The sequence below is a fragment of the Catharus ustulatus genome, chromosome 5, assembly GCF_009819885.2.
Source record: "Catharus ustulatus isolate bCatUst1 chromosome 5, bCatUst1.pri.v2, whole genome shotgun sequence".
Classification (NCBI taxonomy): domain Eukaryota; kingdom Metazoa; phylum Chordata; class Aves; order Passeriformes; family Turdidae; genus Catharus; species Catharus ustulatus.
Genome location: NC_046225.1, coordinates 42,550,099 through 43,126,814, shown reverse-complemented (window position 1 = coordinate 43,126,814; position 576,716 = coordinate 42,550,099). Strand labels below are relative to the sequence as shown.

Sequence of the window (576,716 nt, the reverse complement as noted above, 5' to 3'; positions counted from 1 at the left end):
TTCTTATCATTGTGCATGGTCTGGCCATTGGCCAGAACAATCTCCAACCTCCAGAACAGAGTTCAAAGGATGAACAGAGCTAGCTGAACAATGTTTAACTTGCAAAATTGAGCAGATTAAGAGCACAAAAATAGGTCTCATTAAAATGAAATAATTTCTCTGGATGCTCTGCTGATGCTATTTTCAGAATAATAAGCAGAACGAGATTGAACAGAGCAAAAATGCAGCACAGCTATCAATACAATTCGCATTTCAGTGTCTTCAGAGGATTTTAGGTTTTTTCCAGGGATGTAATATTCAAGTTTGTCTTTCTCACCAATGGACAAATGAAAGACATTTTATTACTGATATTTTCCTACCTGTAAGTGTGAACAAACATTACAAGGAGGTATAAATTCAATATTCTTGAGTAAATTCTTGCACTTTTGAGTGCTCTGAGATTTAATCTACTTAGGTACAGGGTTGTCCAGGGGAATTAATCCAACCTGTATTTACCAAAGGCTTGAATTGTGAAATGTTTTGGAGGCATATGTGAAAAAATGACAACGGTTGTCATTGGTACATCGTTTTTGGCACTCTTGATAGCTGTCAGCCATAGCAATATCAAAAATATTCCCTTCCATATCCAGTCCTACATGGACATCTGGGCTGCAAGCTGTGAAGGAAAAGAGACCAAGTTCTGAAAATGTACTTCTATTCTTTTCCCCATCCCATGCCCCAAATTGCCCAAAAGACAGCAGTTTGTATGACACAGCCCTCATAATCCAGATGCCACATCCCACGTTCACTTACATCATACTTTATACATAGATCTAGCACCAACTCAGAAATGTAGGTTTAGTGTAGTACCTCATGGCAAGGGGGAAAAATAGCAGATCTTGACAGTGCCTCTGCATGAGAGAAGGACTTTAACCACTGTGGCTGACAGACCAGGATGACACTCGCCAAAGCAAGAAATCAGAATCCATATTAAAATATATTTTCCCGGTTTCAAATTCATAGAGCAGTTTAAATGGCAAATCCTATCCTCACAAGTAACAGACATTTCCCACTTGAGTCAGAATATTACATTTACACTCCACAGAGGGAGGATTGCAACTGTGGGGTTTGAAATGAAGGTCATAGCACACAAGAGTCAACCAGTGACTGGAGGAATTTTTAAACATGTATGGATAGATTTTCATTTTGGTCCAATTCTAGAGTAATTCCAGTGATATTATTTAGTCTAAATAGCATAAAGAATAACATCCCACTGAAATCTCTTTTTCTATTCCATGATACTCAGAAATACAAACATGAAGGGTAATTGGAAGCAAAGAGTTTTTAAGGGGCATGCCTACTCTGAAGAGTAAGTGGCAAGCAAAAGCAAGCACACCTTATTGTTAATGGCTACAGCGGAGAGAACTTGCTTAGAAGCCCACTTAGTCCTGCCACACTGAGCTGCTATACCAATGCAACTTAAGAGCTAGCCTGACTATCCATAAGACATTATTTGTCCTCAAAGGCAGGAAGTGAATAACTATATTCTTCCTTACTCTATTTTTCTAAAGTACCATACTATGCTTAAAGTTGATCTCCTTTAAATGACATCATTGTGACAGTGCAAATTTAAAACATACATAAAATAACACATTTAATAGGCTTTTAATATGCCTAGTGATAACTTGCAGGTAGGGTATGCTGTCATTAAGTCTTCATGTAAAGCACATACACCCTAAAAGATGCAGCTGCTAAAAAATTATTACACAGAATCAAAAAAGTTCTAGCATCACTTTGTGACAATGCACTTTCACTTTGCTGAGCATCCACACCTTGGAGTTATAAAGCAGGGTCACACATGCCATATGAGCCACTTTCTGGAGTGGAGCTGTAGTAGTAAATTAATATTTAGAACTGGAGTCAGCAGTTAAAGCATGGGCTGCCATTTGCCTCTAGCAAATGAAACAGTGACTGCAGGAGCATGATTTCCTTGTTACCTCATCTGGGGAGCCTGGGTAGTGGATAAGTGGGCCTGGAGAGAAAAACCAGTGGAGTTTTTGTCACTTGGGTTTGAAAGTGGTCTGGCAAAGAATACACAAATCACTGCTTTGCTGCATCCCTGATTCTATTCCTCGCTCCAAAATGCTAATTTTTTAACAGCTGCTATGCAATGCAGAGCATAAAATACATGCATGTGAACTACCATATCTTACCACTAATTTGGTTACACTGCTTTAAGGAATGTCCAGAGATAGCTCCTTCCATATCCACTTTCGGCAGCATTTCTGTATCACTGTCTTTTAAATAGCAGGAGAACCTGTGTTTTAAAATGTAGCAATTCACAGCTTTTGCAGTACAACACAGACTTTCATAACTGTTTCTCAGGGGAAATGTAGCCTATCCAATATCCCTCATCATGAAAATTTTGACAAGTGCAACTGGAAGAAAAATAACATCAAGCCTTACACACTTTGTTGGCAGTGGTGGCAGATGAGAATATTTTGTGTTTGTGGGAGCTCTGAGAGGTCTCAATAAAATAAGAAGCAGAGCCCAGGGTTCAGAGGACAGAAATGCACTGGGCATAGAGAGAAGACAACCTCATTCTCTCAGGCTACTGAAATTCTTAATTGTGAGAAAAATATGCTAAATAAAAAGGATGGGGAACAGGGGATCATTGGAGATCTGAAATAATTCACATTGTCCCTCAACAATAAATACATGGCCTAGAGGAGGGAGTGCAGAGTCAGTTCTCCTTCCTTGAAAGGCCTCGTGTATAAGTGTGAAAAATTGGACATTGCCAAATTTAACCTTTTGAATTCAAGCAATTACTCTTTGATCATCAATTTTAGAAATACATGACACTGCTTTGCATGGCAATTTCCACTGGACTTTCCCTGCATGCCTTGTGTTCTGTCAAAATGTTACCAGGTTTCCAAATTATCACAGGAGACCAGCCAAAGACACAAGTGCATGAACATTCTACCTTTTTTCAGGATTTGTAGTCCATGTTGCCGGCAAGTAGGTGAAGAGCAGACAGGTAGGATGGTAAGTACACACTATTTGGCAGTAATTGGCAGTCGGTGTAAAAACTGTAGCGAGGTCTCCTCCTTGGAAGAATGTATTTTCATAGATCTGAGTCACGCATTCTGACATGGAAAACAAAATGTGTCAACTATTTGAGATGGGAACACCCAGTTCACCAGGAGAGGATTAAGCCACTGCTCCTCTTTGTCATTGACCTTGCTTTTAAAACAGGCTTTTGTCAGGAAATGTGAGTAAGGGGGGGTGAGTAGCACAGTTCCTCTTGGAGTCTCATCTTTTCACTCCAGCAGAAATAATACTGCCTAGGGTGCCTCCCACTGTTCCCTGCCTCATACCCAATGCTGGAGCAGGGCAACTTGAGCCCATGTAGAAACCCAGGAACCTGGATGGGCCACAGGGGAGATCTGCATAACAGAGGGAGAAGGTCCCTTCTCATGGCAAATCTCAGGAGCAGCAGAAGCCTTCCTGAGAGAGGCCAATGCAGAACATTATGAGGACAACCAGGAAGTGCAGAGACCAAAAGGAGTTAGAAAGTTTTATCTAAAGACAATCCTATTTTTTAATGATCCTCTGAGGTCAGAGTCACCAGTGGTGTCATTGTGCACAGCCTCAATGGCTCCCAGCATTTCACAGACCTTCAGCTCTCTTACACTCCACCCTGGACCTCCCAAAACTTCTTTACAATGAAGAAAATACTGTTACAGGAATAATGCCTCAGGAACAGTCTCGAATAAAAATGAGCTGTACTACTACTTTGCATCTGCAGTACCGTTTAACTCTGACTGACATACTGAACACTGCAATGGTAACCACTCACACTGCAGAGCTCTGCAGCAAAAGTACCTAAGCAGCAACCTGCTCCCATCTTTCAAAATGAAGGCACTTGTACGATCACAGAATCACAGAGTATGCTGAGTTGGAAGGGATCCACAACGATCATTGAGACCCTCTCCTGGCCCTGCACACACCATCCCCAGGAGTTACACCACGTGCCCAAGAATGTTTTTCAAACACTTGCTGAACTCTGTCAGGCTTGGCGCTGTGATCACTTCCCTGGGGAGCCTGTTCCAGTGCCCAACCACCCTCTGGGTGAGGAACCTTTTTTAATATCCAACTTAAACCTCCCCTGACACAACTTCAGGCCATTCCCTTGAGCCCTGTCCATCTCAAGACTCTCAGGGGTCTTGAATGTTCACTGTTGTGGAGAAGCAGGGTAGTTTGTCCAAGGCCTCTAAAATCTCTGTATTAAAACACACAAGAGTCTTTGCACAGGAGACCACTGTCTTTTTGAATTTGCCCTCCAAAAGGAGTAGCAAACCAATAAAATGGTGATTTTTATTCCTGCATCTACCAAAGTGCTTTTTCTTGGATAAAAGAGAAAATAATGGTTTTTTACAGACTGTGGGGAAATCCAACAGAAAACATTTTTTCTCGTAGCTTAATCTGTTACTACAGAGTGAGCATACTGTATCAAGTGATATTTAAAATGAAAACAAAAGGTAATATCATACTGGATTTGACAGTTTTAAAAGACTATGAGTAGATTTTATTTGTTAATATGATTATAAACTATACTTTGGCAACTCAGTGTTTCCTGCACACAGGTATAATATATTATTTTTTTAAAAAAATTAATAAATAAGGTTTATTAGACATAATAGATGCTAGACGTGCTAATATCTTTCAAAGGTAAAATCCTTGTTAGTAAAATATGAGGCTTTATAAACATCCAAGTTCTCTGGTATAGATATACTTTCAAGCTCTTTCTCTAAAAAATGGTATTTATTATTCTCAGTAGCATTTCTTTATCCAACTTTGTCATTAACAGGAAAACATTGTCAATTCTTAGAATATACCAAGTGAATTCTAAAGCTAAAACAAAACAGTATTGAAATTATTTACTGTATCAGATACTTTGGATCCTATTTATCTTCTTCTAGCATAAATTAACACACACAAAAAAATATTTATGCAGTAAATCTCTGCACCATGTAAAACTGTGCCAGTTTTGAATATTTTAATTTAATTATAATGATTCCTAGGCCTCCGAAATTTTCCAAGATTTTAGTTTTACTGAGACTTCAAGCCAAGTAAAATATTTTCTTAAATAATACTTCATTTATCTATGAGATTTTGCTAAAAAGTTGTTACCTAATTGTTCTCTGAGAAAACAGTTAATACATTACTGAACTTATACCCATGTTGAGCCTTAGTTATAATTTATCAGGAAAGGGAATTTCAGAGAAGTGCAGTTTAACTTTTGCTAATGGAACAAAGTAAATCATTAACGCAGAATGAAAGACATACATTACTCTGCCTCCTGCAGTCCCAAAGGGCCTCCTTCCCCAACTGCTGCTTAGGCTGCTAACCTTGCCATTGGGCACAGAACAGGGAACATCACAATTTCACAGTTACAATGTGGATGCAGTCTCAGTCCTACAGAGAAAACTACCTGTGGCAGGGTCCCATGTGTGGCGGAATTGGGGGTGGCAGGACAGTGTCACTAAAGCCCCATTAGAAAGTTCTGTGTCCGACAATAGGGTTATGCCAGTTACCCAAACTTTCCTAAGCTCAATCCAGCAGAATAAACAGCTCTCCCAAGGGAAGACTGCAGTTACTAATTTTCTCCCCTTCTACAAGAGTTGCTGTATGCTGTGTGCAAATTGCAGTATTTATATGTTAACTTACCACTGTAAACGGAAGCAAGTAAGAAAATGAAATAAAAAGTCCAATAAATCCAATTCATCCTAAAAACCACAAAATCGTTCTTTAGAATATATTCAGTAAAGGATGTACAATTAGTTTTGTAAAGCATTGTTAAGCCTAACACTGATTCACACTTGTATTGTTTCACTATTAATTCAAAATTGCATTGAAAATTACAACTGCAGCTGTTACATACTGTTTTGGCATACCTTTTAACACCAGAATATTCATTCTTGCTTAGACTGGGAACAATATTCCACTGAAATGACATTCCTAATACTGACTCTCCAGATAGTTTATTAAATACTATTATCAAGGTAGGAAAAAAATTACTCATTGCTTCTCATGCTATAAGAATTCTAAACTTTTTTCACATGCAGCTGCTTAAGCTGTGAAATAAATTAACCAATTAACACAAACCATAAAACACTCCAACTTGCACTGTCTTGTTGCTATGAGAACCTTTCACTGAATACCGGTTGCAATAATAATTACGTACCTGAATACATAGTAAGTCTGGATGCATGGATCAGGTTTGCACTCTACTGAAAAAAAAAAAAAACAAAAAAGGAAAAAGTCAACACTTTGTGTTAAATATTATTACCTGCAATGCTAGCTCATCTTTAATATTTACTTTGAATGGGTAGTCTTTTTGTCAATATTGTTACTGACCTTGGGACATGTTTTCAGAACAACTATCATCCACACTGTGCTGGAGTTGATCCTGTATAATCCATGTCTGCAACATAGTCTCTTTTTTCTCCCCTATAAAATGATGATGATATTTTAAACCCCTGGAAAATTTTCACCTCTATATAAAATAACAGAATTGTCCCTGGAAGCAATCCCAAAATCTACCTGTATTTGAATATTTACAAACAAAATAAGCTGAACTTACCACTTGTGTCTTGCTCAACATATATTAGAATTCAATTAAAATAATTATTTTGCTTTTACGTGTCTGTGTGCATATCAATGGGCGGCACAAATGGATTAGAACTTTTGTCAAAGAACTTAGTTTTTTCACTTTTCATTTCTTGTCTGGGCTTTCCATTTCAGATATTGGGCAGTTATTCCAGTTTGTTACTGTTTTAATGAAAATACAAGCAAAAAACAAAAAAACAACAACAAAAAAATCTCCAATCATACATTTATGGGAAAATAAGGTATACTATTAAAAAAAGCAGAAAAACAGAGCAGATTCACCATAAATTTTAACAAGATCATGTGTGTCATTCATGCAGCATGTAGTTATACTTCATCAGAAGTTTTTGTAAGATTTCATTTCTAAAATCCATTGTCTATATTTTTCAATTTTTTCTGAGGAAGGGGCATTTTCTGGTGACAGCTGTTTGTTTCAGAAGCAAACTACTGAGAAAAAAAAAGGAAGAAAAATATTTCCTTAAAGTGGAAGTTCTCAAATTTGGATGTCACTCTTTCTAAAATCAAACACCATTTTAATTATATCTGTAATAACCATACTCACTTTGGAAAACAAATGCATTTTCTTTCACTGAGCCTGCTACTCACATGACGTGCTCCCATTTACACTGTTGTGTTGTTGCACAAACCAACAAAGTTATATTTCTGTACAGATAAAAAATTATAATGGACTCTATGTTGATGAGGGAGTTATTGTTTATTATAGGACATACAGTAATTTCACGACTCTAAGGCACACCCCTTTGACTAAAATTTTTGCCCGAACCCGGAAGTGCGCCTTATAGTCCGGTGCGCCTTATATATGGGCAAAAGTTCGGAAATTTACCAACCCAGAAGTGTGAGCCGCGAGCCACGGGGGAAGCCAGTAGGGCCGCGGGAGCCGGGGGGAGGCGGGGCCGCAGCTACCAGGTGGAAGCGAGTCCAGGGGCCCGCGGCACCATGGCTTCCGGGTGCAGGGGGCCCGGGGGTCGGCAGAGCCACAGGTCCTGGGTACAGGCAAGCCCAGGTGGAGGCGGAGCCATGGCTGCTGGGTGCAGGGAGCCGGCGGAGCCACAGCTCCTGGGTACAGGCGAGCCTGGGGACCGGGGAGCCGCGGCTGTTGGGTGCAGGGGGCCGGCGGAGCCATGGTTCCTCGGTACAGGCGGGCCCGGGGTACCGTGGCTGCCGGTTATAGGAGGGCCCACAACACCGTTCCTGCCGGGTGCAGGCGAGGCCAGGGGCCTGGGGCCCCATGGCTACTGGGTGCAGGCAAGCCTGAGGGCCTGCGGCACCGCTCCTGCCGGGTACAGATGGGCCCGGGGGCCCATGGCTGCCAGGTTGAGGAGGGGCCTTGGCCAGCAACCACGTGGGGGGAGATGGGGGCGGATCCTCGCTGCAAAAAAAAAGCGCGCCTTATAGTCTGGTGCACCTTATGTAATGTACAAAGTTGCGAAATTTGCCGACTCCCGGAGGTACGCCTTATAGTCCAGTGTGCCTTATGGTCGTGAAATTACTGTATTTATTATAGGAAAAATTACAATATGTGCTGAAACAAATATAAGTTAACTTTCCTGACACTCTCTGAAATCCAGAGATTATATGACTTAAACTAGGAGAAGAGTTAGAAATTTAAAGTGCATAGAATGTCAAAACCATCTTATACTCCTTAGGCTCATAAGGACTCGAGATATCAGTTTACCGTTGGTCTTAATTCCTTCATTGCATCAATTTAGCTATCAATATTCTAAAAATTAGTTAAATCAGGATTTAGGGTTCAGTAATTCAGGTAGCAGAAATCAAAGAAGAGCTCATCAAAATATTTTTAGAAGTGGAAACATTTTTGATGATCCAAGTTCAACATTTATTTGAATAACCTAAAATAGTGTGGAGTTTGCTTCTGTTTGACTCTGCTTCATTTGACTTGGTAGTTAAAAAACCCAAAATCTACTTCAGCCTAAGCAAATTCTTCAAGATGACATCTCCCTGGCAGTGCAATTGCTTGATACTGCTTTCTGCTGATTTCCACAGTGATCCATGCACAAATCTCATTCATCTGTAAAGGTGGCAGGAATTACTGAACTGTTTCACCTCAGGAAACAAATGCCTGATTTCTAGCCTAATTTAGGTTCTGCCTGGCAGAACTAAATCCCACATTTCTTATGGCAGTCCTATTCAAAAAACAGCTTCAACATGGAGAGGATCTACTCTCTGTGATGACACAACACCCATTAGTTGTGATGTGGAGCAAGAGGACAAGTTTCTCAGAGGAAATGAGGGAAGGAAGGCATCAGTATGGTGGGAACAATCCACATTCTCATTTTGATCTGGTTTTATGCCCACCCTTCCATCTGAATAAAGATACTGTAATAATGTCATGAAGCTAAATGCTCCAATAGGAAAAAACACAACCAACCAACAAATGTTCTGAAAAACTTCATGGCTATCATTATGTATATGACAAAGGAGAGAGAGAAATAAAATATTAAATGCTGCTAAAACAGGCTCTAAACCTAAATCTTTTCTTCTTGTAGTCAACAATCTAGAACTTTTTCATCCGAGTCAGGATGCCATTATTTGAGTGAAGAATCCACTGTCTCACTAGGGCAGAATCTTCTGTTTGACTTCATATGGCCTAAAATGGCTGAAAAAATATGGCTAGAATAATTTATTGATTTGTGACTAGTGCAGCATTGTGTATCATATCAAAATAAAAGCAGTTTAGTAGTTCCACATCCTGAAATTACATGTCAACAATAGTCTTCCTGAAAATAGAGCCCAGAAAAAACTGCAAATCAGATGTCAAATAAGAAATCAATGCAAACAAAATTTAGGATCTTATTAAAGAAATGAAAGACAGTTGCAAATATTAAACAACAAATATCTGCTGGGTTTGTTATTACAGAGATCTTCGATCTTTTTCTTATAATCAGATTTACCATTTTTTTTTTACAAATGGAGAATCACATTACTGCCTGAGGCCTTACTTTTTGCAACTAAAGCACTGATGCTGGTTATTGTTAGATATTAGAGAACACAGAATGTTTCACCACACACTGAGTGGTCCCAGTGTCTTCATCATGGCCTGTAAACTGTCAAGCAGTAACTCTTGAGCAAGTTGTAGGTGTCCCTCAGTTACTAGCCTGGAATGAGGCATACACCAAATGCTGAGTCTTTTGCTAACTGATAACTTTTGCCATTCTTCGATCAAACTATTTTGAAATTTCAATGAACACTTAATATCTCCATAAATTATACTCTATGCATCAAATAGAAAAGTCCATTTACTGAATGAAAGACAGAGTTATAGTTAGCAGAGTATAACTAAGAGACTCCCATTTTCAGAAGAATCTCAGATTATGTATTTTTTTGGTTTGGAAAGTGAGTTAATTTTGGTTTTAATCTTTTAATCCATGCAAACCATGAAGGTCATCTTCTAAATATGACCTGACTATAAACAGAGGTACTTCTATACTGGAAGTTTTGTCAGGGTGTGGCAGAAATACACTTTTAGGAAGAAAATTGGGGTAAGATTCTCCAAAGGCTGTGACTCTTTTAGCTGCTGGAAGAGATGACGTGGGAGATCAAACACAAAATTGTTTGTAGCAGTGTTCTAACATTCATATATGAGGTGGTTTTTCTTACAGCATGAGGATTAAATTCAGGAAGGCAGGTGGATATCTAGGATGCACCACTATTCAACCTCCCGCATGTGCCCAAAACATGCAGCTTTCAGAGGCCGAAAAAGCAGTTTGTGTCAAAGTGGCCGGAAACTTCTGCAGCCTCTGAGGCACTTGCAGGTGCTCTCAAGCAGAATCTCCCAACAGAGGGAGGTCACACACTGCTGTCAGTGTTCCTTATAACAGCTGTAAACCATGATCCAGAAACACTCACACACTCCATTTCTGTCATCCCAGTAGAAAGCTGTGTCCTTTCTGACACCAGACAAAAGGGATCTTTAAGTAGGTGTAATATTTTGGTTCAGAGATCAGCTGCTACCTTAATACCACAGCAGACACATACAACTCCAGAAAAAGATCACAAACAGCTACTATGCACATGCAGCATTTATTACACAATATGTTATAGTCCCATTATTTTATCAAGAAATTGGAAATTCTGTGCTGCATTCTGCAGTCCTACTGCAGAATGCCCAGGAAAAAAAAAAAAAACCACCTCCTCCCACACAATAAAACCCCAAAACAAACAAAGAAAACCCCCCCACAAAACTAATAAAAAATCCCCACATCCAGAGGGTCATTACTGACGACTACCAACAACTACACATGATTTACCCTAATAAAAGCACACTACACAATGCAAGGTATTTAACATCTACCCAGCAGATATGAAGTTCCCTGTATGTTCATGTACAGTAATTTCACGAATACAAGCCGCACCAATTTGACCAAAAGTTTGGTGGAAACCCGGAAGTGCGGCTAATATTCGAGGGCGGCTAATACATGAACAATATTCTAAAAGCTGCCAACACGGAAGTGAGAGCCCGTGGCAGCCCCAAGCCAAGCTGGAGCCCGGCTGGCCCCGGCTGAGGTGGGTAAGCCTGGCAGAGGCGGGGCCAGCAGTGTGGGGGGCGGGCGGCAGAGCCTGGGACAGCAGGGCGGGGCAGGGGGGGCGGCAGAGCCCGGGCGAGCAGGGCGGGGGAGCCTGGGAGAACTGGGGCTGGCAGTGCAGGGGAGCATGGCAGAAGCATGAAGCCCGGCGGGTGGGGCTGCCTGGCAGCGGGGGAAGCCCAGCAGAATCGGGGCCAGCAGCGTGGGGGAGCCCGGCGGTGCGGGGGCCTGCAGTGCCGGCCAGGGCGAGCAAACGCGGCGGTGGTGCAGACGGGAGGGGGCGGACGGCGAGCCTGGCGGTGGCCGCCCCGCTGGCAGAGCCTGGCAGCGGCGGCAGCCCTGCCGGCCGGGCGAGCTAACATGGCACGGGGTGGCCGGCGTGCCTGCCAGCGGCGGCGGCAGCTGGCCCGCTGGCAGGGCGAGCAAACGCGGCAGCGGGGCAGTGCAGACGGGAGAGGGGGGCCAGCGAGCCTGGCGGCAGTGGCAGCCCTGCCGGCCGGGCGAGTAAACATGGCACGGGGCGGCTGGCGTGCCTGGCAGCGGCGGCGGCGGCTGGCCCGCCGGCAGGGCGAGTAAACGCAGCAGCGGGGCGGCCGGTGTGCCTGGCAGCGGCGGCGGCAGCTGGCCCGCCGGCAGGGCGAGTAAACGCAGCAGTGGGGCGACCGGCGTGCCTGCCAGCAGCGGCGGCGGCTGGCCCACCGGCAGGGCGTGTAAACGCAGCAGCGGGGCAGCCGGCATGCCTGCCAGCGGCGGCGGCGGCTGGCCCGCCGGCAGGGTGAGTAAACGCAGCAGTGAGACGTTGCTGACAGGAGAGGGGGGCCAGTGAGCCCGGCGGCGGCTGCAGCACCACCCGGCCGGCCCCGTCGGCAACCATAAGCGGGCCGAGCCTTCCTGGCCCCGCCCTGTGCCAGTAAACCCCGCTATGCCGCGATCCTGTTACTAATTGGCCAATTTGTGAAAGCTGTGCACGGATTCTCGCTACGAACGAAAGTGCGGCTAATATTCGGGGTGCGGCTTATCTATTGACAAAGACAGCAACATTGTCGAGGCACCGGAAGTGCGGCTTATACTCCATGCGGCTTGTATTCGTGAAACTACTGTACTCTTTTCCTCAATATTTATTTCCATAGCAGTGTCAGATTGCTTCAGAACCAATTTTCACAACAGAAGATAAGAGATCACTGCCATTTCAGAACAGCTCAGAACACAAAGATTATAAGATTACATCAGCGCTCATCTTGGCAAAGACACTGTGCGTCTCTAAATAGAGATTTTTCACATTGGCATCCTCATGCCAGCATTTAAGCCCATACACTTTTCATAATGATTTATTATAGTTTTATCCAGTTTTTGTCTCAATTATTTTCTTTTCCACTTTGGAGAGTATAAGGAAATTATAGGAGATATACATACATTATATGAGAAGAGCAGGGTACAAAAGCAAAGCACAAGAAAAAATGTTGGTCAGTGTATATAGAAGTCATAAAAATTATCTTATGAAAAAAATTGCTATAATTTGGTCTATCTTACAAACTGTTTCCACAAAACAGACCTCACAGAAGAAAAGGAACTAATATTAGTTTTCATTTGTCTTGAAAGTCCTTAACTTAAGCACATAGTTTAAGACATGAGGTATCTCTCAGGTTTCAACTACATGTCAAATCTCTTGAGAAAAAATATTCTGGAGGCTAATCTTATTTACCTTGAAAGTTCACACTGCCAAGTACCTAAAAGCATGAAATAAATTACAGTAATTTCACAACTATAAGGCACATTGGATTATAAGGAGCACTTCTGGGTTTCAATCAAAATTTTAGTCAAAAGGGTGTGCCTTATAGTCATGAAATTACTGTAACTAAAATAAAAAATAATTTGGAGTCTCTTTGGAAAACAAGTGCTGTGTATTATATGCATTAACATATTAAGGTGGTCTCAAAGGTTATCTCATTATAAAGAAGACAATGTTAAGACTCAGCCCTGGAAGCTGAAATTCTTGTTATTTTACAGCAGTGAAACCTATCTTTGAAAAAGAAGGCTAAAGAATGCAAGTATTACTATTGTTAAAGACTTTTTTGTCTAAATGGTAAAAAAAAGGTAGTGATTATAAACTATTTGTCAAGATCTGTGATTTCATTTATGTAAACTAATCAGTTAAACACTTTGTTTTTAGAAGACCCTCAGAAAATGTTAAAAACTAGACTTATGAGAACATAAAGAATTTGGCAGGTTCAAGGAAATCTCTAATTTATTTGGAACAAATATAATTTATTTTGTCTTTATTATGATATTATGCAAAATACAGAAGTATCCCAGGTATTAAGTGACTAAGTGCCACTTAAAAGGATGCATGGAAAGAGAAAAGAGAAAAAAATCTGTAAATGTCAACAAAATTAGGAAGAACAGATTACTCCTTTCTTATTTTGTAACACATCAATCATTAGAGTGGACCAGTCCATATTAGTTGCATCAGCTCTGACCTCCAGTTTCTCACCAAGTCCCCCTCTGCAGGTTGCCCATAGCCCAAGAACAACCTAAAGGCAAGGACACACCAATAGCCCTCATCACCAAGTGGCAAGAACAACCAAGACACGAGTGTGGTTATTGTGGGCACCCTGCTTTGTACAGTGCCAGGCATCGTGCTGGAGCAACACACACCAGCCAAAAGGGGCCCCAAAGCATAGGACACAAGTAAAGCTAGAGGATCTCAGCTTGGTTTAGCACCAGCTTTTACTTCAGAGCCTGCAAAAATCGTGGAGAGTCTCTTCTCCAGCTGTATGGTCTGTTGCAAATTTGGACCCATCCTGAAGTAAAATCAGAAACTTTCACAGGCATTTCATTCCATCACTGTAATTCCTCTTCAACATTACTTAGCAAAAAAACTGTGTTGCCTTCAGGCACTGGAAGGCAAAAGCACACTGGCTCATTGTTTCAGCTTTGACTAGCACAGTAAAATCTAGTTGATTGATGACCCTAGAGGAACTGATGCTAAGAAATAATTATTCATCAGCAGTTTACCTGAACATAAGCATGCAATTTCAACAAATACAATTTCAGTCTACATTGAGGCATAGTAGAAGTTTATTGTAAAAGTTTGTAATAATACATTGCTTCTGTCATTATGAAATCCTGTGTTTAATTTGCATACTGTCTCATTCCTGCTATGGTTATGCAGATTAATGTTTTTGGTATAGTTCGCTTAAAAAATAAAAAAAAATCAGAGCACTTCCTTCTTAGAAACTATTGTAAATGTTTACCAAGGAGGAGTGAAATTGAGATCTTTGCTTGATCTTTACAGAGGCAGTCATCACCAAAAAAAAATGTTGTGCCAAGAAGGATTATCATATTATTTGGTTTTTCAGAACCAAAGAAACCTGAAAACCTTAAAAATACTTGAGACTTCCAGCTACTTGGAAAATGCTATGGCATGTAAGCTGATCACTCCATCACAGGCATAGATGTTGTCATTACCGTAGCTAAAGTTTTTGTGGCACTGTGCCAATAGAATAGCTTCATCTGAGCAGATAAGGCACTAAAACTTAAGTTTTAAAGACTTGCATTTCAAAGATTAACATGGAGTTCACAAGCACTATATAAGTAGGGCAACTAGAGCTATTACTACATCTTTTTTAACAAAACAGTAACAAATAGTTTCAACAAATTGCTGGGTTGACGCCAAAATATTTGATTTCAAAATACGTCTCAGCCTAAATAGATTGAAAACTTCTGGAAGTAAACACTTGAAATTCCTTTCATTCTGATCCAGCCTTTGGTCTCCTCCTCAGTTTAACCCAGACGCCGTTATTTGGACGAAGAATCAATTCTCCACATAAACCAAGCTCTTCTGGCTTTTGACATGATTCCACCCAAAAGCGCCGCAGGATGAGGGCTAGAAGAGCTTTCTCCTCGATTTGTGCAAAGCGCTGACCTGTGAGTTACAGGGCAGAAAAAAAAAATTATTGTCAGGTTGCATCAACAGCTGCTGAATGTGTATGCTCACAGGACTTAAGGACAGAACTAGCTTTAGGCCAAAATCAAGTTCATGTGGATACAACTAACACTAGCATTTTTCTCTACATGAAAATTCTGGCCTTCTTGGGATAATCCACAGTATATCCTCCTTCCCACAGTACACAAAACTCAAACAGCAACATGGAAATAGTCAACCCTCTATATGGAACTCCTACAAAACACAGCCTTGTCATGTATCTTGGATGGACTAGGCGGGGAGCAGGGATAGTAGACCAGAGCAGAAGATGCAGCACAGGGACTGCGAGGAGAGAAAAACCTCATGGCTCTATATATGTGGAGAACAGCAAAGGAGATGCAACTTCAACGCAATGACAGACAGACTTTCCTTCAGTGATCATTAAGCCTCATACACACTGACAATTTTGGTAGCACAGAGAACAAAGTTCAATTTACAATTCAGAGACAGGTGAAGGAGGAAACATTAGAAAAGAGAAATGTGACAGAAACCAAATTAAGTGCCACAATCTAGGCAGTTCACAAAAACTAAAAAATGGAGATGGGACACAAACTGCAGTGCTGAGAACTCTTTTTTCTTGCCTCTGTATTATATACATAGATGGAAGTCCATACATACGTACACACGATGCACTTCTGCAGTGATACTAATGAACCACCTCTCCTGCACACTCAGGAACTCAGGATGAGTGTTCCCCATCTGCATTTAAAATCAGTGCAGGGAACAATCTTTCCACATGTTCTATGATATAAACAACACTGCCTCTACTTGAAGTACAGATAAATACCAATCATCTCAGTGGCATCTGAAAGTGCTAACGAGTTCTGGGATGACAGAGAAAACATCAAACTAACTAGAGTGTCAGAAATAGGGAAAGAATACATCAGTTGTAGATTGCACGCTTTGGACATCCAACTCAGAGCCTGAGAGAGACAGATGAGGTGTTTTCAGAGCAAAGCAGGCGCAAGACATATGTCTTCTCTCATTCTGTGTTGCTGATACAGAGGATCAGAAATTTAGAAGCAATCATGTCCTAACACAGGAGCTCAGCAACAAGTTGTTAGGCTGTACAGCAGTGAGGAAGAAACATCAGCATGACAAACAATGGCCCCTAGGAAGAAAGGAAATCCTTCAGAAGAAACAAATGGGGCAGCTCAAATACTAGGCTTGCAGGGCACACAGTGCCCACAATTCAGGGGTGGGGAGTTAGGAAAAACGCTATACAAACAGTACTCATTGCTAACTCAGTTACCACATTCAAAAGCAGAACTGTTGCATTACAAGGGCTTCCTCTGCAGATACATACCAATGCAGTTCCTGGGACCAGCGGAGAAGGGCACATAAGCGTATGGGTGCCTTCCCTTACTATTTTCAGGGAGGAATCGCTCAGGCCTGAACTCCTCTGGGTCAGGGAAGATCTCAGGATCTCTATGCAGGGCATAAGTTAAAACAAGGACATTTGCACCTCTTGGTATCTGATGTCCCTCTACAGAGAAGAAAGAAAGGGAGAAGAAGAGTCAATACAACAGCAAACAAGTGACTTCCTATACCCAACAGAACAGTAAAAAATAAAACAATGCTGCCCTTTACTTGGGAAACATCTCCACTGCAGAAATGCTAACACAAGGGAAAATGGCAAACACAGAACACCACTTACTAATACAGCAATCCTCTCTCAAGGTACGGGCAAACATGGGAACTGAAGGGAAGAGGCGAAGAGCTTCTTTCACAACACATTCAAGGTATCGAAGATTCTTCAAATCGTCCATTGTAACAGAACGTTCAGTATTGTCTGTCCAAAAACAAATAGAGGGATGACCAAGACCAAAACTCCCCATCTTTGGCTAAATAAACTTATCCTGGATCCCTCCAGAAACTCTCATCATGTACCAAGACTACAGTAAATTCACGAATACAAGCCGCACTGAATATAAGCCGCATCACTGGGTGTTGGCAAACATTTTGGTTTTTGTCCATAGATAAGCCGCACCCGAATATAAGCCGCTCTGTCGTTCGCAGCGAGGACCCGCGTGCAATTAGTAACAGAACCGCGGGAGGGCGGGGTTTACTGGCTGAGCTAAGGCTGTGCAGGCTCAGCCCGCTAGGGGCCACTGACGGGGCTAGGTGGCCCAGCACGGTGCTGCAGCTCGGGGCCGGCCGCCGGTGCCCCTGGGCTCGGTCACCCCGGGTCGGCGCTGCCCCGCGGTGGCAGGCAGGGACGGAGCTTCCCCCGCTCCTACGGCAGCGGCGGCGGGCGGGGACGGAGCTTTCCCGCGCCGCCGGCGGCGGGCAGGGACGGATTTTCCCCGCTCCTGCCGTGGCAGCGGCGGGCGGGGACAAAGCACCCCGTCGGCTCCCCGAGCCGCGGCAATGGCTGCGCGGGGCTCCCGTCGGCTCCCTGGGTCACAGCAATGGCTTGCGCGGGGCTCCCGTCGGCTCCCCGAGCCGCAGCAATGGCGGCGCGCGCTTCCCCCCCCTCCCTGGGCCGCAGCAATGGCGGCGCGTGCTTCCCCCCCCTCCCCGGGCCGCAGCAATGGCGGCGCGGGCTTCCCCCCCCCTCCCCGGGCCGCAGCAATGGCGGCGCGCGCTTCCCCCCCCCTCCCCGGGCCGCAGCAATGGCGGCGCGGGCTTCCCCTCCCCTCCCCGGGCCGCAGCAATGGCGGCGCGGGCTTTCCCCCCCCTCCCCGGGCCGCGGTAGGGGCGGCCCGGGTCCCCCCTCTCCTCCCCGGGCCGCAGCAATGGCGGCGCCGGGCCCCCCCCGTCTCTCCCCGGGGCTGTGGCAGAGGAGGAAAGAGAGCTCTCCCGCCTCTCTCCCCGCCCCCCGTGCTGCCTACAGGGAGCCAGGCTCCACCCGCGGTGCAACAGAGTAGCGATTTGTAACAATCGCAAAATGCCGACTTTGCAGCTGCTCGGCTCAGCACTCTGGCAGGCACTTCTGAGGTTGTATTAGCTGCTCCTGATTATTAGCCGCATTTCCAGTTTAGGAGCAAAATCTTAGTCAAATTGGTGCGGCTTGTATTCGTGAAATTACTGTACATACAAGAAAGTGTTATAAATATACTGAACATGCATATCTTGCCCCAAAGACATAAGGTTGGTTGTACACCCCTACCGACCTTCCCACACCCATCCCAACCACCTCTAGATGCTGAAAGCTCCAGAAGGGCCACAAGACATGCTCTTAAATGCCCTTCTACTTCTAGGTTTTTAACACATTTCCACTCACAAATGCAGGAAAACTCCAATGAAGGGGGAATGGAAACTTACCAAACACCTCGTCCAATTCCCTTTGAACCTTCTTCTGAACTTCCGGGTTATGTCCAAGCAAGTACAAGACCCAGTTCATAGCAGCTGCTGTTGTGTCATGGCCCTACAGATCCAGATTTACAAAGACATTCATTTCAATGCTATTCCCATGCACCAGTGGGCTTTGTTAATACTTAGGTGTGCAGTTAGCAAGAAAAGTGAGACTTACTAGTCCCAGGACCATGACAAAAACAAGATTCAAGAGTGAATAACTCTATTCAACACACCAAATATCAAGATAAAAGGTGACCCACAATTGTGCTGACAAAAGGGTAAAGTACTGAAATAACCCAAGCAAAATCCCTCTCTTCTGATTGTCAGGAGCTGCATGAGCTATCAGTATCTACACAAAGAGTCAGATATATATTCATCTTTTTGGTTACTGTCCAGTCAGCATCTGGGGAGGGGAGGCAGTGACTATCACAGGAGAGATACCATGGACACAACTTGTAACCTTTACAAAACAACCTAAAAACAGTCTAATGAGACACAGTACAGTAGCCATAGGGGAAAAACTAAAACCAAAAAACCCAACAACAACAACAAAAAAAAAGGGGGGGAACAAAAGAGGGAAAAGTTCAAAAACTATTTTGATACTAAAAAAGCACACTTCTGGTGAAGTTCAGGATGCTGCTGTACTTCAGGAATGGTAAGATGAGAGAAGAGTTTCTCTAGGTTACAACAGTATTAATATGATTCTATGAATTAAGCTCTTCTGAGAGAATTCAGGTCCATTTAATGGAAGTGGGTGGAAAACTCATTAAAATCTTCAGATCCTCCCTTATGGAATCAGACAAAAAGAAGGACCTCAAAGATGATCACAGGGATGGGACACCTCTCCTATGAAGACAGGCTGCGAGAGTTGGGTTTGTTCAGCCTCGAGAAGACAAGGCTCTGCGAAGACCTGATTGTGGCCTTTCAGTATTTAGAGATGACTTATAAAAAAAAACAGGGAGTGTGACTTCTTACATGAGCGGTCAAGTAAGTACTAGGACAAGAAGGAATGATTTTCAACTAAAAGAGCTGAGATTTAGATTAGATATTAGGAAGAAATCTTTTTAGTCAGAGATTAGTGAGGAATATATCGCCTACAGAAGTTTTGAATGGTACGGATGGGGCCCTGGCAACTTAGTCTAGTTGATGACATCCCTGCCCATGGCAGGAGGGTTGCAATAGATTATCTTTAAAGTTCCTTCCAATCCAAGCCATTCTATGACAAGTGCACTGATGCACAGTGGACAGCAGAACCAGAAGACTGTAGCCAATGTAGCAAGGGAAAAAATGCGAGAAGATATGACAAAATGCAAGTCAAAACAGTGAAACTAGAGTTCTCTTCAATGTTAATGAAATTTGCAGTGAAAGGGCAAGAGCCCATTGTCCATGTCAGCCGTTAAGCTTTCATTTCTCACTTGCACTCATGAGTAGAACCTGCCCACATAGGCAAGCTAAAAGCAACCTCCTGAACTAAGACAAGAGTCAACACCTGCAAGGTCTGAATCTTTGGTTTGGAGGAAAAAAATCCCAAAAAAATCCCAGCAAACAAAGCCATCAAAAACAACAAAAAATGAAGAAGAAATCAATTAGTTCCTTGGTTACCTCAAACATAAAAGTATCCACTTCCTCACGAATGTCCCTGTAGCTCAATTTATTCCCTTCATCATCTGTTGCATTCAGCAGCATGTCCAGGAATGCTTTTCTCTTTTTGGAACCACTTTCTTCACAGTTGGCATCATTATCATGTTTCGTTTGTTTGGTGTTTTTAAGTTCTTCAGCTTTTTCTGCAATGACCTGAGATTAGAACCATTAGATCAGATATGATGAATTCAGCACAAGCCGTCTGCCTCATACAGTTTTGTCCTAACTTATCTAAACAACATTCATCTGTAGCAGTCTACATGAGCTAGTTAGCACAGCTGTCAGCATTAAGTCATTAAATTTAACTGACCTTTTGTATTAGTTGTGAATTATGACCAACCTCTCTTGCCCAAGGCAACAGAATAAACCTTGAACAGCCCTTGTGCAATCAAGAAAATAGATAGCTAAACTACATAAAGAACTTGGGGGTCATCAAGAAGTATAAACATATTCAGAGTATCTGGAACATGCCAATCACGAATGCCAACCATGGCAACAGCATACCAAAAAAATCACCACAGTGTGAACACGTTAATCACCAATAACCACTTCTCTATCCCATCTGCAAACTAAAGAAAGATCTCACTCCCAACATCCAAAAAACTCAAGAAACTGAAGAGAAGCCAGGGCATCCCAGAACCCTGTGTCAAGGTTATACACAGTGTCGCTGAACCTGTTAAACTAAAGCTTCCCAAATTTTCTCCAGTATGAGAGCAATGCCTGGATTTCCCATTTTTAGGTCAAAGTACAGACCCAGCAATAGACTTAAATAAATTTCTTACTATTGCTACTGTTGATGCAAAGCCAAAACAGAACTCATCAATAAACTGGCATTACTCTTAAAAACAACCAAGTAATTTAAAAGGGTGTCGAGTATGCAATTCTGTTTGGAGGAATCACTGAATGGAATTTAAAAAATACAGTTCCATACACACACTGTTTTCCTCACTGAACATGCATCTGTGTCACGTAATCACCCATCCTTCATCTCAGTGCTTGCTGTCAACACCTACATCAGGTGCAATTATTATTTATGGTCCCTCATCATCTTCTAAGATTTAGCTTCTTATATTCAATGCCCCAGCCCAGCATGGGAAGAGTGCAAGTATTATCTCAGGACCTCTTAAGAACCTCTTTCATGACTCACTGCTTCAACTTCCAACAAAAGGAAGCAAAGAAACCAGCACAGAGTCAGTTTGGTTTATTATATGTAGCCAAAGTTCAAAGATTATTTCCTTTTTGTAGACATTGATACAACGACATCATGGGGTACATGCATAGGGAAATCAGCCTCTCTGATAACACGCTAATAGTAGATTTGGGAGGGCAAACTTTGGCAATAATAACATAGGAATTATTTTATGAGAGACAGGGCTGTTACTTCCATGGTCTGACAAGGGGAGAGAACACTTTATTTTATGCCAAATGCATGCCTAATGATTTCTGTATCAAAGTGCCTTACTGCTGATGTGGGGACCTGCATGTGTTTGCTTCTCTCAGCAGTTCTGTTCTGAATAGGGGAAAATTAATTCAGGCTTCCGTTTCTGAGGACTGAACCCAGTGGCACTACCATGCAGAGCCCTATGTTTACTGCTCCAAACTTGGAAATGAGCCATTGGAAGTGATCCAGATGTGGAGCTTTTCAGGTAGAAGAGGAGTTCAATTAATTTCTGTTGTTTGTTTCAGTTGTCAAGGACCTGAAAGTTCTGGCATTCCCTTGGAGTAGTCTACTTCCTCATTTAAATTCAACAGAGATCCTGAAAGGGAAGTCAGCTCTTGTCTCTTTTCAGGGAATTCCTCAGCATCCCAATAGAGAAACAGGAGGCTGAACCTCATCCCCATTTGGAAGATCTGAGTGCAAAACTGATCCAACAATGAAAATTATCATTATAAATAATATCTTTTTAAAAGACTAAACTGTATCTGTAAAATTGTGAAGGATGTTGAGGTTCCTCTCGTGCTCTCTTCCTTCTTTAAACAATTTGTATAAAAAATCAGGCCAAAGCCAAGGGCTCATCTGTCGCCGTTGGATTAGATCACCCATCCTAGGAGCAAAACAATTATATTATGTAAAATTACTTGACAAAACCACTAAATTATAGTACATTTCAAGAACAAAAAAAACTTCTGTGTACCCTAATGAAGTAGAACTTAACATATTGTGTAGGTTTCAAGTCATTATTAGAAAGGAAGGGCATTCACATTTGCATCTTGATTTTACACTGTCTCAAAATTTCTGTTACTTATCCCAGCATAACCATGTTTTATATCTAAGTATAGATCTCTGAGAAGGACAGCATATTCTCATTTAGTTGGAATCCTCTTGAAACACTCCTATTAAGTCATCCAGTCCAGTCACACCCCACTTCAGCAAAAAATTCAATGTTATAAAGACTACAGTAATTTCACGGTTATAAGCCGCACCTGATTATAAGTCCCACGTTACCATACAGAGTGTGATAAAAGGTGTCTATTCCAACACCATCTGTTGAGGGTAGGGGCAGTGATCCTTATCTCCGTGGGAGATGTTCTCCTAATGGGCCATCCACTGAAACCAGGCAGAGCATTGTTCTTTATCTTTTCACAACCCATCCTTCCTCCAGCGAGTCATTTTCTGCTAATGGCCCATTGAGTCCCACTGTGGGACTGATAAAATTACTTCATCCCATTGGAAGTTGCTCTAGACAAGGGGAAGAGCCCAACATTTCTTACCAAGATAAAAACAGAGGTTTTGGGACACTAAGGCAGCCCCTTTCTTCACTGGACTCCAGAGGAAAACTGGATTTCTCCACATCACCACTGGACCTCCGGAGGGAAACTGCACCTTCTACAGGAGCACTGCTCCAACTGAATCACATCTGTCACTGCAGGAGGATGCAGCCACCATTTAATGGGACTGCTACCAACACCCTGCCTGATGGGGTGTCAGGTTGTACTCTGACTTTGTCAGGGTTTGGAGTTTGTTTCTTTGTAGTACTGTATTTCTATTTTAATTTCCCTAGTAAAGAACTTTTATCCCTAATTCCCATATCTTTGCCTGAAAGCCCCTTGATTTCAAAATTATAATAATTTGGAGGGAGGGTGTTTACATTCTCCATTTCAAAGAGAAGCTCCTTCCTTTCTCAGCAGACACCTGTCCTCCAAACTAAAACAGCAACTTTTCGTTCTTTGTCCATATATAAGCCCCACCTGATTACAAGTTGCACTTCCGGGTTCAGACCAAAATTTTAGTCAAAATAGTGTGGCTTATAATCATGAAATTACTGTACTCATGACAGGCTCCCAAAATATCTGCCCCAAGAATTCAAACAGTTTCTGAGAGCACTGCATTCCCACTTGAATGCCCAGACACCAGACTGAACGCAAAAGTACTTAAAATGTATTTAAAATGAACTATATGAGACTTCAAGTATGCTCAAACGCAACTGGAGCACATTTGGAAGGGCTGATTGTCATTGCTATTCAGCTCTTGCACATGCTTTAGCTGCAGAAGAGAAATCGTTACCAACTTCAAGCACACTTGTGGTACAATTTGGCAAAGGCCAAGGAATCAATAATAATCAAACCCTTCATATCTACCCCTGTTTTGTATTATACCTGTCTCAACAAGCTCCATCAAAAGCTAGGAGTGAGATCATTTCAGTTGGAAAAGACCTTGTAGATCATTGAGTTCAACTGTTAATCCAGTCTCTAAGTAGGAACATGTCTTTCAAACACCTCCAGGGTATTTAGTGACTCAGGGTTAGGGTGTTCCAATGCTTTACATCCTTCCTTCTCTGACTCCCCGTCCTTCCTTCCTGACACCTTCAGCATTAATTCCAGCTCAACAAAGTATCTAAGGAAAATACATGTTTACCTGTAGATAGCAGTAACATAGTCAGAATCCTTATTCTTCTGGGCACCCACATTTCTGCCCATCGCTGTTTCTAGGAGGAAGACATCAACATTTCACAAGTGGAAAGTGAAATGCAGTGTACACAGTAAGTTACTACTGCTCCCAGCTTCTGACTATCTCAACACCATCCCTTTGACTACTGAATACACGTCCCTTTGCAGGGAATGAACTTTCTTTGCATATCCATGCCCAGGAATCCTGTTTCTCAAGGCAACCTCATTTCAGACTGCTACCTCTGTCCTGCCAGTTCCACAAATTCAGCTGCTCAGATGAACATAGTAAACCCTGGGAAAAAAGTTGGGAATAATGAAAATGTATTTAGAAAATATGCAGGGTCATTCCTCTTCAATCATCTTACACAAATATGTAGGGTCATTCCTCTTCAATCATCTTACACAAACTGGCACAGGTAAACTCGTGATCTTCTGCTTCATTCACAGTTCTACCACAACAACTGAACAGGACTTACCACAAATTATATCAAGGGCACACAGAGTGATGTCCATAAACACATTAAATGGCTCCTTGTCAACATGCTTCTCAAGTTTATTCACCAAAATATTTCCTTGTTCATTCATAACCTCTAGAAAGTCATTCAAGATTGCGAAGTGGAATGTGGGAGTTATCATCTTCCTCCGTGACCGCCACTTATCTCCAGTGCTGTAAAATTAATGGGGAGAATGAGGGCTAAAAAACTCCAAGTCAAAATATCCTCACCATTACAGGAAGTACACAGTAAATACTGCAGCCTGGAAGAGGTAGACACATTGTAGATGTCTCTTCAAGCTGTTCATAGCACTCCACAGAAGAAGCAAAAGGAAATATTTCTCACCTTTGCAGATTGCTACTGATTACTTACTTTTACTGCCTATCCCAAATTCAGGATAAAATGCACACCTCATCCTCTCACATGAACTTGCACTTTCCACACCACATGATCACAGCTGGCTTTTACAATATCATGGTTCCATCATAAAGCAGGAGGAGTCCACCTCTGATGGCTCCAAACAAGCAACAAAGTTAACCACTAACACAGGGACCTCGACCTTTTTTCAAAAACTCAGAAGAGGCTCAAAGGTACCAAAGCTACCCTATACTTACCTTGTTCTGACTCCTGAATATCTGCTTCATCCAGACCAATCTTTCCTTTTCCCTTCCAAGACTGGAGGACACCAAACCCTTATACCACTGCTCCTCCCTCTCTCCTCCTGATTTATGTTCCTACCCAGGCTCACTTCTCATGGTCCCCTACTTCATGACTGAAATGAAGGAAAGGGTGCAGATACTCTCCAATCCTACCCCAAAGCATCACCAACCTCAGGCCTATCCTACTGGTCTGCAGTATGACCAGCTGAGACAAGCAATGCACACAACCTCTGTTCAGAAATACACACAACACTCCTGCCACCAAGACTTCTTCTTATCATATACCTTGCAAATTTCAAAAGGACAGCAGCACACCTGCATTTTGTTATACATTATACCTTGTCAGAAGTCCAGTGCCCAGCCATGGATGCAGGAATTTGTACAGGTATGATTTTTCTATATGTTTTGAACTGTTCAGGATAACCTGACAGAAAAATGAAGAGAGAGGAAAAAATATTATTTGTTACATGGAGAGAGATTTCTTCACCATTTCTTCAATAAACACTCCAACAGAGAAACAACACTGTCTTACTAGTTCAAGGACAACCACTGTCAGCAGCAAAACTAATGGTTACATTCCATGTCATCAAAACAGATCCACCAAATTTTAATGTAGAAGTCTGTCAAAGAGACACAAGCATTGCAACCTAAATTTCATAATGTTCTATCCTTATTTCAATGCTTCCATCTTCCCCTCTGTCTGCTTGTTTGTTCTGATCTTAGGAGCAGAAGCTCTCATGCATGTGAAAACAAAGCTAAAGGAGATGTTTCTTTGGTGCTTTCATTTGCTGGTCTTCAGTATTCCCCCCAGTCCTCTCTGACTAGGCCTTTTTACATTTTTTGCTTTATGCCTTTGTTTAGCACTAACTCAGAGGACCATTCCAAAGCAAATCAGCTCAAGCCCTTCTTAACAAAATTTATGTTGAGATAATAGAAACTAACAGGTTGGACACTGCTCTGCATGACAGTAGACTAGACAGGAGACCAGTACGCTCACCTCCACACTGTCAGGGTGATATAAAACCATGACAGGCAATGGTCCTATCCAAAGTTTGAACAATGGCCAGCTTCTGAACTCTTCAGCATAATGCTGTAGCTGTTTAAAAAAATCTGGAATAGAAAATCAGAGTAGAGCTTCAACAAGTGGGATTTACAAAATCAGCCAGGCTTCTGTAATGAACTCTTTTGCACCACACACCCTGGAATTCTGATTTTGTTGTTAGTTTTAACCTGCTGCTGTAACTAAGCAGCATATTTTGTACCTGTGGATTTTACAATTCAGATGTCCTAGTCTCTTCAGGCACAGACTCACAGCACCATTTATGCCATCAATCAACCTGAGGGATACCACTGCTGTCCAGCTGCCAGTTGGACTTCATACCAGTGAGTTCAGCAACCCAGTGAATTCTCCTCCCACATTATTATACAATTACCCAGTCCATGCCTTGTCAATTCAGCTATACAGGAAGCACAGGAGATAGTAGAATCTGTTGGCAAGGGAAGAAGAGTAGGTGGTGTTTGATTTGATTCAAAAAGGTCTTTGATACTATCTCATCACAGAGGATAAGCAGATTCCTTCTCCAATATTAGACATTCAAGAATTGTTCAAGGATTAAACACTTCTTTGTCCTTTCAGAAACAAGCTTAAACAACAAATGACACCTTTACAAGCCTCTGTAGAAAAATTCAAGGGTTCCCAAATAAAGGGAAAAAAAAAGAAAATAATAGATGCCCACATACATCTTTCTCATATGAGAAGTTCTGACACCACATTTAACACAATTCAGAGTGTCAGATTATTTTGCTATTTTTAAAATATTTTTCCTAACATTGCCATGACTAAAATAGCACATTTCCCAGCAATTGTCTAGCAATACCAATAAAAAAAATCCCATCATATGAAAAGTTATTTTCCTTCCTGCTGTAGAACCCTACCCTTTTTATAAGTGATATTTTTATTTATTATCATTTTTACATAAATAAACAAGAGTAAAGATGGCTGAACATGGGAGTTATGTGATTCCTGCTAACAAATGAGATTAGAGACTGCACAAAACACCAGAGTTCACATGAAATTGCCTTCTGGTGATAGAAGAAATGTTCTGGTTTGGTTTGGTTTTTTAAACTAGATTTTTTTAAAAAGAGGTTAAGAACGAAAATACCATAAAAGATTCATCTCTCAGTCTAGCTCATATAAACCAGTGATCCTCCTACTGCCTCTTCAGTCAGCTGTGGAAATCTGCTGCCCTCACATCCACCAGAGATTTGTCTCATATTTGTACTTAGATATGGGACTGGATCCAGAGGCACAGTGTGCCTTGTGAACAGAGGCACTGTGTCTCAGCATGGGTCAGCACTGGGCAATTTGTGTTCCAATGCTGTACTCACATTTCACTTTACCATGCTCCCATGACCCATTAGTCTCTCTTCTGGCAGCATACACAGCAGCACGGCCAGCAACACACGTGCGCAGAGCAAAACTGGCATACACAGTCATCACAAACACAGCCACTGGCAGCAGACTCAACAATGCTTTCATACCACAAACTCTGTAAGAAATATGTTCCTATTAAAAAATGAATAACAAATGGAAAGGGAACATTCAGCACATTAGTGCTCTCTCATGCACCTGGCTAAAAGAAGGTCTCATTAATCAGTTCAAGAACAAAAATATTAGCTTTTGAGGGATGCACTATAAATGCATCTAACACTTAAATCTAAATCACAGATGATTCTGGAAGTGAGCTTAGGTAAAAGCAACTTGGCATGCTAAAGTCACTCGCATGTGCTTGCTTGGGGGAAGATAATTGTTTCAAGATTTGTTTGGATCAGAGCAAAATGTCATGAGGACATAGAGTTTGACTTTGTGAAACAGCATTTCCGGAAGAGCCCACAGCACACACCAAAACACATTCCACAGCATTCACGCTCCACTCTACCAACAATTTAATAATCTGAGGCCAGCAGCAGCTGCTGTCAGATTTAACCTCTAGTTAGTCTTTGATATCAGTAATAATGCTGCATTCATGTAGTTTTATCCTTTCTTCTTCACTGCCCACATCTCACACTGTTCCCCTCTGCAGATTGCCTAGAGAGACCTAAAGGCAACAGCACATCCTCTGATACCCCACTCCCCTTCCCCAGCCAGCCACAGCTCAGCCACCACCATTGGCTCCTCCAGCAAGCCCCAGGCAGTGCAGGGACCTCACAGCTCGGCTAGAGTGTGAGCTGGCATTACCTTCTCCGTTGCGCTCCAAGAGTGGGGCATTTCCCAGCACAGGATAGCAGGGGCTGATACCCGGGATGGACTTCATCATCCGCCATCGCCTCCAGTACTCCATCAGCGAGGGCAGGGACCACACAGTCACAATTGTCAAAAGCAGAGCAACGACCCCAGCTCCCCAGGGCAGCAGCTGTGATCGCCCTGAGAATGCTTCCACGAGCTCCATCATGACCTCTCAGCCTCCAGCTCTGAGCATAGATCCCTGCTGTGAAACTGGTGCTGCCTGTACCCGGCACTGCAGCTGCAGTAAGCTAAGTGGGCAGAAAAGTTGGCTAGAAGAGCAGGAGGCGGAGCTACCGCAAAGGCCACTGGCGTAGCTTCTTGCCAGGAAAATAATCAGAGTTTAAAAAAAACTAATATGGAGAGGACTGGCTGCTAGCATTTCCTAGCGGCAGGAAGTCAGAGGGAACAGTGAGGAACTACTTTCCTGTCCTCCAAGTGAGGGCCTTCTTTGCAGGCCCATGCAATACCTCAGCAGGAAAAAAACAAAGCACCATCAAGAAAAAACCTTTTTGCTGATTTGGGACAGATGAGTTTTCTCAATATCATTGTTAGAACCCTAAAACTGAGAATTTTAGCCTTTCTGTGCTGACAGGCACTGACTCCAAAAAAACACAACTTTTGACCAAAGACCATAGAGAAGGCTTCGAAAATTAAATGATAAAACTAAGATTATGAGATTATAGTTTGAATTGAAGTGTGTAATATCACATGGAAAATTTAAAGTATTAGAATATAATAATAAGTGTAAAACAAAACAGAAGTTTTCAGCCAGAAGTTTGTCTTCTTCACTTTCTTCTTCATGGGTCTAAGTATTTTTGTTTGATTAGATAGAAAAGTCCACATTGCAGGCCACAAGTGGTTGGTTATTAGGTTAAAAATAAAAATAATTTAGGTATCATTTCTTAATTAAATAGTTAACCCTTAAAAGACCTTGCAGAAAAAGAAATACATCTCCATTTTTACCTTGTTAGCTTAAGATACTGTAGAATTCATAGTTTATAAAAATGTAATATAAATAAAAATTAATAAATATCTAAGTCCAAACAAGAAATTGTCTCACAGATTTCATCCCGTCTTGCACATTTAATCCTGACCCTAGCAAAAAGAAATAAAATGCAATACATCATCTTTGTCAATCTGTTCTCAGGTGCTCAACACCATTTGTCCATAGAGAGCTGCTGCAGTGCTGTCCAACACGATGACCAAAGGGCCAGATGAAGAATAATTTTTCCAGCTGGGTTGATGGTGCAAGGGGTTATGAAAACCAAAGCCCATAAAGACCCCTGATCAACAGCAGCACTGCAAAGCACACTGATGCTTCTCAGCTCAAATGGCCTTTAATGATCTCTCGCTGTTGAAATGCTCAGGCACAGGGTGCCAGTAAAACAACAGGCAGCACCCGCACCTGTGCCCCAACTTGCAAAGCAGTAACACAGTAGGGTAGACACAGCACCAAGCCCACCAAATGCACTGCTGCCCCTCCTGCCTCAGGAGGATCCAGGGCCTCTTCTCACTGCTGCAGGACTACTGAGCATCTGTTTCTAAAAGTGGGTGCTCAGAAACCTTTTGGTCAAACAGAATTTTGGTAGAGGCAGCATGGCTCACAGCAAATTCACAAAACTTCACCACTCAAATAAAGCACAAATGTTATTTATGTTATCCTCTTTGCTTTGTACCAAAAATGATTGCACAAGCATTTTTGGCAAATCAACAAACAGCATAAACAAAACAACTAAGATAAAAAACAAACAGAAAGCTCAGAACATCAGAAGTTAAGTAAGTTTTCTGTGACCCTTGGCATAAGTGGGGGGGTAAATTTTGGCATTTTGTTCTTGCAATCACCCAGCAGAGACTTTATCACAAATGCTGACTATTATATTTTCTGCACAGTAAACAGCTGGAAATGAACTTTGCTACTCTTGCCACTGTATGTTTGCAATGGTTTGTGACAGCAGGAGATATATACCCAGTCTTGCAAACACATAGGCAAGTTACATAATCATCAAGTCCCCTCCTTTGTTCAGGTGACTTTTGAGGAAGGAAGCAAGTACACAGGATGAAGAGACTCACCTTTTGTCTTTTTAACATGGAGAAGAGTTGTATACTTATACTCTCATGCTTGCAAAAAGTTTTGAAGTTTGTTGCCCTCATTGGACCAATAATTAGATGAAGTGACTATTTGTGCTTCTGAGTAAAAAACCTTTACTTCTAACTGCTGATTATTCCTTCTACAGGAAAAAAAAAAACAAACACTGAAAACTAAAAAAAACTTGTTAAACAGCAAGGAGAAGGTGGAAAGGCATTGGGAAAGCGGGAGGGAATACTGCATAGCAAACACTGCAACATCCTACCAGCAGCTGGCAATGGTGATGATGTTGATAAAAGGCAGCAGAAACACTGGAATGAGACATACATAAGATATATACTCAAGAAACAAGAAATGAGAGGTCTAGCACCTTTGAGGCCTAATTACATTACCAAGAATTGGAATCATAACAAAATTTAAAGGATGTTCTGTAGGAAATGAGTTTTCTGCCAGATTGTGATCAGCATTTCCTTTTTACTCAGAGAGCTATTTGTTCAGTACTGGATTTTCAGTGGACCGCTCCACTGGCTAATGAATCTTTGCTTTTATAAATGCTTGTTACAGCACAAACCTGCTCTTATTCAGCCTCTTGCCTAAGTGGAAACATATTTACCTGTTCTGACAGAAGATCTCCCCAGTCCTCAGAGAGGAATTTTAGGGCTTGATACTAAATTTCATGCCCAAACTAGGCTACTATAGATTCATGCAAAAAAATCTAGGCTTTCAAGAACAAATCCTGAGGAAGACTCCAGCTTCAAATTCTTCTGTGGACTCTTTCACACACAGGTAAAGGAGATCAACAGCATTTGTGAGACAGAGATCACAACTGTTTTTCAGAGACAGATCCATTGGTTTGATGCCACCTCCATCAAGCATACCTTGCTTGGTTTCTGCAACCTAGTGTTCACTGTACAGCAGCAACTGCTTTGTTCCGTAACCATCACCAGGGATCCTTCACTACAGGGTATCTTGCATGAATGAATTATCTCCAACAGAATACAAAAGCCTGCCTCCTAAGAAACCATAATCTTCCCTACCAGGATAACAACATGACTTACAATAACGGAGACCACTACTCATGCCCCAGAACACAGACTATTGCTGCAAAGCAATTCTGATAAGGTGTCAGTGATGTTGGCATAACTAACAGACAACACTAAGTAGCTACCAAAGCACCACACCTATATCTAGTCATCAAAGTGTCAAGGAAAGAGGACACTCCCAAGCTGGATGATCACAACTTGTCCAAGGTCACAAGTGAAGATTCCACCCACTTCTCTGTGATTTAGCTAGATTGAACAGGGCCTCCTCCTTGCTAAACTCCAGAAAGTTTAAAGAAAGCATTTAGCAGCATGCAACACACTACATGAAGTGAGCCAGAGGTCATGAAGAATGAATAAACAGACAGTTTAAGACCAGGGAAAAACTTGAGGGCCACAGAAGCACAGCACTACAAATCTGCTTCCTGCATTTTTGCAGCATGGAAGATTTGGTATCAGTATTTGCACTAGGAAGTTTTTGTCCACATTTGATATGCCTGCACATAACACAGTCATAGCTATACAGACTCTTAGAGGCTATGGTGGGTTAGCCTCAGCCAGCAGTCAGACACTCACCCATTCATTCCCTTCCCTCAACAGGACCCAAAATAGACTGGAAGATTGGTTATTGGTTACCATCATGGACAAAACAGACCCAACTTCAGAAATTCAATTTAATTTATAGACAAATAAAACACATAATGACAAAGTTAGAAACAAAGACAAGAGTTCCTCTCTGCTGCTCCCTCCTCATTCTTTTCTCCTGCTTCAGCATGTTTTCTCCACATGCTGCTGAGGAATCTCTGCTCTGGAGCCTGGAGCACTGCCTCCTCCTCCTTCAACAACCTTGGTGTTTGCACTGCTGTTTTCCTCTCTTTTCCCTTCCCACACTCCTCTGTTTACCATTTTTTTGAACACTTGTAAATATTTTTTCTCTAAAGTGCCACTGAGCTCAGCTATGTCCTGCAGTGGAGCCAGAGTGGAGCCAGCAGGAACTGTGTTCTACTCTCTAGCATTTTTTCAGAGGCCACGCCAGCAGCAGCCCTGCTACTGACACCATGACACCTACACTCAGCTGAAAAGCCTACCATGAAACAATTACAAGACTGAAAGGGAAAATAGGAGTGAAATGTCCTTCACATCACCCCCTAACGAGACCAGAAATGTCTGTTACGAAGTGATGTATACATACAAAGTATCAACAACATTAAATATTTGGAAACCATACAGGTGCTTTTCCTTAAAATATTCAGAGAAGAACCGCTCAGAACTAAATTCCTCCAGGTCAGGGAAAATCCCAGTAGGCTACAAGTTATAGCAGGAATATTCGTGCCATTCAATACGTGATATCCTCCTAAGAAAAAAAGAGAAAGGAAGAAGGATCAAAACAACAGCAAATAGGTGGCTGCCTATAATTGCTTTACCAGAAGGATAAAAAAAAAGAGAGAGAGAGAGAAACCTTACCCTTTCCCTTTTAGAAGGGGAACCTTCTCAGTACTCTCTCCTGCAGATACTCCAGCACCCATCCCAGCTACCTCTAGCTACTTAAAACCCTATAATGGCCACACAGTGCATTCCTATCTCAATTTCTTCAATTTTGATAAAGAAGGAATGGAAAACTTACCAAATATCTTGTCCAGTTCTCTGTGAACCTTCTTCTGGGCTCAGGATAACATCCAAGTGAGCACAAGGGCATTGCAAGAGTGTGTGCAGAGATGCAGTTAGAACAGCAAAACCTCAGGTCAAATGGAAATTTGTCAGAAATGTCAAAAACTACAAGAAAGTGTTCTTCAGGTACTATGATGGCTTAGACCATAGCGAAGTATCTTGCATACACCCACCCCAATGGAACAGAGAGCAGTATCAGAACAAAGATAAAGCCCATGGGCTGAGATTGGAAAAGTTTAATGATTGAAATCAAATAAAGTAAAATGAAAATGGGAAAAGAAGAGAGAACAAAAGCCAAGAAATACAAGGAATTACACAAAACAACTGGTTACCACCCACTGACCTCAGTCCACCCCCAAGCAGCAAGAGGTCCCTCCCAGCTGCCCCTCTCCTCCTCCCCAGTTCATGTACTGAGCAGGGCCTTCTGTGGTATGGAATATCCCTTTGACCAGCTGGGGTCAGCTGTCCTGGCCATGCTCTCTCACTTCTTGTGGACCTTCTCACTGGCAGAGTATGGGACACTGAAAAGTTTTTGATGTAGGGCAAACACAACTTAGAAAGAACTAAAACATTAGGGTGTAATCAACATTATTCTCATACCAATTTAAAACATGACACTCTGCCAGCTACTAGGAAGAAAATAAATTCTATGCCAGCTGAAACCAGGACAGGTATGTAAACAAGCAGAGACAAAAGGAAAGTATTTGCCTGCTGTTTAACAGGAAGGATTAATGAATCACCAGCAAGGGTGAAAAGGCAGAGGTACTCAACAATTCCTTCACCCATGTCATTTCACCAGCACCAGGCCTTGGGGAAAAAATCCTAGCTGATGCAGACACAGACCCACTACCTGTGAAGGAAGGGTTTGTGTGTGAACTATTACAGGAGCTTGGCCTCTACACATTGATGCGCTCTGACAGTATCCAACCAAACAAAGCTGGCTGATATAGCTGCTAGGTCACTCTCCATAATCTTCGAGTTGTGGAATTTGGGGGACATCCAAGAAGACTAAAAGAAGGCTAATGTCACTCCTATCTAAACAAAGGACTTCAGAGAGGATCCAGAAAATTATAGGCCCATCCATCTCACTCCAGTCCCTGGGAAACCTATGGAACAAATTTTCCTGGCTGTTACAAGGAGAAGCCCATGATTAGGAAACGCCAGCACAGACTGACCAAGTACAAATCATGCTTGACAAACCTGATTGTCTCTTACAACAGATGAACCTGCTTGGTTGATGTGGGGCCAGCGGTGAATATTGTCTACCTGGATATCTCCAAGGCTTTTGATATGATTTCCCACGGCCTCCACCTACAGAAATGTGTGTGTGATGGTGTGGATGTGTGATCCATGTGGTGGGTGGAGAATGGGCTGACTGCCCATACCTGGAGGGTTCTGGTAAATTGCTCCCTTTCACCCTGGCACCTGTCACAAGTGGAGTCCCTCAGGGAACAACACTGGGCTCAACGCTGCCTAGTATCTTCATCAGTGGTTTGGATTATGGCATCAAGTGTACCTGGATGAAGTTTGTCAGTGACACCAAATTGAGTGAGCCAGTGGACACTTTGGAAGGGAGAGCCACCTTGCAGGAAGACCTGGAGAGGCTGAAAAACTAGGCTAACAAGAATCTTATGAAGGCCAATAAGGGCAAATATAAAGTCCTGCACATGGAAAAACATAATCCAGGAGAGCAGCACAGGCTGGGGATTTACCTGGCTAGGGAGCAGCTCTATGGAAAGGAACCTGGGGGTCCTGGTGCACAAGCAGCTCAGCTCAGTCTGAATGAACAGTTTGCTACTGCAGCAAAGAAAGTCAATACAAGACTTGGCTGCATCAACACCAGGAGAGATAAACTATCCCACTCTACTCAGTTCTGGTCAGGCCACACCTGGAATATTGTGTTCAGTTGTGGTTCCTGCTATACAGGAAAGATGTGGACAGAGTGGAGAAGGTGTAGTAAAGGGCAACAAAGATGGCCAAATTACTGGGTAGCCTGTCATGTGAGGAAAGGCTGAGAAAACTGGATTTATCCAGCTTGGAGAAAAGCAGCTTAGGTCCACCTTATCACCATGTTCCTATATTTAAAGGTTGGTTACTAAGAAACTGGAGATTCCCTGTGCATAAGGAGTCTTATGGAAAAGTGAGGAGTGATGTGTACAAGTTACACCTGGGAAGATTCCAACTGAACACAAGAGGAAAATGAGAATAATCAGCCATTGGAATAATCTCTCCATTATGTGGGAAGTGGTGGATTCCCCAACATTGGACACTTAAGATTCAGCTGGACAGAGTGATGGGCCATCTCATCCAGACTGTGCTTTTGCCAGCAAAGATTGAACTAGATGATCCTTGAGGTTCCTTCCAACCTGGAATGAGTCTATAATGATTACCAGGATGCAAGATGACCAGTGATTGTCAGGTGCCCAAAAACTGACTAAAAGGGAGAAGTGTTAAAACGCTTCTCATAGAGAACAAACATCCCCCTTCCTCTCTTTTGCTACCTGACAGCAATCCATTGTTGCTCCAGTAATTAGCAAATCTTTCTTTTTCAGCTGCAGAAGTAGATGCTTGTTGTTCTGCTCTTCTGTTCATTTGTACAAGAAATCTCAAAAAGTAGGAATTGTCTTACAATTTTTCAGCATGTTGGTTCAATTCCTCATCATCTACAAATATGTTTGGTATGTTTGGCTTGGCAGGGAAAATATTACTTGCCGTAAACAAAGTTTATCTCAGCAGTTCCCATAGTTACTGATGATTAGAAGATGATTAGATGATTGAAATGAGATTCCAAAAGAATTAAAAGGAGAAGAAAAGGTTGATACAGATAGCATTTGTAAGAGATCAAATATTATATTAATAGAATAATAATCAGAATGAGAAATGAAGAAATGTTAAAACAGCAGTTAAAGAGGAAGTACAGTAATTTCACAATTACAAGCTGCACTGACTATAAGCTGTATCTCTGGGTGTCGGCAACATTTCGTTCTTTGTCCATATATAAGCCGCACCTGATTATAAGCCACTCTGTCCTTCGCAGCAAGGACCCGCATGCAACAAAGTTGCCAAATAGTAACAGAATCACGAGATCGTGGGGTTTACTGGCTCGGCTCAAGCTGTGCGGGCTCGGCCCACTTGGGGTTGCCAACGGGGCCAGGTGGCCCAGCTCAGTGCTGCTGCTCGGCGGGGCCACTCGGGGCCGGCCGCCACTGCCACTGGACTCACTCACCCCAGCCCAGTGCTGCCCCGTGGAGCCACCCCACCCGCTTCCACTCCCACGGTGCCGGTGGGAGGCAGGCATAGAGTCCCCTGCTCCCGCGGCACTGGTGGGAGGCGGGCACGGAGCCCCCCTGCCTCCCCCCGGGCCGCGGGGATGGCAGCACGGAGTCCCCCACCTCCCCCTCTCCCGCACTGCTGGCACGGAGCCCGCCTGCACCCGCCATGCAACAGAGTAACCAATGTGTAACAATCGCGCAATCCTGGGTTTTACTGGCAGGTGCTCGGTTCGGCTCCTCAGCTGCACTTCTGGGGTTGGAAATTTCAGAAAATTTTTCACATATTAGCCGCTCCTGAGTGTAAGCCGCATTTCCGGGGTGGGAGCAAAATTTTAGTCAAAATGGTGCGGCTTATAATCGTGAAATTACTGCACTGTGAACTACTGTTTAAAATTATAGATTTTATATATTACTAACATTTAGATACACTGGACCGTCTTTAAGGAAACAAAAAAGTGGGAAAAGCACTTCATGTTCTAAATGTATCTTATTTGATAGGTAGAAAAACAATTCCTTAGGAAAGGCATAAAAAGGAGGAATGCCTGAGAAGAAAGTGCAGCCGCAGTCTATTGATACTGCAAACAGAGCAGACACCTCAACTATTTATTTCATTTTGCTCTAATTTTTAATCTAACCTCCGGTCAAATAATTTTAAAAGAAAGTAATACAGGCATCCTGAGGATTTCAAGACTCAGCAGACACCAGCATATACACACCTTCTTTGTTACACAAGATATTAAATGGCAAATTTAGTGCTTCAGTCTTTCATTCAGTGCAGAGAGTTTTTTCCTAAAACTGGTTAAGAAGCAACCTGAAATCTCTTCCTTGAGGTTGGAGGATTTCTCTGAAAGGATCTGGAGTAATTCTGTGAACCTGGAAAATATAAAACATTGTTAATTGTTGTAGTTTCTGAAAGGCACACCAAGATGATATGTAAGTTGCTTCCACCAATGGGCTCAGATCGATGTCAGCTAACCAGCCCTTTTTCTTGAATTGCCTGTTATATAATTATGTCAATGATATAATTTTTTAAACTCAAGGAACTTCCAACCAGGTAAAGGTTACTTATAAGGACTCAAATACACCAGGAACTAGCTAGTCAGCTTTGTTGTTAAAATGGAACAAAATGAGCCACATAGGGTTGCTCCCATTTTTGGGATTGTAAACTGAAGACAGTGCTGCATATCTGTAATGATTTTTCTTTTAATGAGAGCTTTATATTTTTGTTTAAAATGCACATTTTCAAATCTACTTTTTCTTCACACAAAAAGTTTATTAATTTCAGATCTAAAATAAAATTTGTCATGAGCAGTTCACAAGTATGCAACTGTGTTACTGTTCTAGCAGCTGCAAAAGTATCTAGCCTGTACACCACATACTCTTGCTAGAGTTGTAAAAAAAAAAAAAAAAAAAAAAAAAGAGATGATACTGAGACTGAATCCTTAATAAGAAAAAAGAAGCTTCACATGATTCCTACCCATAAGAGTTAGGACTACCTCAAAACAAGCGAGAAGAAACTTCAAAACCAAATTTAGAAGATCCTAGCAAGAAAACATGTTCTTTTATGCTGAAATGACTCTCCCTAAGCACTACACTTTTTGACAGTTGGTAGGTTAATAGGTTTCCTTGGCCTTTTACCTTTGAAGTCATTCTTCTTTGCCTACCTGTTATCAAAAATCCTTGACTGGTTCTTCTATGGTTAGCAAAATCCACAGGAGTCAGTGACTTCTTCTGAGGTGTGTCCCTCTGTAAAAAGGAAATACAGACTATTAGCTAATGTATCTAACTATTAGTAATAATACACTTTTCTACAGAAAGGGTTTGATTAGGGTTTTTATGATCTAGTCCAGCAACTGGATCCTACCAAAGTGCAAAGTTCTAAACAGCACTAAAAGTGCACACTTCTAGCGCACGCACACACCCTCAAAACCTGAAAAAAATTTCTTCCTCATACAATAGCCCCACACCCTCCCCAAGACTTTCATCATCCTCCTCTCTAGCAGGAATCCTCATACATCAGAAGTCAGGAGAGACACAGAAATGAGACTTTCTGTAAACCAACACAGGGCATGAAAGAAAACCTCTTCCCTTTCCCATGTCTCTACTTACACTGTAACATACCCTGAACGTATGAGTTGTGTTTGGTCTTGAAAATTGAGCGACAGTAGCAGTTCTTTCTCTGAATGGCTGGTGCTCTGTCCTGCCAGCTACTGCACTTGACACTCTGTTATGAGTATCTCGTTCTTGATGCTGAGAGAATTAAAAAGAGCATTAAGAGAATGCAGTAATTGAGTAAGAAGATAAGAAAAATATGTTTTCAATAACCAAAAGCACCAATTTAAGAGTTTGCCTGTTTTTTAAACAGATGCGAGACTGTTTCTATGTTGGTGTGTTGATATATCAACATAGAAAAGTTGATATATTAACATGCTAACTTACTTTGATTCTGGTGATTTATTACTTCCCCAACCTTCAAAAATAGGCCAATATAAGATCAGATTTTTTTCAGTTTTATCCTTTTCTACCTCGTAATAATGTCAGAGTAATTTTCTAATTCTTATAACCTAACATTAGTGAATAAAACACAGAAAAGAGCTATTTAAATTCAGATGCATAGAAGAGCAAAGTTACTACCTTTTTATCTTGTTGCTTGGTATTTTTAGCTTTTTTTTTTTTTTAACCAGGTTTTTCTGTTGTCAGAGAAGTCCTCCCACTCCCACCACTCCCATGATGTCTCTGTGACCCAAGGTTTTAAACTGCCTTCTCTTGCATTGTAATTGCACCCCAGTGTAACACACATCAGCATGTTAAGACTATGCATTAAATACAAACCAACATAAGCTGTAATTACTCATTTCAATCAGTGACAGAGTGTAATTTGTTTCTAATTATCCTGAAGTTCTTTACCAGTAAAAAAGTGAACACAACTTACAGAGCTCTGTTGCTTTCGAGGTACTGAACCATATTGTTCAACACCCTCAGAATTTATTGGTGGTAACTTGTTCCGGGTTGCCAGCGCACGAGCAGGAGACAAACGATCCCAGCTGCCAACCCTACAGAATTTTAAGGGTTCCTCTTTTAGGAGCATTCACATTACAGATTTCTTAATTGAAGTAATATGAAATTGTTAAGTAGTACATTTCTTTATAAAGCTCATCTACAGAAACTAACAGCACCGAATACAGCAATAAAGAAGAATCTTGGGTTAGTTCTCAAGTATTTTGCAAAATCCTTCGGTGGTGAAATTTCAGTAAAGTTTTGAGAAAAGAATAAAATTAAAAGCTCACAATTTTGTCCCTTTACAGATTTCATCATTGGACATATTAGGAACTTCTGAGCCGGGTTGGTCAGAGGTGAGAGAAGGTATCCTTGGTAGTTTTCTAGAAGATGCCAGCAGAGCTGGAGATGATGAGAGAACATTGCTATCAGAAATTTTCCCTGCCCTAGCATGTGCTGAATTTGGAGTGCTGGAGGCAATGCTATATTGTTTGTCTTCTTGCTGATTCCTAAGGAAAGAGAAAGAAATAAGGAATTACAATCAAGAAAAACAAGGGTTTAACAGTGCATCATTTCAACCTCTGCAAATTACTATCGTATCAATGATACACACAAGATCAATGCCTTTTTATATTTTTTTCCAATTTCAAGGTATTTTTTACATAATGTGAATTATATTGTATTTTTAAAATGTCTGTATCACCTACTGTATTTTTTCTGCAGTGGCAGCATGCCTCTGTTGGAGTGGTATTGCTTGAATTGTCATCACACCGTTCAGATCACTACAGAGGTTGCTGGAGAAACGGTGAACCTATTAAAAGCAACAACGTGTTAAAATTTACTTTTTTAGAAGGAAGATCTCAAAAAGGACATAGTTAGAGGTATTTTACTTGTTTCTTACAAAGTTCCTTTTAAGATGGTTCAGTACAATTCTCAGGAATAGATGGGGAAATTATGTTTTTTTCTTCTGCTGATCTTAAACAGATTTTTATAAATACAACTTGTGTAATTTAGTTACTAAATTGCAACTCGATTTAAATATAAATTTCAGTTGAAGCCAAAGAGTTTTCATTCTTCAAACTTTGTATTTTTCCCTCAGTACAGAGGCATGATTTATCAAAGCAAATTGCTTGTCCTAGCTGCTGGGACTGGTACAGAACAAAGTACATGTATGAAGAGAACCAAGATTGCTGTGCTATCTTTCCTGTGTTCCTTATCTCACTGCTTAGCAAGCATGGAAAAAGAGCTGGTGGAAGAAAAATGAAGTCACTTGAAGTCAACAGAGAGAGACAGGAGAAAAAAAACAAACAGCGCAGTGGCTGTAAAAGAAACAAATGTGCAAAACATGAATGAGGAGAGAGAGGGAGGGAGACAGCAAAGCAGGACAAATTAGGACATTTTATCAATATATGCATGAGCTTCCACAAAGACAGGTAAGGCCAGCATGCTGGTGGATGTACTGCAGAGTCCCTTTTCACAAGAAGCAAGGAAAAAGAGAAGGAATGGGAGAGTCTGAAACTCGCAGTGTTGTGAGAAAAGCGCTTCAAGTTGTGACGGCACATCCCAGTTTGTCTGCTTAATTCTACCATGAAGAAATTACTGGATCACAATAAAAGCAGAATTGTTTTTTAAGGACAGAATAGAATTTAACAAGATTTTGCAAATCAATGCATCAATACCTTAGTGATAAACTGTACCTTTAAGGATCACCAAAGAAAAACAAGTGACAATCAACAAAAATGAACATTGAATTAAACTTCATTTTAAATTACAGTAATTTCCCAACTATAAGGTGCACCAGATTATAAGGCGCTCTTCCAGGCGTCAGCAAATTTCCAAACTTTGTCCATATATAAGGCACACTGGAGTATAACGTGAATTTTTTTCTTTTCAGCGAGGATCCACACACAACAAAGTAATGAATTAGTAATGGAATTGCGCGATCACGGGGTTTACTGCAGGTGCTCAACTTGAAACATTTTTCACGGATCGACATAGCCTTTAAACGCAGTCCCAGGCGCCCTCTCCGTGCTGCAGGCCCCAGCACTCCCGCCCGCCCCCAGTACTGGCTGGTGCAGTTTGCGCAGCTCGCGCAGCTCGGCTCATGCTCAGGGCTCTTGTGGCGCGTGGCTCAGCTCGCAGGTTCAGTGCACGGTTCTTGCGGTTCGCACTTCCAGGTTGGCAATTTCCAAACTTTGTCCATATATAAGGTGCACCAGATTATAAAGCGCACTTCCGGGTTTCAATCAAAATTTTAGTCAAAAGGGTGCGCCTTATAGTCATGAAATTACTGTACATTACTTGAAGTACACCTAATTGGTATAAAGCAAAAATAAAAAACAACCAAAAAAAGAGGAAATAAAGTAAAAGAGCCTTTTCCCTTTTCAAGTTTCAATCAAGACTGTCTAAGGTTTGAAGAAAAAAGGAACATCTGACAGAAAGGTTTGTTATTTTTACCTGTGATGAAACAGAATGAGCCCCAAAAGATACACTTCGTGCTTCAGAGCCTCTGGAAAGAGGAATGGTCCCAGCATCTGCTGTAATATGAATGACTGCAAATGCTGCAGTTTTGCTGTAACAGTTTTCAGTTTTTCTATTTGTTGGTCACACTCTGCACAACAGCAAAAAAGTAGAGTGGATAAGCAGTATTTTCTATGTTTACCAGCCAAAATTTCTTGGGTTCAAACAATATTACACTACACAGTAAATAAAGACTTTCACATAGCTTTACATTTCCATGCTATTTAAAAATCTAACATAAATCATGGGCTTTTGAAAGCATTTCCATTGTCTGTGCTTTCTCTGACATTGACATACAAGCTGGCCTATGCAGGTAAATTTGGAGATGTTGTTTAAGAAAAATACAGCTAAGACCTTTGAAATGCTGTCTAAAAATCCCCAGAGCTTTTCCTATTTAAGTAGTAAAATAATTTAAAAATATAAATTAAATAAAAAGTCTATTGACACTAGCCTTGTCTGACGGCAGCTATAAACTGTTTCATTCTGGGTATATGCTACCATCTTATTTCTATTATAAACCCAAATTCTTTCCTTCCTGGTTGAAATACTGGCTCTTTGTAATAAGCTTATGACCTTTAAAATATAAAAGGGCAAACCTATCATAATACTGCTAAATGATCTCCCTTAAACTATAATACTGAGAGGTAAAAAATCCCCCTGTGGTGTCAAAAGAACTTTAAATTACAGTAAAAAACCTGAAATGTTAATTTCTGATGCTCGAAGCCTTCAGAGAAATTTTGCAAACTTCTTACTTTGTTTGCATTTTTATATTTGAGGTAAGTGTACCTTACATTAGAGGTAATTCCAAGACCTACCCCTCAGGCATTCTTCTGTTACTTCTGTCCTTCTAAAAGACATTGAAAGAACTGACATTTCCCTCAGCTTCCAAAGACAACACATGCACACTAAATAGATTTTCACTTCTACTTAATTTTCCTAGCTTTTCCTTTTCCTCACTACAGTGTTAGAACATGAAAACATAAAATAAAATTGTATGTGTCACCTTTTCTTCATCCTATAGTGAAGTCATGAACTGCACACCAGCAAGACTGTCTATCTCACTTTGACATTCTGACTACCCCAGGGTTCATTTTATTAATAAAGCTTAAACAATGAGGACTAGGAGACTCTAATTTCTAGGTTCCACATCACATTGTCAGTGATTCCCTGACAAATGATGACTAACGGCATCAATTTTCATCTTCAAACCAGCGATTAATATTTTTCTTTTTTTATACATGCTCTCTTGCAATGAAGTTGTTTCAGTCAATATTTTTCTTTTTTCCACCTCTCATACAAAACTCTCTGAAAATTAGGAGGAAAGTTTTATTTTAGGTGTATGTGTGTGCACACATTCTTGTGGCAAGGTGTTACAGTTCTACAGCACTAGGTATCTTAAATAAAGCTTGGAAATTTGCTTAATTTAAGGGGCTAGGGAAGGATGACTTTTCTGAATTAGTTTCAACAAATACCATATTTTCAAATTAAAATATCAAATACCTGGGATACTAGTTTCCCAATTTTTTTTAATCAGTTCCTCCAATATTCCAATGACATTGCTCCAGATATGATCAAATACTTCAGAAGCCACAGCATCTTTGATACAGGCATTGGGAGAAACAGGGGGAATGCCACGCTTACACCTCTTCTCAGAAAGACGCATTTTCTTTTGTTCCCAAATCTCATCCTCACTAATAAAGGAAACAAATTCAAAGAATTCCCATAGGAATTGACTTCCCCCTCCCTCCTCCTTCAATATAGAAAATACATTATGGAAGAAAAGGCAGTCAGCTGGAGATAACAAAAAAAAAACTCAAACTCACCTAAGAGAAAATAACCTATCAAATACACATACTGATTTCTCTTTCATTTCCTTGCCATTGAAAAATTTAAAAATCCCATTAGGGCATTAAACAGAAAGATCTACAGGTCTAGGAAAAAGGTTTTATATGTGGCCACACAGTCATTGGAGACTAAATCCTATGCTTTTTACAAAAACATAGGCAAACAACATTTGTTGTATTTGTCAAGAGGATTCTCACACAGGAAATTTCTGTCTCGGCATGCCCTGTTTACCTGAAACACATCTGCAATTTTCCATCACTGATCAAAGATGAAACAACTTGAAAGGGCTTCTCCAGTATGAGAGCCCATAGCCTTACAAATATCCTCTTCCTCTACATTACAGTAAGGACAGTTATGCTTTTTAATTGTTTTTTCTATTTCCTCTGTATCTAGGGAAGCATGTTTTAGCAACATTTCCTAACTCTAATACACCCTCTCAGGAAGAAAGTTTTAACTTTTTTCTTTTTTTTACTGCCATTGTATTCTTTTCTAAGGATTTTTTTTTTTTTTTTCACATCAGAAAGATTATTCCAAATTCCTACTGGTTTCTACTACTTCCCTTTCTCTTCTCTGTCACTTAGTCACATCTTCTTCAAGCCCTACTGCATAATTTTTAACTGTACATGAGATGTATCTGAGTGGTCCCATTCACAAAATGACCAAGATGTTCTCCTGTCAGGCTATTTAACATCTAATGTTTTAGTTATGGAGAACAAGGGATTTCAGAATTGAAGGAAACAAGAAACATATGAAGGAGACAAAAGAAACATACCTTCAGACAAGTCTCCCTCCCAAATTAAGTCTGCTTACTTAGTAAAACAAAGAGAGAAGACTACTGAGAGTACTCTTAAACCTAAACACTTTCTAAAAAGGCAGAAATCCCACCCTTCTCTTTCAAAAACAGCACTGAAAGGGTCTCTGTCTGGTTCCTCAGGTTTTCAGAACAACCATGTCTTTGTTCTGAGTGTGCATAAGGCCTTAGCACAAAAAACTGTGCTTGTGCCCAATGAGTCCTACTAAGTTTTCCCCTTTTAGAGGACTTTAAGAAAACAGCACCATGATGATCTCTCATCTATCCACTCAGTAGCCGAGATGCTGGAACACTCAACTGGCTCGCAGGAAACTTAGGCTGCACTGTCAAGATGACTGAATGACTCTGACTCACAAGAGTGCTCTAAATGCAGGCTGTAACCTGCAGCTGTCCTCACAAAGCTGTTATACTCTGCACAGAAAGAATTTAAGACTCATTAGGGCACACAATGACAGCATAAACAGTGTAATAAACAACTAAACAATCTGATGCTCCAGGCACTCATTTGGGGAGAAGGGATGCCTTCATTCTATCCCATCTCAAAATTAAATATTCATTTTATTGAATCTCCATGCATCAAATAGCTCAAAACAACTAGTGGTTAAGACACATTCCTCTGAAATGGGAGATGTGAGCTTTAAACCACCAGACAGACAACACACCTAATCTTCCATACGCCCAGTGAGTGTTCTGACCAGCGTGCTACCGAACACAGGGACAGAAGGAACAATACCTTACACAAGAGAAGTGCAGTTTATGAACCCTGACTCAGTTAATTGATAATTTTTCATTATATTCTTCAAAAATACATATATCTGTTATTTACAGTTCCTTGTCGTCAAAGGCAAGATACTCCTCTATTTTTCCATCCTCATCATAAATTTCTTCCTCCAGGAAAGAATATATGGCTGAGTCTAAAGCAGAAATACTAGTGGAACTTGAATCCAGTGATGTATGTATTGGAGATGCTGTTGGAATCAGTTTAGAGCCTGAAATGCAGAGCCTGAAAAAAAAATCAAGAAAATTAGAATTAAACATTCATAGAAAGAAGAAGCACATATTTAATTGTATTGATGTTTCAGTAGAACAAAAATAATATTTATATGTGTTTTCTGAAGGGAGAAGATCAAAACAAAAAATTTTAAAATTACATACTCTTTTATATGACCAGTACATTCAAGGAGGCCAGGCACACACTTAGTATCTACATGGGCATCATTTCTGCTCTGAAAATGCTGAAAGCCTTCATCCTTTGGCACTAGAAGCTGCTTTCCTAAACCCTGAAAAAGGAGAGAATAAACAGTATCATAGATGGAAACCTTACCCATATGCAAATATGCAGAATGCAAACACCTGCAAACAGTAGGCAATGCAAAAGCACAGCATTTGCTTTGTGATAGTTGCCAGAGCCTTGTGTATTACCTTCATTTGCCTAGTATTTAAGCCATTAAAGTTAAGCTGATTTACACAAAACCAAATTCTAGTTTATAAATTTTAAGAGCAAATAATAAAACTTGTTAGATTGTTCTAAAGGCAGATTTTAGAAGATCACTTCCTTTCTTATCAAAAAACTCTGTAAGATACATTTAAAAATGGATGCAGAAGACAAATAACATCTGCTGTGACCTCACTTATCCAATTCCACTACCCATCAATGTGAGTAATCAAGTGCTAATCAAAAATGTTTAATGGAAAGCTAAGGCTACAGCTAAAGTTCAGAAAATGTGCAAACTCCAACATTCATAATGTAGAGAGGAAGAGAGAAAAGGTGAAAGCAACTCTAAAAAATACAACATTATACAATAAATAATTTCTGAACAACTTTGCCTACAATCAATTTATTAATCAAAATGAAGGGCATCAGTTGCTAAAGCACCACTGTCCAGATTTACTGAACCACTATGGCACAGCTCAGTCCCAGAGATACAGATTTGAATGCACAAGTGTGGCTGATGCCCAAACCATAAGAGGATACCCTAAAAATTCAAATTAGAATGGTAACTGGTTAAAACTACTGCTAGCATGAATTTCCTTACCTTATATGAGGAAATTGTTCCACCCAATCTGCACATTCTGCCTGCAGGTGCTCTGTTTGAGAGGTCACTTTTCCTTCAAACAGCATTTCATCAATCTCCCAAAACAACTGATGCACTCTCTGAGTGTTGGCTTTATCGAATTCCTATATATTATAAAGTTAATAATTGTTAGCAAATATGCATGCATACTAAAATTTCCATTATATTTAAAGAACAGAACAACATGTATCAACTTGGCTGACTTTGCCATTAACATATAACATACAGCTGCTAAGAATTAGCCCACATTAAAAAAAAAAAAAAACCAAAAACAAAAAAGAAAAAAAAATCCCCAAACAATTCTAAGTTTTTTGGACACCCAGCTTGTTCCCTGTGCCAATGTGAAGCACACATACTGCATCTCTGGCACATAGGGCACCAAAGCACCAAGGCTCCCTGCTCTTTCAAGAAGTGCTCTTCTTCCTTCCTAAATACAACGGCTAAGAGGGCACAGAGGGGACACCTTACACCTGTGTGACCTAGTCTAGTGCTTACGGAACAGCTGTCAGTGTGAGAAATGCCCTTCCATACTTCTTCACTGAACCTACAATCCAGTGCAACTAGAGACTAGGTTAACACAAAGGCAAATGAAAATAGTGATGTGGAGACAAGCACTTGGCTGAGAATTCCTCAGCTGGGGCACTATTTGTAATGACATTTGCCACTTACATTAGATACTCTGATACACTAAAAAAACTGGTAAAACTCAAGGCCCAAATCATGCTTGTTCACTTCCAGCCGAATGCCACAAAGCACTTCAGGCTACAGAAGGGAATGAGAAAATAACTCACACTGATTACTGTAATATCCAGAGTCAGGCTTTCTCCTGAAGGGCTGGCAGCAACAGATGGATCAATACCTAAAGCTTAGGACATTATGCAAAAAGAATATGGCAGAATTGAAAGCTTTCTGAAATGAAAGTGGCAGAAACTGCAACACTTTTGGATTTATTTAACACTGCCAGTCTGCACCAGGTATGCCTCAGAGGTCAGCCGTTCGTAACAGATACAACTCCTCTCTGTATCATCTGAAAAAAAAATCTGAATTTTTAAAGCTAAATATTTACCAAGACTGAGAAATTTATATGCATGTTCATGAATGTACTTTATAACTGAAAACATTGAGAACAGTTCAATTTAGACATTGTCTGCACTAATATTTTATCATTTGCTTGGACTCAGAAACCTAAGCCTACCTTCTTTGGTAAAACAACTTTGTATTGCCGAAACTTCATAATTTATCATTTTATTCCATTTTCCTTTGTTACACATTTGCTGCACCAATACCAACTTGCAACCAAAACTATTTTTTAAGTATGCAATTAATAATACACTTATTCATTAGGTTATTATGGATGAGGTGCTGCATGTCCAACATCAGTAAAAACTAATATTTTCTACAATATTTAGCGAAAGGGTACTGCAAAAAGTTTCTGTGACATACATCGTCCCTCCAGGAGTAAACTGAACTTCTTTCAGTAGACAAACTAGTAGTATAGCTGTTTATTCCAGACCAAGAATTATTCAACTCCGTGGGTGTTGTACAACCATCAGATGAAAGTGATGAAAGTGTCTCACTGAAAAGAAGACAAGTTAAATTGAAGAACACAATTATTTTCTGTAAAAATATCTTTTAAATAAAGCAACCAATCAAGTAAATGGTGCAAGCAGATATTTTAAAGTATAGTGAATACATGCTCCTATTAGTACCATTTACTGCCTTAAAGGCAATTCCTTCTACGCTACTATGGTTTTGCACATATATACAGCATTGTAACTGTATGGCACTCTAAAATATGCATATGTATGTGTGTATGTACACTAATTTCCCGACTATAAGGCGCACCGGATTATAAGGCGCACCTCTGGGAGTCGGCAAATTTCGCAACTTTGTACATTATATAAGGCGCACCGGACTATAACGTGCACTTTTTTTTTGCAGCGAAGATCCGTGCCGTGCGCAACAAAGTAAGGAATTAGTAACGGAATCCCATGATCGTGGAGTTTACTGGCAGGTGCTCAATTTGCACACATTTTTCACAGATTGGTGTAGCCTTTAAACACAGCCCCAAGCATCCTCACTGGGCATGGGCCCCGGCACTCCCACCCGCCCCCGGGCTGGCGAGGTGGGGCTCGGGTCAGCCATGGTTCACACCTCGGGGTTGTTGCAGTTCAGGGCGGCTCAGGGCCACCACGGCTCACGGCGGTTCGGAGCAGTTCGGGGTAGCTCAGGGCTGCCCACGGCTCGGGGCGGCTCAGGACTGCCTGCGGCTCGGGGCGGCGTGGGGCCACCCGCGGCTCAGGACGGTGCGGGGCTGCCCGCTCCCTCCCTCTCTGCGTGGCTCCTGTTGGTCAGGGACTGCCCGCACCTGCCCGGTCCCGTCCACCCCGCGTGGCTCCTGCCGGCCGCAGCCGCCTGCTCCCGCCCCCCCCTCGCAGCTCGGCTCACGGCTCGCACTTCCGGGTTGGCAGATTTTGCAACTTTGTACATTATATAAGGCGCACCAGAGTATAAGATGCACTTCTGGGTTCGGACCCGAATTTTAGTCAAAAGGCTGCACCTTATAGTCGTGAAATTACTGTGCCTAAATATAATTATATGCAAGTATCTATATTTCCAGCTCAAACTCCACTTGGGTTTCTCCGCATCAGCTACTGATCACATGAAAAACACATGAAAGATAACATAAGCTTTCTTTAACTCTTTCACATTAGAAGCTACCACAAGAAAACTTTTGCAAAACTAAGTACATGATCTCCAAAAATGTTTCAAATAGCAGTGAGTTACATGTCTCTATGCAGTGATTTTTATGTTGCTGAATCTGGTGCACTTTAAAATTTGAGCTGTGGCAGCTCAAGCCCCCAGAGTTCTAGCTGGTCCTTGCCAGCTACCACCACCTCAGGATGCAGGGAAAACAGTGGCAATTGGATGTGCAGGCTAGGCAAATCCTAACCAGCATCATCTGGAATGAAACTTACTGAAAGTTAACTAACTTGCAACAGTGGTCAGCATGATTTCAATTTAATCATGAAGTCTGATTTCCCTTCCAGACCTAATCAGTGCCCTCTACTGCAATCTTAAAGTACTCAAATCCACATCACAAACCAGGAATAAAGTTCAAACCCTTTGAATAAAGTTCAAACCCTTTGAATAAAGTTCAAACAGCAGGCTAGGTCAATTTGTATCTTGCATTATATTGTGCAATAGATATTATCCATGAGAATGACTGGAAGATGGATTAGTAAAAATTGATTCCAATATGGAAATATCTAAGTCAAAAGTGAGTAATTAAGTATTATTTCAGAAATGCATGCATACCAGGTATAATTGTCAATGGCTTCTTGCACATTTCTTTGCAAAAACTGATGGAAGAGACACTCCACTTTTCCAGAGAGACACTGATTTGGGGAACCCCCTGGACAGTCCCTTCCTATAAACACAGAAACATAACATTCCATAATTTTAAATGCAGTTAATTCACATCTCCACTGGAAGGGGGGGCGGAGAGGGTAGGGAAAAGGAGGAGAAAATTAAGACAGCTACTCTTTTGAATTTTTCAATTTTTCAGTCCTATCCATCCAGACAAACATTTGCTTGAAACAAACTACCCTGATTTAAAATAGCTTTTATTTGCCTTACTTACAAAGGTATGCTTCAAAAAAAAAAGTACTTTTACTTTGAGACTTGTTTTGCTCTACTGGCATCCTCCTTGGTTTTTGCAGTTGAAAATTTGCAGAAAGCACACACAAATGAAGCAGCACCTCACTATTGCAACAACAGAGCAAAGGCACAAACCAGTAATTGCTCATAAAGCAGTTAAATGAAGGAATGTTTTTGGCTTTGTTTGGAGGGGTGTGGCTTTTTGTTGCGGGGGGGGGGGGGTTGTTTGTTTTTCTAGGTGGAAACTGTTTACAATTATAACTGTTCATAATTACATATTACATTCGTTGCATGAAGTGGGGTCATTAATGTGCTACACTCAGATCTTCAGAACACACACAGATGTGTGAAAGTGTTTCTTGTAACACAATAACAGATTGTTTCACCTATTTTCATGCCATAAAACACTGCCATCGGCACGACTGCATCAAAGTACATTCGTGAATGAGTAACTATAAGAAAACAGCCTACAGTTCAAGAATTTTCTTCATTTCTTTACACAAGGACTGTAGATTCGCCCTGCGACAGGATTGCTCTGTCTTCTTTCTATCCTTTCTGATACTTATCTTGCCATTACACTTAAAACAAAGATACATACAACAAAATCTAACTCCCCGAACAAATGGACCACATCACACATCCTACTGCTATGTCTTGGTTAAGAAGACAACAAAAACCTACCGTAAGTTTGAACTTCTAATCAGGGAAGACCTTAAATTTTAAATTCTTGGAGGCTGGTACAACAGCAGTAGAAAGCATTTCCATGTTTTTGCACTTCAAGAGGCTCTATAAACATTAATAAAGTCCAACCCCATGACTTGAATCTCATTTTGTTCTAACACCAAGATCTATCTTCGAGGAAAGTAACAGTGAGCTCACTGTCCATCTTCTACATGGAATGTTTCCTTCTGTAACTGTACATCCCTCTCTAACATTTTCCATGTTATTGCTCAGCGTTATAAGGTCTTTTCAATTTTTTTCATAGCAGACCCTTGTTCTTAGTATTTTCCACAACTTAATAAGCACCACCAAAGTTTTCGCACGTGACTGCTCTTTACCTGCTCAACCTGCCCAGGTCAGACTCCCATTAGACACCACTAGAGGAGGAAACCATTTACTGTTACCTTCTGCTTACTAATATCCAAGCTAAACCACCCCTAGCACTTCAGGCTGCGTCCTCTTGTCTGGATATGAAGTGGAGCAAAGTAGTGGGTTCTGCCACATTTTTCCACTGCATGTTGTTGCACTACATCTCCTAACTCCTTGGATCACAAGCCATTAGATGTGCCGGGAAATTATTGCAATATAACAAAACGAAAGGAAAAACCCCTCCCAGCACATCTACAGCATCACTTCCCCTGCGCTGGCAAGCGAACGCCAGAAGCTGGAGCAGCTCCCGGCTGCTCACCGAAAGCTCCTCAGCGACCTGGCATTCAATGGGGACATCCAATGAGCCTGCTTCCACCGCGCCAGGACGGCAAGGCGGCCCGCAACCCCCGGCCCTGCACTCACCCCAGCACCAGCAGCCCCCGGCCCTGCAGCCCGCACTCACCCCAGCACCAGCAGCCCCCGGCCCTGCACTCACCCCAGCACCAGCAGCCTCCGGCCCTGCAGCCGCACTCACCCCAGCACCAGCAGCCCCCGGCGCAGCCGCCCGGCGGGCCGGTGCCCCGGGCCCTGCGCATGGGGGCGCGGCGGGCGCCCCTCGCACTGCCCCGGCAGCGCGGCCAGCGCCGGCCCGCCCGCACCGCCCGCTCCCAGCGCCGCGCGCACGCCCCGCGGCAAGGCTTCACACCCCTCCGGGCCTCGCACCCCTCCAGCCTCCCGCAAAAAGCTGAAGCGTCAGCCTGGGCGGTAGCGGTGCAATCTCCTCATCTCTGGCCTCGCAACACGCAGCCAAAGAACCGAGCTTGGTCTTTCTGACCAGAGGTGGTTTCTCTCGCCTTCGCAGCTGAGCAAAGATTATGTGATGCTGGCCAACTGTATAAAGATTTTTCCTTGTTAATTGAGCTGTCCTCCGAACTATCCCTGTGCATGTCACCGATCTTCCTCAGCACGGGTGCCAGGGCAGAGCACAGACTGTCAGCTGCAGTTTTGCACTAGCTCCAGTAAGCCACTAGCACCATGCATTTCTAGCTCCAGAACAGAGAAACTCCGGCATCTATACATTTTGCAGAAAGCCTCTCTTATAGGAGGAAGCAGATCTGCTCATAAGCAAGAATAAAATACAAGAAATACAAAATAAAAGAAAAAGAGTGGCAACATTAAATATGCTGAAAATTAAGATTGGAAAAGCAAGGCATATGAAGCTTCACCTTACAGGAAAACAAATAGCAGCATTTAAATGACATTTAAAGTTTCATAACCAAACAAAATATTATTCACTAAGAAAGGCATATAGAAAATGCCTAGCATTTGTTCTCTGATAATAGTTTTTTAAAAAACCTGTTTAGTAAGAAAAGTTCCGCATTCCTCAAATCCGCATTCTTCTGTGTCAGTAAATCATTAAGAAACTGCATGTGTAATAACAACTTTCCTTGTCCTTAGCAATCATTCTTCTATAGGAGCAGGTTTGTCCAATATCTCAGACACATGCACACACATGAAAATAGAGTCTTTTGTCAAGAAAAGCTTATCCAATCAGATGAAATCTAGAATAGCAAGTTATGTCCTGGTTAAGGAAATGCAATTTTTACCTTCCACCTTCTCCTACATTTCCACAGTGTAGAGGCTAAGAGCAAGAGTTAAATTTTGTGCAACCCTTTTGGAAGGCTTTTTTGTAATTGCACCAACAAGATTCAGCCATTGGTCACCCCCACACCTTACCACCACAAAACCCCACAATATAATTTGCATTTCTGTAAACCAAGCCACCTGGCCCCGTCGGCAGCCCCAAGCGGGCCGAGCCCACACGGCCCGAGCCGAGCCAGTAAACCCCACAATCCTGCAATTCTGTTACTACTTGGCAACTTTGTTGCACGCGGGTCCTTGCTGCGAATGACAGAGTGGCTTATAATCAGGTGAGGCTTATGTATGGACAAAGAACGCAATGTTGCTGACACCCGGAAATGTGGCTTATAGTCAGTGCAGCTTGTAATCGTGAAATTACTGTATATGGATAAATATTTGTGAAGGAGTATATTATTAGTACTAATGTTACTTCAATCACTCTAACTTGGGACTGAAGAGAACTATCAAAGGACATGCCAAAAGGCATTCAACCAGAGGAGTTTAGAAAATCAATTAACAGAGAAAAACGCTAACTTTATTTTCTGTCATACATGCTATGAGACTTCTTTAACAGATGATTCAGTCTACTTTGTAGCCATAGCCCCTGATAGAAAATAATTATTATGCACTGCTCCCTTGCCAACAATGTATAATATCCTGATCTCTAATAAAGCTGCTGCTTTGTTGTCTGAAATAATTTTCTCAGAACTCAAATCTTCACATGTTCTTCACTATTTTGGAAGCATGATTTCTAACAAATAAAACATACTAACCACATCATGTTCTCATAACAAGACATGCTTTGTCTTTTAACCTACTATTTACAGTTGGGACAGTTAAATCTGGGGAAAAAGAAGGCTTGTGGGGACCTTATCACTCTCTACAACCAAGAAGTTTGTAGCCAGGTAGGGGTTGTTCTCCCAAGTAGCAGGTGGCAGGATGAGCAGAAATAGCCTCAAGTTGTGCCAGAGGAGGTTTAGATTGGATATTAGGAGAAATTTCTTCACTGAAAGGGTGGTCAAGTACTGCAATAGGTTGCCCAGGAAAGTGGTGGAATCACCAACCCTGGAAGTGTAGGTGTGGCACAGTTTAATGGTGAACAAGTCAATGCTGGATTTATGGTTGAATTTAATAACTTGGAGTTCTTTTCCAACCTTAATGACTCCCTTTATTAATTTCACTCATATTCTCACTTTTTGCTCGTTTGTCTCTCTCACACTTGGTTTGCAAAACCAAGAAATTATAATTATTTTTATGCCAGATTTCTATAAAACTTTGATGTGAGAGTATTAAAAAAAATAACTATAAGCTCTCTCTAGCAAAAATGTGGAAATACATCTGTGGGAAATAAAAACCTGATTTTGAAATCACACCAACTTTTCTGGGACAATTACCATGGAAGTCTATTTCTTACTCTTCTTTGAAGTGATATAGTGAACAGAAGCCATAACTCCACAAATCCAGCCTGCTCAAATATTCCTCTGTAAAGAGTCACTCTCAACACAGTACCCATCACTCAGGGCATTTTCCTAGAAGTGTACAGACACTCCTGGTCAGTATCTTGTTCACTGAGCAGAATGTACAGACTTTGCTGCAACAACACTGAAAAACCGTCACTGCACAAAATGGTTCTTCCACATGTTCACCAGCTAATGCTGCTGTATCTTTGGAGCAAGCAAGAAACAGACATGATAAGACTACTTTCCACATCAATAATGTACAACATTCCAGGCACGTATATGACAGTATTATTGTTGAATATTTATACCACAGAAAATACAAAATTCGTAAGAAATGCACACATCCTTTTCCCTCTGGGTCAGGTAGTCATGTGTCCAACATGATTGCAGTCAGCCATGGTAAGCTCTCCCTCTATCGCTTGACAAAACACATCTTTTTCAAGATTGAGAGGATCTTTAGGAAGAGCACTTTCACTTTCTTGTAACTTCAGTGACCACAAACTGCCAGGTACAACAGACAGTATCAAATGTCATTGGCAGATCCCAAAGGAGGTCGTAATACTGGGGCTGAGCATTCTTACACTTAGTTAATACAAGCAGCACAATTCTTCTCTCAGCAGTCTGGACCTTTTATGGGATATATCCAGTGACTTTTACAGCTCATGAAAGCAGTCAGTTTGCCTCAGCATTTAATCACTTCTTGCAGCAATACAAAGAAAATCCAGGTAGATGACAACAATGCCTGTTCCTGCTTACAATCCCTATGCCTCAGCTTTCTCAAAGTCAGGCTCATTATGGCGTATCTTGAAAGAGCATCCCTGGAATAGTTTAGCTAAGGTAACTCTGGTAGTGTCTTGGGTTGCAATACAGGATATGACCAAAAGTATCTATTCTATCACCATCTGTTGCGATCAGGTGAGGTAGTGATCCTTATCTCCATGGGAGATACTCTGCTAATGGGCCATCCATTGAAACCATGTGGGTCATTGTTGTTTATCTTTTCACAACCCATCCTTCCTCAGGGAGTTATCGTCTGCTAATGGCCCATTGAGTCCTACTGTATGACTGATAAGATGACTTCATCCCATTGGGAGATGCTCCAGCCAGGGGGAAGAGCCCAACATTTCTTACCAAGATAAAAACTGAAATTTTGGGACTCTAAGAGACCTCTTTTTTCCACCGGACTTCAGAAAAAAACCGGACTTCTCCACATCATCACTGGACTTTCGGAGGGAAACTGCACCCCTCTACAAGACTACTGCTTCACCTGAACCACATCTGTCACTGCAAAGGGACTGCAGCCACCATTTAATGGGACTGCTACCAACACCCTGACTGACGGGGTGTCAGGCTGTATTCTGACTTTGTCAGTGTTTGGGGTTTGTTCTTTGTAATACTCTATTTCTGTTTTAATTTCCCTAGTAAAGAACTGCTATTCCTAATTCCCATACCTTTGCCTGAGAGCCCCTTAATTTCAAAATTATAATAATTTGGAAGGAGGGGGTTTACACTCTCCATTTCAAAGAGAGGCTCCTGCCTTTCTTAGCAGACACCTGTCCTCCAAACCAGGACAGGTAGGTGCATATAAATGAAACAGAATAATGAGAAATTCAATAGAACATTCATCTAGCCTTCTGCAGAAAAGTATTTTAAGGCAGCTAAAATATAGTTGGCTTGTTTGTTTAGAAATAACATGGTTTATTAAGGAGAAGGGAGAAGAAAACCTGCCTTGAAAGTTAATACAGTAAATGTTGACTTTCTTAGATTCTAGTAACACATCTATATCATTACTGTTACTGAACATGCCAGAGACTTGACAGTTAGTATAAATACACTCCAAAAATTATAGCGCATCTCCATTGGTATGTGTCACTCCAGGCTTGAAGATAATTCTCATTTTGCTCTCATCTCTATTAATGAGCACTGCCGGAAATGTTTCAGTGCTTTCAGTCATCTGGCTGTTGGTCAATGAATGAAGTAGTGACTATATTTGCAGCATGAAAATACAAATCTTCGAGATTTTTTCCACTGATAGTGTTTAATCATACCATTGATTGGCCCTTTCCTTACTGTCTTTGAAGCTATGTATGGGTTACTGATGCTTTGATGATCAAACTACCTTGGGAGCATTCATACAGTTGAAGTCTTGGTGAGTTTTTCAGGAGACTATCTTTACTATCTTTTTGATAATAATTTGCCACAATGCTGATTTTCTTCATATATTGTTAAAATTCTATTAGTAAATTAACATAAAAGCCTCACTTGGTTCAAAAAGTAGGTATCATTTGAATGCAAAAATGAAGGTTTCTTTGTGCTTGCCTGCATCACCATCTACAGCTTGTGAGTCCTCTGTGGCAGCCTCCTGCACAGAGTGCTCACTAGGTGCACACAAAATCACCTACTCAAGACCTGCTTCCGCCTAGGGTCAAGGTCTTCACTTGTTATTGCATCTGGAGTGAAAAATAATAAAGAAGTGAATGTAATTATTTTTTTAAATCAGTGACAACACTAAAAGCAGGCCATCTTTTCATCATTTTTAACACAATCTCAAACTGTGTGCATACAACACAGCATCTCAGGCAGCTATTTGTAGTACATACACTGAAGTGCAATACCTCCTATTATACATGTTCATATTGAATCCTGAAACAGATATAAGGCTTTTCTAATTATGATCTGCGTTGATTCTGTTCCTATCCTTATAAAACAAAGCAAGAATAAACTGTTCCAATTCTAAAGACATGCTTATATGTATATAGTAATTTTATTCTTCTGCAAATTTTAAAGGTTGTATAATTTTGAAATTAATTCAAGATGTCATGAGCTTGCAAAGTATTATATATATAATTTTAAATCTATTTGTAATTTTGATTCACTGTAAAAATGTAACTGCATGTGGAATTCTTGGTTATAGGAAATATAAACAATTTCTGAGTGCATGATACTATAGAAGTAAATCTGACATTTTAATATAAATTATGAATGAACATTGAGAAAAATACTATCATCTTAATTAACCGAAATAATAAAGAATGCTAATTAGTGTCTTAGAAAAGGTGTTTTATTTCTTTGGCTCTGATAGGAGGCACTTACTGCTGCAGGATCAAGTGTCTGAATAGACAGGGACAGAGTGCCACCCTAACAAAACACTTGGAAGTGATCCACAAAGACTTTCCCTGTGCATTCTTTTTATGTAAATTTGGAAATCCAGTAAATATCTTTTTAAAATCAGTCCTCTTTCAGCAGCATAACATCATAGAGATTGGAATGCATTTTCCCTTTTGTTCATTGACCTCTGAAGAAAATTGCACATATAATCATTGAGAACAGGTGCAGAATTTTATCCTCTCAGAATTAAAAAAAACCAAAAATAATCTGAAATGTTGTATGGTGACAGTTCTATAGCACAGAGTGAAGCAATGCAATTGTGAGGAGACCTTAGTCTGTATATGCTCAGGCATACTAAATACTTTTCTCCTTCCTCTGTAACCACAAACACCCCTGTCTAGAGATGTCAAGATCTGTCATCATATGGCTAAAATATGCTGTAGACAAACAGATTTGAAGACCTGAAAGTTTTCCTCTATTCTTGCTATAGTGTGACTTCCATGGTGCTGTACTGGAAGAAAGGCACCACTGAAAAATGAAGTAATGACCCTTTGTTTATCCCACCACCACAAATCCCTTCCTAAAAACCAGAGAGAGAGAAAAATAAAATGTAAATAAAAAACAAGCAATTGCACAATATCACTGCTCACCACCTGTGTGGAATATTCCTTTGGTCAGCTCAAGTTTGCTGTCCTGGCCATGCTCCCTCACAGCTTCTTGTGTACTTCTCACTGGCAGAGCTTGGGACACTGGGTAAGCACTGCTTGGCAACAACCAAACATCAGTGTGTTATCAAAATCATTCTCACACTGAATCCAAAACACAGCATCTACTGAGGAGACAGAAGTCATCAGAGTAAGGATGTAAAAACTATCACATGCCAACTTCTGAACATTATGTTTTCCATATAGTGTACATACATGCACAAATGCATGTTCACACTACATGGAAACTTTTCCAACAAGACTGTAGCAACAGTGAGAAAAGACTGACTGATTAGGTCTCAAATATTTTGTGAGACAAGAAATCTCTAATTTCTTTAGCATTTGTCAAAACTAACAAGAATGGTCTCACCACTGAAAAGACCACAAATTTTCACCGAACTACTGCAGTATCCAAGAAGCTTCTTCCTTACCAAAAATAACGATGGAGAAAAAAAATCCCATTATGGACCCAAACCTGAACTAAAAGTGTGACTCCCATGAACAATGCACACTGAAGTCTATATTAATGAACAATTCAAAAGAAATAGTCCCCTAACTCAGAAAATTTTAGAGGACTTCATGACAGGTAAGAGTAATAATATAGACTGTGGGCTCTTCCTTTTCTTTTCATGGTTGACTTAATAATCCTGTTTATTGAGCACTGGATCAGAAATAAAATGCCTGATTGTAAATATATAATCTTATTTTCGAACAAACAACACAAGTCCTCTGCATCTAAGAAGGAATTGATTGTGGGGTTGTTTTTTTTGTTCTTTGGTTGGTTTTGGGGGGTTTTTTGTTTTGGTTTGGTTTTTTTTACATTTATTCTCTAGTTGATTAGCTTGTACTGTGCCTAGCTCTTGGATACCTAGCACAAGAATGATGTCAACCTCTTGGAGCAATTCCAGAGGAAGGCCATGAAGATGATCAGAGAGTTGGATGGAACACCTACCTCTCCTATGAGGACAGGTTGAGAGTGCAGGGATTGTTCAGCCTGGAGAAGGAAAGGGGATACTTTAGAGAAGGTTTCTATTACCTAAAGGGGGCCAGCAGGACAGCTGGAAAGGGACTTTTTACAAAGACAAGCAGGACAAGGGAGAAAGTCTTTAAACTGAAAGACGGCAGGTTTAGATTAGATACCAGGAAGAAATTCTTTACTGTGAGAGTGGCTGAGAATAGGTTGCCCAGAGAAGTTGTAGATGACCAATCCCTGGAACTGTTCAAGATCAGGTTGGACAGGGCTTTGAGAAATCTCATCTAGCAGATGTCCTTTGCCCATGGCAGGGGGATTGGGACTAGATGACCTTTAAGGTTCCTTGCAACCCAAAACATTGTTGGAAGTCCATTATGTTTTCCAAAAACGGAGGTTTATATACAATATTACTAAATGTTAGTAGAGTAATTTCACGATTATAAGCCACACCTGATTATAAGCCACACTTCCGGGTGTTGGCAACATTTTGTTCTTTGTCCATATATAAGCCACACCAGATTATAAACCACACTTTTGTTCGCAGTGAGGATCCACGTGCAACTTTCACAAAGTTGCCAATTAGTAACAGAATCGCGAGATAGCGGGATTTACTGGCTCAGCTTGGGGTCGGGTGGGCTCGGCTCGGCGCTGCCCCTTGCAGCTCGGTGCTGCCGCGGGGCCACCTCCCCCTCATGGCTCGGTTTGGGGCTGCTGCGGCTGTGACTCACACTTCTGGGTTGGCTCGGGGTGGCCACGGCTTGTGGCTCAGGGCTCCTGTGGCCGCCCACTCCCGCCCCCCTCATGGCTCAGCTCATGGCTTGCACTTCCGGCTCGCACTTCTGGGTTGGGAAATTTCTGACTTTCATCCATATATTGGTCGCTCCGGATTATAAGCCGCACTTCCAGGTTGGGACCAAAATTTTAGTCAAAAGGGTGCGGCTTATAATCGTGAAATTATTTTTAGTTGCATCCATCTAGAGAGTGTAGATGAATGTGTAGTAGCATGTGAAATTAAAATTTACTTCTGAGTTGTTGTACACATAAATGCAATGAAAAAATAGACCTTGGCAAACCACCACATCACTATATTTACTATTTTGGATCAATACAATAAGGGAAATTACTGGCTTAGTAACACTAAGTGACACTTAGTAACATGCCCTATCTAGGTTAGTACGCATCACATTATGAAAGAGACCTATTGCTTTTAGTGGGTAAAACAGGAGACAGGGAATCCACAGTTACCACTCTCTTCTGTAGCTCATCACATTACTTATATCCACAGTTTTAAAGGTAATATTGAAACCCAAAGCTTGAGACTCGTGAAATAAAAGTTGACAAAATATAATGACATTTGTACATCACAGATAAAGCTACACTTCTCATACCAAGTTCACAAACATTTTTTCCATGTGTCAGAACCATTCTGAAACAGGGAGCAGTAAAACTAGTTTCTACAAAATATTACCCACCCCTAAACAATATAACTTAAACTTTACCCAATTAATCTTTAGAATACTTAGGGGTTACCTATTGCAACATGTTACAGTAGCAATAATAATGTTTCTTTAAAAAGGAATCTCTGTATCTTCGTACATTAACATATTGTCGTAAGTGTAGCATAAGGCGTCTTGTTATCCTCTCAATAAATGTCATGGTCTTTTATAGCAGAATATATTTTCTTTCAAATCAGAGTTAAAAACTGAGAGTTTTTTTCTCCATTATGAAGAAAAAGACTTATTCATTATGAATCCTCCTTCAATTTGGTTAAAATAAAGTGAAATTGCTATTAAAATAAATAGTAAATGTAAAATCTCACAAAGTACTGTCATAGTTTAGCCCAATACACAAGTTGTTGGTAATTGCTGAAATCAGAAAATTTAGCATATCTGGGAAAGATAGATAGAAATCAGTGCCATATTTTCACTATTTTGCACTGTCCATGTATTGTCATAGTTATCAACTTGTCCATACTTATGAAAAAAATACTAAGACATAAAATGGATCCTTTCCTTTATTAACCTATTAGTCATAGATTGCTATAAATGAAAATATACTTGCCATTGATGTCTTTTAAATCATTTTAAACAGCAATAAAACTTGTCATGAAGGAACTTGATTTAGGTAAGCAAAACCTTCCTGTGTGTGACAATTAATATATTGTCATATTCTGTACCTCACAAATTCTAATTTCAACTCTAAGCAAGGAATACTAAGGCTTTAAATATTTAATTACGATGCTTCTTCTAAAAGCTTAAGTGAAACCATCTAATTAAAAAAATGCTAATGTGGAGGTATAGACTTTCCTTGTCAAAGTGATATATCTTATTCCTTCTTTTATCTCTTTCTGGTTTGGTTTTGGATTTGAAGACAGACAATACCTTACCTATAACCTATACTGCTATGAATAAAATATTTTAAATGCCACCATGCATACAAAAGTATAAGTTAGGGTATAATAAGGTGTTATCATTTAGAAGTGGTTCAATAGTAAGTCAAAATTAGTGTTTTGCTGGACATAATCGGTTTTTAAATAATAGGGTTTATTCTTCATCCCAATGCAAATAGTTTGTTTCAAGAATGGATTCAATTCTTTATTTTTTTTTTTAATTATAAACTCATAGACATTTTACTTGGTTTTATTTGTAGTACAGAAAAAAAGAAGCAGCTTGGGGGAAATTACAGGGACATAACATTGATTTGTTCTGGCATTGTTTATATAAAGTACCAAACATCTTATAAACAGAACTCTGTTACTACACAAAAAACCAGATTAACCTACCTATTCACAAAAAGCTACTATTTTGCACAAATACAGTAAAAGAGCCTGAAAGAGTTTACAGTATATTCTGAAACAAAACAAAAAGCTTTAGATTGTAGTAGGGGAAAATAAAAGAAGAACATCAGGGAGGATTTGTGCTCCTACTTTAAATATTACGCTACATGGAAACCGAACTTAAAGCAGAGATTCCAAAATCTGAAAATTTAAATGCACTAAAAGAGACTTCAGCCCTAAAGAGTTACAAACTTAACTATACCTTCATTCCTATCAATACCTAACAAAACATTACTGTCCTTCTGATTGTCAGTAAGAAAGACTAGCACAGTTTAGCACTACAGAAGCAGCAATTATGGGTGTTCATAAAGTATATACAGTAGCTTCCCTTTTTCTTGTAATAGTATGAAAAATTCCACCAATACAATGATGCAACTGTTGCTCACTTTTATAAGTTCTTCAGTTTTAAATATGCTAAGAAGCCACTTCAGTATACATTTGCTGCAGCAAAATATCACCAAATGGAAGCTCATATATTTAGCAGGCTTCAACACAGAAGCACCCAAACCAAGTATCACACCGTTACTGACACTTCAGAATCTCACCAGGCAATGACTGAAATGTCTGTTTTGACGCGCACTAGCAGCTTCGGGATAGAACTCGATACAACTCTCACACCTCCGTGAGGGACCTTTGCGATACCTGCCCGAGCTCACCCATCCCCTGCGTGCCCTCTGCACCTCGGCTTCTCTCCCAGCGCATCCCGAGGCGAGGACGGGACAATTTTCCTCCGGCCGTGCGGGACCGGGCTCTGACTCCCGTCCCCTCCCACGCGGAGCCCCGAGCGTGTTCCAGCTTCTCGCTCCTGACGGCGCCGCGCACAGCCCGTGCCATCGCCGCTGCCCGTGAAGCTGCTCTTCCCTGCCTCTGGCATACTGCCGGGGGAAGGAAAACCCTGCCCCCGGAGATGTTCGCTACTTCTCAGGATGCCCAGAGGCAGAAAAAGCCAGGTGGAAGGAAGCCACAGGAGTGAGTGGCGCACACCTCCCCGTACCCCCAGGTCTGCGGGGCGCTCACTCACGCGGGGCGCCGTGGGTTGCCGGCCGCCTCGTCTGCCTCGGCCGCCGCCTCCTCCCCGATGTCGGGCAGCGTGATTAGCAGCGCCTTGGACGCCGTCCGCCCCCCGGGCTCCTTGTCGGTGGGCGCCGGGCGCGAGGTGCGGCCGGCCCTGCCCGCGGCGCGGCCCCCTCCGGACGGGGGGCACGGGCTGGGGGCCGGCGGGGCGCGGCCCAGCCTGGACCGCAGGGCACCCGCCCCCGGGGCCGCCGCCTTCATGGCCGGGCGCGGCGGGAGAGCCCCTGCCCGGCGCCTCAAGCCCTGTCGAGGGGCCGGCGGCCTCCGGCGGGAGCTGCCTGCGGCCCGGCGGGCGTTGCTAAGCGAAACAAACCCCGCGGGGCACGCACCGCCCTGGGCGGGGAGCACCGCGCCGGCGGCAGGCCCGAGGACGGGCCCAAGAGCAGCCCCGGTCAGTCCGCACACCTGCTGCGGCTGGCGAGCCGGGAGAGCAAAGCTTTCCCATCTAATATTTCCTATCTAATTTTTCCCATCTAATATTAAGGGACAAAAACGAAGCCCACCTGCCAGAGCAGCAGGGCACTCTTCACACACCTGCATAGGAAAGGCTTAACAGAAGAGGGGAGTGAGGGCCAACCAGCCCATCTTCATCGCCATGCCAGGCAGACGCAGAAAGGAATTGTGTGGAAGCAACAACTGACGTCCTTTGAAGATGTTCCCAACCATCCTAGGCAATTTGGAGAGTGGTAGAGGGTGTCAGTGGTACAAGCCGGACAGCTGGGGGCACACGAGTGGGGAATTACTAACTTTGCCCGAGCTTTTCAGCATTGGGTTTTCTGTGTGGGAAACCAGCATTGGTTTAGGAACACTGTAATGCTTGGTATTATGGACAAGGCAAACGTTGTGCCAGCTCAGAACATGACAGGTCACATGGCCCTTCGAGTGCCCAAAAGAACAGCACAGGCTGAAATTTAGCCCCACTGCTTTATACGTATGAACCCCCACAACAGCCAAGGGTACAAAGCGAGGGATTTTATCCCTGCCTTATCTTCCTAGCATATCAAGGAGCACAATGAGCTGACAGGGAGAGCACACAGACCACCAAGTAGAAGACTGAGATTTGAAACTGGGTTTTTTCTTACAAACTGGAATAAACATGTTCTGACAAAACCTTATGGAATAGGTGCACTTAACTCTAAAAGCAGCACAATCTGAATTTTTTCCTACCATAGTAAAAAAGCCCTGACTGACCCACAGTGAGAGTTGCATAATTGAGCTCACTGGTGGGTAGTATGCTTATCTCAGCTATATGCACATTTATGAACATCACTGTCTGTTGCTCCCTGTGTCCTGGTTCTGGCTAGGACAGGGTTAATGTTTGCAGTAGCAAGGAGGGGCATGGCTAGGACCATGAGGTTCTTGTATATCACCTCATATCAAGCACAAGGGTTGTATTCCATGTGGTAAGAACTCCCATGTGAATCGATCACCTCTGTTGTACACTGTATTAATATTTGTTCATGCTACTGTTTGGTTTATGTTTCATTGTGTTTTCAAGTAAATTGTTTTATCTCAACCCATCTTTACCTTTTGTGCCTCCAGTTCTCTCTCTAGCCTTCCAGGGGGAGGGAGGAGGGAGTGAGCAATACATGGTTTAGAACAGTAAATTGGGGAATGCTATTCCTAAACCACGACACCCTGTCATTCAAGATCTGCAGAAACAGTCAGGTTCCACTCCATATCTCTGGACTTGAGCATTCTGCCTCATTTAAGTCCTTTACATATTCTGCTTTCAATACAAACAGCTCCTCTTTAGTCCGACGCAGTATCTTTGATATTACAAGTTTGGAACTGCTTTTCATTTATTTGGCATTCAACTCACCAGCAAATCAGCATAATATAATCTCATGCTGCCTGCTGCAAAGAGACTGGCCAGCTCAGACACAGACTGTGAATCCTGAAAGCACTTCAATAGTAATCCCATTTATTTACTCTCAATCAAATTGTCAAACAGATCTTCAGAAGCACAGCAGAAGTAGGTAACTTTCAGAAAAACAGGGAAAATTTATAGGAAAATTTTAGGTCTGGTATAACTGATGATTACCACCAGCCCTGTGATTATTACTTTTGTAGCTTTTTTAATACATTAGTCTTACTCTCATTGTGAACCTATATAATGTCTTTTACTGTAGTAAATTATTTTAAACTGAATCTAGGTACTAAAATAACTTTAGAATGTATTTATCATATTTTTATAATTTAAAGGGATTTTTCGTTCATCACCAGGTACTTCTTGTTTGTATTCCTAGCTGTATTACAAAACTAAGCATTCAAAATATTTTTTTCCCTGTTATGAAACCAATTTGGAGGCTTTTGTAATAACTAGAAAAATCTTTAGGAATTAGACATGCTGTTATTTGTCAGGCTCTAAGGGTCAGAAAAGACCATTTGATCATCTTGTCTGATGTCTTGTATAACATTTCACCACAATATTTCTCCATGCATTCTTTTCGTCTTTATGTCATTTTTAATATCCATGTGAACTACTTGCATTTTCTAAACTGTTTATATTGATGTGGAAAGAGAAATTCTGCTGCTATGTGTCATTTCAGATTTAGGATAGGAACCCTCTCACATGTTAGTCTTTAAATAAGAGAAAGAACAATTGACATGGTGCATACCTGTCATGCCATAATTACCAACTTGCCTCCTCAACTTTCATGGCTTAAGCATGAAGAAAGAATTTGTCACTTCACCTGAAAAGGTCAGAAAGATGAGATGAAAGCATCACAATGGGGATAATCCTATTACTGTAATTAGGGAATCATCATTTATCACTTCAGCTGTAAACAAAGCCTTTCTTTTGGTTTCTTTTCACTCAGGACTTCCCAAGCCAGTGAAGACACCTGCATCCCCTGCACTATTCCAGTGCATGAAAAATCTTATTTCACTAATTATTTATCTTGTTTAGGTTTTTATCATCGTGGGACATAGGAAAACTATGTTAAAACCCAACGTTTTTTTCTCTATAGATATAGCAAATAATGAGAAAAGTTTTAAGTATTGAGTATAAAACTGTTTTCTAAAGCAGTAAAACAGCTTTCTTGTAGCAATAGTGGTATTGAAGTTGATGAGGGAAATGCTGGGGGGGGAAAGCAATTTAAAAATATTCCTGAGATATTGAAGGATCACAGACCTCCTAAAAGCTGACAAAGTTTTAAAAGGTCCTTAAAGCAGCAAGTAAATATTAAAAAAATATGCAAATGACTGCCTTGTGTCTAGTTTACAATAATCTGTCCTCAGACTCACCATAATATTTTAGTCAGTGTTAAACGTTATAAACACCTTTTGCTCAGTTTCTGCTCTCTCTCCAGTTCAAGCTGCTTGTCCATACGTTTGAACTTTAATGCCCTGGCAATTGCCATCCAGCCCACATTTCTGTAAAATATGTTCAGGGAAAAATCAAACTAGTAAATATGCAAGAAATTAAACTACATAATTCTATCTGATTTCTTTATAGTTTTCCTTTTAGCTGTCAAAGAAAAAACTGTGTCTAAAAGTAAACAAAAAAATTGAAGTTAATATAGTTTTTAAAATTTTTTCCCACTCTACATCTAGCTGTAGTTACAATAATGTTTCTGATATTATTTAAAACTATTTCTTTTTGTTGCTGTTGTTGTTTCACCAGTCAGAAAAATTTTGGTAATGAAATTGCAGTAGCACCACTTTCTCCATAAAGTTGTCTTCTAGTTATATTCTTGTAATAGGTGGTATTTCTTGCACCACTTAATTAGCGGCTTGTCTGGAGTTTCTTCTGTCTTCACTCAGAGGCAGGATTAAAAAACATGAAGGAGACGAAATTTTTGTGTTCAGGCTTGGTTGTTTATTAAATCTTATCTAAAGTACAGAGAGACAACACTTCCAGCTACCAGCTAGAAGCAAGCAAAATGGAGAAAGATCTAGTTAGCTACAAGGTCTCTTAAAGCTAAACAGTCCAATAGAGAATTAACACCTATATTATTTGTTTTATATTATTTATATTTTTGATAACTAATCTCCTGTGAATGGCAGTGCATTTCTAACTGCCTAACTAGAAACTACTTCCTGAAATCATGAAGAAGAAGGAAGATGAACACCGAAAAGAGACACCATCCAAAATCCTCCATCTTGTCCCATACCTATTACTGTATTATAAAAACCTCAAATTTAAAACCCTTCACCATGTGAAATCACACACTTCTATTTAACTACACACCTGTGACTTTAACTCCATCACTCAAATTTGGAAGCCTTCTCTAAGGCTCCAGGTCAAAAGCAGTATTCTCCAGGGGGTCAGTGCCAGAAAGCACAGAAAGCTCAAAAAACCCAGGTATCTGGGATCCAACATACTATAAAAATATCTGTGCCTTTATTAATTTTATACAGGTGCAGCAGCTGTGCCTTGGCCATGCTTCACATTGATTTCAAGTTCTGTGTACAGGCATACAGTTTTGTGTTGCATTCTAAGAATCAAGGTGACATCTCTCAGTATTAATGTCCTGCCAGCTCTCTGAATTTCACCAGAGAAGAGCAAAAAATTTTTTTCTTTATAGCAAATTTATTAAATCAGTTGACTCATCAGCCTGAAAGTCACTTTTTGATAGCAACCAGTATTAGCCCCCCTCAGAAGGCATAATCACAAAGGTTTTAAAACTCACTTAAAAAAGGCTATATTTCTTGATTTTAATTACAGAATTAATTTTCTGTAATTTACTTACTGTGTTTCACAGCTTTCCAGTTTGAGGCACTGAATCCCCCATGTTTCAAAAGCAAAAAGTAGTGTCCACTCTATCTTCTACAAACAATTTCTTGTTTCATCATTAATGCATTTACTTTTAATATCCCCTCAGAGAGTCTGTCTTTTCTACCGTACATTATTTCCTAGAATATCAGTGATTCTCACTGGTCTTCAGAATTTCTACCACATTTTTAATACACTGATCGCAATGACTATCCACCATGATCCCTTTTAACGTCACTTCAGTGCAGCTGAATTAAAACATCAGCAAAAACATGAATATAAACAAATAAATTTAAATTATAGTGACTCATACATATATTTACAGGATGACAAAAATCACCCCATAATTCAAATCTGTAGTTCAAAAATCAGTGCACTTTACTTTTAGATTTAAGTGCCATCACTAATTGCTGATGAAATGCACTGACTCGTTCTTTCTGGGCTGGCCAGTTCAAGATGCAGCGAGATCTGAACATTCCTCTTCTCAGTTGAAGTGCATGATACAACTTATAATCTTGGATATCATCAAGAAAGATCAGTATGATGGAGTCTCGACTTTGTTCAACAGCTTGCTGAAGAGCTTGATACACCTTGAAACTGATGCAAAAAAAAAAAAGACAAAAATCAATGTTTTCTTTTATGTGAAAGAAAAAGACAAACAGTTCTTGACAGGGGTTTTAATGTCTATTTTGTGATATACAATGGTTATTATTTTTCTTAAATTAGTTGTCTCTAGAAAAAATGATTGCTCTAAAAATATAACCCAAGTCTACTGTCTTGATATAGCCTTGTTTAGCAAAATCCCTTTCTTTATGAGACATTATATAAGAATGGTGAAAAGACTAATTTAAAGGCAAACAAAATAAATCTTTTGATGCTAGGGATCTTACTCATTGTTGCTCTTCTTCAAATGTGTAATTTTTAAAAAAGCAATCTGCAAAGGTGGCAACCTGACTTCTAGAAACAAAACACACAAAAAAACACCCCCTCCAAAAAAAGGAACCAAAACAAAACCCAACAAACCAACCAAAAAAAACCCCAAAAAAAAACAAAAACAAAAAACCCCAACAAAACAAAACAAAAAACCCCACAATACAAATAAACAAAAAACCCAAACAAACAACTCAATCAAGCCACAAAAAACACTCAAGAAAATGCCTAAAACACTGACTTAGATATTCAAATGTACACTACCGTATGTGTGAAACAATTAGTTTCATTAGGTTAGAATTATTCTGAAGTAACAATATATTAGGTAATTATATTGAAGTAGATTTTGTGTGGATATTTTTCATTAAATTCAATTTTTTTTATTAAATTAAAATTTAAAAATTATTTTGCTGAAATATCAAATTTTCCCCTTACAGATAAAATTCTATTTCCTACTCACTTTTTACACCAGGGATCCTGTAACAGGTGTTCAGTCACAACAAAAATAGTCTTCCTGCTCCTTTTTATGCTGTCAATTGTGGCTTCAAATTCAGATACACCTGCTTCAAAATCCCGTTCTTCTAAACAAAACTTAATTTCAAAGTGGTTATTTTTTTCCAGGGACATGAAATTTTTGGACACCCAATGCTGGTCCTCTTTTGCATGAATAATGTAGGCATCATAATCATAGTGTTCCTGTTGTCTCTCAAATTCTTTAAAACCAAGCATTCGATTGACTACAATATTCCAGTAGAAAGCTATTCTCCATCCTTCAAAATGGATGGTAAGGACAATAAAAATGAGTAGTGTCACAAAAGTGCAAGAGATCACAAAAAGAAGTTTAAATGGAGCACTGTCTTTACAGGCTGAGCTATCAAAATACAAAACTAGACTACCATGATATTTAGGTGGGGTGTTGCAAATGTACTGGGACCTCAATTCAGGTATATCTACTTGGGTCTTATTAAGCCAATCAGCAAACCAAGCAATGCTTTCACAGGTACAATCAAAGGGATTGGAATCCATCTCTAGTTTTGTCAAGCTCCTGAAAGGTGGCCCAAATACTTTTTCTTCAACTGAGGTTATCAGATTTTTCTGAAGGTTTAATGAACTCAGAGAGGCCTGGTCATCAAACAGAGTTGCTGGAAGCAAATTCAGATTATTCGATCCTAAATCCAAGTGTTTTAATTGAAACAGGCCCTTGAAAACCTGAACTGGAATTTCATCAAGTCCATTTGATTTTAAATTAAGAATTTGCAAATTGGGAAGACCTTTTAAAAAAAGAACAGGGCCACCCGGATTTGCATGTTTCCAAAGTCGGGCTAAATTATTATGCTGCAAATCCAGGATGTCAAGTTTTTCAAGTCCATCGAACAAGTCTTCTTTTATATTTGCTATGTTGTTATTGCTTATGTCCAGGACAGTCAGGTTTCGCAGAGGATGAAAAGGTGAAGGAGAAAGTGCCAGATTACTGCAGCCTACCTTCCTCAGCATGAGTTTTCTAAGGCTTGGGACAAAAATGAATGATTCACTTTGCAAAGTCAAGTTTTTATTATAGGAAAGATAAATATCTTGTATATTATCGAGACCTTTAAACTCATGACCCGTAAGTGGTTGGCTAATTTCATTGAGACCAAGACTAAGAATTCTCAGGTGTCCCAGGGAAGAAAAAGCCCCACTTTCTATTGTAGAGATTCTGGTTTTTGTGAGGTTGAGAACCTGTAAGCTAGAATTAGCAAGTGATAAAAATGTTTTATTAGTTATTCTTTGTAAGTTTATGTTGCTATTGCAGAGACTCAAATATTTCAGGTTGTTCAGACCTGTGAATGTATTAGCAGTAATTCCTGGAAAATTGTTATTATCCATTATAAGGTACTCTAGGTGGTATAGCCAATGAAAAGAAAAATCTTCAATTTTCCCAGTAATTGAGTTTATGAGATTCAAATGTTTAAGGCTGGATAATCCATAAAATAAATGTGAAGATACATGAATATAATTAAGATTCAGGTTTAAATATTCTAAACTTGAAAGCCATTGAAATGAGTAATTTTCTATGGTAGAGAGAGAATTTTGGGAAAGGTTTAAAATTGTAAGATTTGTTCCTTGCAGTCCTTGGAAAGTTGTGTTGCCGATGTAGGAAAGTTTCACGTGACTCAATGAGAGGTTTCGAATCGCTGTGTTTGATAATTCCGTACAAAGTTTCTTCGTGCGATTTTCATGAAGTTCAACATTGTTCAGTATGAGGCCAAACAGATTTCCAATTGTATGGAAACATCCCGTATGAAACTGAAAGGACAAGGAAAAAATAAAGTCTTGACCCGAACAAGGGGGTAATGTAAGAAAGTTGACCAATAAAATGAAAGCTTGTAAAGGTTTTCAAATGGGATTTTCAAGCAGAATAGAACTTCTACACCCAGACTGCTTCACAGCCACATTCAGACAAACACTTTTTGGATTTTACACTTCTTGTGACAATAGTTTTATCATTTATAACATTATTATAATGAATCTGAGTAGTATTGTTTTAGAAGATAGAAAGCACATTAGTGAGATGCAAATTTATATCCAATGACCAAAACTCCTTCTCTAGAAGTATCTTAAAATTTTTGATATCTTTCTTCAGCTTTCTGTTATTGGTATCTGCTAGGTATACTAATTTACTAGTTATTATGTCTGCAGACAGACAAGAAGCAACCCGTTTCTCTGTGTAAGCAGAAGCTACACACTTGCTTTCACAATATGAATCACAAGCTTTTATTATAGAGCTGGCCCCTCATCTTGATTAAGATGTCAGTTGAGGGATTAAATACTTCATTTGTCAGAATGATTCAAATGCATAAGGCTACTTTTTAGATAGCAGTACTGTAAAACCAGAGCAGCTGAAAGTGGCAAAAAGCAGCAGAGCCTGAGAACGGAGTAATGCCATTTACTCATCCACACCGTGTACCCTTGTGCCAGAATAGCCCTTCGTGCAGTCACACAGTGCACCAGGCAGGGACTACAAGCTAATAAAGCCAAAACACTGTAGAGTTTCCCCAGTGATCCAGCACATGGTCTCATAAAAACTGGTACCAGAAAGAGAGAGGGATGAAGCATCCAAGCAAAAGAGGATGATGGGATTCATTCTTAGCACTGATACAAACTTATACCACATTAAAATATTCTTTTAAGTCCAATGTACATATTTTTTAGAGAGCAATCTACTGGGAAACAAAGCAAAAGAAGCAAACAAAAACCAAACGAACCAAGGAAATTCAATGCATATTCAGTATTTGTATGCTGGGGGTCAACCAGCAACCAGTTTAGAATTGCCACACTTACCATCACTCTTCAAAGAATCCTAACTCTGAGAAGCAGATCAGAGAGCACAGTGAGGTAGATGTGTCTTAGGATGACTTTATAATACTTGTATGGAAGACAAAGCATCTATGTGGGTTTTTTTTTTTAAAGTGAGTATATGTTTCTAGAATGATTATTTCTCTGGGGTTCCCATAGCCACAAGTAAAAGTTCTCTTTGATAACTGGGAAGTGAAACCTAGATTGTATAACCAGACTTGCATAGTACCACACTTTTTACCCACTTAGAAAGTGTGCCAGGCCTTCACCTTCAGCACGTGCAAATAAAGCTCTGCGCAGAAAATACATGGTAAGTATTCTTAGAGCATCTTGATTTAGGTATTGCGTGAGACCTCTGATTTACATGGAATCAACCTATATGAAACCAGTCTGTGCTGATTTCAGTGGCAAAATAAGAATTCTGTAAATCACTGATGGAGGTCAGGAGTGATGGTGTATAAAATAGAATGGGTTTTGGACTTCAGAGGGTCAAAATTATATTGTAAATGCCATACAACCAAAAAGAGTAAATCAGGATAGTTCCATTTTATACTTACACCTGTTGAATTTCTGTTGAAGTGCTTCCTACCTCTTTTAGTGGATTTGATGACAAATCAAGACTATTCAATGAGGTATTGATAAGAAAACTGAAGTCTTCTTTTTTCAACTCCATGATTTGGTTACTACCCAACATGAGCTCATGGAGTTTCTCCAACTGTTGCTCCAATCCTAAATTGGCTGACCTCAAAGAATTATGAGATAGGTCCAAAATATTCAAGTTCTGGAGAGAAGATACAAGAAAAAGAAAAGTATATATATTTTTTAAATTTTTATTTTATGTAATACACAAAAAAATTTAGCAATATTTCATTAGAGTATAATTGGTTAGAAATAAGTTGTAATACTACACTTAAAATAAATTTGTAATAGAGAAATGGCAGCTTTCAAGCACCTACTGGCTGAAGTATTCTGTATCTTTTACACCAGTAACTTTCATGGTATTAATGATATTAACCTGCTAAAGTATCTACTGCAAACCAAAGTAGATTTATTTAAAGTTCCTTAATTTACTGAAGGCCCTCCTGCCTCAGATAAAGTGATAAATGCAAAAGCCTACAGCTGACTGCAGTTACAACTATAGTATTAAACATCTTTTCAGTATGGTCCAGCCCTGTAAATGGAATAAGGAAGGTAAAGTTCCCAGCATGGAAGCTGGGTGAACTCACTTGTATTTAGTTGTGTCAGCAGTCTTACAATGCAAACTTACTTACAATACTTTATGTAACTGAACTGGAATAGTGAGTTTAACAGAAAAGTTCAGCCCTACTCAGAACCATATGCACACTCATTAGAACACTGAGTGACAATTAGTACCTACATATTGTCTTTACTGTTTTTTTGTCCTTAGGCCTTTCCTTTTACATGATTCCTGCCTGGTGCAAGGACAGTGAAATATTCCCTTCTTGCTTTCTGGGGGTGGTCGCCCAATCTGTGCTACAGACAAGAATATTTAACCACATGTAAACTACCAGAGAAGCAAAGATACAATAAAAACATTTTTACTCTTTCTCAGTTTTTAAAGTCCTGAGAGACACTACATGCAGCCTAAGCACTGGCCTTCCTGGTTTGAATAGATAAATCTCAACTTTGACAATTTAGGCTGCCAGCTAAAATTCTAAAATTTAGGCTACCAGGCAGCTCAGATTCCACACCATCCACTTTGCTGCTATTATCATCTGCTGGTGCTATTGGCTTAGCACATATCCTGCATGGAGAGGTGCTTCAAAGGGATGCAGCACAGAAAAAGGAATGGAGACCATTGACTCACAGTCATTGACGGAGACTCCAATGTACCATAACAGAAGGAGCCACAAGGCCTCTTCTTCAGCAAAAATCAGTGAAAGATTATGTTGGGTATTTTAAGATACCAGGACAGCGGTTTTGTATACACATTGGAAAATACAGTAAATTCCCCATTTATTCTTTATTTACATGAAAAAGTGCATTTCTAACTCTTACCTTCAGGGGTTTGAAAGGATCGTTTTTTATATTTAGTCTGTTGAATCCTAAACTGAGCTCAGTCAGGTTGGTGCAGGAAGCAAAGACTCTGTCAGGGAGCTTAGACAATTCATTATGTTCTAACTTCAGAATCTGCAACAGGGGCACATTTTGGCACAGTTCTGGTTGCAGTTTAGAGATGCTGTTGTAGCCTGCATTCAAGTAAACCAGCTGGCTATACTTGGTCAGATTTGCAGGACCTAGCTGTCTTAGCTGATTATGAGAAATGTCCAAACTTGTTATATTGTTCGGAAGATCAGAGGGAATTTGAGTCAGCTTTAGGTGACTGCAGTCAGCCATTTCATTTTGGATATGACATTGTTTTCCAGCTGATGCACATGGCCAGAAGACAAACATCAGTCTGACATATAAGCTGCTCCACCAAAGAATAGCGTTTCGCATCATTCTATCTGCAAAGGCAAAATGAACACTGCAAATTACAATCATTTTGACATGACTTGTATCTTCAACTGAAGGCAAGCAAGGCTTAAAAAAATGTGATTTCACAGTGAGCAAACATTTAGTGTTTTTAATCCATGAATTTTTTTCTGCATTCATTTTTTCAGATGAGTTATGTCTAATAATCTCTCTAAACAAAGACTTTTATTTAAAAGTAATAATACTGTCTTACATAAAAATAGATACGTTCAAAAAGCTACCAACTTTATCTATTATCGATGAAAATTTCCCATCACTTTTTCTTTTCTGATTAATTTTGCATTGCTTTAACATTCATAAAATGCAATAAATATGACAAATTGTACATAAGCTTCTCAATGTTAGTAATTGATCTCTGAACTTAATTACATGCAAAATATTTATAGTAATATGCATTAAAAATACATAATATACCACTTCTTTCTTTTACTGTTCTTGCCACTTTTTATTTTAAAAGCCAATCACACAAAATTGTCGCTCCATCTTATAGAGAAAGAAGGAATACCAGGCTATAGAAACATATATGAGAAAGTAAGAACACACAAAATAAATCAGTACCAACCTAATCAGGGAAAAAAATGGACAGAGCCAAGGTGTAGAAGAGACACTGCCCATAGATTCAATATATTTATCCAAATACTTTTCAGAAAAATATACACATTTAAGAATTTATATACTCCATCCCATATTTTTTGGTCATTTATATTAGGATATCAACATTCAAACTCTAATTTTCAATGGCTCTACCAGTTTTGTCATTACATTTCTAATGAATCTTAGACTTTTTCATGTTTTGTTCATTTTCCATTTAGTATCCATTAGATTTAAATTCACCTAGTGATCTTGTAATGAAACTTTACTGGACAAGGAAGAAAATTAATTCCATGTAAATTCTGACCAGAACAGAGCTGTAAGAGCTCAGAAGGGTTTGACTGATTCATAGAGCTTGTCTAATTAAATGGCATTTCTTCTAATCAAAAGAAGAGTCCTTTGTATCTCCCATATTATTCTCTACAGAATTAATCTTTAGTAGAGAAAGAACACACTTTCTGAGTGCTTGCCAGAACACTTTTTCATGCTTTAGCAGAGGACAGTAAGCTTAGGTTCCTGCCTTCATTTTTTTCTTTTTTAAAAAATAAAAAGCTTATACTTTCAACCCTTTTGCTTGAAATGTCTCCACACTCTTGATACACACATCTCTGAATGGTCTGCTGCCAACAAACTTGGAACCGACCTAAGAGCCTCAATTTCCCAATGAGTTCAGTCTCAGCAGGATGGGCTCCCAGGCAGAGAAGGCTATAATTGCCCCAGTACAGAACAGGTTATAGATGGGAATAAACCTGCCTAGACTTAACAGGAAGCTAGAAGAGCTTCTCAAAAGACTAACTCATGGGTAGTATGAGCTTTCTTACTTCTACAGCCCCCATTTTCCTTTGCTAGGAACCTGTGTTTATTTAATATTATTGAGCTTTGAGCACATTGGAGTATTGCGTTTTAGCAAACAATGAAACAAGAAATGAGAAGAGAAATAAAACCAGCACATTTGTATAGGAAAAAAGAAAAATTCTTCATAACTGATATTTTCTAAAGAGACAAATTTCCACTAGCATAACAAGTACTCTAAGGAATTGATGCTGCAATCTGCAGCCAAACAAGAGCTTAGCAGGTCAGACCCCAGCAGAGTTTGTCTCCATAGATGACCTGCCTTTTCAGAGGGCATGCATATTAGGACTGCTCCAGTGACAAAAAGTCACATTATAGTGGCCAGAGGGGTACCTCATGGCTGTCTTTTTGGAAGCAACCTGGCCATCTGAGGAGAGACATTTGTATAATCCAGTGGGAATGGGAATACAAGCAAGGGATAGAGGGACATAAAACATTGTTAAGGCACACACAAAGGACTACAAAAGATGGTTTAAAATAAACCTTAATGAAAAAACAATTCCCTGTTGGGTACTGCATGTCAGGCTGACCCACATCCTGCAGCTCTCATACCTCTCCACTCATCTGCCATGGGTTAATGGGGAAGAAGAGAGCTCTCGGTCCTGCAGAAAGCCTGCCCTGCTACAGTTGCTGCCAAACACAGCACTCATGTCCCTGTAGCTGAGGAAAATAAAGGACCACTCGTCCTACCTCTTTCCTGCACCCCAGCTGCTGGAAACATTAAGGAAAACAAAAGGGAAGCATATCTGTGACAGAAGCTTGCATCTTGGTCTGCATCATTCTCAGGGTTTGTATTAGGGTGATCAGACAGCTGCTGGGCTCTGCAGTAATTGTTGCCAGCCCACTTTCAAGTTTGAAAACCAGAAGAAATGTACCGCACAATCACAAAACAGGCTCTTTAGCTGGCTTCCAGCAAGGCCCAATGGCCTGCCTTTTCTGATTGCAACAGATCTGGAATCAGCTTTAGGTGTTTTAGCTTTGTCTGGGGGTCCAGTGAAGAAAGCACACACCCATTATCTAACTTCGCGGACAGCGTTTCGGATGGGCAAAAGAATGAAATACAGTTTTAACACCGTGAGCAAGAACTTTAGAAACTGGCACTGACTTGGCTAACGTGCAAGTTATGAGAAATCCAGGATCAAGGAAATCACCCAAACTCCTGAGCAGCACTTTGCGCCTCCATATTCACATTTATTACTATGAAGTGAAGAATTTTACCGACTCACCTCTGCGGGCTTTATCCCCCGGTATCTGGAAGCATCCCACCTCAGCACTAGTTCCTCAGCACACGAGCACGGTGAGGAAACACTGCCCCGAGCCGGAAGAAGTGAAAGCGAAAGCGTGGCCGGGCGCGGGAGGGAGCGAGCGGGGCAGCGGCGGGGCCAGCCCGCGGGACGAGCATCCCCGAGCGGCGCAGCCACGGCTCCCCATGCGCACCCACGGCTCCCCATGCGCACCCAGCCCTCCTGAGATGGAGCGGTTCAGAGGTGCTGAGCGTGGCCATGGCTCCTAACCTCACAGCTGGGCTGCTGCTTGTGGCTGCTGACCGCAAGTAAACCGATTGAAACACACAGATGTGCCACGAATGAGCAGCAGCATCGCACGATCCTATTTAAAACTCAGTTGCAATTTATTCTTCCTTTTTCCAATGTCCCTGAAAATCCCCAAGGGCATATCCCAAAAGCCGATATCCTGACTGACGCATTACTGGCACAGGAATATTAGTTTTTAAAGTAGAAACAGCAACAATGTTTCTTACAGAGTACATGTACAACATTCCTTTCCAAAGGGAATTTGATTATGTGAGATAGTAATATATTTAATTTCTAAGGGAGAAAGTTAAATATTTTGTATTTTAAAAATACAACACATAAACAAATTGTTTTTAAAAGTCCAAGTTAAAGTTTCAGATAAAGCTTTCAGATGTGTGTCCTCTTCATACTGTTTGTGAATCTGTGTGTCCCTGCTTTTCAAAGGATCTGACCATCAGTTTCCTAGAGGGGACTTTCTCAGGACCAGCTTCTGGATATGACAAGAAGTGCTATTGCTTCAACTACATTGGCATTCGTGAATATTCTGCGGAACTGATCCAGCTGTACATAGATCAGCTGAGATCACCTGACATTTTTCAGCAGTTGTGCAGTCCCCTCTTAAGTGGAGAGTGGATAGCTGCAGACTAACCCAGAAAATAATAAAGTTGGGCTTTAATTCTTCAATAGAAGTGTTTGAAATTATAACCTGCAGCCACGTGTTAACTGCCTACCCATCAGGAGCTCTGGGGAGAGAGGGAACTTGTGTTGGTTTCTACCCTAAATCTGAGACTACCCACAGATTTGCTCTGGGAGAGGCTGGTTGGGAGATAGGCTGGGTAACAAAGAGGTTGAGGACCTTGTTTCCTACTTCTGTTCTCTGAATTCTTTCAGCAATTGCCAAATAAAAATTCATTTTTGTTCTTGGAGCTGGGACACAAACTGAGACCAGAACCAAAATATTTTGGAGCTGAAAGGCTCTAAAGACTTTCATTCCCATTTCAAGTTAAACCTTGATACTCTCTTTCCTCTTGGTGTGGGAAGAGTGAATTTCTGTTCTGTGCTGTCCAGTGTGTGTCAGGATAAGGTCATTTGATCAGAAGCACAGCCAGCTGAAGTCACATTAAGTGAATCGAAGAGGATTTTCACTTTGTGTGTCGTAATTCTGATACTTTAGAACATAGAAGATCACATTGATGATAAGAAACATAATAATTAACAACCTTTGCAGATCACTATTCCAGCATAGCAATACTGTCAGGTATTTTATCTCTCCCTCCACCATACTCATAACTACAGATCTAATGTGGTCTTTGATCTCACCTCACAATTTATTGCTTTTCAAACCTCTCTTTGCTATACACATAGGAGATTATTAGGAAGTTACAGCTGTCCCAGGCACAATGGAGGAAAACCATCTAATGCTGGTGAGGCTGCTAATTTTTTCACTAAGGCCTTTTCAATACTCTAGTCTTACAAAAATATCAGTGGCTTAGGGAGACAGCAGCACATGGGCAGACAAAAACTCTTTTGGAGCTCTTGCATTGGGGTAAGAACATTTATTTTAGGACAGAAAATTTCAAAGTAACGAAGCTCTTGTAAAAATTTTGCAGAGTGATTTGCAAGAACCAGCAAGATAGTGCTGTGCAAGATACATTCTAGGGCAGACAGAACCAGGCAGATTCAGCAAGTATGGTTGGTAGCTCTGAGGCAGGAACAAAGCTGATACATTTGTGTTTACTTCAGTGGTGTACAATCTCATTGGGTTCCCAAATTGCCATAACTCCACATGACAGCACATAATGGAGGGCGTAGTCAAGCAATCCACATGTCCAGAGAATAATTTAGAAAAAAAAGTAGCACAAAAAATAGGCAAGGCTCTCGCACCATGGTCAGGGTAAGCTTGAATGAGGTGGTTCTGAATGATGGCAAAATACTGGAGATGTAGCCATTTCACTTAGATGTTTAAGAGCAGAGTAACCAGCTGCTGCACAGACCAAGCTTAAGATTATCTGGCCTATAAACACAGAAGGGTGGGGATGTATATGCTCATGGAACACTCCCAGAGCTAAGATGCCACCAAAACTGAGCCTATGAAAAAAAGGAAATCTACTGATCTTACCTGATCTTCAGATACAAAAAAGTGTATTAACTTAGTACATGGCTAATGGGACTTCAGTGTTTTTGGAAACTCCAAATCATGCTGCAAGCATCAGGTGGAAGACCTAAAATGAGAGAACACATGCAGACACTTCCAATGACTATCAGCCACTCAAAAGGTGAAAGCACCTTTTGTTGTGCTTGGATTCAGATATCCTATGCAGCAATGGACAGGTTCATGGAAACAGAATTTAAAGATGTCTGGAAGTGAGCATACTTACCTGGGGAAAGAAAGCAGGAAGGAGCAGACATGAGCACTAAAGATCTGAATTGAGTCTTGACAGGGGACTTCCTGCAGCATCAAGGCAGCTAGAAGGGAAGACAGTGTGGCAGAGAGAGTTAACTTGGATCTGCCTCCCAAGACAAGAATAGATGCTTCTTCTCTTGTGGTTACATGAATTTGGCTAAGTTTAACTGTACTGTTGAACTATCTTGCAGGTCATGTGAGTTTTGGGTGCAATAGCTCCTCTAAGGCTGCTTGGTCAGTACTGCTAATTTACAAGTTGTAAAAATTAAATTACATTAGCTTTTTGCTGACACAAAGTGGAAAAGAGTATGTGAGGATTCGCAGGCATAATATGTTCATTAGCATGCTCCCAAATACAGAATTTACTTCCATGCATTTCTTTGTTTGATTCCTCTTGTGAAATAAAAAAAATGTGAATGAAATCTGGGAACATGACCTGGGCAAGTAGCTGAGAACTCCAGCCATTGTTTGGGATTTTAGCTATCTAGTAGCCAGCCAAGAGCAGTGGCTCTGATTAAAGTGTTTGTCACCTGGAAGTAACATTCAAAATGCCAGTGAACATGCAGAGTTAAATTACAGCACTGACTCATCAGTTTTGACACCGTGGTGTACACTTTTCTGATGTGCTGCACTGAGTGTAAAGATAAACTGCAACTGCAGAATAGGTCGCATTACCTGAGCTGAACAGGTGTCTGAAATATTCTGGCCTGCATTCACCAGAGCTCATGTCACTTCAGTTATGTTACTTAACTTAGCCTAGCCAGGAGGCAAATTAGGGAACTGAGAATTCAGCTCTAGGATGGATTCCTGTTCAAACACTACATCTTCTCTCTTTATTGGGGCAGTTACAAAGGAAGCCTTTGCAACCCTTTACACTGCATCTTCCACTGCTCCTGCAAGGATGCATCAGTACTAGCGCACAGATTATGTCAATGCTTTTGCTTTTCACCCAAAGAGTTCTAATCCCAAAGAGAGAACCCTGGAGCCAGACAAAGGAGAAGTCAGTAACTTCTAAGTTAGCCTTTTAGACAGGGTTAGAGAAAGTCAAAGTGTTTCACTTCATTATGCCACCATTTTATGAAAGAGGTCCCTCAATGTTTCATATTTGTGGCACTGGATTAATGTATGTATAACTATTGCTCTTAAATGTTTTAGCCTTTTTTTTTTTTCTAAGAAAGTAGTAAAGAACCTAAAAATTAGGATTTAGATATTCTTGTGTTGTGGAAATATTTTCGTACTTCCAAGAATTCCCTCCAAAAGGTGACAATCTCCCTAAAATCTTGTTCTTATCCAGCTTTCTCAATTATGCATGCATATTAAACATTTTTTATTTGCAACAGTTTCTATTTAACAGCATCTCCCCACAGTATTTTATTGTCTGGTTTCAGAATCCCTTCCTTTTTTGTTGTTCCCCCTTTTTCTGGCACATTGCCACACATGTTTTCACAGTATATTTCCAAGAAGAAATCCATAACCCAATTTAGGTCATACACTTGGCTCTCATGCCACGTTGTTTCACTGTGACCACAGCAAACTTTAATAATAAAGTAGAAATTCCATCATTTGATTTACAGTCATTCTTGCAACACAAAGAGCAAACATTAGGACAAGCCTACCACTTTTAGAAATATTTTCCCACTATGCTTTGAAGGCAATATAACCTCTGGCTTCTGAAGGTAACCTGTATTTAAAAGAGCCACAGCTGCATTTTGCCTTTCCATTTACTGAAATCTCTATGCAGTATCTTTTTGCATTGATTTCTTTTCCTGAGGAATCACTGTGGCCTCAAAGCCCTAAATGTTCAGATTCCCTTTGAGCTCACAGAAGGTAAGATGCACAGAAGTGAACAACTGTGTAAAAACAGCCAGGTAGTCCACACTTTTTAATTCCTCATGCCCAAGAAGTATTTGGCTGTGCTGACATCTGGCTTCAAATCCAAAATTGCTTCTTTAGAGTGGCCCAAGCACATGTCTTGTCCATACTTATTTTCTAATGTGTCTCATGAAAATATGGAAACAGTAGCAATAAGTTATTCCTTAGGTTGTTTTTTTCCTCATTAAAACAAATATATTTTAAACCCTATCAAATTTCAGTGCAATGAAAGGAGACACCCTCAGCTGCCAGGTATTAAAAAGTTTCTAAGATGTATCACAACAGCAATATACACTAGTTGCTACATCTAACTTCCCTTACAAGACAGAAAGCAAATCATGCTTTTAAATGCAGTGAATATTGATGGTGAGCCTTCTGGAAATATCACTGTTTACATGGGGCTCCACACAAATGATCTTTCTTCTCTGTATTCTGCCTAACTGTGTGGGATCTTTGGCAATGTTCTGTTTTATTGTGAAGAATTCAAGGATGTTCACACATTGCTCCCAATACAACTTTGTTTAATTTGCCTTTGATTAACTACTAAAACCAACTTAATACAATTTTAGTTACAGGTTTGAGGTTGCTGAGCAGGACAACCAAAGAAATTGTAACAGTCCTTATAAAACCAGATTTTGGTATCTGAGGAACAGCTACTAGGACAAAGTTTTTGAAGAAAAAATACCAAATAATTTAAACTTCCTCATTAAATTTTGACATGTTAGAATTTATTTTAGTAGTGGTGAATGTGACCTATGTAATCCTAAATGCAACAAATATAACACAAAAATTATGAACGCATTAAAAGTGTAGGATGAAGTAACATGATACAATGTTCTTAAAACTTTGGTTCTACAAGTGTTTAAAATTTCTGTTTTTCATTCTGATTCCAAGTGAAGGTAACAGCTATTTGAATCCAATCAACAGCTTATTTAAGTCAATTGTCTACAGTGCCAATGTAGCTCTCTCTTTGCAAGAGGAATAGAGAGAGTTAGAGAATCATTCACATAGAACCAAAAATAGAATGGTCAATCATAACTGCTAGCAAAATATCAGACTTTAACTATAATCTTGTTAGATTGAAATATGAGGACCTGTGTGTTAGATTATTACCAAATTTGCCTGCAGACCTTTAACATCTGTTGTTTTTCTAAGATTAAGAAATGTGAAAACTTTTATCTATAAATAAAGCATGGAACAATATCTTTCGATTCCTTCTCCTGGTCAGAACAAGAGCAAAAAAAATAGAGAAGTGTGTCTTATTGTAACTGGCTAAATAAAATACTATGTTTAACAGTTGATACACATTTAAAATTTAATTTAGTTAGTGTGTCAAGTTTTATGTAGGTAGTGGAAATATTACTATTATAGACAAATTTATCTATTAAAATTTGTGAAATTCAAGAAAATATTTTAAAAACAAATTGTAAAGCATTGGGCCTGATTCAGTGTTTTGAAGCTAGAGACCATTATAATTTTTTACTGTATTGCACAAAATGCATTCTTTGAGGTCAGTCTCTTCTGGCCTACAGCTTATTGCTTTGAGCATAAAAAATAAATTTGGATACATTTTTTTGTAAATACAAATAGGCATTTACATATAAATATGTTCCCCTGCATGGTAATAACTGCTGTTCTCCATTAACCACCCTGATAAGTGGATTTAATTACCTAATGCACCAATAACTTGGCTGTAATTTTGACCCAGTGGGGAATTTAATGGAATAACAGCATAGCATTCAGACTAATTTGCATTAGGGAAAGTAAAGCTGAAGAACAATGTTAAGGAAGTGTGAGTCACCACTCTGTTTAGCACAACTAAAACAGCATGTCTGTAACATTGGAAAGGGGTTATCTGTAGGGTTTCTATTTTCTAAAGTATCAGGGGATGTTGGAGGATAATATAAATGGGCAGTAGAGACAAGAGGAAATCCTGCAGTGTGTTGTGCATCTATGCAAACAACAGAAAATGAGATACAGAGTTTATGCTCTTGAAACTTGGGTCCTTGCTGCAGTAATGAGACCACCCTAGGCACACAGAAACATAAGAAACATAAGGAACAGGGATCAGAACAGAGCATACAGAAAAATTCCATCTGAGACTGGCATCTTGCTCCACAACAGATTACACTGGGTGAATTCTGACTAATTTACCAGAAGCAAGGGTTTACCATTCACTGCTAGTAATACTGCTAGGAAATATGAAAGATGACCTGATGATTGAAGGTCACCACAGAGACTACTTAAATCTGTCTAATGAGTTTTTAAAATCCATTCGAAACCTCCTGTTATGCAACCAATTGCTGATCATTGTTAATTTAAAAAAAAAAAAAAAAAGATACTGAGAGTTAGAAAGATTCTGCAAATAATATAAATCCTGTAAGTGACAGTCCATGTCATTGGGATGTGATTCCTGCTTTTACAGACAGTCTAGATCAGGAGGATCTGCCAAACATCTGCACAGGCCACTGTCACAGACCATGAAACACTACCTATAATGTAAGGAACCCCAAACCTGCAGTACAAATTGAAAAGCAAAGAGAATATTGTACAGGAAAAATGCGGGAGTGAGAACATCCATTTTTTAACAACATGTATTTAGTCAAAACACCATGTCTGTGTTCTAGCTTCCTTGGAGCCTTTCCCTTTGGAATACTGCCTTTTTTGATTGCTTCAACCATACTGCAATTTCTTTACAATATTGTGCTCCCATGTTTATATTGTTTCTGATCATGTACACACGTGAAAATAGGACTTGCAAAGATCATTGACAATTTAAATTTACAAGATAGGCTGACCTTCTGAAGGTCATATATTTGGCAGTAGGAGCTTCCTTACATCCTTGCCCTAACACTACCCAATTGAATAAACACAACCCAGCAGGCATTTCTTATTAATTGTCCAAAGATTAATTATACAATTATAATTCCACCATTGTATGCATTTGTCTAGTTAATAGCTCCAATGTTTTGGACATCCTGGAATTTAGGTGAGAAATGAAGTCTCAGTATATTTGAGTAACCTACTTCAGTTCAGCATGCATGGCTGTGTCAAGCATAAAGTATAATCCATACTGGGGAAATAAAGCACAGTAGTTTCACGAATACAAGCCGCACGGATTATAAGCCGCACCCCCGGTGCCTCGACAATGTTGCTGTCTTTGTCAATAGATAAGCCACACCCCGAATATTAGCCACACTTTTGTTCGTCGCGAGAATCCGTGCGCAGCTTTCACAAATTGGCCAATTAGTAACAGGATGGCGGCATAGCGGGCTTTACTGGCTCGGGGCGGGGCCAGGCAGGCTCGGCCCGCTCATGGTTGCCGACGGGGCCGGGTGGCCCAGCTCAGCGCCACGGCTCGGCGGGGCTGGCCGGGTGGTGCTGCCACCGCCGCCAGGCTCGCTGGCCCCCCTCTCCCGTCAGCACCGCCCCGCTGCCGCGTTCGCTCGCCCGGCCGGCGGGCTGCCGCCGCCGCCACCGGGCTCGCCGTTCGCCCCGCGCCGCATTCGCTCGCCCCGCGCCACGTTCGCTCGCGCCGCGCCGCGTTCGCTCGCGCCGCGCCTCGCTCGCCCCGCGCCGCGCCTCGCTCGCCCCGCGCCGCATTCGCTCGCGCCGCGCCTCGCTCGCCCCGCGCCGCGCCTCGCTCGCCCCGCGCCGCGTTCGCTCGCGCCGTGCCTCGCTCGTCCCGCGCCGCGCCTCGCTCGCCCCGCGCCGCGTTCGCTCGCCCCGCCGGCAGGGCTGCCGCCGCCGCCAGGCTCGCCGGCCGCCCCCTCCCGTCTGCACCGCTGCCGCGTTTCCTCGCCCTGACCGGCACTGCAGGCCCCCGCACCGCCGGGTTCCCCCACGCTGCTGGCCCCGATTCTGCTGGGCTTCCTCCGCTGCCAGGCAGCCCCACCCACCGGCCTTCCTGCTTCTGCCATGCTCTCCTGCACTGCTAGCCCCAGTTCTCCCGGGTTCCCCTGCCCTGCTGGCCCGGGCTCTGCCGCCCCCCTGCCCCGCCCTGCTGGCTCAGGCTCTGCCGCCCGCCCCCCACACTGCTGGCCCCGCCTCTGCCAGGCTTTCCTACCTCTGCCGGGGCCGGCCGGGCTCCAGCTTGGCTTGGGGCTGCCGCGGGCTCTCACTTCCGTGTTGGCAGCTTTTAGAATTTTGTTAATGTATTAGCCGCCCCGGAATATTGGCCGCACTTCCGGGTTTCCACCAAACTTTTGGTCAAATTGGTGCGGCTTGTATTCGTGAAATTACTGTACATAGGCTGTGTTGTCTGAAAAGGAACTGCATATCAATTTTTCATTTTAATTACACCACACAAGTTAGGTGTTGTATTATGTTCTTCACGCCAGATCACTCCTGATCACACTGGGAAACACTTCTTAAAATCAGGGTCATCTATCTGCATAAACATGACCATAAATCAAATTAATTTCTCTTCAATTGAAGTTCAGCATCATAAAACTTTATACCTAATATCTGTTCCTCTAACAAAAAGAAATGCATGTGTATAAAGCCTCAGCTAGAGTGTCTCAAAAGCATTATTTGCATCCTCCAAACAACATAACTGCTAAGAATCTGCTCTGGAAGTGATCTCCCTTTACTGTACTTTATAAACAGACAGTGGATACTGTACATCTCTTCTGATTTGAATTCCTTGTGTTAACAGTATCAGGGGAAAAAACCCAAACAAGCAAAACCTTAAATTAAAAGCACTGAAACAAAAAATGAGCTTTTCATTTGGAGAAACCATAGGAGGTAGTAAACACAGCAGATTTGATTCCATATAGCACTACCTGGCCAAATACATAAGCAAATACTGAACAGATTTCTTGAAATTCCTTGAGATTTTTAGATCTGGAACTATTAGTCACTGCTATGGCTAAAAGTTGAAATACAAATAGATTGGTACCAAAATAATGGATCCAGAATACTTTTTAAATGGTTTTGCAGTGCAATATTTATCAACTGGCCAAATAAGGTAACTATGAGAAATATTTTATTTTAGTTGCAGTAATTTCATGACTATAAGGCGCACCTCCAGGAGTCAGCAAATTTTGCAAATTTGTACATTATATAAGACCCACCGGACTATAAGGTGCACTTTGTTTTGCAGCAAGGAGCTGCGCCGCGTGCAACAAAGTAACGAATTACTGGCAAGTGCTCAATTTGCAAATATTTTTCACAGATCAGTGTAGCCTTTAAACGCAACCTCAGGCGCCCTCCCCATGCCGTGGGCCCCGGCACTTCCACTCACCCCCAGCGCCAGCTGGCATGGCTCGTGGCTCCCAGGCGGCCGTGCGGTTTCTCCCCAGCTGGCAATAGGGACTGCACACAGCCACTGCCCGCCTCCCTCCCAGAATGCCGGCTGGGGCCGCCCACGGCCGCCAGACCCCTCCGTCCCGGCGCTGCGGCCGGGGCCGCCCACCTCCCTCCCTGTGTGGCTCCTGGCTGCTGGGGCAGCCCATGGCGGCCGGCTCCCTCCCTCCCCACGTGACTCCTGCTGGCTGCGGCCACCTGCTCCTGCTCCCCCTCGCGACTCAGCACTCCTGCAGCACTGCCCCCCCATGGTGACTTGCACTTCCAGGTTGGCAAATTTCACAACTTTGTCCATATATATGGCACACCGGACTATAAGGAGCACTTCCAGGTTCGGGCCAAAATTTTAGTCAAAAGGGTGTGCCTTATAGTCGTGAAATTACTGTATTTTGATTATAGGAAATTAGGAGAAATGCATTGAATCATATTTTCTGTGTGAGAGAATAAAATAATTCCAAAAGCATTGAGCTGCAATTGCTGCTATTGGCACTATTCCACCCCACCTCACTAAAAGAAAGCTATCTATAACAGGAAAAGTCACATTTTATTATTTTGAAATTGCAGCATCAACGTATCAGGTTATCAGTTGCATTTACTGGTGAAGGTGTCAAATTTGTCAGGGTTTAGTACTCTCAAAGAGCACCACTAGATGTCAGCAGCAACTTTTTGCAAAATGCTAACCAGCCAGTTGGTTACTATTTAGAAATCGGTACAACCCCTAAAAGTTTTTTATGAAAGTCTAAAGTTTTTTATGAAAACAGCTGCTTCAGAATCAGGGCTGCATGGCTGGCACCATTCAATTTGTTAAATTAGAATTAAATTTAGAATTGCAAGAAATTCCACAGTCTTATCCCAAGTAACTGAGCATTTAATACACATAGAATGAATAATTTTATTCAGATTGGAAAAAAAAAAAAAGAAGCCAGAGCCTATAGAATCTGGTATATGTATTCTACTCATAAGCTGCCTGCTGCTGCTACTGAATGTACCAGAATTTTATCCAAATAACATAAGGAGTGACATATGGACAGAACTGCACTTTAACAGTTTTATAACAGACTACATCCTGTAAAATTCAGAGGTGTGTCATTATGACAGTGCTGAGGTACCTAAAATACATGGCTTATTATTCCTCAGGTACAAACCTTAATCTTCCCCAAGACTGCCCACAAATTGTTCATATGATTTTCTGGTGGTGGATTAATTACAGTTATGAAACAAACAAACAAACAACAATGACAAAACAACAAACCAGAAAATTGCAAGCACTTGGAAGTGGGTTTTTCTGCAACATAAAAAGCACTTGAGGATTTATCTTTTGATTCACCTAAGTGTCTCTTCTATCAGCTTACTCTGCTTCCGGCCATGAGGATATATGCCTTACTAAAATGCCTTTGACTTAGCTTTTCTTTCTGAATTCTTGTGCTAATTTGTAGAAGCAAGCAGATCTGAACATGAAGTGTGATAATTCACAATGTAGGAATACTTGATATTGGAATCTAGACTTCAGCATTGCTCATCAAAGCCAGCTGTGAAATCTATTCATACATAGTAATGATAAGCATAGGTAGAAGAACATTTTTGTAGCTAAATTTCAATACAGGTTATTGTATCTAAAAAGGCATGAATTGAAAGCAGAAGTGATGAATAATTTTGATTTAATACTTTTGTTCCAAGCAATGTCAGTAGTCATGTTATTAGTTTTGTTTCAGATAAGGGAAAGGGCAAAGTGTTTTGCAAATAGCATGCAGATCATAAGAAATTCTGTCCTTTGATGTTCCCTTACAGTGTAAGCCTAGGCTGGCTATTTTATTATCCTTTATCATTTTCTCTATCCTATAGGTGGAGATGAAATTAGGTTTCAATTTTTAGTGCAAACATGGGCACCTGCAGATAGAATATACTGCATGTTATCAGCTATATTTGTGTTCAGTCAGGAACAAACAGCCTAGAATTGAACTGGTTTTCCAAATCAGTTTCTTCCATGAGATTTTTCCCACCTGTATTGAAAGTGAACTGACTGTGAAATCCAAAGCCTTAACAGCTTTTTGTTCTGTTCCAACAGAAGTCCAGGAACACTTCAGGGCAAGTAACAGCATTGAGCTGTCTTACCTAGGTCACAGTGGCTGGACATATCTAAGCACAGAGCAAAACTGTTGGAGTTAAATGGTGCTTCCTTGAGCTAGACTGTTTAACTTCCAAATAATTTCTGCTGCCAAGGTCATTACATTAGATACTCAGGAAATAATAAGTAAGAGACAGCAAATCCTTCAAATTGCAAATAAAATCACAAATCACTTCTGTCAAGAAACAAGACAGTTCACAGCAGAGTTCTGTAATTTGTCTACTTTGTAGACAAGTGCAGAGGTGAACTGCAAAAAAAAAATTAAAAATTGTGGAGGGAGGCAAAATATTTACAAACTTAAAAATAGAGGAGTTCAAATCTCATTTTAATTGTCTATTGAGTTACCTGGATAAAATTTTGGTTCCAAACAGTTATTAGAAGAAAAAAAACCAAAAGGAAAAATTTCACAGAAACCAGGATCCTAAGCTAAAACTAGCATTATACCTTGAAGAAATATATTTTCAATAGATAATATTTATTTTAAGTTAAACAAGTACAGAAAGGAATCTAGTGCAGACCAGCAGATCTCACTAGTATTGCCAACTGGAACCATGACATGCAGATAATTTAGATTCTCAGAAAAACTCAGCTTGGAATTGACCTTTCATCAGGAGTAAAACTTTGGGGTAAGAAAGCCTTATTTTACATGTTAGTCCAATTAAGTTGACAGCTGGAAGCTCTTACATAAATATGACAGCTAATAAATAACCTCCCCTCCAAACAAGCTGAGATTGTTTTGGGTTTTGTATTTTATTTTTTTTTAAAGAATTATTAAATTAGAGTTTTAAACACAAAACAGTGAGACAAGCAAGAAAGCTGGGGATCAGGAACACCAGACAGAAAATTTTTCTGTGTTCCTTCTATGCTTTGAAAATTCTCATGCATTTTTAAGTTATCTCATGCCTCCTTGTTACAGAGATACTTGTTTGTACATTCTCAGAGCAACTATTCAAAAGCAATTTCTCTCCATCTGAAGCCATGGTCCTCACAATATTGACAAGGTCAGCGAGGTCCACAGGAAGTCATTTGCTGAGTAAGTGCCAGTCATGCAATTTACAGCTGCTTGGATGAGCTGTTTTAATTTACAGCACAGTTTTTCAAGTTGTCAACCTGCTTTAAAGGAAAATGCCTGAATTATTCCTATCAATATTGTATTCTCCCAAAAGTGAGAATATTATCCAGATTTTTAATGTCAGATATTAGTAGAATTGTGGTTTTGTGTATACCAGGAGCTAGAATAGGAAGTAGTGCCCACTCTTTTTTACATCCACTTTTCATTCCTGTCACATGTAATATGAGATGAAGAAATAAGATATCAGAGCTCTGGAAGCAGGTCAGGGACATAATTGAAGGAGTGATTAATCCTGTTGCATAGATAGGATCTCCTTAATCATTTGGATGCAGAATAGATCATGACTCTTCAAAAATACTTACAGCAGGCATTAGAACACTGTTCTCTGCCAGTTACCCTGCTTTGTTTCACAGAATTTTTACATCAACAACTCGAAAAGTTGAAAAGGGGGAGTGGAAGGGAAGGTCAAAGGGTATCAAAAAAATGATTAGTTCTCTTAAGCAAATAAAACATTGTGTGCATAAATACATTCCTGAACAGTGCCTGGAAACACATCACAGAAGGGTCCTCTAATAAAGTAATCATATTATTCATTAACATTTAAAAACTATTCCGGCACACTGGTCTGTGGTATGTTCTCAGCCTGCTTTGCTGCAGTTAAGAAAAAGGTCCAGGGTTCATAGGGGAGGGCTTGTAAGCAGCTCACAAACAACGTGCTTGAAATTCCTTCCTTTTGTAGCAGGAGTGCAAAACTACAGTTGAATAATCAAGCTATTGAACTAGGATTTATGCCAAAAAGACTAATTTGTAAGCTGTGTCCAAAGTGTCTGGGTTTGAAGTGATTTGCATATTTCTTCCTCTGTTATTCTAGGAATGCTATGGGAAACTTGCTGCCCCAGGTCTCAGCAGTAGATTTCTCATGCATACCTTTCCAAACTTGTCTTTGGAAACATGAAAGCAATGAGTGTTCCAAGCATCAATTTTATATTCGTGTAGCATATGAATACAGGTATTCATGAAACTGGATTCTAATTTGAAATTTCTTACAATGCACAATGAGATTCTGTTTATCTAGGTCACATTGTAAACCAATTGCAATGATTGATGCAAAAGCATAAGGGCTGTGATAAACATAAATAATGAAAGTCTGCCAAATGTTTATGTGCCAAGATAAAAGGCAGTCTTATAGCTGTGAATTAGGAAATAGAGATGACACTGCATCAAATGCTGGGCAGCCGTGGGCATTCCCCAGCACAAACGTATTATTCCCTACTCTTCTACAAAGCCTGCTCTTGTAACTGGAACTGAGCAAAAGTAGAATTTGACTGTGACACTTCAATATTCACATTATGGTCCTTATTTCACTGAATAATAAATTCACAGATTTAGTCATGGGAAGTCATTAAGCTACCAACTTAAGTTACTCATCCCTATGAAATTACTTTCAAATGATACTTTAAAGAATGGACAAAAATTATGGCAGGAGTGTTCACTTAGCTCCAGACAAATTATATTGAATGGGAAAGCTAATGCACTGCAGTGGACATTCAGTTTCAGTAAAAGAAACAAGCAAGCAAGCAAGGCACTAAGGGCACAGTCAGATAGAAGTCTTTTTTGTTTATTTCAACCTACACATACAGATGTATCTTCTTCCAGGGTTTGACATTTTACTGGGATGTTTTGCTTTTGATGTACTTCTTATGTGAGCTATTATGCTTGTATCTCCTACACAGACTGAAGCAAAATCCTTTGGAAAGACAGTGGAAGATGTGCTGAGATTCCTGTGCTGAAGGACAAGTGAGATGGAAATGGAAAGAAGGGTCAGGACACTGCAGAGTGTGTCAAAGTGCTGCCTCACTGCACTGACCTGCCAAGCACCAGGAGCAGGGAACCTTTCTAGTGCTGAGTGTGGTGGAGAATGTATTCAGTCAACCCTGCAAAGTCCCTGAGATGCTAAAAGATAACGTGTCACCACCTCTGTTCACTCTCAACCTTGTGCTGTGAAGAGCCCTCCTACAACCACAATCCATTTTGGGGGTGGAGCTACAGACCCTTAACTTCAAAGCACAGCAACTCTAAGTTAATTCTCTGAAAAATTATCCCAACAAGACTTATGCTGTAAGGACAGCCTCATGCTGTTATTTATAACTTAAGTAAATATACCCATTAAGTGGTTAAAAATGCAAAAGCTTCTTCCTCTGCACCTAAACTGATGCTTAAGCATTTCAATTATCTTGGTGCCATTGTTATTTTTTACTTTAGAATGTCTCGAGAAGATGATTTCAGAGGTTTGATATCAGGTTTATCTGCAGAAGACAGCTATATAACAATCAAATTCTTTACAGCTTTTAGAGTATTTTATGAATTTTCACTGCATTTTTTTTATTGATCAGCAAGTTTTTCCACAGCTTTGCTGCTTAATCAAACTTATCATGCTTTTGTCAATGTGTAATGCATTGGAAAGAGTTTAGAGCCCTCAGATAAGAACAATCATCTCATTTCTTGATAGCAATGAAGCCATATTAAGTCTTCCCCAGCTATTCAAGATCTTTGTTGCAAATCTGTTGTCACAATAAATACATATATTGTGGCAAATACAACATAGCTGGCTTTTAAGCTCTTTAACTTTCATTTTGATGCTTGAAATGCTCTTGCAATGACATACTGCAAAGAAATTTTTTTACTTATATTACTACCCTGGATCCAGCAGTAGTAAAAAGAAAAAAATCTTTACAGATGCAGGTACACATGTGGCCAGCAAGGACAGGAGAACAGTGACATTACAACTAATCAGCCAGACTGGAAGCATAGCCTTAAGCTCACGACCAATGGCTGCATGAAAAAACAAATACAAGAAGCTGATTTTAGATATCCTAAACAGGACATCTGAGGTTTTTTAGACTGAATTTTAAGGGTGGTTTTGGATAAACATAACCTTTACAGAAGCCAAAAGCTCGTCATGAGATTTGGAAAGAAGTATTCAAAGATCATTGCTTGAATGGATTTTGGCAGGGTCAAGGCAAAATTCCAACAGTGCATACCACCAGTGCCACCCACTTGCAACACCTCACAAATAGTTTTAGAAAATAAAATCTGGAAGAGGCATTTTGTACAAAAACTACCAGCCCTCATTTGCAAATTTGCATTTTCTAGGAAGTATTACGGAAATACATGGTGAGATTAGGATAAAGTGACTGTCTATATTAATTCATTTTACATGTGTACTTATCCACAAGTTTTGATTGCAGTATTTAGAGCTGGCAAGGTCCTGATTTGTTTTTCTGATTCCCACAGTCCTGCCCAAATCCAAACTATTTTGCTATTGAAGCTTTATGTAATCTCTAAGAAAAACAGAGTCTTTCAGTAGAAATACCTTTTAAGACTATTCCTGACAATCCAAGGGATATTAAAAAGTACTCCACCTCAGGAGGAATAACCTCAGGTACCTAGGCACTGAGGGGTGCATTTGAATGGAAAAGTAGCATGGTAGCAGAAGACCTGGAGATCTTAATGGAAAACAAGTTGAACCCAACCTGCGCAGCAAAACATGCCAACATGTTGAGTTGCATTAACCATCAGGCTGATGGGGACAGTTCTCTCCCTGTGCTCAGCACTGCTGAGACCTCTGTGTGCAATCTGGGCTCCCTGGGTACATGACAGACATAGACACACCAGAGCAAGGGTAGTAAAAGCAATTAAAGGATCGCAGTGTTTCTCATATGACAATTTGAAAGTACCATGAATGTTCAGCCTGGAGAAGTATCTGATAAGAGCATGTAGATTCTGTACCAGACCTGTACAGGTCTCTGTAGTAGCCAGAGAAAGGATGGAAATACTGGAAATTGTTTAAAAAAAAGTTTTTACTTAGGGTGATCAAAAAAACACTGGAAGAGGTTTCAGAGGTTATAAAGTCTCCAGACTTGGAGATATTCAAGATCAGACTGGACACAGCTAATATCAGGCTGTTCTACCCGACCTTCCTTTGAACAGAGCTTTGACTGCATAGTCTTCAGAGGTCCTTCCTCCATCTTCAACTATGGCTTCACAGGATCCATTCCAGAGAGACCAGGCCAATTTAGTTTCCTTGTAATATGTTTTCACTTGGTCTAATCTCAGTTTGATTAAAGGAAAGCACCAAATGTACCACTTACAATGAAAGCAAATTTCAGTCTCCCCTTTATTTCACATGTGATGCAGGAAAACATTTGCTGATGATATTGTTAGCTTAGCAGAAATCTTTACACAGTGCTGATGAGGAACTGACACAGCCAATGCCAAGGCATTTATTTATACATTTAAGCACTATTAAGCATGCATTTAAATAGAGATAGTGTAGACTATGCAATACTGCAGCAAACTCGAATTGGTGCACAGGGGTAGCCTATCTCTGTATTCAAATTCAGATTTTAAATATAGTTAGTCTTATTCCACCAGGAACAGGGTATAGTGATTCATTTGAAATCAGGGATTAACATCTGCCCCAACAGAGTCTGGAATTTTTGCTGTAACCCATTTGTATTGCACGGGTAGCCTAGGGTGGAGAAATAAATACCCCTTTCAATGTCTGACAGTAGGTAAGAATTAGAAATGTGACCTAAAGCATGGTATTTTCAGCTCTGCAGGACTCTGTGTAATCTTGAAGAAGGAATATATAGTGCTTCAATTTAACTAGCCAAAGCTGTTAATACCTTTGATGTCCTGAAATGAGGGTTCTGTTGAATGTTCTCTCTGTCAGAAGTGCAGGGTCCAAGATTATTTTGCCTAGAACAGCTTCTGATCAGCTCTGAGTACAAATGCTAAGACTCATTAACATTCTTTGTCTTATAATGTTCCTCATGTAGAGGTTTTCAGAGTCATCATTAAAGAAATTAAGTTAAATATTTAAGAACATACAAGCCAACATCAGCAAGAGAAAATATCGACTGCCATTTTCTTGCTGTAAATACCTGTGCACTAGAAAAAGGTGAGGGAGCAAGAAGTTTTTTTCCACTGTAATTTTGCTCATCATTTCAGCTTTCAACTAAAATACAGGGGAAATGATACTATAAAGTATATAGTAAACCCATTAAATTAATATATGTAAATCAATATCATAGCATTAGAAAACTCTTGGATTTTTATTACTTATATGTAGGTGAAAATAAAAAAAAATTCAAATTTAGGTAGCAAATATATTCAAATACACAATGAGTGATGTTTAATTTTGACATTCTTCTGAATATACTTATAATATATCCCAAATGATGTACATATGGGAAAAATATGAACATGTAATAGAATAAAAGTCTGTATATTGGCAAAGCCAAAAATTATTGATGCAGCTGATTTTTCAATAGAAGTAAATACATTTACTATGAAGTTTTCTTTACATCCTTTTCTTCCTTCTTAAGAAACTGATAATTTAACTCCTTCACAGGCAACTGTAATATGGTGTCTTCTTTATCAACAGCAAATTTTTAACTCTGACCATTCTATCACACAGCAGTAAGCAGCCAACACATGCATAAGCAATCTAATACTTGTTTTGTCTTCAGTTCTAGAGCTGTTCCAACACTTCTGAGCTGATATTAGCTATGTAGTCTTCATGCTGGACCTGGGAGTAAAAGTACAGGAAGTAAATCTTTTTCCCAGGGTGCTGGTGCTCTAGAACTTCATGGATGCCATAGTAAATGAAGAACCTCATTTCAAGTGACCGGTAGTACTGACCAGGCTAACAATACTTACTGAGCAGAGGAAAATTAAAACTATTTCATTCACTCCGCAGAATTTATTGAAGCCTTTTGCAAGCAGTTCTATATGGCCTCAAGACAAAACTGCACAGGACTTCTTTTCAAACAAAACCTTATTGTGGGATGGTCGTAGCTCTCTACCCAGTACCTTATTGTATTGTAAAGGGTCAACACAGCCCTGTTGGAATCAATGGAAGTTATGCCCATTTGCATCAGCAAAGGATCTGGCTGCAGCTATTTAGTGATCAACAGCAGCTCAAGTATATTCTAAAGAACTTGTTTGTTTTGCGTTCTCTCGACTTTGAAAACCATTCAGTTCATGTATAAAAACTTGCCCTGTTCAGGAACATGGATCTATTTGCAAGAGGTGACTCATGCTTTTTCTGGGAACAGAATTAAAAGTAAAACAAACTGAACTTAAGTTAGAAAGGAAATAAATACACTGGCAGACAGAACTAAAAGGCTCACTGATGTCACGCTATTAAGTCCTAGAAAATTACTCTATCATTCTGCTGCCTGAGCCTAGGATTCTTTCCTTTCTTCTTAATCTCACTTTCTGGACATTATCCAGCTTACTTGATTCACTTCTCAACTTGTAGCCTCTGTCAATCTTTAGAAAAATAAGCCCTTTGGATTTTTTTCCCCTTTCTTCTTGTTGCCAAGGATTCTGTTTAAAAAGCATGCTTGCTTGACTTTCAGGAATTTGCACCGATATAGAACAGCGATGAGTTACAGCATGTTCAAGAAATGCACACACTTCCAAGCACAGAAAGAACTGATGACCAACAAGGCAGCTACAGTATTATGGTGCCTATATTGCACCATTTCCTTTTTATCAGCAAGAAGGTTTATAAATGCTGAGTTGTATTTGTTTGAAACTGACCAACCAAGATCCTAATAGGCCTGACAAACATTTCAGTATGTGTTATCAAGTAAAATATTACAAACCAGGTGGATATGAAAAGTATGTCTGGAAAGTTAACAAAGTCCTGCTTAAAAACAATAATGCAAAGGGTTTAAGTAGAAGTAATTTTTCATTATAATCCTCAAAGTAATTGGGCATGCTGTCAAAAATTAACTTTCAAGGTCATGTCTATGTATTTTATATTCCAAAATTTCTCAATAAGCTCAAGCATAAATCAGACTTTCTGTCTTTCAGGGAAAGGAGGTCTAAACCATAAGAGATGGACAGAGAAGCAGTCTTCCTTCAATTTTTTTGCATCACCTAGGACAGCAACCTGTGCCTTCCACAAACTGGGATTATCCTATCCTCATTTAATTATGTCCCCATGTCTTGTCCTGGAACTATCTTTTCCCTGTGTAAAGTTACTAAACGTTTCCAGCAGAAATTCTTAATCCTGAACATCCCAGATCCCTGGACACATCTTGAAATTAGATTAATAGCCTCATCAGCTATTATTTTATTTCTGACTGAAGTGCTCTCAGACTATCTTGACACTCAAAGACTCCCTGTAGAACAATGTTTTTTAAAAAAACCCTTTCAGTTTGTTGTTTTTGTGGTTTTTTTTTTTTTTTAAGTTTGTGTTTTCTGCTGGAAATTCTCAATAAAACACCACCTCCTTCATAATTTAAATATTCACTTGCATGCCATGAGGAAAAATGCTGCTATAAAATATCAGATGAAGAGTGGTTTTCAATGCACCGTTTCTCCTGTCACTCCAATATATGAACAGCATCATCCAGTGTAAATTTCACTAACACCCCTTTGGCTAAGGCTCACTGCTGTCTGGCCTTCAGCCTCTAAATATGTTTAATAGCACATGCTCAGTGCATGGATTTAAGTGAAAGACATTGGCCTTAAAGCTTCTTCTCATCTTTGCTTTCCCTGGCATCTATCTTTTAATAATCCTGATTAAGAATAATGCTTCGAGCTTATGGTGCAATTCAGACAGTTATAGTCAAATGAATTTCTGTTGGGTTAGAAGTAGATTAAAAATCTTGTTCCAAATAACACTCTAGTCCAAATAGAAAGTTTTTAATTTTAGTTATCAAATTCTCAGATGTGTATAACTTCCCCACACCCTCCCCACCTCAAGAGTTTTGTGTAGGTAGCTTCCCTTATTGTGAACACAGCTTTAATGTAATAAGAAGGAATCCACCTTCCTGCTAAAATTGCCAGTTATGAGATTAGAATGATATACCTCTGTTTTTCTCCTATTATATCACAAACTGCTATGTGTGTACAGTACAGAACATTTACAGAACACTTTCAGAAGAGATATGCTTGCTGCACAGATTGCAAAACTCTTTGCTACTTCATTTTGGTCTTTGGCAGGGCGAGAAAGTCAAGACTGTCAAATAAGCAGCTACCATTAGAATAAGGATTTGGCCTGTGACTCATTCCTTTGCCAGGACAAGAAATTCTTGGATGGTCAAAAGCAGGGTGCAAGCCAGGTGAATTACCTTAGCAGCCTGGGATATGGTCCATAGACTATTACATCACTATATTTATCTAAGTGTAAAGTTATGCAGGGAGTAAAAGCAAACACCTGGGCATAGATAAAGCCTGCTAAATGCTAGCTAGATCTTTCCCTTTTTGCTGGACTCAGAGCTTTCATATTTTTCCATTGTCCAAATCATATAAAATATTCCAGATTTTAGTTCTACAGGTTATGAAAATTGTTTTTGTTTTCCATTACTCTTAAAGAACTTCAAATTTTCCTTCTAAATAGCATCTCCTAAATTAAGTGTTGTGCAGAAAAAAACTACTCAAATAAAAACACTTTCCTACCCAAAACACATGAACATGCATTTGTTTCATTGTCATATTTCACCTGCTACTTCTGTCCTTGAACATGACCGCATTTCATTCAGAATTTCATTCAAGCTGCTTGATGTCAGATGAAATCTCGCCCAAGAAGGGTTTTATGGAAACAAATTGCTTATGCATAAAAATATACATTACAGGCTATCTCAACCTACCAGAATTTTACTTGCTCTGAGTTTCAGGGTATTAAACTACATCCAGAAGTCCTACAAACTGTTTTGTTTTGTTTTGTTTTATGGGTGACAGAGTGGTTAAGCTCCACCTTTCAATGGGCAGGTGCCTGCACTGGCTTGCTAACTTGGGTTAAACCACAATGCTTTAAAAAAAAAGGCACAACAGGCTGAAAAAAATCAAAACAACTTTGAAACAACCCATTGTGAACAACACTTAATCTTGTTTTGCTCTGTGCCAACAACCACTGTGGAAAATATTTTGAGCATAATAAGCCCAGCTGTGAATTAAACAATATTTTAGGACACTGTTCTCAAATTATATTCTGAGTTATGAGGACATGTTTCACAGAATTGAAGGAGTCAGATGAGGATGTGAAAGATAGAAAACCCTCTAGGTTTTCTATAGAAAGAAAATGAAGTTCATAAATTGAATCAAAATAGACAAATGGAAAAATTGCTATGTAACTATTCACAAAAAAAATGTCCTATTATTCTTTAGTGGGACATTTTCAAGATACCATTTAAGATTAATCCATCATCAGTACAAAAGTTTTATGCAGAGAAACACCTTATAGCAGCAAAGTCACCTTTATCTTTCGTAGTGAGAAGGCCAATTGTCTTCAGAATGTGGCCAGCAGTCACTATTGTTATTCTAAAAATCTCTGAACCTTGTTACCAAGCACCATTTTTAGATACACCTCAGCAAACATAGCACTCCAACTGTTAAGAAAATATTATGATGTCTGTTTTAGAGTCTTTCAAAAGCAATGTACAACAAAAGAAATCCTGGTAAAGAAGCCAGACAACAACATATAGGTAAAATTGGTGTGTGCTTTATCCACATTTTCCTCCTTTTGTACTCTTATTATCTCCACTATTACCGTCCACATTACATTGCAGCTACTAGCAAAGACAAGAGAAGTAATCTGGACAGAGTAGGCAGAGTCTGTTGCTTTCTAAACATGTAACTAAATACATTCTAGAGATTTGATCTGTAATTATAACTCATCACTGAATTTTTCCTTTCTGTTATGAAATTTATACCAAAATATTACTTAATTGCAATGTAAATACCTTTAATCAAGCATGAACAATTGTAGCTATGAACATCAAATTTTGTCCCTCACTTGGTGATTCTATTGGATCCTGCAATCTTTTACATGCTGAAAGGTCAGGCTTTATTACACTGCTATATGAAGTTATTGCTCTTTAGAAGAATCACTAACTATGGTAAGAAAAAGTCGAGCTGAAAGTAACACATTTGAGGGCAATCATCCTTTTCATCCAACTGTTACTAAAAGATTAAGCAGGACAGAACACAAGAGACTCTTCAGTTAAAACAGGAGATGTCCAAATGCAGCTTTCTATGGAAGTTGTAGAAATGCACGGTAAAGAATCTCTAAATCTACATTACCCAACCCAGAAAGGACTATTTTAAACTTCTTTGGTAACAACTTAAAATTCTTAATCTTATCTAGTATCACCAAAACCAGAACTGCATTGAGGAAGACAACAGAGAGCCTACTTTCTTACCAAAAATAAAGTACAGTAATTTCACGAATACAAGCCGCACCAATTTGACCAAAATTTTGGTGGAAACCCGGAAGTGCGGCCAATATTCCGGGGCGGCTAATACATTAACAAAATTCTAAAAGCTGCCAACACGGAAGTGAGAGCCCGCGGCAGCCCCAAGCCAAGCTGGAGCCCGGCCGGCCCCGGCAGAGGTGGGAAAGCCTGGCAGAGGCGGGGCCAGCAGTGTGGGGGGCGGGCGGCAGAGCCTGAGCCAGCAGGGCAGGGCAGGGGGGTGGCAGAGCCCGGGCCAGCAGGGCGGGGGAGCCCGGGAGAACTGGGGCTAGCAGTGCAGGGGAGCATGGCAGAAGCAGGAAGGCCGGCGGGTGGGGCTGCCTGGCAGCGGGGGAAGCCCAGCAGAATCGGGGCCAGCAGCGTGGGGGAGCCCGGCGGTGCGGGGGCCTGCAGTGCCGGCCAGGGCGAGGAAACGCGGCGGCGGTGCAGACGGGAGGGGGCGACCGGCGAGCCCGGCGGCGGCGGCGGCAGCCCGCCGGCGGGGCTAGCGAACGCGGCGCGGCGGGGCCGGCGAGCCCGGCGGCGGGGCTAGGGAACGCGGCGCGGCCGGCGAGCCCGGCGGCGGGGCTAGCGAACCCGGCAGCGGGGCGGTGCTGACGGGAGAGGGGGGCCAGCGAGCCCGGCGGCGGCGGCAGTACCACCCGGCCAGCCCCGCCGAGCCGTGGCGCTGAGCTGGGCCACCCAGCCCCGTCGGCAACCATGAGCGGGCCGAGCCTTCCTGGCCCCGCCCCGAGCCAGTAAAGCCCGCTATGCCGCGATCCTGTTACTAATTGGCCAATTTGTGAAAGCTGTGCACGGATTCTCGCTACGAACGAAAGTGCGGCTAATATTCGGGGTGCGGCTTATCTATTGACAAAGACAGCAACATTGTCGAGGCACTGGGGGTGCGGCTTATAATCCGTGCGGCTTGTATTCGTGAAACTACTGTAAAAATGGTAGCAAAACTTAAGTATGAAAACATTCTGCTTTGAGAAGGGAATACACCCTTAAAAGAAAGGACAAATTTCTAAATTGCCTTGAACATATTTAAAAGGTGCCCTCTGTAACTTATGCTTCATCCTAGCCCCTGGAAAGATGCAAAAGTTTCCATATTTTTATGCTGGACCATAAAGAAGGGGTATTTATTGCAAATCAGTGATTGCTATAGGAAGGCATCTGGGTGTCTCAAGCACTACACAGTTGTCTCACTTCTGAACTGTTCACCAAGACAGGATGGCTGATGGCAGCAATATCTCCTTTTCATGACCTCCACTTTGCCATGGTTCCAACTGAGTTGTTCATAGACTGCTGTCTTCCTAACAGGCAACAGTAGACCTCCAAGACTGGTTTACAGCTTTCTACCTCCCCCAGTAAAAACCTTAAAAGTATAATGTAGGCAACAGATTGTTCACTCAGCTCCTTTTCAGATAAAAAACTCTGGACAATGAAAGTAATCTGTTCCAATTAACAAAAAAATCCATGTTAAACAAAGCCATTGCAACTCTTCCTACTGACTGCTGTGTCACCAACTTTATCTGCAGCCACTGAAGTTGCCTAAGTGTAGGTGTACTCACAAGTCTACTGTATGAGCAGGATTACCATAGCAATCACAGCTCCCAGAAGCACTACCTTGAGGCATTTAAAGAAAAACCACATTTTGGTGGAATAAAAATTTAGAATTACATACCAAGATCACAGCAGTCCAGAGTGCACCACACCAGGTAGAATCAAGCTTAATACCTCACAGGGCACTTCTCTATTTTGATAAATTGGGTCAGTGTCTGCATTTCAGGACGTAGATCTACAAACACAGCATAGCTGAGTAACAGCCCAGCAAAGAGAAGTCTTCAAAATAGTGCTAGTAAGACAAGAACACTGGAACTTAAAAATCAGTCATTGCAACAGGTGACAGATCCCATCTTTAATTGTTGCTGCAGCCAAGCACCAACATCTTAATTATGCCTAAGAGCATCCTAAATAGCCATAAAAAAATAAAACCATGTAAAAAAATATTATCTTTTAACTACTATGATAGCACACAGAGTATTTCTCAAAACCAATAAATCTATACAGTTATGAATTGCAACATTCAGCATGAAGACACTTCATAGTAATTCCTCCAGTGCTATTACTCTTGGTAGGTTTTCATACGGATGAACCTATAACCTACATCGCAAGTAAATACTATTTAGGTGTTAGAGTACCAAAATCACTTGTCAGATTTTCCTCCTTCTTTTCATTTCAACTTTTGCCCACCACCTCTTTCCTCTACAGCAAACAAAAAAAATTTAGAATTATCAGTCACCTTTGCCCTGTCTCTGAACACCTCAAGTATGACAGTGTGCTTGCCAGTATTTGGAATGAAAGTAGTTTCATACCAATCAAGTTAAATTATAACCCGTACTAGCCTCAGTCCAAATTCTAAAACGAACACCAGCATTAGACAGAAAAACGTCGGGGATTCCTACCCTGGGAAATATAGCCAGCTGTAGCACACCAGTAGAGCCCTCCAGGCACCAGAAGTACTTGCAGCTTCAGAGAATCACCTCTCAAAATATATCTGCACTGCTTTATCCTTCTAGTTCCATCTGGATTGTGCATAAAGACAACAGCAAACAAAATCCTCTGCTGAATTGAAGTGACTTGAAACAGGTAGGTGCTGAGAAGGGATGTGAGCTGGCTAGGCATTTGGGAGCTTGTCTCTCTGCTAGACAATAATAAAGAGAAGGATGGGAAAGAGAAATTACAAATTAAAATGTAAAAGTCAAAAAAAACCTGTGTTCTAAAGCAGGGACTCAGAAGAGAATAGTCAGAGTAGAAGCTGAAATCTGAGTTGGGCTACAACAGTTTTCTGTGAACTTGTTTTATAGTCTTTCCAGAGAAAGGTGATCAGTTTAAGCATTAAGGAGGAAGCTAAGAATCCATTCATGTAAGTAAGATGCAAGTAAGATGCAAGTAAGATGTAAGATGTAAGTCCATAGATAACACGATTTAAACTTTTTTGTAAGGTTGTTTTTTGCTTTGCTTCTCCCTGCAAATAAATCTAAAATGTGGAGGTGAGAGGTGGGTAGTTAACTAAGAAAGTCATGCACAGAAGTTCAAGTCATCCCTCATGTAGCTTGTCATTGTTTCAAGCCTCTGCCACTCACAGGCACCCATCCCCACTTGCTGGAATGGCCCTTTTTCAAGATGAGACTCCTTCAAATAGAAATCACTGTGCTCATCGCACTGTTGCTGCCTACAAGCCCACACAACAAATGGGAGTTACGCAAAAGCAGTGGTTACTCCAGGACAAGGCTTTCTCCTTACCCCACAGAATGTGCCTTTTTGCATAGCTACAAGCCTGCCCTAACAGGATTCACTTTGCTCACAATCATCACAGCAAGCTTTTGCCCACCATGTCTTGCCTCACAATGCTCTGTCATCATAGCACAAGGCTGCTCCCTACCTATCCCCATTCCTTTCTCGAGGCCTTCTGTCTCACTTAGTGGTGGCTACTGCTTTCCAAACGGCCACTTTTAACAAGACTGGAAACCTGCTCCAAACACGAGGCACTCCACTCACGGGTAAGGGCCCACCCACATAACAGGTCCTCTCTTGGAAGGCAAGCCCACCAAAACATGAGGCACTGAGCCCATGAATAGCATCAGCGCGCTCTCCTGCCACCCCCACCACCTTCACACCATATGGAAGCTGCACACATGCATGTGCAAGTCTTTCAGAAAGCTGTCCTTCCCCCAACAACTTGCTCTCAAGCCCACAAGCTTTCTTCAATCCCTTAGCCTAGGGACCCAGGCTGCCACAGCACACTTGACCCTCCCACCTTCGAAGGCATCTTCTCCTTCTGGGTAAATCCTATCATCTGTTCCCAGCCACCCTCCCCGCCCTGATCCCTTTTCCGTAGACTGCAAACCCACCTGAGTGCTTATACAAGGCATTTTGCTGGTAAACACCATCTGGTGTGCACCCTTCCTGTGGAAGGCATATACTGCTCTGCACCTTTCCTATGGAAATCTTTCCTAGCACCATCCAGTGAGTACTTTCTCCACAAGCCCAAAAATCTGGTTCAGAGGAGAACCTCAGCCTCTGAACACTACTGCAGCCCCACTCCTACTGGTCCCACAGCAAGCAGAAACTGCTCACAAGCCTGTGTCACTCTGGAATGGGGTTGCACTGCTCCCCAGCAAAATGCAAGCCTCAAGAGTGCAAGCCTGCCCAAAAGCTATCCCCTCACTTTAGGAATATCACAATGGGATCTGCCCACCTGTGACACCCACAAGCATCTACCAGTCCTTAAGAAGGTTTCTGCCCACCCCTGCAGCACATACCCATCTCCCCTGCACAAGGCTCTCTTTCTCCATTCCATATTCTTAATACTCTAACTCCACAATCTATTTCAACTGTGAACGCAACTGTGAGCAGCATAGAATTGCTGTTTCTATGTGTGCAGTTGCAAAATAGTTGTTTTGACAAAAAGGATGAGACGTTACACAAATGTTTATTCTTGCCTTTTCTTAGCATGCTAATGATTAATTCTTAATGCTTCACACTTCTCCCTTAAAAATTTTAATATGGGCCTGATAAGTAGAGTGGAATGGGTAGCTCTTTGATGATTATTACTAGGTATGATAATAGCTGTAAAAAACAATCAAGTAAAGGCTTGCTTTGAAGTATATTTTAACTTAATTCCTAGAAAGGTTCCAATTGTGCTTTGTTTTATATTGCTTTTTCTCTTGTCAACCTTTCCTTTAGCAGTAATGTGCCAAAACTTAAGAATTGGTTTCTGTTAGACAGCAATAATTTTCTAACCTTTTATAATTTTTTAGAAGTTTTAATCTAGTAGTTATATGAAGGGCTAAGATCAAGAGAGACTTAAATATGGAGAAAGATAGCATACAGATATTATTTGATATAAAAAGCCATACCAATTTCTATAATCTAACTGTATCCTTTACTTTCTACAAGATGATGGAAGTGAGTTTCAGTATTTTTAAGGAACAGTCGAACACCTTAAACTTCAGAGAAATTGAATTTCTCGGTGAGAACTTAGTGGATGTTGCTATACTGTTAAAATAAAAAAACTGTTAAAGTCTACCATAAAGCAGAGCATTTAACTTTGTGGTATTGCTCCTTGTGGAAATGAGTCCATCTGTTTGCTGTAACATCTACCCAATAGCACACAAGCTTTGGAGCACCAATAGCGATGAAATCTTGTTTTCAAACCACAAAAGCTTTGGACCATGGGGCTGAATTGTAGCGTCATTTAAAACATCATTCTTCCTAAAAGTTAATTCTGTCGTGTGAATAAGGAAGGCTTGTTTCTGCCCAGTTCCCTCCCATTTCAATATTTTTCAAATTATGTGGAGGTGTGATTTTTACCTTGTTTCTCTTTACCACACTTCCTAAATTACATTGCTTATGAGATTGAATAGAGTCTTATTTTTTCTTAAAAGCAGAAAAATTTTATGCATGAAATTTAAATGTTTACTATACTAAGCTTTTAGTTTGCTGGTCCTGGTAGATCATCACCTACTCAACTTTCATATATTCTATTTAAGCCAATCATTGAGAAACTATTTCTTTGGGTTTTTATTTCAGAACTGAATGGAATTAGCGATAGAAACCTTGAGTTAACTTGAGAACATGGTCAAGATGCCTTTGCTTTAAAATACCAACGAAACAAACAAGTGTTTTATGCTTACTACTGAGGAGAAGAACAGCTTCAGTATCTCTCCTAGTCCTTTTCCAAGCCTTTATTTCTTTCATAATATTGGATTAAGGAAAACAGAGTCAACTAAAATAACACTAATTGTATGCCTACCAAAATACAGTAATTCAAATACAAAAACCATATTCCACAGAACATGACCAGGCTTCCCACTAATAAAAACTTAGCATAGACAAAAATCACTGTAACATGTCAAGAACTAAGTTGTCTTCACCCTGGATAAAGCATCTGTAGATGAAATTTCATTTTGCTACTATGAGCTAGTTGTATTTTCTACAGCAAGTGTGCTTTAAGAACTGGCTGATTAATGCTGGCAGGCTAATTTTTGGTGCCTGTGACTCCTCAGCATCTGAGAGAAGTGAGAGAAAATTAGCAAAACACTAACTTGTTTTGTTGTGGCAAGTTACTGAATATTCAAACTCTGCTTGGCTCATGAATTAAGGTAGAAATTAGCCACACTATTGATCTCAATGTAGCCCCTCTACCTAGTGCTGCTGGGCAAGGCACAAGAATTAGAGTGTAACTCATTTATTATGAAGCAGCTGAACCCTCGTGGAGTGGAATATGAGCTGGAGTTATTTGCACAGTTTTATTTTATTGGTGCAAGGTTAGATGGGAGTTTGCTTTTAATGGAAACTGTATCAACTTTGGCACAGTAACAGAGCATGAATTTCTTCAGAGAGTCTTACATATTTAGTATTTTTATTTTTGAGGAAACAGTGAACTGTTTCAGTGAAGATTTTGAAGTGTAATGAGTGTGTACAAATATCGATCCCACCAAATACCAGCTAGATGCCAAAATAAATTATAGTTACAACTGCATTTACTACAAGAAATGTAAAAGTGATCTTTCAAAAACCAACTGATAAGTGAGAAGACTCTGTAATAGCACTCAGAGTAGGTATTTTCAGATTTTTCTGTATGTGTGTGGCTTAATTGAAGATTCTCTAACTCTTCTCTGAGCCTGCTGTTACAGTCATAGTGCTGTAACAAAGTTAGTTAGCGGTCTGCTTTGCACTTGTTGGGGATACGGTCTTGGAGTTACCTTGTCTGGGTACAATCAACAGTGAGGATTGGAGGCAACAAAGTTTAAAACTACAGTGCTAAAATATTTTTTCACTAGTGATAGAATAAAAAGCTACTTTTAAGTCTTGGGATCTGCCATAGTATCTGCTGACAGGTAAAAATGAAGCACAAGTTTGCAATCCTGGTTGCCTCAAGTAGTTCACTTCTGTTTAACAATATAACTACATAGTAGAAGTAATTACAGTAGTTTCACGAATACAAGCGGCACGGATTATAAGCCGCACCCCCGGTGCCTCGACAATGTTGCTGTCTTTGTCAATAGATAAGCCGCACCCCGAATATTAGCCGCACTTTCGTTCGTGCGCAGCTTTCACAAATTGGCCAATTAGTAACAGGATCGCGGCATAGCGGGCTTTACTGGCTCGGGGCGGGGCCAGGAAGGCTCGGCCCGCTCATGGTTGCCGACGGGGCCGGGTGGCCCAGCTCAGCGCCACGGCTCGGCGGGGCTGGCCGGGTGGTACTGCCGCCGCCGCCGGGCTCGCTGGCCCCCCTCTCCCGTCAGCACCGCCCCGCTGCCGCGTTCGCTCGCCCAGCTGGCAGGGCTGCCGCCGCCGGGCTTGCCGCCCGCCCCGCTGCCGCTTTCGCTCGCCCTGCGCCGCGCCTCGCGAGCGCCGCGCCTCGCGAGCGCCGCGCCCGCCCCGCGGCGCTTTCGCTCGCGGCGGCACTTTCGCTCGCGGCGGCGGCGCTTCGCTCGCGGCGGCGGCGCTTCGGCGAGCGGCGGCGGCGCTTCGCTCGCAGCGGCGGCGCTTTCGCTCGCGGCGGCGGCGCTTCCGCGAGCGGCGGCGGCGCTTCGCGAGCGCCGCTTTCGCTCGCCCCGCCGGCAGGGCTGCCGCCGCCGCCGGCAGGCTCGCCGGCCGCCCCCTCCCGTCTGCACCGCCGCCGCGTTTCCTCGCCCTGGCCGGCACTGCAGGCCCCCGCACCGCCGGGCTCCCCCACACTGCTGGCCCCGATTATACTGGGCTTCCCCCGCTGCCAGGCAGCCCCACCCGCCGGCCTTCCTGCTTCTGCCATGCTCCCCTGCACTGCTAGCCCCAGTTCTCCCGGGCTCCCCCGCCATGCTGGCTCAGGCTCTGCCACCCTCCCTGCCCCGCCCTGCTGGCTCAGGCTCTGCCGCCCGCCCCCACACTGCTGGCCCCGCCTCTGCCAGGCTTTCCCACCTCTGCCGGGGCCGGCCGGGCTCCAGCTTGGCTTGGGGCTGCCGCGGGCTCTCACTTCCGTGTTGGTAGCTTTTAGAATTTTGTTAATAGATTAGCCGCCCCGGAATATTAGCCGCACTTCCGGGTTTCCACCAAAATTTTGGTCAAATTGGTGCGGCTTGTATTCGTGAAATTACTGTACATCTTATGCACTGCTTTCATTTATCCCTTTTGAACATCACCTGTCTCCTAGGTACTTCCAACTTAAGACATTGCTGAGAAGAGATAGCAAAATGCATCTGATCTTTAGTTAAGAAATACAGTTGTGGGTGAAAGAAATGTCAAGTGTCTACTGTAGTATAAATGGTAATTCAACACAACTGGCCACAAACCTCAACTAATTTACTGTTGATGTATTCTAAACCAGGGCAAAGTGCTATAAGTATTCTTACCTGCTGTTCCTGTAGCTGCTCATTCCGCTGCGAGATTCCTTGTTAACTCCAGGGCACTTTTATCTAGATTGACCCAAAGCTTCTCAGTGATAAGGGAAAACTGATATAGCAGAAGTAAGGCTGGGAGGAGAGGAAGTGTCAGGTCTGGCACTTCTGCCACATGAGCTCTGAATTGAGAGGTAAAGATGCTTCTGTTTTTCTGTTTGCACTGTTTTACTATCATGTTATGTTCTGTTCCAGACTCTTTTCTCCTTTTTCTCTGAGACACAAGTTTGCAAGGGCTTCCAAAACTCTGTCAAATTTGAAGTAGGCAGTGAAGACTGATGCTATTTCTGCCTTAGACAGCTGCTTGCCTTCTGCCTTACAGTACTCAGCTGTGACTAATAGTAAGTGGGGAGATATAAAGAACAGCTGGAAGGTTGTACAATAATGTTATTCAAAGTACTGTGTCTCACTGTCAATATAAACTCTAACATATTGAATGCTGTCATAATAACCTAGCAGCCCTCTGAATTGCCTGGTGGAGTCTGAAAGCCCTCCTTATTGAGACTTTGTAAAACCCTGGAAGATTATATTAAATAAATGGATGTTGTGTTCTTAAGCTTTTCTAATGGAGATTAAAATCTTTGTCAGTTTTGCTTTCTACAGTGTGGCATTACATAGGCCCATATGTTGTACTTGAATGTGCTAAAGAGTCTCACTGAGATTGGAGAAAATGCCAGTCCCATGAGGATGTGAGCACCTCCTAGGTTTTTTCTTTAATTTCACAGTTGTACTTTATATTAATTCTTTGAAGCAACTGTTGGTTTTTTCTGAATTTTTAAATTTCAAAATATAGGATACTAACATTGACTTCTGGTCAAGGCTTTGCATTCCAGCAGTGTTGAAATCTGACTGCTAGTAAGTACATCACGTACTTTGAGGTTGGGTCCCATGGATGATGTACAGAAACACTGTATTTAGTAGCAGGCTGCTAGTTCCACTAGCTATTTACCTTTTTCAATAGTTGATGCTGTGAAACTAAGTGAGAATTGTTTAGAAGAACTTGCCATTTAAGAGTTTGGTATTTGGTAACCTAAGGGTACAGGAGATCAAACTCATTTGTGGAATGAGGTTGCAAGTGGTGGCTACCACAGAGAAAGACTGCCTCTGTCCCTCCTAGCTCTGGGAGTGCCCCAGTTATGCAAACAGGGCTTGTTCTATGCAAAATTGAGTTTGCTCTAGGACTAATGCCTCAGATAGCAGCATGTCAGTGTCAATAGCTTTTGGCCTGTTAGCACACTAACCGGCATTTTTCAAGTGTCCTTCAAGTAGCACAGGACAGTTTTCAAGGAAAAATAGTGGATTATTGACTCTGTTGAATATTTTAACGTTTACTTGATCAGCAATTGTTTCAACTCAGTAACCTGCTAACTTTTGAAAAATCTTGCTTTCACTGGAAGCAATTGGCTTTAGCAGTCAGAGCTTCTATAATCATATGACACTTGACAGTCTTGCTTTTGATATTAAAAAAGAATTTCTGGTATGAAAACATAAACCAAAGTGCACTGTAAAGGTACTGCAAAGACTGGGGTTGTTGCACACTCATATTAACTTGACCTATTTGGCAAAGGTAAGTAGCTTTGTTGAGATTTTTATTTAATAATGTAAGAAAATTAAATTGTGGCACATGGGGGTTTTTGTTTCTGTAATGCTTTTCTTGTGATTTGAGACATGTTTCCTATGTTCTTCCAAGATTACAGCATTGCCTTCACTTCTTCATGTTGTCCTCCAAAATATTGCTTAAAAGAAACTAAGCTGCATTATGAAACCTTTTAGATTCGTTTTGTCACGGCACATTTAAGAAAAGACAGTTTTCTTGTTTTAAGGGAACTTCATGAGGAAGTCTGGTATAACTTGCCAGAAGTCACTAAGAGGCCAGTTTAAGGTATTTAAAAATGGATATATATCTGTCATGCCTAAAGAATACCTGTCCAAAACTTCTACCATATATGAAACTGCTTGAAAAACACCTTTAAGTAGAATAGTGAAAATTAGCAGTGTACTGAGATTAATATAGTAGCTCTTCCTGAATTAAGGTTTACCGGAGGGCTTTTACAGATTACAGTAATTTCACGATTATAAGCCGCACCATTTTGACTAAAATTTTGGTCCGAACCCAAAGTGCAGCTTATAATCAGGTGCGGCTTATATATGGACAAAGAACAAAAAGTTACTGTTTTAGTTTGGAGGACAGGTGTCTGCTGAGAAAGGCAGGACCTTCTCTTTGAAATGGAGAATGTAAACCCCCTCCCTCCAAATGAGCATACAGTAATTTCATGAATACAAGCCGCACTGAGTATAAGCCGCATCGCCGGGTGTTGGCAAACATTTTGCTTTTTGTCCATAAATAAGCCGCACCTGAGTATAAGCCACTCTGTCGTTCGCAGCGAGGACCCGCGTGCAACAAAGCTGCTAATTAGTAACAGAACCGCAGCAGGGCGGGGTTTACTGACTCAGCTAAGGCTGTGCAGGCTCGGCCCGCTCGGGGCTGCCGACGGGGCTAGGTGGCCCAGCCCGGCGCTGCCGCTCGTGGCCGGCCGCTACCTCTGGGCTCGCTCGCCCTGGCCTGGCGCTACCCGGTGGTGGCAGGCAGGGACGGAGCCCCCCAGCTCCCGCGGAGGCGGGCAGGGATGGAGCCCCTCGCCTCCTCCCCGAGCCACGACCATGGCGGCACGGGGCCCCCGCCGCCTCCCCGAGCCCTGACAATGGCAGCGTGGGGCCCCCACCACCTCCCCGAGCCGCAGCAATGGTGGCACGGGACCCCCCCGTCTCTCCCCCGGGCTGCGGCAGAGGAGGGAAGGAGAGAGCTCTCCCGCCTCTCTCCCCACCCCCCATGCTGCCTGCAGGGAACCAGGCTCCACCCACGGCACAACAGAGTAACAATTTGTAACAATCACGAAATGCCAGCTTTTACTAGCAGGTGCTGGCTCGGCACCCTGGCTGGCACTTCTGAGGTTGTAAATATCAGAAAATTATTAATATATTAGCTGCTCCTGAGTATTAGCCGCATTTCCATTGTGGGAGCAAAATTTTAGTCAAAATGGTGCGGCTTGTATTCGTGAAACTACAGTAATTTTGAAATCAAGGCGCTTTCAGGCAAAGATATGGGAATTAGGAAGAACAGTTCTTTACTAGGGAAATTAAAATAGAAATACAGTACTACAAAGAAACAAACCCCAAACCCTGACAAAGTCAGAGTACAACCTGACACCCCGTCAGGCAGGGTGTTGGTAGCAGTCCCATTAAATGGTGGCTGAATCCTCCTGCAGTGACAGATGTGGTTCAGTTGAAGCAGTGCTCCTGCAGAAGGTGCAGTTTCCCTCCGGAGGTCCAGTGGTGATGTGGAGTAATCCGGTTTCCCTCTGGAGAAAGGACTACCTTAGTGTCCCAAAACCTCTGTTTTTATCTTGGTAAGAAATGTTGGGCTCTTCCCCCTGGCTGGAGCAGCTCCCAATGGGATGAAGCAATTTTGTCAGTCACACAGTGGGACTCAATGGGCCATTAGCAGAAAATGGCTCTCTGGAGGAAGGATGGGTTGTGAAAAGATAAAGAACAATGCCCTGCCTGGTTTCAATGGATGGCCCATTAGCAGAATATCTGCCGTTGAGATAAGGATCACTGCCCCCACCCTCAACAGATGGTGATAGAATGGATATCTTTTATCACACTCTGTATTGTAACGTGCGGCTTATAATCAGGTGTGGCTTATGTATGGACAAAGAACGAAAAGTTGCTGACACTCGGAAGTGCGGCTTATAATCGTGAAATTACTGTAAGCGCTTCTGTAGTCTTGATGTTTGATCTCTTCAATGAAACTAATTAGTCTAAATTTTCTTCTCATTCTCTAGATGCTGATATTATCTGAGCTATACATTTTAATTTCACAAAATATACTTACCTTGGAACTATGTGTTTTGTCACTAAAGAAGATTCTCCACTACAACACTTCATATTCTCCACTGCAACTTTCTCTACTGAATAGAAATGAAAGTGTATATGTGATCTACCAAACACTGATTTAGAAAGCTAATTCTAATCCCCTTTCCTTCTGAGTGCTGATTGAATTTAGTCTTAGTGAATTACACTGCTGTTAGATTTCAGTTCAGTTACTTTAAATCCTGGTGGATGGTTAGAATGTTCCCAGATACTTGTTAGTTCTTGCAGCTGGGAAAATTTCAATAGCTGAACATTTCACTAGGTGATGGTTGACCTGGTGCAGCTCTGTTATACGTAAATGTGCAAGGAAAACTTCAATTAATCTCTTTAAATAGATGGATATAATTGGTAGCTGAAAAAGGTGCTCTGTTTAATCTTAGAAAGGGCATGAAGTAGACAAGTTGATTCCTGATCACTTTGCATTTTCTGATGCAGCAAAAGTAGTAAAGATGTCAAAATTATTAGCAAATTGTATATTAAAAATAAGTGTTGGGTCATTTACTTTCAAAAATGGAGACATTGAAAGATTTCGAAAAGCCTCAGTGACACTTTCAATATTTAAAGTTTACAGTGACAGAACTTAAGATGTTAGGTGCTCCAGCTGAGTAAAATTGTCCATGTACCTTTGACCCTGATGTTGAAAATCCTTGAAAATTGTTTCCAAGCTGGTTGCAAAATGGGATTTACTTCAATATAGGCATCTAAATTCAGAAAAGTGGTTCTGGGAGCCAGTGCTGTTACCCAATCTTCAGTTAACCTTGAGAACTGGGATTTGTTAGTCTGGGGATTGTAAAGATCGGTGCAAGGAAGGTTAAAAACCAATGTTACATGGCTTTTGTACATACCAAGATAGCATTGTAGCTTTGACAAGCCTCAGCATATTAACACCTATTCATACCAAAACCCAAACAAGACTCATAAATCTTTTCTCTGCCTGGAAGCTGGTTCTGGCACCCCTCCTCAGAAAGCGTGTTTAGCACTCTCTCCTGGTGGGGTTTCTGCACAGCCTGTTGTGTTCCGTGTGGAAGGGTCATAAAGGTGCCTGGTGCTAAGAATTTATCTCGTGCGTCTGAGTTGAGGTTTTTCTCCCTCTGATGTGAGCAGGCTCTTAACCATGTTTTCCACTTCATTTGTGTATAACTAGAAGGCTTTAAGCTAGTTTGGCTGCTTGTTGAAAGCTTTTCTGAGCTGAAAAATGTTTCACAGGAAGAAAACATGGGTGTAGGGGGCAAGACTCCCACTCCGCTTGTGTACAACAAACAGTGATGTATCACAGACATTTTTATCACAGCTATGGTAGCAAGAACAAGTCCTTAAAAGGCATCTTAATAGCTATTGCATGTGTGAAGACAAGAGTGTTAACTTAAATTTGTATTACACCCTTTGCAAAGGTGACAATAACAATGTGTTGTAAGCTCTGAAGGGCTTGTGAGGTTTTGGGTTTTGTTTAAAAGAACATCTGAGAAGTCTGTACTACAATATTTGAAGGGTTTAGTGGTAGAATTCTCATTCTCCCTAAATAGATACGGTATGCTGTTTTTTAACATGATGATATATTGTGCTCATTGGTGAGCATTCACTATGTACTGGAAATTCAGGAGAATTATCATCTACATTGTTAGATCTGTACAAAAGCCTTTCAATATCAGAAAACATCCTGAGTTTTTTGCTCAAAAATTGAGACAAGTAGGCATATATTATGTTCATTCATTGGTTACATTGTGTTGGTAGTTTCATTTAGTCTTGTAAAATCAAAAATAGATACAAGAATGCTATTCTTGCTTAGTGATGCAATTCATAATACCCTTCTAAGATGGATTAGGTAACCTTATTTAACTCTATCCTTTAGAGGTCTTTAATAACCTTAAAATATCTGTCATTCCCATCTGTTTTAATTTAAGGCTGATTATGCTAACATGCTTTAAAACTGCAAACCACCTGACCATTCAATATTGTTTTAAGCAGATAGAGCTTACAGTATTTTCAGAATATAAACACAAAGCTTGCTATTGTGAAGCAATTAATTTTATTAGGCTTGTCCTTGTTTAGTCTATGTGTAAGCTTGGAAAGCCATAAACCTTTTTTGAGAAGCTTTTCTTGGTTTGGAATTTCCCCTCCCCCAAGCAAGCTCTGCTAACCTGTCACTGTTCCTGTAACTGTCAGTTTTCTGAATGTGTCTCCTGGGAAATAAATGAGCCCAGCTGAAGGTTAAGGTGTGAGCAGTGAGCTCAGCAGCCATCCTGTCAGATGGGCAAGGAGGTAAAGGTTTCATGCTTCCTAACCAGTAACAGATTCGATTGTGCTTCTTCAATGTGCGTGAATGCAACACATCTGTCGTAAATGCCGTATGGGGTAGGAAAGGCTGCCATGCAGCACAGAGAAGAAAGGGCAACACTGGAAGGGTACAGGCACATGCTGTATTATTATCCTGCACACTATCTGGCAAGCAAGCTGTAACCTTTTCTTGCTGGAGTATTCTCATTTCAAGGTATGCATATTTTCATTGTAATTGAATATTGCCTTCAAAATAGAAGATTTATTGGGATTGCTAGGCTATTGACGCACTAGGTTAAAGAATGTATTTCAAGAAAGTACTTTTGTATTGTAAACTATCATTTTTTAAGTGATTAAATTGCATGTATTGGTAATTGATCTCCATTTTATATTTTATATCTTGAAATTTAAAATAAACTGGAAAAAATGGCTTACAGAAACCTTTTTTATAACACGGTTTTGTGTATTGCTATGAAACAATTTGCACTTAAATAAGTAGTGAGAATTGAAAAGAAACTGCTGCTTGGATGACAAGGCATATTTTATTGATGATCTACATCAGCATATTTAAGCAATGGTGAAAGGAGACTGTAACCTGCAGACTAATAACTGAGTCAGACCATGGTTATGCAGTGGATTACAGCAGTGGAAATGGAAGTTTGGTGGAAGTGGGCTACTTGAAATCTGCTCAGTGGTAACACTGAGGTTACACGAGGGCTATCATAGTAATGTTGTTAAGAGTTACAATAAAAAAAGCAAGTATGATGCTTTTTATTATTACAGTAATTTCACGAATACAAGCTGCACCAATTTGACCAAAATTTTGGTGGAAACCCGCAAGTGCGGCCAATATTCCGGGGCGGCTAATACATTAACAAAATTCTAAAAGCTACCAACACGGAAGTGAGAGCCCGCGGCAGCCCCAAGCCAAGCTGGAGCCCGGCCGGCCCCGGCAGAGGTGGGAAAGCCTGGCAGAGGCGGGGCCAGCAGTGTAGGGGGCGGGCGGCAGAGCCTGAGCCAGCAGGGCGGGGCAGGGGGGCGGCAGAGCCGGGTCAGTAGGGCGGGGGAGCCTGGGAGAACTGGGGCTAGCAGTGCAGGGGAGCATGGCAGAAGCAGGAAGGCCGGCGGGTGGGGCTGCCTGGCAGCGGGGGAAGCCCAGCAGAATCAGGACCAGCAGCATGGGGGAGCCCGGCGGTGCGGGGGCCTGCAGTGCCGGCCAGGGCGAGGAAACGCGGCGGCGGTGCAGACGGGAGGGGGCGGCCGGCGAGCCCGGCGGCGGCAACCCGCCGGCAGGGCTAGGGAACGCGGCGCGGCGCGGCCGGCGAGCCGGGCGGCGGCGGGCAGGGCTAGGGAACGCGGCGCGGCGCGGCCGGCGAGCCGGGCGGCGGCGGGCAGGGCTAGGGAACGCGGCAGCAGGGCGGTGCTGACGGGAGAGGGGGGCGAGCGAGCCCGGCGGCGGCGGCAGCACCACCCGGCCAGCCCCGCCGAGCCGTGGCGCTGAGGTGGGCCACCCGGCCCCATCGGCAACCATGAGCGGGCCGAGCCTTCCTGGCCCCGCCCCGAGCCAGTAAAGCCTGCTATGCCGCGATCCTGTTACTAATTGGCCAATTTGTGAAAGCTGCGCACGGATTCTCGCGATGAACGAAAGTGCGGCTAATATTCGGGGTGCGGCTTATCTATTGACAAAGACAGCAACATTGTCGAGGCACCGGAAGTGCGGCTTATAATCCGTGCGGCTTGTATTCGTGAAACTACTGTATGTTGAATAATTTTGTTGGTCTCAGGACAATTTAAAAGACAAATCAATAAACTGAAGCTAAAGATCTAGCGAAATTTAATTGACCAGAAACTCTACAGAGTGGTTTTTTTCTCTTAGTCAATGTCATCTTTTGTCATTTGTCTATAGCATAAATCTATCAGAACAGATAGGTGTAGTGTATTTGAATAAATACAATATTTCCAAACTGAGGCTGGCATTTCCTGTTCTAGTTCTAGTTCTGTTATTGCAATACTGGAAAGTAGCAACAATTGTATTTAAGTAAGTGTTTACAAATAAAATGTGACACATGGTTAATTATGTGGAGTCAGTGCATGTGTGCCACATGGGTAGTGTTCATGAGTTATGGCATGTTCTGAAATTATAGGGACAAATCAGAGTTCTGATAATTGTTCACTTGCTAGGATTGCATCTTCAAAGCTCATTTAAGTTTATATCCTGATATGATACACAAGAACAAATTGGTTAACTGCTTGTGTCTGTAATTTTCTCAACTATCCTTACCAAAGCACTGGCATGTCTGAAGTTCAGTGGATGCAGTTTATAGCTTGTGTTATTTGTAAAACACCTTATATGTGAAAAGCTCACCCATCATTATGATAGATTTTCAGTTCCAGATGATACACTTTCTTTTAAATCCTTCCAAATCAACTAAAGCATACTGTCTAATACAGCTGTAGACTCTATAGATAATGTGTTCTCAGATGAACCGTTAAACACAGGCAATTTTAGTTATTTCCCTGTCAATATTCTGATCACACATTTTTGTTACCCCGCTTTGCTTTAGCTGCCTATCCAATTCCCCATGTTTAAATACTTTGTGCTTTGCACATATCTTGATTTGTAGATTCTCTACAGGAAAAAACCCAACAATTTCTCACTATAGTAATTAAAAGGCATGAAGAGTTAGATATAGACAGGACTTCAAATAGTTCATATCTTAAATTATTAATTTAAATATTAATTCAATTATTATATTAAATTATCTAGATAGTGAAACCTGGATGTTCAATTACTTTTCTTCAGACATCTTTAAGCGGAAAGGAAAAAAAAAACAAACAACAAGTTGTCAGTGTTTTTCCAGCTGTTCTAGGGCAGTTTGGAGTATTTCTGTTTCATGTATATGAATATAGCTAATACATATGAGTGTATATATATATATTCAGATAACAGGTGAACTGTGCAAGTACTCAGGACTTTTTTTGGTGCTAAATTAAAAAATTCATCAATGATTTACACTTCATAAAAGCAGAGCTTGGAGAAAAATTTCTTGGCATTAAGTTACTTTGAACTGTATATTTATGTGAAAGAAAAGCATTTACCTTAAACAAATTTTAATCTTTTTTTAATGTTCAACTTTTTCTAAGGATTACATGCCTTTGGCACTGCAAAAGGGAAAACCTGATCATAAATAAACATTAAAAAAAGGTGTGCATGAGCCTGAAAACTGATTTCCTGGAGTGAATGGGTAAGGGTGAAGATGAGTTCTTTAAAAGAACAAATTGCAGAAAATAAAAGTACCACTAGCAGTTACAAAAGTTAATGCACTTAATTTTTGTTATTTTATTTATCATCAAATGTTATTTTCTTTGCAAGGGGACAAGTTCATGGAAAGTAGTTCCAGAAAAGTTGCATAGACTAATGGATTAGAAGTGACCTTAGGCACTAAGTTTTACTAGTTTTATGGAGTAGACTCCATAGTAAGTGATTATTTCACAGCCATCTTAAAAGTGTGTCTTCCTAGACACAGCTTCTTTAGCTCACAGGCTGTTTCAGTGTGATGACTGGGCACCAAAAGGGATTCCTTTTCCCATAGATCTGTAAGAAGATAGAGAACCATAATACTGCAGACACAAATTGTGAGGCAGGAAGCATGGGATTTTTTTTATTAAAGCCTTAATAAGAGACTGTGTTAGAAAAGAAAGTCAAGGCGGCTGTTCCTATTCCATCTGTAAATACTATAAGACCAAAAATGTTTCTTTATTGTTCTAGTTAATATCAATGCAAATTTAAGGTCCCTCTATTAATGGAACATAAAAAAATCAGTTATGGAGGGCCTGCAGGTGTTTCCATTAACAAATAATGTTGTTAGAAAAGATAGATCTGTAAAACATGTGATGCCATGGATCTGTTACCCCACTGCACTTAGGGTGGAAATACTTCACTGGATTGTGCTAACACCAGCCCAGACTGAGTGACCCAAGATGGTATACCTGCTACAAAAAACAATTTGTGTTCTTGAGAAACATTTGTCAATATAGCCAATAAAAGATACAATTCAGACTTCATAGCACATCACACACTGGATAATCAGAGTTTGGTACAGTTTGACTTCTTAGATTTCTGTAAGTTTTCTTACTTGTGTAGGCCTTCAAAGTTATTATTACAGTAATTTCGTTATTATAAGCCACACCATTTTGACTAAAATTTTGGTCCGAACCCAAAGTGCAGCTTATAATCAGGTGCGGCTTATATATGGACAAAGAACAAAAAGTTGCTGTTTTAGTTTGGAGAACAGGTGTCTGCTGAGAAAGGAAGGAGCTTCTCTTTGAAATGGAGAATGTAAACACCCTCCCTCCAAATGAGTATAATTTTGAAATCAGGGGGCTTTCAGGCAAAGATATGGGAATTAGGAAGAACAGTTCTTTACTAGGGAAATTAAAATAGAAATACAGTACTACAAAGAAACAAACTCCAAACCCTGACAAAGTCAGAGTACAACCTGACACCCCGTTAGGCAGGGTGTTGGCAGCAGTCCCATTCAATGGTGGCTGCATCCTCCTGCAGTGACAGATGTGATTCAATTGGAGCAGTGCTCCTGTAGAAGGTGCAGTTTCCCTCCAGAGGTCCAGTGGTGATGTGGAGAAATCCGGTTTCCCTCTGGAGAAAGGACTACCTTAGTGTCCCAAAACCTCTGTTTTTATCTTGGTAAGAAATGTTGGGCTCTTCCCCCTGGCTGGAACAACTTCCAATGGGATGAAGTAATTTTATCAGTCACACAGTGGGACCCAATGGGCCATTAGCAGAAAATGACTCTCTGGAGGAAGGATGGGTTGTGAAAAGATAAAGAACAATGCCCCGCCTGGTTTCAATGGATGGCCCATTAGCAGAATATCTGCCGTTGAGATAAGGATCACTGCCCCCACCCTCAACAGATGGTGATTGAATAGATACCTTTTATCACACTCTGTATTGTAACCCAAGACAGTTGCTGACACCCGGACATGCGGCTTATAATCAGGTGCGGCTTATATATGGACAAAGAATGAAAAGTTGCCAACACCCGGAAGTGCGGTTTATGATCAGATGTGGCTTATAATCATGAAATTACTGTACTCATATCTTGATATGTACACATCTAAGCTGATGTGTCAGAGGTTAGAATCAGTTTATAATGTAAATTATTTAAACTAGAATACCACCTAAACGAAATACTAGAAACTCTCTTTATAATAAAATTAAAAATTACTAATTAAGAACTACCAGATAGATTTTTTTTGTTCTCTCAATATTTGCTGGATTTTAACTGTTTGAGTAGGCAGGTATTGGACAGACCATTTCTATTGAATGCCTTCCTTGAAAATATATGGTCTTTAAGTAATTTAACTATTACTGGTTAGAATGGAAAGGTCAGTCTTTATATAGAGCAGTGAAGTATAAATTGACATAATCATCGATGCCTCAGGGCTACCACGGGAATATGTTTCCTCAGATAAAGCCAGACTTCTATAAAATTTACATTTTAATTTATTTTGCTTGCTAGACTTAAAAACAGGCAGTGTTTTTTATGGACATATAGGCATTTTGTGTAAACTTATTTGGATATTGAACACATGCTCTCTTTCTGTAGAAATGTGGTTTTTTGCAAGCCTGATGGGTATGGCATACATGATATGCCAAGCTGGTTTTATATAAAGGTAGTGCTTGCAACTGTGCTATAAAAACTTGAAAACTGGGCCCTGTGTTTCTCAGCAACAGACATAGGGAAGCAGAGGTTTGAAGCCCTTGCCAGAAAGTCTGTGAAATACACCAAATACTTCATAAAACTATTTGAATAATATTTATACAGATTTAGAATTCTAGTGCTTCAGGGAGTCCTTTCATAAAATCCTGTTTGCATTTGGTGGTAGTGACTCTGTGGTGCTGTGAGTATCAAAAGAGTGTTTAAATAGCAAAGACATTTATCTTCAGTATTAGTTTATAGAATAACTATTAGGAATAATGCAGAAATGTTAGTATCACTGTCCTCTGTACAGATGAAAACTTAGATGCATCCTGACAATTTAGATGTAATTACCTGAAATATACAAAATCAAACTGCTTCAGTAATCCCTGCAATTGCTGTGCTCTACTTGAGGTAAAACTATGAGGAATCTTGCCAGTATGGGTCAAGAAATTATCTGTGTCTAGGGATTTTACAAATATTTCTCAATTGTTGGACCACTTTGCTCAGTTGGAGTATTTTGGTAAAAGGTTATTTGGGAGGACCAGTGAATGAATGCTGCTCTTGATGGATGATGTAGCAGTGCTTTCAGTTTTCCCACGTGAAAATTGATGAGTTTATTCTGAGCTATAAGAGACTTGGGGAATGACTCAAGTGTGAAATGAGGTGCTGCCATAACTTGGTGAAAAAGAAAACTGCTGCTTATACTGGATTTCAATGAGGGGGAAGGGGTGGTGAGGAAGAGGGTGTGTAGTCCCTCTATATACACCTCACTGCTCTGCAACAAGAAAACGCTTGCCAATCTCCACTAAAATGACGAAATGTCTTTTGAGTTAGCTTGCTTTATTAACTCACACTCTTGAAACAACTGAGAAGTTGTTTCACTGAAGTAGCCACAACCCTTGCAGTATTGCTGACAAAAGGTAAAACAGACTGAACCTATACCATATAATTACAATACCTTTTATAGTTCATTTGCCATACAATGAATATAATCTCATCTTGTCAAATCAATGGAAAATGCTTTTCTGAAGTATTCTAATGACTAGATTTTTCTTGTTTGTTTTTCATTTCCCCAGAAGACATTTATTTTTCGTTTCTCCAGAGGACATTTTTTTCCTTATGGCATGTTCAAAAATATAAAAAATCATCTGTGTCTGAGGGCTGCTACCTACCAGTTGCTGGAAGTACAGGCTGACAAAATTTAAGTAGCAATGTGCTGTCTTCTCAGCCATATCAGAGTGATGCAGTATGGTATTCATGAATGTGGAGATCATATATATCTGTTTTATGCAGAGTGCCATAACTACATGCAGGCTATGCACAGGCAGTAGAATTTGAAATTCTTGCCCTTTCATAATGCCAGCATGGCTTTTGGTTTAGAGTGTTTTTGCACTTCTGGATCTTGTTTGATGTATTCAGGATAAAGATTGCATGTCTTCAGTGAAGAATTCGGCTGAGATGCTAGATCAGAAAATAAAGGAAGTAAAATATACTTTGTACATGTACAATGATTTACAGTAATTTCACGACTATAAGGCGCACCCTTTTGACTAAAATTTTCCCCCGAACCTGGAAGTGCACCTTATAGTCTGGTGCACCTTATATAATGGACAAAGTTGTGAAATTTGCCAAACCAGAAGTGTGAGCCACAATGGGGGGGCGGTGCCGCAGGAGCACCGAGTTGCAAGGTGGGGTGGGAGCGGGCGGCCGCAGCCGGTGGGAGCTATGCGGGAAGGGAGGGAGCCAGCACCAGCCCCGGCCTCTGCCGCCACGCGGGGAGGGAGGGAGCTGCTGCCGGCCCCAGCCCCAGTGCGGGGGGAAGAAGAAGCCGGGTGGCACCAGGCGCAGGGGGAACAAGAAGCTGAGTTGCGCCAGTCAGCGCCGGGCAGGAGTGCCTGGGCCCATGGCAGCTGCAGTCGCCAGGCAGGGGAAGCCGGGTCCCACGGCCCCGTGGTGATAGCCAGGAGCTGCAAACCACGCCAGCCGGTGCCGGGGGTGGGAGGGAGTGCCGGGGCCCACGGCATGGGGAGGGCACCTGGGGCTGCATTTAAAGGCTATGCCAGTTTGTGAAAAATGTTTGCAAACTCAGTACCTGCTATTAATTTGTTACTTTGTTGCACGCTGCAAAAAAAAGTACAAGCCATGAGCCGAGCCACGAGGGGGGGCGGTGCTATGGAAGCGCTGAGGGGGGACAGGAGCAGCCAGCCCCCGGCCAGCAACATCTGCACAGGGAGAGAAAGAGCAGGCAGCCCTCAGCCAGCGGTGGCCGTGCGGGCTGAGTGGGACCGCCCAGCCCCTGGCCAGCGGCAGCTGCACAGGGAGAGAGGGAACGGGCAGCGCCGCACCGCCCCAAGCTGCGGACACTCCCGGAGCCGTGGGCAGCCCTGAGCCGCCCTGAACTGCAGCAATCCTGAGGTGTGAGCTGTGGCCGCCCCGAACCGCGGCAGCCATGAACCACGGCCGGCCTGAGCCCTGCCTCGCCAGGCGGGAGCGGGCAGGAGTGCCGGACCCCGCACACGGGGAGGGTGCTTGGGGCTGCATATAAAGGCTACACCAATCTGTGAAAAATGTTTGCAAATTGAGCACCTGCCAGTAAACTCCACGATCGTGGGATTCCGTTACTAATTAGTTACTTTGTTGCGCGCGGCACGGATCTTCGCGGCAAAAAAAAAGTGTGCCTTATATAATGTACAAAGTTGCGAAATTTGCCGACTCCCAGAGGTGTGCCTTATGGTCATGAAATTACTGTAACTAGAATTTGCTGGTTTTGCTTAGAAAATATAGTTAAAAACAAATTAATATGGATTTAATGCTCAGTTTTTCTGATGGAAGAAGAAATGCATATTAGCCAGCTACCCTACCTACTCAAGGATTCTGTGAGATCACATTTGGTGACAGATTTGATTTGAATAATGCTGTGGAAGAACAGAGAGCTCAGTTCTACCTCCACCACAGAATTTTGGACCTGAAACCATTTAGGATTAAAATTTTACAGTGGCCTTTGTTACTTAGAGTTGAACACCCTAGTCTTTGCTCTAATGCCATTACATTCAGTACACTATGCTTGGTCTTAATTCATAAAGGAGAATTTGGACCCTCAGAACAAAAATTAGAAAACACCTTGACCTATTTGAACTACTACTTAAGTGTTTCCTAGGATGATAGGAAGGTATCTTGATCCATGAACTAAGATATGCCCCAAAAAACTGGTTTATAGTTGTGAGACTTAAACAGAGAGGAACCTCTTCTGAAGGCCCAATAGAAATGATTTTACCTATAATATATAACTTTTGCATCCTTCAAATGAGTTGATGTAAACACACTCTAAATGTCCTATAAAACTGATTAAGTTTACAATTAGCTGTTGCTCTGAGATTTTTTTGAACACCGGAAAATTTTACACTTGCCTCTGAAAATTAGAGCAAGTGTAATTACTTTAGTTTTCTATGGTATTTTACCTTAAAAGACTCAACAGAAATAATATTTTGCAGTTTCCTTTTAAATGAGAAAGATCATATTGGAAAGCTGAGGCTGAAATGAATTTGCTTCTTTCAATTCAATGTGAATTGGTGGATTCAGATTACTTTCAGTAGCTATGTAATATGTTGCAAAGGTGGAGAGCTAATGAATACATGGATCCCAGAATAGAAGATACTGTGTGCTCAAGTAAACTGATATTCTTGAGCTTCTATTAAACTATTCCCCTAAACAGACCTGAGCTAACATCAGAAATTGTGGGAACTGGCTTGCCTTCAGGATTCTGTTTTGGTCTATTCACATTTTGTGAAAAGGGGTGGAATGAGAGAAATGCTTTTATATGTAGTGTAATGGTTTACTCAGAAGGTATGAAAACATGAATAAAGATTTTTTTTTTTAATTGAGATGATTGAATGAAAATACACATGCTTTTGAGACTGATGGTCAGAAGCTTCTTCTAGCCTCAGGATTCAGATGCACTCAGAGAACTGACTTAGCTTCACACAAGCTGTACAGAACTACAAAGACTTAAACAGAATTTGTGCTGCATTTTTGCTAGACCAATGTGTCTTATTGACATTGTTACACTGTGTCTAGTCCCCAAACATCTGACCTCTGAGAATCACTTTATTATGCTTTGGGTATTTCTAATTACATTTTTCTGCATGGCCCTTTTTTAATGCAGCATTCTTAAGATATGAAATTATTTCAATCCAGAGAATAATTCACTTACAGTAAGGCCAATGACATCCTGGACTGTATCAGAAATAATGTGGCCAGCAGAATTACAAAAGGGATCTTTAATGATACTGTGTTCCAATTGTACTGACTTTTTTCATGTGTAACTACATGTAGAAATACAGTTGTTATTGGAACCTGCAGAATTTTTCAGAACGGTGTCCCATAGATGAAGAGTTGCAGTGCAGTAATATTTCTTTAAGCATGGTCTCTCTTCAGAGGTCTTGATAGAAACAACCTATCAGTTATATATCAAAGTCATAGAAACTAATTCAAACACTGCAGAGCTTGGCCTAACTACTAGGCTATTCATGGAGCTGAATGAGCAAGATACTTGTCATGGAAATAACTATTTATCAGGATTCAGGTTATAATATTAGATGGTATATAATAGCTCTGCAGTTTGTAAAGATCTTTAAATATCTAGTGTCTAATCCTGGCCTGCTGAAGTTGTACACAGAAAGTGCAGTTATGGACAATAACTTCAGCATTTATTACAGGCATCCAGACAGGTGAGCCGGGAGTGCCGTATGAAAAAGCATGTGTATTTTAAGTCAATCACTCCATGATTAAAGTAAGTCAGAAGCACTCCAAAAGCAGTCACATCAATATTACTTCAGTTTGAGTATCATATTCCTGAACTGTAAAAAAAGATGTGTGGACATATTTTTAAGTCAGTCTATGTAATCTGAAATAGTGTCATGACAACAAATATGGAATTGCTTGAAAAGCAGGATAGGTTTAAAGATTTGATTCAGACTGAACAGTACTTTGAAATGTAGTTTATGCAGAGCACTGTATGTGCCATCTGAGTAGCCAAACTTGCTCTGTGATGCACCGATTGACATAAACTAGTGATGCCACCATTATACAAGAGTAGCGTGAATTGGGCTGGATGAGAAGGTTTTTCATGTGTGACACTGAACCCATGAAGGACTTTTTGCACCTGCTGCTCTGGCCACTATCCCAGACTGCAGAACCTAGCTCTCTTCCTGGAATATAAATGTGTACATGCCTGAGAACATCCTGTCTGCCTGATGTGCTTCTTAAAAGGAGAGAACTTGCAGAGGCCTGTAGGTACCCTGCTCAAATGTGGTACTTGTCTTTGCTGATATTTGAAAAGACTTGGTAGTCTTCAAAATTAATCAGTCGGCTTAAGTCTGACATTTATTCTTCAAGAGAACACAGGGAAACTGCAGAAGGCGCTTAGTATGTCCATCTGTTCCAGAAGCATGGCAGGCTTCAAGACAGTTTTATCTTAATAGGATGCTTAGGATGTATATTGGGGGGTTAAAGATACTGAGTATCCCTTTCTCAAATAGGAGTATCTCTTAGAAGTCAGGTGAATAACATTGGAGATACTAATTTTGAGTTATCTGCTGCTTTTCTTTAAGATCCAATATTAATCAGATCAAACCCAACTATTTTCTTCCTACAAAGAGTGGGAAATAATTTGGGGTTTTACTTGCTGATGACTACTAGAAGTAGTCACTGTAGCTGACTAATAGTCTTTAAATTTGGAGCATAACCAACTTCCAAATACTTTAGGAAGTGAGCCATTTTTTAAATTAAAAGAAAGCTATATAAATGATGTTTCAAAGCCTACTTGTTTGTTTGAATTTATTAAAATTATTTAAAATGACAGGTAAAATTATATATGTGTAAAAACAAAGAGTATAATCTGTTATAGCTGTCTCCAGAAAACTTTTGTTTACATGTGATGATTTGTTTTGATAAGTCAGATTTCTCTGCAAGGGAGAAATCTTCAGAATTGTCTTTGGATAGAGAAGCTGAGGCATTGCATTTTGCTCCCACTCAATCAATATCACTATTTAGACATTTTGCTCGAACTGTAAAGGTACTCATGTCAGGAACTTTTTGTTGGAGCTAGGATATTAGGAAAACTGTATTTACCATGAGCTTTATTGGTGCAAGCCATGTGCTAGGAATGTTGACTATTTTGTAATTTTGTGTGTAATACACCTGGCAAATCAGTAGTTCGTATTAGCTTAATTCCAGCAATACTAATTAGCTGCGTATTGCAGCAGCCACTTGTTTCCAGTTTTTTGAATATCACTGTACTGATTTCAGTGCAGTATCATGCCTCAGTACCAAAACACAGCACACCCTAATTTATTCTATAATTAAGTCTTACCTAAGCTTTAACATTTAAAGCCGAAATAGAATCTCCACAATTATCTCCAGACCACAAAGGAATCGAACATATGTTGATATAAGTTGCAATACTGTAAATTATTACAGAATTTCAACACCATGTGTGTCAACAAGAAAACTGTGATTTATAAGTTAGTCTACACAAAAATACTTTATTTTTCTAATTTTTCTACTTTTCTATTTCAAGGACGCGTACCTTCATAATTACAGTAATTTCACGAGTATAAGGCACACCGGAGAATAAGGCGCACCTCCGGGTGTTGGCAAATTTCCGAACTTTGTCCATATATAAGGTGCATCGGAGTATAAGGCGCACTTTTTTTTTTGCAGCGAGGATCCGTCTGCAACAAAGTAACCAATTAGTAACAATCGCACCACCCTTGCTGTCTTGGGTTACAGTACAGGTTGTGATCAAAGTATCTATTCTATCACCATCTGTTATGACCAGGTGGGGCAGTGATCCTTATCTCCGTGGGAGATACTCTGCTAATGGGCCATCAATTGAAATCAGTAGGGCATTGTTCCTTATCTTTGCCCCCGCCATCCTTCCTCCAGGGAGTTATCTTCTGCTAATGGCCTATTGAGTCCTACTGTGTGACTGATAAAATGACTTCACCTTGTCAAAACAGATAGTGATAGAATAGATACTTTGATCACATCCTGTACTGTAACCCAAGACACTTTGTCAGGGTTTCGGGTTTGTTTCTTTGTAGTACTGTATTTCTATTTTATTTTCCCTAGTGAAGAACTGTTATTCCTAATTCTCATATTTTTGCCTGAGAGCCGCTTGATTTCAAAATTATACTAATTTGGAGGGAGGGGGTTTACATTCACCATTTCAAAGAGAGAGTCCTGCCTTTCTTAGCAGACACCTGTCCTCCAAACCAGGACACGTGCTGAGCCCCGCTGAGCCCCGCGGCCCCGCACGAGCCGTGCACCCCCATGCCCACCGAGCCCCACAGCCCAGCGTAGTTCGGCTCGCAGCTCACACTTCCAGGTTGGCAAATTTCTGAACTTTGTCCATATATAAGGTGTTCCGGAGTATAAGGCGCACTTCCGGGTTCGGACCAAAATTTTAGTCAAAAGGGTGCACCTTATATACATGAAATTACTGTACATGCAAGAGATGAATCTAGTGGAAACTAATTCAGAATTCTTCAGCACTAATTAGGGGGAATAGGCTTTAAGGAAAGCTGGGATCAATGGCATCATGAGATTTATTTCCCCTGGGTGCACTCTCCCACATGGTTACTTGATTGCGACTATGATTTTGGAAATGCCTTACTTGAAAAATGTATCTATTAAAGATAGAGTGAACTTTAATGTTATTAGTAACTTACTTCAGGATCAGGATTGTGTCAGCTGCTGACATTGGTGGTAATGAAAATACAGCAGAATCTGTGAAAATAAATAGACAGTGGCAGCCACCTGCATCCCCTCTCAGTAAATTTTCACACAGTGATTTCAGTTTAAGGCAAACTCCTAGTGAAAATTAGGCAACTTGTCATTTTAACACAGGTTGTCAGGCAAAAGGTTGAAAGTCTGTTCCTCAGTTCAAATGCTTCCTAATTAGTTGATATGTTCCCTGTTTTTCAGGTGTTAACAAATCCCAGAACACAACGTCTGGGGAAGCTGAGAACATGGATCTGTTGAGGAAGAGGGAAGGGGCTTTATTTTCTTGTATAACTTGCACTTGTTCAACCAGTTTATTCTTTCTTTCTGTCTTACACAGCAGCAAGCAAACTGGGATCTATAAATAATTGTAAAATAAGATGTCTCATCAATAGTAAAAATTATTTCAAATTATTTCAGGTGTTAACTAATTGATGATTATAACTAAACAGGTGTCCTTCTCTTGAATCTTCAATTTTACCACCAACCTCAATCTCATGTTTTCTGTTGGTTTTTGATATTTTCATTACTGCATTCCATTTTTGCTAATTGTCTTCTGTGACCTTGTTTATCCTTGGATGATCTGAATGTTATGACCCCATCTTGCTTAACAGGGAGCAGGTCCTTTATGCCTGTCAGTTTTCTTTGACCTTGTTTTAGTAATGCCTGAAAGATTTTTCTGCTGTATTTTTGCACAACTCGAATAAAGCAGCTTCAATTGGTTCTGCTGTTGCTAACTCATGTGTAGCTTTTTGTGTCTGCATCAGTGTGCCTTTAGTAGAAAAGTCTGTCCTGACTCTAATGCGACTTACCTTTCCTGAAATGTATCTTTTTCTAATTATCTGATTGTCCTAAGCTTGATTGAGACCAGTTTCCATTTGAATAAAGCATTTAAAGTATTCCCAGCTCAAAACAAAGGGCTAAATTCACATTGTCCTCAAAAAGGACAATTTTTTTTTTAATACTTTATATGAGAGAGAACAAAGTTTTTCTTTCCCAGAGAGCAATGAACTATATTGGGACTCGCCAAACAGAATAACAAGATGTAAAGAATGATAACTAGAAGCCCTAAAAGCTAAGCTCTCAAGTTACCAGGTTCTCAGCTATATGCGGTTAGGAGCTTAAAGGTTCATCTGGAGCCTTTTTCTTCCAGATAAACAGAATGCAGTCTCTCATACTGGCTGGAGTGACCGGAAATCTGCATTCCACAGCTGCTGGTAAGCACAGAGACAGATTTCTTTGATCTGAGAATGTTCATCAAAATCAAATTATTGCCAAATATTGAGGCGGGTATTTTTTTAGTAGGAAACTATGTTGGAAACCTTTGAGCCACTCTAGTTTCATAAAACCTGTTTATAAACAGTTATTTGAAGGGATCCTTGAGTGCCAGTGTGTTGTATTTATGTACTGACATTTGTATTTCTGGGAGTTTACATGTTGCTTTATGTAGTACTCTGGAAAGCTTAGTCCTGAGTTGGATAACAGTTGGACAACTGCTAGTTACTCATCTTTGTAAATTAGTTCACCTCTAGCATAACAGTGGACTTAAAATAAGTATTTTTCTCATAATCTTTTAATTGTATGTCTCCTACAATGACTATTAACTTTTTACAATTTGTCGAGAACCTAATTTCGTGTTGATAATAATGTCAAATTTTTAATGCAACTCCTTTCGCATCTTTGCAAAAAAATCAGCTTATGAATTTCTGCTGTGACTTTGACTACTTATTCAAATGAGTTTCATTTCAGCACAGCTGGATGCATCTGAAATTAGAACTCAGTTGTTAAAAAAGACAATATCCCCTGTGCTACTCCAGGAATTGAGATCTGTTAATCTGTAAGGTGTTGATGGCTTTATAGGTGAAATTAGGTCTCACTATAAGAAGGTATTTCTGCCTGCATTATCATGTCTTCATTTATTATCCTTGAATAGGAATGCAATATATTGTTACATTATGGTTACATTCTGGATTATGAAAGCTACCTAACAGTACAGAGTTCATAGAATGTAAAAGGCAGGTTTGACAGTCAAAACAGTCTAAGCCAATGCAATTATTAGAGCAGCTAGTCCACTTGATTTTTGGGTTTTGTTTGGCTTTTGGTTTTGTGTTTTTGTTTCTTAGTCTTCTCCACCACCACCACCACCACCAAGTGATCATTATATTTATTGGTGTAGGTAAGCTTCTGAGTCACTTAACTAAAGTTCTTGCATTGATGGAAAAGTGCAGAGCTTTTTTGTAGAATATTTGAAAATGCTTTTATGAAACTATGAATTTCTTTTCTTTTTTCATTATTGAAAAACTAAATATTCACAATTAGAAAAGTTTTGACACAGATTTCTAGATCTCTGTTACTGCAGAATTGTAATCCAGAGTAGAAATAGTAGAAGCTTTCAATAGCTATGAGTTTAGGGCACAATTACTTTAACCTAAAGTATGAATCTGAAAGGACAATTTTCCAGCTTCAGTTAAACTGTTTGTTTCCTTCATATGCACTAAACTTGGCAGCTGTTCTTATAATCAGTGGGTCAAAGTCTGTTCTTGGCTATGTTGACCCAGCTGTGTACTGTTACAGCTTGTGTGGAAATTGGAAGGAAGAAAATAATCCTATCAAATAGCTTATGGAAACATTTCATTTCAAGCAAGACGACTAAATTGCAAATGCATAATTCATTGCAAGGTAGATCACAGTTCTCAGTATGCATAGAAGGAACAGCCCTTAAAAAAGGTAAACTGCTGCTGGGGGACAGAGATGTCCTCTCAGAGATGTCCTCTACTACCACTGCCAATTGCCTGAATTTTTCTTCTGAGCAATTAGCTGTTTGTGAAGTGTATGGTAAGTGCAGTATTTTCACGAATACAAGCAGCACGGAGTATAAGCTGCACTTCCGGTGTGTCGACAATGTTGATGTCTTTGTCAATAAAAAAGCCGCACCCCAAATATTAGCCGCACTTTCGTTCGTAGCGAGAATCCGTGTGCAACTTTCACAAATTTGCCAATTAGTAACAGAATCGTGGCATAGCGGGGTTTACTGGCTCGGGGCGGGGCCAGGCAGGCTCGGCCCGCTCATGGTTGCCCACGGGGCCCAGCTCGGCGCTACGGCTCGGTGGGGCCGCTTGGGGCCGGTCGGGCGGTGCTGCCGCTGCCGCCACCGCCACCACTGCCGCCACCGCCGCCGCCACCAGGCTCGCTGGCCCTCCCCTCCTGTCTGCACCGCCGCCGCCACGTTAGCTCGCCCTGGCCGGCACTGCAGGCCCCTGCACCGCCAGGCTCCCCCACGCCACTGACCCCGGTTCTGCTGGGCTCCAGTGGACTGCTAGCCCCAGTTCTGCTGGGCTTCCCCCTGCCACTGGGCAGCCCCACCCGCCGGGCTTCCTGCTTCTGCCATTCTCCCCTGCGCAACCGGGCTCCCCTGCACTGCTAGCCCCGGTTCTGCTGGGCTCCCCCGCCCTGCTGACCCGGGCTCTGCCACCCGACCCCTGCACTGCTGGCCCCACCTCTGCCAGGCTTTCCCACCTCTGCCAGGGCCAGCCAGGCTCCAGCTTGGCTTGGGGCTGCCGCGGGCTCTCACTTCCATGTTGGCAGCTTTTAGAATATTGTTCATATATTAGCCGCCCCCGAGTATTAGCTGCACTTTTAGGTTTCCACCAAAATTTTGGTCAAATTGCTGTGGCTTGTATTCATGAAATTACTGGTTTTATTTTCAGTACACTTGAGGAATTCTTTTGCTTAATGAATTAGCAAAAATCTTTGCTTACTCAGGAGTAGTGATTTGGTTAATGAAAGTACAGTAATTTCACGAATACAAGCCGCACCAATTTGACTAAGATTTTGCTCCTAAACTGGAAATGCGGCAAATACTCAGGAGCGGCTAATATGTGAATAATTTTCTGACATTTACAACCTCAGAAGTGCCAGCCAGAGTGCCGAGCCGAGCTGCTGCAAAGTCGGCATTTTGCGATTGTTACAAATTGCTACTCTGTTGCACCGTGGGTGGAGTCTGGCTACCTGCAGGCAGCACGGGGGGCGGGGAGAGAGGCAGGAGAGCTCTTTCATTCCCTCCTCTGCCGCAGCCCAGGGAGAGACGGGGGGGCCCTGTGCTGCCATTGCCGCGGCCCGGGGAGGAGAGGGGGGACCTGGGCCACCACTGCCGTGGCTCGGGGAGGTGGCGGGGGACCCGGGCCACCCCTGCCGCGGCTCTGGGAGGTGGCAGGGGACCCGGGCCGCCCCTGCCGCGGCTCTGGGAGGCGGCGGGGGGCTCCGTCCCCGCCCGCCGCCACCGCCATGGGAGCAGGGGGTCTCCGTCCCTGCCTGCCACCACAGGGCAGCGCCGGGCCGTGGTGACCGAGCCCAGAGGCAGCAGCGGCTGGCCCCCAGTGGCCCCGCCGAGCGGCCACGCCGGGCTGGGCTACCTGGCCCTGTCGGCAGCCCCTAGCGGGCCAAGCCTGCACAGCCTTAGCTGAGCCAGTAAACCCCGCCCTGCCGCCGTTCTGTTACTATTTGGCAACTTTGTTGCACGCGGGTCCTCGCTGTGAACGACAGAGCGGCTTATATTCAGGTGCGGCTTATTTATGGACAAAAAATGAAATATTTGCCAACACCCAGGGATGCGGCTTATACTCAGTGCGGCTTGTATTCGTGAATTTACTGTAACTCCTAAATAAAACCTGTCAAGGAAGCAGTTACACCAGTCTAGGCCTGTTCACCAAGTGTTGCTGTGTGGATTTGATACAAAGAGTTTTTGGGAGTCTGGGAACAAGAAAGGATCACTAAGGCTGGTAAAAAAATTGCCATGTAGGCAAGAAGTTTCCACTAAAACACAGACTGATTGACCAGACTCAGAGTTTGATGCATTTGCCCTTCCTGTGCTTGAACTACACCAAATGAGGATAGGTCCATAAAACTGCTCTGTGACACAATAGTAGGGTCACTCCATATTCTTATTGAATAGTGAAGAAACCTTTTTGTAGTATGTCTAAGTAACTTTACAGTGTTTTCTTGTGTTATTCTCATGAAGTAAAGTCTGGAAGTTGTAGATCTGACTTTAAAAACCCAAGGAAGTGTGTCCCGAGAGGAATCTTAATCACAAAAACTTTATTGTAAGTGTGAAAGTAATCTATCAAGACTTCATTGCTTTGTATAATCTACAGCTTTAAGAAAAACAATGGATCACAGAACTATTTAACAGCAAAACAGAACCACAAAATGTATATTGTGTCTACCCAGCAGCACCATGGACACTGCCATCTTTCCTTTGCCTTTACCTTTCCCATTTCTGGATGGGATAAACACCCACATCACTAGTGCGTAGGTTGGTCTGGTGCAGAGTGAGGTGTAGGAAAAGCACTCTGCAATTTATAGTTGCTGGAGGGTTTTTTACAAAGTATTGTTTGGGTGGGGTGGGTTTTTTAGTTTTATTTTGTTCTGTTTTGGTGGGGGCCATTTTTAGTCCAGAAGGTAAATGGAGAAGATAATTACAGAATGGCTGGCATTAAAAAGATATCTGGAGATCTTCTGGTCCAACTTTTCTGCTGCCTGAGTGCATAAAGGTAATACAAGTTTCAGCTTAATGCAGTCCTCTGTGTTAAGATGGGTTTCAAATATCTCCATTACTAAAGTCTCCAAGATCTTTCTAGGTAACCTGTGGCAGTACCTGATCATTTTTAGAATGAAGCGTGGAGTTCTTGCCTTATGTTTAAATTTCATCTCCTGTATTTCAGTTTATGCCCTTTGTCTCTTGTCCTATTCCTTGACACTACTGAGAAGAGCCAGGCTCAGTGTTTACTTTTACCCCATTGCGGACATATATATACAGTAATTTCACGATTATAAGCTGCACCATTTTGACTAAAATTTTGGTCCAAATCCAAAGTGCAACTTATAATCAGGTGCGGTTTATATACGGACAAAGAAAGAAAAGTTGCTGGTTTAGTTTGGAGGACAGGTGTCTGCTAAGAAAGGCAGGAGCTTCTCTTTGAAATGGAGAATGTAAACCCCCTCCCTCCAAATTATTATAATTTTGAAATCAAGGGGCTTTCGGGCAAAGATATGGGAATTAGGAATAACAGTTCTTTTCTAGGGAAATTGAAATAGAAATACAGTACTACAAAGAAACAAACTCCAAACCTTGACAAAGTCAGAGTACAACCTGACACCCTGTCAGGCAGGGTGTTGGTAGCAGTCCCATTCAATGGTGGCTGCAGTCCCCTTGCAGTGACAGATGTGATTCAGTTGGAGCAGTGCTCCTGTACAAGGTGCAGTTTCCCTCCAGAGGTCTAGTGGTGATGTGGAGAAATCCAGTTTTTCCTCTGGAGTCCAGTGGAGAAAGGGGCTCCCTTAGTGTCCCAAAACCTCTGTTTTTATCTTGGTAAGAAATGTTGGGCTCTTTCCCCCAGCTGGAGCAACTCCCAATGGGATGAAGTAATTTTATCAGTCACACAGTGGGACTCAATGGGCCATTAGCAGAAAATGACTCACTGGAGGAAGGATGGGTTGTGAAAAGATAAAGAACAATGCCCCGCCTGGTTTCAATGGATGGCCCATTAGCAGAGTATCTGCCGTTGAGATAAGGATCACTGCCCCCACCCTCAACAGATGGTGATAGAATAGATACCTTTTATCACACTCTGTATTGTAACATGCGGCTTATAATCAGGTGTGGCTTATATACGGACAAAGAATGAAAAGTTACTGGCACTCGGAGATGCAGCTTATACTCAGTGCGGCTTATAATCGTGAAATTACTGTACATAAGATCCCAAACATTAAACTTATCTGGAGGCTGAGCAGTCCCAGCTCACTCTCATATGACAGATGCTTCAGTTCCTTAATCATTTTCCTGGCCCTTTACAGGACTTCTTCTAGTAAACAAGGAGCATCTATGTAAATAGAGGAGCCCAGAACTGGACCCAGGACTTCAGATATGGCCTGACCAGTGCAGAGGGGAAGGTTCACCAGCCTTAGCTTATTGACAGTGCACTTTCTGCTGCTGTCAAGGATACTGTTGACCTGATTTGCAAAGATGACTTGCTGTTTTGTGTTCAGCATGTTCTCCACAAGGATCACAATGCAGTTCTCTGCAGAGTTGCTGTCCAGCTGGTCAGTTCCCAATGTGTACTAGCACAAGGTAGTCCTCCTCAAGTACAGCACTGATACTGCACCCTAGCCTGGCCCTGCTCCTCAAATATTCTGCAGAGCTGGCCAGGGGTGCATATCATGTAGAACAGATGAGATATCAGAGGCTCTTAATCCCAGAGATGATTATTCTGTTTTATTCTTAGGCTTCCATGAGGGCAGAGCAGGAGGGAAAGAGAGCAAGGAGGAAGGGGGCTTAAGGTTTTAAGGCTCAGGAAAGTGGAGGGGTCATTTCTTGGCTTCTTTCCAATAAGAATTCAGGAGGTCAGTTCCATAGGTCTTGCAGGGGTTACAGGGTTAAAGGGACATACCATTCTTAAAGCAGTAGGGTATTGGGTTACAACACAGAACCTTACACTTCTCTTTGAAATCTATTAGCTGCTTCTTGGCCCATTTCCCTAGTCTGCTGAGGTCCCTCTGAGGGGCAGTTCAACCAGCTATCAATATTGACCACTTCTCCAGATTTGCACTGCAGGCAAAGAATCCAAAGTTGCTCTTTTGCATTGTCTGACTGTCAGTGAGGACTGACCATAGGGTGCACCCCTGATGACCTGCTGTGATCATGCTGCTGATCATAATTCTTTGAGCCTGGCAGTTCAGCAAGTTTTCTAGACTACATTGACCACTTGCCTAGTCTGCATTTCATTAGTATGAGGATTGTGTAGGAGACTGAAAGAATTTGTCATGTCGAGAGAGTAACTGCTCTTCTCCCTCATCCAGTGAACCAGAATTTCATTGTAGATCACTATCAGTTTGCTAAGCATGATTTTCCCTTCATAAGTCAATGATGAATATTTGTAATCACATTGTCCTTAATATGTTTGGAATAAAAATAAACTAAGATGCTTTGATAAAAGTTTGAAGATAGGAACCCTTCAAGGAATCTGATCCCTAAGATCTTTTTTAAAAGATTTTGTCAACCTTATTGATGTCTAAACTATTTCAACCTGGGTTGTGTGCATAGTGTGAAGTGATCCTGGTATATTTAGGCTGCAGAAAATCTAGGGCAGGAAAAATGTTGATGCTACTCTTGATATTGAACTGATGCTTGCTGGATTTGATAGGTATATGAGGAGGAATCTACCTTTACTCTAGAATGATGCAAAATATTTCAATTCCTGTCAAAGACAGTTGGAGTTCTGTTTCTGGTGGAGACACTGAGCTCATGAAGGAACCTTATTTTGATGCCTAGCAGTCATAATTCAAGTCTTCTATGTTTTCGCTTTCTGTAAACTGGAGAGGTTTTTAGGTTGTATTGAATTCAGTAATGAAACCAGCCAGTTATGTTTGCTACACACTTCGAAATATAGTTTTGCTCTGGCTGACTCAGGTTTGTCACAGACATACTAATCCTGTAAAAGGAATATTTGCAATTATTTATGCTTTTTCTGTAAAAAGTAAAAGAAGGCAGAAATTAGTTATCTTTTTTTTCCCTTTCCTGTGATATTTTCCAGTGTGATTTGTAATGATATAGGTGTTTTTGTGTTAGCTGTGTTATTCTTCGAAGGAAGGTAGGAAGCAATGTTAAGTAAGCTTTTGTTTACACAGATACATTTTTGCTTAACAGTAGTGGAAGGAAAGAAAACAAGAAATGGCTGGCAAAGGACATTAAGGGCTGAAAATCAACATTTCAAACCAGTAATTTACAAAAGAATTACCTTAAAACACATAAAAATCAACAGCATCAGGCTATCAGCTCTGCAAACAGTGGGGATTTCTTTATATAATCTTGATTTTACCATCTACTTACCTGCTAGCCTGCCTTGAAGACAGTTGAAGTTGTGTTGTGAAGGAGTTTGTCAAATATTCTTACTATGGGTATTTTACGGACCTTCAGTCACCCATATACACCTTCCCTTTCCAGAACCCAAAACTCCTATCTGTATCTGTGAGTGGGACCAGATGACCTCCAGCAGCACCTTCCAGACAGAATTTTACTTGGGGTTTTTTTGGCAGTTCTTTCATTGCTGCATTGAGGGATGCAAAAAATGCTGGTCAAAAAATCCACTAACATTCCTTTTCCATGGAAAACCAGGCATGCAATTGACTATACAACCTGAACAATATTTTCAGCTGTTGTTATTGAGTAATAACCCTTCTTCTGCTGCACTTCAGTTAGTTCTTGTTCCTGAGTGTTTTATGTGTGAGGTGGAAGACAGTGCAGGCTCATAAAATATCACCATTTTATAAAGACTTCAGGTGTTCTGCTCACTCTCCATGTTAAGTTTTGGTTTTTTGCATATATGTTGAAAGCTGGAAAGCATATAACCCTTGTACCAAAGATAAATCCTTTGTAGAATGGGAGATCTACCTATCTTTAATCAAGTTCAAAAACTGGGAAAATTTCCAGCAGTAATTTTTTTGAAGTTTTTTATTTTATTCCTTTCCATTTTTGCCTGTTGTACTTTGACTTTTTCAATGCAAACAAATGAACTTTTCAGCTGCTACATATAAGGAAAAATCTAACTATGAATATCCAGGCACCACTGCTCATATTACTATCTGTCCGTCAGCATATTTTTAGCAAGAAAAAAGATCAAAACACACAACATTCTACTTGACATACAGGAAATTGTTTTTAAAAAGTGGCTATTAAAGCAAATGAAAAAAATTGAAGAAACACAAATTGTTCTTGTTTCAAAATAAGACTCTTACAAATATTTTATTTAAGCAGGTATTCAAACTTTTTATATGCAAATATTGTATCAAATCTGTCACTATATAGATATGGGCTGAACTATTACATTTTATTCCTACTGTGTGGTTCTAGTTTTCCTTATTTTGTTTAAGGTTGTTGTGGTGTTTTTAATTGGAAAAGACAATTTTACTGAGCCTGAGTACTTCTGAGAAATATGGATGCACAAGATACCAAGGGAGGGCTCTTGCCTTATCATCAAACATTCAGGGGACAAGATGATTTCACCAAAAAATTGCCATCACTGTGCACATAACTCAGTGTTGGAGGTCTCAGTTTAAGTATAGGCGTAAGTAGGTCCACTCTACCACCCTGAAATGGGGATACATGTATGTAGTAATTTTGAGAACAGTGTCATAATAAATTATGTGTATTTGGGGTGTATTCCAAAAACCATTCTGTAGAAACAGTACTTGAATTTTAAAGGTCATGAGATGCAATGAGAAAGAAATTATAATTACCCAAAAAAAACTTGTAGTGGCTGAGTTTCCCTAAAATGTGCTCTCAAGGCTTATCATTCTAATGATGGGTGACCTTAGATAATTCACTTTTTTGCTTTATGCAAAGTACATTCATGTTTCTAACAGCCTTTGTGTTAATGGTATGTTAAAGAGCTAGTAATATTAGCAAAGTCTGACAGTCGGTGCTTAATAGTATAAATGTGTTTTCTTTCACACCACAATGCTGTGGTCACTTAAACGGGAGTATAAAATTCTAGAGTTCAGCACTTTGAACATGCAGTAAGTAACTTAAAGTTCATTATGAGCAGCATTATAAAGAAATGGATCTTTCTTTCAACTAGAATTATATGTCATAACATCATCTGAAATTGCTATTCCACAGCTAAAAAATCTGCTAGTTTTCTGCAATATTACCTTCTGCAGGAAAATATTTCTGCTACTCTGCACTTGGAACCTTTCAGTTAACTCTGTAATGTCATAATTATTCAGGTCAGAATAATGTGTTCCCTTTTCCCAGCAAGGAATTAGTACTGGAGATTTAGATAACCATCTTTGGCTGAAAATAAGCATAAATGTAGGAAATGTGAATTTGTAGATCCTAACCTGGAAGCCAAAGATTTACCTGAAAGTCAACTGGATTGAGGAAAGTGGCTTGATGATTAAATAGTGAAATACTATTATATTTTACTGCATTCTTCAAACTGAGTCTATCTGACTGATTGATAAACACTGAGTTCATTCTAATCTGGGAGAAAGTCTTTTTAAAAAGGACATTTTATGAAGAGAAATTTTGGATGTTATTGCTGTCTTGATCCAAAGTATCTCCCCTTTCACTGTGATTTGTGATTAAAGCTTTGAAGAATGGGACGGTACTGGTTGGGTTAATATGATGAAATATAACTGGTTAATAGAGCAAAGAAAGAAGGAGATTATATGCATCAATTACTGGAAAATGTACTGAAATGTAGAATGTAAATTAAAGTATTCTTATATTAATTCTTCATAAATTGTTATATTAAGCATGACTCTTGTCCTTTTTATCATGCCACATGCTTGACTATCCTGAATTTCAATTAGCTAGTTGCATTACAAGCTTTAACTTCATAGTTTGTCCTAATTTTCTTTCTAAAAAACTAATTCTGTGTTTACTAAACTTTTCAAAGTTACACTTTGTTCTTTATCGTAAGTCAAACATCTCTGCTTCTGGCACTGTGTAGCTCTTTTATTCCAGCCTGAATGGTCTATGTACTCTCTCCTCCCATTTATTTAAATAAATGGGAGAGCTTTCTTTTCATCTGTGGTTTCTAGACTACTATAATGTTCCCTTTGGCTTTTTAAATTAACTTCAGAAGGCTAAACTTTTATCCACCAGCTCTTTGGCTATCTTTTTTTTTTCTCTTATTTGTCCTAAAATCTCTGGGAAAGCAGTATGAAAGCTGCACTGCTGGTATTTGACCAAAATATTTGCTCTCTGTCCTTTTGCCTAGCGCAAATTTGAGTTTTATAAATTGTACAGTTCATGTCAATATGTTTTTTAAAGCTAGTATGGTGGTCAGCATGGAAATTTCAGTTGCTGATGACTTCTATAGTGGTGAAGGCTTTCAAAACTTCCTTTCATACAAAATTTTATCTATAGCTTCTGAAAATCTGAGTTGCTTTCCAAGAAAAGCCAGTAACATTTACGGGGCATATGCAGCTGTAATAGTCTCTAACTATGGCATGCCTATGCCTTGCATCATATGTATGCATAGTTGAACAAAATTATGAGAGTTCACATAGCAGAGTAGTAGAATAATTCATAACAATAAAAATACAGTCTAGTTTATGAAAAACTAAGCAGATGGACTTTGACCTGCAGCTATTTTAAGTGTGTGTGAACACATGGGCTGAGATATTCTTGTCTAATCATACTGGAGGTGATTTTCCAAGGGCGGTCACAAACTGTTTCAGATAGCTCTTAGCTAGAATGGACAAATCCTAGAAAAAGAATGTAAAGGGTATTAGTAAAACTCTTTTTGTCTCACACGTGGAGATGATAGTACCCAAGACCAGAGGTCACATTCCAAATAGAGAATTACTTTTTCTTGATAGGGTAATTCTTGTTACTGGCTCAGCTCTTAAAATAATCCTGGAAAACAATGGGAACCAGAGCACTGTTGCAAAATTGATTTGGATGTAGTCTGCCAAGTATAGCAAATTTACTACAAAGATAACCAAACATCAGAGCAGAAGGCTTACATTTATTAATCCAGTTCTTTCTGTTAAAAATACCTTTTAAAAAATTATCTAAACCCCCAAAGATACAAATATGGAAAACACAGATATCTTTATCTTACTTACAATTATAAAATACCAGCTTTTGTAGCTTCTCTGGGCATATCAAGAATACTTACTTAACATAGCACTGAGCTTCTTTTTGAGAGTTTCAATAAAGCCAATAGGGTAGACTGATTCTTAATAGTCTACTTTAATGTAGACTGAATTTTGTGATGGAGAGACAAACAAAGACCCTGGCCTTGACAGAGAAATCTACATATATGCAATATTTAACCAGCTCAGATCCCTGTACTGATGATGCTGACAGGAAAGTAGGAAGTACTGACATCACTCTGTTCAGAAAACCCTTTTTATGGATTTAATTGGACACTGGAGAGAATCTGCTTTTATTTAGGGTAGTATGAATTTTAGTGCTAGAACAGAAACATTTATACAATTTGTGAAATAGAGATTTTTGTGGTAGGAGAGTTTAGAAACTTTTTATTGAGACCAACTTCAAGCTTTAAAACAAATTTTTACTTTACTAAATTCAAGCATTAACAAAAAAGTTTTTGCCTGTAGTGATAATGCAATTCCTGTGTGCACCAAACTGGTCTTTAAGCATGTCTTGCACTAGCTGCAAGTATAGAATATCTGAGAATCGATGAGCTATGGACTTAGAACTGGTGGTAGTTATCCTTGATGCTCTTAATCGAGGAGGCCAAGACAATCAGGCTTTAATTCTGAAAGAATTCAGAAATAGAGTGCATTTCTTTTTCTCCCCTTCATTCTTAGTTTTATACTTCTTGCCACCCTATCAAAAAGGAGGATCTTGCCTGCTCTTTGTCTTTATGGGGGATTATGTCTTTATGTCTGTTTATAGGAGATTTTCAGTCATTTTTAGTAGGTATTTGGTAAGATATCCCACTTCTTTACAGTCCTGTGTACTTACATTGTTCTGTAGTTTGGATTTTAGCTCTAATGCCTCCAAAATGCAACTACATTGATGATATGGACAAGGGGATCAAGTGCACCCTCAGTCAGTTTGCAGACAACACCAAGTTGTTGGGAATGTTGATCTGCTGGAAGGTGTGAAGGCTCTACCAAGAGATCTGGGCAGGTTGGATCAAAGGGCTGAGGCCAGAGGTATGAGGCTGAGTAAGGCCAAGTGCCAGGTCCTGCATTTGGATCACAACAACCCCCTGCAGCACTACAGGCTGAGGGCAGAGTGGATGGAAAGTGGTGCATCAGAGCCTGGACCTGAAGGTGCTGGCTGACAGCCAGCTGAACAGGAGCCAGCTGTGCCCAGGTAGCCAAGAAGGCCAGTGACATCCTGGATTGTATCAAAAATAGCTTGGCCAGCAGGACCATGGCAGTGACTGTCCCTCTGCACTCAGCACTGATGAGGCCACACCTCAAGTGCTGTGTCCAGTTCTGGGCACCTCACTACAAGAAAGACATTGAGGTGATGGAGCGAGTCCAGGCAAGGGGAATGAAGCTGGTGAAGCGTGTAAAGAGTGAGTCATATGAGAAGGGGCTGAGGAAGATGGAGGCTTTTAGCCTGGAGAAAAGGAGACCTTATCGCTTACCACAACTACCTGACAGGAGGTTGTAGCCAGGTGACAGTCAGCTTCTTCTCCCAGACAGCAAGTGACAGAGGACATGGCTTCCAGCTGCATTTTGGGAGGATGAGATTAGACATCAGGGAAGAATTTCTTCACAGAAAGGGCTGCAAAGCATTGGAATTGACCACCCAGGAAAGTGCTGGATTCACCTTCCCTGGAAGCGTTCAAGAAGCTGCTGGGCGTTATGGCCTAGTAGACAAGGTGGTGATTGTTCCATGGTTGGACTTGATGGTCTTGGAGATCTATTCCAACCTAAATGATTCTATACATAGTTTTATTTACACTTTTGATGGCCATATTGCCTGTAATTACATAAAATGGTTTTGTTTGGCTGCCATTATAAGTTGCAAGGTATTTGTGTGCTGTTTGCTGTGGTTTCTGCAAAATTAACAATTACTTTCCTGAAACACAAATACATCCAGATTATATGTATTTACAGATATCACAGCCCTGTGCTTTTAGTTATACAGGGAGAAAAAGAAAACATTCTGTATATTGAATGTAAGAATTCAATTAATTTGAATCTCATCCTGAAGGTACTCAAGAGGAGAGCACTTCTCTCATAAAATGAGAGTGAATTCAAAGATGTTTTAATGCAGTGAAATCACAAACTCAGATGAAGAAGAAAAATTGTTAAAACCATCAAGAAAAATATTCACTTGACAGGTTGACTAGAAAGTGGATCAGGGCTTTTGATGAATAATTGATGAATAATGACCAGAACATGAACTCCCTGGATAATGTTGTTGTTAAAAGCTTCATCTCCTTTTAAGTTCTGATAATAACAGATGGGTTTACTTCTATGTTTGCAAAGACCTAGATTTTCTGAAAGAACTGAAGTGTGAAGAGGTAACTAAAATGCTTTAAACACAAAGATTTCCCCTCCACGAGGGATTTTAAGTCTACTGCTAAACTGAAAAATAAAGATAAAGCTCTGTCTTACCCAGAGCCTGTCTAAAATATCTAGGCTCAGGGAATTTGTATACATATATGGGCTCTGAATCCATATACATACCAAAATAACATGAAAATATCTGATAGTAGTGTTGTCAAAAATGCAGATGTCAAATCATCTATCATGAAGAAAATGTTAAGTCATGTCTTGTCTAAATGTCTTTGTTAGTAGCTGTGGATCCGTTACTAATGCTGCTGGCAAGAGGAAACTTAAGATCAAGACTGGATTATGATTTATTTAAATACATACAAGGTCTTGTCATAGCAACAATTCCTGTTTTATATCTCATGCATAATGAGATAACGCAAAAATTCAGTGTATTGAAGGTTAAATTCCCCTTTTTAAATATTTTGGCAGCAAGTACCTCTGCATCCTTTCTTTTGACATAGAATTTTAAGTGAAACAGTCAGCAAAACTGTGGGATGTCTTAATCCTTCCTTTGCAGTTATTAGAAATGTAACCTTAGTGTCAAACATAATGAAACTTGAAGGTGGCTATAATATTCAAAATTATACTTCCATTTACTTTTGTTTGCAATTGATAACTGAAAGAAAAAAACCTTATAGCTGCTTATGCAAGTATTAGCTAATGAATTTTATTAGATAGAAATAGGCACAAACATGCATATATTTGACTGCTTTTCTATACTTTTCTACATGTACCACCTGCTGGATATAATGTGCTATATAATTGCGAAAGTTTACATAAAGATAAAACAATCCTTAAGATATCTTCCACATGGGCAGATCAGAAGAAAAAATTATTTTTATTGTGTTTTAAATTTGAAATATTAAAAAAAAAAATGAAAAATTTAAGTAGTCATAGTTGTTTCATGAGACTTGTAAACACCTTGACATCTCCATACTGCTTCTCCTAGCACGCAGCAGTTTAGAATTGTGGGCCCATGATACTAAAATCCATGACCTTAGAACTCTCTTGTAATTGACAAGGTCAGCTAAATTTTGCCTATTTGATCAGTCAATTAGACATATATGATTTAACCAAACAAACTTGATCATGAGGTTTTATTTGTTCTTCACACTATTATGGAATACAGTAAATGATGTGCACAGAAATTTTCTTTGTCTTATCAATACTGTAACTTCAGAAATCCCACCAATGTTGCAAACATTTTTGAAATTTCATTGCAACTTTTCTAGTCCAGTGCCTGTTCAAGAATACTGAATATGTAAGATTATATCCTGAAGAAGGATGTAAATCAGGATTTTTCTTGAAGCCATGATTTCTCTGATGAAGCACTGTATTTTTTACACTGCTACAAAGAATCACTTGCCAACCCCCTTGGTCATAGACATAGAAATTCTAAATTTCTAGGATAAACTAGATTTTATTAAGACGAGTTCTGTCCTCTGTATACAGATCAATATGATTATCTACACAAGGAGAGTCTAGGTCAGTTTTTCACTCAACAGAGCCAATAATAGAAGCATTTGCTGTGTCCTTGTTCTATCTAGGCCTGAGGAGAGGTAGCCTTTCCTTAGCTTGTAAAACAAATGAGGTGCATCAGGAGGGTGAGCAAAACAAGACAGACCTTGAAAGCCAAGCAGACAGTATGTCTTAATTCTTTCTAAGCACATACTGAAGTCAATTCTACAGTGTGTGCTAGAATAGATACTTATAAGACAAAGAATTGCGTGGTTTTCTTCAATGAGGAAGAGCTACCCAAGGCACAATACTGAAGGCAGGACTGTACTTGATTGACTGCACTTCTGAGCAGGCAAAAATTCCATGTTTGTAGCATAGGTTTTACTGGTACTGGTCATTTAACTAATTTCAGTTGAATAGCAGAACTTTTCCTTCTTGTATAGCAGCATCATATAGTATCAGGAAATTAAAGAACTTGACTTAGTCTCCCCTCACCTTCAGCTTTCGTTCCCTATTTTGTCTTATAGAATACTCTAAATGTTGTTGTTTGACTTCTGCAAGACAAGTTCTTCTTTCTGTGTTTAGGAAGATGTCCTTTCATGTTTGCACAGGCCCGTGAAGGAACAAGAGCAAGAATACCTACCTGAAAGGGCCAGTCCCAGGTTTCAATCTGAAAGAAGGGCTCTGTGTATATTGTAGCCTTGAACACTTGAGAGGATGCACACACCAAGCAGGAGTTTCCCAGAGCCTATTCTATGTGGACTGACATCTCAGAAGGCAGTGCTACCATGCTGCACTTTAAGACTGGAATATCTGTGTATATCAGAGTAAGCCAACTGTCTCTAGCCCCAACGGGATATGCATGTAATTCTGTCTGAACACAAGAAATCATATGTAATAAGAGTGATAAAACACTGGAAAAGACTGCCCATAGAGCCTGAAAATCTCCATCCTTGTAACTGTTAGACCCAACTGGCACAGACCAGAAAAACCTGCTCTAGCTGATCCCACTTAGGCAGGCTGCTGCTCTAGATGTGCTCTTAAAGTCTCTTCTAACCCCACTGATGTGATTACGTCAATATGTTATAGAGATCTTTGGGGTTGAAGGAGTGCAAAATAACTTTAAAAAAAAAAAGTAATGCATTAAAGAAGTGCAATTATTTCATCTAGTTGCTCCTGTAGTTGTTTGTCTCAAAATCTTAGTAGTGGTAGAAAGAAAATTAGTACAACTGAAATGAGACTAAAGCGAATACTTTAGTATCTTCATCTGGGGATGAATTATCTCGTAATACTTGACACTTGTAACCACAAAACATCACTGTTTCTACAATACTCCTAGGCATTGCAGGAAAATTTCTACACCATTTTCTCATATTTTGCTGGAATTTTGCAACTCTAAGGTATCAAAGTCAATCCTTAAAGCATTAGGGAATGTAATGTACTTTTTGAGTTGTAATAATGTACTTTTTGAGTTGTAATAGGAGAGTATGCTCCTGGCTAAATTTTTTTTCAGCTCAAAAAAGCTGTGAGCTTACTGAGGGAATATTCAATAGCAAAACTGTTGCTATTGAACAGAAAACTATATTAAACCACTCTTCAGTATTATAGTCCTTCGAACTCATGTTTTCAAATCTAGCTTTTTCTAGCTATTTCAGTGCATATGAGAGTCAAGCAAATGCTGTCTGCATTTTTTCCAGTTTCCAAAGGCAATGGTGGAATTTGTGCAACAAATTTTAAAATGTAATACTAATATGTATTTTTGACAATGTGTTTGATATATTATTTTAGTACTTCTAAATAGCACTGTGTGCCTCTTGGGGAAGACACAAATCATTCGTTTGGTATGATAACAAGAATGTTCCTAGTACCTGGTGATCTGAATAAACCAAAAGTTAAATAATCTAAGGATTCATTAATAGAACAGCTGGCAAGAGTGTTATGTTCACGCTTAAATTATTTTGGAGCACTTGTGAGGATAGAAATAAATAATTTGAATTTACCTTCTGTACAGCAAACATGCTTAGCACAACTACTGCACTCTTTAAGTAGTTCCTAAATTTACGAAGTACAATTTTAAAGGTATTTATATGTTAATAAATGTAGTTGGGTATATATGTCTCTGAGGTGGCCCTGCTGCCATACTTAGGAAATGCTTTCTCCTGGAAATATAGTCTAGATGTCTCATTTCTGCCACTGAGTAATTATGCATAATTGCTTTAACTCCCAATTGCTTTTCTTGCCTAGTCTATCCTTTAAAGAATAGCATTTTTCAGTTCCCAAAAGATGAAGTGTAACAGCTTACATACAAGCAGTAATTCCTGTGTGGAGTCTTAGGTTTCTGTAAGAGCTAGGAAGGAAATACTGATGTGTGAAAACCTGAGGGACATAAGTGTTATCATGCCTTCCAGGTTTTTCCTGTCAGCACTTTCTCTTGAGCTGGCATCTCCTAATGTATAAGGCCTGATTATATTGCTTGGCTGTGACAACTTCATAAAAACCAGTAGTATAAAAACCAAACTAAATTTAATTTAACTGTGATAATTTTCCAAAAATTTTAAATAAAATAGAAACATACCACATGCAATCTATATTCCTGCTCTTAATGAGATAAAAACAGTTCCTCAGGATTTACCAGAAGTGGGATTTTCTGTACTTGTCATCTGAACAAATATAGCTAAAGACTGAATAATTCAATAGTACTATGTGTATTCCTTCTAGGAAAGTTCTGCTTCTAGTTCATGAATCCTAAATGCTTTAGCAGGGATGTAACAGCTTTTGAAAATGCAATTATTGGATGTTATTTCTGTTTGAGAGTGGCTGAAATGATTCCCCTGTGAGGCAGCTACTTTTATTGTGTTTCCTCATATTCCTGCACAGATTGCATACAGGGTCTTGCACACACTTGCACACTCAAGTGAGAATACTGACTACACATATCCTACTCTCCACAGACTGGGAGTAGGCAGGTGCTTGCTCAAACCCAGTACTTCCCCTGAGCTGCTTCTTTGCACCCATTTATCTGAAGTAGCAGCTTTATTTCCACAGTTCAGAGAATTCAGATAACCTTTCATTGCTACTGTTCATGCTGATTAGTGTAGCTAATTGAAATTTGTGTTAGTGACTTGAACTTATTTAAAAAAAAATCCTGTTCACAATTTATTAATCAGCTACATCAATTTAATGTTTGAATTTTGAACTCAAAAGCCCCAAAGCTTTGGTAGTAAATACTTGTAGTCTAATAGCACTTTTGTAGAAAGGAAGGTTTTTTTTGTACTTTGTGGTGAATCTTAAAATGAGACCTAGAAAATCTACAAAATCCTAAGAAACAAGTCACGTGGAAAACTGAGTTCTGAGCTCCTCAGCTAGAGCTATTGGTAGTACAATTAATTATTCCAAGGTTATATTTCCTTTTTGCTGTATTTTGTTTTAATTAAAAGGAACTGTATAGTAAAAGATACCAGATATGTACTGAAGCATTTCAAGTGCTTTAAGGTTTGCCTGTTCTCTGTGGAGAACTGACAGTTACTTGGTCTTATGTGAATCTGCTCGCTCCCTCTGATACATAGATCACAGGCTGGAATGAACTTTGTTCTGCTTCAAGTAGGGATTCCTTAGAGAACACCTATTTCCAGGCTGGCTGTCACTCTGCAGTGTGCTTACCACAGGAACTGAGTTTATGTGCAGTTTTATGTTATTAAGCTGTTGAGTGAAACCATCTAGTTATCCAGTGTCTTGTATTTCAGCTCAATATAGAATTTTTCACAAACTTGTGATGAATCCCAAATTGTGCTCTTGAGGAATGCTCAATGTGTAGTACGAGCTAAAGGATGTCTTGTAGGATCAGTCAGATAAGCAGATTAATCTCTAGCCTGACCAAATAAAACTTACTGAGATTGAACTTGGTGAACTTAATTTCAGAGCATGCTAGTACCAAGGTGTTTTTTTCATAAGCTTGAATCATTCCGGTTTGCAGTATGCAATCTCAACATATTTTCTCTACTGACTGAGGACCAGGGGCAACTGCTAGCCACAATGAACATCAGGATTTTTCTCAAGGGTATGGTTGTGATTATATTGGTATGGGTTGACAACTTAACTAGATAACTTTAAAGGTTTCTTCCCAACTTGATTCAGTGATTTTGTATGATATCTCTGGTGCCAGACTACCCTGTTTTAAGGCACCTTATTTGGCCTGTATATTTTATAAGATGGATCAACAGCAAACTGATTCTAGAACATTAGAACCCTTTTGAAATTTCCTACTGTTTGCTTTAATCTAGGAGATCAGAAGGGGGAAAAAAGCAAAAAAAGAAATCTGAATTTCAAAATTGTAAAGTTCTAAAGTTCTGTGGAAATTCAACACCGTGAAAACAAACTGTTCAAGCTCTCTTAGAAAAAAAAAACGAAAAACCTCCTGTGTCTGGTTTCTAGAATTCAGATATGCTCTTGTTTTACTCTCTGCTTTCTCTTCCTAAATTGGGTTAAGGTATCCATATCAAATCTTCTGTTTAGATGAGTAGTTTATTTCTATCATGACCGTACAGGAAGGTAGTAAATGCTCCAAGTGCCCTAATCCTGCACTCAGGAGTCGTTTATCATGGGGACACTACTATTAATGTGGATTCCTGACAAGTAGTAATGGACATTTTATCAGTTTTAAGAAGCATTTGAGCATACCAAATCAGTATGAGTAAATTAATATTTTGACATTTTAAACACTTATTAAGATTGTGTTTGGAAATTACAAGGCCTAATTAACTGTTTATCTCTGAAGTGGAATATACTTCTATAATGAAGAATCCGCTACTGAGTAAATTCCTAGGTTTTTATAATTATATTGGGCATCCATTAGGCTGAAAGGTGATCTCGACTGAGGTTACTACTCAATTGCACTGAACATCTCTTCCTGTATCTGTGTCTCAAACTCAGTCAGTACAACTGTCTGTGTCTTCACTGTGACATTTACCTACAGGTCTCTGTTTTTGTTGTCGAGTTTATGTTCTGTGCATTGTCACAATTCATAAACTACTTTGTATTAATCCAAGTGAAGATTGCAAAAAAGGTCTAGCTAGAAATTTCTCTCCAAGCATATAATACAAAAACTACTTTGCTATTCTAAACTACTTGGAATGCCTTCCTCTTGAACAAGTAAGTGGGCTGGGGCACTATTGCTTGTATTGCATCTCAAAGTATACTGCTATCTCATGTGATATTAGTTAATTTAGATTTTTTAAGCTGCAAAGGTCAAAAATGCTTATTTGAATATCAAGCTTCACCCAAGACACGTGATCAAAAATTTTTAAGTTATTGTTTTGGCAACATCAGGTTCAGAATTTCAAAAGAAGGTAAAGGCAGTGCTTCAACATCAGGTGACCCCTTAAGGGTTTTTTGGGTAATTTTTGGTGTGGATTGTTGGGTTTTTTTCTTTGTCCTTAGGCATGTCCTATTTGCTACGCTAGGAACTTACTACCTGCTGTGAAACTTGGCATGCATTTGGCTTCGTCCTTGGAACTGCTTTTATAAAAGTTTTGCTTCTAAGGAAGTTGGAATGAGCTGCTCAGCCAGGAATGATGATTTACCCAGCATAGTGATATATTCGCAAGAAAAGCTTCTTTTGTGTTTAAGGGATGCAGATTAACACAGATAAGAATTTGTAGTAAGCCATGTAATACCAGTTGTCAGTTACTTACTTAAACATTTATGACATGAAAATGTAATACTCTTAGAATAGTCAAAATAAGTGTAAAGTAGCTGCTCTGTCAAAAGGCTAGATATAATAATGGACCTTTGGATTCTACACATTTAAATTTCAGTCCTACAAAGTTACTGTGTCTTTCTCTATATGAACTCTCTTCCCTCCATTCATTGTAACTTCACAGTATGAAAGATATTTATCTTACCTTGAATATTCAAACAGCCTGGCTCTTCTCGAGACAAAATAGGTGCTTATATATGTGATTGCTTGAGCATAAGCAAACCGATTTTAGTGTACTTAATATTTGTACCTCAGTGTTCTGAAATGTCCATATTCTTTTAAAAATATGTTTTGAATGGCATAATCTCATTGTGCAATAGTAATTACTGAAACCCTTCAGGATTAATTTCCATGTGCATCATTCACCACTGAAGTTTGCTGAGGCTGAAGCTTGTTAGTGAGTGTAAATGTTTGTTAATGAGATTAACTTGCAAATAGCAGCTATGATTTACTAGAAAATGCTTCTTAAAGCATTGCCTCTTAAATAAAGCTCTTAAAATATCAGCCTGAGTGGAGGAGGACCACAAGGATCCACCTTGAATAAGGAAACTGCCAAACATCTGCTTTGTCATTATTCTGGTTTATGATGCTAAGCCCTAAACACAGGGCTCTTGGCCATGATTTGTGATAATCACTGGCTAGAGCTACCTACCAGAAATTATGCCTTCAGTAATCCAGTTACATGAGTGAAGATCAGAATCCATGGTCAGGGCGGTTTCCAGCATAGTAAAAGTTTTTTCAATTTTTATGGCTGTTGCCAATAAAAATTATTAATTAAAAATCATAAGTAAACAGCTTTGTGTTGGATTGTACCAGTATGGCTGTATCTATAATCAGAATACTGGGAATCCTGTAGTAAGACCTGACATCAGTAGAAGATGGAGCTTTCCTCTCATGGGAGAGAACATGTTGCCTCATCACTTTGCACTGGAAAGACAAAACTCTGGAGGGGAGTTCCATTTTAGCAGGACTACACACAGTTTCACACTTGATGGTTAATCCAGTGATGTTTTATATGTATTTTTTGAGCTTAGATTCAAGACTAACTAGGTTCAAATAATCAGTGAGCTTAGTTTTTCAAAGAGGAGAGAGGTTTTTGCTAGTCTTTCCCAGACATATCCTGTTCCCTGAAGCAGAGAGAAGTACAGTGCATACAAAAGAAATGCTCTATTTTAATGTTGTTTGGTAACTTTTTTGTTGTGCTAGAAATCATCATAATAAAATCATTGTGGCATTTTAGTTTTCTGACCCTTAACAACTGATGTGCTGCTTGGGGGAAAAAAAAAATTAAAAAATTATAGTTCAAATTCTCAGTAATTTCATTCAGCTAGAAGTACAGTAATTTCATGACTATAAGGCACACTCTTTTTACTAAAATTTTGATCAAAACCCAGAAGTGCACCTTATAGTCCGGTACGCCTTATATATGGACCAATTTGGGAAATTTGCCAACCCGGAAATGCAAGCCGTGAGCCGAGCCGTGAGCCAAGCCATGAGCCGAGCCGTGAACCGAGCCACGAGGTGGGGCAGCCCCACAGCAGCACCAAGCTGCGAAAGGGGACGGTGCCACAGCAGTGCCAAGCTACAAGGGGCAGCGTTCCCGTGGGAGTCACCAGCCGTGACAGGGTGGTGGCCCTGCGGCAGCGTGAAGCCACGAGCCATGGCAGTGCCGTGGGAGCCAAGCTGTGCCAGTCGGTGCTGGGGCGGGGCAAGAGTGTGCCAGGGAGGGCGCCTGGGGCTACGTTTAAAGGCTACACCAGTCTGTGAAAAATGTTTGCAAATTGAGCACCTGCCAGTAAACCCCGCGATTGCGCAATTCCATTTCTAATTTGTTACTTTGTTGCGCGCAGCGTGGCTCCTCACTGCAAAAAAAAAGTGCCCCTTATAGTCCGGTGCACCTTATATATGGACAAAGTTCGGAAATTTGCCAACACCCGGAAGTGCATCTTATAATCTGGTGCGCCTTATAGTCGTGCAATTACTGTATTTGTCTTCTCTTGAGGTTTGGGACATCTCCTCTTGAGAGGAGCAGGGAAGCAAGGAAGTTAGTTAATTTCTTTGAAGAGAATAATTACATGCAGAGCTGAAGTTTAATATTTATTTTCATCTTATTCTGAGTGTGGAAGGTTCTCCCAAATATGAAGCATTGATGCTTTATGCAGCAGGTCAGGGATGAAAAACACAAATCTAAATTCACTCGCTGATTTAAAGTGATTAATTTATCTAGTTTTGTGATGTTTAGTAAATGTTATCGTTGCTTTACTAATACATTTAATTGTTATATGAATTAAATACTCTCCCCATTTTACAATTGTTATTGAGCTGCAAGCATTGTGAGGGAGTGAATTTTTTCTGCATCTTAGATCAGTTGATTCATTTGAATTCAGTAATACCTAGACCAACCTCACTACTTAAAACTGTACCTCTTATTACACACAATTGGAAAAAAAACCAAAAAGTGTAAGTACATTGGCTAAGGGCAGTGATTTTCCACAGACAGAGCCTTGGATGATATTGGGCCTGTAGGCTGTTTTCTATTATCATGTGAATCCCTGTGACCATAACTGCAGTTTCAAACCTCATTGTAAAATAATACCTAGCATTTCAGAAAAAAAAACTTTACAATGTTACTTTTATAAGCATTTTAACTCCTACCCATATGAAGGCTGGATATCTAATGAATGTTTTTCATTGTATTAACAATCCAGATATTTTTAAATAAAAATATAACTGTTTCAAGTGTATATGTAATTATAGTTAAGAGAATTAAATTATCTATTTAGAAAAAGACAAACTTCTTTCTAAGTTTATTTTAGGATTGCATCAGCTTTCAGTTATGCCACAACTTTTTATAGCTTGATAGTGCTAATGATCTCATTCTCTTAACCTGATAATAAAAATAATGGAATACCTTGATTAACTTGAATGGCAGCTCATATTTGATATGGTGGTTATAATTAACCACACTGCAACAAGTGGCCACCCTGGGCTTTGTCTTACCTTATACAACCAAATAACTAGAATAAGATGATGGTCTGATTAAAAACATACAACAAAATTAATCAGAGAGTGTCGTAATACGGTTATGTATAATTTCTTTAGAAAGAAATCTGCCTTCTTTGTTTTTGAGAACACTTAAAAATAAGTGAAACCAATCCAATGCAGACAACATGGCCAAAAATACCATCAGTACTTTCACATCTCTCTACAGACCATATATAGTCCAGGTAGGAGAAGTGTTGCTGCTTTCAAGGATATCAGAACTCCCCTGAGAGGGATAAGACTGAACAAATTTTTCTGTAAAGGCAAATTTTAAAGCGAGTGTCCACACTGAGATGTGGATAACTCCTTCAAAATAGATAAATAGCTTTAGGGTTCTTAGAGGTCCTTTCTTTTTGGCTGTCTTTAGCTTAGTTTGACATAGGTGGGGAAATATAAGTGTGCTCTTACCAGTTCTTCAGGTCGATTGCTTGCTCTGACATCTGTTCCCTCCTGCTTCATGCCCCAACCCAACCAAAACAAACAGGCAAGACTTGTCAGATTGGTAAGATACCTGCTTATGTTTCTGTTTTTGCTGAAAGCTCTGAAATGCTGTAAATGTGTGTGAATAAAAATTTATACAGTTTATTGTGGTGGGACCAAATTCTCATTAAAATAGACAAGACGCTATGAGAAGATATTGTTATGGCTAAGCTTCTTTTGAAAATGCCTTTGTGCACCTAAGTTTCCTTTTTACTACAAGTTCACTTCTGAGTGATGCCATTAAGAAGTGCAGACTCTTCAATATCTTCTAGTAAATAGCAGAACAAATTTAACTGCATCATCAGCTGTTTAACTACAGTGTAAGTGGTATGTAAATCAACATGAAATTATGAAAGACAAATATGATTGTACCCTTTTAGAGTATCTGGAAAACTTGCAGGGATGCATAAAAGGAGACACTGATTACTCTTGATAAAATAGGAAATTTGTGAGATCTTAATGATAAACATGAGTTATTATAATTCTGAAGTGTGTGAAACTTGAGGCTACTAAAACTAGTGCAAGACTTGCAGAAATTCAGAATAAGTTCTTTTGAGTTTAGCATATCAAACACTGACTTCTCATCCTACAGTTTTCTATACACTGAGTTAGCTGCTTACACAGTTAGGGGTCCTACCTACCACTTAACCAAATGTTAGTGCTAATTCTGGCATCTCCTGTAGGTGGGAGCCCAGGCAGTAAAAGAGGCTGAGTTGTTTTTCAGTTCTGTTCTAATGTATGCTCTTAGCAAGCCAGTCTTTCAACAGACTATATATAAATTAGGCTGATGAGTCTCAGAAATGTATATATCACTCTGTTTATAGACCTTCAATGAATGCTAATTCATTGACAAAGTGTGAAAGTGTCACTTTTCAGCTAAAAAGACTAGGTGTCAGCTCATTCTTTTGGAATGTACAGTATGTGATTATATAACTTCCTGAACTGGTGACATCACTGATGACCAATCAAAAAAACTATACTTCTGACTATGATGTCTATCTGTAATACTCTAAATATCAAAGATGAGCCTAATATTTGGTTTTGCATTTTTTTAATAGAATTATAAACATAGGCTGCTTTAATGTTTTTGAATATGTGTGATTCTGGTAACTAAAAATGCTATAAAGTTTTGAAACTAAGTTCTGACTGCACTGGGCTTTCAGGAGGAAAAGGTAGGAAACTGTTTAAAGAAGTAGCTATTCCCTAGAGTCTGAGTGCTTGAAAGCAGGGACGTGTTTTAGCTCAGCTGATGTAATGGACAGATATTCCTCAGGATGTGGCTAGTAATGAATGGATGTTTTTCATAAGTAGCTAGTGTTCTAAAATAACACCAAGCTACAGCAAGTGATAAGAAAATAAAAATAAATTACTCACTTAAGTTAGCCCTTCAGAAGACTGGAATTTTGCTTTAGACTTCAGCTGCCCTGTAAATTCCTTATGTTTATCACTAGATTTACTGCTACTGTCATTTAAATATTAGAACTTTGCATTTTTTCAGACCACAGTAATAGATTTAAAGTTCCTTACAAAGAAGGCATACAGTATCACTCCGATTTAATTTCCTAATTTTAGAATGCCCATTGTAGTACTAAAGACAAGAAACTAGCTCTGAATATTTTCCAGTTTTTGGTGGAAGGGTTGCACAGCTACGTGCTGAGCTCCCACAAGTTTTTTGGCTCTTAGCAGTGTTCTCAAAGTGTATATATTACTGCAGTGTAAATCCTCAGTTTCATGAAGCAGATGCTTGTAGGCAGGCTTGGTCACTGGGACCCTGCTCGTGGTACCAGGGGCACAATTGTGTTATTGGTAGAACATGAAAGAGAGAGATGGGATGGCTGTATCCACACGACATACATTTTTTGCAGGGTGTGAGGCAGGCTGTTCCTCTTCAGGAAACACAGAGCAAAGAGCTCATGTTAGGAAATACAGTGACTTCTCTGGCCTTCCTAAGAGTGCATCTGAGTGAAAAGATTTATCTTTCCAGCATAATTTATCTTATATTTTGGTGTGAGAGCTTTCTCTTGTCATTTATCTGTCCTTAGGGATAGGATATGGCTAATTCATAGACAACAAATCATTTTGATGTGACTTTATCCAAAACAATTTACATGCTTCAGGGTAGTCATGAAAGCTCCCTGATAATTCAGTGTGGTGCAATTGTTTAGAGCATCCCCTGGCAAAGGCAATTAACTCTCTTGTAAACTTGTTTTCAAATGCTGCACAGGAGAGAAGTGCAAGTTCTCTGTTTTTTGAATATTGTCTTCCATCAACATGGAACAGTAGGCTGAGTTTTATTTGGAGCCTGGGAATACACATACACCCACTCAGTACTCCCTTGAAAGGTGTTAACTATGCAGAATTAGAACAACTGCTCAGTTCAGGGCTGTTATCAGTAATTCCATTGTAGCTCCTAATTAACAACTAACAGTTGTCATCAAGAGCTATGAAAGTTTACACAGCTACTCTTGTTGAACAGATTTCACATTTATATTACTCTAGCAACACAAATCCTGATAACTTATGAAAATATCTAGATCTTGATACTTATTTTTAATACTTTCATCAGATATGAGAGTCAGTGTATATTCTATTACTTCACCTATTTCTGCTGCTAGCTCTGATTAATAAAGGTATGTAAAATGCAAAGGCAAATATAAAAAATGAGAATCCTGAAAATCATGACCTGTTCCACATAATTTTTTTCACACGCTACCTTATAGTGACATATGTATGTTCACTTGTTTATTTACCAGCTGTAGGTACACTGGACAATAAATGTCTGTGAAGCAGTAAGAGTTTACTGGTTAAAATTTACTGGTGTGATTTCTTCATGCTCTACTGGGCTTTCTTGGAACTCTTTACAAAATAGTTTTATTACTGTTCAGGAAATCAAATAACAGAACTTAAGAAATTTAATTTAAAATTTAGGAAAGCAAAAAGAAACCAAAACAAAAAGAGTCCAAGTCAAACCTGTCTGATTATTTACCAAGGTGTACCCTTTAAGTATTTTGCAGCTTGAAGTCTTTATTTTAGCAGGAAAACCTAGTGAAATTAAGGACCTTGTAACAATGCACTTTGGAATCTTTTTTTTAAAATCACTTTCCCCTGAAATCTTTGCCTAAACTCTAAATCTGAAAGAAGGAAGGTTTCAGCTTTATACAGTGAACCTCTACCTCCCTCATGCTTTTGGAAACTGCTTTTTATGAAATAAAAGTCAGTATACTATAACTTTGAATATTCTCTATGCTAAGAATCATGGTTTTCAGATCCTGTTATTAATTAAGAATTCTTTTTCTCTCAATAAAAATAATGGTTCCACCTACATTTTCTTTGGGGACTCCATGATTACTGTCAAAACAGAAACATCAAGTGTATCTTAATACTTCTTTAAAAAAACCTCTATTAGTAATTAGGTGTAAGTAAAGTTCCAGTGCAGAAGCACTGAAAACAATTGGCTGTGAAATATGTTTTCCATTGCAATCTACAAAACTATTCTGAATGGATGAAACTGAATTTCTTTTTTTTTTGTGTGTGTGTGTTGTGTTGTGTTGACTGACTCACTGCCACATCTTTTCTTGATACTACAGGTCTTACAAGGAGTTATCTGACAAGAAAGTGTGTAAACTGACAACTGAGATTTGCCCTTATTCAAATCCCATTACTCATTCCATTGGCAATAAAATTTTCATTGTTCTTGAATTTAACTTTCTTGTATATTTGCATCCTATATCATTCAAAGTATTAATTATGAAATCTTATTTTTCCAGCCATGTATTAAGCATAATAATAAGTTCTGTGTAAGTTATTCTTAGTGAGGATACTAGATGTTGAGGAACAGTTCAACTGTCATCACGATCTCTTTATTCTAAGAGAGCCATGGCTACTCTGTACCAAAAAGATTACCTGATGTTTTCTAAAAGCAGGGGGGGTTTTTTTGCTTTTTCTGAATTCTTGTAGCTTGTTTCCCATGGTTATAACTAGATCTTTTAATTTGTAAATAAATTCTGGATGAACTCAGACAAATGACACAAGCTTGTGTGTCAGCATAGCTGTTCTGTAAAAGTACATTAACCAGATCTAGTCTGGTCTGGACTAATTTAGTAGATTAGGATTTAATAAGTGGGAGCAGAATAATAAATCTGGGTAGGAAATGTACATCCTGAGTTCTAGACTGCATTCTTCGAGAGTGTTTCTGGCTGTGGTCCTCAATGGCCTAATGACCTGGAACTGTAAAGCTGTGGTTCAGGTCCTAATGTTGTGAAGCAGTAAAGATACTGTTAACTTGGAAATTACCTCTGCCTTTGCAGGTAAAAAGTGGCAGTGTGATGGAGTGCTGCCATGTGATTTGTTGCTGCCATTGACAGAAGACTCAGCTTTTGGGATTGGACCTCTCTGCTAAACTTGGGGGAGCAGTTACTGTATGATGCCTCTCTCCTTTTCCCAGCTGGAATACTGACAAAAAATAAATGTTTTGTGTTTTCTGTGTATGGACAAAAGATTTGTACTGGCTAGAGATGGACAGAGAGTATGCCCTATCTTTTTCTTCTGTATCCTTGAATTTACAGCCATAACCTAGTAGTGTGAGGATTTGCACAGTGGAATTGGAGCTAGGATTGCACCCTACAGTCAGCTGAGCCAATGGAAGCTGGTTATGCAGTCCTAACTGGGAAATGGAATTCTGTTTCATTTTGGACTGGTACACTAGAAATACCAGTTCTGTCTCCTCACACATTTTTAAGACTCTAGGGTCTTGTTTCACTTAGAAGCTTGAACATTTCCTCAATTTTAACCCTGGACAATGAAAAAAACCCAACTTGGTACTTACAAATGTAATAGTGTATTCAGAGTTTCTCTATTTAAAATACAGAATTTCACGACTATAAGGTGCACCCTTTTGACTAAAATTTTGGCCCAAACCCGGAAGTGAGCCTTATAGACCAATGCGCCTTATATAATGTACAAAGTTCGGAAATTTGTCAACCCGGAAGCGTGAGTCGCGAGCCATGGGGGGAGCCGGCAGGGCCACGGTAGCCAGGTGAAGGCGGGGTCATGGGGCTGCAGCTGCCAGGTGGAGGCGGGGCTGTGGGGGCGTGGCAGCTGGGTGGAGGCGGAGCCGCGGTTCTGCAGCAGCTGGGTGGAGGCGGGCCTGGGGCCCCGTGGCTACCGGGTGCAGGCGGGCGCAGGGGCCTGCGGCACCCCTCCTGCTGGGTACAGGCAGGCCCAAGGCCCTGTGGCTGCCGGGTACAGGTGAGCCCGGGGGCCCATGGCTGCCGGGTACAGGCGGGGCCTTGGCCAGCAACCGCATGGGGGGAGCTGGGAGCGGATCCTCGCTGCAAAAAAAAAATGCGCCTTGTATAATGTACAAAGTTGCGAAATTTGCCGACACCCGGGGGTGCGCCTTATAGTCCAGTGCACCTTATGGTAGTGAAATTACTATATATGCCACTGGAGAAGGAGAAAGTGGTAAGTCATTAAGTTTTCTGATAATTTATTATAAAGTAGGAATGTATTTGCAATTCTTCACATCAAAATGCAACAAGATTTCTATTCCTGGCTATTTGCTTTAGTCATGTTGAATATAAAATCAAGTTTATTTACTGTATATCAAAGGTTTCAAGCAGAAAGTTAAAATTCAAAAAGCTACCACTGGAGACAGTGATGGGTTCAGAGGAAAGCAGCTGGGCCAACGCCAACGGATTAAGGCCTTGACCAAGACTAAATACAGTGACAGTACAAATCATGTCTCTCACCATGTGAATGGATGAACCTGAGGCTGGTACTGGTGTGATGTCAGGTCACAGGGTATGTCTGGGAAGCTGGAGAGAAAAATGGTTAAATAAGCAGGATGATGTTGATATTGCAGCCATTGGCCCATTAGATGATTTGGGGTAAGTTGCTTGTCTGTTCTTGCTGACCTACCTCAAAAGTGGCAATATTTTTGTCTTTGAAGAGCTTCTTCCTTGTTTTGACATTGTTCAGATTTTCTTCAGCTTCAGGCATTTTGAAGTCACTGAAAATCTTAAGCTCTAGAAAAGTTGACATGGTTTAATATTAGCTAGCTAAACACAAAAAAAGTTTGAATGAATGTTAAAATTGAGTTCCAAACACTGATAGCTATAAATATAGACAGATTGTAGATACATACATTTTTGCATCTAGTGAAACCCTTACATAGATTAAGATAAGATTAGCCTGACTCTGGTGAATTGCATAAAAAACAGCTGGCTTTACAATTCCAGAGATGTTACAGAAACCTTGCACCCTCATCCTGATTGTCATCTCTCAATTTTAAGTCAGGTTTTTCTATTAATTTTTGGCACTGAGGCATCTTTCTATTCCTAAATAAAAGATTAGCTATTCAGAAAGGATATCTAGATAGATAGATTTTCATATTTCTTGGCTTGTTTTGTCGCTTCTTGTGGAAAGAAGACATAGTAACAGCCTCCTTGTTCAGATACATTCAGTAGAAACCAGATGAAAACATGACATTTGCAAGGAGTGCTGAACCACTACCTTGTAGTCAGCCAGAAAGATTTGTTAACTCTTCTGCTTTTATTATTTAGTTTTGTTGCACATGGAATTAAAAGTACAGTAGTTTCATTAATACAAGCTGCACCGTTTTGACTAAGATTTTGCTCCCACACCGGAAATGCAGCTTATACTCAGGAGCGGCTAATATGTGAATAATTTTCCGACATTTACAACCTCAGAAGCGCCAGCCAGGGTGCTGAGCCGAGCACCTGCTAGTAAAAGCCGGCATTTCACGATTGTTACAAATTGTTACTCTATTGCGCTGTGGGTGGAGACTGGCTCCCTGCAGGCAGCACGGGGGGCGGGGAGAGAGGCGGGAGAGCTCTCTCCTCCCCTCCTCTGCCGCAGCCTGGGGGAGAGACGGGGGGGCCCCGTGCCGCCATCGCCGCAGCTCGGGGAGGAGGCAGGGGGCTCCGTCCCCGCCCGCCTCCACTGCCGCGGGAGCTGGGGGGGCTCCGTCCCTTCCTGCCACCACGGGGCAGCGCCGGGCTGAGCCACCTGGCCCCGTCGGTAGCCCCGAGTGGACCAAGCCTTCACAGCCCGAGCCGAGCCAGTAAACCCCGCCCTGCCGCGGTTCTGTTACTAATTGGCAACTTTGTTGCACGCGGGTCCTCGCTGCGAACGACAGAGCGTCTTATACTCAGGTGTGGCTTATTTATGGACAAAAAGCAAAATGTTTGCCAACACCCAGCGATGCGGCTTATACTCAGTGCGCCTTGTATTCGTGAATTTACTGTAGTTACTCAACCTGATAAGCATGAGAGTCCTGTGGCTTACACTAAGCAAAGTGCTGTCAGCTAAAGGTGGTCACATAAATTAGAAACAGGATAGGGTTTTTTCAGTTTCCTTGTTGCAGTTATTGACACCTGTGCTTCAAAATGGTTTTGGATTGATTCACAAATATCCTTGTGACTCTGCTGAAGAGAACTAAAAATTTTTGTTATTTCCCTTGGGGAATATCATGTTGCAAATTATTGCTTACTAACTTCTGCAAAACCAGGAGCCAGGGTTCAGTGTGCTTTGTGAACAGCGCAATTCTGCAGTGTACTTGAGCAAGAAAGGAAGGGAAGCTGACAACTGCTATGCACCAGCACTAGTAGTCTGCATAACTATTTTTCTCCCTGTTTTGCTAGTTTAAATTGTTACTAATCAAAACTGCCATTATCTGGAGAGCCCAAGTGATCAATTTCTTTTCCTATCAAAACTAATTTTTAGAAAAATTACCCTGGAACATCTGAGAAAATCAGAAATTTTCCCCAGAAACTACTGCTTTGGCATGAAATTTTGTAGTATTGCTTAAAGAATTTCAGAGAATCGAAATGCCCAGATGGGTGTTATATTCCTCTGGACATAGCATTCCTCAGCATCAAGAAGAGTGGTGGTGTCAGGATTCTCCACTACAGTCTCTCTTGTTTGGCTACTGAATATATGTACATGTAGGCAAAAGCTGCAGTTGATGGCATTTAAACTGGCTACTCCAGAACTGCACAACACGACTGTAAATGAACTCTGTATACTAAAAAAAAACCCGAAGCTTATACATAACCCTAATTACAGACTGGTAATCACTGCAAAGCAAGGGCTTTTTGCAGTTGTAATGTGTATATTCGAAATTACATACAGTGATGTCTCACTGAATTTGTTACACTATTTTGTTTAGAGATTTTGTTTGAAAAAGCTAACTTGTTAAGTAGGAGTACATGGGCATATGGATTTCTTCCATTCTCATGGTTCTGAAATTAAAATTTGAGGCAATGCTGCTTGGAAATGAACTGCCTCATCCCTGTAAACTCCACCTTCTGAAAAGCCAGTAAGAGAATCTCAGTGGTGGAATTTTCATTTCACTTAATGCACACTAAACTTCTCCAGGGACAGACTAAATAACAAATCACTTTTTTTCTTGAAGCACTGAATACCCTGATAACAAATGTTATCAAACAATATGTATCAGATCTCTGGTTAGATTTTTCAGCAACAATAATAATTATAATATGGTATGATAGTTTTCAACTTTTAGAGGGGTATTTCCTGAGACTCTGAGACAAAATTCTCTAATTTTTGAGGTTCTATATATTTTTAAGCTACCCAATCTAGTCTTTATTATCCAGATATTTTGACATAGCTGTCTTACACCTTTTATGTGCACTTATGTTCCAAATGGTGTTGATATATCAAATAAATTAAATTACATATCCTGTAGAAACTGAAGACTTTCTGAGGGAGTTCAAAACCGAGTTGGAATTTTGTGATATAGTTGTTCTTTTTAGCTCTTCAAATGCTGAGAATCTCATACTGCCAAATCACCTATTAAGTGCTTAAACAGTAGCTTTTATCGACCTTTTTTCAGCATTACAGATATCTAGTATTACACTATCTGGTGTCTTACAATTTACCTATTTTAAAAAGACATCTGCTGTGCTGTGTTGTTGAACGCTGCCAAGTTTGATTGCTAGCCAAGGCCTGTTTGTCCTTTAGTCACTGACAAATTCGTGACTGTGTTCCAGAGATGTGACAGATAATCAGCTGCCTCACAGCGTTGGTAAAAGGTAACCCTGACCTTTCCTACAAATAATTAGTGTCAATTATAGTCCCCACCTACATCCTTTTCACCACTGCAGTGGAAAAACAATCAGAGTTTTTTCTTATTTTGTTCTAATAACAAAAGTCAATTTTAGCAATCCAGTGCCAGAATTTTCGGCTAAATTTGAATATTGAAATATATCAATCTGGGAAACTAGTGTAGATTTTGTTTGGTTATGTATTCTACCTCTTGTATGGATGTTAGCATACTGATTTCTAAAAAGATAAGGTACTTGAAAGAAATTCCAGATAAGGAACAAATCAGCTGAAATGGTCTCGGGTAGATGTTGATTTTACCTGTTGATTATTGCCAGAACACTTGAAAATTATTATTACACCAAACCAAGTATTTGAAAATAGCACACTGAACTGATTTCATTTCACAGACATTAACTGTGTAGCTCTGAAGATTCCAAGAGTGCTGTTAGCACCCTTCTGAAACCTTGCTTCTGACTGATTTTCCATTATGTTCCCTCTTTACAATATGCAAGAATGTCTTTGTGATCCTACTCCTGAAAAGTCAGTGACAAAGGGTACGAGTCTGGCACTTGTGATTCGGAATTCCTTTGGTTCAGGTGTCCCTGGACATGTGTGACCATGAAACTACACACAGCTATGCTATGTGGCTAATTAACTTGAAATTGGATTTTTGCCTCCGAAGTAACTTTCACGTGGTTGACAATTCTGAAGTTGTGCTACATAATCAGATGTAGCCTGATGTAGTATAGAAACATACTGTTGTTCATAAGGCTTTTCTGCTACTGGTGCAAAAGCCATTTATTGAGCACAGACAGCACTTAAATCACAAGTTTATGCTATTTCATCTCTCAGAAATGGCGATAAATGGAAGATTTGTATATAGGGGTTTACTCTCTCAGGGGTGTTATGCCTTTTGTTTGTATTTGCTGTGAAAGAGACCAGTTAAGGCTTTGATCCAGGAGAATTATAGTTCCACCTTTATTACCAAGAATTTTTCCACTACTACATATTATTTCTAGAACTGATGTTGTCTTCCTTTGTCTTTTCCAAGACAAAGAATTGTCTTCTTTGTCTTCTTCTTCTTTACACTACAAAAAGTGTAAATTCTCTTCTTTACTTGTATTTTTTTTATGAAAGGGGTAATTATATCAATGCCATCAACTGCATGGGCAAGAAGCTATAAAAACATAAGGACTGCAAACCAATTCAGTCATCTGATTCAGCTTAGTGCAATCTATGTTTCTTCTTACCTACTATATCCTGTCTTTCCTAAATGACATAGATCATTTTTTCTGGTTAATGAGGGAAATAACATTGGACACCACCTTTGACAGTAAGTGATGAGTACCCAGGGCACAACTGCATCAACTGGTAGTGTATTGTTCATCTTTTTAGCCTGCCAAAGGGTTGGAAGATAGGCTGTCAAGTACCAGGGGTGTTTCACTGTGTTGTTTTTATTCTTTCACTCTAATTTTTTTAGTAGGGTAGTTTCACTGGAACTTGACTCCCTTAACAAGTGAAACTTCTTGTTATAAACTGCGTAATTTCATCAGTCCAAACCTCAGATTATCAGCGGGTGGGCAGTATCTGCTTTTAATCTGTATGTGATGCTGTCCTTTCAAATCCTCACTCTGTTTTTTCCCTGCTTTCAAGTGTATTAGTTGCTATGGAAACAACATCAGTGTTGTGAGCTTCTAAATCTTGAATACATTTGAGTCTCTTGTTTTCTTTCCTCTTGTTTATATACAGTGGTTCTTTTCCTCCCACACTAAATCTGCATCTTGTTTCAGAAAGTGACACTGAGCAAACTCTCCACTGCTGCTTCCTTAAAGTTAAATACTAGAAGTCTGCAGTATCCAAACATTCTTATATCAGAGGTTCTAATACTACTTTTTATGTTTCTGCTGATCTGGGTCTGATTCTTTTATTCGGAGAAATCAAAGATATAAATATTTGTGCCAGAGAGTAATAAACATCTATAGTAATTGAAAAACAAAAACTTAGACAATTGGTTTTTGTTTTATCACAGAATGGTTGAGGTTGGAAGGCACCTCTGGAGATTATGTGGCTCAACCCCTCTGCTTTAGCAAGACTATCTAGAGTCAATTGTGCGGGATGATATCCACAAGGCTTTTGAACATCTATAATAGAGAGGCAACACCCACTGCCAACCTGTAGCAGCACTCAGTCACCCTCACATTAAAAAAGTGTTTTCTGATGTTCACATGGACTTTTCAGTGTTTCAGTTTGTGCCCATTGTCTCTGACCCTGGATACCACTGCCTGCAACCTGCAGTCAGTGTACATAGCCTCCCTTCGGGTGTGTGCAGGGAGATGAGATGCTGGCCCCTGCTCCCCACCAACCCTCTCCCAGCTTTCACTGGGCTAAACAGTGCCAGGTCTCTCAGCTGTTCCTGCTACGACGGATGGCTCTGTTAGTCCCCTGTGTGTCCCTTTGCTGGAGTCTCTAGTGTGTCAAGGGCTCCTTGTACAGGGATGCCCAGAAGCAGACACAGTACTGCAGCTCTGCAGGGGTGGCCTCACCAGCACTGCATAGAGGAGAAGGATCACACTCCTTTTTGGATATTTCACATTTCCCTTCTCTAGTGTGAAGTCTAGATGAAGTTTCTATGATAAACTATTAACATAAGTGAGGTACCTGATGGAAAACTGGTAGCAGACTTTTTAATATAGTCAGAATTTTATATCTATTGCTTGAATGCTGTTCAAGACCAGAACTTCATACAGAGTTGAAAGTAATTTCAGGCTAAAAGGAAGTGAATGTTAAATTAAGTTTAAGAAGCGAAACCAGAAGCCAAATGAGAAGGCAATTGTAAACTAGATGTACCATAACAAAAAAGCTGATTCACTTCCTAGAATGAAGGATATATCTGGCAGGTGGTCTGCTAAAGTTCCTAATGTGCTATGTTATACTCTAGAGAAAATAAATAAGCTACCAAAAAGTACAAACTGTTAACCTCTAAGTGGAGGTAAATGCTGCTATTTGTTTAAGCAATTCTGGAATGCTTTGGCATTGTTTCACTTCCTAGCACAAAAGAAGAAATGACCTCTTCATGAAAAGAATGCTGTGGATAAGCTGGTTGTTACCTTATCAACTCTGCTATTGTAGTTATGCCAGCCAGACATGTTAGCGTGACTTAGACATACCCTGCTATGGTATTTATACTTTGTCAGAAGTGTTTTGAGATTTATTTGTGACCTCATCTGGCATAGAGAGATGCTGCCAAGTTCTCAGAATTGATAAAATTTAAGTCCCCTTTCCAAGTTTATTTAAAACTTCCTGTCTTCAAAGAACTGGGAAAAATATGGTGTTTACTACCTTTATTGTACTTATTTGCTGCTGATGTTCCCATTTATCTGCTCTTTCCAAATCTTATTGCTTCTAACAAATAATGATCTGAAATACCATAGCTATTGACATTTGTTTCTGATACTTTTGAGCTTAGGTTTTAAATAGTAATTTTTCCAGGGGGTCAGTGAAGGTAAGAAAATGCTGCATTCAGGGTGTGTGGAGTCTACCTATAATGAAGGGCAGATCTATAAATGTTCTCCTGTTAGCTCTGAGGAGAGTCAGAGACAGATTAGACTAGCCCAACGTGCTCTCTATCACTTAATAAGCCAATCTAATCAGGCAAGAACAGCTCTTTTGAGATGAGAGCCACAAGTATGGTCATGTCTAGGGAAGTACTCTCTATTTTTAGTAAGCTGATTCTCAGCATTGTGCAATGCTGAAAGTAATGGGTGGGGGAGCTGGAAAGAGATCATTTGGGGCTGATTTTGTTAATTAATTTCTTCTTTGTTTTTCCTATGGCAGGTTGAACAGAATTAGATTGGTTAGGGATACATTAAGAAGCATACTTACTGTTTGCTGGGTAATAGTGTAAGCGGTAGAAAAATACAACAAAATGCAGGTGGCTGAAAGATTGAGGTCTAGGGGAAGAAGAATATAGATATGGACAAATATTTTTTTTTTTTAAAGAGTAACAACCCCCATCCTAATTATTAGCAATGACTCAGCTATCTCTAGATAGTTCAAGTTGTACAGAAGTAGAACAGTTTGAATTGATTCTTGTTGGTTTAGTTAGGTCTTTGTGCCAAGCAGGCCTGAGGTAGGATTCATGAGGAGGTCTAGGTCAGTTGTAAAAGTCCCTTGCAAAGCATTTGCAAGAATTGTGGGCAGCATGTGAAAAACAATGTTCCTGCCCCAGTTTTCCACTAACAAACTCTTCTTCCTGTCAATTTTTATTGATTTCTCACAATTGCTATAGTATAAATGTAGTGATTAGATGTTAAGGACTGTTTCTCAAAATGGAGAAGAGGAATGCATATCCTAGAGCATGAAAGAACAGCCCAATCAAGTGATATGAAGCAAGCTTTTGAAATGAAGGGACAGCAAATTGGGAATACAAGGGCCTGAGGCTTTCTGGCAGCTGCTTTCAAGGAGTTAGGAAGCTGAAGCAGTGATTTAAGGAAGAGGCAGTGATGCCAGTGGAGAAGGTGCAGTTCAGCGGGACAGTGGCAATAACACAGGGATGTGGCTTGAGGTTTTAGGTTAGGACAAAGTGATGAAGGATAACAACAGAGGAGGAGGTAAAAGTTTCATATTTATGTATCATAAATGGAGGAAATAGGAGGCATGGAGACTGACAGCTTATCTTCTTAAATATCTAAAAGTGATATTTCAGAAATACAAATTTTCAGCGTAGAGGAGTTGACTGTTGGTGTCCAAGCAGGGGGAATGACCTTTGTCCTGTATATCTGTTCATTATGCTTCCTCTATAAATTGCAATATGTGAGGAACCTCTAATTGAGAAGTTAATAAAATTTTCACTTAAGAATTGTGTTTGCCCTGCTCTTGGAGAAAAAATGGGAAAACAGTTTCTTTTTCATTATGTAGCTATCAATCTCAAATTTATACTTTTCTACACAAGTGTAGAATATGCAGTAAGACTTCCCAATGTATGCTGCCCAGTTTGGATTTCCAATACAGTGGGAAGCAGAAACTTTCTAGCACTGTCAGCAATTCAGGCCTCTGTGCTGAGACTGGCATTTGATGTTCACAGGAACTCAGGCTTGTAGGCATCTCCAGTCCATAACAGAGGCAAAACTTGCTTTTTTTGGGTTCTGGAAAACCCAGGTGGCCTGGGATGTTCTTCAGAACTTAATCTGGACTCTTGCTTAGGGCTATGAATTAATGTAGTTATTTAATGGAACTGTCAGAACATGACACAATCAGGACTGGAAAACTTTAAAGTACAAATTGACCAGATAAACTATTAATTGTCTTGACAAGATCCTTGGCATCCTCTGAAAGCACAGTGCATTTCAGCAGCAGTTTCTCATTTTTTTGTTTTGCTTTAGGTCACAGTTAAACCTCTTGGTGCTGTTTAAAAATTCTGAGGATAACTTTAAGACACTTCTCTGTGTTAGTTTTGTTTTGAAGGTTTGCTATTTTCTCTTAAAACTGCATGTTTAAGCATTCATTTCCTGGGAGAACCTCAAACATTATGTCTTTTTGAGCTCAAGTTCACATTTTTTGTCTCCAATACCATTTTAAAGATCTGAAAATTGAATATTTATCCATGTTATAGTTCTCCTGATATAAAATCTGATAAATACATCATAAAATTCCAGATGTTTTCTTGGGATAAGTGAAAAAAAAGTTACGTATGTTATAGAGTGTGGTGTGTGTGTGTGTGTATGTATATATATGTATGTATAGCTTTTTAACTTACATAATGCATTAAATAATCCAACTTCATAGCCAAGCAAACAGAAAAGAAAAATAATTACTCTATTTTAGATTCTTTTTTATCTTACTTAAAATTCAGCAGAAATTAATACAAAGCAGCCAAAAAGCAGCTTAATTTAATTTTTGTAATGTTTTGTATTTGAGGCCGTTATACCTTCACTGCTGCCTTTTTACTAATTTATATTGAAAGTAAAATACTAAATGTAGGATAGGAAATAGTGTGGAAATTGCTCCAGGAATTTAGTAGCATTTTTAACCCTGGTATAAAACATGAGGGATCTAGTCTTATTAGGTTAAGACTCTTTCATCTCTAATTAATTACAAAAGGGCTTCAGGGTTTCCTTTTAAAATTTTTAAATATTTGTTTTTAAGAAAATCAAAGTTTCTTCTCTCCTGCTTTATGGCTGTACTCATGTGATGAGGAATATGTATCAAAGGGCAATTGTGAAAATAGAATATATTTCCTGTGATAAAAATTTTGCAAATATACTCTAGGAAATGCTTCTGCAATGCTCTTGAGATTGTTTTATTTAAATGCATGACACACCTGAAATATCTAAATCAGCTCGTTGCTCCATTCAATCTAGATAGAGTTCTGTCAGCATTTTTTGCCAAATATCTGATTGAATCCACAGTACAGGAAATTCATCATAGTTGTTATTGGTGAGAACCTGAAAATACAAAGCCAATAACTAAAGTTGCAATGGGCATTCAGTAACTGGAGAAACCACAAACAAGTTTGACCCTGGATAAAATTAACTCTTTATGTCTGAATTCCAGTTTACTCTTCTACAGGTTGTGTCTCAGGAAGTTAATTGTAATAATGTCTTGGGATTTGGATATCTGTGCTTTTCTACACAGGCTTCCACAGAACCTTGGAAAAACAATGAGACTACTCTGTACTTCAGCATACCGCCCTACAGGTAGTCATTGTGTTTATCTACTGCTTAGCATTCAAGCAAGTTGACCAAAAATATTTTTTTAAAAAAACCTATATTTTAAAATTTGAGACCTTTGATAGATGATGATTTCCTTATGGTTGTAACAGTCCAATTTGCCTTCATAATATATCATCGAGTGATTACAGAAATTGAGTGAGGCTCAGAAAGATCAGTAATTGTTAGTGATATTCAGGATGGCTGAACACTAGGTGTTTTCCTACTTGGATAGGTAATATATGTAGGAATCATTTGAATGCCATGCAATAAATAAAATGCTGATTTTATAAAGTAATTGTTTCTTAACTAGGATCTCTTTTGGCATTTGCTTTCCAAGAGTGACAATGCCTTTTAATATTTGTTATTGTTCATGCTTTGAAAACAGTGGTAGAATGCAGATTAATTATTCATAAACCAATAAATTTTAATGAACTGTATGCAACTCACAGTTCGTGATTTAAGAATTAAAGGTTGCCTTAATGGAGGTATGTGTTTGGTATTGTATGGAGCTGGTTTGAGACAGCTAGAAACCAGTTCGAGAAAGAAAAAAGCAGGACAAGCTAAGTCCACAGTGGTGAATGATATGCTGGTGCAAGTATCTATAGATAAGGCTGAGAATAATGTTATTTCTGTCCCAAAGCTGAAGACTGTTAGCAATTGGTGAATGCCAGTTTTCTTTCAGTTCTCATTGCTCTGATGTGAGCAAGTGTTCTCCAGGTACTACAAGTGAGATCAGCAAGCTCATTTGAATTAACGTGGGAGTAGGATTTGAGCACAGATACCAAATGATGTGTTCTATTTTCAGCTCCATTCTAATACAACAGGCAAGTGGTTATCTTTAAGCACTTAAATAGTCGTTGTAGGATCAGTATGACTCTATGCCTTGCACTTAAATTTTTATATACAGGGAACATATTAGCAGCCACTATTTCAGCTGCCTGGTTCTGGAGCTTTCCTAGAAACACAAACTTACCAGTGTAACTGAGCTTTGGGGGACTACCAGAGGGTATTCAGTCTCACAACTTCACTGTGGGTCCAGTTCATATCCTTTGACGTTATGATTTTAGTGGGTTTTACCACAATAAATTTTATGACTCTGCAGAGCATGCATCAGAAACTGTTTCTAGGACTTCTGTAGCTTTTAGGTAAACTTGGGTTAGCTTCTCACAATTTGTGCTTTAATTGTTGGTGAATTGGAGCCATGATCTGTACTTAGGTTAAGCCTCTTCTAATTTCTACCCAATCACTTATGAAACTGCAGAGAAGGAAAGGTTGCGTGTACATGCATATTGTTAAGACCTATGAGACACTGCAGGAAAAAGCTCCATCAGCCTTTTCTGGATAAAAGTGTGCCTGCACTACAGACAGAGTTCTAGAAATCTAAATATTGAATTATGACCTTGAAATCCTAAAACAGAGGGGTTTTTTATAAATAATAAAAAATTAATGGATACATTTCCACCATACTGTCAGGTAGCTGCATATTTGCATATGTATAGATACTGAGATACGGACAAACACTCTGAAACCTTTCCAAGCTGTAAAATATTGCTTAAAAACTCATGACCTCTATGTTTCCAAAAGCTGTTTTAGCCTGGCCTCTCTGTGGAGAGTGATAGTAACCACACTTAGTGCCATAAAGTGGTGGAAAACCTGTCTCTATCTTTCCTTACTGAAGATATTTTTAATTATTTTTTTTAGGGTCAGTGACTGTATCAATGCATTAAAGAGACTGGATGTGCAGTCTGTCTCATGTTGCTTATTAACAAAAAAAGTTAGTGAACCAATCATGGTGAAATGGTGTTCTTCTAATGCAGGCTGGTTTTGTTTTAATACTTAGCATGTAAATAATTACTTCAGTAGTTTAATGTTTTCCAGGCAAAAGTTTCAGAATTGGGTTGCCAAATCAGCAGACATCCCTTTTTGATCAAAAAGTACTGTAGAACAGTAGTCATGGCACCAAAAGAGTGCGTTTGTGTCATGGGAGCAGGGAGTACTTTCACTGGATGCTAGAACAGACTCAGCCCCAGCTGCAGTTTGAGATAGCTGGGCATCCACTCATCTTTTTTAAGAAGGCTAAGGGACAAAGAAACAAGACTAAATTAGCATTAGTGTTGAAGCACCTATTTAAATATACTGGAATGTTTCAGCTTCAACACCTCAGAAATCTAAACAGAATTTACTTGTTTCCTTGTGAGCCCTTCCCAGGCCACTTTCACAGAGCTCTGTACTCACTCTCAGAGAAACTCAGACAAGGAAACGAGGGTAAAGATGCTGAGGGAAGAAATGTGTAAAATCCACCCAAGTGGACCTTAGTTCTCTGCTCAGGACTCCACTGTGACACCACTGCCTTTGGATCCTGAGAGCAGCAAACTCACTTGGAGTGGTGGACCAGCAGAGCTTTGTCTACAAGTTGTATTCAGAGGCAAAAAATCTGGTGTAGCCCTAGGAAAGGATAACCAAACAAGGAAACGCAATTATTTCATATATGCATTAAGTCAATCCCTGCTAACAACGGGGAAGTTCTGACCAATGCTCAGAATTCTTGTGTATGAAATGTGTTATGCTTGTTTAAATATATTTAATGTTTCTAAATGACTTTTTGAGAACTTTAGGCTGATTGGTGTTGCTTGTGCTCTCTGGCTTATATTCCTGACTCCTTAGGCAGCTGAGATATGAGTTCGTGACAGGTCTTGAAGAGCAGCAATTTTTATGAGCAATTTTAAATTGCTCACAAATGTCTCCTTTTCTTCCTACTTCTAACTGAAATGAAAAAATGTTATTCTAAATAGAATAAAATTGGTTTACAGGGTGATTGCAAGGTCCAATCTTTGAAAGTCGTCTGACAAGCAGCAACCTTTAACCCTTCAAGATCAACCAATGTGTTTGTGAAAACTAGGAATTGTGATATTAGGGGTTATTGTGAATGAGTAGGACTTGGGCTTTAATGTTGAAAAACCAGCTGACTATTGTATAATGGTTATCTCTAATGGCTATTTCCTAAGTAAGGACGATTATTTACCCTGAGTGCTTATGCAGTGCCTTGTCAATTTTGGCGTTTCGGTTTGGCGCACCAGAGGCGCTTCCCCGGCCGCGTTCACACGGTATGGGCGGCCCTCAGAGCTGCCCCAGCCCCGCTCGGGGGGCTTGAGGGGATCGGGGGGCTCGGGGGGTTCGGGAGCGCGGGGGTTCGGGAGCGCGGGGGTTCGGGAGCTCAGGGGTTCGGGAGCTCAGGGGTTCGGGAACTCAGGGGTTCGGGAGCTCAGGGGTTCGGGAGCTCGGGCGCTCCGCGGGCGCGGTGCCGGGGCGAGCCGGGCCCGGCCGCTGTTGGCTGTTGCCATGGCTCCGGCAAGCCGGGGGAGCCCAATGAGCGCTCTGCGGCGGTGCCGAGGGGACCAGCCATTTTGCTTATGGAAAACAATGTGACATATTATGCTGTGCCGTACCGGAGAATAAACAAAAAATCCCGTCGGGGGCCGCAGGACGAACAGGCATTTTAGTGAGTAATGCTGGCGGCAGAGCGGGCTCGCGAGCTGCCATTTTGACAGGCTGGTGGCTGCCGCTCCCGGCGCTGCTCGGGGGAGGTGGAATGCGGGGCGATAATGCTGCATATCTGCTGTCAGGCAGTGGAGCGGGGGTTTGTCGTGTGAAGGCAGGGCTCCTCCGCAGTGCTGTCTCGGCAGCTCGCTAGCCGCCGCTGGGAGCGGAGCCGGGGGTGAGGGCAAGGGAGTCGCGGCCGCCGCTCGGAGCGCGGCTGGCGCCGAGCGCGGGCGCTGCCAGGAGCAGGTGTGCGGCTGGGCTCGGCTCTGCTGGGCTCGGCTCTGCTGGGCTGGGCTCGGCTCGGCTCGGCCCGGCGCCGCTGCGGCTCCCGGGCTGCTCCTGCCGGGCGAGCCGCTGCCGCTGGACTCGGCACAAAAGGGAGCCGCCGTGCGCCTTGGCTGCTGCGGGAGAGGTACCTGGGCACGGGCTGGTGCGGGTCTGGGGCACAGCTGGGCACAACTTCGTGCAAGAAACAAGCTTCTCTTGGTATCTGTGCCTTGCAAGGTTGGCTTTGGTCGGTGGCTGGTGGAGAGTGGCTGCTGAATTCATTGATCTGGCTGCGTTGTCCTTATACGTTTCGATGTGAGTGGTGTTCCATATGGTTGCTGGTTCAGAAGGATGCTTCCAATAGATGATAAATTTTTTAGTAGATAATTCTGCTAAAAGGCAAGGATTTTTTTGTTGTTGTTGTTGTTCAGATTGTCACTGTGTTTTTTATTATCAGGATAGCGTGGGTGAAATGAAATATTATGGAACCCGTGCGCATGTTTGCCTTACATCACGGAGTTCATCACTAGTGGATTCCATGCATTGTATTCAGCCTCAGCGTTAGATTTAAATTGTCCAACTGCTGCTGTGCAGTATGTAGGTCATAATAAAACGCAGCTTTTTCACCAGCTTTCAATGGACTGCATGCCCCAGTGCTGTGGTTGATTAGTTCGTGGTACTTGTGCTGTTAAGAGTAGTGGTATTAAGGCCAGCTCACACCTCCTTTTTAAAGATATCGCACGCTCCGTGCTAGACAGAGCACAACACACCCATTGTGTCCCTGCGTTTGGCGTTTGGTGAAAGGAAGGAAACAGCACTCCACATGGAGCAGCAGCACATTAATAGCGCAAGACGGTTAAACTTTTATTGAACAATCCCAGTGATTCTGAGATAATCTACTGGAGGTAGAGACAATGAAAACACTTAGACGTATATAAGGAACTAATTGGAATGGGAGAGGTCTTCTAATAGGGACTATGTGTTAATGCTGTAGATTTTCAGTGCAAAATGAATTGTTCTGAGTAGTTATTGATCACAACACATTTGCTGTAGTTAAACCTAGGTCAATAAAACCTCAGTCCCTCAGGACAGATAATGTTTCTATTAAAAGTAGAATTTTCCAAACTACCAACCGTATTCTTAAGCATTAAAACAATTTCTGAATTAGCTTATAATGAAATGCATTAAATTATTCTGACAACTGATCCAAATATTCAGATCCACTTTGCATCTATAGAAAATAAGATGATATTTTGGTCTCAAGCCTTCTTTAATAATTATATGGATTTAAATCCCACTGAGATGAGCCATTTGTTTGGACAGTTGAATGGGCATGAAATCAAGAATTTGAGGTCTGGTATCTTTATAGTTAAATTAGTAACCAGCACTCTGTAACTAGGAGCCAAATTCCAATGTTGTTTCTGTATATATCCTGCAAAAGCATTTGAACAAGCATGTTCAGCAACTATCCCCCAAGTGAGACACTGCATTTGGAAAGAGCAGTATATAATTGAATTGCTAGTATGTGTTCTCCCTATTAGAAAAGCACCATCTTAATTGAACCATTTCAGGATTTTGTTTTCTGGTGAAAGCACACACACCAACTTCTTTCTCTATGCCTCCATGTAGGGGTCACACAGTAAGTGGTTTAGAGAACTCTCTTCATCTGTGATCTAGAAAGTGGAATGAGCCTTTGCAGTGTGGTCCTGCATGAATATTTATGACTGAGTCTGTAATTATGACGAAAATTATAAACAAGCAGAGCTAGTATTTAAGATGGTGGTAAGCCTTTGTTAAAGAGGTAGCTTTTGTTACAACAATAAGAAACATGGATATGAGCAGTATACAAAGTAAAGGATCTTGCAGTTCAAGGTGAATTGATTCTCACTGTGGATTCTTCTCACTATGAAGAATTTGTGGTTTGAGGAAAACAAATGAAGACTAGCAATGACTAATCACTAAACAGTGTGCACCCATTAGGTGCTGATAGATGCATCTTATTTGTCAGTATTATTTAAACCAATATTCTGTGCTCCTTCCATTCTGCTTTTCTCCTTTTGTTATTTTTCTCATATCAATTCCCAGCTTTCCTCTGCTTCCTTACTATGTCTTTGGCAACATCTGATCCCATCAGAGCAATTTGTAAATCAAATCGGTGACCACATGGAGGTGCTGCAATAGAACCTGATGTGGAGGAAAAATTTAAATGAGTTAGAGGTAAGAAACAGCAGCCAAGTAATGAACGTATCCAATGTGAACTAATTCCACATGATGGAAGTTTTAAAGGCCTAATTGGGTCACTGATGAAAAAATCAAATGGGCATGCATAGAGATAGACATTTTTCCTCTCATGATGAATTTAAGTGTACTTAAAAACAAAAGGTTTACAAGAAGACCTTGACAATAACATGATATAGAACAAATTGGAAAGTTTTGTATTAGAATGGTAGAGTTCTAGTTGAAGTCTAGAAGTTTTTCAGGTTTCAGGAGAGCTGTGCATTTTATCAAGAGGTGATTATGCATTATTGGAAAGCCTCTAGGTTATCCAAAGTCACGCTCTCTCTCGGTCAGCAGAGTTGTAAATAACATCAGCTGTCATGCTTTAACATTACAGTCGCTTCAAACATTTTTTAGACAGATGACCTTAGAAGGCAACTCTGGGTCCATGTCTAGTCTTAAACAGAATACCAGCAAAGCAAAAGCAGGCAGATTAATCCTAAAATGCAGTGTCATAGTAGCAGGTACAAATAGTAATAGAAATAAGGGACCGGGATGACCGAAGGAGGCAAAATGAAGTGGTGTAACAGCTTATTTGGTATGCTGTTTGTTTAAAATAATCAAGTTTGAGCAAACAGTGATAAGCATCAACCAATCATGGGGTGTGTGGAGCACAGTAACCTTATAAGAGCCAGTGTGCAAATGTGTTGTCTACTCTCAGCCTGTGAACTCTTCTGGGTGTACTTACATATATGCCCAACCTGTGAGCAGCAATACAGATGGGATGTGCCCAGGGAAGACGCTCAGGTATCGAGTTAGGGTACACTGTATGATGTTACACTGTGGAATGGGCTGAATGTCACTTCTGCACCGGAAGGATCAGGTATTGAATGTAATACATCCATTATGGGGTTGTGTCTGGAGTGCACAACCTCCATCAGATGTGACCTTGGAACAGTATTTCTGCTCCAGTGAGGCTGTCTGCACAAAAATAGAAATAAAAATTGCCAATTTCTACTTGTTTGTAAACTAAAATTGTACAAATGTATATTTTGTTGTTGTGTCCTACTGCTCTGGTACCAGTCCTTTCTCATGTCATTATTTCCTATTGGATTAAGCGTATTACTGTTGCCAGTCTGAATTTCCTTTCTTTAAGGTTGTATGTAGCATGTAGCTTCCTATTTGAGAAAAGACTGTGCCATAGATGTTCTGTGTTCATTTTTATTCAAATAGTCTGGTGCCTTTTATGAAAGTGTTTTGACAAAAGCTGACCTTTCTGAAATTATGAAGCTTCTTAGCATTTAACAGCTAAAACAAAGCTAAAAAGACTTTCAAAGGCACTGATGTAATGGAAAAGTTCAAGTATGGGAGGGAAAAGAGAGACTAGTAGGTACTTAAAAGGGCAGCATGTATCTTTGAGTAAAGGCATGCTAGATTACGACATTTTAGGTCTTCTCCTGCTTTCAGTGTTTTTGAAGCATGTAATGTATTTTTCTGTTCAGATGTATCGTTCCATAACAGTGATACATCATAGCTAATGCTGCTGTAAAGTAGGAAAATCCGAAGGCAGACCCTTTTCTTCTGTTATTTCTAACTTCTTTCCCTAAATAGATTGATTTTTTTGGTCTTTCTGTACTGAATACAGATAGTGTTCTGACTCATCCACCCTTAAAAACCACCATCAGGGGGTTGAATAGCACAGATGTGGTTCTGTGTTCTTAAGTAAACTGAGTAACATAGTGCACTTTTGAAGAGGTGATGGTGAAGGTCCTGAATCTCAAAGAATAGTGGAGAAAACACACTAAAAGGAAAAGCAAACATTCTTCCTCCTAATGATTGCTATGATCAAACTATACACCAAACTTTTTCATTAGCCTTTTCATAAAACAGCTGTTGAATAGTGCTGGAACATAGAATTACAAAAGTTTTACTCCTTTTAAGGGTGCTTGTCTTGCATTTTATGTACAAGTATTAAAGCTGAGTAAAACTGAACTGTTTGACAGGTACCTAAAGCTATCCTTAGTTTAGCAACAGTGTCTTATCTACTGAATTTGTCCACAAGTATAGTGGCTTGATTTTTTTGCTTCTTCTGGGTGCAAAAGAATGTGCAGGAATGCATGATGAAACCAAATGGAAATGGAATCAGTAACTGCAGTTCTCACAGCTGAAAATCAGATTAATTGAAGTTTATAAAAACTGTAAGATGCATTGATGGTTGTAGGATCATGAGTTATGCTAATCAGAAATCAGTAGATGTGACTGAAGGTCAAAATAGGTGAAAGGGTCTTTGTGTTTTTTCAAACAGTTTAAAAGCAAAATGTCTGATTCCTTATTTTATGTATTGTTGGTTTTGTGGTGGTCTTTTTTTGTTTGGGTTTTTGTTTGTTTGTTTTATGGGGTTTTCTTTGTCTTTTCCTGAGCAGCACCAATAGGCAAAATCCCACTTCAACTGCAGCAAGGCTGAAAGGTGACTTAACCCTTCCTAAGAGGCTTAGGGTTGGATGGTGCAGCCTGTGATTAAAAGGGGTAGGGACTATGTCAAGAGCAGGATGGCCACAAAGTGTTCTTGTCAGCATGATGCCATGTTGTCTGAGGACTCCTAATTAACTGTAGCCTGAATGTAAAGCTTCTTCACCATAGTATACCTTGAGTGCTATCATGTTGAATAAAGCCACATATCTTTCAGTGGCATTGCTGAAAACTAATACTTTGTGAAAATTTAGTTTTAGCAAATGGTGGGGTGGGAGAGGCTGCCCAAGATTCAGTTGTCTGGATCAATTCTGATGTCTGAAAAATGCAAGAACTAGATATTCCATGTTATTACAGAGGGTCTCTGTGCATATGAACAGTATTTTTACTATTCAAAATGACTACAAGTGAAAAGTAGCGATTCAGGCATGAACAAAACATGGGGTAGATAAATTAGGTGCTTTGACTGTTGTTTTTCTTTTAATGGTCTTTTTTTTTTAATAATAAAAAGTTAGACACATTATAACATTTTTTAAAAATCATTTTTTAAACATAAATAAATGTGTATAAACGTTTATGTAAACATAAATGTAATCTGGCATGTTGGCATCAAGCAGGTGCAAAATGACATTTGTAAGGTACTAAATGCCTGTTTCTTACTGAATTTTGTGTTCCTTTGAGAATTTGAGATTCTCTTATCTGTTGATATGAGTTTTTCTAGTACATTGGACTATGATAAATAAGGAAGAGTAAATAATTGGGTTGAGGCAATTATTGATTGGTGAGAACTACAAAAATTGTATTTCAGGAAGGTTATTTAGTAAGTCTCTAGCATATTTTGCTCTCTCCACGAAAGCAGCCATCATGGACCTTCATAAGGAGTGAGTTAATGGATTAGATGGCCCAAGTTTGTCGGTATTTCCACTACTATTTGTAACCATCATATGAGTTTTGAATTTCAGACTGTTTCAGCTTTTGAGACAATCGTAAGTTTTAGGGATTGGCCTAGGTGAAGTATACAAGAAATAATTCCCTTTTGAACATACAGGTCACACTACTGACTTTTTTTGTGTTTTGTGCTTTGCACTTGTTAAAATCTTATGCAGCTATTGTCTGATTTCGGAATCAATCTTGTATTATTTTTTTTTCCTACTAATAGTAAAGATTTTAAAGAAAACAATCAGTAACAACCCAAAGGGGTACCAGTGCAAAGCACTGGTTATGTTTCATTTAATTAATGTATTGAGCAGGTACATCATACTGCTCCTTCTAGCCAGTTACACATTTTAATAAACAAATTCTGACAGAAGACAGCAGTTGCCAGCACAATTTAATTTAATTTAGTTACTAGTGAATTTCTAATTCACTAGGAACAAGGAACTCTAAGCAGTGACATTCTCCAGATAATCAAATTCATGGTAATTGCAGTTTTTCTTTTAGAGAAATCTGTATTTGTTAGGAATCTGAAGGAAATAATTATTTCAGTGTGACTGATGCAATCAAATGGTTTACTTTGAATAAGTAAAATATAAAAGAGGCTAATCAAATGAAGTGCTACTGTATGAGAGCAAAATGAAAGGCTGACAGGTTTGACAGTAGAATAAAGACCAAACCAAAGGCTTTGTTTTGACATACATGCAGATAATCAGGCAAATTCAAGTCTTTTAAGAGACCTCTTCTATAAGGGTCACTTTACAGATACGGATCGTGTAATCTGAGCCTTGCAGATTATCATTCTACTTTTAAACAAGTACAAGAGATAGGTTTTTAATTCCTTATTTGCATAGCTGTAGATTTACACATTCACATGTTTTTGCCATTGGCATTTGATTCACAGATTATTGATTTATGGTCTTGAGCAAAGGCCAAATTCAGGACACACTTTTAACTGTCAGGACTGCAAACTCTACAAAAATTGTTTGAAAGCCAGCACCTGTTGTAATTAATACATACAAAGCAGTAGGAGGATCCCTTCCAGCTTGAGGAAATACTCCTCTTATCAGCAAGGCAATAATAACTGCAGAGATGACATGCTAAATTAATTCAGGTGTGAATTTGTTTTTTGTTATATTTAGTAGTGTAATGATCTTAAACATAATACTCTAGAATCAGTGCTTAGAAAAAAAGCACAAATGAAAATACGTATGTCAGTAAGAACCACAAAAAGTACAGCAGCGTCAAGTTCTCTTTGCAGTAGGTGCTGAACGTAAAAGATGGAACAGACTTGATGCAAATGTGGACTGAAAAGCAGGTTTATTAACAGGTGTCTTTGAGCACTGCTTGACTACAATATCAGTGGTTTCTTGATTTTTCTGTAGCAGAAATGAAAGTATTACAGGTGACTGAGGAAGAAGCAAATAGTAGCTTTGTAGATGAACTTGGGAAGTGTTCTTATGATATTACTGCTTCTTATGAAAGGATGAAATGTATGTGGGAAAATTTGAGCAGATACTGTGAAGAGACTTTTAAGAGTTGCAAAAGGAGACAGGAAGAGAATTACAAAAGTGCTTGAAAGGAAAAAGAAGAAAATAGACATAATTGCTGCAATGACAAGACAACGAGCCATCTATATGTGCCCCCTATTCTGGGGCAGGGACAGCTGCAGTGGCTTCAAAGAAAAAAAATTTGACTGGTCTCATGGGGTGCATTTTGCATAGATCAGAAGCTGTTACTGATGTTACTGAAAACCATGGGTTCAGATACTGTGCGAGATTGGGTGTTGACAAGAGGCCTTAACAATAGCATTCCTCATGGGGGACCAAAACAAAATTAGAAATCAGGTTTCAAAATTGAAGTGGAGAAATCAGTCCTCTCAGGAAAAGCTACAACACGGGCTGAGTGAAGGGGAAACAGGTGTGGAGAAACATGAGTCACTTCCTAGAGGAGTTCACATACTTGAGCATTCAAAAGGTTTTTTTTGGAGGGGGGGGGGCGGTATTTTAAAAAGCCCCAAAAAGTCATGTTTGCATTCTAGTTAAATTTCCAACCTATACACAATGTGCCAGGGCAAGCTACAGATTTAATTTTTCAATTGTTTTTTAATCTTCATATGTGCATATAGCAATTCCAGCTGAAATTTTCAGATTTGAAAAAAAAAAAATTATCTCCCTCTGTGGTTTTATTGTTTGAATTGTATTTTATTCTTGGGAGACCTAGATAGATGAGTCCTGTCTCTTCACAAGCACTTTAGATGAAGCCTTAGAAGTCTACATTTTCGATATGATTATCCATTATGGAAATGGGATTCTCTCTAGCTGTCCTGCACCAGCAATGGAATAATGCAGTTCTGAGGGTGAGATCAGGTGATGAGGAGCTCTAATTTCTGTCCCTTGGTTTTGCACCAAATTGTTTTTCTCTCCCTTGGTTTTGCACCAAATTGTTTTCACTGGGAAAAATTCTATTGGAATGACGGTGGGATATTTCATGTGTTTTGCCCTATATACAAGTGTATTAGGACTGCAAATTTCTGTGTGGAAAATGAACATTTCTCAGTGTATTACTTGGTTTTAAAATTATGAGCTGAGCTGGAGCTTGGCAGTGGCTTGAGATCAAACATGGCTTGAAAGAATAATTATATTGCAAGCTTTCTTGTGTATAGTCTTGTCAAATTCTATGTAATTCTACTGTCGTCTTCAGTATTTTATATATTGTAGTTAGACTTCTATGGACTTTGTCTTCAAGTGTGTTTAGGAACAGCTTATCTTTATATTCATTAAAAGTGTGGGCTTTTTTCTGAACTAATTGCAGATAATGCCGTGAAAATTTCACATTTAATACCTAAAATTGTCAAAACAAGCTAATAATATATGTAATTTAAATCTTCATAAAAGAAACCACTTCTTTTGCATTCTGGACTAATTTTCTCTGGCGGTGATATGTGGATACTTTTTACTAAGCACTTTCTTAAAGAGCTAAAAGTATTTTTAGCTTTGCTTTGCCCAGAAGCAAATAATTTTTTTAATTATCTTTTTTAGAGATAGGTTTGGAACTATACTCTGAGACCTCTACCCTTTTTGGTGGGTACAATAAACAATCATAGAATTTTTACCCTTACATTTGCAAAACTGTGAAACCTAACTTCTTGTTTCTCATAATCCTAAATTAGTATCTTACATTGTTAAGTGCTGAAGTGATGATTTAAGTTTGGCCTTGTAAGAATCCAGTCTGAATAATACTTTTAAAAGCAAGGGCATGACTTCAAGGCAGTTGTTTGTCTGTGACTTACCTCAAACCTGTGTGTTTTCTTTACATTCTAAACAAGGAACTTAGAATCTATTTAAAGGTTTGTTGGAAAAGGGCAGAGAGGAATTTAGAAAAATGACACTTATAAATGAAATTATTATAGACCTTGTTATTTTTGAAAGCTCTTACTGATGTTTTGTCTCTTTGAATGCAATGCTAGGAACCCTTCCTGAATTCATTAAAAGTAGTTACAGTAATTTCACGAATACAAGCCGCACCAATTTGACTAAGATTTTGCTCCTAAACCGGAAATGCGGCTAATAATCAGGAGCGGCTAATACAACCTCAGAAGTGCCTGCCAGAGTGCTGAGCCGAGCAGCTGCAAAGTCGGCATTTTGCGATTGTTACAAATCGCTACTTTGTTGCACCGCGGGTGGAGCCTGGCTCCCTGTAGGCAGCACGGGGGGCGGGGAGAGAGGCGGGAGAGCTCTCTTTCCTCCTCTGCCACAGCCCAGGGGAGAGACGGGGGGGGGGGGGCCCGGCGCCGCCATTGCTGCGGCCCGGGGAGGAGAGGGGGGGCCCGGCGCCGCCATTGCTGCGGCCCGGGGAGGAGAGGGGGGACCCGGGCCGCCCCTACCGCGGCCCGGGGAGGAGAGGGGGGACCCGGGCCGCCCCTACCGCGGCCTGGGGAGGAGAGGGGGGACCCGGGCCGCCCCTACCGCGGCCCGGGGAGGGGGGGGGAAGCCCGCGCCGCCATTGCTGCGGCCCGGGGAGGAGGGGGGAGACCCGGGCCGCCATTGCCGCGGCCCGGGGAGGGGGGAGGAAGCCGGCGCCGCCATTGCTGTGGCTCGGGGAGCCGACGGGAGCCCCGCGGAAGCCATTGCTGTGGCCCGGGGAGCCGACGGGAGCCCCGCGGAAGCCATTGCTGTGGCCCGGGGAGCCGACGGGAGCCCCGCGCAGCCATTGCCGTGGCCCGGGGAGGGGGGGGAAGCGCGCGCCGCCATTGCCGCGGCTCGGGGAGCCGACGGGGTGCTTTGTCCCCGCCCGCCGCCGCCGCGGCAGGAGCGGGGAAACGCCGTCCCTGCCCGCCGCCGGCGCCACGGGCGCGGGAAAGCTCCGTCCCAGCCCGCCGCCGCTGCCGTAGGAGCGGGGGAAGCTCCGTCCCTGCCTCCCACCGCGGGGCAGCGCCGACCCGGGGTGACCGAGCCCAGGGGCAGCGGCGGCCGGCCCCGAGCGGCAGCACCGTGCTGGGCCATCTGGCCCTGTCAGCGGCCCCTAGCGGGCCGAGCCTGCACAGCCTTAGCTCAGCCAGTAAACCCCGCCCTCCCGCGGTTCTGTTACTAATTGCACGCAGGTCCTCGCTGCGAACGACAAAGCGGCTTATATTCGGGTGCGGCTTATCTATGGACAAAAACCGAAATGTTTGCCAAGACCCAGAGATGCGGCTTATAATCAGTGCGGCTTGTATTCGTGAATTTACTGTACATTAAATCTGTGTGCTTTTAAAATACCATTGAAAAAAGGCCTTAACACCCAGATTTTTGCTATTCCAGCTTTAGGTTAAGCCCAAAGTGCCTGTACATTTCTTTTGAAGAATACTAGGAAGATTTAGACAGAAGATGAAAAAAAGTGTACTTGTGTTTGTGTCACTTGATATATTGATTTTCTGCTTGTCATTATTACATAGGCATTTAAGTCTTACTATCATTAGTAAGATCTGGGCAGAAAAGGTTGGCACCACCTTGAATGGATCTGCTAACCTTATTTACAGTGTATTTATTACTGGAAGTAGCTTCATGTCCTTATATACACAAATTTTACCATATTTTGGAGATGTTCAGTTAGATGAATAGTCCTGCCTCTTAAAACTTGATGAAAACTTGATCAGAAGTTATGTTCAAATTACGCTGTGCATTTCAGCTTGGAATCCTGCAAATGTTAACCAGATTTGCAAACTGAGGTCAGTGCAATTGTGATGTTTTTCATCTTTAACTTTCTGTGCTGTCTACATCAGACACACCTGTGAGTTTGAAATGTCACCATTCAAACGGTCACTAGCTAAGCGGTCACTAGCTTCATGAGGAGGAGGAATAAGGAAATAGAGATGTCTTTGTGTTGTCATTTCAAAGGCAGCAATGTTTCAATGTTGCATCATAAAAAGATTTTGTGTGTTGACTTCAAGGTGTGGACCACATAAAAAATAGCACAGAGGTTTGTGGTTTTTATATTTCAGTGCTACTTCTCTTTTTAAAAGTACTATTAAAATGATTTGAACTGCTCAACTTATGGACAGTTTAGACTTTGATCTTAACTCACGTGTTTCTAGTTCATGCCACCTATCTATCATAAGCTGATTTTGTTATAAATAACCAAAAGCTGTACAGACACTATGTAAAACTATTAGTGATTTCCCCTCTCTGTTGTTGCCCTCTGGTTTCAAACTAGTCTTCAGATAACTGTTAGTCATACGTAATTTTTTCACGCTGCTGATCAGTATGTAAAGGCTGAAAAAAAACTTCAAATGCTTTTCTAATGTTCTTCTTATGAGCAATTTGTTTAATTGCTATAGGAATCAAATGTGCCTGAGCTTAAATTTTAAGTCAATGGGTTCAAAGCAGAAGGCAGAGCAAACAGAACACAAGCAGTTTAATGTGGTTTTGGACACTAAATTTGTGATAATTAAACTTCTGCTAAGATATGTCTGCCGTCTACTTTTGATGTTTTTATATACAATGCTGTAATTTGACAACTTTTTTATCTCTCTCTTTTGGGAAGTAAGATAGAATACTGTGTGATTAGCTATTCTGCATAAATTTTGTAGACAAAATTTACCTTTCAACTTCTCAATTTTTTCCATTTATTTAAAGCTTTCAACCCACTTTGGAAGCAGAGGGTACCACAAGTCACTGACTTCAGTTTCAGGTTTTTTAAGTGCAAGTGTTATTACTCGGTTGCTGCTTGTAGTGATCATTATGTAAGGGTTAAAATTGAAATTTTCTCTTTTGAACAGTCATTTCATCAAGCTGATGAACAGTATATAGCTTTGAGAGGAAAGAAGGGTCTTTTGAGCTGTTATTACTAATAGGCAGATGAACTTGAAAAACAGAGGATGTTTGAGTTCTGAGGAAGCAAACAATTTCTAGGAAGGGAAATGCACCTTTCTGTATGTTTATTTTTCAAAGAGAGGAAACTACCTGATAAGTGTAAAACTTCATGGATACAAAATATCTACTTCAGATTATATTACCTTTGACTTCCAGTTCTCACGTATCTGAAGAACTCCTCTTCCTGAATTGTTTTGTGTGACTTCAGTCACCTTAGATTTATGGTATGACACAGGTGCTCCTTCTTCTACCCAATGTGCAAAATATGTATATTCTTATTGTTCCAGCTTTCAGTTTGTTGCTGTTTAAGAGTATTGTTAAGGATCTTTTCTCTCCACCCTTCTGGGTGGCACTGGCCTTTGTCATATGAATTGGGGTCTCTTTAATGGCCTAATTTTCCTAAGGAGTATACCCTGCATCTCATAAAACGTGTAGTCATACTGGCTATTAAAAACAGAGAATAGCAAAGAATTCTTGTTTTAGAGTTGTGTTTGTAGACTGTCTTCCTTGTCTGAGAGTTTTTCCGTTCAGGGGAAAGTTTGTGGTGGAAAATATGACTGCAGTTAAGAATTCCTTATTACTGATGTTTACTGGTTAGCAGTGGAAGCATAGTGATGGAGAAGAATTAGGAAATTTCTAAAAATCCCTCAAGTAGTGTCACCCATGGTGATACTCTTCTTATCTCTGTTTTGCCACTTAAACGAGGGTCAAATTCCGTTAGCTGAAAAATTGGTTTTGACCTACAGATAATTCAACACAGAGCAATTCACTGGCAGCATAGCTGTAACATCCTGCATTGCCTTGAGTACAGCAAACATCAGATTGTCTTTCCTCAGCTAGGAAAAGCATGAATGTAGCTCAAACAAATGTTTCAAACTAATATCCTGTTCTGAAATTAACAATCCTGTAAAGAACATGAACAGCAAACAAAAACAGTGAAAGAGCTCTCATTTTCACTTAGCTGAAGCAATACATGATAGATGACTACATTATAATGTGCCTCTGTTAACAAGAAGACAAAACAAACAGAAGCTCAACACTGGTTTCCTGAGCCATTTCCTAGTGGGCTAGGACTAAGTGGGGTATAGAGTATCCACTGGGGAGTGTTGGTATCGTGCTACAACTTCGCCTTTGGGAGCTGTAAAACTTCCTGGAAACCTTTCCTGGAGTTCCTTTCCCTCCAAGCCACTAGTATGAGTACTTGCTAAATCTTTGGGGAAATTATGATCTTCAGGAACAAAGAGATTTGAACAGGAAGGGATCAGCTTTCTGCTTTAGGAGCTTCCTGTTGAGTGTGCTACATCATATTGCAGAAAGGAGTTTTTTATAGGGAGCAGGAGCAGGCTTGGTAGGCTCAGCATCTTTTCTTGCTTATAAACAACATGAAGGTGGAGGCAATAGCTGCAAGTAGTTTCAATCTGCTGGTGTCATGTACCTGAGCTCTTGAAATAATTACCTGCTTTGCAGCCTGAAGGACTGATAATTGTCATGATTATGTGAAACTGTGAGCAGCAAAGAGTTTGCCAAAGCAATTGTCTCTTGGTGAGCTTTGTCTGACTTCAGCTGTTTCTATTATGTCAATATCATGTGTTGCCATTAGAGGTAGGAAACATAAATACAAATGTTGGGTTGCTGAAAACCAGATATTGCCTTTGAAATTAGGCTAATGGGGCAAAAAAGAATTACCAGAAAAATACTGGACTCTGAGCCTTGCATGCTCTGTAACATTTGTGTTCTAAAATTCTGAAGAATTATCTCTTTAGGTTGTGTTTTCAGTTGGTCAGTCATAGTACTAAAATGAATAAACTGACTAAAGGAACACTGATGTAAAGATGGTTCTCTACACTGTTCTTTGATTTGTAGTGAGAGGTTTTGTACTCATTTGAGATGACAAGTGTTCATCCTGGGGTTCAGTGCCTGAAAGCTTCTGTTGCAGTAGCTCGGCTGTGTCCTACCTTCTGTGCTATGAGTAGCAGAAAACATTAAATTTACTTAATTGGTAAAGCTAAGGACTGTTTTTCGTATAGGTCCCTTAATTTTTCATTACTAGCCTGGCAGCTTAGCAAATTGGCAGAAAACCATAGTGTTAATTATTGAGAAGCCTAAATTTCTTTGTGGATTTAGTCATGGTAATTGGAATAGAAGCTCAATACAGAGTGCGGAGGTGTAAAGCTGGCCTAGCCATAATCTGGTGGTTTAAGAAAAAGCAGAATGGTGTTAGGGCTTGTGTGCTCTGTAACATAAGTCTTTGTGAAGCGGAAGGAAGGATTTGGGACTTGTGTTACTTCTCTGGATTTCTTTTTCCTTTACTTGGACCAGCAGCTTGAGTGGCAGCTGCACACAGGATCATGGCCCCAGAGCCTGGTGATGGCAGTTCTCCCTTGAGAAGTGAGCACAGTTTTATCCATAGATAACTCTGGGAAGGTGTTCATGTTTCAGAATATATTGTTTGGGTGTGAATATTTCAGAGTAACTGGAAGCAGTTGCTCAAACTTTCTTTGTCCTAGGTAAGTTTTTTCTTCATTAAGCTTATGAGAGAGAGTCCAGTTCTTGCTCTGTGAGCCACATGAAGTACATGATTACTCCATGAAAGAGGGCCAGTGTCCTCAAAAGACCAGACAATAGCATGACGCTTGGTATTGTGTCACGGAAGTGGGAGATGTGACTGTAAATCCTTCTGGAAGTTTAATCCAGGTTTTCCATATCCATGGCAGATGTTTTAATGTACAGTGTTTATAAAGATACTGTGGTGACGTAACATCATCTTCCATGGTTTTGAATAAAGAGTGGAAAAAACCTGAGAACGTCTTTTGGATATTTGTGCCTCAGATTTAAGACTGATAAACACAAGGTTGTGCAGGACAGATGTCACCAAAGTTGTTTCATTAAGCAGAGCTTTGTTTACTTGGTTCAGGAGGAGAATTTTAGATAACTGTTAAAAGACATACGGATGCTTAGAAATTCAGATATATATATATAAAATGGGTATTTTAAAAATTGCCACTTTTCATTTGGGCTCGAAAGACCCTGTTACTCACATTGGTAAGTCACAGGTTGGGAGTCGTGGCTTGTTTACATTTCTGAGGTTTTAGACCTTTAGGAAAACCCCACTCTATGAAGTCCTCAGCACCCTCCCAAAAACAGCCACAGTCTTACAGAGGAGTTAAACACATTCTAGCAAGAAACAGGACTGAAGGACAAATAACTTTGTACCAAGTTCTTGAAACAATGGCCTAGCAATGTATATTAAGAGTGAGATTAACAATAAGCTTCTGTTCCCCATTTCCTGAAAAGGCCTTTTCATATTGATTTTCCTGTTCGTTTTTAACTGTTTGTTCTTGGAACAGAGAAAGTTATTTTTATTAGCAAAATAGGCAGGCATAATTAATCTTGTTGGTCCAGTTTCAGAATGATAGTTGCAGTAGCTGTAGTAATTTTTCACATCATTGTGAGAGCAGTCACACAGTTTGCACCCAGTTATATGGAATTGGCCAAAGTATTGGAATTGGTTCTAACAGATGACTAAGAGGCTTTAAATATTTAGATAATATGCTTTCAATAGTTGGAGGTGTTTAAATGCCTATGATTTCACTTCAAAGTTGAGAGTATCCATACATTTTAATGTAGTTATTTGGTGCTGATTTAAAGGTATAATGATTTTAATGGATTCTATATTATATAATCAAACCTATTAAAATTATAACATAGCTGCTTATTATAACTGCAAAATGTCTTAGAAAAATGGCTAAGGGTTTTAGTGTAACATACGTCTAAAGTCAAAAATGAGAACTCAGTATAGCTAAAGACATTTGGTGTCTTTTAGAGAGAATGCAGTCCTGCTGTTCTGCAGAATAGCAGAGTCAACTCTTCATCAAACATATGCCATTTTGCAGACCAGTTCTTGTTAATAACTTGAGAATGTGATTCTTTGTACTTGCTGTCTTGATCCATGTCTTTCAAATGCATCAACTGTCTATAGAACATTTCTGTGACAAATTCAGAAGGCTGCTTTGTTACTTTGATACTTAGGCATCCCTGGCACTAAGTTCAGTTAATGCATGTTCATGGATTTTACTTATGTTGCATTATATAGCATTAACCACAAGTAATGTTGTATATGACCTATGTGTAACTGCGTCTTCCATCCTGTCCAGGAGCATGGCCACCCTTCTTCATAGCTCCATTGCTTTTCAGCAGTGGAGGCTACTGAAAGCACGTGAGACATTGGAAAAAAGTCTTATTTGTAAGATCCTTTAAGTTCATATTTGTCTAAAACAGTTTTGAGACTAAGTGAAGTCCGGGACAAAGCATGTGATCCACAGCTTTCCTTCTGTAGATTTCTTTTTTTCCTGCACTCTAAAAAATACTCATTTCAGAGATTGAGATGATCAGTTCTATGAATGAACACTCTCAAGGGAGACCTCTGAAGACAGAGTATGTCCATTTTGCTTCCATTCTCTAAGGTTAAATTCATTTATTAACATTAAATTCACCTGTCATAGTTCAGATGAAATTCAAGAAATACAAGTAATTGGAAAAAAAATGAAGATGTGAAAGAAATCGTATCCATTCTCTTCATTTCTTCCTGAGGCAGGTAACATGCAATTCATTTAGACACATTATTATACTACTGAAAGGTATTGAACTAATATTAAAGTATGTTAATAAAATCATGTATAGAATAATACAAGGAAAAGGAGTCATTATACCTGGCTGTGCAGTGTTCACCTGCATACCTTGAAATGTACAGGGACACTTCTCAAAAGGAGTATTCTCCTTCAGCCATTCCATATCAAGCTTCAGTGACTCAACTGTATTTGAAAGGCTAGACTTAGAAAAATCAAGAGTTTCTTTATATGAATCTGTGCAGTGAAGCAGGTATGCAAATTTTGTCTCTCAGTATTTTGAACAACCTTCTGTATCTCTTACCTATCAAGATTCTTTCCTCTGGTTTATGAAAATCTCTCTAATGTCTGTCCTTTAGTGTCTGGCCACGGAGCTCCTGGAGATTTGCACCAAGTACCTACATAAGCAGTGTGAACTGTACACTTCCTGGTCATATTTAAATTCTTTAATACAAAAAATTGATTAAATCACACTGGAGTGGGTCACTAAAGAAATTATATTCTTAATTTTAGTATTGCTGATAGCCATAAAATGAAAGAGATTGTTGTCAGTCTCTGACTAGAACAAGGTGACTGTTTTGGCAGTAGTGACATATTTGTCTGGTTTACTAATAAACATGCATATACATTTATCTTTGAGATCCACATGATAGATATGATATTTCTGAAATGTCATGTTTCCTGTGGATAAAGATGATGTGATTTGTATGCAGTAGCTATGTATGTATTGAAAGAGTGCTTATGTCATGTTTAGTAAACACTATAAATGCTAATAGATAAACTGCCATTTATTTACACAAATACAATTACAGAGAGTGTGTGAAGAAACAAGGTACCAAAATGGGCTAAGTGCTGCTGGTGACTCAGCGGATGGTAAATCTGTCTTCTGAGAAAATGCCTCTGAAAAGAAATGCTGAGCTGCAAAGTGTTGTACATTAAATTGTGTCAGTAGTAAATTGATACTTCTAATAATGACACAGACTTCTAGTTTTGTGTTTGTGTAGTATTAGTATTCAGCGTGTGGATATTTATTGATTTAGCTTATAACAACCAGATGAAAGCATTATGGATGGCAAGGTAATGTAGAATCTGACACTTGTGGTCTGGTAGATACAGGTCTTGTCTTTATAAATAAACTGTACTGCATGTTACACCTGATCATTACAGCTCTCAAGCTGTCTATAACTCACACATTATCTGAAATTAAAGCTATTGGAGTCCTTGAATATCTTTGTTCATGAATCTCAAATATAAACGGAGCTTTTTATCTTTGCTGAACTAGTTTTGTAGTAAAATGATGGTCTTAAACTAGACATCAGGACTGAAGCAGCAATAATGGTTAATTTAACAGGTTGGTATTTAGAGTTTATGAGGTTTGTTGTAGCTTCTTTTAAGTGCTGTGACACTAAAAATAGCTGAGATCAAATGGAAAGGATGCTTTTGAGCTAGCACAGAAGGAATTTGTGTGATATTTTTACATTTAGCAGCTTTTTTTGTTATTGTTTTAAGTGTTCTATAGCTAATGATTTTTATGCAAGTCTTCAAAAGATAATGGTTTTCATGGGTTTTTTTATAACAATGACCACTGCTTTACTCTTTTAACAGTTCGCTAAACAGCTTGTCTGGCATTCTGTTTCATGTATCCATACAACTTCCAAACAGCTACTGTTCACGAATAAATCAGAAGTTAAGATGTCCCATGGTGTTCTAAAATGTTATCAAATGAATGTGCTTAAGTAGACATGACTGAAAATTTAGCAGATACTGAAACGTTTTGCAATCTTAGCACATCAGCCTATTTTAGGTTTTGAGCTGAGAGTAACTTTAAGTCTAACTTTTCCTTGAACAAAAGGAACAAAAATTTTCAGTGGCAGTGTGATGATGTTTGAGAAGTTTTTCTGAGGAAACAAAACCAAAAATTACTGAGATATATAGAGGGAAGTTATAGAGAGGGATGCATTGGAAGCTTTCTGCTCTACCAGAAGACACTGAAAAAAATTAAACAGTGATAATTTTTCACAGATTCAGTTTATCTGTGTTTTCTTAAACTTCAAAGTAAATAGTTTTCATGTACCCTTCAAGACATTCAGGGTCTTTTCCTTGAGTCATTAATTTGTATTGATTCTCAGTATTTTTACATTATGGCAGGGTAAGTTGGTCGGTTGGCAATGTGAGAGAGGAGGACAGGGAGATATTGATCATGTCACTGAATGACCCTGGTCAAAAAACATGGATTGCCAGCAGCTTCAGGTCACTGGGCTTCCAAAATAGTACTGTTACTGAAATTGGAAACCTGAGATGCAGACTAGAAACAAGCTACTGGCTTCAGCCTTGGTATACTGATTTGTCCTGTCCTTGGATGTGTATACCTGTCAGATATGATGGATTTTAATGCACACAGAATTACTCCCATCTCAGATGAAACCTTGTGTAGAGCAGGCAAAACATCTTCAGAGATAACCAAACTCAAAAGGTGTTCTTCACATTAAAAATATGCATGGTGTTTCATTGTCTGAGCTAAAAGTTATAATCTTCAAGGTCCCTGATTTCCTTTTAACAATGATTTCATTTGGTTTTTTTTCATCAACAGTGGTTGTTCCCTGTTCCTTCTGTTTCTTTAAATAAAAAATTGGACAATGAACAAAGCTTTTTCTGCTATGGATTTCCTGATTTTTTTTTAGCTTGGGTTGGGAGGCTGCTCGTTCTGTATTACATTTTCATTTCGATAGTAGGCAAGCCCATTATTGCTGAAAATAGCTCAAATGTTCTCAGAAAAAAAAGTCAGCAGCTTAAACTCTTTCTCTTTTTGTTTTGCAGACGCTTGCATGTGAGTTAAATTAGTTTCTTGAGTGAAACCTTCATAAAGGGCTAAATAAACAAGGTCTACATACACAGAAATTTCTTACTTTTGCTGCATTTGAGACACAGCTAAACTCTTCTGTCTGGTAAGTCATACTTTTCTTAAGGATTTGTCTTTCTTCCTGCCCTTATGCATTCTTGAGTTTCTAATTAGTGTTCAGAGAAAACTAGCTTCAACTTGCTGGTAGTTCTGGTGTATTCTGTACATGAAGGTCAAAGACTGATCTCCAAAGGCATTACTGTGCTGCTTTTACAAACTTCAGGATAGTGTCTATGATTCTGTATGGTACTTTGGTATACATGAGGTTTAATAATTTACTTTGTTCTCAGTTTACTGCAATGAAGGAATTAAATGTTTTAAAGCAAAGTGGTAATTTTTCTGTCTTGGATTTACCTGTTTGAATGTTCTGTATTTAATAAATTAACTTAAGAATGTATATTGCAAAGCATATTTGGTGTTAAGTCAGAGTTTAAAAATAAGCTTTCCCAACATTCATTCATGCTTCATTGATTTTTGGTTTCACCTCATCTAGATAAAATAGGTCGATGTTATTAAATACAATGCTTTAGTTTTCTTAGTGATGTGCCTATTTCATGGGACAGTAAGCATATCTATCAGTAGTCTTTAATTGATGATATAATTTTGTAACAGTTCTGTTAAAGGTATTTACGTCTTATAGTTTCTTTGGGTTTTGATTGTACAGCTTGAACCAATTTTTTTCCCTTTGATTATGAAGTATTTACTGAGTTTGAACCAAAAAAAAAAGAACAAGTTTGTCCTCTACCATCTATTTTTTGTTCTTTATTGCAATAAAATGAAAAAAGTCTTGGAAGAGCAGAAAATTTTTTGCTCAGTGATGAGGTTTTTCTAAGCAGTTGGCAGGCATTAGATGGCACCCTATATATACCCAGTCCATCTGATTTACACTGTAATGCTTTGGCTTACCACAATTACTGTGTACTTATATACTGCATGCCTTAGTGCTGCACAGTTCATTTTGCAGGCTTTGCTATAGCCCTAAAATCAACTTATTTTAAAAAATATGTTGAAAACCCAGTATCATATTTAAAATAAGTGTTATATTTAATGTAAAGCACTAGTTGTCTTTTCATAGAAAAAAACCCAAACAAAAATTGATCAACACTCTTACATAAAAATTATTTGGAGGCTTTCCAACTAATTTAAGTTTCACTAAGAAGCTTTCCATCTTGTTTATGGATAAAAAGAGAAAAACTGAAATGGATGTTTAGATTTCATAAAAAATATCTTACTTGTCTTACATTGATGATTTTCATATAAAAAGGGTTGTCACCTGAGAATTACAGTAATTTCACGAATACAAGCCACACCAATTTGACCAAAATTTTGGTGGAAACCCGGAAGTGCGGCCAATATTCCGGGGCGGCTAATACATTAACAAAATTCTAAAAGCTGCCAACACGGAAGTGAGAGCCCGCGGCAGCCCCAAGCCAAGCTGGAGCCCGGCCGGCCCCGGCAGAGGTGGGAAAGCCTGGCAGAGGCGGGGCCAGCAGTGTGGGGGGCGGGCGGCAGAGCCTGAGCCAGCAGGGCGGGGGAGCCCGGGAGAACTGGGGCTAGCAGTGCAGGGGAGCATGGCAGAAGCAGGAAGGCCGACGGGTGGGGCTGCCTGGCAGCGGGGGAAGCCCAGCAGAATCGGGGCCAGCAGCGTGGGGGAGCCTGGCGGTGCGGGGGCCTGCAGTGCCGGCCAGGGCGAGGAAACGCGGCGGTGGTGCAGACGGGAGGGGGCGGCCGGCGAGCCCGCCGGCGGGGCTAGGGAACGCGGCGCGCCGCGGCCGGCGAGCCCGCCGGCGGGGCTAGGGAACGCGGTGCGCCGCGGCCGGCAAGCCCGCCGGCGGGGCTAGGGAACGCGGCGCGGCCGGCGAGCCCGCCGGCGGGGCTAGGGAACGCGGCGCGGCCGGCGAGCCCGCCGGCGGGGCTAGGGAACGCGGCGCGGCCGGCGAGCCCGCCGGCGGGGCTAGGGAACGCGGCGCGCCGCGGCCGGCGAGCCCGCCGGCGGGGCTAGGGAACGCGGCGCGGCCGGCGAGCCCGCCGGCGGGGCTAGGGAACGCGGCACGCCGCGGCCGGCGAGCCCGCCGGCGGGGCTAGGGAACGCGGCGGGGCGAGCGAACGCGGCAGCGGGGCGGTGCTGACGGGAGAGGGGGGCCAGCGAGCCCGGCGGCGGCGGCAGTACCACCCGGCCAGCCCCGCCGAGCCGTGGCGCTGAGCTGGGCCACCCGGCCCCGTCGGCAACCATGAGCGGGCCGAGCCTGCCTGGCCCCGCCCCGAGCCAGTAAAGCCCGCTATGTCGCGATCCTCTTACTAATTGGCCAATTTGTGAAAGCTGCGCACGGATTCTCGCTACGAACGAAAGTGCGGCTAATATTCGGGGTGCGGCTTATCTATTGACAAAGACAGCAACATTGTCGAGGCACCGGGGGTGCGACTTACAATCCGTGCGGCTTGTATTCGTGAAACTACTGTACTTTTCAAAAAGCTGAAGCTTCTGAAGGAAGTTAAGACATCTCAGCAGTCATGCTGCAGTTACTGTTTGAGCAATTTAGAAATATGTAATCCCTTAATATATCCAAAAACATAGCTGGAGGAGAAATTACATGTAAATAGGCTGCATAATAGACAAAAATACCAATTGTTTTCAATTAAAAACAGTGCTTGAGCTGTTCAAAGTAAGAGCCAGTGATGGTCTATTAATGGTTACTTTTTAATTCATGTAAGTTTGAATTTACCATGTATTTTGCATTTAATTTTTGAGTGAATAACAGGGCTGACTTAGAGGAACTTGTCTCTGGCATGCTAACACAACCCAAACTTTAACTGAGTGAACTTGGCACAAAATTCAGCTTGAGAGGAAATCTCAGGAGAGCAGTGGAATTCCTTTCCTTGAATAAGTATACCTCAGCATTCACGGGGAACAAATGGTAACATTTTGTGCAACTTTCTGCTTTTGACAGTGTGTCTTTGTTCACTTCCCAAAAGGGGTGTCAATGCATTGAAAAAAACCCCAAAACTTTCTTACTTGAATTTTTCATTTTACTTCATTGTATGGTTCAAAGGGACCCATTAAGTCTGGGATGGTCTAACACTGCTGTTTATAACGCTTTGTATATGTAGAAAAAAGGCTGAGTTAGAACAGTTTGGTTAAACAACTATTTCTCTCCTTACTGTCTTTGTGAGTTCAAATAGAAGGGTAGGAGGCAGGTGTATCTATAAGCATTTTATGATAGAATTATTTTATCTGGGTGTCTCAGAAAATATTTTCTTTTTGCCAAAGCAAGTGTTGTCCAAACAAAATATGATATTACTGAACCTTGAGAAACAAGGGATCATGGTAACTTAGATTTCTTGTAAACAGCATTGTGCTGAGAAAGACCTTAATGTGCTATTTAGTCATGATGTAACTTGCATGGTGTGGTCTTCTGTTCATTTACTGACAACAGTGGAGTTTCATGGGAACTGTTCTGTATGGGATTCTCATCTATGATCTAAGCATATCAGCAGATCATAATAACACGGTGAAAGTGCATGGATTTAAAATGTACCAATGCTGGAGAAGAAAAAGGTGTTTTGAAAACTTGAAATCAGGACCTGGGGATAGAGGAAATTAATCTGAGTAAAAGGCCATCATGCAGCCATCTCTTCCTCACATTAACTGCAGACTGGGGATACACCAAAATGGAGATACTGAGAACATCCATATGTGAGACCTTTGAGTTGTGTCTGCACTGTGCTACCTGACCATGTGGTGTTTTCAGATAGCAATACATAGCTCTGGAAAAAGTTTATGATGTGATTCTGCACGTAACCAGCTACTCTAAAGGGTTGCAATTTTTATGGCATTCTGGTTATCTCGTGTCTGCAGTAGTGCAAAATTGCAATGCCTCTTTGTTGGCTTTGGAGCTTAGGCTGTGCTTAACCTTTCGATTGATCCAAATGAAACACAAATGGGCAGGATTCCCAGCTTCTCACAGTAGCCTCTGCACATCATCATTAATCTGTGGTTTGGGGGAAGAGAGTAAAATTAATCACTATTTAATATTCAAGTACAGCAGTCAGCATCTTTTGTCAGAATTAATAATTTTAACTATAATGTCTAAGCTTTTGGTTCTGCAACTTCAAAAGGATTCATTTTCCATCTTAAAAAAAAAAGTAATCGTTGCAAGTCAAAAGCAGGTACTTTTGCATATGAAAAAATGAATAATTCTCATTTCTGCCCCAAGCCTTGAGTTTCATTTGATTCTAATTTGTGTATAAGTTTGAAAAGTACAGATCTGTGAATAAAGCTGCATGATACAGCAGAGAAATCACCTTTTTAGTCGTAGAACCACAGAATGGGTAAGGTTGGAAGAAAGCACAGTGAAGTCATCTGGTCCAACATCCCTCCACTTATGTGCTTGTACTTTATTGAGAAAAGCATGCTTTTAAGCACTTTCTCTTCCTAAGTAATCTAATAAGTATGCTTTAATGTGTTTTCAAGGTGGCTCGTGTAAGGCATTATCTCTTTATACTTGTAAGACTGCATTTGTCTCCATAATATTAGTGTCTTAAGAACTGGTATGTTTCCTTAGTGACTTATAACCCTAAATGTTTAATGATGTTGGAATGTTTAATGCTATGTCATCTCTAGTGCTGGACATGACTTGGGCACCTAGACTCCTTCCACACTTGAGACTGCTAATTACTTGTTTCCCAGAAAGGTTCCCTGTAAGACTCATTTAGTACAAATGCATTTAGAAAGGAACTGTCCTCGTGCAAGGGAGACTTTTAGCATGTGTATCTTCCCTAGTCTGTGCAAAAGCAACAGGTGAAAAAATGTAGTAGCAGCTCCAGCCTTTTGAAGCTGAAAGTCCAAGTACCAAGTTCCTGTGTGTGAGTACCCTCTCAACTTTGAAAGTGTTCCTTGAGGAACCTGCATAGGATTCCCTTACTTGTGTGATTTATCTTGATATATCTAGTGAGGTAAGACATGAGGTACAGCTGAATGCAGCAGAACTATTTGCATGACCCCAGTCTCTGTGAGGCCTCTGGACCTTCTGGAAAGCAGTGTATTTCTTCTCCAAAGCCAAAAAAGGTTGAAATAAGAACAACAGAGAGAAAGAGTTTATGTATCTAATAATGTACTATTGCCTTATTTAATTCCTAGGAGGGAAGGAAGCAGAGTTGGGAAGACAAGCCATGTTGCTCATGTAAACGGACAGTTGATTTGGAGAACAAGTCCTCTGTCTTGATACGATTTAGTCTTTCAGAACAGTCAAGTTCTGACCAGTGGATGGAATTTTTCAAGAGTTCCCCTAGCCTTCAATATACAGAATTAGCTAGGTGATCTTTCCACAGTGATGGTTAGTCAAATAAAGGCACTTGGAACTTGCTGTTAGAGGTCTGTTGAATCTCCAAATCCGTAAAATCACCTTTTGGTTTCTGCTTCCCTCCTGGGTCCTGCACAGAGCTTTCCAGTGCTGAAAAGGGAAGCTGATGGCTGATTTTTGGAATGTTACAGCTCAGGCCCAAAGTAATAGTTTAAAAATGAGACTGAAACTCATGTAAGACTTGGTTAAAAACAAGGATATGAAATGTGTGTGCCTTAAACAAGAAATTTAAATGTTACGGCTTAAAGTCTGGGGATATTCTAATGTACTGAAAGATTCTGCTTTTTCCTGCGACAAAAACAGTGTTTAAAAATGATCTTAGGTTCTGTAAGCAGAATTAAACTAGTATTGAAAGTTTTTCAAATATCTTCCTTAAAGTGTGTCCCAGCTTTATCTATAGGCAGGCTCTTAAAAGGCTACTTGTAATGCAACAGCTGAGTGTTTAAAGCTGTATCACCACTCCTTAGTGATACCTCTTGGAGAAGCTAACAATAATATGTTCACACAAAACAGTGTGCAGTAATGGCTTTGCATTAAAGGAAATATTATTTATTAAAATAGAGCAGATCTACAGTTTAATCTGCTGTTTGAACTGGAGTTCAATTTTGATTTGAGGGTGAAACTTCTGATAAAGCACCATTATCAAACTGCCCTTTTTAAAAACAAAACCAAGACCAACCAAAAAATCAAAACCCCAAGAAAACCCCAAAACCTTGGAATAAAAGGCTGAAAAACATAAATAGGCAAACATCTGAATTCCTAAAAGGCATATAGATGTATGGCAAATGGGCTGTCTGAATTGCTTTAAGTCCCGTGTCGTTTGTATGTACTGATGCAAAGGTGGCTATACACTGACCTCTCCACCAATCTATATTTCCCTCCTTTATGTAAATAGAATAAGCGTAAATCCACTGACTTGGAAATAATTTTATGGTTTCTTGCTTTGTAGCAGCTGACTGCATGGTGATTTTATAGCAAAACACTTAAGTGACAGGCGGCAGGTCAGCATGGTGTTGATCTGTCTTCCTGGGATCTAGGAATTCTCATCCAAATGACTTAGTGCTTAGATTTCTGTAGTGAGATGTGCCAAGTGATAGGTTGTAAAACCAAATGATTAATGAAGAAAATTTACAAATGTATAAGTAGGTATTAAAATACATATATTAATAATAAGGAATGGATAAAACGCCTGAAATCAGAGTGCTGACTTCTAATAAGTTTGAACAAAACCAACTTACTTCAGATTGAAAATACCATTATGTGACACAGGTAAGGAGCATGCTTTTGTTGAATTTGCAGATCTCTCTATTCTTTGGGACCAGGTAGAATGAAACTAGTGTGGCAGTAATGCTCTAATATTTGCAGTCTGTTCTATTCTTAGCAATAATATGTAAGTGTTTGACCAGAATGTTTGTTTAGAGTTGTAGAGCTGTTTCCAGTTGAAATCTGGGCTCCTTTGAGGAAGTTGTTTACAAGCCAGCAAACACAACAGCACAAATTTGAAAGACCTTTGAGTCAACTGGTTGAATTACTTATTACAAAATGTTTTTTCATTGAGTTTACTGACTTGTCTGTCAATTATCTGACAAACCAGAGTGGCCTGGACAAAGGTTGTTCATATACTTAAGGCTTTAAAAGATTTACATATGTGTCTGAGCCTTCTGAGCTGTCACAAACAGCTCTGCACTTGCAGAATACTTGACTATTCAGTGCTACAAGCTCTGTCTACCTTTCTGTGCTAAAACTCCATGCCAAGATTGCTAGTGTAACAATGCAAATCACTGTCCTGCTGTGGGCAAGTAAAATAAAGAAAATAACCTTGAAGTTTAGTATAAGACCATTGAGTTTAGACCGTGGTAGTTGGTTTGGCCCTTCAGATATTGCTGTGCGACTGCCATGACCTGTGATGTGTCAAACCTTAGGCTTTCAGTTCTTTGACAGCTACTTCATTTTATGCTGTTATTGGCAAAGTGTCATTCCCTTTCACACTGGCATCAGTAAAAGTCACTGTGATTATTTTGTGTACAGTATTTACATGTTGTTTCCACACATTGTTTTCAATCACAGCAATGTGGTCTATGTGAAGGCAGTGAAATGCTTTTGTGCATTTGACACAGGCAATTCTCTGCTGGCAAAGTATGTCTCCTGAGATGAGACCTTGTGTGTTGCAGTCTGGCCTCTTCTATGTCTGGAATGAGCAAGACGTTTACACGACTCTATCTCTCTGTGACTCCAAGGTCAGCCCAAGACATATTTATCAATGGACGCTAGGATGGTTTTGGTTTTGCATTCAAAACATTCTTTCCAAAACATTCAAAACTTCATTCCGAACATTTTTTGTGGAATAAGTACTGGTTGGTTTTGGTGGTTTTTTCCTGTATGTATGAGGCATAATTACATTCCAGAATCTAAGTTCATATTTGCAAGAAATGTGTTTGACTGATTGTGACTAGGTAAAACTTCACAGTAGATTAGCACTCAATTGGAAGATTCTCAGGTAGCAGTAGAGTATAAAGAATTAAGCTGATGTGTCATACTTCAAAATCTGTGGTACAAAAGTGTTGAAACCCAGAAGCCTGAGAATTCTGAACTTTCTGTGCTTTCTGACACTGACCCCCAGGAGAGCACTGCTTTTATCTTGAGGCCTTGGAGAAAGCTTCCAAATTTGAGTAATGGAGTTAGAATCATGGGTGTGATTCTAACCCATTACACAAAAGACCTTCTTTAGAACCAGATGTCTTTGGGCTTTTTAAAACAGGCTTTTTTCTGACCATAATGACCTGCGTAAGAATTATCTGATTTCTGAATTGTATAATTGACTTAGTTATGGATATGAGTTTATGGGAAGGGAAAAGAACAATAAGCTATAACAACAACAAAAATATTTTTTTCTCTGTAATGGACTTTCTTAACACTTAATTCAGGCTGCTTATCAAATTTTGTCTTTTTGGAATAATTCTGTCCTGATGGCTGTAATAGATAGAAAACTGGATTTTTTTTTTGTTTTGCTTGAATTTTAATGGATTTCAGAACTTGATGACCTTTGCTGAAAAATGGCTTGACTAGCTGGAGCCATAACAAGACATGATTTTTTGAGTACACATGGTAAAGGCTCAGCTGTTTGAATGGTATTTACCATTCCACAGATAGGCTAGCTAAAGAAATAGAAGAAATAGAAAATCAGTCATGAGGGTGAAATATGAAACTTAAAAACTTTCCTAAATTATTATTTGTAGCTAATTATGAACTTGAACAATGTTTTCACTACTCAAATATTGTTACTCAAATGTATGTTCTGTTTTCTCATCTGTATTGGAGATGCATATTGGAACTTCTATACTTCATCTATGCTCATGCTGAGGGGCTGTGAAAGGTCAAACTAGATCTATAAATTTTCCAGTCTAGAGGCAAGTCAGGTGCCCTGACTTTAGTGATGACTTCATCATATTCTCTCAGCATTATAGCTGAATGTTCAGTGACAATTTCAGTTTGGGTTGCAAGTACATTGCTTTTTGCAATTCAACTACAAGTGAGGACATGGTTATTGTTAGTTTGATTCTTTTGAAGGTTTTCTTAATTTTCATATTTGCTGTGCCTGCCTACTAAGATTCCAATAAAAAAGTTTTCTTGGAACCAAGAAAATATACTGCTTTAATAAAGAATTTTACCAGGAATGTTACTGCTAGCTTTCTTAAAATGTGGTAGACCAAGGTCATGGTACAGTCAAACATTCTGCTCATTATTTGCCAGGATGCAGTTTCAGTGCTTGAAAGGGTGGAGAAATTCAAAAGCTTCATTAAGACCTTTGGTACAGTCATCTAGTTTTCTCTGCTGACGTTTTCTGCTTGTGAGCTTGAAAGCTTCGGAGTGGCTTTCCAGAGCTTCTTGGAGAACACTGGGACACTGCATGCTGCTCTGCAAAGGTGAAGGACGGGCAGCTCCCTCAGTGGCTGTGGCGTGGCAGGATACCTCAGGACACAGTGCCTCAGGATACAGGTGTATCCTCACACATAACTTTGTAGAAATACCAATAGCCATTCCTATAAATCCCTCAGTAGGTATCAAGGGTAAAGTTTGTTATGCGTGAGGAAAACCTAATTGAGGGAAAGGAAGGAAGCAGGAAGTTGTCTCAATTTTTTTAATATTGCAAATAGTTCAGTGATTGTCAAATGGGCATTTAACTCTATATGAACACAAGCCCTAAGCCAGCTTCAATCTTGATTGAATTTACTTTTTCAAAAGTAAGGGGATTTTAGCCTTGTGGTAGACAAGATATTATATCGGAAGGAATTTGTCATATGCTTCAGGGATGCTTGGGTGAATAGAGATGCTGTTGCAAAGTAGATTTTGTTAGTGTAAACTTTCAATTGCTTGGTTCTTGCAGGTGCAGCATTCCTATCTGCCTGGCCCTCTATTACAATTTCTTTTTTCAACAGTATTCCTTTTCACATTGATAGATGCTTAATATTGGGAATTAAAATAGTCCTTGTGAGGAATTAGTTTTGTTTGTACCAGGCAGTGTACACTACCTCATTCTGTACTGCTTACACTGCAACTAAATTTCAAATTACATTTTAAATTGGATCTTACTTGGTAACTTATTATATTTTCTGTTACTGCATTTTAGAGATTGGGAGTAGCTTTAATGCAGCAATGACACATTTTAAGTCATACTAATGGTGAGAAAGGTTTTTAAAACTTGTTATTCTTTTAGGCTTTGCCCTTTTGCTACAAGCATAATGTTTGTTACAAATGGACATACCATTCTTTGGAAATGACATTTTCTTTTTGACTGAGTAATTTATTTTGTCCCTATTTCTAATGTCAGAATGTATGTAAATACCATCATTCACCTTTGTGGCAATTTCTTAATCTTCTTGTTTTGCTGTTACATAGTAGAAGGAATATTATTGATGTCAGTGTCTAGAGTAATATGAAGTTATATAGCTAAGAGCAAAATCTTTTACTATTTTTTCCAACTGCAAGTTGCAGAGCATTATAGTATTAAAAAAATTAGAATATTCTGGCAGGAGATGATATAAGTAGGAATGCTAAGACAAACTGTCTTTCAGAATTATTTAGTGCTAGATCACTGTAATGCAAGTAATGTGGTTTATCAGTTGTCATTCCTTAGCTTCCTTAGTGTGGTAACTCTTTGGAATGATGAAGTCCTTCTGGCCTAGACAGAGGCACTGGTTTCACAGCTGATACCAAGGTCTCAGATAAGCTTGTCTGACTAGTTGCTTGTTTTCAATGGTACAATTAAGGACTTTAGGCAGTGAATTGTCAGGCTGAACCACCTTGCATATGAAGTCCATACGAACTGCAGGTCAGCTATGCTCACATTTTCAAAATGATGTTTAAATCAATATAACTCAACTAACTGAAAAGGTGCAAACCCAGGCATTAGTTTTGGGTCCTAGTCACTGGATTAGTTCTTATTTATCCCACATCAAGTGATCAGTAGAACTAACATGGGGGAAGCAGAAATGAAGGGAAAGGAAAGGAAGGGAAATGAAGGGAAAGGAGATGGACCTTTCCTGGTGAAGGCAAGATCCCAGGTTGAGCTGAACCAATTTTAGAACCATGTAATTTGTCTTTGGAAGCCCTTGTAGGAAATGGAGAAAAATAACTGGCTTGTACACAACTTTCAAATGTAATGTATCCTAGTAGTTTCAGATCAGTAGTCTTACCTTTGACTATAACAATGAGTAGACATTAATTTTTATTTTAAGATTCCTCTGAGTTGTACAGTTTAACAGAATCTGCTTTCTGCATAATAAAAATTAGATTCCAGTAGTATTTTTAAGTAGGTCATACCATTAACTTTTAGAGCAGAGATAAGGGTGGTATTAACAAATTATAACTCTAGCCTTCTTGGGCCATTCCCTGTGACTGCTTTAATGTGTGACAGAACAGTGTTGTCAAAAGGCCAGGCAGGTTCAGATATTTACCTGTCATTGCCTTCTGAAGAAAGCTTTGTTGGTCTCTTTCAAGAGACAGGGATGAAACATGGGGAAATAAGCTGTCATCACTAAAAGCCTGAGTTACTTTACTTTCATGCCACTGCATGGCCCACATACACTATTTTTTTCCCCTTTTCCTCTGAAAGAGCAGATTACTTGAAGATTCAAAGATATCACTGCTATATGGTATAATCTACCATGACTGCCATGCAGAAAATACTACATTTGCCTGGATCCATGCAACTATGTAAAGTTAAAATATCTAATATGAAACCCCCTTGCATGTCCACAATAGTTTTCTTGTGTATTTTATTAACTGGACAATGACAGGCACAGATTTTACTGTGTTAGTTTTACTAACTGGGCACAGTACTGCAGGAGATGCTTCGTAGCTGCCACATGGATTTGCAACCATAGTGGTGTGACCTTGCCTTGTGTCTCCACTTGCACATGTCTGGATGACCTGGGGACTTGCAACATTGCATAGAGAATGTACATTGTGCTGTAGAGACAGTAAGTTGGAAGCCAGGCTCTTCACTTTCCTTGAGCTGTGGAATTCCTCTTATCTGAAGTCATTAATGACTTCCATTTAGTCCCAGAGTATTTGGTTTGCTTTGGGTTTTGTTTTCAACAAATGGCTGGAGCGCATCACCTATGAACATAGGCTTAGAGAGTTGAGGCTGTTCATTCTGGACAAAGAAGGCTCCAATTGTGACCTTATAGCCCCTTCCAATACTTAAAGGGAGCTTACAAGAAGGCTGGAGGTGGGCTTTTCATGAGGCTGTGTAGTGACAGGACAAGGGGGGAGTTGTCTTAAGCTGAAAAGGAGTAGGTTTAGGTTAGCTATTGTGGAGAAATTCTTTACCCTGAGGGTGGTGAGGCACTGGCACAGGTTGCCCAGAGAGGCTGTGCACTCCCCATCCCTGGAGGTGTTCAAGACCAGACTGAATAGAGCTCTGAGTAACCTGGTGTAGTGGAAGGTTCCCAGAACATGGAAGTAGATGATCTTTAAGGTCCCTTCCAACCCTAACCATTCTATAACTCTGTGGAAAAAAAAAAAAATTAAAGTCTTTTGCAATGATATATTTAATTTTTCTCTTTTGACAAAACTCTATTTAAATCTTCCCCTTTCCTCCATATTTTTCACTCATTTCAAAAGTAATCATTTTTAATATTTATCAGGTTGGTTTTGCTTGTGCAAAAACTTGTGTAACTGCTTGTGCAGTACTTCAAATGAAGCTCATTTCAGGGGTAAGTTTATACCTGATTTCGTAACAAGTTATATTACACCACTTAAGAAGGTGATGAACTCTAGAAATGGATAGGAGTGACTGGGAAGGCAAACACTACTGCTGCAGTTTTTGTGACAAAACAAGTTCATTATTTAACTTTTTTTTTTTCTGCTGGAAAGATTTTTTTTCCCAAAGGACTGTACCTAACATATACAGTAAATTGGTTTCCTATAGAGTGCATTTATTCCTTTTTTCTTTTTAGGTAAGATCTAGTTGGGTGCAGGTGACCTCTACTGCTTGACCTACACAGTTCCTTTCTCTGTCTCAGTACAAGCAGCACCAAAGCAGTCATGAAGTACAGGATTACAAAAAGTCAGTAAAAGCACACTGAAGTAGAGAAATCTCTTAAATCATATCTTCTCATACTCTTGAGGTGCCCTGTTTTTAATTCTCTAATTGTAAATTAAGAGTGATCAAAGTGATTGAGAGATTGCGTTTAATATGAAGTACATTTTTTCAGTTGCTCAGGTGAACTCTAAGTGGACTAATATGATGGAAGAAAACCTGGTCTAGACAATGATCTTACATCAGTGCACTTGAAAAATTAGTAGACGTGTGGTAAGCAATGGGGTATTCATCACAGCAGGTAGTAGATGATTGTCAGCTTTCCTATGCAGAGATAAGTATCCATTTATGCTTCTGACAAGGCAACCGTATACTACCATATATAGTCGGTTATTGTTTAAGCATAAATGTGACTGTTCTTATGCTGCCTCCTTAACAACAAAATTTTACTTGGATTTTGGATAAAATCCTGAAATACTTATGCAAAAACAGTCTTTATCTGTATAGTTTCTTGATGTATAGCTCACTAATGTGATAGAAGGTTAGACATTACTTTCTTTTTAAAAAAAATCAACCCCATGCCTTCTAAAAAGCAGAATCAGTTAAATATGAGCTTAAAACCACAGAGACAGTACTGCATTTTAAATCCCAAATTAAATTTTACTATACAGCAAAAACTGGAGAACAGACAGATGCAAATTACTGTTTTGATTATTATGCACGGGAATTTTAAAAATCAAGAGTGTTCCCAGAATATAAAATATTTATAGCTTATATGGAATTTTCATAACCCCTTACATTGGGTGCATCTCAAGTTTTACTGTACTTTCCTTTGCTCATTAAACATTAAAGTACACAGTAATTTCACGAATACAAGCCGCACCAATTTGACTAAGATTTTGCTCCTAAACCGGTAGTGCGGCTAATACTCAGGAGCAGCTAATATGTGAATAATTTTCTGACATTTACAACCCCAGAAGTGCCAGTCAGAGTGCCGAGCTGAGCTGCTGCAAAGTCGGCATTTTGCGATTGTTACAAATTGCTACTCTGTTGCACCGTGGGTGGAGCCTGGCTGCCTGCAGGCAGCACGGGGGGTGGGGAGAGAGGCGGGAGAGCTCCCTACCACAGCCCGGGGGAGAGATGGGGGGGCCCCGCGCCGCCATTGCCACGGCTCGGGGAGGAGAGGGGGGACCCGGGCCGCCACTGCCACGGCTCGGGGAGCAGCGGGGGCTCTGTCCCTGCCTGCCACCACAGGGCAGCACCAGGCCGTGGTGACCGAGCCCAGTGGCAGCGGCGGCTGGCCCCCAGTGGCCCCGCCGAGCAGCAGCACCGAGCTGGGCTTCCTGGCCCCATCAGCAGCCCCTAGCGGACCGAGCCTGCACAGCCCGAACCGAGCCAGTAAACCCCGCCCTGCCGCTGTTCTGTTACTATTTGGCAACTTTGTTGCACGCGGGTCCTCGCTGCGAACGGCAGAGCGGCTTATATTCAGGTGCGGCTTATTTATGGACAAAAAACGAAATATTTGCCAACACCCAGAGATGCAGCTTATACTCAGTGCGGCTTGTATTCGTGAATTTACTGTATTTTCATATATTGACTTCACACATCATCTTTAAAATCAGATACAGATAATCAGAACTTCTAATATTTGTACTGTGCATGTGGAATTTGCTTCTTGGTATCTATCATAGTAGTTGCTGCAGACTTAAGTCCTGGGGGAGTATAGAAACTTTGGATGCCGTAAGTAGGAAATCTGTCAGGTCCTGCAAGACTAATGTGATGGCAGTGTTGATAACATTAAATCATAATACAGTAATAAAGATTGCATATTAGGAAAATTTATTTACAGAAAGAGTGGGCAGACATTGGAACAGGTTACCCAGGGAAGTGTTAGAATCACCATCCCCAGAAGTATTCAAAAAATGTGTCAGTGTGTCTCTTGCAGTCATGGTTTAGTGATGACCAGAGTGTTGCTAGGTTAATGGTTGGACTCAGTAATCTCAGAGGTCTTTTCCAAACATAATGGTTCTATGATCGTAAGGATTCTAGGAGAATTCCTCCACTCTTGTTCTAGCTTGCTCCTTGAATTCTCCATAGAATAGTATCCATGATTTGTATTCCATCATGATGATTTGTATTCCATCAGGATCTCAACTTTATCTAGCAAGAGGGAATAGACTAGGATTTCACTGTAGAAACTGCACATTAATTTGTTCTTCTGGAGGAGTGTTTGTGTAGTGAAAACTAGCTTTCATTTTCAATTTTGGAGAGAAAAAAGAAAAATTGGAACTCTGTAGCATAGACACCAGTGAATATCCTAGGGGCAAGCCCTGGTTTTATGTGTTCTGGATTATACTTAGATTATTGTCCAAGAGATGGTCTCAACCATTCTCTTAAAAGAAGTGTCACAAAATTAGATTAATTTTTTGATAGGTCCTGTGTCTTAAAGGCTAAAAATTAATCACATGCCTCCCTTCTTCATATTGGTTTTGTAAGCACAAATAACTAATGTCATTACTTTTTTAATTTCAATTCCTCATTTCATGTGTCAACAGCATCACTACTGATGTTGTAATAGCTTCTACATTATGAATTCCTTTTTATTAGAGAATACTATATTGAGAATACAGAGTGTTTCCATTTATTTGCAAAATACCTTCCTGTATGAATTTAGGCGGTTATGTTTTTGTACGGAGCTCATTCTTAATACAATCCACAATTCTGAAAGCTATACTACATCTCACGTGTACTGCTGTTGCAGTTGAGCTGCTTAGGCACAAAACAACTTTATTCCCTGTGCGCAAGGAGGCAAATGCATCTGGATTCTCCTATGCTATGCAAACTAGCCTAACATTTATCCATGTCCAGCATTTCTGTCAGAAGATTATCAGCAAAACCAACAACAAACTTATTTAGATTATTATGAAAAATAACAGTCTGTCTAGAAAAGTGAAATAGGGAGATAGATGGTGCCATGAAATATTTTTTTATCATCAGTTAGAAAGGTACAGGTGTTCAGAGTGAAGGTGAACACTTCAAATTCTGCTGCTGGAAACCTGGCAGTACTCAAGTGATGTAGAAAGTTGAAACCTGTTGTATTAACTCTTCAAAGAAATGTAAACCCTTCAAGAATCAGATCATGACGATAATATGCATTTGGGCTTGGGGCAGATGTCCAGTAGAACTTAAAAAGAATTAAAACATGTAACTCAAACCATTACAATGAGCAAAGATGCTCCTTAGAAAGGGATTGAGAGTCCTGTGAAGTAACATTTTTTAAATCATACACCTGAAATTCAGTATTTCAACAAGACTTGGCTCTTCACTAATGTGCCAGAATTGGGATTCCATATGGAGTCAACAGCAACTCAGTCAGAAGGAAATTTGATCTGGAATAAGTTTAATCACTCCTTGAAAGTACTCATATGGTTTGCTCACATAAATAGTAGTTCCAAAAGAAATTATTCAGTTTTAAGTTAATGCAGTGATTCTATCCCTTTAGTCTCCCTTGCCATCTATTCTCACTATATGCACAAGTGTTTGTGTGTCATGAAGTCTCACTTCTGTATCTCCTAAAAATTTCAACTTTGCTGAAATTTGAAATATCTACCCAAAGCTTGAAAAGACAATCTAGTTGTCCCCAAATCAGAAAGTAGGTTAGCTCCAGGTACAGATGATGCAGTATTTCATTTTAATTCCTTATAAAATTTCCAGTTTGAAGTTTTTAAGTTCCTTGGCCTAAATAGCTGATACAACTGCTGAAATGTAGTGTTTCTGCAACTACTAAAATGCATGCATTAAAATAAATTAGAATTCCTGCAGGTGTCTGATGAAACAATTTAAAATGCTTATTTTAAACTAATTCTAAGTCCCCATTCCTCCCAGTACTACTTTACATAAGTGATTTAGATTCTGATTTTCATTTATGGGCTCAGCTTGAGGGAGGAATGTTTGCCTCTGGTATTCTTCCCTGCAGTGCTGGAGGAAAGCCTGTGAAATACATCCTCTTGGAAGAGGCTGAGTCCTCAAAAATAAAAGTTTTCTTGTGCAGCACCAGAATTCACAGAAGCATATGCTGCATTTCCCTCGGCATGACACAGCTAAGGAGCATGTCTCAGGGGAGACTTTTTGTCTGGCAAACATCCACATCCCTTCTGTGCTGAGGCCACCAATTAGTGCCAAATAAGATGGCAATTCTGGTTTTCTGATAGCAAATAAGCTATACACAGACAAATCCATTCCATGCTCTGAAAAATGGTGAATATTTTTAAGTGAGAGAGATAACAGTGGTTGTTCAAAATGAGAAGTTCTGAACCTGAGTGTGAGGTGTAAAATAACAACAAAGGAATTGCTGTGAAATTAGCTTAATACATGACAGAGTACTTTATTTGGAATATATTTAACTTCAGGGTGCCAGTGCCACCCATGGGAGATGTTCAAAACAATTTCTTAAGATTTCTTTCGACAGAAGAAAGAGCTTGGAATTCTTTTCCCCGCTGCTGTCTCTAACCAGCAGTGCTGGCCGTGCATGGCTTGGCTGAATGAGTTTTGTCTTCCTAATGGTAACCTTCCAACATCTAAGGGATAACAGGTGAATTTTGACAAAGCTGGAACAAGGCTTTTAATTAAAATAACAAATAAAATCAAAAGTTCCAGAATGTGCTGGTTTTGAAGAAAATCTAAAAATTCTTATTATGCAATGGTAGAAATCTTTCAAAGGATGACTTCCCTAATATCCTGGTAGAAAAGAACACTGAAAATTGCAAGTGAACACAAAAATAAGCATGCAAACTCCAACTTTTCTTCCTTATTTAAAGGAAACGAACTGGCAAAACACCTTAAAATAACAAGCTATCTCTTCAGTTGTAAATGCATAATCAAGTATAGAATATGTTGAAGAATTTTTAATGTATGAATAGAGTACCAGTGGCTCTGGAGTACTGAATGGCTTTTCATTATCAGCAGTTTTTTGGTCACAGGAATGTATCTAATTTAGTCATCTGGGAAGCAACACAGTTTGGATACCAACTTTCCACATTTAGAATCTCTTGATAGAGAAGATACTGTTTTTCCATGTTAGCTCATCTTTGAACAGAATTCACACCAGTTGTCAGAATTTTACTTTCAAATCAAGTATTGTGTAAAAAAAAAGTTGATCTGCAGCACCATCTCTGAAGCAGAGAAAATCATTAGGTTTAATTAGGATCAAATATTTGTTAAGCACTGCTGATGAATTGAGTCTATTCAGTAATGGAGAAATTGTTTTGGGGCAATTTGCTGTAGTAGTAACACATGGGGTATGCATGATTGAATAAATCTGCACGGAGACCTTTTTTCTTGTGTGTTGTTTTTCATTTAGAGCAGCAGTTTTATTTATGTAGTATATGACTTTTTTGCATCATTCTTAGAAATCTGAATGAAAAGTTATTTTGAGCCTCACTCGTGTTAAATTGATAAATTAAGGTTCCTAAAGGTATTCTAGATCTTCATACATTCTTAAGTACCATTTTTGACTTTTAGCAAATGCGTGTGGGGAAATTGGTAAGTGAGATGATGAGAAACCCATGAAGAGTATGTGCAGTGCATTTTTAGTGTCTGTATACTATTCTGTGATAATGTAACAAACAAGAACCCAGGTAAGAAAACTGAATATGAATTATAGCCTAGGCTTTTTGTATCACAGCCTGTAGGCTAAATTCTGGGCCTGTCAATGAGATGTCTTTCTTCTTTATTTGCTGGAAATCAGTCACTATTGAGAGTAAAAAACTTTCATTCTGTAGCTTAGAGGTGCAACTTTGAATGTTTACAACAAGTGTTCTTACTAAGGACCTTCTTACTGAGATCTACAGCTAAGATTCAGGTTCAGAGTTGTCTCATTTTGAAGCTACAGTGCTTTATTTTGTCTTTACTAAAGACAAATAGGTAAAACCAAGTGTAAATGTACATGATGGTGCATTTATCATGGTATGATAAGCTGAATGGAGGAAATAATTCAGCCAGCAGTGGTTTGGACTTATGTATCAGCTCTATGATCTCCAGGTGGATGCAAAGGCTTTACCTATGTTACAGGATTTCAGAAAGAAGAATTACAATCAATTTTTTGTTGAGTCCCAATTCTAGAATAGTCTATCAAGATTCATAACAGTAAGCAGTGATCATTGGGTAATCTGACTTGTTTTTAGAAAGAAATTTTAAAATTAGAGCTGACCTTTTCCAAAAACTAAGAAGCACTGCTCAAAGGGATTTCATTTCTGTGCTTAGTCTCTAAACCCCAAAGAAATTATCTTTGCAAACTAATGAAGATAAAATTAAGCCACTGTAGCCTGTGGCACCTCCTTCAAAGCTTTAAATGTAAATGTAAGGATTGGAATTAGGTCAACCATTTTCTGGATATATTTTTCTAATAGTACTTAGTATACTACTGAAACTGTAGAAAGAAGTAGTTTCTGCCTCTCTAAAATTGTCAAGGAGCTGTAGAAGAAGGTTGTTTGAGAGTGGCTCATGGCTTTGAGTGCAGCATGCTGATGGCATTTTCGGTTCCAGTCTCTTAGTTGTCATTACAGAATATGATGGAGTACTTTTATTCCGGCTAATTAAGTGATGAGTTTGAAAATGGTGGAATCCACAGAGGAAAGACACCAAAGTGCTGACCTAAGATCTCTGGGTAACATCTTGGTCAACAGCCCATACTGGTCAATGGTGGTCTCAGCAGTAGCCAGCCCTCTTCAGCATTTCAGTAACAAGTGAGAAGAGACTACAGTTTCTCAGGTTTAATAAGGGCACTGTAATGTAATTGCTGTCCTTGGATGAATCAACACACACAAACTCTGAGATCATTCTGACTGGGGAAATGCTTTGTGCAGTCTGTGACAGCAGCCAAGCTCTTTGCACTCAGATCCCTCAAATGCAGGAGGTCTGGCAACTGATTCAGCACAGGGACAGGCATACTACTTGCTGAAGGTGATTGTAAACAAGCCGCAACAAAAGTGCTTGGCAGTGTTAAGCCACTGAGGCTCCTTTTTTAATTGGGTGTTCCTAAATGGTCAAGAAACCCCAACCCAAGTTTTTGCCACAGTGCCTTTTGTCCCATTGTGTTTGGTTCCTGAGTGCTTTCCAGTTAATTGTATTAACTTTCTCCTACTGAGATGAGTGCAGTTGGTTAAACACCAAGGTTGTGGGTTCAATGCCCATATGGGCCATTCATTTAGGAATTGGAGTTGATGATCCTTCTGGGTCTCTTCTAATTCAGAATATTCTATGAACTTCTGTTGGTGTCATGAAGATGTCCTCAGAAATAAACCTGGACAAGGTTTATAAGGTACTTCATTTTAAAAAAGGGGAAATTTTTTGGTGGCTATTGAAGAAAAAATAGTTCAATAAAGTGTTCTGACACAGGATGGGAATTTTTTTATTAAGTTTTATATAGACATTATTCTACTTGGCAAACTCTACCTGAGATAACAGCAGATGTATACTCTGTAACTTAGCATTGATGCCACTCAAGACAAGGTTTGTGAGCTTCTCTAGGAGACAAATTAAGAAACTGCATGAGTTCTTGTAATAAGGGCAGATATTTGTGTTTGGGGATATCATTTGGGTAACACAAGACAGCAGTTACTTTGAATCTTGCCACCTATTCCAAGCCTAGGCAAATATTTCATGGTGTCACACTCAGGATTTCGTTTTACAGCCAAAAAGCATATATGTATGCAGAAATAAGAATTTATTGTTAGTCTGACAATGTTATAACTTCAGTCAAAACAGACCAGTATAAAGCCTGTTACTTTTTACTGGTAATGGCAAGGATTCCATTTACTGGGCTGTTCTGGACCTGGCAATAGAAGCATAGAAGTTTGAAGTTTCCTGTTGGCTGTTTCGTGTGTTTTACCGTCTTTGGTTTTGGGATGAAGGAGATGCCTCAAATTTTTTGTATGCATCTGGAATTTCCTCCTATTGGGACTGTTAGTTGCCCAGTGCTATCTAAAACCAGATTTACCTTCTGTTTCATGCTTACCAGAATGAGTCTAATAAGAGTTTTTCTGTGTCAATTATGTTGGTTAGCAGTTTTCTAATTTCTTCTAGTGAGCACTTGGTTATGAAGCTTCCAATTCTCTAATCTATGGTTTTGGAAACAGTTTATTTCTAATTAAGCTTCAATTGAAATTTGCTCTCTTTGTAGCAGAGTTGCAATTGCTGTGATCAGAGAGATGATCTCTAGGACAGTAATTCCAAAGGAAGTTTAGTTATGGACTTATACACTTAATATATGGCATCCTAAATATAATTAGATTGATTTGTATTGACCTTTAAAGATAATGTGAGTAATCTGCAGTTTTTACCAAGGAGGGAAAGAATCACTAAATAATGTCAGAAGAGTACTTGAGTACTTTTAAGTAGAATTATGTACTGGTGGGTAACATTGAGACTGTTATTGTGGTGAAAGTGCCCTTTAGTAGATAATGGTAATAAGCATTTTTTAATAATTAAAAGAATGTAAATTACATACTGGAACTGTATAGTCTGTCAAACAAATACTATATGCCTGTTTAGAATTAAGAGGAGATAGTATTTTCCATGTTTTTGAACAGACTTTTCTGCCTTCTTTGTGGGAAGTGTATGCAATAAAGTTTCTGGCGTTACTGTTTCTGGCATTGCAGCTCTAGTACCAGAAAAATGTGAGAACTAAGACCTGTGTAAAACCAAAAGCAGTGTGCCAATTTTTTCTGCAAGAATGTCTTGTCTGTTAAAAATATGGACTTAGTATCATGACTAAACAGCTGCTGTTTAAAAACTCCAGTCTGTGGACAGCAGCTGAGCCACTCACTCTATGGACTGGATTGGAATAAGTATGGCTGATGAGCATCTGAGAATGATAGCTGGAAGGCAGCGCTCATGACAGCTGTACCAGTGGATATAGACACTCATGCTTAGTGTTGTGCAAAGACCAACACTTGGGCTCCTGGTGAGTACATAGGGAGCGTGGAAGGGTACAGATGACGCAGGATGCATTTTCAAATGCGGTCTGTAATTATACGCACCATTTCATGTATGTGATACTAATTGCATACATAATCTCTGGCATGCTGGTCCTCAGGTTTGCCCAACTATGGAATTTACATGTGACTTTTCTTTGTGCATATGCAAATTCTATCACTTATTTTCACATCTAGTCAGCTGAAAAGATGATGACACACTGCTGTATGCACCAGGGTGTACTTATCCGTGGACTGAGTCAAGGCTGTCTCAAAATCATACCCAACACATCCAGTCTGGAAAATTATGTGTTTTGGTTATGAAAGAAATTATTGGGCAAAATATTTAGTGTGATCAAATCACAGGTATTTCAATTACTGTGTTTTCTCGGCTCTTTTGTATTCCAGAAAGAGCATGTCAGATGCTGCATTGATTTAAAGCAGATTGTTCATTTAGGTATTAGTAATGTTCTGTAAAATTCAATGTGGCTAATGAAGCACTGCATGCTACCTTCAGGGCTATAACTGTGACTTGGAATAAAAATATGACCTTGACATTCTTTGAGCTGCACAATGAACTGGTCGATAGGAAATGACTACGGTTTGTTATCCTATATTGTCAGAGAGTAAACACACATTATGTTCCCAAACACAGAAGTAAAAGCTGAAGAGGAAAGTGACTTACCACTCTTAATACATCCAAATAAGCTGTACATTTCCATTTCCTATTGTACAAAATATCCTTTGTTGACAAGCTATGTCCAATCACCATTGAAGTGATTGGACACTCTTTTCAAGTGATTAGTGCAACAGATGCAATCATATGCTAGGTATTCTAGTAAGACATGATTCTCACAAGATACAGCTCACTGAAATACCTTTTATCTGTGTGGGATAGCTTCCTGGCCATCTCAAAGAAGGTTGATTCAAATTTGGGGCAAAAACATAACTTGGATGTTAAAGATTGAGGCCTATATCGGTTGTGCTTACGTTCATAACTACAGTAAACAATGGGAGCAATTCTTGAGTAGTGTATTAACTTTTCATTTCTATTTTTCATGAGAAATTGCTGACTCATTGTTCAACTTTAAATCTGAAATTATCTTTTTCCAAGTTCAGTTTTAAGATGCTCTTGCAAATTACATGGATAGTTTCAAAATAAAATATATTGAACATCTTAAGTATGCCTCTGTTCCTGGAATGATGAGAATTTAATACATTAATTGTGGTGGAAATATGTAATTTTAAATTAAATTCTTGACAACACACTATGGTTTATAGTTGAAATAACATTAAATTCTTGGTAGTCAAAAATTACATAGTTCAAGATGTTACAAACAACAATTTAAAAAAAAAAACAAAAAACCTTGCCTCCATTTATATACCTCCCTTCACTTCCTGTCAATGACTTTGAGTCTTATCTCCTTTTCAATCTAGCTTGGTTAAAAAAAATAAAATAAAATAAAATCCGAGCATTATTTTTTTAATGTGTTTCTTGTTCCCATTTTCAGAATTGGGTGTGTACTTTGACCTTAGCTGTGCAGTTGAGATCGTGGAGCTTGTTACAGTAATAGGTAATATCTGTTGGTTTTGCTGCTGTATTTTAAAATTATTTTTATTATTATTTTTGTTTGTTTGTTTGTTTGTTTGTTTGTTTGTTTGGTTTGGTTTTTTTATTTCTCACTACCTTCTGGGTATAAGATTTAGGTCTATACTTTTTCTTGGCAGATCTTGGCTTTAACTCTTCTGCCCACCTGGATGCACATGAGGAGCGCTCAGGGATGGCTGTTGAGCATGTTTAGGCTTCTGTCATTTTCCCAGAGAGTGCTACTGCAGCAGAGCTCTATCAAGGCTTTTATTATACTACTTTTTTTACATCCTATTATGTGAAGTGAAGCTCTTAAAAGTTTCTTGATCTCAGTAGGGTGCAGAGGTAGCCCAAAAATATACCAATCAGGCCAAAATGTCGACAGGCCTGGCCTCTTCATCAGCTCCTTCCCCAGCCATCTTTTTGTCTTAGGGCTTCATGTCCTTTTATAACTACCTGTCCTTTCCAGTTGCTGATTTCTTTTATTCTTTAGCAAACTATTTCCTCCTACTTGTCTTTCTGAAATGAAATTTTCTGAAAAGAGCAGTGGAATGTGAGTCTTACTCTTTTCACCAGTGAAAAGTGAAAAGTGAAAGAGTTTCTTTTGGTGATCTGTTACTTTTACATTATTCACCACATTATTCATCACTCTCAGCATTTTAGAGGCAAAGTGAGGTTAGTCCTGGGTTTAACCGTACCAGGAGATTTGCATGCCATTGTGTAAGTGGAAGCCACCAGGTGCTAGTGATTGTGTGTTCCTGTTCTGGAAGATATGGAACATGTCAATTCATTCTGTACTGTAAAAGTGTTAAAAGCTGATTTAGAGTACCTAATTGTATCCAGAGATTTCCTGAAGGAAACTAGAGAGTTTAGTTTCTTTGCTCCAGTGGTATATGTGGCTTCTTTGTCTTCTGAACACCATATACATTGTAGTAGGTAAATCATGACCTTGGTCCTGATCTTTCTGGCTAGTCTGATATTAGTATGCTGTGTGTTGATTTGTGAGACTGTTTATATGCACATTTCTTTTGTAAAATGTTTATAAACGTTTTATATACTTGTAGTTGCAGGATTCATGTAGAGGCAGTAGTCATATAGTTAACTACAGTGAATATTTCCTATAGTTAAACACAAGTTAAACACAAATTGCTCAAAGGAGTCCAAATTAAAAAAATCTAAGATGACATCTTGCTGTTACGAATCTGTGGAATCATCCAACAGACTTTGTTTACATTGTCACACATTTTGGTGTTTCTGCTTTATGCAGAGAGATGCATAATTTTTGCTTGCTTCAAGAAGTCATGCAGTGTGAGAAGATGAACGAGCTGTGGATTTTGATTGTTTTAGAAACACTTGCCCAAGTTCATAGCTTTGCCTTTGATGCTACAAGTTTAATAGAGAATTTGGCTAAATGTTGAACATCTGCATCATTAGCCTTAACAAAAAATGTAAATGAAGGGAAAAAGGAGCTCTACAATTTAGCTGTGACGCATTTGCATTCTTTCTCCTCTCAGGCTGCCCTGATGTATGGGGGAAAATGTTGGACCCTTGCTACTCTTAGGATCAAATTATCTTTTGTGCTGTACTATGCTCTAGAAACCTGGGAGTTTGGAATGATGCCAGCTTGGGATCTTGAAGCAATGAAAATTGAATTTTATAAACATATGCTTAGAAAGCTGGATATGATGAACTCAGCAATATGACTGTTATATGTCTGGGTTCTTCAGTTGGCTTGGTATCCCAGTCTAAAGATTTTATCCTAATTCTCTGTTTTGCTATTTACATGCATGGCCTTCCTGTGAATTCTGCAAGAAATTGGATAGCAGGTGTTGGCACTCACACATACATCATACATTAAGGAGAATTTACTTCTGTGCGCTCAGTCTCATTAACAGATAGCACCATACCTCTCTTATTATTGTAAAAGTTTAGTGAAATATTTGTCTGTTTACTCTTGTTGGCAGTTGTGTTCTGAATTTGATTTTGCTCAGCAAGAGATTTGCAGTGGTCTGTGTATTTGTTCCCCTTGGTTTCTCTCTCAAGTGTAGCTGCTGTTCATGACATGCATCAGTTGTAGAAAACAGCACCAATAGAAAATATAGAAAAGCTCAAGTCATACAGCCCATTGTTTTAAAAACTGACGCACAAGAAAATGTTAAATTTTTACCTTTACAGGCATTTTTACTTTTTTAAAATTAATAATAATTTTCAGTTTCATTTCTCTTTTTTCAGCAGCTAGTGAAATACTTGTTTATAGTATAAAAATACTAAATATATAGAATGAGCTTTGTTTATGTGTGTTGTTCCCACAAATATATGATGCCTTCATCTTGTTCTCTCAAGGACTGAGTTTTCCATCATCTATATTTTATTAGTGTTGTTACTTAACCCATTGCAGAGGGTAAAGAGGGGGATGGGAAGGTGTCCTTGTAGCCATCAAGATGCTTTCTCCTCTTGTGAAATGTTTACTGCTAACATTTTGTAATTTGAAATAATAGTCAACATACAGTTAATAGCATTTAAATGTATAATGGGCAATTCCTATATGTAGGATAGGAAGGACAAATTAATAGGCTGAATTAAAGTAATTGTATCACCAAAATCTGGCATTTGGAATTTATCAGAGAATATTAAATCTTAGCAATCCATACCTCTTCAGCCCTAAGGTTTTGTCACCTTGTCACTGATATTGTGAGTTTCTTGGCATTGCAGATACTTTGTGTGTGAAATAAGGTGGGGGTAGGTTCTGAAGAAAATGATTGGGGTTTTTTTGTCAGCTCTTCAAGTGAGTGAGGCACCCTTATCTAGACCTGCTGTCTTCTTTTCCTATTACCATAAATACAACCTTTCATATACTTTATAATGCAGAAGTGAGACAAAACTATGCAAACCAGTAACAAAAGGCCTTGTGTTTGATAGGTGCTGGAAAAAAATACACTAATAGAAGAGTCTGCACAACATTTAGTATATTTTTTCTTTATTTCACTGTATATGTTAAATTATTTATTTCTAAAACTACTAGTAGTAGTTTGTTCATCAGTAGAGAATTGCTATAAACACAGAAATAATCTGGCTTTATAAACCATTTATTAGACTGCTCCTTGTGTCATGTGTTTGATAGCATTAAATCAATAATTTTTTTAATGCATAACATTTTTATTATTCTGAGAGAAAGACTTGTACCCTTCTGAATTCAGAGGTGAATAGATTTGGTTTAGGTTTTTTAGTTGCTCAATTTTGCAGTAGCTGCAATTTTTTCAATATTAACATAATTTAATCTTTACCGTAAGGCATGATCAGTAATGCAGTATCAAATGGTAACTGTCAGCTTCTTAAATTCTTCATATTAGTATTCAACTTGACAGCTAATTTGCAAGCCCCCTCCCCCCACCACATATGAGGTTATAACTTTTGGTGTAAATGAATCCTCTGACTCCAGCTGGAAATGCAAATTTAGTGTGGTATGATCAGGATTCTTTTATATGAGCAGCCATATTCAGTATATTAGAGGACAAAGATATACATGACTTCACATTTAATGCAAACAGGGTAAGCAGAAAAAAGAAGCAAAAGACAAATAATCTCATGGTTTCCACTGGAAAATTCTGTATGTATGACCAATCAGATAGGTAGGGAAATCTGACTTTATAGGTTCCCACCTAATAGGACTGCCCCTTTGTAACCACATACCACACAAGAAGGCTTTGGATGCTTTTACTATATAAAGATATGTTCATGTCAAGGACTTTGACTGACAGTTTTGTAAACTGAAGTATTGTGTATTCTTAGAAAAGAAACAACATCTTGTGTCTAGATATGGAAAAAATATTTGGAGGGGACTTTTTTTGGAATGAATTAAAGAAAAGAAGTCGTCTATAAAAAGTTTGACAAAGCAGAAAGCATAAAAATATCCCTGAGCTTGCTGCATTGAAAAACTGCAGAACTAAATCTGCTTTTCCAGTTCTTACAGTAGCTAAAAATTTGTTTAGACTACTTTTAATATAAGCTATCTGAGCTCAGTTAACTATGTGCACGTAGAAAACATATGCTTTCTAGTATGCAAGATCAGTGCTAAAAATCTGTTTCATGTGAGGGTTTTTTTCTCTGAGGCCTAAATCTAGCAGGTTTCTACAGTGCATGGTTAGTTGTACCTTGGGAATAATCCCATCCTTATACACAAAATCCTGTTTTTAGATGTCAGAGAAGACTATAGATTCTATGAGCATATATTAAATATTTGGACTCAGAGCCTAATATTTTTAAATGGGAAAGCTAAGAGTGGAATCCTGCTTCAAGCCTGGTATTAGCCATAATTACAGCTTCAGATATTCGAATCAGAAAGCTTAATTTCTCCACAATATGCACAGATTTGTGTCTAGAAAATGCACCATAGCAATGTCTGTTACAGGAAATACACCAACACTCTTGTCAGTAGGAAAAAAAATATTTCTTTTTTATTATTAACCATTTCTCAGCTTGCAGATTGTTTCATGTCAGAAAACTCCTGTATCATATGCAATAATGCCATCATTCAAGGCTTAAATTGGTAAATAGGCGGTACTTGGGCTGCTGATTCTATTTAACACATTGGGAGCAGAGTTCACCCTTGGCCTTCCTTTTCTGTGTGCAAATTCCATATATTGTCCCTGAACAATTGGCATCTGCAGTGGGACCAAAACACCAGACAGAGGGTGTGCAAAGCCCAGGACAGTCCTGTGTTGCTCTTGCTTCACAGCTGGTGCCTCCTCAGTGTTGTAGTGATACTGTTATGTTGTGGCATCATAATTTATCTTAGCAGCATGACACAGTATTAGTACAAAGCCTTGAAGCTAGTGTCCTCATTTGAGAATCTGTGAGAATCTAAGGTTATTTTTGGAACTTTGCATCCTTCAGATATGATTTATGAGATGTATAACAACCTCATCTGTCTTAAGATAGCAGAGGAAACTTGCTTCAGGGTTTTCTGTCATGCATCTCTCAAAGTACCCTCTTTGCGTACCTAACCTAACAGGGAAGGTTGGATTTTCAGCAAAGATGTCTGATCACAGAGCACTAATATCAGCTGAGACTTCCATGCCTTAGGCAGGAGCTAAGCTGCCTGAGCCATGCAGGCTGGAGGAAAGGCAGGAGCAGTGTGTGGCTGCCTTTCCCTTCAGCTCACCTGTCTTTGGACAGTGTCTCAGAAAGCACTGCACTGCTCAGTCCGTACTCGCTTAGGGAAATGTCTGATGAAGCAGTTATGTGCCATAAAACAAAAAGGTCTAAGGTCTGGAAATTACTACAATGATTGTAAATTTTTCCATTATTTGAGGCAAAGTCAAGTGTCACTGCATAGTTTCTGTAGGACTTGGAATTTAATACCTTTTCTGTGATTCAGTATTTACTCTGGGAAGGAAAGCAAGTTATGAAATATGACTGCATACCCTATCTCAGCTACTAATCTTGCTTCTGATGCTTTATGGCCTTCCCCTACATTGATTTAGTTTCTTCTTCCATGAGAAAGTAAAAATTCAAAATATGCTTCTTATTTGAAGAGAACTTTTAATATCATATAGGATTCATGCTTTCTGATATGCCTTTCTAGAGTATGAATTGAGCATTTCCTCTTAGTGCAAGCAGGATGAAAAGATTTTAATGAACGGGTTTACTTAATCTCATGAAACATTTGTTTATAGACAAAGGGCTACTTTCACATATATGGGCTGGGGATGTTTCTAAATAGGACCCACATTCATCTGATTAGACACGCATGGTGTTAGTAGGCATTTGTAGTATTCACAGGACTAGTCCAAGGACAAGGAATCCCTGCTGAAAATTTCTATTAAAAAGATAATTGCATGGCACAAGGTCTTTCTAAAACCCGTGCTTAATTTTTTTCCTGTTTTTAATTAGGTTCTGAGATCTAGATCTAAATAGACTGAAAATAGAAAAAGTACTTACTTTTGTAGGTAGTAGAATTAATCATGCCAGCAGTGACTATGGAATTGTGAAAGATTCAAAACAGTGTTTTGCTTATAGTTTTATGATCTGATGATCCTGGTAGAATTGAGTGTTTGGTGTATACATGGATAAATTATTTCACATTTTGCATGCATTATGACAGATTACATCTAGTTAGTTAATAACTAGAGTACCTAGGTGTTTGCTACCACTAACAGGAGGGTCCAAATGTTATTTTTTCTTAAGATGAGATTTCTAGGAGTTTTCATTCTCCACCATCACCCTATTGGATTCAACTGATTGAGGCAGAGAGCACCAGGCCACTCTGGTATGCCCCTTAACAGGAAATGATCCAAAAAAAAACCTAGTTTAGTTAGGAGTAATGTACTTTCTTTAAAAATACAAAACCAAAAAATGTGTAAAAAACCCAGCACAGACTAACCATCAGTTACTGTGAAAAATGCTGTTGAATTAATGAAAAAGTTGTTTTCACTGGGTACATCAGTGTGAGTTACTAAAACTGGATAAATAGGTAAAGAGGCATTTGCACATTTTCAGTCAGAATTGGAGAGCAACCAACAGAGTGATTACTGGACTACTTTTACCATGAAATTTAGATGGAGCCTAAAAGAAATGTGGTGAATTTCAGCTAAGTCAGCGAGGCTTGTTGTAGGGGCTATAGGCTACATTGAAGTAATCTGTTATTCTTGGTCAGCATGAAGAAGGAAGAGATGTAAAGTCTTAGCGGTAGTCTAGTTATAAAGGGAATGAGAGAAAGAGTGTGCACAGATGAAAGTGTTCAGTTCAAACCTTACAGATGTGAGATGATACTAGTAACACGTAATAGTACCATGAAGAAGAAAGAAGTTTTAAAGAATGGTGTTAAATATGTTTGAGTTATTTACATTGTCTTTCTACTTAGTGTGTAGCATGCTTGCAGAACTAATTTTTAATGGGCATCTTCAGATTGAGGAATGACAATGGATCTCAAAGTATGTCATCAAAATTGTAGTATGGAAAATCTGCTTCTCAAGGCCTTAGAAAGGGCTGGAAGAGAAAAACAAAATACATGTCTTGTGGTTTGTAGAGGTTCTCAGTCAAGTGGTTATTGCAGGTTGGACCTAGCAAAGATACACGATTCTCACATTTCTAGCCAGTACAAGAATGGCAAGATACAGACCTAGTACTGTACTCCTTGGGCTGGCTTTGGGGAATTGCAAGGACAGTGTCTGGGAGGATATTTGTGTAACCTTTACACCACAAGAGGCAAGTTAATATATGTATGTACAATTTTTACTGTGTGGAATGCAGGTCCTTGCAATTGTTGTCTCTTCCACCATTTTTTATATAACAAAATATAGATGTAAAAATAAAGATGACAGGAAGATTTGGGATAGCCTTTGGATGCTAGTTTTTCTCTCAGAAAAGCAACAGTCACAACAGAAGAACACAAATGCAAAGACTAAAAACACAGCAGCAAATAGGCCCCATAAAAACTAAATTAAGTCAAACATTGATGCAAAAACTAATCCCAGCTTGGGGGGGAGGGGCAGGGATGCAGAACTGTGAGTTAAAGCATTGGACAATTCTACTAAGGGAAAGTAAAAATAGGTAAACTACCTATTTTTGTCTTTGATGCTTTCAAATGTATACAGTAATCTCTGATGTGCTGGGTTGTCCCATAGTCTTTTTTGCAATTTTGTTTTATCAGGTTGGGAAAATGTTATGCACACACATCTGGCATAAAAAGCAGGCTCTTTCAAAAGAGAGACAAAATTTACTTCATATTTAATAAGTGCTTTAGATGTGTTTATGGAAATGAAAAGAACATCTTCAGGCCTGTGCTTTAGCCATGTTTTTCCTTGACTCAAGCCTTGAATTTGTTTTCAGCTACCAGATTTTGGTTAGATGGTGGGGTTTTTTCACAACTTATTTTAAAAAAATGATAAAATAGTCACTACAAAAAATTAACCAAAATTCTTTCCATCACAAATGCCTAGTGAAAATGCATAGTGAAAAGGTAACTAAGACATTTGTCACATCTTTGGCCATTTGCCTCTCTGTGTTACTACTTGCATTGTGAGTTGTTTACATTGTGGGATGGATTTGGCAGGTATTAAATCAGCTATAGCTGTTGAACATGAGTCACAAAAGCTATTTGCCAATGTGTTAGCATGGCCAATGCATTTATGTTTCTTCACAAGGTAAAATGAGAATAATTTTGAATTTACTCTGAATAATGGATACATTATGTGTATACATCTGTATGACCTTTCTGCTAAAAAGCTAAAATATTAAATTCCTGTAATGCTTAGACTGGTCCAGATGGCAGAGGTCAGAAATAATTTATCAAAAAGTTAGCCTGTAATTACAGATCTTGATTCTTTCGTGTAATGATTTTTCACGGACACCTCTTTAGGAACTTTTGTTGACTAATGCAAAAGCAGCTCTAAACAGTATCACCATTTTACCTACAGTAAGCTTAAGCTTGTGCCAAAAATGAGCTTGTGCATAATAAAATTGTGTCAACACAGTATAAACAGAACCCAGTACAGTTTATTGTAGATTAAACTTCTCCCTTACCTCTGCAATGTTGACTCACTTTACTGATGATACACAATGCACAGTTGTTCAGGAGGCACTCTAGAGAACAGCTAAACCCATTCTTTTTCCCAGGCTTGTCTATTTCTGACTGTCATTTCCTTGGTGAGATCATTTTATGTCATTTCCTCCTGTACTGCCGTCTGTTGGGATTTTTTAGTTGGTTTATTTTTTCTTTGTTTCGGTTTGGTTTTTTTATACAAGCCAAAAGAGCCCCTTTTTCACCACTGCATGTTTTTTCTTGATATGTAAAGTAATGGCGTTCAGACTCAAAACTCTGGAACTGCCTGAGTTTAGACAGCTTGTCCACTGCTATTCCCAATGCATAAAAATGGAATGTGTGGAAGAGTTAAAATGGAGCTGCAGAGCCAACCTGTAACTACCCCTGACATACCTGTGATACTCTTGCTAGTGCAGCTTCTGTGCACGTGGCCATCATTGCTCTAAAGGCACACAGTCTACTTCTGTTCCTCTAGGGAGATTCACAGGTCCTGGTTTGCAGAGCTGCTCCTTGGACTGTAAGTACTGCCTGGAGTTATTTCATCCCTGGTACAGGACTGGTGAATTTCATGAGTTTCCTGTCAGCCTGTTCCTCCAGCATTTGAGGGATACCTCCACTGTAACAGAAACTTCCCAAGGCTGGTGATCTCCATGAACTTGAATTTGCTTGGTACTAATGATCCACAAAAGAACAGTTGCATTGTTTCAATGAATATTTTAATGAGGAGCCAAACTTATAAGTCTGGTAATTTGTCTCTTTGTGCCAAATGTACATGAAATTCCAGAGAGTTCAATACAAAAATTACTGGCAGGCATTTTTTCTTGCTCCTTCACAGAATATTTTGTTTCATTTGTTTAACAAAATGATACTGCAAGAGTTCATACTGATTCTTTGTTCTCACGTTGAGAAATGAGTCCAGGTACCCTGAGGTGCAGTCCAGTACATAAAGCCATAAGGTTAATTTACTCTGAGATCATTTATAGATTGTTTGTTTGAAGGAAACCTTAGCAGTCTAAGTTAATACAGGAGGCAGTTCATTAGTATGTGCTCCACAGTGTCCATTGTGGCTACTGTGAGTTAGTTCACATCTCAAAATTGCCTCTTTTTCCTCCCAGGAAGAATTCTCCAGGCTCCTCTCAAATACCTTTTAAAAAGACTTGTCAAAAGCATTGCAGAGAAAATTATTCTGACAAAACCACTGCCTGCTTTCTTTATTATTAAACTCTTCCCATGTCTGCTTGCCTGGAAGCAGCTACAAGAGCTCCAAAGATGAACCAAAGACGCAGTGGAGTAGCCCTGCTCAGCTTGTGGGACGCTGTGACAGCTCTGACCTCTGACTGACTTGCTAACTCTACATCCAGTGGAAGCTCAAAACAATTGCAGCCTGTCCAGTTACACCCACATTTGTTTCCTGCTGTCATACTTCAAGGAAGTCTGTGTGGGACAGGGGTGTGTCTAACTTTCTACAGCAGTCGAACAGTAGCAGCTAAAAACAACACAACTTATTGGTGTTAATGCCCATCATCTTCATATGAGAGCCATACATGCAAAACTCTGTGAAATAAAAATAGTTACCAGACATAATTGCCAAACATAATTAGCTGAGATGTGTTGGAGTGTGGCAGTTCACTGTAATTTAGGTTTATATTCACTTAGCTGAGCATTCTTGGAGAAAGACGGAAATGGTTTTATAACCTTCTGGACACAATAGTGATGAATTACAAACTGAAGTCCTGTGCTGAGTAATTTCTTGTAAGACAAATTTCAAAAGTATCATTTTAGTAAAGGCAGGACTGCTATTACGTGAATCTCTACATCTCTAGTATCTGGCTTGGTAGATTGTGTGTGGCTTTTTGACAGCAACTTTCTTGGATAACACATCAGCTCATATACAGTACAGAAATTCTCAGATGAAAAACTGAGATCAGTGGAGAGGAGGGCTCTTCATCCTCCCATGTCTTGGAAACAAGGCTTAGAGAAAAAAAAAAGTGCTTTTTATTTGTTTATGTGGTGATACTTATGTAACAGGAGACAAAATTGAGCTTCGTTACTTCAATAATATAATGTCTGTACTGGTGGAGCCCTCAAGACCTGGTTCAAATAGGCTGGTAATGTTTAACCCTTAAAATGAAATAATTTATATTTTAAACTTTAAGTTCTTAACATAAGCTACTGTAGTCAGGTTTTCGAAGCACAGAAGTTGATGGAGTACAGCAATGGAGGAATCTTGCTCCTTTGCTTCAAGTACCCATTTCTACAGCAGTTTCCACTCTATCTGCTCTTTTAGAATAAAAATCTTTAGTTGTGTAATTATATATTTTATGGGGAAAAAGGAGTGATGGGTTTTGTTCCTTTGAGATAGCACAAACAAAAATGGTTTGCCCCTGAATCAGGCTGTCTTAATGTTGTGAAGTCATAAAGTGATTAGATGTCTTGGTGGTATGGAATTAGGACTTCTGTAATGGAAAAAGATCAAACCAAAAAGAAATTTTCACTGATTTGATAATCATTAATATGTACAATGAATTTTGCTCTTTTAAACTATACTAAAAAGTGAAGTGATGCATAAGGGAGAAAAGGTGACAGAATTCTTTTTGATAGTTGTTATTAGTTACACTATTTTTGACAAAGGTAATTTGAGTTTTATAATAAGGTGATACTTCGGAGACTCTTGCATAGAAGTTACTATTATAGCTTGTATTAGAACACGGAGCACAAATAATGTACAACAATTTAAGATAAATGCTGGCCCCTTTTAAGTGTATCTATGACCAAAAAAAATTGTGAATTATCTGAAATTCAAAAGCCAAAAAATTACTTTAGAGCCACTGAACAGTTCTGCTTTGTTGTGCTTCTGCAAGCAAATCCTAATATGGCAGCATTTTGAATATCACATGTACATTCTGTGTCTTCTTTCTAGGGGCAAAATTTAAAACTTTTGGATTGTGGTAGTTGCTCTGTCCTATTTGCTGTATGGTAATACAATATATATTGTTGTCCATTAATGTTGATAGGTCACTACAAACTGTGATTTATTGAACATTAAGTACAGCAATGTTACTTGGGGGTGACTTATTTATGCATAGTAGTACTTTATATTTACATAATTTCTAAATTAAAAACAACAAACCAAGAAAGTCTGTATTGTGTTTGATGTTGTAAGTGGTGGAAGAAATTTCATAGTCTGTAATGTCTGTTTACATAGAACTTTCTTGTATGAAACAGATTTTAGTGAATATGAGATGATTAAGGGGTTGGATCCTAAACTAGAGTAAAAAGGCACTATAGACCTCAGTTGAACTTCACTGGTTTATAACAGCTGAGGAAATAGCAGGAAGTATTTGCATTCTTCACTATTTCTAAGTCTGGAAGATCAAGAAAACAGCTGACCAGAGGGCACACAGGAAAAATTATAGAGTGTTACAGAAAATTGAACATTTTAGTTTGGAGTAGGACTCTGTTTTATTGCTTATATTATGCAAATAGGTATTTATTGACTCTGATGACTCAGTTTTTGCTTTCAGTTAATTTAAGTAGTGATTTGGTATCATTTAAATGAAGCTAATACCCTACTCATGCAAAAATTCAGAGACCATCAAGTTAAGGCACAGTTTCCTTCCTTTTAGCAGAAAAGTAAAGGAATGCATGCTTATACTAAATGCAAGGTTTCTTCTTGGAAGAATATAACATGCAGCATTTAGTTCTGGGTGCTTATGGAGATGAAGAGGCTTTGTGCATGCATGGGCAGCTTTTGCACAAGTTCAGGTGTTTGGAAGACTTGTGCCGATACCCACTGGAAATGGGGTACATAACAGCAGTCACTGAATTGTGGTTAGGGATATGACTGAGGTATTAATTTCTTGCGCTTTAACTCAGGCTATGGCTTCATCTGGTATCAGTATTTCTAAAATCTACTAAACTGAAGCAAGTTACCCAGTTTCTAAAAGTGCTAGGTAGAGTGGAACGATAGATTGTATTTGCCAACCAGCACAGAGGCCATGAAGCACAATGGGACATTCAATATAAAATAAGAGTACCAAGGACACAAGGGAACAGTTAATAATTTTTGAAACCTACACTTCTGGTTCACTTAATATTCAGAAGCATTTGCTGTTTCAGAGTTTCTGCACTTCATAAAAATTCAGTGGTTTTTGGATGGCATGGCCTTAGTTACTAATTCACTGTTGATACATTCATAGGGCCTTATCTTCTACTCTGTTTTCTTGTTGCTGATGTCACTCAGCTGAAGACGGTGCAGCACTGTCCTGCACTAGAGCACAGACACAGCTTATATCTTTCTTTAGACATCCATAAAGCCTGTAATCACATCTGTTACCGTGTCTAGTAATAACAGTTTTTGACAGTTATTCTCCCAGTAAGATAGCCTGCGTCTCACACAAAAGCCATATTCAAGAACTCTCTATTGCTAGACACTGATTTTACAGTATACTTCTTCACCACCATAATAACTTACTCAACAATCGCTAAGTGTTTGTTTCTTTTTATTTGCTACATATTCTACTGGCTTTCATAAGATAGAATAAATGCTTTAAAATACAATGACTTCAAAGCACATTAAGAATTTTATGCAGCAGTGTTGATTGCTTTTACTAATGGATCAAATTTGATGGCTGTTGTCAAAGCAAACTAAGAATGCATGGTTTACCCATGGTTTACCCCCAGGGAGCAGCCAAGCCTCACACTCACTCACTCAAGCTCCCTCACTCCCCCATAAGCAGGACTGGGGAGAGAACTGGAATGGTAAAATAAAACTCATGGGTTGAGATAAAGGTAACTTAATAGAGAAAGCAAAAGCTACACAATCAAGCAAAGCAAGGAATGAATTCACTGCTTCCCATGGGCAGACAGGTGTTTAACCATCTCCAGGAGATCAGGGCCCCATCACACCTAAAAGTGACTTGGGAAGACAGAATCACAGAACCACTGAGTATTGATTTTCAAAATAATCAATGATTTTTGGTATTAGCATTGGCTTACCACATGATATAAAAATTTCTAGCAAGAGTGAGTTATCTGTTGTAGTCTTTCATTGCAGTGGTTGTGTTGAAACCGCCAGTTTCATAAAACAGTGAGAACATGTGTTCTTTAGTAAGAAAAAATAAAATAATTATACTGAAAAAAAGTGTGATAGACACTTAGAAACGAGTTGGGAAGTAGATATAAGCAGACATCTCTTGCCTAAGCAAATAACAAGTTAGATTACTCTACTATATAAAAAAAATCAATTAAATTAATTCTAAACAATATATCACAGGTAGGAGTAGTATATAAGGTTTTTAAAGAGGAACTATGAGTATGATAACATGAGGCAGCTGGTTTCAAGGAGGTATAAATTATTCTAAATAAGAGCAGAATTTATATATTATAGCTATATAGCAGAAGGGAGTAGCAGAAAAATGGGAACCTTATCTTCACTTAAATCTGGTGTTTGCCTTGTGGTTTCTTTAAGGTAACTAATACTACATTAAAATATGCTTGAAGGCAAGGCACTATTGCTGTGTCAGTAGTTAAATTGAGGTGAATCATAAGGCAGAGCTGAAGAGCTGAGTGGGAGTTGCATGGGAAACTGTTACTTTGCTTTACAGAAATCTTTTTGAAAGTATTCCAGACCTTCTAAGCAAATCAAAACCTGAACATCAATGTCAAATTTCTGTGAGTGCGAAGACCAGATTAAGATAATTTTTTGAAACATTTTGTTTGTGTTCTTCAGAGCTCATTTACAGTGAATTAACTTATATCTAAATAAAAGCTTGGACTAGCCAAAAAATCAAACATGTAATTTGAAAACAAGCTATCAGGTAAATAAAGTCAAAGCAGACCTCTTAACAATTTTGCAACTTATGCACCATTTTCCATAATTGCTACTCATTTCTACAAACATTTTTCTGTGAAAAAGTATTTTCCTACAAAACATTGTGTTTGAATGGGAATTTCAACCTCATCAAGTTTACAAGGGACATATAGATAGTGTTCATTACAGTAATCCTATAAAGAAGTGCACATTCTTCAGCAACAGAGGTGATGCTTAAGAATGGGCATTTTGAATGAGGGAGACTTCCAAGAAGTAGGACATAATGGGATGAAATTACAGCCAAAATACCAGAAACCAGAGAGATGTTCACAGCCACACCTTTGAAATGAAAGGACTTAATTTAGGAACTTCTGTACCTATGCCATTGATAATACTTAGAGAAAGTGGAAAATTATCTCAGATCACCTTCAGAAATGAGGATAGGATGCCAGGAAAGTGAGACTGTATGGATTAGACACACAGGTGAAAACTGAGTATGAAAACAATTATAGTACTGAAAGAAGGGAAGTAGAGAATTTCAGCAAGACTGTAGAATAGAAAAAAAATTTGGCATGCATCAGCAATAATACAGGTCATTTATTCCTTAAAACTGTTAGTTTCTCAAGAAGTATAAAATTTTTAGTTATTTGAAATAGAAATCAAAACACTAATCTGTCTTGGTCAAAAATTTCCTTTCAAAGGCAAATTGAGTCTTACATACATTCCTTTATTTATGCATAGACTTTCAGAATTAGCTCATTTTTTGATTGGAAGTACTCTGGCACCATTTCATTTAGATGGGAGAAAGAACATCTTACTACTTCAAATGTTACTGATATTCAGGGGAAGTATTTACATCTCCTGGGACCAATTTAAGATGATGGCTTAGTGGAAATATTAAACTAGTTTATTTCTATTTTAGAAATTATTCCTTCTTTTAGGCTTCTGGTTTCTTGTAAACTGTGTTTTGCAAGCAGCACCAGAAACTGCTGTAAGAAATGAAAAAGCAATTGCGTTTTCAGTTCATTAACTTTATTAATTTGACAGCTTTTCAGATTGCCATTTCATGACTTCAGGAAATTTCCAGACTAGTTAGCATAACTTCTTTATTGGATGAAAAAATGCATGTTTAAAAATGCAGTGTGAGTTTAAACCTGCTTCCTTTTAATTCAGAAAGTTCAGGTGAAATATCAATAATTTGAAGCACTATAAATTTCTTAAATCTAATTTAATGTTGGTCCTTTAAATACTGAATCCTTTCAAAAAGGATTCGCTTACTTCTCTACCCATCTACCATACAGTCCTCTCTTACTGTTTCATGTGGTTAATGCATTTTTGGATCTGAATTATTGTGAAATAACAAGTTTTAAACAATACTGCTATAAGCCAGACTATTGAATATAAAAATCCTTACGAAGCAGGTATTGATGAATTCCAGTTAGTATCTTTTCAGGCCTATAGCCCCACGTTTGATTTAAAAATTTTACCAATCTCCTATGTAGGACTGCAATTCGTAAGATAATTAAAATTTACCAATTGCCTCTGCAGACTCTTTTGTCTGTAGAAAAATCTGGAAATGATAACTTTAAAGATGCTGTACTCCATTGTGAGGATTGCTGGGCTGCTACCTGGTAGTTTGTAAGCAATTTATGAGTGCTGAGAAACATCCCAGGAAGCTGCTGAGAAAACCAAAAACTGAAAGAGCACCCTGACACTTCTTCCTGAAAAAATCTTCTGGGTTTTCATATGGCTAAGCTGAAAGGAGATGGTGACAGGCTGCCATGGCTGTATTGGAATATACACTGTTCCCATCACTGTTCAGTATGAGGTCTGAATCCTGTATAAAGTTTTAGACTTTCATACAGTGGTGAATGAAAGCAATAGAAAGATAACAGTCTTATTCATGTTTTTCTGTCTAGCTTGTTGATAGATTTGTTTACAATTAAATTTTCATTTTTCAAGCTACTTTAAATAACTCTTCAGAGGAAAAATTACTGTAACTTGTTATGCCTCGTAACAATCAGTGTCATGTATTAATTAAAATCATACAATGCATTTACCCTAATGATATTTTCTTCTTCTGAGCACTCCTAAAAAAATCAGCATGCCTCCATGTTAACTTACACACATTCATGTGAAATACTTGTGCTGGAGTTGAAGCCTGTGTCTTTGTTACGTGCACATGGGTTGGCATACAATTGAAATCTGTTGTGCTCTACAAAGCAGGGGAATTTAATGAGCAAGTAACTGTGGCTTTCAAAATGACACACTGCTGCAGTGCACTGTATGGTAGGTGGCTGTAGTTATAAAACTATAATTAAGAGTGTGGGAACTGAGAACATCTGCTAAGGGAATGGTGCTTACTGTTGCCAATTTAAAATAAATAAATACATAAAAATGCCTAGTGCTGTAAAACTGACATTAAGATACTGGGTACACCAGATAAAACTGAGGACATAATTTTAATAATTATATTAAGTAATCTGGGGTGTGGTACAGGAAGGAAGATATTCTGTCATGCTGCATTATGTCATCTATCCCCCTTTTTGTTATTCATACTGCAGTTGATGAGGTTGAACAGCTGACATTACAACAAGGCATGTAACTGATCCATGTGTTTTCCTGAAACAGACACCATCCCATGTGCAGGCACTCCATGAGTTAGTTGAGTGACGCTTACCAAGCAGAACAATGAACCCCAAATAGCACTTGTGGTGGCATCAGAACTGGGGCTGCTGCAGGTACATTTGAATTAATCTGATAACCTCGATGTAACATACTGTGTTTGGAAGCAGTGCTAAACCACTCAATCCTGCTGGCATCAGTGCTCCTGGGAACATACCCTTGGCAAAATGTCACTGGGTGGTTAGAAAGCAGAACAGACTTTGTGTGCTATCATATTCCATTGTAATGATGAAACAAACCTTGTATTAAAATATTCAATCATTTTGTTTAGACCTGCACTATTAGCCTCTGTTAACTACCTGCAGCAGATCCATTATCTGTTTATTATCATAATTTTCTGTTTTAAGATTCTGTTTCAAGTTTCTTGTCAAAAGCTAGAGGTCATGATTCTACACTATAATGATTTTGTTTCCATTAAAAATTCACCTATAATCTAGCTAAATTTGGACCCACTGGCTGGAATACAGTGAAAAACTTTAACACAGGTTTGCCAGAAATGTGACTTTTCCCTCTGGTTACAAAAATTCACAGAAAAATCTGTTTGCAGGTGCTCAGTAGAGGTTTGGCAAAAGCAGAATCTGAAAATCTATTCCCATTGCACATGAATGAAAAATTAGAATTGAGTACTTGAATGCTTCATGTGCCAGGGCTAGTATAGAGAATGAGTAGGACTTTTCACATAGTTGGTACTTTGTTGAATGCTAGAGCAATCTGAAAATTAGGTGCTGGTGTTTGCTATTCTTTCAGACTCACTATAGACCAATCTTTGCAGAGGAAAAGGCTGCCTGGCTTGAAGACTGAGGGAATAAGAGCAGTAGACTGTGACAAATTGCCTTTTGGGGAAGGAGGAGTTTGGTTTGAAGAGTAGTGGCAACAAAACTGGGAATTAAGTGAGTTAAGAGAGATAAGATTAGTTAGGAAGGGATCTGGGGCTGAGAGCTTAGAAGGCAGACATTTGTCTAGTGGAACTAGAAGAGTGACTTGGGTGTCCCTGTGGTGTCAGATAATAAGACTTCAGTATTTCCCCTTCCTTTCAGAAGGAGAGAAAATCTAGAAGGTGATGGGCAAAGGCATTAACATTGTGAAGGCTGCTTTAGGAAATGCCAGCTAGTGCTACCTCTACTGCTTCAGCTTATTCCCTCTGTGTGGATGTAGTTATTGCAGTAGTTTTATAATCACTTGTTTCTGCCAATCTTGGCCTCATCCAGAACACAAACAGGATCTTCTCATGGGATGAGGGAGTAGGTTTGGGTAAGGAATGGAGTCAATAGTAGACTATTTAGGGTGCTTCTTCCATTTGCTGGCACCATTTGCTTTGGTAGTAGGGAACTAAGAGAGTCAAAATTCATCCTGATTTGTGCCCCTCCCTCTTCATTCCTGTGGTAGTGGGTCTTACACATTATTGTGGAAGAGCATGGAAAGCTGAACTGTGGGTGGCTGGCAGAAAGATTCCAGTGCACTGCACAGTCACACGTGGCAGTGCTGTACAGGCACACAGTCACCTTTTGGGTGATCTTTAACCCTGTCCCATGTTTGCTGCAAGCCTGGCACAAACATCTGATGTTTTCTTTCAGCATTGCTGTGAAGACCCTTTTTGTGTGCCATCTCACAATTGTTCCAGTAACATTCTGCTTAATCTCTGTAAGTTTTAGCTTTAGATGGTTTCTGATTTGCTCTAGAATGGTTAAAGGATATGCTCATTACCAGAAATCTTGAATGTGCTGGTGAAGAATAAGATAGGGAGAGAGAAGGATAAGCATACAATCTGAAAATTACCAAATGTCTAGAACTTTTGAAATTCAGCTAGCAGGTACAGGTAGTTAATTAACACTCCTTATTTACATGAGTTAACTATGCTCCCAACTATAATGATTGGTAGTTCTTCTTTGGCTATCTATATTAAGAAGAATTGTAGCTTTTTTGCTGTTGTTCTATATAGCATTGATGCATATTGGATTTCATGAGGTCTGAAATCAGCTGACAGTACAATGCACATAGTCATGTTGTAAACAGTGGTTATAGCATTATTTTGATGTCTGTTAGCTGGAGGAGTGAAATGCTATGAAATGAAAACTGATGACTGTGCCCCATGGGAAAACGCAAAATACAGTATCAGTAAAACATTCAAATTCTAGCCTTCAGGGCTGATTATTCTGGTTTTCATGTGTGGTACATAAGGAGTTTTCCTTTGTTTTGAGAGCATATAATATTACTGCTGTTAAATATCTTCTTTCCTGTAAACAGTTAAGTCTCTGATGGGATTACAGCTATGCAAAGCAGTGCTATGATTCATGAGAAATGGCAAAATGTGCTAGGAGTTAATAAGATACACTGCATGATATAAGGCAGACTTTATAGCAGGAATAGAAGATACAAGTTTATAGCATTTGACTTGCTGTCACTGATGAGTCATTTAGATATTGAGGCATTATGATATAAGTCAGCATGAAGATTGAAAGACCAGAATTGTTTCTTGTGCAGCAGAACTGAAGAGGCCATATGTCTATTCAGATCAGCAGTGAATAAACCTACTCTAAGTTTTGCTTAAAAACTCATTAATCTAAGCTAAAATCTTACCATCTTTCCCCCATTTTATTGATCTTTAGTTCTTGTCACTTTGGGTTCAAGAGTAGATCTGCAGATATACCAACAAACTTAAATTGGAAAAGGTGACTCAAGGAAGGAGCCTCACATACTTCCTGTGCCAGGAGGACACTGAAGTAGTATTGTGGTCTGCAGGACCAAAGTAGAGCTGATCTGAAGTCAAGCCCCTGTGTGGATGTCAGGCTTTGACACTTACCCTTTTGCTGGAGAAAGTTACTTCTACTTGCAAATGCTGAAACACCCTTTGGAACTGAATCACACCGAGGCAGTTCAGTGAGTTCCAACTGAGTTAGTCACCAATCCATGCAGAGCTTGGAATGAATGTCATGGAAAAAACTTGGGTTCAACTCTTCACCTTTTTAGACAGCAGAAATATTTTGGTTGTTTTTGTTGTCTTCCTCCTGCCTAACAAGACAAATTAAACTGTATTGAGTGTGGGAGAGAGTTTTGGATGGGTTTATATGGTCCATGCATTTATCCATATACAGCTCCTAAGTCTTCCTGTATTAATTAACTTTTATCTAACAGTGCTAGAGTATACTGCCCACTTGGCTCTGGTAAGGTCTGTATTCTCTGTGAGAATCCTCACCCATTGGTCCAGCTCTCATAGCTATATGTGGCATTACCCAGTAGTTCAGGGAAGCATATCATTATATTTAAGACAAGACCAATAGAGGCAAACAGAAATGGACTTTTCTTTTGTGCATTAACACTATTTCCACTGATTCTATAGGGAGTGTTACTGACTCATGGAGGGGCAAGCCCTATTTGAAAGAGCTCTAATTTAGGTGGAGATTTATGGATGTTTAGTCTGAAATTGACACATACTACGCACCTAATAGAAAGGAGCAAGAATGCATTGCTTCTCACACTGTACAGAAACAGAAAACTAGACAATTCTTGAAGTATTGAAACGACCGGTAATTTGTGAAGTTCTGGAAATGAAACTAAAACTGTCTTGTGTTCCTGATAACTTTGGTAGTTACTACAATCTAAAGAATCCAGATTTAACCCTTCAATGATGAAGTTTTAACAGGGACATAGTTCTAATTATATTTGTCACGAGAAAGATTGAGAAATAGTTGGATATTCTGGGTATATTTGAATCTTCTTAGAAATGAAACCTTAAAATAAAATTTTAAAGAATGTCTAAAGGATTTGACAGGTGCATTCTGGATAGCATTGTTTAAAAATTGTATTTCCTAAAAGACAAACACTTCATCATGATATAATGAAAACTTTCAGAAGTACTAAGAACATACAGAATGCCTTTAAGGCACTGTGTCTTACAGTGGAGTTTTTTGTAATTATGTCTGTGCACACCAATCCACTGCATACTTACTTCAGTGACATGCTCCCATACAGTAATCTTAAATAATTTCCAACCTGTGGAGTCCATTTGAACAAATACAGTTCCTGTAAAATAACGGCAAAGATGGAAGACAAAAGCAGGGAACAAAAATAACTGTCACTAAAGGCTAGAAATTTGAAATTTGGTAGTATTAAAAAAGTAGGTGGGGGCCTAGATAAAAGGGTAAGAAATGTGAATTGGAGTCAGCAAGTTAATGGAACTTTTCTTTTAATGGAACTTTTCTTTTAACCTTTATTTAGTTAATGGAATTTTCTCCTTTTTTATTTATATTGAAGTAATAAAAATAATGAAAAAAATCACAACATCACAAGCATGACTGGAATTATTAATAAAAATTTCTGAAGTGGTAGAGGAGGAGACGTAGAATATAAGAGCAGCAGTTTGTCCTCCTCGTTCCTTTTGCAGCTGTAAAAATAACCAGTAAAATGTACAGAATGTTGTCAGCTTGAATAACTAACTTTCTTGGTATCCTCTTATACTTGCAGTATCATTTTAGGAAAATGTTCTGCTACTGAAGTATCTAAGAAGTATTTTGACATGACAGCAAGTACCTATTTAGAACAAAGTGCAGAAACTTTGTTTGTTTTTCAATACATACCAAGTCAAAATAAGTAAGTAAAACTCATGCTACAAACAGGCAAAATTTTAAGCTTCATGTGTTTTCTCTAGAGAGGGATTTAGGTTGGTGCCAATTTAAATGCAAGTGTTTGTACTTTTTCTATAGGTGCTATGTGCAAGAAAAAAGATTGCTGTTAGAAACCTGCAATTTAGAAACATGTAGTCTTTTCCTATCAGACAATTAGTAAATTTCCTGTTTCATGAAGAAATGTGGGAAAGGATGGTACCAGTTTCTCTTGATTTTGCATTTATAGCATTTTCAGAGAAATTACATGAGAAAAAGTGTCTGGAAAGAAGTTCCTGTATCATCAAATTTATTCTCCTGCATTCAGACAATCACATTTTTCACATACACTTGTCATCTTCAGAGTCTTAAGTCTGACCACAATACTCCTGACAAGTGCTTCAGACCTTAATGATTCTCATGAATAAAAATTACCTTACAATTTTCAAGGCACATTTAAGATACATGAAATGGTTAATAGTGCTTTTATTTCCTCCACTTGCATCCAATCCCTTGATGTGCTTTTAAAGAATGATCAACCATAGTCTCCTGTGGTGGATTTTCCTGTATCTGATACTCTTTGAACATTTGTACGTGGGAACTTGAACCGCTTGTGATTTTCCAACACAAAATCTTAGCAGTACAGTGAATAACAATGTTAGTATTGTATTTGCTGAGGAAATAGGCTGCAATATCTGATCTGCTGTAAGTTAGATATCAGCCTGAGATTGTTTGTAGTACTGCAGATGATCCAGGAAACAAAGCTTTTGTGTATAGAGATTTCCCTGGTCATGCACTTACTTGCTGCTGAGTACAATATGACTTATCTATTGAGTTCCAGTAGAAGTTTATGACCACGTACAAATTATTCACCATCCCAATTGTTTAATGACCTGATCAGAACATTTCCAGATAATGTGCATGAGTAATATGTACAAGGGCACTGCACTTAAGAGTGAGGATCTCTTCTTTTAAGAAAAACTTAAAATTACAGAAACTATTATGTCAATTGTCTGCCTATGTTTTACTCTTTGATTATCTGTCTGAAAACACTTTAATTAGAACTAGAGTTCTAGCTTCAGATTACTTCTAGAATATTCAGATCCTTACAGGGTGAGGCAGCGTGTCTGTGGCAAGCAGTATTTATGCTTGTGTTTAACATAAAGCATAGAAAGAATTCTGTGGGGCTTTCATAAAGCATATACCAAAGCGTATGCTCAGCATATGCCTTGCTATACTGGAGCTCAGCAAAGATCCCCTACCATTTTGGGGACTTCGTGTTGCATATTAATAAAACTGTGATCCATCAAACATTCTTTCACACAAACAATACATTTGCATATAAGCTTTCTACCTGCTTATATGCTCAGCAGAGAGACTTCTATCCGGGAAGTTTCAGGTCAGTGGTTTCTTTGTGCAAGTGTTGGCACAATCTAAACATGCAGGGTTTATCAAATTTTCATTGCATTCTCATTGCCGCAGTTTTCCTGCTAACAGTAAACATGGGAAATAATTTCTTTTAAATAGGGAGAGAAATAAAATAGTCAGCTTCACTGTACTTTCAGAATTAATGCTTCATGCTTTTTTTTACCCTCCATCACTGAATGTATGGGTTGGTATATGAAGATATTGACTTGTTGCAGAGTGGGAATGCTCTGCAGAGTCTTAATGGTGTGCATTACAAGAATATACTGCCCCATGCATAGGATCCTGCCTGGTAATAAATGTGTTTTTGTAGATCACCTGGAATGTTTAAACTGACTGAATAAACAATCCTTGTAGTAAAATCACCACTGATTTAGTTTCTTAAGTTTGCAGATACTTTCTCAAGTAGATTAGTCTCTCAAGTTCAAACTGTGAAACTGGCAAACAACATTAGTGAAAGTCTGACACTCCTTCTCAGGAAAGTTTCTTGTCCTCTCCAAATATCTGGGAACTTCTCTCTAAGAAAACGAAAATCTGTAATTTTCCAGCCAGACATACATATCTATCCTGCTGTTGATCCATCTACACTTTGTGTTCTAAATCAATTGCTCCTCTCACCAAAAGTTCTTGGAGTAGAATTCAAGACAAAGGATGGTAACTATAAAGAGCACATACTAGAATTAGATTTAAAATTAATATAAACACTCTATCAGAAAATTAGATTGTAAAACAGCTTTTTATAATATCTTTTGTTAAATGTCAAACAATAAATAACAGGTAACTTAGAATCACAGAACTGGTGAGGTTGAAAGGGACCACATTGGGTCACCTGGTCCAACCTTCCTACTCAGGCAAGGTCATCTGAGAAAACAATGCACAGAACTGTGTTTCAATAGTTCTCTGCCTTAATATGTGTAGGTGCTTGAAGATCCGATAAAGAATAGAATTAAACCCCTAACAGTAAAGTCATGCATCTTGATTCATGAATAAACTGAGGGTGGGGAGACCTTCCTTGACTTCTCACTAACCCTTTTTATAGCTCCATATGAATGTGGAACAGAAGGGGTGACAGAATGTTTTCCTTCAGCACCCCACACTTCAGAACTCACCAGGAACAGAAGTAATTACAAGTAGATATCAGGGTCTCTTGGAGAAAATAGAGCAGATGTCAATGAGATTCCCACAAGTCTTTTCAGTAATCTCTCGCAATGCAAAGAATTTCTGACCTGTTAATCATTGTAATATTATCAAGGATATGTATTTAGTGAAACTAAATGTAGCAATGGTAACTGCAGTTGTATGCAACTCTACAGACCCATTTTTGTGCATTAGCACAGGCATTAATTTCCTACTGCACTAGCTCTTCCAGATGAAGCTAAGTACAGAAGAATGCCATGAAGATTAATCCAGCATTTTCCTATGCAAAAGTTAGGCCTGCTACTGTGCTTAAAATTAGGGTTCTTTTACCTCAGCATCAAAGATCAGGTGTGAGCTGAGTGGAAGCTTTGCCCAGTCTAGGTGACTGATTTTGAAAAGTCCTGCATTGCAATGGTGCGTTGTGTTTGCACAATCCTTCAGATCTTTGTTCTGCCACAGCAGCAACTGGCTGAGAGCTGAGTGTCTCAGCTCATCATTGGGTGCACATTTTGGCACTATAGTGTCTGATGCTTCCAGTAGGATGTTCATCTCACCTCTGTCAGGAGCAAACCCATTCCCAAAGAACAGTTTTCAGGAGGAAATTAAGAAGGAACAGAAGGACGAAACAAAACCAGCCCTTTGCTCTCTGTTCCTCCCCCCACCACTTTCCTTCTTGGAGCAAGAATCTTAAAGACTGATTGAAACAATATTGAAAAAAATCATTTCAGGCATATGGCGTTTAATTTCATTGCATTCATTTGGCTTCTACCCCAGTATCATTAAGTATTTGAATGGTGCTTTAGCTCCTTAGAAGCAGAGAATTCAAAATTATTTTAGTATTAAATACAAGGCCTGCTGTTTGCTTGCGTGAGATTTGGATTGCCTTATTTACATGCATATCTTTTAGGTATGCAAGACCAAGCTGTTTTTCAGCAAAGTTAGATTAATGTGGAAGCATTAGTGATTTGTATGAGGTCCCTGTGAGTGTAGCAGCAATGTAGCCTAAACTGTTCAGATAGAAGCTGCTAGGAGTACAAAGCTGTCGTACTGAAACTGAGTTTTGTCTGTTAAAACTTGAGTAAGAGTTAAGCATGCCTTGGGTAAATATATCGAAGTCACCTGCTAGAAATCATTTTGGCTCTGCAATGTTCCAAGAGTCCTGTACTTGTTGGGTCTGAAAATAAATATCGTGTTTCATTTTGTGTCTTATATGTGGTACGGTCAGCGATTCAGTTCCAAGCTAAAAGAAGGCTTGGAAATGGTGTCTCCTGTAGCAGTCTGAAAATGCCGTGGGAATTCGAGGCTGTAAGAACATTCTGTAGCAGTTAAAGAAATGCAACATTTCAGTCAGAGACCATATATTTTTTAAAAAGCCTTAATTTTATAAGATCTTTTAAAATTTTGTAGTTTGGTAGTTTGCTGATACCTGCAACATAAAAATAATATTATAAAACTCCATTCACTGCCAATTGTTTATTTCCATAGTTCTCAAGAAGTTTAACATACATCTTTATTTTGTCACAAATCTGACTGAATAATAGCAGCAAAGATCAGATAGTTTTTGAAAAACAGCAATTTTTTCGAGCACTGGAATGTCTGGCCTTGTTATGAATACAAGGGAATATGGCAATATACATGTTACCTCAGAGGTACTTTTAATTCAGGGTTCCTGTTGAGTTGAACTGAAACTGGAATTCTGTTTCGATATTTCATTTACTTGTATTAATTAGTAACTTTAGACTTTTATCATAAAAATGATCCCTCATGCATACCTTCCAACGTACTTGAACAAAGCCAGGCAGTTTATATTGCTGGATTGTATTGGTCAGTGTATATGTAACAATGCACCTAAGACCTAGTATGCAGATGCCATTTTATCCTGAGATAAAGCTGTGACATAAACTGGCAGTAGGTGAAAAATAGCGTATGTTTTATCCCATTACATCAGTAGGTTAAAGTTGGCTGTTAATATAGCATGTTGTGAGTTTTCTGCAGTTGTAGTTTGACTTGTTGTGTTTTACTATTTGTTTGTTTGTAAGTACTGTATAGAGTTAGGATATCTAAATAGATTCAACCTCCCTGTGCGCTGTACATTATTTTGTTGTAAATTATTATCTTTTAAAAGCGGGTTGGTGTACAGTGATTCATACCTAGTGATTCCATTAGGAGTTTTGATAAGGATTCCTGTGAGTGCCAAGACACATGTCCTAATTCTGTGCATAGAAGTACATCAAGCAACATAAAGAATGGCAGTGTTGTCGGGGGAGACATATTACATCATTGGATGAAAACAACCACATCTGTTTATAAGTTGTTGAAAAAGACTTGGTAGCTTTGGCTACTTAGAAAATATTTGGAGAGACCTACTCTTTACATCTTTTAGTTTGTACAAAGGATTGACTAAACTTTATAAGCAGCTTTTAAAAATATTTCCACATTCCTGTATGGAAAATATTTTTAGTTTATAGTTTCAAGACCAGAAGTTAATCACTAGGTTTTTTTATCCTAGGGCAAATATTTACAAGAAAGCTACTGAACACTTGAAGATAGGGTGAGTTATAATGGAAGTGACAGCTCATCTTTAACTTTGGAAGGACAAGCAATACCAATTTAATTAAAGCAGTGTTAAAATAGGACTGCCATTTGTATCACAGTGATTCTCCACCCCTTCAAAAAGCCCTGCTGCCATTTTGTGCCACACATTCTTGTCCCGTGCAAATTAATAGATCGTTTTATTTTCCACAGGAAATCTGAAGACTTTTATAGCAAATCCTCCAGTGTCAAAATGAACACAGGTATGCTGCATCTGTGAGATTTTTTTTTTTGTGTTGTTTCGTGAGCAGAGAAGATCCTAAATTTACTAGAATTTTCATAAACAAATTGTACTTCAGTTGGTGTTGAACTCAAAATAAGCAAGATATTTTAATAGTATGCCTGCTTATGCGCATTTGTATCCCATATATAAAGTTTACATACATGTTTTTCTATGTATGGATATATATGGATACACAAAATAAAAGTGCATGTTTATCCTTTTGTGCTTAATTTAATAGTATCAGTTTTGTGCGTGTGTGTGTTTTGTGTGAAAATACATAGTATGAGGATATAACAGTGATGGAAAAGTGTTATTAAAGCATCACATTTTCCTAAGAAAATGCACATGCTTTAAAAATTCTTTATTTCCATTCTGCACTGTCACTAAATTAAGGAGCATATGAACACTGCCCTGTATTATAAGATGCACTTGCATATCAGCTGAGGATAATCTTGAGGATATGTTGTACTTACTGTGCTTTGTATTTTCTCTCAATTGCTGTAACAGATGTATTGACCAAATTAAGTGCTCTATAGAAGGTTATCTTCATGATCTATGATAGCGTACTAATATTTCCTCCTGAACATCTGAAGCCAGTAAGATAATGCTGCTCTTTGTGCTGGAAGAGGAAATAGGTCTCTTGAAAGCAGACTGCTGAAATCCTGACCTTACTCAGGTGTAAATTTTCAGTTGCAGTCAGCTCTTTTAGACTCCATAGGTGAACTGTCTGGTTTGCAGATTAACTGTGGTGCAAGGATAGACCTATCCATCCTTTCTAAAACAGTGGGTTTATCACTGACTGCAGTGCTTCACCATGACATGATATGTGGGACCTGGGGACCCAGGAGACCAGAACTGCCTTTGAAGTCTGAATTTCAGCAGAATGCTCTAAATCAAAGGGATTAACTTTTCCATGGTGTAGGTGCCATTACCTAGATCACTGTATATATCCAGCTTCATGACTTCCTGTTGTCTCAACCTGAAACTCAGTAGGATCCATTTTTTGAGCATATCTTTTAAGACAAAATATATTGGCTCACTTGAAGCCACTACATTTGTAAATAGAATAAGCAGGAGAAATTTTCTTTCTCATTTGAGTGTGTACTTTTGTTCCCCAAAGTTTTGGTCATTCTTAATTGTTTTTCAAATGCTAACCAGGGTGGTATATTTTTCATTTACAAAAATATTATTTATAATTTGTACCATCCTTTCTCATTTTCAGTGAAGATATCTTTCCTAACTATGTCAGTCTGCATAATTAAGGTAGTACTAAAATACGACTTGTTTCACAGAACTGTAATTTCAGACGTAACTTTGCTAATAATCGTACTAGAATTACATTGTGCATTGCTATCATATGAGTCAAAATCATATGATAGAGGTAATTTTATAGCTTCTATCTCAAAAAATGTGAATAAAGAGGTAAATTGCCAGTTTCTGCTACTGCAGCCCTGAAGTATGACTTTGTTCAATGTTGAAATAAGATTTTTGATGAAAGTTATGAATTCTCAAGAGAGAAGACTTAAGATTTAAATAATCTGCAGCTGAATCACTTCTCTTGGGAATTGGGAGTCTTCTGATCACACAGGAGCCTTAAAAAATGACCTTAAAACCTGAACACACCTGAAATCTTCTCCAGTTACTTAAAGATACCATGATTTTAGGTTGAACTTTAATGTACTCTGCACTTGGACAGTGAAAACAATTTTTTAATCTTGTATATGCTTGATATCAATGTGCATATTATCAACTGCACTGAAAGGAAGGGATTGACAGAAATGGTGGCATTTCTTATCAGTTCTATTGATGTAGATTGTTTCCTGACTGTAAAAAAAATTAAAAACCTGTGAGTAGGGTGTAAAAATGGATGTCTTGCACCTATCCCTGCACCTGTCTAAAGCACTACTTCATTAAGAAAGAGAGTGACTCAGGTGGAAGCTGTTCTGTGTGCTGTTCTGGTCTAGCTATTTCCTTTTTTTGTTTGTTTGTTTTGTTTTGTTTTGTTCTACACTACACTGTCTTTTGGACATCAGTGGTACAGCTTTGGTCTGGGGTTGCTGTTTTTCTTTATTTCACTGCTTTATAACAGAAATTTGTGCATGGTGCAATTGAAGGTTATCAGGTGCTATTGATTTGCTACTAGTTTGTTTTTTAAATATGCATTTCATTAACGAGTCCTGCAGATAAATGCGCTCTCTAGTTTGATGCCAGTAGCTGGTGGAGTGGCAAAGCTAATGTATAAACAGAGTTAAAAATTAAAAGTAAGTCTTCTGCTTAGACTGGGCTCCTCTAATCCAGTGTTCCCTGTGGCTGCAGACTTGGCAGTCTGTCTCAGCAAACCCTCCAGAAGATATTTTTGTCTACAGAGAAAATGTTTTGAAGAGCTTTGGTTTGCAATACTCTACCATATATGGGAGGGATTTTTTAGCATTTGATGTCAATTCTGTGCCACATGTTAGGAAGGAATATTCAGCAGCATAAGGCGATGAAACATTTTTGCAAAAGCAAAGAAACAGAGGCAAGCTATAGATGAGGTTTTTCAGAAGTATCAAGGGTACTTTGGCTTATGCTTCCTTTTGGAGTTCAAATGTTGTCATAATTTTAAAATAGTAGTCTCATAGAATGTGTATGTGCTTTTAAACCGACTAATCAACCATCAACAGAATAATATTTTAAGCTATATTTAGGGCGTTTCTTCAATAAGTCTTCAGGTATTTTACAGATTGATGAGCATCATTAACTTGGTTACTTGATTAACTAACTCACAGAAAACATGAGCTGCCCCTGAAACTCACGTCAGATTAAAACACAGGATAAATGCTCTTACTGTTTATTATACATATGTGCACACATAGCTCATGTCAGAGGAGAGGTAATTGCATTGAAGAATAATAAATGGATAGAAGTTAATAGTTAAAACAGATTCTTAGTGTCCATCTAACTATTTTGGCTGAATTTCACACAGATCATTCTTGATAAATGCATCTAGTTTAAAAGTTATTAAACAAGTTAGCTGTTTGCATTAGATGAAGCACATAAAGAACAGCCAAGAGTGAAAAGTACGCAGTTCTGGAAGACTGCAAATATTATCTGCTTGTTAAATTATTAACGGAAGTCATTACATGGACTGTTCTCTTACATTTTGTCTGGGAGGCAAGAACAGAATTTCTTGGGTACATGCAGAGTTCCTGAACAGATTGTTAAGCCTCGTTTAGATCACTGAAGTAAATTAAGCAGGTTTGAGTTCCAGACATTCTTCAAAAAAAAATTTACTTTTTAGCAGCATGAAATAACCAAGTAATAGGTTTACCTGTCGGTGTAGACTACATGGTAGAAACTCATCAGCACATCCTAAAAGGAATTCAGAGAAAGAGCGGAAGGAGAGGAAGCCCAGGTAATAGCCTGCCCTGCCAGGATGCTCTCAAGCCCATCATAGGAGCCATAGGAGCCATCAAAGGTCTATTTCTCTACACACCTATCTATTTATCTATCTATCTATCTATCTATCTATCTATCTATCTATCTATCTATCTATCTATCTATCTATCTATCCATCCATCCATCTATCTATCTATCTATCTATCTATCTATCTATCTATCTATCTATCTATCTATCTATCTATCTATCTCCGTAAGCCTGGAAGAGCACAGGGTTGCAAGGGCAGGCAAGAACACAGATTAAGGAGATCCAAGGAACAAAGGGTCTCCCTTGTCCAGGGTCCTCCCAGGGCAGTCACAGGTAAGCCAGGCATGGAATGAATGACAGACTCGATATTTTAGCCCAGTTGCTGAAAGGATTTGCTCTGCCCATGTGTGCCATTCTCCCTAGTGGACTTCAGCCAGAGAGGGCAGGGTGGTGAGGTTGTGGTGCTGTGTTAGCGTGTTTGGAGCTGTGTCCAGCCATGTATGGATGTGATGTGTACATCTGTCTGCTGGGAATACATTTCCAGTCTCCCTCCTGGTTGGACCTGGGGGCATAGAGAGGCAGCAGCCTTGTCTGTCTTAGATGGTTGGACCCAGCACTACATATTTGCCTCAAATAGTCAGAATGCAAATAAGGAGTAAGAAGCCCTGGTCTAAAGACTTCTAAACTTGAATTCACTGTGTAGACAAAAGAAAACATGATACTGTTCACAAGTACAGTGAATAGAATAATAATCAGCAAATCTAATGTTTGGATGCCATTTTTCTTTTATTTAATAAGCTTTAAGAGCTTATTAAAGATTTCTTGCCCCTGGCTGCTCTCTCTCACCTCTTCACGCAAGGTCTCCATCTTTTCATCTTTGTCCCCTTTGTTTATGCCACTGCTTTTACTGACTCTCTGAAGCAGTCTTTTTAAGAAACACACCCTTTGTTCCTAAATGAAATGGTGGTGTTTTGAATTGTCTCCATCTAGCTTTGGGGCAGGACCCTGCCAGTAGACTATTGTCAAACACAGATAGAGCTCACTTAGGGTGATGCTGTCTCTAGTGGGAGCAGCTCTTGGGGCTGTGAATTTAGGGGAAAGGGTTAAATGTGGAAACAGTTAAGAGAGGGAGAGAAAAAGAAGCTGCAATTGCATTTTATGCAGCTGTTTTGATTGTGAGCTATTGTCTGACTTCATATTCCAACACTACTTTCAGAGCTTACCTGATTTGTGTCTCCTTTGCCTCAATGCTAAAGCAATTCCTAGTGAGACAGGACTCCTTCCTGAACAATTTTTCAGTCAAAGGAATTGTGAGTGTGTCTATACATATTTGCGCACATATTTTTTATATATGCAATCCTTTTGTATAGATTGTTTCATAAAACCTCTTTTGTTCCTTAAGTAACAGCTGTGCAGTATTAATTGCTTATGTTTGCAAGTGAAATGAGCAGAGGATCATTACTTCAGTCTCCCTTACAATTTCTTAATACTCCACACTCCACTTAATGGGAGCCTGGCCTGAACAAAGATGAGAGAATGGAATCCATCATGCATCAATATGAGCTTATGCATACACACATTCCTATTCTACTAGAAATTTTGCACAACTTAATATCATATAAGTGTGAAGTTATGTCTTAACTAAATGCTAATTAGATCTCATTATTTTGTACAGATACTGATAAATAATGTAGGGTGCAGACTTGTGAATATATATGAATTATATATATAGGAGTAAATATTATATGTAGCCAGTTACAATCTGTTTTATTTCTCTTGTATGAAGTGAAAACACTTTGCTGGATTATGAGTCCACAAAGTATAAAACTCTGACTCAGTTGAGTTGCATTAAAAATTAAATTGAAGCATAATTTCCTGAAGTTAAATTAATTAGATGTTTGTAGTTAGTTTCTCGTTGTCTTCACTTTCTCTATCATGAAATTCAGGAAGGTAGCTCTTGAAAAACTACAAATAAATTGCCACTTTGCTTGAATAAGAGCTGTGGCAGTATAACAAATTCTTTTGCCTGTTAACTTACATTAAATGTAGTATGCTTTCGAAGTCTGCCAGTACTCAGATTAGAACAGAACCTGAGTATCAACAAATCATCAAATCTCACTGGAATTACCTCTGATGTATGTTGATGGGGGGGGAAAGGGAATACAAGAATGGAAAATGTAATTTTAATTACCATTTCTGTTCCATATTTATGTAAGCAAACTAAAACATGCAGATTTGATAGCCATTGCCTTTGTTTCACGTCTACAATGCCAATAATTAATGGCAGGTAATGTATTGCTTTCAAATGCTGCTGGTGGAAATAATTTTGCCTTTTGCCTTGAGCCTTGGAATTGGCAATGAGTCTTTGATACCACTTACTTCCATGGCAGTGGCAGTGATGTTTGCCAATGTTAACAACTACTTAATGCATATCCTGCAGAGCCTGTGGCCAGGGGAGTATTGGAAATATTGAAATAGCAGGAGAATATGGGAACAAGCAAAGAAATACCAGGAGCTCACTTCTTGTGCAGACCTCAGTTAAAGATGACTCTGTGGATCAAATTACTCTATTACAGCAAATACTTTCTGCAAATAGGTTGCAGGTCTTCATTAAGACCTTGATTTTATAAAACTCCCTGTCATAGGTTACAGAAATAAAAAAGGCATTTATCATACTTGTAGTTCTTGACTTTATTGAAGCACTAAATGAAATTTCAGTAGTATCAAATATTAAAATTAAAATAATTATTTTAGTGAAGAGCAGAAAAATATTCTAGTTAAATATATTTATTAACTTTCTTTTGTAACTATGCTAGAATTGCTACAAAGCTAAGTTGTGGGAAAGCTGTCTTCTAATAATAAGAGAGTATTTATAAAATGGCAACTCCAGTGAGAGAGGAGTAGAATAAAGAGAGGACTTGAGCAAGATCCAGAGAAAGGGTTTTTTTCTATACCTTATTTTTAAAAATTATTTTAGATTTCTAGTAATTTCCTCAGAATATTATTCAGTTCCAGATATACATTTCTTTTCTTTTTTTTAACTTAGATATAAAAGGGGAAGAGGAACAGCCAGTTTGTTCCCTCAAAATGAAAAAAAATTATGCCTTCACTGGTAATTTTGTTTCTTGAGCATAAAGGATTCAAAAGACTAAACAAAAGTACTTTGTCAGCTGATCAAACATGAGCTTAGTTTATGAATGGTGTCTTTCTAATGCATACAATGAAATTATTTTACAGTGCAGATTATTGATTAATATTATTCTGGAATGCTTAAGCCTTTATCTTGATTGCTTGTTTGCTTTTGCTAATTAAGCAGTCTTTCAGGTAACAGAGTGTATATATTTCCCCAGTGGATTAAGTATTAAATACAGCTTTCTTCACTTATTCTCTGGGAGGTTTATTGTTGTTTAAAGCCTGTGAAATTTTATGTATTCTGCTAATCTGCCAAACCTGCAAATTCACACATTTCTGCAGCAGTTCCCTAACTGCATGCTTATTTTCATATATATTTGGCATATCTCACAGTGTGATATGTTGCATGTGCTTGCTCCCTTTGTCTGGGGCTGCTGTCTGTATTGTTTTGTGCTTCCAGATAGCGGTGGGTGTGCTCGCAAACGTGCTGCAATGTCTGTCACATTAACAGCTGTGAAGAGAGTTCAGAGTTCTCCAAACCTATTGGCCTCAGGTATAACCACTAACCACTGAGATACAACTTCTGGATGCTTTTTTTATAGTGTTCTGCATTCCTACCACATTACTTTGCAAGGAGGAGAAGGGTAGCACTATTTTCTATTAAACTGACAGATGTATTACTTCTACAATCCTGTTTAAAAAGTGGTCTTAATTTCTCTCTGCCTATGTTTAGTAGCCATTCATGAAAAAAATCAGGAATACTTAGAGGGAAAATGAATTATATTTGTAAATTAATAAATTAGTGAATTAATTTTGCCCTTGATATGTATTTTGGGTCTCACATCCCCTGTATTTTTTTCAAGATAACAAAGCATGAAAAAGATGTTTTGTTGATTACAAACTTTTAAGTGAAACTTGATTTTAAAACCTGTCTCAAGGAGAGGAATGGTAGTGTTGTAGTAAAATGATGTCAGAAGCCAGATTAACTTTAAAAAATCATTTATGGAGATTGTTTACCTAAAAATATTCATAACAATTAAAGCATATTAAATATTCATTAGACAGGCAGAACTGCTTCTTAACAATACTCCTGTCTGGTTGTTGCAAAATTAATTTGTTTGTAACACAAATTAATATTGGGTATTTCTCTTTCAGGGTCTGATTCTCAGTCTCTAGATTCAGGTAAATAAAACACTCTATTATTTATGTATCAGTGTAATACCATGTGGATGAATTACAATAATCTTCTATTTATTTGATTTCATTACGCCATATTTACTCATTCTTCAAGGAAAGCACCACTGAAATTGTAATCCTAATTATTAATAGTTAAGACCTCAAATTCAGGTCTCATTTGAAAGCAGTTTTTTCCTGTAACACAGAATATGTTGTCAGAAGAATGAATTGTGTGGGAAAAAACCAGACTGCTGATTTGCCACCTTTAGCTTTATCACTGTGTCACCATTCTGTGGTACTTGCTATTTCCTTTTTAGTGCCTTACTCAGGATTGCAAGTTCTGCCCACCTTCACTTAACAGCCTGCTCACATAACATGCTATTTTTCCCAGCCTCTTACAGTATTTTGTCTTCAACATCTCCCTCTATGTTTGGCCAACGCTTTGAGGGCATTCCAGGTCTGAGGATAGAGAAAAAAAAAAACATGGTTGGTTGGTTGGAAATAGAGGTGTCATTCAGATTTGGCAGTAAGATACACTATTGGAAAAACTAATTGGGTACTGCGGTGAAATTTTGTGAAACTGCCATGACCAGCTAACTTTACATGAGCTGAGATGTTTTTCAAAGTCCAACACAGCTGTGAAGTTCAAGAATGTAATCTGAAAGTGAAAACTCGAGCCTGATTTATACAGGGGCTGAAGCACCAGTATCTCAAAAGGACTCTCAAGATTAAAATCCATAGTCTGTGTGAAAATTGTGGGAAGATATCTAACTGCCCAATACCAGGACTGTTGTCAGTGCTTGAATTTTCTAAATTTAAAAGATGAATATTTTGTAGAGTGGCAGCTTTAGCCATGCTCTTATAAATTCCATGGTAAAACACCATCAGTCAGTGGTATAGTTTGTTTAGTAGCTCGGTTGCTATGTTGAGAGCAGTGTAGATGTACTAATCACACAAAAAAATTGTTTCATTTTCTTTTTTATTTACGGAAGCTTGGCGATCTTACAATAATGGAAGTAGAGAGACACTGAATGGAGACGCTAGCAGTTCATCTCTTTCAGCAAAAGGTTTTAGGAGTGTGCGGCCAAATCTACAGGATAAAAAATCTCCAACTCAGGTAAAACTGGACACACCACATTTAATGCTATGCCATTGCTGGGGGCAGTTATCACATATAGATGGGATACCTGTATGGAACATTGTCCTGATGTCTTGCAGGTAGTGTGAATCACTTGTTCATATGGGTCAGTACAGACTGCACAGATAAAGCATACTCCAGACAGGCTGTATGCCCCAGGTTAATTACCAGAAATTGCTTTCAATGAGCGAGACAGACAGCTAAATAAAACTAGGTCATACACAAGTAAAAGCTTTCTAGGAGTATTCCCAGACTTCAAAGAGTATTTATTAACAGTTTACACTTGGAAAAATGCACCATTTATCCAAATATCTGAGAATTAAAATGTATTAATTATAAGGTAGAAAACAGGCTTCTGCCTGTTTTACGGAACAATGTAATTAGAGCACACTAAAAATAGAAACAAACAACAACAATAAATCAAGAAAAAAACACACAATATAAACAAAAAGCCAACCTCACACTTGGAAACAGCTTTACCTGTCCAAAAAATATCAACGTACCAATTTTAATACTCTGTTAATTACTATTTTAATTCAAAAGTTCAAGAGGCTCTGTGTTTTATATATGTGTGTTGCCAGTGGATAATTGCTTGCTGTCTAAGATCATGGAGTACTTACATACCTGAATGCTTTCACAGCAATAATCGTTTTCCAGTGTAATAATTGTTTTTTAAAAGAAAACAAATGATTGTGGGCTCCCTTCTGATCCTTTCTGATCCCACTTTGGTCTGAGTAAATGGAACATCTGGCTTTTTAAACAGAAGTTGCACAGGAAGTGGTGGTGGGAGCCTGAACAATTTAGTTGCCCATTGAATTTAGCAATGTTGAGATGAAGCCCTTTAATTTGCTAGTTCCTTTATTTAAATATAAAATAAAACTGAGCTATATCTCCTACTAACATTTACTTTCTTTCTGTTTCTTCTTCAATGTTATTTTGCTGTTTGTGGATGCTTTTGGCAAATAAGGCACCTCTGCCACCTCCTAGAAAAGAAAGCTTTCGGAAAGCAAGAGTAACTAATCACGAGAACGAAATTAATCTCCAGGCAGTAACTGCTGGTCCAGCTAAACACCACCCCACAGATACTGTCTATTACACTAGTGAGACGTCTGTTCAGGAGACAATGAATTCTCAAATATCTAACACAAGTGTCTCCTATGCACAAAAAATCATTAAACCACTGACCTCAGTCTCCAGTGCAGACACAAGCACAGTAGCTGGCGTTAGCACTACTCTCCATCAAGGCCAAAGGCAGCAGTCTCAAAAACGTAAGATATCTACCCTGAAATTAACCCGGACACGTGACCCAGCAAGTAGCATTCCTTGTCATTCACAGCAACAGCTCAAGCCTGTTGAAGAGCCAGTATTTTCACAAAGGTCTGTGTCACCTGCCTGTAACCCCATGCCTGAGATACACACAGCTTCTCTTTCCGTTCAAATAGTTCCCACCCCTGACAATAAAGCAGAGCCTGAAATCCAAGATCATCCACCTAGTATTTCTCCAGACACTTCAAAGATGTCTTCAAAGGATTTGGGACAAAAGTCTACAGTTCCTTCTTCACAGGCTGCAGAATGCCATGTGGTATATTTAATTTTTCCATCTTTTATTTTAGATCTTCATGAATCACTTAATAACCATCTGTTTAGTTATACTTACATTACCAAAGTTAGATCTTGTTTTTTCTGGGTAAAACTACCTGTCACATGGATCAAAACAGAAATGAAGAAAAACTGAAAGTTTTGGAAGGTCATTGAAAAAAAAAATTTTAGCTGACATAGAAAGCAGGCTTCCTTGTTGCTCTTTGAGCACTTTAAGGAGTGCAAATGCACCATAGGAAATGCGTGTGCTGTGGGTGATGCATCTGCTCAAGTGTCTCTTCCTGGAGAGGATTACATTAGAGGGTTATGCAGCCATTGATGCTGGAAAGATCAAGTATGGATAGTAAGGTTAGGTTGGATTGGGTTGGGGAGAGCTTAAATGCAGCTCTGCCAGTTTTCTAGGGTCACCAAAAGTACATTTTATCAGTCAGTGCTTTCTGCAAGGCTGGACACTCCCGTCTCCTAGGCGTCCTGTGCAACAGAGCTTTTTTAAGAAAATGGGCTGGTAAATTCTTTATCAACAACCTCCGTATGAAACAACACAAAGCACTGAGCTTCTAGGTCCCTCTGTTTCCCCTATACCTTATGCCTACTGAAATGAAAATGAAAATTCTTTAACTATACTGATCTCACCTAGGAGAAACAGAAGTATCAGACACACAGTGTAGGACCAGAGGAGTCTGAGCAGTGTTTGTCACCATTCAGAAGCTCACTGAGTCAAATAAAATAAGCCTGGGCACAAGAAAGCGACAGTGAATACATACTAGGCAAAAGGAGAGCTCTGAATAGACTTTGTAATTTCTACTCTGATTTACCTAGTCACATTAGGATTTTTCTATTTAAAATATAATTATTGTAGTATATCTACCAAAATATCTGTGTTTGAAATGGATGTACAGATTGCTCTAGGTCTAGGCCTCAAAGCTTTGTCTGCCTCAAAGATTTGTCTGAGTGAAAATCCCATCATGGCATATTTGTGTTCATCTAGTTCTGCTGGAATCATTGAGGCTACTCTGAAGTAAATACAGCACTATCTTTAAAAGTCCTTTGACAGCCCTGTTGTCAACAGTAGTAACACATCTGCTTTTCCAGATTCATTCAGAGCATCACATTCAACCATTCTACTCTGGTAGACATAAGTATCTGCATTAAAAACAGGATAGTTTTAAAGTTGAAATATGTCTGTCTCCCCCTTCAAATCCCAAGTAAAATTTTTCATCAGAACAAAGCTCTGTGAAATTATATGGTAACAATCTGCAGTGCTCCTTTTGAATTCTTTCCACTAAAAATTAGGAGTACAGAAGGATTAATCACATTTTTCCTTCTCATTCTAGACACAAAACTGTCATCTTAAATCCTTCATTTAAGCTACACAAAATTTAGAACGTTTTGAGAAAAACAAGTTGCTTTCCCCTTTTAGAAGAGCCAGTCTACTACTCAGTGATTTTTGTCAGGTAAGATAAGTCAGTTCAAGCAAGAGCCACAGTAAAGAACCCATGTCAGAAACAGTAAGGAAAGCTGAGCAACAGCTTTTTCTGGTAGATAGGCTAGATATGAAGACATTGCAAGTTAAATGTGGGCATCAAAGAATACTGTCAAACAGCAGAGCAGGTGTAGGGGTGAAGGTGTGGCCAATACAACTTTTGCATCTGTTATCTTTTCACCTAAAAATAGTTGTTCAGCCTGTTAGAATATGATGCATTATATATGGGGAGATAAATCTCTCAAACAGAAAGTATGATCGCTAACAAGGATTAGGGGAAATACCTTTTTATGATCAACAATAATACTCAAAGACTAATCAGAAGAACCAAAAATAATTCATCTTCTAGCTGCTTTTTTAGAATTTTTAAAGTCAAAACATGCCTTGCATTTTCTTTTTAATTTAGAATCTTGTTTAGTTTCACTTTGAGTTGAAAAAATCAGAAAAGTATCTGTGACTTATTTGGCAGTTCTGCACTTAGTTTTCTGCCTTCTCCTTGGTTTCAGTATGTAGGAAGCACTATCAGAAATTTGGCCACAGGGTTGCTTTGAATAAAATGAGAACAAGTTCAGTTGATCATTATGGCATGTAGCCATCTTTTCAAGCTGTACCCCTTTATGGATCTCCTATGTGCAAAATTCAGCTGGTGTTTTCTGTGATGTTCAACTTTGAAATCAATTCTAATGAAGGGGTGTATTTGGCATCACAACTAAGTCATGGAGCCAGTGGGTTTTGTTAAAATACATACGTAAAAGTAGAGTACAAATCAGCATGTGAGATGGTGTAAAATTCTGCATCAGGTGAGTTCCCAAAAATGAAGATGCCATGAGTTAAAATTAGAAATAAAGGCTGCAGCTATATATGTTTAAAAATATTTATTTTCTGACTCAGATCTCAGTTTAAAACCTTGAAACTATTCTAGCTAATGCCAAATATTATGGTCCTTTTAGTGCTATATATCACAGTATTTGCAAAGTTCACAATTTCTCTCATACAGAAAATTAACTTTCAGTATACTATGCAGGATAGTATTTTCATTTTTAAAATTGTTTCATATCTGCAAGCTCTACAAGAGTTTGTATAGGAGATAAAATACTTTTGTACACACAGCTAATAGGCTGTATGTCAAGCTCTGTCCTCAAAGGATGCTCTCAAACTGTAAATTAGGCCTGCCAGCAATGTTTAAAGCTACCAGAGAAACTCTCAAAAAAAAATACACACAGAAAGGTGCAGTTCTCCCTCTGCATCTGGGTTTATGTATGTGAAGGAAAATGAGGTAAGATCAGGTAATCATACTTCTTAAGACATAGTAAAGAAGGAATACTGTGCATGTGGATGTGTCTGTGTCTAGCCAACATGTACAACTGTATTATGTCACAAAGTATGGAAATACACAGCCCAGAGGGAGCTTGTGTGGTCCAAGTTAATGTATCTTGCTAAGTTTGTGCTCCTATTTGCACATAATTTCAGTGCTTATCTGTTGAAACTTAAGGAGCAAGCAGAAGTGTGCTATGACTCACCAAGTGACATTCTGTAAACAGTCCTACTCAGAGAAAGGTTGAACCCCTTAAAAGTGTATATGAAAGTAGAAGCATTGAGGTTACTCAGTATTAGGGGTTTTTACATTATTACAGTCTCTAGAGATGCTGCTTCTTTGTACCATACTGCAGATACAGGAGAAATAACTGTATCAATTTCAACAGAGAAATTTGTATTTGTTAGTATGAAACCAATGGACATAAATTTTCTTCTCCGAGTTTCTTATAAGAAGACGTTATAAACTGATGAAGAATTCTGAACTGCATCTGCAGAATAATCACCTGATATGTTTTTAATTCTTTTGTTCCTGGGTCCCTCAGTGTCCTATTGTTCTAACTATCACTCTCTCAAACTGAGGTTGCAAAGCATTTGTTTTGTTATTTGAATTCCTCAAATGAGTTGAACACTTGGTTTAGTCCTGATGTCCTAGAGAAGTAAAACATCTATAGCAAAAAGAAAGTGTTTCTTTTAACAATCTTATAGCTGTAGAAATGTGCATCAAAAAAAATAAACCTGGAATTTAAAAAAAAAAAATCTAAATCAATTCATCTAGTACATTTCTGAGTTTTAGGTATTGACCTATAATATGATAGTGATAGGGAAAAAAGAGAAAATTGGTTCCAGCATTCTGGGGACAGATGTGAAGCAAAGAAAATTGAGCATGTATTTTTTATTTTAAGTTCTGCACCACGAGTATTGCTTTAGACAAGGGCTGAACCCCACCTCCTTTTACTGAGTTTAGAATAAGAGGGGTAGGTATGAAAATGGGCATTGGAATATAATTTGCAGCATTAGTTTGGACATTCTGAAATCAGTTTTTAATAATTAAAAATAGAGGTATTTTTACCCATTTATGCAAATGTATGGGTGTCATTTGATTGATCACTAAACTCTGCTATGTATTAACACAATGAATTTATTGACTTATCTCTGAGTCTCCTATCTGTGTCTTGACTGTTGAAGCAAGGCCAGCACTCTGGTGTCGTTAGTAATCTCACACCACTCCCCACATATCTTGCATTAAAATAATAGATGACTGATTTTGAAAGCCATACTAGGGCCACCTGTCTATATGAATTGGATACCAACTGTGTTCTTCAGGCTGACATTTTAGTATTTGATGGAAGAGAAGCATTTCAAAGGACCAGCAGAAAGGCTGCTCTTCAGACCTCCAACTCACATCAAGACTGATGACATTTATCTCTCTATCTCTCAAGTGTTGCTCCACAACCCAAGACAGCCACATAGTCTAGCTAGTTTTTCATTAATCTAATTAATTAAGTACTTGTTTGGCATTTAATCTGCCTGATTTCTGCTAGCATTTCTTGTGCTATATCAGTAACAAACCTAATCTGAAGCATGCTGGATGGAACCAGTATTAAAAGTTTTCTGGAATGCATTCAGCCTTGCCTTTCTCATATTTTTCACAGTGAAAATATAAGAAAATATGAATTCATATATGAGGTCGCATGCACAGTGAAATATATGGAATAGTAGTAGCCTGTTGTATGTGTTTGAGATTACCAGCATTCCATGTTTTTTAAGTGTTGTAAATCAGCTTTCAAAAACAATGCTCTTTTAAATCACAATTTCAGCCACTCTTTTCCAGAGAGATGATTATACATACAAAATTATTCTAGAGCCAGACAGAATAAAAGTTCTACTCTACAAAGCCAAGAAGCTTCATGTTGGGTATCAGTATCTAGAATTGCTGCATTCCTTCTGTTTGTGTTGTAAGAATAATAACTTTATATTGTTTTTGAGAATTTGGCTTGATGAAATCAGCTATTATTTGCCAAACACAATGAATTAAATTCTTTAAAATCTCAGTTTCATTAGCTCTCTGGATGCACCCTGAATATCTGTCCTTGTGTTGTCCATCCCTTCTTTTCTCTAGCATGCAAGAAATCTCAGTTCAGAGCTAGAAGGCTTACTAGATTTCTCAACTCCCCAAATTTTCCTGTTATTTTAATGATGTAGAGATTAATTTATATATTTTGGCTCAGTCATATGTAAGTTTTCTTGTGGGGATGCTGAGAGGACAAGTGGTCTCAAGAACTTCAGAGCTTCTTTTTGGCTCTGCCTCATAATTGCAGCATGATCTCCTGGTTCCTGTCTTTTGCTGGAGAACTTGATAGGATGATCTGATGACATAGATGATGAAAATCATCATGAATGATCATTCTGTCTTCCCTTTATGTACCTTTGAGGTGAAATTACAGTTTCTTATGTGTGTATATAAATGCACACATCTTAAATCCCTGATACATTATGCTGTATAATCATCCTAATTTTTCATGGCATTATTTTTAATAGTATTCCATTGTTCTTTTGAAGTTTCCATTGTTAAAATAGTTCTCTGTGAAAATACTATGTCCTTTTGCAATCATACACTCAGTTATTGATTATTTTAATTAAGAGCTAATCTGTTCATATTTTCTCTATCAAGAGATTAAGTTGGGGTGTGTTCAATTGTATATTTGAAACACTGCTGTGAATAAGATTTGGATTTTAAGTTGTTTGACTGATTTTCTTCACTGTTTTAACTACAGATTTTAACAACAGCTTTTACCTATTTTTGTGTACCCTAGAGATCCAGCGATGCCAAAGATTTATTTTGAATCAATTGGAACAGTTAATATATATCTGTTCACACATGTAAGATTCTTTTCTGCAATGCTTATTCATAGGGATGGTCCCATTGACCTCAGTAAGGTTATTTGTGTAAATTCTAGTTGATCTCAACAAGAATTATGCAACTGGAACCCCAGTGACCTCTTGTAAGTAGCATAATCTGGGTTGTGTTCCAAGTCTTCCATAAGGGCTTTAGAAGATATTTTCAGATTTTGGATTAAAATGCCAAAATGGCATTTTAATCTGATGGCTTGAAACATTTTTTGAATGATTAAAGACATCTGCCTAGTCTCAGCATAGGCAATAACTATATTACTGATAACCATGTGATATGTATGACTGAATGTTGCTTTTTAAAGTAGTATTTACTACATATAGTATCTTACTGCCCTTTGTTTTACATAAATTTAAAATCCCAAACACTCTTTCCCAGTAGCTATTCCAGATGTCCTAACAGTGAAACGATTAGTGCTGAAGTAGGCAGTATTTTGAATACTTAGGAATTGATGGAAAGCTTGTGGTTAATAGGCAGTATAGAAGGATTTGTGCAGCTGTTTAACAAGTATTAGATGCCAACATGCTTTAGTTCAAAAAGAAGCTGCAGATGCAAAAAGCCAGTTGCAGGACTAGTTTAAACTGAGTGCCCTATGACTGATTTGAAATGGCAGAACATAAAAATGTCCCTGTACATTGTGTGGCAGTTTTCAGAAGCACTCTCATGAGACTGTTCCCTTCTACTTTTAAGGAACTGTGCTGAATCCAAACAACTGGCATATTTTGTTTCAGCATGTCCTGTTCTTGTGCTCCCAGTCTTTGTTCCCCAGGTTTATACCAGTTACCATAACAATCCTTATGTCCTCTAATGTTGAAAAGACTTCTATGCATACACCTTATAGAGTAGGTTGACAGGGTGCTTCCAGGGTGCTTGGAAATTCTAAGGTTATCCAAATATTTTCATTAGAGAGGCAGTGGAGAAGATGTATTCAGTCACAAGAGGCAAAAAATTCCACCACCAATTACTTGAAGATCATATGAACTTTCAATAATAGTGTTTCTCTATAGCTCGCAGTCCTGCTCATCTTTATATTACAGTTAATTTCAAAGTCATACCTGTCCTTGACCAAAAAAAGTGTAACATTTAACAAGATCAGACTTACAGATCCATTTTTGCTTTGAAAACTACATATACATGACATTTCTAGCCTCATATTTATGTGAATAGTGTGAACCCTCTCAATGCACAATGGAGATCACTAATATATGCAGTACATTATGAATATTCATCCTCAGCACACTATAGTTTCTGGCATTGCTTCCACTAGTATTTTATGCAGTCATTTCTTTCATGTTGTCCTACTCTAATATAGAGCATGGTTGATTTACTTCCTAATCTTTGTGAATGTGAACTTCCTCGGGTGGCTGAAAATCTTACACTTCTGTAATTCCCCTACACCCAGCAAGAGGCAAAGGGAAAAGTTCTTTATTCACTAAGTAATCTGTTTCTTTTCTTATTTTTTTTCCTCAAATCTCAGCTTGGAAACCAGAAAGTAACTGCCCCTGTGATGGAGGTAAATGCTTCACAGACACACAGACAAACAGCAACAGAAGCTTCTCCACTGCCTCTTCCTTCTCCTGTGGTACCAGTTAACAGATCCTCTTTCTCACCAGACAGTGGCACCCATCTAGTACCATATTCTTTGCCAGCGCTTGATGATTTTTTGCCTTCACGCTTTACTAGAGCCCCAGCCCTGTCCCAGTTGCCCTACAAATGCCCGTTCCTAGATCCCAGCAGTGTTACCCACAGGAACGAAGCAGCCTCTGTGAGCACAGACTCTGCCATGAGCGAGTGCTCCTCCCGCACAGTGAGTGAGTCCTCCACAGCCATCCTAGATGAGCTGCAGACTTATAGCTATGATACCACTGACTGCTCTGAAACACCTTCCCCAACCTTGAGCCAGATGTCTGCTGTGTCAGATGGCACCACCTTAACCAACACTGCCGCCACTTCTCATGTAATTATGCTTCCTTTTTTCCTCCTCCATTTTGTTCAAACAGGTTGTCAAAGGGGAACAGAATTCGACCTTGTCTGTAATCCCATTACACAGACAAGTATTTTGTTAGTAATTTTCCATGGTCACAGTCTGACAGTGTTTTGTAACAGTTGCTTTAAAAAAAAAAAAATCATTGACGTAACAAATTTGGGAGTAGGAAATGATTGTCGCACAGTTGTGTGGTCAGTTAAGGTGTATCAAACACTTAAAAGAAAATAAATTCAAGCGATACTTGTTCCAAATGTATTTAAAAGCAAGCATTCCATGGAGTTTGAAGAGATTTGTTTGAAATATTGTTGACAGTTTACAGGTTTTTGGAGTCTGGACTACCATCATTTTTGATTTACACTGAGATGCAGATTTCAATAATGAAATTTGTGAATTCATAGTAAATGTTGGCAGTATTTAATGCAACTTTTCTCCCCAGCCATGAAGACTGACTGCACAAAACTGGTTTTCTCTCCTCTAATTAACCTTTTCCTCTCCTAAACACAGGTTCTTATAGGGCTGAAGTGTATAAATAATGTTGAATTATTCAAGTTTCCTGCTACTTTTCTCTTGGTTAAGTCAAGGGGAAAACCAGTATGCAGTTAGACACTTTATACATACATTCACTTTTCTGTAGCTTAGCATACTCATATATGGGGAGAAACAAGGTATGGAATCTGGGTCAAACCCAGATCACTTCTGATTTCTTTTGAGATTATCCACATGATTAAAATGAGTCAGAACAAAGCCTTCATTTAAATTGAACAATTCATTGCTGAATTGCAAAACAGAGAGATGTTCTGAATCCAAAGTTTTACTGGGTCACAGCAGTGTTCAAACTTTGTTCAGATACTTTAGCATACTACTGTATGCTCTCAGATTTCCAAGCCTGAAAAGAACAAATGGTTTTGGGGGTTTTTTTTTAAGTTTTGTGTCTAATTTATTAAAATTATTTTGAGCCCAACCTTGCACATAGTCACCTGGAAAGCCAATGATGGGTTGTCATTGTTCTGAATGCTGCTAAAAATTAATACTAATAGCAGGCATGTAAAAGTGTAAAAGCTGTAATTCTTAACTTCTGTAACACAGCTTGAAAAGCTTTTTTTTTTTTTTTTTTTTTTTTAGAATAGTTACTATGAATCTGCATATAACACAGTACTTGTAGCCAAGGATACCATAATCAGTGTAGACTGGTCTGACAGAAGTCACTACACGACCATTTACTAGCTATGGGAAGCACGGAATATTTATATTTTCTTGTAGCTTACTTCTAAAATTGTCAGCTAACTGTATTTGTTTTCTTTGGACACCATTTTTTGCAAGCTAAAGTGAACAGTTGGTCGTTCTTTCCTTTTTTGGGTTAGTCTCCCATCAGAAGGCTATGTAATAGTCAAGTCTGACCACCACTTTCTCTTTTAGACATGGCAGGGATGAGCTTAATGTTTGTTCACCATTGATGGACAAAGCAAAATGAAGAGACACTCACCCAAGGGCAGAAATCCCCAAGCAGTCCTAAGCGCCCCACAGAAATTAAACTGCTGGCAAAACTCAATTCTGCAGTATGGAAAAGTCATCATCTCCCACTCTCTGTATGGAAGGGCCAGTTGGCTAAAAATGTACTCGTGAAATGACAAAATTAAGGGGAAGCTGGTGGCACACGCACGTGTTTTTAGTGGCTCTAATCTTGGAATGATCTTCATTCTCAGATGCTGTTGATTTTATAGGTGAAAACTACTGGGAGAATGATAAAAGTAATATAGGATTAGGCCACACACCACTCTACCTACATAAGATATAACCATGCCTTAAAGAATTTATGTCTACATTGGGAATGTTCATTTATTTTTGAGTTTTTTAATGAGACTAGAAAAAAAGTTGTAAGAAAACTTCTAAGAAGAAGCAGCAGAATCAGGAAGAGCTGAGTCAACAAAATTGACAAATATTTGAGGTAAAAGGCAGAGCTAAAGGTAAAACTGGTCAATTTTCTTTACCTTTAGTCACAGATTACAAATTCTGTGAAAACCTGAAGTATGAGATTTGTGATTCTTATTTGGGCCTATGCTTAGAATCGGAGTTAAAAATAGAGAACAACTGGATTTGGAAACTATTTTTTCTGATTATATTCCAATTATGAACATTTTCCCTATAAAAATTTCTGTGGGTTCTTCTTTTTATCTAGTTTGAAATTGTGGAATCTAATGGAAACTTGGAAATGGAAGTAGACATCAGATTTTTGCTTTTTCCCAAGTTCCATGACTGTCTTGAGCTTCAGTTGATTCTGAGTATTTTAACCTTATTCAGTGTCTTGAGATCAGGTGTGTGCTGTGCAGCATCCTTGCAAAGAACTGCTCCGACAACCATAATGGGACCTCTTCTCCCTGTCTCAGCAGAGAGAAAGTTAGAAAGCAGTTCCAGTCCCAGATGGATGCCTTCTTGTGTTCTGATCCAGAAATCAAGAGAGATACTCTTTCTGATGCCCAGGAAAATTAGAGGAATTTTAAACCTGATGCCTTGTAGGAATTTTTACAAGATCTTGATTATCTTGCTGTAATAGTAGGTGGCTCTACTTGCAGTGGAGGACAGGTCAAGTGTACTCAAGAAAAAAAATAGAAGAGGTTGCTAGGGAATGCAACATCATGAAACAATATTGTTTTCCACTAAATTGGAAAATAGGTGCATTTTTGTTGAATAAGGTTTTTTTTCCATATTGTTTTCTTTTCCCACAAGGTGACCTAGGAAAGCACAATATCTATTCATGAATAGTATCTTAAAGGATTTCATTTCCTTATAAAATCTGGGAATAAACTCTGTGACCTGGACCTAAAGTATAACATTCTGAGATTGAAATGTCAGTAACTACCAAATGATTCCAAGGGAAGAAAAGGCCTTTGAAACGTCATAACTTTGAAACTATCTTTTACAGCTAACCCTGTAAACTGCAAGATGCATCAGATGAACAAATTAAATAGCCACCTTCACAGACAATTTTCTGAAAGAGAAAATAATTAGAAACTAAGAAATTATAGCTGAGCTGCGATCCTCTCTAAGACCTTCAGAAGCAAAACTAAAAATGTCATATATGAACATGCCACGTAGACATTTATGACTGATGTCCTTCAACTACTTGTGTCCTGTTTTCATGGTATTTTGTACTACTTAGTATAAGTGCCTTACTGTTTAACTGAGCTATTGGGTAAAGTCCTTCTCAGAAATATCTCAGTTTTTTATCACAGAAATTTATAGGAGGAATCTTTCCAGTCTCCAAAGAACTCACACCAATTCTGCTCTGAGAAACAAAAGACACAGTAAATGAATAGGAAGATATAAGGCTTTTCACATAATTGCACCCTGCCTTCCTAGAAACAAGCTTTCCCACAAAGACAATATGAGGAAAAGAAAATGGGTAAACACCTGAAGTAGAGGAGAGGTGGCTGTCCTCATCTTGCAACTTTATCTGAAAACAGGCCTTCATACTATTTGAAATGCTGTCTTTGAGTTATGTAGCTTTTCTATTCTTATAGCTCCAAAGCTTTTTTTTTTTTTTTTTTTTTTTTTTTTTTTTTTGAGGAGAGGATCATGTAAGAAAAGCCAACTTATTTTTGGTTCTAGAGTTTACTAAGAGAGGAGATGTTTAAACACAAAACTTTCAATGGAGACATCACCGCAAGAAGAAACTTTTCAGCTCACATCTGAAAACAGGCATCCTTAAAATGAGGAGCCCCTGAATGCATCTAGAAATTCACATGATATCTGCATAGAACCCAGAATTGTTTTTCTCTCTTAGTTATGGGAGGCCAAGATGTTAAAGATTTCAAATCAATTCAGTAATCTCAGAAATACAAATGCATACAGAAGGTCATGAATCATTTAATTTTTATTTGTAAAAATAATATGCATTTTAATATGTTTTTATTTGTGCATTGCTGCTTCACATCTCCTGTTTACATCTGCAGTGTTTTAGTTCATTTGCTATATAAAACTGAGCAAAGTTTGTAGTTCCAACTCAGATTTAAAGAAGAGTTCTCCATTAAAGCAGATGTTGCAGAGAGCTTCCCTTGCTCTTCTGCTGAAATATTCACTATGGTCTTACTTCATTCAATGCTTTCTCAGTATCTCAGTTTTTATTCTTTCAATACTCCTCGTAAAAGTCATACAGCCCCAGTGCAGGGATTCTAAACCTGGGGGCAGCTTTCTCTTGTGAAGTACCTCTAGTGACTAAAGCCTAAATGGCTTTAGGTTCTTGCTGCTTAATTGCCAGTTTGCTTAGCTCTCACATTTTTTTTATTTTGTTCTGTCATTTTGTGGTTGTGGGTTGTTGGTTTTTTAATTGGTGCTATTTATTTTTATTGTGATAGATTACATATCAGCATCCCACTGTCACTCCAGCTGGCTTCGATTTTTTAAAGAAATTTTTGTCACTCTTTTCAGATAGTCCTAATGAGACTTTTCCCTTCAGTCTGCACAGAAGTTCCCATTAATATCCATAGTGCCTGAGCATGTGTACCAAGGGAATATGTCTCCTGGTGTGAGGGATGTGTGGCAGACAGCCTTTGTCACAGTATTAGGAGCTTTTGCTGCCATCCGCATTTTATATTGTTGTCAGACATTTGGAAACCTTGTTTGTGCCATCTTCATTGCCTTGACCGTGATCTCTCTGTCACCTTCCCATGACAGAATGCATCACAGACAGCACACACAAGGAGAGGCGGGGAGGTACAAGGTACATAAGGAACACATTCTGCTGCCTTTGTGATAAGTTTTGTGTTTCAGTGAATGCAGATGCCATGATGGCTGTGTACCTGACAACTGGTAATTGTTGTGTGGATGACAGTGTTGCATCACTCTTTCTTTGGGACAGCAGTCGGAGAGCTTTGTGTGTAGTTTAATGGGATATTGTTTTGTCTCTCTCAGGCTCAGATCACAGTGAATGGGAATTCTGGCACTGCTGCCAGCCCAGTGAGTCACTTTCAAAGGCCTTTTTCCCCTTCTTCAGTTTACTCTCCACCAGCTTCACTCAATTCCAACATTGTTATCATGCAACATGGCAGGATGATGGGTAAGCCTCACACAGCATGTTTGCTTTATACATTACACAACATATTCTGATTCATGTGGCAAAGACTGCAAACAATTGCAGGTTACTCCACGTCCATAATGAAGGTATTGTCTATTCATCTACCTTGGGAAGTAAATGCAAAAAAATAATAGCATTTACTGTTAGGTACAGTAGTGATCCTGAACTGGAGTTACTATTAGGTTTTATAACCTAGGTGTGTGAGCTAACCTCTTGCCAATTTTCTACTGGCTTTACCAAGGGAAGGGCATCTATCAAAATAGCTCAATCTGCCAAGCCCTTTCAGATTTTGCCTTAAGAAACCAAGGGCCCTTTGACCACTTTATACTTTGCTCCTCCCTACAACTTGTGTAATTCTTCAGCAGAAATAGTGTCAACAAAGGGAGAGGCTGTGGGGTTTTGAAAGCCTAAAGCCACATCAATCTAAAATTCTTTTAGGTGATCTTTGGTTTAAAAATTAAACACAAACCAAATACTGTCAGTCTTAGGCTCTTCGCCAGTATAATTCTGTTTTGCCAAGAGAATAATTTACTTGCTGCTTTTTCAACCAGTGTTGTGCACATTTAGAACAGATTATACATGCAAAATAACTTGAATGTGGTCCCACAGCTTACTTTTTTTTTGTGCTTGTGGGGAAATTAGGTGACAGTTCTTGCTCTGAGACATCTTAGACAAATGCTGCTGTCATCATCGTGATAAGTACAAAAACTGTATACATGGGGTACCCCACATCCCAGAATTCTAGGTTTTTTGATTGCTTCCGGTTTGCTGATCTAAAGATCTATCAATACTGGTTTGGATATACCTAAAATATGTATTTTCCCATGACTTTCATTCTTGTATGATGCTGAAGCTCAGTGTTCCACAGTAATAGCCTGATTTAATTCTCTTTCCTCATGTAGAAATCCCCCTGATGGCCTCAGTTTGAGTCCTATGAAGAATGAAGGATCAAATCCAAAATGTTTTCTAATTTTAACATCATGCAATTTGGGAAAAAGTTCCAAATATTCAGACGTTTGCCACACAGAGTTGCCCCTCCCCATATATGTGTAGCGCTGAATTATTTACAGGATTTCAGACTTGAGTAAACAGCTGAAACAGCCATGCCAAATCCATCACTGCAATGGGAGTAAGCAGAAATATTAAAATTAAAATTAGAGCTTTCAGGCACTGGAGCTCCTTGTGCAGGCTTGTATTACATCTCATATTTTTCTTCAGAATAATCAGTGGATATTAATGCCACATGAAAGAGAATTGTAATTGTCACCATTAGTGTTCAAACATATATTTTCATTCCCTGCATTCCTTTATCCTGCAGTGGAACTGTCTCACTGTACCTGCACTTGCAAAATATAGGCTTTGTAATAGCAGCCCACTAATTTACTGAAACCTGCTGCCTGAAGGAGTAGGGCTCTTTTTCCTGCATACAGGAAAGAGTGGATTGTCTGCAGAAGTACAAATTTTCATGCCACATCCCAGCACTGGGGTGGTTTTTTGTTAAGTATTATGCATTTGAGAAGGAAATGGTAATAGTGATGTATTAATTTCATTATTTATAAAGGAAGATTTGAGGGGGAAGTGTAGAAATATTGCAAGTCACTGCAAAGCAGTAGCAGCTTCACCTGAGTTACTATAGGTGGATCATCAGATTGCTCTACAGGTGCCAGGTGACTGAAAACCATTTTTATGGATTATATGTGGAGTCACATAAACATATCAGCACACATTAAGGAAAGAACACTGGATGTCACAATTGGTTTCCTAAAAACATTCATATATCAAAACTTCATGTTTCTTAGCACATATCACATAAATTTTTGTGTGTTCTGTTTGCTGTACTTACAGAACAGTAATTTTCTATAGTTTGCTAGACTTGGTGGGTGGAAGTTTGGAAATTATGTCACTGGTTTCCAAGGAATGGGTAGAAAAGGTGCAAAAGTTTGATTTATAGGAGAAAGGCTGTTGCACTTTTCTCAATAGATTTTGCTATGTTTGCAGGAATTTTTTTCTCTTTTTATTGAGGCAAGGTGTTGTGAAAAATTACTTCTACTCTAATTCTGGAATTAATAGCTTGTCTGGTCCTTAAACACATTTATAATTCTGTTAATGTAACATTAAGTAGTACAAATCCCTAGTTAAGATAATATTTCTTTAAAATAATGTATATGTATGTGATTAAGATTGTCAGTCTTTGAACAACATACTGAAATGGGGAAGTGTGTTTTAACTGCCAAGTATGATTATTGTGTCATTACACAATTTCTGTCATGTTATCTTTACAGAGTCCACAGAGACATACTCACAGCATGTTCAGAATGTTGGCAGCATCACCACCACCAGTACAATACCAATCTGTAGAACCTCAGAAGAAGAAAAAAAAATTACAGTAATTAAAGCTCCACATTATGCAGGGATTGGCCCGGTAGATGAATCTGGAATCCCTACAGCAATTAGAACGGTAGGAAATTCTGGGAAATCTGTGTATGAACTCATACAATGAACTGATTGTTGGTAATGGGTTTTTCACATTCTTCTACTCTTATATAATTTGGACTAGAGCGTGCGTAATCAGCAGCCTTGTGAATATAATATTGTGTGTTGACGAAAAGGAGAATGCTGATGGGAGCATAATTGGGCAACCTCATGTTTCTAGTTTTAATTAGAAGTAGCCAAAATTTTGTGTCTTTCTTGTGTCTCTTGTAGTTCTTGCTTTTTGGAGATGCACAGTAATTGCATTTGGCTTATTTCTAAAATAAAGTTTATGTGTACTATATATATGTATATGTGTGTGTGTTGAAATATTTGTATATAAGTCTGTGCGTGTGTGTGTATATGTAAAAATCTCACACTTCTGCATTTCCTGGGGCAGTGTTCTCATGTCTTCAGGATAGTGTAGAAATGCATAGTTTCTTTCTGATGGCACTCTAAGGGAGTAGCATTTTCATGGCAGTGCAGTAAATAATCATTGTGCCCTTGAGTGACACGTAAGCAAATAGCTGGGGAGCCCTTTCATTGTGACCAGCCCAGTTTTGATCATCTGCCGCTGGCTACTGCTTGAGTGGTCCCAGGATGTCAAACTGAAGAGTTTTGTTTTCACTATGCTGAAGCATTCTTTCCACTCTGCTGTCAGAGCAGCCTCTTCTGGCTGCTCCAGAGAGCACAGAGGCAGCTGCACTAGGTCTGTAAAGGCAGCACTTACTGGCCTTCCCAGCCAGAGAAGAACTGCTGTGCTGGACGGAGAAAGTGAGAAGAGTGGGAGCCAGGATGAAAGCGGCAGAGCCCTTGCAGGTGAAGTCTTAGTGAGGTGCAGGGATGTAGCAGCTGTTGGATGTATCCTGTCTACCAATATTGACATATGGGGCTATGTTGTATTGCTAAGAATTGCTTCAAGGGACTGAAAAATTAGGGGGGAATCCAGGAATTAATCGAGAGAATCAATAGGAAAAAATTGGGATAAATGTTAAGATCAGGACAATTTTTATAAGAATGGGGGAGAAACTCTGGCATTTCTTGCTTTATTTTTGACCTACAAAAGTAATACGATCAGAATCTCTTGAAAATGAAGACATTTCTTTGCAACAATGCTCTAGCTTCCTGTCCTCTTTTTAAATAAGTAGTCCCTTTGCTTTATATTGGATATAGTAATTGGTTTTGTGCTTTTTTAGTAGCAGATTGTTCTAATAGGGTTATTATATATCAGTTATATAAGATTATAACAGAAATCCTCCTTAAGTGTGCCTAATGAAGCTGGCAATTTGCCAACCTATATTTAACTTTCAGGTTGTATGATCTGAGTCTTTCAGATTTTCTCTGAAAAATATAATTCAGTTTGAATTGGGGCATTTTCCTGCTGGTTTTGCTCTGATTTTTGTTGTGTTTCCATTTCAAGAAATCTAACAACCTGTAATCTGAGTATTATAGAAATAATTCTCACAATGAGATATAAGTTAAAAATTTGTGCTAGCATGTGTATGTGTAGGAGTATGTCTGATGTTCCATTTTGCATCCTTATTCTGCTTCCTTAAGACATAGCTGGTAGTAAAGTTGCTTTCAAGATACTTATTTGAGATTACTTTGTAAGTGTGCACAAGTATATTTATTTGAGCCCTGTGTGCCCCAGCTGAGCAAGAACACAGTTGGTATAGTTATCAGCAAAAGACTCAAATATGTTGCACCTTGCAAAAACAAAAACTGCATTTTCCATTAATAGTAGAAGGTAGGGTATATCACCTGCCCTTTCTCCAAGGTCAGTCAGCAATCCAAATAGGAATCTTCTCCTAGAAGGTTCACCCTCAGTCCATCTGAAGAGAGTTTTCTAATTAGTTCAATTTATCATTGTATTGTGAAAATGGAACAGTCTATCAAAAAAGCAGTATATGAAGATTCAGGGTTGATAGATAGCACACACTGTATTCCAAAATGCTACGCTGCTCAAAGTTTAGCATGTCTGTAAGATCACAGGAGTATCTGTGTTCCAGATTTTGAGTGCTTCTCAGGAGTAAAGAGGTTTTGCAAGATATGATCATCTCCTCAAGTTTGTCTTTACTCTCAGAACATGGTTTGTGACAGCTGTTTAATCAAGGAAAACAGAAAGATGTTCTTTTCTTTTTATTCCTGCTAACCATGCTGTCTCAGGCTTCTGAGAAGGGGACTCCTATAAAGCTTTTTATTCACTCAGAACCCCCATTTCATGTTAACATGTTCCTTCTGTGCCACTTTAGCTCCTTCTAGCTCTGTGAAATGCAAGTCTGGAGATTCAGATTGTTGTTAGGTTCTGCCTTTGTGCCAAGCCTTGCCCCAAAGATGGTAAAATTCCAAGATACTAAAAATGAAGTCTCTGAAAAGGAGAGGGTAAAATGCTTTTCACTCAAAAAATCATTCAGTCAAATACAGCACCATTTACCACCAGCAGGGACCAGGGGAAGGAAAAGCCAGATTCATGGACAGCAGTAAGACTGCACTGTTTTAATTACACAAAATTATTGCTTTATAGCTAATTATCAAAATTAATCTGTAGACTGAAAAGGCCTCTACTTAGTAAAAATGAAAAAAAAAATCGAGTCCCAATAGAATATTTCAGCCAAAAAAAAAAAAAAAAAACAGGAAACCAGAGGTCCACTGAAAGTTGCAGAATATTCTAAGTTGGAAGGGACCCACAAGGATCATCAAGTCCAGCTCTTGAGTGAATAGCTCATATGGGGATCCAAGCATTATTAGCACCTCATTCCCACCCACTGAGCTAATCTCAGGGTCAGAGAGGCCTCCTTTAATTGCATACTTCCTGATGGATGATTACAATACTGCAGTGATTATGGGGTCTCCTAAGTAGCTATTGCAGTTACTTCTTATGTCCTCTATGTGCTGTTTGGCTGATTGTTTTCTTTCACATACAGAGATTCCATGTTCCTACATTTAATTGCAGCAGCTGTAATATATGCAAAGCAGGATGGCATCTGAATGGCTTCATGCATTGTGAATACTGTCAATTCCTCAAACAATGTTGGTGTGTGGGGTTAGTGGATATAAATTGAGACAATGTATTTCAAAATTAATGTATTCTATTTCTTAATCCTATCTGATTTATAAATTAAAGCCAAGTTACTGGCTCAGGCTTGAAACCCCTAGGAAGGTTTTGCTGGGGAAATGATGAGAGAAAGGAACATTCAAATATCCAGAAAGATGTTGGGAAACCTTCTTCCCTACTCATGCGGGAGCTTCTCCATACCTGATCTCTTTGACTTTGTGGAGGGCCAGGCAATGCCTGACAAACAGCAGGGACATAACAGTAGTATTTATGCATTATTTACAATTTGTTCACCTACCACTGTTTGGAAGACGCTTCTTGGTTCAATACAATCAGAAAGGCAGTCGCAATATCATGGGAATGTTGCTATGGAAAATGAGGAGGCGCAGGGAGGTTATGCCCATCAGTGTGAATTCCTTCAGACCTTCCTGGAATTGTAAACTTTTGAGCATATATGATCAAACTGCATACTTGTTTCAAGTCCAACTAAATTACTCTGACCAGAGATCCACTAGTATAGATTTTTAATACCTTTATGGAAACAATATTAAAGTGACCCAAATCTGCTTCTGAGTAACTTACACTTGGCAGAACTCAGCAGTATCGGTAGGTGAGGGAAAGGACCTATCTTACCTTGAGACAAAACTGAATCACCTGTGTCTTGCAAGCAGGCCTAGGGAACTCTGCTTAATTTTTTTCTTACCCAGGAGATCCCAAGTTATTCAACAGACTGTCAGCTCTTATTTTAAATATTGTTTTAATATTATTTAGTAGTAATTTTATGAGAACTCAATATTTGAGTCCTCAAAGTACAGTAGCATTTATGCTTAGTCCTTTATTGTAATAGCTCACCTTTGTAAACAAGACATATTTGTTTTGTACAGATAACATGTAATCATGGGAAAGGTGTGGTTTAGTAAAGATGGCAGTGTGTGGTGAGCACACTCAAATCTGTACAGTATTCTGTAGGGGAGAAATTTTAGATTTTTGCTTTTTGTGGTAGCGAGTAAGCAATGTGGTTGTTTATTAGCTGATTCAAGATAATGCATTTCAAGAGGGGTCCTTTGAATTTTCCCTGTGTACCATGAAGTTTGGACATTGTGGGGTTTTTTGGTTGCCCAGAGAAGCTGTGGATGCCCCATCCCTGGAGGTGTTCAAGGCCACACTGGATGGAGTTCCAAGCAACTTGTCCTGGTGAAAGGTGTCCATGGGAGGGATGTTAGAACTTGATGATCTTTAAGGTCCCTTTCAACCCAGGCCATTCTATGATTCCATGATTCTTTGCATTAAAACTTTTGCTTTTCTGATTACTGTGGGATAAGTAAAATGTTAAAAAGGATAATACTGAAAACATGTTTGCCTTTGTGTTACTTCTTTTCTGCAATATTATCATCCTACCTCAAAGAAAATTGCAGCATAAGAGAAAATTCAGAAGGGTAAGAGATAAAATGAAGCACAAGCAGCAGATTTTGGGAACCTTGGGATTACTTAGTTTGCAAAAGTAAAGATAAGTGTAATTTAATGAGTGATTATTGAATAAGTTAAAGTTAAGTTGTCTGGAAAGTGCTTTTTAAACTGGTAAATGGAAAACTCTTTGTTTACAATCCAAACTGCAACTCTGAAATATAGTGTGGTCTTTTATAGTTCTTTTCTAGTTCTTTTCTCAGTAGTACTACAAAATTTTTCTGCATTATTTAACAATTACATTTTGAAAGTAATTTAAACCAGAAATTACCAGGAGGTCAAAAGCAGCTCTTCTTACATGCTTGTAATCATAACTGCTGAGGTGTTTCTCTTTTCCTGTAAAGAATCTAGTGTTCATTGTTTTCAGATATAGTACACTAAGATGATGAACTGCTATGTCACAATAATTCCTAAGTTTTGAACCATTATACCCTCCCAAGATCAAAGTCCAAGCCTGACTCAATCTTCAGTGTCTCCTGGAATTTGTTACAGGAATTCCTTGATAAAATGCCTAAATGCATCCAAAATACATGAAAATTATTATATTAAATAGGCAATAACATTAGGGAATAAATAGGGAATATTTCTATCCACAATAACATTAAATGATGGATCTGGTCTGTACACATGAGTATTTTTATTTTGTTGTTAATTGTTAAAACTGTATTTTTTCAGACAGTTGACAGGCCAAAGGATTGGTACAAGACAATGTTCAAGCAAATCCATATGGTTCATAAGCCTGGTGAGTATGTTCTTGTCTTTGTCTCCTCATTTCCAGTTTAAGAGATGCAAAATAGTCTACTGTAAATCTCTACCATCTGTACTGCATTTCTTTTTGAGAACTCCTGCGTTAGAACAGTGCGGGCTAGTAAACAGTCTGGTTTAAGGATAAATTTTGTGCCTGAACTTAATTGATGTCATAGAATAACTTGGTTTTGCTGAAACAGAGCTTTGGTGATATTGCTAGCTTTAATGTCCTTTATGATTTACCCCAAGGATGTAAGGAAACTCTATAAATGGCAGTTATGCTCATTACACCTCCAGAAGGAAGGAGACATCATTCGTCTGAGGTGGAGCTAACATTCAGTGTGGTCACACAGAATGTTAGTGGGAGAATGAGAAATGTAGGCAGGAGAATGTTGGCTTACAAGCTCTATTTTGAACACTAGTCACATAGTAGATATTTAGGATTGCCTTTATGATAGGAACAACTTAACAGTATGTAGCAGAGGAAAGCTGACAAAAGGAAGGGGAGGGGAAAAGAACAGACAAAAATTAATTTGCAGTTTGGTGCTATCTTAGTAAGTATGCAATATGAAGAAGCAATACAATAAGAAGATGCAATACAATAAGATGGTAAAAACACCCTAAGATAAGTATAATGGGAAGATGGAGTCTTCAAGTATCTGTGACATGAGGAAAAGAAATACAGTGCTTGATTGCCTGCCAGTCTTCTATTTGTATTTGCAAAAACAAAGCTCAGTTTCTGTGATGAATTGGCATGTATGACGCTGCTGTAACATATGTATTTCTTTTTGTAGATGACGACACAGACTTGTATAATACTGCATATGCATACAATACTGGTAGGAATTACTCCGTGTTCCAAATGACGCTTTTGTTAATGTCAGCAAGTAATGGTGTGGTTAACTCTTCACGCTCGCTTCCATCATGCTTGAAGACACAATTTTTATTGTCTTGTTTGATCTCTGTTGTTCATGCCTTTTCCCCCCAAATGAAACAAATTTAATTTTAGTTTCATTCTCACTACAGAAATTAATTGCAGCTGTGGATCTCTTATGTAGAGGGATACACTTAACACTGTGGTTTCTTGATTGCATTGCATTTATTTTCACAAGTGATTGTTAGTAACGCTGCCTTTCCTTATAGAAACAGAAAGGGAGCTACTGTGTGAAAATGAAAATGCTAATTACTGGCATGGAAAGACAAAAAGAATGCACTGAATAGACTTTAAAAATATGCCTAGACTTTAAAAAGTGCCTAATAAAACTGATTGTTTTACAAACTTGTCCATTTCTGCTACAGGCATTCATGTTGATGCTATTTAGCTGCAAGAAAAGACATATTCATTTAAGATATATAATCATTGTGTCTTAAGAAGATCATAAACATATGGTAAAATTATTTCCAAGAAAAGCAAAAATGAAAACATGAATAGACTATGTGCAAAAAGGCCATAGTGCCTTCTGCAAAAATGCCATTCAAATTTTTTCATTTCAGTTTCTGTTGCATTAAACATGCTCTCAATAGTGCCTTTTTCTGTGCTGCTCAGAAGATTTGTTGTGGGTCAGTGGTTTGACATCTCTTTGTACTCTTGTGATCCTCTTCAAGATATGCCATTGCCTCATCATCACAAGCAACTGGTTATTAAAACAATGAAAAAACGTGTGTTTCTTGCCTCTTCTCTACCTTCTCAACATGGAACAACTGAGCAACAGGATGAACCTGGAGATTAATTACAGACTGTCATTAACAGATGTGATGGATGTATACACCCATTAACTTCTCCATCAAATTAATTTATTTTAACCGAAGTGCACTTTATCTATGTGTTTGTAATTTTGTGTAAAAATATATAAGAAGTTCTCAAAGGAGCTACATAATACACAGCAATGTACTTTTAAAACTCATTTACACATTTTTGTAATCTTGCCATTTTATTGAGTTATTGTGAGTTCTTGTAGCATTCCATGTTTTGGTTTTTAAGACTGTCTCCCATGTTACAGCTGTTTCTGGTTTTGTTTTATATTAGGTAGCTACAGTCCGTCCTTCTCTGCTCAGGCACACCCAGCTGCAAAGACACAGACATACAGACCACTGTCCAAAAGCGCTTCTGACAGTGGCTCTGATGCCTTTAAGATCTCATCCCCTTTGCCACCCCATGTGCCACCACCAGTACCACCACATCGAATGAGGCAACGGTCTACACCAGAAAAGTAAGTTAGTGAATTTTCAAAAGGTCTTCCTGCTAAGTACAGTACTCCAATTGCAGAATATAACAAAGGATAAAATAGCAGCTCTAGAATAATACAACTTCCAGGACCAGTCAGGTGATGAGGGGTGATCTTCACCAGGAGTCTGGGCACCATGCATGGTGCAGTCATTTCTTCAGTGTGCTAAAGAAGTGTGAATTCTTATTCATGATGCGACCATGCACATTAAGGATTTTTATTCTCATTAGTGATGTTGTCCTGCTTGTTGTTTCGGAACAGTCTGTGTTCTAGGAGCTGTCTTCAGTAGTTAGTCTTTGAGTGGAAAAGGCCATTTATTGTATCCAGCACCAAAGAGAAAGGATCAAAAAGATGATGTAATTCAAAATTCAAGGGAGAGCAAAACTGTACAAGAATGTAGCAGTTAACACACATTTCCCCAGAACTTAGAAGTGCTTTATACCCTTGTTTCTTCAATCTCCATTTTGGTAGACCAAGACAGTGTTTATAGATTAAAGAGGCATTTCAGATATCTCATGGTTTTCTATCCAAATTCTCTGCACAAAACCAGGTCCCACTGGTCAGGGTCCAGTCTGGAAAAAGTTAGCAATGAATAACTCAGGAAAGAAGTGCTTATCCTTTTGATAAAACCATGCAAGAGCCTTGCACAAATATTCTGTTGACTTCAGAATATCTGAAGATATTAGCTCAAGCAAAAATCTTTTTATTTAGTGTTTCTATTACTTAATACTACATGTTAATGTAATATTATGCTATTATAAATCTGTATGTGTGTGGCTAGGTATATATTATATATTAAAAGGGTAATAATTTTCCTTTCATCTGTGCCTACAAGCTCCCCTCTCTTGGTTACACAAGCAACAAAAGAGAATTTGAGCATTTTTGTCAGCTTGAACATTGTAAACATATTTATATGTAGAAATGTATTATATTAAACAGTTTCAAGTAATCAGTAGTTTGTATAAAACATTATGAGGAAAGACCATATAAGTGTTTAAAATCAAGACATGACTACAGCTTTTTGAAAAATCTATAGGTAGTAGCAATGCAAAATGTAATTTAGTAGATACACAGTCTGCAGAGGAAGATGAGATTGCTTGATGGTTACTGATTTTGGCTTCCCTGTTGCCAAGGGCAGGTTGTCAAGAGGAAATGCTAAAGGTTAGAGTTGGGCTGCCTCACAGAGGCCATGAGGCTTGAATTTTGTTAGCAGGTCATAGAGAAGTGCAGATATTTTTAGCAAGACATCAAAATGTGGAGCTGTTTAGCTTTGATCTCTGAAGTTGAGTGAGTTGTCCTCTGCTAGGCCAAATGCCTCGGTCACAGAAACTGAGGCCCGTTGCACTTCCTTTTGACAAGCTTGGGAGCAACTGCTCAGCACTGAATTTGGCTATTTAACCTCCCCTTTTAATCTCCCGCCTGATGCTACAGGCAGTGGAAATCTCTGTTATCCAGGCCAGGGGATGCCAAACACGTTAGTTATGCTTTGCCCACTGCTGAAAGCTGTAGCTCATCAATCTTTTCCTGCCTTTGGGAGATTCTTTTTTTAATTGCCTATAACGCCAGAGTATTTTAAATCTCACATAAGAGGCTTAGGTCCACATATACCACATGTCTCATGGCTGAGAGGCAAGATATGGTTTGCATTAGCAGTTGAGCTCAAGCTGTAGTCCATACAGGATAAAAGGCTGAAAACTGTAAATTATTTGAACTGAGTCTGAATCAGAATTTCAGTAGCATCCTTTTTTTCTTCAGTGGCTTGCAGTGTGATGCAACTTCATCAGAATATTTCTATCCTTCTGTTCATTCTCAAATAATGCAACCCTTTCTGCTCTGAAAATATTTTTTTCCTCAGTGAAAATAAACAATAAAGCCAGGAAGACCTACTTCCCTTGAAAAGTAGGACATTTTATAAATAGAGGTGTCTGTGTCCCTGAAATGCACTTGCAAGCATACTATAAACAAAAGTTACCGCATAGATTTTACTTTTTTTAAGGCATATAACACATGCATTATGATGTCAGGTCACATCAAACTCAGTCACACCAGAAAGACCAATAGAACTGATAAAATTTAATCAGTGTCTGCTCTTTCTTATCATAAATGCAGACAATAGCGGGTAGTATTTTCCCTTCACTTGCCTTCAGCCTTTGTGTTACTAGTGGGTCATTTTACATAGAGTTAAACAAAAACATGTTTGAGCTACAGTTTTAAAAGTACAATGGAAGTATGTACTACAAGAACAGCCATTAAAAGGTAACTCTCACTGTGACTAGCTAAGTATTCCCCCAAAATGTGCAGGTAGCTAGTAATATGACATTGTAAATGACTGAAAAAATATAGTAGCATGGGTTACTTTTTGTTCTTTGCATAGCATGATTAAATTAAAAGCAAATTTGTAATTACAGAAAAAATGGATACATTTCTATTCCAAATTCAACTGCCAAATTCTTCCTCTTGTTTATCTATTCAATATAGAGAAACAATATGCTGCTTACAAGGATAGTCAGAAGCAATTCTACTACAGGTCAGGATAATGACCATCACACTATCCTTTAAAATAATTCCTCATTTTTTGCCTCAGAAGATTTTATAACTTTTCCAATATGGCCTTATCATTCATAATATTATGTGATGACAAAAATATCTACTGCTTGCCTATATTAGTAGAGTGCACAAAACACATATAGTTATTTGCAAACGGTTTGCATATTTTTTGACATGGTATGCCAGGGCAGTTTTTAAATTGGTCTACTAGTTAAAAGAAAAATACGAGTGATCAGAGGCTGAATATCTCTAGTATTTTTCCTGCTGTATTGAGTATACCTGCTGTAAACAGGTTAAGATGATGCAGTAAAACACTGGGATGCCAGGCTGGATGTTCCACATCTGAGATCTGGAAATATTAGCTGTTCTGAACATCATTTGGCTTTGAAGGTTTCTATTGTACAGAACTGTAAAGCACAAGGTGATGACAGTAAATTAGCTCAGCTGCTTGTATGTGTTGTTTAGGAATGACTGGGATCCCCCTGACAGAAAGGTAGACACTCGCAAGTTCCGTTCTGAACCAAGAAGTATTTTTGAGTATGAGCCGGGAAAGTCATCGATCCTTGAACACGAAAGACCGGTAAGACACATAAATGAAATGGGGAATACAGTGAGAGATTTGGTAAGAAGTTGTCTTTTGATTATTTACAATTAATAATAACTGAAGACCCTTTTTCAAATATAATTTTACAGCAATTTGTCTTTTCTCTTGTCTGATGGTTGTATGAAAAACTGGGTTTGGCTTATGTGCTCAACTTACATCTTCTGGTGTTTTCAAGAAATCACCACTGTGCAAACCTCATGGATGATGGGCAGAACAAATGGAAACTGCTTTTTCTAATTGGTGTGCATCTACAGCACTTATTTTCAGTAGTATTAACAACACGAATGATATCTGATTAATTAATGCATAAAAATAAAATATTTGCATTTTCAGGATATGCTGAATTGTATTGCTAAGGAGATTTTGGGTCAAATACTGGCCAAACTTGCCCAGGCAGGACTTGCCTGAACACAGCCCTAAGCAACCTGATATATCAGACCTACCTTTAGCAGGAGGTTGGGCTAGATGACCTCTGGGGGTCCTTTCCAGCCTCAAATCCTCTGTGATTTGAGTGAGTGTACATTATGAATGAGTGTACATTAACATGTAATTAGAAGTCTTTATTCCTGCTTTCTGAATAATGATAGCAATTGTGGAATAAAGCTATGCTTAATGCTTGCAAAATGACAATTAACAGAAGTTTGCATTTGCTGAAAGACACATTCACCCAGCACTTCTACTTTAGCTTTGTGTTATCTTAACACTTTCTTATTTTAGAAAAGTTGTTATGTATCAATGGCAGTATTTTCTTTTCTTGGTCTCTTACTTTGAGGTCAAAATGTTTGAGGGAGTCCAGTTTTAAAGAAGAGGTTTATGAAATCACTACTGGATTGTTATTTGCTTCTGTATTACATGCTTGTTCACAGAATTTATTTTGCCAATTTAAAGCAAATTAAGGAAATAACTGAATTTCACAATATACAGTATATCAACAGGGTGAAAAACCTGAACCAAGCACCTTTTCATTTGTGTTTGTGGTCTTTGCAGGAATCTAATTTTTGTTATCTAGAAAACACAAAGCTCTTTTTCTGTGAAGTTGAGTTCTTGCAGAACTGATGTGTTTTTCAAAGAGGAAAGTGGCATTTCTGTAGGAACTGGTAATGAACCAATATAATTAGTATCTGAGTGCAGATGAACTTAACAAATAATTTTATTTAAAAGGCATTTTCATTTGTCCTGAGCACTTTTTGTGTACCATGGCTGCATTATAAACACTGACTTAATTTTCCAACCTTCCCAATGCCAAAGAGCAATAGCAGACTCAAATTAAAAATAGGGAAATTACACTGATTTTAGTGTATTCCAAGAATGGCCTCACTTTTCTAATAAATTGCATTTTCTGCTCATGTAATGTAAACAAAAATAATTCATATAACAAGTGCTGATGAATATTGTCAGAGCTACATTTTTTTCAATTCTAGCAAACTAATGAAATAACAAAAAAGTGAGGTTTCCTAACTGTTCCTGAATCCTTTTTTCCAGTTGTTTATGCATGTTACTTTTGCTAATCTAAAACAAGAGATGGAATTTTGAGCTTTATTTGGTTCTTAAAACATATTCATGCAGAAAATCTTTAGTCATGTTGTACCTACTAAGAAATAGCCATTAAGGGTAAGGTTATACTTTGTCATCTGAAGCTTAGACTAAAAGTTTAGGCTTAGCTGATGTAGATACAAGGAACCATCTCATTGTATAAGAAATTTTTAAAGGTGAGAAAAGTACATTCATGTACAGAATTGAGAGATTTTCTGTTTATGTATGATTCAGAGCTGTAAAAAAATGGAAATTAATATAAGATGAAAGTTGTGATGAGACTAGTGTAACATAGTTGAAAAAATAGGGAGCTATCACAGTTTCATCAGTCTGGAATGTCTACTGTTGATAAAGATGCTATTTATTATGTAATTAAGATATTTCCTTTGGACTATGTTGCTAACAGAAAATTAATTGATTTCACTGAAGTATTTGCTTTTCTTGTATTCATTAAATGTGATATAGAAAGTAAAAGTAACTTCTTAAAGGATGAGCAGCAAAGCAGGTCAAAAGTTCTTTTCACTGTGTGTAGGAAAAGCTACCATCTGAAAATAATGCATTGGTTCCAAATTCAGATGAAAACTCAAAATTCTCAAATGTGTCAGTACTGCATGAATTAAATCTTCCGTCTTAATAATCTCAAAAGATTTGCTTTCTAGTGTCTGAAAAATTGTTTTGATGATATTGAAGGAAAGTATTAATACAAATGTGGAATATAAAATAAATGCAGTAAATTAATATTGCAACTGATGGACATTTATAGTTTCTGAACTAGAAAGTCCGACTTTATTAGTTTTGTCAAAACCAAAAAAAGCCAAAGGGAGTTTTTCTAACACTACAAATTCCCAATTATTTTTTATAATTAAATAATTTCCATGATGACAAAATTGCAGTTTTGATGGCAAAGTAATTGTTAAAAATACAAAATATTTACAGCTACCTTGTATCATAATAAGCAGAACAAGACACACTTGACAGATCAGCATTCCCTTTATAGGTGTAGGCAGTAGATTGGAATCAGTAGTGATTAATGTGGAGATAAGAACATGGGAAGAATAAAAGAAATTGAGATTCAGTGTAAAGCTAACATTTAGTGGGAAATACTATTCAGCAGATCCTCACTGACCAAAAGAAGATCTGCATTAATCAAAACAATGTGAGAAATAATAAACTAAAACATTGATCTAGTAACAAACATTAAATGGATAGATTGTTTAGTGATAGCTGATTATCTTTGTTATAGAAGGATGATCATAATCTCAAACTGCTGTATGGTGTAGTAGCCTCTTCCATGAAACAGGAAATTACAGTAATTTCACAACCATAAGGCGCACTGGACTATAAGGCGCACCCGCGGGGAGTTGGCAAAATTCGCAACTTTGTAGATCAGATAAGGCGCACCAGACTATAGGGCGCACTTTTTTTTTGCAGCGAGGCTCCGCCCCCAGCTCCCTCCGCGCGGTTGCTGGTCGAGGCCCCGCTTCAACCCGGCAGTCATTGGCCCCCGGGCCCGCCTGTACCTGGCAGGGGCGGTGCCGCGGGGCCCCAGGCCCACCTGCATCCGGCGGGGCCGGGGCATGGCCGCCACCCCTCCGTGCTGCCTCTCCGGGGCCGGGCGATGGCCGCCGCCCCTCTGCGCTGCCTCTCCGGGGCCGGGCTATGGCTGCCGCCCCTCCGCGCTGCCTCTCCGGGGCCGGGCTATGGCCGCCGCCCCTCCGTGCTGCCTCTCCGGGGCTGGGCTATGGCCGCCGCCCCTCCGTGCTGCCTGCACGGGGCCGGTGGGTGCCTGTGGAGGGGCGGCTCCGCCTCCACGGGGCCAGGGGTGCCTGTGGAGGGGCGGCTCCGCCTGCACGGGGCCGGGGGGTGCCTCTGGACGCGCGGCTTCGCCTGCACGGGGCCCGGGCATGCCTCTGGAGGGGCCGTCCCGCTTGCACGGGGCTGGAGGTTGCCTCTGGAGGGACGGCTCCGCCTGCACGGGGCCGGGGCGTGCCTGTGTAGGGGCGGCTCCGCCTCCACGGGGCCCGGGCGTGCCTGTGGAGGGGCGGCTCCGCCTCCACGGGGCCGGTGGGTGCCTGTGGAGGGGCGGCTCCGCCTCCACGGGGCTGGAGGGTGCCTGTGGAGGGGCGGCTCTGCCTCCACGAGGCCCGGGCGTGCCTCTGTAGGGGCCGTCCCGCTTGCACGGGGCCGGGAGGTGCCTCTAGAGGGGCCGTCCCACTTGCACGGGGCTGGGGGGTGCCTCTGGAGGGACGGCTCCGCCTCCACGGGGCTGGAGGGTGCCTGTGGAGGGGCGGCTCCGCCTCCACGGGGCCGGGGGGTGCCTGTGGAGGGGCGGCTCCGCCTGCACGAGGCCGGTGCGTGCCTGCGGAGGGGTGGCTCTGCCTCCACGGGGCTGGAGGGTGCCTGTGGAGGGGCGGCTCCACCTCCACGGGGCCGGGGGGTGCCTGTGGAGGGGCGGCTCCACCTCCATGGGGCCGGGGGGTGCTTGTGGAGGGGCCGTCCCGCTTGCACGGGGCCGGGGGGTCCCTCTAGAGGGGCCGTCCCGCTTGTATGGGGCCGGGGGGTGCCTCTGGACGGGCCGTCCCGCTTGCGCGGGGCTGGGGCGTGCCTCTGGAGGGACGGCTCCGCCTGCACGGGGCCGGTGGTTGCCTGTAGAGGGGCGGCTCCGCCTCCACGGGGCTGGGGGGTGCCTGTGTAGGGGCGGCTCTGCCTCCACGAGGCCGGTGGGTGCTTCTAGAGGGGCCATCCCGCCTGCACGGGGCCGGGGTGTGCCTCTGGAGGGACGGCTCCGCCTGCACGGGGCTGGGGCGTGCCTGTGTAGGGGCGACTCCGCCTCCACAGGGCTGGGGCGTGCCTCTGGAGGGGTGGCTCCGCCTCCACAGGGCCGGGGCGTGCCCGCCCCTGCTCCGCCCCACCTCCACCTGGCAGCCATGGCCCTGCCGGCTCCCCCCGTGGCTCGCAGCTCGCACTTCCGGGTAGGCAATGTTTTTGAACTTTGTAGATCAGATAAGGCGCACCGGACTATAAGGTGCACTTCCGGGTTCCAGGGAAAATTTTAGTCAAAAGGGTGCGCCTTATAGTCGTGAAATTACTGTAATGGGTTTTCTTCCATAATTTGAATTTGTAAGAGTATAAAACATCAGCAAAAAGGAGAGGCTTGGGATTAGTATTTTGAGATTACAGTTAAAGTGTGTGATAGTAAGGTGTTAAATAGTCTTACATGGTGATACAGCTCCTTTTTTTCTTTTTTTCCTATTTCAAGAAGCCACTGATAAGGTGGTAAATTGTTTTGATGTATTTTTCAGACATCTCCAGTGTATGCAATTCAACTAAATATTCTTCTTTTTCTCCAATATCATCCAAACAATGAATGGATTTTGTTTCCTAAAATGAATTAATGTCCATTAATAAGTAAATGGCAATGTAATAACTTACAGTAATTTCACGATTATAAGCTGCACCAGTTTGACTAAAATTTTGGTCCTAACCCAAAGTGCGGCTTATAATCAGGTGTGACTTATATATGGACAAAGAACAAAAAGTTGCTGTTTTAGTTTGGAGGACAGGTGTCTGCTGAGAAAGGAAGGAGCTTCTCTTTGAAATGGAGAATGTAAACCCCCTCCTTCCAAATTATTATAATTTTGAAATCAAGGGGCTTTCAGGCAAAAATATGGAAATTAGGAATAACAGTTCTTTTCTAGGGAAATCAAAATAGAAATACAGTACTACAAAGAAACAAACCCCAAACCCTGACAAAGTCAGAGTACAACCTGACACCCCATCAGGCAGGGTGTTGGTAGCAGTCCCATTAAATGGTGGCTGATCCTCCTGCAGTGACAGATGTGATTCAGTTGAAGCAGTGCTCCTGTAGAAGGTGCAGTTTCCCTCCTGAGGTCCAGTGGTGATGTGGAGAAATCCGATTTTCCTCTGGAGTCCAGTGGAGAAAGGGGCTCCCTTAGTGTCCCAAAGCCTCTGTTTTTATCTTGGTAAGAAATGTTGGGCGCTTCCCCCTGGCTGGAGCAACTTCCAATGGGATGCAGTAATTTTATCAGTCACGCAGTGGGACTCAATGGGCCATTAGCAGAAAATGACTCGCTGGAGGAAGGATGAGTTGTGAAAAGATAAAGAGCAATGCCCTGCCTGGTTTCAATGGATGACCCGTTAGCAGATTATCTGCCATTGAGATAAGGATCACTGTCCCCACCCTCAACAGATGGTGATAGAACAGATATCTTTTATCACACTCTGTATTGTAACATGCGGCTTATAATCAGGTGTGGCTTATATATGGACAAAAAAGCAAAAAGTTGCTGAAACCCAGAGGTGCGGCTTATACTCAGTGCAGTTTATAATCGTGAAATTACTGTAATCTCACATGTCAATGAAATTAAATTCTATTATTTACTAGTTTCTACCTTGTATATATGAGAAGCAATTCCTCTATACATGTACATATGTCTAATTCTGCAATAGATTATGTAAGGAAAAATCTCAGTGTTACTGAGCAAAAAGACCTCATAGAATTGGCACAAGCAATGCCTCTATTTTCAATAGTTGTTTTACTCTAAGCATAAAAGTATACATGTACTGGTCAAATAAAACTGTGAGGTTAAATTTTATTTCTAGATTTTGAAATTTCTTCTCAACACACAAATTTTCTACTGAGTTTATGTGCAAGAGGAATTCAAAATCAGAATTTTTTTTTTTTAAGTCACTGTTTTGTCAAATACCATAAATAGACTGGGCTTGTTCTGTGATGTACGTCTGTTGTTTTTCATTTGGTTTGGTTTTTAGTGTAGTGAAAAATTTAAAATCTTCTTTAGAACATGCACATTTGGTTGCTTTTGATATCTCAGTCTGGTTATCTGGATATTCTGCTTGGTATCCTTAATATGCCATTAAAAAATATTTCTTCTCATAAAGAAATAGACTAAGTCCATCTGATAGTAGACTTGTAGTTGCCACAGCTATTTTAAAAAATTTTAAAAAAAGAAGAAAACCAAAAGTAAATTCTTTAGAGATAATAAAAATGCCAAAGCCAAATTTATAACAGGCATCTCAACCCACTATTCCAGACAGGCTTCAGTTGATCTACATGAAAGAACCCTTTATCTCATGAGTTTAAATGCACAGTTTTGATTATTACCTGTGGATGTCTATTTGTGCATCAAATCAAGAACAGGCAAAGCTACATGTAATACTACAGATGTAATTTTTTCATTGTTCTTGCTCTATACATGAGTGTGCTGATGCAGTGTTGTGTTGACCATCTGGTGCAAAAGGAGTGAAGTTACTTAGTGGTCTTTAATAGCATATATTCAACAAATAATCAAAATATTACTAAATTGGTAGATGAAGGACAGATTGTAGGAACATTAGTTGACTGGCAACTCATAAAAAGGGATTTTCCTTTATTGCTTTTACTTTCTATTCCAGTGGTTTGGGACATACTTCTCACATTGTGAGACTAAGTTAAGTGCAGTTTTTAAGTCAAAATGATTCATTCATTTTAAGTCTCTTAGAAGGGGAGATAATATAAAAAGCTCTGTCAGCAAAAGTTAATCCAAAGGCCCAGAAAAATCAATTGCCTGTGTATTGATCTTGGTAGAAGAGGGAATGCAGTCCTCTCCAGAACTGCCAGGCAGCAGAGAATTTGTAGAGTTTAGTGTTCAGTTTCTTTTTGTTTGCTGCCCTCTGTGGTTGAAGCTGTAAATTAAAGTGGACTTTGCTGCATGGAGCTAGCTTTACATACTTTGTAATAGAATAATTTTATTTGCACCTGCTGCAGGAGAAGAAATTAAAACTTAGAAGCTAGATAAAATACATTATTTCTATCTTTTTCTTTACCAGCAGAAACATGAGGGTTTTTATGATTGCAGCTAATTGCAAGAGTATTGGAAGCTGAAAAGGGAGGCAGTCCCATTCTCATTTTTGTCTCCTTGGCTGGCTTGGGGGAGCCCAGTTGATCTGTCAGTGTGTTCTGCCTCCCTGCAAGGAGGGACATGGTTCCATCACTGCGTAGGTGTGAGGATGCTGCTCTTCAGGGCACCTTGAGACTCACAGGGTAATGTCAGTAGACCAGGACTTCTAGGCCCAAAAGCTCCACAATTCTGACCCAATATACATTTTATTTATTTATTTATCTTATGAAAATACACCTATTTGTTGATACCAACATTTCTGTGAAAATTAATTTTTTGGTAGAATATAAAGGTGAAAACATGCAATATTTCAACATAGTGTAACTTAGTTTGGAGAAAGTGTGGAGAAGAATTGTTAAGTAATGTCTTCTCAGATTATCCAGATGCAAATTCTGGGGTTTTTTTTAAGGTAAGCAAAGAAATCTCTAAATACGGCAAGCATTCTCTGTAAGGAGAACCAAGTCGGTATACAGCTATCTTCTGCATTTTGCATCTGTCAGTTTTTTGCCCTCATGCCTTCATATCTCTGTAGAAGAGAATCTTGTGATTTTTTTTCTTAAATTAGTCATAGTCTCTATTAAATTCATACATTTTTAGTAGTCAGGTCATGAAGCTAATTTCAGTAGTGTTTCTTTCTATGAAAGACTTGGGTGTCTATAACTGGTTTCAAGAGCTTGTCATTAGTACTGCTGAGATCCAGCTGTGGATGGTGGAAATGTAAGGGCAAAACTCCAAAGGATCTTCTCTTCCAAACCTTTCTGTGGAGCATAGAAAGTTTTTCATCCATGACATTCTCTTCCCTCTGCATTCACAGGAATACTACTTCCCTTACTTGAAAGGGCATTGTAAAGAGCAGTGTATAAAACAACAGCTGGAGTCCAGATATTGCATGAACAGCTCATAGATATGTGAGCACCAAGGTAGTTCTGAAGGGTTGTTCGCCTTTCAATAGAGCAGAGTTGGCAGGCTGTCCGAGTAACATCAAAAGCAGCAAGAAAAGTGCTTTGAGGTGTTTAATTATTTGAAATGGTCAAGAGCACAATGCTATCTCTTGCTGTATATGATTGCACCAGGTTACTGGTGACAGTTTGACTCCAGAGGAAAAAGCGTTATGTACTTTATCACCAGTGTCATTATTTATGCAGGACCGTGTCTTCTTTGATGATTGCAGAGATCTTTCTAGGGCACACCATAATTAGTGTCTACGTTCTGATAATTACAGTTATGGAGAAGCAAATTTTAAATTCAGAAATGTGTTTAACAAGAGAAGATTTCTCTGTTTCAGACATCTTTAAGCCAACAGTTTGCTGTAATTCTGTGCTGCATGAGAACCTACATCAGATGCTACAAAGAAAATTAAGCTATTGCAGTCAAGTTTACAGTTGATTAGATATCCTATTGGGAGCTGTCCTGTTTTGCACTGTCATGTTTTCATGCTGCTTGAATAAATCTGTCAATTATTCTTCTGTTCACTGAAGAATTTTCTTAATACTATCTTCAAGTGCTACTTCATCCCTCGGCTGTGAGAATTTTCAGATGAAAACAATGTATTTCACTGTCCAAAAAATGCTTCATTATGTCAGCAAGGCTATGTGAGATAAAGCATTTCACAGTATTGCTGAAACGAATATTATGGGATGCATAATTATTTTTTTCCCTCTGTTTTGACCATAGAATTTAAAATATACCAGGTCCTTTTTATATGCTGAAGTGGCTTTTTTTACTATATTGATGCTTGCATGATGCATATTCCTTATCTCTGCTCAGTGCTTGCTTCAAAACATCAAGATTCAGAATTAACATGCTTTGTGAGAAGACAAGAAATGACTGAAAGCAATACAGATAAAGTTGTGTCTTTATTGCTGATCAGAAGAGAAATTTCTTGCCTATGCTGGAGAAGACAAACATTTAAACCATCTTCCTAACAAGGAATCTTTAGCAGCATTAAATGTATGTAATTAACTAATGCAGGAATGTTAAAGAAAAGGTCAAAGAGCCCTCTTAGCTTTAAAAGTATAATTTTAAAATGTTTAACATCTTCCAGTCTTCAGAAGAACATCAACAAAAAGTATTAAAGCTACCAGTGAATGACAGCTCTTGTACACAAATATTCTCTATCTTAAATACCATCTTCATTCTTTGATTTTATTCCATTTCTTTCCCTGTATTTGTTTTATGTCTGTGTGTTTGTTAAAGTGACATAGCATTTCTACCACTTTGCTCAGTGTGTGCCTTTTCCTTCCCTTTTCCTTCACAACTGCTCCAGACTGATCGCATAAACCCAGATGACATAGATTTAGAAAACGAACCCTGGTATAAATTCTTTTCAGAGCTGGAGTTTGGACGTCCGGTAAGTGAGGACAGAATATTGGTATTTACACTTTAGGAAAAAATATTTTCAGAATGAGGAATTTAAATTACCAAATTCAGCAAGTATATGCCACTACAATTAAAATGTAGGTTTTTTGAGGAAGGGCAGTAAAGTCCCATTAATATAAGCATTTTTTTTCAAATAGACTCTTTACTTGCTAGAGTAGTTGTAGTAATAGCTTTATAAGGAGTATGTATTAGACATATAGTAGTGTGCAAGTATTTAATAACAAGAAAAATTCCATTATAAACAGGGATGTTTGCTAGTTTCCCTAAAATTTTTGCATTTGGCTGGATTATTTTTGAACAATCTTCTATGACAGAAAAATCATGACAGTTTGCATTAAGGATGCTAAGTTACAGATCATATATATTACTTAAAGGACTATATCTAAATTTAAAGGTATGAAGCCACAAACAAATTTCTTATAGCAGAAAATACTGAGGGTTTTTTTTCCTTTTTTTCATCTCTTATATGCACACATGCAGAATATGTATTTTGTACCTGAACACAGAGATATGGGTTTACTCTGTTTTCAATCTGGACACCTGTTTGAATGGACAGACTTCAGTTCTGCTCCAATTTTCACAAATAGCCATTACCCAAAACGAGTGCTCTGGCAAATAGCTGCTGGTTTAGACCTGCTGCAAGCACTTACATTTAAAACTATAAACCTGAACAGTTCCATCTGTCTCAAACCTAAAAATCAGAAATATCTCAATTTTTACCTTTGATTTCTTAAGCACTTGTAGTTCTTTTGCAAATGTCATAGACTTAATTGTATCTAAGCATCTGAGGTTGGTTCTCTATTTTTTACAATGGTAAAACAGTAACATTGTCCTTGCGGCAAGACAGAGCTAGGTTTCACTTCCTCCCTGCACAATTCCTTAATAGCTAGGTTGGAGATACACCTGCTCTTGCATTTGCACACTCCCTCTCTGGCTCCAGAGAGTTCAAATTCTTTCCTGCACACTCTAACATCTTTAGGAAAAAGGATATCAAATGTCTTCATCCCAGAAGAGTGTCTAAGAGGATAGTTGAATATGCAGACAGGTGGAAAATTAAAATATGTTAAAATCTCCTTAGAAAAAAGGAGGAAAGTAAAACCAAGCATTCTCTTAGTCTTTTTAAGTATTCTCATCGCTCCCCAGGGTCCTCCCCAAGATTTTTTGAGTATAAAAGCAGAAGCCACAGGCTGCAGGCAGGAAATTCGAAGTAGACATGAGCTTGAGAGTACCAGGATTTAAAATATCCCCATTCTCTTCTTTCCCTGTCAGCCAACAGTTCTCTGGAGGCATATCAAAATTTTAATTAGTGACATGCAGGCTACATGAGGAGCCTGAGCACTTGACACAGGGCCTTGGAGAATACCTTGGAACCAGGCACCTTAGTACTTTTTTGTAGCTAGCCATAAGCCAAAATCAGAACTCCCTGCTACTTCAGGGAGAGCAGAAGAGAAAGCAAATTATATATACTCTTTTAAAACCTTAATGTTTTAATCACAGCATTTTATAAAATTACATATTGAATACCCTTGGAAATTTTTTTTTAAGAAAAGGTAAATATATCTGGGTTAATTTTCCTGTGCAGTGGTCTATAATGTTATCACATTGTCATGGATGACATTTTATGTCCATTATCCTGCCATTCAAGTCATATTGTCATTCCTCCCTCTAGGTGGACAGAAATAGTACAGGTAAATTCTTCTGATGAACCGATGAACCATATCTCAACAATATTTTACTGATAACAATAACTTTTAAGATAAAATACATGGAAATTTCTCCAAGAGAGCATAACTGTGGTGCTTTACACTTTTCTCTCTCAGTATTAAAAACTGCTGTTATTAATTCAGCCATTCCAGTTGTAAATTTTATCACCAAAAGTTACTAACATTTTATTAAGATATTTTAAAAATAACACATTTATCCTTCCATTCTACCCATGTGTGTCACTCTTTGTATCTGACGCTGTCAACACTTAATTTCTAACTGTGTCACCTTTTCCACATGTTTCATTCCTTGCTGCCATTGATTCTCCTCCATTTCATCTCTACACTTCTGCTTTTATGATGCAGCCACCTAAAAAGCTTTTGGACTATGTTCAAGACAGTTCTTCTGGTGTTTCCAATGAGGTAAATGAATGGTTCTTTTTCAGATGATTCTCTTGGGAAGAAGGGTTGGAATGCTCACCTTAAGTTTGTTACAATTTAGCGGTTTCCTTCTGATAGCTATGAGACATTTCTAATTCACAATCATTGTATCTTTGTCTTCATATCTTTCCAGATCACTAGTGCATTTGGATGTTGATCTTATTATCCTAGGAACTGTGAGTCCTTATCCCCAAAACTTCTCAGAGATTAACACCCAGAATTACACAACACTCCATACATCTCTAACTCTTTGACAAATTCCCACTTTTCAGAGTTGGGCAAGTGCATTGCACAATTAATCCATCAGCCCGGTATATTTTTTATTAAAATATCTGACAGCAGATTCTATGTGTCAAGTGAAAGCCTTTGTGGCTAAGCTGTCATTTCTCCAATTTATTATTTATGACAAATGTTACTCATCAGGTAAAACAGCAATTAATAGTACTGTTGCAATTTATAACTCAGGATTGACAGTTGCTGTCAGTACTCCAAATAAAATTCATCAAGATCAGGTAGTGGGCTGACATTGCCCTACTCTGAGTGGGAGAGATTCAGGCTTTCATTCCTTTTCCACTTCCTCCCCATTTTTACAGTGTTAGGGCAAAAGTCAGTGAATCCTCTACTGACAACTTTCCTTTATATGGTGGCTTTACTTCATTCATATTTGTGATTCACTCTCATCTTCCGTAGTTTCTCAAAAAGTTAAACTCAGTTTGTGGTCTTAAATTGTTAATTGTTTGCAATTTACTCTGGTTTGGTTTTGAGCTCTCTATATTTCTAAAAAAAACCTCACAGTTGTGAAATTTGGGCCCAGATAGAAAAAGCTTCTAGGCCTTTTCTAATTCCTGTTGGTTTTCAAAATATCAAGGAAGACAATTTAAAAGCCCTGTCAGGACTTTGAAATATTCCCATGTTCAGTAGGTCTTGGTAAAATGGCTGTTCAGTAACACTGGTTTTCTCTTTGATTAATTTTCAAAAAGTCCTTCTTTAATTTTGAAATTTTAATGATCTTTAAATATGATAAATAATGTTCAAAAACTACAGCAACTTAATATTTGTCTGGAGAGGGAGCCTATTCAAAATAACTTGATAAAGTATTATAACTATCATGCAAACAAGCCTCTTTGTTATTTACCTTTTACTTTTACCTACTTTCCCTAGCTCCATTTTTAGTCAGCATTAAAACCTTGATGCATGAAAAAAAGCTAAAATACAGGCTTAATTTTAAATATATATCTCATTTTTTTAGTAAAACCAAATCAAAGTATTCAAAAAAGACTGTATTTGGTAGTTTGGAGTTGTCATCTCCAGCTTTTTGGGTTTTATTCCAAGTGGCCTTTATTCATATAGAGCAGTGTTGAATATTGTGGAAGATGGCTAATTATCTTTGGAGATGGAAGAGATGTGTTCAGTTGGGCCATCTAAAAGTAGGTCCAAGAGCTGACAGGACAGCTACTAACAGTAAAACAAGCAATAAAAAGCAACCACACACAGTATTTACATTCACCTTTCCTCTGTATGTCACATCAATGAAGCTCTATCTGTGGAGAAAAGGTATAAACTCCACACATTCTATAAACAATAACATATGCCTGTAGTAAAAATTAGTGTTGTAGAATGGGCAACATACAGGATCTGTCATATAAAAAAAACTTCAAAACCAGCATCAAATAAAGAATAAAAGGGCAAGTTACATTCAAGATGATAAGAGAATCTTAAAGGTTGAAAAATAGTAACCCAGTAGTCAATTTTGGCACACACACTTCTAGGCTTCTTAATCTGATCACTGACACCCTGTGCATGGCCTGGGGAATGCCATGGATAAGGAGGTTCCCTCTGATGTGATTTCCATTGCGTGATTTACCCATAGCCTTTCACTGGAGACAGTGAGGATCTGCTCTGCCCTTGGGAGTGACATCCTGGTCTGTATAGCTGTGGAGCTACAGGTGGTGGGAAGCAATCACTGCCTCAGGGCCATTTGGCCACTGTCACCTCACAGGTGCTCAGTGGTCACTAGTGCACAAAAGAATCCACAATGAAAAATTATCTGCAGTGTTTGTGCCACCTCGTGCAACAGTTCTGAAAGGTCACCTGTGGCCCCCAGTTTCCTTCCTGGCTGGTTCCAGGCCGTGGCAGTGACTGGTCAAGAGAAGGAAGATGGTTGTGGCCAGATTTGAAATGACACTGATGTTTTCCAGGACAGGCTGAATGTGTGTTTTAAGGGTAGTGTGGGGAAGCACACAGACCTGAGGCCTTTGTTTACTGTGGTTATATTGACTGTTGGTGTGAGCAACACTGTGTCTGGCTTCTACGATGTTATTGCAGACAGACCTCATAGTATTGGATATGTACCTTAAAATCATTTAATTTGGACAGTGATGGGACAATCATCACAAAGTAATTTTAAGCCTTCAGAAGTGTAAAGAAAAATTTGAAAATATGAACTATGTGAGCACTTGGAATTATCTTAGCTTAAGTTTTAGATGATATTCTGTTTCATATTGTGGCACGTTTGTGTGGCTCTCCCTGTCCCACAGTCCTACAAAATCTGTTCCCCAATATTCCAAGACTACTGGTGACTTCTGGAGGTGTACCTAAGTGTCAGTTAACAAATCTGGGTGAAGTTCTGTTCATGAACTTGCAAATGAAATCACTGGGCGGTGAGGGGGGTTGGAATCTAACAAAAGTAAGGATTTCTACAGGCCATGTGTACCATTACTTTGGCCGTCCTTCAGGACAAAGATTTTTCCATGCAGAGAAAAAGCAAAGAAGGCTCTCTATAAAAGGAAAAAGTATTTCCGGCACCTTAGAAATCTGCATGATAGTTGTATTTCTAGTCCACTGGCATGCTAAAATGGCATGCCAGGAACTTGAAAGAAGTTTAATTCTTGAACCTGTCTGCTTTGTACCCATGAAGAAGTACCCCAGGAACCATCCAGTTCATTCTAGACTCATACCTGGTTACCGAATTGTAGTACTACTTAATTCTGACTGAAGGCTTGAAATTTTTGATTTAAAATCAGTAGTCATTTAAGGTTGACTTTGTATTAATAATAATACAATTATGGAAGTTCCATCTGCCAGTGTTCATGCAGTAGCTACATCTGTAACCCCAAAAGCAAAGACTAATTTTCTGTGATAAGAACTGTTCTTACCAGGATTATAAGGTATATAAGGCCAGTTGCTGACCATAAACATCATGGGATTGACAAAAGTTTCTGTCTATTATTGATTGTGGGATTTTGGTGAGTAACTGAGGGATGAGGAGAAGCTTTGCAGACCTTAAATGTACATGAAGGAATAATTTCCAGATTTTTATGTTTGGTAAAGTTTTGTTTCAGCTGTTCTGTGTCTGGTTCTGAAAAATATATAGAAACACATGATTTGGGATCATTATTTAGCAGTGCTTTAAAGGAAAAAATATTACTGAGATAAAATAGGAAATGAAATCTAGTGATGCTTTTTAAAAACTGTGTAATTTATTCTCATGAAATCTTGCTATGTCTGTGACAGAGTGTCCAGAATGTTAATCATCATAGGCTGTTGTTATAGGATTTACCACAGAGTAACAAAGAGTCATCAAACACGAAAGACAAAAATTGTCACTCTTTTTTCAAATACAAACATAACAATCCATGTTTGTTTTCACAGGCTTCCTTATATCATCACTATTCAACAGACAGAGGCCTGGACAGGCCCTCCAGGTAAGAAACACCTATCTATTGCTTCAGCAGACACAGATTATCCAGCCTGAGGGTCTTCTTTGAAATCAGCAGATTTTGTGTAGAGTCAGATTTTAACATTCACTTTATGAGCTACTGGCAAATTAGATGCTTGGAGAAAGTGTTCACTTTGATACTGATGTGTAGATTTTATTTTAGTTTTACAAGGATTTAGTATTTGCATTCAAATAAACCATAATCTGTTCTGGGTCTTTCCACTAATATCCCTGAGCTTCTCTCTCAACAGCAGTGATTTATTCTTTACCCCTACTGCCTGGAGCATATTCAGCGCTGTTTTCCTAAGCATGATGCCTTGACCATTCTCTGTCTTTTTTCCTATCTTTGCACTAAAATTCTAGTTCCAAAAAATAGTCTAAAAGAACATTATGCATTTATTTCAAAGAAAATGGCATAGTAATGTTGTGTAAAACTTCAAAGCAATCAGGTTAAGAACAAATTCATCTTTTCATTGGGAAATAGGCTGTAAGATATGTGAGACCAGTGCTTCTTCCCTTTATATGTTTTTCCTGTATTTATTTTGGCATTTTTTAATCTATAAACCAACAATATAATAATGACCTTACATCTTAAATTCCTGATTTCTGATCTCAGAATCAGACTGCTGCTGATGCTGCTTTTTTCTGTAGTTCTGCAAGTACTGCGAGTGACTACAGAAAGCGCAGGAAGTCAGAACCTGCTGTAAGTCATCAGAGGGCACACAGCGATCAGAACGCCAACAGACCCAGCCTGGCCCGCACAGACACACAGGGCCCATGTACCACCCTTAGGAAGCCTTTAACCAGCTCATCTCCTTCATCTCCATCAAGAGCAAAAGGTAAGAGGAAACCATATTAGTTAGCAGAAAACTACTGATGATGTGTGTACTACACATTGGTAGCAGCTGCCTCCTGTTGCTCGGTGCGCTGCGCCAGGGGAGGATGTGAAACAACAGCCTTGGGCCTTTCATGGAAGGCTAACTTGTTTATTCTTATGAGTGTCATTTTAAGGTGAAAAGCTGGATTTGTAACAAGGATTTTCCACTGCTTGTTCTAACAAAAAAGAATTGACTAAAGGAAGACTATGAATTCTATGTCAATATATAAACCCAAGCATTTTTATTAACTCTACTACTCTCTTACTAGATTATTGTGATTTTAAAACTAGTTTTATTATATTGAGAAAGTAAATTGAGACAAATAACTTGTAATATTAAAGATGTGTTTCCAGGATAGTAGACCTTTTAAATCCACAGCTGATGTCTTAGACATTGTCAGTTATCAGGACTTAATGTAATCAAGCAAATATCTATAGTTATCAGGACCTAATTTAATCAAGAAACATCCATAGTCTGATGTTTTATTTTCTAAATCTTTGGAAGTATTCTGAGGATGCAATCTAATTAGCTTATTTTTGGCAAGCAGTTCCCCATCCTATTACTCTTTTCCACATCTCTCCAGGAAAGAGATCAGCGAGTCAGATGTTTATTTGGGTTTGGAGGTTTGGATGGGTTTTTCTAGAAAGACAAAAAACTTCCAGTAAACATAAAATAGAAGTAATATATAGAATAATACTACATACGTCTCCTGTTCAAATTATTATTATTATTATTCTCTTAATTGCTCTATTATGTAGCTATACTAATCAGTTAGCCTCAGTAAAAGTAAATTCTCAGTGAAAAGAACATAATATCCAGACTGCAACAGAATGCGTCAAAGAAAAGCAGTGAGGAACATTGAGAGTGAGGTGGTTGAAAAGCAAATGTATTTTAAACATTTAAAACATTGAAGTGTTATAGCAGAAATTTTAAAAGTGAATTAATTCATGCATTTGGTTTACCAGGCTAGGCAGTAAAAAGCTGATAAATTCCACTTGCCTGTATGTGCCGTTGACTCCACCACCAATAATAAACACTAAGCATGACTTCAGCACTTCCTGTGTTTGAAAATCCTTCCATTAAGAGTGTCTTCCACAGCCAATTAGCTTTCAGAAGGCGATGCTGTTCTCTCCCAGCATTAGGAGCCCTGTAGAATGTTATCTTTTCTTGAAATTAGCTGATTTGTTAAAGAAGGAACACATTATAAACTGTTTGATCAGCATGAATTTTGAACTCAAGTGTTTCAGTTTCAGATCTAGATTCAATTTTTTTTACAAAGCAGCCTGAGCTGTTTGAAGTATCCTTCCTGAACTGAATGTTGCCACTTGAGACAATTTTTGAAAGTTCAGTACAATTATGAAAGACCACCATTCCAAATTTGTCTCATAGTGTCTTCTAGATCCACCATGCACGTAAAAAAGTATGTCTTAAAGCTTGAAAACTCAGGCCTTTGTTATGGAAGTCTATCTAAGGGTCATTTTTACTTCTACACTGTGGTTAGGCTCAGTGAACTGATACACTTTCCTTTACACTTGTATAACACTTCCTGAGCTGCCTTGTTCTGCCCTGCATAAGCTGTACAAAACCGCTCCCTTCAGTGCTATCACACAGAGAAGGAGCAGGCTACCTGTGAATGACTTGGAGAAATATCCTATTTGATCTGATACAAAGAGTTATCTTTATTTTAACTATCTTAGAATATGTGGATGCTGTGAACTCTGAGCATTATACAGGCTAAAAATCCTAAACTACTTTTTCAGAATCCTCAACTGGAAAAGTCAGTATTACCCTGAGGTCTAGATTTGTTGTGTAGCTTCATCTTTAAATCCTTTGCAGCTTCTATTGTCTGTTGACCTGCTTAAAAATCCTACTTAATCCCCAATTAATGCCTGGTTTCTTATGTTGCTTTAATGGCAGGTGTTGTGGGGGAGATAACATCTCCATAATTAATAAGGAATTCTTGTTGTTCAAATTATTGTGAGTGCATTTTTGCAGCTGGAAAATAACTTATTAGCTCTGCTGTCCTAGGCTGTAACAAACTATGTACTGACCTAAGTTGATAGATGCACTAATTGCTATCTCTTTTCTAGCCTTTCTAATACTTATTGATGCTAATTCCAACTTTCTGAATCTTTTAATTTCTGGCAATGTCTCTTTTTTACCATGCTGCTCTATGGATTATAAAGGTGGGGATATTAGCAAAGTATATCCATCCCTTTTAAGTTACTCAGTGCACAACCACAACACCTCAAATGAATTAGATTACTGTAGCACTTACAGACAACATTTAGCTGTTCCAAATGATTCAAGAAGGGCAACCAGCTACAAGAATGGCTGGCAAATGACTCGCCAAAATGCAGAAGTCTGGAGCAGCACAGAGGAAGCTGCCTCTCCAAAGAGGAAATCCCGTAGCTGTGATGACCTGTTAACAGATGATCATGATAGCTACTCCAATGCACAGGCCAAGGCTGAGAGCATGGGCTCTCTGTTGTGTGAGGAGGACTCCAAAGAAATTTGCTCAATGAACTGGAACTCCCCATATATTGAGGGCCGTGGTAGTGGTAGGTCAAGAGTTCGTCACAGATCTGCACACGATGCTCCAGGTTTCCTGAAGATGTACAAAAAGATGCACCGCATCAATCGCAAGGACTTGATGAATTCTGAGGTGATTTGTTCTGTCAAGTCCAGAATAATGCAATATGAAAAAGAACAGCACAAAGGTATTCTTCAAGGCTGGAGAGAGTCTTCTACTGAGGAGGTGCCCAGAGACATGGTACCAACCAGAATATCTGAATTTGAGAAGTTGATTCAGAAGTCAAAATCAATGCCGAACCTTGGTGATGACATGTTGTCAACTGTTACATTAGAGCCTCCTAAAAATGGCTTGTGTCCAAAGAGGCGATTTTCTATCGAATCCCTGCTGGAAGAAGAAACTCCAGTCAGACATCCCTCTCAGGTACAACGGAGCTACAAGTCTAAAGCCCTGGTGCCAATTCATATTGAAGTGACCAGTGATGAGCCACAACGATCACATATAGATTTTTCAGACAGCGATCAAGATGGAGTGGTTTCTGATCTCAGTGACTTTATCCAGATAGAGGGTTCATCCTTTTGTAGTGAAAGTGACTTTGATCACTTTTCCTTCACTTCATCTGAAAGCTTTTATGGGTCAGGCCATCACCACCACCACCATCACCACCACCACAGGCATCTCATCAGCTCCTGCAAGGGGAGATGCCCAGCATCCTACACCCGCTTCACCACCATGCTAAAACATGAAAGGGCTAAGCAAGAAACCACTGAGGATCCAAGGAGACAGGAAGCAGAATCTGGCCTGTCTAAGATAGCATTCCTCGTCAGTCCAGTGCCTTTCCGGAGGAAAAAAAGTGCAGCTCCTAAAAAACAAACTGAAAAGAAAAAATGCAAGTCATCTGTATTTGAAGCACTAGATTCTGCACTTAAAGACATCTGTGACCAAATTAAAGCTGAAAAAAGGCGGGGAAGCTTGCCCGACAACAGTATATTACACAGACTTATTACTGAGCTGCTTCCAGACATTCCAGAAAGGAATTCATCTCTTAAAGCTCTGAAAAAGAGTCCCACGCATCAGCCTTTTCATCCACTGCCTCAAGATGGTGCTATCCATTGTCCACTGTACCAGAATGATTGTGGAAGATTACCTCTTAGTGCCTCTTTTCCAGACATGGATGCAACTAACAACAATGATAGTGCACTGTGTTTCCAAGGTGGATTAACTTTCTTCCTCTATCCTTTTGATTGACTTATCCAACCTTACTCCCTGTGTTTCCCACCCTTTCTCATTCCACTTTGTGTCATCTGTAGGAAGCTTTCATCCCACAAAAAAGACGTCATTTTCACGTAGGTGTTGAGGATAGATGAATTTTCTATCTATTCACAAAATACAGTAATCAGGACAACTGAAGTAGCAGTGCATTTCAAATAATTGAAACTAAATTAGTTCTATAAATTATAATGATGTTATTAAGCAGTGAATTAAAAAAATAATCTGAATCTAAAATGCGTTTTACTATATTTTGTTACAAGTAAGTGATTAAAATGCTGTTAATTCTTCCAGTAGCATAGAAAGTCGATTGTTTTCTTATTAATCCACTGCTTTGTTTTACTTTTTGTGAATAGATGTTAAGGTCATTTTAGGAAATTTCCATTTCCACTCTTCAAACAATACAATTTCCAATTTCTGTGGCAGCAAAACTAATTCGTTTAATAGAATTTCAAAATGTCTATGAAGTTTTGAGAAATGTCCTGTCTTCTTGGAGGGGAATTTTCAATAATCAAAACTTAAATGAAATTGTCAGGGTAAGCATGACCCCAATCTGTTTTTAAAGTTACTGCTTTGAGTTGTTTGTTACTCTGCTTCCTTTTGTTTCTTTTTTCTTTTACTTTATTCAAAAAAAGAAAAAAAATTACTTGAAAGATATTGTTGAAATCCCAAATGGATATAAGAGAGAATGTCTTTAATATAGAAATTATGTAATATTTTATCAGGCTCACTTTTTCCTTACTCTCACATATTTTTGTGTAACTTTTGCAAGCAGCACAATAATAAATACGTATTTCAAGACAAATCAGAATTGAAGTTATTACATCTTTTTTTAACTAGTTGTAATAGACCTATTTAAAATAGAACATTTGGTAAAAAAAACAGCTATAAAACAGTTCAGAATTGAATTAGTCATACTTGAGGCCTGAGCATGATTAAACCTGGCAGTTCTACATGAACTACATGATGAGACTGAAGTTGTTGAAAAATGTGCTGGTCACATATTATAGTTACCAAATGAGAATTTTCCAGTCTGTGAAGGTAAGGAAATCCATGTTGTAAAGTAAATGTGAATTTCTAATAGGTTTTGCAGCTATGAAGGAGCCTGGCATGAGGAAAGCAATACACTCTGTCAACATTAATATCCCTAAAGTAGCATGGAGAATGAGTAAAGCAGAATATTCCATTAGTTTCCATCAGCACCAGTCATGGCTGAGCTCTACTTTCAATCAAATTTCATGTTTTGTTGGAGACCTGAAGGTCATAGCAGACAACTGAAAACTACCAATATTGACTGCAAAAGGAGCTGCAGAAATTTAAAAAAAAAAAAAAAAAGACAGAGACAGAGACAGAGAGACAGAGAGACAGAGACAGAGACAGAGACAGAGACAGAGACAGAGACAGAGACAGAGACAGAGACAGAGACAGAGACAGAGAGGGATGTGTTTGTTTGGAGTCATTTTATCTTTAGGTTTGTGCAGTAGGTGTAGATCCTCATTCAGGAACACGTGCCATATCAAAAAAGTTGTCCAGAACTGGGGCTATGTTATACTTACTGGGAATAACATGCTTACAACTAATGGCATAAGTAATAGAATTATCTCTTTACTTCCACTGTATTTATCAATAGCCTCAAGTTTTTGTGGCTTAGCCAACAACTAATTAGAATGGATGAAATGATTTTAGTTCTTTTCTTTGTTCCACTTGTATTTCTTCAGACATGTATGAGCTTAGTAACAGCAGATTGTGGGAATGAAGACAAGCATAAATCACATTTCCAATAGAAAGTACCACTGTGGTAGTAGGAGACTAAGACAGAACTTCTCAGAAGTTAAGAGGCAGTTCATTAAATAGTTCTATTTTCATTTCACATTGGCAACTTGCAGAGCTATAGTGTGTATAAGACTTTTATTTTATCCTTATTAAAACATGAGAAAATATTCACCATCCTGAAATAAACATTGGTAAACTGTGCTTTAGAAAAGTCTGCCACATAGATTGGTGAGTAATATTACTTGTATCCCATTTCTTAAAACAGAGTTGTTTTTATGAAATAACATCCCTTTAAATTCCCTTGTGCTGCCTAATATGTGCCCCTGGTAAAGTAGATATGCACCTTAGATCACTTAGGAGGAAACACTGTTTCTTCACATTTTCTCATTGAAGCGTGCATGAATCATGTGTTGTGCATGTAATTATGTGTTTCCATTGTTGGCACTCCAAAAAAAATGTCAAAAAAGTCCAAGTACTGCTGTCATGTCTTCCACTTGGCCCAGTAGGGGAACATCCCTTTTCACAGTGAGGCACAAATACGCTCTCTCAATCCTCTGTCGTATAGTTTATTCTGCTCTGGATGAGAGGCCAGCCTTAGCCTTTGCTTACAGTTAGTTGTTTGGTTTTTTTCCTTTAAAGGTGCTCTTAATGGTGGTATCATGCTTTTCTTTCTATTAAATGTAAAATAATAGAGTTCAGTATCTTTTCACCCCCCTAAACGAAAGCAAGCAGCATCACAGATTTGAATGATTTTGTTTCTTGTAGTTTCACATAATTTCTGTTTTCAGTAGACCAGGAGTCTCCTGGAAGCTATTCTTCTGCTTTCACTGATGTGGGACAATGTACTCCAAGGGAGAGAAGAGGAACTACAGACAAAGAGGTAGTGAAACGACAATAAATAACACAACGATCTCCATATGGAAAATTTGTAACAAATTTGAGACAAGATTTGTTTTGGTTTTAAGACACTACAATAATGCAGACCAAAGAAACAGTATCTTCCTTTTTCATTAAGGAGATTGGTACTTCAAGAAATTAAAACAATATCAAGCTTTGTAAGATATTGTATTCTTCTGTTTATTATTAAATAGATATGGGCATAAATTCACAAGTTACTGATCAGCTCTGTCAAAGCTGATTAGTTTTTTTTGGAACAGAGAAAAATAACAAATGTGACTGGGGAAAGGCTCTTTAAAAACCCAAAGTATTACACAAAGAAACTGCCTTGGTAGTTTCAAAATGGATACAAAACATCTATATTTCACTGTTATTTTTGTTTGGAAAGAAAACCACTGCTGTTAGTGAATTAGACAAAATCAGTTGTCCTAAGAGCAGTCTCTAACATCTCTAACAGCTAGTGATTGTAATTAGATACTGAATGCCTGTAGCAATGCTTTGGAAGAGGAAATGGAAGCAGGCATACCACCTTTAAAGTATCACAAAGCATCACTAGAAAGTACATATTGAAAAATAAAGTATATTATTCTGTATCTTAAGAATGCTTATAGATCTAGAACTATAAATGCTCTCCAAACAACATAAAAGATTAGTATATTTCAATTGCTAATATATAAGATTTTACTCTGGTCTATATACCTTGATAAATGGTGGTATGGTAGAACTGAATTCAAATTCATTTATACCCCACTGACGTGTTTATATTGCTGCAATTTGTTTAAAAGTCTGATTTATTAAAAAAATACTTCTCATTACAAAATACAGGCTAAAAACGTTCCAGGAGCCATATTGTGTGGTTTTTTTTAAAGAATCCTGTGACATGGAAAGTCATCTTTTAATTTGAAAATATGTAAAATACATAAATTACAAGCCATTTTTAAAATCACTTTAAAAGGTTTAAAAATATGAAAGTGGAAAGGCATCTCTATTTCCAGTATGTTTTGTACATTTCAAAGTATTTTGTATTTAAACAGCTCCCCTGTTCTTTTAATATCCACTTTTTCTGTTACTTGCTTACTTACTAGTTACAATAGCAGCTGGACCAAAATCAGGAAAGACTGCATAGGGCTTAGCTGCAGTTGATATGAATCATATGTTGATATGAATATCCCCTCCTGCCTAAAAGACTTTTTAGTAACAGCAAGAAACTGAAAAATGCTTTTAAATTTAGGCTATCTTATTTGAAGGAGATCTGTAATGGAAAACTGTATTAGTATTGCAAAGTGCAAGTTGACAGGATCCCTGTAATAACTTCAGGGACTTGTTATTGTAGTGAAGACAATTCTGTAGGTGTGCTAGATTTGCTAGTCTTAAAATGACAAAAAGGGAGAGAACCAAGTCAAGAACACCTGGCCTGGAATAAAGGTAAAATGCAAAATTTACAAGTGTCCCTTTTTATTCCTGTCAGGAAAAGATGTGCACCTTTACATCATGACAAGTAGTATCTCTCAGAAATAGCATAATCAGCTCATTCTAGCCACTAGTACATCCTAGAGAGGCATTTTTAGAATGGGGCGATCTTATCTGTGCAAGTACTTGTGAGAAAGAATAAATCACTTTAACAAAAGCCCTCGTGTTGTTCTGCCTATCACTTCCTCTGAAGTACCTGGTGCTGGATACTTGTCACATGCAGACAGTCCATGAGTGAGGCTGTTAGGTCATATCACAGTTTGTATTTTCATTACAGCTTTGAAAACAGTGAAAGTGTGTCAACCAATGTGAGAAGCATTAGGGCTGCTTTACAGAGGTTTTTTTTTGAAACAGTATTGAGCTTACATGTACTTGGTGGCAGAACTTGATAAATGTATGAAAGAAATGTTGTAATATGATAGCAAGAGAGCTGCACTGATGACTCAGATCACCTCCAGTCCTGTGCTTTCTTAAAACTATAAATGTAATTATAGAAATTAAAAATATTCCAACCATTTCCAGCTGTCAGAGTGCATATATAAATTTTTTTAATTTATTTATTTACATAAATGTAATGCATCATTTGCAATTGAAATTTGCTTACAGATAACAAGTTTAACATTAAAGGCATCTAAAATACTACAGAATATTAAGTACAGTAAATTCACGAATACAAGCCGCACTGAGTATAAGCCGCATCTCTGGGTGTTGGCAAACATTTCGGTTTTTGTCCATAGATAAGCCGCACACGAATATAAGCCGCTCTGTCGTTCGCAGCGAGGACTTGCGTGCAATTAGTAACAGAACCGCGGGAGGGCGGGGTTTACTGGCTGAGCTAAGGCTGTGCAGGCTCGGCCCGCTAGGGGCCGCTGACGGGGCCAGGTGGCCCAGCCCGGTGCTGCCGCTTGGGGCCGGCCGCCGCTGCCCCTGGGCTCGGTCACCCCGGGTCGGCGCTGCCCCGCGGTGGCAGGCAGGGACGGAGCTTCCCCCGCTCCTACGGCAGCGGCGGCGGGCGGGGACGGAGCTTTCCCGCGCCTGTGGCGCCGGCGGTGGGCGCGGACAAAGCACCCCGCCTCCTCCCCGAGCCGCGGCAATGGCTGCGCGGGGCTCCCGTCGGCTCCCCGAGACGCGGCAATGGCGGCGCGCACTTCCCGCCCCCCCCCCCCGGGCCGTGGCAATGGCGGCGCGCACTTCCCCCCCCTCCCCGGGCCGCGGCAATGGCTGTGCAGGGCTCCCGTCGGCTCCCGGAGCCGCGGCAATGGCGGCACCCCCCCCCCGTCGGCTCCCGGGGCCACGGCAATGGCGGCGCCCCCCCTCCGTCGGCTCCCGGGGCCGCGGCAATGGCGGCGCCCCCCCCCCCGTCGGCTCCCGGGGCCACGGCAATGGCGGCGCCCCCCCCCCGTCGGCTCCCGGGGCCGCGGCAATGGCGGCGCCCCCCCCCCTCCTCCCCTGGGCTGCAGCAGAGGAGGAAAGAGAGCTCTCCCGCCTCTCTCCCCACCCCCCGTGCTGCCTGCAGGGAGCCAGGGCAACACGGTAACACTGTAACAATTGCGGAATGCCGGCTTTTACTGGCCGGTGCTTGGCTCGGCACTCTGGCTGGCACGTCTGGGGTTGTAAATGTCACAAAATTATTAATATATTAGCCGCACCCGACTATTAGCCGCACTTCCGGGTTTCCACCAAAATTTTTGTCAAATTGCTGCGGCTTGTATTCGTGAAATTACTGTATTCATATTTATCTTGTACCTAGAGATACAGCTGCCTACAAGTCACATTGACATAGTTAACTTTTTTATTTTCTTTGGTACTTCTCTTAAACATCAACTTGCAAAGTAGTCTGCAGTAAAATTTAGCTATTTCTGGGTTTAGAACACTGAGTCCCAAACACCTAACTGCCTTAAAAAATAAAAATGTATATTTAATTGCCTATTTCTTCAAGAACTGTAAAGATCATCCTTTTCTTTTTGGAGGTTGATCACCCTTTTAAAATTGAAACACATTTATCATATAGTAATACCACCTGAATGTATTAATCACTTTGCCTGTTTTTCAGAAACTGCCAGCTAGAGCTGTATATGACTTTAAAGCTCAAACATCTAAGTAAGTACTAGATTTGTGTTCATTTAAGAATTCGTAATTCAAGCAAGCTCTTTGTACCACTTAAGTGGTGTTTGAGCCAGTTTCAACAGCGAATGCCATGGACACAAGGACCCTGCTTGCTGTCACTGTAGTCTCTGCATTAGCTGGGGAGAAATTACTTAGTAATAAAATTATCTTAAATTATTGCTTAAATTACTGTCATAGATAATGATTTTATCAAAAGTCTGTTTAATTCTTCAGCTTCTTCCTGTCTGTCTTCACAAATACAGGTTTTCTGCAGGATGTGACATGCCACATACCAACACAAAAAGCAGTGGTTGATAACAAAAGATTGGGAACCACTGATTTAGGATATGAGAGCATCAAAGTAGAATGTCTGCAATTCATTTTGCTGTTGTTCCAATGATCCAAGACATTTTAACAATCTTTGGATATGACCAAACACTGACATTAGAATTACATTAGCTGTGTCAGGACAAAGCTCACAACTGAAATTACAAGAGCAGCACATTAGCTCTTGAAAAACCAAATTGATGATACAGCAAAGATCTCCCAAGCCAGGATCTGAAAATATTCTTAATTATTTTTAAAAGTCCCTTTTTTTGGTGTCCAACATTTAACATATCAAAGTCTCTGAGTATCAAGAAATGGTGAGAACATAATCCTATGTTCTTCACACTTCTGAATGGCTGTTATGAAAAAAAAAATGTGTAGCGCAGAAGCACACCTAGCTGTTATGCTGCAGAAAGGTAGTGATAGGATATAAAGATGTGGAATACACTCTGTGGTTTCCCTACTGAGTTCATGAAGAACACACCCAAGTACCCCTCCGATGCTTGTCATAAAAGCAGTACTTAAATAGGTTATCCAAAAGACATCATACTTGCATGCAGACATCATACTAAGTTCTCTGGTGGTAACAAGAAATACTTCCTTGGAATCACAATGTAAACTAAGCCTTTGTAACCTATAGATACTGCATGGAGTTCATAAATGTGAGTCATTTGATTTTCTATGGTATGATCAACTGGTAAATGTACCACAGCTGTGATGCTTTTTCTTCAAATGTTTAGTTGTTACATTCTGTTTCAGTTCCAAAGTGTAAAGATCTCAGGAACCATGCAGGGAGAAGAGTTAAAGCTATAAACATCTGATATAAATAAATTTGTTACAGAGAGCTGTCCTTTAAGAAAGGAGATACTGTCTATATCCTCAGGAAAATTGATCAAAACTGGTATGAGGGTGAGCATCATGGAAGAGTTGGAATATTCCCAATTTCTTATGTTGAGGTTTGTTCTTTGTTTTAATTCCTTTAATTAATTTGGGTAATAGGTCTACAAACCACATGAGAAGGATGAAAATCTGCTTTCTCTTTTCCCTTAGAAACTTTCTCCCCCAGAAAAAGCACAGCCTGCCCGGCCACCTCCCCCTGCACAGATTGGAGAGATTGGAGAAGCTGTTGCCAAATACAATTTCAGCGCGGACACAAATGTGGAGTTATCACTTAGAAAGGTACAGTTAAGAACTATCTGCCATCAAAATACCATTACAATGTCTCCTGCTACACAGAATCAATAGATAGGTAAATACTATGCTTTGTGCACTCTGCACTCAAGAGTTGCAATGCACAAAGCAATGCCATGGTAGGAAACTCTAACACGATAGCTTGTTGGCTTGCAGTCTGTCTCAACTACCTGCAAATACTGTAAAGGTGTTGTGCCTTTAATTTGGACCGTGGTAGAGTAGCATATGCAATCATCTGCTAACTGCCCAGCTAAATTTTGAGTTTTCACTTCAATCATCCATTCCTTTTTTTAAATTATTAATCCTGACTGTCACAATTATTATAGTAACGATTTTAATGCAGAATAAATAGAAAATTACAGAAGATAAAAGATACCCAAAAAAAGCCTCAGAGATATTTTTGTGAATGTAAATATTTAATTTAATAACAGCTTTCTGTTTATAATGTTCTGTTATCTTTCCTATGCATATCCTGGTGGCTATATTGAATTGCACATGAGCAAAATAACTATTTAATTTCTGAAGTTTGTCAAAATACTCACTGAAATATTAATACTGTAGAGAAACTTTATTATTGTAGATATTAAATACTTAATTGTAATAGTGTGTACTTCTCATCCACTGGGAAGTTCTGCTTCATACTTTTTTTTTTTTTAGTATTAGAGTTCATAGAAGCTTTTCAGTGGTTTGTTTTTAAAAGTAAGGACAGAGATGTTTTGTTGCTGACCTAGAGCCTAATCCAGCATAACTGAAAATAATGGGTGTTTTTTACTTATTTGTAATTCATAAAAGTCAGAGAGCTCTACAAAAAAATCCCTAGGAATAGGAACTTAGGAAAATTAGAAACTGGGGGTAATTCAATGTTTTATTTCTTTCTAAAATTAGCTTTTGTGTTTATTGTGGTGATTACAATCTTGACAGCTCAATTTTGGTTTGTTTGAAAAGCTGATTTGCGCTGGTTTTCCTTTGTTCCACCCCATTAAAGACAATTGTAGTGAAGTCCACACATGAACTACAGAAACAAAACTAAAGAAACCCAAAAGAAAGCAAAACTAATAGGCAAGGATTTGTTTCAGAAAGATATGTAAACCAAATGTAGTAAAAGGTTTGACTATAAAGTTGATGTCTTCCATTTCAATTTCTACAGTCTCTAAGAACAGTGAGGTCCTGCCCATTTTACATAGGAAAAACACTTCTTTCTCTCACATTTTCAACACACTCTCACTTTCTAGTTTTCTACCTTCACTTATTCCAATTTTACTGATAATAAAGCACTTGCATGGGTTTCATTGTTTGACTTTTACACTCTTAAGAAAAAATGGGCATAGCAGTCACTGTTGCATACTGTAGTCGGGGCATTAGCTAGTAGTTTGGCCAACAATTTAAACAGGTTATGTTCCAAAGGAAAGGGTTAATGTTAGTCTCCCAAGCAAGAGGAGAGAACTACATCAGATTCCCCTCAGATAAAAGAACAGCATTTTCAGTCCATGCCTAACTCCTCATTTTACTGGGATGGTAGTTTTATATAGGGCTATTTTCAAAGGGAGGAAAATGGCAAAATGAAGATGATGCTCAAGACTGGGAAACAGCACTGTAGGGAAACTACTATTATGTGTTAAAATAATACTTGTTATGTACAAAATTAACTTTCAATGTATGTGCTGATAACTCATTTCCATAATGCATTTCAGGGAGACAGAGTAATTCTTCTTAAGCGAGTTGATCAAAACTGGTATGAAGGTAAAATACCAGGAACCAACAAACAAGGCATCTTCCCTGTTTCCTATGTAGAAGTGATCAAAAAGAATCCATCAAAAAGTGTTGATGACTATCCTGGCCCTCCGATACCCCAAAGTTATTCTAGTGACAGAATACATCAATTAAGTTCCACTAAGGTAAGGATTTTCTGATGTTAGCTGCCACCCCTAGAGTGGGTGTAGAAGGACTTGTAATGTTTTTGTTAACATTATACATAACTTAGGCATTAAGTACACAACATTTTCCTTCTTGCACAGGTAGGATTGCATTACTATGTTGTTAATAAACTGTTTTTAATAGACAAGTGTGTCTCACATTCTGCCAGGATTAATGCTCTTTTCTTCATTGGCTGTTACATTATTTTTAGTAGAGACAGGCCAAATTTGGGCAGAAAAGGCAAGTCAACAGAGAAGAATTTATTTGGGAATCTTAGCAAGAATTTGAGCCTCAAGGTTATGTCTAGCAGACTTCTAATAGTACAATGTGAAGACATTTCCATAACACAGCTGTCCTAAAAGCCTACAGGTTCATAAGCATGCAGGACACAGCTTGCCAAGAACAGTTCTGTACTTTTTGAATCAAAGGAGAGCAGCCAGTAATTCTGTACTAAAGCCTTCCTCCTTTTACCATTCACAGTCAAGGAGGAGGCTGTTGGTACATTCTTTGGAGTGGTACAAACTAACATTATTGTTTCATTTAGGAGTGAAATGATTGTCATCACATTGTCAATGAACTTGGGTTCAGACCTTTATGGTTCTGTACTTTTCACACCAAATATGTATCATAGCTTCCAAATTATTTTCCTTTCTAGTCTACATAACCACTACAAATCATACTACAGCATGCTGCAGAAAGATTCTTATGTTCTGGTTTATCATTCACTTGTGAGGCTTTGCACTCACCTATGCAGGGAACATAACATTTTTGGCAGTGATAAAAACTAAGGAAGTTTCTGTATACAAACTGTGCTTAGAATTAACATGTTATCAATTATTTTTAACACTCCAGGTGGAAACTTTTCTAGATCTTCCTCTTTACCTTTGCTGTTTATCTCTTCAGCATGGACAGTGGGTTTTGTGTGCAATTATAAGCTTCTTTATGCTGATATTAATCCATGTTTCATTTGGTTTTGTTCCCTTTTCTACTTCTATCTACTTCCATACTTAGTGATCATCCACATGCTTTGACTTTGAAATAAGTTCCACATTTACTTACTACTTTGGGGTTGTAAAAAGCTACCAAAATATGTCATTTACAGACAACATAGCCTCTGAAAATATTTCTTATTACTAAGTATTAGTAGGTTTGGGACAGTTGTTAGAACAGGTCTTGGCTCGTTTTTCAGAATATGTCACAACAGAGAACTAGATCTTATCTCTTCTATTCCCACAAAACTGTTCAAGTAACACCAAATTCTGTAGCTGCCAACAGAGGTATTCATAAGCTAGGGACAGGAATCAAGGGGGTCCTGAAGGCAAGTCAAGACTATGAGGCAGCTGAAGTGCTCCATATTCCAGAGATGCCTCTCCCTGTTTTCTATGGAAGCAGGCTTCTCTCTAAGGTATCCTGCTAAAGCTCCATAGCCCTCGTTGAGCATGGGTGATGCTTCAGAGCATTTACCATGTATTACAAAACCATCCTGCCATTATTATTAAGTTAGTTATTACTAAAATAGTTCATGAGGGAAGGAAATTTGCCTTCCTTTTAACACAGGATACTTATGCAATAATCAGGTTTAAAAAAACCAAAACCACCTTCCACTGAGACTCTTAAACAGACATCTTTTTTTTCTGGATTCACCTGTATTCAGAAATGGCAATACCATGAAGAAGACATGTTTTTCCTGGCTACCTAGAAGAATTTATTCAGTCCTGAAGGTGTTCTGGAGTTTACTCCACTTTCTGATACCACTTCCCCTATTCCTTTGGAGTTTTTTACCACATATCACTCCTTGTTGCCAGAGCAATTGCACTAAACTTCTCTGGCCTAATGACAATAAAATAAATAAGCAATACAAGATATGAGCAAGCTTTGCTCTCTGTAACTTGGCCTAATCAATCTATATCTTTAGATCTAGTGCAGCTTATAGCCATGGGAAAGTAAAAATTGTAAAATCTTCTCAGCAGTATTATTGACCTTAAAGCCACAGGTTAGGGGCTCTTGTTTAAGAAGAATGATGAGGGAAGGAGACTGAATATTTCTGTAACAGCCTAGCTCTGCTTTAGCAGATTGCATTGTATCAGTCTATACTGTTTACTTTGGTAAAGACTCTGTAACAAAGGTTGGTCTAACTATAATATAAAGCTATTTGCTTCAAGAAAACTCAAGCAGAAGGTAAGTCAACTAACCTCTCTATTCTGCAACATTAATGTAGATTTTTGCAATTATTTTTCTCTACTACATTAATAATTAAAATCTGTAGTAGTCTAGATAACTTAGGGGTGTACATCTAATTATTTTGGATAGTTGTAACGATGACATCAAAATATTTTTTGCTCAATTTTAATTTTGAGGCTTAATAGTAACAAAAATGCATTTTCAGTATTTACTGAAGCAATGGATATCTACTGATGCTGTGTACGTATGATTCACCAGTCTCTCATTCTTAGAAAAGGACATTTGTTTTACCAGAAGAATACTTCAATCAATATTGTGTAATGGTACTCAAAGGATACTGTTGTGTACTGCGCTGTCACTATTTTAAAAGCATTGTTGACTGCCTATGTTCAGTTTGAACTGAATGTACTTTTCACAAATGTTGATATCATTTTGAACTAATAGGGTAAATTTTGAAAAACAAATTCATTCTGTAGCTGCTCATGCCTTAATAAAAGTATGCAATGTATTAAAGATGTTTCTTAAACATTTACTCAGAAGTACAAAGAAAAAGTAGAAGCATTAACATTTTAATAATTAGAAATTACCTCAGTTGTTACTCGGAAAGAAGTATTTAGTGACACCTGAAGTGTACTTCTGAAAATGCTGTTGTCAAGATAAGGCTAATTGTTTGGGAAAATTTCATTAATATTAATTGTATGATTTAATAACCTGTGACAGGCTCACTAACAGAGTACCATAAGTAACATAACTTTAGCAGCTCAAATGCCATTGCCTTCATGAATGTAATGATTCAGATCTGTCTTCATGTTTGACATTTATGCTCTAAGCCAGAACCTGATAGTTTCATGTTTCAAATGCCTTTCCTGCTGTTCTGATTCATGTAGTAGTGATTTCAGAGACCCGTGGTCACTGAAATTCTACCCTGTAATCCAGATGATGACGTAGACATTTTTCTTTTCCAGTTTACTCATGTCCTAATTCTCTGTCATGCTTATCTATTTCAATTCCCATGTTTTTCTTATTTTTGAAGTTACCTTCCCAAGCACTGACCTCACTTTCCAGACAACTTCCCTCATCTTGGTCACACATTGATCAAAAGATTCTTCAGGCTGACTCTAGTGACCTGTTGTCAAAGACTGTTGGGTTTTCACCTTCAGGCATGAGCAACTTAACTCCTCCATCAGTTCCAGAAAGTTTTCTTTGTGACTTGGAAGAGCTCAATTCTTTGGCATTAGCAACCTCCCAAACTGTAGCAATCTCCCCAGGTAATAACATTCACCATGTTAAGGATAGTCTCTTTATGCCAAATACAGAGGTGTTTCTCAACTCTTCTACAACTCTTCCTCTGTCCTCTCTTGTATCTCCCTCTGTCTCATCTTCAGCCAGCTCATCTCATGACATAGCATATAAGTATGTCAGCAACAATACCAAGTCAGGAAAAGACAAAGACTTAGAAGGCATAATTGACACTTTAGTAATTGAAGTACCTAGAGATTTGTCAGATACTACAAGAGAAGGTGAACATGGCGCTATCCATAACATGCCTTTGCCATATGAAGAAGGTTCTTTGTCCAGTGTGCTAGCTGCATGTGCTGAAAATGAAGAGGACATCTGTACTGCAGACCTGCCACTTAATAGAGGGGATCAGTCAGAACCTCAAGAATCAGATTTCTCTGGAGAAGCACAAGACACTACAGAAGAACTCATTAGACTGTATATAGAGGAGGATCTGGTACATGACAATTTAGAATTCCCAATAGCAAGTGGAGAAGATTCAATGGATTGTTATGAAGGAGATACTTCACCAAATATTGATAAGGTATTTTAACTTCTGACAACTCTGACTTCTTGTGTTCAGATAACTTACTATAATTATTCCCTGCCTTGTATTTACATTTGTATTGTGCACAGGCATACTTTAACGTAATTGCATTGGATAAAATTGAGCTCTGAGCAAGCTGGTTGATCTTTAAGGTCCCTTCCCACCTGAACCATTCTATGATTCTATGATTAAAAATTGTCAGCATTAGGGGACAGTCCCTTCTCAGAAGCAGGCATATGCACCATTGTAAATTCTGTGATGTATCAATCGTGCTGGTCCTTTCCCTCCTGCCATTGTTTGCCGAGGAGCTTCTGATGTGGAAAGCCACTGAACCATTTCCCTCGCCCATTGTGTGCTGCCCCTTTTGAGAGAGGCCCCAGCAAGCAAATGCTGTCAACAGCCTCCAGAGGGAGGGACATGTGCCTCCTGCGGGGACTCTGCGGTTTGTGCTCCGCATGTGTCAGTTCACCAGCTGATGTATTTATAGCAAGCTCTGTTAGGAGGATCTGACTAACAGTAACAGATCAGATTATGTTTGGCAGTTAGACAAATGCTTCCTCCTGAAGCCCTCCCCAGTTCCTCTTTGGGACAGTACATCACTGAACTATCCCAAATGTGTGCTGGCCATTAAATGCCACAATATAACTATACAGTTTGTGTGGTTTGCAGGCATAGATCTTTCTTCTGTCCAGCACTTATTTTGACAGACCATTCAGGTAGCTGGTTTGACTTTCAGGTGCAAATCAGGTGCTTAGGACAATATGATTTAGGCCAAATATTAAAGTACAGTAATTTCACAATTATAAGACGCACCAGTTTGACTAAAATTTTGGTCCAAACCCGAAGTGCGGCTTATAATCAGGTGCGGCTTATATACGGACAAAGAACAAAAAGTTGCTGTTTTAGTTTGGAGGACAGGTGTCTGCTGAGAAAGGCAGGAACTTCTCTTTGAAATGGAGAATGTAAACCTCCTCCCTCCAAATTATTATAATTTTGAAATCAAGGGGCTTTCAGGCAAAAATATGGGAATTAGGAATAACAGTTCTTTACTAGGGAAATTAAAATAGAAATACAGTACTACAAAGAAACAAACTCCAAACCCTGACAAAGTCAGAGTACAACCTGACACCCCATCAGGCAGGATGTTGGTAGCAGTCCCATTAAATGGTGGCTGCATCCTCCTGCAGTGACAGATGTGATTCAGTTGGAGCAGTGCTCCTGTAGAAGGTGCAGTTTCCCTCCTGAGGTCCAGTGGTGATGTGGAGAAATCCGGTTTTCCTCTGGAGTCCAGTGGAGAAAGGAGCTCCCTTAGTGTCCCAAAACCTCTGTTTTTTTCTTGGTAAGAAATGTTGAGCTCTTCCCTGGCTGGAGCAACTTCCAATTGGATGCAGTAATTTTATCAGTCACACAGTGGGACTGAATGGACCATTAGCAGAAAATGACTTGCTGGAGGAAGGATGGGTTGTGAAAAATAAAGAACAATGCCCTGCCTGGTTTCAATGGATGGCCCATTAGCAGAATATCTGCCGTTGAGATAAGGATCACGGCCCCCACCCTCAACAGATGGTAATAGAATAGATGCCTTTTATCACACTCTGTATTGTAACGTGCAGCTTATAATCAGGTGCGCCTTATATATGGACAAAGAATGAAAAGTTGCTGGCACCCGGAAGTGCAGCTTATACTCAGTGCAGCTTATAATCGTGAAATTACTGTATTTAATTACATTTTGCAGGCTACCTCTACCCTTAAATGACCTGAAAAACACTGGCAAAAAACTTAAGAATAGAGTTTGGAACCCATGGCCACAAATGGCAACTTTTTATGCTGTCTGAGGCAAGAAATTTCTTCCAGAAAAGTAGATTACTAGTGATAAAATTAGTTAGTTAATGTCCCCTTACTGAGCATTTGACATCTTTCAGCTGATTTTGTAACACAGTTTTATAGCACAGCTACTTCTCATATTTCTTAAACATTTAAGCCAGCTCTGCTTTCTGCTGGAACATCAGGAGACTGATCCTTTTTTCCATCTTCTAATCTTCCATTTCCCTCTGCCAAGGCACCTACTTCCCACTCCGTTCCTACAATATCCCTGTCTACTGCTTCCCTCTCACCTCCTCTCCTCTCTAAACCCTTACATCAGCAGGAGGAAGACTCACTACAGTTACAGGTAACTGCACCTCTTGAATATGGATTGTTGTAAATCTTCGTGCCTATTAAATAACTGCAAGGCTAACACAGTTTGATCTTCTCAGATGTACTGCTTTCTGTACTAATATTAAATAACATAAGAAATGGACGATTGGTAGGCCTTTTCAAATGAAACACAAGGTAGAACTATAACCATTATGATACAATTAAATAGTTTAAGGAGATAACAATGATAGGAAGGTAGAAAGCCTTCAACTCAATTTCAACAATGTAACTTAGTTAATTGAATGAAACAGAACTGTATTCAAGTATGCAGAAACTAGATAACATTTGTGTTTCTGTTTTCAGTTTCAATCCAAAGCCTGGCAGAAAAGTCATAAATTTTGCAGGAAAGCACAACTGCAGAGGGTCATGTTCTAAATACCAATTCTATTAGTCAGGGACTGGACAAAGATTATTCCCATGTCAGGACTACACTTTGTGTCAGCATTGAAACTCTGTGGCAGAAAAATGAAAACTTGCTCTAGAAAGGCAAATTTAATTTGCAGTGCTGACTTCCAGAAGATTCATCTGCTTATGAAAAGGAGAAAAAGTTGTGTAGGGAGAAACTATCTAAGAAAAGAGGTCATTGCATCATTACATCTATGTTATATAAATACTTTCCTTCTTTGTTTTTTTTTTTTTTCTTAAGATCTACCCATTTTATAACGTGCATTCACAAAAAACACAGACATAATGGATTTAAAGATGTCATAAGATCAACAGATCTGTTGGTTTTTTTCTGAAGTAGGGAGGAGACATAAGGCCTCTTTCCAGGGAATGAATCTGTCATGAGCTTAGGTTTGCTCCACCTCAAAGACAGGGTAAAACAGAGTACTGCTCTTATTTCTGCAACTTTTAATAATGTAGCAGTTGGTAGAGTGCTTTTGGTGCTTTGCTTAGCCTAACCAGAAAAATTAAGAACATTCTTCATCTACACTGAAATTCTTTTTAGGTGACCTTTATATTATTTGCCCTTATTTGACCAAGGTGTGCTAATCTGAGCTGAAAATAAATAGAAGGAATATATATTCTTGACACAGTATATTGATACTTCAGTAACTTTTGTGAATTTAAAAATACATACATATGTGTATATACATATACATATATATAAATATGATATTAAAACTAAATGGAATACAAGGAGCTATGGGTAGAAGTGTCACTTTGCACTTCATTGATGGGAGGGATGTGTCCTCCAAAAGAAGAAATTTGAAGACACATCCTAAGGAGAAATGCTGACATTTTTCTGCCCTGCCTCCTTGGCCTCTCTTGGAATCCTTATTCACCCCTCTCCTAAGAGGGGACTAGTTTTTTTGTTTAGTCACAGTTTACTGACAGACACAAATACCTAAGAAAAGGTTTCCAATATAGCACTCTGCTCTCCTCACATTCCCCCCCTGCCCACGATATTTCCCATTTGCTGCACACACACCCCTTAAGAACTGAATTCTGACAAACATGAAGCTGATTTAAAGTGGTGCTAACAAAATGAGGATATTTTCACGAAGTACTTTCCACCAAGTATTTACTTGTTTTCTAACTGCAAATCAAAGTGGTATGTTCTGTTTAACAAGGAATTTCACTTGCCATTGGTATTTCTAAAGTAGCATTTCTGCTCTGTGCTGTTGAGCTTTTCTGTGTTATTATCTGAGCTACTTCAGGGGGTACACATGCAATAACTGTTCCAACTGCATATGCCACACATTATTCATCTTTTAATTGTAACCTGAAAGAGCTTGTGCCAGAGCAGGAAACCCTTGGGGAAAAAAGATACAGTGGTAGCAATTAAAATACTGTATACTAATAGTACCCTTCCTTCTAGCTGTAACAATTTGCTTTTTGTTACCAGGAAAAGCATGTCTGGTTTGCATGTATGAATGAAGCAACAAAAATCCCATGATGCTTCATTCTTAAACTCTCACTTGACAAAGTTTTTGTGGTTCTTCTAGGCTAATTTAAAGAGGGAGATATTTGTTATGGGTAAACCTCCTCGTAGCCCAGTGATGACTAAGAGATTCTGCAGCTCACCTGTCAGAGGTCACAGCTATTCACACAGGGTATGGTACTGGATGCCCAGTGTGCAATACCAGCTTTCCCATGGACAAGGAGCTCAGTGTCTAGTCTTTCAGTATTTTGCTTTTACCTAAGTGTCTCAATACTATCAGTATGCTGTGTTTCCTTCCTCTTGTGCTTCTGTGCCATGACTGAGTAAAGGCAACAGGTCTGTGTGTGCCTGAACTTTTTCTAAAAATCCATTATTCTGCTGTATCTCTGCAGTACTGCGTGGTATTTCCAGTGCTACAAGGTGTTTATATTTAGTCTGGTTCTTTAGAGTTAATCTAGTTTTATTGAAATTTTCCAAAGAAGTTTTAGTTTATTAAAATTACAGCTCTAAGAGTCTAAAGTTTATTCTCCATTGCAGACTTTTGCATGTATACAGACTGAATTTTTGTTTGTGAATCCATGTCCTTCTTTTCAAAATGTTTTGCTTCTGCTAAATTTTTTCACTCAGTACTGCCCTCTTTATCCAAGCATTCCAGATTTTAATACGCTTTAACCTTTCACTTCTTATCTGTAACATAACTTTAACACAAATCTAGTATTTTCACCTAGTCAGAAAGTCAGGTTGTTTAGAGTTTGCATGGATTTTACTCAAAAAGGTAATTTACATTATGAAAAAGGGGAAAGGAAAAAAAAAAACAAACCAAACACAAAAAGTCAAACAAACACAAAAACCCCACCCTCAACCTAAACAATATGAGAATGAGAATTTTATGTTTTGCTTTCAGTTTAGGATTTAATTGTCCTTTGCATTGGTTTCTTAACATTTAGGTCTTAAAACTGGTAATGGGATAAATAGTTTTCCATGCTGTTGCTGCTGATTTTAGGTGATCATCTTTCTGGTGTCTCCCTTTTTAAAATTTGAATCTTTAACATAGGTTAACATATGCAGGTTTGTGTAACTTCCAAAGTCTTAGTTTTTTGGCAGACCTCTGTTTGCTTCCAGGTATTGAGGGGACAGTGCTTTCTTCATTAATGAAGAAAGACAGTTCAATCCTAGGAAGGCCAGGATTGTCTTGTATTAGCAGACAAACACCATCTCCCAGAAAGTCCAACTAGGAATGACAGCTGTAAAAAAGAGATTAAGCCCTATTTTAATTTTGTACATTACTCCAAATGAACAAGTCACCAGTATATTAAGAGGAGTGTATTGGTCAATGTGTAGTGTATTTAGGACTTTAATTCCAAAAGTACAAGAGTACATGTCATGCACTTCATTTGCATGCTCAGGACTTTACAGAACTTTTGTATGCAAGTGCAGTATCAATCATGCATGAAAATCAGGCATGTAACTGGGACCATTGACTTGATTGCACACTCCTTAATGTTTTTGGGGTTAGGTCCTGCAATATTTCCCAGAAAATAGGATAGTCTAGTAAACTGAGGTACAGTTAAAAACTAGGAATCTTTGCAACAGTCTCCTGTCTAGCCAATGCAACTGTATGTGGGAATGAGAGCTTAGGGAAAGAAAACAGAGAGAAAGCTTCTGGAAGTCAGCTGGGGTATGATTGTGGAATGCATCCAAATAGAAAGCAAGTGCCAAGCCCCCCCTGTTCAGACATACTACCAATTATTTCACCCTGCTTCTCCAAGATAGTAATTTTGTCACAAGACTGTTTTCTCTGTGGCAATAACATAGAGTTGAAAATCATGAGTCACCTTGGTTCTTTTCTATTTATACAGTAGCTAATTAGTAACAGAACCTTTCATGAAGCATATGCAGAAAACGAAGATAATACTAACCTACCCAGTTTCTTCGTGGCTTGGTATTTTGTTCAAAGCATTAAATCACTGGTAGCATTGTTTAGGACTTTTATTTCTATTGTTTATGGGAGAAGTCCTTAACCTCAGTTGAGTTCTTTTGCATTTCTGACTATCTTTGGCATTCAGCTCAGTTACAGACCTTATGAAAGATTAGCAACAAATCAGGTCAGATTCCAGTCTAAATACAAAGCATTCTGATTATTCTTCTCTTGCTTGACAAGCCAGCCATTGAAGGAAGTTTATGAGGACTGTTTAATTTGCAATCTTTACTGTTTGTTCTTCATATAATGGTAAAAATTATCCATCTTTCTTGTACACTAGCAGAGGAGAGTTAAGTGAGGGAGAGAAGACAGTAAAGAGTATACAAATTTTTTTTCTACTTTGAAAAACTCTTTCCCACATAGCATTCAATAATATGATTTTTTTTAAAAAAAAATCTGTAATCTACCTGTCTGCATATTTAGGCACCTTCTAAAACTTACACTCTATAGACTGTAAAGTACAGACTGTTCATAATATTTTCTGCACATATTCATAGAAACTGCTGAAAAGAAATTTAACTGATTTCATCTGGAGATGCTGAGAGGGAAAAGGGGGAGAAAAACCTAATAAACTACGTCCTGTGTTTTTTCAATTTTTGCCATCAGCCTGTGGATTGTTTACTGCTGCCTTCTCTCTTGGAAGACTATAATCTTCAAGAGTGATAAAAGAGTGACTGAAATAGTCAAACCAAGAGAGAACCATGGGGTGATAAGACAAATTCCATGGCTTAAAGATCAGGTTGCAGTTTACTCAATTCATGAAAGAAAGTGCTATGAGCAGTTTGATATCCCAAAACAGATATGCTTCCCAGACTTGTGTCTACAGCATGACCAGAGGGCATCCTCAGTCAACAGAGAATACGATCCCTGCTCATATCAATAGCTTTCCCAAACAGCTGCTCGTGCACTTTCTGTCCCCAGTCAGATTCTAATCAGTGTAAGTCAATGGCTTTCTAAGCAGGATATGGTTTCTGTATAAGGTTAGTATTTTTCATTTCCATTGCATCCAGATGTATTGGATATTATTGCTCAGTAATACCCCATTTAGAAGGAACATAGTTCCTTTCAAAAAAGCTTTGCACTGGAAATACAGACTACTTTTTTCTGTTGAAGTGTTGATTGTTATATTCACACAATTAAATGTATTCTTTCAAATTTTTTTTCTGTTCTTCGCCTCCCAACAGCCCGCATGGCTTGAGATGAAACAGAATTAGTTAAAGCATAGCATGTTATGCCTGCCAAGTTAGTACTGTGTGTGTGCAATGTAAATTGGTATGTTTTTCGTCTGTGAGTATTCTAGATTCTGCCGTTGTGTATAGAAGATTTTATTTCTGCTTATCTAAAAATATATTTCACTCAAAGAATGTATGATGTTCATCAGTTGCATCTAATGTTATTTCTGTTTCACAGTGAAGAGGCAGCAGGGTTCCATTCCAGCTTTGTACTATACTATAAATAGAATGGACTGTTGGTGAAGTTCATAGTTTTGTTTAGTTTTTATTATGACCTCCAAAAATCCAATCTTTAAACATGCCAAGATTCAGTTGTTTGTCATGTCTCTTAAGAATTTACTGTGAGTTGGAAGGGGGGCAGAATGGGCCATGGTTTTACACAAGGTAGAATATGAACTCTTGAGCAACTATGTGTTACACCCCTGTGCAACTATTTGTACCTTAAACTGCAAATCTTTATTACATTTCAAATCATTTCATTTCAGCCACAGCGCCCTGTGCTTTCTCATGAAAATATACACGGTGGGGGGGAACCGTAAGTATAATTCTTGTCTACTAAACCAAAACCTAGCATTTAAGCAACAGCCAGCACATCATCAGATAATTTTTCAACTTGCCAAGTACAATTATTAAGAGATTTATAGATAACTGCATGATGTAGGAAAAAAGTCCCAGAGGGCAAGGCCTTATTTGTTCAATGTTACATTCAGTGCAGCCAGACATGGCAATTTAGCACTTCTCCATTGTAGTTAAAGAAGAGATTTTTATTTTTTTTTAATTCTCTCAATTTTTACATCTCAGCAAAGTGACAATTACATATTCAACGTTGAGTCAACTGATCACTTTACCAACTTGATACAATTATTCAGAAACAGTTGTGGATGTGAATAGAGAGAAAAAAAGTAACTTGATAATGTTGATCACAGGAACAGAGGCTCACACTTTTTGGTGTGATTTACAAGTGCAATTCAAATATGAGATACAAGAAAAGCTTTCTGGGAAATGGAGAAGAACCTAAAACTCAAGTCTCATTTTGACAAACATTTTAAGTGCTTGGGATATTTCAGTACTGACTGTTAAAATGCAAGCTTGTCTCAAGACCCACTCCCCTAGTCTTGCACTTGGGTCCTAGTTCAGTGATCACTGAAACCAGTAGCCATTCTTCCTTTAGCATCAGAGCATTTCAACATATGCCCTATTAGATCATTTTTCATAAAATGTACCTAAGGTTTATTGTCTAAAAATATTTTTAAGTTTTCCATAGTCATTTGAAGTGGGAAAAGAGGGGCAAAATTTTACCAAATAGTTATACCGCAGATATATAATTAGATTTGGATATTTAACCTCACTATAACCACAAATTCCTGTTTGTATTGTTGAGCGTACTGGAGCAACTCAGTTTAGAAAGCAATAATTGTCCAACTCATTTTGTTCAATATGGTATAAGTAGTTCATGACTGAAGTTACTGATTCCTAAAATTAAAAATATAAATATATTTAAATTGTCAACTAGCCATTCTTCTCTTGAATGTTTTCTGTCAATACTGTAAATGCTAGTAGAGTTTTCATACTTATGAAAGTCTTAGATTAGCTAGATAGAGAGAATCAAATTTCTACAAAGGAGTTTTTGAAATGGATTATCTAGAAATTACTAAAATTCAATTTCTAAAGTACAAAGAGAGCTCATTGGGAAGTTCTTGTTACTGTACTTGAGTAAGTAATTGGCTTGAATCCTATTCATGACACATTACATCTGCAAATCATGTCCCCTTGGAGCTGCATTTAATTATTTTTTGGAATATAACCATAGCTCTGCTTTCCTGGAATGATGATAAACATAACAGAAAATATTACTGCCACTTAGTTTTTGCACAGATTGTTCTTACTCCTGCTACACAAATTTCCAAAGGTAATTGCTTAAACAACCAGTCTCTTTCCATTTTGTTAGTGTAATTAAAATATAAAAACAGACTGCTGGGGCTTGGGAAGATGACTTCCATTGACGAGAAATTAAGGGGGGTTTTTTTGGTTTTTGGCGTGGGGGGTTGGAACACTTTTTTCTTTTCTAATCTCTGAACCAACAATGTGAAAAATAAGTGTAGTTTAATCAAGATGACACCATTAAACTAAACCTAGCACGAGTCTGTATATAGGATTTTCAAATTAGCTTTCAGAAGCAGGAATTTTTACTAAAGTAAACATCTTATTTAAGCCATGAAAACTTAGCAGGAATGATAACACATCAATGAGCAAGCTGTCTTGTTTGTACTGGGGAAAGTGTAATAATGGTATTAAGGTTTAAAACTCAGTGAACTGTTTTAAGAGAAAAGAATTAATAAGAAAGCATGCTTTTCTTCAGTAATCTGAAATTAAAACTATGTCCTTTTCCCAATTTCTGCAGTTGTACCCTGCTTCTTTTAGACAGTCATATCTGAGGGATAGTTGCTTAGAAAAAAAGGTCAGTTCTGCAGGACTCAGGCTTGTGCAAAAATTTTCCTGTGGGCTGTCAGCCCAAAGACCTTCAGCTCCCCATAGCGAGAACTTATTCTTTCAATTCAAAAAACTTTAATTAAAAGCTGGAAAGGAATGGAATACAATGCATTTATAACTGCACACCTCTTGCCTTTTATCCACCTTACATCCTGCAATGTGCAGCCCTGGCCAGGTGTAGAAGCACGGCTCAGGGTGTGAATATTGTTTGAGTTTCCATCTGTACGTCCTCTGATTTGATTCAAGGCTCTCCCTCACTCTCAGATAGAGATGGCCAATCTGTGCAGCCACTGAAGAGCCCAGGGAGCACCCCCAGCCACAGTGACAGTGTGTGAGAGCTGCTGTCCTGGGTACCCCTGCTTGTGCTGTTAATGGCTTCTCACAGCTTAAAGGCAGAACCACAGGGTTAGCTGCTGATCATGGAAGACTGCAGGGCTAGCACATCTGGACTCCTTTAGAAGTCCTCTGTTTGCTGGCTGAACTATGAAATAACACTAACATTAAAAATAAAAAAACAATCTGTTTTTGAAACAACTGGTTAAGGAGCCATCAGGCTTGCCCTCAAACCCAGTCTTCACTGTCTCATGAGTTGCTTTTCTAGTGAAGGTTTTATTTACTCTAAGTTCCTTTTCCTTAAGTCCACTGAGCAAAAAAAAAAAAAATCCTTTTCCCCTCTATTTGCAAGAAGTGTTTCTTCTTAATGTTTAAACCAGCTCCTTTACATGAGCAAAAGTTCAAGGAACTCTTACTTCTTTTTAAAATGCATCATTTGTCCTATTTAAGGTTTCAGGCTCTATATAACTATACTCCTAGGAATGAAGATGAATTGGAGCTCAGAGAGGGAGATGTCATTGATGTGATGGAAAAATGTGATGATGGATGGTTTGTGGGTATGTTTTCATTTGGTTGCTTTCTTCTTTTGTTGTCCCCTGACCTGTGCTACCCTCTTTGTGTAGACTATTTTAAACCACTTGATTTTTGGCATTTAGTGTAATAAACTTGAACCTGGCTTTATCAGGAGAAATCCCAACCAAAATCCACTGAAATTAGCAGGTGATTTTGCACTTCTTTCTTTTAAAAATGATAGATGCAAATTGACACATGCCTCCAGATTATTTTACAGCATTGTTGTCATCTGTGACACAGACTGAACTACATATTACTTCTCCCTTTATAAAGGCCAGGTAACTTAAAACATTCTCACATGAATACATCTACAGCACTGACCACTTGTGAAACCCAAGTATTAGTGAACAAATGACAATTTCATAACCAGGCCTAGATATGGTGACTTAACCATTTCATAAAGCCTCATGCACACAGCAGCTGCTTAATCACCTGACAAGTCCTTAATGTTTTAAAAATTCACATTATTTAAAAAGACTTTATGTTATTGAAAGTATATTATTTCGAGGTACCAAGAATTTTAGCACAGCTTTTAATCAGGCCTTACAATTTAATCAAATATGCCTCTTCATTTGTATTTTGCTTCCTGCAGTTACACTTTCATAAACCTCACAAATAAAATTATATAGTATGAGGAACTTTAGATCATTCTGTTTGTGCAATATTAAACATTAAAATGTTAAGGCCATGCTTACATAGTGACTTTCTGCTGTTATTCCCATCTTTCATATATTGCTTCTAATTTCAGGAACCTCAAGAAGAACCAAATTCTTTGGTACTTTCCCTGGAAACTATGTCAAGAGGCTGTGAAAATTCTTTTTCTACTTATTTATGCTGCATCTCTGCAACACATCTGCATAAAGCTGCTAGAAAACATGCTACGCTGGCCTTCTGTTTTCTTGCTTGCAGTCTCAACTAGAGGCCATCTAGTTCATCCTCATCTCATCCCACCCGCCAAACCGTTCCAGCAGTATTACAGAACGACCACAATGTGAATAACTAAGTTTTTCTGAGACAAGAGGAATCATTTCAGCATTTAAATACTCCCTGCTTTAAAGTCTTTTCATGTGAAACACAATAGGAAAAGCCTGATGACAGGTACACAGAGGAGTTGCCGTGGGGGGCTGGGGGGAAGGGGGAAAAATTGTTCTTGGTTTGCACATTTGTGGTACTACCATAAAGTCTGGTGGGATTTTTTCAGCATGCATGTAATACAGAGGAAAGTTGCTGTTTACTATCTTTTAAAAAATTGATTTTACACATTCTTGTTAGCTTGGCAGCATTTGTTGCTTCCACACTGCTGTGTCACGGGTTTGCCTATTGTACTGGTTTACAGTGTATGACAAACTATAATATAGGGTTTTTTGCCTGCACTTGTATGCTGTAACAAATGCACAGTGATTGTAAAATCTCAAGCAAGCTAAGTGAAAAATGGAAGAACTGCAAGTGTTCTGAATGGGTGCAATGGTATTGGCTAAATCTTTTTTCTTTTTTTCCCTAATGAAAAACAGTAGTGAATCTGTAGTGTTTTCTGTTACAAGGTAAGAAGTGCAAAAGGCACAAAGACTTGGGAAAGAGGATTTAAGGAAGAGCAAGACAATGCTGTAAGCATAGACCATAATATTAAATGGGATTAATCAAATGATATTAAATGGTTGTAATCAAAATGTTGTAATAGTAAGCAACATAAAGTGTAAGAGGTTAGTGTTTTTACTTATCAGGAAATTAAAGAAGCAGGAAGGTAAACAGTGTTAGTGCAAAGGGTTGTTGGGTTTTGGTTTTTTTTCCTTCCCTAACATAGCACCTGAAAAATATTCACAAGCATCATGTACTGATTTATTTCACTATATATGTGTATGTATGTTAATGAAACCCAAGTTACACATCCTTCTTAGGAATTTAGACAGGAAAAAAGTCACAAGTATTAAAAACTGATATATTTTAGAGGTGTTGGGTTTTGGTTTTTTGTCTGAATGAACAAGTGTTTGAAAACATACATTTTTCATAAGGAAGTTAAACATAAATAGCAAATGAAATTAAGGCACAGGATCATAATGACTATGGCTTTATAAAAACAAAAATTCAGATTTGGTTCCTTTGGCACCTTATAGATGGCAAAAGCTTCTGCTGCATTTTTCATGGGTAAAGGATCAAAATTATCAAAATGTATGTAGTCTCTGTAGCATTTTGTACATAATTTTGCTTTTTTGTACAGAGCCATTTGGTTGTTGATTTTTAAAAAAATTAAGTTTCTTATTTGCCCTCTTCACATACAGAACATTTCAATGCGTTTTTCTTTTCTTGCTCTGTTTACCATAAGCACATCTGGATAGTGCAATTCTGTAAGATAGCATTTTATGCAAAATTTTATTAATTAAAATATGGTTTACCAGCCAAATCTAAATGTACATATGTCTTTATTACTGAGAAAGGTCATTAAGGCAAAGGTAAAGAAACATCTTTGTGCAGCATACCTTTATTATTGCAGATTTCATGGCAAAAGCTTTATATTCAAAGGCTTTCAATTTTAAACTAGATCTGCATGCAGCTTTGCTGTGAGATTAATACTATCTTTGATGCCATTTATGATTGAGGACTTAAATATCTGTTGCCTGTGATATTTAAAAAGTACTGTTTCTACTCTGTATCTGATTTTAGAAAAATGCAGGTTTTTCGTACCTGGCTTTCAGATAACTGACTTTGAATTCCTACAAGCAAAAGGTCTCCGTGTTTTTTTTTTCTTGAATAGACTTCTAATAAATTTTGCTTGGAGTACAAAACTGCTTCCCCCATCATTTCTCCAAATACAAGTAACTTACCACTTAAGTATTGCAAAGTGCTTAACTCTTCAAGCGCTTAACTCTTCAAGCTTTTATGCAAATATTTACACCTTGTACTTACACACACACAACCCCATTAAGCCTACACCAGTTACCGATATGGGTCACTAGCACTGCCCACACAGCTCTCACTTGGTCCATTTCTGTGTGCACCTGAATGCAAAAGCAACATTATGGACTTTCTGCATAGAGTGTGCCAATTTAGGATGATTTTTCTCTTGCCAGAACCACCCTTTACACAGAAACACAAAGGTAAAACACACAATTTTTATACATGCCAAAAGTTCCTACATCCTAATCCTTCAACAAAAGGAGAATCCTTAACAAAATGAGAACTCCCATGTGAAATAACAGCATAGGAATGACAATTAAGGAAAACACTGGTTTTGGGGGAACATTTTACACTTGGGAGATCTCTGCCTGGAAAGGAACAATTGTCAAAAAAAAAAGCTTGCAACAAGAAGCAAAGGAGATTCTAGGTTTTGGGCAGGGGGTTGTGTTTGGTTTTTTGTTGAATTTTTTTTTTCACTGCCTGGTAGCACAGATACTGTTGACACCTCAGAGTACAGTAATTTCAGAATTATAAGCCACACCATTTTGACTAAAATTTTGGTCCAAACCTGAAGTGCGGCTTATAATCAGGTGCAGCTTATATATGGACAAAGAACGAAAAGCTGTTTTAGTTTGGAGGACAGGTGTCTGCTGAGAAAGGCTGGAGCTTCTCTTTGAAATGGAAAATGTAAACCCCCTCCCTCCAAATTATTATAATTTTGAAATCAAGGAGCTTTCAGGCAAAGGTATGGGAATTGGGAATAACAGTTCTTTACTAGGGAAATTAAAATAGAAATACAGTACTACAAAGAAACAAACCCCAAACCCTGACAAAGTCAGAGTACAACCTGACACCCCATCAGGCAGGATGTTGGTAGCAGTCCCATTAAATGGTGGCTGCATCCTCCTGCAGTGACAGATGTGATTCAGTTGGAGCAGTGCTCCTGGAGAAGGTGCAGTTTCCCTCCTGAGGTCCAGTGGTGATGTGGAGAAATCCGGTTTTCCTCTGGAGTCCAGTGGAGAAAGGGGCTACCTTAGTTTCCCAAAACCTCTGATTTTATCTTGGTAAGAAATGTTGGGCTCTCCCCCCTGGTTGGAGCAACTTCCAATTGGATGAAGTAATTTTATCAGTCACACAGTGGGACTGAATGGGCCATTAGCAGAAAATGACTCCCTGGAGGAAGGATGGGTTGTGAAAAGATAAAGAACAATGCCCTGCCTGGTTTCAATGGATGGCCCATTAGCAGAGTATCTGCTGTTGAGATAAGGATCACTGCCCCCACCCTCAACAGATGGTGATAGAATAGATACCTTTTATCACACTCTGTATTGTAACTTGCGGCTTATAATCAGGTGCAGCTTATATACGGACAAAGGACAAAAAGTTGCTGACACCCAGAAGTGCGGCTTATACTCAGTGTGGCTTATAATCATGAAATCACTGTAGTTCTTTGGTCCTTCTTCACCATACCACACTGGCCACTCCTGCCAGGCTGCTTCTTCCCAAATGCGGTGCATGGTATACTTCTAGCACTAAAGAATCCAGTACAACAGCAACCTGCATTTGGACAGGCATCATCCATTCCCTCAAGTCTGATTTATGTTGTTTCATCTTCAAAATTGCTGGGCTGGAAAATGCAAAGCCACCAACATCTCTGAATAAATAATAAATATGTAGCTGAAAGTGATGCTGTCTACAGGGACGTTAAGCACAGGGACTGCATTTTAAACTCCAGCAGAAACTCCTTTGTCAGTACAAGCACTGGCAGTGCTGGCAATGCTTTCAGTGGGGACAAGGCCTAATTTAGTCAGCATGACTGAAGTGACCCTTCCCTTCCTCTGCTAATTTAGCTTAAACCAATCACACATTGGGCTCTTCTCACAGCCAATAAACAAATGCTCCTATATGCAGTCAAACATCATGTGGTTTGCCCTTTCTGTTTGCTGGGTGACCCAGCATAGGATTCAGGACATCACTGAAGTACTGCTTTATGCCAGATACCTGTGAGAACTGTCAGAAACAGGTAGTACTGTGCTTTAATAGTCTTCTATAAAAACTAGCCTAGTAACACCAGTTGGTTAGTATAGTCTCAGTAATATAAAGAAATGCTGGACAGGAAAGGGACTGAGTGGTTAAGGGGTGGAATAGAATCCTCTGCTAATTGCAAAGTGAATGAAAAAGGGTAAAAATATTTGCCTTGAGAATAGCAAGCTATTGACACTTTGGGAGAAGACTGCAGTCTTAATGTTTTAGTCAAAAAGTGGAGAAATATTTAAGTATATCCAGATAAACCAAACATACTCAATTCTGCTAACTCTGCTGAAATCCCAACTACACTATTTAAGGAACAAACTTTTCCTTGGATAGACCCCTGTAAAACCACCATGAGTAGGTGGGTTTTTGCCCTTAAAGCCAGAGCAAGAGAGATCTGGGGAATTGGAGGCCAGCCAGTTTAATATCTAGGAAAAGATGAGAACAGATCAATTAAAAGCCTCAAATATTCACTGATATTTCTGGAAAATTATGTATCAAACCAAATTCCTTTTCTCTTGTCAGCATATGTAGCATGCCTCTTGATTTCTATTAGGATTTGCTTTTAATGCTATGAGTTGGCAGCTGGATTTGCAGACTAAGAAAAATCAGTGCCAGTGCAATAAAATCAAGTCTGTTGCAAAGTTGTTCTACATTACAGAGAAATAGGTAACATAACCACAGCATCCCTAAAAACCAGGTGATCTCAGTCCCTACCCTGCAGTGAGTATATTTGTTGTCAAGGCAAAGGCTTCCCAAAACAAGAAAGCCCATAACATACCAACAAGCCAGGGAGACTAATGCATGAGCAGTTCAGGGTAGTTATCTATATCCTAAACTAAGCAAAGGTTCACCCTAGCAGATCCCACATTCTGTCATCCATGCCAAAGCAAAGCATGGTGTCATTCTGCAATGCCTGGCATTTACTAGTTGCCTTTTAAATGCTGATATACAGAACCTGAACAGGAACACGAGGTGCTTCCCGTGCATTTGAAAAAGCAGTGCATGAGCCCATGGGAAGCTGGAAACATGAAGTCAGTAGCTCTAGAAAGACCTTAGGTCAATTGCTAACTATAGTCTCTTACAACATTAATAGTTACAGGGTGAAACCCTGCCTTTGCTCCAGTTAAAAGCAAACCCCTTTGAAGTCAACAGATCCCACAGTATTGGTAATAATTGCTGTGTTAACATGAAACTAAAATTGCACAAGAAAGAAGCGCTACAACAACTGAATGTCCAGTCTGGGTTGGTTTTATTATATTGAAAAGTATGAGGGCATGCAGAGACCAGAATCCACTTCTTTTAACTGTTCACCAAACAGAGCAGAGCAGATAGTTTCCTTTTTTAGTACTTAACTGACAAGTTAGCTTAAAAAAACTATTTTATCCATCAGAACCCCTTGTTACAATCAGCAAATACCAATCAGACCAATACCTAAATCCATCCATTTTACAGAGCAGGGAACTGCCAGACCAACACAATGGAAATTGTCACCTTATCTGTACACAGTAAATAGGGATGCTGAATTTAATAAGACCTTCTTCTGCAACTCTATTGATAATCAACCTCATGTCACTTATTTGACTGGATGCAAAAATTGCCATTTTATTTTTATCTTCCCTCTAATGGCGAGAGACTTAAGTTCCCAAGTCCTAGCTAAAGATTGTCCAATCTTTATATTCTAGAATCTATTGTTCTCATCCACACAGTGAAATCACATTCCTTTGAAAATTATTTTTACACATATCTATGAATTAATTCCTGCTTGCACTTCCCTGACTCAGAAATTAATTAGGCCAAAGAAAGTGATACTGGTGACTGCTAGGGTGTCATTTATGAGTTTTGTGTCACCTCTGAAACACAAAAAAAAAAAATCAGAAGCTTCTAGTTAATATGTAGTGATGAAATCAGGGAAGATCCTGAACAATCCTGCAAGTGCAACTTTACTGCAAATGTGCTGTAAATAGTTACACTGCGCAGCTGCACCCAGGACTCCCAGTTCCTGTTTCATTTTCATCAATGAGAATCCCATATATAATGTATTAAGAAATATGCCTTTTGATATCTAGATTTTGTTTCATCAGGAGTCACAAAGAAGCAAAGTTTTGTGCCAACAGATTGCAAAAAGCATTCTTACTAAAATAGCTTTAATGCCTATAACAACTATCCCATACCAATTTTTTGAGCATCCTTTATATCATGATGTCACATCTAATTACAAATCAGGAGCACAGAGGGTTCCACTACATCAGAATGGCATTACATCACAAGTGACACGAGGGCAGGGAGGGGGGGAAGTGTTGACTGACAACACGAAATGTGTTGCTATCCTCAGTACAGACACTCACATCTCAACAATTCATGTTTCTTGCTGCCAACACCAATAACAAATTTGGAAGCCATTATTTCATCACCCACATAAACAAATAGCAAAGTAATCCTCCTACATTTCCATCCATCAGACAAACCAGTAAACCACTTCAGAAACATCCCAAGAATAATGTAATTATTTATTTCTACCAGTAAAGAATTACCAGAGAGTTATAAGCAGTGGATCTTGATACTTCCCTCCAAAAGGAGGGGTTTCGCTTCTCTCTCACAAGCCAATGATTCCCTTTGCAAGAGAGGGCCCAGTATTCACCTGTGTCCACTTTGGGCTTTAGCTCCAAGTGACTGGGAGAATAATTTGCTATTTAAATATCTTAAAGGATGTGGTCCTTAAAGATTGTTTTGGCCATCTCACATTAATATAAAATGGAGTAATTTTATCTCAAGACTTTCTACAAGTGCCACTTAAGGACCAAAGAAATAAACTGCTCTATTAAAATAATCAAGCCTTCAGTCACTTGCTTTGAGCCTCTTTGCCTCATCCTGAGTTAGGCACACAAGTGAAACCAGCCCTGCAGAGGGGGAAGCCGAGGAGCCTGAACATGTCGTTCTAAGTGGGTCATCGCACCATTTCTGTCACTGTGATTTGCTAGATAAACCCCAAGCATGCAGTGACCCAACTCATGCTTCCCTGGGTTAGTGCTCCGAACTGTAATGTGAAACATGTACAAATACCAGCTGGTTTAATACCCGCCAGAGGCTTTTCTTACACTACCACAGATTCATCTGTTATAGATAGGGGGTTTTTTCACATGTAACTGGAAGTATTTGAACAGGTGAGAATGAGCCCTTCCCTCCCTACACCATAAAAGAGGACAAATGAATGTGGCCCAGTACGTCTGGGGTAGTAGAGAGCAATATTTATATGCCATGGAAGAGTTCAAGGAACTATTTATAGATTCATTTCAACTGCTCCTGCAGCCAGCTCTGAGGTACAAGACATAAAGCAGCACATGAGACAATCTGAAGCAGAAAGTATGGAAGTCATATGCCATCAAAAACACAGGGAAACACCCAGAACCTAAAAAAAACAAAACCCTACTAGGCACCAATCCATACTCACATTCTGAAACAAACATACTGCTACATAGGGGTGCAAAATTTTTGTACCTACCACTTCAGTCAAAAGGAGTTTTAAAGAAGAGTGGTCATAGAAAGTCAAAGAGTTGCCAAAGAAAAATTGGCCCAAACCTACACCAGCATCAGATAATAATTTCTGACCATCACAGCTTTAATTACAAAACTTCTGCATTTTTAGTTGTTACAGAAAATTGACTTTTCAGTTGCACACATCAGTGATAAATTCTGTGCACAGGATCCTGAAATTACTGCCAACTATCCAAACTTTTTTCATTCTTTGCAACGCATAGTTCCTTTGTTTATCTATTTTATTGCAGGGTCACAAACAGTGCAGGCTTCGAGACAAGAATCCTCAAGGCAGAAAACCTGCAATTTATTTGCTTAGCATTCATGCTAAGATGTCCTTGGTTTTTAAGGTGTTAGCCATTGTTTTAATGCAGGGGGAAAACACCACTAAATTAAAATAAATGGTGTCACTTACAGTCACACATTCACAGGTACATCCTGTACCTCAGATACAGAAACAGCAGATGTTTCAACCTCCTCCACTAAAAAACAAACAAACAAAAAACCTAATACACAACAAAACACACTAAAATCAGAGAGTGAAGAAAGAGCAGTGTATTTGGGACATCAGAGGCAGACAAAACCAGGGAGAGCTCTATGAGGCTCTAGAATCAGGATACCTGGCCATATTATGGAGCCAGCCTTGTCAGCCTTCTTCCTTCAGCACACACATGCTGCGCTTCCATGAATGATAGCTCGCCAGGAAAGCCTTAGAAAGGTAACTATTACAGTCTCAGTAGACTCCAAAGACACAAGAGATCAACAGGGGAAGATACAAACAGCTAGGGCAAGCCCAAAGAAACCCTTCAGGCTCTATGGGTCTGCCCACCCTGAAGGGCGTGGTTTTAAGTCCAGCTGGAAATTTGACTGCCCTGGTTTTAAGCCCAGCTGGAAAGTAAGCGCCATGCAGCTGCTCACTCAAACCCCCATACCAGTGACCTACCCTACTTTTCCCTCCTGTTCTACCACTCCTCCTCTTCCTGTCAACTCCAGAGGTAAAAGTACTATTGAGGGAAAAGCAGACATCCACAGAATATGAAACATTTTACTGCTGAAAATTACTGCAATTCTGTTTTATTCCGTTCAAGTTCTCACACTCTAGCTCTTGTCTTATCCAGAGGTCAAGTAAAAGACCTCAGCATCTTGACATCATTGCAGAAATCCAGAATTTCCAAAGATGAGAAGATCTCCTGCATCAGGCCATATAACTTATGTCAGCTAATAGCTCCCATAGCACACAGACTGGAAGTGGTGAGAAGATCCTGACTTTAACATTCTGGCATTCTCTCAAGTGAGAGGACTTTAGCAAGCTACTTTTAAGGTCTGAGAAGTGCTAAATAAGAAATTGCTGCAATGGACAGGCAAGAGGGGGTTAAAAAATCAGTCTTAGGGAGACTTTTTTTGCATTTCTGAAGAGTTTTTTAGTTTTCAGTGGTTTTGGTGTTTGGTTTGTTGGGTGAGGTTTTTTTAGCTGGAGGGAGTCAGTGGGTAAGGATTGCAAGCAAAACTGTTTCCAGGTCTCTATTTCCAGAGAGATTTTTGTTAGGAGAGTTTACTCGCATTTCAAAGCACAACCTGTAAATACCATGATTTACTTCACATTGTGGAATGAGGATTACCCTTTGAAAAGCCGTGGAGGAATTACACCAAATTCTGGCATGGACTCCCACAGTACCAGCAAACTTCAAGAACAAAATTTCCCAGCTGTGGTATGAACTATATTAACTCCACACATGCTGGAGTATAACAATAGTGGATTTATGAATACCAGTTTTAGGACTCTTTGTGGATATGCATATCTGACAGTTTTCACATCTACCATTTCATATACAGTTATTACATGCTGATAAAATGTGACTGTCCTGCTTAAGTTTCTGCTGTTTTTATCCTTGCAGCAGTTCATAATTTTTCACACTACAGCCAGTTTTTGCAAATGTTTTCTCAATTCTGTGCACTTACCCCTACATTCACTGAACAGAATCAAGCAAAAAGTCCAGTCAGAGCAAAGTGTGAAATACATAATTAATTACCTTCATTTGATATTTTCTTTTGCTGATAAGAAACTAATTCATGGACATAAAAACCTGCCAGTGTCCTTTAAACAAGCAGAAAGAGATTAATAAAGATAGTAATGGGGAAAATATTTACAGTATCTAGCTACATTTAAGCATTCTGCTTGACTAACTAGAGTGTGCGTCAGGACCTGAGGATCCAGCTTTGTGGCTAGCTATATTCTGAAGCTGCTAATCTCTGGCTCAGGGCCCACCTTATACTTAAAACAGAATACAATATTTGTCTTTCAGCTGTTGCCGTTTGTCATGACCCAATAAACATGGCTAACTCTTCCATAGCAACTGCTGTTCAAATGCTAAAGCCAAGCCACAAAGTGAAAGAAAAATAGATGCTGAATACAGTACTTTATGGAACATAAGATAACAATTGTATATTAAAAGACATTCTGATGCCCATTTCTAAGAGAAAAATACTCAGAAGTTTTGGCACTTGGACTACAAGTGACTATGACCTAACATGTGATCTCACATGTGATCTCATCATTTGTTTGTGTATGGAGTCTTATCTCTTGGGAGACCACAAAATAGGTCAAGGTATTGATCTAGAAGTTTGACACATGCTTTGAAGAAACACTTGACTGTTCTGTACTTAGAAAAAAAATCCATGTATTTTTTTCAGGCTTAAGGCAGAATGAACTTCTGTTTTCCCTTCTTCCTATGAGGTCTTGGGTCAGTAGACTAACACAGAACAACTGTAAATACCTGTTTACCAAGGATATCTTTATCTCATAGACACAAATGCACACAAGCTCACACACAGGGGCTGAGAGGAAAACCTGTCAAGTACAGCAATACAGAATGACCCACCATGGACCATGGTTCAAAACCTTACGGTCTCTCATTGCCTACATGCCTCCATAAAACCTGTAACCTGCCCCAGGGAAACACCAGACACATTCTCTATGGCATTCACACAGCTGGAGTACAGTTGCATATAAGTCCTTTGCTTTGCTATATTTGAAGAGCCCAACGCAAGAGCAGTATTTCACAGTAACAGATAAAGGCGTGGTTAAAAAGAACTGCTTAGAATGAAAACTAGGAGAAACTTCACAAGAAGATCCAAACAGGATGAGAAGCTTAGTCTCCCACCTTATTTCTGTCTTTCCTAAAGTTATTAACAGACTTTTATTATGCGTTATTTACAATGTAAGACATTCTCAGTAAGTCAAACCATAATAATTTAAAAATTTTAAATGGAAAAAGAATTTAAAATCTTAGAGCCGGAACAAACTACAAATCACAACCACACAGGGATAAGCATTTTCTTTTTAACCAAGAAATCACTTCAGATCTTTTTCCAGATATAACTTTCACTGACAAGAATATACTAAAAGAAGAAAACATACATACACACAAGTGTTTCCATAGAGAGGAACATACACCACAAACAGGATCTTCAGTAACAGTTTTACCACTCCAAAAAGAACAAGCTCTCTCTTGTCATCTAATAATTTTTAGACAAAATGCTATTCAAAAAGTATTGCTATTGCCTCTTGCCCGATGGGTTCCTCTAGTCACACAAGCTGTACTATTTTTAGTCTTGAGTTTTGCAAAATTCTCTGAAATTTTTGTTACATCTAGTGCTACTCCAGCAGCAGCATATGTAATTCCAGCACATCCACTTGCCTATAACCTTTCATATTGATTAGTTAAGGAGCAGAAAAAGGTTAATTATAACTAACATAGAAAGGACATACTACAGCATTTTGTGTCAGTTTTAGTCTATGAATAGTGTGGATACAATAATTCATATCCCATGAATGAGACATGTTACAAAATACATGTCTGAAAAGAAAGGATGCAATATTTAAGCAAGATGTACACAGGAAAAGCTGACTGGGTCGTGTCTGAAACACAATTGGCCAACAGTTTCTAAGTATCTAAAATTACTGCTATCTGCTAAATTACAATTTAACATACCCTTTTGGAAGGCCTCATGTTACCTCCATCACTTCCATTGCCTATTTTCTAGTTCCCTTATTTCCTCCACCCTCTTCTTTCCTGGGCCCTGCCAATACTTGACTCGTGTCATGCAACTGAGGACAAGAAAATATGTATGGTTGGCTGCCACTGCCATCCTAACAGCATCCAGACATGTATTTTGGCCTACACAGACACAAACAAAAATAATCTATGGTAAATGTTTACCTTTTACACCTATGGTTTGGAAAGAACAAGAGATTAATGTCTTGATGCCACTTGATCTCTTCCCTATCCCTTTAGTAAATATGAGCTTTTCTCTTGAAAAGACACAGTTAGTTTCCACGTAGCAAAAAAAGATTACATGGCTAAAAGCATAAAATCCCACATGAAATCAAGAAATAGGACTAAATCTTGTAGAAATAAAAAGTGAGACTTTGCCTTTAGTAGAGGCAGTGCTGGGTGTCTGAAGAAGTATTTTATTGTTCCTGTAGATACGTGCCATTGCACAATTAATGAAGTATTTGGACTGTTTCCTGAATGCTGCTCTATAATATGCCTCATGAAAGAGATTCTATAAATCTAACAACTGCTGTGCATTATTTTTTCAGGTAATGTCGAATGGCAAACACACCAGAGAGTTGTGTAACAGCCAGCTTATGTTGTTCAAAAAATTATGTAAGTGCCAGCATGTTAATTTATGAAGCGTACTGGACTTATCTGCTGGCACAAAGCCTTGCTAACTTCATTCCAACTTCAGTCCTTTGAAATGAGCTTATCTCATTTCCAATGCCAAAATGGGGTTTAACTTTAAACAAAAAAGACATCAGCTTGCCAAATTTGGACATGACGTTTGACTGCAGCTATTAAAGGGAGCAGAACCACCAAGGAGTGAACGAGCTAAAAAGAAAAACAGTTCCTTGCTCAGTCAGCTTTAAGATTCCCCATCAGAACTTTTACAGGCTGTCAGAACTGAAGGGCAAACCCTTTTCCATACACAACAGGAAAACACAGCCTCTCAGAAAATATTCAACTCCTATAAATTAATTGTGAAATTTGAGAAATGCAGCAATTAAGCACAAAATTTGAGAAATGCTTTGCAACTTTTTTGCCAGGAGCCATAATTATAATATGAGCTGACATTACATCAGGCTTACAACAAAACTAATAAATGACAACAAATTTCTTTCCTAGTCATTACCATATCTAACCCTCTGCAAAATATGCAAAATTGAAATAATATAACAGAAGCAAAACTTCAGAAAACCAATACAATAATCAGAATCTCAGCAACATAGATTGAAAGTCAATGCATAGGTCAGTTTGCAAACACTGAGCAGCAAACATAGGCTTTAGGCATGTGTTTTCAAAATTAAAGTAAGCAGCACTTCAATACCTTAATGTGACATCAGCATCTCATTCCATTCAATATACTATTCTCTTTAGATTTCTTTCAAACATTTATCATTATTTTATAAATGTCCCCAACTCCTCCTTTACATTTTTTTTTTTTAATTACAAAGAAAACAAGGTGAGGGGGGAGGGGGAAATCAGTGCACAAGTATCAGTTAAGAGGAAAATCAAGCACAAATCAAGCACATCTGTAATTAAACAACTTTTGAAAATAAAATATTTAAATTTCTAGTTTTTAATTTATAATTTTATGAAACAGCTCTGAAACATACCATTTCACTTTAAAAAATTACTTTCCACTTATTGGCTTGTTAATTTAGAACAGATCCTTAACATGGCTTTAAAAGGCACTAAGACACTTACTCTTCATAAGTATGAAGCCTCTTGAAAACATTGAGGTTTAAGTCTTCAGTTTCTGCACTATTCACGGTACAAATTCACCACCTTTCAAAGTTCTATAATATTGGGGGGGGGGGGGGGATGGCGACAAGACATTCCTGGCCTGCCAAATCTGCATACAAAAAATTTAAATACATACTTATCAGTTTCAGCTTGCTACTCAGAATCTAAACAGCAGAGAAAAGTTCCAGAGTTATGTAAAAATTATAACCTAAAGTTTGAAATGAGAGGTCAGTTGACCTAAAGCACTGCTTCAAAGCATCTACAAAGCTGGGGCAAGTAGGGAGGAGTTGTAGAAATATCCTTCTCCACCTCACATGTCTTTCCAGCCTAGGAATTTCAAATGCCTGGGAGAGGGGTAAAGTACAAGAGCTCCACTCCTCCCTTCTTTGCCAGTTGCATGAGAAAAGCAACAGAGGGGCTTGTCACACCACCAGGAAATGGAGAGAGGAATTCTCCCTTGCCAGGAAAAACTAAGAGTACTGCTAATTTATCAGACATCCACTAACCAAAAGCTGATAAGAAAAGTTCACCAGGATCCAAATTATTAATCATTCCTGTTGCATAAAAATGGAATTAGGAAAAACTACAGTCTGTATATAATCAGTCTTATTACTCTGGGAACTCTTTTAAAATAAGTAGTATTTATTATAAAAAGAGCTCCCATATACCCCTGAGTTTTGAACTAGAAAACAGGCTGTACAGTTTGGAACACTCTGACCTTTCACCTCTGGACAGCCAGTTTCAGTACATGATGTTCCATACATATGCAAGTGATTTTCAGGCTCCATTTAGCATCCTAGACTGTTACTGTCTAAACTTCACAAACTGAATTCCAATATAGTTTATTATGATATAGACTAAGCTCTGAAGCAAGACAGGAGGTTTATGACTTAAAATGCAGACTCTGAAGTGTTTGGGAGTTTTTTGTTTGTTTCTGCATGTACTAGAGTTTATTCTGGTTCTGCAGCCTGAAACAGAGCACTCCATGAGTTTATAGAAGGATGAATTGGTTTTAAACATTTGCTGCTTAAAACTTTTTTCTTCAACTCTCACTCTGCCAAGTTTTCAGGAAAACAACACTTTCTTCCATCAAGGCAGGGACATACTGGAAGAAAAAATAAGAAAATTACATCCAAAAACATTCTGATGTGAGGTAAGAAGCTTGCCTTTTGCTAGAAACATGGAAAACAATGCCATGCTATGGGCACAGGAGTTTGATTGTCCAAAGCTAGAGAGGTGACATGGTGTGAAATGATGGATTTGTGTACCATGCTACCATTCCAATGCCTAATTTGCAACCCCAGTTCCCAAATCTCAAAAAGTTGAGTGACATGAAGGAATTTGACACAGTTTCCCCCTGCTTTCAATTTTTGAGGGAAGAGGTGGGTGGAAAACAGTGGTTGCACTCCTTCAGATTGCATTGGATAGAAAAATAATAACATTTGGCAGAAAAATCAAATGAAATATCAACCTGGAAAGCAAAAGTCTGCAACAAACATTTGGGTAGTAATACCATAAACGAAAAAGCTACATTATTATTCTGAGGAGGCTAGTTTATGCATAAATTCATAGCACAGACATTAAATTCCGAGGATGTATATTTGCAGGTTAAAATAGTTGTAACACAAATGATCCTATAATTAATATCAGGCACTGAAAAGAAACTATGAAACAGCCTTATGTGATAAGCATCAAGTCAGTATCGCCTTTCAAATCTTCAAATCTTTTATTTTTCTTTTCCCTCTCCAATTACAAAGAGAAAAAGAAAAAAAACTGAATCTGGGAAACGTCAATAAAACCAGATCTAGCAATTGCTTTCCAGAGCAACAGCACCTTGGAGAGCAAGTCACCCTTCCAGTAAACCAGGCAGAAAAAAAAATTATTCTGAGCAAGAGCTCAGCTTCATATCTGCATATGATTTTTCACTGAAACTGCCTAGAAACACGTTAAACCTACCCTGTCCTTACATATATTTAGCAAGCTTAGAAGGGACATAAAAGCAAATTTCAGTGTAGTATAGAAGCATGAACAAATTTTATAGACGCTTAAGCAATCCAAACCTAGGTTTCTTAAAAAAAAACCAAACAAACAAATAAAAACCCCACACACTCAAAAGGTAAACCTTCACATTAAGATATAAATCAGTAACTTAAAAATAGAAATTTGGAAGGAATCTCTCCAGTGAATAAGTTATTATAAAAGCATAATTTTTGATACCAGAAACTCAGAGCCTGATTATACTGCTTGACCTGACACTGAAATTCTTATATTTAAAAATCATTCTCTACTAAAGTGTATCTCAGGATTTGCAATCTCAATATTTGAGACTGCCAGTGTTCAGAGAAAAAGAAAATTCAAACTGAACAGGAAAGAACTCTTTAAATGAATACATGTAATATATTATTCATTTCCAGCTACAAATCAAACAGACTACAGGATTCACTAGGAGGAGTGAAAAAAAAAAGAGTACCAAATATGCAAGGTGTCATATCTGTATCAAAACAGATAATCATGGAAGAGGAGAAAAGGTAAGATACTGAAGTACTACTTGGTGAGAAGTTCTAACCTTGAATACACACAGTGTACTCTGTCAGGATAAACTGTATAGTGGCAATATTTTGAAGGCATAATCTGACTCTTATTTAATTAAACCAATCTCAAAATGTTAGGACATACCAGAGTATATACACCACTCAGAAGGAAAGAGAGGAATTTTTCCTCAACTTCAAAATACACAAATGTATTTGAGTTACCAAGACTGATACACCACTGACCTAGACACCTGCCTTATTTCTTTAAACGTGCCTATCTTCCTTCACATTCCTAATGCTGTGCCCCTACCAGCTGACTGTCACCCACCCGGCAAGCTCTTTGTGATACAGATACCCTTTCTGAAGGTTTACTTTCAAAGAGTCACTACTATGTGTTTGCTCTGATCAGGATGTGAATTATACTTCAATAATAGAGGACATCTTTGAAATATTCTTGACAAGAACACAGTTACAAAAACCTCTGATGAACACTTCTACTAGCAAGCTACAAGTATAGGACAACTACCTTTAAAAAGCTAAGATTTCTACAAAGGAAAAAAGACATCATCACCTAATACTGCATTTCTCTTCCACAGTATGAGAAATATGTATGACATCAGTCCAGATTTTTCAAGGCATTAGGATTGGTGCATGCCATGGTCTCAAGTGACTATCTAAAAAATGCAGCTGAAGCGCTGGGAGGACTTTTTAATGGAATAAACTATTACATTACAAATAAGACAAGATGTGAAACAAGACCTTGAGAGGGAAATCTCCTTATTAGTATTTCTGTTTACATGAACCAGAGTCATGTACAAAATCAAAGCATTGCACTGCATAGCTGAATCAAACAGCAGCAACATAAACAGCGTGATATCAAGTGAGCAACAAGGTTGCTGTAAGAAGCCAGAAGGACGCTGCATCCTGAAGCTTACTGATTGTCGGGAGCTGAGGGCAACACTAGAGCAGCAGATAAAGTTGATGCATTTGTTGTAAACTTTCCAGCATTCAAGCTTTACTTGTCCGAGTTTGATACTCCCCTCTGTGGGTGGAGAAGCTGAGGGACTGGCTGACGTCATCCAAAGAGTAGGGATAAAATGCAGTGCCCACAGCTCTGGAATGAGTAAAACTTCTTAGGAGGTATAAAAGGTCGGCTGCTCTGTCTGGCAGGTGCTCTGCTGAGAGCAACCTTCCTCCTTATAGCTCAAGTCCTCACACAGACCCAAGGAAAAAACAGCAGTAACCAAGGAAAATCTGTCCACAATGCCACAAAATGTTATTCTCCAAGGACCGTCACCCTGGGGATTCAGGCTCTCAGGAGGAATCGATTTTAACCAACCTTTAATCATAACCAGGGTATGTACTCTTTCCATTTCCTTTCTATTTATTCCATTTAATAGCTGCTGCAGATTTTTGTTTTTCACTTTTCTGGAGTTCAGAGATGCAGTCAAAGCTGTGAGTAGATTAAAAAGTAGCTGCTAGTTCTGAGGAGAGACAGCTGAATGCTAAGAGTTTTTTACAAATTTTGTGTGACATGTTTCTGTGATTGGTCTGAGACTTTAACTGCCCTTCTAATTAGGTCTCAAAATTAAATTCAAGTGCCTTGGCTGCAGAAAAACTCTGGCATGATTTCCCAGGCTTCCAAAATAACATTTAAACCTACTAAAAGCAAGACCTCACTTTTATGCTTTCCACAACTAGCCTCTCTGATTGCTGGGGGAGAAGCCTGCTTGGCAGCAGCTTCTCATGCCTGGGAGATTGTGCTTTGGAGATTAATCTGACTCTTACTTAGTTAAACCAAGTTCTGTTTATTGCCAGCAAAGGCAATGATACCTGTTTTTATATATCTAAAAGTTTTCACTTTCATGAATGTTAAATGAGTGAGCTATTAGAAAATTATCCAGTCCTGCATATGAGAGAGTTATTTGGTGAGTTTTGTCGTATTTAGAAACTAAAAGTTTACCTCACCCCCCTCCCCCAATAAATGGCAAGAATGTGAGCCTTCATTCTTTTTCATGGATTTTGAGATATTAGCTGCAATTTAAGACACTAGTGGCTAGAGCAGTGTAGAATACAACACACTGTCAGCTGCCCTGCATCTGCAAATGTGGATCTGCTCAGAAAACAGGATATATATTTTGAGAATTTCTATATTTTGAAAATTGTGTTCAATGCATATCAGGCTAGAATTCATTCTCCTTATATTTTTGCTGCTTTTCAGGACCTTAGACATCCCAAATATGTGTTCCATGAGCCCCCAAATGGCTATGGGGTTTATTTGTTTTATTTTTTCTATTTTTTGTTTAAAAAAAAGGTTTACACTATGACTCACTATATACACTATGCCTGGTACTGAGTAAACATCAAAAGCCTTGAAGGATGGATACCACTAGTGATGTCTTGCAGTAAATGTGCTTCCAAACAAAAATCAGTAGAAAGTTTAAGGAGCATCATTTTACATATTAACTAGTAAAAATTAACTTAGTCATTCATTCCGGATTTATAGAAGCATTAGAAAAAAATTATTTATGTTAAATAGAAGTAAAAGATGCTATTATTTAACTGAATGTGGTTACATAACAAATACTCAGAATATAGCAAAGCCTTTGGAGAAACAGGAGACAGAAACACTGAAATTAAAAAAAAATCTCTGGATATTTTGGGGCCTTCATTGCCTTTTATGGGCCTCTAAAAGAAAAATAGTTTCCATTATCTCTAATGAAAAATATTTTAGCGGTGTCTGGTTTGTATTTTCTTTGTGTTTAGATTAAGTGCAATGAAGTTTAAAACTGCAATAACAAAGGATGTTACTATAAATATAACTTTCTAAAGAATAAATTACTTTGCAGTTGACTCATACCTACCAAGTGCCTCACAAGACATAAGCCACTGGTTTCTGGCATATTACAGAAAGGCTCAAAATCACATTTTAAGTACAAAGAAATACATATCTATATAATTTTATATATATGTGAAAAAGGGCTATATTTGCTTAGCTCAGGCTTAGGAATATTAACAATTAATTTATTTAAAGTTTGTAATTTTGTTGCCATTTATAAGAGTCCCTCAATAAGTATTCATGCAATACTCCTTAAGAAATAGAAAACATTTCAAAAGATTCACCAGTCTTACCTCTTGGGCCCTAGGTAAAAGGGGCCTTTTGTACAAATTATCAAAGCAGCCCATTCACACTAGGTTGAACTGCTCTGACAAGAAAAAACTAAGCAATAAATTGAAATTATTTTAAAATATATTCTAAATAAAATAAGTGAACAGGTGCTGAGATTGGTTGGCTATGTCCTTGGTCAACAAGAGACAGCTTTTATTGGGACTTATCAAGAGAGACAGAAGACATAAGAGATCATTATCCACCTGTCTAAAGAACAGATGTCCCTTCAAAAGCTCAAGTGAAAATCATTCTGTTGTTTTGACTGTTTCAAGCAAATGCAGAAACTACAGACCATGATCACTGGAGAGAGGAAGAATAGGAAAGGAGTAAAAATTGACATATTCAAATTACAGTCAGAAACAATGAATTAACTACAAAGGCTGAAAACATTAAAATCCTTTGAACTTTGCATGGATGCAAAGAAATTGCATTAATGAAACTGATTACAGGAACAAGTGAAACTTGTGCAGTTTGGAGAGAATGGTAAAATATTATCAACTCTAGATTTAAGTTCTATTTTATTTTTATAGAGCTTTACCAGTCACAATGCCAGTATTCATATTAACTCAATTTTATGTTTAGCCACTCTGTCTGCAGACATTCACAGTTCTCTTCAGAAAACACAGAGCGTGAAATATTTATGATGGTGTAACATGATAAGATTCACAGGTCTATTATCAGATGCAGAGAGGATTTCTTTAAAGTTTCATTGCACACATTTGACCCTCATGTGGTTAAATAGTTAGTCCGTGACAACATCTGAATAATCAACATGCATTTTTGTGTTTATCTAAATCCAAGATACCCAGGATGCAGGAGTAGCAGGCACACCATGCAGACATGACCTGAAGAGCAAGGCAAAAATTTTCCCAAAGCAACACTAGAATCTACCTCATGAAGCCAGAGTGAGTAAGCAACAAACACTACAGTCACAACACAATTCTAAGTGTTCAGAATAGACAGTTAGTGTGTCACTAATAAGCCCTTAAGAAACAGTACCACTTACATTATTGAGGTACCCATAATATCAATATCATACCCATGATATCTTGCACTGCACAACGTGGTCACTTTCTATAAAATGAAGTCTGCAGGGCAGGTGCCTGGGCATGTAGAGCTCAGCACCCCCATCAAGGTGTTAAGGCCCAAGAGACACATCTCAGAAGGTTGGCAATGATCAATTCTGCCAAGGAATAGGAGATACAGACTCCTGTCCCTTTCCTTCCTTGCTCCCACCAAATGATGGTAACCCCATTCAAACATCTAAGTGGTATCACTGCAGCTGCTGACAACTTATAAAACCCAAGGGATTTAGCAGCAACACAGAGCAGAGCATGTTCTACAAGCAGTAGAGCTGCAGGGGAATGTACTGTGCTAGGCAGATACTTTATAAGGCAGGATCATTACCTCAGGGCTTTGCTGCAGTATGTCACAGGTACAGTAGATGATTTGTTGTGACATGTGAAAAACAAAACTTGCAGAGTAACCTCCATCAGGGTTTTACAAGCTAATTTACTCTTGAGAGGGGACCAAGAATGGTTGGTTTACCCAGTTAGGTATTAAAGCATCAAAAGTCACATTGGAACATGAGGAATTCTGCTGCAGTTTGTCATTGCAGACATATTCACAACATGCTAAGCCAAATCAGGAACAATTCAACGTTGAAGGGAGAAGAATGATCATACCTCTAACCCTTGTCTTATTATAGTGGTGTAAGTGGTCTCAGTGTTGATCATTTACACTTTCAGCTGTTGAAGTTTGAGAAGCAGACAATTTTAGAGATTTCAGACTTAGAATTTAGGAACAACTTCCTCAATTCATATTCAAACAGATTGTTCAGACACCCAAACACTTTGCTAGGCACAAAACACACTAGTCCCTTCTTTTGAAAGGTGAGAGTGTAAAAGTCTGCAGCCGGCCACAATCACCCCTTTGGAAAATTTGCCTGACTTGATAATAACACATGCATTGTAGTTTGTTACACTCATATAAAAATAAATTTACATGCAGCAATGCAGAATAAGAGCTTACATAGCAATTTGTTTGATCATTCAGTCTCATCTAATGGTGATAGAAAGAAGAGAGAACAACTCACCTTCATTGATTTTTGCCCTTATTTCAATACTAATATAGTGCAACTCATATTAAAAAGAATTTCTATTTGGCTTTTATGTTGACAGTAGTGTCCCCTTCAGAGAAAAGTCTGCCAGTTTCACCAAAGCTGGGGTTCAGAACATGCTGGAAGTACACTGGGCAGCTTCCTCTCTTCCTTTGCTGGAAAACTGAGAAACACCAGAGCTGAATGATGTCTCCACAGTGTGTTTTCCAGTCAAGATAACATGTGCTTTTGCTGTAGCAGAACCCATAGTGAGAAAAATTCTCTCCAATAGCTTTTTAATGTAATATATGCTACAGAAGAAGAACTGCTTTGGAAATAAGACTATATTGAGCTTTTTTTTCCTTCACACAGGGATTCATTTACAGTAATTTCACGATTATAAGCTGCACTTTCGGGTGTGGACCAACATTTTAGTCAAAATGGTGTGGCTTATAATCGTGAAATTACAAGTAAGAACAAATAGGTAGCTAATGTTACTTTGCATGACCCAACTTGTCCATCTGCTGTTTGAGAGCTGAATTTCAGAAGCTTATGGGCTACATGCATCAATTTCATGTTGCTGTCTAGGTAATTGAGAGTTGCCTAAAATGGCAATACACCCATAAAGGACAGAAATCCCACTCAGTAACCTACAACCCACTGTGTATGTGGTATGTGTAAGTGTTGTGGTGGCAGGAGAAGTCACCTTTTGCAAATAGAGGCCTGTTATTCTAGAACAATCTCTAGTAACATCTAAAGTAATGGTTTCTGTACGATAGTTATTTTAAAGCAAAATTATGTTGCATTTCAGTTATTTTCAAAACCAGAAGTTTGTCAACTAGACAAAAAAAGAAAAGCATAGGAAGATAAGCTTAGGGCTATTTCTGTCAATGTCACAGATGGTGGTACATGTGCATAAGGTATGAAATGAATTGCACCACACAGACCACCATGAAGGATCAGCGCCACTGTTACTTAAAAGCCATGAGACTTAAAGCTAAGCACTTCAAGTTCAGCAACACAGTTTCTTACCAGTTCTTGTCTACTACTGGTGTTGTGAAGGGGAAAACATAAATTTTTTTTCAAGCAAAATATATATAATGGCAGTGGAGAAAGAAGATTTAAAGATGAGTTACAGTAATTACAGAAATCAGAGTGGAAACTAATGCAGAAATGTGAAGGCAATTTCCATCTAATTTGGAGCTATGATGAATAAAACATTCATACGGTTTCGTGACAATAGAACTACATAGCCTTTGGCAAAATACCTCCCTCATCCAACAGGAAATAGGGAATGTGATGAAGTTTATTTTCTCTATCAATTTTCAGGCATTCATGGTGATTAAGCAGTTACATTTTGGTCTTTTCAGATTACACCTGGAAGCAAGGCTTCAGCCGCCAACCTGTGCCCTGGTGATGTTATTATAGCTATTGATGGTCTAGGCACAGAGAACATGACACATAATGATGCCCAGGAGAGAATTAAAGCAGCTACACATCAGCTTTGTTTGAAAATAGAGAGGTATGTGTACACGTCTGCCTATTTCTGAAAGAAGACACTACTCAATCAACAGTACAATTATTATGTGATGTAACTTTTTGAAATAGTTTGAGAAAATTCCCAAGATCCTTAAAATTACAAGCAACCACACCTACCTCTTAAACTTCAGATCAAGCAAGAATCCCCAGAACTCATTTCTGTTGGTACAAAAAGAACAGCTTCACTCAGGTTATTCACACTGTGGTTCTCCTGACTGCAAAAGTCCTCTTTTTGCTGTCAGTAAGCAAGCAGTTCTTCATGTTCTAGGGAAATAATAAAATCCTCATCTCTGTCAGTTGTTCAGTGACCTCTCTGCTGTAACACTCCCTCAGCCACAGGTGCTTAGGAGTGAGTTTAAAACCAATCAACCACTTTGATCACAACATATTAAGCCTAATAAAGGATTCTCAAAGCAGTGTTCAAAACAAAACTGAGAAACACTGTCTCACCTAAACTGCACTAATCCAGGAACTTTTGTGTTCATTTCTTTCTACTAGAGCCAGGAAGAGAAACAACTGCAGCTTCATATCTCCAGCTGAGTTTGCTCAGCCTTCAGTAATCAGAATCACTTGGCACACTCTTTCAGCTGTCTCCAAAACTAAGACAGGGCTGATTAATCTGAGGCTGTCATGGAGGCACAGCTTTCTATTGTAGCTGTCTACAATATTTCTTTTGAAATTCAAAAGTGTTTCTTTTGTTTTTTTAAGTGTTCTTGAATTACTAGAGCACACGCCATAGGTAAAAATTCCTTCTGTAAATTCAAGGCTCTGCTACAGATTGATATATGCCATTTAACAACTATCTTGGGAAGGCAGTTTCAAGATGTGATAAATGTATATATAACAAGCAGCACCAGATTCATTGACATTACTATTATGCTACTTTAAAATTAGCTGCCATATATCACTTAGTCAATGAAAACAGAACTGTAATTGATATTTTTGTGTTTGTTACTTCTGCCTACGTGACAGAAAGAATCATCTGTGCAACTTCAATTTCCCCTTGCACATACTTTGCATACTTGGATTACACTTCAACATTGAAAAGCAGGCTTGACATGGAAATTATGGTCTTTAAAGAAAAAGAAATTGATGTTTAGGACTATTACTAATATATTCAATTATTCATATAAAATATTCAGAAAACCCAACATTCATTCTAGCAACCATTAAAAAAGTAAAACTAAAAAGTTTGGTCAACTTACATCAGAAAGGCACTAATTTCCCTTTCCTTTTGCGTTTGGTAACTATTAACAACCTACTTCCCATTGTTAATAGTATACTTTTTTTTTTTAAGTAAATACATTCTATATATATTGGTTACATATCATATTTTTATGTCAAAACACTAAAAAAGCACAGAAAAAACCTACAGATTTACAAGCTGCCTTATATTTTATGGTGACATACACAAGTCTATAGGAATTCAAATTATTTAAATTGTGCCTTTCTTTCTAGGGCAGGAACTAAATTATGGTCCCCACAAGTTTCAGAAGATGGCAGAGCACATCCCTTCAAGATAAATTTGGAAGCTGAACCTCAGGTATGGACTGTGAAAAGTTACCTAACCATTTCCATTTGCCTTTAAAAACTCCAAATAATCTCTCTTGTCGTCATTAAAATTCTTTAACAAGAACTTCATCCATAATCACCATGATTATGACATCCAGGAACACCATTTTAACTGACTCAATATTTTTGATTTTTCAGCTATAACCAAAACAAAACATTAAGAAGCTACAACAAATTCTCATTTTTCTTTAAGAGTCTATATATCACCATAGTTTTATTATGGAAATAAAATATGTCCTCTTCTTCTGATACAGTTTAAGTTGCTTTTTTAAGAGATTCTTCATCATATGAGGAAGTTCTTCAATCAGGAATCAATATCAAGTACCTAAGCAATGAATTAATGAGATCACAAAATTCATTTTGATGTAGTCAGTTAAACAGAGTGATCCATAAATGCTGGATCTCTTTACCCCCATATGTTTTTATACTATGCCACAGAACTGAAGTTTACATATTCACACAAGATCCATGTACTGGTCAATAAGCAAACCACTCACCACTTCTGACTAGGAAAGTCTTGATTGGATTGCAAATCCAATCAGTTAAAAGCCATCTCTTTTTTCAAACTCAAAAAAAGAAAAAGCTACTATGAGTCAAAGTCTTCATATTACTAATAGAGAATTAGCTACCTGCTTACAACTAGTCCTTTATTTCTTTGTCATTCCTCTTTAACCTACATAAACATTTGCTGTTATCTCAAGAGCAGGGAGGGAAGAATATCCTGCTGTTCTTGGAAGGCCAGGTTCAAAGCAAATATGTCCAAGTATTTATTCTGTGATATCCTAGGAAAAAAAATTGTAAGTCTAGGTTCCATTTCAATAAACCCTGTGCAATAAATACTTCCACCATTTCTGTTTTCATGGAGATGCTCCCAAACATGACCACAACATTTCAGTGTTACATTTCTCTCTCTTCTTTCTGATCTAAAACTATTAAGTGATACTGCAAGCTCCATCAGAAATCAGATAGCCTCTTCAGCAGCAGGAATACTATAGTGAAGAACCAAAACAATTTTAAATGCTTATTGTTGTGGAAGAGCTGGGATGCACATTAAATGACTAACAATGGAACAAATTCATTAAAATGCTGTAGAGAAAACCATGCAGGCATGCATGACACAAGAGTAATCCCTCTGCATGAAAGCTGCATTCCTAAAAAGGACAGTTCTTTAAAAATAGATCACAAGATTTCACTAAGTGCTATTTGGCAGACTACTGAAAAGCAGCCTCCATTGGGCAATCAGAAAAACTGTTTCTCCTAGATTGAATGGCCAGCCTTTTCATTTAGTATATCTGTTTTTTGCTCCTAGGAAGTTCAGGAGTACTGAGTATATTTAATAAATATTAGGCATGAGAAAATTAGCAATGCTTGCAAACAATTACACTAAACCATTCCTGGAATGTTTTACATTTTAGATTAAATTCTTCCATCACTCCCTGTGAAGTAAAAATACATACAGCCTATTTTTCTACAATTACTGGAATTTAAAATTTAGTTATAATACAAGATGCAGCAGCATGTATACCAGTAGAGAAAGCAGTAAAAAGTTTCTTGAATCTCAGATGACAAATTTTTGCACAACTACAACCTGTGCTGTCCAAGTCTTACAAGAGTTTGCTGAATTCCAGCAATAAATACAGGCACTGAAGCCAAGATGAAAGGAGAAAAATGCAAAAGCAGTAATGTGTTATTTCAAATGTAAAACTCTTTTATCCAAAAGTATTGCATACATTTACTGGTGTGCAGAAATGGAAAACCACTGAATTCTATTTATATAATAACCAAAATTACTCAAAAGGTCACAGATCCTTCAAATGTATCAGATTTTTTTCACTCTCATCAAATTTTAAAATTCCCTAAGAAAGTTGAGAAATCAGTTATTTAAAATGCATTATAAGCCAACTAAATAACAGTAACAAATAACAATTTACACAATCCTCTTAATAAGTATATAATTCAAGTTTGTAAGCTAATAAGAGTTACAAATTAATGGAAACCCTATTTTAAATTGTTCAGCAATGTGGCCAAATGTTTGGCCGAAGAATGCCTACTTTAGTATCAATGCATGAAAATTATTCTACAGATGCATGGAGATGGCTGTGTGAAACCTGATAAACAATTAAATACTGTGCCTACATACAGCTATGGAGCAAGAAACCTTCACATTGTAGCAAATTTCTGAATCAGCCAGAATCCCCCAAGAGCCATTTGGAGACTTAAACAGGCAATTGCCAGAGCACAGTGAAAGCTCTCACTAGTTTTAAATCTGGGAAGAGGAAACTGAGGCAATAACCCTAATTTACAGCAATAAGTGGCTGACTGAGAGTCACACTTGAAAGCTACACATTCCCACATAAAAACAGCCACCTATTCTGATAGTCTGCAGCAACCTATAGTGTGATGGATAAATAATAGGAAATAGCAGACCACTTGAAGAATTACCAATACAATCACATTGTATTCTGAATAAAAGCGATTTAGAACATGAGGTTCTCAACAAATATAAGTAGAAAGAGAAAACAAAACCATGTAAGTGGCAAATTGTATCATAAAAATATTTTAAATGCTTTTTGCTACATTGTCAATGTAAAATAACGCAATGACTCATAAATGCTTTCTGTTACAATCCCTTTAACCTAATTGAAAATAATTTTGTATTCATTACCACAATTTCTTGAATTGTTTTTATTTGAACTTATCTTTCTTACTTCTATCTTTGCCTTTGAACATTTTGTTCCGTTAGACTAGACTTTTGGCCATGAAAGAGATTATACATTCCTGGGAGATATACTATGCATGTAGATAAGTACAAAAATCTAAGAAAAAAACAACTCATTGTTCTAAGACATAAGTTTATAGTCTATTACTATTTATAATCAACTTTTGAAACAATATAATTGTGCTGGGCTAGTTTTGAGGACCTAGCTCTCTTTATAACAGCATTCAAAGATAAATAGCTTAGTCACATGATACCTCCAAAATGTACAGCAATTACCCCAAGGAGTCACATCATATAGGCTGTGATGGATCCATTTCTACAGGCTTTTGGTGCTACATTATTTCTATTCCTAATACCTGTATCAATGTAAAACAGTTGGGAAAAAAATAAATTAAGTACTGTAATTCTCCAATATTCCTTTTAAGAACTTCCAGTTCTCATTTAGCTTTTGAACTAAAAGAGGACTTTTCACAGATTCAGTGATATCAAATAAACACAAGAGCTGGACTATTTTTTGCTGCTGTATGTTCTTTCACTGACATTTTATATTAATTGATGAGTTATAAAGAAAGGAGAATTTAAGTCTCACTAACTGCAAATACTTGTTCACATCTTTGACATTGTAAACATGCTATTATGGAGCTTCTGTTCATTTCTCTATGAGAAATGAAATATGGGGATGAAATTACAATGTTCTCAGTTGGTTTTGTTCATTTTGTATCATTCATGGACTTGAATCAATTTTAAGTACTTTGACATTAATATCTTTCATTAAGTAACCATGATCCTAAACTATTAGATTATTACCATTTACTAATACATTTTGTTAACTGCAACTCCGTCCTATCAGACAGAAAGGACTTGCAAGTAAAACCTTTGTGCTCATTTATCTGATTACTGCTTTCAGTAGCCTCTTAAAGTGCAATGCTGCTAAACATTTTCATTTAATAAAACTGCGTTTTACTGTTTGCATTTTCTGTTTGCATATTCTATATATCCATGACTTTTCTTTAGTCTGATCCTAAATATATTTTGGAAACTGTTGCATAACAATTGTACTCAAACCCAAGCCTAAACTGGAGAATTGGAAAAGATTTCTATCAAAATTGAAATATTAATGACCTGTGCTATCTTAATATTGCAAGTTCAAGTCCCTAAAGAAAATACCAATTCAGGCTGTAGAAACCTATTTGTCAGAAACAAAAGCTTTTTATTCCATGTGGATGGAACTTCAAATACTCTCACAGCACTGTATCCAAAGAGTGCCACATGCCATCAGGACAGGGTGATGGACTGCAGCAGTTAATGTTCTTCACCGACTGGGGTAAAAGGAAAAAAAACCCTTAGCAGATGACAACATTATTGTTTTTCAAAGTCTCTATTTCTGAGGCTGAGGACTGGACCTGAGCTGGAAGGGCCTCAAAGGACACTGTAATAAATTTGCAGAATACAAATAAGTGAATTTTCATGCAGTCAGAAATCTTTCTGTTTCCTGGCCAACCACTTCAGAAGGACATTTTAAGGTATCTGAAAGATTATCAGAGATTTTATTTCCAGACTTTATCCTTTTGAATTCCACAAACTGATGAAATTATCCTAGCCAGTGACAAAAAAAAAAAAAAGTATGGCAGAATATGGGCACATAGGCAGAATGATTTAAAATGTATCTGTTTCTGGGTTTTACTTATTTATGATGATTTCACATTAAATTACAGAGCAGTGCAATTTTTATATGCTTTAAAAATTAAATTCATTCAGAAGAATGTCCTCAATCTGATGTGTGTTCAAGATTTTATTTCAGTTAAAAGAAGCACTAAAAATTATGTGTTTTCTAGGTAAGACACAATAAAATCATACTTTTGGAAGTCCCTCTTTCAATATGTGATGAAAATGAAGAAACTAGAGATTAGCACTAAAGCAAAGAAATTAAGATAAGCATACATGAAATGTTTCAAAAGAATAATGTAAATAGAGTCAAATCTAGTTACCAATATGAAAGGTCACTATAATATTCATCCCTCCCATTTCTTCTAAGCTTTCTGCTTGCATGGAGGTGGGAAATTAATGTGTATGGCTCAAGCAATATATTCAAAATTCATGGAAAAATATAATATGCTTGCACCAGTTAAAAATAACAGAGTTGCAAAAGTAAAAATGCAGTTATTAACAATACTAGTGTTGTCAGATTTACCCATTGCTAGCTTTGGTGTGCATTGTAGCTCTGTGTGTTTTGTCTGCCTATCATGTACAGGAATTCAAGCCTATTGGTACGGCTCACAACAGAAGGGCCCAACCTTTTGTTGCAGCAGCAAATATTGATGACAAAAGACAGGTAGTGAGCTCCTCCTATAATTCTCCAATTGGGCTCTATTCATCTGGCAATATTCAAGATGCGCTTCACGGACAACTGAGGGGTCTCATTCCTAACTCATCGCAAAAGTGAGTATTAGTATTTACTTATGATACATGGCCATTTGTGGTATATCATTATCTGTTCTGTTTTCAATTTAAAAGTCCAGCTCTTGCTGTTTTTTTCTGAGAATCAGGAGACCATTCATTATCCAAAAAAAGGGGTGATCAAGGAAACATTTTTTTCCAATGCCAAGACCTATCTATTCAGCAATGCTGCAGGTAGCTAAAATTTGCCCTCTCTGTTGGGCTGCAACACTACCCTCCAACCTTCTCACCTGTAACTGCACTTTACTCTGAATGTTTCTGAACACTCCAGTGATTGTATTTTGAGCACCAGGCATGAACAAACTAAACATGGTTACTTCATGGTTAAAATTGCAAACACTGTTAAACTAGAAAGCATTATGAATGAATGAGCATTTGTAGGCCAAAGAAAGCTATTTTATCTCTTTTTTCTTTACAGGATATCAACTACTTTGAACACAAGCATAATATACGGCCCAAACCTTTCATAATCTCAGGCCGAAGCAGGTTATAAACTTTGAGTGCTGTGCTGGATTTGATGCATGGTGTTATTTTTTTAATAGATAGATACTCACCATTGACATTAATTAATCATTCTGATGTATTTGAAAATTACTTACAGTACTAGATAGCCTAATGCTGAAATTAAAAGCAAACAAACAAAAAGAAGTACATGGTTGACTTTCAGAGCTCAGTCTTGAAATTCAAATTTCTCTTTCCAAAAGAAAGTAGACCTACACTCCCATCTCAGTTATACTGCTCAGAGTCTGAAGTAACTACATGATTCAGTTTACAGCACAGCACCAGATATTGTACACTTACAGGTCTTTGGCACTGTGAACTTCTTCTGACCAAACTCGGTGTAATTTTTAACATGCTAAAGAAAAGATAGCTACATAGAACATATTTATTACATATTACATATTACATATTACGTATTACGTATTATGTATTACGTATTACATATTAATAAAATATTGCCTACATATAAATAAAAGATAGCTAGAGTTAGAATCTAGGCCATTCAGAGATTTCAATTTGCATTTCAGCAGACTTATTTCCAGAGGGCAATCTACTGCTGAGCTAAAGTAGGAAAACTGATGCCACAGATTTGTAAAATTTCAATGCAGAAAATCTTATATATGTACATCCATCATTTTAGTATAATAAATCTCTATTTTAACTAGTGATGAAATTCCTCACTACTGTTGTCATTATTAAACTGGGGACAAAAACAATGCAAACTCTGTGGCTAAAAAACACATGGCTCAAAAGGGCATGAGGGATCAAATATATTGTGATGTGATTCTTTATCCTTTCTAGCAGTAGCAGTTTGTGGGACCACCAGGTACCTCACAAAGCTGGCTTTGGGACAGCTAGGTACCATTTTACTAGATGCCTACTAGATTTATGAGTATCAAAATGAGTATCAAATGAGTATAAATCTATACTAGATTTATGAGTATCAAATGAGTATCAAAAGCCTAGTCTCACAATTCAGAAATGAAAATTACACAGTCCTTTCCATGAAAATGTTGAAATAAATGGCCATTTACTAGCATATAAGATGAAGAAAATAAACTGCAAAAACTACCCCGACAGCAATGCAATAAATTTAACTTCAGTTGAGCAAGGTCTGTCCAGAGTTCTAGCATGGAGGAGGTCTGCACTTGCAAACTGCAGAATCTTTGACACAGGGTGTTACATCTACAAAACCTGGTTGTCACAGATTTTCTACTACTCTTTCATCTGTTTGCCTTAATCCACTGCTAAACACAGCAAAAAACAAACCACCGCCTCAGCTCTAAATATCCCTTTAGGACAGACAGCAGAGGCTAAATAGGACTTTGACTAAAAGAAGATATGATTGTGGACTGTGGGTTTAAGCTAATGGACTGGACATTGGACAGAATTTTTGACTGTGGTGAAACTAACTGGAAATTGTATTTAATATATAACTATATGTTATTTGTTTTTTACCTATAATATTTAATATTATTTTGGCTTCATGTGGCGAGAGCAAGAATTGTGATTTTTCTGGTCTTTTTGTGCTACATTCCATTTACTAACACTACCAGCACTGACTAAACTTATTCTACTGCAGGATCTAAAGGTGGTACTGTTTCCTCTAAAACAAAATATTGCAAATATGTATGTTGTCCTGTGACTTTTTGGCTGGCTCATGCTTGGTTATGATGCACAACTATATTTGCATTATGGCTTGTCTACCATTTCAGTAATGCTTTTGTTTGACATGTCTTTGATGAAAAAATGTGTATTTCCCTTTAAAACTTTGAGAAAGTGGTCCTGCACAAATTCTGCTTTGAATCAAAGGGAGAATTTTGGGTTTTTTGCTCCACCCAAGAGTAGCTACTGGGCAGAGTTCTGCACTATCAAACTGGGAAATAGAGCATTGTCCCAGGTTTACACAGCTTGGAAAGAACTACCCACAACCAAGATATCAACCTGAAGGACAGAGATGAAGCATTTATTGTCCCACAGCTCAGAAAATCACATAAATGGTACCAATGGCTGTAGAAAGATTTAGATATATGCTGTTACACAGCAACAGCAAAGAAATATCCCATAACAAAGAAAGCCTCTGAGGTACTATGCAGACAAGATTGAAGTGATCATAATAGTGATACTAAAAATGACTTCAGGTCTAATATTCACATTATTTTGCTAATCTTTTTCCAGGTATGTTGAATTGGTGTAGAGTTACTTCAGTAATGTCAAGCACCACTAAATTTTTTTTTAAGTGTATGTCTTATTTTTTTATACAGAAATTATATGTAAAATCTACTTCAAAAGCAGTAAAATTAAGTCTTTGAATATGTACCCACTGTTCTTGTGAAGGACCACTTTACATTCTACTGGAAAACACTGTACTTTAGAAAAGCAAAAGTAAGCCTGGATGTTTTAGTAAAAATATTAAAAAAAAAAATTGTTAACCTACTTTTAAAAGATTAATAAATATCTCAGTCTAGAATTTAAGGAAACTTAGGAAATGCCACATGCATTATTTTACACTACATCATAGTAGTTTAAGGCAGTGTAGTGAGAAGATTGTGAGGTACAGAACTGGAATGATGTGTCTAGGATCCTTCCAGTGCTGGAGGTGTTTATTCTGTCTCTGACATGGACAACTCACATAAACTTTGTTCTGCTACCCTTTTTATAGATGCAGAACAAGTAATTTTAGGGAGGCTTAATTATTCCTGAATAAAACCTAGCATTAAAAATGTAAAATAATGTTATATACTGAATTATTTCATCTATCAAAGGATTTTTACTATGTTTAAAGAAAATGCATGCCAGAATTTTAAGGACTGCTTTATATCTGACTTTGATACGTTTTATAGGAAAGCTGTCACCAATGACTACACATACTTTTGCTTTTCTCTACTTTCTGTACTTTTGCTTGTTGGAGCTTGTTCCATTTACACTTTCCAGCTCTGTTAACATCACCGTACCCCTGTCCTTTTGTCTTGGTTCTCTGCCTTGCCATGCACACTGCACCTTTCCTGCACTCTGACCACGAACACGCAGTGGATGCAGCACTCCTTCGGGGCTGGACTGTGGCAGTGGGCGCAGCACCCCCTCCTCAATTAGCACGGTCAGCTCCATCTGCCCCACCGAGCTGAAAGCCGTGTCTAAGATGGCCCCCAATGTTCCCCTGGAGATGGAGCTCCCCGGTGTCAAGATTGTGCACGCTCAGTTTAACACACCTATGCAGTTGTACTCAGATGACAATATCATGGAAACACTGCAAGGCCAAGTTTCTACAGCTCTGGGGGAAACCCCTGTCATAAGGTAATTAGAGCAGCATCCATAATATTTATCAAGATACAAATTTCAAATGTACCAAAAAATAGTATCACACTGCTTCTATGAAAAAGCGGAAAAGGGTTAGAGAGAAAGGAAGTAATTTAAAACCAGTCAATATTTTCACTAAAATATTAGTCATTTCTAGGTTTTAACCTAAAGTATTAAAGGAGTCCTTCAGAACGTACAAATAAATATTTCATAGATAATAATCTTGGAATTGCAGCTAATAAATAAAAAACCTATAATACTACCTGGACTATTAGCTGACTGTCCACTCCAAATCAAGACTTTGATTCCTTCCAAAATTTAAAACCTTTTTATTTCTATTATATTTATCTAATAATTATTTAATAATTTCCTCTTATTAATAATTCATAAATTAATTATAAATAAAATTTATTTCCACTGTTGAAATTCAGATTACGAAGATTGGGAAGCATTATAGATGGTTATAGTGTTCTAGACACTAAACTCCCATTCTAGACAACTTATTCAGTACAACTAGCTCCTGTACAACAGACAGAATTTATTGTAGGCCTACAAATCTCTGTCTGACTTATTAATTTACTCAGTGCACAACTAAAATCAGGTAGGCACCTTATGTGTATTGATAACTATGATTATACAATAAAAAGTTTTAAAGCACTAATAATATTTTTCAGGAGACAATTCAGCATTCAGGTTGCTTTACCTTGGCATAATAGTAACCTATTTTCCTGATTTACAACAGTACTTAAGTTAATAATTCATAATATGTATGGTGTAAACTAAAGCTATTTACTAGTATTTTAAATAAGCAATAATCACTGGCACCAACGAGCCTTCTTCAGCACTTTGCAGAATTTGCCTGCTACTAACAAAAGACCCTGTATTTATATAAAAGTACTTAGGTACATCCTATCTGATGAAAACTGTAGTTCGTGAAGTCTTTTCAGAGCGAAGTTATTCCATTGCTTGAATATTTATGCTCAATCAGAACAATCAGAGAACAGTAAAAGTAAAATTTGCTGTTTCATTATTGTGGAATAATGGATTAAGCCCAAAGTAATCAGATTTCACACTGCCTGTGACATCACCAGTTTGAGAACCTACTCTCTACACAGGTTTGAAATGTGTCTTGCTGGGGATGGTTTTCACCATCTATGCATTAAGAAATGTAAGACAAGAGATTTGTGTCTGGGCTTTTTGCCTTCTGTATGTAATGGCATTATCACTTGTTTAAATTACATTTAGAGATATTTTAGTAAAGAGGAGAGAATTTAGGGACTGAATTAAACATTGCCAAGAATTGTATAAAGTACGCTACTTCTATTCATCAAAAGTTTCTGACAAGAGCAACTGGTAGTTTCTTCACCAGCTTAAAGGTGGCTCAAAGAAATCTACTGATTGATGAAGGTCTAAAGACTCACATAAGCAACAGGCATCACTGTCCAACTGCTGCTGCTCTTACTGGGCCATTTGGCAGCTTGCATGTTACCCTGGGAAACCATTTGAAGTAAAACCCAGTCTAATTCTTTATGGGCAGTAGAAAGCCAGTTGCAATAGAAAATTTAAACTGGACAGACTTACAAATTCAGTCTAATTACTGTCAGTGCATATAGTCCTCTACTCTTCCTCTCAACTACTTAGGATGCCATTTATCATGAAAATTTTAAAATATTCACCAGAGTTTAAAATGCCATGAAATACTCTCAGTAAAATCTTTCTCTCACAGGTCATTTGAGATTCAACCATCAACTGCTGTTTGGATGATAAATCACTTTATATTTTTAGCATAACATTGCTATTGCAAAAGAAAGCCTTCTCTTATTTTTATTAAATGAAGAAACAGAACTTCCATTTTTCAGTATTCACCTTACAATGTTTCCTATTTTGCAATATTTATTTTCCTCCTTTTTTTAAATCTCCATTAAATATAAATCTTGTAAATTATTTTATGAATAAGAATTGTTTTAGCCAAATAATCACTACATTACCTAGTGATCGAGCTAACTTAAAAGTCACATTCTCCCAAAATATTTGACTGGTTAGGTTTTGGCTGACCTTATGCAAAGGCATGAGCTGTGATTTTAACAGCATTCTTGAGGGCAGCTGCTGCAAAAAAAGGAACTTCTGGATACCATAGCAAAGAACACCTGGTAATACAGCAGATGATTACCGGAATGAAACTACTTTGAGATTAAATGGCCTTTTCTCAAATGCCAGTAGAGCCAAAATAGTAATTATGGAAATACATTAATGAGTTTCTATATTTATTTTTCTAACAATTGCACTGATTTAACAGTTTTTAACAATTGCACCTTTTAGATTAAAAGGAGGCTATATAAAGCAATGTTACCTGGAAGAAAGTTTCTCAGTAGTTGTAGGACTGCATTGCCTTTATGTTTGTTTCCTGAATCACACTCTCTGCCTGGTAGACAAATTGCTTTAGCGTTATATTTGATAAATTGTTTTTATCTGCTCTTCCTCCCTTTAATACAGTGACCCATCTCCCAACTCAGTGTCTCAGTCTGATGTGTACAAGATGCTGCACGCCAACCAGGAGGAGCCCAGTCAGCCACGCCAGTCTGGCTCCTTTAAGGTGCTCCAGAATTTAGTCTCCGAGGAAGGTGGTTAATAACAACATATTCTACCTGTTCAAATAATTTTACAATGCTTGTGGGAGGGGGGAATCCATGAAGGAGATAAGATTAGAGATACAAGAATTTCTGAAAGCCCAAATCATTCCAGACCTTATAGCTACCACACCAGTTCCTGCCATTTCCCCTGCTTGCTTGTAGAGCAAGCAGTCTCCTCTGTGAATAGAATGCAGATGTTGATCACATTTTCCAGAATCTCTCCTCAGATTTTCAGATCTTTATTATCCAAAGTTGACTTTGACTGAACAGTAAAGTTTATCTATGAGAATTTTTGGGACAAGCTGCTTATACTCATGACACCAAGAAAGAAAACACTCTCTTCACATCCAGGAAAAGAGGAATTTAAACCAACTCCTGAAATTCCCTTTAAAAACTATTTCCTCTTCATTCTAAATAAAAACTGAAGAAGACAATGTAATTTACAGTAATATTTTCTTCAAATGAATAAGTTTTAAAAATAAAATTATTAAAGGCTTCAAGTTTGTTATATTTACAGTAAGCATAAAGAGCAAGATACAACCAAAATTAATCTAAAAGGTAATATTTAAAATTTTAATGTTTATATATCAATATTTAATAGAGAAGGAATAAAGACATCTAATTTTCTACATATATATAATTGTGCGATTTTACTTAGCATTTTCTTGTATTTTGCTATTATCTTGTATTCACATCAGGTTACTAATCTTTCCAATTTGTTGTATGGTTAGTTATATAAATAAGAAGCTTTCTGATAATAGGTCTTGATTATGTCATGTTTCTATGTTAAAGTCCAATCCTTTTCCCTCTCAGCTATATCCAAGACGTACTCTCAGAGAATTAGGTGATGTCCATGAGGCAGAGAGTACTGCATATGCAATCTTTTTTGTACTTGCTTTTGCCTACAGCTTACACAATATTTCTCCTGATTCCAAAGAGGTGGAATCTGGCCTACTGAACTTCTCTAGTGAGACTGCATTGTTTGTTCATTTAAGTGAAAGCCTGTAAATGCATCTAGAAGTGTATGTACAGTACAGAAAGTGCAGAAAAGTACTTAACTGCATCAGATGGTTTCATATTAGCCCGTACATAACAGGATTGTTTTGTTTCTCAGATGGGCGCCCTGTGGGAACAAGAAGTGTGAAAGCACCTGTAACAAAGATACCTACCGCCATGCCTGGTGTCCAGAAAGTGCCACTGTGTGACAAATGTGGGAGTGGGATTCTGTAAGTTGTTTCTTTTCAGTTTTAGAAATCCCCAGCTCAAGCACGCATCCTCCTCAAACACCACAGCAAACTACAGAAGTGTGTTCCCATAATGCTTCTAGAGAACAGAGATATAAAAATATATTGTTCTAAATGTCAAATTGTTACCTCTACCTTCAGCAATTTCAATACAGATTATATAAGTTTTGACAAAGTACCATTGAGGTCTTAATTGAGATTTCTCAGGACTTTTGCAAGTCAACCATCAACAAATACATAATGAAATCAGCAGTTATTCATGCTGTGTCAGGCTGTGAATTCTCAAAAATTTCTTGCTAATGCAAAGCATCCTTCTCCCATCCCAGTGGGAGTATCCAGAAAGCTTTGTGGACCTGTTTTAAAACTATCAGATTTCTACCTGATTGGCATTCACAGAATTCACAGAATGACTAGGTTGTAAGAGACCTTCAAGATCATCGAGTCCAACCCATGCCGTAACACCTCAACTAGACCATGGCGCCAAGTGCCACATCCAGTCTCTTATAAACAAATCCAGGGATGGTGACTCCACCACCTCCCTAGGAAGACCATTCCAGTACTTATCACTTTTTCCTAATATCCAACCCTAATTTTCCTTTGACACAGCTCAAGACTATGTCCTCTTGTTCTGCTAGTTGCTACCTGGTGAAAGCGACCAACCCTACCTGCCTGCAGCCACCTTTCAGGAAGCTGTACAGAGTGATAATGTCACCCCTAAGTCTCCTTTTCTCCAGGCTAAACAACCCCAGCTCCCTATTAACTTCACGAACTTCAGCAAAGAAAACACAGACATGAAAAAAAAGCAATGTGGTTTTGAAAGTCATTCCGTCACTCTTTTGATAGGTTAGGCTGTGCTTTCTATCTTGTAACCAACTAACATGTTTCTTTGAACTCTTCATTTTCCAGTGCTTGTGAACTGTGATCAACTCAACAGCATTTTATATCACCTACTCAAACTCAACATCCAACCTTAAATTATAGAGTAGTATCTAAAACCACAAGGTGAATAACTGTAAAGCCTTAAAATAAATACCTAGAACATACTTTCTATCATAGAATCATAGAATGGTTTGAGTTGGGAGGGATATTAAAGGTCGTATGGTTCCAATCCCCCCGCCATGGGCAAGAACACCTTCTAACAGACTGAGTTACTGCAGTTTCCCCTCTCATTTTAAATTCACACGAATTCATTGGGGCTTTTTCTTTTTGTTGTTCCCATACAGAGGGACAGTGGTGAAGGCACGTGATAAGTACCGGCATCCAGAATGTTTTGTGTGCTCTGACTGCGACCTCAACCTGAAACAAAAAGGCTACTTCTTTGTGGAGGGCCAGCTCTACTGTGAAGCTCACGCACGAGCCCGCATGAGGCCACCGGAGGGATATGAAACAGTCACGGTGTACCCAAAATGTTAGCCTTGGGTTAACATACAAATACATGCATGCACACTAAAAGCCTTTACCAGCTTAGAAATGCAGTACAAGTATCAGGACTTCTGCCTAAATCCAAAGTAGAAGCTTTTAAACCTTCCCCTGTGGGATTCTGAGAGAGGTGGAAGTCCTTATTAGCCAGCAATAGCATATTATACCAGCAAAATTCTGCTAAAATACTGTTTTTGAAACTGTCAATGTAACTCGAGGAAGTACAAACTAAAACAGCTCTCCTGGAATACAGAAAGTGAAACAGCTGAGGTATTACATGAATGCTACAGCATTATGTATACATATATATACATATAATATACATAAGTGCTGTAAGCAAGACATTTTTAACATAAAATTTGTGCAACCACCAACACCATCAAAGTCTTACAGGCTGGGCCACTATAAATACAGAAACTTGACAGATCATTAGAAAAGCAGTTATTTTACATGTTTAGTACAAAACAAGCAGTTGTTCAAGTCTGCTGTTACTCAACTAGCATTAATGTATGCCCCAAACATGTTTTGCTTACTTTGCTCTGAATTTGGGGTTATATATGCCTTAATTTTCTGATGCAGCAACTATGATAAAAAATAAATGTCAAGTCACACAAAGAAATGGTTAGTATAATAAAGACTGGTTAGTATGAAGCAAAGCCAAAGTTCCACATTGTCTTAATGATTTTGAAATTATATCAACATTCACATCACTTTGCAGAAAATTGTTCTGAGGCACGCACACACATAAATTGGGTCTTTTTTTTTAAAAAGGACCTCACACTCTAATAGGAATTCATTGTGAATTGAGAATGAAAGCAAATTTTAAAACTTTTTTGCAGAAAATTATACTGGATTTTTGTATCTCCATCTTTCAATTTCCATAATAGAAACAATGGGGAAATATTATCACACTATCTTCATTGCTGGTAAATTAAAGCTTGGAAAACTCTAAAAAGAAATGTTAATTAAAATATGCAATGGCAAGGTCTTTTATTGAAAAAGCCTATTGAAGTCCTAAGGAATTAAAAAAAAAAAAAAAGCTGAAAGAATATGGGTTTGTAATCAATTTCTGAAACTTTTCAAGGACTAGACTGCTTTCTGGTAGGTACCAGCCACATAAACACACCTAGCTGGCAAACCATACTTCGCACTTTTAGAAAATATCAAAACAAGTAAAAAATTCTTTTTTGGGGTGTTTTTAACCCACCCTAAAGGAGAAAAATATACAAAATTTTATATCAAGTTCACAAGACTAGCAAAAAAGTAACAACCCGGTGACAAACAATCTTATATACTTTTCTCATTCTATAATGTAAGAAGCCTATAATGCAAGCAGAATATGAAATCAAAATAAGTTATATATACTTTAAATTTATTTTAAAAATTAACAAGTCCCAAAGATTTAAATACAATGTCCATGTATTCAAAGACTTTTCAAAATGTCTTAAAGTATTATTTCAGAACTCAAAAGTTTTAAAAATGTGCGTGTCACTCCATTTATTACTTACATTTCCATATCAAAAGCAGAGATTAAAAAAAAATGTGCTGAACCCTTTTCAAGGTTAGTTCCTGAATTATTTTTGGGCACAAAACATAATTCTGCTCCTCAGGTATCATGGAGGGAATGTGTAGTATTAATATTTTTCCATTGATAAAGCTCATAAATCTGAAAATCCTTTTGAAAATAAAAGTGTGCATAATGTCTATTTTTACAAACTTAAAATGTCATTGGTGTTTTAAAATATCTGTTTAATGTTTATGTCTTTGTGAAGTAATTAAAACTAAAAATAAATCTACTACATGTGATAAATATTCTGTGTTTCTTTTCATCTGGTATGAAAAATGAGGAAGTGTGAGTGTCAAGTGACTTGACGGCAACAGAGAATCAGATTTCAGTCTGAGAGAGTAGCACACTTCAGACAGATCAAATCCCTGGCAAGAATGAAAGACAATTTTTATATTAGGCATTTGAGTACAGTTGAGTACAGGGCTTTGTAAAACACAATGACATCATGTGCTTCCCACACTAAAAACTCAAAACTGCCCTCTTTAAGACACCAAACACACCAATTGTAAACGTGGGGAAACTCTTGGAAATGCAGATACAAGAAGTGTTAGGAAATCACAGAACATGATCTGATGCTAAAACTCTGGGGTAAGTTCAGCGGTATTACATCATCACGTAGTGCTATTTTGAAAGGTTTGAAGCTTGGATGTGGCTTTGATAGAATCAGAAGGCAAGCCTATCTAATTGCAGGTACTGATCTATATCCAAACCCATACAATATAACATCAAGTAAACCATGATTTCAGTTAATGCAGATCCTGACATCTCTGATCCTGATACAGGAGAAAAATAGGAAATCTCATCCCACAGTCACTTCAGTCTGGGAGAACTGAATATAGTTTTAAATGTGAGAAGAAGATACATCAGCTCCCTCTATTGCATCCTCAAGGTTGAATTCTTTATCTCAGTAGGGTGGCATCCGTTCCTGGCACACAAGGTGTCCACTTAAAGATCTACCCACTTTATCTTCTGGCTTCAACATAGTGTAGCCAGTCAATCATGATAGTAGCTTAATGCTACTATGCCTCTCAGTTGTGCCTAGACTCTTACATATATTACAAGCCAAAGGCAGGCATGGCATTTATTTTTAGCTGGAGAAAAAGGTAGGAAGTGTGACCTCACATGCTTTTCATCTCAACTCTTCAGATGTTGATCAACAAGTGTGACAAGCTTTCCCTAGCTATGCTACTGCTGCATAAACAGCAGGGCTGTTCTGGGAGATGTTAAAATTTTATAAGAAATTGCAATACTCCAAATGAGGAAACCAAGAATTACTTCTGAAAATACATAGATTAATTTATATGTTGCTTTTCAATCAATTCTTCCAAGACAAATGCTTTTGGTCTTTTAAGTAATGCAGTTTTCTTAAATATCTGAAATCTTAGAAAGTACTCTAAAGTAGCTAAAAGAAACTGCGTTGTTTCAATCAACTAAATAGATTCCTTCAATTTTTCAACTACATTTTATCACCTAAAAATGAGACTAGCACTTTTATTCAGATCAGAAGTAGGTTATTGAATGTAAACTCCCAAACTCTTCCCATTGACTGTATTTCGGTTCACATCACACAATTCAGAGTGCACAAAGTAGTTTCCTTCAGGATGAAATTCAACCAGAAGCTACGATCTGGGAGCACTGCTAATGCACACCAACCACTAATGGGAACTTAATCCATAGAATGAAACTAGAGCTGAATAGACCATGCCTGAAACATGTCTTAAGGTAGATGCCTCAATACCAACTGATCTGCTCCTACTGTATCTCACTGCCTTTTAAAACACACCTAGTTTTAAGAATTGCTTCCAAGTCTCATAGAGGAAAGGCTTTTTAACAGAAATTAAATTACTGACTGCTTATCCAGTCTCAGAAATTGAACCTGATTTCAGACGTTTTAAATCTCACAGCTGTTTGATCAAGACTTCTGGTTCAAATTTCTATAAACTATATCAAAGAGAATAACTGTTCAGCTGGTTATAGGTCTGACTTGCTTGTAAAAGACATGTACTTTATTTAAACTCCATTTTAGGGGTCTTTTTTACAAGGACAAGGCCATTATTTTTCCCAGTGGGTTCATACATTTATAAATGAAATGGTGGGAGATAAAACATTTGCTGGCATGTATCCAGCAAATTTTCTCTCCAATGGCAACCATATTCTGCAGATTTACCCATTTCTGTTTCTCTTTCTTCCTCCTGACATCCAAGCAAGCTATTCAGATAGCTTCTTTGAAACTGCTAACAAGAAATCTCCACAAGCTGATTGTTCTTTTTTTCTAAGTGCATGAAGTTTTGAAATAAAATGCAAGTCTTCAGTTTATGATCAGTGTCATCAACTAAAATCTTTGCCTCCACAGAATATGCTGAATAAAAATGTTATCTACACAATGAGTTCAGAAAGGATTTTGTTTCTATATATGGTAAAGCACACATTTGTTTTAGCATTCTCACTGAGTGTTTTTAGTTACACACACTCCACCTAATCCTCCCTCTCTGCACACCAGAGCATGATCCAAAGACCAGTAAAGCTTTTAGGAGAGTCTTGAAAGATCGTATATTATATTACTATGAAAGAAAAATGTTCTCTTTGGCACAGGAGAGGACAATTGTCCAAAATAAACCTTTAAAGAAATACTGTTTTATACAGGGTCAAAAAATTACAGCTGTGGTAGAGTGACAAATCACAAAACACAGAAACTGTAGAGTAGTTAAAATTATTACTTTTACTCAGAAAACAAAATATTCCCTAAATACCAACAAGATTCTGAGAGGAAAAATCTCTTGCAAGGTTTTCACAATTTTTTCTTTTCATATTATTGTTTGAAAACCAATTTATATAGATGCTGTATAATTATTTTTGAAAATAGTATATTCTTGAGAAGTTCTTAATTACTCTATAAAAACAGAGTTTATAAAAAAAATATTTTAATTAGACCAGATAGCCAAGTAAATATGACTGTAATAATATGTTTAATTGCAACAAAAAAAAAAAAAAAAAAAAAAAAGAGAGAGAGAGAAACAATGGTTAATACATGATTACAACAAAGAGCAATGTTCTGATTTTATGCAAACCTGTAGCAACACTTTACACTCCGGGCACAAAGCACAGAAATTCCAGTTCATTTGCAATGAGAAAGGAATCTGAGTTTCCCAGCACCAGTTTTGCAGGGTAATTATGAGGTGCTCACAGGCTGTGCACAGAAAGCAAAGGAATAGGTAATTTTCTGTAAGGAATAGTAATCCCAAAGAGAATCTATGATTGCACAAATGACAATCAATCTTTCACTCTACTTACAGACAAAAGATCCTTTTCATATATTGACTATTCCATTTGTGTAGAAGTCATTCAATGCATTATTAATATATGAATTCTATTAAATAATCATGTTTCTGAATGAAATTTCTCTATTACAATTGGCAGTGTCACAAATAATTCTCACTACTGCTTTACTTTGGGCAGTTTAGACTTCTAACATTTTTACTTCCATATTTTGCACATTTAAGAAAGTTGGGAGTGGAATAAAATTGCCAAACTAAGACACTTTTATTCTGGCTTTCTAGTATTTTCCAAGAATTGCCTCCTTTTCTGCTGTTTTACTGTTTCAAATTCCCTCAATTTAATTTTTGATTTCACTGCAAGAATATCCTTCTGTTCCAAATTATGGATCATGTTTACAGACAGCTTCTGTTCACTGCTCCAGATCTCTAGCACCTCTCTCAGCAAGCCAATTCAAAACTACACACAAGCAGAATGTAGAAAGTTAAAACTCTACTGGTTTCAAAATTAAATTATTCCACTGTCTATTGTACCTCATCCTACAAGAAAAGCATATATTACAAGATCAGTCAGAAGCAGAGATGGTTCAACTGAATCAGCCACTGTATTGAGAATTAAAAATAATTGGTAGCCCACAGTTGTAGTTATAGTATGGAAGTGAAAATGACATGATGACTTATGAACATTTTTTCACACAATGTTAGCAGACTGAAGTTGAAACAAAGAAGCTGTAAGAACTGTAAAGTGAGAAAAGTACGCAGGTAATCACTCAGCACAAAGAAAGGACACACAGAGTGTGAAAAGAAGTCATACACCAAGACAACAGCAAGATCTTTTATCAGCTGGTCCAATATACTGGCTGGCTCATAACAATTTCTCTCTTCCCTAAATAAAAATTAATTGGAAAAAAGAGAAGCCAGGTAAGGATCCTGCATTTTATTACGATGGACTTTAAAAGTTCTTTAAACTTCTGCTTGAGTATAAATTAATGTAATGAACTTCAGAAAATTCCTTAATCCAAATACCGGAGTATAATTCTAAAAATACTTGCTCTGACTCATCGTTCATCTAACCATTTCCATTCTGGCTTGTTATGAGATTCTTCTCTCTAAGCACATGCACCACCCAGCTCTGGTAATGGCCTTCCCTAAATATTTCCTCTCCATTGCTTATTAACAACTGGCCTTTCTGAATCCAGAGTTACTCTCACCCTTGACAGAGTATGAAAGTGTAATGCTTCAGAAATTACACACTGACACACAGTGCTGTTTTTCCTTACAAGTGCACACAAACACCACCACGGTAAGTTCCCTTATTAAGTGTGAAGTTTTAATGACCCCATGATGTTTTGGTTTTTTTTTTAAATATGCCAAAACACAGATGGGGCTTTTGATGTCTGTTGGCAAAAATTGCAGCAGTTATTGTCCTGCTCTAGGCAGAAGTAAAGACTGAATAAAATGTTTTACACAGGTAACATCTGGGCAAATAACAAGCTGTCCAATCAATCATGGGTCTAGTATGGCATGTAAGGAAAAAAAGGCAAAACCTTTGAGGCATTCAAAACACAATGTTGCACTGGATCACACTGCTGTTTGTCAAAAGGCTTTTCATGGCAATTAAATTTCCTGGAAACCACGCCTCTTCCTGAATTCTGAAAGGGCTCAAATTCATATTCTCATGACAATGCAAGATATAATACAGAAAAGTAGGACAATCTCTTTTTTCAGAAAATTCCAAGGTCAGACAAAAATGTTGTGTATAATTTTATGTTAAATTTACCAATAACAGAGAATGCTGGGTATATGGTACAAAATAATTAGTAGAGCAGAACAGTATGAATAGTTGCACTCATACAGATTCCTATTTGAAAGTGGGCAAGTTTGCCAACAGTGGTGATACCAGAATCCTCTTTTGAATTTATCCTTTAAATGACTCGGCCCTTGACACTTCAGACATTGCTGGAGAGGTCACTTTACATAAACAGTTTTGAGTCATACACTGCCTCTCAAGCTAGAGAACCAAACTGACATTTCTAAGTACAGTAATTTCACGATTATAAGCCGCACCATTTTGACTAAAATTTTGGTCCAAACCCAAAGTGCAACTTATAATCAGGTGCGGCTTATATATGGACAAAGAACGAAAAGTTGCTGTTTTAGTTTGGAGGACAGGTGTCTGCTAAAAAAGGCAGGAACTTCTCTTTGAAATGGAGAATGTAAACCCCCTCCCTCCAAATTATTATAATTTTGAAATCAAGGGGCTTTCAGGCAAAAATATGGGAATTAGGAATAACAGTTCTTTACTAGGGAAATTAAAATAGAAATACAGTACTACAAAGAAACAAACTCCAAACCCTGACAAAGTCAGAGTACAACCTGACACCCTGTCAGGCAGGGTGTTGGTAGCAGTCCCATTAAATGGTGGCTGCATTCCCCTTGCAGTGACAGATGTGGTTCAGTTGGAGCAGTGCTCCTGCAGAAGGCGCAGTGGTGATGTGGAGAAATCCGGTTTTCCTCTGGAGTCCAGTGGAGAAAGGGGCTCCCTTAGTGTCCCAAAACCTCTGTTTTTATCTTGGTAAGAAATGTTGGGCTCTTCCCCCTGGTTGGAGCAACTTCCAATGGGATGCAGTAATTTTATCAGTCCCACAGTGGGACTCAATGGGCCATTAGCAGAAAATGACTCGCTGGAGGAAGGATGGGTTGTGAAAAAATAAAGAACAATGCCCTGCCTGGTTTCACTGGATGGTCCATTAGCAGATTATCTCCCGCGGAGATAAGGATCACTGCCCCCACCCTCAACAGATGGTGATAGAATAGATACCTTTTATCACACTCTGTATTGTAATGTGCAGCTTATAATCAGGTGCGGCTTCTATATGGACAAAGAATGAAAAGTTGCTGGCACCCAGAAGTGCGGCTTATACTCAGTGCGGCTTATAATCGTGAAATTACTATATTTAATGGATTTTGTTTCTATGATCACCCGGTCAGATCCCAATGCCTCACATCCTTGTGTTTTCCTACCTATCATGTTTCAATAAACCTGTCAAGTTTGCACCTGTTCAAAGGTTGGTAGCACACGTCTACTGATCATCTCACAATAATCAACAAGTGACAGCTGCGCTTGTAGCTGATTCTAACATTTCTATCATAATAAGGGACATAGACGAATTTCATTAGCTATTCATATTTAGCCCATTTTTCCTTAAGAAGATTCACATGGCTATAAAGACCTGAGTCATGCACTCTCAAGACAGATTGGCATCTGATACTGCAAGTTATGAGAACAAGGGACTGCTTCTAAATATGTCTCTCTTCTTTTATTTTTCTTTTTTTTATTAAAAACAGTCAGCAAATAACTGTTGCTGACTTCTTCTGTGAAAGCTTTCTTTAGGAAACAGACAATGCCAAACACCAGTTAAGGAAAATAGGAGTCATCCTTGGCACTTCTTGAACCTTCATGTTGAAAGAGCAATGCCAGACATTTTCCATTAGATGAACTCAAACATTTTGTAAAATAAATCAGTACCTAAGCAGTATTTTAAGGGTTCAGAATATATTCAGCAGTTTTTAAGAATATACCAGTTCTGATTTTATTAAAACTATTAGCCTCTGATCATACTTGCTTATTGGACTCATCATAAAAAGACAATTAAAGAAAAAAAATGAAGGAAGGAAGGAAGGAAGGAAGGAAGGAAGGAAGGAAGGAAGGAAGGAAGGAAGGAAGGAAGGAAGGAAGGAAGGAAGGAAGGAAGGAAGGAAGGAAGGAAGGAAGGAAGGAAGGAAGGAAGGAAGGAAGGAAGGAAGGAAGGAAGGAAGGAAGGAAGGAAGGGGCAATTCTCATATCTTTGAGGAAAAAAAATTCATCTTCAGAGAATGTCTCTTCCACCTTAAAATTAATACCTTTTAAAAAGTAAGATAAAACCTTAACTCATGGACAAAAAAAAAGACATTTTGAAACCGATCTTTCTCCTTTACTGAAATTTGTTCTACAGTTGATATATTCTTCCTGAGGCCAGGAATAGATACTCTTTGTAAAGAAAAAAGAAAAAAAAAGGCTATTCTCTTTGTTATCTTTTCAAGATCAGGTTTTACCTCCTCATCCAATTCACTTATCCACAAAGCAGAAATTATTTTCTCCTAAGTAAACAAGCAATTACTAACTTTCTTTCTATAACTTTTTTTTCACCAAAACCATTAACATTAGGTTTTATACTAACCTGCTGCAGCAATTCCCAGATTAAAAGTGATCCAGTCAGATGCTCACAGCTCTTAAAGCAAGCAGTGGGGAATGAGATGAGTGGGCCACTCTGGTTACCACACGAACACAAAAGCATCTACATGGTCCCATTCAGAGAATGATGTCAAAACCATCTTCTGAGGCACACAGAGGATGTCTATCACTTGTACACAAAGCCTGGGACTGTGCCACTAGGGGTCTGCAGAGAGATTTCTTCCCTGTTCCTGCCTTGGTAACCAGAGAAGTCCTGATCCAGCAAGCTCTCTGAAGAGCCTACAGGCCCCAAGTCAGAAGAGACAAAAGTAAATGGGAGTTCTTGAAAGTTACTCTCAAAATACTCTTCATCACACAAGGTGCTGGACATCACCTCCTCACAAATTTTACTGTCCCTGTTAGGTGGCCTTGTTATGGTGTTTTGTGCTCTTGTACATACCAACTGGTCACTGAAATTTTTTTCTTGACTTCATGTAGTGCATGCCTAGCTTTTCCTTACACTGGATATGCTGGCATTTTATCATACCCCCCTTACAATTTTAACTTTGATTTGCCCCTGCATATTCCAGGAGATTTTTTTTTCTTCTTTTTTTCTAATAAATTACTGATAAATTTAATTCATTAAGTCTAGGAAATTCCAGAATAGCATATTTGAAGTGAACTTTAGGCTTATGCTTGTCAACTTTTCCTCCATTTTTTGCTCTGTGTTAGTCATTAAAATCTGAGGCTGAATTACAGTGTGTATAATCTCTATCAAACTTGCTCAACAGCCCAAAAATTGTTAAGACTGTTTCAAAAATTCTTTATAGTTTAAATATGCTATATAACTTTGATACCTTTTGGAAGTGAGCTTTTTGGAAGTTAGATTTTTTCCTCCAAGCACCATATTATTACCCAAAATTGGTAATACAATCTCATAACTAATTCCCTTGTCTTTAGTCAGGTAACTGCATACCACTAAAAAAACCTATGTGTTTCAGAATCCTTACTATGCTTTTCCTCATTTTACTTGTCAATTCTTCCTGAATTTTGTTCACTTACTGCTAAATTTCTGGCAGTTTCCTGATGCACAGTGTTTCTCTTGCACCACTAGTTCATCTTTCTTGCTTTTGCATTCCTTGGAAAAAATGCTTTCAGCTGTCCCCCAGATTCATGGTATAGTATGTTTTTTTAGAATTTAACAAACATTTTGTAAGTTACCTTTGACAAAACAGCCCAACATAAGAACAACAAAAAAAAAATCCTACTTGATTTTATAGCAAATCGTAAGGACAAGCCTGAAATGCCCGACTCAAAGATCAAGACCAGTAACTGTTAAAAGCCAATCCTGAAATTTCAAGGAAAAATTTCTCCATTATCAACTCCCAGTAAAAGTTCTAATTCTAGTGAACAGAAGAGCAGTGAAGAAACATGTCTGCAGACAACTTTGTCACTAATCTTAGAATAAGATCCATAAAATTCTCCAGAACTGTATGCAAGGGACTGATTTCAGAGACAAATTTTATGCTGTATTAATTATGGATTGCACACATAAACCAAAATTTGTTTTTCTCCTTCTGATGCAACAAAATTAAAAACAAAAATAAATTATTTCTCAGTTGGTAAGCAGCTAAATATAAGATTTATGTTAGTTGGTGTTGTGTAACACTGCTGGCCTTATTCCAGACACTCTTCAGCTGCCCCTCAACAGGTGTAAAGTGGTTTCACTAACTCTGTACTTCTGCAAAAACACATTAGATCTATTTGGAGATCCTGAAAACCTTGAGTATTACCATTCTTAAGGACTGAGAGTCATGATCCCACCTTGACTCTCTTACCTACATAACTGCAATCACCCATCCAAAATTATGCTCAAATGGACAACTATCAGTGTCTCTGTCCGTCTGCAGAACTATCCTCTGATGCTATGAACATGTGTAAACTTTTAGCATCAGCACTGACTGACAGGTCCCATGACTGAGTATTAAAAAGCCCAAACTTCTTCAACATCTCACACCATTGAACTAGTCAAGCAATTATATTCCAAAAGCCTGGGACTGTGTCACCAGCACTCTGTTGAGAGATTTCTTCCCTATGCCTGCCTTGGTAGTCACAGAAATCCTGGTCTGGTAAGCACTCTGCAGGGTCTAAGTCATTACATTACTGATTTTTTACTTTGAATGTTAAATTAAATAATATTATATAATAAATAATAAATAATAAATAATATATCATATATCATATATCATATATTGTATCATATATCATATATTGTATCATATATCATATATATAATATATCTATATATGCACTGTGTACAACAAATCTCTTCTAGCATTGCACTGTTTGTAATTTGGAGTTCATTCTGAGTGTCATTGTCCAAAAGCTTCAGAGATTTAAATTAACGAATATTATGTCGGCCAGAAGAGGGAGCCAATTCTATTCCATAAACGTAGGGGGAAAACATTTTTGAATAGGAACATTCCTGGTCCTTTTACAGTCACCAAGTCAGAAAAGAATAAAATACAGTAATTTTTCAGTGCCATCTGTGTAGCATGATTTCGAAAGCCTCTGTGACCCATATAGCCTTATCATTTGAATTTCCGATGAGAGTAGGAATAAATTTTGAAAGCCAAGTCTTGTGGCATCACATGTATTTCTTCCTCTTTTTAAAATAATTCATTTCTTCATTTATTGTAGACAGTAATAAACAACTCTGCTAATCACTATTGATAAATAGCATACACAAAACAAGAACTCAGAGCAGCTTATTTTATCACATTTGAAATTATTATGATTGTAGCAGGTCTACTTTTTTGGTCTAGGAGGAGGATGGAAAATCAGTTGTTCTTTATTATTTATGACATCCTTAGATTTTTTAATTATACTTTAATTACACGCAGGTCAGCCAAATGTCTTCAGTAAGGATCAAATGTGCCTCCTTTCATACCACTTGACTGAAAAAAAGACCTTCTGCCAATTTACAATATAACTGAGCTAATGAAAATATTTGTCATGCAGAAGCAAGTAATAATATTGAATAGCAGACTGCATCACATTTTTATGCATATATATATATATATATATAAAACCCTCAAATATTTCTTAAATTTCCATCAGAAACGTTAAGGAAAATTTTAGTCATTATTTTGAAGAATTCTTAGTTTTAAATGTTATTTTGTAAGTCAGGATTTTGAGGAAAGGATCTTAAAAATGTGGCAGAAAAAGTAAAAAAAATAAAATTAGCTGCGTTGTGGGAAAAAAATAAGGAAATCCCTATATCACTTGCAGTTTATGGTGGTAAACTCCAAGTCTAGTACTGTTGTAGGGATTGTTACAGACAGCAGAGCTTGGGCATTATTGTCAATAAGCTCTATAACATATAGAATACAGCACTGGCACATTTTAGTTTAAAAATATTGAGGGATCTGATTAGTTCTTTGCAATTTCCAAGTACAGCTAAACCCTAGTCTGCTGAGGCTGCATTCACAAGAAGTTCATCTGTAAGCAGTTTAATCAAAAATAAAGCAATTCTTCCCATAATAATTTATATAGCAGAGAGGGAAAATGTGCAGTAGCTTAGGAAGTACACGTAACCTAAATGTTGAGGAAAAGCATTTATAGTGTGAAGGATAGGGAGCCTGCAGCTCCCCTTCAGAACCATGGGATTGCTAGTACTGTCAGCCTGACAAGCCTGACTTTCTAGCAGCTACCTTTTCTGAACAGAATTCCCTTCTGAAAGATCTCAGGTGCTTTGTCTATGAGGCCAACCACCCAGCACAGTAATAAATGTGTAAGCATTTTTGCTTTCTCATTTGGAATAGTTACATTTCCTTGCTCACATCATCTTCCTCAGATGAATCAATGTCAATCAAGTATGTCAAAGGTAAAGAACATAATAAAAGGAAAATAGTGGTTAGCAGAGCACAGTACTGAATGAGAGCTCCAAACTGAGGAGCTGCAAAGTGACAGATTAAGGGGTGTTACTGTATTAGTTATCTGAAATCACTGAATAAATCACAAACCCATTTAAAAGTGAAATTGAAGTTTAGTCTAAAGGGAATGGCCCAAATTTAGCATCTTTAAAAAAAAAACCTCTATCAAGATGAAATGCTCTGTGGAATGGACTATTATCCATTTAGATTTTAATAAACAATGACACTAATCAACTAATGAGGTGTGTTCTTATATATTCCTCCTACAAGCTCCAGGCTTTATATCTCATGCCCTCTAAGCCCTTCACCATTTTATTCCCATCTGTTTTTCATCCTTTTGCTCCCTCTTTTCTATTTCTTATTCCCTGTGGAAACTATCCCACCATTTTCATTTTCTGCACTGAATGCGTAGCTTTGACTCTCAATTTGTCTCAACTGCAGGCAGCTTAATTATTTCTTTGAATCTTTTTCTTACCCTAGACCAAAAATGTCCTCTGGTTGCCATTTTTACTGCATATAGTGAAAATATACAGGCTAAATAAAAACAGTGCAAGCAAATTTGCAAACTTCCTAAGATTTATGAACTTACATAAGAAAAGGAACAATGGGGGTCTTATATAACATCTAGGATAATGCAGTCCCACTCTTCTGACATTAAGTATTACTGTGCTCTCAACTGCAACTGTTTGGTCACTATTGCATTCTTGCTTAAGACCTCCAAATAAAAAATGAAGGTCAAATCCTGAGTGGTAGAACTTGTGTGGAATACTGCCAGATGTCTCAAAAATACACCCAATACCAGTAATTGAACAGTATCTACAGAGCCAAGGCCTTTTCTGCTTTTGGTGCTGGCACACTGGACAGCAAACTGGGGGTGCATGGGAGACTGGGAGGAGACACAACCAGGACAGGCGACCCCAGATGACCAAGGGATATTCCAGACCATATGGCATCATGCTCAGTATGTAGAGCAGGGGACGTCTGGAGTGATGGCTTTGTCCTCTCAAGTTAGGTGTTGTTAGGAACAAGTTCCTAAGTTTCAGTTTAATTGTTAATGTTAAATTCTAAGCTTTACCCTATTCTGTTTCCTGACTAATGTTAATTGTTAATGTCAAATTGTTGGCCCCATTCTGTTTCAGTCCCCAGCTGCCTCACCTGTGTGTCTTTTATCTTCCGTCGGGTGGTGCTGCTGCTGCTCCCCTGAAATGGCGTCTGTGAGGAGGGTGACATCATGGATCCGTATGCAAAAGAAAGGAGTGCAAACAACACTGGGACAATCTTCGGAGCAAAAACCCCTTAAGACAATGAGCCCAAATAATATCTGGAACTGAGGATGGTGTTCCCAGTTGGGAAAACAGTGCAGGACATGAATTTATCATCTTGAGCTGTTTTGATTCCATCACCATGATCTGAACAGCACCCTACCAACATGACACCCCTAGACTAAGAGCCAGACTCAGCTTCCTTAGGATTCTCACTGAGGACAGAAGCTCCAGCTCTGCCTGTGAAGACAAAGCTGCACTCCTCCTTCTCTGGATCCACCATTGGAAGCAGCAGCAGCAGCAGCAGCGGCGGCGTGTGGAACTCTTTGGGCTCCCCACCCAAGCTGATTTTCTAATAAAGGCCTTTCAAGGGAGCAAGTCTCCTGGCCCATTTATTTCAGGTGTGATGGGGCCCTGCTCTCCTGGAGAAGGCTGAACATCTGCCTGCCCATGGGAAGCAGTGAATTCATTCCTTCTTGTGATAATTGATAAAAGATTTGTGTGAATCATAAAAGTATTGAGGTTTGTATAAACCAGAATACTAAGGTCTGAAGTGACACTTGATAGAACAAGAATGTGATTAAATCATTCTGTTTTAAATTCCCCTCTTATGAACATTATGTTTCTAAATAATTTGTATCTACGACCAGTTTGTAAAATCAGACTTTCAAATAGTCTCATAGATTTTGCAAAATCAGACTTCCTGCCTTTGTTTTATCAATGACTGCCTATCTACGAAGACCAGAACTTCCCAATTTCTGCCAGTTTTATCTACCAAGACCAGATGCTTATCTATGAGACTGACTCCCAGAGACTTTTACATAGATGCTCAATTCAACACCACTGCTTGCCTGGCAAAATTATGACACCAAGAAAACAAAAATTATTGATTCCCACAAGAGACCACACTATAAGAAGAAACTGCAAACCAAGATTCAACAGAGCGTGGAATGGGCAGTGACCCCTCATGCCTCTCCAGCGCTGCTTTGCTCTGTCTATATAAAATAAAGCAATCTAAATTTTGCTAAAAATTGAGAGTTTTGTTTCTCATTTATAACATTCTTTTGCTTTGCTTGTGTGTGTGGCTTTTGCTTCCCCTATTAAACTGTCTTTATCTCAGCCCGTGAGTTTTCTGGCTTTTACCCTTCTGATTCTCTCTTTGATCCTGCTGGTGGGGGAGTGAGCAAGTGGCTGTGTGGGGCTTAGCTGCTGCCTGGGCTGAAACCACCACAATTTCCAACATAAAGCTCTGAAAGATGAATATTACACATTAACCCTGTCTGGCATTTGGATGCAGAATAGAAAAGCTGCACCAGCGCATCACTGGAAACACATCTAATTAAATAGATTTTACACATTTTAGTATAAAAAGCAATATGCTGGAACGCAGTGCACGATGGAAGGGTATTTTGGGCTTAGCACGTGGAACAGACCGTATGTCTAAGTTTTAAAAAGCTCGCCATTTTTTGGTTGTTTTAGGGGAGAGGTTTTGCAACATGCGTTGGTTCACACTGTATGAAACGCACCATCACTTCATCACCCAACCTCAGTGCTGTTCTTCGGCTGTTCGGAGATCTTAACATCCGTAAGGAACCAAAGGGCAGGTGACAATAAAGAAACAACCTGAGATGACAGAAAACTGACCCTTGGAAACCGGTTTAATGGTTCGCTGTTTGAAGCTAGTTAGCATTATTGGTGAGGAAAGAAATACTTTATCGGAAATAAACAGATCTGGAGTTAAATTCTATATCTTAATGCACAGAGCATTTATCAAGGGATTAATGGGGACCTCAGTAGTCGATGTGCCTGAGGAAGTGCGAGGATGGATGTGGACGAGTCTGGCCTGGAAGGAGCAGTAACGCCAGACAGCAGCCGGGCCAGTGGGATTCCGGAACGTCTCCCAATGGATTTGTGGAAACGACAAGGCAATAACACCACCGTTTGGCAGCAGGGCGCTGATCCCAGACACGCTGAGCTGAGCGCAGCCATGGCTGCCCAAGGAGAGAACGCTCAGCCACACGGCAGCACCGCAGGGCAGGCCAGGAAAGGCGGGTGACTCCAGGGGGAACCCCGCGGCAGCGCGGCCCCTCCTGCCCGGCGGAACTGGAAGCACTGAGGCGCGGGGCCGGACGAGGCGGGGCCCGTCGGCACCACGGGCCGCTTCCCCCGCCCGGCCCGCCCCGGCCCGGCCCGCCCCGGCCCGGCCCGCCCCGGCCCGGCCCGCCCCGGCCCGGCCCGCCCCGGCCCGGCCCGCCCCGGCCCGGCCCGCCCCGGCCCGGCCCGCCCCGGCCCGGCCCGGCGGGAGCGCGCGTGCGCCGCCAGGATGCGGCCGGGCCCGGCCCCCGCGGCGGCGCTGACGGACGTGGTGAGTCCGCCCCTCCCCTGCCCTGCCCGGCCCCTGTCCCCGGGGAATGGATGGATGGGTGGAAGACTAGGTATGTAGGTAGGTGGGTGTCCTTTCTCAGTGAGGGGAAGTGCTTCTGCTCGGGCTGCTGGCGGCGGGGCGGGCGGGTGTCCCCGCTGCCGGCTGGGTGCTCGTTTGCCGCGTTTGGGCCTCCAGCCCCAGGGCCACCTCGCGGGGAGGTGCAGAGGCCCCTCGGTCCCCTTTCTGCAGGGCCCAGGTTGTGTCACACGGGGGGTGTGGTGCCTTCCGCACTGACGCCTTCTGTACCCGCTGCCATTCTCCATCGCCCCTGGGGACTCAGCTTGCCTGGCTTTAGTCAGGGGTTTGTTGGAAGGGGTCAGCATATGGTGCGAGGCTCTTCTCGGTGGTGCCAGGCGATAGGACAAGAGGCAACGGGCAGAAGCTGATGTCCGGGAAGTTTCACCCGAACACGAGAAAGAGCTTTTTTACTGTGCAGTGAGAGCACTGGAACAGATTGTCCAGAGAGCCTGTGAAGTCTCCCTCAGTGGAGATACTCAGGAACTGTCTGGACGCAATCCTATGCAGTGTGTTGTAGAATGACCCTGCTTGAGCAAGGAGGTTGGACCACATCACTCCAACACCAAGGCTGTGAGTTTGGTCTCCATTATGGGCCATTAATTTAAGTGTTGCACTCACTGTCCTTGTGGTTCCCTTCCAACTCATAAGATTCTGCGATTCTCTGACCCGCTGTTGTCTTTTCCAACTTCACCCATACTGTGTTTCTGTGATGTCCATGATGAACCACTATCAAAATTGGCTTTATTTTGCCTTTCTTATTCTTGCATAGTAATAATTCAAATGAAAAACATCAACCCAGGCAAATATTTTTTCACATTCTGGCTCGCACTTTTGTGGGTCCCACACTCCAAAACCCTATTAATGCAGATAACTGTTATCTAAAATACTTAAGGATTAAGCTTCAGGAACCAAACTGTTTCTTGGCATTTCAGAATCACTGAAACATGAAAATCCTTCACCATTAGATAAACTGTAGTAGGTGATTACATTTTAATAGTCATGCATATTATGCATATTTCTCTTACCAATGCTTTTAATGGAAAGAAAATTAGTCCTATGTGTTGGGCTTTTTATTTCATGAGTAGCAATGGCATTGCACGTGAAAGTGTCTCGTACTTTATAAGCAAGCAGTTGTGGAATAAGTCTTTCCAAAGGGTGTTAGTATAATTATTTTTACAGGTGCTTGGTGGTTTTTTGGAGCAGTTAAAGCTATTAAGCATTCTTTCTGTGGACTGTTACACTGAGCAATACCCACACTCATCTGTCACCTTTTGTTCCTCCCTGTACTGCCACAGCTGTTTTTGTCTGATACATTGAACTTGATTGGGGATTGATCTGTCTGAAAAAGTCCTCTCTAAATAGAAGGGTGTTTTTCCATTTGCATGAGCTCTCTGGTGAAGTAGTTCATGTTAAAATGTCTGCAGTGAGCAGTTAGGGGCTTTGGAAGGGGGAGGAAACAGCTGGCTGGTCTCTATGGTGGCATAAACAGCTCTCCTGTCAAATGTGAAGCTCAGCCTTAGTTCTAGAAGTTGTGTAGGTCACACTCACCTCCCCCACTTTGTTTTTTCTGATTTCCCTGAAACTGTGAGTTCCTAACTAATGAATGCATAGTTACAGATGTGCCTAATTACCTTTCTGCTCGGTTCTGTGTTTGCTTCACTTGAGCTGGAAAATACATATTATATATATTTATATATATATATGTGTGTGTGTGAATGCATATTGTGGGAAACATGATATTTGGATTAAAACAATGAGAAACAAGGACATTTTACCTAAAGTATTTATGTACGATAGAAGTATAGAATTATGGCTTTTTTTGTCAAGGTAAGAAATGTGTTCCAAGGTGTAATCGAGGCGCTGGTTGCAGCATCTGTGCACTGCTGCACCACTCACTTCCCTCTTTATTCATTGGCCTTCTGTAACCTGAGCAGCTGCAGTAATTGCTGGTGTGCTTGCACACTGTGGTAAAACAGCAGTCAGTTGTGGCTTGAGAGAAGGCATGTTGAAATGACTGTTCATTTTTGTTGCTTCTTTTTTCTCCTTAGGTAATTCTAGAAGCTATGGATATGCTCTTCAGAATAAGAGGAGGCTTGGATCTTGCATTTCAGCTTGCAACTACTGATGGTGTGTCTCTAAGACTAATAAATTTCTTAATACTTATATGAATTTTTATTAAGAAACTATTTATTATATTTATTTTCTTGGCATTTTTCCAGGTGTTAAGTGCTTCTTCACAAACCTGTAAAGATTATTCTTTATCTCCATAACTTTTCCGATGCTCTTTTTCCATTCTATGTTTTTTTATTTGAATTTGAAATAAATTTTACATTGACATTTTAACTCATTTCATTTGCATATACTTCTTACTTATGGATATGTTGTTGGGATCACTTTTCAGCTTGAAGCTGAAGTTGACCCTGAAACTAAGCAAACAGAAGAACTACAAAGCAATTAATTGTGTTATAATGGGACTGCATTAATAATACAATTTTGAGACTGTGGTCCAATCTTTCCAGGAGAAATAGAGAAGGGGAACAAGCCAATGAGTCATTGTACTGAATTTAGGCAGGATTGGCTACTGCAATTCCGTGCGATGGCAAGGGACTAGTCCATAGGGCATAAAGGGGCTCCTGTAATCCCCCAATGTTACAGCAAAGTGACATTCTCCTCAGAAGGCCTGCTCAGGACTGTCAGTGGCCATTGAGCTGTCATAGGGCAGGATGGGGAAGGAGGCTGTTTTTAGCTCAGCTCTCGGTCATTCTGTGTTTTAAAAGGACATGTCTCTAGAAGAAATGCTGAATTCCATCTAATGAACCTTGATAAGGAGCTTGGGCTTATTTGAGTTCATGATTTGGAGCAGAAGTGTAGAATAGATTGACCTAATCCAAAGCACCATTTTGTGAGTTGCATCCTCAGAGAAGGGTTATTTATTTGACTTATTGAGTAAATTGTAACCACAGTGAAGATGAGTTGTGTTTGAATTGTCCAAGTGCATGGTGTTCACAACTGTTAGTGAATAAATATAGCACATTGTTCCTTCTGAACAGCAGTGAGCTTTTTCTTTTGGAACAATTTTCCTTTGACTTTTCTAATAATGTCATTTTTACAGATTTCTAGTACAAAAGTTATATAATAGTGAGCAAATTTAAGGTAATGCATCAGAGAGGTACAGCTTTGATAGGTTGTTAGGCTTTTTTAACTTACTGTATTCAAAGTAATGTTTTCTAACCTTCACAGTAAAGAAAAAATTGTGGCTAATGTGCCAAAGTTACTCTATCATATCCAATAGTGTCATATCCATTATTGGTTCAGGTTGTAAGGTGTAAACACCTTACAAGCTCTGAAAGACAGCTGTACATACCAGGGATAAAGTTTCAGGCAGACCAGACTGTGGCATACCCGTTTATGTTGGCCAAAATTTGGTCCTCAGTAGGAATGTAGGCCCTGCTTTTCCAAAGATTTAGTCTGGTTTTGGTTTGTATTTCTGAACAATGGTGTGAGGTACGAAAAATTTGAGTGACTCAAATAAAATATCTTCAGGATTTTTTCAAAACCTAAATATACATAAAAGTTTGTTGGTACACAGAAGTTTGTTTGCAGCTGTAGGCTTGGTTAAGACTTATTAGATGTGAGTGACAGCAGAGTGGATTATTCTTCTGTAAGTTTGACAGCATTTGAGAGAAACAGTGCGCTTTTTCTCAGGGAGGTGAGCGTGAATGTTTAAGACAGACCTGCTCAGTGAAATCTTACCTCAGTTTTGTTTACCTAGCCATTTTTCTGATTATAGCAAAATTTACATTTTTATTCCAAGTCAAAACAATTTTATTAAATATATGCCCAGCAGCTTTAAAAAAATGGTGAGGAAATTTTCTGGGCTAATTATATTCTTACTGTGTTTCAGAGGCATCAACAAAAAAGGCATTAGGATATGTTTTCAGTGATCTTGAAAACAAACTGTCCTCAGAGGTTCTTGTATTCAGAATTTGCCACAGTTCAGTCTATGTGTGGCCTAACAATGGTATGACCACGGTTCCAGAGCTGACTGATGAGTCTGCATGTAAGGAGATAAGACGATTTATACAGTAAGTATATTTAAAAACTGGGGGGGATGGTTAACAGATTAATTTCATATTATAGAAATTTCTCTTTCTGTTGATAATTCAGATTTGATCAAGATGATGACACCAAAAGAAAGCTTGGCAAAAAAAAGGATAAAAAGTTACAGGATACGGTATGTTTCTAATATATAAGACAAAATATAATTTAAACATTTTTAGACTTGCCCTCCCTGTACACAAATAGGCATTGACATGACTTTAAAGAATGCTTTTAAAGTTATTGAGACTGAACATGAATACAGAAATCCACCTATGGTAGATCACCATAGAAACTTGTCTTTAACATTACCTGCTTTTTTTTAACCCAAGTATTTCATTACTGAGTTTGATACCAAATACCTGCAATCTTACTTTTGCCTTCTAGGTTCATGTGTAGTTGGAGATGTAATATTGGTGTCTTTATTCTCTGCAGCAGCAGATAATCAACATAGACCTCATGTTGGAAATGACATCTTCATTAGCTGCTTTGGCTCCAGTCATTGAAAGGGAAAAGAAGGAACACCACTACATAAATATGACATTACCAGTTGATGTTGTTGTATCTGTTTCTCCAGAAGAACCATGGGGAAAGTAAGTGTTATCCTGAACCTGCAATTTTCCAGCTTCGTTTCTGCTTTTTCTTGAAATAATGAAGAAAAAATACCATTCACCAGTTTAATGAAAAGCATATAGTATTTTTGTGATGTAATTTTAACTATGTAAATAATAAAAGCTCATGTAGACAGCTGTTAACATCAATAATCTTGAGACATGATCCTTTTGCTGTCTATAAAAAATTCTGTTTATCAATGTCTGACAGATTTGATATCTCATAACCATTGCTTAGTCAGGAGAATGTTCTAGAAATTTTTGTATGTGAGTTGTATAAAAGTGAGAGGTGTATTTGATGAGTCTTTGTAATCTCAGCTCTACGTTTGGGACTGCAGCTGGGTAGGTACAGATGTAAAACATTTGAGTCTGCTTATGTATTTTTTCCTTGCATTTTTTCCATGCATTTGAGTCTCAACAGCACTAAATGGAGTGGATAAAACACAAAAAAAATTAGTCATACTTAATTTTTATTTTGGCAAATGCTCATACTGATTGTGTTTCTGATATGAGAGCAGGGCAGCCACATTTGGGGGACTGAATCACTAGGGACTCATTTCTGTGTGCAGACAAGCTTTGAATAAGGCACAGTTGGGCTCTGCCTTTCCCTGTGGGAGCAGAAGCATTGAAGTAGTGTAGTCATCTGACCAGGTCAGACATGCATTTAGGTATTGTATAACTCACAGCTGTGAGAAAAAACTATTCACTATCACTGCTCTCCTTTCGAAATATTCTCCCTTTTACTTTGCAGGGTACAAAATCTCCTAGTGAAAGCAATTCATGGGCAATTAACTGACATGGAAAGATGTATCATGAAATATGTGAAAGGCACATCAATTGTCGTACCAGAACAATTTCATTTCATGTTACCAGGAAAAAATCACCTCATAACAGTCTCATATCCTACGGGTATTTCAGATGATCAGCTGGAAAGTTACAGAAAGGTAAAGCCAACAAACCATAACAGAACCTGATCTTTTTTTTCATTGCTGTAATTGAAGCAGTGGTAAACCTTTCCATTTAGTCAAAGTAGAATAAATACTAGCAGATACTGCTGGTTTTTAGACTTATTTTTATTACAACCAAAGCAGTATGCTGAATGTGGAAACTCGATTTATTAGAAATTATTTTATTAAATGTACCTGATCTCATTTTTGTAAGGGAACAACAGAAACTTTCAAAGTACATAAAATTTTGTATTCTTTGAATTTCTCTTTTTTTTTTTTTCTGTTTTTCTATGGTAGAACATCAGTTTACTTTCGGTGTTTTACTACATTCAGGTTTTAACACATGTCCTGCAAGGGTCAGTATTGGGGATTTTGTTTGCTTTGGTTTCTTTCTTGGGGTTTCATGATGGTATTGGGGTTTTTGTATGTTTGGAGGGGACTGGTTTTTGTGGCTCACAGCTGACCAGGCTTAGCTAGTTTTTGGCTTGTTTTTGCCTTTGGGTTGGCACATCTAGAAAAAAAGAATATGCATGAGGTGGAAGAATGTTGAGATGTGGCAGTCCTTTCAGATGGAGACTGATACCAGTCTAGGTCACACAATTTCATGTACTGAGAGCAGGGAAGGAATATTCTGCAGCTTAGAGGTGTAGAAGCTGTGGGGACTTTTTCTGTGTGCAGCATTACTGGCTGTGTAAAACCCAATCTAGCCTTGTGTTTGCAGAGGTCTCAGGCACTGGTGGAACTGCCTGTGTTTCCTACTCTCTGCCTGCTGTTTACTCTTACCCACTGAGGAGAAGTGTTACTGCAGCTCCTGTAGCTGGGTTCAGTGCTGGGTCATCTGCCTAAAATGTATTACTTGGGTTACACACATTATCCTAGATGATCTCATCATGCCTTTCACTCTTAAGCTCTGTGAAATAAGACAATATATCTCTTTAAATGTGGCTGCTGTGTGGCAAACAGAGCTTAAGACATTTTAAAATAGACTGAATCTGCTTGAACCATAAGCCCAATATCTTTACTTTGTCTCAGTCTATGTTATTTGTATGTTCCAGTATCAGTTAAGATTATAATTTGGTGTGTGTATCTACATTACTTTGTAGATAAAACTTGTAATCCTTTTCTGTGATGGTGTATTTTATCATGCTTTCATAACAAACCTGTTGGGCATGTTGTATAATGGACTGCATAAAGTAGTGGGCCCTTTAGATGGAAGGTAAACCTGCATGATTTTTCCTGGAGAGGTGAGATCTAGTAGTAAACATACCTGCTGAGTGTTTAATTAAGCCTATTTTAATAATTTGCTAAACTGTGCTGTTAAAACTATATCTTTATTGCTGCTTACAATGTGGTCTTCCTTTTAATCCAAAATTTGAATTGTTTCTTATTTTTATTTGAACTTGCATGTAGGAATTGCATGGGTTACACAATCTGCCTTGTGACAGACCATATTTCAAGAGAGCAAATGCTTATCATTTTCCAGATGAACCATATAAAGATGGATATCTCAGAAATCCACATTTACATCTTAGTTCACCTGGCATGGAGTCTGGTATGGTAAGTTTAAATTGAAACATTTTGTAGGAAGTACTTTTTTATTTTAATTGAGATTTTTTTGTACTGAAAGAAGTACTTTAGATAGTCGATGACGTGAAGATGAGAAAGTGAAATAATTGGCTTGACCTTTTAAGCAAAAGGGCTCCTCTGCACAAAATGGCATTGCTTTAATTTGCTGTATTTGTCCCAAAGAAATTGGATTTTCTTGGGAAAATAATGTCCAGATTTTTAGCATGTATTCTAAAAAGTTTCTGAGAACCAGGACAAGAAACTAAAAGTATGAACAGAGAAGTTTAGGAGACAAAACCAGGTGGAGTAATCATGTGTGAGTTATGAGCCTTTGAATCTTCCAAAGATTTGCATTTCCCAACTGAAAACTCTACAGTGCCAGGTCATATGACTTCTCTGAAAACTGATGCAAGTGTGGTGAGATGGCTCTGTGTTCTCCCCTCCTGTGCAGGTTTATTTAGTACAAGGTGTATACAGTTACCACCACTATATGCAGGACCACATGGATGACAGTGGCTGGGGCTGTGCCTATCGCTCTTTGCAGACAATCTGCTCTTGGTTCAAGCACCAAGGCTATGTGGATAGACCTATACCAACACACAAGGAAATTCAACAGGTACATTTAAGGAGTTTATTTTATGCATATTTGTCTAGAAAGGTTTGTGCAGATTATTTTTTAAACATCAAATTCATATATTTTAGAAGATATCTTTTGTCCCTTAAATTGGAATGGTGGTTCTGAATTGTTTATCTGTATTGGGTGACATTATCTGTACAAATAAGATACATTAAAATAGTCCTTTAAATGTTTCCTTGGATTAATGTTCTATTAGAAGCTGTGATGAGACATTTTCAGTGTTTTTCTCAAATGAAAAGAACAAAGAACCCAATGTGTCATGCTAAAATCAGTTTTAAAACTGGCTGTCATATTCAGTGACAGCTGGATTAGTTCCCAGATGCTACAGGGGAATTTGCTTTTGACAGTAGTGAACTTTTCCTGATTTTTGAACTCTCCTTCACTTCTTTTTCTATTTCAAATTTAAATGCATACCTGAATATGTTAATTTCTGTCAACAGCACTGAAGCAAAACTGTAGGCTTGTAGCTAATACCCATTCTTGTGTATGCCTGTCAAGGAATACTGCAGATACCTTCAGTCTTCTAAATATAATTCTTCATGTTACATTTATTTACTGAACATTTTTAGTAAAGTTTAATTCATTCTATGGAAAAATACATTTATCATATGTAGCAATGATGTGAATAGTAGAGGTAAAACCACATTTTCTGAACATTTCTCAATCCACACCTAAATGCTGTTGAAATCTGTGCACTCCTGTAGTATTTTTAGGCATCTGGAAGGGGGCAGTAGACTGCAGAAGACCTTTGAGCTTTGTATCCTGAGCAGAAAAGGCCCCTCTCAAGTGCTGAATGTAACATAAGCCTCAGAATGAAGAAGAGTTTAAAATAAACCATAGCCTTTGACATGGATCAGTAGCCTCTTCCTCAGAGCACTATTTCATGAATCCTTTCCTGAATGCTTTGAATAGAAATCCAAGCCTTTCAGTCTGTGAAGTGGCTTCTGCAGTGTACAAATGATGCACTCCATTATTAAAGAGCTCAGTGGTAGCCCTCCCAGCCTGAAGTCTGCCTGTGGACCTGGGGTTATAGTCTGCTCATGGGCACAGTTCTGTATTGCTGCTGAAAGGGACATTTCCAAAACAGACCTGCAGTGAAGAATTCAACATTCATTGGTCTGCTTTCGACCAGCTGGGTTCAAAACAAATGCCCAGATATATATATATAAAACAACGTTGTTCACAAAAAGTGGTGGAATTCCCTACTATATGTTGATATTTGGGTTTCTTCCTCATGATGTTGCAAAGGCACTGGTCGATGCTGGAGACAAGCCTGCAGCATTTGTTGGGTCACGGCAATGGATTGGTTCAATTGAAGTACAGCTTGTTTTGAATCAGCTTTTTGGAATAACATCCAAAATATTATTTGTCAGGTAAGAATCACTACCTGTTTAGTACCTTGGTAATTGCTAAAAAGGCTGAATGCCTTAAAGTGCAAATCATGACTACAGTACATGGGAAGAGAGGTATAATTAAAGAGATTATAAATCTTCTAAGCGTTCCTTGCTCATTAACTCTCTATTCCTACCTTTAGTTGTGCTAAGTGCTTACAGATGAAGGTGGTGTTAAATTTCTTGGGGGCTTGGGGTTCCAGTTGCTGTAAATTGCTTAATAATATGCAAATTGCCCACTTTTATAAAACTATGGTCTAACTCTTCCACAAGAAATGAGGCTTAATTGGGTGTGCTTAATCTATAAATTGTTTCATGATATGCAAACTGATAAGGAATTCAGCCTATTCCTTTGCACCAGTCTTTTTATGCAGGCACACAGTCTGATGTCCACAGAGAACGGAATGTACAATGACAAATAAATTATTACTGTAGCCACAGACCTAACTTGTGAGTTTAGAATTGAGGCAAATTGTTGAGAAGTCTGGAAAATAATGTTCTCCTTTTTGCATTTCTGTGACAAACAAAGCAAGGAATTTTTTTCCATTCTGACAATCTGATGCTCTCATACAATGAAGGACCCTACAAAGATATTGGGGACAAAAACAATAGCTATTAGCATTTATCAGAAGAAAAATTACCATATTTTTTACCATTTGAGCAGCACTAAGCAGACAAATAAAACCCTGAACAGTTAATAAATACAGTCATGAAATTAAGAACATGCAGTAACTGTGTGTATGAAAATATTAATCAAAATATTTCTCATGTGTTATTTTTATTTAGAGTAAATTCACACTGTAGATAATCTAAAAGAGCATGGTGATGGGGATTCTTAATGTTAAGCAAATAGTTCAGGTCTTCAATATTTTAATCTCTCTTTTGTTCCAGATCTTGTACTTGGAGATGATCCACCTGTTATTTATAGCAGCTATGACAGGCTTTGCCAGTAGGAAGATTTTTATTCATGCATATGAGAATATAAAATACACTCCTTTCTGAACTGGGTAGGATTGCTCATAGTGCTGCTACAAGGGAGCATCAGTTTTTCTCAGTGTCATGAAAAACCAACATCACTACCATGCCAGGAAGAAGAAAAAATCATTCAGATTTTTCAGCTGGTTACTGGCAGTGATTGCGTTTTTGTCTTGGGCTTATTTCCAGCTAGCATCTCTAATTCTTTATGGAAATAAGACTTCACAGCTGCACCAGCAACACCAGTACTGGATCCATTATAATAAATGCACAATTTCCCAGTTTTATATTCTCTCTGCATTTAATCCATTCTTTCTACTTGGGAAGTAGGCACACAGATTTTCACTTAAAAAATATTAGCTTCTATATAAAGAAATATAACAACAAGATATTAAAAATTTCTGTATTCATTTCCTTGCCTAGCAAATAGACTTTGTGTTAGAAAATGTTTTTCAGATTTTCTCAGGAAGTTTACACAGGAATGATCCAAGTGACTTTCTAATCAGTTATCTATGCAATGAATGAGTAATGGATAATTAGAGAAGTAAGCCTAGTGCAAATGACAAATCTGTTACTGTTTTCTTACCTAGCCAGGGTTCTGAACTAGGATTGCAGGGAAGAGAGCTTGCTAATCATTTCAAGACTGAGGGAACTCCAATTATGATTGGTAAGTGCTTGAGTGTTGAAGAATGCTAATGAAAATGCATGGCCTCCCTGTGCTGAATTTCATTTCAATTAGAACCCATTTAATTTACTGTACAAGAGTTAATCAAAACTGTAGATGAATTAAAAATTACGGTTTTCCCAAGGTAGCCTCAAAAATGATACAGTTTAGTCCGATTGGTATCTTTCTATTCAGTATTTCTTTCAAGCTAGGTATTAAACATGGTAACAAAAGTCAGTTTAAAGAGTGTTTTTATAAATTGCTATTAAATCAGAACTTGAGCTGACTTCCATTCTCTACAGGAGCAGAAGTTCACAGAACTTCCAAAACTTGAAGAGTACTGTTTATCTGGTTTGGATGAGAAGAGTATTGTCCACATTTGCTTTAAGACCAGTTTTAATAATCTAAAATATTGGTATGATAAGAAGTGTCATTTGTAAAAATACTGTGACATTAATTGAACTATTTTTTTCATGCTGTGTTTTAGGAAATTAGTAATTTTGATATTACTATTTTCAACTTTAATAACATTAATATAAGCAATTTTGCAGTCTGTATTTGTAATTCCATAATACAGTATAACTTTCTCAAAACAGAGGTTCCAGAAGTTCAGAGTTCGGTATGGTGATGGTTTGGATTAAGTATTAGGAAGAAATGTTTTCCTGTGAGGGTGGTGAGAACACCAGAACAGGTTGCCCAGAGATGCTCTTGATGCCCCAAGGCCAGGGGATGGCCCAAGGCTCAAAGCCAGGTTTGATGGAGCTTTGAGCACCTGGTCTAGTGGGAGGTGACCTGCCCATGTCCCTTACAACCCAAACTGTAAGCTTTCTTTTTGTTTCTGGTAGTTGTTTTACCAGGACCTGAGAGTGCTAATATCGATCGGCCATCTCTCAGGAGCTTACATTAGCCAGCAGAGAAAGACCGGAGGCCTTACTTGACACGTTCCACAGGAATCTTTATTTCATGCGAAGGGTGGTCAAGCAGCATCTCTCAGAGACAAAGGGGAGACAGTCATGTTTATAGATTCAAGGGGGATTCAAACTACAGCCAATAAAAAGTTTATACAAAGAGCAGCATCCAATCTAAGTCAAAAGTTCTAAAGGTGAACTGACCAATTACACAAACTAATTTCTAACCAATTATCTTTCAAGGTGTTTAGAGATTGACCAAATTCTTAAGGAATTTATCTCAGCCTTGCTATCTAGGATACCTTATCCATTACAGTAAGTTCCAGGGGCCAGGGGTAGATGGCTTTGGAGGAATTGTATCATCCACACCAAACCATTCTATGATTCTATTAAATATTCTTGCCTTTCAGCAGCCTTTTCATCTGAATTTCAAGAATGTAGAATCCTATATTGAAAAATCTTGTAGTCTGTAACTTATCTTTTCCTGTAATGCTGTCTTGTAGATTGGTTTCATTTTTGTTGTCATTGGAGGGCTGGAGATGAGGATGGGGTTTGAGGACTGTTTTTGCTTGTATTCTTCCAGAGATTTTGCAAACCATACGTGCTGTGTGGAGTTACTGCTACAATATTGTGGGGATGTGAAGTATTGCATGTTATCGAAAGAAACATGCAGGAGTTGACCTATGCCCATCTCATCAAAGTATCCCCTTTTTCTGGTTGCAGGCTGGGGAAAGGGAAATCAGAATTTACTATTCTGCCCCCTCATATTCATTGATGTAACTTGGTAGTTACATCAATGATAAACCTCATCCAGGAATTCTCATTTCTCTTCTAATTTTAGTCCTTTTACCACCAGGAAATTTTCCAGATTTCTTTCCTACAGTTATGTTTCTTTAAAGAAAAAGTACAAAAGGGGTGTTTGAAATATTCTTGACTTCATCTAGTGGAAGTGTTGAGGATTTAACCTGCCTTGCTGACTTGGAAGAAATTTGGAAAATACATTCTCTACTTATTTTACTTACTACAACTAAATGTTAGTTAGATGTAGTAAAGATGTGTTGTTTAATAATGTGGAGAATCTTACGTCAGACACTATCAGAATTATTTTGATACAAGCTGATTTGCTAATAGAAGGTGTTCATATACATTTATTTAACCCTTGCACATTAAGTCAATCCCAGTGAAAAGAAATTCAGCAATCTGTGTTTCTCCTACTTTAGGTGGAGGTGTTTTGGCTCACACGATATTAGGAGTGGCTTGGAATGAGACTACAGGGCACATAAAATACTTGATTCTAGATCCACATTACACTGGAGGAGAAGATCTGCATGTTATTTTGGAAAAGGTGAGGCTTGATGCACATGTATACTCACACATTTATGTATATCCATGTATTTTAGCATTAAACAAATGTCTAACCAAATACAAACTGGCCGTTCTATGGCTTCTCCATTCCTTGTGGAAGAAGCACTGACCTCAGTTAACCTGCATACTACAATATGCTAAGTATTGTCAGTTTCTGAGACTTAGTGTCTTTGGAGATGTATCAGATCAGCAACTACATCAAGTTATTATACTATAAAGTAATGTTCTTTATTTTTTATTAATTCACCCATCTCCCCTTTTACCCAGGAGTATGTATGATAAATTTTGGTTTGTATTTTGAATAAAACAGAAAAGGCTGTAAGATGCTCTAAATGAAGCAAAGATAATTTATTTTAAAATTTAAAGGTTATTTTAAAAATCCAACACTAACCATTCTCAGATCAGGCCTTGAACTATGTTCAGAGAGTAGGTACTGAATTGTTTTGAAAATGTGGAAAAACTCCAGAGCACTCAAGGATGTGTAATGCCATTTCCATGTTTAAAGCCACTGAAAGGGGTGGTGCAGCACATTATAAACCAGTAAATATAGTGTCATAAATGTAAATGCTTAAAGTGGCTAAATCATCCTGTAAGTGCTAGGTAATCAATGTCTTTTCTGTTTTTCATATTAAGTTGCAAATAGTAATTTTTATTTCTAATCTTTGATAGCCTTGTGTAGGTCCAACAGAAAAAACCCAGCCAAACAAAGAAAAAACCAACCAACCAAAAACAAACAAACAAAAAAAAATAGCTGTTTAAGAAACATTTTGCTGGCCTATAACGATCAAAGCTTGAAATGAACACAGGAAGAAACAATTTCTAAAGAACACGTAGGACCAAACACGTTACAGCTACTAGCTGTTAAGAATGGTTCAGTGGTCCAGGAGGAATAAATGCATAACCCACTTTTCTCATGAGAAGTGTCTAGGGAGGAACTAAGGTGGACTATGTGTAGCTCTTTTCTTCAAAAACACCTCCAGTGTGGTACTCTACAAACTTAAAAGCTTTTGTTAGACTGTTTCCTTCTGCTGAATCAGGTTGAACAGCACAATTTCTGGTATTAGGAGCTCTGTTTGGGACTGAAATATCAACTATTACCAAAGAAGGCAAGGATTCAGGATAAGAAAGGGAAACTGTGAGAATGATGACATATCACAATAACATTAGCCTCTCAGGAGCAGTAGAGAAGGTAGTGGGGAGGTGGGGATGGGGAGGAGATGATACTTCCTAAAAACTAAGCTGGGGAGAGAGGAAGGAGGAGACAGTCTGTAATGTGTTTTCCATTAATGTGTTTCCAGGCACTAGAACTGTAGAGAACTTTCTGAAAATTGTCATTGCATTCTATAGACATTTGAAAATAATTCATACACCTTAGATTAGTATGATTAGTAAAATAAGAATAGACTCAATAGTAGTAGATAGGAAAAAAAATTGAAGCAGATTTAAAAGCTATCTTGCTTTTCCTTGGACAGGGCTGGTGTGGATGGAAGGGCCCGGAGTTTTGGAACAAGGACGCCTATTATAATCTGTGCCTACCTCAACGACCAAAAGCTATTTAAATTCGCTCTTGTGCTGGACGCGCTGAGAATGAATAGTAGCTGATCTACATAAAACTGTCCTGTTATTTATCAAAATAATGCTTTAAGTCAATCAAAGCCCTGTTGAAATAGAAGTGTTGGTTGAATGACTTAAATTAAGAAAATATATTTTTTAAATGAAACCTCTAGAAATAAGTTACAGTAAATTCACGAATACAAGCCGCACGGACTATAAGCCGCATATCCGGTGTGTTGGCAACATTGATGTCTTTGTCAATAGATAAGCCGCACCCGGAATATTAGCCGCACTTTAGTTCGCCGCGAACTTTCACAAAGTCGTCATTTAGTAACACAATCGCGGGATCGCCGGGGCTTACTGGCTTACGGCCGACCTCGGAAACATTGTTTCCAAGTGAAAAAAGACACACCCTTTATTTACAAGCCGAAAAAGACAGGAACAATAGTGTGGTCATTTTGCGAGCATTCCCAATGGATCCGCATTGCCTTTAAACAGCCGCTCAGCCGCGCGGGCAGGCAGCTGAGCTCCGAGCGGAGCCACTTCTCCGTGCTGGCACAGGAGCGGCCGCTGTAGCCCTCGCAGCCCTGCGGGGCGAGCGGCCGCTCTGGCCCTCTCCCTGCGGGCTGAGCGGCTCCCCCAGCCCTCTCCCTGCGAGCCAACCGCCCGCTTCATCCCTCTCCCTGCGGGGCGAGAGGCTCCCCCAGCCCCTCTCCCTGCGAGCCCAGCCAGCCCCGTAGCCGCACAAGACTGAAAACACTTTAAAAAGTACAGAGAAATATCACACACTTTTATCGAACTGCCGAGGTAACTCGCCGAGGTAACTCACCCCGATAACAACCCCCGCCCCTCAGTAAAGCCGTCATCCACAGGCAGGCAATAAGCTGTTCTCTGATTGGTTCATCGTAGGAACAACGGGAAACCATGGATTTCAAACTGTTTCGGCTCGGGACTGGACTGTTATGATACTAGGTAAGGGCAGATATCACATTTTTGTTCATAAATTAGCCGCACCCAAATATTAGCCGCACTTCGGGGTTTCCACCAAAATTTTTGTCTAATTACTGCGGCTTGTATTCGTGAAATTACTGTACCTGTTTTGAACTGTATTCCTTACAAATGCATTTATTAGGCAACAAATACTCTGTACTTTTCCGTAGCAGAACTGTACATTTATATAGTATTTTCTCTTCTGCTAGAATCTTTATAGATTAAATGCCAATTCCTTTTGTTTTATGGAATTCTTTCATGACAAAAAGATAAACTCTCCTCTGCCTTTCAAGTTAGCCAGCTGTCTTGTCCATTATGAATCTGTTCAAAGGCCTTGTTTGGTGCTGGTATTCTTGATTATGCATTTTAGGAGTGGGAAAAGAATGACTGTATTTACTGAATTTTATTAATTTTGCTCTCATATTTACCCGGAAAAAAAAAAAGCATGAGAATTCATTTTTCCATGCTCATTTATTTATAGCTGCACGAATACAAGTATTCCAGGGGAGAAAAAAAAAACCTCACAACATTCTTCTGTAAGAAGTAACAATAAACAAGCTTTCCTCCTTCTCAGAAGGAGACAATGTCCCAGCACACACATCTGACTGCTCAGTTTATCATCCAGTCATGGTTCCTCAGACTTCAGATTTCCCTTATTTCATATTGGGATTGCAAGCTGTTTCTTCTAGCAGCTAGGAGACAAGATCTGTCACAGAAACAAACAAAGTAAGTCTGGAGCTACTTCATCAGTACATCAGTAAGAGTACCTATGATTTTTATGTGTTGAACTAGCCTCTTAAGTGGCATTCCACATATACTGTCCATTTCCATGAAGGCCCTAACCTTAATTACCTAGGCAAGTTCATCCTTACTAGGAGGCTTCTAACTCTTAACTGCTCTGTGTCTAACACACATTTGTTTTACTTGGATGCTAAAACCATTTCTAAAAATATCTTGAACAAACCAATAGTATTACACACCATCTGATCTTCTCCTTTTTCTGTTTATGGATCTGATGGCTTCACTTTCTTGTTTGTGTGCAGTTGGATTCTCTCTCTGCAAGCCATGTCTGTCACTTAGTGAGTATCCAGACTGTCCTCTCAGCTTCATTGTCTGAGTGTGCTCAATTGTCCTGAGGAACTTGGCACATTCCAGAAAGCCATAATCCAGTGCAAGGTCTGCTGCTGTCTGTCCGCTGTTGTTGCACAAGCTGAAATACAGAATTAACAATAACCAATTAAACTGGAATAATGATCAAGCAGTGATTAAGTGGTTATTTACACAGGTGCATAAAAACAAGAAGCGAGAATCACTAGCAAGAAGGTTTGTCAAGGATAGCATAGGGCTGATACAAGGAACTGGTATTCAATACAAAAAAGGAGTAATTATTTTAAAATAAATTTGTCATCAAACTATTACTGGCTTAGCATATCAGAAAGGCAATAAAATAGTGAGATTATCATCAGGACTATTCTCTCAGCAGTTATCACAGAGGTATATAGCTACACAGCAGCATGTGAGCGTGTGGTCTGTGCCCCTTTGGTGTTTATGTCAGTTTTTAATACTCCTATGGCTATAGTAAATGCTGTATTTGCAGCCTGAGCCCGCATGTTCTGAGCAAGTTAAATGTACTCTGTAAAATGCACATCCTTTGACACTCTTACTGAAGTTACTAAATGTCACTCAACTTACTCAATTTTAGCATCACCAGCAACAAGGAGAGCAAGACATTCCAAACTCCCAGCTTTTGCTGCTTTATGTATCGGGGCTTCTCCAAGGCAGTCCTAAAAACACAGTTTATATATAAGAGTTATTTGCAAGAAGAGGAGTAGGATAAAACTGTCTTGTTCTCCAAAATTACTCTTTATGTATACCAGTCTGTTGTGAACTGAGAACGTAAAGTGTACTTGGAAACTACCATTAAATGTCTAATATAGTCATCACCACGAAGTCAAGTGCTGTCTCCTGCAGTACTCATTGTTTAACCTTTGCCTTCTAAAAGATAACTTATACAGAATACTCTCTACACGGATCAACAGCATCTCTTAGCACCATTCAGGGATTGCTGTGACCAATAGTTTCCTACCAGCTCACAGGTATAAGGAATTAAACTAAGCAACTTGAGTAAGAATCCTTACATTTACAGGAAGTAGAGACAAACATTTGGAGGAAAAATAAATGCTTAGTTGTGTAAAAAAGTTAAGTTGTTTGGACATCTGCATGCAGCACTGTAAGCGTGAAAATTAAATTATACTTTTGCAAGTGGAGTTGCTCATGCAATATAGACAGGATTACTGGTTCACGCTAGAAGTTATTCTAGAATAAGCACCCTCAGATATCTCATGCAATACAACTGAGTGTAAAAAAACTGTCTCTTAAATAAGAAGTGTGTAAATAGTATTAAGTAGATTTACTGACATGCTAATTAGAAATGGAAGCAATAAAATGTGTGTGGTTTTTACCTGTTGGTTCAAATTCGCTCCTGTCTGCAGTTGCCAAAGTAGGAAAAAAGCTTCGCCACCACAAGCAGCCAAGTGAGCTGGAGACTGACCAGAGGCATCTGCAGGTGCATTCACACCGGTTCCTGTCTCAAACAGGTTGCTGAAACTACCACACTGAAACGAGATATCAAAAGAAAAAAAGAAATGTTACTGCCAGTGTAATCCACGGCAGTTCGCAGAACACTGCATCACAGCAGAAAAACATTCCCCTTGCAAATCATTGGACTTTTATGTTCCTTGAGACTGCCTTTTAATTTATTTCTTTTAAGAGCAGTGCAAGAAAGACTTTTTTGGCTTTTAATCTCTTAACCAGAAATACCGATCGACAGCGGCAGTGCCCCAACATTAATAACAGCAGCAGCTCCAGGCAAACTACACCTCACCACTTCCGCAGCCGGGCTCCCGGTAAGACAAAACCCCAGACAGACCCTCCCAAACCTCACCTCTGAATTGCAGTCCAGCATCAGCATCGCTGCTCTTTGCCGGCTGCGGGGCTGTGGGCCGAGGTGCGGGTCCGTCCGTGCCCGCTCCCCGCCGGGCCCGCAGCCCCGCCCCGCACGTAGGCAGCGGCGGCCGCCGCCCATTGGCCGCGCCGGAGGCACCGCGGGGCCGGGGCCGGGCAGGGCCGGGGCGCGGGGCTGGCGGCGGGGGCGGCCATGTGGCGCGGGGCCGCCCGGCACGTCCCGCACACACTCGGGACCGCGGCAGCGCCCCCCGGAGCCCCGAGGAGCCCGGCACCGGCTGCTGCTCCGGCCGGGAGCGGGCGTCGCTGGAAGCCCCGCTGCCGCCGTCGGCCGGGAGCCACTGAGCCGTGAGCGCGGCCTGCTGTTCGCTTGGTTGTGCTGCTGCCAGGCGCAGCCTCCACAGTGGTTCTGCCAGCGGACCTTAACGCTGGTTTGGGAAGGCTACACCAAGGAAGACTTCGATCTAGGAAAGAAAACAATTACGGATTAATTTAGATTTTTCACCCCAAAAAAATCTTAAGTCAGTAAAAAATCCGTACCATTGTCCTGCCCAAGCTCTGCCACTAGGCCAGGGAGACTGGCCAGACGTGCCATGCTGTGAAACCCAGCTCTCCCCTTCAGCACACACATTACAGCAAGTTCATCACCAGTTTGAGCAGGGCTAGAATTGGCAATGGTGGGTCTGAGCACAGCCACCTGTTACATCTCTGCTCAAAACACATTTGCAAAACCAGAACTTTGATTGTCACCTACATGAGCTTGAAGTATCCTAGAGAGGGTGAGTGTCCACGGTGCACAATTCTGTTCCCTTAACATTATGGTATTTCCTTCTGTGTCAAATACCTACCTACATGTTTGTTAAGGAAGTTCCTCATAATCACTCACATCACTTAAATTGAAAGTCACGCATTTAAAAAACAAATAATAATGGCATCGTTTTAATAAACAGCTAGGAAAAAAAAAAGCCTAACAGTGTTCCCTTAGGGCATACATAGTTCGGAAATTAATTCACAAACATGATGAAATTACCTTCTGCTTCTCCTTTGAGAAAGCTAATATAAATTATTTTAGAGGAATATGAGCATATACAGTACAATTTTAAAGGTGCAGAAATCCAGGTAGATAGACTGTGATCAATTCAGCAGAACTATTTCAGCAAATGACAGTTTTCACTTCTCTTTTATATGAAAAGAAGTACACTAGTGTAATTACCAAATGTTGTATTGGGTTTTTCCCTGAACAGCTAGCCAAGCAAATTAGTTAACAAACAAAATTCCTACACTTCTAACTATGCTTTGTTAGAGATTAAATACCTCTGCACAGATGCCAGAAATCCACAGTCATTGTTTATGCAACTTTAAAGACTCTCTTGAAAACACACATATCCAGAATTAGCTTACAACTAAATATTTTTGCATTTCCCAAGAGGCTGTGTTTTGGGTTTTTTTGTTTGTTTGTTTGTTTGTTTTTGTTTTAAAAATCTTCCCTCCCTACATGACCTCAGCAATTCAGAGGTTTCAAACTGCACTGTGGAATCTCATCTTTCCAGCCTAGGCACCTACACACACATCTGCATCTGGCCAGCCAAAACTCTCTTCAAATTCCTGCTATTAATTAGTTCTTGAGCTTCAGGTCAAATTTTGCACACCTCATTGGTGCCTGAAAAACTCTTCTGCTTTTGAGTAACCAGTACTTGTACTGGTACAAACACAAAAGCAACAGTTCTCATCTGTTTTGTATGGGGCAGCCCTAAGTGCCAGTTAAGGACAAAGCTTCCTGGCTACAACTGTTCTGGAACATAACTTAGCAAAAATTCCTCTGTGCTTTGTATCTCAGATCACACATCTTGCATAGGTATCAACGAAATTAAATTGGAAAAATGGTTCTAATACATGTGTAAGCAGTCAGATAAACCGAGATGTGCTGGTGAATCTCACACCCTTCTGTATCAAAAGCAGCCATGCAGCCCATTGTTAATTGTCTTTGCTGAAGGGTACTGCTGCTTTCACAGATTGTTGCTTCACTCTGCCTGTAAAGTCATTAATTGATGCTTAATTAAAAAATGTTTATTTTCCTGTCGATTTCTTTGGTTGTATCATCTACACAAAATGAATCAGGATTAGTTTTAGGAGTTTCTTGGTACTTAAAATCACTTGGGACTGCTGGAAAACATCACGTTGAGCCCACAGTTTTAACCACACAAATCTGCAGGCATCACTCTCCGTTTTTGATTGTTGCCTCTGTCCCTGTTGCTATAGAAACAGATCACACTGCCAAAAATGGAAGGTTGATAATCATCTGGAAAAAAAAAAAAGCTGGGAACACAGCTAATGATTATTTTGAAAGCACTTTCTTGCATTTTGATATTACTCCCTTTTTGTAACAGAGACAGCCAGAAGCAATCAACGGAAGTGGAAGCAGTGCTTTACATTTCAGGAGAAACCTCGAACAGCATTTTCCCTCAATTATCTTTTTTAAGTTGTTTAATATCTATATAGGCAAAACAAACTACATTGCAACAAACAGTTTCTGATCACTGGAAGTGGTGAAGTCCCGCCTGCTAGACTGAAGTGTCATGGCTTGGTGCCCTTTTCTCTGAATTGCATTCAGAATTTCTGCTCCTTCTGCCTGTAGTCGTGTTCTGCAGAGCATTTTGGGCTTCTGCTATTAATTTCCGATAGGACGGGCGGTAGCAGGGAAGATGCGGTGGGTGCCCAGCCCGCAGCCCTCCTGACCCTTACTGACAGTTCGGCGCCGGGCAACGGCCGGAGGAGGAGCAGAGCGCAAACGGAAAATGCCATCGTTACATTCCCAGTGTTCCTCCTGCCTCGCCAGAGGCCGTGGGACCCCAGGCCCGGCTATGGAGCAGAGCTGCGGCGGGCCCGGGCCCAGCGGCCGGGGTAGATCCGGGGCCGGCAGCCGCAGTAGCTCGGCCCCAGCGGTGGCCGCGGCCGCGCTCCCCCGTGGCCGAGCCCGGCCGGGCCGGGCCCGCACGGCCCTGGAGGTTCGGCCCGAGCCGCCTTCGGGCGCGGGGCTGCCGGGGGAGCTCGGCCGGCGCTGCTGGATGGCGCTGCGCTGCGAGCCGCTGCCGCAGGAGCCGCTGCCGCAGGAGCCTGCCGCAGGTACGGCTCCACCCGGCCCGGCCCAGCCCGGCCAGGCCGGCAGCTCCCCGCTCTGCCTAGGTGCGGGTCTAAGTGCACACTGTATTCACTGAACGTTTCCTTCGTGCTCTCTTCACTCAACTTTTCTGTCTTATAACAGAGCCTTCTCTTCCATCTTAGTCTTTTGAAGAGCTTATTAAAAAGGGGAACCGGCCAGCTTCAGACCTTTACGCAGGTTCCCCCTCTTGAGGGGACAAACCCGAACGTGTGTCTGTTTTTAAGCAGAGAGCCGCTCCAGTGGTACCGTGCCGGCAAAAGCGAAGGAGTCAGTGATGAGGAGAGATGAAGATCCTCCAGCACCTTTTCTGCTTGGACAACAATACTATGAACAGGTTGTGCTTTCCCTCTTTTAAGCAAATACTATAAAGCAAGACAATTTTCAACATCTTTTCAGAAAAAAAAGAAAAAAAAGAGACCTTAAGAAATCATATAAGAGGTGCTCTATGCCTGTTTTTATCCCATTAAAATCACCAGGTGTTCCCCCTAAATTAAGCTTTTCCTGCACTTTCCCCAGGCATCTAGTGAGGTCTTCAGTTCCCTCACAAGGTCTCCTAAGGACCAGATAAGTAAGTAGCAGCTTATCCTTGTAGCTGACCTCCAAGCCAGGCTGGGTTTTTGGGTAGCTGACTGCCCAAATACGACACACTTTGTTTTCAGTTAAAGTGAGAATGAGCCTTGACCAAGACACAGCTTTGTTCTCCACCTACGAACTGGAACTTATTAAAATGTATTATCTTCATGATCTCTGTCCTTGCCCACTTTGGCTAAAATTGGTCATCCAAGTCTTTGAAAGTAAATGCTCGGGGAACAGAGTAACACTGGCTGGCAGGTGAACTTAAACCTCAGTTTCCTGTGAAAATTGCGCCTTAGTTCAGGAAGATAGAAAAGAATGTAGTGCAAGCACTGAGTCAGGTGTTTTCCAATGTGACATGCATGGATTCAGTAATGTTTACAGTGCAGCTGTAAATCAGTCTCACAGTTTGCAGCAGGAACAGAATTAGCTCGCTCAGGCTTTCTGCTTTCTGGGCCCTGTCCTTAATGTTTTCTTTAATGAATTACCTGAGACTAACTCCATGGAGCTGAATGAACAGACTCCTGTCTGTTTCTTTACAAGCTGGCTTGGATGTCCATGAGAGATATTGCTATACATCCCTAAATTTATTATTTGAGCAGGTTTTAATTTTTGGATTTTTTAATGCATGTCTGTAGTGCCTAACAATGCACATGCTTGTAGCTCTGTACTTTTAGATACTAGGAAAAAACCCACTTCCTAATCAGAGCCCTATTTCTCCTTCATATAGCACTAAATTCTCAGGAAGGTGAGATTAAATGTGCCTCCTGTGCTTCTTTTTCTGATATTCATGAGAGCTAGTTGTAAAAATAAACTGGGGGTTTTTTTCCCAGAGTTCTTTAAAAATACAAAGCCCCCACAGTCATAATGGATCAGCTCCCAAGACCATTAGTAGTTTAAGATAACAGCTTGGACAGTATTAATAGGGGACAATTGGTAGTTGTGAGGACATTTGACTGACTGTTGAAGTGTTGCTTGGTTCTAAGCTATTACAGTCTTTTTTTTAACACATAAAATATGAAATAAAAATATAGAGTAGAACATTTTAATTTCACTATTGTTTTTACTTAGTATTTATGTGTAAAAATATTTCAGTTAGGACACCAGGCTCAGTTAGCTGTTGTATTACAGTTGTTTAACTGTATTTTTAAATAATGGTTTCTTCTCAGAGTTAATGCAGAAGCAAGTACTCTCTGAGATTCATTCTCAGGAGTGAAAGTACCTCTGTTGTTGCAGGTCATACCTCCATAAGAAACGTGTGGCAGAGATCTGGGTCCATTAAAGTCTTCAGACATCTGTTTTATTAGTCTTTGTGAAACCAACCCTTAGCAGAGATGTAAAAGAAGATTGTTAAACCCTCAAGGTGTTAGAACAACACCTGACCTAAGTTAAAGGATGTCAGATACATGAGGCAGGGACTCTGAATTAGACCTCATCTCCTCAAACTAAAAATACAGCATTTTGTGGGAGGGGAGAAAGTTTGTCAGAATGGCTTTTGGTTACCTAACTTTCTTGTGGTTGTTAACTTACTCTGTCTCTGTTTTCTGCCAGTTCTGTGGTTGCAGTTTTTTGTTCTTTGTTCGTGAGAGAAATACTTCAAGTGGAAAAATTGTAAAGGCGTATATATCATAGAGTTATTGTTTGTTTTCTCTTTCCCAGGGGTTGTATAAAGAAGCATTAAAGCAATTTGAAAAAATCAAGGATACGTATTTTCAAGCAATGTATCAGCTTGGTGTAATGTATTATGATGGACTTGGCACTAAAAAAGACCCTGTGAGTAATTTAGATGCACAAATTTTATTTTTCTTCTAATATCAGCTGATAATTACTAGGAGCATCTTTGGAATAATGATTATTTACTTTTTTGAACAGCCTTTTCATTTGGAGTTAGTTTCATAAAATGCAGATGTTTACAGAGCATCATTACAGAGCAAGGCCTCTGGGTTGAGGAAGTTCTCAAAAATGGCTATAATAAAATAGGAATAAAAATACAGTAATTTCTGTTTTACAATTAACTTTCAAGGGCTTGGTTGGCCTTCATGTGGAATCTATGTTAAAAAATTGCTTTAAATTTTTTGCTTTTTAATAAGCAATTTTTGTAGATGAAAATAAAGTGTATCAAAATGGAAATCAAACAATTATATTTCAAGCATAAAGTCTCTGGCACAAAGATTTTTTAAAGGTGCTTTCTATTCTTTTGGCACAGATGCCAGAGATGATTGTGCTTCTGCCAGTGGTTGACAGTAATATTTTTAAATTACACAAATGAAAAATTACGTTTGCAAGATTTTGAAGAATTCAATCTAAAAAATTATATTTTTAAAAAAAGGAAGACAAAGGAATGATTTGCTACGATAAAGAGAACTAATTTGTTGGTGAAGATGAGCTTAAAAAGTGGCTTGAGGAAAGAATACAAATATTAGGAATAAAAGGGTATATTATAAGCTATAAGGACAAAAAAATTAACCAAAGAATATATTAACAAATGGGACTGGTGCTTACAGTATTGTCAGCAGAACTGAAAACATTCTGATTGGGGTTTAGAGGTGGTTTATTTTTTCTGTATGCCTTCATCATTACCACATTTGTTTACTTGCAAATAAACATTTTAACAAAGTTTCTTTCTTTCTTTATGCATTACAATATGAAAGCTGAATAAAAGCAAAACCTTTTATAAAGGACTGTTTCTAGTGTATTTAAACAGGGTGTCCATGCTAAATCCTAACTGTAAATCTTATTTCTAAAGTACTTCTGAGGCACAGTTGCTCATATGCAATGTTCACCATCTGCTTATTTAACATTATCAGGTTTTGTCCTTTATGAGTCTAAGGTATTTTAAATGCAGGGACTTGAAAGTGTACTATGTATCACTTTGCCTTCTTGTTAAGGTTGTTTTATGATTTCAGATACATTATGCAATATTAAAAAGTTCTCAGAATTCTGAAATTGAAAATGTTACAAGTGTAGGATGTGACATTCATTTACATAAGCACAATAATTTTTTTGGGAAAAATTTTGTCAGTGGAATAATTTATTATCAGATGAAGATTTACAAGGAAATGTTCCACACTAAAAATATGCTGGAGTCAAAAATTCAGGTGCTGTCTAGTAATCAAAGATCAGTTCTGCTTTGGTATGGCACTGTTTGCCAAGCTGTCCTGTCAGCTTTTCTTCCAAGGAGAAAAAATTACCTGTCTTGCAGAAGTTAGTGCATTCTCAGGTTATATATTTCATCCTCTTCACAGTCTGAACATAATAACTTAAATGGCTCAATTTTAGGCAAGGGGAGTGGAATACATGAATAAAATACTCAACTCTGATTCCCCAGAAGCAAAACACTTGAAGTTTGCAGCGGCGTACAATCTTGGCAGGGCTTATTATGAAGGATGTGGTGTTAAACATTCAACTGAAGAGGCTGAAAGGTAAGGACACTCTGTGATTTTCCTGAAAAAGTGTAAAACTGTGTGTTTCTTAAACTTTGTTGTCCCCATTTTCTTAGGTTGTGGCTTACTGCTGCAGATGATGGAAATCCAAAAGCAAGTATAAAGGCCCAGAGTACTTTAGGAATGCTTTATTCTATGCCAATTCTAAAAGATCTGGAGAAGGTAAAGCCCCCTTGTACCTTTTGAAATAAACATTAGTCATTAATAATTTTTTATTTCAGAGAAATAGTACAGAGGTATATTTTACTCTGAAAGTTCTATTTTGAGTAGTTAGACATTATCACCCATTTAAGCCTGTGTGAACAGATGGCCAGAATTCCTCATTTTGACTCACTTGACACTGCTAGCTAAGATTTTTTTTTTTTTTTGTGAGAATATCAGAAAGAATGATAGAATGAATTAAAGTTTTGTCAGCTTTGGTAACCTTCATAATTCAAGTAGGTAACAACACTGCTTCATAGCTCTTGCAGTAAATGAAGCAGGTTTAAAAGCCTTACAAGGATTCTTCTTTGTGTTTAAGCACTTCTGACAGGATGGTTAATGTAAAAGCTTTTATGGAAACAGTATACAAGAAAGCTAAGTAGATACGTACTCCAACTTTGTGCCTCTTGTTTAGGCCTTTTTCTGGCATTCAGAAGCATGTGACAATGGAAATCTGGAATCACAGGGAGCACTTGGCATTATGTATCTCTATGGACAAGGTACATGTCAAAACACTAAGGCTGCTTTGGAGTGTTTGAGAAAAGCAGCAGAACTTGGAAACACCTATGCTCAAGGCCATCTTGTGGAATATTACTACACTAGAAAATTTTACTCAAAAGCCGTTGCACTAGCCAAAAGGTAATTTTTGTTTTATTTTTCATTAGGGTTCTTCATGCAAGACCACACAGATTTAAATTATTAATAAGATTATGATCTTGTCTTTCGAACTTAATAAATGTTTGAGATAATGAATTGCAAACCATCTTTAACAACATAATAGCCAATGACAAAATTAATACTATGAGGTTCTCACTCAGTATGATTGAACTTTTCCTTCTGACCCTATAAAGCAAAAGAACCTTGAACTAGAATCCAAAGTAGATGCCCACATGCAGTCCTGCCTTCCTTGTCCACTGTCCCCTCTAGGCTCCTGCCTTCACCATTCCCTTTAACCCCTACAGTTGTAGTGTCAAAGAACCCCCAGGTTGGAAGGGATATCAGAGGTGTGACCTTTCTTGGCAGAAGCACAGTGTAGACACAATGGCCCAGCACCCTGTCCAGCTGAATCTTAAAAGTATACAAAGCCAGTGAATCTACCACTTCCCTTTACCTGCTTTTCCATCTTTGGTATGCTTCTCCCTTGGTTTTGAGCAGGCTCAGAAACTTGGAGTTAAGCCAAGGGGGTCTCTTGCTCCACCTTCTTTCCTTACCTTTAAAGGGGATAAACAAACAGTTCATTGTGCTTCCAGGAGAGCATTTGTGAAAAATTCCCAGCACTCACTAGCTCCTTTCTTCTCCATGGAAGCTTCCTATGGGAGACCCTCCCAACTGTGCTGTGAGCTGAAGTTTACTATTCTGAAATCTAAAACCTTTGTGTTAGTACTAACCCTCAGAGTGCTCAGTAGGATCCCAGATTCTCACTATTGTGATCACTGCACCCAAGGCTATCACTCACTGAGGTCCTACAAAGTAGATTTTCTTTATTTGCGGGTAGCAAGTCAAGCAGTTCCTTGTTCCTGATTGGCACATCTGACATTTGTTTGAGGCAGCAGTACTCCACTGCTCCATTCGAGGAACTTCATGTAAGTCCTGGGAGTTGCTGTATTCTTGCATCTAATGCCTGGGTAATGCCATAAGATCCAGATTCTGTTACCCAAAGCTTACTTAAGTGACCCAAGTATTGTCTCATTGGTCTTACTCTCTTGATTCAGTAGTCAATAACAGATGCCCAGTGTAAGATCACTCTTGAGATGATCCCTGTGATCCTGGCCTAGAGGCATTCAAGGCTTACAGAATTGCCGTAATTAACTTTTCCACATTCAGGCTTCTTCTTAACTCAAAGAATAACCCCTCTTCTCTTTTTGTGCTTACAAAACAGCCAATCCATCCATCCTGATCCTCCTGTCATGCGAGTTGTTCCACCATGCTTCAGTTATTCCTGTGATTGTGTGACTTTGAGTGGGTGCAGAGCTCCAGTTCCTCCTATTTGGTCCCCAGGCTGTGTGCACTGCACACACACACTTGGAGTGGTTGTCTTCTGATCCTTATCCTGGGAAGCAGCTAAGGAACATTAGTTGCTGCTCTGGTTGGCCTGGCTTATTCCCCAGTTGTTGCAATATGGCACAAGTGCAACCACTTCAGGTCCACTTCTGTATCTTAAACTAGTCAAGTAGGACAAGAGCACTGCTGGCAGTGTTCTATAGCCAATAAAGAACAAATTTCTGTGACAAACCTCCAGAGTTTACCAGTATACTGCTAGAAGTTCAATCTGTCAATCAGATTATTGATTTGCTGGAAATAAGATGCGGATAGATTGACTGCTTGCACAAATAGCACACGATGACATTTGTGCTTTGGGGGGTATGTCTACATAGCTACTGCTGCACAGCAGTAAACATGTCACAATTTACCATCTTACAGAAGCTGCACTTGGTGTACTATATGCCACTGCATAGCAGAAGCTCTGGTAATTCAGTAGTTCAGCTATGGATGCTATTTGCTCAACTCCATGCTGAGAAGGAGTGGAGCAAACTGTTTCTTCCTGAACTACTGCTTTTCTTTCTTTTGCACTGTCAATAGAGTGAGAGCTGTTCAATCTGGTCTAGCCTATCTCACTTGGAATGAATCCCCTCCAGTCAATGCTGCATGGTAGATTGTCCAGACAAATAAAGCGTTCACTTCATCAGCTGTAGTTGTGATTGCAGAAAATAGCAATGAAATACCACAGTACTGTCAGAGGTGACCATTTCTAAAATAAGATACTGCAACCATACTTGAGACGGTTCCACTTAATTAGAACTGAAGTTAGCCTTGAGGCAAAAATCTCAGCAGTTCAGCGGATAGTATCAAGCACCAATACCTTTTCTGCTAAATTTTTTCCTTCTATGTTTATAGCAACTACATTTGTTACATTTTATATAAGCATAAAACATTATGTGACTATGTACAGTATAAGCTTGCCTAATATTTGGACTCTACCTACTGATACTTCACTTCGAATAATTTAGGTATCCTATACAGTTGTATTTAGCAATGTTCTTGAAGTCAGCTGTGCTGAAATAGAATTTTTTGCCTGGCTTGACTGGATATCATTTTTTGCATCAGCATTCTGTAGATTATCTTTTGAAAAGGAAGAGAAAAATGTTATGTATCAGGAATAACAAGAGGTAATATGTTACTGTTGTGTTATTTGAATGTTCTTGCTAAATAAGAACAGTTGTGTTACTGTATTTGTTAATGGGACCAAATTAGGTGGAAGAACATCATTCTCAACACATCCAAGTGATCCAGCAGGCACTGAAGTGCAGACAATCGTTGAGAACAATCTTTCATAAACACTGATTTATAGGAAGTAGCTATAAATTGAAATTACTTGGACTTTTCTTTCTTCTGTCAAGACTGTGACTTTGACACAGCTGTGTCAACAATGTGTAAAGAAGCATATAATTACTGTTTGGTACCTGGAAAGGATATGGGGCTTGGGGGTGTCTGTTTCAAGACAACAGAAAAAAATAAATTTCCCCTCAGTTGTAGCATTTTCTAATACTGTAGTGATGATACTAGATAATTATAGCTTAGTCATTAAAACAACATTCGCTCTGTCCCTTTGATTCTTAAAATGGTTCTTAATAAACACATGCTGAAACTACAATGACAGCAAGCATGCAGAAGAAAGAAAATAATCGAGCTGAGATGGCAGTAAGTGGTTTTCCTAACAGAGTTTTATAACCAGGGGCTCTGAATATGTCCAGAATTTTCTGATTACTATGATTTGCCAATAACCTTGTAAGAACTGGACATTTTAGAATCACAGAATCATGGAACAGTTTAGGTTGGTTCTTTAAAGATCATTTAGTTCCAGTCCTCGTGCTGCGGACAGGGACATTTTCCACTGCATGAGATTGCTCATGTAGTGAAATAAGAGCTACATGAAATACTACATGAAATAAGATCTTTGCTTTCCTTCCACATATAATTTCCATAAAATAATTTAATGAGAACAATTAGCATAAAATATGTTGCCTTTTATAACTAGTATAACTATAGTGAAAGTGGCTTCAAAAGTTGTATACTTGTTTGCTATTTAATATCACAATATTCAAATAAGACTAACTTAAAATCAAATGCAAAATAGAAGAATCCTCATGAGATGCTGAATACGTGTAAATTTCAGCTTATTTTGGATAACAATGTAAATGGAAGGAAGGCATTGTCAAAGACAAGTATGGTCAACTTTCATTTTTGCTTGAACTAGCATTATCTAATGTAATGCTCTAAATTCCACAACAGGGCTACAGAAAATGATGACATTGACATGCTAGCCAAGATAACTGATTGTCATCCAACATATGTAGCCCAGGGGGCTGCTATGGCTGCTTTCTACTTGGCTAGATGCCTCCAGCTTGGCCAAGGCATAAAGAAAAACGAGCATGCTGCTGAAACATACTATGCTAAAGTAAGTTGAGAAAGTCTTACAGACTAGTTTATAACTCCTGAAATGCAGTGATACCTTCAATCTGAGTCTAGTCTAAACTTGCTATTTCATTAAGGACTCCAACACTATATTAAAAAAAACCACCAGCAAGAAAATATAGAGTGATAGAAGTGTACTGAAAACTACTAAAAATAGCCTTGAAGGGATGTTATCCTCCCACTTGCTTAAGCAAGCAGTATAACCAACAACAGCAAATCTATGGTAATCACCACAGCAAAGAGCTTGGTAATTTGCAAGATAAATTAGCTAAATAATTTGAATTATTTTATCTCAAATTAATTTGCTTTGTCATTCTCTCACAACTGAAAAATCCTAACTTCCATATACTTTAGATTCTGTAACAATTACAACCTTTATTAACAATACTTCAACCGGCCATAACTGGTTCTCATGCTTATTTTTATCTTTACATTTTCCATGATAGCTGGGGATCTACTGTTTTTCTGTTCAATATAGCCAGGGGAAAAAAATCAGTTACATTTTTTTCAAAGTTCTAAATTAAGAGTAAGATTGATGAGAAATAAGCTTGAGGAAAAATACTAATAATGGCCTCTGGAAGATTAATCTGTTGATTAATATCAGTGATGCCTAAAGGTATCAAGACAATGTAATAATACTAGCTGAATGGAATGCAGCCAGTTGGAATCTGTGCTTCAGAGACTCTATGTTTTCTGTGCATGTAGTGACCATTTGTTTCTGCAAGTAGAATACTTTGGTGTCCATCTTGGTGCAATCTAAATGAATGGAGTTATGTAAATGATGAATTATCAATTTTTATGGCGCTTTACTCAGAGAGAATGCTTAGCAGAACAGGTGATCTGAATAGAGACATTTTAAGTGTTTTGTTCTCCCACTGTGAAAAATGTTATAGAGGATAGGATGAGATCAGCAAAGGAACATAAGCTGAGGTATTATGACCATTGTAGCCATTATTCCTAGTTACGGCATTGAAAAGGTTCATCAGGATAAAATTGCTGCATGGCTTTGTAGGAGTATAGCCCTCCCCACTGTCTTCTAAAGTGTAGTAGAACTGCCACAACTGAAAGAAGACTACAACTTTCACTTATTATTCACTTGCTGTACACCTGAGACTGATCTAGGAACATCACTAATGTCTTGCTGTAAAGAGAGAGTTCCTATGACTGTGTCATGTATCTCTAAATCAATAGCAAAAGAAAAGCAACATAAAATAAACAAGGAAGCTCCCTGAAACAGTAACTTCAAGAGTTGTGGGAATTCCAGGGGGTTTTTTTAACCTGGAAAATTCTCATGTTAACTGTACAAGTACACTTACTTGAAGTCATGTTTGTTTTAATTGACTGTTCAGCTCTGGATTTGACTGAAACTCATCCAGTCTGTAAGCAAGATTTATTTTTCTGACTGTGGTGCTGCATATGCCATGCCAACACAGAATTAAAGAAAAATAAACTCAAGACTAACACTATAGTCCAGTATGCTAACTTTGAATACTATTTTTTTTATTATGTGGCATCAGAAAAAGGATTCAAATCCAAATATGCTAACTCTTCAATACTGAGCAAGTAGATTCTGGTTTTTGGACACTTAGACTTATTAATGTCACATTGATAACATACAATTGTATTGTAGCTATAAACCAGAACTTTGTTTTTTCTTTGTTTTTAAAGGCATGCCAGCTGGATCCTGCTGTTTCTTCTCACCTTGAATCGGCAGCTAATCTTGGGAGAATTTAGTGTTTGTTTTAACTGTGACTGGTGCATAAATATATTTCCTACAATAAACCATCATTAATCTCCACCAATTATAGACTGTTCATCACTTACTGCTTGCTTTTCAACTTCCTATAAATTATTATTTAAAGCAATTCACTGATTCATTTTATCTAAAATAAAGAGAAAGTAAAAACCTCACACTTTCTTTAACTCAGATGAAACCAAGACAGATTTTTGAAAAATCTTATTGAAGATTTATTAAAGGTTTATTAAGGACATTTCACTGGGACAGATGTATTTTCTTCATGTCATATTGCTACACAGCACATGAATCATAACAAAACCAAATAAAGATGGTTGTTTCCTTTTTGCATGTATAATATTTTAAATTTAATATTCTGAAAAGCTTGAACCCAAGCTTGTCTCATTTTCGCATACAGCCCACTCACAGTCTACAGCTGTTTTTAAAGCTTGACTTGTTAGTGGTGCTTATACTTTCTTCCACATACTTTCTAAAGCACCTAGTTTTACTTAAGAGTCTTTATACATTTTACTTTTAGATTGCAGAGACTCAAAGTTGGAAACTTTGAACACTAGAACACCAAGCTTTACAAATCAAACCATACCAGCTTCTAAAACTAATAAATACTACTTACAGAACCGTGGGGAGAAAAGCCCCAAACATTAGTATGGAAATAGTCAATACACGTCCTCAGGACAAGGCCTGTTTTCCTCAATCCTTCATACTGCATTCCCACTGCCTCTGTATTAGAAATAGTTGGAAATCTTCTGGCTATGTCTGAACAATGTCAAGCTGGATCTTTTATCAAAAGATACTTTGATTAACCACTAGAAAAACTTACTGCTTGCTATGATAAGCCTGCACATTTCTAAATGCCTGTTTACTTATGAAGCTTTGTAAGTGCAGAATTTGCCTTGCTTCTTAGGACTGTGCCAGGACTTGAAAACTTTTCCGAAACTGTTGGAACAGAAGGCTAGGTGTTACCAAAAATGTTGATTTAAATAGATCAGACATACTGTATGTACCTTACAGTACAGCCAGTCATAACTGCAAGTAGTTTTTCTAAGAGCACAACTGTACCGAGCTGAGAAGACAGTAATGAGTGCCAGCTAGGGATTTTTGATGATGTTTAATTATTTAGATGTGCATTAACGTCATATTTACATGTTTTTACATAAATTTAAAAAAAAAAAAACACACTGAAGACAGTTTTCTCTCCTTGTATAAAATAAGAGAAAGATTTGAAGGTTATTTGAAATTGGGGCATTTGAATAAAACAGCCCTGAATAATATCAGGGAAGTTATCAGATTTATCAGAATGGTTTAATTAAATGTCTACTTGATCATTCATAGAAGCAATTCATAAGCACTAATCTCTGAACTAACATTTAGCACAGGCATTCTGTTAGGACATACCAGTTACAATACATAATTTTGACACAGACTTCAAAGTAATGTAGCTATTTCTCATGAAACTAGTGCTGTCAAATTCATTGATCCGTTGTCAGTACAGCCTCATTATGAAGTGCTGCAATCCAGTTGTGATATTTATTGCTTACAAATGCTTCAAACTACAGGAAATCTTTGGTAAAACCAAAATTGATAAAATTTTCACAATAGCTTTACATGTAGTATTGCACAACAAGGCTTTTTCAATACACAAGAAAAAAAAGGAATGCTCAGATCCTCAGTGAGGAGATTAGAACTGTACAACATTCATTATTTTACCACTATAAGCAAAATTTCTTTCCATAAATGTTTAAAATATCTTCTGGTTTCTTTCAGCATATATGAACATTTATTTTTCAATCTATATTTGAAACAGAGGAGTAGTCAAATAGAACAATTTAAATAAAAATTGGCAGCTATACAGCATTTTTTTGTCTACCCTACGACAGCATCAGATCTTTTCAAGTCTGTTTACTTCACAGAAAAACTCAAGAGGAAAGAAAAATGCTAAAAATAATCATAGTCCTCAGCCCTCTATGGAAAAGAGGAAAATAAGTTTCATGTCTATTCTTGAACATAGACATTTTTCTAGTGGTCCAATTGTGCAGATTCAAACCTAAGTGGCATTAAGCTGCTCCAAATGAGCTCTCAGCTCAGGACACAGTTCAGTTAGCAGCAGTTCCAGCAAAACCTGAAAAACAGAAAGGAGTTAAGATGCTGCAGGTGCCAACCAAATGAGCGTTTCTTCTTCCTTTCTGTCATTTTTAGACAATCACAAATAACAGGAACACATAGGTTTGATGACATTCATAATTCGTGCAACTACAGTAATTTCACGCGTATAAGGCACACCCTTTTGACTAAAATTTTGGAACCCAGAAGTGCGCCTTATATCCCAGAGCGCCTTATATATGGACAAAGTTCGGAAATTTGCCAACCCGGAAGTGCGAGCCCACCCAGCCCCAAGCCAAGCCAGTAAACCCCGTGATCGTGCGATTCCGTTACTAATTCGTTACTTTTGTTGCACGCAGATCCTCGCTGCAAAAAAAAAAGTGCGCCTTATGCACTGGTGCGCCTTATATATGGACAAAGTTCGGAAATTTGCCGACACCTGGAAGTGCGCCTTATACTCGTGAAACTACTGTACTTTTCTTTCATCCAGAAGTTAGCACGTGCCCTACAGATAACATGGGAAATGTCTTAAGGCTGAAAGGAGACAAGTGTTAAGGGCAGCTCTATTCAGATGGGGCATGATGGGGATTTTCCACCCCCTATAAACTGGTACTGTTCTGCCAAAGACTCCATAGCATAAGCAAACACCAGGCATACACCTTTTCTCTACTGCTGGGGCAGCACTGTGTGACAGGCTGCTGTCTGAAATGTGCCAGAAGAGACTGACTGACTGTGAAGGGGTTATACGTAGATCCAGCTGCATATCCCAGCTAGTCCCAACAGTCGAGGAGTGGAACTTTTGGAGGACTGTCATGTCCTAACTATGAGCCTTGTCCTAGAGTTATCCTTCTCTAGAATTCTCCAAGGTGTGTTTATTTTTCTAAGCTGCATGAAAAAATTAGTTCGTACCTTATGAAGTCAGGCACATTGGATGTGGTAGAGGATCTCTTTTAGACAAAAACAATGCTGCTGTTAAAGTCTTTTGTTATTCAAACTTAGTGAAGTAATCAAACCCAGAGCACCTGACTTATTTTAATAGTAAATGAATCTCTGCAAAAACACATCTCCTAGGCTTTAACACTAAGTGGGTAGAGGTCAGTAATTAACAGGATTATGAAGTTAAAAAGCTACTTTTCTGGTTACTCACATAAAGTAGATGCTTATTAGCCTTCCTCTCTTGCAATGCATTGAACACTTTCACTACACCATGACGGGCATTTTGTTGTCCAACAAGATTCTGCAGAGTATCTGCAACAAACATTACTTGAGTTTATATTGTTTAGTCATTCTAGGCAAAACCTCCAGCCAGAATCACAGAATCATCATTCTACTACCCAAAATCACAATCATCAAGGTCGGAAGAGACCTTCCAAGATCATCTAGATCAACCATAAAGACCCATAAAGGAGGGGAAGCAAAGCCACTGCACCTCATTTGTCCTTGGCTACAAGATATGCACAGTCCCTACTCACCAACCTTTTAAAAACACAGCTTGAAAAGATACCCTTATTCTCAAGTTACCCAATAGATAATAGTGTGTGCATCTCAGAACATTTAAAGTGTTCTAATGTGATATATCAAATGCGTTTTCAGTAGTTCACCTCCCTAAGTCTTATCTCACACATTAAACAATTTATTTAAATATACCTTCAGCCACAAAGACAATTTCTACAACATTTAAAACAAATTTAGCACTTGAATTGCCTCTCAATCTTCACAGATAATACTTCCCACAAGAGGGCAGTTAAGAGAATTCTAAGTAAATTATTTACATTTTGGATTAAATTAGAGAATAAATAGTGATTCAGTGCTCCATCATTAATCCAAGGTGCATTCAGCTATGTCCTGACATATGGTTCCAAGCTCAGAAACAAACAAACAGAAAATCAAACAATACCACATGCCAACTATGGAAGACTGTTTAGGTTAAGTAAATGAGTATATAACACAGGCAGTAAATGGAGGGTTGTTTACACATCAAATGACAAATAGTTTGCATGCATATCTACTTTTTTGCAGTAAAAGTTGATTAAGCTACCTAATTCACGGGGGTATATGAGGTATCTAAGTGAAGCCATAAAATAGCTCATTCTCTTCAGATGGAGCAGAGAAAAAGCATTCAAGCTATGTTTAAGTGCATTTCCAAGTGCTAAAGGTAATGATTTTGATTCTTTTCAGTTAGGTGCCTGTGGATTTACATGATCTCTGAGGAGTCAGGAATATGTAACTGGATTTCCTGTCCTGTGAGTGGGACAGAATGGAGCATCTCAGAATGGTGCTCCAGAAACATGCTTGCTGAAAAGGCAGTTGCCCAGGCTTGGGAGATAAGGGTAGGCAAAGGAAATTGCTGAAAAAACAACTCTCTCTAGGATCTTCTGCCCAGGCTGCAGGTCACTCTCACATTCAGTACCCTGAAACCTCTTACCAGAAACAGACAACACACAACACTGACAGCTGGGTAGATCCCTCTCTCTCCAACTTCAAAATGCAAGAGGAAGAAGCAGCTGGGGTGGCACCACTCTCCCTATTTGGCAATTAATTCCAAGTAGCAGAGCCACATATTTGCTCACAGAGAACCAGCAGAGAGAGAATTTACTGAGGTTCCTTGATGAATATTATGCACGGAAATGCAGCAATTTTGATTTTGTATCTGCCAATAATATTGAAATCCATCCTTTTACCAGACAGGTAGGAGAGACAAAGACTAAGACCAAAATTATCTTTATTTGTGCAAATAGCCATAATTTAGAACTCTACAGGAAAATAATTTGATTCACCAGTTTCCTTACTAGTTATTAAATTTGTGACTAAGCAGAATCAAAGTGATCTCACCTGGAATGTTTTCAAGTAGTTTTTGCTGTGCTCTCTGTTTTGTCTCCTGCTTTTGTTCATCACTCTTGGCCCTCGGTGGTGGAGCTAACTTTCCATTTGGCCAAAAAGCATCTCGAAACACACCAATGTAGTAAACAAGCATTGGTTCACTGAACATCCAGTGTACAGTGTCACGGATTTGCCTGTGAAGAAATGGAGAAGGAAGCCCATCACAGCTAGTCTTTCATGTTTTATCCAGATTTATTCTTTTTACTCCTCAAAGTAGTGGAAGAGATATTCTTTTTTATGCAATTTTGCCAATATACAGTAATTTCACGAATACAAGCCGCACCATTTTGACTAAGATTTTGCTCCCAAACCGGAAATGTGGCTTATACTCAGGAGCGGCTAATATGTGAATAATTTTCTGACATTTACAACCTCAGAAGTGCCAGCCAGGGTGCCGAGCCAAGCACCTGCTAGTAAAAGCCGGTATTTCGCGATTGTTACAAATTGTTACTCTATTGCGCCGCGGGTGGAGCCTGGCTCCCTGCAGGCAGCACCTTCCCTCCTCTGCCGCAGCCCGGGGGAGAGATGGGGGGCCCCGTGCCGCCATTGCCGCGGCTTGGGGAGGCGGCGGGGGCCCCGTGCCACCATTGCTGCGGCCCAGGGGGAAGGCGGGAGCCCCGTGCTGCCATTGCCACGGCTCGGGGAGGAGGCGAGGGGCTCCGTCGCCGCCCGCCTCCGCCGCCATGGGAGCAGGGGGGGACTCCGTGCCTGCCTGCCACCACGGGGCAGTGCCGGGCCAGGGCGAGCGAGCCCAGAGGCAGCGGCTGGCCCCGAGTGGCCTCGCCGAGCGCCAGCGCCGGGCTGGGCCACCTGGCCCCGTTGGCAGCCCCGAGCGGGCCGAGCCTGCACAGCCTTAGCTGAACCAGTAAACCCCGCCATGCCGTGGTTCTGTTACTAATTGGTAACTTTGTTGCATGCGGGTCCTCGCTGCGAACGACAGAGCGGCTTATACTCAGGTGCGGCTTATTTATGGACAAAGAACGAAATATTTGCCAACACCCAGAGATGCGGCTTATAGTCCGTGCGGCTTGTATTCGTGAAATTACTGTACCTGAGTTGATTTAATTGGCATCACAGCAGGTCATAATCAGCTTTGTGTGCTCTAGGACCTAGGTCACTCCAGATACTTGACTTCGATCTGGAGAAGGCTGCTTTTCAATGTAATCCACAAACATCCGCAAACATAAATTACAGATTACAAGTACTACACTGAAATATGCATCAAAACTACATTTCGAGGATGGGCACTACAAACGCTCCACCCAGAAAAGTTAGGAAAATTAGGTAACTAATTGTAGCAAACTCCAAACTAGTTGCCTGTAGAGATGTGCCTGCTAGGATAAAAATAGTCAGTTTTACTAGAAGCACAGTAAGTTTCTTCACAGGTAGCAAAGCACTTTACTGAAGGGCTTACAAACAGATAGCAGCCTCCTCCTGTGGTTTATTGTAGCCTTTAGCACCTGGAGTCTACGGTAGAAAGCAGGCTCCAGTCAGTACTGCTACCATATGGCCAAATCCTTTAAAATCAATGAATATAAAGTCCACCTCCATGTAAAAAGCTACACAGCAGCTTTGCGTGCAAGCTATGGTCACACATTCTCTCCTACTCTGTCCTCCTTCAGGCATTTTCCAGTTATCGGTAGGGTATGAAGAAATGAACCAATCAATTTAAAATTGAGACCAGTCCAATTTATTGCTACACAATGCATACATAAGAGGCTTTAAAAGCTATGTTGGCATGTGCAGATTTAGTCACCGACTGGACAAAGAACACCCTGCTATGCTGGTAGAATACTTCTAAAATTTGTTTCTGACCAGGGATACAGCTTTCTACATGAAGGTGTTTACAGACAGGCAGACTCATAGCATCAGGCAGGCTTTACCTGGCAGTGTAAAGATAATTCACATATCTGTGTTTTCTCTAATAAACATAACATAGATGTAAATTGAACTGTGGAAAACAAATGCAGATTATAATATCCAACAGGATGTCCAGATTATTTTTAACAGTTTTGCTATCAGTCTTTTTTTCATAGAATGATGAAGGTTCAGTTAAAGCAACAGCTACTTACTTGTTGATAGTTCTTCCAAAAGTGACTTGTACTAGTGCAATTAATGTTTTTCTGACCCACTTGAACACTAGAACAATGAAAAATGATACATAATGACATTACAGAACCCATGATCACATGCAAAACTTTCCTCCTATCTCCCACCAAACCAAACCCAAACAACCCACCCCTACAGTAAATACATTGCTATAACTCTAAGATTCCAATAATTGTACAGAGGTTTAATTTTTCTTGATTACATTCCTTGTGATGTTTGCTGTATGGTTTTTAAATCTTACAGATTATATAAGCATACATATAACATGCATTTTAGGTTATACTGTACATTTTTATATGCAAGAATATTTCAAGTTTATTGAGCAATACAACTACTCAAAACCTTTTTTCTACTACAAAAAAACCAAATGTCCTCAGACTTCCCACCCTTTTCATACCTATTAGTATAAAGTATACACAGCAGCACCGCTAAAATTCTGAAAACATTTTCGCTCAAACTAAGTCAGCTTTCCATTACAAATAAAGGAAACAAAATTGAGTGCTTCCAAGTAATCACTGGTTGATCTTTCTTCCATACTGTTCACCATCACAATAAAGTCTATATTTGGAAGATGCATCTGTCATTTTAGGAAGGTGTCACATTTTGCAATAGTTACTCTGTAAATAATTTTATAGAACATGCACATTCAAATAGAAACAAAAAATAGTTTTATTACCATCATTCAGTTACGTAAAGGGGCGGGGGCAGGAAAATCCAGTATTTAAATATACCACAATTCTAGCATCATTTTCATCGTATAAATTGCAGAACTAAAATGTATATATAATTCACTTTAAATGGATATTAAAATTATATTTCTTTGTCAGAGACATGTCCTATAATAAAGCCATCTTTCCTTCCTCAGGAATTCCTGCACTCTGACAAACAACCTATTTACTTTTTTTTCCCCAACTTTTTCATGAAAAATTGAAAAATATTAAGTGCAAATGCTCTCCTCTACGAGTTACATTTTTATTGTCATTTTATATTTTAATTTCACTTTTGAATGAAAGCTTCAAAGTTACGAATATTGAAGAATAGCTTGGTTCCAAACTGGCCATATAGATTGCAAGAACGTTTTCACTTATTCAAACAGCAAAAAAATCTGAATTATGAAGTGCCCTACAGAGCCAAAACATTCCATTAGCAATTGAGTAGGTTTACATCTTACTTCCTCGCAGTTCAAAAATCTCTCCAATCAGCATGAAACATGGTTCAGCAAGAGAGTCCTTCTTCCCATCCACCTCCTCTCCATAGTCCGACAGGTCACTGTCCTCTTCTGTTTCTTCCTAGGAAGAGAAGGACAACATGGGCGTGTACTGCAGTTCCCCAACCTTCTTGCAGAATGGATTAGTTACTGCCATGATCTGGGGAAGAAGCATGGCCAGTCCTCTCAAAAAAAAGTGTTAGAGCCAAAAACTGCTGCTGGCAAGAGCTGGCAAACAGGAACCTCACTAGGGAGTTTGAAAACTTCCCATTGGACTAAAGTGATGAGGACACTGCACTGCTGGAATTGTCGTAAGTGCTTTGCAGCCTTGCCCCAGTAAGCACCTCAATGCTGCCCAGATTTTCAGAATCTATTGCCTATACTGCCCCATCAACACCAGCTGGATAAAAGAAAGCAGGTGATGTGGGAGTTGTGTACTGCTAGGAAACAGATGAGAGCTGTAAGCAGGAGATTGCACTCAACAGTGTCATTGCAAAGTCTCTCTGACACAACACATGAATTCAGGATGGGGAGCTAGCCAGCTGCAGCTCTTAGCAATGCAAACAGCTGGGAAGGGAAAAATCTGGCTATTGCACAGAGAGAAGCAGGTAGCTGGCTCCCCAGGTGAACAGACAGTGCCTTCACAGCTGAAGCCACTCAATGGGATCAGGCACTAACCAGTTGTCCTTGAAGTAAGCTGGGAACCAAACCCAGCAGTGAAAAGGGAACTGGCCACTGTAGAGACAAGCGCCATGAATGCAAACTAGTCCCAGGCAGAAACACAATATTGTGATACTTCATGACCTGAGCCTCAGGATGCTAAGCTCAGGGCAGCAAAGGGAGAAGAGTTATTCAGATAGACTCCCAGAAGATGACTGGGTTGAACCACTTCAATTCTGGCAGTGCCATCTATTCAAGACTGAAGGGCAGACAGCGGGTTGTTTCTCACTGTCATGAAGATTGCTTCAGGATCAGGACAACACCACCTATCATTACTCATGGCAGACAACACATCCCTTTGCTTTCCTGGAGCTTCCCCTGCCTGCCTACGCTTCAAGCAAAGCTAGAGAGAGGCAGACCTGACTTCCACTGCGGCTGGTGCAATGCCCCAGTCTCTGGATCAGGAATGATCAGAATGATGTGCGAATTTTTTTCTTCAGCCTGGTTTTCAGAGATATCAATCCTCTTCTTTTTATCCTCATCATTCGATCATCTAATACTGGTTTATTTTTCTGCTATTCAGTGAATCTCCAGTCATTTAGAAAATGCAACATGAACTGAAAATTTATACACTACAGTGCATTTTCTATCCAGTAAATTTGTAAATCTAAAAGCCCTTCTTTCTAGATGATATCAACTGCATTTTTACTCTGATTTGGTTTTTGTTCCAGAGAGCTAAGAAATATGTTTTAAAGCTGTGTCCTAGGAGTTGTATATATAAAGAAATTGCTGAAGTATCTAATGCTGAAAACAACATTCAAGAGGCAATATTATTGCTCTGACATATATTTCAAAAATGTGAGATGAGATGTAAAGGCAAAGAGAGCTGAATGAGAGCACTGTAAGACAAAGTCCAAAATACAAACTAAACCAGGAATTCTCAGTCACAAAAAGAACACAATTATACCAGCTTTACTTGTGGTTTAACACAACTGATTGCATTTATGACCTTGTACTAAATGACTTAATGAAAGCAGTTTAACTGCTTTAGGACAGTATCCAAGATGCTATCAACAGGGCAAGACTGAGCTGATCCAAAGTGCTTACTGAAAGACATGGGAGTCCAGGAAACAGCAGAGCTAATCTCAGACTGCGTCACAATCCGTCTCCCTCCATTTTATTATTTTCACTTTAGGACAATTGTTTGACATACTCATTCAGACAGTCTAACAGTTCCCACCATCTGTGTTCTGTGGTCTTCTCTTATGTGTAAGCTTAAGGAAAGAAGGGAGAAGAGAAGGAAGAGAAATGTGAAGCAGGATGGTCTTTGTCTGCATTTGCACAGTGCCTGGCATAATGCACTCTAGCCAAAATTAAGCTCCTAGTCCCACAAGTAGCAAATAGAATTAAATTTAAGTTCAGTAAGCAGTTATGTTCCAACTCCTCTGGAGGCTTTTTTTTGCTCTGCTTCCTTTAGTTTTTCAGTAACAGTTGCGTAATTTCTGTTTTATTTGTTCTCACACACTAGCGTTAAAAATTCTCTTTCCTTCTCCTGTATTTTCTATTTCCTCCTACACACTCCCATAATACAATATCTATGCAGTCTAATTTTGTCTTGAGAATGTTTTTCAATTAAATAGCAAAATACCAATAGCTTCACACTTCAATGCTTTTATGCTACTTCTACCTAACAGTCATTTTAGTGAAAGTACTTTGGAATTTAGAACTCCAGTACTTCTGTGAAAGTGGAAGACCAGTTTCTCAAAGGTCCTTTATATTTATTACTCTGAAATGAGGCACATGCATTTAGCATCTAGATGCAAACACAGTATAATTTGGAAAGATACATACAGGATTTTCTTATTTCTGAGATGCAAGACCACCTTTCTCCATATTAAAAGGCTAGAACTACACATGCTCCCCTTATCCTGCATAAGACCCATCCACTCCAGACAACTAGAGCACGTAAAAAAATTAGATGTTTCATATGCATTTTGTATAACATATAACTAAAAGGAGGAATAGAAACAGCTCCTTGAATGTTATATTATCTGAACACCAACACCACAGAATAGAGTGCCGTGGAATTATGGTCAATTTAGTCAATGAGCTATTTTAGTCACTAATCTATTATTCATTGCATTTTGGTAAACAATGAGATTTTATGGCTTAATAACAAATTCTCCAACTGGTTTGCCCACATAGGTTCCTGCCTGCATTTGCAAATGCCTTCAGTAAGCCTGTACTCTTTGCCAACATTTTCGTTTTTTGTCGAAACTAGCACTGCTTCAGATGTGGTCCTGAAATTAAGGATACACAGCTGTTCTTGCCAAGAGAATATTTCCAAGTGATAGTTATTTTTACCTGCCCAAACCCCTCTGAAATATGTGTGTCCAGAACTCAAAAAGTGGAAAATTCTGCTATTAAAAAAATAAACAACCCCACACAAACTGCAATTTGTTTATTTGCAATAGCTTACACATTTACCCATATGCATGTACCAAAAGGCAGGAAACCTATTTTATTAATAAACATATTTTTAACTCATAGGCAGCTCTTCTGACTCTGTGTTCACTTACAGTAAATTACAAATGACCTTTGGAAATATTGCCTGCCATTCAACCACTAATGACTCTCCCTGCTTACTTAGGATAAGTAATTAAATCTGGGAAGATTACTTTTCTACCACTTACCTCTTGATGAGAAAACAAATCACCAGGAAGTCGTTCTAGAAATGAGGAGAGCGAGAATGATGACTTCTTTCCTTGCACATCAATAACTTTGAGGTGCTCTGGGGAGGGGCTCAAGAAGGCATAAAGTGCTTCACTCTGGCAGAGTCTTTCATCAGAGAGTAATTTCTATTAAATAAAAATAATAACACATCACAACATAGCAACATGACAATTAAATATTTCTTGTTAAGAAGTAAGAGGTGTTGAGGCATCCAATAAAACTGATTAAGTCACAGCTCAGAGGTAGTGTGAAAAAAGTCCCTATCTCACAAAGATACTTTAAGAAGCTATTTCTAAAGTACTGGAACTAGTAAGAATAAAGCTTTTAATCTTACAACTTTCTTGTTTTATAACAATTTCTCATTTGTATGGAATTTTTTGTGAAGAGTTTTATCTGAAAGTGGCAATTAAAGGATTTATTATTTATGATTCCTTAATTAATCAAAGTTTAAATTAACTTGCCACTAGAGGAATGGTTACTATCAGTCAAACTAATCTCAACTTCAAGCATTTTGGACAACTTTGACATTTATAGTGTCGAAGCTTACATTTGACTTATTTGTTCTATGCTCTTTCTTTAGGCAGTAGAGAGGCACCAGACTCTCAATTCTCCTGTTCAGATATCTGTTGGTTTTGTCTTTATTTTCTTACCTGCAGAAAGTTATTAAGCTGGTTCTTGGATTTCTCCATGAATTTCTGGTCTATGGATTTGAAGGGCAGCTTGCTGAGAGAAGGCAACTGAACTTTCTTTAATGACGGAAAACACTGTGTAGGAGAAAGGAGAACTCAATTAAGATGTATGCAAAGAAAAGGACAGGTGGTTCAGAATAGAAATGAAGAGACTCCTTTTTGCTCTCATCTCCTTTTCCCTTTGACACCCCTCTCAAAAAAATACCTTCCCTTTCCCACTGTGGGTTGACATCTAAAATCTTTCCCTTTACAGCACCATTATCTATTCCTTATCAGACAGAAAGGTTAAAGCATTGTGAAAAAAAATCCCAACCTTCTCTCTCCCTAAAAGCTGTCATTTCTAATACTTCCCTAGAAGCCAGACATAAAATCTCATTCTTATAGCAGGCACTTGTATGACAGTGTAGAGCATATACCATTTTAAAATGGGGTTAGTCCAGTAAAACATTACTAAGGGGAAAAAATAATTACAAACAAGTTTATAAGCATCTGTCAGAGACCAGAAATATGCAGATAGAAAGCTAGCTCTTAAGAGCTAAAAGCCAAAAGGCTGGCATTAAAACTGGCAGCATTAATTTTTTATCATTCTGACAAATTTTGGCAGCTTGTTATCTTTTCCCTCTGGTAGCCAGGATTCATACCTCACTGAGTTTGCGGTGTAGGTTCTGAAACTCATTGAGCTTTCTGGGAACAGTCCAGTTCTTAGTTTCAGCTCCACCAACTTCTTGTAAACTCACCATGACAGAGTAGCAGGGCACTTGCTCTCCATTCTCTTCTAAAACCTTGTGGGGGAAGAGAAACCAGATAAGGTAATCTCTTTTGAAAGTAATAGTGGAACATTTGAGCTGCCAGATGCTGGCTTGCAAACTCAAGTCATCAGTCCCATGCTTCTCTTGAGATTTGCAAGCTACATATGGAGCAATTCCCCTAATGAACTAAGCTTCACCCAAGATGCTGTGCCAGTCCTGAATCAGTCCTCCAGCTAACCATTACACCTTACATATAGTTTTGCAATGCTGTCCACCAGCAGTCAAGTCCCCCTGACATGTCTTCTTCAAACAGCTGAGTGTATTATTTCAGTTTTTTAGGTACCTACCATCCAGCTTTGAGATTGCTCATGAATACTCCATCTCTTCTATCTGCATTTACCTCAATGTTCTCCCTTTATTTCCACTCTCTCTTCCCAGTGCTTCTGCTGAGGCTCACCCACACGCCAGGCACAGCAGCTCTGCAGCTGGTTCCTGCAACAGCTGGTGCTGTTAGGGAGCGATTTCTCTGCTCACTTGAGCTTTCTCCTTGCACAGTTTGTGGTATCCATGCACTACTTCTGAGGGACTCACAACTCTACAAAATACTAATGAATCCAGTGACAATCCTCAGCCAGAGGAAGAAGCAACCAACCACACTGTGCAAATGGGAAAACTACAGCAAAGTTAAACAATTTTTCTTGAGACAACAGCAACAGTGTAACCACACTGATTCTTAATTTGATATAAAAATTGACATAAGAATGTCATCCTTATATCCTATTGGTAGCAAATTTTTGTTTACTTATTTTGAGGAGACACTCAAATTGATTATGAAAGACAAATAAAGGAAATGCATAAAATATTTCATTCTAGAATGTTTGTCTCCTTATATGCATGCAAATAACTGTAAGGTAATTCTGAAATACCACTCCTAGTCTTTTTGAGTAAAGTTATAACTTTAAAGCTTTTTTTTTTTTTTAAAAGAATATTTAACTACAGTAATTTCATGACTATAAGGCGCACCCTTTTGACTAAAATTTCCCCCCGAACCTGGAAGTGCGCCTTATAGTCCGGTGCGCCTTATCTGATGTACAAAGTTGCGACATTTGCCACCCCGGAAGTGTGAGCTGTGAGGGGAGCTGGCAGTGCCGCGGCAGCCAGATACAGGCGGGCCCAGGGGCCAATGGCTGCCGGGTTGAGGTGGGGCCTCGGCCAGCAACCGTGCGGGAGGAGCTGCGGGTGGAGCCTCGCTACAAAAAAAAGTGCGCCCTATAGTCCGGTGCGCCTTATATGATCTACAAAGTTGCGAATTTTGCCGACTCCCAGGGGGTGCGCCTTATAGTCTGGTGTGCCTTATAGTCATGAAATTACTGTGATCTAATTAGGATAAGATTAAACTTTAAAATTCATATACAGTAATTTCACGACCATAAGGCGCACCAGACTATAGGGCGCACGTTTTTTTGTAGCGAGGCTCCGTCCCCAGTTCCTCCCGCACAGTTGCTGGACGAGGCCCTGCCTCAACCCGGCAGCCATGGGCCCCCAGGCCCGCCTGTATCCGGCGGGGCCAGGGCATGCCCGCCGCCCATCCATGCCGCCTCACTGGGACCAGGCTGCGGCTGCCGTGCCGCCTCCACGGGGCTGGGGGGTGCCTGTGTAGGGGCTGTGCCGCCTCCACAGGACCAAGGCATGCCCACCACCACTCTTCCCCGCCTCCACCTGGCAGCCATGGCCCTGCCGGCTCCCCCCGTGGCTCGCAGCTCTTACTTCCAGGTAGGCAAATTTTTTGAACTTTGTACCTCAGATAAGGTGCACCAGACTATAAGGTGCACTTCCGGGTTCTGGGGAAAATTTTAGTCAAAAGGGTGTGCCTTATAGTCATGAAATTACTGTAATTATGACACCTTTTCTGAAAGCCTGTAGAGATCTGACAACACAATGCTACTGATTAATAGTTTGACAAGCAACATCACCATTTTAAAAGCCATGTGGCTGAAATGTACCTATTCAGAGCTGTACATTGATAACATTCCCTGTGATTCATTCCTCATAAAGCTGCACAAGGATCACTGGGAAGAGTCAAGTCTGATGCCCAGATTTCACAAATATCTGTCAAAAACCTGCAGCAGCACTCAGACAGAATACAAAGCACCAGCCTGAATGCCTGCAAATGTGCCTGTTTCTCAGTGCAGCTATTTGGAGAAGTGCCAGGCTACTGCAGAAATAGATGCTTGAAGCGTCCAAGATGCAAGTCAGAGAGACATGGTACAGAACAACAAGGATTGTCTGGGACAGTCCCTGCCCTGTCTACCCTGAGCTAGACTGGATCTGTGTTTGTAGGTGACTCACAAATACCTCCTGGCTGTCATTTTTCAATACTGGGAGATTAGTGCTGAAATTGCTGATTTGAAACATGCCTGTGATTTTCCATTCCAAATTTGTTGCCAGACCAGGGATCTGCATGTGTAGGGTCATCTGAACTGAAATTTGTCAGGAGAGAGTCATCCCTCTGAAAGCACATTCTCAAAATGGGAGGGTTTAGTCTCCTGCATCGTTAAGGTCTATGTCCAAAATCATCTAAATTCCAATTACTAGATGTAGACACATTACAGCTTTTTTTCAAATACTCCCAAATACCCTCATATAAATATTGATGATGTTCAGGATCTTCTTAGGAATGCAAAATTTTTTATCAACTTAGGTACTTGTGAATTTGTTTTTCAAATTTATAAGTCAACCGGAAAACAGAAAAATGGAATGTTAGGTCTTCTAAACCAGGAGATCTAGTCCTTTGCTGTTAGCAGACACCACCTCATACAACTGCTATCATGAATTAATTCAAACTAGAGAACCTTATTCCTCTGATTCTCCCTTTTGCTAAGTTAAGCAAATGAAAGCGCTTTCAGAACCACTTCTCATGGGAGAAGTTCCTCATTCAAATCCATTCTTCTCAAGGGACACAGTGAGCACCTGCAAAGCAACTGTAACACTTCCTCATCTTGAGTGGAAACTCCCCTCCTAATGTAGTCAAGGACTGCACTTACCCCAACAGACCTGCAGCCCACTCCAGATGAGCTGCACATCTGACAAGCCACCAGCATATCTACTGTTTGCAGCCCAAAGGTGCTCCAAGGATCAGAGCTGAAGCCCAGAGTTCCTGCTGAACACAAACCTTTCATGCCATGCCACGAGACTGCACTTCTAATACTCCTACCCAAAAAATCATCTAGCTTTTCACCAACCTCCCTAACCCTTTTCTAGCCCCTTTTTCAGGTGCTGCCTGTACAGTGCCGAGTACAGGGAGAAAATCACTTCTCTGTTCCTGCTGGCCACACTATTTCTGATACAGGCCAGGATGCATTTGGCCTCCCTGACCACACTCCTGGCTCGTGTTCAGACAGCTGTAAACCAGCAGCCCCAAGTTCTTATCTATTGAGCAGCTTTTCAGCCACCTCTTGTCTAGGTGTGTAGTGTGGTAACAACAAAAATAATGAAATTTTTCACCTTATTCGGATCAATTTATTATGAAATCAGTAGATTTTTAAAAAGATGTTATGCTCTGAAACAGTCTTTCATTGGACAAGGGAGACAGAATGTCTGTTACAATATTAAATTATACAAGGCCAAAAGCATTAAAGCAAGCAGATCAAGTTAGGTTATTTAGTTCTAAGTTATATACCTGTAATGGGGAAGACTCACAAAATTATACAAGTTGTTATCATAGGCCCCCTCATTCTGCATGTACTGTATTTTTCAATGTCTACCAGTCAGCCAAAACACTGAGTCCCTAAAGTAAGTTTTATCAGAAATATGAGCTACCAAAGACACCTAGAGATAATATTATTTACATTGATTTTTAAAATATATATATAGGTCACACACTTAGTATATTCAAATGACTCAAAACTATAAAGACTGAAAGATTCAAGCTAAGAGATTATAAATAAGAGTTTGGACATGTTTTTTTCCAAGACTTAAGTGATTATTTTTTTGTCCATTCTTTTTTAACTGATTTAGTAAATCAGTTTAAAAGGTCAATGACTGGCTATTACACTTTCAGCTCAAAATCTATAGCAAAATTTACTAAGATTTTCTGCTAAACAATAGCTCCAAGGCTTTCTCTCCCTAAAATCACTGAGCTATACTCTGGGATTTGCAATAACATTTTGCAGATAGAAAGACTATGTAACCTACTCATGCCCCCTGAAATCAATCAACTGCAGCTAGAATATTCCCAAGCAATTAATTAACACAGATAACCACAACACCCATGTTTTCTCCAGCCTACCCTTTGAAGCATGGAGCTGCAAACAGGACAATTAATGCAAGCCTGTATTTAATTACCTAATCCAGTATTACTCATAAGTTACAGTTAAGGCAGCAAGCAATTAAAAGCCTCTTCCAAAGTCCCTCTAATTTAGCCAAACCACCTTCTCCTCTGGTAATGACAGAGATGCTGGACAGTTGTATATGGTTACATATGTGCAGAAAGCTGACGTTCTGCAGTTTTTCTGCATCCAGAGTTTACCAGATTTTAAGACCAGGCTTCAAAAGCTACAAATAACTCTTAAGACAACTTAAGATCTTTTCAGTCCTCAATAGGGTCACCTGCAAACAGCATTAAAAAAAAAATCCAGATGTTTCCACATGGAGAGTTTAGTTTTAAAACTGGCATCTTAAATTTTTTGACATGTTGGATTTATTTTTTCTTTTACGACGACTTTAACTGTTGACAGACCTATCACTGGCTTGCAAGAGCTTAAGACCCCACCAAATAAACACTGCAGCACATACTTTTTTCCTCCAACAAACAGTTACCTCAAGAAAACTCTTTATATTCATTTCAGGAACATTTTCTTAATGGCGTACAAAGGCAAGCCAGTAGATACCTGATTAATCTTTAGTTCTTCACAGTGATACTGTCAAGATTACTTATGTATGTCAGCCTACACTTACTACATAACAAGCATTCACTGAGTTCCTTTCATGGTAGGTGTTAATAGAGAGCATTAGATGGTAATCTAATTTTTTTTTGTAATGTTTTCATTACAATTTTTTACATTCTACATTCTACAACTGTCTGCCTATGCCCAAACAGAACAGCAGAACAAGACTAAAAAAAAAAGTAAAAAAAAAATAACAACTTCAACTTAGAGATATAAAGCACTTTCTTTCCAGGCATTCAAGCCCCTTAAAACTGTACAGCCATTAAATACTATAATACAAAACCCAAAAAGTATAAGCACTGTATCTTTGAGACATAACAGAGACTCAACTGCACCCGAGTGCAATAGCACGGTAATACAGGAAGAGACAGTTCTCATGAAAAATAGTGTCCTTAAGATAGCAAATTACCTAGTGCCAAAACTTATTTATGTACATGCAGGTAATTTTTATAACTCCATTACAACAGTGTCTGAGGAGTAGAAACTGTGTATGCATCATAGTAGCCACTGAGGAAACAGAAGAGGAGTTCAGAAGTAGTTAGGGTTCTTTCCCCCACAAGTAAATTTTAAGTATAAAGAGGTATAAGGAAAGCATCTGCACATTTTTCTTCTGCTTTTCATGCAAGTTTGAATAGACTCAAAACATAAAAAGCCAGAAAAAAATTCCCTACCTCTCCTGAAACAATGAAGGCTTTCCACATGCCAAGATTCTCACACCACCAGTCTGTTCTTGCAATGTGCAGCTGAAGGTCACTGTGCTCTCTCTCCATCAGAGTAATTTCATCCTTCAGCTTAGAAACAATCTGCAGAGAAAAGTTTATTCATTACAATTGGTAGGAAAAAGCTGGTGCAGCACACAAGATTTATGTCTTTAGGGACACTATTCTGAAAGAAGAAAAAGTACAAGAGCAGAGAGAGAACAATTCATGTGGATTAAAAAAATAAAAACCCAAAAAAAAAAACCAAGTGAGGGAATCGATGATGCCTCAAACTTCTTCAGTACACATCAATCTTAAAGTCACACTAAAATTTAAAAAAAGTTAGAAGTACAACTACTATCACACTACCAGGGTAAAAGTCACTTGAGATAGGATTATAACACACACAGTATGTTTTATAAGAATCTGAAATTGTCATTAATGAAATATACCTTACTGAACACATCTTTATTATTTTCAGCTACACATCATATGACTGAAGAACCTGGGGATAGATTTCATTTCTAGGAATTTACCTATGTTAGAAATCACTCAGAAAGTTATTACTGATTACATTTTAGTTTTGAGAAGGCAAGGATTTGTTAATGTAGAAAGCACAAAAAGTAGCTAAACATCCTGCCAGGAGACAGTATAACAAGAGAAGGTGGAAATATACAAATATACATAAGATGCGACATTAGAAACACAGCAAAAGCAGATGACACTTTTTCATTTTTAAATATGATAGAACTTTTAGCCAAATTTATCAGTTCTATCACTTACACCAAAAGTGGTCCGTTCTACAGAGCCACAGGAATTCTATCTTGTTCAGAATTTTTCTCTCATGTCACATGTAAAATATTATCTATGTGACAGCTATATAACAATTTTCTAGCAAATACCTCACATTGAGAATAATTTTATATTTTACTTAATTTGCTATCAATGCTGAGGCTTCTCTAGAATCACCTTACATTGACTCCAGTGGCATCCAGGAACATTCAAGAAATACAGAACAACTGGTAAGATTTTATCAGAAGTAAACAGCTGTTACATTTACAAACCCTATACTGAGACTTTGCAATAATACTGGATCCATTTTACTATTCTGTTTTAGAGATATATCTATTTTCCAAGACAAAGAATATTCTAGAAACAAAAACATACAGGTAAAAACCCACTACTTCAGTAGGGGTACAAAACTCACCTCCCCAAGAGCCCAAGTACAGAAAGAATATAATGCAAAGGGAACATAGAACATTCATGTGAATGGATCACTAAATAAAGGTTTAATTATATAGAATCATAGAAGAGCTTGGGTTGAAAGGGAGACACCCCAGAACAGCTGCAAACATTTTCAGTTGTCTGCAGTACCAGAAGAAAGATATGGAAGGGACAGAGAGAATGAACCTAGACAGAGTGGCCTCAGACTCTAGTGTCCACATCTTTCTTCTGGAGGCAGCTATGCCAAGAGCTGGGGCAGCAAAGAATGAGTGTGGTGTCAACTCCTATTCAGACAAGCATCTTAGCACTCACCCTGAGTGAAGGAAAAATGTATAAAGAAGCCAGGTTCTGAGCAATGACTAATACCCAGGTACAACATTTTTGTCATCCTTAGTAGCAGGATTTAAGAAAACACCTTGGCTGTTAGTTCATCTTACCCACCATTCACCACCTGCAACCAAATCCCATTACACCTGACAGGATAGGCACAACAGGCCTGTAATATCAACACAAATTAGTTAGTTCAAGCCATGTGCAAGTCGCTTGCTTCTCCTGAGTATATTCTCAGATTGCTTACCACTTAGCGAAGAGAAAAGGATATTTTTTGTTTGCTCTAGTCCAGAGATTTAAAGTTTCATATCCCTCAGAATTTTTTCTTTGATGACAGTGTGCTTTCTCCTAGCTCCTAACAGAGGAATCAGTCACTCTTCAAGGTTGGGGGATTTTTATCCCTTAGCCTGAGGGCGTTGTGCTGAGCCCCTGAGCCAGCAGAGGGCACAGGAGCTGAGCAGAGCATCTCCCCAGGCACATGGCAGGGCTGGGAGGCGAGCGAGAAACCTCTTGCCACCGACAAAGCAGCAAGACCACGGCAGAGTGGTCACTGTTCCATGGCCAACAAAGCAATATATGTCGAGCTCACAACTGTAGTGACAATAGCTTTTAGGCATGAGAAAAAAGCAATGAAAACTAAGTTTTGATTTCACCTTCTATTTAACAAGTTGACTGAAATAACCATCTGACCCGTCCAAAATGTGACAATGGGATATTACACAAACATACCAAAAAAAAAAAAACAACAACAAAAAACCACCACCTCAAATAAAAACTGAAGACATTAAAGGTACATACCTTTTTGTCAGGTTTTGGGGAATTACAAATGGAATTTAGAGCCTGTTTCTTATACTCAAGCTTGTCATTTAGCTGGCGAAGTTTATTTACAGCATAACTGGCCTGTTCATTAATTCTTGTGCTGCATTCTTCAGTAGTTTCTTCACAACCTTGGCTCTGGGAATAGAGGATGGGGGTAATTGCTGCATTAATATGAGAAAAGAGACAGCTGTTCACAGAATGATAGAATGGTTTCAGCTGGAAGGGACCTTGAAGATCACACAGCTCCAATCTCACTGCCATTGGCGTGGACACTCCACTAGACCAGACTGGTCAGAGTCCCAGCCTGGCCCTGAACACAGCCAGAGATATGGCAGGAGGTGGGTTACTGCTTGCGCTGTAATTTTTTTATGTATAAGAACACTTCTTGATATAGATGAAACTATCAGATCCAACATGAAATGACAGTTTGTTATGAAATCCCAACAGAAAAAGTCTCATTACCATTTCTACTACAGTTCTTTGACAACTCATGGCAATTGTGTAAAAATGACCTTCAAACTAAGGCTTTAGTGTAAATGAGGTGTAGAGTTAAAGTTTGTTTTAAAAGCAAAAACAGCTTAATAGTCACGATCAATATTCAGAGCCAGAGAAAAAAGCAAATCCTTAGTGCTGAACTGTCAGATAATGAGGATGGAGCAGCAGGGAACAAAAAAAGCCCAAAACCCTATATTTCTAACAAATAGTGTTGCCTCCCACAAACCTTCACAAAACAGATTTGTCATCCTGCAGAACAATCTAAACCAAATTCTTTAGCTTTCTACACAGATTTTGCTGCTGTTTTTAGAAGTGTTAATAAAAATGTGTTAAAAGCACATATGCCTTACCCTAAATTCATAAATCATTTACATATATTCATTCAGACAAACCAATAGCTTTTTCCATCTTGTGTACTACAGGCATGCAAAAAAAATAGAAATCTTCACACCTTTCAGTGACATTCTCCTTAATATCTTCTGACATATAGCCTCCCCCGTCTTACTGTACTTCCCCAAATAGACATGAAGACCTTGAGATCTAGCAAACAGAACTCAGCTTTTACTGCTGCCATGTTCAAAGATCTTTGAGGTCTGTTTGTGACTGAGTAGATCTAAATTCATCTGTGGGAAGCTGAGTCTATTCTCATGAACAGGGATTTCATGTTATTTCATGATATTTAATGATATTCCAACTAAGCAAACTGTATCCTTTCATCACAAAGAAAAAGCTAACAGAAGGAATTCTCATACTCTTCTAAATTCTGTGAGTTTTAGAGGAGACAATCCTGTTGGAAAGTCCATAGCATCTTCTGTCTTATTTTAAAAAGTCTGAGAAGATACAATAGTAGCAACAATAACTAATCTCTTCTAGCATGATCCTCAAACATAATGCTGAAGTCAGGAGTTCTAGACTAAGAAATCCATGCCCTTTTCCAGTTCTGCATTTGCCTGCTATGTGGCTGAGTAAAAACCCATTAGCTCTATGCCTTGTCCTTTCTTCTGTCTATTCTGCATGGACTATAAACTCCTAGGGTCAGAAACTTGCCTCCAAGCAGGTGTACAGACCTCAGTTCAGAATGTTGTCTTCTGGCACTACAATAACACAATAATAAATAACAAACAATAATAATTAACAATATTGGGTGTTATTTAAAATGCTAATGTAAAGAACTATAAAAAAACTCCAAACCTTACACTTGTTGGGGAGCATGGATGTAAAACAGGAATCAAAAATGTTATTTTCAACACAGAAGAATTAAAAGACATTTCATATGTAGTTTGGTGCTAGCAATCAAAGAACTGCAATTAATTACAAATCAGCGAGGCTGTGCTCCCAGAGGTAGATACATGATTTCTCTGTCATTAATCTTTCAGACACTTAAAGCAAAAACCACTGCTGAATCACTAGGTTTATCACAAAAATGCTAGAATTACAAGATCAAGTGACTTGTATTCAAAATACCAAATACAACAAATAAACAACCAGTTCACTCAAAGCTGAGATCATAGTGGATTACACTGTCTTCCCCTGGCTGGTAAACTGATAATGGCTTCCATTTCTGTGAGTGACATAGAACACAGACGTCAGTCTTATTTTAGTGATCTGACACATGAAGCACCAATGCAATCACCAGATCCTCTCCTCAAAGTGCTGGATGCAAGCACTGCCTGCCTCTGTACTTCTACCTGTGATGTTTGTCCAAGTAGAAATACTTGGAGATATTTGGAGGTTTGTCCCAGAATCAAAGTGGTAACAGACTGGGAAGAAGAAAGAGCTTGTTCCACTTGCAGCAGAACCAGCAGTCTGGCCCTTTGCAGACTCCTATCTTGTGACTTGATTTTCTCACATTTAATCAGGGCTCAACCTTTTGTCCTCGTCTCCATGAGTGCATTTTTTATCTATTCAGCTAGAGCAGTGAAATTTACAGAAAATTAATACAGGTGATGCCCACAGTAGCCCAGGAAGTGAGGACATAGACCCAAAACCCAAACTAAACCAAAACCAATCTGTATTTGCTAACAATACATACCCCTCCAGAAACATCCAATTTCTAAGTTGTCATTTCAGATATATGGGGAGGAAAAAAACCCCACAAACCTATTAGCCAGTACTGCATTTTCACGAGAATTTGAAAGAACATAGGAAGCGTCATAAAGACTCTTATAATTTGTTTTCACCTCAAAGACCCTGAAGCATGACACAGTGCCATTAGAACTGCTCTATTCAAGACATACTCAAGCAGGATATACAACTTCATACTTAATTTGTTGTTAAAAATGAAAAGGAAAAAGAAACCCGAACAAAACAAACCCCTTTGAATGTTATAAGCAGACTTGGCAATATATTAGTCTTTAAAGTTTCATGGCTGACACAGACTTCATATCTGGCCCATACATATCCAAGGACTCAGAGGAAGGACAGACGATGCTGTTAAGTGTTATCAGACAGAGTACAGCTAGCCCTAAAGTGTTGTGTCAGTTTTCTTAGAGAAATCATTATCTGTGTTAGGCTTTGAATAAAGCATATGAAGAAATTGGAAAGCATAACATTTAATGCTTCAGGATGTTCTGGACAAAAGTGCTAAGAGCCATTGTGCAAAGTCTCAATGGCTGCAAGCACAAAGACACAAAGTCTTTGAAGTACCTACTACTGTCAACGCAGAGCTGAGTTAGCAGAGAGAAAACTAGAAAATATATCTTGAATATTTTATCAAGGAAAAAAGAATATAGGGAAAAACAAACACTGAAAAGATTCATCAAGCTCTAAAAGCACACATTGCAAGTAATTTCCTTATAACTATTCATCTCTGCAGATTTGCTCATATGCAAACTACAAAGACTAGAACAACTCACCTTACAGAAATTAAAGTCATTTAAGCAGTAAATACAAAACCCTTAGGTTCCAGAAAAATTGTTTCTAAATAGCAGAATGTAGATCAGCACTTCTAGATTCTGCTTATTTATTTATTTAGATTGATTTTAGACAAATTTATATTTCATTAAGTTATGAGCAAATTCACATGTAAATGAAGACATCCATGCTGATCGGAAGCAGCAGCCTGACTGAAAGAGGCACTCAGTCTGAGACATGCTCTTGTCAAAACGTTCTTGGATAAGTGCAACACAAGTTCCCCTGACACGATGGATTTAGACAAGCCAAGAAAAAAACCTGCCCCAAGAAGAGTTGCCATTGGCTTATTGCTTATTACATTTTGAATGCATTGTTTTAGTATCTAGAGTTCTTGTGCTAGACTTATCTTCCAACATGGCCTATTAATTTATTCAATTAATCAATTAAAAAACACTAAGATTATATTTTACATTGCTTTTCCATCTTTTTTATGCAACTTTTAATACCTATTTAGTACCTAGGAAATGCATGGGAGACAGAGACAAGATTTGGGGCAGAAACCTACCGATGTTTCAGTGAGAATTTTTTCACTCAAAAGCAGAGCAGCTAGCTTCTACAAAGTATGTTTTGCATTCTCTGTTTCTAAGGAGCATAATGAAAAACGTGAAATACAGAAGGCTTAGGCATCTGAAATATCTACTTCAACTAAATTGAAATTTAAGTAGTCAGTCATTTTGTACCATTTTATTTCAAAGCATGTGTAAACAAACAAGTTTTACCAGATGAAACTATAAGAATGATGATATTTATAAACAAACAAAGAAAATAAAGAGGAGTCCAAAGCTCAAGGACAGATGCTACATGCCTTTCTCAGGACACTCTCTCTGATTACTTTAAATAGCAGTGAAAGAAGTTGTCTGTGTGACTCACCACTTCATCTTTGTCCTCAGGAGTAAGCTGAGCAGAACTTCTTTCTTCCTCCTTCTTGACTGATCTCTCATACAAATCACTGACAATGAATGAGGGGTAGTATCTGTCCTTCAGAGTTTCATAAACATCTGCCTGAATTCTGTAGAATACTTCAATGCCTTTATTTCCCACAAGACTTTGCTGTATTTCCTTATAAAGGGATTTTTCCACAGGTATTTCTCTGCTTTCCACAAAAAAATTCTGGTAAATTTCACTCACCAGTTGAGGTATTTCAGCCTAGGAAGCAAGAGAGAGGGAGGGAGAAAAGAATGAAAAGATATTGAAAACATCAAGATGACTCAGGACCCAGGTGCGCAGTTTGAAGGATAATCAAGCTAATTTCCTATCCAAATGTAAGAGAAGACTATCTATAAACCTCTTACTGAGATCAAGCATGCTGCCTGCCTGTGCACCTCTGCGCTAAGCAATCAGTTTTACAAGTTAAGTATGGATATTTGTGAAGTGAAGAAACAGCTGTGCCCTAAAATTGCCAGAGCTTCCGCACCCACTCTTTTAAATCTATGTTCCAAAAGCTGGCATTAAAAGGAAGAAAAGTGCTAGAGCAACAGTGTGGTCACGATTTTAAATTCAGATGGTAATGCTCAGCTGTATCAGCTCTCATGTCTTCTGCTGAATAGAAAAAATTCACTTTATACATGATTATAATTAATTTGTGGAAGAAAAGGGAAAAAAAAAAAAAGAAACAAGAAGAAAAAAGCATAACTGAAGAGACATTGACCAGTACAGGAGGCTGGGTATTTTTACCATTTCCCTAAACTGACTAGAATGAAAAAGGGTTTATGCACTCCTTCGGTATGGTACAATGTTCTTACCTGCCTCATCTGACAACACCACAGCCACATGACTGCAGGACACTACTTTTGTAAGATGCCCCTGTAATGGCAGATATATCCATATCCTTGTGCACATACATATTGTTTTGAACAGGAAGAGAAAAATCACAGCTGAGAGGTCATAAAATGATTTATAGTAGCTTTTCCCATCATGAGCAGTTTGCAAATCAAAACTGATTTACAGAACTCTCTTCCCAGGGCCTGACAAACTGTTTTTATCAACACTCTCTCTGAGTTGGTTGATAGTCATTTCTTCAGATTGTATTACTCATAGTCTACAATTTGTCTGTCTATTTACAGGATACTTTATGTTTTCCAATTGACCGGAATAAGAGCAGTAAAATTACAGGGAACAAAAAGTTAGCTGATAATCAATTATGAAATCTGTATTTCATGACTCCTGAAGTTTTAATTGCTTCCCCCAAAAATCCACCACACTGGTCATGAGCAGCAAATTTGTCCTCTACAAATTCTTCGTCTTCACCATTGCTTCAGAGTACTTGTTGCTATTTTAAGTATATTCCCTATTCTTGTTTCAGGGTTCTAATTCCTACTGTATTTTAGCCAAAATTACAATATAGCATTGTTTCTTCTCTCTGTCAGTAGTGTGGCATTCCTGGAGAAAAAACTTAGCTGCTACAGAGTAGGGAGAGGTCTTTTAAAGCAACAGCTCTCCTCCAAAAAGATTTTCAGAACATATATACGCACAACTTCATTGTTTTGGATTGAATGGGCTACCTGTAATTGGCAAGATGAGACGTTTATGTACAGACATCCAATTGGAATGTGATTCTAGGTTTCACATGAACTGATACAACTAATCCCTGCATGTTTTTACTGCATGTTTTTTCTCCAGTGGAGGGGGAAATAATTCTACTACTTTTTCATATCAAGTATTCTTTTTAATAGATGTTAAACCAACCAACAATAAATCACCATCACAACAGCCCATAGATTTTAATTGCAATATTATCCTCAAATACTGACATGAAGCTATTAAAAAAACCCAAATTGCTTAGAATTCATCCTATACTACTGATATTTTAAAAACATAAAGACATTTCCTAACATCAAGATCACAACAAACAGTGTCATCAGTGTAGAAAGCCATCTAGGCTTGCAATTTCTTCCACCTTATTAGCATTCTTCAGATTCTCCACAGACTCCCAAAGGCCGATCAAAGCCATCTTGTCCATCCTCTCCATGTAGATCCGGAAGTGCTCGCGGTATGAAGGGTTGGCCAAAATTTCTTCAAACTGAAGAATCTGAAGAAGGGAAAACAAAGAATAAAAGCTGGGAAAATGCCTAATTCTAACTCCTTTCCTTATAAGGGAAAATAGTTTCACTACGCATCCCACAAATGTGTCCTAGATTCAACTACATAGACCTCCTACAGCAATAGTTTTGCTTCATTTAAAAAAGAAAAGGAGTTTTAAGTTAGAAGATAAATTCATCTATGTTTCTATCAGATAGTAAACACTTCTGTGTCTTTCTGATCAGGATACATTTCAAAGTACTAAGATGGCATTTCATGTCACTCATGACATGCTGTTGTCAAAAATTTAACTTCCAATGTTCCTGCAAAGCAGAGGAGCCAAGCTGAAAGCTAAATTATCTGTTCTTTACTTGCTTCAAACACCAGCAGTTTCCATACCACAGCCCACAGAGCTTTGAGATGTATCTCAATTATTCCCAGAGACACGGAGAAAGATGGAATACCTTGGCTGCTAGGGTATTTAGTGGCCAGTTCCCACTGTTATTGAAAAACATCTATCAGAAATGAGGAATGAGTATGTTCTCTGATACGATGCTCAGAACTTTTCCTAAATGAGGAGGGTGTACATCAAGCAATAAAGGAAATTAAACACAGACTTCCTGTACCCATGCAGATGCTGCAGCCATTAAGAAGTTGCATTAAAACACCATTATCACTTCCTTATCCTGTACTATTGTTGTGAATCCAGGTCTTTTCTTTGAGAAAAATACCCGAAAACAAAATAATAGTAATAATAATAATAATAATAATAATAATAATAATGATGATGATGATAATAATAATAATATACAGTTCTAGTCAGCATCAGAATACCTCCCTCTCTGGGAAGACTGCTCATTTTCCTAAACTTAGTACCTTTGAAACTCTACAACCAAGTTATGTGTAGGAAAAACAGTCTCCTTGTCTCAAGCTACACATGAGGAAACCACCCACATGGGCACATGAACAATTACTGGCACAAAATCAGTGCCTTCACAAACCAAGCTAAACATGGTTCTTTAACAATTGCAGTCATCTACATTTTGTCTGAAACAGCTCCCTCAAATTTTGGGCAGTATTTAAGTAAATTATATTTGTCTCATATGAAATAGTCATTTACATCTTTAAAATTGCCCTGTGACAATCATGCGCCATTCTCCTGTTTCTCCTTTATCATACCAACATCTTCTGGACATGACTTCGCTCTTAGCTTTAAAATTATTTAGAGACATGAATATCTGCCTTTAAAAGCTCACTCTACAAACCTCACTGAAAAGCAGAGAGTACCTTGTTCAATCTAAGCTTAATACAGAAATGGTGATCAGGCTGTCAAAAAGATCAACACAGACATGGCAATTTAAAGGCCAGTCTGTGATTTAGCCTCATTACTGTGCATCATTGTATTTTCTATTCAATCATTTTACCAAGGACAGTGATTTAAAATACAAGTGTAAGGGGGTCTTTCCAGCCTCTTGAACAGATGTTTTCCCCATCTCAGGGACTGTCAGCTCTGTAAATAATAGCATGTGCTGTCACTTGTTGTGTGAGAGGTCACCTTGGTCTCTATGCTTCCATTATCCAAGCCATACCCACTCCAGCTGCCAGCAAGGCAGGTAACAAACTCCTCTCAGAAGTAATGGTGTAAGCGCTGCTGCAGAGAGCAAGGCCACCTCTCCCACCTAACAAAGGGCCCATTGCACCAGTGCCCCCTGGTAATCAAAGCAGTGTGCCCAGCAAGTGTTACACAAATCTCCTAATAGACACCTCGCAAATTAAAACACTTAAATTAATGGGCAGAAAAGCTTATTCACTTGCAGAAATGAGAACTCTCAAATGTTTTCTTGATTTTTTAAAGTCTGGACTATCCTGGAATTATTAAATATGTTACTAGTGCTATACTAAAAACATTATGTTTCACCTGCAATGGCAACAATGATAGACAAAAGAGGGTTTTAGTTTTGAGATGAAAAATAATAAAATGCATGTATACTGGTTTTGGCTGGGTAGAGCTAACATTTTAAGAGGTTGACAGGGGTTATGGTTTAGATTTGTGCTAAACATAAGGCTGATAACATAGAGATGCTTTTGTTATTGCAAGATGCCAAGCTCTTTTCTGCTTTTGGTACTGCCGCACTGGAGAGCACACTGGGGATGCATGGGAGACTGGGAAGAGACACAGCCAGGACAGGTGACTCCAGCTGACCAAGGGATATTCCAGACCATATGGCATCATGCTCAGTATGTAGAGCAGGGGACGTTTGGAGTGATGGCTTTGTCCTCCCAAGTCACTGGTAGGTGTGATGGGGCCCTGCTCTCCTGGAGAAGGCTGAACACCTGCTTGGTCATGGGAAGCTGTGAATTCATTCCTTGTTTTGTTTTTTTTGTGTGTGGCTTTTGCTTCCCCTATTAAACTGTCTTTATCTCAGCCCGTGAGTTTTCTGGCTTTTACCTTTCTGATTCTCTCTTTGATCCTGCTGGTGGGGGAGCGAGCAAGTGGCTGTGTGGGGCTTGGCTGCTGCCTGGGCCGAAACCACAACATTCATTTTTGGCACCCAGCTATTCTGTGGATCTTCCTTCCTTCCATGTTTTAAAGAAAAATTTCTGCAGTAATTTGTAATCCTCAGCAAAAGATCATTTTGTGATTCTGTATCACCATGGATTAGAGCACAAAACTCTAAGCTATGTTGGCACATACACAACCATTAGGGCATGTGTACACTCTCAAATCTAATATCCAGTTAGCAGATATAATCTTAGAATTATTAGCCTCCACAGCAACCCTTCAAATCCCATTAACTCAAGAGCAGCTTCCGGGTTTGGAAAAACCAGAAGCTTTAGTGTTGCCACATCAATTCCCTGCTTCAACAGGAATGTAACTTAGATATCACAGCTGGTCACAGGCTGTGCCTAAGACTAGGAAAGAGTCAGGTTTTTCTATTTTATTTCTTTGCTTAAGTGAGGTGCTTCAACCAGCATCCCTAGCATGTGCCCACAGAAGAGACTTGGTCTTGTTAAATCCCTGAAGATAGTTACAACCTCTCTCTGGACAGGAACATAGAACAATTAGGTAATTTAGGTCTGCACAGGCACCAGGCACAGATTAGAATCACTGTAATGTATTTCATTGCAACACACCAGATTCCCATTCACTACAATGACATTGACCTATAATGAATAGCCCAAATAAAGCTGGTATCAGCTTTGCAGATGGTTGGGATGAACAGCAGCTGGGTCACTAGTGGAAGTTTTCTGCTGGGATAACAGCATACATACAGTTAGACTGCCAAACTTCGGGTTGTTGCTTTGGATTTTTTCCTTTTTTATTTTATTTGTAGAAGCCAGGAATAAGTGGAATGTAAAAACTAATACTGATAAATATCTTTTTCCAAGTTGCATTTTAAAAAACCCTTAACTAATGGGTTTTTCCTATATATTAACTAAAATTAAAGCCTGTATTTATCTTGCTATGTTTTAAAAAGAGGCAAGTCATCAGAAGACTGTCTCTGTCACAGCAATGTGAACAAAATCCCATGATTATTTAAGTATTGGGAAGTATATACTGACCACATAAGGTACAATTTTACTGCACATACGCTAATGTAAAAGTCCCTGCCTTGAAACTCACATGTTCACAAACATACTTCTGTCATAAAAAAACCATTGCCAGGCAATAGGGTGACAACAATTGTAGCTTGTTTTCTTAATATTCCCAGATTCTGTATGATGATGTATCCTGACATAACATCATCTTACAATCTGAAGCTCAAAAATCACCATGAAAATCTGGTAAGTCACCAGTCAAATCAGCATCTATCCACAGATGCAGTGGAAGAAAGATCTTCTGCAGGAGTTTCATCTTAGTCTTCATCAGCTGGATTATGAACATGAGTTCATTCCACCTCAAAATACACTTAGATGGTTTCCTTGCTATTTCACAACTAGTTAAGAGTCAGATTCCTAGACACCCTCCTAGAACCCACAATCCACAAAACAGTTCCACTAAGAAGATGCTGTGACTCCATATGTCAAATCTCAGAGACAAGATGGTGTGGTGGTTGTGCTCAGCACAACAAAGGAAAAACATCATTCACTGAATAGTCACAGTGAATGAATTCACAGACAAGAATTCAACTGATTACTGAAGTACTGTGTAAGCACAGTTTCTAAGAAAAAGGACTGAAACAGCACTGACTATAAAGAGATGCTTTATATATTACACTTACTCAAACTGTATTTTCTCCAAAAACAGACCTAACACCTTGGACAAAGTTTAAATCAGGATCAGAGGTAATGACAGAATTCAGATTCAGAGAGTAACTGCAGTTTGTCTGTTTTGTAAGCATTTGATTATAATTCACATATTTAGGATTTCCCTAGTGAACCTTGATTTAGGAAGATTAAGTGAGTGAAACAGGTACAAAATCAAATGCATCACAAGACTGCATAATAAAACAGAACACTAACAGCTCCAAATAATCCATCTCTATATATATGCTCATACTTAGAACATGCATAAAAGACTTTTTACCTGCAATGCCATTACTGCCCTACTACTGCAGTCAAGAAAAAGCTTTCTATAGGATGGATAAGTGAAATCAAAATACAAGTTTAATTCACTAGTCAACTCTTTGTTCAACTAGTACCAAAAATTCCCCAAAGTTAATAATCCATTCAAGCTTCTCACTTCACTTACATAAAATATTAATTCAAAACACCATCAGAAAATGCCCATTTCTGACTCATTTCCTGCAAGTTGAAGAAAGGAAGGCAAACATACAGTTTCTTCCGCAAAAACTATTTCTGCAATTTAGATGCCACTTTAAGAGAAAAGCTGGCACAACCATACTCTAAGTAGTCTGAGGACCACCAGCTGCAACCTACAAATGTATCTCATCTACTAAATCCCAAACAATGCCTTTCCCTTTTGCTTAGAAAAGAGCCTGAGTGTCCAGTCAATAACGTCCAAATCCAAAATAACACCAACTGCCTTGAACCGAGACTGCAGCTACCACAGTGCTAGAAGAAGATGGGAAGAAGCAACAATGAAGAAAGACTGCTTCCTCAGCTAAGCCTTGGGCGTTTTTCTGTGTTCAGAAGGGGACGGCCCCCATCTCTCAAGCAGCCTCCCACAGCTTCTTTCCTGGCAATGGAGAATCAGGGACAAGAGAAGGGAGAAGCAGTTTTCCTATTTTCTACACTGACATGACTTTAAAAAGGGTTCTATGGCTTCATCACAGAAACGATCAAAAGCTTAGAAGCAGAACTGCCTCAGATCCCACTGTTTACACCAACACCACAACATATGCCTGTGCAATGCATTATTGCTATTAATAGTACCATTAACTCAATATTGAGCTGCTCATTGGTATATTTACAGGACATAACCCCAGGTCAGCAGCTCCCATTAAAAAACCCCATTGGTTTATGAAACATGCAACATCAACTTCAGGAATTCCTTTGATTTTAATTATAACATTATATTTCATTTATATTTCTGACCAATCCCTGCCCCTATCCAGTGCATCTTCACTACCGTTCAAGAATGGAGTCCAATCTTATGTCCTCATGTATCTATCCAGAAAAGTTCATAATGTCTCAGCAGGCATCAAAAGTGGCATCATTGGCTCATGCTGTGGTGCCACATGCTCCCATCTCTCTTTCTCTCCTTGACACCACTTGCTACACCCAGCTTCAGGAAAGGGAACAACAGGACTTTCTTGGCACAATCTATGACACACCATCTGAAATCATGCTTTAAGGACAGAATTGTTGTTTCAGACCCCACTCAAGAAAAACAAAATACAAAAAGTAAGAACAATTTCTCCATTATTCTACTTTTTTCTAACATGCTACTAAGTCACAAGTATTATAAGGACATAATGAAAATTAAAGATCCCTGAAGAGATAAACTATCTCCTACCTACATGAAAAACAAATCTTCCACATTTGAACACATCAGTTACTATGCTTTGCCCAAAGGGAACAGAGCAGATTACAAAAAGTCAGTAAAATTTTTAAAGATTTGCAAGGCTAAGTAGTAATTTATTTTTGATAATGCTGGTCAACACAATAATAGTTACTTCTAATTCCAGTCTACAGTGATATTAAAAACCAGCATTCAGTCACAGCAGCTTTTCCAGAGTTTTTCTGCCCTGAGTTTTGTCAATTGCCTTCCATAAGTGTTCACTTTTGAATAATTCAGTATTTTCAAAACCCACACATATTTCCTAAATTAAATGTAATGATGGCCAAAGACACATTGCACATATGCTAGCAGTCTTTCATTTGAAAGCAAGTTGCTACTTTCACAAAAGCTGCTACCATGTCCTTATTAACTCCCTACAGATGCTGTGTCTGAAAAATCACACATGCTTACAAGCCATACAATCCTTTATGAAGCTGCACACTGTGCAATATTCCAAGCTGAGCCATCACTGAGTCTTTTTGGGTACTTCAGTAATCTTTTCCCAAGGTAAAAATAACATGCAGCAATTAATTTGTACTTGACTCCTGGGGGAAGGGAGGGATTGACCACAGTAAGGTAACACATTTAGAAAGACCTTCAGACAATGCAATTTATACCTTCTGACTTGGGGGGCCATCACCTTCATCAGAAATGCCATCTTCCTGCTGATCATAAGCAGGCCCTCCCAGGAGCCTTATTCTCTTCTCACATTGCTTCTTTGCCACTGTCAGCTGGTTAATATATCTCTTCACATTGCGAGCCCTCAGTAGGTCAGCTTTCATTGCTGCAGTCTCTTTTCCTTTTGAATCTAACAATAAAACAAATCAGAGACAGTATTTTACAACAGGAAAACATCACTGTACCGTTGCCTCTGTGAAAAGCAAATCAGAGACAGTATTTTATGACATGAAAATATTGTACCACTGCTTCTGTGATCTGTCTGATCAAAGCATCCGTCATTCATGAATCAACTATGCTCATCAGTACAGATACTGGCAAGTTTGTATTTGAAACGGAATGATAATTTTGTAACATTCTGCAATGATAACTCAAGGGTTTGCACAAAAGAGTTGAGGAAAACAAAAAAATCCTTATTCAAATGCATAGCAAAACCCGACCCCTCCAGCTCTCTTTTTATAGTTTGTTGAAAGACGGCCCGAGATCTCTGCTACAGGATGTACATTTATCAGATGGCATTAAGCAAATTCCCTGCAACTATGGCACATGATAGCACATGGAGTTGATGGCCTATATACCTTACTGAACATAGCATTGACTGCCTGGAGTCACGAGGGACTGGGCTCTCTTCCCCCTAGCCCAGCACGACACATTCCCACACATCTTATTTGCAAACCCAAACTTCTTGTGCCCGATGTGAACAGCACATCATACAATATCCTCTCTAGACAACTGACCAAAGTTCACTCAAAATGGTCAGATGACTAAGAAAAAAAAAAAACCTTAAAATGCCATGTCAAGACTGCACAGTACTCTTTAAAAATAATGTGAAGATGACAGTCGGTTGAATAACACTTAGTAATAGCCAGTGTAATGTTTGTGCATTCTACATTCCATCCTCTTCAGCTAATTACCAGGGTCTAAAAAAAGGAGCAGCAGATAAAGCAGATATAAAACCTACTGTATGGAAATCATGTTTAATATCTGCAAGATGCAATTGATTCATATTTATACCTTGATTTTATTTTCCTCTTGCTCAATGATAACACTCATGCTTTTTTGGGCTGCAGCTATTACTCAGTAGCAAAGTACTTGGCTTTTACTTTGCTCTGGATTATCTGATTGCTCAGGGATAAATAGTAAAGATTTATTCTACTATGTTTTCAAAATATTAAACAATAGCAAAAATCATGTTGATAAAAACAGCGTTCAATTTTCACAAGAGTTGCTGTCAAGAAACAACTACATAGGTTTGTGAATGCACACAGCAAAAAGGAAATCTCTCAGAAATTATTTAAATTCTCTATTTTTAACAAATTTAAAATACATTACGGCAACTTCCCGTTTCACGACTGTTTTTACCCTTCTGTTTCCCCTCAAAGCCATGTGTATTGCATGCAACTCTTAAGTTTTGTCTTTTACATAATGAAGGACAACTCAAGGTACATGGAACTCCCTGAAGTTCTACACATAGCTGAATCCAGATATTCTTCCATTATCTTCGCCCATATTTTTAATCTCACTTGATTTGCTTCATGTATTTATATTGGTAGGGATGCTTCCTGATACGAATAATCTCAGTATTTTAATGGATGAGTATCATTTGCATCTCAGCTGCCACATAACAGTGAACTAAAGAAATGATACTCACTGAAGGAAATGATAAAATTATTTTACTACAAAAAAAAAAAAAAAAAAAAGGCCATCTGTTTTTCTGGCATGCTATCTCCACAGGGAAGTCAACAGAGCATTTAATTTAGTGTTTCAGTTCCCTAAACAGAGATACCAGTATTAATGAGAGAAAAGGAAAGGAAAAGACCTTAAGGACAAAACAATGTTCTCCCCCAAATCAAAACATTTACAGCTATAACAAATACAGGAACAGAAGTTTAAAGTGAAGACTAAACCCCAAACTTTTTCCTGCTGCACTTGACTCTAAGATGATTTTTTTTTTAAAGTTATCAATTATTTCAATCGTTTCAATGCTTTGGGCTCAAAATGCATACTTGAAATCCCACACTTATGAAAACCCACAAGCTCTACAATGCAATGATCATTCAGCATTCTTAAAACAAAAATACCCTTCTCGATGGAAACAAGGCATTCTTGAGGGCTTTTCAAAGCACACATGTCTACTTTACCTGAAATCTTGTCCTGTGACTGCAGCATGCCTCCAGGAGACATTAACGAGCCTACCATTCCCAGTGATTATTTCCTGTCTTAACAGAGATCCTTCAAAAACATTTACCTCAGCTTGTCATACCCAAAAGGAGCCGCTCCACCCAAGCATCGCTCAGGGTAGTTATGAAGATTATGCTGCCAGCCTGTTTCTGCTCCATGGATAAACAGGACTAGTCATCATGAAAGCCTGGCAGTGACGTCCTTCACAAATAAACAAAAGGCTGATGAAAAGCAGAGCAACCCAGAATGTGGCTAAGACAGCATGGAAGTGTGGACTAACACTAACACTGAGCACCACTTCCCTCTTCCAAATTATGAAAGATAAAGCTAGCAGAAATCAGGAGGAGCATTTTCAGCTCAGCTGGAGAAGGTTAGCTGGATAACGCCAAACCCTAATCTGCTTTTGCAATTTTAGACTTTCAGACCAAAACTGCTCTGGTTTTGTCTTATTAAGCACTATCAAAACAATATTTCAATTTATAAAGACTTCTCTTTAATCTATTCTTGTCTGATTCCACAAAAATCATCAAAATACTGAGACAGAATTAAGAGTAATTTTTCCCATTTCTGAGTATTAGTAGAGATAATGTTCATTACATTCAGGCATCACTGCATAAACCAATAAAACCAGAAAGGCACAAAAAGGAAGGCTTGTCTGTATTCATACACCCTCCAGCAAGCTGCAATAAATGGAAAAGTAGATTTATGCTACTAAGACACTGTTTCACCATAATGCAAGAGGGAAAAAAAGCATCTTTCGAGTAATTTATTTTTTTTTTACCTAGTAGCAACTTTGTAGTTTGGGTATTTTTCAAAAAAAATACTCTTAAAAACAAACAAAAGTCACTCCTCATCAGCAAGACAAGAAATACGCTACTTTGGGATTTCCTCCCCACAAGCTGCATACACATTGACCAGCAGCGATCAAGTACAGCCTCCATTTCCAAAGGAGCAAAGTGTCTTTTACTAACTTCCTCCAAAATAATTCTCTTTATCAGGGGAAACTTTGAGAGGACATGCGCTGCCATGGAGGAACTTCAAATCCCAAAAGGGTACCATGCACCTCTCCCAAAGGCAACCAAAAGCAATTAGCACCAAAAACAGAATTTCAAACTCTGCTTATCAATCTACAGTTGCAGATAATTCAATTTGCACCAAACAGCATTAAAAATGGTCCAAATGAGCTCAAACTTACCAAGTATTCAAAACTATGCTACCTGTGCATATTTTATTCTATGCATTTTTGCACATCTGCAGTAATTTCTGACAAAGCTTCCACACTGTCTTCTAAATCACTCATAACTATCTTGATTTGAGCTAAGCTATAAGTATATTCCCAGAAGCATATCTTAGAGTCCACCAAAGCAATTTCTGAAAAGTGATTTCTCACACCTAATTTTCTTTCTTCATTTTTTTTCCTATGGTGGCTCTGCTACTTGAGAAGGTTTATCTCTGTTAAACACATCAAACCGAAGCACATGTTCACATCATCCATTTTTAAGTCAGAATGTGGACCTTCCAAATCACCATGCCGAAAAACATCACACAAATTTTTATTACCCTTTAAGCACACTGAAGGATACACAAAAACAGTGTAAATTTGCTTAAAGCAGAAACTTAATTGCATTTTAGAACTGCATGATCTGTCCCCTCTCTTAGCAGTACCAGCAGAAGGCAGAGATTTCTCATTTTACCTGCAAAGTTATATATGGCAAAAGTATGAATGAAACAGAAAACAAAAGTTCTTGTTCCTTTACAGCTTCAGTAACTACACATCCGTGACATCTGGCAGTGTGTACATCAGCACTGATCAGCCCAAAATGCCACTGAAGGAGCAACACACATGCTCCCCCATCACAAGCCTTTTTGCAAGATTTTTTCCAAGACCCAGGTTAAGCACATATAGGGCCTCCTAAATGCCACACTTAGTATTTAAGTAGTGAACATCAATTTAACATTTTCATGTAAGCAGTAACTGGAACTTCACATATGTCCTAGTTTAAAGGACAGGTGTCTGCTAAGAAAGGCAGGAGCCTCTCTTTGAAATGGTGAATGTAAACCCCCTCCCTCCAAATTATTATAATTTTGAAATCAAACAGTTCTCAGGCAAAGATATGGGAATTAGGAATAACAGTTCTTTACTAGGGAAATTAAAATAGAAATACAATACTACAAAGAAACAGACCCCAAGCCCTGACAAAGTCAGAGTACAACCTGACACCCCGTCAGGCAGGGTGCTGGTAGCAGTTCCATTAAATGGTGGCTGCAGTCCTTTTGCAGTGACAGATGTGGTTCAGTTGAAGCAGTGCTCCTGTAGAGCAGTGCTCCTGTAGAAAGTGCAGTTTCCCTCCGGAGGTCCAGTGGTGACGTGGAAAAAATCCAGCTTCGCTCTGGAGTCCACTGGAGAAGGGGCTACCTTGGTGTCCCCCACACCTCTGTTTTATCTTGGTAAGAAATGGTGGGCCTTCCCCCTGGCTGGAGCAACTTCCAATGGGATGAAGCAATTTTATCAGTCACACAGTGGGACTCAATGGCCATTAGCAGAAGATACCTCCCTGGAGGAAGGATGGGTTGTGAAAAGATAAAGAACAATGCCCCACCTGGTTTCAATGGATGGCCGATTGGCAGAACATCTCCTGCAGAGATAAGGATCACTGCCCCCAACCTCAACAGATGGTGATAGAATAGATACCTTTTATCACACCCTGTATTGTAACCCAAGACATTATCCACCCCTTATTCTATTACCATCTGCATAATGACACCTTACACACTGTTCTCACTTAAGATTAGGTTTCCCTGTGGTACACAATGGGTTTCTTTATCTTTCTGCATTACCCACCAAGTGTAACCAGGTCCTTGAGCAAAAACAATCCCACGGATGGGTTTGTCCTTGCCAGTGGTGGGACTAATCCAAACAGTCTTTCCTAAAATACAGTAATTTCACGAATACAAGCCGCACCAATTTGACTAAGATTTTGCTCCTAAACCGGAAATGCGGCTAATAATCAGGAGCGGCTAATACAACCTCAGAAGTGCCTGCCAGAGTGCTGAGCCGAGCAGCTGCAAAGTCGGCATTTTGCGATTGTTACAAATCGCTACTTTGTTGCACCGCGGGTGGAGCCTGGCTCCCTGTAGGCAGCACGGGGGGCGGGGAGAGAGGCGGGAGAGCTCTCTTTCCTCCTCTGCCACAGCCCAGGGGAGAGACGGGGGGGGCCGGCGCCGCCATTGCCGCGGTCCGGGGAGGAGATGGGGGACCCGGGCCGCCCCTACCGCAGCCCGGGGAGGGGGGGGGAAGCCCGCACCACCATTGCTGCGGCCCGGGGAGGGGGGAGGAAGCGCGCGCCGCCATTGCTGCGGCCCGGGGAGGTGGGGAGAAGCCGGCGCCGCCATTGCTGCGGCCCAGGGAGGGGGGGGGAAGCCGACGCCGCCATTGTTGCGGCCCGGGGGGGGGGGGGGGGGAAGCCGGCGCCGCCATTGCTGCGGCCCAGGGAGGTGGGGGGAAGCGCGCGCCGCCATTGCTGCGGCCCAGGGAGGGGGGAAGAAGCGCCCGCCGCCATTGCTGCGGCTCGGGGAGCCGACAGGAGCCCCGCGCAAGCCCTTGCTGCGGCCCGGGGAGCCGACGGGAGCCCCGCGCAGCCATTGCCGCGGCTCAGGGAGCCGACGGGGTGCTTTGTCCCCGCCCGCCGCCGCCCCGGCAGGAGCGGGGAAACTCCGTCCCTGCCCGCCGCCGGCGCCACAGGCGCGGGAAAGCTCCGTCCCCACCCGCCGCCGCTGCCATAGGAGCAGGGGAAGCTCTGTCCCTGCCTGCCACCGCAGGGCAGCGCCGACCCGGGGTGACCGAGCCCAGTGGCAGCGCCGGCCGGCCCCGAGCTGCAGCACCGTGCTGGACCACCTGGCCCCGTCAGCGGCCCCTAGCGGGCCGAGCCTGCACAGCCTTAGCTCAGCCAGTAAACCCCACCCTCCCGCGGTTCTGTTACTAATTGCACGCGGGTCCTCGCTGTGAACGACAGAGCGGCTTATATTCGTGTGCGGCTTATCTATGGACAAAAACCAAAATATTTGCCAACACCCAGAGATGCGGCTTATAGTCAGTGCGGCTTGTATTCGTGAATTTACTGTACCTTTCATGCGCACTACAGGCACTTTATCTCCATCCACTGTGTGCAAGGGTTCAGACTGGGGAGGACCAGCTCGATTTATGGACCCTCGAGTGTTGACCATCCAGGTGGTCTTTGCTAAGTTCATTTCCCAATTCTTGATGGTTTCCCCACCAAGTGCTTTCAGTGTGGTCTTGAGTAGCCCATTGCATCGTTCAACTTTCCCGGCAGTTGGTGGATGGTAAGGGATATGATACATCCATTCAATGCCATGTTCTTTGGCCCAGGTGTTGATAAGGCCGTTTTTGAAATGAGTTCCATTGTCTGACTCAATTCTCTCAGGGGTACCATGCCTCCAAAGGACCTGTTTCTCAAGGCCCAGGATGGTGTTCCGAGCAGTGGCGTGAGGCACAGGGTAGGTCTCCAACCATCCGGTGGTGGCTTCCACCATGGTCAGCACATAGTGCTTGCCTTTGCAGGTTTGAGGCAGTGGGATGTAGTCAATCTGCCAGGCCTCCCTGTATTTATATTTAGACCACCATACCAGAGAGGCTTGACCCGCTTGGCTTGCTTGGTGGCAGTGCACGTATCACAGTCGTAGATAACTTGAGAGATACTGTCCATGGTTAGATCCACCCCTCGGTTTCGTGCCCACTTATGCGTGGCATCTCCGCCCTGATGACCTGAGGCGTCATGGGCCCATCGAGCCAGGAACAATTCTCTCTTGTGTTGCCAATCCAAGTCTATTTTTGACACCTCTATCTTTGAGGCCTGATCTACCTGCTCGTTGTGTTGGTGTTCCTCATTAGCCCGACTCTTTGGGACATGGGCATCCACATGATGAACTTTCACAGGTAGCTTCTCTACCCAGGTGGCAATGTCTTTCCACTCATCAGCAGCCCAGAATGGTTTTCCCCTACATTGCCAGTTTGCCTTTTTCCACCTTTCCAGCCAACCCCACAGAGCATTGGCTACCATCCACGAGTCAGTATAAAGGTAGAGCTTTGGCCACTTCTTTCTTTCAGCCATGTCCAGGGCCAGCTGAACAGTTTTGAGTTCAGCAAGTTGACTTGATCCACCTTCTCCTTCAGTAGCTTGTGCAACCTGTCATGTGGGGCTCCATACGGCTGCTTTCCACTTCCAGTTCATCCCCACGATGCGGCAGGAGCCGTCGGTGAAAAGAGCGTAGCGTGTTTCATCTGCTGGCAGTTGGTTATACGGTAGGGCATCTTCAGCCCGGGTCACTTGCTCCTGCTCCTCTTCGTCAGCGAGACCAAAATTTTCACCTTCTGGTCAGTTTGTAATTATCTCCAAAATTCCAGGGTGATTTGGGTTTCCAATACGGGTGCGTTGCATGATGAGGGCAATCCACTTGCTCCATGTGGCATCGGTGGTGTGGTGGGTAGAGGGAACCTTTCCTTTGAACATCCACCCCAGCACTGGTAGTCAGGGTGCCAGGAGGAGCTGTGCTTCCGTCCCAATCACCTCTGAGGCAGCTTGGATTCCTTCATAGGCAGCCATGATCTCCTTCTCTGTGGGAGCGTAATTGGCTTCAGACCCTCTGTAGCTCCGGCTGCAGAATCCCAGAAGTCAGCCTCGAGTGTCCACAGGCACCTTCTGCCAAAGGCTCCAGGACAAACCATGGTTCCCGGCTGCAGTGTAAAGCACATTCTTGACCTCTGGTCCCGTCCTGACTGGGCCAAGGGCTACTGCATGAGCGATCTCCTGCTTGATCTGGGCAAAGGCTTGCTGCTGCTCAGCACCCTAGTGGAAATCGTTTCTCTTGCGGGTGACCAGGTAGAGAGGGCTCACAATCTGGCTGTACTCAGGAATGTGCATTCTCCAAAAGCCTATGGCACCTAGGAAAGCTTGTGTTTCCTTCTTGCTGGTTGGTGGAGAAATTGCGGTGATCTTATTGATGACCTCAGTGGGGATCTGGCGCCGTCCATCTTGCCACTTTACTCCCAGGAACTGGATCTCTTCGGCAGGTCCTTTGACTTTGTTCTTTTTAATGGCAAAGCCGGCTCTCAGCAGAATCTGGATGATCTTTTCTCCTTTCTCAAATACCTCCACTGCTGTGTTTCCCCATACAATGATGACATCGATGTATTGAAGGTGTTCTGGAGCTTCACCCTTTTCCAGTGCAGCCTGGATCAGTCCATGGCAGATGGTGGGGCTGTGTTTCCACCCCTGGGGCAGACGATTCCAGGTGTACTGCATGCCCCTCCATGTAAAGGCAAACTGAGGCCTGCACTCTGCTGCTAGAGGAATGGAGAAAAAGGCATTGGCAATGTCAACGGTGGCATACCACCTTGCTGCCTTGGACTCCAACTTGTACTGGAGCTCCAGCATGTCCGGCACGGCAGCGCTCAGTGGTGGAGTCACTTTGTTCAACGCACGATAGTCCACAGTCAACCTCCATTCTCCATCAGACTTGCGCACGGGCCAGATGGAGCTATTGAAGGGTGAGTGGGTTTTGCTGACCACCCCTTGGCTCTCCAGTTCACGGATCATCTTGTGGATGGGGATCACAGCATCTCGATTCATCCGGTACTGCCGGCGGTGCACTGTTGAGGTGGCAATTGGCACTCGTTGCTCTTCCACTTTCAGGAGTCCCACTGTAGATGAGTTTTATGACAGTCCAGGCAAAGTGTACAACTGCTTAATGCCCTCTACTGCTACAGCAGCTATTCCAAAAGCCCATCTGTATCCCTTCGGGTCTTTGTAATAGCCGCTCCAGAGGAAGTCTATGCCTAAAATGCGCGGTGCCTCTGGGCCAGTCACAACTGGATGTTTCTGCCACCTTTTCCCAGTCAAGCTCACCTCAACCTCCAGCAATGTCAATTCCTGTGATCCTCCCCTCACCCCAACAATGGAAACAGGTTCTTCCCCCACATGTCCTGATGGTATCAGAGTACAATGTGAACCAGTATCAACTAATGCCCTGTGTTTTTGTGGCTCTGATGTGCCAGGCCATCAGATCCACACCATCCAATAGACCCTGTTATCCCATGCCTTTCCCTGACTAGAGGCAGGGCCCCTCTATCACTGGTTATTATTTCCTTCCTGGGCATACATAGTAGAGGTTCCTTCAAGTGGGTCTGACAGATTATCCTCCCTTCTGTAATACCCTGCACCTTGATTATGGGAAGTTGAGGCTACCTTCACTTCAGTAGACCTCCCTTGGTTACTGTTTCCCTCCCTGAGTTGACGCACCCATGCTGCCAGGACAGAAGTGGGTTTCCCATCCCGTTTTCCCATGTCCTCCCAATGGTCACGCCAAAAAAACCACAGATCAGCTCATGAGGTGTATCCTCTCTCCCTAGCTGGGGGGCGTTGGGCTCTGACTTTGGCGCCTATGACTCGCACTGGTGCTGCATTGACCTTCCTTACCTCTTCCCTTATCTCCCTCATCTCCTCTTTGAGTTCCTTAACCACAGCAGAGACATGAGCCTGCATTGGGCCATTGATCATGCTCTCAAAATTTCTGAGCTTTTTAGCAACAGAACCCACTGTTTCTTGGTTGTTGTCAGCATTAATCGTTCCAATTAATGTGGTGTATTGAGATGGCCCCAGGTTTGCCAGATTCCACAGCATCTGCCCTGTGCACCTGACCTTGTCAGGGTCATTGTCATGCTGTCCACCCCTCCCAAAAAGTACCTCCAATACTGCCACCTCTCTCAGCTGTTGGATCCCTTCTTCAAGGGTCTTCCAGCGCATTCCATGGTGATGCTCCTGTATTCTTTCCCCGTGGACGAACCTCTCTCACACTCATTAAAAGCCGCTCCCAGAGGGAAAGGGGGCCTGTCTCTCCTACGAATATCTGATCTACACCTGAGTCCTGGGTCAAAGGTCCTAAATTCCTTGCCTCAGTACCATCCAGTTGCACACCTGCACCCATAAGGTCCCAGACCCGAAGTAACCAAGTTGTAAAAGCCTCTCAGACCTGCCGTACAATGTCTTTTCGCAGATTACGGAGACTTTCATATGACAGGGACTCAGTGACAATCTCAACCTCTGGTTGCCCTGCTGGTTGTGAGGGCCCTCCTCTATTATCCTTATTGTCTAGGTGCTTTGTTTTTGTTTTAGACTTTCTAGTTTCCACAGGGGCAACTGCTGCTGGCTGTGAGTCCCCCTGTAGTTTAGTTGGAACCTGGACAGACGTAACGTTAGAAGGTTCCACTGCAACATCATTGCGTTTTCCCTTTTTAGGGCAGGGGGAGGGTCTCTCACCAGCTGGGGAAAGGTACTCTTCCATCATCTGGCTCATTTTACTCATCTGCTTCACTAGAACGCCCACCCACTCCGGATGGTTCCTTTTTGAGGTGGGCTGTGGGGCAGGGTCAGGCTCTGGGGCAGCATCCCTAGTCTCTGGGGCAGTGTCAATGTCTGCAGCACCATCCCTATTTCCTGGAGTAGATATCAGGGTTGTTATCCAGCTCAATCCCCCCTTATCTCTAAATGTTAAATAGGACAAGCCTATCAGTAACACCAGCCACTGTATATCATTAGTATTTAGAGGAGGTTTGAACCCTTCCAGAACTGGTGGGGTAGACCCAAAAATCTGGGTGAAGGGTTGGGAGAAAATGTCCCCTGGTATCATTCCTTCACAGGAAGTACCATTATTAAAGTAACCCCAAAAACATACAGTGAGTGTGTGATAGCCCTGAATCCATGTACCCGCCTTCCAAAGGAAGTTAAAAATCCAAGAATTTCTCACTTTGTCAACCCATAAAGCAAACTGGATAACAGCCACAATAGCCTTAGTTATAGGGCCCATGTTTAGATAAGGGCTTGCAAATAGGAGAAATACAGCCACAACCACATGCCACCCAAATCAGGGTAAACTAGACAACATATTGCCACTTAATGAGGTTCCTGTATCAGCACACAAAAAATTAGGTAACTTAAGAACTGTCATTCCTTTTATTTCTTGATGCCCTCGAGCCCCACGTTGGGCACCAAAATCTGTCCTAGTTTGGAGGACAGGTGTCTGCTAAGAAAGGACGAAGCCTCTCTTTGAAATGGAGAATGTAAACACCCTCCCTCCAAATTAGCATAATTTTGAAATCAAACAGCTCTCAGGCAAAGATATGGGAATTAGGAATAACAGTTCTTTACTAGGGAATTTAAAATAGAAATACAATACTACAAAGAAACAGACCCCAAGCCCTGACAAAGTCAGAGTACAACCTGACACTCCGTCAGGCAGGGTGTTGGTAGCAGTTCCATTAAATGGTGGCTGTAGTCCTTTTGTAGTGACAGATGTGGTTCAGTTGAAGCAGTGCTCCTGTAGAAGGTGCAGTTTCCTTCCGGAGGTCCAGTGGTGATGTGGAGAAAATCCAGCTTCCCTCTGGAGTCCAGTGGAGAAAGGGGCTACCTTAGTGTCCCAAAACCTCTGTTTTTATCTTGGTAAGAAATGTTGGGCCCTTCCCCCTGGCTGGAGCAACTTCCAATGGGATAAAGTAATTTTATCAGTCACACAGTGGGACTTAATGGCCATTAGCAGAAGATACCTCTCTGGAGGAAGGGTGAGTTGTGAAAAGATAAAGAACAATGCCCTGCCTGGTTTCAATGGATGGCCCATTAGCAGAATATCTGCCGTTGAGATAAGGATCACTGCCCCCACCCTCAACAGATGGTGATAGAATAGATACCTTTTATCACACTCTGTATTGTAACCCAAGATAACATATAACTTACAAGTCTTTACAGACCTCCTCCAAATCTTAGAAACTTTTAATTACAAGTTTTAAAAGCATTTATTAAATTCTGTGAGAGTGGGAGAACCTTCAAGAATAGCACACATTCTTTTTCTACTGCCCAAGGTCCAAGGAAAATCAGCTCTCCTGCAGTTTGACAAGAGATTGAGTAAAAACAGTGTTAAATCCCAAACACTTCTACAAACAGATCTGGGAAAAGGGACTTACAGAGAGACTTGGACAAGTTAGGCACTGATCATTAGCAATGCACAGTATAACACTCACAGCCACAGCTGAGAAAAATAAAGAGTCAAGTGGCAGTAAGGTAAATCTGAGCCTGGGAGTCAGTATGTACAGTAAAATAACACCCACCAGAGATAGCCTCTGTGTGCAGGTCCTTGCCTCCCCTTTGGTCACATCTGTCTGACCAGTCTGTTTCTTCCCTCCCTCTTCCACTGATCAGCATCTCTCCAAAACAACTGAGGACGAGATGCATTACTCTCACTAGCAGACACAAAAGATCTCAGGAACAAAAAGAAAAATTTCCTCTACAAAGCTGATTTGAAAATCACAAATAAAAACAAATAAATGCACCACAGACTTTAGCCTTTACCCGCACCCACATGGATTCCCTCCATACTTACTGCTTGAGCATGACATGCAGGCACAATGTCAGCTCTTTAAGCCTTGCCAGAAAATTGTGCAAAAATAATTGCGTATGAATGTTTATTCCTGTGTGGAGGATGCAGGTCGGGGAGGAATCATAATACGGTTTTGACATAATTAAGTTACATGGCATCTGTAATCTGCTGGAACACACAAGTATCCATTTTACTTCACTTTAAATTATCATCTTGACAAAACCCACACATCAAAACCCACACATCACAACCCACATAACTAAGCTTGCCTGCAGACCTGTTTTTTTGGGTTTTTTTTAAACTCCCTTTTTACAGCTGAACATTCAAGCCTCTTTCAGAGCCATGGCACCTGAGGCCTGCCCCACAGACAGTTCTGTTTCTGTGCCACTTTTCAGCTTTGCTTGTAAAAGCAAATATCCAGACACACAGTGGGAAGGCTCAGCAGGAGAAGTCTTCTCCTGCAACACAGCAGATCTTTCCTCACAGAAATGGCTGCTTATTCGATCTGTCTCACAATCCCTGCTTGAAAATGAGCAGTTTTCTCAACAGGGATGCCCTGGGGTCCATTACACTCTAGTGTCTGAAAAACAGTCCCATCCAATCATCCAAGGGTGCTTACCAGTCATGCTGTGAAGTCATGTGTAAGGTAGAGAGCACAGAAAATTAAAAGGCAAATCAAACAAATCCCTTTACAAAGTCCCTTAAAAACAAAAAAATCTGTGGAGAGAATTGCTTTGTGTTGCCCTAAAACAAGGAACAGAAATTTCACGATTGTAAGCCGCACCATTTTGACTAAAATTTTTCTCCCAAACCGGAAGTGCGGCTTACATTCAGGAGTGGCTTATATATTAACAAATTTTGGAAATTTCTCAACCAGGAAGTCCGAGGCAGCGGTAGCCCCAAGCCAAGGCGGAGCCCGCCTGGCCCCAGGCGGCAGCGGGGCAGTGGCGGCACAACAGCAGTGCTGCCCGCCCCTGGGGCGCGTGTCAGCGGCACCGGCCGGGTACGCCCCTCTCCCTCCTCCCGGCGGCAATGGCCGGGCAAGTCCCTCTCCCTCCTCCCGGCGGCAGCGGCGAGCAGGGCTGGGGCTGCTCCCTGGCGGCCACCCCGAGCAGGGCCAAGCCAGTAAACCCCATGATCCCGCGATTCTGTTACTATTTGGCAACTTTGTGAAAGTTGCACGCGGATCCTCGCTGCGAATGAAAGTGCGGCTTACAATCCGGTGCGGCTTGTATATGGAGAAAAACAAAATGTTGCTGACACCCCGGAAGTGTGGCTTATAATCAGTACGGCTTGTGAAAATTACTGAAATTACTGTACATGCATTTTTTTGGTTTGTTTTAAAAAGCAGATAGAAAAAGAGAACATCGCTAAAATTCTAGTAGGATCCTGTAATACAGTATCAGTATGAGAAGGAACAGAAATGTGTCTGTTAAAATTAAAACCAGTGTATTTAAGCAGCTTCCTATTCATATTACAACAAATACCAAGTTATTATAGCAACTAACCTTTGTTGTTATTTCCCAATTGGTGTTTTTGAAACCTTTTCTTTACAAAAATTAAGATTTACTCTTGCTTCTAGAAACTTGCATATCATCTGTCATTTCACGCTAAAATGCCCAATCCAGATATTTGTCCTCTTACAAACTGCTTTAAATAGATCAAATGCAGTAAACACTTTCAGATAGGCATTTAGTCCTTCACAATTTTTAGCAGATAGGATAGATTTTTGTAAAAAAAAAAAAAAACCACCAAAAACTAAACCAACAAACAACTGAAATACTTGAAATTTAGCTTAAAATTTAATTGGTTCAGTATTTAGAATGAATCCATATCAAAAGGTCAGATGAGGGGAGTTGTTAATAGTTAAAGGTGTAGAAGGATGTGATTCTTTTAGCTATAGCACATGTGACTGCAGAGAAGGGTACCATCTGAAAATACCAACAGGAAGAAAAAAGCCAAACAAAAATTAAACCAAAAAAAAAACCCCAAAACTACCACCAAAACCAAGCTGCCTCCTACAGTCACTGCTTGAGTGATCATGACCATGTTGGAAGAAGATACCCAGGAAGACACTTTTGGAGAAGTGAAGTAAGGCAGATACACGTACACACGATTCTGTGCTTTTGTGCCAGTGTAAATGAGGGAAGTAGTAAAGTGTCAGCATGCAAGGTAACAGCTTCTATTTACAGTGGCCTGCACTGCTCCAAAATAAACTAGCTACACCTCTGGAAACAATAATGCTGTGTTATGTTTCTTATTCAACTGCAGCAACAGCCAAAAGCAATTCTTCTGGTCACAGAAATTTTATCATCCCCCAACAACTGGCATCATATTGCAAACCTGTCACATTGCTTTGTGTCTCAACATTTTAGACCTCTGACTAAAATGTCTCCCTCTCAGGAAGTCAAATGCAAAACTTACTGCTTAACATGAATCAGATGTTTTTGTATGTTTTCATTTGCTCTCTTATGATCATATACCAGCAGATTCAAGTGATAGAAATCTGAAAAAAACCCCTATAACATGCCATTTCTTAACAACAGAGGATTTAATACAATGATGTTTAGAAGTACTTTAAAGTACTTCCTGATTTTATTAGAGTGTTCTAACTGCTAAATATTTTGCCAATAGGTGGCACTAGCACTAGTTAAAAAGTGTAAAGAATCCTGTCCTTACTGAGCAACAAGCCTTCCTCTCCCACCTTACTGGGCACCAACATAAAATGCATACTTTGGTATCACCAAATAAAATAGTAGAAAGGTCAGGTAACTGTAGCCTCTATGAGAAGTCATCAGTCTGAAATCTGGCCCTCAGGCGACTCATCCTTTAATAATAGACACCTAATCTTTTTAGAAAAAATAAGTAGTTTTGATCAGTTTTTGAGACTTAATTATGACTCCTTAACCAATAGTAAAGGTCCACAGTCCTATTCAGGAATACTTATTGCTAGTCATGTGGTTGTACAACACTTAATAAAAACAGTATAAATAGTAGCTAAGCACTCACTACTACTGCAGAGTTTTGGCCACCTCTGCACTAACTGATCCTCAGGTTTTTTGTTATACCTTCTTCTGTTGAAAACACTGCCTTAGAAGCTCCCATATTTCATCCTGATGGAGGCTGAGACCACTCTCATGTGGGACCCAGTTAAGTACTGCATCCAGTTCTGGGGACCTCAGCACAGGAAAGACATGGACCTGTTGGTGCAGGTCTAGAGGAGGGCCATGAAGATGATCAGAGGGATGGGGATGAAACACTGTCCCAAGAAGAAAGTTTGAGAGAGCTGGGATTGTTCAGCCTGGAGACAAGAAACCTTTGGGGACACCCAACTGCAGCCTTTCAGTACTTAAAAGAGGCCTGTAAAAAGGATGGGGGCAGGCTTTTTATTTTTAGCAGGGTCTGTTGGAATAGGACAAAGGTGTAATGGTTTTAAACTAAAAGAGGGACAATTTGGATTATATAAAAGGAGTATCTTTTACAAGAGTGACAAAACACTGGAACAGGCTGCCCAGAGAGGTGATACGATACATCCCCCATCCCTGGCAACTCTGAGCAGCCTAGTTGAAAATGTACCTGCACATTGCACAGGGGTTAGAGTACATGATTTTTAGAAGTCCCTTCCAATCCAAACCACTCCATGATTCTATATCCATGTACATACTATCTATACTTGCTCTACTCTTACACTTTGAGAGCAGATGTCCAGCTCAACAGAAGGCTGGTCAGCCAGAGAGCTGCTCTAGTCGAACACCCAGGCACTAAAGAAGCTATTAACTTTCAGGACCCAACTTTGCCACAGGAAAAAGGAAATAGCTATCAATAAGACTATCTCTCACCAATCTGGGGTGAAAGCTAAGAGATGCCCTTGGCACAAAAAGCAAGAGCTCATTTAGCAGCAAAGAAGGGACTGTCATGTACTTCCAACTGCCATGCTCACACAACACTGCAGGTATGCACCACGTGCTGGGGGAAAAGATTAAAAAGAGAAAGAATGAGATTGTGCAGACACACTTTCATGTTGCATAAAGCTTACATTTAGTTATTCACTATTAAATCCAGGGGTAGCATTACGCTGCAGCATCCAGAAAAGGAAATAACAAAACATGATGCTAAGTAACATGGCAGTCTGTTCTACAAGATTTCAACAGTCTTTATGTTAGTAGTGAGTTGTGCTGGGTTTTTTGTTGGAGTTTATTGTACATACAGAGTCTGAAAATTTTTGGTGGATGAAAACCTGAGTGGAATAACTGAAATTAAAAATCTGCCCTAAATTTGTGTAAACTATAAAAAGATTGTATTTGCATGCCTCTGTTGGCATACTGTTTCACATGTGTCAAGCAAAACTGCATCACCTTCAGACAATGTGCATATTTGGCTATTTAATAAACAAAAGGGTTAGCCCCAATAGTTCCAATGGCTAATAGAGACAGCAGTAGTAACCAACCCTTAAATGATATACAAGGTTACCATAGGAATAAACCAAAAATAAAAGTCCATATCATAATACAAAACTTCAATGTATCAGCTAGTGGCATTTCTGTTAGTTTTGTTGGGTTTTTTAGTACAGATAGAAATCAAGAGCCCATAAAAATGCAGAATCAACTTTACCACATACCACCAGCTCTATAATATTTTTGTATCTGTTCTGCAGTACCAGACAATTGTAGCTTAATAAAACATATCTATTCAGGATTTAGAGTAGTAGATATTTAAACAGATAAATTGAGATGAGATAGAGGATATTTAATAATTAATTGTAGGAACCTAAACTGTATAAAAAATATTCCCCAAATCAATTACTGTCTCAAAAAGACCACTGGTAGCACAAATGGAAATATAGGCTTAGCAAGATTTGATTTTTCATTATGTTTGAGTTAAATTCCCTGTTCTCATTTTGTTACTTTATGAAACAAACTTTCCATTCAATTACCTTTCATCTGAAAAATATTAATATCTATTTCTGTAATGTACACTTGAATAAAAACCAAAGCCTACTTTCCTTTTATCTTGGTTTGATACAAGCAAGATACCCTACTGGAATGAACATTTAGCCTATTATAGAGTGTAAAAAAACCCAGCATTATTGGTGTTGACAACCTTATACTTTCTGAAACTTGAGCATGGACCTCAGGCTCTTCAGATTGCCAAAAATTTCCCCACGCCACAGCACGTTCATTTTCTGTTTCTGCATTTTTCATAACACTTCAATTACTTTTTAAAGTCTTCCTTTCTGATACAAGGAACTAGAAAAGGATTTTATTTTTTTTAACTAGAGAGAGATAAAAATTACATGAGAACCCAAAATCTTTAAAATTTATTTATAAAGAAATTAATTTTACTATCTGTTGCCTTTTTATTATGCATTGATACAACTAAGCTGCCTAAGCAACAATTTGGTCTGTAATTTTGCCATTAAGATCACCTCCTGAAGACACACCTCAGTATTTACATACAACCATAAAAGGCAGTATATGTAATAAATGTAAGTACAATTGTAACATGCACTGCTTTTAAAAAGGCAGCAATTGCCAAGTCATTGCAGAAAGATTTAAGAGCACTCTTTATTGCAACTCAAAAACATAATACATTGAGGAGTCAAAATAAAGTCTGACAAATTATGCTGTATCATACCTTCTTCTCTGTTTCAAAAAGAGAACAGACAGATTTTGAAGAATTGATTGTATGAAAAAGAATAGAAATATGATTCTCAGCATATGAATTTGTAATGTCAGAAATCCCAGTTGCAGCAAGTTGTGAAAATAAATGTATCATAGATATGACCTTTCTCATGATCCATCAGCTTAGATGAAGATAGAGTGGGGAGATAATCATACCATGTGAGTTTCTGGAAGATTCAGACAAATGAAACAGAACCAAAATACTAAAGGCATAGCATTCCTAAAATCTGTCTAAAAACCCCCTACACACTGATTGCATATGTATGGTAGGAGTTCAAACAGCTTTTCAAAATGAAAACAACAGATGTGACTAAAAAATATAATCTTACCTTTCTGTCTCTTCACTTGGGGAATATTGCTGATTGTAGTTGCTTGAACTATTTCCACTACAATTTGATACCTAATTTTAAAAACAGTAGGGAATAAGGGTGAAGAGAGGGAGGAGAAAAAAAAAAAAAACCATGGTATTAATTTTTTACAGTGTCAGCATACTTAAGAATTAATAAAAATCAAAATACTTCTACTTTCTCCTCACCTGGAAACAGATTAATCCCACAGTATACCTGCAACCTAAGAAGCAGTGCGCACATGGAGCAGGGAAAACAGATTATCTTGAAACAAAAAGGAAACATTCAACTAACAATAACACTGCCCTCTTCTCTCAACTGATGGCATTTCACAGACAGGTATTATTGAGTAAATACAATATAAACTCACACTCTAAACATTAAATGTAAGTTTTCTGTAGGAAACCAGGATGGTAGTTCAGTTTAAAAGCAAAGAACTGTCTCTAAGATTCTTTCAGCTAATCCACTCAATACATATATGGAGCATATATAAATTTGTAGAAGACACAACACACAAATTACACTAAAATATGTAAAACATCAAAGTACTATACACCAGGAATAACTAAAACATGTTTATCACCTAAAGCTATACTACACAATACCAGACAGTTAGTGCAGCTAGAAAACTGGATTTCAAGTAAAACTCATTACATAACTAACAAATACTATACACTCAGCAAAAAAAATTACCATCAGTTAAGTCTCTCATAAATGTCAAAGTTCTGGTCTTTCAATTCACTTACTTTGGTAGCTATTAATACTGGTAAGAAAGCAAGTATTCCAGTAAATTTGCTATCGATCAAGTTAATGTTAACTGCAAGCTGAAGCCTCCCAGAAAGGCTGCTATTTCTGTGACTACTTATTCTCCATCTAAAAAAAGAACATGTGATCCTTAAAACATATTTCCCTTCTTTAATGTAAACTTTTTTCATCAACATCACTCAATTCCCCCCATTTCTCTTGCTTCCTATAACTCTTTTAGGATTTTGATTCTCTCTGGTTCTTTGTACACACAGTTTTATACACACAGTATACACTCCTAACTACATTTCCAGATTTTTTTTTTCTGCAGCAAATTCTTCAATTATCAAATTGAAACCCAAAAACCTGTTTGAAAACCTGTAATTTTTGTAACACTACTTCCTTTTTTTTCCATTACTGTATTTGGATTGCTTCTAGCCACCACAGTTCTTGCCCAGTGTGTCAAAGGAAGAACAGCCCCATAGTAAGGGTGGTGGTGTGGTGCATAGGAAGTCTCACAGTTAATTTCCCATTCAGACAAAGACCTCCCAAATTATTCAGGACAGCTCACTTAGACTTTTGATGCATTAATTATGTAAATGCATTGCAATGACACTCATTCACCTCACCCAGGTGTTGTGGGCTAACTGAAATCATTAATTTATCAAACAAGGTACACACAACCAACTGCAAGTGGAAGGTAGTTCTCACTTATCTCGCAACTTTTTTCCTTCCAGACTTACTTCCATTTGTTCATATCCACAGTTCCACATGTTTTTATTATCAACACTTAACACAGCACCTCTTTCTTCCTGTTCTTCTATTACTTCAAGTGTAGGAGATGCTTGGAGTTACATGCTCAAAGATACTACTTAGTCTGCTTCTCCCAAGCACTGGGCTCTCACTGCAAGTACTCAATGGGAATGCAATACAACACTGCACCACAGAAACACCTCCTTGCTACACTGCCAGACCATGAACCTTTTCTCTCTGTAACTCTGTTCCAAATAGTCTAGCTGCTAGATATTCTGTGGTGCTGGTGTGTAAGCATCTAAGGACATTTTAGATGTCATGTATTAATATAACCTTGAAGAAGTGACTGTACTTGATAAACTGGACCCTTCATGGCCTCATATCCACTTTACTTCCTTCCTCCCTATTGTCTGTTATGTTTCCTATTCATTTCTTAGGCAAAAGATGATATAGAGCCAGTAGTAATAGTCTTTCTTACTGTGAATTCTATTGCGACCTTTTGCTGCTGTAATAAATACCAGAATAAATATAATGCTGATCCTGAGAGCAGAACAAAAACTATCCACCACCTTATTTCCTTATCACTATTTGTTCTCAACTATGTTTTTAACTCAGCATATCTTATCGCTAGTCTTTAGTCTTCTTCTGACAAAGTAAATGTTTCACATCTGATGTGAAAGAATTAATCTTTTCTTCCTTATTTGTAGCAGAAGTCCAATTAATCCATGCTAACTTCAGTCTGAGGGGAAATGAAGGTGAAATTTCACTGTTTAACTTTTTCTTCTTGAAAGACAGACACCACTCTTTGTGAAAACTTGGTAATACAGGAATAAAAGTCTGCCTCCCTTCACAACAAGCATCAAAGAAATGAAACATTAGAAAGAGTGAGTTTGAAGGACATTTGTGTATAACCATACAATATCCCTTCTGTGAAAACTTTGCTGTTTTTTCTCATCCCATTCTCCCAACAAATTCAACTTGTCAGATGGTAAAGCTGTGAAAGGAAAACAAACAAAAAACTCCAAAATAGCTCCCTAGAAACCAGTAAATTTCTTTTCATGAAAATATCAGCTCCCCTAATTTTCCTACAAAAATTTAAAGGTATTTCCTCAAAAACAACAGTTATCTTCCAAGGAATTAAGTGACTAAATGTTAGAGGTTCACTATAGATACAAACAAACTATGAGTCCTAAAGTTCTCCAAAATTAAGTAGCTACTGCATCACTTAAATACATTCCAAAAATAAAACCCATAAAAGCAATGCAGAAAATCAATACAATATTTCTTCTTAAGGAAGTGCTTCTAAGCTAGGAGAGAAACATGATTTAGAAAATCCTAGCACCATTATTATCCTTTCAGGGAGAGTTGTTGGCACAGCAGAGAGCTTTACACTTGCTTACAAGGAGACCCACATAGCCTCCCTCTCTTTTCTGACCTCCTGGATGAGGGCATCATACATTTTCCACCCACAGGTTTCCACTGAACCAGCCAGAGGTTTTCCCTACATGAAAGCCTAGCAAAACTCTGTTAATGCCATCAGTCCAGAAGGATGCCTTATCAGCCCTCCCTCCTGTACTGGCATGTGCATACATCAAGCAGTCAGGAGTCCATGCCTCCTTAGCTGTGCTCAGTCAAGGGTCTGAGGAAATTTTTATCAGTGTCCCATGGCCTCTTGAACTTAGCAAAGTATTTTATCTTTATTTTATTAAATAGATAATAATCAATCTGCAAAGATAAGCATGACAGGAATGCTTAATACAAAATCATGAGTTCCCAGCAACTGTAGTGCCTTCAGTTAAATTTCTCTCAAAGCTAAGCATAGACTGAAAATTGCTACTGCTTGTATGTGCTCTTTACCAAGATGTTATGTGGTAGCATTATGAATGACAGGAGGAGGCTTAGAGTTCAGGAATGCCATGCACTGACTTAGAAAAGTCACTGAAAAATTATTTCTAAATAAAACCAAGAAAAGGAATTCTTGGTGAGCATAATTACCCAGAATAGCATCTAACCAGGAAACTGTTCAAGTAAAACATGCCAGTAATTCATTTGTTATAAGAGAACCGGAAGCATTTTCCCCACTCCCATCACTCCAACAGACTCCTACTGTGCTTCTCAGGAATAAGTACACAACAGCTTATTTGTTTCCTCCTATTTTACACTTTCTTTATCAATTTGCCCTGTGGTTCACTGTTGCGAATTACAGCTGAGTTCCATCCATTTGTTTGGTTGGTTTTTTCTCAATCCATGTAGGGACTACTGTTTGGTTTTGTTTAATGCAAATCTGCAAGCTTTCACTAGTTAATCAAGAAAGCTTTGCCAAATAGACTGGACAAATTTGAAATTACTACAGGTTGCTCCCACAGTGCTGGAGCACAGAGAGAATGGGAATGCCTTCTTCCACAGGAAACGCTCTTTAACCACTATCCCAGAGACTAGCTCTGTACAAATAGAGGAAGGAAGAACTGCCTCCAAAATCAAATACTATTTCTCTTCAAAAAGATGATATATTTTCTCATTTTCCATTAAAATACTGATCAGCTCAGACTGATCAACATTTTGCAGCATGTAGAGGAACACATTTCAAGATGATGGCAGTTGGACTTCACGGACTAGAAAGGAAAAACCTAGTTGCAGCCAAAGCCACATTATTTCATAAAGCAGATCTGCTCTCTGATATTAAAGAAAGCAATTTAAAGTGACCTATCAGCTAAAAAGGGAACTCACTGAGCATTAATGTGCCTGAACAACAACAACAACATAAGAGTTGGGTTTCTTTTGAAACAAACAGATCCATTAGCGTGATTATGCTAATAAATATGTCAATTAGGTTTTAGGCAGAGTCTAATAGAGACTAATTTCTGCTCTCAGGAAAGGCACACTGTCCCAGAGCAAAGAGCAAATTTTACAGCAGATGAACAATAAGTAGCCAAGCAACAGAATCATTTCACCATCATTTAAATGTATTTTCCTATTCCAGAAATGCAAGTGGTTTCAGAATCAAAGAGAAGAACAAGAGAAAGTATGATGTTATTTACGCAGCCTGCATACTCCATCCTAGTAAGCCATCTCTTGCCTAACAGAAGTTCAGGGTCACAAGAGATGACACAGAATTCACCAAATGCAATCAATATGGGTGTGTATTTCAGATGTTGCTGCAGCCATCTGATAAGAGAAAAATCTGGCCTGCAGCAGCAACAGAGCAGAGTTGGGAAGAGGAAAAACCACCAGTTCTGGGTGGTGGAAAGAGCTTAGGACAAACACTCCAGAAATGGTTTCAGGGATCCTCCAAATCTTTCCCCTGCTCAACAAAATCAACTCAAGGACATCTAGGGAGGTTCTACAACAGCAGTATCGCTGTTCCCCACTTCCCAGTCAGTTGCTCATTATCCTTTCACAGAAATCAGAGGAGAAACAGCTGTAAAGATAAGGCAAGCATACAAAACTGGTTCTTGGGCAAGCAGGCTTGAGATGCAGGCAATATCTCATATTAAGAGGTGTGATATAAGGAGAAAGAGATGAGACAGGGAGTGGAATTAGTATGACAGTGAGCGGGTGTTATTTGCACTAGAAAACAGGAACATCAAACAAACTCATGACATGCAGGAGTTGATGTTTTTTCAGTTTTTAACAAACTCTGTAGAGTTCATTAACATGGTTAAGAAGGATGCAATTGGGAAACACCTCCCTGCAATAGTCCAGCAAAACTTCGCATCCAGTGGTAAAACGTGCTGGAACTCAAACCCCTTCTTTCCATGCCACAGAATCACAGCAAGCTGTTCTGAATGCTCAGTATCCCTAAGGTCACTACAGTTCACAGTCACCAGGCCACCATGGTCAGTCATAATTCATAAAGGCAATGAGGAGAAAATCATGCACATTAACGGAAATTCAACCTATTTCATCTAACTCCACAGAGGCAAGCTGCAAAGAAGAGTTCAGTATGCCTTTCATACATTTCAAGCATTTATCCCTTTCAAGAGTACAATCATCTTCAGTATACTACTAAGCAGAATTTTTATGTGTTTTCTGCCACTGAGCTAAAATGTTGATTACTTTAGAGATCTAAAAAATGTTGTGACTTATTATCCTTACTATCTCTACTTCACCAAACAAAAAGAAATCTAAAATTAAATTTAAAAAGAAAAATCACAATTCATTCAAATGTTACTGATGGGCTGGAAAGTAAGCATGTTCAGTTTCGAATGAGCTACAGTGAAACATTAAATACCTCAGTTGTTTCAGGAACTCAACATCAGAGCTGCTGTTAATGAGCTTGATGAACTCCTCATAAGAAGGAGCATATGTGTAGTCTTTCTTCTGATGCTCATTCATCTGTTCTCTGTACTCCAGCTGGCTGAGTAGCATCCGGTTAATGTAATCTGGATCACTCAGCAGTTCCACCACTGGTTTCAGTACTGGAGAAGAAAAATATTTTAAAACAAAATCCTTATGTTGAAGAATAACTGCTGTCTTGCAAATGAAAACTGCAGATAAAAGGCAAAAAAAAAATATCCAAGTTTATAAACATCAAAAAATGCAAAACCAGTCTTCTGGACTACATAGTACATTTGAGATTGCATATACCTTCTTAATAAAACTGGTTATTCTGTTACAGAAATTGATGTACATTGACAAAGCTGAGCTCTATTTGGAAAATTCCAAGTGTTTTCATTCCTTATGCTGTGTGCTCTGAAGGCTATGACATTATAGCCAGTATAAATGAAAGTAAACTGAATTGTGTAATGTACTTGGAACTCCATAATTTCTGAATTTGACAGTGACATAAAAAATGTGTACTGTATTTATAAAATGTAGCTTATAAAAGCAAAATAGAAATCCCTCAATTTAAAAAAACACACTGGATAAATCAAAGTGTAAAATAATGAATTAGATATAATAATTTAGTTGTAGGACCTGCAGATTTAAAGATGTGTTTATTCATCTGAATGAAATATGAAAGGCCAGAATTATTCATATAATCACTATAAATTAATAGTGGAAAGCTGTAAAAGTACTCCTCTATGAAAAAATAGAGAATGAGAAAGGACAAATTGTGTTTTATCCTGAAATGTGATAAACAGTCTGTCATCCCATCATGACAGTTAAGTAAGTATATGCTTGATTTTGTGAATAAAGTCTCTTACTGGCTATTAAATTTCTTACTGAAATTAAATTTCAGAATGCAAAAGCAGAGCATCAAGACTTATACATTAGAAACTTTGTAATTGTTAATATTGTACATGTACAAATGGTTAATCATCTCTTATCTTTGATCTACCTTTTGTTGCAAGTATTTCTGCAAGGACTATGCGCAAGCTGACAGACTGGACATCCTTTGAGGGTAGGAGACAATACACCAGAACTTGAGAACATTTTTGCAGAAATCTTACTTCTTCATCAGCGCTCTTCAAGTATGAGTGTAGCAAAAAAGGTCTCGGTGGATCTTCCTGCCTAGAGGGAGAAAAATAAAAAGAGAGGACTTACATACCACTTGTATCAGAAGTCATCTATGACCATCAGTCACTAATTGATAAAAGGTTGCAGTATATGCGCTGGGTGGGTGCAGTGCTGAACACACACAGCAACGTGCTGCTGGGTGAGTAAGCCCATGATGCACACTGTGCTGTTTGTAGACTCCTTACAAACAAGTTTTTGGATGACAGCTCTGAAAGAAACAGGGAGCACATCTCCCTCACCTTGATTCTGTGCCCAGTACTATCTAGTTTATCTCCTTGCAGGTGCCAATGGTTTTCTGGACTTTTCAGGAGTTTGACTGAACTCCTTAGTGCAGGTCATAGCTGTACTTTACTATATACAAAAACAGCTGTAGAAGCAGACACAAGGTACCCTAGCAATTCTTTTATGGCCACATGCCTGATGTGTTCCAACCCATTTTAAAAAGGTAACCAAGCCAGTGGTTCCAGACAGACAGACACAGTGTCACCTGAGAGGCACCACAGTAATTTACAAAGGCAGCCAAGACTGGTCATCAGTAGAAGGCTCTAAGCAGCTACAAAGGCTTGTATCTACCATGTCTCATACCAGTACCTCCTCCTATTTTCCATAACATCTGCTTTCTTCCCAGAGTTGGAGGCTGCCATCCTGGTTACGTTGCTGTCCTAGTTAACTGACTGTTACTCACAGAGCTACTCTAAGCCCATTGCCTCTGTTTGTAGAAAAAACAAGCAAGAACTGTACACAGTCAAACCAAATGTTTTCAGTTAGACACTAGTATAGGACCAATAGTGACAGGCAGAATTGTATAACAAGTAATTTTTGCTAGTCAGTTCAGGAGGATGAAATGATATTGGAATAGTAACAATAACTGATTTTGTTCTACTAACACAATAATTTTTCTTAAGGAGACTAAAATTAGTTTAACAATTAATTTTACAAAAAACAAATGTGGAGATGACATTTGAAATTATTTGACTAAGGCCTTTAACTCAATCACAAATCAAATGTTTTGTTTGCAAACATAGATCATGAAAGTTGTTTCAATTGTTATATAGGTAAGACAAATTTCAAAATAAGTCCCTTGGAACATCTTGCACATAAATACTCTTTTCTGAGGAGTAGTGGTTTATGAAGACAATGTGTAATCTTCATTATCAACCAGTCCAGGTGATGCAGCTGACTGAGCTGAGAAAGCTGTTTGTCATGTTCTGGTGGGATCTTTTCTCAGTGGCAGTTGAATACATAGCTATTTTCCTCAGTGCATTTCTATTACTCTTGTAGACATGTCCTGAAACCTCTTCTACACAACATCAAACATTCCCTGTCATGTTCTCCCTTAAAGGCATTCATTATTTATCCAAACCCAGACATGTCCTAGGCAGATTACTCATACAAAGTCTGGGTCATTTACATACAGCCACCTCTCATTGTGGAAGTAAAGTCTTCCAGACAGGTTGGTGCACCCAAAATCATCCACTTAAAAACACAGCCAGAACTGTATGCAAAATGCTGGCAAACAGGATGACTCACAGTGAACATAGAATAATTAAGGTTGAAAAAGCCCTTGTAGATCATCAAGTCAACCACTAAACCATGTCCTTAAAAATCCATGTAGACGTGACTCTTAACACTTCTCAGGACAGTAATTTCACCACTTCCCTGAACAGCCTGTTCCAATGCTTGACCATCCTTCCAGTAAAGGAATATTTCCTAATAGTGTAAACCTCCCTTGGCACAGCTTGAGGCCATTTCCTCTTAGCTTGTTGCTTGTTACCTGGGAAAGGACACAGACCCTCACCTGGCTACAACCTACTTTCAGGCAGCTGTAGAAGAGTAATAAGGTTTCCCCTGAGCTGCTTATTCCCCAGACTAAACACCCCCAGCTCCCTTGGCCACTCCTCGTAAGGCTCATACTCCAGACCCTTCCCCAGCTTTGTTGTCCCGCTCTAGATATGCTCCAGCACTTCCATGCCTTTCTTGCAGTGAAGAAAGGCAAAACCCAAAACTAAACCTAGGATTCAAGATACTGCCTCACCAGTGCCAAATACAGATATTATTACTGGAATTTATTCCTGTGTATTAACAACCATGATACAGAGTTAGAACTAAAAGCAAATGATGACTTGTTTTTGGCCTGTGAACAAACCCCATCTTTTTTGGACACCTTATTTCTGGGACATCTTGATTAGATCAAGATATACTTTCACAGCATGTGAAAAGCACAAAATAGAGCCATAATGCATTGAAAAATTAACTGAACTGAGATTAGCCTTCGTCGTCTTCAATATCTCTCTACAAGTCTCCTGAGGAATGCCAGTCTGTTTGGGACTGCAAACACACTGGAGCATTAACTACACCTATATTATCACCCATGCAAGAGAAGTCTGTCTCCCTGTTGTAAGAATTTATTCCCAGTCAAGAGCCAACACATACAGCTTTGCCAAGCTGGACCTATGCCAGGACTTTTCTGACACACAGTCAGGAGAACACAAATGGAAAATGGAACAGAATAAACAAGCACATAGGTAAATATTTGGTTCTTACCCTTCTAATTTGTCTAATGTGTTCCTGCCTAGAGGAATGCAAGGGGGGAACAGAGCTGCCTACTCTCCAGTTTACAGGCAGTTCAAGAAAATCTTTTTTTCTGGGGTTATCTCCATTACCTTAGAAGATATGACTCTCTAGAACAGGTTTTGCTAGCCAAACTATATCTACATGTGATCTAAAAAGCAAAAGGGAAGATAAAGACTTCAGGAAATTCAATTCTAAACAACCCTTGCCTCTCTGTGTTAAACAGTTCTGTCAACAAATCCTGCAGTATTCATTACTGTTGAGCAAGAGAAATAAAAGAAAGACAAAGCAGGAGAGGAAGCCTGGGGGGAAGCTTAACAGCTACAGAATAAATCAATATGACAGTGACAAAACAGACAAGACAAAACAGTAGTTTATATCCTCCTTTGCATGTATGCAGGAAGTATTACAGTTCTATTTGTCTCAATATTACTATTGATGAGCTTGCAGGGCCCTTGTTTTTCCTTACCTTTTTTTTTTTTTATTTACTGTGTGTCAGCAAAAGGCCTGGCCAGTAAACAGCAGCCCTTTTAACCCAGGCTTTCCCTTCACACCACTGCTCAGCTACCATATCTGTTTACTACCTTAGAGCAGAGCTAACATGTCCTGATCAGGCATATTCTTAAGGCTTGATATAAAACCTAGATCATCAGTTCTGTGAGAATGTGGCACTGTTCATTTTGCAGAGACCAACAGGAAAAGTAGAAACTTAAGTGCAATCCATATACATGTACACAAAGCAGAGTGCTGCTGCATCTCTGCAGTGTCAATAAAGATAGTAAGCACTATTAAATAATCCAAGTAATAACATAGACATTAATTCTTTTCCTATCTAATTCTGAACGTGTATTATTAGCATTGTGTAGTTGGATTTTCCAAACAAACAGTCCCTCAGTAATCACAGAAAACTGAACTAAAACTATGTGCAGATATTTTTAGACAGAGCTTTAAAAGCCCAGACAATTAGCCATAAATTCTGAGCACAACTGTGTGCAGTGAACTAATATAAATGTGGCACTGTAGCAAAGAGTTCCACAACAAGCACGATACAAGCTCTATAAACCAGGCTCAGTTAATCTCCTTTAGACAATATTCAAATAATGGCAAGTGGCAACTTAATTGATTTGTGTCTTCTTGAACAATTAAGACTGAAGTAATAGTGACAATAGTAGTCTGTCAAGATGCAGGTGACTTCAGTGATTTAAAACAGAACATATGCTCTATGACAGAACATATGCTCTATACAGTATTTACAGATCATATCCCTCTTCTCTCCCCTACAAGCTACAAAGCCAGCCTTAACCTTGCCCAAATTCCTTTTCTGTAATTTTATGAAAAGTTTTTTCTGAGTTTTTAACACTATCCAATACTTTTATATAGTGTCAGAAAGGAAACTGACTTCCTTCAGTTGCCCTCAAAGCACTGGCAGATTAAGGAGCAGGGTACAAATATAGATCCATAGACCTATCTATGAATAAAGTGAATTCCTTTTTACCAGGTCTGTTCCAAGCTGTACTTTTCTTTGGGAACAACCTGACACCTTCTGTAACTATCCTCTGCTCAGAGATCACTTTGTGCATTTACTCCCTGTGTATCCCACTGAGTGTCATCAGTATTAAGACTTTACCCCTTAGTGCTGCAAGCCTATAGCTCATCCAGCACTTTATAAACCAAAGCAGACAACCAGATTTGCTGCAGTATTACTGAAGATAAACAGTTAAAATATTTCCAGGGTGATAGAAATACCATCATTTCCTTCCCGTACTATAAGTAAGGAACTCTGAGCAAATACCAACACCTTTTTAACAAAAATACTTCATTTCTCAGGATGCAAGACCTATTTCATAAGACTGGACTATAACCTCGGCTTCCTGGTTTCCCAATACAGCAACCTCATGGAAATCTTTTTTTCCTGAGAATATACTCTAGATATCCATATTTTTGACATGGGCCATCTCATAACCATCTGTATTATAAAAACTCAGGAGTGTTAAGACTTGGTATTTGTGGTTGGATGTATGCACCTGACACAAAGCATCTTTGACAAACATAAGCCAGTTTGCTTTGAAATTAGGCAGTAAGTAAAATTAACACACATAACCTCTGCTGTTAAAAAAAAAAAAAAAAAAAAAACCAACTAACTAAAAAAACCCCATGACTCCAAAAATCAGCCAACCAACAACAACAAACAGAACAAAACCAAAAAAACCCCACCAACACAAGCAAGGGGTATGTAAAAAATTAACAATTCCTCTACAGGAAATTACTTAAGGGATAGATAGAGTGTTTCCTTCAGCCTTGATATTTCTTTAGTCTTTCAAGAGACAGCCTTGCAGAGCTCTATTTAAGTCTCAATTCGTACAATTGTGAGCTGAAGTGCATGTGCAAGTCTAAATAAGTGGCATCAGTATATTCAACATTCACCACGCATTTTCATTAAACTGACTCTGAGAACTACCAGAACCACAAGCAGGCTGCATCTCTTCACCTACATCACCCTCAGAGCTGTAAGCTTCTTGACAATGCAGTAAAAACTGCTTGATCTATTTGAGTTTTCTAAGACAAAAGAAACAAAAGTTTAGATCTTTACAAGCAGTATAACAAATATATGGAAAAAAGTATCTACTTAAAAAAAACCCAAACAAACCAATGAAAAGACAAATCACAAACCCCAGAAAGCACAACAAAAAATAGAAACAGTGGACAAAGCCAAACCCAAAATTCCCACAGCTGCTATTTTATCAAGATAAATCAGCAAGTTTTATAAATCATTTCAACTAATGTTTTTAGTGCATAAAACCTGTCATTTATACATGCCACAGTCACATCTTTCAGGAGCAAGCATCTGACATGTCATATTAGTAACAGAGGCAAAGAACTTAGGGATGGCTTACAAACTGTGGTATGACCATATCAGCACCAGGATGTCCTAATGCTTATTACGGTGTCAAGATAATAATCATTAACAGGAAATCCAAACTTCCCATGCCGAAGCTTGAAAACAAATGCTGAGCTTTAGACCGGGTGCTACCCATGGGTTGAATTTAATAACATGCTCAGGCCTTGCTTTTTCATTACTAACTTGCTCAGTAGTTTCATACATAGCTGTCCCCACTGCAACAAATCTCTATAGTTTCATACTAATCCCCTTGATATACCTTTCCAGAGGCTGACTGTGATAACCAGCTCTTAGTATGGAAAACGAAATTATAGAAGAAAAACAAGACCTGTGGGAAGTGTTTAGTTGCTATCCAGACAACCTGGATGCATCCATATACAGTAGTTTCACGAATACAAGCCGCACGGATTATAAGCCGCACCCCCGGTGCCTCGACAATGTTGCTGTCTTTGTCAATAGATAAGCCGCACCCCGAATATTAGCCGCACTTTCGTTCGTCGCGAGAATCCGTGCGCAGCTTTCACAAATTGGCCAATTAGTAACAGGATCGCGGCATAGCGGGCTTTACTGGCTCGGGGCGGGGCCAGGCAGGCTCGGCCCGCTCATGGTTGCCGACGGGGCCGGGTGGCCCAGCTCAGCGCCACGGCTCGGCGGGGCTGGCCGGGTGGTGCTGCTGCCGCCGCCGCCGGGCTCGTTGGCCCCCCTCTCCCGTCAGCACCGCCCCGCTGCCGCGTTCGCTCGCCCGGCTGGCAGGGCTGCCGCCGCCGGGCTCGCCGTCCGCCCCGCTGCCGCTTTCGCTCGCCCCGCGCCGCGCCTCGCGAGCGCCGCGCCCGCCCCGCGGCGCTTTCGCGGCTCGCGGCGGCGCTTTCGCGGCTCGCGGTTCGCGGCTCGCGGTTCGCGGCTCGCGGCGGCGCTTTCGCGAGCGGCGCTTTCGCGGCTCGCGGCTCGCGGCTCGCGGCTCGCGGTTCGCGGTGGCGCTTTCGCTCGCCGAGCGGCGCTTTCGCGAGCGCCGCTTTCGCTCGCCCCGCCGGCAGGGCTGCCGCCGCCGCCACCACGCTCGCCGGCCGCCCCCTCCCGTCTGCACCGCCGCCGCGTTTCCTCGCCCTGGCCGGCACTGCAGGCCCCCGCACCGCCGGGCTCCCCCACGCTGCTGGCCCCGATTATGCTGGGCTTCCCCCGCTGCCAGGCAGCCCCACCCGCCGGCCTTCCTGCTTCTGCCATGCTCCCCTGCACTGCTAGCCCCAGTTCTCCCGGGCTCCCCCGCCCTGCTGGCTCAGGCTCTGCCGCCCGCCCCCGACACTGCTGGCCCCGCCTCTGCCAGGCTTTCCCACCTCTGCCGGGGCCGGCCGGGCTCCAGCTTGGCTTGGGGCTGCCGCGGGCTCTCGCTTCCGTGTTGGCAGCTTTTAGAATTTTGTTAATAGATTAGCCGCCCCGGAATATTAGCCGCACTTCCGGGTTTCCACCAAAATTTTGGTCAAATTGGTGCGGCTTGTATTCGTGAAATTACTGTAATTAACCAAGTTAAATCTCAGGTGTTAAAACTCCCTTTGTATCAGTCTGTTCTTGATCAGTTTGTGGTTTATTTTTACTATTTTATCACAATACACACTGTAACCACAAAAAAATTGAATATACATATATATACATGCCAAAATATTCACATAGTCCAAGAAAATGAAGTTATTTTCTCTCCTTACCCTGTCTGTAATACTTCACTTTCCAAGAGCATTGAGCTGTTAATACAGGCTCTGAATCAGCATTGGTAGCAGCCTGCAGACCCCAAGCATTCATTTTGCTAATTCATAACTTATGCTGCAAGTCTGGGCACAAACACACATAAAAACACTTCAGCATATCCCAACAGATGCTGTGTAGCAGACAACTGGTCAGAAGCAGCTTGTAATACCACACATTGATGCTTGTAGAAAGCAATTCATCCTCTGTCTCTGGGGTCAAAGGTGCCCCAGCTGTAGGTTAAAGACAGAGAACACTCAAAATCAAAAAACATAGGGGAAAAAAATTTAAAAATAAAATACTACTACTAATAAAAATAAAACCAATGTCAGCTGACCTCTTCTTGTTGAGGTTTGTTCAAAAAGCACTGGTTGTCAGGGGGCTCAAGACACAAGGATTAGCTCTCTTCCAATCCCACATGTCTACCCTACTGTTTTTTATTGGAGCTATTTTCTTCCCAATGGCTGGTATGGGGCAGTATTTTGGATTTGTGCTGAACATAGGTTGATGATATAGAGATGGTTTTGTTATTGCTGAGCAGCACTTGGACAGCACCAAGGCCCTTTTCTGCTTCTTGAACCACTCCTCTCCTGGGGGTGCACAAGGAGTTTGAAAGAGACAGTCAGGACAGGTGATTCTGGTTGACCAAAGGGATATTCCAGACCATGTGGCATCATGCTCAGTATGTAAAGGTGGAGGAACGAGGAATGGAGAGATGTTTGGAGTGACGGTGTTTGTTTCCCCAAGTCACTGCTACATGTGATAGGGTCCTGCTGTCCTGGAGATGGCAGAATACCTGCCTGCCCACAGAAAGTGGTGAATGAATTACTTGGTTTGCTCTGTGTGTGGTTTTTGCTTTACCCATTAAACTGTCTTTATCTCAATCCACAAGTTTTCTCACTTTTAACCCACAAGTTCCTGCGCTTGCTTTTCCAGATCTCTCTGAGCATGCTGGTGGGGCAGTGAGTGGTTTGTGTGGAGTTATTGCTGACTGAGGTTAAACCATGCTACCTACCTGTCTAATGCAGGCAAATCTTATTTTGCCCATGCTGTGCCCAGCAAAAAGTAGGGGTTTATTTATAAAAATGTTAATAGCTCTGTAAATATTTACTGCAGTTATTCTTAATCCAAAGAAAGGGCAAGGGAACTCCTTTCTCCTTTCATGTGGACAGTTTCACAGAAAGACACTATTTGCATCTTGCTTAAGCCCTTCTGGTACTGAGCATTTCATCCAGAAGAATAGTTGCTTCTAGCTTTCAACAAACATATCATGCTACCAGAGGGGGACTACATTTCTGGGATCAGATAATTCCAGCCCCCAAAAAGTACACTGCCACCACAGACAACACTGCACCCACATTCCAACATAACCATTTCCATTATTATACATCACCTTACTCAGCTCACAGTCCATCCTTGATCACATAAAATGGTATTGCAAGTATTCAGCTTGTTTACATTCTAGTTAAAGTAACCAAGGAAAGACTCTTGAACAAGATATGAAGGAATGAAGGAATAAAAGGTGCTATGAAACATGAAGGACTGAATACTAACCTCTTTACCCTTGCACTTGGCTAATCCTGTTATAAATGCGCTCCTGATCCTGCATATACAGGGAAAGAGCAGTGGTTTCTAAATATAAATTCAGGTCTGACTTTTCCTCCATATCTCAAATTCATAAACTAGCTAATGCTGGACACAGGAAATTATCATATTCCATTTCTATACACCAAGATAATACTAGATATTAAATGGTTTCCTATCTAAATTATACAAAATGCCACAAATTTTCTCACTGAAAAGTGTCAGCTTCCTTTGAAACCCCAATTAAACCTCAAAGTACACCCCAGTTACACATATAAGATGAAAAATTTGGGAGCTGTCTTGCCTGCAGCTTGCATTGCTCTATGTCTCCAGACAGTTCTGCCCATGGCTAGAAGTGTCTCTATCCTTATTTCACTCAGTTGATGAGTGTACCATGCACAGGAAAGATAGCTGCTGTTAAAGAAAGACAGGGGATAAAATAAAGAAATTGAAAACAGACCTACCACTGTAAGGTTCCTTGCTCCCAAAGCCCTGTCTCCAACCAGCCACCATGAAAGCAGCCTCTCCTCTTATCAAAGAATCATAGAATGGTTTGGGTTGGAAGAGGCTTAAAGATCATCTAGTTCCAAACCCATGCCATGGGCAGACACCTTCCACTGGACCAGGTTGCTCAAAGTCTCATCCCAACCTGGCCTTGACCCAGGTTTTGAAGGAAGATAAGGTCTCCCAGCACTTTTCTTCATTTCTGGTCTCTGCCTAGCTGTTTACATTGAGCTATTTTATTACTAAGTGGATTTTTGAGATGGTTAAGATAAGTCAGAGGGAAAGCAGGAGCAAAAGAAAGGACCTTTGCACCATTCCTCATTCTGACAGGTCTCAGCCCATTTTCAACCCCTCAGACTGAAGTTAGTCAGTGAGAGCAGAAAAGAAATCTGTATGTCCACCGTGCACCTAGTCACAAAACACATGAACCTCACTGAAAAAACAAGACATCTGTCCTCCTGGGCATGGATGATTCCTTTCTGCTATGGTAGTGGATTATCTGTTATATAGGAAAACCAAAACAAAGTGGTTCAGGTGACACCCCCTCCAGAGACAGCATTAGAAGTATTTAAAACTTCATAAGCTGCCACACAACAGACAAAATGCCCTATTCTGTCATGTTGCAGTATAAAAATCAGTGGTGGAAATATGGAGGACTCCAAGAGGTATCACAACAGGAAAGATACCTCTCTCTAATTACAGCCTCTGTTCCACTATATTTATCATCCAAAACTAACTGGATTCATTATGAGATACAGAGGGAAATGTGAATGCTAATTTACATTTATTACAGTCTTTAAAACATTAACAGAAAGCAAAGCAGATCAAGAAGATCTGCATTCCCTACCTTTGGAAGAAGAATTTTTTGTGTTTGAACTGTGGCAATTCAACTGTGATTCAACTCAGTAGACAGCTGAACACCACGCAGATTTTCACTCACTCCCTCACCCTCCCACAGTGGGAGGAGGGAGAAAATAAGAAAAAAAAGGTAAAATTCCTGACTTTGAGGTGATCTAATTGCAGCCTTCAGACATCTGAAGGGAGTTGAAAAGAAAGGTGAAGAGAGACCATTTACAAGAGCCTGTAGTGACAGGACAAGGGGCAATGGCTTCAAACTGAGAGTAGGTTTAGATTAGCTCTTAGGAAGAAATTCTTCCCAGTGAGGATGATGAGGCACTGATATCGTTTTCCCAGGCAAGTCGTGGATGCCCCATCCCTGGAACCCTTCAAGGCCAGGTTGGATGGGGCATTTGGATGGGGCATTGAACAATCTTGTCTAATGAAAGGTAACCCTTTCCACAGCAAGGGTTTGGAACTAATGACCTTTAAGGTCTCTTCCAACTCAAGTCATTCTATGACTAGAGACAGAGTTTAATAGAACAGAGGCAGGGAAAATAATAATAGTAGTAATAATAAAAATAATAATAATAATAATATAGAATTAGAATATATAAAACAAGTGATGCACAACATAAATGCTCAACACCTGCTGGCTGATGCCTAGTCAGTTCCTCAACAGCATCTCCCAGATAGATTTTTGCCTAATTTATATACTTACTGAACATGACACCACACGGTATGGAATATCCCTTTGGCCATCTGGGGTCTGCTGTCCTGGCTATGTCACCACTCAGCTTCTTGTGCTGCCCACCCCCTCAGCCTCCCCACTGGCAGGGCAATATGAGAAGCTAAAGTCCTTGACTTCACATAACACTGCTTAGAAACAACTAGAACATCGGTGTTATCAACATTATTCTCAACCTAAATCCATAATACAGTACCATATCACCTATCAAGAAGAAAATTAACTCTATCCCTGTTGAAAATCAGGACAACAATATAGAAAATAATTAAAAGCTTCCAAACTAGAAGTTTTTAGTTCTCAGTCTGTAGCTTAAAATGTCAGCAGGTAAAACTCCTAGCTCAGTAAACTCCATAGCAGTAGGCAATTTGTACAAAACTCAAACTCTACAAATTGTCTCAAAACTCAAAACTACAAATTGTCTTAAATAGAAAATGCTATCATAGCATTTGTTGTGCTCTCAGGGTAATTACCTGCATGCTCACATCACTCAGCAGCACAAATTCCATCTGTAGTGCATGAGCACAATGTCACTTTTCTGCTGACTTTGCTATAGCCTGGACATTGCATTGAAGCAGTCTCTCCATCTGCTAAGAAATGTTGAGTCCTGTGCAATTTCCATACAGTTCCCTGGACTTTTTGAGCATGCTCAGATGAGCAGCATGAAGATATTCACTATGTATGTAGTGAATATATATACTGTGAATATAGTATATAGGGAATATAGTGTGTATATATATATATATGTTATGTGTATATATATGTGTGTGTCAAGTACATTAAATCCAGACCTTTCTCCTTGTGAATTCACAGCCTTGCAGTCTGCAAAAAACAGACACTGTGTCCAGTTCCAGCCTCTATAAATTGTTCAGTTGGAGCTGTTGGTTTGTTTTTTTCCTAACCTGCTATTACATTAATTCTTGATAGAACTTTTTTCATTCCCATATTAATGTAGACTATCTTATCCAGAGTTAAGGTGCATTCCAAGTGAAGAAGTTAACTATAAAATAACCAAAAGAATTTACTTTAGTTCTACATAGTGGAAATAACAATCCAACAAAGACCAGATAAGTGGTCATAATTCTCAGCAGAAAAGAAACCTCACCAACAATCAGCATTAATAATACTTAATTCTGCAATTCTAGGCCCTACATCGCCAGCTTCAAATAGAAAAACATTCATATTAAAAAAAAACCAAACAACAACAAAAACCCTCAAATTTCTCATTCTTTAACTGTTCAAGTCAAATTCTTCCCAAAAGCAAGCACCTTATTCTGATAAAGGATAAGTGCTAGCATGATATTTAAAAATCAAGACACACACTTGGGAGTTTTATCTGATCAAGAGATTTCTACCTCATTGCAGAGCTAAAAGAAGGTAGTACCTGGAATCCACTGCAAGATCTACTGCAAATTACACCTTAATTTCTTGCTTTCTTGAATGTTACCATCCTTTAGTGTCTTTTCTTTTTCAATACATTACCTTACATAAAAAATTAACTAAGATCTACCACAAATACATTAACCATGTCTTCTAACACAGAAGAGAATGAAGTGTCAATGTCTTTTCTGAATGAAAGGGTGTCAAAAATATATGGATCTAACTGTAGGTAAAAACAACTTCACAGAATAATATGTACATTCTAAATCTGAATGACCAAACCATATTCCAATTAGAAAAACCAAAATGCAGGTAAGTGCAGATAAAAGATCAAATACCATGCATAATAAGACAGATTGTGCATTCAGATGTGGGAACTGCATAGGCTAAGAGATCCCATTTGCAATTACAGTTTGGGTGGAACTCTGGTGTGCAGGGGAAAGCTGACTTTTTCAGGTGAACAAAGAGATCCTTGCCAAAGAGAAATTTCATGAAATTAGCAAGATAACTTAAGCAGAGAAAGAAAATACAGCTAGCAACTTTTCCACTAGAAAAATCTTGTTACTGCAGGACAGGCCACCTACAGAAATCGCAAGGCTTTGCCTCCCAGGGCTAGAAGAAATGGAAAACTGGATGGAATTACTCCTGGTGCTATTCTGGGAAAGGTGCAAATAATTATCTTTTTGTCTGTTGACTGCACTGACAGTGGACTTTCTTTCCCTTGCATGTTCTCAGTGCTTTGCAGGAACTGCTCACACAGCCCACCTTCTGCTGTGAACAAAGGATTAATGGATTAAACTGGAAAGAGTAGTGAATCCAAACTCTTAGAAAAAGGAGTCCAAGTGTTTCCTTACAGAGGTCCTGAAGTATGCTTGATCTCTAAAACTGGTAATAAGCTTGAACTATTTTATCACTTTCCTACAAAAGCATTATACATAGTCTTCATCACTTTGATTTAGCATATCTGTAAGAAAAGAGAGAAGCAGAAAATTCCAATGAAATGCAATTTTGTTTTTACCTGGCATTGGCTCCTTTAAGGTCACAGAAGTGTGAGAGTAAAGCTTTCACTACATCGTTGCAGACAACTTTAACTACATCAACGTGACTCAGCCTCTGTCGCAGCTGCTTGGCAATCTCCCAAAAGTCTTCAGAGAGCAGCTGGTACAGCTGCCCCTCATCTCTGCTGAGTTGCCCATACCAAGAGAGGATGTAATCTCTATAGCTGTAGTCAAACACTGAAAGGAGAAACAAAACAATAAATAGCAAAAACTGCAAAAGGACAAAGCACACCAAGATAGGAACAATGTAATCCTCCACCCTTCTCAAAAACTGTATAGGTAACAGGCTTCACATCTACTTCTTGCCAAAGAAAGTCAGGTTGGCGAGGTTACAGCAACCTGCACCTGACAGGTTACTGCAGGTCACTGTGCAAAGCAAAGCCTTTAAGTGGATTGGCTCAGACAATCAGGTTATCAGCTACACACAAACCTCAGACTAATACCTGTCTCTCAGCAGTGGCTTTGGTTGTATGAACTACCATATAATGACTGTGTCTAAAATGTTGCAGACTGAAACCAGCTTTCTTTACATAGGAACTGAATAGGCTCCATTCCAAAGTCATAGCTAAAAAGAGGAGGTGGTAAGATTTTTTGGATTTCCAAAGTAATATTCAACACAGAACACCATCACAGAAAGTACATTATAGGATGTACAGAAGAGATAAGAAAGAACAAGCAGATTAGTGAGACCACAATGAACTTCAAAAATGATGAAGTATTCCAAACCATACTGACAGGCAACAACCAGTATTACTGTAATTGCAAATCCCATGGCAACACTGTCTTCTACCATTCTGACTTTGGTTTTTGACATTTGTGTGTCACCAATTTTACTGGTGTTTCATTCCAGCAAGTGTCCCTGGAGGTCTAAGAAGGAGCAGGAGGTATTCAGGGAGAACACATGAACTACTTAGCAGTTGCAACAAGATGGGGGAAAAGCTAGGGCTGTAAGAGTCAATTTGCATCTACCAGAGGGATAACAAAAGGAGGGAATAAAGTCATGAGCCTGGTAATTGGAGCAACTTCTTTACTAAATAAGCTGGTTTCAAACTTTCATATCAAAAGTCCATCTCATGTCAGCATAAGCCTATGGTGCAAAGTAATCATAAGACTCCACAATTTCTTACATTCGACTTCAATAGAAGTTGTTTGCTTGGTAAATTATGAAAATCTCCCTGGAACTAGCAACAGTGTACTAATAGCATATTAACAGGACAAAAACTTAAATATTTTCCCCTGCCTTTTTAGGCAAAACTAACAAACCTCAACCAACATAACCATGACAAAAACATTTCCAGAGAAGGCTAAAACTGATACACATTTCTGGTGAAAAGCTTCACAAATTAGCTTCCTCAAGTTTATAAACAAAGAAAATTAGTCACTTCAATTAGTATGTTGAAATATATAGTTAAAAGCCTTTTGACAAAAATCCACAGTTCTGTAAACAAATACAGTAAATTCACGAATACAAGCCGCACTGAGTATAGCCGCATGACTGGGTGTTGGCAAACATTTCGTTTTTTGTCCATAAATAAGCCGCATCCGAGCATAAGCCGCTCTGTGTTCGCAGCGAGGACCCGCGTGCAACAAAGTTGCCAATTAGTAACAGAATCGCAGCAGGGCGGGGTTTACTGGCTCGGCTCGGGCCATGAGGGCTCGGGGCTGCCAACAGGGCTGGGTGGCCCAGCTCGGTGCTGCCACTCGGCAGGCCCGCTCGGGGCCGGCCGGCGCCACCGCTGGGCTCGGTCACCCCGGCCCGGCGCTGCCCCGCGGTGGCAGGGGGGGCACAGAGCCCGCCGGCACCTGCGGCGGCCATGGGAGCCGGGGATGGAGCCTGCCTGCTCCTGCGGCGGCGGCACGTGGGGACGGGAGCCCCCCGAGCTGCAGGGCCAAGCGGAGAGAGCTGCCCCTGCTTTCCCCGAGCCGCGGGGCCAAGCAGGAGAGAGCTGCCCCTGTTTTCCCCGAGCCGTGGGGCCAAGCAGAGAGAGCTGTCCCTGCCTCCTCCAAGCCGCAGGGCCAAGCTGAGAAAGCTGTCCCTGCCTCCCCCGAGCCGCGGGGCCAAGCAGAGAGAGCTGTCCCTGCCTCCCCCGAGCCGCGGGGGCAGCAGAAAAGAGCTGCCCCTGCCTCCTCCGAGCCGCGGGGACAAGCAGGAGAGAGCTGTCCCTGCCTCCTCCGAGCCGCAGGGACAAGCAGGAGAGAGCTGCCCCTGCCTCCCCCGAGCCATGGGGCCAGCAGGAGGGAGCTGCCCCGCCTTCCCCACCCCCTGTGCTGCCTGCACAGAACAGCTCCACCTGCCGCGCAACAGAGTATCAATTTGTAACAACCGCGTAAATGCAGGGTTTTACTGGCAGGAGCTCGACTTTGCAGTTTGCACTGACTTGGTTTGCACTCCCAGGGTTGAAAATGTCAGAAAATTATTCACATATTGGCCGCACCTGAATATTAGCCGCTTTCACGGTATGAGACCAAAATTTTGGTCAAAACAGTGCGGCTTGTATTCATGAAATTACTGTACGTAACAGGTTTGAAGAATATTTTTTCCTAATCCAGGAGAGAAAAAAGTATGCAGAGCCATATAGCATGATAAGAACTTGCAAAATACTTTTCTAAAATGGATGAAATATTTCACTGAAAACTCTTACCCACAAATACTACCGTGATAAAAACAGTTATAAAAAGTAGTGGTCTTCTGATAAGCAAGCGGAGCAATAATCTGTCAAGACACCACAGAACATAGGGAATAGCACTTTAAAATCTGACATTTTGTTATTTATCTTGAGTCTTCCAACAATACACATTTTAAGAATCTATTTTTCCACAGCTGTCCCCATGTTCTTCTGCAGCCATCTTTTTCTTGTAGCTTAGTTACTCTCTTCTGTTGCAAGGCCTGAAATGCTGTGGAAAGCTGATCACAGCAAAAATTCTTCCTTTTAATCTAATCCATAAGAGACAAATAATTTCTCAAGTGCACTTGCAACACGCTGGATGGTGGTATTTTTTTAACCAGCATCACTGGCAGGGAGTGACTTTTCAGATTTTCTTACAGACAAACACCCTCTCTATCCTTTGCAAGGGTGCAAAGTAGATATTTCTTGAGTATCTTTTGCCCAAGAAGACAAGCCATGGTATGGAGTGGTGGCTCCTACAGAAATCTATCCAACAAAACTCTACAAAGCAAGAGCACAAGAGCAGAATTTGCATCCCAATTCCTTAAGGATATATTGTCTTTCAGAGAAAATCTATTCCTAATGACTGTTAATTTACAACTATTTTTAAGCAACTCCACTCCAAAATGAGCTCAGTTTTCAGCACAATACATAATACATTCTTTTTGATTCCTTTTATCCACTCATCGATTCTGTCACATTCAATGTGAAAGAACCAAAAAAAATCTAGTGGCAATATCAAGCTAGCGACAAACAATCATCAATCATCACCAAAAATCAACCATGCAATTATGAAATATTCCATTTGTGTTTAACTCTGCCAGTTACATACTTTCAACACCTTAAAAGGATTACACTACTTTAAACCCTATTTTCCTGCACCTGTGTTTTACAACTCTCTTACTTTGCATGTCTTCTGTAGTTTCCTTGTCACTTCTGAACCTTGTTGCCCTTCCTGCATCACAGCAGTGCTGTTCTCTATAAAATTCAGGGTTCTTGAGAGCCCAGGATGTATGCCCAAATGAGCAGTGAGACAGCTTTTAAACAAGTAAAGTTTTACAAGGACACCAGCCACAGACACTAACAGCAACCAGTTTAAGACTGGGTAAGAACACTGCCTTGTGTCATCCTGGCCATGGTGTGCAGCAGCTGCTTTAGTTTCATGCCCATTGATGCAGCTGGTGCCTTTTCAGCACTCTAAAGAAATACAGAAAACAAGTGTAATGATTTTATAGAGAGCAGCTTGCTCCCTTCAGACAAGAAATCTGCTCATGCATCTATTCTCATTATTTTTATACTACAATTTCTCTAAAACATTGAAAACAAGAGTCAGAAGACGAGGAAGGAATTAAAAAAGAAGCAGAACACATTCAGGACAGAACCTTACTACCACTAACTCATCCAGTACAAAATTTCTTCTGATCAAATCAAATGTAGTGACCACAATGAGTCTGGTGCAAAATTGTAGAAAGTTTTCTACTGGGTTTTCTAAATTAGAAATTTAGATCTAATTTCTAATCTAATTCAGAAGATCCGAATCCCAAGTTACTACAATGTGATTAAATGTCATTCCCATGTGAAATTGAACTTGTTCAACCACTCTTTTTAAATACTGTAAACTAGCAGAGTTTTGGGAGTAGAGAGCCAGAAGCTTGTGTGGAGGTTTAGTGAGGACACCCCTCTAGACCCGTCCTTCATTCATACACATCCTACAGTAATTGTCATCCTTTTTTCCACATTCATTCATTCAGAGGTTCAGTGGCACTACTAGGGTCTGCAGGTCAGACTGGCTTCAAATCTGCATTTTGCAGAGCTTCACACATCACAGTTTTTATAATGCTAAGATTCATTATCCAACTTTATCAAAAATAACAAAAATCTGAAGAACGAGGATTAATGCCTACTCTTTTCCTCAAAGTAATATTAAAAAAATAGTGCATACATATTCTGTGCAAATGCAGGCAGACTTTCAAGTTTCAACAAGAACTGTCCTTTCCTGAAAACCCTGAGGAAGTCACAACTACTACTAATTTATAGTCAAATCCAAAACTCTCCTGTGACTGTATTAACAAAAGAAGAAAAGGTATAACTACAACACTGCCTGGAGTAATTCTAGAGCAACAAGGATTGCAAGCTGTAAAAGAGAAATACAAGGGTAATGTGAATTGTGCTAGGATCCTATAGGAGGAAAACACCATCAAAAAGCCAAGAATCATTACCAGAATTCTATGCTACTACAATACTAGATCTAATATGCATTATAGGGTTATAATAAGTTAAACTTTTAGAAAAATACTTTCAATAAAAAATTAATAGACAAAGGTGACAGACTATACCATAGCTAAGTACCTGTCAAAGTACTGTTTTAGAGAAATAAATGCTAAATGCTTATTTACTTACAGCCACCATCTTTTCCCCCTGCCAAAAGCCACTTCAGACCAAAAAAACCCAAACAACAAAAAACAATTACAGTAATTTCACGATTATAAGCCGCACCATTTTGACTAAAGTTTTGCTCCGTACCCGGAAGTGAGGCTTGTATTCCGGAGCGGCTTATATATGAACAATGTTCAGAAATTTTCCAACTGGAAATGTGAGGACGCAGCAGCCCCAAGCCGAACCCAGCCTGCGCGGCCCCGAGCAGGGCCAGGGCCGCCCCTGACGGCCGCGGGGGAGCGGGACTGGGGCCGGCCAGGGAGGGGGGAGCTGTGCCAGGCCAGGACAGCTCCGTGGCGGCGGGGCCGAGCCGGGTCAGTGCAGCTTTCCGGCGGGGGAGGGGGAGCCGTGCCGGGCCGGGGCAGCTCTGCAGTGGCGGTGGTGGGGCCAGGCCGAGCCCACACAGCCCCGAGGCAGTAAACCCCACGTTCCTGCAATTCTGTTACTAATTGGCCACTTTGTGAAAGTTGCACACGGATCCTCACTGCGAAGGAAAGTGCGGCTTACAATCCGGTGTGGTTTATTTATGGAAGAAAAACGAAACGTTGCCGACACCCCGGAAGTGCGGCTTATAATCGGTGCGGTTTGTAATCGTGAAATTACTGTACAGGAAAAACCTGAAAGAAAATTTAAAACCCCTACATTAAAGGTGGGTTTACAATTACTAATAAAATTACTAATAAATACTCTGAATATTCAGTTTCATAATTTCCAAGATATTAACATATAAATTGAAAGAGATTAAGGCCATTATTCACTTAGAGTATTTTAGATTTCATTATGTTTTAGCTATACAAGTTAAGATAATGAGGCTTTACGCTTAATATTAGCTTTACTGAAGTTTCTCATGGCCACTACATCTTTATTTAGACCATGGTGCAAAAGGCTGATTTACACAAAATGATGTCTAAATGCCAACATTTCAGTGACTGTGAACTGGCATTAGTGGTTTAAAGATCTCAGTGTTCCTCTAAAGTTCGTGTTCGGAAAATCACTAGCATTTCTTGGCTTACTCCCATATTCAAATTGTATGAAACTGCCAGGTTTAGCAGTTGTGCATGGATGGATCAGCCCCATGCAAACGGAATCCCTGACAATCTCCCAATTCCCCAATCTTTGGTTCATTTTTATTTCAATTTTTCTGGCATTTGTGTTTTTACTGGTTTTTTAAGAAGAAAAAACCCATGAAAATATATAAACAACAGAGAAAAAATGTGTTAAAAATATCCAGGAAATGTAAAATGAAAAAATCCGACAAATTTATGTCCCAATTTTCCACATGCACCCTTTGCCAAGAATTCTTAGCTTCGTAGTGTTTGAATCCCATTAGGAGAGAGAACATAAATTCAAATTGATTTGCTGATATTGTAGACAAAAAAATTTTTTTTAAAGGTTGTGTTTTGAAAAAGTTTAAAAAAAAAACCCAACCCCCCCACCCCCTCCCAAAAAAAAAGCCAAAACAAAAAAAAAAACCACCCAACCCACACAGCTTTTCAAATTGAGAAATTGAGAGCAGCAGGAGTTACAACCAATTCTTTTTCTAAATGTCAACATGCACATTTTAAGTTGGGAAATGAGACAGAATTTTTCCCAATCTTTCTGTAAAGGGAAGTACAACCTTACATCCCTAACAGTTAGATCCTAAGGGATCAACACAGACAGGCAAGATTTAATCCATCGAAAGAATCTAATTAAAAATCCAAAATATTTCCAAAAGACCACCTGAAGGCAGGGTTGAAGGAAGATGACCCACTCTGAAAGAAGAGATGGCTCCTCTGGCAGGAAACATTTTAAGATCTAAGAAACTGGTGAATTTTCATAGCAGAACAATTTCACCAGTAGAGCTCTGCCAGGATGTGAGCTATGGCCTGTACTGCTTTACTTACTCATAAATGACCCAGTAAAGCACCTAAGTGATATGAAGACCATTCTTCTTGGCACTACTAAAACTGCAGAGACAAAGATTGACTGTGAAAAACAACAAAAAGAGCACAGATTTGGAGCAATAAAAATGGAAAATGAAATTTAGTTCCTGGGAGGCCAGCTACCCCACAGCAGATCAATCTCCTGGCAGCTGCAGCCTCCACCAAGCAGTACACACTGTGCAAAGCAGCACAAGTGTGACTGGGCACAGCCTCTCTCAGGAGACATCTCACTACACTACTGTGTGGATGGAATTCAGACAAGCAACAGGTAGCACTAAAGGGTATCTGTAGAAGTGGCTTATCTTCTCTTTTTGTAAGATAAATGAAGGTCAAACAAAAATCACATCAATCTCTCAAGAGAAAGCATGAAAAGTACTAAATAAACATATTTCAGCATTAGTTACTCAAGTACTAACAGCTAAAAAGGAGACTTGGGGTTGACAACTTAGGGTCTTTTCTTTCTGCCATATTCAACAGGGAAAATTTCTTTGTAACCTTACACTTGTTCAGATTTTGAACACTTAGATTTCATAAAACACAACTCACTGTGGCAGGGCTAATTCACAGCTTTCCCCCACCTTGTATCTATAGCTAAGACAAGTATCCTATAACTAATAATGAAGCAGCACTCCAAAGCACCAACCTGTTACACTGCTCTGCTCTTAATGGAAAATAACAAAGACATTTAGGGTGGAGCAGTAAACCAACATATACAGAGGGTGTGGTGTTTAGTGTGTGGCGCATTGTAAAAGGATTATTCCCAACTATTTTATTACATGGGCTGCAATAAGACAAGAAGCTATACAAGACACAGGCAACTATTATCAGCCAGTGACCATCACAGGAAAACTGTCAAACATCTACTAGATAATGAAATAACAGATGGTTGAAACAGAAACATGAATGATTCTTTCAGTTAAACCAATCTATTTTTCCAACTACATTAACAGACTATGATGGGAACATCAGGAAAAAATGCAGTAAAGCAAGTGGCAGCTTGAAGTGACACAGAACCTCAGGTGAACCACAGTAAACTCAGAGAGAAAAGTCCACATAGACTGACTATAACACCAGCAAAAGCATGGCATGGCTAACAGACAACAGGTAGCTCTGGAGGGGTGCAAGGCAGTTAGCAACTAACAGTAAACCCCGTGCAAACTTAATTACAAAATGATGAAAAACAGCTGAAGAAATCAGAATTAACCAAAGGGCTGTCTCTTCACACCCAGAAACAGCATTTCTGAAATCAGATCACATTATCCATGCATCTCCAATGCAATGTAAAAAAAAAAAAAACAAAACAAAAACAAAAAACAAACAAAAAAAAAACAAAAAAAAAACCACTTACGAAAACCTCAAGAGGCACTAGGAGTCCAAACTGGTCCCCAAGATTAAAACCTCATGACAACTGAATGTCTCCCAGCTAAATGAATAAGGCTTTCTAAACCATTTTGTTGAGTAGCACATTATTTCTAGACAGTAAAAAGTCAAAAATTCCTGGGATTTTTAAATACTTTAATCCTAATCCGTGCGTGATTGGAAAGAAAAAATACAGATGGTATTTTTTTATATGAACTAGTAATAACATTTTATTTAACCCCAAACTTGTGGGGGGACAAAAAAAAAAACAACAACAAAAAAACATACCACCATTCACACCAAGACAACTACAAATTTCAGAAATGTCACAGGCAAGAAGTCCTGTCTATTTTCACAGATTCTGATCATTTTTTGCTAATACAAAATAAACTATTGCTTTTGGGATTGCATTCAGTATTTCAAACTAATTGCATTCAGTATCTCAAGATGACTCAGGCACCTCTCAAACCCAAAACATTTTATATGGTTAGAGCAAAAAGTACAGTCTCATCTTTGTCAAACTGTAAAACAGAGAAGTTGGCTGCATCACTTAGGACTGGAAGAAATAAAACAAAATCTGACAAGTTTGCTCTCCAAAATTCAGCATGAGAATGGAGGGTAAAAGTTACTCTGAAAAAAACAAACAGCAGAAGGGCATGAGCTGTCACAGCATAAGGCACTTAACTCTGAAAAATGAATCACCTAAGTATTAGTAACTTTCTTCCAGCCTTCCTGAGTGGGGATGGCCTCATGTATCCAACTCAATGATGACTTAGGTTGGTAGTGCTCTAATTTTATAATTTTGCTAAATATCCTACTAGGAGCTATTCATAAAAATAACTTCAAAAACATAATATACACCAAGTTTAAAACCAACCTGTTTAAAACAATGATAATTGTCAAAGATACTCTCCATTTATGAAAAAGATAGGAAAAAGTGCTGCAAAAAAATCTTACAGAAAAAAGTATTCAAAATTGGATAAAATATTTACAAAAGGCTGATATACTGTATCGGCCAGAAATACAAATATTGATTTTAGATTCAGTTTTAATGGCAAGAATGGGACGACTGTATGCAAGAGTCTATGGGATTTCTCTGTTCAGGAAAACCCAGTCAAGAATATTTTAAGTGTTACCCCTTTGCTTTGTGCATAAGTATTAAGGACTGCATTTCAGTGTATTTCTGTAAAAAGAAAAAGACACTACAATGACAAGATATCAGCTGAATAGCAAAAACAACATCACATTACTTACTACAGTGGAATTCTTAAGAAGATTAAGACCTTGCCATTGTATTTTATGTAATGAAAGAAACCAGGGCCATGGTCTAAAATCTTGGAATATTGTGAGGTTATGGTTTGCTAAAAGGACAAGAGATAGTCAGGCTCTAATGCATGAGACTCACCTTCTTTCAGGGCTTTATCCATATTGTGAGAAATAATCACTCTCCTTGATTGGATTGAATCATGAGAGCTTCCAGACCAATTATTCTGAAATTCAAACAGAACATATATCATAAGAGGAAGAAATAAAACTGGAATTCAAAGAAATAGTATTGTATCATTTGGTCTTTATACAAATATTATTACCTCATATGGTTAAAATAGAAGAGTGTCAATTGTCTGTGAGGTTATTATACATTGTTCATTAAGCACATATTAACATTTGTGCATCGTACATTGTACAACTTGCAAAATTATCATCAGTGAAGTTTTTTTGGGAGAAAGGAGCTGTGTTCATTTGCAAGACAGTGCACTGAGAAAAGGACATGCATGTAACAAAACAACAGGAACTCTTTTATTCAGTATTTTCACAGCAAATAAAACATTTTTATAGCCTACTGTGACAATGGACTTAATTTAGCCTCATAAACAAGCTACTTTTAAAACAAAAGAGAAGCTTTCGGATCTCCTATGGTAATTATGGTTCACTTTCTTTGGAGCTTGTTTCTTCAAAGATACTCCTGGCCCTCTGCATTTTAAGCTGCTGTCCTATACAAACATTTGTCTTTATTGGAGTATTCACTCCTACAGTGTCCAAGCAGGTGGGTGTATGGACAAATATTTTTCAGGGTATAGACAAAGAGCAGTGAATCATGATGTATTTGTATAGAAAGGAGTATAATCCAAAACAGAAATAGAAATTGTTCCCACTGTCAATCAGCTTGGAGCTCACTCTTTTGTAAGGAGAAAGTCCTTCAGAAACATCCCCATCCCTCCGACATTCACCACACGGAAAATAAGAAAGCAGTATAAACAAAGTAAAAACACTGCTTATTATTCTTAAAGATAATATACTGTAATTTCAGCCAATTTTCAGGCTAATACTCTGTATTTTGGTTTAATGTTTGTCTACTTCAGATACATGCAGGCAGACTCTAACAAAGTTCATCTAATAGGACCTAGATAAAGAGTCTATGCACTACTTTTAGCAGCAAAATAAAGCTTTTCAGGCTCACTCGCATCTAACACAGCAAAGTGTTCCCATGCCTTGAGTGCCCCCTGCCCATAGACAATTTGTTCCACCTTTTGGATGAATGCAGCAACACTCCCTAGACTTCTTCCAGTCACTATTCTGAGACTATTATTGTGGTCTTTCAGCTGATTTCTTCCCTCCTTCACAACACTACCAATGGCAGGAGTAGCAAGACTTCAGCACATTTGCCTCCATTTGCAGTCTCCCCTCACTACCAAGACTATAGTTAATGAGGAGTAAGTACAGAGTATTTAGTGTACCACTGTAGATTTCCAAGCCCTTTTTTGACCTGAACACTGGTAAAAGCTTTAGCCATACCCAGTTAAACAGCAGGAAAAAGTATTTTTCTTCTTTGTAAGGACACTTAACACTATTTGTAAGACTCCAATACATCATCTCTGGTTGCTAATGTTATCACACTTCCTCAACACAAAGCCGTGTTAATGCCAGTCACACAGTCACACACTTCAGGATTTTTCGGCTTTATTTGCAGCATGAAATTGCATGATTTAAAAAAAAAAAAAATTTAAAAAAAAAAATAAAAAAGAGGACTCACAGAGACATTAAACACCCAAAGTACAGTAATTTTACGACCATAAGGCGCACCAGACTATAAGGCGCACCCCCGGGGAGTCGGCAAAATTCGCAACTTTGTAGATCATATAAGGCACACCGGACTATAAGGTGCAGGTTTTTTTTGCAGCGAGGCTCCGCCCCCAGCTCCCCCAGCATGGTTTCTGGCCGAGGCCCCGCCTCAACCCGGTAGCCATTGGCCCCCCGGCCTGCCTGTACCCGGTGGGGCCGGGGCATGCCTGCCGCCGCTTCGTGCCCCCTCCACGGGGCTGGGGCATGCCTCTGGAGGGGCCGTCCCACCTGCACGGGGCAGGGGCGTGCCTCTGGAGGGGCCGTCCCGCCTCCACGGAGCCGGGGCATGCCCGCCGCTGCTCCACCCTGCCTCCACCTGCTAGCCGCGGCCCTGCCGGCTCCCCCCACGGCTCGCAGCTCTAACTTCCGGGTAGGCAAATCTCTGAACTTTGTCCATCAGATAAGGCGCACCAGACTATAAGGCGCACTTCCGGGTTCAGGGGAAAATTTTAGTCAAAAGGGTGTGCCTTATAGTCGTGAAATTACTGTACCTTAGGGGAAGGGATTCAGAAAACCCAATTAAACAAGCTCCCTCAGGTCTTTCTGTGAAGAAAGAGCTCCTAAACATGAGCTCACAATCCTGACTCAAGCTCCATGCTCAACACACTCCATATTCTTTGACACTTATGCCTGCTTGGGTATGATGATGATCCCACAAGGCTAATCCTTCTGCTGAACTGAGTCCTACCTGCATGGAGGTCAGTGACCTCAAGCTAACTTAGGCATCAACAGTTGCATCACATATATTGCAGGAAGTGTTTTTTACAGCCTAAAGCCTCAGTAAGTGCTCCAATGCAGTCCTCACCAAATTAGTCCTTTCAAAACTAGTTTAAACACAAGTCACAAGTTATAACTAAAACTATAAATATATAAACAAATATAAATATATAAACTATATAAATAAATAAATAAATAGAAAGTAACCTTCAGAGGTGATCTATAGTTGCAAGAGGGTAGGTAGCTTGATCCACCTCACCACATTATGATCCAGCCTATGCAATTCCAAAAAGCAGGAACTGATTATTTTATGTTCAAACTTGAACACTCATTTTAAGCATAAGGCAGACTACTGCTGCCTCTTGAACACCAGACACATCTCAGCTTGCAAGAACACATTCCACTGAGAGTATCCTCTGCAGCTGGTACATTTAACTTCTAAAAGGCACCATCTATTAATGTGTAAAAAAAAAAAGTTTCTCAAGACATAAGAAATAATGTAAAAGGTAAAAATTAATACCACCACTAGCAATAGCGATTCTGCTGCTGCATGAATGTAATTACTAAAGGGCAAAGGAAGATGCATGGTATATTGGACTTTCTGAGAACTTTTCCATACGCATACAGATATTGCATACAACCATGAACCATGGAAGAGAAAAGCAAAAAGCAAAAAAAACCACCTTGGTTTAAAACAAGGTTTCAACTTCATTAAAAAACAAGTTTTCAAGAACTGATGAGAATCTAACATTTGAATAAAGAGTTCAAGTGTATAGGAGTGATCATAGAATTGTCTAGGTTGGAAAATACCTTTAAGACCATTGGGTTCAACCATTAACCTAGGATACTGGTTGGGTTAGTTCAAGTTTAAGAAAAAAAACTTCACAGAGACCTTACTGCTCCAACCACAGAATGACAGTATACAGAGAAAATGGAGCCAGACTCTTCTTGCAGATACAGGACATTAGGAAACATTGCAACACAGGAAATTCCCATCACAAGGCAAAACTATTTTAATCATAAGGCTGCTCAAGTAGCAGAATGTGCTGACAGGCTGTGGAGCCTCCATCTCTCAATCTTTCTCACTCTGAGCAAGAGGATGAACTAGATGCCCTCCAGATATTCCTGAACTATTCATCATTCTTGATCACCCTTCAGAGAGTTGTTAATTTAATTTCATGATTGATAGTATATCAGATCTAAAGGTGCCTTGTCTAAAACAGATGATCAAATCTTGTTTTTCTTCCCATTTTATGGACTTGCATTTAGCAGAATCAAGACTTAAGTCTTGCTAGTTAAGGTTTGCTTTCAAAAAGTACTGTTTCTGCGACAATAAAAATTATTAATTAATTAAATAAGCCGGCACCCCCAAGTTAGGTGACATATTACTAAAAAGATCTTAAAAACAACAACCTGGTAACACAGATAACCAACATCTGTGATAACAGAAGGATTTCAGAAAATTCACAGTCCAAGCTCAGCTCTAACAGCTGAGAGAATGAAAAGCACAGCATATTTCACTGAAACACTTTCTTCCCAACCCTGACTCAAGTCAAATGGAAGGCATATGTAGAAAACAGGTTCAGCTAGAAAGCCTAGATTTGTACGTTTTCACATTTTTCATCATGTCATTCATCGAAAGAAAAATGGTGCTAGGTTTTGTGAAATAGTTGGCATAACCCTGACTGAGCCAAAGACATTTGTAAATGGATTTAACACAAAGTTCTAGTTTAGATGCTCTTTTATGCCAATTAAAACTTGGCATGTTCCTCTAAGTCCTGATTTGCACTACCACAGCCCTCAATAATATTTTTTTTTAAATTGGTGTCAAGACAATCGGGTTCCAGTCTGTAGATTTTATTGGTAAATAATGATAGAAACCAGGCAGAAACATAAATAAAACTTAACAAAATGACTTGAACGGGTAGAGGTGGAGCACATTTTGAAAGCACATGCTGAGAATGAGGTTGCTAACAAACAGGGAGGGCTGTTTCCTGGAACAGTTCAAGTTTTCCTCAGTTTTGACTTTGCTTACAGGCGGAAAAAAAGGATGTGTGCATTTCCTGTAGACTTCTGATCAGCACTCATTGTTTGATACTTTTGAAAACTATTTAAGATTAAGAAAGCAACAGTCTGAATGGGCCAAGAAAACGAAAAAACCTGACGTTGAACCTGAAATTCTTTCTTATGTTCAGTCTCCTACAGATGCAAAAATTAAGTAAATGTTATTTATTGCTTTAAATGGTATAATTTTTTAATCAGCTCTGAATTCAACAATAAATAATAAACATTAAGGAATTAAGAAGGCATTCAGCAACTACACTCAAGAAATGGCAAAGTGCAGGCAGAGAACAAGGGAGTACAGTAATTTCACGATTACAAGCCGCACCATTTTGACTAAAATTTTGCTCCCACCCCGGAAATGCGGCTTACATTCAGGAGCGGCTAATATGTGAATAATTTTCTGACATTTCCAACCCCGGAAGTGCAAACCGAGGCGCCGTGCCGAGCACCTGCCAGTAAAACCCGGGACTGCGTGATTGTTACAAATTGGTTACTCTGTTTCATGGCGGGTGGCGCCAGGCTCCATGCCAGCAGCACGGGGCAGGGGGGAAGGTGGGAGAGCTCCCTCCTTCAGGCAGCGCAGCCCGGGGGAGGCGGGGGGCTCCCTCCTGTTGGCCCTGCAGCTCGGGGGGAGGCAAGGGGCTCCCATCCCCGCCTGCCGCTGCCACGGGAGCGGGGGGGCTCCTTCCCCTCCTGCCACCACTGCCGTGGGTGCCAGCAGGCTCCGTGCCCCCCTGCCACCATGGCACAGCGCCGGGCCGGGGCGAGCGTGCCCAGTGACAGTGGCGACCAGCCCCGAGCAGCCCCACCAAGCGGTAGCACTGAGCTGGGCCACCTGGCCCTGTTGGCAGCTCCGAGCGGGCCGAGCCCTCACGGCCCAAGCCAAGCCAGTAAACCCCGCCATCCCGCGATTCTGTTACTATTTGGCAATTTTGTTGCACGCGGGTCCTCACTGCGAACGACAGCGCGGTTTATAATTGGGTGCGGCTTGTGTATGGACAAAGAATGAAATGTTGCCAACACCCGGAGATGCGGCTTATAGTCAGTGCGGCTTGTAATCGTGAAATTACTGTACCTTCCACTAGCAAGAAACTCATTTGCAACACTTGGCATTGAATGCAATTTTTAAAACACAGCAGCAGAAAGCCAGGCACTTGCTAGAGCCACATGCAGCCTTACTCTGCCACGGAATTAAGGCCAAAAGCAGAGAAAAATTTACAAGTGCTCCTATTACATTAATTCAATTATAACAAAACTAGAACAGAGATCATGACAGATGCCACAATATAAATGGACATTGTGGATGAGACAGTTTAATCACTTATCTAAAAGGCAAAGACTGCATCTAATTCAGCATACACAAACTAACCAACTACTCATAGTTACTTGTTCCTCCCACAGTTGCCCTATTAACTTTCCTCTTATCTTTGTAAAACATAAAATCAGACTGGACCTTGAAATTAAAGAGTCACAGGCTCAAATAGTATTTCACTGAACTCTCCATAAATTCATATTTAACATATATGGATAGATGTGTTCTTATCCACATCACTTCATATAGATGCTCTTATCCAAACATTATTTCAACTAATGATGCAAAAATCAATTTCTATTTACAAGAGTTAATATTTTTTACTTTATACTTATAATCCTCTTTAAGATTACAAGGCAAGTGTGTATTTGTGACATTCAGCATTAAGGGATACCATAATTACCACTTTAAAAGTCAACATACTTAAAGTATTTTAATCCTATTATCTTAAGCATCATTATCTCAATAATTATTTTATTATATCATATCATTATTTCTACTAATAAAGTAGCTCCTGGAATGTGTAAACTCTGTTTATCAGATAGGGATCTTCCATAATTGCACCATGTTTAAAACTGGTAAAAGTGTAGCAGTGTAAAAACTTTATAATCAGGGCAGAGCTTTCTTCACTTTAGATTTCATAGAACACCAGACAGATAATAAGAAAATTAAACATTTCTCAGGTATTACTTTCATTCTCGTCAGTACAACCAAGAAATAATTGGCAAGTTTGCATTCCAATTGCTGCTCAGCAAGAAATACAGTATTATCCTGTGCCGGAATTTTTAATATTGCCATCAAAACAAAGTCTTAAATGAATTCTCAAGGTACAGGCATAGCCCAAATTTACTGAACATTTCCACACTCTCCTCCTCTGTAAAAAGAGACAACAAGAACCTACAGTCTATACTTCAAGGCCAAAAGAGCCATATGGCATGAAAACTAAATTGCTGGCAAGCCAGCAAAACCAGCACAAAAATCACGCTTGAGCTGCAAGGTGTCAACTTAGCAACCAGAGACAAACTCCTGCAAGGTCTACTGCTATACCCTCCCTGCACACGACTTTCCAACATACTCACATTTTATAGGGTGTTCTGTCTTTTCAAGAGCAACACAGAACATGCCAAATGAGCCATCATCATTTATTTTATTACCATTAACTTGTTCTGTTTCACTGTGCATATTTAATAGGAGAAAAAATGGTATAGAACAACTGGTCACAAAGAAGCGTCCCATAGACAACACAAATCTGTTCCCCTCATGACTACATAACTTCTTTATCTCTTTAGCCACTTGAAGTAACAAGCTTTCCCAAGCTTCAAGCTTGGAAAAGGATACAGTATATTCTATGTAACTCTTTCCTGGGGTAAATTCTGCTGCTCTGCTTTGCAGAGAGCAAGAAATCAAGACTTGGCGATACAAGAGAACTTCACGTGATTTTAATTTCAGAATGTTTCTGATACATGTCTATATTATTTTCAATGTTGAAGCATACCTTGAATGCAGGATGTCTTCACTCTTGACCTTATTACAGAGGTTTTATAGCCACCCTTAGGATTTCCCTGAAAGAGACTTGGACAGTAAAATCTCTGAGCCCACCACCCGGCCTTACTGACTTAGCAGAGCTTGGGTATCAGGAGAAATTAACTCCCTAGTTATGCCTTCAATCATCAAACACTGTTTGTGTGAGAAGCAGTCCTTACAGAGGTAAAAAACAGCCCAATTCACAGCAAAATATGAGATGTCAATCTAACACAAAGTTGAGAAAATTACATGTCAAGCACAATAAAATGCAGGGTTGACAACAACATAGGATCTAATGAAAAGAATCAGAAAAGACTGCATGACAAGACAAGAAATATCTAAAAATACATGATGATGAAAAATGTGTGGAAAACTAGGTCTGCTCACTGCTAAGGAGTTATGGGACAAAAGTGAGAGACAGAGTCTGAAAAACACTTAATTTCTTGAGGTCAGTCTCCGTAATAACAAAGTTATCACTTCAAAGTTACACCTGCAAGTAATCAACATATGTAGTCCTAACAAAGTTCCAATTCTGAAAAAGCTTATAAATCCCAAATTATAACAGATGTTCCATAGACCCCTAAAAATAAACTGTACCAGAAACATCCAAACCACAGGCCTCTGCTGAACTGTAAGAGAACACTTGCAATTTATGCAACATTCCCTTAACATTTTTAAATATTCATAGAATTGGTAGAAATTGCTAAAATATATTTTCATTATTTTAATTTCAGGACTTTTCTAGTAGTAAACTCAACCAGATCAAAGGCACATTGTTGACCTGCCTATAAATGAGACAGAACTAAGAACAAACATATGAGACTCTGAGTTCTTAATGCGTTAAAAATGCACTAAACATATCTTCTCCTTTCAATCCAGAAACAACCCATCAATTAAAAGACTGGCAGTAGATCAAAATATCTGCTTGCAAGTTCAAGACAGTCTAAAGCATGACAAAAGTGCCACAACCAGAGGCTATGGCTTTTACAAAAATCCTGCAATATCAGAGCTCTGGCCCTGTGCAGCCAGAGAATGGGACAAACCATAGAACACGCTTGGTTTTAGGTTTAGAAAAACACATAAATACTTTTGAAATCTTACTAAGGCATAAAGATCAAAATCGGAAGGAGTTAGGAAGCTTATCCTCTCCCTCACAGTTCCCTCAAACTACGTACTTATTACCTCAAGAACTCTTCTACATCCCACTTGAAATTTATGCCCACAGATGGCAAACCTCCACTTCCCACAGCTGCTGGGGCTTCTGCAAGCTTACCTTCACAAGCTTCATCTCCTGGCAAAAGTCCTACAGTGAAGGAAAATAAAACTGTGTCCTTTCTCTCTGCTTCCCTTACGTTCTTTAGAAAGGGCAGAGCACTCAGCTTGGATACTATGATAGATGCTCAACCTCAGTTAAGTTGCCATCCCATTTGAAACATTGGGACCATTTCCATTTCACTAGACATCCTCCTAGAGCTTTTTGGGATAAAAAGCAGTACTGTGTTACAGGATCCAGATATTTCAACTACAACCTGATCCAATGAAAAAAAGCTTTACACATGCCCTCACTCCACTAATGGCGAATTCACAAAAATCCACATTCAAGGATGGAAAAAGCCTTTAGGAACATAAAACATGATCACATGCAGCGTGATCTGGCTTCAGGGTCAGAAAGCAAGAGTAAACTAACACTAAAAATTGAGAGTTGTTAAACTGTAGCAAACAATAGTGACCAAATATGTCAGAAGATGACTTTTAAAGAAATACTAAAAATAATTGACAACTGTTAATTGTAGAAAACTGGAAATAGGACATTAGAATCGTGTACCCTTTTCATTGAGAAAAAAAAAGCACATTTATTATCCTTCTGTTAGTGCTGCAGACAGACTAGGTAGATCCTTCTCTATATAGAGTATCATTCATTTAATCTGAATTTAAAATGTAGCACTAAAATCTAATAAACTCATCATTGTTTTTTGCATTATTTAAATTAAGTTGATAACCCAGTTCTCTGTTACTCTGAGCTTTTGTTTTGAATCAGAGTCAAAACATTATGCTGAAAAGAAAATCCCATCTCTGCCAGGGTTTTTTGGCAGAGAAACAACTCACAAACGTGGGAAAAAGTGTTTTCCTTCCCACTAACTTGGTTAACATGGTTCTTCACATGAGTCAAAGCCATCTCCCTCTACAACCACACAATGGAAAAGGAGTTTTGGGAGCTAACTCAAATTTTAAAGGGTTACACATGTCCTAAGCCAGGACTATCTTTGCTATGAGCAAGTCCAGTGGTACTTGAGAAGTGATAATCCCCTTTAAAACAGACATTCTCATTAAAGTACAGTTGGGTCATCATGCCTTTTTGCTGTCTTGCATTTTGCTGCTCTCCTCCATCACAAATAATCTTGTCCTAAAACAGCTCCTGTGAAGTGCTGAAAAATACCAGACAATAATGTACAATTTCAAGGACTCATTCAACTCTTATTATTTCAGTATCAATAGAAACTAGTCACCAATATTATCAGCACCTGCAAGTACTTAAAGTAATAAGTACCATAAACCATTATGAGTTGCCTATACACCTCTCATCCAACAGATCTTCATGTGGAAGACAGGAGACTGCCCAAATAGTTTTTGTGATAAGAGCTGTCACCTACAGAAAAACTACATTGAAAGCACGATTTATCATGGGGATAAATTACACAGCTTGCTCTGCAATTCCCAGCAGATTTCAAATGTTCTTGCTGAGATACCTGACTTCAGGAGGAAGTCTTCATCTTTCAAGTCCCAAAGGAGTCACACAAAAAAGGGACATCTTTACATTTGAGAAGATGGCTTCTCTAGTTGTAAGTTCAAGCCAAATGAAAAAAAGATATGCCCCTTACTCTTCTAAAATCCAAACCTGCAACACTGCACTTCCTCACTCATATTCCTCACTTGCATGAACAGGTCCATAAAAATAAACAGCACTGAACTCTCACATGCTAAGTGGTTTCTGAATCAAGAACATACAAAAAACTCCCTTTATTCAGCACAGCATGAGGGACTCCATCCAACTTCCCTTTGAAGTTGGTCAAGAGTACTCCCACGGACTTTCCAAGAGCTGAGTCTGACTGCCACTAATGTAAATACTTATTCCTGAATACCTCCTGTTTCCTCATATGTTAACCCCAATGTGAAAAAGCACACAAAGAACGAAAAGTGAATTGTCTAAGTTTTGTACATAAAACACAAGAAGAATGAGATGCCAGTCATAATAAGGCTTTTACTTCACTTTTTTTTCCTAATTATTAGGCCAACAGGTAGTTCTTCCTTATTCTTAAGGAAAACACAAGGATGAAAAAAAATATAGTTTTACTGTCATCCTACTACTGGCTCCCAGAAAAGACAAAGGCATCACAAAGTTCTAAGAAAAACATGAGAGTAACATTTGAATGATAAAAAAAGCAGTGTAAATGCAAAAGGATGCAAAATGAAAAGACTAAAGCAGGAAATTTTAGTGAACAGCCTACACTTCTACATGCTGCCTATTAGACAATTTTATTTTCTTCCCTACATGTTGCTGAAGCCCCATTTAGAAAGTCTGCTACACATAAACAAAATCATGTTCAGAAGAACTCTTCAAAAAGCTTTGAAGTCCTGAAGCCATTTTGTACCAGAAAGAAATCAACAAAACTATAAATTGAAGGCATGAGAAACCCAATTAGGATGCCTAGAATTACATCTTCTAAATAGAAAGGGTAAAATACCTCGCTCCTTTTTTGGACATCTCTTTCATGTAAGTAAACTTTTGGGAACAGTGCAAAGAGGGAAGAAAGACAAATTTTAATGGAGTCAGGGAGAGGGTAACAAAACAATCCTGGGAAAGGGGTTTTAGTAGGTACTGCTGCCTCACCAGTGAATTTTTAATACCAAATTTTAATTCCCTTCTGAAACAATAAACACATCCCATAGAGATACCATAAATGCAAACACTACAAATTGGACCATACAATGCGACAGCAGGTGTGCATTATTAACAGGAGAACATCTTCAAAAGAAATGCACGGTAACACACCACAAAAAGTACAGATGGTACAGTAACAGAAATGACTATTTGTCTCTGGACAGTTCTAGTTTCATCGCTGTTCAGTACACTTACATTTTTCACAAAAGAGGAGACAAAAAAGCAATTTTTTTTTCTTCAAATCTTGGCTTCCCAAATTAAATTGATTTTTATGGTTCAGCTGTTTCACAAATCTGAAAGCTGCTCCTCGTTGTGGCAGCAGGGAGATTTTGATTGCTAAATTCATATACAGATCTTTGTGGTATGATGTAAAAGTAAGTTAACTCACCCAGATGTTCTGGTATGTATACAAGCACATAAATGCTACTGGAGTTTTGGCATTAACACAGAAACATTCTTGCAAATCTGAAAGCAACAGGAATTGTTGTTTTGATGATCAATTGATCCATTTACATATTTTTTCTGTTTGGTGTAACATAGTTGTATGGCTAAAAACAAAAGTATATAATCCTTTATTAGAAGGTGCTTATGCACCTAATGCACATTTGTTACCTAGCACTCCTGTGACAAAAAAAAGCTGCCCCCACCTTGTGCTTATCACTTTGTGGGTTACATCTTCTTACTTCCCACCTTAATGCTCATACACATTATTTATTCTTCACTTCCTTCAAAAAGCTGAGTATGGTGTTGAGTGCTCAAAGCAAAGAGGATGTTTAAAAAAATTCTACCAATGAAACAAAACAAGTAACAGAGCCACACATACATCCATAGATCCTGAATGCAGCTTTGCAAGTTGTATTATTCACTGAATTCAACAACCCCTGGCCAAATGATCCCTACTGACAGCAATACTCTGCCAGCTTCCATTAAATGCACACCAGGAAAAGCATGTTGCTCCCAAACACAGGCTCCCTCTCTCCCTAGGTCAAAGAATGAAGGAATAAACCATTACTACAGGTTGTTAGCAATTTGATTGAAAAGACAGAAAGACAACTGTATCAGCAAGGGATTTTGACAGGTTCTCTGCCCTGCCAGCACCTTCTGCATTCTGCCAACTCAGATGCATCGACTACTGCAGCCCCAGACACATGTGACAGAGTCACCTACTGCTGCCAAGAAGTGTACGTGTACTAAATGTAACAAACTGGGTTACCAGAACAGCTAGGCTGCACACCCAGGTGACACAAATTCCCTTCCTTCTCCTTTTCAGCGTGCTCTCAGGTATGCTGACACTTCTGAAAGGAAGCAGCACTTACACAGTACAAGCTATTTATTGCTGCAGCAGCTCACGTGCTAGCACACCAACAACTTACCGCGAGGGGCCAAGGGCTCCTGGCTGGAGTCGCCAGCTGTAACATTAAACACCACATCCCTGTGATCCACGGCAAAGCAGGAGTGTGGGCAGATTCTCAATTTTCAGCAGTAGTTTTTCAGACTCATCTAGGATCAGCTCCCAAGCACTGGATGATGGGGAACACGGTTGTGTATGTGAGGAAAGTTTCCAAATGCCTCGTGCTATCAGTCCCGTTCAGAAGAACACGAAAAATACTAAGCTGTGAGCTACAAAGAGCTCGTGAACTGGTACATTTTGGAATACGTACAGAAAACGAAATTGTTTCCCTTTTGCACAGAGCTCTGCAACAGCCTGAGCACAAAATGGCACTATGATAACACTATCTGAAACTGCCCAACTTCAGAGAACGCATTAAAGCAACACTAAGCTGGCTCTTCAACCAAGTCTTTCTCCTTCACCAGTAACATTTCAATGGAAGGAGCAGAAAAGGATTTGAGATACAGCCACAGTGGAGCGAACACCGCGAACGACCGTGCGAGCATTCCCGCAATTCGGAGATCTCTCTCGGAGGAAAGTGTTGCTTTTTCCGGTGCGCCTGCTGCCCCCCAACACAACTTTTGTCATCTAAAGCCCCCTCGAGCGGCAGAGTGCGAGAAGGCTCCTGCGGCCGCGGTAAGGACAGCAGGACACCAGGTTCGTGTGGCGCGGCGTTCCACGGCAGAGCCAGGGCCGCGCCACCTCCGCCCCGCAGCCGGGCAGGGAGGGCGCACCGCAGCCACCGCCCGCCCCGCTCCCCTCCCGCTACTCACCCCCGCGACCGGCCGGACCGGAGCGACGGCGGCGAAGTCCGGCGGCGGCAGGCGGCGGCGGCCGCGGCACATCAGGACGATCAGGGTGCCCAGCGCGGCGGCAGCGGCGGCGCAGCCCGCGTAGAGGGCGAGGCGGAGCAGCAGCAGCGCCAAGCACGGCGGCCCGCCGCCCCCTGCCTCGGTCCGTTCTTGCCCCAGGTGGACGACGGACACGGCCAGAAGCCCCAGCCCCGCCGCCAGCACGAAGCGGGATGAGCCGGGATCCTCGTCCTCCTCGTCTTCCGCCGCCTCCTCCTCGCCGCCGCCGACCACAGCTGCGGCCGCCGGGGCGCTGCGGCGGCGCGCCTCGCCGCCGGGGCCGTGCGAGCCCAGCGGGCCGGGGGCGGAGGCCCCCGCCGGCTCGGGCTGCCCGGCCGTGCTGCTAGCGCTGTCGGCACCGGGGAACATGCTGCTCCTGGCGCCGCTGGGAGCAAGCGCATCTCCCGCCGCAGCAGCCCCCCGCGAAGGTCGCCGCTCCCGGGGCCCCCCCTCTCCTCCGCCGCCGCCGCCTCCTTCGCCGCCCGCCGCCGCCACTGGCACCGCTGCGGCCGCCGGGGGAGCCGGAGCTCATGCCCAGCGGCAGGAGGGTGCGCGGCGGCCGGGCCGCTTTCCGGCGGCAGCGCTGCCCCGCGCTGGGCGGCGAGAGCCGAGCGCCGTGGCAGCAGCCGGGGAGGCCCCGCCGCGCCGCTCGGTGTCCGGCCGGGGAGGGGGCGGAGGCGGAGGCGGTGCCTGCCGGGCGGGCGGGCCCGGGACATGTGCGCCCGCCGCACCGCCCCGCGCCAGGGCCCGGCCTGGCGGGGTCCGCTTGGACTGCCTTGAGTCTCGGGGGGCTCCGCCGCGGCGGGGTTGGAGGCGTCCCCGCGCACAGTCTGGGAAACGGGTACGCTCGGACGAAGCGAGGGAATCCCCGCCGGCTGCAGTGCGGAGCTTGGTTCCGCGGAAAGCTACGGAACGCCTCTCCGCCGAGGGGGCTGTTAGCACGGAGGGCGATGGCTAGGCCCAGAGGGACCTGGCATGATCACACCGGGTCATCGACGCCCTAGCCAGAGCTTATGACAAAAGCCTTGGCGTGGAGCATCTCAGAGATCCGGACACCCTCCTCAGTGTGGGCAGTATGCACCCCTCTGCCTGCTCCCCTCCAATCAGGCCAAAATAAGCCATAAATAACTGGACATCAGAAATAAGAAGTTGATAGAACAGTGATGTAAATGGTACAACAGTAATTCTAAAAAAAACCCCAGCCTCCTCACCCCAACAGAAACTTTCCAGCCCTCCTGTCACTACTGTCACTCTGTTGTATGTTTTATATCTGTTTGTGGCAGATCTGAGAACAAATTCGTGGAAGGGTACAAGGCTTGCCATATTTCAGCTGTGCTTGGGACACATGTTCATCTTGCCATAGGTACGGCACAGCTATAGCTCCACCAAATTTCTGAGTTCATAGCAGCTACCAAGCACAGCTAAACTGGGAGGCCTTGATCTCTTCAGAGTGTTGTCTGCAAAAATCAGCTTCATTACCCAGTGTGCAACAAGCTGATAATTACATACTCAAGAGAGACATTGACTACTTATGTCAGAGTTGTGCAAGCCTGGGTGCTCAGTGGTATTCCACAAATCAAGCACACTGAATATGAAAACTTTTTACTATTTATGGATTTTAGCAAACAAAAGAATTAGTGTCCATTGTCTACAAGTTCCATAGTTCTTCAATTAATTAGTATTTTATCCCCTCTTGGTTAATGATTCTCTCATTTCCCATGCTAATCAGTCTGCATGCTCAGCCTTCTTTTGATTTGGCAGATTACTTGTGTTGGTGGTCCTTGAGTCATTGGTTGCGATCTCCCTCTGCTGGAATTACCTTTCATCAAGTTGGAACTGATTTCAGCACAATTGCCTAATTGGGTTTATTGGTTTCTTCCTTATCTTGGGAGTTCTGCCAAATGTCCTTGTGTCCCATAAATTCTTCATTCTTTGTGTATACTTTCAGTGGTATATCCTTTTCCCCAAGTTTTGTTAACCTCCCCCTAGGTCTGAGATCACTGAAGCATGTCAAGCCCTAAACATTAACAATACAATTCCACCAACAGGTACGGTACAGTCATTTCACGATTATAAGCCTCACCATTTTGACTAAAATTTTGGTCCGAACCCGAAGTGCGGCTTATAATCAGGCGCGGCTTATATATGGACAAAAAACGAAAAGTTGCTGTTTTAGTTTGGAGGACAGGTGTCTGCTGAGAAAGGTAGGAACTTCTCTTTGAAATGGAGAATGTAAACCCCCTCCCTCCAAATTAGTATAATTTTGAAATCAAGGGGCTTTCAGGCAAAGATACGGGAATTAGGAATAACATTTCTTTTCTAGGGAAATTAAAATAGAAATACAGTACTACAAAGAAACAAACTCCAAACCCTGACAAAGTCAGAGTACAACCTGACACCCTGTCAGGCAGGGTATTGGTAGCAGTCCCATTAAATGGTGGTTGCAGTTCTCCTGCAGTGACAGATGTGGCTCAGTTGAAGCAGTGCTCCTGTAGAAGGTGCAGTTTCCCTCCAGAGGTCCAGTGGTGATATGGAGAATTCCGGTTTTCCTCTGGAGTCCAGTGGAGAAGGGGCTACCTTAGTGTCCCAAAACCTCTGTTTTTATCTTGGTAAGAAATGTTGGGCTATTCCCCCTGGCTGGAGCAACTTCCAATGGGATGCAGTAATTTTATCAGTCCCACAGTGGGACTCAATGGTCCATTAGCAGAAAATGACTCGCTGGAGGAAGGATGGGTTGTGAAAAGATAAAGAACAATGCCCTGCCTGGTTTCAGTGGATGGCCCATTAGCAGAATATCTGCCGTTGAGATAAGGATCACTGCCCCCACCCTCAACAGATGGTGATAGAATAGATCTTTTATCACACTCTGTTTTGTAACATGCGGCTTATAATCAGGTGCGGCTTATGTATGGACAAAGAATGAAAAGTTGCTGGCACCCAGAAGTGTGGCTTATACTCAGTGCAGCTTATAATCATGAAATTACTGTAATTTGTTTTTCTAACACATGGACATCACTTAGAGCTTGCTTTTTAGCTGCTATCTGTTTCAAGGTTTACCTCTCCCTTCTTCATTGCTCTTGAAAGTGTACAAAGATCAAACATAAAACCATCCTTTCTTAAAAGAATTTTTACATATTCCACATTTTGCAACAAGACTAGGAGTAAACAGCACTGCTTTCCTTACAGAGCCACACTATGCAAAAGCAGATTTACAAGCATTTACTCATGGGCTTCATTTTACTTGTAAACTCTATAGAAGTGTACTGGTAAGCAGCTGGTAAGATTGCCAGTGCTCTATCAGTTGAGGTGTAAAAAAGAAAAAAGCCCTGAATTTTACTTTTTAAACACAGTTATTGTTGCAGAGGTAGGAGTAGTGATTTATTTATTCATGCTCTCTAAAAAAGTTACCTCTGTCAAATGAACTCTACTAACCAGATGAAGAAAAGCAACAAATAACAATACTCTGACCTTGTGAATGCTTCCATTTCCTTGTAACTTCTAGGGTGCAATAGAGCAGCATTTATAAAACCAGACACCAAACTTCCTTGAGCTTCTGCAATGCTAAGCAAGCCAGGACACTGAGCATGAATAGTGCAGGTGTCCAAAAGTCTGCTATAGCCCTGGCAGAGCACTTGTAATAGGGAATTGCTTGTCAGAACTGGTGCAGAACTGTAATGGAAATGGGCACAGAACAGAATGCAGCTAGTCAGGATTCTGAGTTACAACAAATGTTTTACTCCATCACAATATTTTCTAAGGTATTTCTAATTTAGCTCATAGTGTCTGGTGGTCTGGTGTCCATATACACCTGCCTGAGGTTTGCATAACAATGTATTTCCTCTCAGAATCACAAAAAGTGCTTATGAAGTGATTTTAGATCCCCTGTTGGTCACTTATCAAAGGAGACATGATCCTTAATCTAATTCAAAGTCTTTACAGTAACTTAGTAAGATAAAATATGTAACTCTATTATAGTTTGTTCTATTTAGTGGATATGAAATGGCACAAAATCCTTTTAAATGCTAATTCAGACCATTCACAGAGTATCCAAAAATGATTATATAAGTAACATGGCTAATATGATTAAAGGTAAAAATCATCATATCGTAATAGTGAAAATACTATTGCAATGGCAATCCCATGTGAATTACTATGTGGTAAAACATCCTGATGATTCACTGAAGGGCTTTGGGACCAGGGTTTTTTCAATACATATGACCATTAAAACCAGCAGAAATTCTTGAAGAGTCTTGAAAGCTTTTGGATAAGGCCCAACATACCAGAAGGTTTCTTATATTCTCATCAGGTAGAAAATAGAAAGCAAATATCCATCTCCCAGCACGCACTTTACTTATCAAAGATTTCAGAATATACAGGACTTTGGACTGAGTTCAAGATCTACTCTGGGATCTTTATTAAGATCTATACAAGAAACCAGACAGAGACCTTCTACTGCAAATGCATTCAGGAAACTGCCTGGACATCTGTCAAAACTACTTAAGAGAATTGAATTTTTAAATTAACCTGAAGCAGAGAATGTAATGCTGTTAGTCCTGTGTAAAGAGAGAGTATTTTCTTACAGTATTAATTCTCAGAAGTGGAGAGGTAGATAAAAAAAAAAACCTACCTGCAATAACAATTTAGTCCTGCAGTGCTTATGTACAAAACCACTTTTTATCTGAATGAGTAATCCCACCTATTTTAGCTGGGATTTACATATCACACTCTGAATTAGGTATGTCTAAATCAACTCAAGTGTGTATCTGTAGAGCTAGAAGAATATTCGATTTTTTTATTTTAGCTCTTAGTAAGTTTCTATGACTTTTCAACCTGAGATACAATTCCTAATAAATCAGATGACATCCTAGCTCGACTGAAGTTAATAGAAATTTTCAAGTTTACCTCGGTGTTATTTGAACTTGCCCTTTTGTACTTTAAAAATTACTTTTCTGTACAAAACAAAAGGACTTCAATGAAGTCAGTTTTCTGAACTAGGGATTACTATAGGCTCTTTCTGTAACTATTTACTCAGTCATGGAACTAGTTTATGAGAGAAGAGATTAAAATTCTACCTTACCCAAGCATTACAGCAAATATCTTTCCTACAGAGATAAGACAATTACTTGTTTAAAAAGATAAATTATGTCTGATTTGGGGAAGGATTCAGCATCTTCACTATGTTCCTTTGAGGAAGAAGTATTTATCTTTGTAACATGCTGTAGGAAAAACCCCACTGATTTGAATAGTTTTGCGGCTGCCTTTAGTGACAGTTGTTCAACTTGCACCTTCACAATACTGCAAACTTTACACTTCAATGAATTTGCACCTTCAAAGATTTAGGCAAGATTAAAATGAATACTTTTCCTGTAGGCTTTTTCACATTTGATTTCTGTTTTGTCAGCCTTTCCAGCTCAGATCCCATGGCTAAAAGAGGACTAAATAAAGTTACCACTTCTCAATAAAAAAACAAAAACAACCAAACAAACAAAAATTTAGGCCAAAAAAAGAAGTCTGTATCATGCATACATAGTTTGTATTTTTAGCATACTTACAACTTTGAATTAATTACATGCTTTTTTATAACTGCTATGGTGCTGCATTGCAGTTAATCATACTAGGAGTTTATAGAAATTTCTAAGGCTAAGAGCACAAAACCTAGAAGTTTTTTTGAACTTGTAAACCTAGTGATAAACCAGGTAAATGTGGATAACTAACACTGTTAGAAGCAGTCGTAGGAATCCTAGAGCAAAAGAAATTGAAACTGGATGTTATATTTCTCAATATCTTAAATGTACAAAATATGTAAGTTACATGAATATTAACTGATCTTATTTTTGATACACCTTTTAAGACAGTGGTATTGTATTTTGCCTATTTGTAGTCAGGAACTTGACGCACAGGAAAAAAATGACAAAAGCACCCATTCAGTGTCCAATGTAAGGAACCTAAGATTTCATGTGGTGAGGTCAGCAAAGGCTCAGTATTTTGTAGCACATTTTGCAAATATAGTTTCCATTGATTTTAGCTGCATTTGTCATTATTCAACATTTCAACAGTGAACTGAGAGAGGTGCCAGAAAAAATAAGGAAACACATGACAAGTATAAAAATTCAATCAATGTAATTTATGGAATCCCCATTAAACACTGTGTAGCACAAGTAGGACTTGTCTCTAGTTAACTTAGACATGTTCAGTAGTATTACTCAAGAGATTTCTTTCTTTTCTTGCAGTGTTCTGACACATTTGCTACATGTATTTTAAAAAACGTATGTGTGTGTGTGTGTGTGTGTGTGTGTGTGTGTGTGTATGCACACATACATCCATGCATAATGCCTATGTGTATGTGCCAAGTGAAATAGGACAATATATACACAATAGTCGATTTGGCTGCACAGCTCTGATTTAATTCAAAATTCAGTATGCTCAGCAAAAAATGTGATCATGTCATTAAATCTCTTCCCTGATGAACATTGGGGCCAAACTAAAGCTGAATTTTGTATTTTGAATACCTGAATCAGTAATCTGGAAGTCTTTCTTTTCACATAATTCTCTCCTCTGTTGTTAAAAAGTAATTGCTATTATTAATGATTAATAATATGATATTCCAACTGATCTCTTTGAAAAAGCTGTAACCTTTCCCATCCTTACACAGGAAACTACTGCTTCTCAGGGGCAGATCACCAGTAGGTGATCACCACTTACCTACTCAGTGCCAGAAGTAATGCAACTGCCTAAAGGTTTTATCCATGTTTCTACAACAGTTATACTGAAATTCAGGGTCCAGATCCAGCCTCAAATATTCAGATGAGGCTTCCCTAGAAATCCTCCAGATGAGTTGCCCCTTTCCATTTCCTCAGGATACATTGCTCAGTGCTCTAACCCTGGCACTATAATGTAGGGGCCCATCATATCTACCTCTGGTCCAGTTGCTTTAATATGGGGCACCATCACCTTAAGGTGGCTCACAATCATCTCAGCCTGGGGCACCATTCACTCAGCTTGGGTCACCCTCCAGTCCTTATGGGCTGCTAGCACACCAACCAGGAATGCCATCATCCCAGTCTGAGGTACCACCACTACAATCTGGGGCACCATCAACTTGATATGGGGCACTGTTACCCCAGCATGGAAAACTATCACCTCAGCATGGAGCCTCATTGCCTTAACCCGGGACGCCATAACCTCAACCTGTGATTCTGTCACCTCACCCTGGAACCCCATGATCAAAATCTAGGGGCAATCACCTCAACGACGGGCACTATTTCTTCAGCTTGGGGTCCCACTGCATCTCAGTCTGGAGACCATGACTTGAATTAGGAACACTATCACTTTGGGGCCCCATTGCTTCCACTCAGCATACCATTGTCTCAGTCCAGAACCCCATTGCCTCAGCTTGACACACAATCACCTGAGCACACAGTTCCATCACCTCAGCCCGGAGCAATATCGCTGCAACCTGGGGACCATAACCCCAGTTTGGGGCATGATCACCTCGTTTTGGGGCCTCACGGCCTCAGTAAGAGTCCCAGCTCTCTGCCCCATTCCCACAGAACAAAGAAGGGGCAGGAGGGGACTGATCTCTGTATCAGCAATAGCTGGCCAGCAGAACTAGGAAAGTGGTTCCTCCCCACTACTTGGCACTGGTAAGGCCAGTACCTGAGAGCTGTGTCCAGTTCTGGATCTCTTATTTCAGGGAGGACATTGAAACACTGGAGCAAATTCAGAGAAGGGAAATGAAGCTGGTGAAAGGTCTGGAGCACAGGTCTTAAGAGGAAGAGCTGAGGGAGCAGGGGTTGTTTAGCCTGAAGAACAGAAGACTTGGGGAGACTTTATCGCTCTCTACAACTACCTGAAAGGAGGCTGTAGCCAGGTGGGGATTGGCCTCTTCTCCCAGGCAACCAGTGACAGGATTAAAGGACACAGTCTTAAGCTGCACCGGGGACGTTAAGTTTGGACATTACGAGGAATTTCTTCACAGAATGGGGGATAAGATATTGGAATAGGCTGCTCAGGGAGGCGGTGGAGCCACGGTCCCTGGAGATGCTGGAGGAAAGACTGGACGTGGCACTCACTGCCGTGGTCTGGTTGACACGGTGGTGTTGGGTCAGAGGTTGGAGTCTATTAATCCAGAGGTCTCTCCCAACCTCGTTGTTTCGGCGATTCTGTGGAGGGCCCGTTCCGGAGGGGCCCCTCCCACAGGCGGTCCCGGCTTCCTTCCCGCCCCGCTGAGGCACCGCCTCTCCCCGCCCGGCGGCGCGCGGGTCCGGCCGGGGCTGCGCAGGAGCGGGGCGGCAGCGAGGGAGCGGCCTCAGCGCTGCGCAGCTCCCGCCTCCCCGCCGCTCTGCTCGCTCTCTGTGCCCCCGTGCCTGTGAGTATCCGCCCGGCTGCCTGCGCGGTTACCACAACAAAGCCGGGAGAAGCGGGCGCAAGGGGGACACGGCAGCGGCTGCTGCTTCTTCCCGGGGTGCCGGCCGGGTGGTGGGGCCTGCGGTGCCTCCCCGCCACGTAAGGTGCCTGCAGGGCGGTTGGGGGCGGTTGGGACGGCGAGCATGTTCCTCCCCCGTTTGCGGTAATTTTTCCCCGGAACAAGGTGGGAGACATGTTTTGTTCCTGTGTGCATATGCGTTATTTAAAACTATTATATAATTTTTTAGAAATTTGCTTTAATTAACTGTCTTCCTACTCGCGCCCCTGCCTGAGCGACGCGCACGTAGGTGTCCCCCGAGCGCGTGGTGCGCGCTGCCTTGGCGGGGCTGGCGTTGAGTGCCGGTTGGGTCCCGCCGCCCCCAGAGCTGTGTGCCGCCCCACAGCAGCGCCCTGCCCGCTTTGCTCCTCGGGAGATCGGAGAGAGGTGGGAGACCCCGTTCTGAGACACGGCCCTCGTTGTAGCCGTAGCGGTCAGCTTTGGGACAGAGTTACGGTGTTGTGTGTGCTACCCTTAAAGTTACCGGACTTTGGAGAGACACGTTGCAGTGATGCCCAAGTAGAGTTCAGAGGGATGTTTTGGTTGGGCTTAATTAGTGGGAATTAAGTCAGCTGGAATGATTATTGCAAACAGCTTGCCTCGAGCGTGTTAATCATAGCAAGCGTCACGTTTCCACACTTTCCTCTGGACGCTCGTGTAACTCCCCCCTGCCCAGCACAGGGCTGTGTTCTGCAGTAATGGCTTCCAAAGTGGGGCTGTAGTTTGGAAAAATAACTAGCCACCAAATCTCTTGGCCCCTCTGGATTAGGTTGGAAATCACAAATAAGGTAGTTCTGAAACCTGGGCCCCTGAGGCAGTGCAGAGTACTGAATTAATTTGAAAGAGACTCAGTGAGATGCTACGACAAAATGCAATATATATTGCCTTTGTCAAACATTGGGGTTTTTTTCCTGGAGTTTTCACAGCATTTTAAAATGTAGTTCAGCATGGTTTATGGCACAACTTAATCTGAAGTCATATAATCTTCATACCTGGCTGAAGTTTTTTCTTTCCGAACAGTTTTTTGAAAACTAGTTTAATTATTGTATGCAAGCACTTTTTTATTCTTACTATGTAGAAGAAATAAAAAAATACCTGGTGTTTGCATTTGGACATGGACATATTAAAATTATGTTGTTAAAATTTCTGTGCAGCATTCATAAAAACACCAGGACAACAACATGGGATAGGATGGAATGAATGTAATAGAAATAGCAGTGCTAAATTTCTTTTGTATCCCTGCTTTTGTCTGTAGTGAGGTGCTTAGTATAGTGCATGGAATGCATTGTACACATTTTTGCTTTTTTGAAAAAATATTTGATCTCTCTTTTTTGGATAGAAAGTGATTGCTGGAATTGTCAGTGGAGAGAGGAAAAAGTTCCGCAAAGTTAAATTCTTCAATGGAGTTATTTGAAGACTAAAGTGAAGTTGTCGTTGCTAAAAAATAAGTAAGCTTAAGGGTGGGTTTGTGAAATAATTGGCTTTTAAAAATATAGTTGTCAGAGCTTTGGACTCTGCTTCTGGAATGCTTCAAGCTCTTCCAACTCTTCTTCCTGCTTTATTTTTTTCTGTAGTGCGTATGTTGTTCTTTTGGTTTTCTAAATCTAGGTAATGCTTTAGTGATTTGGAATAGAAACCAGAGAAAAGGGCAAGTAGTTTGGCGACATCCTATTTCTTTTCTTGGAACTGAAAGCTGCTATGACCTACTGGGATTTTTGTTCTGGTTTTGTGCTTGCCTATGTTTAGAATGGCATTCAGAGGGCCCTGTGTTTCTTTGAAAGACTTCCATGGGCTCAGAGGGTCACCAGGACTGCTAAACTCATTGAGGCCTTGAATGCAATTGACCAATCCCTTAAAAAGCTCAACCCAGGAACACATAAAAGTGCAAATTTTGTAGGATGATAGCAAATGGTCATCTGTGGCATAGGTGACAGGATCATCTACAAGCTTTTTAAAGTCTGCCCTTTCAGATGACATAATATTACACTGAAGCTTGGATGTAAGAATCCTAGGTGAGCCTAGGTACTCCTTAAATTCATGGGAGATAGGCAGACTGTTACCTTGCTGCTTCCACCAGAGCTGTTTCTTGAAGCTGTTTCATTCTTTGCTTCCCGATGTTATGTTTGACCAAGACTGGGGATGGTGATGGTCTACAACATGATCTATGTTCCTTGGCCAAGTTATTTTCCATCCAGCAATTTTAACTGATGTTTAAGTCACAATTCAGTAATGAGTATTTGTCATTCTTGAAATGTTTCATTGTAATAATAAATACTGGAACTCCAGGAAACCCATATTATGTTGACTTTAATAGAGTCCTCTGTTTCAACATCTTACCTGTTTTTCCATACTTGATATTTTCTCCCTGAAGAAAGGAGCAAGTCACAAAAATATGATGCAAGCGATTATCTCAAGAGGCTTTTACCTTATTTGCCCCTTACATTCTGAGGAAACAAAAATATATTTAGACTCTTCCTAAGTGATATTTTTTGAAGCTGCATTGCATATATGATTTAGTCACTGAAATTCTATGCTTTCTTCTGCTCATCTATACCAGGCAGTGCCTGTTCCTCTTCTATAAAAATATATTCACTGAAAATTAAGAATTGCATCTTCTTTTCAGTGGTTATGGAGAATGTAATTGTTACATCTGTAAAACTGTATGTGTGTATTTTAAACTGTGATAATAAGCACATCTTGTAACAGAGGCCCTTATGATGGAAATTATTCCAGAAACTCAGGTCTATTTGATGTGTGTTGAAGCACATCTATGCAAACAGTTTAAGGAAATACTGATGACACACCTATTTGTCTGGTCAGGTCACTAAGCACACGAAACTTGCAATGTTAGAAACACGAAAACACTTGTAGTTCAATGGGCATTTCTGTTGTGGGACGCAGTTTGTGTGTTCTGCCTCTTGGTAAAGGTGGCCTGATATTCAGAAATATTCTGTGATTTATCTGCTGCTGGACTCCATCAGTAGTTTGGGAAGTGGTGTACTTGATTCCTTTATGGTCCTGTCATCTTTTTCAGGACTGGCAAATGTAACTCTAGCCTTTATGTGGCAGATAATGCTGAAGCTTTGCTTTAATAAGAGTAGTTGTTTTCCTTTTTTTTGCATGCAATTTTGAACTGCTGCCAGACTCTCCCCTTTCAGTTGTGGGTAATCTGGTTGAATACATGTTGCCCCCAAATTTAAATCTTGATATTGGACAGAAATTTTCTTCATAGATATGTACCAGTGGAGAAGGAGTGGAAAAACAAAACTGCACCTTTACTTTCCTCTTCACCATTGATATCTGGCCTTTTCTGGGCTTTTTGTACCTGTTCTGTATTATCAAAAGAGTGTGGCTATGGATCACTTTTGGGAAAGATCAATACCAGTGATCAGTTTTCCCCTAGCAGCTTACTGTCTTTTAGTCTTAGAGATAGTTGGAGTTGGGACTCTTCTAGGTAGTGAGAAATTGTATGGCAGCAGCCTCATGAGACTTCAGTGTGGGTGGTGTCACTTACACTTGTAGAAGTGGAAGGCCTTCCAGAAACTGCTGCTTTTATCAACCAACATACATGATTTGTTGTCTTTATTTTTAATTGTATTTGTAAGCTACTTCTTTTCTTCCAGGATTTAGAGAGTTTGCGAGACATTTTCTTGGGATTCTCAGCAATGAGTGAGTAGCCATGTTCTGTTTAGACAGAACTGATGGCCATCATCATTCCCATCATTTAACCTCAGTATTCTCTGACCCAGCCTTTCTGCTCAAGTGGTCACAAGGTGATCTTTGCTGATGAGCCTGAAGAACAAATATTTAATATGTTTCTGTGAGTGAAGTCCTGAAGCTACAGAAAGACACTTCTCAGCATAATGTATTGCAGCTTTTCAAAGTAGAGGAGTGGCTTATTTTTGGCTCAAGAGGAAATATTTTTTTCTTCTCCTTCTTTCCCTCCCCACTTCCCATGTTCTCTCTCCCCTCTGCGTTGTACATTAATTTGAAAGCCTTTGCCCAGCAACTGTCTGGGACTGTTTGGTGGTCATGTGCTTTCATTTGCTCTAACCATGATCACAATTGACTGTGTTCCAGGATTTTTTAGCACCCATTGGCTGAACTGAGTTCTTACTTGAAATAGCTGTGAGACTCAGGACTTTCTGTTGTAACTCTTTTAAAAAAGACTCAAGAGTACTTTGAAGCATCTCCAGTGAGCCTGCATGTTTGAGACAGAACTGCTGTTCTGAAGGCTAATCTGTCAGAGGTTTTGGAGTTAATAAACTGTATTTTAGAGCATACAGGGGAAAATCCTTCCATTGTGTCCAGCAGGGAGAACCAAGGATGCAGAATAGATGTAGCGGTATTGTGCCCTGAGCTTGGAAAATCAGAATATATGCTAAAGAGACTGGTTGTTTCATTTGTTGGGAGTTTTGCTTAAGGGAAGTAGTTTCCTGAGAGCTATATTTCTTCCTTTGCACGCTTTATTGTTCTTAGTAACAAATATGAAGGCTTTAATTTAAGAGGAGGTAAATAGCGCTGAATATGTGTGATTTGTTACACAGGTTTTAAGATTTGTGTTTTCTCATGTTTTCCCTCTTTTAAACTAACAAACTCCCAAAAGTAGAACTTTTCTCATCCTACCATTTTATTGCTTTCTTCTAGAGGTGTTCAAATTTGTCTTTTTTGTTTGTTTGCTGGTGTGTTTTTACCGTTCAGCCAAAAACAAGGAAGGGAGGGAGAAGGAGCTAGGTGCAGTTCCTTTAGCATTTTCAACCTCTCCCAGGTTCACCACACAAGAGGCAATTTGGCAGTCAGCAGGTTTAGGGAGGTTGGATCCCCAGAGGGGAAATAACGAGAATGTAGAATCAGATGATTTTGGAGTGCCATAAAAAACATGTGCCATTGGTAGTATACGTCTTTTTATTTAAAACACTTTCAACCTAAAACACTTTCAACCTTTAAACAGCAGATGCCCTGTTGGAGCTAAATACAATATTATATTGCTTCTTCTGATACTTTACATGTTTTTTAATGCATGCTAAGATGATGTCTGTTCTTTTTTGTTGCTGTAAACATACTACTGACTCCTATTGAGTCTACAATAGCTGTGCTGAATTATGGCCTTTGTGGTGATGTACAGGATGCAGACAGTAACATCAGACATTTCTGATTCAACCCCCTAGGATGTGAAAAGGTCTTGTTTTCCCCTTCTATTAAATACCAGAATCTTACGACGTCATAAAAGCATTTAGGCCCTTCAGAGGATGCGTAATGTGCAAACTCAGAGTGTGGTGTCCTTCATGCTGAGAATCTGTTACCAGCTTTCCTTGGAGCATGATACTCTGCATGCTAAGAATTGTTGTATTACAAGATAAGGGAAGAAACCCAGTTGTCCTATCTATATAAATTATCCTCTTCCTTGATTATGAAAGTAGAATGCTTAAAATAAATGAGTTGATCACTGCTTGTACCTGAATGTTCATTTTTTTTTCTTCTATGATTTATTTCAGTACTCTTGGATACACAAGTTGCAGATGGTATGCATTTTAAAAAGTGAAAGTTTTAGTAGATAACTTCAAGGTTTAACCAAGTTTAAAACACCTCAAATCTTTCACTGTGTACTTAACATACTTCATAAGTGTTAGTTTCTGACATTCAAAAATGTTTTCAAAAGGCAAGGTGTGTTGAAACACAAGCCCACATCTAAGTCTGTATCCTCATTACATGACTTCTTATGTACCATCCTACCTCTGTAGGAGATACTTCAAACTGCAGTCATTCTAATGGCCTGCTCTTAGGCATTGCCTACAAAAGTATTTTGGGTGGTGCTGTAGTTGGCAGCTTTGCAGCTGGCCAGGGGAAAAACATTCAATGCACTTCATGTGATTAGGGTCTTCATCTGTTTTTTGACACATAGGAGGATGTCAAAATGCTGCTTGTGCTTTGGATAGAAGAACTAGCGGGAGACTTTGGGTCTCCTCTCTTGGAAGAGACAAAAGGGTGCACTTGGCAGTGATAATGAGTGATTGTTACAGTTGCAAGAAAAATGGGGTGAGAGGTAGAGAATTACATGGGGATAAGAAATATTACAGTAAAAAAAGATCTGGCAAAAAATTAATGGCCAGCCTGCTTTTTGGAGTTGATCATGTTTTTGCTAGAGGATTTCATGGCAGAAAGCCACAAAAAGTGTGATTTTTTTGTAAATAAATACAGTGGTCACTAAAATCAGCAATTAATGGTAAGTATTTGACTGTCATGAAAGTTTTTTTGAGATTTCAGGGTATCACTTGTTTTCTTTGTGTTTTAAAAACAGGCAACATAGCAGAACTCTGTTTCTCTCAGAAGTCAAATTACACTCTGTATTGTATATCAGTGGGTGTGAAATTCTAAACAGAGCCAATTTATTGATTTAGGCATGCTTTGTCAGCAGAATTACCTCCTCTGTGTGGAAACGTCTTGGTAAATTCCAGCTCTATTGCAGACACTCTCAATGCAGGAATGGAATTGGATCCAAGAATACCATCTCTGTTTATTTTCTCTTGTTTGTTTTTAATGTAGATTACAGAATTAATTAATCTTTAGTTTGTGAATGATTGTCAGTGAGAGACAAGCCATGTTAGTTTCCCACTAAGATGAAGGCTAAAGTTGTTGGGGACTCGTACCAGAGGAGCAGAATATGCATTTAGCGGTGGAATGGCTGCTGCTCCTTGGGCAGGGCCAGACTGCTAAATGATCTCTCCTGTGCTGATGGTCACTGTCTGCAAAGCAGTTATGTCTCAGTCTTCCTAGGAAACAGCCCACTGGCAGGTGAGCTATTTCTGAATCATGTAGAGTGGGAAGATATGTGCTCCCTGGCTGGCATTAGTGGTGGAAAGGAATGTAAAAGCTTGTTGCTACTTTTTATCACCTTTTGCCAGCTGTACACTGCCCTTTTGTCTTAAATCACATCCTCACTTCAGAGATTGTGTTCAGAAGACTCATCTGAGAGGCTGTGGTGTGACTACACATAATAGCTGATGAAATACTGTTAATTCAGTCTCCTTTTCAGGTGTAGCATTACATAAACTAAAATTACATGGATGTGATTGTACTCAACAAATGTTATATTTTAAGCTATACTAAAGTTTTCAACTATGTTAAGCTATCCTAGTTTGTCTGTATCCACCTGCAAGCCTTTTTACCATAGCCCCTTATGCTCTTATGTATACAGCAGTGCTGACAGTATTTCTAATCTGTGTTTGAGACAAGTGAAATACACCACATGCCTGCTTTTACCAATCAGTCATAATATTTCTAGTTATGAGCTGGAGAGATGCTAGTTCCTTAAGTAATGAAAACCTCTCATCATGGAGAAGAAAGGGTTTTATTTTTAAACTCTACTTCCTGCATTTATTTTCTTCATAGAATTGGCTTTGTTCAAGTTGTACTTGCTAAATAAATAATTAATGGTCTATACAGGTTTTGAACCCGCTGGCTACATGAGGTAGAAAATAAAATTTAAATAATATGTTACCCTTCTGATTGTTTTTTATTTTGCTATTGTGCATGTTTTTATATATTAAAATGTATTGTCCTATTAGGAAGCTGCTCTAGAAAAACTTTCAGGAATTCACATGATTAGTTGCACACTGCAGGCTATGCAAGCTGCCTGAAGCCAGGTGTCACAAGAAGTGACTCAAAGGGTGGAATCAATAGCCCAGCTGAAGTGCATCTGCGCCAATGCACACAAGATGGGTAAAACCAGGAGGAGCCATGGTGCTGTGGGAAACCATGATGACCATGATGTAGTCACCATGACATAAGCGTGGTGGGGTGATTGTTATGTCTGGAGTGGTGCAGTGGATGGTTGTAAGCTCCTCAGAAGGATATGCAAGGAAGGAGAGGTGGTGGGTGACCCTCTACATCAGGGAATATTTCAGCTGTGTAGAGCTCAAGGACAGTGATGATGAGGCTAAGTGCCTGCATGTAAGAACCAGGTTCATGACCAACAAGGCGGTCATTTTGAGGGGTGTCTCTTGTGGACCACCCTGCCAAGATGAAGAGACAGGTGAAGTATTCTGTAAGCAGCAGGGTGGTGTTTCACGATGGTTAGTGCCTGTTCTTGTGTGAGACTTTAACTTGCTGGATATCTGTGTTCCCAAAAGTGTTTTACTCCTTTGTTTTGTTGCTCTTTGTAGAGCTAGGTGCTTTAGAGAGTTGTCTTTGTGGTCCTAAAAATTGATCTGTGCTTTTGTTGCTTAAGGGGGTTTTTGGTTTTATTCAACATCTAACCATATAAGTATCTCTTCAGTTCTTTGGCTTTGTGATTCTTAAAACCATAGGAGGTTCCAGACTTTCTGGTTTTATGTTGTGATTTGAGGATATTTTCAATTCTTCTAAACCAGTATTATTTGAGAAGTGGTGAAATATCTGAGAGACCTTTAAAATTCTGTATTTTGAAGTCATTTTTAGCTAGAACCTTTCCTGGAAATTCCTTTTTTCTACCTTTGTTTGCCATGGCAACAAACTATATGTGGTTTAAGGGAGACCGTCCTACTTGTAAAATATTCTGGTTCTCCAGCCTTGTCTAGTTGCTTCTCCTGTCTTCATGTTTTGTTTCCTTGGGTCTAAAAAAAGTTATATGTTTATTGATTGTAGCTTACTAAATTTATATTAAATCTGTTGTAAAGAGTAGGAGAAAAGTGTCTCTGGCTAGATGGGACTGGTAGTCTCATCTGGCTAATATTGGCTAATTTTAGTTTAATAATAGTCCTATATTGGCTAATTTTGTTTGTTTTTGAGGTGTTCGGATCTTTTTATTTTTACTCTATATATATATATTACTACTGAGGGGGAACTTTCATATTCTCCTGCCACATGCATAAGATCAAACATCATAAAATTCTGTAAGAAGTAGTACATTATAGTAGCAGGTTTGTAGAACATAATGGTTAACACTGAAGTCCTGATGTCTGCAATATTATGTATTTGGACTAGCCATGATCTAGTCCCATGGACTGAATGGTGACTTCTGATTTAAAAGCACTGGTTTCATACCTGAATCACACTTCTTAAAGTCTGTTTCTATCTGAAAGAATTAAGTCTCCTTACTGTAGTGTGGAGTGAGTTACAGAGGACTGTCATGAAAAGCAGGATCCTTGTCCAAACTAAAACAGGAACACTGATGCACCCTACATCTGTCACAATTTAACCTTGGAGCCATGGATCTTTCAATGTAAATTGAAATTTCTCCTAATTTTAAGTGCTAAAAGTCTGCAGTGTGTATGGCTGTGTCAGCCAAAATGGTGACCACTGTATACAAACAAGGTTTACAATATAAAATTCCAGCTAATGATAGCTCAAAAGTGGGTCTAACTTCAAATGGCTCTAGCTTAAGGGGAAAAAATAAGACACTTTAATTGCTTGTTTATAATAGTTGAGATATTTTGGCTACTAACAGTGTTTGACAAATTTGCTTAGAAGTAGTAGTTTTGAAGTTGTGATGGGTTGGCTTAAAGTGAAGCTTTCCGGTTTTAACATAGAAGCTGTGAGCAATAAGGTGACACTAAATTTTTTTACTGAGCTTATTATAGAATTCTCTAGCAACTTCATGTAATTAATTGCAGAATTATAAATTACTAGAGCTAAAAGAGTGTACTTGGATCTGTTTTTATGCAAGTCTTTGGAAATTTTTTTTGATGCTTGCAGGTGGCACTTCATATTTCATTATGGACCACTTTGAAGATATATCAGATGGTGAAGTGGATCATGCCTTCTTTGACAGTGACTTTGAGGAAGAGAAAAAGAAAGCTGAAGAAAATGGAGAATATATAGAGAAAGGAAGTGCAGAGGAAGCTCTTGCAGACACTGATTTGGTTTCTAATTCAAAGGATGAAAGGTGTTGTGAGGAGGAAAGTGAAGAAAAGCAGATAGATTTGCAAAAGTCCCTAGAAATTAGCAAAGATCCTACTGAAGATGCTTCATCTTTGACAGTTCCTCCGGTTGCAGAGAATGCAGGTACATCTGGAGCAACACCTGCAGCAAATAGAGGAATAGAGGAGATTGTTCCTGCTGGAATTCCTAAAATAGTTAAAGAAGGTGAAGAAGATTACTATACAGATGAAGAAGATAGTAGTGATGATGGCAAAAAACAGAAGGTTAGACCAAAGTCAGCTAAGCAACCAAACAACATTAAAAAGGCTAGCAAAAAATATACTGTCAGCTCCTCCTCTTCTTCCTCCTCCTCGTCCTCTTCATCATCATCCTCAAGCTCAGATACAGATTGTTCTGACACAGATTCTGATAGCTGTTTATCAGATTCATCTCATCCTTCCCCAAAAAGGAATGCTTGTAGAAATGCTCTTCTGTCTCCAAAACAAAAATTCAAGTCAGCAGTGAAATTAGAAGGAAAACCAAAGCTTGGTGATGAGCTGGAGGAGTCTGAAGATACAGTGACTGATGTAACACCTCTATCAACTCCAGACATCAGTCCTATCCAGTCTTTTGAATTTGTAGCATCAAATGATAAGAAACTAAAAGTAAAGAGACAGGAAAATGTGAACCAAGAATTATACGGTAATTTTGAGAATTTAAGTACAACCCTAAATGTGCAAAACCTGTGGGGCTGGGAAATTCAATCTTATATCTGTATTTTTTTCATTAGATTCAGAGTTTGATCGCAGATATAGTCGAAAAGTCTTGCATGATGCCATGGACCTGAATCAGCTTCTGAAAGGTGATTTTTAAATTTTCTTTCTAAAATATACAACATCTGCCAGTTGTTGAGAATGTGTATTCTAATAGAAGAGAGTGGGGTTTTCATATGCCATGTTTATTTTTAAAACTGGTTGCAGTTTAAGTGGTGTTGATCTAATTCTTTGAATTTTTCTCTATGTAATAGTACTCATTCTGAAGAAGAGAAAAGAAGCATGTGTTAGTTTGCCTATACCTAGAAGTGAGATACACAGGGTGAATCCAAAAAAGATTTGATATATTAATAAATTGGATAATAAAAGTGCACATGCATTTTAAGGTGTACTGGACTAGGGCACAATTTAATATCTAAATTGAAACATCAGCCTTTCTGTTGAAAGGCTGGATTATCAACCTTCAGAACTGAAAGACAATCCAAAATTTCAATGCATTATAAATGGTATTCATATACTTAAACTTCTAGTACCTTTTTGATAATAAAACAGAAGTACTTGAAATTTTTTTTCTGGACTAGGTGTCTGCCTTCTAAAATACCATAGGTTGAGTAAAGTTGTTTTAAAAAGAAAAATAGCAGATAATCTTTACTAAAACTCCATTGCTTCTGGCTAGTAGTCTAAGAATATTTGCAGTCTTTCACTGGATTCATTGCACACCTTCATTCTGTGGAGTGAGAATGACCTGGATGATCCCATGTGCATATTTTAAGGTCTACATGGTGCTTTTGCATTTGTTTTCATGGTCCAGACTTTTCAGTATTAAAATCTGTGAAATTAAAAAAAAAAAAAATCTGAGAAATCTACTGATCTCAGGTGAGAAAAACCTCTTGCAGTTTAAATCTGGTACGTTCCAAACCAGGTTTGCTGAGTTGGAAGTAAGCCTGGCATGACTAAAACTGCATGTATTGTGTTTCTTCACTTTCCATCTTGCCAGACTGAGCTTCTTGTGAATAAGGATTTAGAATGTATTGTATACATGGTTTAACTTATCTGTAAGTAAAAAATTAGGATTTTACTTGTATGGAAATTCTTCTGAAGTTAAGAAAAGCAATGCTGGCCATCCAGAAAGGTAGAGCTTTTTCTCATCCCTGGCAGTCCTTGTGCTTCAGCCATTCTTTCATACGAGAAACAATTCCAACCAGTTGTCAAAACATGATGGCAGAAGAGTTGTTGCTAGGCAATTGAAATTATGATTTCAATTGTCCTATGTCCTTATTTGTTCTCTGTTAGCAAGAAGCTATTTAATAACTGGTGATTACCAATGGATTCATCTCAACCCTAAAACAAATGGGTATTACTGCTCAGAGTAGGTATTCTCAGAGATGAATCTCTGTTGGGGAGAGGAACTTTTTTCTCAAAACTCTAAACCAATTCCAAATAACAGTAATAAAGATCGAGTAATGAGAAGTAGAATTCATATGGTCTAGCAGCCAGTGTTCCTGATTAATGTGTATATTACTCCCAAGTGCCTCTCTAAACCAGCAAGCACAACATAGCTTAATTAGTTTGGGCATTTTGAAGTTTAAATGGGGTAGAATTATTAATGGTGTAAAGTAACTAGTCTGGAAAAATAGGAGCTAATCTTATTCTGAGTTATTGCTTACAAAGTTTATTGTACACATTAGGGGGGGAAAAAAAGTGCAAATAATTTTTCCCCACCTGCCAGTCTCCATTAAATGTTCATCAGAACTGCATAGGCATAAACATTGCTTCAAGTGAGAACACTGCAAGCCCAGACCTGAGTGCATGAAAAAAACATTTAAATAATCATGATTTGTTTTTAAAGTATAATATTTTTCCAGTACTTTATACTGATGAAACATTTTATTTAATTTTTTGTAAAATATACTTGGAATATAGCTGGACCTAAGCATTAACAGCAGTTATGCAAGTTTAATTTCCCAAGGTCCCCAGACACTTGCAGACTTTCCATGTGATCTGTTACTGTGTTGTTTCTATGGGGCGCAAAGTAATTAATTTTGTATGATTATTCACATTACCAGTGCATACATTTGGGAAGACTGGAATCTCTTGTATTAAAAAAAGAATGGCAAGAACAAAAAAAAAGAAAGAAATTTGTTCAGAGAACAAGTTTTGGACTAGCACAAGAATCTGGTTATTAGAGGCAGCAAAGTGGTTTGTGTATCTTCAAGCAAAATGAATTTGAATAATTTAGAAACTTTTGCAGTTAAATTTAAAAATAATTGAAAAAGTTTTTTCTTTATATGTGCTTTACCTATTCGTGTTCATATTGAAATCTAGTCATTTTTAAGAATTTTGAAAATTGTATTAGACAAAAATTTATCATACCTTTACAACTTCTAAAGTTATGCTTATTCTTGATAAAAGGCAAATTTTCCATTATGCGTTTCTTAACAAGGTAAAATCTCACAAATAACAGTTCTAGTTGGAAATCTCAGTTTCCCTGCTCTGTATTGCACTTTGATTGTTTTTAGATGAGTTGTGATTATAAATTTTCAGGTAAAAATACAGCTTTTCAGTTGTTTCATTATGTTATATAGATCTTTGTATGTAATTGTGTTGTGATTTGATGATGTTTCCACTTCGCTATAAACCTTAAAAGATATTGCAGAAAATTAATAACTGAAAGCAATATTCTAAACCCATGCTAATAAAAAATGTCAGTTATTTCCTCTGCTGTACTCTTGAGTAATTTGAACACAAAAAGAGAATTACGTATGGCAATGCAAAGAAATAGATTGTAAAAGATTGTTTTTTGAAGATAATTTCATAAATCACCATGTTGGAAAGCTGTGAATAAAATAAATTGGAAATTTTTCTGATGCTATTTTGCTTGATCCTATGTCTCAGTTACTATGCAAATAAAGAGATGGATTAAGGAGTGTGAACTAAGCATTCATCTATCTCAACCTGTTATGCTACAGATTTGCGCTCTGTCTTTAGACAGATCTCATTATTTTTGTGGTTCAAAACCAAGTTATCTGCTAAAATTGCTCTGAATCTCTTTATCTAAATGTTTTTGGTATCAATACAGTAGGATAGTGCAAGGTATATACAGAGCTAAAGAGTTTAGTACTTCGTCTTTTCTTCTCTGTAAAATGGGGTTGATACCTACTTACTTTATCAAAGTGTCTGTGAGAATTAGTCAGTAAATCCATGGTATTAGCTATTATTAACTTGAGGAGGTGGTGTGGTGGGGTAAGTAGGGCAATTGGCCACAGACTGAAGTTCTATCCTTGAAGCTCTCACTGACTTCTGTGCTGATAAATCTTTTTGCCTATTCTATGCCTTAGTTTTTTAAAATAGAGCTTCCTCTGTGAAAAACTCTTAATATAATTATCATTAATATGAAAGTGAAAACTCTGTGTTTCTGAATAAATTCTATTGTAGAAAATTAAATAGCAGCTTCAATTGAACATGGAGCAATCACTAACTTTTTTTTTTCCATACAGTTTGTCACTCAGGAAATAGAACAAGTTTATGATAACTGAAACTTTGTTCTCTTTAGGGATATGTTATCTGTGTGCTCATTCATGCTGAACTAGTGCATTTGTAGAAAAGCTGCGAAAGAGAATCTAAATTTAGACTCTACAATATACATGTACGCAAACTGTAGAGTTGAACTAAGCATATATAGCTTTCCTGTGGAATTTCATTTAGTGTGTATGTTCAGAGTTCAAACTAATTTTCTATATGTATGTGTATTCATATGCTTGGTTTTCACAGGCCTAGAAATTTGTGTTGAGGTAGAAGAGCAATTGCTAGCTTGTTCTTATATTTAGAGTTTGAAAAGAGGTTGAAAATCTGTGACATTATGGAGAGATACAGGCTTCCCCAACATCCAGGAGAAACTTTCTAATTATGGGGGGAAAAAAAAGTCCAGCACCTGTAAGACATCTTTCATGGTATCAAGAGATAACTAGCAGCCCTATTTAAGCGTGTTTAAATAGGGAAATTTTTTACCTGAAAAGGACATTCTCATTTTCTTAAAAACACCACTGAATCTTAAATTCTCAATTTAAATTATTTTAAAGAGCTCTGTGGCCTGCAATAACAGATGTAGAACAGATGTAGGAAGTATTTGTTTAGAGATACCATAGGAAAATAGTTTCACTCTTAAACTATGTATTGATGAAGAACTGTGATTTATTTAATCCTTTTGTACATTTCAAATGTGATATACATGTGGTATTGCAGCAGTATAAAATATCAGTCAGGTGTAAGCATTGAAGCAATTTATATTGGGATTGCAAAAGATACACTGAAACATGCATGATTTCGCTTTTAGCCGTAATGCCGTTAGCAGAGCTATATCATCCTGTCCTAACGCATTTGACTTGCTAATTATAAGTTGTGTTTTATATAAGGTTTGACCTTTCTCATTCTGCAAGGTTATTTCAATGCTTAGAAATTGAAAGCAATAAACAGCTTGTTTATGGCTTTAAAAAAAGGCAGGTATCTCTCCATGGAAACCAGCTTTCATAGAAATGCTGTGAATACCAGGGAATATTCTTTTCCTGCTTACCAGCAAATGAGAAGTAGACTGCACACTGTGCAAGGCGTTATGCAAATGCTGCTGCTTGTTTATCATCTACCTCAAATTATATTTAAGGTCCAGCTGTCCTTAAATGAAATTAACTAGTGGTTTATTTAAATTACAGTAATTTCATGACTATAAGGCGCACCCTTTTGACTAAAATTTTGGTTCAAACCCAGAAGTACACCTTATAGTCCGGTGCACCTTATATAATGGACAAAGTTGCGAAATTTGTCAACCCAGAAGTGCGAGCCAGGAGAACCTTGGGGAGAGCCAGCAGTGCCGCCAAGCAGCTCGGGCTCCCGGCGCTGCAGCGGGGCACGGGCACCCGGCACCGCGGCGGGGCATGGCACAGGCGCCCAGCACCACCGCACGGCAGAGTTGCCCAGCAACGTGGGGTGGAACGGGCTCCCAGCATTGTGGTGTGGCTCAGGTGCCTGGCACCAGCGTCAGCCCCCAGCGGCACCGAGCCCACCCGACCCCAAACCAAGCCAGTAAACCGTGTGACCACATGATTCTGTTACTACTTTGTTACTTTGTTGCACGTGGTGTGGATCCTCCCTGCAAAAAAAAGTGCGCCTTATAGTCCGGTGCGCCTTATATAATGTACAAAGTTGTGAAATTTGCCGGCTCCCGAAGGTGCGCCTTATTGTCATGAAATTGCTGTACTTACTACCCACTGATAGAGTATGTATGTGATAGGTAAATAATATTTCATTTTTCCAAGACTTACAAACTCTTTAGAAACTTAAATCATAACCTTAACTGTCATGTTATTACTTGTAACTCCTGTTTTCAATGGCCACTACAGAAATAGTCGGGTAAACCATTCAAATGCTTAGGCTTTGGGATTAAAGAGTAGTGTGGGTGCATTGATGAATAAATCATTGAAATAACTATGAAACTCAAACATCTGCATTGCATAACCTGTACTGTGCTACTAGTGTTTAATAGCATTTGGAATCTTACTTTTTTTTTGCTTTTTGATGGTGAATTGCCCCTGGGTTTGTGGGCATGTGCTGACCTGACTTAGACACCTACTGTCTTTGCCATGAAAGCAATGCTGCCAGTGAGTAGTAGCACACATTCAGTGCATAATGGACATACATTCCTGCTGTGGATTACCTGTTCTTCTGTCATAGCAAGTATGTGGAGAATAGATTATCTATAAATGGTCCTTTGCAGAGGCAGGCTGGACAGATTTTCAGTCAGGTGACTGGAAGCAGTGGCAACTATTACTGCTGATTTGAAATTCAGGCATCAGCATTTTGAACCATGGAAAGAATGTCACCCCTGTCACTTTCCCTTCAGGAAGACTTACACAAGTTTTTCCCCACTTCTTTCTAGATTGCTTCTGTGATTTATTTGCGCATCATTTAGGGAATGGTGATTTCTTCTCCTCGTTTTGTTAGGAATATGTATGCTGTGATACTCTTTCACTAAAATTATGCATATGCATTATGTTGTCTCTTTTTTCTACTAAACTTTAGACTTTCCTGTGACACAGTTCCTATGGAGATCAGTGTTGCATTTGTCTGGTTTAAAAAAGACTGTCTATGGGTGGGGACTAGTAAGTTATGGTTTGCTTTGCTGTGGTGTTTGCAGACTAAACTTCCTGAACATAGATCTTAACCAAGTAAAATGTAACTCCTATAAGTTAACAGCTTGAAGAACCACAAACCAGGTACTTTTACTGTCTTACCTGATCCAGTGTTTTGGTGTATTGCAGCAGTGTTGCAGCAAAAAGCTAGCTGGGAAGTTTCAAATGGGTCTTGGGTCACATAGAAGCTAATAATAAAAAGGTCGTTTGAGGAACCTGAGAGTTTTAGATTGGTATTTTAATTCCATCCCTTTGAAAAACGCTGCTGCATGTGTTGTATTGGGTCTGAACTTCTCATGCAAAATTAGCCTCTGTAATTCAGCCATCTATCAATAGATTACTTTCTGAGTTTTGGCAGTTGTCTGCTAAGGGTTCACTGAATAATTTCATAACAGAACCTTTGTGGTGTGCTTAATTATTTCACTGTATTAATATATTTCTCTTGAATTGTGCTAAATTCAATATTATGACTGTTAGCAAGCTCTCAACCTCAAAAGTTGCTAGAAAGCTGGCAGTGGTAAAGTCAGTTTCTACATTAAAAATAAATAAATAATAATGAGGCTAAGAATGAACAACATACTGAAGGAAGTGGGATGGAGTCTCTTTCTGCCTGACACAAGTGGGAAAGGCTATCTTTGTGGTGAGGTGGTAAAAGGTATGGATGAGGCACCATAGAAGTGATACATGTGCAAAGCAAAAAGGCTAAGGAAAGGAAGAAGAAAGAAGAGATGAATGAAAAAATAAGAGTCTGTGTTGAAGGGGGATGTGACTGAAGAAGCTGGAAGATGGGAGTAAAGTTAGTAAAATGTTGTCCTTGCATATATAAGAAATAGTATCCAGTAGAGCAATGCATGGATATGTACATAGATAGGTATTAATTCTAATTGCCTGAGAGCTTCTGGTAAATTAGGGGGTATTTAATGCTACAGAAGTTGCATACCACTGCTCCCAGGAAATCCAAGTGACAAAGTACCGCAGTGCTTGTTGATCCCTGTGTGTAGCAATTGCTTCAGGGCTCCTTTAATTATTGTTTCTAGTAGCATTTACTGACCAGCTTTGGGATAAAAGGGAAAGGCTTTGGTCTGGTTTTATATTTTCGTCACACCTAACAGTGGTTTACCAGAAAAGTGAAGAAGTCAGAAAATAGGTAGTCAGTAATTACCTTGAAGCATTTTTAATCTCTTTACTGGCTACAGTTTATAGTTACAGTAATTTCACGATTATAAGCCGCACCATTTTGACTAAAATTTTGGTCTGAACCCGGAAGTGCGGCTTATAATCAGGTGCGACTTATATATGGACAAAGAACGAAAAGTTGCTGTTTTAGTTTGGAGGACAGGTGTCTGCTGAGAAAGGCAGGAGCTTCTCTTTGAAATGGAAAATGTAAACCCCCTCCCTCCAAATTATTATAATTTTGAAATCAAGGGGCTTTCAGGCAAAGATATGGGAATTAGGAATAACATTTCTAGGGAAATTAAAATAGAAATACAGTACTACAAAGAAACAAACTCCAAACCCTGACAAAGTCAGAGTACAACCTGACACCCCGTTAGGCAGGGTGTTGGTAGCAGTCCCATTAAATGATGGTTGCAGTCCTCTTGCTGTGACAGATGTGATTCAGTTGGAGCAGTGCTCCTGCAGAACGTGCAGTTTCCCTCCGGAGGTCCAGTGGTGATGTGGAGGAATCCCGTTTTCCTCTGGAGTCCAGTGGAGAAAAGGCTCCCTTTAGTGTCCCAAAACCTCTGTTTTTCTCTTGGTAAGAAATGTTGGGCTCTTCCCCCTGGCTGGAGAAACTTCCAATGGGCTGAAGTAATTTTATTAGTCACACAGTGGGACTCAATGGGCCGTTAGCAGAAAATGACTTGCTGGAGGAAGGGTGGGTTGTGCAAAGATAAAGAACAATGCCCTGCCTGGTTTCAGTGGATGGCCCATCAGCAGAATATCTGCCTTTGAGATAAGGATCACTGCCCCCACCCTCAACAGATGGTGATAGAATAGATACCTTTTATCACACTCTGTATTGTAACCCAAGACAGTTGCCTACATCCAGACACGCGGCTTATAATTGTGAAATTACTGTACATCAAAAGTATGTACAGTCTCTGCCAAAGCATAGCCTGCTCTCTTACAGTGAATTAGAAGTCATTGACCAGTGAAGGCATGGAACCTATATTTCTAATTGAAAAAGTCTTTATCCAGAATGCCATTGCTTTAAATTGATTTTTACTAGTTGGCAACTTCCACAGAGGCAAAGGAGTTGCTGGAAATTTGTGCTGACAGTAATTCAGAAATTTAAATGCCTCTTGTAATAGACGTCCTCATCAATAGCATTGACGCCACAAGGCTAGGTCAAGACTTGAGTTTGACTGCTGTTCTTTGTCATGACCAAATTTCCACTATTGCGTGTGACATGCAGTCCTCTTTAACCCATGAGACGCTATGGATATAAGACAAAAGGTCGAATTACCTTTCATAGCTCCATAACAACACAATTATCAATTATATAACATATCTTCTTCAGACAGTTGTTCAATTTACTTTCTTCTAGCTGTGTTCTGCAGCTTGCTTGTTCCAATTAAGACATTCTACAATATTTTCTACTGAGATATATGCTGCAGCTTGATGTGAATTGTGTGGTTCTAGTTATTTTCTTTGCATTTCTTTGTCTCTTGTAGGCTTATCCAGATGAGTCTCATTCCAGGTTTGTCTCCTCCAATGGTGTCGATCGCTGTAGTAGTTTTACCTTAAGAATAACTTACTAAACTGTAGAGATGTTTTTCAGGACCTTTATATTGTATTAACCTGCTGGTTGACACACTTGATCTGTGCTAGATGGCATTGTGTCTTGGTTTTGAGGTGATTTGCATCTTCTCTTGACAAACACAAGCAGAATTCGCTAATGTGGGCAACCTCATAGTTAGAGGTGCTGAGGGACAGTTCTTGCCTGTGTTGGCTAGCATGCTGATAGTCCAAGTTTACTAATTTCCAGATGAATGTTGAAATTAATGAAGTGTTTGGATTTTGCATTTTGAATACTGTTCTTAAATTTCTCAAAGACAGTAGTAATACTTACTTGCATCAATTCTGAAATAAAATCAGTTGAGCTACCACAAGAAAAATTCCATTTCACTTTTAAGTTAAAAAATGCTCTTCATTCTTGGGTTTTTTCCACTGTTAGATTACCTCAGACATTTCTTGCCAACAGATTGTTAATGCAGAAGTGTTTGCTGAGGAAATATTACTGCCTGCCTGGATTTTTGTTGTTTTTTTTTCTTTCTGCTTTGGATGCTTGTTTTGCCTGTGTGGGACTTTTAGGGGTGAGAATGAGGGATGTCTTCTGAAGGCTGTAGTATTGGAGGAGTGTGGGGAATTGCACAAATAAGGCTTTTTTGTCTGTGTCTCAGCTCCAAAAATCTGTCTAATCTAAGCTGGTACTGCCATTCCTGTACCATAGATAATGCAATGGCTCGATAGAGTAATAACATGACAGCAAAACTCTTACATAGCAGTTGGCAGAAGACCTGCTGCAGAGCTTTAGAAAGCAAAGGCTTAGAAATAGGTCAACAGCACATCTCCAGTGGAAATATAATAAATATAGCTGGCTCTGGCTAAGTGTGAGCTTTTCCAGTTGTCTTGCAATTGTGCATGTCAAGTTGCTATGTATTTTTAAGCGTGCATTCATTGGCTTGAAACCTTATTATCATGGTTTGATTGTTGTGTGCTTACTATTTTAAATTTCCATGCCCCAGTAATTTTTCTTTTGTTATATGTGCTCACTCATTTCTCTCCATTCATTAAATTTACTTTTCATCATTCCCTTTGCATTTCCTCTACAAACATGATGTAGAATTGCTATAGGTGTTAAGGATCAATAAAATCACTTCAGGAAATGCACTTAGTGTCTCTTAGTCAGGCGTCCCCAGCTTCAGTTTTCTGTCTGAAACATTGTTTTGATTCTGTCTCAGCTGAGATGGATACTTTTGATGAACTTGGGAGCAAAGTTTAAATCTTTTTTTATGTGCAAACATCTAAATACTAATTTTATATTTTAATTCTCGGTTCTAATTTATGTTTGGTACCAGGTTCCTGAAGCTGCGTTCTCTAATCTGCTTATTTCACTTTTTGCTATTTTAAAGCTTTCTTACAGTTGGATCAAAAGGAACATAAACTAAACATTGATCAGCCATCTAAAGGAATAAGGAAAAATTACTCTTTCACAAATGAAGAAGTAAGGCAGATTGATCGGGAAAACCAGAGGTTGCTAAAAGAACTATCCAGACAGTCTGCCAGGCCAAGGAGAAGCAGCACGTTGAAGACGTCTATAACACCAGCTAGATTGTACCACACTGCCCTCAACAGGCAAAAAGAGCAGCAAAGAATTGAAAGAGAAAACCTGGTAAGTTTTGTGTGGATGTGGATCAGTAAATTGAGAAGGACTATCTCTTGTCAGATGAGCTGTTGCTAAATACTTAGAAAATTTATGAGGCAGTGCTGGACCTCTTCTGCAGTAGGTCTTCAATGAATTTCCATTACTATGGTGTTGGCATAATCGTTCAAAAGGGTGAATTTCTTGTATATTTGGGAGAGAGGTAGGAGTAATGATGGTTTTTTTCAGATGGAAGTAGATTTTAGTTTATATATGCATTTGCTCTACTTTGGTATCATTTAAGAGGAACAACTGTTATTGTAAATACACTCAAAACAGGATAGCAGTCTGACTGTTCTTTCTGCTTCATGCATCATGACTACTAGTCTCTCAAAAACAGGCTTGCATAAAATGAAACAATCAATATGATAGCATCAAACCCATTGTATTTGAAATACAGAGGATAACAAAGTCAATATCAGTTTTGGTTTTTGACTCATAGCTATCTCTAAATATTTGTAGCACTCTGATTACCACAGTGTAATGTCAATTACAATAGCTTATTTTACTGGAAAACAAAAACTCGGACCCATTTGTAGGGATATTGTAAGAGTTCTCAAATAATAGAAGGGAAACTGGTTTGAATAAGATACTTTTAGTAATTTAATTGTAATACATACATTTAATGGCATTTTATATCTTCTATGTATTTATCAGTGTGTTTGATAAAGTCACACAATTATAGTTAAAATAATTGGAAAATGTATACTGGAAGTAATTTTTTACTTTCTGTGTAAGTATAGGTTGCAATTTCCTTTTCTATACACATGGAGATACAGATTCAATGTGGAGGAAGGTCTGCCTATTTGGGAAAATCTGTTAGGTCTTCATTCTTCCAGCTTTCAGACATCTGGATTGTTAAAACTTTGCAAATTAGCAAACTTTCTCCTCAGCTTCACTAGGCTGCAGTTCACATTACGCATAAAAGTCTGAAAGAATTTAGGACAAGATTTTGTTATAGATGTGTGATACTTGTCATTGGCTGGGGAAGAAATGTTTTTAGGCTTTGGTGTATTTAGGTTGGTAGGAGGGTGTTGATGGTGTTTATTTCAGATGTTGAAAATAGGTCTTGTTCTACCACATGAACCTTGTTAATAAGAATATATTCTTAGGTGATGGGGAGGAAGTGCTGTGCCACAGTTCCTCAGGATGTAACAGTTATATGCTGTACTGCATAACAGTTGATGATCACAGTAAATTAATGTGTAGGATATTTTAAAGGGCACTTCTGTTTACTCAAATCCACAAACCCGTTCTCTTATGATTTAGTGCAGTGTTTGTTCAAGACTGTCTTGCCTTTGCAACTTTTGGATCAAAAATGCAGCAGACCTGAACACATTGAGTCATTTCACATATTGCTGCTTTAGTACATGTAAGAGATGAACGGTGATTGCATGAAGTCCAAGAAATAGTATTGTTCATTTACTTACTCATTTATAGTTTAGTTGTTGTCATCAGCAATGTGGGTGGACATGTTCGATCTGAGAATTAACTTTAGGATATTATGCTAGTTTAGGCTATAAAAGCATTTGGTTTATTCTTTTCCCTAGACTCAGGATGATACATTCTGTTCTTCTTTTTGATCAGTGATTCATCAATGCAGCTCTTCCATTTTGTTTAACTTTGCTGTAATTTTTTTGGCAATTTTGTTTGTTTTTATTCTGTTTGAAATGTACGTACACCTAGAGCATCACAGTTTGAACATACTGATTTTTGTAGCACTACCTTTTGAGATTACATGTGTGGCATACTTTTCTCTGAGACAGTAAATGAAACAGCAGCCCTACCCTGCTCATTGATGATTTTTTTTTTCTTTATATTGGTAAAAGCATGTGGTTTATGAACCTGTTTTCTTCTGGTCAACAACTTTCCTCATCTTCATGAATTTGAAGAGATGGAATTGGTGGAATTCTGTGGAACTCTCTTGCTCTTACTTCTTGGGAATTTTTTTTATACAGGTCCTGAGGGTACTGCATACAGGGTATGGTGTTTGATACACCTTTGCATCCTTCTCCAACAAAAATTTCACAGAGTTTTGTAAATTATTTGAGAATAGAAATCTACAACAGTAGTCTCTGCAGGGGGTCTAAGAGTTTTGATGAAGAGAATTTTTTTTTATTTTTGCTGGTGTTGGCAGAACTTCTATAACTTGTCCTCAGGTTAACGACTTGTCTGGTCAAAATGTTCATTTGTTCCATCAGAACATTCTTGAAGTTTCTGTTACCAGAAAGCTTGATTTCTCTTGCGGGCATTTAGCATCAGAGATGATGCAGGAAAGTAAGTACAGTAATTTCACGACCATAAGGTACACTGGATTATAAGGCACACCTCCAGGAGTTGGCAAAATTCCGAACTTTGTTCACATGTAAGGCACACTGGACTATAAAGCGCACCTCTTTTTTTTGCAGCGAGGATCTGTGCCATGGGCAACAAAGTAACGAATTAGTACAGAATCATGAGATCAGGGGGTTTACTGGCAGGTGCTCAATTTGGAAACATTTTAACAGATTGGTGTGGCCTTTAAATGCAGCCCCAGGCGCCCTCCCTGTGCCACGGGCACTCCCGCCAGTGCCAGCTGGCTCGGCTCACACCCCGGCTGCCGCCGCCTGTCCCCCTCACGCCTGGGCCACCGCTGCCTGTCCCCCTCGCACCCAGACCGCCGCCGCCAGGCTTGCCTCGGCCCGGCGCTGCCCCGCTGGGGCCGGGCAGGCTCAGCTCAGGGCTGCTGTGGGCTCACGCTTCCGGGTTGGCAAATTTCTGAACTTTGTCCATATATAAGGCGCACCGGCCTATAAAGCGCACTTCCAGGTTCAGACCAAAATTTTAGTCAAAACAGTGCGCCTTATAGTCGTGAAATTACTGTACAATTTTAGGAAATTAGAGAGGATTCTGAGTGGTTTTGTGCTCCCTAGCTTTGTGAAAGGGTGCCAATAGGTACTGCAAAAATATGTCATTCCCACAGACTGTGTTACAAAGCATTGCTGGAATAAAAAGATGCATTGCTCTGGTGAACAGTAGCTTAAAAGTACTGATAAGCAATTTATGGAAAAAGCACAATTAGCAAAACAGATGACTGCTGAAATTAATGCCATTATTTTGTACTTGCTGCTTTTGACTGCTTTCATAAATGGAACATACTTTTGATTTGCTTTTCAGAGCTAGCAAGATCAGAGCATGTCTTTTGCCAATAGAGGATGCTGTTGATTCAGAAAACATTCTACTCTTGTGTTTGAAAATAATTTCAATCCCTCTTCTTCTGGGGAAAGGAACTTAGGTGTGATGGATGTGTTACTTTGTTCCCGTGTCTGCATATATGTGTCTGTTGATACAGTAATCATTGTCAAATTATTTTAAATAAGGCTATATGCCATTGAATCTTTTAATCTTTGTTTTGTAATGCCTGGCATATACAGGTAAGTGTTTGAGGTCCTTGAAATACTGATTTGCAGTCATCACATTGTTCTTCAGTCACTTAATCAGAACTCAGAAAAATTAGTATCTCTTATTTTCTGGTGAATTTTCCCATAATTTTTATTAATTGTGACTAGGATTTAGGTATTAGGTGACCTCAATGAGCTAAACTGCTATGTTCAGTCAAGTTCCTAGGGAACAGTGACCTTTTGAGCTCACATTGGAATTTCACTGGAAGATCTCAGCAGCTCTGGTAGGGGCAGTTCTCAAACCTTAATTCAGGAGGGATAAGGGTGTTCCTATTTTGTGGATATTTGGTCTTTCCATGCATTCCTGCACATATATCCTGCACGTAAGACTCCATGTTCTTCATTTCCTCACCTCTTATTCCCACAAAATGTAACCTAAACCCTAGTACATCCATTTCTGATCCCACTTTGAGTATAGTGACCCTTCCAAACAATTTTTTTTTTAATCCCATACTGTGTTTCTCTGCAAGGGCTTTCTCTTTTCACTCACTTGGTTTCCTGAATTCTCTGTGCTGCAGATTCATTATGGCTTCTGGCCACAACTTGCTGCAGTCAGTGGCCTCTACCAGCACAAGGATTCTTCAGGGAGACATTCCTTCTCTTGCAGTCAGAGTTGGCTTTGTCCTGCTGGAAATCCTGAGTCTCCTTTAGAAATGCATTTATTTTACTGCCATAAATGAATGTGTATTCATTTGTCTCCATTGGATTTGATGGTGCAGATATGCTGTCATAGTTGGATGGGGAGTAAAGGGCAAGGGAGGCATAGTGCTTTTGGCCTTCCCTCTACCTGGCTGACACCATGTACAAAGAATCTTCCCTTGATCCTGTGCTGCCCTGTGCTTGCCCTGCCAACTACATCGTGCTGCAGCAAGGGAAATAACTTCTTGGCATGGAAAAAGTAGGAGGAGGGCCACTGGTTCATCAGGGTTGCACATTGTACCTGAGCACATTGTACTTTTCTCCCTAGAAGTATTCCAAACTGCATTTTCTCTGCCTTCCCTTTGTCCTGTCCCCAAGGACTAGCCCCAGAGATAGGGAGCATCACCAGGCCTTGGATACTGCACACTTAGGTGGTTGTGGAAAGAGTACCAAGCTTGTTCAGACTGATCTGAGTCTGGAGGAGAAAGCTGTGCAGAATGCAGTTGTGAAAGACAATATAGTCTCATGTGTGGTCTTAGGAACTCAGAAATACTCATGTTGCATTGATGACTCCTCAGAAACTCAAACACACAGAATTTTATATTATATTTTCACTTACTGAGTTCAAAGGTCGTGTATGCCAAACCAAAAGATAAAATGTTGGTAGTTCCTGAGACTAAAAAATGCACTGCCAAAAGGTTTCCATGGCCTTGTCATAATGGGAAGCTGTCAAGATCTGGGATTGGCACACAGATGTGCATGGTTAAACTATTCTAGAGTACAGTACAAATATAATTCTGTGATGATAGTATTTAAGCTGTAGGCTCTTTGTGGTCAGATTCTATGGTCTTCAGATTCTTGACCCAGACTTGAGATTGCCATAGCACTGCTATTCTAATTAGAATAAAGACTGACTAATTGGCATGTTAAAGGAAAGTTTCGATCACTTTGCAAACTGCTTAATTTCGTGGGATTTTCTTTTGTGTACTCTTAGCCTACTTTCCTTGTGGTGTTGCCCACCACTCATAAACTTAATAGCTGTTCTGTTAAAAAGACTTTTCTTGTAAACTGAGAACCTTTAAAAGTTTTCTGACTGTTAGTGTTTGTCAGGTTCGAGCTAGTTAATACAACTGGCAATTAAAGAAAATTACAAATACTTGTATTGATAAGAACAGAAAGCTGTTCTTGAATGCAGTTATCTGTTTCTCCCTAGGCTCTGCAAAGGGACAGTGTGATCACTAACATCAGTGACATTAGAGGAGGTGTAATATAAATAAATTTGAACAGCTGTCAAGGCACACTAGTCAGCTGATTAGGATTCACAGGAGGTGAAACTGAAGCCTTCATACTTTTATTTAACAAGCAAAGTAAACCGAGGAAAAGTAAAATTTTTAAGCTTCTCTCTGAACTCAGTTTAAGAGTGCTACATTTTCAGTGTTTTTTTCATTCCTTTTCCAACATAGCTGCAGAGGAGTCTGTACTAATTATGCTTGAGTCTTTTTTTCTGACAGAGACCTTTAGAATTACTTCCAGTGCTCTCCTAATGTATCCAAAATTAAATTAGCAGATTTTCTTTAGGCCCACTGTATAGCAGCAGTTTTCCGATTGTGTTGGGTTTTCTTTGTTCTCAAATTGTTGGCATTTCTGACATTTCTGGCATTGACAATATGTATTGTAGTATCTTTATAGATACTAATCTGTCCAGATGCCTAGATTTATAAAGGATTATCCTATTCCTAGAAGGTAATCATGCAGGAACACCTTCTGTGACTTTTCTTTTTTAATATTCTACTTTTACTGTAAACTCAGTATTAAAATAAAAGAAGATGTGGCAAATACAAGCCAGGGAAGTCTTTTGCCCAGATGAGAGATCATCAGTGATACAGTACTATATAGGATTTGAGCTTGAATCAAGAGCTCTGAGCACCTACAATGTAACTTCAAGCGACTAATAACATTCCTGCCATTAGTGTTTGTTCCTCATTTTTTTTTTTGTTCCTTAAAATTTGATGGGGAACATATATTTGGTTCAAAACACCCGAGTTATGTTCTGTAATCTGATTCTTTGATTGTTGAGATCAATGATGAAATACCTATTTACTTCAGTGATGCAGAATTAAGGAACCAGAGATTTGGTACTTCAGAAGAATGAGGAAAGTGTCAGCTTCCTTCAGTTCATTTCTCAAAAGGAGAACATAAAGAATTAGTAGATTGATATGTATGACTGAAAAACAACATTTGCTCAAGGTACTTGTACTATTGTGCCAGGTAGTTCCTCAGTTAAGGACCTCAAGATTGTAGGGTTGGTAATAAAACCATAAGAATCAGATTAGTTCTGGATTACAGATTTAGTGGGTCAGGACTGCCATTTCACTGTGTTGATGCATTCATCTCTGCATGCAGCAGGCTGTTTTCCAAATGGCAAAATTCACAACTGAAAATAGCATGGAAGTTAGCATGCCCTCAGTACAATCCACAGCAGAAGGCAAGGGAACCACAGAAGCTCTTTTCTTATTGTCTAGAAAAGCTTTCCTTCAGACACTGCTGCATCACAGAATCTGTATCTGCTTTTTCTCTAGCTCTTTTTTTTTCCCCCCTTCATTAATGGCAACTTGATACTTTTCAAAATACAGGCATAAAAACAAACTACTTTATTTAAACTAGAATGAAGTGGGCATGTATATGTGTGTATACATACATATATTACATGTATTATTAAGGTATGCAAATCTATGAGGCTGTTACAATTGAGTGCAGACTTGAAACATGCTGATCTATTTGTGATTGAACTGAATGTATTGAGAGCTTCCATTTTTAATACTGAAGGTAAAATAAGTGTTCTCTGTAAGTCTAAACATGTAGTTGTGTGAGGAGATGTGGATGAAGTGAGAAAAATGTTGGCTGTAACATTTAGAGACAAGTCTACCATTTCATGTTCTGTAATTGGCTTTAGTGAAGAGCTATTTCTAGCTGAAGTCCTTCCTTTGACTTTTGCTTACTTAGGTATTCCTGCTTGATGATGAACTGGCTGGCACTTGACGCAAGCATTTGTGACATGTTACATCTGAGCCAAAGTCACTTGTCCTTTCTCTCTTGTGCACTCTGTGCGGGTTTCCAGTGCTCATGCATAAACTACCAAGAGTTTGTAGATTCTGTTATAGTTAGACAATGACAGCTGACATCCTGTGAATACTATACCATTTCCTAAGTCACTTCTTGTAAATTTTTTTTATTCTTATTAAAAAAAAAATCAGTACATGATTGGGTGTGCAGTTTAATGGTAATGCAGTTTCTTGCCATGCAAGTATACATCTAGGCAATGCATCTTATAAACAGAGTTATCTTTAGTGCTTTGGAGACTTACTGGAAGCACAGTTTGCATTGTCTCTTGTTGAAAGGATGCATGTCAGAACGCAGATGAGCAAAGGTTGTGTCATTGCCTAATGTTTGCAAGCCATCAAATGAATTGATATTAGTTAGAAGAAGAACTAAATAAATCTATGCAAGGCAACCACTAGAGGTGCAATATATTAAAAATGTGAAGGTTTTAATTGGAAGTTGCATATGGGTGGGTATTCCCAATTTTTCATCCTCTCAGGTCTTTTTTTAAGATTATCGAAATGTCTTAAACCACTAAATTCTGTTTCAAGTAGAAATAATTACACAGAATAGGAAATTACATCTTTAAAATACTGTATTAGTAGTTATTCCAATTTATCACTTGCCATGTGATTTCCAGGGCTAATTTGAACAAGAGGAAATTGTCTGTATCAATAATTTTAAATAGAATCTCTTAGATTAGGGATAAAATGAAGTCTTGCAGATGCTTGTCCTTTCCTTTTGAAATTAGTTTCACAGAATTTGGGTCAGTAATCCTCTCTAGGTTTCATATAGGACAACACAAAATACAGTCATTTCACAATTATAAGCCTCACCATTTTGACTAAAATTTTGGTCCGAACCCGAAGTGCGGCTTATAATCAGGCGCGGCTTATATATGGACAAAGAATGAAAAGTTGCTGTTTTAGTTTGGAGGACAGGTGTCTGCTGAGAAAGGCAGGAGCTTCTCTTTGAAATGGAGAATGTAAACCCCCTCCCTCCAAATTATTATAATTTTGAAATCAAGGGGCTTTCATGCAAAAATATGGGAATTAGGAATAACAGTTCTTTTCTAGGGAAATTAAAATAGAAATGCAGTACTACAAAGAAACAAACTCCAAACCCTGACAAAGTCAGAGTACAACCTGACACCCCTCAGGCAGGGTGTTGGTAGCAGTCCCATTAAATGGTGGTTGCAGTCCTCCTGCAGTGACAGATGTGATTCAGTTGGAGCAGTTCTCCTGCAGAAGGTGCAGTTTCCCTCCAGAGGTCCAGTGGTGATGTGGAGAAATCGGATTTTCCTCTGGAGTCCAGTGGAGAAGGGGCTACCTTAGTATCCCAAAACGTGTGTTTTTCTCTTGGTAAGAAATGTTGGGCTCTTCCCCCTGGCTGGAGCAACTTCCAATGGGATGAAGTAATTTTATCAGTCCCACAGTGGGACTCAATGGGCCATTAGCAGAAAATTACTCGCTGGAGGAAGGATTGGTTGTGAAAAGATAAAGAACAATGCTCTGCCTGGTTTCAATGGATGGCCCATTAGCAGAATATCTACCACGGAGATAAGGATCACTGCCCCCACCCTCAACAGATGGTGATAGAATAGATATCTTTTATCACACTCTGTATTGTAACATGCGGCTTATAATCAGGTGCGGCTTATATATGGACAAAGAATGAAAAGTTGCTGGCACCCGGAAGTGCGGCTTATACTGAGTGCAGCTTATAATCGTGAAATTACTGTAGTCTGTTTTTTAAAAAAATCACAAACTTCTCATTCTTCCAGAAATTTAGAAGAGAGGACTAACCAAAGGTAGGATTAGAATTGTGGAACCCATATTTTCACTACCTTTGGTAATAGTCACCAAATAGATGTATTGTTTCAAATTGCTGTAAAGCACAGAGAACTATGAGGTACTAAAGATGTACTCCATGTAGAACTGATGATGTGCAAGGGACAGTTACAGTTTGTGTCATAACACTGAGAAAAGAACTGAATAGCAGAGTAGCGTATGCCAGTCACCAGTGGAGGAATTCCTGTTGTGTACTGCTAAAAATTTTGGGGCTTTTTGGAGTTCAAATAAAAATCAGTTTGTGACTGTTTGTTTTGCAGCATCTTATTCATTCTTTGTCTTTCTTGATGACCTTTTTCTTCAATATTAAGGCTTTCCTGAAAAGACTGGAAGCAGTGAAACCAACAGCTGGTATGAGGCGTTCTGAACAACTGAGGGACTATCACCGCCACATGAGCTACCTGAGTTCTTCACCTTCTGTAAGAAGGGGTAAATCTCCTTTCAGCCAGCTTAGTCCTCCAAGTAAGTACTTTGAAGTTGCAGATTATTGTATTTCTTTGCATATGTTTGTCTTTGTATAATTCAGAGTTGTGAAGCACGTACTGTTAAGAATAGCAAATATGTTCTTTGTCATCTTTAGATTGATTATCAAATGGAAGTCATCAAAATTATTTTTCTAGCCACCAAAAGTGATTAATATATGCAAATAGTTTTTTGCCATCCTAAGTTTCTAATAAATGATCTTGTCAATTATCTTTTCCAAGAAGAAAAAAATCCCTGTAGTAAAGTGTCTCTCATTTTGCCATTACCCTTTACTGAAAGAAGGGTTAAAACAAACCCAACCACAAACCCCAAAATAGTATCAATGAATGTTCAAATTCTCATTTAGAAAATTTAGATCTACTGATAGTAGCCTTGTTTTTCTCAGAAACTCGGTGTAAGATTTGGAAGTAGACAATGTGTCTCTATAGACCCATATGTGTTCAGTCGAAGAATCAAAGACTTGAATTTTTTTTCCTGATCATTTCTAAACAACATAATTAACTCTTTTCAGGTTGTATTAAATTTACTGTGATTTGGTTTCTTTTATTTGGTTTATAGAGCTAGTGTTGCAGTACTAACATAGCATGAAGTTTTTTGTTGTGCTCAGCATAAGCATTCTCCCTTTGTGTTTGTGTGTTAACAGGAGCAACTTCAAGATCATCCACTGTACAAAGTATACTGAATCAGAGGAATGAAAAGCCTATGTCTGATTCAGCCAGTGGGGCATTAGAGAGACCTAAATCTACTAACGTTCATGCTGCTTGGTTATAAGTGCGTTCTTTGCCTCACATATTGAGATGATAACTCAAATTTCTATTTTTAGTGCTTTTGTAAATTCTGTGTGCAAAAATATTTTCTGCATTGTTCAGTGATTGAAATGCATTGCATTTAGAGTAATTGCTTATAAAATGGTCTTAAACTGGTATAAAACACTTCTATCAGGGTTCTCCATGACAGGATGAACTTTTGAAAGAGAAGGAGGTACTTAAATGAACAAGTTAAATAGAAATTTAACTATTATTTTGGTCTCAGATCATAAGTGGAATTTGTATCCATAACACAGAAGGACAGAATTACCACACTACAGGTGCAAAATGTAAATAAAATTTTAAAAACATTAATAATACTTTAAAATAATGCATTAAACTTAAAAGCATATCTTTAATTCCTGGATTGTCTTTGCTTTACATCCTGGCTTTATGTAACAGCCTTCTGAATTTTGTGGTCATATTCTTGTGACTGAAAGAATCTTTACCAGCAGTGTGAAGAGGTTAAAAGCAGATTGTGTATTTCTCCATGGTGAGCTAGAATACTGAGGTGCAGAAAATGACGTTTTGCCACTGCTAAATGTTCAGCACCTGGAGTGTGTTTCCTATTCAAGGCTGCATCTCTTCCAGATCAAAAGGATTTTGGAAGACATACTGGGATCTTTGTGTAGGAAAGAAGCATCTGATATTATCTGAACAATAAAGAACGAGGTAAACAGCAGTTTCAGATACAGTGTAAACAAGAGTAAGTTCTGGTTACTTCTAAAACTAGAGAATGTTAAGTAAGGGACACAGTTCATGGCCCTGCTTTGCAGATGTGTGCTGTTCTCAGTGGGAAGATGTAAACTTGAGCAGCAGGAAACATCTTGAACCTTGATTTTGAGTGACTACTAACCAGGATTTAGGGGAAAAAAGAGTAGAAAACAAATTCTTGTTACTTTTCTTGACCTGTTTTTAAATGTCATGTTTATATCTAGTATTTGTAGTAATGTCAGATAAGCTGCAATAGTAACATCCATTTGCAAGAGGAGTAAAATTTAATGGTATTGGTAATCACAATAGTATTTGGTGTGGTTTATTTCTGTAATTAAAGGCAAACTTGCAGTGAGCTTGTTTTGTAGGACTGTAGCCTTATAAACAGCACAAATTGTGATGCCACTATCTGTGGATATTGCTGAAACTTTGCTTGCTTCCCCAGCTTCTTCCCAGGAAGAAATCACTGTATTATGGATAAAGAAAAAAAGCTGTATTTGGTAATGCTGGGTCTTTGACATGAAAAGTGTATTATTCTTTGCTAGTGCTTGCATGAGGGCTTAGGCTTTCAGGTATTCTGCATTGTAACACACTTTTTACTCAGTCCTTGTGATAGTCCTTGTGATTTACTCAGTCCTTGGCAGAGCCTCTTCACTTAGTGACCCGCAGATCAAATTTAGCTGTTTGACAATACTTGGAACTTTTAACTTTAAGCAGCATTGTGGCAAACAGATTTGTATTGCAATTATTATTCATGGTTAGAAGCTGTTAACAATTTCTTTGTATAGTGCTGCTGTATTTATTTTATTATTGTGCAAATTAAAATTATTCTCTATTTAAAGATTTTTGTCTTTGAATGTGAATATCAGAGTAAGTTTAAATACTTCTGAATGTTCATATTGTAATTTTTTTCTGTGAAGAAACTCACACAATGGATTACTTTTAATTGCTTCATCTTATTTAACTTTGGTATGAAAAAGTGTCAGTTTTGTATGTCATTTGTAAATCATAAGAAATAAAATATTTAACATGAATTGTCATTACAGTAGCATCTTGCAGATTTTTATAATTGGTATTAAGGTGCAAATAAGGTTGAATAGCTTGGTATATAGAAAAAATGCATGTTTTCCATTGTTTAAGTATTAAATGTAAGGGAATAAAGGTTTTGCCACTGGCTTTAGTTTGCTTGTGACTAACTCATACGAAGGTACAAAAGAAGTAGTATCAGTTGCCTGTGACAATGGGAGTTCAAATAGCAATCGCGGACCATCTGCTAAGTCTTCTAATTCCCAGCCAAGTGTTTCCAAGTGTTATGCTGAGTGCTGCTGACTCAGGGCAGAGCTGCTTTCAGAAGGATGGCTAATTCATTGATAGCTTTGAGCTCTGACCCACAGGTATCTTTATGGAGAGCACTGCCTGCAATCTCCCCCACTCTGTGCATTGACTTTTAAGCAGAAACCTTTACCTGTGTTTTCCATATACTTTATTTAATGTACTTTCTCTTAGCCCAGTGGCATTTACCTGCATTGATACTCCTTACTCTCCTTTTTAATAGTCCTTAGTCGTCCTATTTTGCCTTCTTCCCTGGAATGCAACTTCTTTAATTTACAGTTACTTGAAGTTTTTTTGCTTCCTCTTAATTATCTTATTCATACACAATTTTTCCCCAAAGGTTTTGTACCTCTGTCTCTTACAGTGTCTCTTTGTAGCCAACTTAGATCTTCCCTAGCACATCCAAATGCCACTTGCAGCCTTATCAGTGAGCTAAATGAGAACTGGATAGCTGGACTGTGTTAGCAAGCTTCTCATAAGGAACCATTAGGAAAGCGCAGAGGAAGGAGAAAAGGAGTAGGAACTAGCAGAGTTTTTAAGGAAAACTAATGCACTTTGGAAACCAGTAGAAATATCTTCTTCATAAACTTAGGATTTGATAGATTGCAATCCTGGTTATTTGCTATGGGAAAGAAAATGGACCAGGTATCTAGAAAAGCAAGTATTTAAGAGAGCAACCATGAAAAAGGGAGATAAAAGAAACAATCAGTCCACATTTTGTCCTGGGACAAAAAATGTGTATTTGGTTAATTTATGAACAGTCTTATTTTTTGGACCAGTATTTCCCAAACACTTTTATTTCAAGTGCATAGATGTTGCTTCCAGATACTGGTTTGTGGCTGGTACCTGCCTTCAGGGAGAATAGAGCTGTGGCAGAGAACCAGAGCCTCTCATGCCATGTGACAGTGACTTCCTGTATCTGGTAAATGTTTCAAATATAGGAAAAGGGTAACTGGAAGCCATACATATGAAGTAGTAAAAGGTGAAGAAGAGATAAAAGTTAATTTGATTATTACTTGCTTAGCCTTACCCTGTTGCCCAAAAAGTGGGGGACACCCCAACCATGGAAGTGTCCAAGGCCAGGAACTGACTCTAGTAGACAGCGTCCCTGCCCATGGCAGGGGGGTTGGAGCTATATGGACTCTAAGGTCTCTTCCAACACAAACAAGGCTCTGATTCTAGGTGAATACATAGCAAATGCTTGTCTAGCTGTAGTCTAACTGAACAACTGCAATGGCCACACCTCACTTTCCCTCCTTTGCCTAATCAGACAGCCTGTTCTTCCATGCATTCACAACCCTGCAGCATCTAAAGTTTAAGGAGCGTACAGAACATGTTCTGGTCTCACTGGTCATTATTAGTGCAATGTGTTCATCATGGTTCAACATGTAGTTATTTTAATAACTCTAGAGTATTTGATTCTAGAATATTTTTTCAAGTAAAATAAGCAGTAATGACTTCACTATTCAATGAGGAGAATTTCATTTTTGTTGAAAGCTTCAAAGTTAAGAGTAATATAAAGAAATTATGCAAGCAGCTAAGACTTGGTGGAAGCTTATCTCAAAGATCTTTGGCTGCAGTACCTTTAAACTGAATTCACTTGGTTTTGCAATTGTAGAATTATCAATAACCTCGCTAACTTCACCTACGTAAAGCTCTGTTGGAAAAACTTTCAAGAGACTGCCACTAACACTGCCCCGAGTAGCACATCACCTTGGAAGACATGCTGTAATGTGTTCATTGTACTGAAAACAACAGGAAAAAGTTCATTAATATATTAATTTATTTCATGTCAGTTTTAGTTCAATTGAACATCAGAGCAGACAACTTTTTCCTTTGAGACAATACAGGGAATTTTTAAAATACTGTATTTTCATATTTTACAAAGTATGTCTGAAAAATCAATTATGGTTTCAAGCATATTACTATAGTTTGTCAGGGAAGAGGCTGCAGTTAGGAACTCAGCCTGGTGCTTTAGTATAGTTTATTATTTCAGACATACTTTTCATTTAATATTGTATTAAAAAAAAAGAGCTTTAGAAGAAAACATGATTTTAATTCATGTTATGTCATCACAGTGTTGGGTAGCTAGAGATATTACTTTTAGTATAATAAATATTTATGACAATCTATTAAGAATTCACAATATTAGATTTTAGACTAGATATAGACCACTTATATTTTGTCTTCAGACAAAATCTATCACCTGCAATTCAAAGTATAATATATACATAGGTTCTAATACAAATGGTGGAAGAATTCTCATAGAAAATGTAACTGTGATGTTGTGGACAATTTTTAAATAAATGCATCCTTATCTCCGCCAGATATGTTACTCAAATTTTATTCTGTTTCCCTAGGAAATATTTTGTTGTCCATCACAAGTTTTTTTTAAAAAAGTTGATTGAGAACAATTGAACTACTGCATTGTGATGTTAATTTTTAGACATACTTCTTGATTTCATCATAAAGTACTAATACAAAAGCTCCGCCCATGCCTCTCAACACATTCGACCAGGCACCTTTGAAGAATGCTTTGGATCCTTCATCTTTAGCTATCTTCCTCCAGCAATCAATTGTGCCCTTATACATAATATCAGCTGTGGAAACAAACACAAAAAGTTAGAAGGCTTGAAGTTATCCAGCAAGGATCTTATCTTTAAAACAACAAGAAATAAGCAAAGTACAGCTGAGGATTTAAAACTTAGTTATGAATTAAGGAAAATTAATTCTCCATGGGAAATCAAGTAATTTCTCAGTCCTGTACATCAACATGATAGTTCCCCGTAGGTTTTTTAAGGACTCCAATGAGAAGGTTATTAATTTTCCGTAAGACAAAAAAACCCTGCAGTATCTCTTATCTTATCCTCATGAAACTTTCTGCAGCCAGAACACCACAGGAGCACTTATTCTTACCTCCCTTTCGACCAGACTGCATCATCATCCTACGTCGCACAGTATCAAAAGGATAAGAAACCAGCCCTGCCACTGCAGTGACACTCTGGGCAATCATCCAGCTCACTACGATGTGCACATTCTTTGGATCAGGCAACATACCTGTCATCAAGAGCAAATGAACGGAATCAGTACAGAGGGAAAGGGCTGTGGAAGGAATAATCACCCACCAACCCCGGAGTCAATCCAAACCCAAGGCATTTCAGAGCAGCAAGTAGAGGGAGGCAGGAATGCATGTCAGAAACACCTGTGCACATTCTAGCACTGCACTCAACTGGTGCTGAGCCAAGCCCTGCTTGCCCTTGTACTGCCAAGTGCACTAGGGTGCCTTTACTGAATGGAGCTTCCCTTGCAGTCACTTCTCCATGCACTTCTTACCCTTGGCCGTGTCGTACACCCCAAAATAGGCTGCTCTATAGATGATGATGCCCTGGACAGACACACTAAATCCTTGGTACAGGCCCCTCAAGCCATCAGATTTAAAGATCTTGACAATGCAGTCGCCCAGGCCAGAGAACTCCCTCTCACTGGCTCCTTTGCCCACATCAGCCGCCAGCCGGGTCCTGGCGAAATCCAGCGGGTAGACGAAGCAGAGGGAGGTGGCTCCCGCGGCACCTCCGGATGCAAGGTTCCCTGCGAAGTAGCGCCAGAACTGCTTGTGCCTGTCCACTCCGCCCAGGAAGATCTGCTTGTACTTGTCCTTGAAGGCGAAGTTAAGGGCCTGGGTGGGGAAGTACCGGATGACATTGGCCAAGTTGCCTCTCCAGAAGGAGGCGATGCCCTGCTCCTTGGGGATGCGGACTATGCAGTCCACGATGCCCTTGTACTGCTTATCGGCCGTGATCTGTTTGCTGGCATGCTGGACCTGCAGGGAGGGGAAGGAGAAGGACGGCACGGTGAGAGACGGGCACCGCAGGGGTGACCCCGCACGCTGAAGGGCACGGACGGGGCCGGCCCCGCTCCCGCCACCGCGAGGCGCTGCTGAACGCCCCGGGCAGCTCCCCGTAACCGGAGCCGGCCGAGCTCCTTCCCATATTTAGTCACGCCAGGCAGCGCCCGCCGCGCCGGCACCACCTGTGGCGCGGCACCGCCGCCCCCCGTCGCCCCCTCACCTGCAGCAGCAACTTCACTCTCTCGATGGGGGCGACAGCAGTTTTGGAGACGGCGGCGGCGATCCCGCCGGCCAGAAAGTCCTTGACGAAGCTGAGCGCTTGGTCACCCATGCCGCGAGCCGGTCCGACAGCCCCGCCCGGAGAGAGGCAACGAGCGGACACTTCCCCACCCCGCCGGACAAATGTGCTCGCACCCCGCGCCGCCCCGCTTATAGCCCGCGGCCTCTCGCGATAGGAGGAGGCGCCCCCCGGGGCCGCGGGCATTGGCTGCGGCCCGCCGGGCCCGCCCCGCCATGTTCCCCCGAGCGGCGGCCGCGAGGGACGCGGGGCCCGGGACGTTTAAAGGGCAAATTAAAGTTATCTGCTGCTTGCTGGGGAACGCGGTGTCAGAGCATGTGCCCGCTGTATTTATAGCTCCCGGGAGGCACCGGGAACATGGGGAGCTGGCAGGAGCTTCAGGCCGCGTTAAGCGTTCCGTGCAGACGAGAGGCAGCGGCTGAGGGCTAAAACCCTGCCCGGAGCGCTCTGAGGGTGCGAGCAGCCGGCCGAGAGTGCTTTCAGCCTTGCCCTCATGTGCGTGGATTCACGCAGAGAGGGGCGATATGGATGTCGTGCCCAACAGCAAAGCTCCCCAGGGATGTACTGCCGGCCTGGAAGGTGGTGCTGTGTTCACAGGCATCAGTGCCCAGGGCTGGACTGGACCTCTCTTGAGTCAAGGCCAGAGAGCTGCTTTATGCTGTACGCAGCGTGGGGAACTTGCAGGCATCGAGGTCTTTAAATACCCCGGCATGCGCTGGGACTCGGCTTTCCCGAGGAGGAGGCAACATGCCTTTCTGCGTTGTACCCTCATGTCACCCCTGCAAGGTCAGACCCTCCAAGACCCGCAGGCAATCCCCTCTCCAGAGAGAGAGGGAGGGGACCGTGGGAAGCACATGCCCCAGGCATGCTGAAGTTGCTTGACTTGCACCAAGTGAGAAAAGAAGAGTAAAGGCTATAATAGAGCTCTGCCTTCAAGCAGTCTGTGGTTCTTAGAAAAATGCTTGAGTCACAAATGATGATTAAATGGCTCCCCCATTTGTTTCTAATTTGTTCTTTCTGGCTGACCCTCATAAGAAAGCAGGAGTTTATGATTAATTGCTGGGTGACTTAGTTGTGTGGAACAGTTATGTAAAAGGCAATGCAGCAAGGTAGAAATACATACTGAGGAGTTTGCCCTAAAAAGCTATTAAGCTAAAAAGCTATTAAGAAAAATGTTACATTGAGGAACTTGTAAGGGTCTCTTTTGATTTGGTAATATGGTATCAGTAAGGAAAACAGAATTCATCCTAATGTAGATGCTAAAAGCTTGGCTGTCCCACAAAGAGACATTCTTGACAGGGCAGTGCATCTCTTCTCACCAATGTGTTTGTTAGCACGAGTCAATGGGACGGTACATTTGATCCCCTGTGTCCCATGCCCTATGCTGCTCTTAGGTCTGTTAAGGTCTCTTCTCATGAGCCTCAAGTGTGAGAAGTGGATATCAGGTGTGATTTCCAGAAGCACCCTTTGTACCTTGGCCTCCTGAGAAGAAGATGGAGCCTTTCCCCAACTTCTAAGAAAGGGAAAGAGAGCCCTCCCCCAAAAAGAGATATTTCCCCAAGAAGGGACCAAAAGCAGGTGCATAGGGAATCCCTAGAATTAGACTGTGAGTTGAAGGGAGTTTTGTTCAACATATGTGGCTGCCTGCTACATTTGACCTTTCCTTTTTTTCTCCTCATACTTCATTCACCAGGTCTGGTGTCTCCTCTTTTCATAGAAAAGCAAACACCCCTTTAACATCTCGAGGCTTCTGTGCTGGTTTCACACAGACCCCTGGGATAGTGATGCTCACAGCTGCTGCCTGATTGCCCAGACTGATAAGGTCTTCTCAGGGTGTGCACTCAGGTGTCAACCCTGCTGACCTGTGTATGGTGAGTGGGAGATGGCAGTGAGATGCTGCTGGGGAGGAAAGGCAGTAGGGGGCCTGAAGTAAGACTGGAGTGGGGGGTCTAACCTGAAAGGATTGTTTGCCAGCCCCTTCCCAACCATCTTTGATTTAGATTGGTGGAGGGGTATTAATTATTTTTTAGGTAAATTGTTGGGGTTTTAAAAATGACATTTTAATAACGTCTTTATCACAAGAGTTCCAGTTAATTTTTCAAGTTATTGTTGGGTATCATCATCACACCCACACAGATTATTTGGTCTGATATTTCTGTAGCACTAGTATTATTTATACATAACTGCCAGTATTTAAAGAAAGGACTGCATAGAAAGTGAGTTGCCACTTTTTCTGCTTCTACTCTCCCTTCTGTGGGCTCAGATATCTATTTCCATGAGAGACTTTGCTTCCAAACAGTTTTAACAAAAGCAGGACTGGACCAGGACATGTGTTGGCTACTTTGAGAGTTATCCTTCTTTTGTTTGATTTTAGCTCCAAATGCCTGATTTGGATCTTTCCTCTGTATTATGATGAGGGGCAGTTTGCTACTTAGTGTAGAAGTTCAAACACATCCTGTAAGGAATTTACTGCTAACTCTACCTGTGCCTTGAGCATGTAATTTAAAAAAGCTGAAGAACCTTTGGCTTTTCATACAGTTAGTTGGTGTTTGTTATACAATACTCTGATATTTTCCTAGAGAAATGGTTAAAACAGTTTTGAAAATGCAATCTCTCTGAATTAGCAATCTTTCAAGCTTCATGTTTCTTAGATCTTTGCAGCTTTGGATGGATTATTTTTCTTTCTAGGCTGAGTTTGTGGGTGCTCTGCACTATTAACATAGCATAAAGACACTGCATTTTGTTCTTAAAAATTACCTAGATCTACATTTTTGAGAGAGATTAGTAACTGGACTGCATTGTGCTTTGGTGTGTGAATAGCCAGCATTAGGTGATTAACTTTTCCAAAGCAGTGCTTACCCTTGTTTACATTCATATCCAAAACCCTAACTGGAAACCCTAACACTAAGCCAGACACAAAATAGAAAAGCTTTTCGTCAAAAGTCAGCAGTCTGAGCCTGATGGCGGACACAAGGGGGAGCACAAGGAATCAGTCAGAATATCCTGCCTCCCAGCCTAGACAGTGGTGAGTAGACAGTGTATTGGGAAGATGCCAAGAAGACACATGTTGGTTTTTTTCAGGAACAAATTGTGGGGTTGTAGTAAGTTCTCATTTTAAGATTGATGTATATTTGAAGTCAGGAAGAGGAAGAGAGCCGTAACAAAGCTTATTGAGGATAAGAGTTGAAGAGGAATAATGAGATTTGGTGATGACTAAGATGGTCAAGAAGGACAAAGTAGTGTGAGCTTTGAGTTTGTTTTGGGCAGGTATTAGCAAGGGTTATTTTAGTGGGGTGTTGGTGTTATCTGTCTTAGGAGCCTACACTGAGCTGTAGAGAGGGAAAATTGGACAGTAAGTGTAAGGAGTACATTGAGAAGGGAAGTGTTAGTGCTGGAAATAGCAGTGAGAGTCAACATAAGGTGTGTTTGTTTATTAGAGCATGTCTGTGATGTGAGGATGAGGAGTTGGAGGAGAGTCAACATTTCAGAAGAAAACTGAAGAAGTGGATAAAAATTAATATGAAACAATCAGGAGTTCTGTTGTAACAGGACAAGCATGGGACATAGAAGTAGGAGGGAAAACTTGTAGGAAGTGAGTGTATTTCCTTTGGCAAGGATTTGTGCAGAAGATGTTCAGGAAGAGGGCACTTGAAAAGTGCAGGTCTTCATTTAACTTGGAAAAGTAGGAAGAAAATATATAAGGATGGCTCATGTAGAAGAGGAGATAATTAAATGGTTGTGGATGAAGTAAATCTGATCACAGATCAGCCAGGAATTTGAAGCTGAAGGCAGACTGAGTTATATGTTTGGCAATCATACTTCATAATTCATGAGACAGTAGTGGAGAGTAAGAAACAGAGCAAGTCTACAGTCAATTTGTGCTAAAAAAGAAAGATAAAGAAGGAGAAAGTGGGCTGAGATTAGATGGGATATTCTCAATCTGATGAGATGAAAATAATGGAAAGAGCAAATGAGAGGATATGAGGAAGGACATGGCAGGGAAGGGAAAAGATCAGAGAGGAAGGATGGGATAACAGAGGTCAGGGGAACAGCAACTCTTGCTGCAGACCATGTCAAAAGAATGGCTTTTCCAGGGAGCAAAACACTGAGTGAAGGTGCAGGGGAAATGAGTGGGCCAAGGCAAGGAGACATACAGGTGACTGCTAGAGTGCCACCAAGGACAGCAGCATGATGCTTGGAAGCTTCCTGAGGATGTGTGTGAGAAATTGTGAAGAAGGGAAGAAAGTCAGAAGAAATCACAGAAGGCTGATCAGGAGGAGCTGGCTGACGGGCTGGCAGTTCTTCAGAGGGGAAAAGAGCTGAGATATTGATCAAAACCAGACAAAATGTCATGGGGATTGTGAGGGTAGGCTCAGTGTGGGAGTAAGGGATAGGATGGGTTAGAGAGAATGGAGGTCTCTGTAAGAGACTGAATCTGCTGAGAGTCAGGCAAGGGCATCCAGAATGTGTGGACACTGGGATTTAACAGGCTGGTGGGAAGTATTTAAAGTGTATCTCCCAGCTGCAGCAAGTGAACAGAAGAAAGGGGAGTGGACCAGGCAGAAGGACAGAACAGGAATGCAAGAAGGGCCAGTTGAGCAATGGTAGTGTTGAGAGTGGGGATAGAGAAGTGTAGGTGTGCAAAATAGCACCAAGGAGGCAGAGTAAGGGGTAGGGCTCATTGCCTCAGGTAGATTGTTTAAGGAACAAGAGACAGCAGCTGAGGGAATAAAAAGGGAAAAAGGAAACCAGGATAGGTGGGGGGTGGGTTGAAACTAGAGGAGTTACAGAAGTAAGTTGCAGCAAGAGAGCATGTGAGAGATGTGGAGAAACAGCCCACGAGCAAGGTTAACCAAGATAGACTGAGTCTCCCTAGTCTGCAGTGACTGGTTTCCTCTTGAGCATGTGTGTGGGCAGGCATGTTATACTTTTGTCATTCCATGTTGACTGAACTAATAGTGAAAGTGTATGTTTTACCTGAATATGTTCTACCACATTAAAAATTTCCCTGGTGAAGGCAACTAACCTAAGGTTAATATGTTTTTTCAATTTTCAATGCTTCATTGACTTCACTAGTGGCCACTCTGAGGTACTGGAGAAGGCAAAGATCACTGGGAAAGACTGGGGTATGAGGAACCAGGGAGAAGGAAACAAATCAAGCACCATTACAGCAGGATTTGGTTCCCCATCAGGGATTTATTTATTTCACAGAGGTTTCAAATCCTTAGAGCAACAGAACTAAACCAGAAACTCTCTGGTACTCAAATCAGACAAGCATTCATTTCTGCTACTCTAGTTGCTGAAGAATTGCAATCACAGTCTTCACTCTGAAATTAATTTCACTTCTCTACAGGACTGTGCAGTAAATACTTGGTATGCTGTAGGCAGAATAACAGTATTGCTAAGATTCAGAACTCCAGTGATTTTTCCTTGTAGGTCTGAACATACCTTGAAAACAAAAATAATCTTTTATGTCACAGGTGTGCATTACAGTACATAATTAATGAATTCTACAGACTGTCATAAAATGTAAAATACTCTAAAATATATATTAATTGTTTGATTATTAATGCAGTCTCGGCACAAACATAACAGTACACATTACAGATTTTGGGAAACTCATAAAGCAGAGGTATTGTGGACAGTTTGCAAACCATGTATATAAGCAAATTAATGACTTGTTAGACTCCACAATAGTTAATTTGCTATTTACTAGCTCTTCTTTGGTAAATGTATTTTGATATAAAGCATAACTCATTATCCTCAGACTGCGTTTTGGAAGAAAAGACAAAGAGAAGTGAAGTGACTTTCTCAAGGTCATTTTGTCAGTGTGTGGTAGAGCAAGGCATGAATAGAGCTTTTCTAGTTTTGCCAGATCTCTTTTGCACATGCCATTTTATATATATGCAATAATATTAAAAGCCAAGATTATATTTGTTCCAATAATACCATTAAACCTTATTCAGAACAAGCATAAAGCAAAATTTGAAAACCTACTTTGCAGCTGAAAGGAATTTTGTACTTTTTATTTTGGTGTAGATTTCTGCAGAAAATAATTTCTTTGGTCATTTCTAAACATGTTTCATTACATGGTGGAACATATATTCCTTCTTGGATTCAGTAATTTTGAGGTTTTGTGCTTCCAGGAAAAAAAAACATGCTGAGAGTATCGCTGATATTTATATATTATATAATCCTTTTTTTTTTTTTTAATTTTAGTTTAAACTAATTTTCATGGAAGAAATGAGATCTGGACTGTGTTGTGTTCTGTGCAAAAACTTTGACTTTCAGGGCAAGGTTTGCCTCTCAAGAAAAGTCTATACTTCCAGTGTCTTAATTGTTATGTTTGATACATACTTGAAGCTTCATTTTCGTACTTATTACCTTGAAATATCCTATTCACTATCATTTTTTGTCATATTTTCCCGAGGTAGAAGTTGTGCTAAGAGATAATTAGCATTGTGCTTTGCTTTTATTCCAGTATTTTGGAGAGATGTGCTTCTCATGGTGTTCACCAGATCTCTTGGAAGGTGTGACAGCTGTGAACAGTATCAGCAATGCCTGGGCAGGTGTGTGATCAGAACAAAGCCAAGCTGTGTCTGCAGCCCTCTGTATTTTCCATAAGACACAATTTTCTCTTGCTGCTCATGAGTAACACATCTTAGCAGTAACATTTCAAATGTGTTTAATGTCCTGATCAGGAATTAAGTTCACCGAGTTCTCCTGCATGCCTAGTGAATTTTTTTTTAATGTTTGTTTGTTTCCAAACTGGAGAAATACTGGGTTGTGTGAATGCAGAATTCAGATGCACCTGCTTAAGTAACATGACCTAGAAAATAGGTCTGATTTGTTTTCAGAACTTAGCAAAACAAAACTATTAAAAAGTTAAAGTATTAATATAGACTTTTCTGACCTGAGGTTTACAACAAGTTCCTCTTCAGAAAATCTTCAGGGTTGGAAGAATGTCTAGTATGACACCCAGCCCTCTTTGTGTAGTGCAACATTCTTTACATCATTTTGCAATACCCTGTGTGATGACTCGTGTTCAGCTTTCCATAGCTCTGATGACTCTTGCATAGTTTTCAATTGCCTGCCTCTTCTCAGAGTTGTAGGGACTTGTTCTTTCTTCTTAGGTCTACATAAACCAGTAATTATAATTTTAAATCATTGATACAACATTGGTTCAGTCAGAGTATATGAAGAAATCTCATGTATGTATGTAAAATGTATGTAGCATTTTAAGTAAGGTTTTATTTTCTATTTTGCTCAAGCTTACTCTTCTAAATATTGTCCTAGTATAAATCTTAATGGGATAATGCAAGTCTTTGCTCTATTCAATACTAGTTGGTCTTTGCTCTTTTCAATACATCTTTTTATGATCCTTCATTTGCAGTATTTTTGGAGTATCAAAAATTATTTGATTTTTTAATGTTATGTTTGTTTTGTTAATCTTCTGGTTTCTAAGTAGTTTCTGTGTGTGATTTTACTGTTCTAGCTATTTTTAAAGTTCATTGTTTCAGGTAGACAGATTTGAATTGTTAAATTATTTAAGTGATTTATTTGTTTTCCATCTGTTATTTCTTACAATACATCTGGTTATAATATAATAATTTTCTTTTTAATAAAGGTATCAATATTATTAGCCCTTGCTCAAGTTATTACCTCTTTGTTTTCAGATATTTTGTAGAGTTTCTCATGCTGTGATTTTACTCTAGACTACAGTAGTTTCACGAATACAAGCCGCACGGATTATAAGCCGCACCCCCGGTGCCTCGACAATGTTGCTGTCTTTGTCAATAGATAAGCCGCACCCCGAATATTAGCCGCACTTTCGTTCGTCGCGAGAATCCGTGCGCAGCTTTCACAAACTGGCCAATTAGTAACAGGATCGCGGCATAGCGGGCTTTACTGGCTCGGGGCGGGACCAGGCAGGCTCGGCCCGCTCATGGTTGCCGACGGGGCCGGCTGGGTGGTGCTGCAGCCGCCGCCGGGCTCACTGGCCCCCCTCTCCCGTCAGCACCGCCCCGCCGCTGCATTTACGTACTCGCCCTGCCGGCGGGCCAGGCACTGCCGCCACTGGCAGGCATGCCGGCCGCGTCGCCGCTGCGTTCACGTAGTCGCCCTGCCGGCGGGCCAGGCACTGCCGCCGCTGGCAGGCATGCCGGCCGCGTCGCCGCTGCGTTGTTTACGTAGTCGCCCTGCCGGCGGGCCAGGCACTGCCGCCGCTGGCAGGCATGCCGGCCGCGTCGCCGCTGCGTTGTTTACGTAGTCGCCCTGCCGGCGGGCCAGGCACTGCCGCCGCTGCCAGGCTCGCCGGCCGCCCCCTCCCATCTGCACTGCCGCCGCGTTTCCTCGCCCTGGCCGGCACTGCAGGCCCACGCACCGCCGGGCTCCCCCACGCTGCTGGCCCCGATTCTGCTGGGCTTCCCCCGCTGCCAGGCAGCCCCACCCGCTGGCCTTCCTGCTTCTGCCATGCTCCCCTGCACTGCTAGCCCCAGTTCTCCCCGGCTCCCGCGCCCTGCTGGCCGGGGCTCTGCCGCCCCCCCTGCCCCGCCCTGCTGGCTCAGGCTCTGCCGCCCCCCTGCCCTGCCCTGCTGGCTCAGGCTCTGCCGCCCGCCCCCGACACTGCTGGCCCCGCCTCTGCCAGGCTTTCCCACCTCAGCCGGGGCCGGCCGGGCTCCAGCTTGGCTTGGGGCTGCCGCGGGCTCTCACTTCCGTGTTGGCAGCTTTTAGAATTTTGTTAATGTATTACCCGCCCCGGAATATTGGCCGCACTTCCGGGTTTCCACCAAAATTTTGGTCAAATTGGTGCGGCTTGTATTCGTGAAATTACTGTAGTCTTTCTTCTGTAGAATAGTTCATAACAGTTCATAATATTCTTGCTGACAGTAATTTTATTTTCATATGTTGTAGGAAAAACTGAAATTATTTCTGACAGTACTATATATTTAACAGAATCACGGCTTCGTGCACAGTCAGATAACTGCATTGCAATAGCAAAACAAGGTAATAATATTTTAATGATACAGAAACAATTTCATGCATTAAATGTAGGTGTAATTTTTACACATACATGCAATAGCTATTAGCACAATAGCTTTAATAGAATTTTAAGCTTATTTTCAAGTAAATGAGAAGTGAATAAATTGTATTACTTAGTGAATGAATCATCAGTTTTTTGTCACCCTACATGCTGGTTGAATAGGTCACAATTACATTGTTGTTATAATTCAAATTGCATTGGTTAAAATGCCAGAAATTCTTTTTTAATAAACTGAAATATCAATCTTCCTGTATTTTGCAAGAAAATGGCAAATTAAGGTCAGTTCCATGCAACACATTATTAAAATGCATGAAGAAAACAAAGGTCTTCTGAAAAGCCAAACTCCCAGCAAGTGTGATGCTGATATTGAAGATGACACCTGCCCTGCTAAAGAGTGAGAAAACTGGGTGAGAAAGTCTTTAGATGCTAGAGTTTATGGCATCAAACCTCATGTCCCTTCATGGAGTATTTCATTGTTTTAGAACTCACTGTGGAAAAAATCCAGTTTGCCTCCCAGTTACAAAAATTACAGTAATTTCACAACTATAAGACACACCCTTTGGACTAAAATTTTGATCGGAACCCGGAAGTGCGCCTTATAATCTGGTGTGCCTTATATATGGACAGAATTCAGGAATTTGCCAACCCAGAAGTGCGAGCCACAAGCTGTGGGAGCTGTGCCGTGAGTTGCGCCAGCCGCGGGAGCTGTGCCATGAGCCGCATGAGCCGAGCCGCATGGCTGCACGAGCCGAGCCGAGCCACAAGCTGAACTGCAAGCTGAGCCGTGCCATGAGCCGAGCCACGAGCCGAGCCGCGAGCCGAACCAAGCCATGCAGCTGCACGAGCCGAGCCGCGCCATGAGGCGAGCCGCAAGGCAAGCCATGGGCTGAGCCGTGCCACGAGCCGAGCCACAAGCCAAGCCGCGAGCCGAACCAAGCCATGCAGCTGCATGAGCCGAGCCGCGCCATGAGGCGAGCCGCAAGGCAAGCCATGGGCTGAGCCGTGCTGTGAGCTGAGCCGCGCCAGCCACAAGAGCTGTGCCAGCCGTCAACGGGGGCGGGCGGGAATGCCAGGGTCTGTGGCGGGGGGGGTGCCTGGGGCTGCATTTAAAAGCTACGCTGATCCTTGAAAAATGTTTGCAAATTGAGCACCTGCCAGTAAACCCCATGATCGCGCGATTCCCTTACTAATTCGTTACTTTGTTGTGCGCAGATCTTCGCTGCAAAAAAAGAAGTGCACGTTATACTCCAGTGTGCCTTATATATAGACAAAGAACACCCAAAAGTGCACCTTATAATCCGGTGCGCCTTATAGTCGTGAAATTACTGTACTTTGAATTTGAAATTTCCCAGCTGAGCTGATATGCAGGATATAAAAGGGAATCAGTTATGGGGACAAAAGTAAAAGTTAGGAAACAATTAGATTATGTGGTAGATTACCTCAGTTGATGAAAAAAATAAATCTCTATTTCATTCATTCCTGGGCAATGACTGCCAGTTTCTGATTCACTGGGAATTTGGTTTAATACTTTCTTATCAATCTTAAGAAATAAATGAAGATACTGTATTAACATACATTCTTAAATGTTGCTGTATTATTTGAAATTGACATATATATGTACAGTTATGATGCAGGCTGATATGAATTAATATATGCTGTAAAAGTGGCTTGCAGGTCAACACTGTAAAAGGAATTGTCCTATTACTCCATTCAATTTCTTTTCCTTTGTAGTAATATACGGAAATGTAACAAGTTGAGATTGGGCTATTTTCTATTTTCCAGACAGCGATAAAGGGATAAAAGACGGGATGTTCTGAGTATATATAGTGAGGAAAATTGAGATGTTAGGAACAATCGTGTAAACGTGAAACTCTTGAAATAGTCAACCAGGGATAAATTATCTGGACCTCGTAAGTTACTTCCAGGATCATGGTGATGGGATCACCCAGAAGCTGTGTGCATCTGCTGCTTGTTTGTGATTTGCCTTTCAGATGTTACAGTGTTGTAGGTTGGCACCCTTTTTTTCTACACAGAACTACACCAGCCACTCAGGTCAGAAGAAACAGTTCAAATAAAATAGATCTTTGTGCAATTTAAAATATCTCTCTGGCTTCCAGACGTTTCCATCACTGCCATGCTTCATTTTTTTGAAGCGTTTTTGAAGTTGCAGACTGTCTTGTTCACTGTAATAATCCACGGACAGAAAGAGCTAAACAAGTGAAAAATTGTGAGAGAGCAGTGTTACAGGAACCCAGCAGCTTATTCTCTTATTGCCCCTCATGTCTACAAAATAAGATTAAAAATCCCAAACCACCATAAGCAGAGCACTTTTCTTCCCCTTATTCCTCCACTTCTGAAACATCTGAATTCAAGAGAAGAGAGCCCATTGATGTAGTTTTGGGAAAGCTATCCTAAAGCCGTGCACTTTCTCCTACTGGGCACAGCTCAGCAGGGGAGGTTGTTCTCAGTTTTGAGCAACAGTGATGTGGATGGGAGGAGGTTGATTATAGTAAGGGATGAGAAGCATGCATTTACATAGTCTCCTTTTCCCTGCCACCTCTCCACTCTCCAGCAAGTATGGGTTTATTTTAGCACTGGCCTTCTGAAGCAGGATTAATTTTCCCCTGAATAGGTCAGGCTGGAGCAGAGCCAGGAAACATGGCCTTTCATAGCTGGGGTGACTCAGGAAGGCAGAGATACCTACTAAGTAGACAGGGCCTATAACTGCTGGGCCAATGCCCAGTGCAAGAGAAGTATCCTGGAGTAACCTTTCTGATAAACAGCAGAAAAGTCCGTATGGAATCTTTTTCCAGAAACTGATGCCAGGCTGACTCAGGCTTCAGTGCTGCCCTCTTCTGTTTGTATTCGGGGGAAAAAAGTACAGTAATTTCACGATTACAAGCCGCACTGACTATAAGCCACATCTCCGGGTGTCGGCAACAATTTTTTCTTTGTTCATACACAAGCTGCACCCAATTATAAGCCACTCTGTCGTTCGCAGCGAGGACCCGCGTGCAACAAAGTTGCCAATTAGTAACAGAATTGCGGGATTGGCAGGGTTTACTGGCTCGGCTCGGGCCGTGAAGGCTCAGCCCGCTCGGGGCTACCGACAGGGCCAGGTGGCCCAGCTCGGCGCTGCCGCTCGGCGGGGCCGCTCGGGGCCAGCTGCCGCTGCCGCTGGGCTCGCTCGCCCCGGATGGGCGCTGCCCCATGGTGGCAGGGGGCACAGATCCCGCCGGCACCCGCGGCAGCAGCAGCAGGCGGGGATGGAGCCCCCCTGCTCCCACGGCAGCAGGAGGGGAAGGAGCACCCCCACTCCTGCGGCAGGCGGGGACGGGAGTCTGCCTGTTCCTGCAGCGGTGGCGGCAGGAGAGGACGGGAGCCCCCCGCCTTCCCCTCGGGCTGCGGGGATGGCAGCACAAGGCCCCTCGTCTCTCCCCCGGGCTGCGCTGCCTGAAGGAGGGAGTCTCCTGTCTTCCCCCGCCTTCCCCCACCTTCCCCCGCCTTCTTCCCCCATCTTCCCCCGCCTTCCCCCGCCCCCCGTGCTGCCGGCACTGAGCCAGCTCCACCCACCGCGAAATGGAGTAACCAATTTGTAACAATCGCGAAAAGCCGGGTTTTACTAGCAGTTGCTGGATTTGGCACCTCGGTTTTCACTTCCGGGGTTGGAAATGTCAGAAAATTATTCACATATTAGCCGCCCCTGAGTGTAAGCCGCATTTCCGGGGTGGGAGCAAAATTTTAGTCAAAACGCTGCGGCTTGTAATCGTGAAATTACTGTAAATCAGTGATGAAATCCCGCAAATCTGTAACGAAGTATAACTAGGAAAGCAGTAGCAGGTGAACATGTGCATTCAACCTCGCATTTCAGGCAGTGCTTCAGCCAATTGAAAAGTGCCCTTGTATCTTCACTTGTGCTTCATAAGTGCTGTTCATAGCAACAGAACATAGCTAATTGTTTTCTTGGGATTTAGCACTGGTAGCTTGTTTGTGTTTCAGTGTACAGGGGAGATGCAGAGTAAGGAATTTCCACCAGTAATTCAGATGTTAAAAACTTTACTACACTTACTATTTTTATTATGTAGAATTATTAAATTACCTACTTACACATATTTCATACAAAGTTGTGTAGAAAGCTAGAGCCATCTTGTTTTAAGACATGACACCTGGAGGTGTCTAAGACCTTTTTACCATAGCTAATCCATCAGGCAACATGGGAGCAAAATGGAAGTAATCTGATAGTTCATCAGAACTAGAGGAAATTACCATTAAGGGGTATTTCCTGGCTCTGATGCAGTACACTCCTGATAGACTTGGAGCCTGTGTAGCCCTGAACGCTTGCACATCTGCAGATATCCCAGCAGCTGTAAGAACTGTGTTTAGGGTTCTGCTCTGGAACAATGTACCAGCTGGGCTGATTTCATGGCCCTAATAAAGGAAATGAGCTTGTGGTGTATGATTTTGGAAACTCACCACTTCACAAAACAGGTGTTAATGTTAAGCTTTGATTCCACCTTAATGCTTGTATCTTTGAATGTGATATGCATGTTTCACTTTTTGATACTGATTTTAAAACACTTGCCTTCAATTTCTTTGTCACAAACATCCTGTCCTGACTGCGTGGGATTTTGACTTAGCTATCAATGTGCCTGTGGCTCCCTTTCAAAGGGAAAAAACTTCTCATTTTCTGACTAATTAAAAAAAAAATCTATAAAATCTAAATAAATTCAGAACTGATCAGAAACTTGTGACTCAGCTAATGTTGTACAGTGATAAATAAAAGCAATTGTAGTCATTAATCCTGTCAGCAACTCAACAAATTGTTGTACAATGTTCAGAGGCTTGTGATGACTTGTTTATGGAGGCAGTTAATGAATAATAAGTAAAAACTTCTCTCAAAATATGTGAGTTAATTAATTTTAGAGGTGTGATTTCACTTTGGGAAGTGGCTGTAACAGTGGAGCTGTGAGGCTGTTTATTGGCTTCCCCTGCCTTCAGGAGTGAATACTTTTAATTCTGTTAGAGCAACTGTTTTCTAGCCTGAAACCTCAAACTGAACTTTAAAGGTGAGGACTTTTCTGCTGTGTTGTAAACCATAACCAGACCATAACTCTGTGCCTGTTTGGGGGAAGACAAAGAACCAGTATAACCAGCATGTTTAACCTCCACTTGGTTTATTCTTCATTTTTGCCATAATTTGGCTTCATTTCCCAGGCTCCCAATAGCAGAAGAGCGAGACTACACCATTATCTGACTGGGATGCTGATTTGTGCAAGCAATATTCAGAGCTCAGCCAATTTGGCAGGAGGACCTTGTTGAGTAGAAGTGATCATATTGCTTTCTACAGAGCCCAGGTGTTTGGTTGGTTAGTATTTGATTCCATCACATTAGCATTTACAGCAGAAAACAATTCTAATGGAAGATAAAAACCTGATCAGTTTTACTTGTAGTCTCAGAGATTGAGGGTATGGGTTGAAAAAAGTGGAAATGGGTAAAATTTGATTGTGTCTTTCATAAATTTCACAGAGAAATGGGAGATGAGAGAATGAGTCGGGCATCTGGTGTGACTGCAGTTGAAGCAAAGTTGGCAAATTTGGTTCAGTCTGATTTTGTTTCACTCTTGGCCACATTCTGGTAAACATCTATCCAGTCATATTTATTTAATTTATGACCCCTTTGTGAGTGCCAACTGCTGAAGTTGCAGAAGTCAAAGAAGTTTGTGAAATTTGAGACACAGAAAAATTGCCTGTGATGAGAGAGAGGGATCCACAATTTGATGCTACTATTTGAGCACCTTCTGAGATGTGTCAAGAAATCATGCATTAAACATGTGTGTATATCCTTCATTTTATAGTTAGTGAGTTGACATGTAGATAAAGGCTCTGTAAATATCTGCATTGGAACAGGTGAATTACAGCCTACACCAATTCTGCAGTGAAAGATTTGATGAGAATTTGTGGGCTCCATTGCTCAGAAATTTCAGGAAGGAATATTTGCACAGATTTGCAAAGACTATCATCCTTCTTTCATTAGGTGGCTTTTATAGTTACCAGATATTTGGTGGATTTGTTGTTGTTACTTTCACTAGCTGTGCAGAGTCTCTTCCATCATTGTGCTCTCAGTCCCTTACAGAGGCAGACAAACCATAGGCAGTGACCACAGAGAAATCCTCAGTCTTCAGCACCTTTGCACTCCTCTTGAAGCTGCTGGATAAATGGTTTGAGGAACCAGTTTAGGTAACCAAGTGGAAATATCCCTGCTCTTGGGATTTGACAGCATCGGGAAAAAGCCAATGTATGTGGCTCTCAGGCTATTTTTTTTAAATGCTTCTCAACTGGATTTGTGTATTTCTCAGTGCAGTAGGCTTTGTTCTAGAGGAGTACTGGTCACAGAGGACCAGTTCAGAACTAATTGTTTCATTTTATATATGCCAGCAAAGTGTCCTAAATAACTCATTACTGTGCTCAGTTGGTTGTTTGAGATCTCTGATATGTTGTTTATGTAAGGCAGTATTTTTGTAAACTCCATTAAGTCTTGTGCCATTCCTGAGCAGTGTAGGCTGAACCTCTATGCCAGGAGGGGGAAGGGAGACAATTTTTCACTTACCATTTAGGGAGGGCAACTTTTTTGAAATTGAATTGGAGCCTTTCTCCAAGTGGAATATGGGCTCTCTGGTTAAAGTAGTTAAATCTTTTCACTGACCTAGGCCTCATTTGTTTTCAATGTGTATGAAAGTATGCCTTCTTGGTATTGTTTTATCTTTTTTTTGTTTTTCTCAGGAATAACTGACAAATTAAAGAGAAAGGTGGATAATGATTAGGAATTTCAGAAAGCAATTGAATGCTGGTGAGAATGATTTTTTTAATCCAAAACAATCTCTCTGTGGGGACATAAAATTTTAACTTCCTAGGAGTGTTTTCTTCAGCACCCTTTTTCATAGTGCCTACAACTGAATGCATTCAGGGCATTTATGTTTCTGTATAAGGGAAACTGTGTTAAGTAACTGGATTATTTAAGGGGCAGGGAAATAATTGATTTTTTCAGTTGATTTTTCATTTTCAAGCCACAAATCGACAATCCTCTGCCACCTTGCCATCTTCAGTGTGCCCAACATACTGATGACCTGAAGACTAAAAATCTGAAAATCTTTTCATTATTCTTAGTTCAGTGACATTGGAGATTCTTGTCCTTTGTTCAGGATGGTGTCGTATCTGTAGGTTCAAATGTCCTGTATCTTTAAGGAGAATATTGCATTACCATGTTTTATTTGTACTTCATTCTGAGTACGGAGAGCAGTTTCTACCATCTGTCTCTAAGAGGGAGATCTCAACAGTGCAGGAATGAGTTTGACAGCTCCTGATTATGCTTTGATTGCACTCTGTCTGAATGTGTGGAGGCATCAGCTTCGCAGTGGTTATTAGTCACCAGCTGATAATGCTTCAGCACAATTTTTCTTCTTTTTCAGCACTTTTCTGTAAGTTGTATTTATTTCAGATATGGAGGGTTTTACTGCTGTCAGTGCTTTCCCTGCAATAGATAGCTTTACATCAGGATCCCTCTTTCAGCTAGAAGTCCAGCTGCACCCATCTTCTGGTTTTTCCAGCCAAGATATACCTGTGCATGGCTCACACTATGTGTCTGAGATTCTTTAGTCATTTCACCCATTTCACTAGTGGACATTTCTGGGTCTTGTCCTGAATGGAGGGGAGTCACTCACAGTGGAAAGTAACAGATGATGATGACTGGAAGAGATGCACTTCCTGCTACCACAAATATAGCTGAAGTCTCTTCAAGACTGTGGGGGATGTGAAGCTGTCCTGTCAAACTGCTTAGAAACTGGTGTTCATAGATAGCTTTCTTCTGTGTTCACCTCTGCAAATAGATTCCTTTTTTTGCATTGTTTATTCCAGGCTGGGAACAGGAGGCTCTGCTACATCTCCTACAGTCCACTTTCAACAAGGAAATAACAGATGTCTTGGTTGTCACCAGTAGCTATAATTCTTCATTGCTTCCTTCTACCTCACTTTTCCTTTGGGTATATTTAAAGACCTGCTTGTCTTGGAGGTGCTTTTTCAGTACATTGTTGCACTATCGGTGGAGCAAAAGAGTGGCATTGGACTGTCTGTTCTGAAATGTCTCTCTGGTATCTGCTGTGATAAGCTACTTGGATGGATGTGACAGGTTGGCCCTGGCCAGCATCTAAATATCCACACAGCCAGTCAGCCATTCCCAGGCAGTATAGAGAACAGGAAGAGCAAAAGTTGTAAAACACTTAGCTTCAAGTAAGGATTTTAATAAGTGAAAGAAAAAAATGCAAAGGGATGCAATGCCAATCATTCACCACCTTCCACAAGCTGTCTCTGAGCAAAAAGTACAATGGCTACCTCGGGAGACAACCCCACAACCAATTTTTAGTGCTGAGCATGATATTATCTTGATATTACCTTCTTGAAAGGACAAGATGCAATAGCTTTAATTTTAAAGATGTCAGGTTTACATTAGATATTGAGAATAAATTCTTTACTGTGAAGGTGGTGAGGCACTGGCAGAGGTTGCCCAGAGAAGTTGTGGATTTCCCATCCCTGGCAGTGTTCAAGGCCAAGTTGGAGGGGGCTTTAAGCAATCTAGTCTTGTGGCATGTGTCCCTGCCCATGCCAGGAAGGTTGGAACTGGATGATCTTTAAGCTTCTTCCAACCTAAACTATTCTATGATTCTTGTGCCTGCCCTCCCCAGCCTATTCTGGAGGGGAGGTTGGATTGTCTGCATGAGAAAGAGAAAGCCTTGATGCTGTGCTGTGCAAGCACTGTTTAGCAATAGCCAAAGGGCTGGTGTGTTATCAACAATACTGTTTTAGTCACAAATCCCACACACATATGGGCTTTCATGCAGTTAATTCCAGTCAGACCTGGTAGAACATAGCTTCTTTACATTAATTCATAATAGATAAGGGTAGTTTCATGGATGGCATAAGGATCCTGATGACTCAGTGACAGTTCAACTCTTTCTCCTTCCCATTGTATGTATGTTCCCCATCTCCTCTCATGTAAGTGTTAGCAATCATGTAAATCTTACAAAAACTGTGTTTTCAGCACGTCCTCAGTTATGAGTCAAAGCTGTTACAACGGCAGGGAGTTGGGAAAAGTGACACAAGTGACCTTTCTGGAATAGACTTGTCAGTTTGTGACATAGCTGGGTGGTTGTTATACACTGGTTGTACTTCTTCATTCTTATATATCTCTAATTAATGTCCCCCACCTCCACTTTGCTCCTGCTAAATGCCTGCTATCACCATGTGGTCTGTAGCTCCTACTTCAGCTTTAGAGCATTTAGCCAGAGAAAACTGTATGTGCAAAAAAGGATCCAATGACCTGATTCTCTGAAGCTATGATGCACGGATCTCTCATTAGCAGTTAACTAGGAAAAAAAAAACCTTAATATTTAATGTAGGGTATAGAACTAGATAGAAAAGTTGCTCATATACATTATGTATGCCAGTGCAAGATAGAGGAGATTAATGTTTAACTTTGTGTGGTTTTTCTTAGGGGGTTTCTACATAGGTCATTAGAATAGATATGGAGTATTGCCATGTTTTTCAAATATTTTTTTTCTTCTTTAAATCTAAAACATGTGCAACGTTTGTGGGAGGGTTTCCCATAGTTTCCTCTGCTGAAATGGCGATGTTTTTTGGAATATCCTGGCCACTAGATGGCAGGGTGCCCTTTGAATAAAGGCAGCACTAGGCTGTGTTGGACACTAATTTGCTCTCGGCGTCCAAACCTCTTATTGAGATTATGGAGAGTTTTGCTGGATTGAGAAGTGCCTGCAGATCTGGAGAGAACTCTAGTTATTTTATGGCCCTTTGACAGCACTAACATGCATTTTTAAATTTTCCCCATTAAAATAGAGACCTTAATTGAATTCTGTCAAATTTGACACAATAAAATAATAAAGAAAAGCTGAGATTTAACCACAATTAAACCATATGTTAGTGAATGTGTTGGAAAACCTCTGCCTCTTGTGCACGTGCTGTTTTTACTGTGCCAAGTTCTGAAGTACTCAGTCCTTGAAGTGAATTCAAAAGAGGAGACTAGCCCATGTTGTGACCTTGGAATCTGGCTTTAAATAGTTAGACTGACAGTTTGCTGCAGGTGGAGGATCCAGTTAGCATTTAGAGAAGTTAAGAGCTTTAATTTTCACTCTTTCACACCAATTTAATCTTGGATTAGATTTTCATCTAATAAATTCAACTGAATGAAACTTGTGTAATGGTGCTAAGAAACTGTAGGGATACTTACATTTAGAATGAAATTATTATAGTATACAGAATATTACAATGAGGAATTTGTGCACATTTGCTATCCCAAATATAAATCTGTATCTGGGGAATTTGTGTGTAACACCCTTCTATTCTGAAATGGAGTCCTAAAATACTGCTAAATTGAAATGACCACACTAAGATCAGGTCCACATCATCGAGTCTGTGAGCTAATGAGGAGTGAAGGTAAAAGATGTACCAAACTGGGTGCTTCATCATGGCTTTTGTAGCATTACACTTCTTTACTAACACATCTAGAAAACTTGTAGGGAAATTCTCAAAATTTTGAACTTTTATCTTTTTAGTGGATAGATAGCTAATTTTTAGATTAGTTGGCACATTTAATAAGTATAATGACAAGTTAACATTGACTTTATCAAGGTATATGATCCTATTAACACAGTTCCTCAAAGCTAAGTGAACTATTTAACAAAAATGACAACATTTTCAAGTTTATATTTTGTGGTGAATTTGATTTTTCTTCTTCTGGAATAATTTTTTATGCTTTATTTTAAACAAGAAGTGAAAAATGTTTTAAATTAGTTAAATTATATTAGGAATGTGGTTGACGAAATGAAAAATGTAAGTTTAGGGAAACAAATATTTTGTGAAAAGCTGTTTCAGACAGGCCACTTCAACTTGTGCAGAAGACATTTTCAAGTGGTGTATGGTGTGACATATTGTGCAATTTTTAAATCACATTTTCAGAAGTTACTTTTAGTACTTGCCACTGGCTAAGCTTTGTTACAAATGACCCTTCTTAAGCCTGTTGAATCATGACTTAGATCCTTTGGCTATAATGAAATACAGGAATTTTTTTTGCAGTGTTTTGCTGCATTCAGTTTGGGAACAATCTACATCTGTTTTCAGAGGAAAAAAGGTATTCCTCGTCTGTTAC

General features: G+C 39.4%; 13 protein-coding genes across 50 annotated transcripts in view; 6 read left to right on the top strand and 7 right to left on the bottom strand.

Moving 5' to 3' along the window:
- Positions 1-5,767, bottom strand: part of LOC116996726 (coagulation factor XI-like) — a 14,061-nt gene extending 8,294 nt beyond the window's left edge. Inside the window, exons 1-4 of the mRNA XM_033060679.1 lie at positions 5,710-5,767; positions 2,963-3,125; positions 2,193-2,296; positions 496-655 (exon numbers count right to left, since the gene is read on the bottom strand). Of these exons, the coding sequence (XP_032916570.1) occupies positions 496-655; positions 2,193-2,296; positions 2,963-3,125; positions 5,710-5,767 (485 nt within the window). The remainder of the gene's footprint in view (positions 1-495; positions 656-2,192; positions 2,297-2,962; positions 3,126-5,709) is intronic.
- An 8,509-nt stretch (positions 5,768-14,276) lies between these two features.
- On the bottom strand, positions 14,277-36,210 carry LOC116996347 (cytochrome P450 4V2). Of its 2 annotated transcripts, XM_033059841.2 has the most exons (12): positions 33,220-36,210; positions 28,422-32,949; positions 26,181-26,293; positions 25,522-25,607; positions 24,507-24,697; positions 23,999-24,068; positions 22,061-22,187; positions 20,104-20,295; positions 18,469-18,571; positions 16,859-16,993; positions 16,508-16,687; positions 14,277-15,141 (listed from the first exon to the last, which is right to left on the bottom strand). In XM_033059841.2, exons 2-12 carry the CDS (start codon positions 28,633-28,635, stop codon positions 14,966-14,968), a joined length of 1,587 nt encoding a protein of 528 aa, XP_032915732.1. In that variant the 5' UTR covers positions 28,636-32,949; positions 33,220-36,210; the 3' UTR covers positions 14,277-14,965. The 2 variants fall into 2 exon arrangements, with proteins under 2 accessions (XP_032915732.1, XP_032915731.1); XM_033059840.2 differs by having other exon boundaries at positions 28,422-36,210.
- Positions 36,211-37,104: 894 nt separating this feature from the next.
- FAM149A (family with sequence similarity 149 member A) lies at positions 37,105-48,359 on the bottom strand. Its single transcript, XM_042779334.1, is given in 14 exon segments — positions 37,105-37,408; positions 38,200-38,281; positions 38,657-38,785; positions 39,468-39,588; positions 39,823-40,041; positions 40,240-40,343; positions 41,990-42,087; positions 42,090-42,143; positions 43,553-43,743; positions 45,535-45,711; positions 45,864-45,988; position 46,684; positions 46,745-46,887; positions 48,227-48,359. Coding segments are annotated over 13 exon segments (1,461 nt in total). The 5' UTR covers positions 46,831-46,887; positions 48,227-48,359; the 3' UTR covers positions 37,105-37,334.
- Positions 48,360-67,488: 19,129 nt separating this feature from the next.
- On the bottom strand, positions 67,489-77,654 carry TLR3 (toll like receptor 3). Of its 2 annotated transcripts, none has more exons than XM_033061317.1 (5): positions 77,480-77,654; positions 74,334-74,782; positions 72,874-73,095; positions 69,439-71,264; positions 67,489-68,645 (listed from the first exon to the last, which is right to left on the bottom strand). In XM_033061317.1, the coding sequence occupies exons 2-5, from the start codon at positions 74,775-74,777 to the stop codon at positions 68,417-68,419; spliced, it is 2,721 nt and encodes a 906-aa protein (XP_032917208.1). In that variant the 5' UTR covers positions 74,778-74,782; positions 77,480-77,654; the 3' UTR covers positions 67,489-68,416. The 2 variants fall into 2 exon arrangements, with proteins under 2 accessions (XP_032917208.1, XP_032917209.1); XM_033061318.2 differs by having other exon boundaries at positions 72,904-73,095.
- Positions 77,655-173,650: 95,996 nt separating this feature from the next.
- Positions 173,651-328,203, top strand: SORBS2 (sorbin and SH3 domain containing 2). Of its 25 annotated transcripts, none has more exons than XM_042779291.1 (27): positions 173,893-174,065; positions 193,788-193,915; positions 217,256-217,318; positions 244,277-244,326; positions 251,345-251,437; positions 252,040-252,066; positions 253,053-253,177; positions 254,166-254,780; positions 261,986-262,465; positions 267,404-267,548; positions 269,849-270,024; positions 275,230-275,296; positions 276,096-276,140; positions 277,328-277,511; positions 280,539-280,653; positions 296,303-296,355; positions 297,021-297,208; positions 299,434-300,993; positions 303,611-303,702; positions 307,243-307,289; positions 308,464-308,578; positions 308,673-308,801; positions 310,505-310,708; positions 318,879-318,986; positions 322,513-322,562; positions 325,301-325,407; positions 326,172-328,203. In XM_042779291.1, the coding sequence occupies exons 4-27, from the start codon at positions 244,317-244,319 to the stop codon at positions 326,231-326,233; spliced, it is 4,797 nt and encodes a 1,598-aa protein (XP_042635225.1). In that variant the 5' UTR covers positions 173,893-174,065; positions 193,788-193,915; positions 217,256-217,318; positions 244,277-244,316; the 3' UTR covers positions 326,234-328,203. The 25 variants fall into 25 exon arrangements, with proteins under 25 accessions (XP_042635229.1, XP_042635225.1, XP_042635226.1 ...); XM_042779292.1 differs by lacking the exon at positions 217,256-217,318 and adding an exon at positions 176,459-176,590; XM_042779293.1 differs by lacking the exons at positions 173,893-174,065; positions 217,256-217,318 and adding exons at positions 174,458-174,518; positions 176,459-176,590.
- On the top strand, positions 310,721-315,581 carry LOC116996899. The gene has a single exon (XM_033060961.1). It carries the CDS (start codon positions 313,921-313,923, stop codon positions 314,737-314,739), a length of 819 nt encoding a protein of 272 aa, XP_032916852.1. The 5' UTR covers positions 310,721-313,920; the 3' UTR covers positions 314,740-315,581.
- Positions 328,204-342,585: 14,382 nt separating the features above from the next.
- Positions 342,586-366,599, top strand: PDLIM3 (PDZ and LIM domain 3). Of its 5 annotated transcripts, none has more exons than XM_033061094.2 (8): positions 342,598-343,574; positions 348,856-349,007; positions 350,483-350,567; positions 355,567-355,754; positions 359,304-359,567; positions 362,064-362,191; positions 363,315-363,426; positions 364,668-366,599. In XM_033061094.2, the coding sequence occupies exons 1-8, from the start codon at positions 343,482-343,484 to the stop codon at positions 364,855-364,857; spliced, it is 1,212 nt and encodes a 403-aa protein (XP_032916985.1). In that variant the 5' UTR covers positions 342,598-343,481; the 3' UTR covers positions 364,858-366,599. The 5 variants fall into 5 exon arrangements, with proteins under 5 accessions (XP_032916988.1, XP_032916985.1, XP_032916986.1 ...); XM_033061095.2 differs by lacking the exon at positions 355,567-355,754 and adding an exon at positions 356,191-356,258 and having other exon boundaries at positions 342,599-343,574; XM_033061097.2 differs by lacking the exon at positions 364,668-366,599 and having other exon boundaries at positions 342,586-343,574; positions 362,064-362,163; positions 363,315-363,420.
- A 14,818-nt stretch (positions 366,600-381,417) lies between these two features.
- UFSP2 (UFM1 specific peptidase 2) lies at positions 381,418-396,334 on the top strand. Of its 5 annotated transcripts, none has more exons than XM_033061062.1 (12): positions 381,418-381,477; positions 383,604-383,682; positions 385,460-385,640; positions 385,723-385,789; positions 386,092-386,246; positions 387,016-387,208; positions 388,622-388,768; positions 389,229-389,393; positions 390,663-390,787; positions 392,371-392,447; positions 394,573-394,697; positions 396,190-396,334. In XM_033061062.1, exons 1-12 carry the CDS (start codon positions 381,436-381,438, stop codon positions 396,274-396,276), a joined length of 1,443 nt encoding a protein of 480 aa, XP_032916953.1. In that variant the 5' UTR covers positions 381,418-381,435; the 3' UTR covers positions 396,277-396,334. The 5 variants fall into 5 exon arrangements, with proteins under 5 accessions (XP_032916953.1, XP_032916952.1, XP_032916956.1 ...); XM_033061061.1 differs by having other exon boundaries at positions 386,089-386,246; XM_033061065.1 differs by having other exon boundaries at positions 381,464-381,547; positions 386,089-386,246.
- A 1,379-nt stretch (positions 396,335-397,713) lies between these two features.
- ANKRD37 (ankyrin repeat domain 37) lies at positions 397,714-400,307 on the bottom strand. Its single transcript, XM_033059687.2, has 5 exons — positions 400,206-400,307; positions 399,724-399,876; positions 398,954-399,045; positions 398,242-398,471; positions 397,714-397,967 (listed from the first exon to the last, which is right to left on the bottom strand). Exons 1-5 carry the CDS (start codon positions 400,230-400,232, stop codon positions 397,954-397,956), a joined length of 516 nt encoding a protein of 171 aa, XP_032915578.1. The 5' UTR covers positions 400,233-400,307; the 3' UTR covers positions 397,714-397,953.
- On the top strand, positions 399,883-415,165 carry LOC116996289 (LRP2 binding protein). 3 transcript variants are annotated; one of them, XM_033059686.2, is made up of 8 exons: positions 399,883-400,167; positions 403,613-403,719; positions 405,618-405,731; positions 407,238-407,380; positions 407,458-407,563; positions 408,018-408,241; positions 411,893-412,058; positions 413,744-415,165. In XM_033059686.2, the coding sequence occupies exons 2-8, from the start codon at positions 403,660-403,662 to the stop codon at positions 413,807-413,809; spliced, it is 879 nt and encodes a 292-aa protein (XP_032915577.1). In that variant the 5' UTR covers positions 399,883-400,167; positions 403,613-403,659; the 3' UTR covers positions 413,810-415,165. The 3 variants fall into 3 exon arrangements, with proteins under 3 accessions (XP_032915577.1, XP_032915576.2, XP_032915575.1); XM_033059685.2 differs by lacking the exon at positions 399,883-400,167 and adding an exon at positions 400,563-403,408; XM_033059684.2 differs by lacking the exon at positions 399,883-400,167 and adding an exon at positions 403,264-403,348.
- Positions 414,925-510,294, bottom strand: SNX25 (sorting nexin 25). Its single transcript, XM_033059682.1, has 19 exons — positions 510,192-510,294; positions 496,757-496,841; positions 486,926-487,142; positions 473,475-473,647; positions 472,425-472,611; positions 466,679-466,749; positions 447,984-448,174; positions 441,280-441,411; positions 439,254-439,529; positions 434,955-435,110; positions 432,576-432,707; positions 426,851-426,991; positions 426,171-426,284; positions 425,481-425,645; positions 422,092-422,209; positions 420,884-420,950; positions 418,764-418,945; positions 417,079-417,179; positions 414,925-415,950 (listed from the first exon to the last, which is right to left on the bottom strand). The coding sequence occupies exons 1-19, from the start codon at positions 510,261-510,263 to the stop codon at positions 415,876-415,878; spliced, it is 2,655 nt and encodes an 884-aa protein (XP_032915573.1). The 5' UTR covers positions 510,264-510,294; the 3' UTR covers positions 414,925-415,875.
- Positions 510,295-518,531: 8,237 nt separating this feature from the next.
- CFAP97 (cilia and flagella associated protein 97) lies at positions 518,532-552,022 on the top strand. Of its 2 annotated transcripts, none has more exons than XM_033060163.2 (6): positions 518,532-518,637; positions 528,406-529,272; positions 529,361-529,432; positions 539,662-539,921; positions 549,291-549,441; positions 550,106-552,022. In XM_033060163.2, the coding sequence occupies exons 2-6, from the start codon at positions 528,426-528,428 to the stop codon at positions 550,231-550,233; spliced, it is 1,458 nt and encodes a 485-aa protein (XP_032916054.1). In that variant the 5' UTR covers positions 518,532-518,637; positions 528,406-528,425; the 3' UTR covers positions 550,234-552,022. The 2 variants fall into 2 exon arrangements, with proteins under 2 accessions (XP_032916054.1, XP_032916053.1); XM_033060162.2 differs by lacking the exon at positions 518,532-518,637 and adding an exon at positions 518,669-518,859.
- On the bottom strand, positions 551,168-556,587 carry SLC25A4 (solute carrier family 25 member 4). The gene is made up of 4 exons (XM_033060164.2): positions 556,382-556,587; positions 555,648-556,134; positions 555,231-555,371; positions 551,168-554,914 (listed from the first exon to the last, which is right to left on the bottom strand). The coding sequence occupies exons 1-4, from the start codon at positions 556,490-556,492 to the stop codon at positions 554,757-554,759; spliced, it is 897 nt and encodes a 298-aa protein (XP_032916055.1). The 5' UTR covers positions 556,493-556,587; the 3' UTR covers positions 551,168-554,756.
- Between the last annotated feature and the right edge of the window lie 20,129 nt (positions 556,588-576,716).

What these genes read in the sequence shown, in the direction of transcription:
- LOC116996347 (XM_033059840.2), bottom strand. Translation starts at nt 28,635, where the DNA reads ATGATGGAGCTCGTGGAAGCATTCTCAGGGCGATCACAGCTGCTGCCC. An exon ending in CTTGGAGCGCAACGGAGAAG is followed by an intron (nt 26,294 to 28,421) that starts GTAATGCCAGCT and finishes TTTCTATTCCAG; the next exon opens with ATTTTTTTAAACAGCTACAG. An exon ending in GGAATTGGACGAGGTGTTTG is followed by an intron (nt 16,994 to 18,468) that starts GTAAGTTTCCAT and finishes GTTTTTGGACAG; the next exon opens with ACAATACTGAACGTTCTGTT.
- TLR3 (XM_033061317.1), bottom strand. Translation starts at nt 74,777, where the DNA reads ATGATGCGAAACGCTATTCTTTGGTGGAGCAGCTTATATGTCAGACTG. An exon ending in ATCCTTTCAAACCCCTGAAG is followed by an intron (nt 73,096 to 74,333) that starts GTAAGAGTTAGA and finishes TCTTCTCTCCAG; the next exon opens with AACTTGAATATTTTGGACCT. An exon ending in CAGGATCCCTGGTGTAAAAA is followed by an intron (nt 68,646 to 69,438) that starts GTGAGTAGGAAA and finishes TTTTTGCATCAG; the next exon opens with TTTCAAGGTGTATCAAGCTC.
- SORBS2 (XM_042779295.1), top strand. An exon ending in TTCTCAGTCTCTAGATTCAG is followed by an intron (nt 252,067 to 253,052) that starts GTAAATAAAACA and finishes TATTTACGGAAG; the next exon opens with CTTGGCGATCTTACAATAAT. An exon ending in TGCATATGCATACAATACTG is followed by an intron (nt 276,141 to 277,327) that starts GTAGGAATTACT and finishes GTTTTATATTAG; the next exon opens with GTAGCTACAGTCCGTCCTTC.
- LOC116996899 (XM_033060961.1), top strand. Translation starts at nt 313,921, where the DNA reads ATGTTTTTCTTATTTTTGAAGTTACCTTCCCAAGCACTGACCTCACTT.
- PDLIM3 (XM_033061094.2), top strand. Translation starts at nt 343,482, where the DNA reads ATGCCACAAAATGTTATTCTCCAAGGACCGTCACCCTGGGGATTCAGG. An exon ending in ATTCCTAACTCATCGCAAAA is followed by an intron (nt 355,755 to 359,303) that starts GTGAGTATTAGT and finishes ACGAACACGCAG; the next exon opens with TGGATGCAGCACTCCTTCGG. An exon ending in GAATTTAGTCTCCGAGGAAG is followed by an intron (nt 362,192 to 363,314) that starts GTGGTTAATAAC and finishes TTTGTTTCTCAG; the next exon opens with ATGGGCGCCCTGTGGGAACA.
- UFSP2 (XM_033061061.1), top strand. Translation starts at nt 381,436, where the DNA reads ATGCGGCCGGGCCCGGCCCCCGCGGCGGCGCTGACGGACGTG. An exon ending in CACACAAGGAAATTCAACAG is followed by an intron (nt 389,394 to 390,662) that starts GTACATTTAAGG and finishes GATGTTGCAAAG; the next exon opens with GCACTGGTCGATGCTGGAGA. An exon ending in GGGAACTCCAATTATGATTG is followed by an intron (nt 392,448 to 394,572) that starts GTAAGTGCTTGA and finishes CTCCTACTTTAG; the next exon opens with GTGGAGGTGTTTTGGCTCAC.
- ANKRD37 (XM_033059687.2), bottom strand. Translation starts at nt 400,232, where the DNA reads ATGCTGATGCTGGACTGCAATTCAGAG. An exon ending in GAGCGAATTTGAACCAACAG is followed by an intron (nt 399,046 to 399,723) that starts GTAAAAACCACA and finishes CTGTGTTTTTAG; the next exon opens with GACTGCCTTGGAGAAGCCCC. An exon ending in GCTGGTGATGCTAAAATTGA is followed by an intron (nt 398,472 to 398,953) that starts GTAAGTTGAGTG and finishes TCTGTATTTCAG; the next exon opens with CTTGTGCAACAACAGCGGAC.
- LOC116996289 (XM_033059685.2), top strand. Translation starts at nt 403,021, where the DNA reads ATGCCATCGTTACATTCCCAGTGTTCCTCCTGCCTCGCCAGAGGCCGT. An exon ending in TTGGCACTAAAAAAGACCCT is followed by an intron (nt 405,732 to 407,237) that starts GTGAGTAATTTA and finishes GCTCAATTTTAG; the next exon opens with GCAAGGGGAGTGGAATACAT. An exon ending in TCAACTGAAGAGGCTGAAAG is followed by an intron (nt 407,381 to 407,457) that starts GTAAGGACACTC and finishes CCATTTTCTTAG; the next exon opens with GTTGTGGCTTACTGCTGCAG.
- SNX25 (XM_033059682.1), bottom strand. Translation starts at nt 510,263, where the DNA reads ATGTGCCGCGGCCGCCGCCGCCTGCCGCCGCCGGACTTCGCCGCCGTC. An exon ending in CTGAGGACAAAGATGAAGTG is followed by an intron (nt 435,111 to 439,253) that starts GTGAGTCACACA and finishes CTCTATTCCCAG; the next exon opens with AGCCAAGGTTGTGAAGAAAC. An exon ending in ACTACTTGAAAACATTCCAG is followed by an intron (nt 417,180 to 418,763) that starts GTGAGATCACTT and finishes TGTTTGTTGCAG; the next exon opens with ATACTCTGCAGAATCTTGTT.
- CFAP97 (XM_033060163.2), top strand. Translation starts at nt 528,426, where the DNA reads ATGGACCACTTTGAAGATATATCAGATGGTGAAGTGGATCATGCCTTC. An exon ending in TGTGAACCAAGAATTATACG is followed by an intron (nt 529,273 to 529,360) that starts GTAATTTTGAGA and finishes TTTTTTCATTAG; the next exon opens with ATTCAGAGTTTGATCGCAGA. An exon ending in CCTGAATCAGCTTCTGAAAG is followed by an intron (nt 529,433 to 539,661) that starts GTGATTTTTAAA and finishes GCTATTTTAAAG; the next exon opens with CTTTCTTACAGTTGGATCAA.
- SLC25A4 (XM_033060164.2), bottom strand. Translation starts at nt 556,492, where the DNA reads ATGGGTGACCAAGCGCTCAGCTTCGTCAAGGACTTTCTGGCCGGCGGG. An exon ending in GAGTGAAGTTGCTGCTGCAG is followed by an intron (nt 556,135 to 556,381) that starts GTGAGGGGGCGA and finishes CCCTCCCTGCAG; the next exon opens with GTCCAGCATGCCAGCAAACA. An exon ending in GCAGTCTGGTCGAAAGGGAG is followed by an intron (nt 554,915 to 555,230) that starts GTAAGAATAAGT and finishes TTGTTTCCACAG; the next exon opens with CTGATATTATGTATAAGGGC.